The sequence below is a fragment of the Cavia porcellus genome, unplaced genomic scaffold (genome assembly GCF_034190915.1).
Source record: "Cavia porcellus strain 051 isolate PalLab524CR breed Dunkin Hartley unplaced genomic scaffold, mCavPor4.1 scaffold_29, whole genome shotgun sequence".
Classification (NCBI taxonomy): Eukaryota; Metazoa; Chordata; class Mammalia; order Rodentia; family Caviidae; genus Cavia; species Cavia porcellus.
This window is the reverse complement of record NW_026947512.1, coordinates 12,275,629-12,785,017: the sequence shown is the minus strand read 5'-3', so window position 1 is coordinate 12,785,017 and position 509,389 is coordinate 12,275,629. Positions and strand designations below refer to the sequence as shown.

The 509,389-nt window shown below is 37.9% G+C and overlaps 3 protein-coding genes, 3 long non-coding RNA genes and 1 pseudogene across 11 annotated transcripts; 4 read left to right on the top strand and 3 right to left on the bottom strand.

The window, feature by feature from the left end:
- Positions 1-3,979: 3,979 nt before the first annotated feature.
- LOC134473897 (uncharacterized) lies at positions 3,980-9,938 on the bottom strand. Its single transcript, XR_010044376.1, has 3 exons — positions 9,807-9,938; positions 9,442-9,560; positions 3,980-4,203 (listed from the first exon to the last, which is right to left on the bottom strand). It is a non-coding gene; the product is annotated as an uncharacterized LOC134473897 (long non-coding RNA).
- Faslg (Fas ligand) lies at positions 7,756-15,301 on the top strand. Of its 2 annotated transcripts, XM_003474718.3 has the most exons (4): positions 7,820-8,617; positions 9,175-9,220; positions 12,712-12,768; positions 13,915-15,301. In XM_003474718.3, the coding sequence occupies exons 1-4, from the start codon at positions 8,279-8,281 to the stop codon at positions 14,307-14,309; spliced, it is 837 nt and encodes a 278-aa protein (XP_003474766.1). In that variant the 5' UTR covers positions 7,820-8,278; the 3' UTR covers positions 14,310-15,301. The 2 variants fall into 2 exon arrangements, with proteins under 2 accessions (XP_063095802.1, XP_003474766.1); XM_063239732.1 differs by lacking the exon at positions 9,175-9,220 and having other exon boundaries at positions 7,756-8,617; positions 13,915-14,087.
- Positions 15,302-39,985: 24,684 nt separating this feature from the next.
- On the top strand, positions 39,986-303,000 carry LOC106028761 (uncharacterized). 4 transcript variants are annotated; one of them, XR_010044598.1, is made up of 12 exons: positions 39,986-40,046; positions 40,509-40,580; positions 94,217-94,286; positions 102,927-103,178; positions 104,462-104,537; positions 106,956-107,061; positions 110,851-111,075; positions 156,150-156,326; positions 158,219-158,314; positions 160,873-160,929; positions 200,684-200,801; positions 302,909-303,000. It is a non-coding gene; the product is annotated as an uncharacterized LOC106028761 (long non-coding RNA). The 4 variants fall into 4 exon arrangements; XR_010044599.1 differs by lacking the exon at positions 39,986-40,046 and adding an exon at positions 40,274-40,412 and having other exon boundaries at positions 106,965-107,061; XR_010044597.1 differs by lacking the exon at positions 39,986-40,046 and adding an exon at positions 40,274-40,412.
- Positions 303,001-317,471: 14,471 nt separating this feature from the next.
- Positions 317,472-328,277, bottom strand: Tnfsf18 (TNF superfamily member 18). The gene is made up of 3 exons (XM_003474646.4): positions 327,916-328,277; positions 322,346-322,379; positions 317,472-319,845 (listed from the first exon to the last, which is right to left on the bottom strand). Exons 1-3 carry the CDS (start codon positions 328,132-328,134, stop codon positions 319,499-319,501), a joined length of 600 nt encoding a protein of 199 aa, XP_003474694.1. The 5' UTR covers positions 328,135-328,277; the 3' UTR covers positions 317,472-319,498.
- A 33,770-nt stretch (positions 328,278-362,047) lies between these two features.
- Positions 362,048-362,588, top strand: LOC100734739 (DNA repair protein complementing XP-A cells-like; annotated as a pseudogene).
- Positions 362,589-447,734: 85,146 nt separating this feature from the next.
- Positions 447,735-449,343, top strand: LOC134473987 (uncharacterized). The gene is made up of 3 exons (XR_010044509.1): positions 447,735-447,961; positions 448,762-448,831; positions 448,915-449,343. It is a non-coding gene; the product is annotated as an uncharacterized LOC134473987 (long non-coding RNA).
- A 3,385-nt stretch (positions 449,344-452,728) lies between these two features.
- Positions 452,729-508,462, bottom strand: Tnfsf4 (TNF superfamily member 4). 2 transcript variants are annotated; one of them, XM_023567231.2, is made up of 4 exons: positions 507,947-508,462; positions 489,544-489,651; positions 457,487-457,529; positions 452,729-456,004 (listed from the first exon to the last, which is right to left on the bottom strand). In XM_023567231.2, exons 1-4 carry the CDS (start codon positions 507,950-507,952, stop codon positions 455,649-455,651), a joined length of 513 nt encoding a protein of 170 aa, XP_023422999.1. In that variant the 5' UTR covers positions 507,953-508,462; the 3' UTR covers positions 452,729-455,648. The 2 variants fall into 2 exon arrangements, with proteins under 2 accessions (XP_023422999.1, XP_023422998.1); XM_023567230.2 differs by lacking the exons at positions 489,544-489,651; positions 507,947-508,462 and adding an exon at positions 471,774-472,052.
- Between the last annotated feature and the right edge of the window lie 927 nt (positions 508,463-509,389).

Sequence of the window (509,389 nt, the reverse complement as noted above, 5' to 3'; positions counted from 1 at the left end):
CAATCAGCATCTGCTAAGCACTCAAAAGACTGGGCCACAAAAACATTTGAGTCAGTCTTTGGTGTATCTTGCTTCCCACAAACCTACCGTGACATTGTGTTTTTGCAATGAAGCATTTCAAACATCAAAAGGGGCCTCATGAAAAAGCCCACAAGACCCAGCATTTCCAGTCTTAATAGATGTTGAGGTGTAGCTCACACCTACTCTAACTCCTCACTGAAAGCACTGCTTATGGGCTTGCCTTGAGCATTCGTGTTTTTGTGATCACTCTCATACTGTGTCCTCTTGAGAATTTTGGTTCAAATGCTGACAGACTGTTGATATCAGACAAGTCAGTTAATTTACTCGAGTGTCTTCTCTCATCTCAACTCATCTGATCAGCAAATAGTTATTGGATACTTCTAATACCAGCAAAATTCTAAGTTTAGAACTCATGTTTAGGCATCTCTTTTTGAGACATTCTGATGGTTTAGTTACTCATAGGATTTAATAACCAGTGTATGGCTTCCCACACTGTCACCAGTCGTGCATAATATGTTGTGCTTTCATATGAGGACCGAGTATGAAAAAGGGCCAATCTACAGACCTCTGCCTGGACTTTATCATATCAGAGTTGCCATGGGGTTCTTGCTACAAAAGAACTTGATGATCCTCGTAGGAGAAATAGTGAATGTATTGACTGCTGTTAAAACCTTCAATTTAGGAGGGCGCACAGAGGTGCACTGTGGCTTTTTGATATGTGCTTCAGCTGGCAAGGTTATCTGGAGGTAGGAAACACCAAAGATTGGCCTGGGATTCATTTGGTTTATAGATGAGAACGAGTATCTTTGGAGTAAGCCTGTGTAGTTCTCTTAAATACCTGCTAATTTGTCTCAGGGTGAAAGGGCAAAAATTTGATAAACTGAGAAAGTGAATTATTTGTAACAAGGAATTACAAAGCTACTGTTGGGAAAATGTGTTAAGATTTTATTCAACAGCTGTTTATTGAATGCATAATTACTTGCCAAGCACTGTGCTAGGTGGAATATATGTTCTCTGTGCTTGTGGAGTTTATGGTAGATTGGAGAAGGTAGATATTATAAATATGTATGCGTATAAAAAGAAATTGTGATAAGCACCAATAGAGAAAGAGAAAAATAAAAAGATATCATGAATGAAAATATTAACAAGAATCATGTTTAGATGGAATGGTCAGTGAAGACCTGTTTGAAGAGATGCTATTTAGATGAGGACTGAACAACTCAGCAAGCTGGTTATATAAAACTGGGCAGAGTTGGGGCAAAAGGCATAACAGGGAGCATCTCAAGCAAAAGTCCTGAGATAAGAAAACCCTTGTGCATTGGATAAATTGAAAGACATTAGGAACGTAGTGTGATGAAAGAGGAAGGAGGTAAAATGAAACAAAGTACAGAATTAAAAAGAACCCAGATACTGCAGGGCTTTAGAAGTTGTAGTAAAGAGGATTTTACCCTAAGGTCAGGGGGAAGCCACTTACATACTATTTTGAATCAAATATTGACATGAGCAGATTGACATTTGCATCAGTGGCAACCTTGGCTCACCTTAGTAAGGGGTAGGGGGAGGGAAAATGCAGTGTTGTCATCCTTCTTCCATGACAAAGCCACCAGCAGGCCAATAACAGCTGCAGCTGCAGAGGCCAGTACTGAGCGAGGTTGCAGGGGAATCTTAATTCTCACCACAGTGTCCTGTTCTTGACCTGGAACCCTCCTGGATTCATTGGTCAGTCAAGGTACCTTTGTGAGTTTTTGTCTAGTGCTGATGAACAGGCACTGTACCACATACAATGAGTTAATACAAGCACTGTATCTCTTCTACTCTTTCTTCGTCCCCTAGTTTTCATATGAAACCTGGAAATTACAATGATAAATATAAGATGTAGGCTTATGATTGGCTCCCGCCAACAAGAGGCAACCGCATGAGATTTAGAGGATGGGGGAAGAGAAGCTGTTCATAGCAGTTTCTGGAAGGACTGCGGCAAACAGTGTAGTGTCTTCCTGCAACCGTTGATTATCCTCCTCAGTCATCCCTGGTAACTGGAATTACTATTATTTGCAGCTGAGCATTACAGCACAGCATTTCCTAAAAGTGGCTTCCATAGTCTTTTCTTGCCTGGACATTCATTCCCAAATGAGACCTTCCCTTACCTACGAATTGCTTCTGATTTCCTAGCCAGCCCCTGACTGATACAGATGTGTTACAGAAATGAAGGAAGTAGTGCGGAGATCACAGTCATATGGTTGCATGGGGTGTCAGGGTTGAAGTATAATTTTGATCCCCTTTCTCCTCTCATTTACAGCTTCTTGATTTGCCCCCTTCAGCCTGGTATGATGAGAAAAGTTAAACTTGGTAACTATCCTCTAACTTGTCCTTTCAAACTAGAAAAGATATAAAATTTGCCTTTCTGTTGGAAACACTTATCAAACCAAAGGAAAAAGCATGCTGTAACCAGCTGCGTACTAAAGTACGTCAAACAGCCTTCAATGTCTTGCAGATTTTCCTAAGCGAATCAGGTTTTGTGAGATAGGAGACCAGAAGGGCCATATATAAGAGAGTAATAGAGCACACCCTTTGGAGATGAGACATTTGGGTGTGGGTGAATCCTGGTTTCACTCATTACCAAGACACTTAGGTTCTTTGAATCTAATTACTCATCTGTGAAAATAATAAGCTCCTTTTTGTAGTCGTTATGCATATTATTAGTAATGAGGGTGTTGAGTGACTATAGCTAACAGTTGTAGAGTATTTAGCACGTGTCAGTCATTCTTCTGAATGTACCTCACATGAGTGCACTCACTCAGTCATTCCCCATAATAATGCTAAATGAGACAGTTAAAGAATGTAGTGATGCCGACAAAGTCGCATGCTCAGATAGTCAAATATCTGACTCTGTTCCTTGAGTCAGAGTTGGAAAATGTCAGGTGCCATAGGGTGAGTCTGCAAGTTTCTCTTGCTGACTTTGCACAGTTGTCGCAAATAAACAGCAGACTGCCTGGTACCGCAGGCACGTGCTGAGTCAGTAGCAAGATGGTGCTAGAACTGGGCTGAAATGGAGAACAGTTAGCAGCAGGTACAGGCAGGTGACTCTAAGGAGGAAGAAACACCCCGGAGAAGAGTTCGGTGAGGCAGAATCTCAGGAAGTTTCACTTAGTGAGGTGGATGTCAAAGAAAAATGGAACCTAGATTGTATACTATGATAGAGGCTCTTCAGATTAAGGAATGTTCCATAACCAATTACCTAAACTTACTAGGAAGAGTACACATTACTCCTGGGTTGAAAATAAAAATAGAACAGAGGGGAGGATTTTGCCAAAACCAACTCTCAAACCATAATTATGGGAACTGCGTGGTCCTGATACCAGAGTAGGTAAATGGATCAGTGATCCAGAAATGAGAAGTCATGTCTCAACTACAAGTAGAAACTTGATACACAGCACATAGACCACCTGTAATTCAGTGGAAGAAGAGATAAATTGTGTTGGGGAAAGTGGTTCATATGTGGAAAAAAATAAATAAATAAGGACTCGGCTCATTTTGCAAACAAAATAGAACTCTGGAAGGATTAAGCCAAATAGAAAATCTGCAATGATTGGGAGAAGATAGCTTCAATGTTAAAAACAGCTACCATACAGATTTATATTTAAAATTTAAGGTAAAAGGAACTCATACAAATTAGCACAAAAATATGATACCCAATTTAAATGTAGAGATCGCAGATGAACAAAAAATAGATACAAGGGGAAATATGAATGCCCAATAATTGCATGCTCAAGAGTTCAAACTCACAGGAAATCAGAAAGAAGAAAATTAGCAGACAATGAGATATACCTTTCTAGCCATAAGACTTGGCAAAAATCTGAAAGATGGATAATATGAAAGATGAGGACACAAAATAGGACAGTCTCATGCAATTGGTGGTGGTGTCAAGGGATTCAGTGATTCAAATCTTAGAAATGCTTAGTGAAATTAAATTTGCGGGTTCATGTTTATTCACAAACAGAGTGAACTGGAGACAGATAATCAGTGATCTGGTCTTCATTTACTTGATTGCTGCCCTTGGAATTCTTCATAAGTTTATGAAAGTTAACAGCAGTGCTTTCATTATGTGCCATTCTCTACAACTGAGCCATCTTCACCTCTGGAGCTGTGACCTCCTGTCTACAAGCCGGCTTCCCTGACAGGACCCTGTACAGATAGAAAGAAATACAGATTTTTAAGTTTCTCACACCGTTCTTCTACCCAGCCCCTGTGACTAACTAAGCTGTGGATACATGTTGAAGTTATTCTTCTAGAGCACGAGGACAATTTCTGAAGGTAATTACAATGCCACAGAGCCCTCAGTGAAAGACAATTTGAATTTCAGCTGATGAGAAAAGATACAAAGCAGTAACGACTTGCACCAACAAGGTCTCTGATCTGATCTTTGCCCTTAAATTTGCTTTGGAGAATCACCCACATCCCTGTAAACACTACAACCTCAACACCACTTTTCCTGAAAGAGATCAGTGGCTCTGGTATCTTTTTCCCACCCTTCCTCAAGGATCACTGGCTCCAGAATCAGAGATGCCCCTGCAGATAAGAGGGGCACAGAGAGGTTAAGAGAAGAACTCAGCTTGAGTTTTTAATATGCGGGGCCTAACAACCTCTTGGCTGTTTGATTTTCTTTATTTCAGTGCATCCCTTGAAACAAATATTTTTTCTTTAACAGACACAAAGCTAAGATACAACTTGAATGGTTATTTCTTCTAATTAACAAAGTTTGGCAATGGGTTCCTGTGGTGGTGTTCTTCAATGACTTTACCAACACATGGCGTTGATGGCATTAACAAATTCTATGTCAGTGTTTTAAAGGCCGCTCTCTTCATATTTCTGTTCAGATTTTTCTCTGTGGTTGAAAGATGGTCAGTGGATTAAGGGAGGTTTGAGCTTCTGATTGTTCTACCCTCGAATGAATTAATGAAGAGGAAGGCAGAGATGAGATAGTCAGGGACCACCACGGTGGGACAAAAGGCTGGGGCAACAAAATACGCTTTGGGGCACAGTAAACTATTCCTCTCTGTGGCATGGCATGTAGCTTCTCTACCTTGGTGATCTTTCCAACAAGTTTGTCATGAGCCTCTCACAAAATCATCATTGCAGAATATTTACACAAAATGATCAAGATTTTACTGAGGGGAAACATCAGAATAGTCTCTAGCTTCAATTGCTCTTAGTTTACTAAAGATCACTAATTTTGGAGATCACAAGGCTGGATAATACATTATTAATTCTGTGCTAACTTTGCTGTGGAAACCACCCCTGATGTGTGAGTTATAATAGTGATTGGCTAAGTTATTCTGCGGGGATCGGAAGGTCAGTTTTACTGAAAAAGGTGACTCTTCAGTTGGGCCCACAGATATCTGATGGGTGGCTGGAATAAGATAAAAAGGTTGGTATTGTGTGTGTCTCTCCCCTTTGCTGCCTTAACTTTGGCTCAGATTCTGCACAGCTCTGCACGTACACTTGCTTTGATTGCCTTTTGGAACTGATGTGTGTGGCTTTTCCTCCGTTGTCTCTCCTTTCTTTTTTTGCCTCCATCTTTGTGTTCCTTTGACACATGCAGCAACCAAGCACCTAAAGTTTAAAGTCCTGTAGCCTAATCATAAGGCCCAGAACCATGAGACTGAGATGTTCTGTGCAGCACAATGATGTCAGTGACACAAAAATTTAATAGCTCCCAGCATAAATTGACTCAACCTCCAGTGACCCAAATCTTGCATAAGAAGAAACATCTTTTGGAACCATGTTCCTGGTTAATGGAAATTACTGCACTGGAGTTCACCCCAAACAAACTGAGGGAAGGAAGGGACAGTGAAAAGATTTAAGATGTGCTGGGTACTCCTACCAAACACCCACAATGAATATTAACATTAATTGTCATAAGCAGGAATTAATAGTAATAAATAATAGCAACAGAGGATTTAGAGGTGGAGGGATGAGGGTGGGCAGGAAAAGGAAGGAGAACTAAAAAAAATCAAGGTGTGTTATTTACCTGTTCCTGTTTCTGTTCTCTTAAGAGCTTCAAGTACAGCAAATGCGTGCTAGTAAAAAACAACCAAAACCTGTTTATCTCCTTTTTAGAGAGCAGCTTTGTCCCTCTCTGACCAGTGCTGACTTCCTTCAGCTCTGATTGAAGAGGACCTGCGTAGGGTAAAGAAGTCTCAGGAAAGCTGCCCCTGAATATTCACCAGGGTTTGGCATGATTTTGTTTTTAACCTCTCCAGGTCAAAAGATCCTATCTTGTAACAGAAGGAGACAGGAAAATATAGCACAGTTCATCCTGAAGAAATATGGAGGTTTCTGTAGGAGTTTGAGATAGAAATGCAGGGAAGTATTAGCCTGAAATAGAGGCAACAGCAGAAAGAAGAATGGGAGAGGGGAGGGTAAGGAACGTGTCCCTGGTGAGCTTGAGTCTTGGATAACAAGCAAATATTGGGACAGAGGAAAAGGAAGGAGTTGAAGCTGTCACTAAAAAGAGTGACCTCAGGATAACCAGGTGGCATTGAGAGTGGGATGAATAGGCAGGATGTAGCTGGGAAATAGCATGTTTGAGGTTCGTTTGGTACAGACGAGACAGCCAGAACAGTAGTCACAGCAATTCCAATAAAGTTTGAAAAGTAGAGTTCTCCAGTAAATTCCAATGAACAGGAATTTATGGAAAGGTATTTATGGCTTGTGTGGGAGAATGATTGGGACTGAAGCTTAGGTATGTAGAAGTTATTGGCATAAAGATTAGATGAGGCCAGAAGAGCAGGTGAAGTTAACTCAGGCAGAGCAGTTAGTGTTAGTAAAAAACAAGAAGGATACACAATTAAATTTGAATTTGTAATTAACTTTTTTACTATATTACATGCAGGGTGCAACTTGTCCTGTAAATAATTTGTTATTTATCCAAAAATAAGCTTATCAGGGCCCATGAATTTTATCCAGCAGCCTTGGAGGGGCCTGCAGGATCAAGAAGGGCCATTTCCCAGGGCAGCTGGTAAGGGAAGCACGTGGCGGTGTGGGGAACCTGGGCAATGTGGAACACCTGGCTCTCATTCCAGGGCTTTCCACCATGGCTTCAAGGGTGTCCAATAATCTAATAGTTCAAAACATTAGACTAATATGCAATATGTATTGTCAGTGGGTCAATTTTTTAAACAAAAATTTATTAAGCTGCATTGAAAAGAAAATAAAGATTATTACTGTAAGCTATTTTTTATTTAGAGAAAACAGAAAAAAGGGTAGAAATAATACAGAATTTCAAAAAAAGAGTAAGAAATCACTAGTTGATAAATTATATATTATTATCTTAGAAGTAGTTTCTCAAGTCACAAAATCAAAGCATAGAAAGTGGACAATCAAACAATGATAGTACAAACCATTCTTTTGATGAACTAACAAAATATCTTATTATCTCTCTAGTATAAAAAATAATAATGAAAAACTGAAAGAGTAATAAGATCCAAAATGTCAATAGATATTGAGATAATGACAGGGAAAGAAAGTGCTCTACAGGATATAACTGTAAGTGTGTTTAAGTGTGCAAGACAGATAAGCATACTACTAAGTCAATCTTTTAAGCAATGCAAGAAAAACAATGTGCAGTACAGAGAATGTTCTGTGGGATCCACAAAGGACAGGGAGCCCTGGTTTGTATCCTCTGACCGAATCTCTGGAGTGGGTGGGAAAAGGTTTTATCCTATACATCAAATTACAGTGTCCTGCAATGTGAGGGCAAATACTCAAGGCATGAGAAAGGTCAGCTGCAGGCAGATAACTTCCTATGCAAAGGGTGGGAGGTGGCAGTGGCTTCTCTGGTCCACCTCTGGTCTCCCCTTTCAAAGCCCGAATGTGCCACTGTCCTCGTGGACATGCACACACAGCTCTGGCCAGGACTGAGTTGCTCTGCAGATTAGAGGAAGGTGAGCGGAGCCTGCCAGTCTTTTCAGACAGCACAGCCACAGCTATTGGTGCTCAGCGGCTTTCATCAGAAATCTGTGGGTAGAAACTTCCAGGGGTTTGCTCTGAGCTTCTGAGGTTTCTTCTCTGCTTCAGGCATGAAGTGAGTGGGTGTCTCTCTGAGACACAGAAAAAGAAGACAAGAGAGAGAGAGAGGTGTTTCCCTTGGCTATGGAAACTCTATAAAGACAGAAGCAACTTTTCAGCAGGCAGCACCAGCCTCGACAGGACTGAGAAGTGAAACTCTTTGCCGTGCCGGCCCGGGGCACTGAATACCATGCAGCAGCACCCGAATTGTCCGTATCCCCAGATCTACTGGGTAGATAACAGCTCGAGCTCTGCCTGGGCTCCTCCAGAGTCGGTTTTCCCCTCTCTGCCCTCCAGGCCTGGTCAAAGGAGACCACCACCACCACCACCACCACCACTGCCACCACCACTTCCACCACTGCCCCCACTGCCCCCACTGCCACTGTCAACTTTAAAGAAGAAGAGGGACCGCAACACAGACTTATGCCTCTTCGTGATATCTTCCGTGGTGCTCGTGGCCCTGGTTGGCCTGGGGCTGGAAATGTACCAACTCTTCCACCTACAGAAGGAGCTGGCAGAGCTCCGTGAGGTAAGTCTGTCTGCCATTTGGGTTGTTGGGTCCCAGAGTCACTGGGCTTAGGACTGTGGTGCTGCAATGGAGGGCGAGAAGGCCATTGTGAGTCACAGGCACCACTGCTTTGCTTTCAAAGTAGTTTTTTAAAGGCATTTTTTCCTGTGTTAAAAACATAGAGTCCTATGGGTAAAGCGAATATTTTCTGACTTGTGAAAAATCAGAGGCAAATAATTCTTCCTCTCAGTTGTCAGGTCACTCTGTTGAGATACTGCCCAATACCTAGTGACTGAAGGAATAATAAGACTTTTGAGCCTCATTTGGAAGAGAACTTGTTCAACTGGTCAAGTAAATTTCCTTGAAAAGACTTGAGAATCCTGGCACTATTCCAGATCTCCAAGCTGAGGGACAGTGAGGCACAAGACAGTGAGGCACAGTTGCTTGGACAAAGTGTAAGTTAGGCAAGGATTTGAGACACTTGAATTCTCTCCAGGGCTTGCTTGATACAGCGATTCTGCCTTGTTTGATGAAGTATCTAAATTTATTATATATATTTTTTCTTTCTCTTTTGCTAGTCTACCAGCCAAAGTCAAATGAAATTATCTGTGGAGAAGCAAATAGGTGAGTCCTATATTCATGTACACTGAGTTCCTGAAGTTGGTGGAATGTCTTGAGTTCCATCCCATTGTTGGGCTTATGAACACTGTGAGAGGAGTCCTGGCTAGTTCTGGATATCTGGTCAATACGGTTCCTTGAGCTACTTAAAAGTAGTAAGTGAATTTCATTGCTCAAAATCAATGCGGCTGAGCACTGCACATAATTTAAACTAGTTTTCACCTGACCTTGAAAAGTGATACTCATGCAACCTTGGATCTTTGCCCCCGACTCCGGGCAGTGGGCTCCAGGCTTGGCCCCTCTTGAGACATCCTGGTTTCAGCATGCACAGCCATGGTTGTGACTCCTAGGAGAGAAGACACAGATGTGTCCATGCAATTTCCTTTCCTCTTTTAAATTCTCTAAAAGTAACTACTTAGCAATTAAGCTTTATTTAAAAATATTTTATGATATCTAAATAAGCTTTTAAAAAGTGAGCAATGTATGCCCACATTAGTATGTTTCTTTTGAAATCACTGGGAGGCTTGGAGGAAGATTTTAGCCATGATTAGAAGGATTGTTTAGCATTACCCATGGAGAACTCAGGAGTTACCTTTGATGACAAAGGAAGGATCCTTTGTTTGATATCCAGGACAGGAAGACGTTGAATATCAACCTCATGAAATTATAGGGTATAGTTGTGGGAGCTGTAGACAGAAGAATTTTAGGATATGCTGTGTTTGTCTTAAACTCAGAATTTTTAGATTTGGTTTGTGTCGGAAATAGCTTATGGCATATGTGGTCTAGCCCTCTCATTTTTTAAGAAGAGAAACAAAACTTCAAACAAATTAAATGATAAGCTCAAGATGACTGGTGTGGAACAGGCTAGAAGAAAAGGGGTCTCCTGGTGACTGGTCACCTACAGGGCTTTCTGGCACATGGTACCTTCGAAAGTGACCAACCTCCTGTCTCTCTATAATGGCCATGGAATAAGAAAGCAGGACTCCTCTGGAAAGACAGTGGTAAATCTTATCCTTAGAAACTTGGCAGGAAACAAGGCAACAGGCAGCACTGGCCATCCATATTCAGTCAGCTCTTGTAGGAACCATCATTGAAATGTTCTGGTCCCCAATTCTGTATCCAAATTCCTAAGGCTTAGCAAGCCCAGGAGGACACAGCAGGGTGGAAATATTTGTTAGAGAAGAAAGCATCTGGAGGATTTCTAAAGTAAAATCACCTTGAAAACAGTGGAATGAAGCTGGTGAAATGGGAAATGAAGCTGGTGAAAACAGTGGAATGAAGCTGGTGAAATCTTTCACCCACTCTGTGGAGTCATTTCAGTGATGAAAAGTCAAATGAACAGATGAGTCAGGTCTACCTACCCCAGGAAACAATTATCTTCTTAATATCAACCCAGTGCGATCAGAAATTGGTGAATTATCACATGGAAATCAAATTAGTAGCTTTTCTGATAAGAGATGTAAATTTTTAAAAGGAGGGCCACCTATTTCACCAATCAAGTTAGCAAAGATTGAAAACAAGGTTGGCCAAAGGTGTGAGAGAAAATGACCTCCTTAAATGGTGTTAGCCAGTATGCATGTAAATTGCTGTAACTTCTAATGAAGAGCTTGGAAAGACATATCAAAAATCTGGAAGCTATTTGTTTACCTTGTAACCCATCACCAAAAGGTTAAGAAAACTAATTTGAGATATGCCCAAGGATTTATAGATGTTCATCATTCCCTCACAAGGCTAGTGATAATCAGCAAATTCCGTAGAAGCCTAGGTGCTTCCAAATAGAATTATTAAATATATTATGGGATATTCAGAGAAAAGCAAAATGTCCAGCAAGTAAAAACTGCATAGGAGGAGATCTAATACTATGAGGAGATGCTCCCTCAATCATAAGATAAAAGACACATTTGCAAAAGGATAGGTCTAGTGTAGCTCTGACTCTGTGACTATACATAAGTTTATATTATTACAAAGAACTGAAAGATTGTATGTACACACAACACATTAATGGTGATTTTCTCTGGGAGATACTGTTATGGATTATTTACACTTTATTATTTACTCCTCTTTTCGTTTTTCAGTTTTTCACACCTTGCTAACTAAATGTCTTATTCATCCACAAATAGTCTTTGAGTGTCTTCTGTATGTCAGGCTGGGTGTTAGGTAATAACCAAGAGTAAGAGTAACAAGGAGGTCTGTCCTTATGGAACTTTAGCCTAGTGGAGAAGATAAAGTCAAGCAAACAAGTAATATGATTACAAACTGAGACACTAAAGGTGATCCAAAGGGAAATGGTAAGGAAAGTCCCCCCCTAGGTTGTCTATGGCACCCATGGAGGCTTGACCAGAAGTCTGCCGAATGAAGAGTTGTATGTGTTGTGAAGTGCAGATAAAGAAGAGATCATTTCACACTGGGAATGGCATATGCAAAGGCCCTGAAGCAGGAAAAAGTCATCTCTTTTAGTATTTACCAAGCAGATACTGCAATTGAGTATCTTTTACGAGAATAATATTATACCAGGCTCTGTGTATACAGCTTGGGGTTCTGTGTTCTACTTTCTGTTAATGGATGGCTGAATGCCACATCAGCTGTTCAGATGCTTTGTGCTGCAGGAATGTAGAGGAGACTCAGGCTTTCCTTTCTGGTTTACTCACATTTCCTTCAAAGTGGGTTGTCTTGAGTGGCTGTAAAGGTCATGATTGCTCAGGTAATATTCTCAAGGATCTGGGTTATTCTTTATACTCAGTATGTAAATCACAAGCCTGAGATGAATACTGTTTTGTGAATCTTTTTTGTTTGTCTTCTTTTGTTGACTTAATCATCTAAGTGGTAGCTTTTTGTTTTTGTTTTTAAACTTTGGGTGAAATATTTGAAGTCAGAGAAGTAGTACCTAATTTGAGAATAAGGTCAGTTTCACTTGGCAAGCATTTCCTGATGCTTGGTCTGTGTTGAACTCTCAAGAGTTCAAAATACAGTAAAGAAATTACCATTTACTTGGGGGGAGGTGGTGAGAGGTGTTTAAAGCTGCTACAGGAAAGGGGGCAGCACAGCGAGAGAGGTGAAGACAGCACCCTGGATTTGGTTCAGGAGTCTCCAGTGCTGTCCCATCTCTGACACTGGCGATAGTAATTAAGCTTCTGAGCTCATTGTGCCACCTAGGAAGTGGGACAGTAACCCCTCGCTCAGAAGATCACAGCAAGCTCTAAAGATAACACTGGACGAGATGGCTCTTTTATACATCATGGTTTATATTAACTGCGTTTTATATAACTGCATCATTTATATGTACATCTCCCTTAATTTGGCTTAACTTTTAACTCCTCTGCTCCTGAAATATAGACTGCCATGGCCAACAGTTTCATTTTGGATAATAAATGTATACTAGAATATTGCCATTTATGCTTTTAAAATCTTTTATTGAAATTGCAGAATTTAGAGTCCCATCAGAATACCAGTTGGCATCTCCTTTTTTAATCTATATTTTTTCTCTGCTTTTCTGCCAGGCCACCCCAGTCAACCCTCTGAAAAAAAGGAGCCAAGGAGAGCGGCCCATTTGACAGGTCTGTATCTGGAAGGCACAGGTGGAGACTTGGGAAGCCTCTGGAAAAAGCAAAACTGTGCCTAGTTTCTGTCCCTGCGCTTTGAAGAGAGTATTTTTTTTTTGGTTGGGGGCATTTGGAACCCAAAAGCACTCCTGTCTTTGTGTGCAGGTAGCTCTCGTGCCCCTAAAATGAAGCTATCAAGCTGTACCCCATAAGGAGCTACCTCATTCCAGTCGTCCCTTTGAGGATTTGATACACAGGTCCCAGAAGACACCTGAGAACTTGGAGGATGTTATTTTAGTCAATGCATCCCTGGTTTTCTGGCAGAGCTTTAGTCAAATGTAGGCACAGGAATAAGAGCAGACACTTGGTCCTGGCAGGGTGTGTTTTCCTCACGTGATCGTACAGTGAGGTGAAATGGTTTGACAGTCATACACGGTGGGAGTTCCCTTGTATCCACAGTTATCTGAAAACCAGCACAAAAAGTGATGTGCTCCTGGAATCACTAAGGCAGAGAGTGCAGAAGGATTCAGCTGGATCAGCCAACACTTACTAAGTACCATCTGTGTGCCAAGATCAGGAGAGCCAAGATTTGGAGACACTCCTCAGCTCCAAGGAGCTTGAAATCTAACCAGACAGGACAGGAATATAGTGATAATCTCAGTACAGGAGACAGTTTGTTGATTAAAGTCATATACAATGCTGTGGGGATTTTAGCCCAAACAGAGGGCTAAGAAATCCTTACTGTAAGTAAAAAGATAGACAAGATGATCCCTAAGATCTGTGTAAACTTTAGAATTTCCTAGATTTGGCTTCTCACTTCATAGATCTTGAAATTTAGGAGTTTTTGGTGCTTGTTCTGAAAAATCATGAAATCTTTTTCCCAGAGAACTAAAATTATCTTGATATTTTCCAATACAGTTAATTGGGAGTATATGTAATTTGTACCAGTTGTATATATGATTAAGGTGGAGGCAGGCAATGTGTCCAAGACTTTGAAGAATTCAGAGATGGATCAAGTTCTGCCTTTTTATCCATTTCTTCATGGGCTGTCATGCTATATAAAACATTCATTAAATGAAGGTCCATGGTTTTGCCGTGCAGGCTTAGCTTGTTGGATACATAAGCATTCCTGGCTGAGAGCACCCCTCTGATTTATTTCAGGCAAGCTCTACTCACGGTCCATCCCGCTGGAATGGGAAGACACCTATGGAATTGCCCTGATCTCCGGAGTGAAGTATAAGAAGGGTAGCCTCGTGATCAATGACACTGGGCTCTACTTCGTGTATTCCAAAGTATACTTCCGGGGTCAGTCTTGTGACAACCAGCCCTTGAGCCACAAGGTCTACATGAGGAACTCTAGGTATCACCAAGATCTGGTGCTGATGGAGGGGAAGATGATGAGCTACTGCACTACTGGTCAGATGTGGGCCCGTAGCAGTTACTTGGGCGCCGTGTTCAATCTCACCAGTGCCGACCGTTTGTATGTCAATGTATCAGAGCTGTCCCTGGTCAACTTTGAGGAATCAAAGACATTTTTTGGCTTATATAAGCTCTAGGAAGGGTAATTGAGGATTTCCCCATTATGGCTGCTTGTGAGAGGCACTGTTTTGAATGAAGGTCTCAAGCCTGCTGGTGGTTAAGTGAGAAGACATGAACCACAAAGACCTTGCATGAACAAGGTTCAGAAAGTCTGCAGTCCCTCACTTCACCTAAAGTCTATGTGTCAGACAAGAGGAGAAACAGGACTGAAACACATCAAGCTCTGAGCTGCCTCTTGAGGACGTGGAGGCATTGAAAAGCAGCTGTCAGGTATTGTAGACTCATGTGGCCAAGAATGTTTTGGCACATGGGAAAGGACACGTTTTAACTCACCTCCCAGGGAGGGTATATTTTCTACCTCAAGGGAGATCATCGTTCATGTGACTGTGACAGGTGTATGTGGGGGATACTAAAGGGGGATCAGCCTTACATAAAGTAAAGAGACTGAAGGAAATCCATCCCCCATTGCTACCATTTTGAGTTTTAGACACACGTCATGAGCCACCAGGTGATGCTGACAGAGAAACAGGTGGATCCTTAGGGATCTGATTCATTTCCTGCACATCATGAATATTTCCAGCATAATTATAAGGGTGGTGTGTGTGTGTGTGTGTGTGTGTGTGTGTGTGTGTGTGTGTAGAAAAGAAGCAGAAAGAGACAGAGAGAGAGACATTTTAAAGTGTCACATAAGTAAAGAGAATGTGGGAATTGTGAAGTACATGTGTGCTTGGAAATTCTGTGTTGCATTTGGCAGCAGATTTTGAATGCATCTTGACAACTCACTCTAATAGTCCTCAAAAATATTAGATTGTCACTTGCTGATGTTCAGCTACTGATTGTTTTCCTTTAATATGATCAATATTTATATAAATTTTGTGGATTTTTATTGAACGCAAGACCTGTAATAAAATCCATATTTTAGAAGACAGAATTTTGGTCTTTGCCGGAATTAAAAAAAAATAAAAATAAACAGAATACACAAAAGGATTGTGACTATAAATTTTAGAAATCGCTGATTTGTGCTTTTTTGCTTGTGTTATTTCTTTTATCTATGATTTCTTCATTCCTAGTGACTCCAGACCACTTTAAGAAGAATTTAAGTGAGAACTATGTAGCAAATTCTTCCATCTTTGCCAGACTTTCCTTGTATCTTTCTCTACTCTGTTTCTGCTATTATCTTCCATTATTCAGAGTTTCCATTACGAATAGTATTACCAGTATTAAACTCACAATGTGTACTTCCCAGTACACATTTAAAAGGTATATAGTGATATGCAATGAAGGTAAGTTCTCTTCCAATTTATCCGATGACCCCATTTCTGCTTTCATAGAGAATCATTTCTTATGTAGAAATGCTCTTACAATGCTTATATAATATGACTTTCTTTTCCATCAGGGTTTCTCAGTCTTGGCTCTGTTGGCCTTCTCTAGATAAATGTTTATAACAAGCAGTATTCTGTGCAATGGATTACACTCACCTGCCCTCAACTCATGAGATGCCAGTAGAATCTTGTACACAGTACTACCTCCCCATGTGACAATAAAAAAAACACAAACCCTCCAGTCATTGTCAAATGTCCTGGGGAGTGAAGGGAGAACAAATGACTCCTACTTAAACCTGTGGGGAATAATGCTAATTTTGTCATAAAGGCACATTATTGTGGGTGTATGATGCCCACTTTTATTCTTTAGAAAATTTCTATTGATGAATTATTAATTTTAATTTTATAAGTTTTATTACATTAAACAATGAATACTTCACAGGAAAAAATAAACTATGAATTTTTAGTATTTATTGGGTGTTTAGAAGAAAGCATCAAAATTTTCAATATTGACTGTTTTTTGGTGTACAAAGTCTAAAAAGTAACACAACCAATAAATTTTTGTATAAGCCACAATGAAAATACCAGTTGAACTCTACAACAAAAATAATGTTTGAGAGCTAGGGATTTAGCTCAGCAGCACAGCGCCTGCCTGGCAAACCCAAGGTCTTGAGTCGAATTCCTGGTACCAAAATAATAATAATAATAATAATCTTTGTTTCAACTGTCATACCCAAGGCAGTCATCATACATGACAACTGCATGTTCCATGTACCATCTCGCCTATACTGGCAGCACGTATGTTTTCCTGAATTTCCTTGTGAGGTCCAGTTGACATCTTTGTTGCTTTCCTGTTGTCATAGGAAGTCTTTGTTGTACTGCGCCTGCCTGTTCACCTGTGAACTCACCAGTGCCTCACAGATTTTTTCTATAGTTCCCAGCTAGAAACATTTTAGTTTTTCTGTGCTGTACTGAGTTCTAATCCCAATCTTCTAAGAAAATTTCTCACTGATATTTTGTTTGTATTTTTCTTTGTAAACTATCAAACTATTTATGCCACACATGTTTAAGGTAGAACAAAACACAACCACTGGCCAACACTTTGTGTTTCAAATGGCATCACAGTTGCTGCAGAACCTACCTGAACACATACTCCACCTTTGGTCTTGTTGTAGAAAGTCATCTCAGTTTTCTGCTTGGCCAAGGCTTCCCTGTCAATATTACCATTGTGGTGCAATGTTGATATCAGTCCTATCAGTTTTTCTTTGCCATTGTCATATCTTTCTGAAATGCAAACACTGTACTATACAATTCTCTGTTTTGAAATTGCAACCTTTCACTTGCAAGTTCTGCTTTGCTCCTGTGTACATGTCCTGCACTGGTCAACATATGCTTTGTTAGCAAACGTAACATCAAATGGAAACTGATAAACCAGTTGTTGAATGTCACATTTTGATTAGCTGGTGAGATGGGAGCTACAGGTCTGTTTGCATCATGATACAAATATAGTATCTACTATACAAATAAGGATCTGATTCCAGCATAAATGATCAAACAGAAAACATAATAACTCTCCGTATCTGCAAGGGCCTGAATATTCATGTGATATTTTGATTCAATGCTTTTTCAATAAGTCTTTACATACCTCTGTTCACCATAAGAAATCTGTGCTAAGCGCAGCAGACTTGGAAATGCTTTCAATCAGCTAGTTAGGTATGATAATAAATGCATTTTTGCATGTGGCTACTAAGGCATGCATTTTACTTGTATTTCAGTCTTTGTGTATTTCACAGCATCTTGTGCCATATTGTCTGTTACAATTTCCAACATTCATTGGCAGTGCTGACATTCTGTCCAATAAGTTTCACCCCTGCCAAAACCTTCACTGTATTTTCAGGCATAGTTGTAACACTGAACCTAATTTTAACATTGCTTTTTTCCATGTGGTTGCATGGCCATTTTGCAACATGTTGACTAGTCTAATATGTACTTATATTACTGATTTCTTGGTCCTATGAAACTAGAAGGTCTACATTCCCTATGTATTAGTCCACTCGTTCCATTTCCTTGTCCCAGGAACTTTGGCTCAAATAGTCAATGTCAGAGTTGATGTTGACATTGTCGTCATCCTCATCATCGTCATCCAGCCATACCACTCTCCTGTTATGAGAGCAGTTTTAGCATAATAGACCATTTTCATTATCCATGCACACATAATCTGACGATTCACTTTTGACCTCTAAAATTTGGAAATCTGGTTTTTCATGTGCCACTGTACTGAGTTGGACTAATTCTACCAGAAAAATCAAAATGAACACGCATTTCATTATAATAAAACACATAAACATAGCGGAATGTATAGGTGTATTGCACCACTCATGATACTCAGATAAACATACTCAAAATCTGTTGGAACATAAATGTGAGTAAAATACTATTTTGATGATTTTGCACACGTACACGCACCTTGCCATTTGCCATATCAAATGGGCAAATACAAGGATCTCTTCCTGTATCCCGCATGAGCAGCTACTGAGGTGCATAGCCGGGTAGTACCATGCTAAAATACAAATTTACAGTAGAAAAGTATAGAATGGTTCATTGTAACCCAGAATCAAGCCCTCTGGGTATTACAAAACACTACTGGATGGGCATGGTGGTGCATACTTGTAACCCTAGCACTTTAGGAGGCTGAGACAGAGCATGAATTCAAACCTACTCTGGGCAAATCAGCAACTTACTAAGAACCTGTGTCAAGATAAAAAATAAAACAAAATAGACAGGGGCTGGGGTATAGCTCAAGGTGAAGACCGTGAGTTCAGTCCAGTACTACAAAAAGCAAACAGTGACAGTGGCAATACCACAGCTTTACATTAATGATCATAGATATAAAATCATTGTTCAACACTGCACACTTTGTCTTTTTTTCCTAGTTAGCAATTGTTCACTTTTTGTGTCATTTATATTGCATTTTTTTCTGTGGCAAACCAGGCACATCCTTTCCTTCCACCATGTGACTTTCCTTCCATAATTCTATCTGCATTTGTACAATACCCTTTGATCTAGTTACAATGGAGGCAGAGAAGAATCCATTCATCCACTCGACTCACATTTCCTCCTGCCTATTTTGCCACTTTTATGGTTTTCTTCTCTGAATCCTCAAACTTTCCCCATGATGAAATCATTTCAACAGTATGTACACATGTTCAAGTTCTTTTTCATGAATCAACAACCAAAACAAAACAAAACACCCCAAACTTTTCTTTCCCCTTCAGTTCTGGCTTTATTTCTCCTCTCTGATACAGATCAACATTTAGCTGGTGTTTCCAGCTGCATGGCCTCCATTTTCTTTACCAGGATGCTCTGCTCTGCCCCAGGGTCTTCAAATGGTCTTCATATGTCACCCTCAGATCACCCCAAGTACAGCCCTCTTTTCTTAGTATTTTATTTCTATTTCTTTCTTCCTTAGTAGTGTTTATAACTTGTGTTTATAATACTTTTTGACCACTTACAAATAGTAATTGTTTTCACTGGAATCAAAGCTCTAAAAACAAGAGCTTTACTCCTCAGTCCTTATTACTTACTATTTATTACTTATTAGTTAATTACTTAAGTAATTAATTACTTATTATTAAGTAATTAATAATGCTCAGTCATTACTTAACACAGTGCATGGCCCATATGAGACATGCAATAAATATTTGCTGGCCAAGTGTCCTCTCAGCTCTTGGTATGCAGATATTTTATAGAACAAGGGAATCTGTGAATACAGCTTCCTGAATGAGTGTTCAATCTAGTTTTCAGTAATTATCTCAGTAATTTAACTGAGTAATTTAACTCAAAGCACAAAGAATTTCAAAACTCTAAAGCTTTTGAGGTATTCATTGAAATGAGACCTGCTGTTGTTCCTTCATGAAATGCTAAACCCAAAGTAGAACCCGCATGTAAGAACATTGCCTCTAGTTTGGTACTTTGAGGTTTTCTTTGTATCTTTCTTTTCAAACATCTAGAAACACACAAAACCCCTGCCTTTTCTTAGCCCACCAGAGTGGTAACTTTGTCTTCTCTGAAGTAGGTTTTGACTTACCACAACTTAACAGGAAAAGAACTCTACTGTTGCACATCACTGTGAGAGTGAGTAATTTAAGATAATTGCTCTTCAGAAGAGACAAATTGGAGGGAGAAGCCTGGCCTCTCAAAGTCCTGCTCTATTTAGTGGATCAATCTCTAGACACTCCCTAATCCTTCTCTCAGATCACCTGCTAATTTATGAATTTTTAAAGGGGTTTGGATAAAATCTGGTGTTTGTAGAAACAAATTTTTTACTTACTTTCTTCCTTTCCTAAGCTTTGGATCATACAGAAGCAAATTGAAGAAATTCTAGAAAAGGGGGCTCAGAATTCCATTTCTGAGCCCTGTTCAGAAATAATACAGCTATTGGTAGTCCCTGAGCTTTGGGATTCACACAGAAACCAAACACTCTTGGCATTGTAGAAGACTAAGAAGACGTTCACCTAGAAGGAGGAAGATATCAACCCAGTGAGGACTGGCTCACTTGTCCCCAAGTGTCCCTGTCATCTGGAGATAGGGCTCCCCCATCACTGGATGGTGCATCTTCAGAAAAAAGACAAGGTAGATGGTCTTCTTCCTCAGCTTGGAGGCTCCTGCAGCCTTGAAGGGTCACACCTTCTATTTCTCAACAGAATAATGTGATCCTCAACCTCACATTCTGTGGAGTCTAGTTTTCTCTTCAAGTTTTCTGGGAATTTCAAGAGAGAACCTCAATGAGCCCACATGATGGTAGGTTTCTTGACTCTTGCTTGGAGCCAATGAGTAGGTGCTTTCTCGGTAAATGCCTATCATCCCTCCATGGAGTTTCTTTATAATCTGTAAAGCATCACTATCATAAGTTGCTTGTGTAGGTAAAGTTTACTTAAGGTTCAGAGTAATAAAGAAAAAGTACCTTACAATACACTTAGTATAAGTTGCATACATAATTGAGTATTGGAAATCACAACTATTCCCTAAATTTTCCAGGTCTCTCCTTAATTTGCTACCCAAAGCTCTATTATTTGAAGCATGAACACTTTAATTAACTAATTAAATGATTCATCCACTGAACAAGTGTTTTTGAATACCTTCCACATAGTAAAAAGCTATCTAGTTACTGTGGGTACAATGATAAAGTCCCTCATGAAGTTATATTTTAACTGATAGGTGGTAAGTAGACAACAAAGAAATAAATACATTTAATGTCCTGTGGCATGAAGTACTATGGACAAAAATTAAGCAATGTAGGAAGCAGAGTGATGGGGAAAAGTGATTGATAAGAAGGACTTGGAGGGCAGCCACAGCACACAGAGGAAGTGACCAGTGCAAAACCTCTTGCGTTTGTTTTCATAAAATATGAAATAATACCCATAGAAGCAGCTAACTTGTCAGAGTCCCTCTGTTTGTTCAATATATTGAATAACTGTGCTCATTATATTCATAGTCTAGCATGGCTACCATTTCAATGTCTATTTTTTATTCCTGATCCACAAGTAAAATAGGTGATATTTAAACATTTGACTGGGGCAGCATGACATTTAAGCTCAGTATTCTCCTGGCTTATAACTAAACCCTCTGTGGAACCCCGGGCCACCTCAGAGAAGAAAAGAGAAGAGGGAATCCCCCTCCTCCAGCAGGCTCGCCACAGAGGGGATGGAACTGCTTGGTTCTCTTGCTGCAGTCCCAGGTTTTGTGGGTGAACCACTTCAAAGACAATATGAGATTAAGTTAGAAGATAGCCCAACGGTATCAGCATCTTAAGATGTCCACACAGGTCAGGCACTGTGTACAGGACAAGAGCCATTGCAAATGAGACTGGAGAGTTGGGTCAGCGTCTGTTGGCACCTGGGATGTTTCTCTGGGCAGAGTTCTTAGGCTCATTTGTTTTAGAGGTGACTCTCCCCGCTAGCACTGCATGTGCACCACTTCTAGTCTGTGGAAGGGAACTTGGCAGATATTTTCTGGAAGAGAGATTTCCAGCTGCTTCCTGAGGGTCAATGGACCATTCCAGAAGACAAAAAAGGCTTGTCTCTGGCCTTAAATAAATGAATTAAGAGTCTGAGCTTCGTAAGTATGAAGTCTATCGAATGAAGACACTGGGGATTTCAGTAAATGAAATCTGTTTGCTCTCCTCACCCGAGCTTCATTGAGAAAAGACAACCAACCGCCCTGACCAGATGGTGAAGTGACGAAGGTGTTAAACAGAATTCTGAAGTGTGAGCTGCAAGGGAAGAGGCTCAACCTCAGCATCCTCTTCACACCATTTGGGTGGGTTGTGTTCTGGCTTCTAAGAAATTCTAGGGGCCTCAGCAGGGGTCTGTCTGGGAGGGAGGTGAAGGGAAGAAAGGATGCAGGAGGCTGAGAGGGCTCCTGCTTCTTTCAGGCTCTGTGCTGGGGTCCTGAGGTGACGGGCCCACCAGTGGGCGCTTCCTACTTTTTTGAAAGAACCCGGATGAGCAGTCAGTGGGGGATGGATGGTAACAGGCAGCTAGATTTGGAAAGGCAGGTTAGCTCGACGGGCTTTTGCTGCCAAGTTCACTTTCACAGCCCCCTAACTGGGTGAAAATGTGAACTTTTTCTTTAAAGATAATGGGATATTTATTACAAGGCTTTTTCTTGTCCCAAGTCAAATTATGAAGTATATGAAGAGCATTAATAGGTGCAATTTACTGACTCCCTTTTCATAAGCATAATGCAAAGCCCTCACATCTAAACTTACTAATTTTCATAACAACTCCCAAGTCAACTATTGCTAATGCCATTTGGTAAATGAAAAAGTACATGGAGGTTCAGAGACGTTAAGTAACTTTTCCAAGGTCACAGAGCAGCAGAAGTAGGTTTCAAGACCAAGCTTATCTGGTCTGATGAATATTACCCAAATATTACCTGATTGTGCTGTCCTATTATAATGCCATTATTCATTTATTAAACAAATATTTATGAGATAATTATTAGAATCTAAGTATTGTTTTCCAGATGAACAAAACAGGTCATGTTCATTGTTTCTTTTAAATTTATATCTAAAGTGGGATGATTGGAAAATTAAATTAGCAAATAAGTGCATATATTAGGAAATTACTAGATAATAATAAATGCTACATGGACAGTTAGAATATAAGATAAAAAAGAGAAGAGAACCTGCATTAGAATGAGACATCTCTCAGGAGGTGCCATTTACAATGACAGTGCAGGGTTGGAGGCATAGAATTCTATTTTTGGGAGGTGGGGGGGTACTGAAGTTCAAACTGACAACCTCAGGCAGGCATGTGCCCCTGAGCTGTATCCCCAGCCCTGAGGTATACAATACTTACCTAGTGTGTGTGAGGTCTGGGTTCCAACTCCAGCTCTGAAAAATAGAACTAAATAAATAGACAGTGCCGTCATTAGACGAAAGGGCACTCCCAGTGGAGGAAGCAGCTTTCCATACGGAGTCACAAGCCTGTTTTCATATTTTCGGTGAAACAATGTACCCTTGGCAGGGGTGTGGGGGACTCTGAAGCACATGGCAATGCACTTAGCATTCCTAAAGCCTAGATAGCAGAAGACCCCCTCTTCCTGTGACAACCAAACCTAGTTCTCCTTAATTTCCAGACTCCCCACTGGTGGCGGCTTCCTCTTCCCCTCTGGTTGAAAACCAGTTGTTCTAAAACAGAAGGGAGTTGGTACATTGTAGGGATGGAATGAAGAGTTGTGTAGCTGGGATGGGGAATCTCAAAGACAGTACTAGGGAAGTACGCAAGGCCCGAATCAGGGAAGCTTCATAAGCTGGGGTGAGGAATTCAGATTTTATGGTTAATGCTAGGAAACTACTGAAAAGCACCATAGAAGGAGAGTGGAAAGGGAATGGAAACTTTTTGCGTACATCTTGGTATTAGGGTTTTCGGGTCTGCTGATTGGGTGTTGGGAAAGAGATGAATCAGGGATTACACCCACTACCTTTTTCAGTTTCCTTCGCAGCACCTACTGTAATTCTTTCCTAAGCTTCTTTTTCCTATTTGTCCTGTTTCTCCTGATAGATTCCTGCCTAATGTCTACTCTTATTTTGGAGCTCAAATTAAACGTTCTCGGCGAATGATTGCACAGGGCAAGTGCCCACCATGTTTCCCTCAGTCCACAGGAGCCCCTCATTCTGTTTTGTGGCAGTGGGCACAGAATATCATTGCAGGGGTGATTAATAATGAAAAAAGCCTCTAATATTTTTCGGTGATGTTATACAGAAAACCTATTAAATTTGTCTGCTGTGGCTGGGGGGTTGTAGGTATGCTCACAAACGGAGGGGTACTTCCTTCTGTCTCCAGTGGCTTGTGATTCAGGTTAAATTGCTTCATCATGTGAACAAGGATCACTTCCATTTTCAAACCTGACACAGAAAATTCCCAAATCCACTAAGGCTTACAATCTAAAGGTTTCATTTATAAGGTCTGAAAGGATATTTGGGGCAGTGTTGTTACACTGTTTAAATTGCGACTTCAATAATCTCACGGATCACAGATTCTTCTCCTCTCCTTTATGATAGGCAGCGGTAAAGCATTACTAAAGATCAGCGTTGGCTTTAACATTCTCCACTCATTTGGGACTAAAACATCTTACATTTGAAAAATCTTTTGATAATTGACAATTCATGAGACTATTTATTTATACAGCCCTTTATTCAATCATTCATTGAATATTTAGTGTGCTACTCTGTAAAGCAATGATCCTGTACTTGAGATTTCAATGAAGGAAACGAGAGAAATTTCCTCCCCTTATTATATTTTAGCAGAGATTTTAGTCTCCTTCCCTCCTTATTTTCCTCCCTCCCTCTTTCCTTTCTTTTCCTTCCTTCCTTCCCTCCTTCCTTCATTCCTTCCTTCTCACTTTTTTTTGCTTTCACTCCACTGCTCTCATGCTAGTCTCACCAGAATTTCCCTGGCACTCTTAATTTTATTATCCTCTTTTCTCTGCTCTGGGATATTCACAGTACAGTATGTGAGTTTTTTATACTATTTAATAAATGTGTCTGGGACACACAAAATGTTTGGGATCTTAGGGGAGAACCATCCCCTCAAACTGAAATCTGTTTCCATACTACTGGACTTCCATTGAGTCCACACTCTCTAACGGGTGAGGCCATGTCAGTTTACCTCCCAGGCACGCAGGTCAGACTGGAATCCCCCATCAGCAGCTCACGGCAACAAAACAACTCCTTGCTACCAAGTAGAGACTGTTTTAGGGAGATGGTGAAAACCAGAGACTGTGGGAAGAGAATGTACCTTATACACCAAGGACAGAGTTCTCTTTATTTCATGTGGAGTCAGAGTGTAGATCTAGAGGGTGGGATTTTCAGAGGATTGCATATAGCATACAACAAATACTAGTGGTAAGAGGATTGACATTTCTCCCAGTAAGAGGCCAGGCAACAATTTATAATTTCAGATGACAGATTTTGGAAAAGGCAGCTATTTGGAAGGATGGATTAGTTATATCAGTAAATTTTATTTCTTTGTAAATATTTTAGAACTTTTATTTTCATTTAGTTCTTTTCCTCATTTTAAAAAAATTTTACCCTGATAGATTCAGTTATAAAAACAGGTTACAAGGATCATGTTATTTAGACACTCCCTTATTTATCAGTTAATTTTCATATTTTTCTTTAGGAACTTCTGCACATCTCTCATCTAAATTTAAAATAAATTATCTAGTGCCCATGCCTCTGGTCTGTGTTAAATATACAGAAATATACTGTTCAAAAGTTATTCATTATTGTGGACAAACAATTCTAAATATATTAGAATTGAGTATTTAGCATAATTGATAGATTTCTTTTTTAAAAAGTAAATGCTTTTTTTTTAAAGACTAAATTTAACAAATAACCCTACAAGGTACCAGCAAATGATAAAGTTGGAGTTTGTTTGTTTGTTTGTTTGTTTGTTTTTGTACCAGGGATCAAACTCATGACCTCATATTTTCCAGACTGCTGCTTATGCTGCTGAGCTAAACCCTCGGCCCCCAAAGAATTTCTTAATAGCTGGCTACTAAAGACTCAGAGTAAACGACACTATCTCTGGTTTTCTTAAACATATCTTCTATTCCATGGTTCTATTTGATCTCTTCCTAAAATCATTCCACTATTTTTTTTCTGGTTTTATCCTAGACTAAATAGTTGTTAACCTGAAAAATATGTATATCTTAAAAGTTACGTATAACTGTATTCTCTGATCACCTGCTGTGTACTAGGTTTGGGGTAAGGAACAGAGATACAGTATCAAACAGTCCTGTTCAAGGAGCTCACAGGCCATTGGTGAGGTGGTGACATCAGGTTCAGGCCAATCCCAGGGAGCAAAAGCTGTGGAAGCAGTGCTCTGCCGCAGCTTTCTTGGAAAGCAGGTCAGTCCTGATAGTGAGATCCAACCAAAGCAACTGGAAAGTTGCTTGGGAAAGAAAGGATAAAGACTGGAAAGGGAAAAAAAGCATGACCCACCATGGCCGTTGTTCATGGTTTGCACAGCTGGAGCATAGAATGTGGGAGTGGGGCACTCACAGTGGGTCTTGCAAACCATGATGGGATATTAGTTATAAATGCACTAATATCTGCCCTCCCCATTTCCGTTACCCCAGGACCCATCCGCTGGACACAGGGAGCAAGGATTTGCCATGTTTATGGTGCTGGGAAAGGGCTACCAGAGAAACACTCAAGAAGAGTCGGATTCTGCCTGACCAAGCACTTCAAAAAAGAATTTCTCTCCAGATGGACCCAGCTGGAGAGAAACAGTTGGTCCTAATAACACTTAATGAATATTTGGTCACTTAATGAAGAAAAAATATTCTTGTGAGTTATAAGAACTCATTTTTTGAAGTTTCAGTAGTATTCACCTCAAAGGCTTCAGGCAAACAAGTTAAAGACAAAGGTGATGGATTTGGGAGGGTACAGCATTAGTTGGAGCTCAGGTGGAACCTTTGAGATGATTGCTATTGAAACTTCAGACGGTGGGTTCTTATAACTCAAAATAATTTTGGTTAAGACATAAGCGTGTTGTTTGTATCCTAACATTTCTCTCCAGTGTCAGCCCAGGGAAGGGATGGTACATGCCTGACTTAGAAAGAATCAGGAAATAGAGAAACCTGACAGGAGCAATTCAGGACTTATCCGGGGCTGATGCCCAAATTCCAGGACAGCAAAGTTGGGTGGGTTGTAGAGACATTCACCAAAAGACACAAAGCAGAGGAGGCTGATGGTCTCTGGGGAAGAAGTTAGTTCAGCCAGGAAGCTAATGTGTAGTTTTTGTTCAACAAAGAGCAGAGTGGTTGAAATTTGCACAATTGGTAGTGTAAAGGGAACAAGAAAAGGAATGATGAAAATCCTGGTGAAGGAATTACTATTTTTTTACTTGGATATACCTTTTGATTTTTATTAAGTAGTTTTAAAAAATATATTTATCAGTGCCTACTAATCTTACAAAATATTGAGTATCAATGCATATCTTATTTTTGTCATATCCATCTCTCCGTTAGCTTTCTTTACACTCCTCTCCCTCCTTCCTTATTCCCTTCCTCCTGTCTAATAATAGCAGCCTCTTTGTTTAAATTATCCCCCAACAGCTAGACCTCTGCAATCTGCAAATATTTTTATTCTGCAAACATAGATGTTCCTATTTTATGTTATGTTAATGTTTCCTTTTTCCCTCCACACCCTCATTCTCAGTGTTCACTCTTTTGTATCTCCTCCCCTACGTCTTAGCTTGACAACCGAAGGCTTTTTCTCTGCCTCCTTCTCTCCCTGTCTCTCCCTCCCTTGGAATCACTGCTTCAAATCTAGATGGGCACAGACACAGAGCTGAATTTAAACCAAAGTTCACCCAGGTGCTCTTCCTCCCAGCCAGCCCTTCAGAGCAACTTCCTGTTTTCAAGAGGAACAAACCAAATTAAATTGCTTTATGAAGACAGACAAGAGAAAGGCAATGTCATTTCCTATTCTAAGATTATGACTTAATACTCAGCAATTTGGGTCAAACGTTTAACCAAAATGAGGAAGTCTTTGTAGACAGCTAATTACAAAGGGAGAATGTGTATTTAATTTTAGAAATACTGAGTTTCAGTAACCAATGAGGGCAGCCAGTTTGGGAATGAGTGTAATTGCTTTGGCTTTGCACATGCTGAGCCCCAGGTCCACGGGACATTCCTGTGAAGGTGTCCCATTAGAAGGATTGTCGCACAGGTGAGACCTCAGGGCCAGTTACAGATTTGTGAGTTACACTATATGTTTGAAGCTTAGGGAAGTGGTGGGGAAGCAGGTGGAACAGCAGAAGCTGAGGCTGGGGATTGAGCCTTCCATTACACTCATTTTGGTAGATGGAAGAGGAAGTAAAACTGTAATGAGAAAGATTATCACTTGGGGCAGAGGAATTGTGACAATAGAGCCTCCTGCACGTCACGGCCAATTTAATTCTGAGAAGGAAGGTGTGGTTATGAGTGTCTGTGGCTACAACGAGATCAGAGCATGACTGATGAGTAAAAGCCACCCTTTGTGGTGACCACGACCACTGGGGACATCTGAGAAGATCTGCAGCAGGCAGGACCTGAATGTTTGCAGTTAGGAAGCGATTTGTGGTGAGGAAATAAGAGAGGTGAGAAAAGACGGTGTTTCAAAACTATAGGCAGGAAATGAAGGAAGAAAAACCTCTCGAGCCTGATTATCTATGCTGGAGAAAGAAATGTTAGGCTTCCTTACTGCTTCAGATTAGGAGGTGCTGCATCTTATGATGTCTGTACAATATGTAATGATCCCTTTTCTCATTTTAATAAATGCCTACTTAGCTTTGTATTTGTAATTTTGTACTCTTTTTCTAAAGGATGCCACCAAATTAAGATTACTTAAACCCAAACCTGTATATTCCCCCAATAAAGCTATGTACACAGAACAGATTTATCAATAAGAGAATTTCTTCTCTGGTCCAAGAAGAGTTTTGGTAGAGATAAGTTCTGAGCCTTCCAGTGAACCTGCTGGCATATTGGTGATGACAAAGCAAACAGTGAAGTGACTTTGAATGTTGAATGGCAGACTCATTTTGACTCCTCCTAGCTAAAAGCCTTTCTTGCTTTCCCAAGGAAACAAGAGTTCAAAATGAGTTCCTGTTACTTTGGAAGATCCCTTAGTGGGTGAGATTGGGTAATTGGGTCCTTTGTCAAGGTTCTGTGTTTCAAAAAACAGGACTTCAAAGGCACCTGTGAGGGATGGTAGAGAGGGTGACAGCAAGGAAGTGAGCAGCTTTGGGGAGATTAAGGAAGGGGCAGTTAGGGTGGTTTTGTCCAGGTGAGCGGCCTGGGCTGAGCAGTGCCAGGGTATTTTTGGAACTGGCCGAAGGCACAGGCTCAGCCACCAGGATGAGGGAGGGGTGCAAGCTGAACCTGGGAGGCCGCACAGAGAGCAGTGTGGGAAGACAGGGCCCTGTCAGGTGGGTGTGGCGGCCTCAGACCCCTCAGAGCGCCTCCCTCACAGGAAGCTTGTCTGATCACTGACTCACAGCGCGGCCTGCGCTTCCTGTGCTTTAGTTTCCCTTTGGTAAGATGAGAAACACCTCAAAGCATTGTGGGGACAAAAAGTAAGCAAAATAGGCCCAAGACACTGGAGATGTACACATTCTATTGTGGTTTCTATGATAATAATCCCAGAACAAAGTGAAACAAACAAACAAAAAATGACAGTGAGCCAGCTTTCCATTCTGTAGTGAAATGCGTTCCACAGTTGAGATCTTTCTGTTTCAGGGATTACGTGAGAAAGGTGCATAAAACAATGTCCTGAAGAAAATGCTACATAGAAAACTCTGGGGCTTAGGGTCTCTAATTTGCCATTGACACCCAGAAACTGAATTAGGAACTCATTGTTTCCACTAAGGAAAGAAACAGTGATTAATATTAGCTTTTTCATTCAAAATAACATTGTTAAGTACTCACCACATGCCAGCTTTATAGCACGTGCTAAGAATAAAAGCAGAAAAGGAAGATTAGCCTCAACTAAGCGTGACTAAAGAGAAGGGAGTACAGCTAGGGGTGATTGTGTGAGGACAGGATTCTCTCTGTCCCAGCACTATTTGCCAGCTTCTTGGGAGGCCAAGGAGCCATGGATGCAGGGGACAGGAGCCAGCATAGGAGGTTGGCATGTGAGTGGATTGTGGGGGTACAGCTACAGGGGGTTCTCAGGAGCAAAATGGAGGGCTGGGGCACAGGAGAGAAAAATTCCTCCAGATGGACAGTAAACCTCAAGATGCACTATTGGAATGGTGATTCCGTGGAAACTGATAGCATGCTAGATTCATCTTCATAGATTGTGAGGACTTTTCTCCAGTGGAGCACCATGGACATTTCTGTTAAATCACTCCCTTGTCTCAAAAATTCCACAGTTTTGATTGATTGTGACTATGAATAAATATAATTTACCCCTACTTCTGGACTCAAGCCCTGAGTGATCTTTACACACCTGGACTGCTCTTCCTTTCCCCCACTAGACCGTACTGCATCCCAATTATCTCTGTTAGTGTAGCCTATTATTGGAACATTCACGGGACAAACTAGTGTTGATTGAAGCAGGATTTATAGAGTGTATGGTATATTTGTTCATTTCCTCATTTAACCTTCAATTTTTATTAGTATTCCTATTGCACAGAAGAATAAACTGAAACTTAGGAGAGGTCAAGCAGATAGGTACAGGCAATACATGTAAGGCACAGTGACAAGCCTAGAAATCACCAAGTGTGACTTTAGAATCTATCCTCTTTCATATATTCAGTTAATTTTAAGTGCTGTCTTTTGACTGTTATGACTGCACAAATTGCCTGGAAATGATTATCCTGAATTTCAGATTGGCCTGTGTGCTACCAATTTTTAAGAGATCAAGAACACTGATCAAGAATCTTTTACCACATTGCCTGTTGTTATCCAAGATATTAAATGAAGTACTTTGTTCCTTAGCAAAAGCAAATCATAAAGTTATTTTCTCTTTTCTATTCATCAAAATTTCCTTCTCACAATTAAGTGACTCCAATGCAATGATTTGATGGAGGGTTTCAAGGGAGTGTACCGTAGAAATTTCTGTTCATAAGAATCACCAGGGGATCTCACTGAAGAGCAGTTTCAGAGGAGGAGGCTGAGAATGGACCTTGAGATTTTTCTTTGCAGTTAATTACCCAAGTTGATGTTCTTAGCTGAGGCTCACACTTTGGGTAGCCAGAGTCTAAGAAATGGTGGTTGGCTTTTCCTTCTGTTTCCAATAAAAAAACAAAGTTCCTGAAAGTGGTCATCTGGGGGCAGATCCTAGCAAGGAATGAGAAAGAATACATGCAACTTCACTAGATTTTCATTTCTAGGAGATCAGGGGTCTTTCTACCTCCAGTGTATTTCTCATTCCTGGACAGAGTTGCAGCTCAGAAATTATTGAAGACAAGAGAATTTAAAACAGTCACTTAGAAGGATTAGACAATAGTCCATGGCCTCATCCTTCCATTTCTTACCAGTTATGCCATCAGAGGGAGACCCATATATGCAGGTGAAATCTTCTTGTATAGTTATTTATATGAGATAAGTGAGAACTAAGGTTCATATTGTTGTAACCTCCCCCCAAAACAAGCCCCATGATGAAAAATGGGGCAAGACCCCCGAGATGAAAAATGGGGCAAGACATCTTTTTTAAAAGAAGCGCTTTTATTTTAGCTGGCCCAGTGATGCAGTGCAGATGGAATTTGCAAAGCTGTGCAACCGAGTTAGAATTTTGACTGATTTTTATAGTTCATTTATGATAAGCTCATTGATCATTAAGTACATAGTGATGAGAAACAGAAACAAAGTGGGCCTTTGTTCCTCTTTGCTTGAGGAAAGAGGCATTTCACAGTGGGTGGTTAGCCAATTCATAGCCCTTGGTCTGCCAATTACAGGAACATTTGTCTCTTATAAAGGGAACAATGGTTGACACAACATCATTTGTCTCTTACAAGGGGGAACAAAGGTTGACATAGCACACAGGTTACTTGGGGGGGGGCGACGTATACAACGTGGTCAGTTAATCTATAACTATGTGGTTGGTGCTTGGTTACTAGGATAACGAGCTCAGTACAGAATGACAATACTGCTAATAACTATCCTTTTAACTATTTTTGCTAATTATATTTTAATCAATTATTTTAATTTTTCAGCATCTTAGTATAACATTCCCCACTGATTTTTGTCAATGAACCAAATCATTTGCTCATGGAATTTTCAAGCAGTGGTATTTGTTCATAAATTTGTGAAAAACCATGAGTTTAATTGTTTGAACCCGATCTTTGACATAATTTACTAATTTGTTTATAATGCAAGGTACAATTGTTAAGCAAGTAAGTAAGATTAACAGAGGTCTGGAGGCTGCTGGGATTAACGTTGTCAACCAGGGAGATAGAGAAAACCATCGTTCAAACCAATTTTGCTCAGCTTGTCTGGCTTGTTCTCATTCCTGTAGCTGCCTTTTAAGACTGGCCGTACTTTGTCTGATAACCCCAGAATGATTGGCATACAAGCAACAATTTTTTCCTAATGCCAGACAGAGGACTCTTTTCTTTAGGAACAGGAGATTTAGACCCCACCAGTCTTGTAAAACCATCTCAGCCAGTGAACTTAAAGAATCATCTAATTTGGAGACAGAGTCACTAAGGGCTGCTAAATCTTGGTCAATGAGTGTACTTAAGGGTCTATAATTTTGGTGTCTAACTATTAGGCTGGACACTCTTAAACCTATTGACCTTGTTATCTCAATTTTTAGTAATACAGGTAAGAGTACAGGATTTTCTTTGCTTGGACTGGACTCTTTAAGTCAAAGATAGGGAACAATTGACTCTTACCATTATCTCTAGAGTACCAATACACTTGGGGAAAGATATGGACTAATATGCAAAGCTCAGGGCACTGGGTAAACAGGTGATGCATGGAACAAAGAGTTATACCAGAAGTACAGGCAAACCAGGCTCCATTGGGGGCAACAAGGTGCTGATTAGCAGGATAAGAAAAAGTATAAATCAAAGCTGAAGAGGTAAGATTACAGAGTGCAGCATAAAGGGAAGTGTGCAAGAAGTAGGAGGCAGAGTAAACACAGGTTCCTGGAGCACCCTGTAAATTGTCCAGTGTGAGCAGGGGCCTAGCATCACACCAACAAGAGGTGCCATCTGCACAGGAATTTAAAAGTTGATTTGCCATAAGTAATGTCCAGAGGCAAGAAGGGGTCTAGAGATGGTGCAGAAATCACAGAGGGCAAAAAGGTCTCAGGAGCAGGAAGTCTAGTAGAGGAGAACGGAAGATGGGGTCTCAGAGTGAGGAAAAGGTAATGGCCCTTTTATTTTCCTGCAAAGGAGATATAGATTCACAACCCCTGTCTAGAAAAATATTTTGTCTCTACGGACTGTGAACACTTGTGATCAGAGACTGGCTGTTGCTTTTGGGAGCAAAGATACCAGCCAGCAGACTGTAATTTTTTTTGACTACACAGATCCTGCAAGTTTCTATTAGCAACCAATCATGCATCATGGCATGTGGACCAAACAACATTCTCTTCTGTCTAATTTTTGCTGGGATGTTATTTAATAGGGCACATAAATTATCTTAATTATCCCATAGACAGTAGCATTGGCTATCAATAGTTCACCAGTGAAATAGTAATTTTCCAAGTTCCAAACAGTGGACTATGAGGTATCTGTTGTACTCCAAGAAAATAGCTTTGTTATATGTGTATTATAGCAAACTGCAACGTGGCTTACTAAATGTGTTTTTTTATCCTTTTTCCCTAACTGATATGTTAAGTGACCTAATTGATATGTTGAGCAATACTCTCCTCTGTAAAGAATTGCAAGAATCTCACCTAATTGATATGTTAACCATTGTTGCCCTCTACAAACTACAGAAGTTGTGCTAAAACAAGCTAACAAGGGTTGTTAATCACTGTTAGGCGCCTCTATTCTCCGCTAAAGAGCTAAAGAAAACTAGGATGGCCCACTAATTTACACTTGTTTGAAGTAACTTGCTTGTGTGCAGAGAGATTTGTGTATGAGTTTAACCCTTTACCTGACCTTGATTCCCTTCCCAGAAAGAAAAAAAAAAAAAAACCCATAACCGCTGTTTTCTGTTCTGTATGGCGCCTTATTGCCTCCTTCTCCCCTTACCTATCTATCTAGGCTAGGCCATAAAGAATTTGGGATTCTGGTGACCTCTTCCCGACCCGGTGATGATCTGTCATAAAATGTGCCTTAGCTTCAGAGAAATTACAGGAAAATGTTGTGGCTTAACCCTAATACACCAAAAGGTTTAAGTTCCAAATCCTTAAGAAGGCTTAAGTTTCAGCTTCTTGTAACTTTCGACCCCTTCCCACCTGTTAGTGTTAACGAGCTGTTCTAAGATAATTAGCTTTCTACTTTCTTCTCCAAATGCTATTGCAGATAATTCTTATTTGCAGGATGGGAGTAACTCAAAAGGTGCCAAAGGCTCCTGAGGTTGTCAGAACTAAATGGACAGCTATACAGTTTCCAATTCGGGTCAACAAGTTTGATGGCTCTGCAGGTTTCTTTGTCCCCCCCCCCCTTTTCCTCCAGCCTCTTTTTAAAGTCCTCCCTTCAGTCTCTAGCACGCAGTCTCCAAATTGGCTCCCGGAGACACGTCGCCAGGCCTGAAAATAAAGCCTTTGCTTCCCAAATTTCAGTCTCTTGCTCCTTGGATTTTATACCAGGGCCCAAGTTATAACAGTACCTCCTTAAGAACAAGATTATCAGATACATTTGGCAATTTTAAGCTTTAAAGAAACCTTGGAGGGAACAACAGTCCACTTATGTGTAGGCTGATCGCTCTCAGAGGCTGGAACTGGCTTGAAGTGGCAATGATGAATCCAGACAGGCTTTTCAGGCTGTGATGAAACAACTTGTGATGTCCTTTTGGAGCAGAGAAAGAAAAGATCGTCCAAACAGCATGGCCTTCACAGAGGTGATAACCTTTACTGAGCATGAAAATCCTCAGGTAGCAACTGAGCCCTTTTTTAGGTCTGATTTTAATTTTGGACTGCACGAAGATGATCTATGGTCACAACACTGCAAAGTACCAGTATGCACTTCGTGCTCATTTTCATGGTCTTTGGGAAAGAGGGGTTAAGAGTAATAGACCATGGGTCCCACCCCGAATGGAGTTTAGGGGTGCTATGGCACCTGGAAAACTACCAGGTTCAGCTGTGTGTGTAACTACTGCAAATACCCAAAGCCGGTGTTGTAAAAACAGTTTCCAGGTCTGAGAGAGACAGACAGACAGACAGACAGACAGACAGCCTCCTCCTGTGCATCTCAAAATGAATATTCTTTAAACTGAATTTCTGATTCTCCTGCCCATCCCTTTCTTTTTCCTGTTCTAAATCCCAGTAAACGGAACCACCTCCATCACTAAGCCAGACAGCTGGGGGTCATTCTGATTCCGACCTCCGCTTGCCTCTCACTCACTATCAAATCTACTTCCGCACTTCTCATCTCTGCGCTTGTGTTCACATGACCTTCCATTGGCCATAGAATTCAGGCTCACACAGAAGGGAACAAAACAGCAACAGCAAATACTGTGGACACTTCCCGTTTTGAGTCCATTAGCACAATTAAATAACACTTTTGTACTCCCAGACATGATATCTACGCCATTTACATACAATGCTATGCACATTTAATAACTATTATGGGCCCTGACTATTCCGTTTGCTTTGCAGCTCTCTGCCCTGACCCCTGACCTCCATGAACACAATTCTTAACTCTGTTACTAAGGTATTCTGCAGTCACAGGCCTGATTGTGCCATTCAGCCCTTTGCTTAAAACTCCACGCCTTAAAACTTGTGCAGCTTATCTGATGGTGGGATCACCTCACTTAGGCTCTCAGCTTCTCAAGGGTGACAGTCTCCTCCTGCCTGCAGCTTGGCTTTTCACCTGATCCCCTCTCCTATACCCTGTATTTTGGCTGGGGTTTAATTCATGTTGAATGAAAAACTTTTTGAAAATAACAGATCAAGTCAAGGAACACGCTGGTTGGTACCTTTTGAGAAAGACATGTTTCTGGCCAAGGACGTGGGAATCAGGTTCTGTCATGGGTGTTCATTCTCTCTGACAGGTGCATGTTTAATTTGCTTGCTTATAACTTATTAGACCACATCCTTGTTCTCTGTTACTTTACCTTTATTTATTTTATTGATCTTAAAACTAATTAGTGCTCTACAGGTGGGGGAGTAGATGTGTTTCCTCTCTGGTAAAACCTCCCTCCCCAGTGGGAGGTGAGTGGAGGTGTTGAGGGTGCTCCCTGTCCTACCTGTTTCTGAGCTGGAGGACACCGGCGGTCCACAGATTGGAAACACTGAACAGCAGAGTTTTCTTTTGATCTCTCCCATCGTGTGGTATTTGTGTGGTATTTCTCCGCCTCACGTTTGCTGAGCGTTGATTTCCACTGCAGATACTGTGTAAGATGCCTGAGTGTGTAAATGTTTCCCACTGCTTGCCAACTTTTACTTTTTGTTTAATCAGGCAACCCCTCGGGGCGGAATCTCATGCATTGTTCCCAGTAGCTCATAGCCAGACAACTTAAAGATGTTTACAAAGTCTCTGAGGAACTAAGTAATCGGGTTTCTCCGGGGACACCACAGCTGCAGGCCTAGTGGGTATTTTCCACTTTAGCTTTGCAGGCTGAGCTGTGTCCTTTTCATGAGGTTGAGAAGGTGGTGTGTAGGGGAGAACAGAGGGGACAATGGCTTTTTATCTTTTCTGCCAGCTCATTGTTTTCTTTTTAAGATACATAGAATGCCTCAGAGGGCATTCTGGCCTTGGAGCCCGTACCTGCCTGCCTCCCATCCCCACCCACTCTGGTTCTGGCTGGATCCTGGGGTGGGCTGGGCTGGATAGAATAACTTCCTTTTGGTCCTTGTTCTTAAATGACCCTCCAGAAGCTTCTATCTCAACAGCAAGGCCTGTATTTTATTAACAAACGAGCTCCATTCTGTAGTCCAGAGTGTTTGAGTAATTTCCTCTAGGGGTTGAAAAATAAAATGATATGACCAGAGAAGTCCAACCCATTTCACTGAGAACTGCCCTCTTTTTTACCCCTTCATTCAACATTGATACCAAAATGACAAAGTTGCAAACTATAAATGAAAAATTCGATTCAATCTGAAGGAAGATAACAGATTTTAAACAAGAAACAAAAAGTAAAGTACATGAGCTCCTCTAGTCTATGTTTATTCCACCAGCCAGCCACCACCAACTTTTATGACATAAGTTAAATTTCACATCCTCTTTTTGAGGCTCTTAATAACTTTTCATTACTCTAGAGATAAAATGCAAACTATTGATGGTAACCTCTGTACTCCAGCCAAAGTACAGTTCAGTTCCTGGAACCACCACACTCTGACCTCAGCGCCTTTGCTGTCTCTTCTTGGAATACTTTTTTTTTTTTTTTTAACTCTTTGGCTCTCTGACCACTTTCTCTGAAAGGTTTTCCACAACCATTCTAATATAAACCATCTACTATAGCCTCTTCCATTACTGTATGTGTTTATCAACAGTGTTTGACTATCAATTTACCCATTACAATGATCCTTATTTTTTTCTATTCTTCTCTTCCTCCTCCTCCTCCTGTTCCCCTCCCGCTCCCCTCTCCCCTTCCTGCTGTTACTCTTCTTTCTCCTCCTCTTCTTCTTCTTCTCCTTTTCCATCTTCGTCTCCTTTTCCTCCTCCTTCTTCTTCTCCTTCTCCTCCTTCTTCTCTTTCTCCTCCTTCTTCTTCATCTTCCCTGTCTCTCTGTCTTTCTCTGTCTTGTTTTTATGCAGGCTGACATTCTAGAAGAAATAATTCTTTACAGATTATTTTAAAGCTATGGTGTGATTTACATACAATAAAGAGACTTTTGAATGTCTAGTAACCACCATTCATAATAAGCTGTTGGAAGTTTTCTGTCATCTGTGAAAGTTTTCTAGTTAATTCTTTATCTGTGGTAACTGCTTCTTGACTAATAATATTCAACTTTAACCTATTCTTGTCTTCTTTCTTGCAACATAATACCTACAAGAGTCATTTACAATGTTTGTTGTATCAGAAATTCGTTTCTTTTTCTTCCATTGTATGAATGTACCAAACACTTTGGTTGAGTATTATGGGTAATGCTATCATTATAAAAATTTTGTATGAGTATTTTTAGGGATACATATTCATTTCTCTAAGTCCAATATATAAAGTAGATTTGCTCAATCGCACGGTAGATGTGTATTTAACCTTAAAGATGACAAAAACACTGTCTTTCTAAACTTTACTAAATTGTACGTGATTTCAATTTCAAGGCCTGATTCATGGTAGTTATTCTTTATTTCTCTGTTGAACGTTAAATTGCTTTTTTCAGTGTTCTGGCTTCTGAGAGGTAAATCATGATAGAATTTAGCAAAAATCAATTTTAAAGTTATCCCTCAGTCTCAGCATTTTGTTGTTTTATTTTGCCTTTTCTTTCTTCTTTCCTTCTTATAACCACTGTTCTGAAGGTGAAAACCCTTCCTGTGCTTTGGTTCTGTAATTCGAACCCGTGTGGGGGCAGTTACAGTGATTCTCCCAGGAGGTCAGACTGCTGTGTGGAGTGCTGTCTGCTCATCACTCATTGGGAACCAGATAAAACATGCCTTGAGCCTCCTGGGAGGCCAAGGGCAGAGCGGAAGTGGCACCATCAGCTCTCCTTATTCTTTATTAGGAACTATGAAAACTCACTACTTCCTCCTGATACCAGTAAATCAGGCCCAAATCAAGGATTTGTGGGTGGAGACCGTGGGCCCTTCCTTGAGGAGTCTCATTCGTGATTTGCCGTGATCCCCATGGGTTCACAGTTCCTCTTCGTGCTCTTTATTTCTTTCATTTTCCTGGGAAATCTTCAGGGTGTTCAGGATACCTCTGGGGATCCCATTTAGGTGAGTGAACCTGGAAATAGGATGGGAAATAGGAAGGAGGCGGGCAGAGGGAGGAAGAGGTAATTAGTGAGTGGGCAATCGCATTGATTTAAGGGCAGACGCAGGCTTCACGAGTAACTCCTTAAAAGGCAAAGTACCTCTGTGCTTCACGAAGATTTGCATAACTGCTAATTAATAATTGGGAGAAGTGAATCATCAGAACGTCATGGGGGCTGATTATTTCTATTAAGCTTGGCGGAATCTTGTGGTGGGCATGGCTTTTCTAGGCCCCCCGCAACATAGCAGCCTGTAATACCTGGTTAGCAGCTCCTTCATTTCTAGCAATTGGTTACTGTTGAAGTGCTTGCAAACACAGATGACTCAGAAAGCTGTTACATGTGGGGAGTAAACACCCTTTGATTTTCCTTTCCCAGGATGGGAGAAAATTTGGGTATTATCAGGGAAGAAGGACTTATCAGATAGTGTAAAGCCATTCAAAACAATTTTTCATAATTCTTATTCTATTTCAAAGTATATTTTATCATGAACCTATAATTTTCAAGAAACTATAATAAATAATGCAGTCAAAACTGTAGGGGAGAGAGACAAGTTTATATCCAGTAGTCTGATACAGTCAGTATACATTCAGTTCTGGTCTTCCTGCTAGCGTTAACAAAAAACATAACTAAACTAAACTAAAAACTAAAAATGTACAAAAGCAGAAATACTTTCAGCTGTTTGGTAAAAGAGACCACAAAATCCAATGGCATATTTTCTTAGAAAAACTGACTTACTGGATTTCCTTGTAAAAGATAAGATGAAAGAAATGAACACTGTCTTAAGAAATATCATCTGGATAGATATCTCTTACATTTATGATGGTTTGGAATTTAAAAGCACGATGTTAAGATCTCCCTGAAGGAATTCAGATGAAGCACTGAGTTAATAGTTAATCTTCTTTCTGAAGATTATGTAATTTGACACAGTGTTAGAGGTTTGTGAACTTATTACTAAAGTTCTTAACATTCTTATACAATGGATTTTGAAATAATATTTTGCATGAATGAGCAAAGTATATAGAATAATATAGAAAGCATACTAAATACATTTTTTGAAAACATATATATACACATTAAATAGCAATGGTATCTATCAACTGGTCTACAAACTACCATAGTTCAAAATAGCAATGAATAAAAAACAGTATTTCAGAGTGGAACATATTTGTACAACTTTAGTGTTATAAGAAAAATACTTATAGTTCCTAACCACTGATATTGATAATATCATTGGGGTTTATCTTCTATACTCATAAAAGAAGTAAATATACACTGTTAGAACTAGTGAAAATGGAGATGTATTTTTCCCCATTTAAGTTCACTGATCCTCTGTGTTCTAACGATAGGCCCCTTGGAATCTATGGACACTACTTAACAAAGCAATGACTTAGAGAAATGGACATGGTAAGACAACTCCTCTTCATTTCTTTGTCAGAAGTGTGGTAAGAGCCAAACATATTACAGATATTGCTCAATTTACAATGGGTTATGTCCTGATAAACCTACCACAAGTTGAAAGTATTGAGAATCAAAAATACATTCAGTTGATTTAACATAGCTGACATCGTAGCTTAGCAACACAGTACACTGGGAAGTGTTGGTTGCATGACTTCACCACTGTGAGACTGACCAGGAAATGTAGCTGCTGCTGCCCAGCGGTGAGTGAGCCCTGCCCACACTTTGCTAGCCTGGAAAAGCAAGCTTCAACAGTGAAGGAACGGTTTCTACTTACTGCATATTGATTTTGCACTGTGATTAAGTGTAAAAATTGTAAGTTGAACCATTATAAGTTGGTGGCTGTCTGTATTAATTGCAAAACTTAAGCAAGAACTTTTCTTATCAGTGAATGGTTTTCTTTTGTTTTAGCTCTGCAATCTATTGCATTATGGAGAGTGCAACACTTTTAACAATGGGAAAAAGAAGGCATAGATGTGAAAGGTAAGATTCTTGTATCATCTGTATCAGACTAATGGAAAAACATGAGGTTTTTTTCGTTTGTGGAGACAAGTTCTCCCTGTGTAGTCCCGGCTGAGCCTTAAACTCACTGTGTAGCTCAGGCTGGCCTCAAACTTGTGGCAATCCTTCTGCCTCAGTCTCCTGAGAGCTGCGATTACAGGCATGCGCCACCATGCCTGGCTGAAAATTCTTGAATGTAAGAAAAGAGAAGCATCAACAAATGACCACCTGGCGCTCAAAAAAGCTGAGACAAGTGAGGGATCTTCTCCTGTTACCATTTTCCTTTTCCATGATTCACTGTGGAAAATGCAGACAGAGGGTGAAAAAACTGGAAAGGGGGGAGATAAAAAACAGTGGAGGGTGGGGAGAAAAGTAACTGAGCTGGATGGGAAGGGAAGACAAAGGAAGGGATCCTTATTTATGCAGAGAATTCACTGTCATTCCATCATTCCCGCAGATCATTTGGGGATGTTTTGTGCATACATGAGGAGTGGTGGCATTTCTAGAAAGGGATTCCTTGAAGTCTGGTTAGGTGTTCATTTCAAAAGTAGTTTTGCCTCTGTCCCAACCTCCTGAATCAGAAACTCTGTGAGAGCCAAGCTTTCCTGTTTTCCTTATCTTATGGGAGCCACTATTGATGATGTGAGGGAAAACACTGGTTATCTTCTGCTAACTCCCTGAATTTGGCAAGAAAGAGAATAATCCCTTTCATCACCGAACCCAACATTTCTTGGGAAATCAAGAATTTTGATGTCTGGCCCAACATCGGGCTAAGTGTTTTCTTTTTTAAAAGTCATTTGTTAGCTAGGAAAAATGATAAGTTTCTCTCTCCACTTGTAAAAGAAGCAAGAGGCAGAAGCAAGTGCTTCTGCTGATCTTGAATATGTGAGCCTGTTGGGGAAGATTTTTACCCAAAAGCCTCTGGTAGGCCTGAGAAGCATAAATCTGTATATGGACAGATACTTATTTGCTAGGGCAAAAAAGCTATAAAATTAGCCTACAAATAACATTGGTTTTGAAAAATATGGTCTCTATTTTATTGTCCTCCTTTTTTTCCAGGAAGATTTGTCTTCTTAAAACTCCTCTAAAACCCGTTTTTCCTTGACAAGAGGATATCCCTATCAAGGAGTGCTGGCTAGGCAGTCTGAAACAGCCTCATGCACTGTAGAAATTATCTACAGTACGTTTCTAGGCTATTTTTAGCCCATGATATTTCTGTCAACACCCAGGAAACCCAAAACAACACTCAGATGATCTCTCTGCTGCATCACAAGATCAGAAACATAGCTTCCTTAATTATAGAAATATAACAAAATTAGATGGGAATGATACCATTTGGATATGCAAAATCCTGAGAAGTAAAATATTAACCTTCTAGTATCAAATAGAATATATTTCTAACTGATAACACTAATCTTCAAAATGTTTGCTGTCTTTTGAAGCCAAAATATTATAATTATTATTATTGGTACTGGATCAAACTCACAGCTTATACCACTGAGCTAAATCCCTGGCCCTTAAGCCAAAATATTTGATAGCCATAGATTTTCTCTTTGGTCTCTCACCTACAAATGGAGATGGATTTTTTCCACTCACATCCTTTTCACAGTGCCAGACTCAATACGGTGGTTCTATCACCTGCAAAGCATGTTCACTGACATAAGTTCAAAACAGGCTTTAGAGCCTTGAACTCAGGTACTGACCACTTCCTTGGTTTTCTTGGGACCACTGGGGTATAAAGGAAAGAGTTCAAATTCCTGGAGAAATCATCTGTTTTAGAATAATGAAAGATGATTTCATTCTATGTGTCATCTAAATGATCTATTTTAATGTTTTTGCAGGACAGACTGTGTGCATTAATTAATTTATATTACTCTGCTAAACTTGTTATTTGTAAGCTTCCTGATGCAGCTACACTTTAAACAATAGTGTCTTGACACAGGGCTTATAGAATTACTTGTTCTAAACAGGCTGGAAGACTCTTTGAAACATCGACCAGCATCTCTCCTCCTGTATTTACCACCCAATGGTACTGCAAAATTGGAAATCTGTTCATATTTTAATAACTCCTTAGAAGTTGCTAAGATCACTCCTAGTTTTAGTTTTTCTTTTTATTGTCAAATTTCTTTGAGAAAGTATTTCATTTATGAATAAAAGGAGCAACTTTTAACCAGGCAGGATTGGTGAGAATGTGTGTCTTAACTGATAACTCACTATAGTAGCGTCTGCTTTTTTGTGATCTCTGTATCACTGCTCTGATCTTCTGGATTTTCTTGGTCTAGAATCAGACTATTACCAAGAACAACTGGATGTTTGTTTAGTGCATTATCATATTTATCAATTTTTACCTTTTGGAGGGAGAGGAGGCAGTAGGGGGAAGGTAGAAAGAGCAGTTGTGTATTGATCACTGAAATGAGGTACAAGGGTCTGTGGCTAGAACAGGAGAAGAAGGGCACCTTCCCCTCTCCACACTAGTGGGACTTTATTGGAAGTTTGTTCACTAGATTCAGATGCTCTTTATACAGATGTCCCAGAGAAAGTGTGGCATATCCAGTAGAGATGGGTCACAACACATAAGGGTAATTGTAACTCTTAGGTAGATGCTGTGTTTAAGGAATGAGGTGTGTAGCCTGTACAGGATAGAGTAATAAAGGTACATTATGAACATCTTCACATCACTAAAGAACTTTGACATAAGAGGATTTAGCCTCATACCTATGTAATCCCAGATGCAAAACTAGGACCTATGGGTAGAAGTTGCAGAGTCAGATTTATTTTAAATATAAGGAAGACTGTTTTCCAAACCAGCTGGAATTCTTTGTGTACAGAATATTTTGTTTTAAAAGGTGATAAATTTCCCATCATTGAGACTATTCAACAATAAACAGGGCAGCAGTGCAGAATTAGGTTAGAGATGGGACTCCAGCAAGAAAGATTCCTAAATTCCTTTTACAACCTCAAGATCCTGCTTGAGGAAATTCAGACTTTTAATCTGATTTATGAAAATTTGCTCAAACTGATTACAGAAAAGAAGGGGAAAAGGTTGGTGTAGTCTGTATTCCCTGGTCTTCAGTACACTAGGGTTATGGTCTTAGAGAAGGTCACCCTCCTACTTGTTATCACTTAAGTTTGAATTAGGTGACTTCAAAGGCTGCACTTGGCACTAACACGTGTGGTCATCACAGCTCGTGTAGCAGTTTAATGGTTCAGAAGCAGCAGCCTTCCTAATGGAAGTGGCCTTCTCTCCCTCCAGGGACACAGCTGAGTCACTGATCCAAAACATAAACTTCTTGCCACTCCTGCATAGGAGGGCTGTGTTGGGACCATCTGGAAAGTCACCCGGCCAATACAGCCCATCCAGTGTTTGTCACAAAAGCTCTAGTTCAGCTCAAGAGTTGAACTCCTTAATGTACTGTGATAACCAGTTTTCATCGAGACCACCCAGTCTATTTGTAATTAAATGTCTAATTGGTAGACTTCTGAACTTCATTCCCAGGGTCATATCTAAGAACTCCCCTCCCCAGATAAAACCACCACAGGGCATTATTTCTCTCCCTTGCGGCCTAAGCTTTGGTGGTGCCATTTAAAGTGCTTTCATCTTCCTCCACTTGAGTCTCAGCAGGGTTTCCTCCCCCCACACCCTTCTCTCCCTCTCTGTGACTCTGCAGCACATGATAGAAAAATGCAAAGGAGATTCATCTTGTTTTGCTGCCTATCTGGGGAAACCTTTTCTAAAGTATAAACAGAAAACCAAATATGGTGATTAAAAAACACAGTTGAAATTATTTTGAAAAGTCGATAAGTACCCCAGGCAGCAAATCCCACATCAAAAGGCCAGCTGTTGGGGTATACCCTTCAAGTTCCATTAACTGCAGAGGCCAGGTATAGGGAGGGGCCTGGGAGCAGAGGCGGGCTTGAAGAAAGACACAAAAGGTCAGGGTGATAATTAAAAAAAAAAATAGTTTGAGGGAGTGAGAAAATATTCAATATTTCTATCAGAGTTTAGTTTCAAAGAAGCGCAAACAAAGCAATTTCTTATTGTCATCTTACTTTGTGAGGAGTTCTTTTGGTAAGTCTTTCTCATAGATTTCACCAGAATATATTCTCATGAAAAATTTCTTCTTCTGGGTTTTTTTTTTTTTTCCAAATCCTGCAGTCTCACATTAGAAAAGAATGATTTTGCAGCTTTGGCTAAGGGAAAGAGGATAGTGAACCATTTAAGCATGGTGGGGATTAGGGACCACGGGGATCCTTTCATGACAGAATCTGAGTGGAGACCAAGTAGTTGCCAAGTGGCTTCACCTGCACGCTTTGGATGATGTGGTGGCTTGTGTCAGCTTCTCACCTTCTTGGCAGGTGTGCTATAAGCAGTGTGTACAAGGCCACATTGTCACAATGTTTGCTTTGACTACGTTTTTCCTGGCAATATCAAAGATGAGTCAAACTTTCTGTGATGTCACCAGAGCTTCAGGAATGGAGCTTCTAGATGTCGGAAATAAATACTGAGGGCACTGATCAATTCATGGACTGAGAATCATTCTAGTGTCTCACATCTGAAATTAGATATTTTCTTCCATGAGCTCAAATCATTAGTCTAGTGACACCTTAGTCCTGAAGATCATGATTAGGTGAAGATTTTTAAGGGAGATTCCATAGAAAACATAAGTCAGAGGGAAAGACATTTTCTTCTTTTTGGAGTGTTTGAATATGAAACTCATAGTGTGTGATCAAGAGTTCTGGAACAGACAGCTCTGGATCAGATCTTACCATTTCAATTGGTGTGGCTTTGGGCAATTTTCTAAGTCTTGATTTTCTTATCCATAAAAGAGAGAAAATACTAATGCTTATGTGTAGTAGTTAGGATGCCTTTGGTTCTGAGTAACAGAAAACAACTCAAGCTAGCTTAGAGGGACCTTGTCTGCGAGGTACTGAAGCACTTGCAATATTCTTTTATTTTATTTTTTATTTTAAAGAGAGAAGACCAATAAAGACAATGATGTAGAACTTTAAAACAATAGAAAATTAGCAATGGTTAATATATTGTGTATTGTTATCTTCAAAGTAGTTGTTCAGATTATAGGATATATGCATGCATAATTGATCAAACAATGTAAGCATAAACTTGTTTTCAATGAATTAAAAAGAAGTCAGTAATATAACTATTTTAGCTATCTTTTGTGTGTGCATATATATATATTTTTTTGATTTGTTTGTTTATTTTTCTTCCTTCTTTTCTCCTTTCATCCATCCCAGTTATCTTTTCCTTTTGAACACTTTCTTTCCCTTTCACAATATCTATTGTTGATTTGGGATCTTACTTTTTCAGTTTCTTATACTGGAGAGACAATCTGATGTTTATACATGTGAGTTTGATTTATTTCACTTATGAATATGGTTCCTAGTTGCATCGATTTACCTCTAAAAGCCTTGAGTTTATCCTTCTTTATAGCTGAGTAGTGCTCCATTATATAAAAATATCACATCTTTTTTGTCCACTCCTTAATTGATGGGCATTTGGATTGTTTCCAGAATTTAGCTATTACAAATTGTGTTGCTATAAACATGGGTGCATATATATTGCTGTGGAATTATTTTTAATTTTTCTGGGAAAATACCCACAAGAGGGATCTGGGTGAAATGGGACCTCTAGTCCTAGTTTTTTGAGCAATCTCCACACTGATTCTCACAGTGGTTTTACTAGTCTACATTCCCACCCACAGTGAAGCAGGGTTCATTTTTCCCCACATCACTACCAGCATTTGTTATTGGTTGCTTTCTGGATGATAGCCAATTTTTCTAGGGTGAGATGGAATCTCAGTGTTGTTTTAATTTTCATTTCTCAAATGACCAGTGATGCTGAATACTTTTTCATATATATATATATATATATATTTGCTAATTAATATTTCTTCATCAGAGAAGTGTATATTCATTTCGGATTCCTATTTTTGGATTTGATCTTTGAATTTAGGAGAGGACTGATTTTTTTCAGTTCTTTATATGTTCTGGATAGAAGTCCTTTGCCTGAGTGACAGTTGGTTGAAGGTTTTCTCACTCTGTGGGTTTTCTTTTCACTCTATTGGTCATTTCTTTTGATGTGCAAAAACTTTTTAGTGAGGTGAGATTCCAGTTGTTGATTCTTTGAAGTATTTCCTGTGCAGTTTGGTTTTTGTTTGAGCTCTCTGTCTACCCTGATGTCTTCAAGATTTTCCTCTACTTTGTCTTCCAGTAGGTTTAGTGTTTCTTTTTTAATATTTATATTTTGGTTGCATTTTGACTTTAATTTAGTGACTGGTGATGGACACAGGTCTAATTTTAGTTTTGGCATATGGAAAGCAAGCTTTTTCAGCACCATTTATTAAAGAGGCTGTCTTTGTTTCAGTAAACATGTTTAGCCCCTTCGTGAATGATTAGGTGACTAAATATGTTTGTAGTTGTGCCTGCATCTTCTAATCTGTTCCATTAATCTTCAGGTCTGTTTTTTTTGCCAGTACCATGCTGATTTTATTTTAGTAGCTTTGTAGTATAATTTCAAGTCAGAGATTGTGATGCCGCCTGCTTTGCCTTTGTTGCCTAGGATTGCCTTTGCTATTCTAGGTCTCTCCTATTTCCAAATCAATTTTAGGACTGTTTTCTCAAAATCTGTGAAGTATGCTAATGGTATTTTGCTTGGGGTTGCATGAAATCTGTATTACAGTTTTGGTAAGCTTCCTATCCATGAGCGAGGCATATCTTTCCATTTTCTGATGTCCTCTTTAACCACTTTGAGTGTTGTAATTTTCAGTATATAGATGTTTTATTTCCTTGGTTAGATTGATTCCTAAATATTTCATTTTTTTTGAAATGCTATTGTGTAGGGTGTGGTTCCCCTAATTTCTGTCTCAGTGAGTTTGTTGTTTGTATACTGAAATGCTATTGATTTTTGTGACAACTTTGTATCCAGTTATGCAACTGAATTTGTTTATTAATTCAAGAAGGCTTTTGGTGGTGTTTTTGTGGTCTTCTATGTAGAGTATAATGTAATCTGTGAATAACGAGAGTTTAACTTCTTCCTTTCCTATCCTTGTTTTCCTTATTTCTCTCTCTCATCTAATTATGCTGGCTAATGTTTCCAGAACTATATTGAATAAGAGTGGTGTGAGTGGACATGTTTGTCCTGTTCCTGATTTTAGTATGAAAACTTTCAGCTTTGTCCATTTAGTATGATGCTGACTAATGATTTATCATAGGTGGCTTTATCAGATCTCAATCTTTACTTCACTAAAGGCCATCTATTACAATTTCTTTAGGGTTTTTTTTTTTTATCATGAATGAGTGTTGGACTTTAAAAGCTTTTTCTGCATCTATTGAGATGATCATGTGATATTTGTCTTTGGCTCTGTTGATGTGCTTTATTACACTTATTGATTTGTGTATGTTGAACCGTCTTTGCATTCCTGGGCTGTATCCCGCTTGGTTGTGGTGCATAATCTTCTTGATAATTTGCTGCATTCTGTTTGCCAGTGTTTTACTGATGATTTTCGCAACTATGTTCATTAGGGAGATTGGCCTGTACTTCTCTTTTTTGATTGGATCTTTCTCTGGTTCTGGAATCAGAGTAATACTTGCTTCCAGAAATGAGTTTGGGAAATTGCTTGCCTTCTGATTTCATTAAACAGTTTGAGGAGTATTGGTGTGAAATTTTCTCTAAATTTCTTGTAGAATTCTGTCATGAATTCATCAGTACCTGGGCTTTTCTTTGTTGTTAAGTTTTTAATTACATTTTCAATTTCATTGACTAATATTGGGTTATTCAAATTTTTATATCTTACTGATTCAGATTTGGTAATTCAAACATTTTTAGGAATCTGTACATTTCTTTTGTGTTTTTTTTATCCTATATGAGTAAATATATATATATATTTTTTGTCTTTTTCCTTTTTATCGGTACCGGGGATCGAACTCACGACTGCCTGCTTGCAAGGCAGGCGCTTATGCTGAGCTAAATCCCCAGCCACCAAGTAAAGATTTTTTAAGTAGGTTTGATGATCTTCTGAATTCCACAAGATCTGTACAGATTTCACACTTTTCAATCCTTATTGCATGAATTTGAGTTTTTTTCTTTCCTTTTAAAAATAAGATTCAATAGGGGTTTATCAATTTTATTTAGTCTTTCAAAAGAAGCAATTCTTTGATTCATTAATTCTTTGTATTTTTTTCTTGGTCTCAATTATGTTAATTTCTGCTCTGATCTTTACAGTTTTCTCCCTTGTATGGGCTTTGGGCTTACATTGCTCTTTTGTTTTCTTATCCTAGGAGCTAGACATGCAGCATTAGCTTGTTTATTTGCACTCATTTTGTTTTCCTGACATGAGGATTCACCACTGCAACTTTTCTTTTAGGACCACTTCATTGCATCCTATGGTTTCCAGAAAGTTGCCATTTCTTTTGATTATAGATATTGTTTGATTTCTTCTTTAACTTCATCTGTAATCTATTGGTTCTTCAGGAGGGGGTTATTTAATTTCCATGTGTTTATGGCGTTTTTGCAATTTCTTTTGCCATTAATTTCCAATTTTATTGCACTATGGTCAGATAATATGCATGGGATAATTTGAATTCCTTTGCATTTACTTAAGCATCTTCTAAAGCTTGGTATGTGGTCTATTTTAGAGAAAGTCCTATGTGCAGCTGAGAAGAGTGTATACTCTGATGTTGTTAGGTGAAACACCCTATAAATGACTATTAAGTCCGTTTGCTCACAGATTTGGCTCAGTTCTGTTATTTCTTGCTGATTTTTTTGTCTAGATGATGTATCTCTTTGTGACAGTAGTTCCCTGTTACAATTGTGTTGCTGTTTATTTGATTTTTCATATCTACTAATATTTGTCTTATATAGTTGCATGCTCCCACATTTGGTGCATATGCATTTCTGATTGTTATCTCTTCCTCTTAAAATTTTCCCCTAGCAAGTATTTAGTGACCTTCTTTATCTGTTTTGATCATTCTTGGTTTGAGTTCACATTATCTGCAAATGAATAGCTATCCTTGCTTTTTTCTGAGTTCCCATTGCATGGGGTATTGTTTTCCATTCATTGACTTTTAGTCTATGAATTTTTTTTGAGTTAAATGTATTTCTTGCATACAGCATATTATTGGATCTTGTTTTTTGATCCATTCTGCCATTATGTTTCTTTTGAATGATGAATTGAGATCATTTACATTGATGATAATAAATGATATGTATTGCCTTGTCTTTGTCATGTTAGTCTCCTGGTGTTGGTTGCCTACTTTCTCCCTCTGTTTAATTGTTTGCTCTTGTTGATGGACTTTTTCTGTTGTTCTTCTTTGAATTGTGGTCATTTTTGTCTGTCTCGAATATCTTTTGGAACCCTTTGTAGGGTTGGTCTAGTGGTCATGAATTTCTTTTTCATGGAAGTATCTTAATTCTCCAACTTATTTTGAAAGATAGTTTTGCAGGTCGCATCAGTCTGGGTTGGAAGTTATCTTCTTTCTGAAATACTTGAAATACTTCACTCCATTACTTCTTGACTTGAAAGTTTGTGTTGAGAAGTGTGCGGTGGTTCTGATGGGTTTTCCTTTATAAATGATCTATTTATTTTTTCTCTAACAACTCTTAATATTCTGTAATTGTGCTGGATTTTGGGGATCTTAAGTATAATATATCTGGGTATAGGGTTATGTATATGGCTAATTGGCATTCTATATGTCCATTTATTTATATGTCAGATTCTTTGCCCATGCTTGGGAAATTTTTTGCTATTACTTCTGCAAATAGTTTTTTTATGTCATTTGTGTTGATTCTCACTTTTTCATTGACACAAGTTATTCTTATCTTACTTTTCTTTGTATTGTATTGAAGCTGTGACTTTTTTCTTGATCTTTTGTTATTTCCGGGAGATCTTTCCTTTCATAATCACTAGCCATGATCTTGTCTTCAATGTCTAAAAGTCTGTTTTCAGTTTCATTTGAGTGGTTTTGCCAGCTTTCAATGGAATTTGCAATTTTATGAATGTCTCTTTAAATCCATTTCATGCATTTTATTTCTTTTCTACATGGATCAATTGTTTCCATTCCCTTCTTACCATCATTTTGTTTAATCCAACTCTACATTTGCTAAATAATTCCTTTAAAAATGTGGACATTTCTTTATTTATTTCTGTTTTTATTTTTGTTTTGATCTTTTGACACAGGATCGCACTATGCAGTTCAGGCTGGCCTACAACTCATTTTGTGGTTCAGGCTATACAAAGAACTCACAGCAGTCCTCTTGCCTTAGCCTTCCAAGTGCTGTGCTTACTAGAATGTGCCACCATGCCCAGCTCAACATTTTCTTTTTTACCTGACAGATTGTTTATGATCTGATTTCCTCTGTAGCCTCATGGCTTTATTTCTTTACTTTGGTTGTTATCATTTCAAAAATATCAGATGTGTATCTTCTAATATCTTCTATATCAACATCTCCTGGACCTGTTCTATGTGGGTCAGAAGTCTGAGATTGTATTTTCATTTTTTGTCTTTTTAATTTATATTTCAATAATATTTTATTTTGTTTTCTCTGCTGATCCTTGTGGATTTTTGTAGTAGGTAGCTATATCAGTAGTACCAAGGCCTCTCAGGGAAAAGTCTGTTCTTCAGGGATGCCTTCTGTGGATAGGAGATTCTTGGTTTGTGTCTGTTACAAGATCCTGCCTTCTCAATTGATTAAGACAGGGATGTTGGTGTCTGTTTGGCTGTCTCTGGTCCTTTGGTGTAGGACTGTGGTGAGGGTATTATCCCAGAGCTTCCCAATATTGTTACAGAAGAGAGAACAACTGCTTACAACAGATACGACACATTAGCTAAAGCAGTATAATTAGCAATAGAATCAAGCACAATTTGAAAGTTGATAAACTGTAGTAACTATTGATTTTGTACTTTAGATCACAAGAGCAGAGTTTATAGTTGTATAACAGAACCAATCATAAGTTAGGAATTTGAATGCGTCATGTTTCCTTTGATAGAGTGATTTTATCCTGTGTTGGGGAAGTTTAGGGAGGAAAGTTATAGAACAAATATTACTGGAAGGGAAGAAGGAAAAAGGCTAGAAGACAAAGGAAGATTGCACAAGGTTTGGGGAACTAGAGAAAGTGCTAGAAAAGAAAGAATGGAGGAGTATTTGAGGCATTATCTGAACTTGGTCTCTGGGTTTGGGGGATAGGATTGGTTTTCTGGGGTTGGAGTTCTTCCCAGCTGTTTAGAAAAGAGAAAAAAGAGCAAAAAAAAAAAAAAAATTAAAAAGAAAGAAAGAAACAAAAGGAAGATGAAGAAGAAAAAGAAGAGAAAAACAATTGAGAGAAAAGGATTGGTTACTGGGTCCTGGGTTCTTCCTAAACTGGTTGTGGGTTCCATGGAGGCCTCAGTCAGCTGTTTGCTTGTATTTATTGTAATAATTTTTATTATTACTTTCAACTTTTCACGCCGCTTGTCTTGCTTGTCTATCCTGTGTGCCTTAATTGAGGCCCTACTATGTCACTGGCATTTATTCTTGTCTCTGGGTTTTCTCAAGCAATTCATCCTAGTTATGACAGTGGCAAGGAGAGGAGCCACCGTCCTCCAGTGCGACTCACTTGGATTCCCATAGGGGCTCAAAGATGATGGGAGAGGTCACTTTCCTCCAGTCCCTTCACCTGAGTTCTTGCAGTGGCAGAGGGACGATAGGAGAGTACTTGTAAATACCTTTCTTTTGATTTTGGCTATGCTGTCAACCTGCTTACCTCTAGAAAACAGCAGCCATGATTCTAGATCTCACATCTTCATATCACACCATTTAACAGAGGGGTATCTCTGTTCTGGTAGTTTCCAGAATGGAAATAACTTCTTTCTAAGAAGCCCTCTCATCAAAAATCTGTTTATCTCTCAAACTCTGCATTCACTCATAAACACAACTCTGGACCATGCTTGGGCCAAAGAAATAGGGTGTTAGAGTCAAGGTTCACACCTAGATCTGACGGTGGGGTCAAGTCTGCATCAACCACCTTGCAAAGGGCAGAGGAGAGGCAATTCCTCACAGGCAGGTAATTATATTCTCCTGTTCCAGGTATCGTGGCATGCCCAGCACTATGGGAGGCCGAGGCAGGTACATCACAAGTTAAAGCCCAGCCTGGGCAACTGAGTGGCTTAACAAATCCAGTCTCAAAATGAAATGAAATAAAATAAAATAGGGTTGGTGATATAGTTCCATGCTAAGGTCCTGGCTTGATTCTATGCCCCAGTATTTCCCAGAAAGAAAAAAAAAAAGAAAAGAACTCCCAAACAATGAAGAAAAGGCTACTATCAGGCCACCAACAATAGTGCTAGACAGGCATTGTAGAGGGATTTGCAGAGTGCCTGACTCTTAGAAGGTCTAGATTAATATAAACTAGTAATATTTATATGTCATCATGGGATCATTGTTTCTGCCTAAACACATTTCCTCACCTTTTCTTCATCTTTTGCCTGCCTCTCCTCATGCTCAAGCGTGGAAAGCTGGAGTTTAGTGTTGGACCTGTGATCGCATAGCTGAGAGATCACTCACATCCTTTCTACCAGGGAAACTAGGATAAAGTATGAGTTGCAGCACCTTTTCATGAATAACATGATCTTTTGGCTCTCCAGGAAGCTTCAAGTACAGTCAAGCATACTTCAAGGACTCTCTATACCTGATTTTTGAACAATTTTATTTAATGACAAAAGGCTTTTAAATCAGGCAGATCTAGATTTGAATCCAAAATTGACTAGGGCTATCATTGTGATGAACTTGAACTCTGAGCCCCAGCCTCCTTTATGGTACAAGGAAGAGGGTGGTAAATTATCAAGGCTGACTTAAAAATGAGTATGGTAGAGACAGACTGACATACAAGTTGAAATTTATACAGTGGCAAAACAAATAAAACAGTAACTTGTATTTATTAGTGTATGTTGATTTCATCTGCTTTCATTTTAACTGTCTTGTTATTGACCTGATGACTGCATATTTTTCCACCTCAAGGGTGCTGAGACATTTGCAAGTTAAATTGGGAGGATTAATGTGGATGCATCATAATGTACAATCTCAGGGCTGTGTCCTGCTCCCCCTCGTAGGCTGGTCCTCACCACATGTAGGGTTATAATGAAGAATAAGTCAACATGAAAACCATGTGAGTCACATCTATTCTTGCTTTTCTTTATTCCTCTCCCTCTCATCCACCCAACCTCTTGCTACCCCAATCCAATCCAACACAATTTTGGCTCACTGATACTGCCTAGTGGCAATCCTAGGTATTACTTAGGCTTCTGGGTTGTGGCATTGTCTTCAAAGGAGAGTTTGATTCCTGTCCCTAGAACATATCCAAAGCATCAAGAGTAAGGCTTGGTGCTGAGAGAGCTCAAAGAAACCCTTACTTGTTGGAGACCACTACAAAGTGGCACTGAGCGGGATTTAAATTTTACTAATTAGCTATGTTTATCTGTGAGTCTGTCCTAGGCTAGGCTCCTTGCCTGGCGAGGGGAGTGATTCATAGTAAGTGAACCACTATGAATCACTGGTCCTGGCTGAGGCCTGTAGTGACCTGTGAGGCCAGAGATACCTCAAAGGGCAAGATAAGGCCACAGCTCCAGACACTTGGCTCCACCCCCAATTAACAAGGTAGAGACGGCAGCTGCAAAAATTACTCCTACAGTCTCACTTCTACAATATGTTCATGATAAGACAGTGCTACTGAATTGATTTGATTCATTACTTGGGGACGTCCTTGAAGTGACCTCTAATATCCTGCTCTTGCCTGCACTTTCTTCAGTTTCTCCACCCTTTGTTCTTGGTCCTATTATAAGTGGACTGATCTAGAGAATCTTTTGTCTTAACTCTTGAAGTCTCAAGCTTAATTAAAGGGTTTTGACACTCCTAGAGTCCTAAAAATCATACAACTTGTCTCTTTTTATTTAACCTCCACCATACACTCGTTTGGGAGATCGGGGATCTAGGTCAGAACCCGACATCTACTGACAGTGAATGCTTAGAGTCTCCCAACATTTGGCTGTTCAATAAACAAAACTAGATTCCAATGGCTGAATTCTTGGTAATCATTTAATAATTCCCTTCATAAATTAAGGTGATTTGATTGAGAACAGTGTAGAAAACTGAAGGGAGCAGAGGGTAGAAACACAGGTTCACTGAGTCAGTGGCTGAGACTGACACATAGGACAGTTCTCTGGCTCCTAGTGTAGGCTCCGAAATTAATGAGTTCCATTGGCGACTGTGTGTGCCAAGAAACATCTCGGGGCTCTGTGCTAATGTGGAACTTTGATCCTGTATTAAACCTCCATTTTTGGCATTCCTGTCCCTTCAGAAACAGGGACAAATCCTTTATGAAGTCCAAGTTCTTTAATAACAGAAGATTGGGTCACAGGATGGTTCTAGTCTTCCCACAGTGAACATTTCTTTATGTTCTCTAGCTGGTAGTTACAATGGAGGAAGGTGTGTCCTGAGGGTCAATCCACAGGCCTGCGATTAACATGAGTTGTTTTGCCCAGTCTCCTGGTGGAGACCTGAGACCTAATGGTCACTTGTGTTGCTCCTGAAAGCTTCAGGATAGTTTGTGTTGACAACAGTGAGATTCCTGATCTGCACATGATGTTAGTGAGATTTCTGGAGGGCAAGGCTATTGGGCCTTGATATGTAGCAAGAGGACTGCAAAAGTAAGCCACGATCAGCAAGGTCTGAAAGCTTTCATTGACATTTCATGTTGAGTTTCCTGTTCAAGGTTGTCCCACGTGTTTGTCACTGGAGAAAGGGCATTGAAGCAAAGCCTTTACAGAGGGAGGACAGTGGGAGCTTGGACTCATCTTTTCAGACCCTATCCTGTGAGACAGCGATCTGTCCTAGCAATAATGCTGTTGCAATATTGTCACTTTGGGTCATGTGATTCTTCTTGGTAATCCCACCATGTTTACCTCTAGTGGTGATGGGTAATGCATTTTTCTGTTATACAAAACAGCTGAGATTTGATGTATGTGGCACTAGTAATTAGCTTTGTGACCTTGAGTAAATTAAACATTTAGGCTCTATAATTAAGAAATCAGTATTATATACTGTAACAGTTATTCTAAGAATTAATTGAGATGTGTGAGTTCATTTAATAAAATTGGCTTAGCAAGAAGAGATTCTAAAACCCGGTGGTGTTCCTCAAGAAGATTGTTCAGAAAAAACCCTACCTACAATGTGGCAAAGCCATATTTATACTGTAAGTGGAAAAAGAACATGCTTTTTGTTCATACATTATTGATAAATTTTTATTGTACATAATTACAATCATCTTGGGGAACTGGTACATATATACCTGGCATCTTAATTATTTTTACTTTCCCTTTCCAACTTCCCTCTCCCTTCATGCTAGATATTTTAACTGTCTGGAAAAGTTGTTTAAAAATCCTCTTTTTAAAAAAAATCCTTATGTCATCTTGTGCATATGTGTGTGATCACTTCATAATTTTAAGGAAATTTGTACCAGTACCAGCCTTGTCTTGAATTTAGACCTGCATGTGTTTGCTGGTAAGTGTGCAAGTGGATGTGTGTGTATGTCCCTAAGTCAAGTATCAAACACATCAAACACTTCCTCTTCCTCATGCTTTAGTAGATATTTGTACAATAACAAGTTAAAGTAGAAAAAGATGGAGTAATCAAGTGTCTTACTTTTGATTGTTATGTTGCCTAAATTCTAGGTTGTTGTGTCTCATTTGTATTTATGATAAGGAATAGAAAGAGTTGTTAAGTGAGGCTTGTGACTGGACTTTAAAACCCCAAGTTAAGAGTAATACTCTTTTAAAAGCCTTGATCAATTTAATTGAAGCTATTGTGAGATTTCAGTAGGAGCCATTAGCATTTGGAACTGCTTCTGAATTTGATTTGACTTCCAAAGTTCTGGCTCCTCCAATTTGTAATTCCTGTAAACCTGACAAAGCAGCCACTTTCTCAGGCCTTCTGCTTTCTGATCTGTCCATGGAACCACTTCAACTCAGTAAACTGATCTGTTCATTGAACCACTGAAACTCGGAAATCATCATAGTATTTGAACTCTGCGATTCTCTTGAAATTTCTCTGAGGTTCAAAGCTCACGTAGACAGTCTCAAAATTATTCCTTCATGTCTTCAGAACCCTAATATCAAAACTCCTTAAATATATAATAACACTTTATTATATATGCTTACACAACTGTAAGTAGGTTAGGTGCTTAACTATTTACTGTGTCTTATATTGGATCATTAATGGAATCACAATTTATCAAGTCTTAGATTCATATAAATACTTCTTCTAAAAGATAAATTAGTATACTATCCAAATTTTAGTTATTTGGATAAAAGAAGGAAATCTTTAAACAACTATTGAAAAAATTGTGCAGAAATAACAAATCATATGGATGAGTATTTTGCTATTTGGAATATATTTACATAGATTCTAAGCTTCTCTAACTAATGAAGATTTATATCTACTAAGTGTTACTGCATTTATTTTACCCGAAGAGAGTTTATGATGGCTTCATCATCATTATCGGTAATGATAAAACTGTGGATCCCTCTTGACATGTCCTCCCACATTAGAATCTCTATATAGCACAAACTCACAATATAATTGCATTTCAGAGCTGAAATGAACTTTAGAGCACATATGTTCAAATCAGCTCTTTTTCTTAAAAATATCCAAATCCCCAAAATAGTTTCTAACACTTAAAAATTCCAATGATATATCATTTCTTCTCTGTTTCTCTTATCTTTAACTTACATACATTAAAATTCACTCTATGTAGAATATATCATTCTGTGAGTTTTGACAAATGCATTCTCATATAATTATCTCATATAATAATCCCATAATCAGATACAGAATTGGCCCATCACTCCCCTCTCCCTATTCCTTATACTGTTCCTTCAGAGTCAGCTCTTCCTCTCCTCATCTGCCCTTAGATTAAATGATAAACTCTTTGTTACTAAAGTTTTACCTTTTTCAGAAAATCATAGAGAAGCAGACATTATATGACTTTTTATTTCCATTTTTTGTATCAATCATTTGTTCCTTTTTGTCATTTGAAATGCCTCTGTAAAGATGTAGCTTTTTTAATCCATTCATCCACTGAAGAGCATGTGGCATTTCCCTAGTTTTTAGTAATTGTAAATACAGTTATTAGAAGCATTTTCAAACAAGTTTTAGTATGAACAAAATTTTATTTATTTTAATTGTGAGACCGCTATATAATATAATACATTTGTGTTTAACTTAATAAGAAATAGCCAAATAGTTTTCCAAAGTGGCTATACCATGTTTCTTTTATAACAACAATATATAAGAATTTTTGTGCTTCATATTGCCAGATTTTAAAAATTTTAGTATTATAATAGGTGATAGTGATTAACTCATTGTCCCAGTAGTTATGACATGAAGCATCTTTTCATGTTCTTATTTGCTATTCATGGATCTTCTATTATGAAGTGTCTGTTAAAATCTTTTACCCATTTTCAAATTGGGTTACATATTTGTATTATTATCATTGAAATTGGAGAATTCCATCTTGTCAGATACATGATTATCAAGTATCGAGTGTTTTATTTCAATCAATAAGTTGTCTTTTGATTTGATTGTATCTTTTGAAGATCAAAAATTCTTAATTCTGAAGATTTAATTTTGATGATTCAGTTTATAGTATTTTTACTTTTTGGTGATGCTTTTGGTTCCATATTTAAGAACTTTTTACCTAACTCAGATTCACAAAGATTTTTCTTCTGTGTTTCTTCCTAGAAGTTTTACCTGTGATTCATTTTGAGTTAAGCTTAAAATTTTTAAAAATGTATGAGGTGTGAGATTTTCCTCATTTTTCTGGGTAGGGATGTGCAGTTTTCCTAGTACTATATGATTACATAGTATTTTGTCCCTTGCGAATTGAGTTTGCATTCGTTTGTCAGCATCAATTTATTTCCTTTATTATCTTTCAATGATTTCTGTTCTTTTATCAGCACCAATGTCTTTATTACTGTAGATTTATGGCAGGATGTCTCACCCTTAGCACTTTTTAAATCACTTTCCTTGTGACTGAAGTACAATAGCTGACACCCATTAATTGAAGGAGCACAGATTTATTTTGCTAAGATTTCAGTCCATACTTGGCTGGCTCCAAGGCAAGACAGCATGGCGGAAGTGCACAGAGCTGGTCTTCTCTCTTGGCATGGCAGATAAGAAACAGAAAGTACAGGTAGGTCCAGAGAAAGAGAGAAACCCTTCCAGCCCAAGCCCCTGGGCTTCTTCCAATCAGGCCCCACTTCCTAATAGCAAATTAGAGATAAATCCCATAATCCAATCACTTTCTAAAAGCCCTTAAGCATGCATGGGGCTGTTGAGGGGCATCTAGATATAAATTATAGCAGCACTGTTTTTATTTGGCGTGACATAACTCTTTGCTGCATGCAACAGCAAAGGAATATTAGCAGCATGTCCAGCCTCTACTTACTGATGCCAGTAATATTCCCTGAATCCTAGTGATCTAAAATTTCCCTTTATGTTACTAAATTTGACTCGATGGTAGTGGTTATAGATAAAATTACCTCTAGTTTAAGACCACTGATGTGTAGAAAGTTTTGAAAATCAGACTTCATTGCTTTTAAAAGTGACTTGGACTATTCTATATAGTTTTCTATCTCATATGCATTTTAGGACCATCTTATTGAAGTCTACAAAACATTCTCTTGGAATTCAGATAGGGATTCTATAGAATCTGTACATCAACTTAGGGAAAACTAACCTCTGGTAAACATTGACTATTGAAAACCATGAACACAGTGTATATTTATATTTTCTTGAGTTTTTTTATGATTTTAAATTAGTATATTATTTTCAGAATACATGTCAGCTGTATGTAAGTAGTACCTACATTTTAAGATTCTAACTGTCCATTGCCACTATTAAGAAATAGAAAAATCCAGACGTGGTGGCCCACTCCTGTAATGCCAGCACTTGTGAGGCTGAGGCAGGAGAATCATTTGCAAGTTTGAGACCAGTCTAGGTGAGCACAAGGCCAGCCTGAACTGCATAGCAAGCTCCTGTCTCAAAAAGACAAAAATTTTTTTTTACTATATTGACTTTATATACTGAAAACTTGCTTAACCCTTTTATTAGTCCCAGAAGTTTTTTTGGTAAATTCCTTGGGATTTTCTTCATATACATACATACTTGAATAAAAATAGTTTCCTTCTAATGGTTTCTTTTCTTGTCTTACTGTGTTAGCTAGTATTTCAAATACAATGGTCAAATAAGAGCGCAGAGTGGCTAGCCTTGTCTTGATCCCAAATATTCATTATTTCTCCATAGGTTAATATTAGCTGTACATTTTTATAAAGTAAGCCCCTGCCTTATGAACTTTGAAGTGCAAACTTTCGCACTCACTTTGTTTATGAACAAATCTAACTTATAAACAAATCTGGAATAAAATTCTTTCTTAAATTTGGGACTTACTTCACCTGGCCTTTGTCACCAATTGCCTCCAATAATAAATTGGTAAAATGTTAGTCTCTGGATTAAAGTTTGAACAAATGATCCAAAAATTCAAAAGAAAAAGGAAAAGAGAAAAAATTGCTGAGCTCAAGAAAAAAAAGCAACTATTTATGGATATGACAAACAAACCAATACACAGCCTCACAGATTGGACAATAAGGCAAACTTATAAAATCAGAGTGCACTCAAATATACTTTTGACCAAATTGTGAATAGAAATAACTTTTTTTTTTTCAATTTTAGAAGTTTGCAATTTTAAATAGATTAGTCAGAATTATTTTTAGGTCAATTACCAGAGATCTCTTATAAGAAGAATTGGAAAGGAAAAAATGTATGTATATTTTATGTATAATTAGTATATAACTTTTTGTATTCTATTTTGTCTTAAAAATGCTGGTAATTGGGGGCTGGGAATTTAGCTCAGTGGCATAAGCACCTGCCTTGTCAAGCAGGTAGTCATGAGTTTGATCCCTGGTTCCAATAAAACAAAGCAAAACAAAAAACAAAAACAAAAACAAAAAAAAATGCTGGTAACTTTTGTGTCCCTTTCTTTTATGTACCTTATAGCTCAGTTATCTCTATATACTCAGCCACCTTCTTAGACCTTTGATTCCTCTTTTTGGCTACCATGTCCTGGGCATCCTGGGTTAACTCCTTTAATTGGCCCCAGGTTGGGTCTAGTCCCATCCTTGTCTATCAGTTAAGGCATGGCTTCCGAAGCATCACTGTCATAGTACTGAGCATCAGCTTTTTAAGAGGTGAAATCAACTTCTGAGTCTGGGTCCATGATACAGCAGTCCAGCTTGTTCTAGAGCCCAGTAGGCTATTTAGCATTCTCTGGCACAAGCATACTCTCTACCCCAAGTGAGTAGCAGGCTGGGTCGTTTCCATTGTCTAGTAGGGAGACCTTTCCAAAGGATCTTTCCTAGCTTTTTTTTTTTCTTTTTACCGGATTGAATTGTCTTTCTGCTCCTGTAGTTTCACCCCTACTTGGATTTAAAAAGTTAATAGTATATACAGCCAAGTGAAGTCTATTATTAGGTAAAAGTTTTTAGGGAAGGATTCTTCCTTTTGTTTTTGTAGTTGGATTTTGAGCATACAGTGAGCATGCTTGATGAGTCTTAGACCTTGAGGATTATGAGGAATTTCTATGGTAAGGGACATATATGAAAACTTTTATAAAATATTTGGAAAGCAATCTGTTTTAAGTGTAGAAGAATAGAACCTGTATTTTGTATTTAAGTGCCTGAGGCTCCCATGCACATTTCATACCTCTGGCTGTGACTCCTGCCTCACTGCCAGATATGGGCTTCATCTCTGATCACCCCCATACCCCTGTTCCCAGGGGATTCAACAGCAGTTGGCTCTGCAGCCATAGTCATGTTTTTCTAAAGTGGAAAGCTGCTGCAGCTCCCAGGGCTCCAAGTTGTGTGCTGTGGCATGGATGAGCTAACTGTTTAGAGGAACCCTAGCAGAGTTTGCACTGCAGCATGCAGGAGGCAGGGCCACAAGGCTTTCATCCCTTTTCCCCCTCAATTGAAACAAATAATAGTGTTCTTTCCCTTTCCTCTAGACTGTGGATGAACAACCTGATGCCAAGGAAGCCCTCTGTACATAGAGGGTCAATATCTGCACCTATCTTAATCATATCTGCAATATCTGAATCATCTCAGGGAGTATAGTCCTTTTTTGGGGGAGGGACTCTTAAAACCCACTTATTTGCATTTTCAAAGGCCAATTGTTGAACAATTAACTTGGTAGCCTCTATATTGCTTATAATCTTCCCACTATTCTGCAATAAAAATGCTGCAAAATCTTGAAAAGTTTTATCAGGACCCTGATAAATGGAAGTTAAATCAAGGAATGTCTCCCCCTTTGAAGGAGTTTTCCTCCAAATCCTTCTAGCAGCTATTTTAATTTGTTTATACACTTGCAATTTAAAAGTAAGTTAATCATTTATGGCAGCGAAGGCACCTTCCTTGATTAATGTTTTTTGTAATGGCTGTGTTGTGAGTGGCATTGCAAAAGATCTGATCAGCACACAATTTTAAAAAGTTTATTTTTACAAAAAATAACCCCTTGTTCTTAAACACAATTTAGCTGTTCCTTTTCAATCATTTAGGGTCATAACTCATTGTTCTGTGAGCCATAGTAAAGCCAAAGGAAAAGGGGCTGTGGAGCCATAGGTAATGACAGCTCATTTTAATTCTTTTAGAGTCTTAAAAAGTACATCTTTATGAAGATTTATAATTTGTCCCAGATTACTGGGGACTTGAAGTTCAGTAACAGGATAGATATGTTGAAAACCCTCCATGAAGTCCTCAGCATGTCTGGCTTCCTTTAACACCAATTGTGAGAGAGAGAGAGAGGGAGGGAGAGAGAGAGAGAGAGAGAGAAAGAGAGAGAGAGAGAGAGAGAGAGAGAGAGAGAGAGAGAGAAAGAGAGAGAGACAGAGAGAGAGAGAGAGAGAGACAGAGAGAGAGAGAGAGAGAGAGAGAAAATGGCTTTACTCCCTAAGAGGCAAAAGTTCCAACCTGTGACACAGCAAAATTTTTTTGAGCTGAAAAGACAGGAATTGCTGCTTGTGTCTCAGTTACGAGATTTTGTGAAAAGAAATTCATGGCACAATGCACCTCTAACCAGGTAGGGTCCTTTATCCCCCCACGGCTCCTTCCTTACTAGTTGAGCAAAGCTTAAAATCCATCAGGGTTGCTGTTACTCTTTTTCTCACTCATGATTTGATTTTAAAATAGTGCTCTGAGCCAAATCTTTTGTGGTCATCTCAACAAGCTTGCAATCATTTAAGACATTCTCTAGTCCAAATCCACAAAAAGAAAGTAAAAATTCAGGAATTGAGAATAGCACTTAAAAGCAGATTCTAACTAAGCCTCATCACACACACAAAAAAAGAAATATGAGAAGACAAGGCAACAAAATGCCTCTCAAAACTCCAATTCTATCAAAGCTGGTCCAGGGTGGCTGGAAGAGAGGAAATCAAGACCCAGGCAGCTGAATTTTTTAAAAGGATAACAAAACAGATCAGTAACGTGCTTGGTAAATTCAAACAAGATATAAATAAACAGGTAATGATCATAAAAATGATCAGTAAGTCTTCAGAAAGCACTAAGATAAAGCTACACAAACTAAATAAAGCAGTACAAAACATGAATGTCCAGCATAGAAAAAGATTAAATGATCCATTAAATTATCTTGAGGAGAAATTTAGAAGACTAAAATTCTACTGAAAGTATGGACAACAGAGGTGACCAATATGAAGGCAAGATTCTCAGAATTAGAAGACAGGGCTGTTATCAGTGACCAGTTAATGATAGAACTCTTAAAAACAAAAGTAAATAAAGACTGGATCCAACAGCTCTTAGATGATGCAAAGAAAAATAAGATTAATTGCAATTAGTGAAAAATCAGAAGACAGCACAAATGTTATAAAACATGTTTACTGAAATAATAGCTGAAAAATGTTCAAATAAGGTAAAAGATTTAACATACAGATAAATGAAGCATATATAAACTAAATACCATGATCAGGAAAGAACCACTCCACAATATAACATAATCAAAATATCAGATATCCAATACAAAAATAGAATCTTAAAACCTATCAGAGAAAAGCAACAAATGACTTGTAAAGGAAAATCCAGCAGACTTCTCAAAACAAACCTTGAAAAACTGGAGAGCTTGGACTGAAGTCTTTCAAGCTCTAAAAGTATATAATATCCAACCCAGACTAGTATATCCTACAACTATCTTTCAAAATTGATGGGAAAATAGGATATTTCTATGATAGAGAACCAAAAGAAATTTATAATCATCAGATCTACACTTCAAAAGATCCTTAGGGGTATCTTAGGATGAGACAATAAAATAACCACACAAAAAGCCCAATAGAATTAATGTACCAGGAAGGGTAAGACATTAAATAAAATTTCCTCCAAAAATGGAGAGTAAAAAAATTGAATCAGTGAATCTAAGAGCTGGTTCTTTGAAAGAATACACAAAATAGGCAAACTCTTTGTCAATTTTATTGAGAAAAAAAAAAGAAAGAAAAGACCCAAGTCAATGCAATTAGAAGTGGAAAAGATGAAATCACAACAGATATTCCTGAAAATCCAGAAGATTTTTGGCAACTACTTCACAAATCTGTTTGAAAATAAGCTGGAGAACTTTGAAGAAATTGATAATTCCTTAGTATGCATAAATAGCAACAGAGACCAGGAAGATTAATCTAACAGCAGGCAATCCAAATAAAGCAATAATAAAAACCACCAATTAAGAAAAGCCCGGGTCCTGATGGATTCACTGCCAGATTCTACTAGAATTTTCTGGAGACTTTAAGACCAATACTCTTAAAAATCTTTAATGACATCGAAAGGAAAGATGTACTTTCAGAGTCATTCCTGGATGCTAACATTACTGTGATCCAAACAGACAAGATTCCAATCAAAATTACATTGTTTTGATATACTTAATGCTACAGTATACGAAGTTGTACTCAAGGATTTCAAGGAAAGAGTCAATATGGTAACTACTTTTGGATCGGGATTATCTGGTGGTGAAACACTATTCTGCTTAAATGGTTATGTTTTGATCTGCGCTGTTTCGCTGTTATGCCCTCTTTTATCTCAATCTCCACTCCATTATTTACTTTTTTATTTTTATCCGTTTAATTAAAGGGAAAAAATAGCAGGATATATTATAGTAACCCAATTTGACTTTCTATTATCTCGATTTGAAGCCCTGTATTACTCTCACCATCTTGTTTTTGACTGATGTCCCCCTATTCTGTTTTGCTGGATAGTATCAGGTTCGAAAATTTAGGCATCAGCTGTGAAGATAATGAGATTCATTATAACGCCCATTCTCGTTGACTTTTATCTACTTTTGAAGACCTACAATGTCTCCAATGTTTTGGTTTTGTCAGTTTTGTTCTTTACTGTTTTGTTCAATTGTATTATAACTAATGATATAGGCAATTCTATTAGAGATAGCGGGAGGCATTATGGTAACCATTGTTGATCACCTTGTATTATGTTTTTATATTATCTATTATGTCCACCCTTTTGACTTGACCGATTCTGTTCTGTTATGTCACATTTGGTTTTACTCTCTTCCAAAAAAGCAATAAGAACCGTGGGAGCAATGAAACCCAAAATGTGTAATAGTCATTGTACAAAAGAGAGGAAAAGAAAGTGCTCTAAACTATATAACTGCATGTATATTTAAGTGTATAAGATAGAAAATGATATCACAGAGTTTTATTGGATCATTGAACAGAACTGTTTGCAGTATCATTGTTGGAATGTCCACTCTACAAGCTTTAATTTTGTGACTTGAACAATTATTTCTAAGATGGCAATATGTAATCCATTAACTAGTGATTTCCTACTGTTCATTTTTTTTCTGTAAATCTGTATAACTTGTACCCTTTCACTGTTTTTTTTCTTTTCTCCTTAAATAAAATTAAAAAAAAGAAAAAAAATTAGATCTATATAGCAATCTCTTTAATGAAGAGAGATGCAAAAATCCTCAACAAGATCCTCAGAAGAAGATGTGGTTTTCCTGCACAGAAATTTGACTTTGGACTTCCACTGACCACCAACTTGCAGGTTCATGAGAGGTTGCCCTATTACAGATGTGGAAGAAAAGCTAGAAAAAAATCAGTGGAAATTCCCTACCCTCCCAATTTTCTCAGCTTACTATGGGAACCTTTCCGCAGTCCTCCGACCAGAAACACAATATTATTTTTGCTGATTTTGCTGCTTATATCTGCTGCTATGTTTTACAGTGAATCCACCCATGGCTCAAACTAGGAAGAAAAAGAAGGGAAAAAAAAAAAAACCCTAGGGAAACATCTATTTTCTTTAGTTTTTTTCCCTAACCTGCTTACATTCTTAACTGTTGAGAGTTCTTGAGGAGTTGTTTTTGTGATTTATTTTTTCACTGTCTGCTATTCTAAATAGTGGAAGGTTGGTTTGTAGTGGACTCAGTCCACCTTGGTCAGCAACAGCAATCTTGAGTATCTGTTCCCGTTTATAGTAATTCTTTAATGACTTTCAATGTTCGTCAGCCAAAAAAATGCTTTTTAAAAAACTTATTAGTTGAGTGAAACTATAAACTAATAAACAAAAGGGAAACTATTTTAAAATGAAAAATAAAGAAAGAAGAAATTAAAAAAATGAATGGGTGGGTGAATTTGAATTATTGTGGTTTCTGCAGCCTGAAATGACAGTTTTAGGCCAAGTGCTACTTTGGTCAGTAGATGGCAGTAGAAGCCAGTGCCTACTCCATTCCTTTAACAATTTATTCTTTTTTTTTTTTTTTTTTTTTAATTTTATTTAAAAGGAAAAAGAAAAACACAAAACAAAACAAAGTGGTGTAAGGGTACAAGTAATACAGAACTACAAAAAAAAAAAAAACCAGAAATCACCAGTTAATAGATTACATATTATCATCTTAGAAATAGTTGCTCAAATCACAGTATCAAAGAATACAAAGTGGACATTCAAACAGTGAGACTGCAAACAGTTGTGTTCAATGATCCAACCAAAAACATTAATATGGTCAGCTATTTAACACCCCTAAACACACTTGCTGTTGTATCCTTTAGAGCTCTTTTTTTTCCCTCTCTTTTTTACAACAAAATTTACACATTTTGGGTTTTATTATTCCTTAGTTCTTATTACTTTTTTAGGGGGGAGAGAATAAAGTCAAATATGGCAAAACAAAGCTGTCAGTCAAAACCAAGGATAGATATAGCACATGATGTAAAACATAGTACAAGGTTATCAACAATGGTTATCAACGATGTCTCGTTTCCTTAAAAAGAAAAGAATTAAAAAGAATTGTCTATCTCATTAGATATTATAAAGTTGAACAAAACAGTTGAACAAAACAGTTTAAAACTTAGGCATTGTAAACATTACAGGACTTCCAAAGGAGACAATAGTCAAACCGGAATGGGCATCTAAGTGAATCTTATTGCCTTCAAAGTAGTTGCCTATACCCTCAAACTTGATACTATCATACAGAATGGAACAGAGTCTAATCAGTCAAAACAAGATCGTGGGAGTATTACAGGACTTCAAAACAAGTTAATAGGAGATCAAAATTTACTATTATATATCCTGCTAATTTTTAAAATTTTTTCCCTTAATTAAAACAAACATAAGAAATAACTAAATAATTTTTTTAAAGAATAAGGGAGAGATTGAGATAAAACAGGACATAACAATATAACAATACAGGTCAAAGCATGACTGTTTCAGCAACCTAGTGCTTCACCACCAAATAACCCGACTTAATAGTAGTTACCATAGTGTCTGTCTTTTTCCTTGAAATATTTGAATAAAACTTCATATACTATAGCTTCAAATATTTCCATATCAAGAAGCCCAGAATAAAGCCTTTCCAATTAATAAGTGAAAACTTTATAAGGCTTCAAGGCCACACAATGGGGAATCATGATTACCACATATTTTTATATATTTGAATCATTACTTACATTAGGGAAACTATTCGGTATTCACACATGCGAGATTGATTTATTTCATTTATGAGTATGGTCTCAAGCTGTGCCCATTTATTGATAAATATCTCAGTGTGATCCTTCTTTATAGCCGAATAATACTCCATTGTATAGAAATACCACAACTTTTTTATCCATTCCGCAGTTGATGGACACTTGGGTTGTTTCCAAGATCTGGTGATTACAAATTGTGCTGCTATAAACATAGGTGCACATATATCCCTGTGGTATGATGCTTTCAGTTCTTCTGGGAATATGCCTAGAAGTGGAATAGCTGGAATAAATGGGATTTCCAATCCCAACTTTTTGAGAAATCTCCAGACTGACCTCCACAAAGGCTGTACCAGTCTACACTCCCACCAACAGTGCAGGAGACTTCCTTTTTCCCCACAGCCTCTCCAGCATTTGTTCTTGGTGGTTTTCTTGATCCTGGCCATTCTTTCAGGAGTGAGATGGTATCTCAGTGTGGTTTTAATTTGCATTTCTCTAATGACCAATGATGATGAACATTTTTTCATGTATTTATTTGCCATTTGCATTTCTTCATCTGAGAAGTGCGTATTCATCTCAGATGCCCATTTTTGGATTGAATCTTTGAATTTTGGGGGTCTGAGTTTTTTTTAATTCTTTATATGTTTTAGACAAAGAGTCCCTTGTCTGAGAGAGAGTTCACTAAAATCTTTTCCCAGTTTGTGGGTTTTCTTTTCACTGTGCTGGAGATTTCTTCAATCTTTTATCTACTATGGAAAGCGATTTTATTAGGAACTGAGTGAGGCAGAAATGGGAAGAGGGACAGAGCTCAGCTTAAATAAGAGATTTCTGACTTTCAACAGCTCACAAATTGATAAGGTTAGAAAGATAAACCGTAATAGAAATCTGATTGTGTAATTCTATAGTATATAAAATAATGCTACAGTTGGTAGGGATTAACTTTGACTATGAGAATTAAAGAAGGCATTTTAAAAGTAGCAGAGGTTGAACTAGGCCATGAAAGATGGGTAAAGTTAGACATAGACAGAGGAAGTATTCCAAATAGAGGGCACAACTCTGGAATACATTTGGAGAGCAGTAAATACCCTTACAGATCGTCTGCAGTATAGAGTATACAAAGGAAGGAGTAGAAAGTTATGTTGAAAAATTACATTTGTGTCAAATTATGGGAATTTTTAAGTGCTATTGTTACAGGTAGCTGAGTTAGTTAGAAATACTATAGGCAGTGAGACAGGGCTAGGTCCTTGAAGGAGCCAGTGCAGAAGCCCAGATGCCTTGTAACTGTGCAGGAAACAGACACCTCCTGCTGTGAGCCAAGCTTCAAGACCAAAGATCAAACAAATGTATCTGTATCATAAGAACTGACATTCTAAGTAGTTTCCTGTCACCCTGAGGAAGCCAGCAGTCACCATTCCAACCCGCTAGGGAAGAGTCACTGCTCTCTAAGAACCCCTGCTTGCTACATGACTGGCTTCCCCATTTGTCCCCAGTTTAATCAGTTTTATCTGAACAATTAGTCTTATTGGTTAACCACAGTTCTGTCTCACCTCAAGCCCTCCTTGCAAGTTCCCAGTATACCTCACCTTGAACCTGTCTCACCCCATGATTTTACTCTGTAAAAGTCCCTAGAAAAGACAGAGTCCTTGGCAGGACCCCTTCTGTCTCTCTCTCTCAGACAGAAGCTTTCATTCTTTCAATAAATATATTCTACTCTTAACCTCCATTGTTCCTAAAATCCATCCTTTGATTTTAGAGAACACGAACTCTTGCCGGACACAGTAGTCAGGAGTTTCATTCCCCTGTATCACTATTAAGGACCACAGTCTTGTGTCTGGGAATGAATGCCATGTGATGAGGTAGATTTAGCTGTGGCACACTGTCCTCTGCTGGTGGGACAGCCTGTCTCAAGGCCGTGGGAAGCTACTGCTGGATCAGGAGCTAAAGACTCAAATGCTTTTAGGTTCCCAGAGGAGAACTAAATGCTTGTGGTGAGCTGGATGGGCATCCTGGTGGACATGATCCCTCTGGAGTGTCCAGAAGAACTGAGCTTGTTTCCATGTGGGGGAACGCAGGCCCAGCATTGCACATTTCAGTTTTCAAGAGAATCAGAAATATAAACTCATGAAGGTTCCTCTGTTATATTCTGGTGCTGATTTACAGTTTAGAAAGCAGCAAGTGGGCATGTCAGTGAGCTGGAGCGGACCCTTGGGCTGTCGCTTCATGGCCTCTGTTCCACAGGGTCATCTGTGTGTTCTTCCTTGGTCTCACCCATGGCTGAGGCTCAGGTCTAAGTGTTTTTTGGGGAACTCCTCCTTTCCCAGTTGCACTTCTCTCTCCTGTACTACAAAGTTCTCCTAGAGCAGTGGTGGCGAACCTATAGCACATGTGCCTCAGCAGGCTGTTTGTATTATTGAAATCTCTGAAAGGTTTCATCTGAAAATCTCTGAAAGCCATCACTGCTCTAGAATGTCTCTGGGAGTGACATGCCCAGCCCTTCCAACCCAGCAAGTTCTGCCCTCTGACCTCTTCTACAGCAAGGAGCCACCAGTTGGGCAGTCAAGAAAAGGTTCCCAGAATGCAGGCACCAATATTGTTCTGATATTGTTCTGACATCTGCCAGGCACTAGTGTGTGTTTTCCATGATCCTGAATGTTAAATTGTTACTTTGTTCTTAAAAACAAATTTTTTTCTTAAGTTTGTTTAAAAGCTTCTTTAAACTTTTGGTTATGCTTAATGTGTGATTTACTCCATTTACATGTCTATATATAGACTTTAATAATTACTTGTTTTTAAATGGTGGGAACTGAAAGAGAATTTAGACTTTGCATTGCTCTCACTGATAGAGTTTTACAGCTGTGCGGATCCAAGATTGGTGCACTCTGTTCTATCAAGCCTAGACAAGGAGTGTTGAAAATGTGGTACAAGAGGCCCAGAATACAGGCTCCAGAAGGATAGGAAGCTTCTTTCCTTCCCTTTCTTTCTTTTCCAGCAATTGGTGCTCCTGGTAGCATAGTGAGTGTCCAAAAACACAGTAGTGAAGACGTTGTTTCTCTCTGAGGTCCGCGACAGCTCTTTTCCTAATCAGCTGAGTGCTTTCGAGAGGCTCTATTTAGCCTCTTTGTGCCTTAATTTCCTCATCTCTGAAGTGAGGATGTTTATATGTATTATCTCAGGGAGGGCTGGGGAGTGGGGAAGATGTTGATCAAAGGCTATAAAGCTTCAATTAGGCCTCTGGAATAAGTTTTAGTGATCAATTGCACTGTAAGTGACCACAGTTAACAACGTGTTTCATATTTCAAAATTGCTAAGAGAATGGGTTTTAATGTTTTTACCACAAAAGAGGCAAGTTGGTGAGATGATATATTAATTAGATTGATCAAATCCATGTTATATACATAAATCAACACATCATATATGCACAATAATATATGTGTATGTATATTTGATATCATAGAATTATTTTGAAGATTCAGTAAAGCATATGACCCAATGTAAACAGAGAGCAGATGGATATTTTGTCTTGTTTCTTTGATATGAATATTGACAATGCGTTCATTTCTCAAGCTCAACATAGATAAAACAATGAGGGTAGCAACTTCTTCCAGGAGTTTGTTTTACTCCGCTCTGCAGGGCTGACTGTAATTTTCCTCTGTCTCAGTGTGAGCTCTCAGAGAAGAAAAGTGTTCTTCCCCATGAACTGTTTTCCTCTCTAACAAATGCTAGGGCTCCGGAGAGGCAGAAGGAAGAGGGTAAGGGCTCTCACCCTGGAAGCCCTTGCCCTAGCTGCCAGTCCTCTTCTTAGAGTACTGAGTGCTATGCAGGCTTTATGGACTGACATTTGTGAGTGTCCACTGCCCAGCTTCCCTCATGTGTTGTCCTGAGAGTGTGTGGAAGCTGAAAGTCAACTGCTTGATTGTGAGTTATCACCAGGGGGCAGCAAAGTATTTTGAAGTCACAAGGATTCACAACCACCAGAAGGGGGGTAGATTATTCAAGACACTGAAAGCAACTTATTAAGGTTGGCAAAGCAAGCTCCCATGTCAGTTCAATAATAGCATCTCCATTTAAAAACTGGCAAAACAAAACAAAACGAAAAAAAGACCCATCAGCCAGATGAAAGGAGATTCTGGCGAGGGGGTGGCCCCGGGGCTCATCACAGCAAATCGCCTGGAAGTGTCAGGAGTGGGGAAAACGAATGAGCCCCACCTAGTTGGTTGCTTCCAAGTTCACCTTTGGATATGAAATGCAGCTCTATGCATGGCCTTACTGCTTACTGGGAGAAATCCTGAATGTATTCTGTTCACAGTTTACCCCTGGTTTGCCACGTTTGTGTATCTGGGATCAGCTTTTGTCTCTAAAAGATCACTGTTGTTTCCCAGGTACTTCACAGCCCTCTAGCTGAAGCTTAGAGTACTAAGCATCGCCATCTGACAGAGCCAATCTGTCACGATGTGGAGCAAGACAAAAGATATGCATTCCAAAATCATAACTGAGCACAAGCAAAATCAAGGGCTTTGTCTGAAAAGTGACATCAAAATAGCCAAACATGTCCTCAATCTTACTATGAGGGATTGTTACCACTTTAACTTGTAAGAATGTAGCCTCCTTTTGTCCCTCACACACTCTAGGTAAGAATTACTAAGATTTCAGATGTAGGATCCTGAAGGTTTCTAATCCAGAGCAAAGCCCTACTCCCCTAACTCCTTCCCTATACTGTCTCAGAGTTTACCAAAAAGAGCAACAGGTGTTTAGATGTAGGATCAAAGCTAGGGGAATAAAATGCCAAGAATGGGGACAGGATAATGAAGTCAGGACCTCACTGCTTTTCAGAGGGGGCTGGGGCTGGGGCTGGGGGTAAGGGCTGGGGCATGGGGCGGGGGGGCTGTGTCAGTGTTCTCGGTAGCCAGAGCTGACAGTAGATGCTCCTTGCTCCAGGTCTCTGCTTGGTAAGAAGCCTGTGAGCCCTCCCGAAGGCTAGCAGTCTGGAACAGGGACGAGTTTGCCCAGCCCACTACCTACCTGTTCTCCTTTCTGAGCAGCTGACTTATTCTGATGTGGTTTTGTGGTTTTACAGTAAGCAGAACTCTTTGTGTGGACATGGCGTACTTTCAGTTTCTGAAAGTGAGTCATACTGACTTTCCTCTTAGGAATAAGAGTGACCCTCGCTCAAAGGACATTATGATTAGAAAGAAGAAACACCAGTGGCCAACAGTACCAGGACATTTACCAACGTAGGCAGTCACCAGCCTCTGGGAGTAGTTATGTGTTATTTACTTAAACAGTGTAAACCCGGATGAAGCATTTGGTTTTGAGTCTGAATGTTTGTCCATGTTTGAAGTATTTCTTTGTCCTCACTTGTTGTGTGGAGTAATGATGGCCAGACAGCTCAGAATCTACAACTAGACTCAAGTAAAGTTTCATTTGATCAGATGGAATATGGTAGGGAAATTTCCAAGAGGATTATTCGCTGTTATTATGTCTTTTATTCTCACTTCTATTAAAGAACTTGAATCCCTAAGAAATCTTGGCAGGCTTATTGAGAATCAAAATGAAGCCTGTAAAGAAATCAGCCAATACACAAGAGAGGGAGCTTCTTATAGTTTAACTCTTCTTTGTGGTCCCATTTTATTAATTATTCACAAAAACTTGGAGAGACAACAGAGACTCGTGTCACCACTTACTGTGCCCTTGATAACACCACTAATTAATTGTAGAATTTTTTTCATACTGAACCAAGATGTAAGCCCAAGGTAGCACCTATCACTCTGCTTGATGCAATCACTAGTCTAGATCACAGTAGTCATGTGAGATGAATGATATATCTATTCCAAAATCTGTTTAACGTTGCTCTTGGATATGCAGCTCGTGAGAAGACTATATTGAGGAGACCTGTTCTTTCCTCTTTGAGAAAGAGCAAATAGAATTATGCTCAAATTTTCTATCATCAGTTGCTACCTATTGCCTTTCAAAGTCACTTAGGCAGGAAGAAAATGAGAAACAGTGCCTGGTAATAGAAAAAGATAAGTTGCATAGTTACTGGGATATTCAATAAATTTTGAATTTTCTAAGGATATATAGATTGCTGTCATTTCATGAGGCTGAATTTTCCAGGCAAATCCCCTTTCAACTACTTTTAGGTAATGGGCTTGCCATTTGATGATTGCTCTAAAGTAGGTGATAGCATCTATTAGGGCAGAATGGATTCAGTAGCCAGGCTTCATAACCTGCTTACGTATATGTGATTTAGCATGTGGTAGCTATTTGTACTTCTTTCTATAAAGTACTAAAATTATATCAATAAAAATTAAATATTAGTCCAGCTGAGTCTTGGTTGCAATGAATAGCCACACGTTGTAGATTATATAAGCAGAAAAGGAATTTACTAGAAGGTTCTAGAATACTTTTGAGAAATAACCCCACGGTTAAAAAAAAAATAGAGCTCCATCCCCACACTTATGTAGAGCTGTCCAAGTGCTGCATATTTATCTGAATGCTCTTCTAAATGGTGTTCTTAATTTTCTTGACATGAACCCATTAACTACAGAATGAAATCTATGAACTGTTCTCAGAACAGTATTTTAACATAGAACAAAGTATATCAGATTACAAAGGAACCAATTACATTGAAGAAGAATATTCAAAATATCTCAGATGTATGCTATAGTAATAGATATGTTTTATTTAAGCATTAACTGGTAATTTCAGCAGTGCATCTTAGACATTTACTAGTGCAGTAGCTTATAGTATCTGTAGTGATGGCAAAAATATAAAAACATCTGTAAATTCAATTGGCAGCAATGTCACATTTCTTGTTACTACTATTGAAATTTATTACTTCTGTTCATAAATGAAGGAAATACTCAGTTTTAGGTAACAATTAGTTAAAATGGTGGTGCATATTTTTTCAATTCAATTTCATAGATTCTTCTTTGTAGTCTATAGGGTAAAGAAGCCATGTCTTGGATTGTGAATTTCTTGAGATTGAGATTTGTACCTTAATTCAGTTTTGAGTTTATGTTATCTTCATTCATGTAAATTCTTTATGGAGTATTAAGTGACATATTTCTTTTTCTGAGATACTATGGAAATGTCTAAAAAATAGGGCAACAGGTTCCAATCACTGTACCATCCAAAATGGATGATTTTTAATTGCCTTTCATGGGAAAACTCATTTTCCCATCTGCAGTCATTACACTGCACTCCGTTATTCAGTCACATTAGCCAAAATTTGGTGAAATAATTATCCTGGGATCTGGTTGCCCTCCTGGCCTGCAGAGACAGTTAGTTTCTTCTAGGAAGATGCAGGTTTTGTAGCAGTGATTCTCCACCTACCCCTCTTTGAGGAAAGGAAGCATTTATAATTGCTTTGGAGACAGTTATAATTATTTTCTCATTTCTCTAATTTTTCTTGCTTTCTTGGAGAATTTCTTTGTATTCTGTCTTTTTGCCTTCAGCTACTGAGCCTTCCTATTATTTCTTGGTTCATAGTCTCGTTAAATTTGAGTTGAGAAAATTGTATTTAAAAAGCATTTAATAAAATTATTTCATGTTACTGAAGGATGTTTTGATGACTAAAGTGCTGATTATCCCTTTAGCAACTCAATACCTGGTGCTTAGGTGGATCCTTTATGTTTAAAACTGTGATGTCTTTACTCCAGGGCTCTACTTCATAATTTAGTGGTTTCTCCTTATAGTCTGGGAAAAACTGAGAACTGAAAGTGACTTATCAATTGGGGCATTTTTCCTCTCCTCCTTGCCATCTTTATCTCATTAAAATATGTAAAGAAATACAATATCTAGTATCAAAATGTATCACGTGGCAAACTTAAAATATATGACACTAAAAACAGCAGTAATCATACAAAAAAGCTTTCACATTGACCCGATCTTTGAAGGGTTACTGCTTAATATTTCTCCTTTCACTGATCAAAACATCCTTCTGAGACAATAACTAAGTTGTTTACCAGAAAGTTGTCAGAAAATTCACTCCGTCCTGTTCTACTCTATTTACTCTGCAAATGTTTCTTTTTTGATGGTCTAGGTTGCAGGAACTGATGACAGAGAACTCTGTGGAGAATTTGGTCACATATCTATCTAGAATTATTACAACCTGAGACATATCAAGTATTACCATCCCTCTAAATAAGGAAGGTGAAGTACAGAAACCAAAACGACTTGCTTAAAGTCATCAGTTGAGTGTCAACAGAACTAGAATTTTGAGTTTTTGAGCTTATTTCTATTCCATTGTCCTTTTAAAAGGCCAATCACAAGTTTAATCCTGCAGTATTTCTCAAACTAGCTATTCACTATGAATTCTTCTATTTTTCCCTGAAGAATATCTATCAGTTCTAACGACAAAATGAGCATACACTTGGTCTTTTCAGTTACATGAATTACTTGAGACAGATTCTTGTTTCCCTCAAGTGAAAATATAATTCACTTCAGCCCATTTGTGTCTGTATTCAAGAAATTTAGCTTTGACAAGTGTTTACTGACAAGGGGATATTGGTAGCACTTTATATTTGAATTTATTCAGAGGTCTAGGATGCATATTTTTGATCTTTCCTAAGGGCTTTGGGGCTAGACAATGTGGTACATTTTTTTCTGAGGAGAGAACTACACAGGATTCTCAGGCATAATTATCTGAGGCACTTTTATTACACAAACTACTTCTGAGACATAGACTCATGAGAAGAAATGTTGAGTTTTGTTTCTCCATATTATGTGAAAATGTGTTTTGATTCATTCCAATGACATATGAGCACAAGATGAACTGAATTCTTGTTCTTTAGAAACAATTGCTTCACTATAAAATAAATAGATCTTTTGGATATGAGAAAGGGAACGAGAGATGGAAAGAGAGGGTAGGGAAAATGAAGGAGACATAAAAAATTAAGATGTGGTTATGCATGTACCAACGCCCCATAATGAATGTAATCTTTATGCAAATATGTACTAATAAAAATAAAGATTTTTAAAAGGAGATAATTTCCTTTCCCCTTTTTCCATTATCCTTTCCTTTTTCCTTAATAAAAAAATAAAAATAAAAAAGAGAAAGAGAGATCAAGATCTTATATGAGTAAAATGTAGCTTTTTCCTAGAGATAGACTTGATGTAAATTACAGTATAATACATCTTCCAGTAATGATATAGTAATAAAATTCAGTGGCACATGAAGTAGGAGAGGCTGAGCACTGTGAATGGAATCTGAACAAAATTTTGGAGAATATATAAAATTTCGGTGTGGATAATTTATTTACATTTATAGAGTAAAAATTCTGTGTCCTCCAGTAAGTAAATTACAGATGTCGCATAGACTAATCTGTTTTTATGATTACCTTAGACTTGAGAAAAGGAATATTGGGACAGAAAACTAGAAAATTATGGAGGAACTTGGCTCCAGATGTACAATGTGGCCTTTCAGAAACTGACCAGAGATCCAGGCGCCAAGAATCCTAGCAGAGTGCTTCCTCCTCTTAAGTTGTTCTGAGGGTTCTGGTGGGAGGTCTCTAAAGCAAAGGCTTGCTCTTCACCAAATATCACTTTTCTAGTTCTTGGGGCCTGCAACTCAAAACTGAAGTTGTAGCTAAACCGCAGCTCTGACTTCTCAGACCCCCAAGTCTCTAGTCATACTTGTTAATTACCCCTACTCCCACACAGAGTCTGCCCTTTTTTGCTGGGTGATGCCAGTAAACTCACCTCTGACTAGGATCAGGCTGTACCAGAGGCTCGAAGCCCTTTGGGATTTTCAGAATGTTTAATCGAGTGTTAAAATATTAAAGAGGGACGCCCCCCACAGAAATTGTGATGCATGTATTTGTATGTGTATGGTGGCTTTTTTCTAAAGTTCACTTGTTGTGCAGTAAATACATGTTGTATAAGTACACAAATAAAAAGACATAGGTTTACTGATTTTTGGAGACATTTTACTTCTAGAAAAAGTCAAATATCAACCAAGATTTAATTCATATTCTCAATCTTCTTTTGCTACATCTGTTTTGTATATACCATTATGAAAAATCAGAATGATGACCTGAAAAAAATCTTTTGTATTTCTGAATGCCAGATCCAGTCAAACAATACAAATTAAAACAAAAAGGAAGCAACCATAAGCTAACCATACAATTACCTTGAAAATTCTTCTCTCTCTGCATTTGGGTTAATTGGTTTCTTACTGTAAAACTTCATGTATTCTCATATATTTTATTTATTTTACTAAGAATAAGTAAGCACAGTTAGGAGCTTAGAAGCACAGTTAGGTGTTCAAAAAGAAAATGTATTCAATAAATATGAATAGAAACCATATTTTTATTTCATTTTAATTCATTGAATAACTTTCACCTGCTTATAGGTGGGTACCTTATACACAGTAGTACAAAATGAACACAAAGAAAACAATCACAAACATATCTCTGCCTTAGTCATAGGTTCTATATACATTTAATCAGTGAGTTTAGGCAGAATTAGGATCTGTCACGCGGGAAACTTTTAAGAACTGCATTCATCTTTCTGCCTCCTACTGATTTTATTTAGTGCATCTGGAGTGCTCTCTGGACATATTTCATTTAGAAATATTTTAAAGGAATTTTGATGCTTTTCTCTTTGAGAACTACCTATTTAAATTGTTCTTTTTAGTTCTTGCATTCTTTATTTTTATCTTATTCAAATTAGTTGCTTAATATTCATTGAACAACTTTTAGTTCTGTGTATGTTACTGTTTTAGATAAACTAACATCAAACCAAAGGAATCTAGAAGGCAACTGTTTATTCTGCCAGTGGGCTAGTGGGACCAAGTCCAGATCACTAACAAAGAGCCAGCTCTGAGTCCAGTTTAAATACAGTTTACAAACAGGAAGTACAAAGCATTACATGACAATGTTACATGGGTTGAATTATGTCACATATTGTCAGGAAAACTAAATCTAAATATATTTGCTTAAAAGGAATTGTGTATCATAACATAGAAGCATCCTGGGGAAGGGGGTTCAAGTGGAGTTAGCAGAGTTAAAAAGTATCTTCAACTGGATTACTTCTCTCCAACCAAAGTTCTTAAAGCCAGTTAGAAGCAACACATTTTCTTCATTAAGGGAAACACAGGCTAAGAATAGTCAAATGGACCCAGCATATTACCGGAAGAAAAGCAACTGGACCCAGATAGTTCAGGCTGACTGAATTCAGCAGGGTGTTTATAGGCAGCAGGAGCATAGGCAGAGGCTAAGCTTGCTATAACATGTCTGTAAGTTTGTTATTTTATAATTGTGCCTTTACTAGTCATATAATTGTGCCCTTACATAACTTCACTTCACACCTATTTGTTCTAAAATGATTACAAAGGATTCAGCAATGCCTAAGGACACCTAGACATCTAGTGTGTTCTGGTCCTTTGGCTGCAGTACAGTGTAGAGTTCACCAGGGGAACAGAGGCCCTGAAACAGGAGGAAAAAGTTAAAAAATCTTGGGTACTTAGAAACCAAGAAGGAAGAGAAGAGACTGGCTTTTTTGTGGGGATGCAAGGACTGTGTCTAGTGTTAATGAGAGACTAAGAAGGGCCACTTATTTTCTGGCAATTTCAGTACTCAGGAACAAAGCAGAGAATTATGATTTTTAGGATGGGCTTCCTGATATTTTGCCCATTAGGCCTTAGTTGTACAGAAGAATTGATCCCCTTGGTTCCTCCTGGAATGGATTAGAACTGTTGGAAAGCATGACAGTTCCAAATCAAGCAGACTCAGGTTTTAGTGTCACTGGAATGTTGAGTTGTAATCTCTTTCTTTCTACCACTTTATACAAACAACTGAAAGCACCACCATGAATTGGTACGTAAATGGTTCTCATTAGTGAAAAACTGTCTAAAGGAGTGAATCACTCAAAAAGAGGATGCTTGAACCCAAATATAGGAAGTAGATTCTTCTCATTAGTGAAATTCTGTCCAAGGCATTGAGTCAATACAAAACAGAACTCTTGAACCCAAATATTTCATTCTGGTACCAATGCTCTTTTCTATTTCTAATCTAAACTTCTAACTTGAATGTAACCAGAAACCATGGATTTAAATCTGATGTCATCTCAGTTTTTTCTTTCCTGCCTTGGAGGAAACTCCCCAATGCCCCACACCCTGCTAAATTTACTCTTCACTTGATGGGTAGCGTTCCAGGAGGTCTATTGCTTCCTCTTTTTTCTCCCTTATCTTTACAAACACTGACATAATGACCTCCCTCTCCTTTTATGAAACCGCATGGAGTCATAACAAGCAGTGACAATACTCCAGGACAGGCAGTACTGCTATTTTCTTTCTCTGTTTCTTAGGGTAGAGTGATGAGGAATTTAATTCTGATTTCTAGTCACTTTCTTATTTTTCTTGGGATATTGGTATTACAAAGACAATCAGTTCCTGAGCTCTAGTAAGAGATCTGATAAGGATGAAAGGAAATGAGGATTTTTTAAAAGAAGAAGTTCTCTCTTTTAGCTTCTTCAGAATAAAAACCATCCCTTTTATTCTGTGATTGTGAAACAATGTGATTTTGTTCTTAAATTCTGAAGCACTGAATTCAAATTTCCACTGACCTGGAATTAACTAAAAGTTATTGCCTTTATCTCCATCTATGAGAAAGGATACATTGGTCATGAACAACATTTTCAATTGACAAATAACTTTACGATGGACTTCAAGGGTAAAATATGGCCTTGAGGGACAAAGGAACATTAACCTTTACTAAAGCTTATTGAATGTCCATTGAGTACATATGTTTATACTTTCATTTCTCATATGGTGAGCTATTGAGCTTAGTAGACATATCTTATTATAGTATTTTTTCATTTTCTTTTTTAAATTAAAATTGAGCAAAACTAATACTTATTATTGTCTATTTCCTCTCATGCATTTAGAATTCCTTTTGTTATTAACATCTTGCATTGGCACTGTATTTTGTTAAATGACCCAATACTTATGTTACTAGCTAACAGATTAGTTTACTAATTAGTTTATGGAAGGCTTTGACTTTTGTGTCATGGAGTTCTGTGTCTTTTGAAAAATGCATAATGTCTTGAATCTACCATCACATTGTCATAAAAACGGATGCACAATCCTGAAAATCCCATCATCCACCTGAATTCCTGTCAATGACTGGTTATTCTACTAAACTTTTCTATAGTTTTGCCTTCCTAACTATGCTGTATTCCTGGAATCATAATATGCAGCCATTTTAGAGAGTTTCTTCCATTTAGCAATATACTGGCTTCTTTCACTAAACAAAATACATATTCAGTTTCCTCCTTGTCTTTTCATATCTTGATAGCTCATTTCTTCCTGTTGCTAAGTAATAGTCTACTTTATGAGCATACTGTATTTTGTCTATCCATTCACCTATTACAGGACATAATGCTTCCATTTTCTGGCAGTTGTGAATAATAATTTATGCATGTGAAATTTTCATGCATAATTTTTTACATGGACACACATCTTCAACTTACTGGGTAAATGCTGAAGAGTACAATTTCCAGATTTTGTAATAAGACTATGTTTTGCCTTGTGGGAAATTTTCTAGCTGTCTTCCAAAGTAGCTGTACCATTTTTCATTCACTTTCATGAGCTATGAATGTAGGGGACCTCTGTATCACATCTTGTCAGCATTTAATGTTGTCTGTACTACAGGTTTTTGCCGCTTAATTAATATGTAATGGCATCTTGTTTTAACTTGCAATTTTCTAATGATATATGATATTAATCTATTCACGTATCTATTTGTCATTTATAAATCTTTGATAAATGATCTGTTCAATTTTTTGACCATTTCAAAATTAGGTTATTTGCTTTCTTATTGTTGAGTGTTGTTTATTTTTGCACATTTTAGTTATAGTTTCTTTATCAGACATTTGTTTTGCAAATATTTTCTTGTCTTTTCATTCTCTTAAAGGATCATCTTTTTTTCTGAACCACTGTAATTTTGGTAGATGTGCTGCTGAAGTAAGTACGGGGGGTTCATCTTTTAAAAATGAGATGTGTTCTACAAATAAGCAGTTTTCTTGGTTTGGGGAAGTACCCCTTTATGTTGCTATGGAATAGGAAAACTTAGAAGTTAAGTTCTTTAGATTTATGAGAACTCAAAGTGAATTATTTGAAGAACTAGGTGGAAGATTATCGGAATTACCAAACTTTGTGGAGCAGAATGGACATAAAGCAAATGTTTGAGGCCTTTAAGAAGGGTTCTACCTTTGTGTCCTTGCATAGAACTGGTGCTTGTGGTCTTCCAATCTGAAATTTTACCCTGTACTTTTCCCTTTTAATATCCTCTTCTCATGATGTATTGATCTGCTACTGTTTGCATTGCTATCTGAATTTCCTGTGTTTGATGCCTAACGCACAACAATGAATCATGAGCTTGGGCTTCCTTGCCAAATTTGTTTAACATCAGCTCTTAACTCCATAGGTGGTAAATTTTGCAACTTTACAGAAGTTGTTAATTTTTTGGGCCTATTTCTTTGTGTACTAAGCTCACAGGCTGTTGAGAAGATTTATTAATATGTACAAAGGTTTAATACATCGCCTGGCACTGGTGCCCAGGAAATGTCTATTCTCACCCCCTTTTCTTTTCCTCTGTGTTCTCCTCACATTTATAAATAACAGCCTTTTTTTTTTTTGTTTGATTACCAGCTTTCCTTGTTCAAGGGTGAATGTTCTTCCTCGTAGCATTTGGAACAACACCCCTTTCTTCCTCCCCTGGCTTACTCTCTCTGGGAAATGTGCTGTGGTCAGTCCCATACAGTCTCTTTTGGTCTCATAATGAAGCTTCTGCACAGACACAATTGAGGTTATTTCTTGGACTTATAGCTTCCTTTCTTCATTAGCCATAGCTATTTCTAACTTTTCTATCATTTCAAAGTGCCCTGAAAGCAGTGATTTGTGATAAGTATTTAGTGATGAATTACTATGTGTCTAGTACAGAAGTGTGACTGAGGAGTTCAAAAGGAATAAGAGCTAGAAATCTTTCTTTCAAATTGATGGTCTACTTAGGGAGACAAGATACATACTTAACACAGACTTCAACACCAGATTGGGCATGTCTAAAGGTTAGGTGTGGTCACAATGTAAGCTGGTGGTTTCACAGGATTTGCTGGAATATCACCCAGGTCCCCACGCTCCACTCTGGCTGTCACCCAAAGTGGTGTGTGTTAGCAAAAGGAGTTCAAGGAAATGAGATGAGAGGTTGATGGTGAGAGAAAATGAAGAGACAGAATGATTCAGTGCATGACTGCAGTTGAGCTGAGGAGGAGGCAAGTGGCTTCTGGAGAATTATCAAAAGGAGCTGTTCTGGGGGTGGGGGAGAAACTGTCCATGAGACATTGGCTCCTAGGATAAGAGAGTTGCCCTTTCCCCTTCTACTGGCATTCTTGTGTCATTTTTCTGCCAGTTTTATGGCCTTGGACGTATATCTAATGAGAACTATGATTTGCAAGATTGTGAACTGCATAGAGGCAATTCAGTATTTAAAAAACACCTTGTCCAAAGAGGATGTAAGAAAGCTTGCAAAGATGAAAAGAATTGGGAAAATGAGACAATGGCAAAATGACAGTGTGCACATGAGGTGAAGCTGGGAAACAAGACCTGTGCTAGAGTTTACTAAATTGGTTGCAGATGCACCTGTCTAGGCAATGATGAGGAAAGTAGCACAACTATTCACAACATTTTTTTTTTTTTTTTGTCTTTTTCATTTTTATCGGTACCAGGGATCGAACTCACGACCGCCTGCTTGCAAGGCAGGTGCTTATGCCGCTGAGCTAAATCCCCAGCCCCTATTCACAACATTTTTGTAGCTGATCAAGTAATAACCTGTGATGTAGGAGAAAAGAAACCATTCCTGGCACTAAAACCATAGAAAGATTTCTTCTCGGTGTTTTCGTAGAACAAAGATACAGATTTAAAAAATCTAACTTGGACTTCTACAAGAACTTCACTGTAAGAAGGGAGAAGGAGAATGTTTGCTAATCAGAAACCATCACACTCCATTTCCTTGTATCAATATTACAGGTTGCTTTTTCTTACCCAAGGCTCCTCCAAGATTTCTCCATGGCTCATAAAACCAGGGAGAGAAATCTTGTGATGCTAGGGCACTATCTTGGCACTGAGCCCCAATAAAATATTCTTTCTTGCCCCTCACCCTCTGCTGTGGGCTAAATTGTTTCTTCCCAAAATGCCTATGTTGAAAGTTGAAGCCGTGTTACCTCAGAATAAGATTGTTTTTGCAGATAATGTTATTAAAGAGGTGGTAAAGTTAAACCAAGTCTATTAGGGTGAGCTCTAAACTAGCATAGCAGGTGTTATAAAATAAGTAGAGATTAAGACACAAAGAGACACCAAGCAGAAGTATGTACAGCGAGACAACCATGTCACCACGCAGTGCCAAGATGGCCATCTGCAAGCCAACAACAGAGGGCTCAAAAGAAAACAACCCTGATCATTTCTTGTCTCGAACTTCCAGCTTTCAGAACTGTGAGAAAATAAATTTCTGTTGTTTAAGCCGCTTACTCTGTGGCATTTGTCGTGGTAGTCCTAGCAAACAAATATACCTTAAATTGCTCTTGTATGCCATTTTATGTCAATATTCTTTTAACAAATTAAAAGGTTTCAGTTTTCTAGTTTTTATAATTTTCAAAAATCTGATCCTAATCTGCCTTGCCCTACTTCTAAACTATTTAAACTCCTCTAGAAAAATTGCTTCATACATTTCCTGCTGGGTATGTTTTGTAGTTTGTATGTGCCTGTCTTTGTTGTAGCCATAATATTGCAATTTACATCCTTTGAGATCATACCATCCATCAAGATTTATCTAAGGTACACACTGCTATACAAAGCCTTTGGTTTTTCTTCTTCTTCTTTTTTTTTTTTTTGGTGGTACCAGGGATTGAACTCATGACCTCACACTTGCCAGGCAGGTGCTTATGTCACTGAGCTAAATCCCTGGCCCAACTTTTGATTTTTCTTAATTAGCACATCTTTATCTTTTGAATCCTTGTAACATTCTGATATTTATTCACCTCTTAGTCCTTCCATTTGAAAGATTCTGGTTTGCTTGGTTATATTTCTATATCTAGATATAAAGATCTCAGCACAATATCTTCTGAAGAGAAAGTGCTTCATTTGTTTATTTATTTACCTGTGTGCTGCTGTTAGCCCAATCTTACATCATATTAACTTATAGAGGATTTAACTGAGAACAAAAAGGTCTCTGTTTTGTGGATTTTAAATTCCACTGAGGGTACAGATTCATGGGGCATTTATAGGTTGTTGCTTACACATCGATGAAGAATAACTTTGTTACCTGTTTCAGAAAGTGCCCTCAGAGGAGATTCTCTAAAGGTGCCCTTGAGGCCGAGACATGTAAAATTAAAAGGAAGCGGCCCCAGCATGGGTTGTCAGCCCTTGAACAGGGTGAGTTTAGTGTGCACACAGAGTGCGGTAAGCAGGAGATAGCTCCAAGGCGAGGCTGGAGAGAAAAGTGGGCTTAGCTACTACAGGACCTTGGAGAGGGGCTTGTGCCTCACTGAAACTTCCAAAAATTTATGCAGGGAAATACTGCGGCATGATTGTAAAATTGCTATGCTGTGATGTGGAGAAGGAATTGTAAGAGTGAAAACATGGAAACATATTCTGAAATAGAACCTGCAGATAGAGAGGATGTGAAGAAAGAAAGATGTTAAGAACTATCCTCAAGTTTCTGTCTCCATTAGAAATCTTCTGTTTTTTAACCATAAAAGAAGACTTTATTTAAAAATTAGGACTTTATCATTGAAAACAATCTTATGCCAGGAATGGTGGCCCACGTCTGTAACCCTGGCTGAGACAAGAGCCAGTTTGAACCCAGTCTGGGCAACTTAATGACTTACTGAAAACCTGTCTAAAAAGGAGGAAAAAAAGAAAGAAAAGAAAATGTACTATGACACCTACACCTCACAAAACACATACACATGAAACCTCCCAAATTTTCTTAAATTTATTTCTCAGGAATAAATGGGTAATGTCTTAAATAGTTGAGCTTCCTCAGAGTGCTGGACTGTATTCTTGGTAAAGGAGGTCAGGGAACTTTAGAATAAGAATGATCAGTAGTTCCATAAGATTCTCAGCTTTGCCTTATTCCTTACTAAACTTCCATTGAATTCTGCTGCACATGACTGACTTTAAGCTTTGAGGAAAAGGAGGAGGGTTAATATACAGCTTGGAAAAGAGCACTAAAAAGAGATCAGTCCAAGAGTTGAGAACGTGGTGCCACAGAGAATCAGGCTGCACAGTGGGTTGGTGGAGGGGAAACAGGCATCTTTTCAGTTCTCTCCTGTGGGTAAGAAATTCCCTTGCTTTGGAAATTGTGGTTTTGGTACTTGTATCTTTTTATCTGAATAGTTAAAAAAAGTTTACTCCAGGAGACTGGAGCAATTAGAGGTAACCAGGCAGCAGAATCTAATTGTGTATATCCGTGTGTAAATATATTTCAGCCATTTCGATAGTCTCAGGTATCTCCAGTGTGTCTCAACTGTAGATAACTCTTTGTGTAACACAAATGTGATCACATTTCCTGGCCAGTCCTTACTAGGTTTTTACACATGGAATAAAATTCTTGGGAGAAACTTTTTGACCGTGAGTCATGTTCTTTCATCATTTAAAAAATGCATTACTGTTTTAGCATTGCTAAGGTATAGCAATGCTGGCTTGGGGTAGGGAATTGCCAGAATTTCATCTTCGGATGCCCCATAAATAAGACCTGGCAACTTTTGGACGGCCTTTAAATTTAGATTTTTAAATTATTACAACTTCAGCATTGAATTACTTTGTATTTGAAAGGTCACTAGAAACCAAGAGTTTAGAAGAAGTAGTGTTGAAACTGAAAAAACGTTCAATTTCTATTGAAACCAAGATCCTTTCTTGCATTTTTTTTTCCTTTTGAGAAGGTTATGGGGTACAAAGAGGTTATGGGGAACAAGGTAGTTATTGTTTTTGTGAAACTCTTTGGTTTTGACTCTGACCTTTATTTTGTAGTAGAAGGTAGAATGTTCTATATTAAATGGAAGAAATTTGTGAAAGGAGTATAGAAATTGTAATTGAGAAGCTGAGATATAGTCTAAAAGAGACCCCATATTGGCTATGGAGAATCACTTAGCAACAGTGTATAAACTCCTTGTGGGGTTATAGGATGACAGCTGAACTTCAAAGATCAGTATTCCAGGGATGTTTCATAAGCTTAAGTAATCTGATTTGTGCTGTGTGCCTTGATCAATTCTATCCTTTCTCCTCCTAGCTACATCCATCATTTGTCTTGTATACCATTCTACCAGTTTGGGGAAATGTTGGCATCTTCAATTGCCTGCAGATAAATCAGAAAGACTTCCTCAAGTCCATTTATAGCCACATATTCCCAAATATGCCTATTTCCATAAGAGTCCCTACATTGTAAGAAGTTGTAAGGAATAAACAAAGATGCATGAAAGGCTTTAAGGTCAAGTTCATACTTTATTATTCCCTTGGCTTATGATGTGCATAAATAATAAAAGTAGGCCTCTTGGTTCTATAGTTGACCATGGGAAATTTCTGAAGAACCTAGGTGTTTTTTGTAATAAAATACCCACTTGCTCTTTGGGCCTTAAACTACTTTGACGCTTTTGTGTAATATCAATCTATTATTATTGCTTGTACACATTAGAGTTTATTATCCTAGGCGCTTTACTTGCATGCTGATATAATGTAATTACTTCAGCTCACGTTTTGGTTTTCATAGAGATTCTTGCTTTGCAATTAGATTTGCTTTTCCCTGGGGTTCTACCCAGAAAGCACAGTTGCATTAGGACAGCAAAATAATGAAAGCAAAGTTATGAAAGCAATGATCCTGGCAATTTGTCAGAGGGGAAAACAAAAGGACCAAATGGAAAATCTGCTTTCGCCTTTTCTTGAGGCCCAGTTTGTTTTGAATCTGCAGTAAGGTTTCATAGGGTGCTGCCCCAATACCAGCTGGGTACTTCTTGGTTCTTTCCAACAATTATGGTTTACCAAGAACTGTCCTTATTCTGTTCTGTAATCTATAAAGTATCCCAACACCATGGTTGCACAAGAAAGTTGCCTGTTCATGGCTTGTCTGCCTTACTTGAAGTTGGAGATAGTGTTTCACTGAACTGTTCATCCCCAGGGCCAGTCCAGTATGAAGAAAGATCATTTAACTATAGTGCCAAGGAGTTTAATTTGATGCTTGCCTTATAAAGTCTGCCATATTAGGTCAAGCTAGACATGCTGTTTGCATTAAGAGCCTCTTGGTTAACTGGAGTGAATTTTTCCTGAACAGAGATTAAACAGAAAGAGCCAAACTTGCAGGAAGTGGGAAGAGAGATGCCCTTGAGGGATGAGTAGGAAGTCAGTATGGTGTCCCACTAATGCTTCATAGCCCTGTCTCATTCTTGAGTTTTTTAAAAATTAAAGACCAAAACACTGTGAAGTAAAACACTAAACCTCCTTTGGGAATTAGCTCTAAGCTGGGGAAGAAAATCTATAATGGCAGGAGTGGACAACTAGCTGCAATAATGATGAGCTATTGAGGGATGTCTGTTAGCTTGGTAAAAACAAGCTCTCCCAGGGAAGCAGGATGCACTGGGATCCTAGGCAAAGGTGATCTCCAGAGGTCTTGGAGCACTGTCAATGAAGTTCAGGGACAAAGCACTCTAGTTGCTGCTTTGTATGGGGTAGGGACCCTGAAATACAGCTAGATAATTGCAATTACCATAGATAAACAGTTGATTTGATGAGGAGACGAAAGAGCATTGAGCTTTCTTAACAAGCTCGTGGTTTCTCTCTTTTAGTGAGAGAAAATAATTTGATAGTTCCCATGGGAAAATCATGCTTTTGGACAGAGAAGCCATTTTCCCATGATGGAGGTGTGTTTGAGCCCATTGGTCTCTGGGTAAAGGCCTTTTCCTAATAGATCAGATTGGGGTTTGCGTAGGGGCAACCCGTAGGTGAGAAGCACCTTGCTAGGGTTTGTGTGTGAGTGGGCTGAGCGAACAAAGGAGGTTGTGAGCAGCCCAATGGGCTTCAGAGCCTCGGTTTCAGTCCCATGGGGCTGGTTGGCTGGCTGCCCACCTGCTGCTCTGTCTCTAGCAAAGTTCAACAGTCAACTTTTGAAAGTGTTCTCACATGTAGAGATTCTGTTATGGAGGAAGTCTGATGAGACGCCCACAGTCACCCAAGTACCTTAATTATGTACTGAAAGAGTACCTTATCACTCCTCCCCCACCTATGTCTTAATACTCAGATCAGAAATGCTGCCCTGTGCTCTAGACCCTGAATTTTGTGGAATCCTTCACACAAAGTATCCATCTTCATGGGTCCTACTGTGGCCAGCTGAGCTCCCTGGCTTGAACTGCTGCAGGCTAGGGATTGACTAAAGATAAAAAAAATTTCTTCTAAAAATAAAAGTAGTAAAAGTGAAGTGATGAGTTTTCCATGTGAGATTTCTTCCATTCTGAACCTCTTCTTCCTCTCTTGTATCCATTACTCCCACACTGTAGTTCCCTTCAGTTAACCAAATGAATTGCTCAGTGTCTTATATTAAATATGAGATATTTGTTTTTTAATTACTTGCTTGAGCTGCTATTCATTGTCTTTTGAAGAACTCCCCTTTAAATTCCCCAGGAATGTCAAGGTTTATTGGAGCGGGAAGGACTCAGCCCTTTTCCAGTGCTAGGTACGCAGCACACTGGGGTTTTGTTAGTTTACCGCCACTTGAATTTGCTGCTGAAGACCAGTCCTGCACTCTTCCCTAGAAGCGCTTGTCTGCTGCTTCAGTGGTTCCCTTGCCAGTCACGTCCTCTTGGTTTTCTGCAGTGCTTCTTTGTTTTCATTTGATCCTTGTGGCCCTAGTAGAAAGCTCTTTTGATTTCCACATGTAGACACATCCTGGGGTATACACTGACCAACACTGAGATCTGGTGGTGTTCCATTAACTCGCGTACCTGAAAGACTGAAGCTGGTCTTCCCTGTTCACTACTGCTACTCACATGGCAACGTAGCCTTTAACAGCCTCCCTTACTTAGCATGTATTTATATGGCTCTTCTCTGACCATACTGCCTTATTATGGCAGATAAAGCATAACTGTTCAGGAAACCAGTTTGTGTTCCTCCAACATGCACAAGAAGAATTCATTTTCCAGCCCTTGTTCTACCTAGATTATGCGATGAAAACAATTACATGATGAGAACATGGGCTCACATGTCCACTCCCTGGTCTTGCCATAATACATTTCTTGTGAGATTCTTCATGCACTGTTGCTTTATGTGACTAAAAGTAAAAGATTCTGAAAGGGTAGCATCACCAGTTAGGGACAACCTGATCCCTGAGCTGCTGTCTAGAGGAGAACTACCCAGGAGAGGGCATCTCTTGATGTGTATGCATGAGAAATAAATATTTACTTTTTTAATTTTGAGAAATAAATATTTATTTTGTGAATTGTCTGAAATATGCTATTGCTACAGATCCTATCCATTTTTAACTAATAAACTTCTTGCTCAAGTCAGTTTACTGTCCCTGAATGATGTTACTCAAGTTCTTTTAGCATTAAGAAGAAAAGTCTTTTGCATGTACTCAATCAAAAAAGTATTTGCTTCAGATGGACTTGTTTACCAGCTGTTGGTCACTGAAGAGACTGGAACTTCTAGGATCATGCCTTTATCAGTTAGCATTGCTAAGCTATGTTTTGGTAACTCGTAATCCCCAAATCTAAGTGGATTAACACCAATAAAGGTTTATATCTTTCTCAAGTTATGTGTCTGTCATGGGTTAGGTGAGGCTCTGTTCCATGTCATTGTCATGGTCCCTAGAATGATGGTGTAGCCACAACACTAGCTGAGGCATTGATGGCTTTGTGAGTGAAGTAAATAGAACCAGTAACCACATGGTGTTACTTAAAAGCTTCTACTTGTAAATGACAAATACCAATTCTGCTAGCATGTAGAGGACTAAAAGCAAGTCACATGGTAAAAGCTGATGTCATGGAGAATGATATATAATCACAGACAGGGGAACTGGGATATTAGGAAGAATAGTAATGCCATTTGCCACAACATTCAAAAGATACCCATCTCAATTTCTGTTTTGAAAGGCATCATAGTGATTTTTTCTGACTAGTTCTTGGGGACGGAGCAGAGCTTTATAGCCTTTTCATGCTGGGACTTCACAGAGTGCATGGTGCCCAGGAGACAGTTTGGGGAGATTTGATCCACTGCTGTTATTCTGTCTATGGGTTCTGATGAGTGAAACAGATTGCATCTACCCTGAGCCTTAAGGGAATTCTGAGGGCCTGTGCCATGTGCAGAAGTGTGTTATTTAATAGTCAGTTTTACTTAGTTCATAGAAATGTCCACTTCATGACGCCTCAAGCCTTTCCCATCCATCACCCTCAGCTCATCATGCTTCAGTCCTGATGATGAATGGGATGAAGATGTTTGCGTGCTATTTGTCAGTAGAAAGCATGACAATTTCTGAAACTAGCACTAGAAAATTTATGTTGATTCAAGTGAGAAAATGCTTTTCTCCCTTACTTAGATTCCTTCCATGACCCATAACTGCATCCCATCTGTCCTCCTATCTTTTCTGGGAAGTACCTGAGGGACACTTTTTGTGTTTCTTCCTAGCTTTTACATGCTTCTCTCAAAAAGAGGAGGCACAATTAATAAGATTAACTGATCGCTAACAGTCTGTTATCTTCTGGTTGAAATCCAATTTCTAGACATCAGGGTTTGCTTTAAAAGCAGGGGAAAAGGCTGGGGGTGAAGTTCAGTGATAGAGCACTTGTCTAACATCAAAGGGAGCCTGTGTGTGATTCCCAGAACTAGCAACTAAAATCAGAGATAAGCCTCACACTTTTTTCCTACGCAGACCATTAATTATATGGATAAGTATGGAGTGCAGGGTCTCTCTTCTTACTTTTGTATAAGAAGTGCAACTGGATTATGGCTGGATCTTGCTTGGTGGAGGTAGGTCTGGGGAGGACTCCTGTCCTGTTCTTGTTGGCCTCTCTGTCCTCTTCTTCCTCTAGCTCTTCTTTTTCTCCTCCTCCTCTTCTTTTCTTCTTCTTCTTCTTCTTCTTCTTCTTCTTCTTCTTCTTCTTCTTCTTCTTCTTCTTCTTCTTCTTCTTCTTCTTCTTCTTCCTCTTCTTCTTCTTCTTGTCTCTGTCCTATTCTTGATGGACCTGTGGAGCATCTTACTGAGTAGGAATATTAATTATTTTCTTGGTATGTCCAATGCCCCAATGCTGTGCACCAAGGGAAACCTATTTAGGCCTCAGAGTCAAGCTGAGTGGTTTAGTAGTGAGCTTAGTATGACAGGTGTTATTAACCCTTTGTTAGTGTATATTTGGTCTCCATTTGGCTCCTTGTGGATTTCTTTCATGTTTACAACTAGAGAAAGAGAGCTAGAGACAATGATTAAGTTTGTTCTAGAGTCTAGCATATGGATATTCCTTAAAACTTATGGTAACGGACAATATCTCTGTTTTGTGTGGTGTCAGGGGTTGAACCTAAGGCTCTACACAAGGTAGGCAAATTACCTCTGAGCTATACCTCCACCCTACAAAGAGGACATTTGAAAAATATGGCACTTTACTAAAAATAAACAGAGGAAAAATTGGCTAAGATTACAACAGCTAGACAACTAATGTTCTTCACATTAAAACCATCCTCTAAATGATGAAAATGGTAAGAAACTTAAATTAAAATAAGTGAAGTATATGTAGTAGTAATTCACCAAATAAGAAAAATGATCCCTTTTTGCTGTCTGCATGGTTTCCCTAGCTGATGCCATCAGATCTTGTAGCTTTAAGTGCTGTCTGTAGGCTGATGATTCCCCATTTTTTACTTCCAGTTCTGAACTTTTCCTTCGTGCATTAAATTCAGATATATATATCCACTTGTTTGCAGCTCTTTGGCAATGATAAACAACCTCTTTAAAGCTTTCCATTCTTAAAAAAGAACCGATAGTTTGTCAGTACCCTAAACCTCCTCCTCTCACTTTGGGAAAGGGCACTGTCATTGAATTAAAACACAAATAAGTATATTTGTAATTTCTAGCTTTTGTGCACCCTTACCTATAACCTACTAGAATGTTCTTTTGGTCCTCACTTCTTTCTTGAATGTGTCTTTTTTTCTCTTTAATTTCTTCCTGATCCAAATTACTTAATGGATTTCTCTGCTTTCTCCCCTATTCCCTCCAATCCAATCTATTCCTGCCATAGCAATGTTCAGAAAACATAGTGCAATGATTTTATACCCTGCATTATGCTTCATAGAGAGTGACAATCCCCAACTAAAGTCTGTTCTACCACTAGATGATACTTGACAATGTCTAGAAACACATTTGATTGTCATAGTGGAGTGGTGGGGAGAAGTAGGCCATGTTCCTGATATCTAATAGATAGAGTCTAATGATACTAGCAAACACCTTACAGTGCACTGGGAAGCCCTCCACAAGGAAGAATTGTCTGATCCAAAATGTTAATAGTGTTTAGATTGAGAAACTCTGGTGTAAAATTCAAGCTCTTTGTCTTAGGCTATAAATTACTTTGAGATCTGCCCTTGTTCACTCTCCATGTAATCTCCTGTCACCTTTTTCTTCTACCACTTCTATTTCCCCACAAAGACCCTTTTATTCCTTATAACATGTTAGGTTGGTGCCTATCTGTAGCATTTGTCCTTACTGTCACATGCCCCTGTTTTATTTCCTTTATAGTACTTTGTACCGTCTATAATTTTCTTTTTTTAAAATTATTTGTTTAATTTGCTAAGGATGACATAACAATACCACACAATTGAGAAAAATTATTTTCTCACACTTCTAGAGCTAGGAGTCTGATGTTAATAGATGGCCAAGGTTAGTTTCTTTGACACTTCTCTCAACATACAGTTGTTTTTTTCTACCTTTGTCTTCATCTTGTCTGTAGTTAAGCCCAAATTTCTTCTTATAAGTACATTAGTGTAATATTGAATCAGGATCTATTCTATTAATAATACTGGGTCAGGATCTGTTCTAATGACTTTGTCTTAACTTAGTTGGCTCTCACAATGTAGAGACCTTCTCTCCAAATACAGCTACATTATGATGTACTCAGAGTTAGAATCTCAGCCTGTAAATTTGTTGTACACAAGGGTGAAGGAATACAATTTAGTTCATAACATATGTGTATTGTTTATGTTCTCTAAACCAAAATATAAGTCTTGTGGTGGAAAAAACCATATATATTGTTATAGCTTGTATCTAGATCTCCTCTCAAAGCTTCATGTGTTCATAGGTTGGGCTTTTCGGAAGTGAGTGAATCTAAAAAGTACTAATATAGATTATGGGTGTGTGATGACTGGATCAGTCCATTGATTGGATTATCATAGCTCTGACTATAGCTGATGGATTTACTGCAGACAGAAGACCCACTCCTGATGTGAGTGGCACCAACAATAGTTTGAATGGAATAAAGAGGGACAGGAGGCTTACTGCTTCCTGCGCCCTGCCTGAGGTACCATGAACTGTTTCTCCTCAGGCAAACCCTTCTGCCCTGCTGCCCTGTCTGGAATCCAGTTGACTGTGGACTGAGAGTTCTACAAACTCAGGTAAAATAAACCTTCCTCCTTTAACTAATGAGTGTCAGATATTTGTCATAGCAATGACAAATCAACAAAGACATCTATATTATTTAAAAATGTATCCAAAGCACCTATATTGATACCACGTATTTAACTAATAAGAAATATTTGTTTTATAAATGGATAGTGAGAATATCTTTTAAGAGTTGGTGGCTGGTAAACATAAGATAAGAGGGAGAAAAATTTCGGGTGATTCCTAGGTTTCTTAGATGATAAATGGATGGTGATAGTTACTCTCAGTAAGATAATAAACACAAGAGGATAAGAGTTTCAGGCAAAAACTTTAAATATACTGAGTAAGAAGAATCTTGGTATTTTTAGGTAGAAAATTTAAGACTGCCTTTAGATCTGTGGCCTGTGATGCAGTACAGAGATTTTGGTTAAACATGTACACTTGGGGATCATCAATTTATAGCAAGTAGTAAAACTGTATAACAGATGATATTATTCAAAAAGAATATACACAGCAGAAGGCCTAAAGCAAAAGCAAGATAATAACTGAGTGAATACAGTAAAGTTCAAGAAGCAGTAAATGGTAAGAAAAGAGGAAGTGAGGCAAATCGTAGAATCAAAATGGAGACATATTGAAAGGACTAGCTATATATATATGAAAGTATAGAGAAAAGTTCTTCTTAATGATTGTTCTAAGGAACAAACCTCCCATGAAATAATTTACAGAGAAAAATTTTGTAGTCAATCAAGTGTGAGAAATGCTTAGTCTATACACTTTTCTTACAGAATTACAAATAAAATCATTAGTATACCAATGCCTCTGAGAAGTCTTGCTGTAAAGAAATATAAACATATTAATTTCCAAATTAGTTTCCAAAGCTTATTTGTGCATGAGTAATTCCCTGCTCTTTCTGCATAACTGCTATTACCAACAGTATACAGAGCTAATGTCCCAGTGAACATTCTTTGGGAAACACTGGCATAGCACAGTCAGGCAAATGAAAAGATTCCTTTGCATTTGACAATTAGGGGTTTAGTGATCTTATCTGAGTTTTTATTGTTGTAGAGACTGAAAGTTGAAGAGGTTGGAACAGGGATTAATGCAGTACATTAGAAGGAATACTTTCTCTAAACTTGACCTTGGAGAGGAGGTAGGGTAGTGGCTTGAGTTGATGATTCCATAAGGAAAATAATGATTTTATGTGGGAAAGACAAGCTAAACTTATATGTAATAGATTGAGGAACAACACCAAAAGGAGCTGAATATGTTTGCCTCTCTGTTTCTCAGGGGTCTGCATCTGTAGATACACACAACCACAAATCAAAAATATTTAAGAAAAAAAATTGTGTCTGTACCGAACATTTAGAGTTTCTTTGTCATTATCCCTTAAATTTACAAGGTATTAAAACAACCATTTACACAACATTTAAGTTTACATTTATGCATAATCTAGAAATTATATATCTTTTGTGGTAGGATGCACATAGTTTGTATGTAAATACTATGCCTTTTATTTTTATGCTTTTTTATTTTAAAAATCAAAATTAAAAAAGAATAGAAATGATGCAGAATTTCAAAAAATAGTAGGAAATTAACCCTAGCTAAAATTGCATATTGTTATCTTAGAAGTAGTTGCTCAAGTTACAAGATCTAGGCACAAAAATGATCAAACAATGACAGCACAAACTGTTTTTTTTTTTTTGATGGACTAACAGAGATTAGTAGTATAATTATCTATCTTGCATACATATATACATATATACACATTTGTATATGTATACCTGTATACATATAGTCTTTTCCTTTTTTACTTTTCTCCTTTCCCCATCCCAGTTGTTCTTTCCTTTTGAGCACTTTATTTCCCTTTCATTATTACAATATCTATTGTACATTTTGGATCTTATTACTCTTTCAATTTTTAATTTTTATTATTTTTATACTAAGGAGACAAAGTTATATTTACAAATGTGGGTTTGACTTATTTCGCTTATGAGAATGGCCTCAAATTGCCTCCATTTACCTATAAAAACTTTAAGATTATCCTTTTTTATAGCTAAGAAATATTTCAATGTATTAAAAATACCACTTTTTTATCCATTCTGTGGTTGATGGGCATTTAAATTGTCTCCAAGATTTGGCTATTATAAATTGTGTTGCTATAAACATGGGTCACATATATCACTGTGGCATGACAGGTTCTATTTTAATTTCAATTTTTCTGAGAAGATACCCAGAAGGAGCTTAGCTGGATTGAAATGAGAGCTCCAATCCTAGTTTTTTGAGGCAATCTGCACAGAGTTCCACAGTGGTTGCACCAGTCTACACTCCCACCAACAGTGGAGAAGAGTTTTTCCCCACTTCCCTGACAATGTTTGTTATCAGTCAATTTTTTGACGGCAGCCATTCTTCTTTCTGGAATGAGACAGAATCTCAATGTTGTTTTAATTTGCATTTTTTGGATGATCAATGATGTTGAACATGTCTTCATGTATTTATTTGCCATTTGTATTTCTTCACCTGAGAAGTGTGTGTTCATCTTAGACGCCCATTTTTAGATTGTATATTTGAATTTGGGGGGCCTGATGTTTTTCAGTTCTTTATATGTTCTATGTAGAAGTCCTTTGTCTGAAAGGTTGCTGGCTAAAATTCTTTCCCATTCTGTGGGTTTTCTTTTCACTTTGTTGGTGATTTCTTTTGAAGTACAAAAACTTTTTAATAAGAAGAGATCCCAGTTGTTGATCCTTTGACTGTTTGCATTTTGTTCATGAATTCTTTGCCTACCCCTATGTCTCCAAGATTTCTACCTACCTTGTTTTCCAGTAGACTTAGGGTTTCTATTTTAATGTTTAGATATTTGACCCATTTTGATTTTAGCTTAGTGCATGGTGATAGATATGGGTCAAGTTTCAGTCTTTGGCATGTGGAAAGCCAATTATTCCAACACCATTTATTAAAGAGGCTATCCTTCTTCCAGTGAACATGTTTAGCCCCTTTGTCAAAGATAAGGTGACTGAGTGTCTTTGTAGTTGTGTCTGCATCTTCTAATCTGTTCCACTGATCCTCAGGTCTGGTTTTTTTTTTTTTTTTTTCTTTTCTACATGCTATGTCTTTCATGTAAGAGTTTTGGGAATCTGTAGGTTTTTGGTATCTGAAGGGTTTCCTGGAACCAGTTCTCTGTGAATACCAAGGGATGATTGTGATCAATAATGAGTGAACAAGTTGCACAAAGGAGATGAGAAACTCTGATTGGGAAAGTTCTCCCCTTTTCTAGAGACTGAGCTAAAGGAAAGGAGACAATGAATTTATAGATGTAGGATAATAGAAAGAAAGCTAATGGCTGGCTTGTTTTCTTAGATAAGGACATATACCTAGAGTTTGATTTTGTGCTAAAGAGCAGGTGTCCTCTGTAATCTCCTTTCCCTCCCAAAAGTAGCTCATGTATGATTTTGTTCATAGAAAAATTTTTCCACGTTACTGATTATGGGCAGGATATCTTCTTTTGGGGGGACTTCTACCTAGATGTCATTGCCTTGCACATTTAACTACATGGTTTACTTTAGGCCTCTGCCTCTGGGGCAGAGACCTCATGCATTTCTGTGTCCCATTACCTTTCACAGAGTAAGGTGCTGTCAACATAGTGGGATTACTAGCAAGTCAGAGGCAGCATCGCAATCTACTCACTATTAAAAAAATTCAATGAACTGAATTTTTGTAGTTTTCAGTGGTCTAATACGAGGATATTCTTATGCAAACCAGTGCAGTACACTTTCAATGGTAAATTTGTTGTTGTTGTTGTTGTCTTTTTTCATTTTTATCGGTACCAGGGATTGAACTCACGACTGCCTGCTTGCAAAGCAGGAGCTTATGCCACTGAGCTAAATCCCCAGCCCCTCAATGGTAAATTTTATATTAAGATTTTTCCTAGCTAGCATTATGGGGCATTTTTTAGACCTAACTTATTGAGAGACTGAGGGAAGAGGATTATTTGAGCCCTTCAGTTGGAAACCTCCCTAGGCAAAATAGCAAGTGTAAAAATACTTCTGATTCAGGTTTATTTGCATTATTTTTATACTATTTGTGTAAATTCAGTTGAGTTTCAATCCCAGATTTCTCTACCTCAAAGTGTGTCTTTTTGTATTTCTTTTAGTAGAACATTTTTCAGAATGTAACACATATAATTAAAGCCCAATAAGTGGGATTTGTAAGCACAAAGAATAGTGATTGTTATCCTGATTATCATGGAAGATTATAGCCCTAAACAAAGACAGCTATATGATCAAGATTGCAAAGTTTATATTTTTAAATTATGTAGCTGTTGTCCTGGTTACTGCTGTTTCCATGTTTTTTCTTTATAATTATTTCCCCTATGAACTATTTAGTTCTTTTCGGTACCTTACCTTTTACATTTTTACCACCAAATCTTTACTTATATTTATTTAACATACATGCTTAAACTTTGACTTTTCCCTTCCAAATATTTTTCATTTTTTATTTTAAAGAGAATAAACCCCAACAAAACAGAATAAAGCCAATCAAAACAAAACAGTGAATGTGGTACAGAATTTTGAAACTAGATAATAGGAAATCAACAGTGACCACCAGAATATATCTTGTTATCTTCACAATAGCTGTCCATTCCATCAGGCAGAGGAAAATCAAATAAAATAAAACAGAATAAAACCAATCAAAGTAGAACATTGAATAAAACAAAATTACAAATCAAAACAAAACTAAATAGTGAGAACAATATTGAATTTCAAAAGCAAGTCAGAAGGAAATCCCCCATATCTACTGTATTGCATACATCTGACTTCTCTCTTCTTGGGCCCCACATGGTTTGTGTGGCTCACTGGAAGGGTGAACTTGCTTCTTGATGTACTCCTCCCAGACTCAGCTTGGCTTCTGCTGACTCATGGGTAGGATGATGTGGTTTGTCTCTTCTTGGCCTCCCATGGTTTGTACAGCTTATGGAAAGGGTGAACTGACTTCTTGAAGTATCCTTCCCAGGCCCAGCATGAACTTGATGATTCATGGGGAGGAGGAACTCTATTTTTCATTTTTTTTAAATTTTAAGCACTCCAAAATATCATTGCATTATTAATTTTCCTCTATTCATCAATTGCCAACAAGAAGACTGAGAGCCATCAATTTATTTTTTAGATGCTCAACAAAGATTTGTTGGGCACTCACTGTGTTCTAATTACTGCTCTTGGTGCAAAACATACAAACATAGCCAATTAAACATCTCTGTCATTATGAATCTTTCATCATAAAGAAATAGACAAGTAAATGTTAGATAATCAGCTGGCTAACCTTCATTTCTTAGGTGAACCACCAGAAAATAGAACACTAATTTGCAAGGAGTATGTGGATTAGGTAGAAAGCAAAGAAGCAAAAACTACAGATGTACTATATCTGGAATGTTAGACTAAAAAGTAGAAGTTCATTAGGTCATGTAATAGTACAGATTTTTAGGAGTCATGATAGAAATACCAGAGGGTGTTTAACTGATGATATGTAAATGTTAGTGGTGGTTTTTAGGTTTAAAAACATTTTGGTTAATTTCACTATATTATCTGAAAGCTTATTTTAAGCACTACTTAAGAGTCTTTACTGATAAAGAGTCTTTACTGAGTATTTGTTTTGTTGGAGTATATTCAGCAGTGGAAGACAGCCATGAGCATACTTTATTATTTGAGTCTTAGGTTCAGATTTTTAAACAGGCAGCTGTACAAAAGAAAGTAGCTCAGTCCTTACTAGATTCTGGAGCCTCACTCTTGCAGGAAAACAAGTCTATTAAGAAACAACTTAATGTTTAAGAAACATCTTAAACATCCATTTTGGAGATGTTGAGTTACTGGTATTTATGCAATTTATAGTAGAAAATGCCCAGTGAGCACTTTAACACAAAGACCAAGTGTTAAAGAGAGGAATCTTGGTTAGAGACGAAATATTTGGTATCATCTTCCATATCGGGAATGGAGGAAATCACCCAGAAAAGGTATGCTGCTTTTTTGTTTTTTGTTTTTAATGTTTAGAGCAGAAGCCCAAGAAAGGAAGAAAGTGACATGTGAAAAGGAACAAACTGGGGGAAGCTGAAGGATGTGCTGACTGACGGATCCGAATAAGATAGTGTGGCCATAGAAAGAACAGCTAAGTGAGGGAGATGGAAGATCAAGTGTTGGTGTTCACAGGGAAATATGCCTGGATTTAGTCACTTACATCTGAAACTATACTGGCTAACACAGTTAAGTGCCTGCTGAGGTGACTGAAAGTAAGAAGTCCTGTGGAAAGGATCATCAGGGGAGGGACAGAGAAGAGGAAGCAGAAAGTGATAAGGAAGGAGGTAGGAGGACTCTTTGCAGGGCTTAGGTGCCAGGAGTGAGCACACCGGAAACGTGAATCACAATGAGCTGCAGGGTTGAGAAAACAACTGGCCTCAGCTTTCCCCTGGAGAGATGGATGCAGGCCAGGCACATAGGTTCTGCTGACTTGCTCATAGTCTATGTAGTGCTGTTATTAATTTACTTTTTCCCCTGTAATATTGAGTATTGAACCTAGGTCCTTGTGCGTGCTAGACAGACACTTTAACACTGAGTGGCATCCTCAGTTGACAGGTTGCATTTTTAAGAGATTATTAATTGTTGAGTGGTCAGCACCTGGGATCTCTGATGTTGTCTATATGTTGGTTTGGGGATCACAGTTGCTGATATTCAACCTTGTTTTAGGGTTGATAGGCAGAGGTTCTTGCTATGAGAGACTTAGAATCTAGCATTGCTTTTAATTTTTGTTCTTATTTTTTCTTTGGTAGTACATAATGCTTTCGTATCTTGTGTGGAGCTGATGCATGTACACAATACATCTTACTTCCTTTTTAAAAATCCCTTTCCCTCCGTTTTCCCCTCCATCTCTTGATCCTCTTCTCATTTGAGAAAGATCTATTTCCTTGCTTCCTATTATCTACCTTTTATTTTGCTTTTTGTCTATTGTTACGGCCTAGCTCTAACCAATGCACTTCCGTTCTGTTCTGTATGTGCCGTTTTTCGATAGGATTAAATTTCCATTTCCAATAAAGACTTAAGTTTCAGCTTCTTGTAAATCCCCCAAACCTCTATTCTGCATGTTTCTGCAAGGTGTTCTGTTCTGGGAAAATGTTTAACCACAGAGAGCAATGGAATGTACCAAGAATCCCAGATGTCATCTGAATTATGTCAACAGCTTTACAGTTTTTAGCTTTAAAAACCTCGCCCTTAATCTGTTGCACACGCAAATCTTCCATATTGGCTACTGGAGGCTGCATCACCAGGCCTGGAAATAAAGCCTTTGCTCCAAATTTCTTAATTTCTTGCTTCTTTGGATTTATTCCAGGGTCCGAGCTATCACAATTGGGGGCTCATCCAGGATGGAAGCAAGACCCCCGACTCAATTCTGAACACCTAAACATAAGTACTCTGGAGGGTTTGTTTGGAATGCAGTCAGTTCGTACTTTTAGGAGAGGACGCCCTCAATTTGGGGAGCGAGGACTTCCCAAGGACAAAGTCAATTGGTTTTTGGGATGAATTTCATCTGGACGAATTTCATCCGTTTGTGACCCTGCCCCAGGTGGGGAATCACTTCATTGATGAATTTGTTAATTCCTCCAGATCCCAAAAATTTGACTAATTTTTGAGCAAAGGCCATTTTTGCTGCAGCTTGTCTTGTCTTGTATATCTATCTGTATGTCTGTTTGGTCTAACTGTTCTCCTTTTGGTTACCCAAATCTAACAGAACATTTTCTCCTAGGAACCCCTTCTATGAGCCCAAAACGGATGAAAGGACTTTAACCATTATTTTCATCTCATTGTTGTTCTGTCTCCTCCTACTAATCTTATTTTTGTTTCTTAGACTCTCCCACAGGAAAAAAGAACTGACATCTTTGCCAGCCATGGACAAATTGAATCTAATTCCAGCAGACCCCTTAGCCTTGTGCTTGATCATTTCAAGGAATTCAAGTGGCAAGCTGAGGGATATGGGGAAAGAGTTCATAAAGCCAGATTAGCAACTTTTGTCACACAGAAATGGTTGTTAGGGACCCAGGGGGTCTGGCCTCCCTCTGGGTCTTTTAACATGGAGGCAGCACAAGCTGTTTTTGGACCCCCTGCTCACCCTGACCAAATTGTCTATATTCAGATCTGGATAGACGTAATTTATGATGCCCCTTCCTGGATTAAGCCCTCTCGTGATGGAGTTATTGTGGCCCTCAAACTGAAAGTAAAACCCGAAAATCCGCCTTCTGAACCTACCGTGCCTCTGGTCCTGCCCTCCGAAGAAGACCCCCTTGACCTGCTGGAGGCACTCCCGCTGCCTCCCCCATACCCCACCTCTGATCCCCAACCTGATTCCACTGCTCCATCCCCACCACATCCCATTCACACCCGCCGACACCCATGGCCCAAGGTGCCTTCAGAGCAAAGCTCTGAGGTGGATCTGCTTTGTCCATTACGGTCCCTTGGGCGGACAGGAGCTCAATGTTTGTGTACACCCCTTTCTCATTTTTAAACCTCTATAATTGGAAAGCCCAAAACCCTCCATTTTCTAAGGATCCTGAAACTCTGATTAACCTTTTACAATCTGTATTCTCCACTCACCGCCCCACTTGGGACGATTGCCAACAGATCCTGCACATCCTCTTCATGGCTGAAAAGAGACTGTGCATTTGCCCTCTTGGGCAAAAAGAAGTCTGAGACCCAGATAGATCTACATCCACCAATTGGCAGAGAATTGAATGCCTGTTCCCTTCCTCCCAACCTGACTGGAACCCCAATACAGATGGAGGTGGGAGGGCTCTTGATGATTATCACCTGAGGCTTCTAGACACACTTTGTGCTGCCACCAAGAAGCCCACCAATTTGTCCCAAGTGACTGAGGTAAGAAAATTGGCTGATGAATTTCCTGCTACGTTCTTAGAGTGCCTCTTAGAGGCATATAGATTGCATACACCAATTAATTCAATGGACCTGAAAATGCACAAGCAATTAATATTGCTTTCGTGTCCCAGTCAGCCCCCAATGTTAGGAGAAAATAACAGAAGCTTGAGAGGTTTAAGGGAATGCCCCTCAGCCAGTTAATAGAGATAGCACAAAAGGTCTTTGAGAACAGAGAGAAGCTACCAACAAGAAGATAACTGAGGTGTTAGAATTGCCCTGTAAGAAAGAAACTAAAAAGCCAGCCAATACCAAAAAGAAGGAAGCCCAGGGACAACGACCTCCACTAGATAAGGAACAATGTGCATATTGCAAGGAAATGGGACATTGGTGAAAAAATTGTCCAAAGTTAAAGGCTAAATTAGAAAGAGAAGCAAAAACCTTGTTGTCTCAACAATGAGGAGGTCAGGGCTCACTGCCACCCCCCAAGCCCCGGATAACCTTTCAAGTGGGGGGGGGGGCATCCGGTGGACTTCCTGGTAAATACAGGAGCCACCTATTCTGTACTGACTCAACCCTTTGAAAATTGACTAAAGACTCAGTTAATGTAATAGGAGCCACAGGGGGACAAAGATCATACCCAAAGGTGACCGACCGCTAGTTTGGCTTGACCAGGCCGTAAGTTAGTCCAGCATTATTTCTTATGGGTACCAGAGTGTCCAGACCCCCTCCTAGGATGAGACCTCCTTTATAAGTTGCAAGTACAAATTGTCTTCTTAACAGATGAGCCAAAATTAAGATTGGGAACAGATTCAACCCAAACTCCTGAAAAGAGTATCAGAGTTTTGGCCTTGGTTCTGGAGGGAGAAAATTACCGACTGCTGGAAAATTTGACTGATCCTCCTAAGCTACCACTTGCAGACCCAGAATTAAAATTATTAGAAAAATGGAAACAAGAAATCCCCAAGGTCTGGGCTGAAACTAACCCTCCAGGTCTAGCGGTCAACCAAGTGCCCCTCATAGTAGAGCTTCTACCTCAGGTGTGCCCTATTTGTTTGTGTCAATATCCAATAAGTCTCTAAGCTTGAAAGGGACTTAAAATTCATATACAGAGACTAAGAGAAACTGGTTATCCTCATCTCTTGTGTCTCCCCTTGGAGCATGCCCCTGCTTCCAGTCCAGAAACCAGGGACAGCTGACTAGCATGCTGTGCAAGATCTCAGGGAGGTCAACAGATGAGTATTGACTCTACATCTAACAGTGCCTAACCCTTACACTCTACTCAGCCTCCTCAACCCAGAGTGCACCTGGTACTCCGTATTGAACCTCAAGGATGCCTTCTTCACTCTACCACTTGCCCTGGTGAGTCAACCCATTTTTGCTTTTGAATGGACCAACCCAGATTCCAGGGTCATAGAACGACTGACTTGGACTCAGTTACCACAGGGTTTTAAAAATTCACCCACCCTTTTTGATGAGGCTTTGGCTAGAGATCTCTTGGGTTTTCATGAAGAACACCCCAAGGTAATGCTTCTACAATATGTGGATGACCTGCTGGTAGCCTCATCCACCTTAGAGTCCTGTCAAGAGGTGACAGGGGAGCTACTAAAAACTTTGGGATGATTAGGTTATAAGGTTTCAGCCAAGAAAGCCCAATTGTATAGCCAAACCATGACTTATTTGGGCTATGAGTTATGGGGGGGGGGGAAGAACTCTATCCAAAGAAAGAATTCAAGCCATATTGCAGATTCTAACCCCAGAAACTAAAAAACAAGTACAGGAGTTTCTGGGGGTGGTTGGATACTGTAGGCTATAGATTATAAATTTTACTGAAATAGCTTGCCCGCTGTATGACTCCCTTAAGGGAGAAACTCAAAATTCACTGAACTGGACTGATGAATGTGAACAGGCCTTCCAGTAGCTCAAGTGGGCTTTGACAGAGGCCCCAGCCCTGGGACTCCCTGACGTTACCAAGCCATTCATCTTGTTCATAGATGAACTCAGGGGCATTGCCAAAGGAGTCCTAATCCAGGACATTGGCCCTTGGAAGAGGCCTATAGCCTACCTCTCCAAAAGACTTGATCCGGTGGCAGGAGGATGGCCTCCCTGCCTGAGACTGCTAGCTGCTGTGGCAATGCTACTTAAAGAGGCTAAGAAACTCACTTTTGGATGAAAGATTTCTGTGGTGATCTCCCACAGTTTAGAGACCCTTATCAAAACCCCTCCTGAAAAGTGGCTCTCGAATGCTAGAATTCTACACTATCAGGCTCTGCTCCTAGACCCAGAGTCAGTGGTTTTCAAGACCTCTTCAGCCTTAAACCCGGCCACCCTTATGCCTGATGATGACCCTGAAGTTCAGAGTGTATCTCTCCATGAGTGTGCTGATCTCCTTGAAATGCAGCAGAATCCACTGGCTGATCTTACTGACCAGCCTTTGGGGAATGCGGATAACTACTTCACTGATGGGAATAGTTTCATCCAGGACAGCAAACAAGTAGCCAGAGCGGCAGTGACCACTGAAAAAGAGATACCCTGGGTTAAGTGGTTAGAGCCTGGCACCTCAGCCCGAAAGGCTGAGCTCATTGCTTTGACCAAGGCATTAAAGTTAGCCACCGGGAAGAGGGTAAATATCTATACTGACAGTAGATATGCTTTTTCTATTGTACATGTGCATGGAGCCATCTATCAAGAGCGAGGTCTCTTAACTTCAGCCAGGACTAAGATAAAAAATGCTCCACAGATTCTAGACTTGCTGGCAGTTGTCTGGCTACCTCAGTGGGTTGCTATTATTCATTGCAAGGCTCATCAGACGGGAGATGACCTTATCATCCTAGGAAACAATTTAGCAGACCAGACCACTTGAAAAATAGCAGCCACATCAGAGGGGCCAACCAAGGAGATAACTGCTCTGATGTTGATTCCTCCCACCTTATCAAAACCAGTTTACACAAAGAAAGACCTGCAGTTAGCACCTCAACTTGGAGCAAAGTTCCTTACCCCAGGAGGTTGGTATCAATTGCCAGACAAGTGAGTGCTGCTGCCAGAGGCACTAGGATGTGAGCTGGTACAGCAGGCTCACCAAACCATCCATTTAGGGGGAACTAAACTTGATGAATTGTTCAGAACTCAGTTTTTCATTCTAAGATTCTCCAAGCTGACCGCTTCTTTGAGCTCCAGATGCCCGCAGTGTTTGTTAGTCAACCCAACCAAAAGCTCTCCACTGGAGACCACCTAGCATCGAGGAACTGTGCCAGGAGAACACTGGGAAGTAGACTTTACAGACATGGTAAAGCCTAGTTTACAGGGACACTGCTATCTCTTGGTATTAATGGACACCTTTACTGGCTGGGTAGAGGCTTTCCCTACCAAGTCCAAGTCAGCCTTAGTGGTAGCCAGAAAGCTATTGCATGAGATCATACTTTGATTTGGCCTTCCACTATCAATAGGGTCCAATAATGGCCCGGCTTTCATAGCCCAAATCACTCAAAAGTTAGCCCAGGCATTAACAATTAGTTGGAAACTCCACTGTGCCTATCAGCCACAAAGCTCAGGGCAAGTAGAACATATGAACTGAACTCTCAAGGGTACTTTAGCTAAGTATCTTTAGAAACTGGCAATAATTGGGTGAGCCTTCTTCCTTTTGCTCTGCTGCGAGCTAGATGTACTCCTTATGTTTCTGGAATTTCCCCATTTGAAGCTATGTTTGGGAGACCCCCTCCACTGGTTCCAAGGCTCTCTGAGGACAAATTAATTGAAATAACTAACCAAGATCTCATTAAGTCCCTGCAGGTGTTCCAGGCTGTGCTGACCTCCATCCACCAGCTGTTCAGACAAAAACACCTGGACCCGCCTTTGGAGACACCATTAAAGACACCCATTGAGCCAGGTGGGTTTTAGTGTGACACCATCATTGAGACTCCCTTGAACCCCGCTGGGAAGGACCTTTCACTGTGGTGCTCAGTACCCCCACTGCAGTCAAGGTTGCCAGAAAGACTCCGTGGATTCACCATACTCACATGAAGCCACTAGAAACTGCGGACGACAGGGACCTCACCCAATGGAAAGTGCACTGAACTGGTAACCCGCTAAAGTTAAGTTTATTAAGGACTCTTGATTATGCTAATCATGCTTTTTTGTGGTTTATAGTTTGTTGCTTAATTATGGTTGTACTCCCTGGAAATGGGGATTGGGTTATTTCAGATGAAAAGAGAAAAAAAAGGAGTTGGGAAGGACTAAGAATGACTTAAACCAAATTACTCTTGACCTATGTACACTCTTTAATAGTAAACTAGTTGAGAGAAATGGCTACTCAACCAATTCAATTACTGTGATGACCTCCAACAAGCCCGCATTCTCCGGGACCATTTTAGAAATGGCGTTGAGGACATATGTATGTCCTAAAAGCCAACCAGACCCTAGTTATAATGCTTATTGTGCCTCAGATCTGAATGAACAATACTGTTATGCATGGTCATGTGTTACTGGAGGCCTCAGTGAATATTACTGCTCTGAAAAATATTTTATTATCAGTTGGATAGGAAATGAAAACTGTCAGACTGCTCATACCTGTAATCCTGTTCTGTAATCCTGTTCTGTTAACTTTCCTAAATCCATTAGAGCCAAAGTGGCAAGGAGATGGACTCATTTATACCATTAAGGTTTATAAGGCTGGATATGATCCAGGAAACAACATTAACAACCTATATAAGCCCCTAGAAAAGCCTCTATGGTTAAGCTTCAAAGGCCAGATCAGACCCCTCTGCCTCCACTTAAAGCTTCAACCGAGGCTATGGTATTTACAACTGTCACCGGTCTCACCTTGACACCCTCCCCAAAATGTCTTCTATATCTTTTATGATTGATGTATTTCAACCTTTGGAAATAGTGGCCAAACTACTCAACACCTCCCTCGAGAGTAGTCTGTCAACCCCATGCTGGCTGTGTTTGTCCTATGACCCCCTCCTTTTTGAGGGATTCATTAAGGTCACTAATGAGTCATCACCTAGTGTGGCTAGGTGCAACATGGCACTCCCTCAGATCTTATGGAAAAACACCAGATTAGCAGGAGTAAGTGGTACTTGCATATATCATTCCAGCCACACAGCCCCTGAATACTGTGATCCCACAAGTTCTCATGGCATCACTGGGCCTGGTAATCATACCCTCATAGTAGCCCCAACAAGCCATTGGTGGGCCTGTACTTCAGGATGGTACCCCTGCGTCACCTCAAAAAAGTTCATTATTGACCAAGATGAAGTTTGTGTATTGACCCAAATTTTACCTAGAATTTATTGGCATCCAGAGGAAGAAGGAAATAGGATCCTCATTTCTCCCAACCAACGGGTAAGCAAAAGAAGCCCAGTCCTTCCTATTGTAGCTGGAATTAGTATATTTTCGGCTCTTGGGCTGGGGGTCATCTCCCTGGGAGTCAGTATGTATCAGTACAACTTGCTATCATAGCAGGTGAATGAGAGGATGAAACAAATTCATGATGCTATCGAAGCTTTAGAAAGCTCGATTGACTTGCTAGCTGAAGTGGCCCTTCAAAAACGCTGAAAGTTAGACCTCCTATTAGCTGAAGAAGGAGGATTATGCTTAGCTTTGGGGGAACAATGCTGCCTATATGCTAACAAGTCTGGAATCGTAAGACAAAACTTAGCCAAACTCCAGAGGGGCATTGAAGAAAGGGAAAAGCTAAGATGGGGAACTTCAGGATGGATGGAACTAATGTTCTCCTTCTCGCCATGAGTAACTAGTTTAGTAGTGACCCTAGCTGACCCCCTTGTCATGATCCTACTACTAGTCACCCTAGGCCCCTGTATAATCAATAAGCTGACTGCTTATATTAGACAGCAAATGCAGAGCATAAAACTGATGATGATCTGTCAACAAGCTTCTGAGCTTATTCCCCAAGATCCGTAACATTAGGCCAAAGGTTTGGCCTCTGTCACAACATTAGAGGGGAATGTTATGGCCTAGCTCTAACCAATGTGCCTCCATCCTGTTCTGTATGCACCGTTTTCGATAGGATTAAATTTCCATTTCCAGTAAAGACCTTAAGTTTCAGCTTCTTGTAAATCCCCCCTAACCCCCTTGCCGCATGTTTCTGCAAGGTGTTCTATTCCAGGAAAATGTTTAACCACAGAGAACAATGGAATGTACCAAGAATCCAAGATGTTATCTGAAATAAGTCAGCAGCTTTGCAGTTTTTAGCTTTAAAAACCCCACCCTTAGTCTGTTGTACACGCAGTTTTCCATATTGGCTACTGGAGGCTGCGTCGCCAGGCCTGGAAATAAAGCCTTTGCTCCAAATTTCTTGCTTCTTTGGATTTATTCCGGGATATGAGCGATCACATTTATAGTTTGAGCTTCTCATATAAAAGAAACTGTGATTTATTTTGCTTAACTTTATGGCTTAAACATGCATTCATTTCTCTACAAATGATTACTCTTCCTTCTTAATGGAAGAGTAATGCTTCACTGTGTGTAAATACCACATTTACTTCATCCATTCATTTGCTCATGGATACACAGGCTGCTTCCAACATTTAGCTATTACAAATTTTGTTGCTATAAACACGGGTGTACATGTATCACTGTAGTACGATAGTTTTACCTCTTTTAGGAATATTTCTAGAAGGACAATAGGTAAGATAAATGGAATTTCTAAGTTTAGTTTTTTGAGGAATCTCCTTATTTCCATAGTGATTGTACTAGGTAATAATTCCACAAAAATTGTAAACTGCAATTTCTGGGAATTCATGTTAGCTGTTAGTCCTGGACCCCTAAAAGTGTGTTACCCCATGGAGCCTTCTGAAAATTCAGATGTGTCCAGGGCTGGGGAGAGTAGGACTCCATCCAGCTCACTTCTGTGTGTCCCATGCAGTGAATGGAATCAAGAGTTGAAAATGGAGAATGGGAGCTATTTGGGGCATTGCTTGGAATAAAGGATTAAACAGAGAGTGAAAGAATACTAGGGACAAGGTCAGTACCAGAAAGGGGCTACTGTGGGGCCAGAAGTTACTTCCAAATTGCTACACCAAGAAGATACAATTGTAGCAGGTCAAATGTATTGCAGATATAAGAAAAATGATCCAATATGGAGTGAACACAAAAGGAGGTCTAGTTATCAGGCTTAAAGTAAAGAGGTCTGTTTGCATGGTATATGAACTTGCCATAGCTATATAATGTAAAAAAGAAAAGAAAGAGACAAAGAGATACAGAGATAGATAGATAGATAGATAGATAGATAGATAGCAACAAAACTACCAGCCTAAGCATGGATGAGTTAAGTCAAGGGTTTGTTGAATCTCTGATAGCCCTGTGATTCTGCTATCTTTATTATTCCTTTATTCAGACCAATCATCTTTCCCTAAGTCCTGGGATCTCTTTAGGTTACTAAAGAAGTTGTTGCATTTGGGTAAGGTCAGCCCTAAATATATTTGTTTTCTACCTAATAATTTGCGTTGAAGTAACTACAGACATGTGGGAGTAGAAAAGCACCTGGAAATCATTAATGAATGATTTAACTATTCAGGGATGGGACATGACTATTTTGTTTTTATGTATTTTTTGTTTGTTACCAGGCAATCAATGTTGAGTTAACCGCATTACAGGCAATGAATTGGAATGTTGTGTGTCAGCTGTTTTTTATGCCTTCATTGTGTTTCCATAGAAAAGGGTATAAAAGCTGCTTGGGAAGTAAAGAAGGCAGAGAAAAAGACAAAGAAACATGATGGCAGTGGTGGAGAGAAAGGTAAAGAGAGAAGGTCACAGGGATGGAGAGAGAGAAAGAGATTTTTCTGCTTGAGAAAGGCAGAAGATGGCAGCTGATCTGCAGGGGATGACATCCAAGGTCGTCTGACTCTGAAGCCACAGGTCATCCCTCTCCTTCAGAATGGTGAGCTTCATGAACACTCTCCTTTATCTGACTTGAATATTGTATACCCAGCAGATACATTCCATAAACATGTCTTGGCAAGAACCATCCTATTCAAAGCTCTAGTAGGCTTTCCAAGGAGGGCATTGATCACATGATGACTATGTACTTTTGTTTGAGAAGCTCAGATGAGTGAATTTTTGTGCATTATTGAAAGATTTCCTCTTTTGAAATATGAGAGTTGTAGGCTGGGGATTTAGCTCAGTGGCTTAAGCGCCTGCCTGAAATATGAGAGTTGACTTAGACTATGCAAACTACTTTCTTCTCATTTTTTTATTACCACATGTTGAACTTATATCACAAGTTGGCTGTTTCATTGACTGGTTCAGGAGCAATTTCTAATAGGAAGGGGAAATAAAGCCAGAAGTAAAGTTAAATGTTTCTTGATGCCACGAGGGTCTTCAATGGCCACTTTGTAATAGTATTTCTTTACAGGGTGCACACCCGCAATACACACAGTACTTTATGATAACTCACTGCATGTGAAGAGATTATGGATTTGTTTTTGCTTTCTCTTCTCTTTACTTCCTTCACCCTTTTCTAAAGAGCTGAATTTGGATAATCAACTGATGCAAGTTGGCCCTAATTTGGCATTTCTGAAGCACACCAGCAAACGCTAGCTTTCAACATATGGCAAACAGCCCCATTCTCTGTCCCTTTTTATAGGCTTCAGGGAGGCCATAGGATCTTCTCTAAAGTATCTTCTGATTTCAACATTCCTAGATCTGTGATTCTGTTATGGTTTTAAAAGGGAATTTATTTTGGAATGATACAAAGTGGTATAGAGAAGTCATAAAAGATGTGAATTTGGCTGAACAGCCTTTAAAAGAAGAAATAATTCAGTGAAAAGAACATACTTTAGCTTTCTGGGAGTTTAAAACTCCAGTTGGCTTCTTAATCTGTTAATCTTAAATTTTGTTATTTTCTAACCATTCATTACTACTTCTGGTAAATTAATATTCAGTAATATTCTTGACTGCTAAAAATATCCATCATCATAATGGAAGGAATTAATTAACTCCAGTAAATTCAGTACAGTCCTACATTATCTGAATTTTATGATGAATGAATAATGTTTTAATTTAAAAATTGGCACAGCTTAATTCATGACTGGCGCACTGGACTAGGAGTTAAACATATGTGAAATTTGAATATACAAGATAGATCTGAAGCTATCGTGGAGAAGGTTCTTACTTTTAGTTTTCAAAACAAAACAACAATGAAAAAAGAATAAAAATAATGATACAGAATTTCAAAAGAAAATAATAGGAAATTAACACTTGTTAAAACATTGCATATTGTTATCTTCAAAGTAGTTGTTCAGATTACAAGATTTTGGCATGAAAAAAAGATTGAACAATCAAAAATGAAAGCACGAACTGTTCTTTTTGATGAACTAACAAATTGGCGGTATAGTTAATGTCTTGTGTGTACATGTATATACATATGTATACACTATATATATGAAGATTTTTAAAACAATTGCTTTTCATCTTTATTTCAACTTAGTAACCATTATGCTCTTAAACTTAAAAAAAATCAGTTCTCTTTTGTTCTATCTTCTTTTTCTTCCCTTATACTTAAAAATATTTAGTAATGACCTGAGTGATAATTAAGTATTTAAGTGTTTCTGGACACTAAGTTCTCAGGTCACCTGTGTGGAAATGAAGTTCCCAGTCACAGTGCATTTGGAATGAAATTAAATTTGTGCCTCCAGTGTCAGAGGAAGTCCCTGAAGAGTCCTGCTCCTGGTTAAAACCCATGTGTGGTTTCCCGGCAGTTACAATGGCTTTTGCTGGCAGGTCTCACTGGGAAACCTGCCTTCCCCACACCAGACCGAGGGCATGGCCAGCACAATGCAGGTTCTGAGGTTGCAGCTGAAAACTGAGCCTTTCTTGGCCTGGTACGCCTTTCACACGTTTAGAATCCTCAGCTGAATCATTTTACTTTTCTGAGCTTCATTTTGTATGTTCTTAATCAGAGACAGAAACTAAAACAGATGTGTGGTCACTTGGGTAGGGTCCCGTAGGTGGAAATTAGGTATCTTCCTGAAGTGCTTTGGATTAAGTCAAATGGCAAGGTTTCCTTTTATGTACTACTACCCGTGGGTATAATCACTTCTTAACATCTGATTATTTTCTTTGTTGTCATTTTCTGGTTAATTCTGGAAGGGAAAAGTTTTCTGTCTTCCTGGTAACATTTTTCTTTTATTTTGATTTTTTTTTTTTTTTTTTTTTTTTTTTTTTTTTTTTTGGTCACACGTTTTACTGTAAGAGCTGATATTTATCCTGTTTGGTAGGCCCATTAACACAGTGATGAGATATTGTAAGGTTAGATCTACATGGAAGGTAAATAAACTCCAGCCTTCACACCGATTAATGCAGGTTTCCGCAAAGACAAAGAAAACAAGCAAACAAAAAACTCCATCAGGTTTCTCAGCTTCATTCTTAATGATGTTATTAAATTGGAATAATAACAGAAGGAGTTTCAGATAAGAGCAATGCAGGTTAAAACTTCACTGAAAAACCTGACAAGTTATTTTTCCCGAGATGATAAATTACCTTTAAAGTGTACTAGGAATGACCGTGTTCATCAACCCACATTACCCTTGAGGATCTCAGATGCCAGGTTATAGAATTTTTGGCGCAGAAGGGAACCATCTGATAGGATTTTGGTGTGGCTAAAAGATAAGAAATACGAAATAAAAGAGACCTTTATTTTAAGAATGTGGGGAGAGACCCCATGACCCTCCGGGGTCTGGCATTCTCTCCGCCAGACACGTGGTGTGGGTGCATACTTGTAGCTTAGGTTTGGGGTGGTGCCTGAGGGGCATTAGTGATGCACAGGTAGCCCACTGCTATTCATTTTGCGCCACAGGTAAATTGCCTAGAGGCGGGAAGATGACCTCACGATAGAGCCCCTTGGTTCTGCCTCCAAGGTTTTACCGGCTACAGTGTCCCATCTGGGGCAAACACCTTTCACCAGGCAAAAGCCCAAGGTCAGAAGCTCAGATGGTGTTCATATTTTGGGGCAGAAGCTCAGCTTGAAATCAATGTGTCCAGAAAACATTACTGATGTCAGGCCAGGTCCAGCTACTTTCCTTAAGGCCAAACATTTTCAAGATGCTTTTTACTAAGTTACTTGCTACAATTTTTCTTCTGTGAGTTTATTTTCACATACTATTGCACTCGGGTTGGCTTTAAGTGGTTCTTACTAATTCTGTGATTTTAACCTTGGATTTTCTTGCCACATAAAGACAAAGTCTGAGTGGATCACTATACATCATAAAACTCTATGGACTATTTCCACCACCATGGAAGATATTCAGGGACAAGTGAGCTTGTTCCATTCCTGGTGAGGGTTTCTTTATGCCAGTTAGCTCATGCCAGAGGCTGTTCTGTGACAGATATGAGAATGATCTGGATTCCTGACCTTTGTATTTGCTCAACCGTCAAAGCAGCAGGTATTACCTAGAAATAGGTGGTGTGTGTGTGTGTGTGTGTGTGTGTGTGTGTGTGTGTAAGACAATATGATTCCTGAAGCATTTTTCAGGCAGTTTCTCAGAAGTTGTCTAGAGAATTTGACCCCTGCCCACTGGGATTCCATTTGTCAACACATTCTTCACTGATTTTTCTCTTTGTTTTCCCATTTCCTCACCTGTCTTTCTGAAAACACCTCTCAGGTAAATGACTTGTGCTCGGTGCTTGCTTCAGTGTCTGCTTTTGGGTAACCCAAATTAAGAGAAAATAATTTAAAAGATCATTGAGTGAAAAAAATGTGAAAACGTAAAACAATTCATCTGATAAATAAGCTAAAGATGAAATAAATTCAACATGTAGAAGTTACTCAAATCATTCACACACACATCTCATATTGATCTGAGCAAGTAGAAATGACTTGAGGAAAAGCAAAGAACTTGATTAAACGTAGTTTTAAGAAAGAAAAATTTATTTATATTATAAATAAAGTGAAAATAGTAAATTAGCAGTAGCTATGAACCTTAGTCAACAATAAGATTGAAGGAAATAAATAAGATGTGTTGAAAACTGGGGCAGTGCACTACAATCAGAATATGCAAACACAAAGTTTAGCATATACAGTGACATAATGTTTGTGCTTTGAAAGCTGTAAATTGAAATTCACTCAGTGTATTATTGCCAAAGAAGTGGGAGTATTACGGAGGAATGATACTCCATTAAAATTGTTGTAGGTTTTTTTTTAATCCTTGCTTCCCTAAAATTTTTGGCATTTGTGAGTAAATTAGTTTATCTGGGTGTGTGATTTCTGACCTAGTTCATCAGATTGGTATGAACTCAGATTTGATAATGGGTGTGAAAAGACTTTGCAAAAACAGTTCTGTGCAAATACAAGACTATTGTTCAAAGAAGTGGAACATGATAGTTAGTATTTACTATTCTGAACTTCATTTGGGTCTCAAGGATGCAAAGTGCCCATAAGGGTGGTATTGTACTTGTCCAAAGTTATCTGAGTGTTATTTCCTTTTCAAAAGGTAGACATGCCATAGTCCAGACCCTCCCTTACACTTCTCTGTAGTTAAAGGTCTTAGTTACATAATCTGTTGTTAGAGTCCCTTTTGTACAGTAAACCCAAAACACAAGCATTGTTCTATGTTGAACCAATAACTCATACAACTGAAAATGTGAAACAGATCTGAATTATTCCAAGAATCTTAAGGAAGTGCAGGGTAGGTAGAAAGCATTTCTCCTAAATTCTTCTAAGAGACCCTTCATTGTAGATTCACATGATGTGCTCAGAATCAAGAAATGTATTTTGAGCTATGTTACACAATTCTGAAAGAATTCCTTCCCTCAAGTATTGCAATCCCAGATAATGTGTACAGTCAACCTTTTCTAGTTTTCCTCACAATCCAAAAAGTTATAATTGTAATCCCATTGAGACATTGGAATCCCAGGAAGTTAATTCCAATCTACCACCTCCATTGCAACCCATGGTGAGAGTAAAGACACCAAAGCATCTTCCAGGTTAAGGGCAGCCAAGGGGTCCTGAGTCCAATCCTCATGAGGATGTGCCAACAAAGGCCCTGATCCTAGGCCTCTCCCAGAATTTATTATCTTGTGAAGAAGCAGGTGGGTCAGGGATGAGTGACAGTGAGGATGGCGGAATTATGTGAGTAACTTGAGCTGGCTGGCCAGGTAGGGAGAAAAGCATTCTGCAAAATGCAGAGACAAGGATATGCAGAAGGATCAATTTGCATAATTCAATTAAGGTAGCAGCTGAATTGTTTTAGGAGGCTGTTGCTTTGGTTTCTGATAATGTAAACTTTTGTGCCCTGGGGAGTCATAGGCTCTTTACCTTGAGGCTTATGACCAGTTGACATTCCCAGAGCTTATGACTCTGCCATCCTGCTGTGCTCATATCGTTTACAGAGAGCACTAAGGAAACAGGAGACTGTCTGATGGCTTTAGAGATTACACACCAGTACCTCCCTTAATTGGCAATGCTTAGAGAGCTAATTGAAGGAGAAGGGAATCCATAGCCAGCACTGTACATATCAGTATAAGGAAATCAGTCTCAATATAATCAAAGTTGCAGCAATTGTTCCGTATTCAAGGGGAGTCACTCCAGTTGTCTCCCATACTCAAGGAGTTCATAGTCTAGTTTGGGGAGCAGGGAACAAAAAAGCATGTATGAAACTTATAGAATCATACAAATACAAGTTAGTACTGATTAAGACACCTATTGAGAACATTCTATTTATACAATCATGGTATTTTTCAGAAAAGTTATTTCAACTTTTGAATGCTATAGTGTAGTATTTCAATCCATTCTGGGGACCAGAACTAGTCCTTTGAAATTGTTTTATAAATCATCTAGTAATGTTGGAATGTGAATGTCACGAATAATTTCCCTTCTTCATTTTTCATTGTCCTTCGCACTTACAGGGAAAACCCCCTCTGACTGTCTCTAGAATTTGCAAACAAAAAAGCTGTGAAATAACCTAGTGATTGTTCTAAGATTAGTGATTTCACCTCTGTTTCCAGACCACAGATGTCCAGGTCAGTTCTATGTATAGGTCAGTGTGTGGTTTCCTATACCGCAGCCATGCTGGGGAGGGAAACCAGGACCATCTTCTCACGAAAAAAGGTGTTCATTGGTAAGAAAAAAATACAAGGTGGAGCTGGTGGGCTGAGGAAGCACAAGAAAACCCGAAGGTCACCTTATTCATCTGTAAATTCTTCCATTGGTCACTGCCCCTCCCAAAGCCATAGCTCTTGTTTTGAGTGAGCTGTCACTGTTCTAGATGAACAGACTCCAGGGCAGAGGAAGGACAGTGCGGTGTGGCACGGGAAGAGAGGAGGTAATGGTCAGCCTGTGTGGGCTGGGTGCTTGTTTCTTAGTATGCCGTGCTAGAGTCAGAGATTGCTGCCAAGAGACCCTTACTGGCTGGGAAAGATCTTCTTGAGATATCATCACAATACGTAAGGGGAATTTTAGAAATGTATGTGGGAGATGAAGACATAGTACTGCTATATGGAGATTTCCTGATTGTCAGTCCCTGACTAGTAGGTCTTAGGGAATGGCACTGGGCATCGTCATGTGCAAATATGGTATTTCATAGTCAATTTACAAGGGCCAAATTTTAGAAAAAGAAGTTGGTAATTATTCCATACTTTTTTATGTTCTTAAGTTATATTGTATTAGGTACTCTTTCTTATGTGGAGGTGATAAAAGCTAATGGTTAAATTTGAAAAATTGAACCATAGTGTGATTTTAAAATGTGTTCTGCCACCTATTAGCTATGTGGCCTTAGAAAGAGTGCCTCAGTTTCCTTATCTATATAAAGTAGATGATAAAAGTATCTCAAAGAATATTTCAAGTATTGAATTAAAAAACAAAATTTTGGCACTCATGTCCTTTGCTTGCCTTGTGAACTGGGGTGATTAAATTTTCTAAGAATGGTTTTCTCCACCTGTAAGTTGGGAGTAATAGTAACATTTACTTCATAATTTGTTCTAAAGAAGAAATGATATGCAATGCATAGCTCTTGGCACATTGTCAAACAGGATAAATGCTGCTTCTCACACACACAAACACACACACACACACACACAAATTTATTCTTGCACTTTATATCATTGACTCTTTCCTTGCTAAAAAGAAAAGTTGAAACTGGCCCAATTTTCCTCGGAAAGAACAGTCTCCATGCCTGTTACTTATGTGCTTGGGAAGATACACCCTTCTCAACTCTCTCTGTCCTCCATATTAGAGCAGGAAACCTGTTGTGAAATCCAGGAGGGCAAGGAAAAGAGGACCAAAGCTGGCTTAGCACATGGTCTCTCCTTTCACAGGAAACTGCCAGCCACAACTGGAACTTGCTGGACTCATTGCAAAATGAAAACACAGAGTACCTGGTCCAAGATGGCGATGGTAGAGCATTAAAGCTACTGCCGTTCCAAATCAGCAGCCTCTGTGACTGCACTAGCCACATGATCAGAAAGCTGGTCTGGCTCTCAGGCCTTGGCTGATGGAGGAGGGTGACTAGTCCGAGTTGTTTCTGCTGTTGGTGGGAAGCCACCTTGCCTGTTCTTTTCACCCCAGAGAGTGCAGGAGCCGAGTGTGTTTACTGCTGGTCTGAGAGGAGCACTCTGCTCTTGAAAGCCTGAAGACGGGGAAGATGAGGTGCTTGAGACAGTTCCACTCAGATTGGAGAGGACTATTCTGAACCAATCAATTTGATCAGTTTTATGGAAACTTTCATAATTGTAGAAAGGAAAGTCACTCATTGGAAAAAATACAGTAATTGCCGTTGGAATACCAGAATGTACATGAGGAAGGGTGTGTATTTTATAAGGATGTGCAGTGTTTGCCTGCATGGTCTAAGTGTCAGTTAATTTCTTATGCTTAGCAGAGTGCAGCAAGCGCTTGTTACTTGTGAATGGCGTGGTGGGGTGGTCAGAGGGAGAAGAAGGAAAGCACAGAGCCAGATGCTGGGCCAGGCAGGGGTCGAGGAATGCAGGGGAAGAGGGGAGAAATGGAGGAGAGAGAATTAAGTGCGGCCATTTTTCCTACTATAATTTTCCTACACTATTATTTAATAATAACTTGGAGGAGGTTTTTATACACTACAAAATCTACTTTTTAAGATGCATAATTCAGTGAGTTTTAATATGTTCACAGAATTGAAGCTCTATCACTACTAAACCCAGAATCTTTCTACCAGCCCTGATGGAACCCTCCTGGGTCTTGGCGGCTCCTTGTCCCGCCATTTGCTTTCTATCCTTACGGTTTTGCCTTTTCTGGACAGTTCCTTTTGTGACTGGCTTCTTTTACTCAGCATTATTTTTATAAGTTGTGTCCATGTTGCAGCATGGGTCCATAGGCCACTCCTTCTAGTTGAATAACTTTCCTTCATACGAGATATGATCTAAATATATGATGGATGTGGAAATCTAACAAAAAATTATAATAAAAGATACATTGCCACTAATCCTGCCCAAGCTGTTCTTCCTCAGTTTGAACACACTAGTGCCATACTTCTTGCAATTTTCTGAAGCAGTTTTGGAAGCAGCTTCTCTGTGAGTGTCTTTGCACGACGTGACTAAAAATACAGTGAATGCCATGGCCTAGTGCCATTTGACAGACGGGCAGGCTTGGAAACACTTTATGGTGCAACCTCACTTACCTTATTTACCAGATCTGGCACAGTGTGACTTCTGACTCCTCCTCAACCTCAAAATGGCCATGAAAGGTAAACATTTTGAATCAAATCAGGACATTGAGGCTGCCATGACAGCCCAACTCTTTAGAGGACCTTTACAACTGCTTCAGAAAGAGGTAACAACAATGGGACAGATGTGTTATTAAAGTGAGGATTTTTTGTGTGGAGATTGATGGGCATGAGTCATTTTCTGTAATAATTTTACAGAACATTTAAACATTCACTGGATTTATTGATCATACATACATAGATACATGAAAGTATGGTTTTCATTCATCTGGACAATTGGGTATTTTCCATTGTTTTGACTACAATAAATAATGATGCTATGAAATTCTTACACAAATTTTGGGGTGGTATAGCTTTCATTTCTCTTGAGTATATACCTAGCATGGAATTTGTGGGTCATATCATACTTCTATGTTTAATATTATGAGGAACTTTTCAAACAATTTCCAGCGTGGCCGTACTATGTTATAATCCCTCCAGCAATGCACAAGAGTTTCAATTTCTCTAATCCTTGCCATCGGTTGTTTTTTTTTGTCTTTTGCTTTTAGTCATCCCAGTGGGAATGAAATGGTATGTCATTGTGGTTTTGATCTGTAATGACTAATGTTATTAAGCAACATTTCAAGTGATCATTGGCCATTTGTATGTTCTTTGGAGAAATAGCCACGTCATTTTTATTGGATTATTGGTCTTTTGCTAAATTGCAAGAATTCTTTGCATACTCTGGATACATATTCCTTATCAAATAATGGCTCGCAAATACTTTCTCTCATTTTATGACATCTTTTCTCTTTTTGATATTTTTAAAACATATATGATTTAAATATTAATGAAGCTTGATTAAACTTTTTTCCTTTCATTTACGAGTTAAAGTCATATCTAGACATTGCTAAATTCAAGTTCATAGAGGCTTACTTCTCCTTTGTTTTGGTTGATAGTTTTAATTTAGGGGTATCTTCTATTTAAATTAATTTTGTGAGGTAAAAGTCCAGCATAGTTTTTTCGGATATAAATTATCAGTTGTTCCAGCACCATTTTTGGAAAAAAAATCTATTCTTGAATTTTCATGGCACTCTTATAAAAACTCAGCTGTCTATAAATGTAGTGACTTCTGAACTTCTAATTGCATTGACTTATGTATGTATCCTTATGCCGGGACCACATTCTTTTGATTCTTATAGCTTTGTAGTAAGATTTGAAATAGCAAAACCATAGCACTCTTATTTGGTTCTTGTTGAATATTATTTTGGCCATTCTACTTCCCTTTTATAGAGATAAATGAATTTTTAACCAATTCATCAATTTATGCAAAAAATAAAAAGAAGTTTTTCTTAGTCATACATTAAATCTGTAAATTAATTTGGAGAGTATGCCATCTTAACAATATCAAGTCTTTGGATTGAGGAGCTTAAAATGTCTTTTCATTTCTGTATCGTAATGTGTTTCAAGAACAGTTTGTCATTTCAAAATACAAACAGGTACCTCTTTTGTTAAATATATTCCTAATATTTTGTCATTTTTTGTAACTTTTTTTTGCTTTATTGTAAGTGGAATTTTTTAGAATTTCTTTTTCAGGTTAATTATTGCTAAGTATAAAAATGCAGTTTATTTTTATGTATTATATTGTGAAAAATTGTTGAAACTGCTTATAAATGCTGTCCTTTCAGAGATTATCTAGAATTTTCTATATTAAAGATTATGTCACTTGCAAACAGAGATAACTTTACTCCTTATCTAGTATGCTATGGGATAGAAGTAGTGAAAACAAATGAGTTTGTTCTTTTCCTGTGTCTCTGTGGTGAAACAGTCTACCTTTCACCCTTGTGATATTATCTATGGGTTTTTCATAGATTTTATCCAGTTCAGGATTTTTTCTTTTATTCAGTTTGTTGAACATTTTAAATGTTTCCTCTGATTAGGTGAGAGACTTCAGCTTTTTGTCTTTCATTCTATTAACATGGTATATTACATTGAATTATATTTGCATGTTTACAAACTTTTTTGGGGTACTGGGACTCAAACCCAGGACCTTGTGCTTGCCAGGCAGGTGCTGTGCCACTGAACTAAATTCTTAACCCACAGAATTGTTTTTGTATATTGAGTCAGTCTCTCATTTCCGAAATAAATATCAGTTCATCATTTCTATGTTTCTAGATTTAGTTTGCTAGTATTAGATTGAGTATCTTTCATTCTGTTACTGATGTTTGTAGTTTTCCTGTGATATCTCTGGCCTTTAGTTCAGGGTAACATTGGTTTTATTTCTATCTTTTGGAAGAGTTTACAAATGATTTATACAGGTTGAGCATCCCTAATCCAAAATTATGAAACCCAAAATATTATAAAATCTAAAAACAAAAAGATTTGAAACCAGAAATGCTACTGATTCCCAGTATTTCGGATAAGAGATATGAAACCAGAATTAATCCTTTTTTAACTTCTCAATATTTTACCAGTGAAGCCATATGGTGTGGGATTTTATTTTTATTTTTCTCAGAGAAGCATATTACTGATTAACCCCTTTAATTCTATATAGTCCATTGAGATTTCCCATTTCACTTTGAGTCCATTTCTATAGTTTATGTCTTTCTAAAAATTTATTTAGATTTAAGTTGCCTAATGTGTGAGCAGTTTTTCCAAGGACAGTTGACTCTCCATATTCATGGATTTTACATCCATGACTTTACCTAACTCTGGATCAAAAATATTTGGAAAGTTTGGTCCAGTGGCATGTACCTATGGTCCCAGGTATTTGGGAACTGAAGCAGGAAGATCACTTGAGTTCATGAGTTTGAGACCAACCTGGACCATTTGGGGAGAGCCCACTCACAAAAAGGAAGGAAGAAAAGAAGGTAGAGAGAAGAAAGTTATTTGTAAGAAACATGTGTCTTTTCTTGTCACTATTCCTTAAACAATACAGTATAGCAGCTATTTATGTAGCACTTATGGTATGTAAGTATTATAAGTAATCCAGAGATGAGCTCAAATGTGCAAGAGGATGTGCATAGGTCATATGCGAATACCATGAGAGATTTGCTCGTTGTTAGACTTCGATATCCACAAGGCCAGGCAGGACTTGGAACTGAATCCTCACTGGTGCTGAAGGACAATTATATTCCTTACTCTCCTTCATGGCAGTGTAGTTGTTATTGAAGTTCTGTCTTTCATTCATTATTTTAGAAACTTCTTTCTTCCTGACAACGCTGGTTAAATGTTATTAATTTTATGGATTTCGTTATAGAACCAAGTTTTGATTTTATTAAGCTTTCCTAATGTTTTTTTGTTCTACAATTTATTTTCACCCTAATCATCAGAACCCTCTTTCTTCCACAAGCTCTGCATTTAAACTCATTCTCCTTTTCTTGGTTTAAGCCTTGGCTATCGATGCTGTTTTTTTGTTGTTTAGACAGGGTCTTTTTTTACTTATCAAACTTTAATCAATAGACTAATCTTACCGGATAAACAATAAAGACAGTTAGTCAATGTTACTTTTTTAAAAAATCCAGTAGCACAAATCTAATAGACTAAATACATTCATCTCCTCCAGGCATTTGCCTTAAAAACAAACCAGAACAGAACATACACCACAAGGAAATACGATACTCACACGTATTTGTCAAATAACTGCAGAACTCTTTAGGAAAGCAAAAGAAAAGTTCTTACTTGGAAAGCAGTAGAACCACCCAGACCAATAGGTAAGTCAGCACTTTAGAGAGCTCCTGACCACCTCTGACTTCAGAAAGGCTGCTTGGCCCTATTACAAAGGAAACAGATGCCATTCTCACTGGTGATGGCTTTATTAAAAAGCCTTAAGACAAAGGGACCATCGTTTTCCAAGACAATGGGCATGAACGGGGCAAAGAGCAGGAGAAAGATCTCTCAGCGATGCTGGGAAGGTGAGTCTCCCCTTGCATGGTCTGGCTCTGCCACACTGAATCTACCCTCTTAATCTCCTCAGCCCCTGACAGAGAAAGAGGTGGCCAGGTATAAGAGCACAAGTGGCTCCTCTAAACACAGGGTTAAAGATGTGAAGAAAATGAGTGTTTTCTGGGTGAAATGTGGCAACTTTCTGAGACGTGGCAAAGTTAATCTCTTTGGCTCTCACAAGGTAAAGCAGCAACCAAGACACCTACCAAAGGTCTCACTTGGGCCCCTATGCTGTGCACAAGATTATAGGAAAGTGTATCCTTAGCTCACTTAAACATATTTTTTAAAAGCAGACACTACTTGCTAAAAGATCCATTGTAGATTTAAATTCTTCATACAAAACAGTTTCAGCAACTCAAAAGTCTAAATTCTCTGAGGAGACTGCCTGAAAGGGTGCTGAGAGGACCAGGCTCAGCAGGGATTATGGTGTCACCTTGTTCTGCCAGGTAGCTTCATGGAGGGAAAGAAGGGAGGATTTCTACGTGAAGGCCTGCAGGAGGATCACAAGGACCAACTGTAAGAGGGAGAGAAGCCCAAGGGGAGGCTCTGGAGGGATAGGTTCCAGGGCAGGCTCAGCGTGGGCAGGCCACCTCCATTCCTCCCTTCCTGTAGCCCTGCCTGTCAGGAAGCCCTACGTGGGAGGCAGCTCTTCCTTTATCTACCTGCATGCCCTTTGTCACAGGGAGGGGAAGTTCTGGTCCCCTCTCCTCTGACAAGAACTGTGCAGAAATAATTCCGAGGGAAAAAAGTAAACACTATAATGCTACTTAAAGGGAAGAGTGTTTCAATTTATTTCTGCAGATTTGGTCAGTAAGCCCCAGATAATAAGAAATATAGAGAGAGACTGACTACCCATAGGTTGTAATGACAGAATAGTGAACACTGCTCTGACTCAGACCTGGACTTAAACACTTCTCCTGTGGGCTTCTGGTGCTGTGTGCTTCTGCTCTCCTGAAAGCTTCCAGCAAGGGCTTCTAGGTGGCCAGGGTCAGGAGCCAGAGCTCAAGACTGGCAGAGCAGATTCAGCGAACTCTTTAAAGCAGTACTCAAACAGCTCCATACAAAGATCTGTCATTTACATTATTATTTATATTTAATATCTTGAAGTAAGGAAAAAGCACCGATTTATTGAAAATTTAAAAAGGCTCACGCAGGCATTGGTCCTCTCAAAATGACACCAGCCTAAGTGACATGCAGCCTGGCCCTTGGGCAGCCGAGGGAGGATGGACAAAGGACACACACTCAGTAAGAGGAAAGGACAGCTCAGGCAGCTGGGAGCCGCACAGGTGGCAGGTGAGGCAGGCAGACCAAAGTGGCCTCAGAGCCAATCTGGGGGACAGAAATGCCTGCTTTGAGAGACGTAGAATGGATGTTGGCACTGCCAGACAAGTCTGTAGGACAAGGACATTGGAAAACAAAAAGGGTAGCCTTCGATTACTGCCTGGTCACTTCCTCCGTGGACCTGTCAATCACAGGAGGCTCGGACAAGTAGCCAAGATGCACTCTTTCCCCAGGAACTGCAAACCACTGAGACAAAACAGTGCCATGACCACTCCTTTCTCAAGGGATAAAAACAGGCAGTTCCTGGGTGGGATTCTATACTTCACATACATAATCATACCCTGCAGAAAACCAGAGTAGATTTTCTTGCCCAGATGTATAGCTTGGCACTGACTTCACCACAAAAAACCAGGAGGCTGCCTCTATAGGTCGGATTCCTGAACTATAGCGAGAAGGGAAGGGCATAGAATATCATCATTAACTGGCTCACAAGGCATAGTCATCTCAGGTGAACACATGCTAATATGTTTCACAGAAAAGCAGAGAGGATTAACAGTTTAGAATCCAGAGTGTGAAAGCTTCTTTCCAAAGTGCATTACGAGAGCCTGCAACCAGCAAGAGGACAACTATTAGGACAGTAAGCAGAGAAACAGCAAACAGCACAAAGGTTGTCACCCACCAAAAGCCTGACTCTTATTTTACCGTCAATCAGGGGACCAGGGACAACAGAAGTTCCCAATATACAAAGAACACAAGGGTTAAACCAGAAGATGTGATTTATCATCTTAAAAGCAATTTATCTCACATCTGTTGCTCATACGCCATCAGCCAACACATTAGATCGGATGTCTTCTTACTGACAAAGGTGGCACCTGGGATAAAGGACACTGGATCTTAAAGCATGAGCATAAGGATCAAATGGAGAAGCAAAATTGAAATAAACATTGTGCTGCTTAAAGGTTTCTTGAAACCTTCCAAAGAAAAGAGGTCTCTAGATCTAGGCCGTGTGGTGGTATACCTTACCTTCCACCTGGCTCCTCCTTGGAGCTGGGGTTTTGGAGCAGCCTGGCTGCAGTGCACTGATATCAGGCTGGCCCTTGAAGTCATGCTTGGTGAGGACTGCTGATGGCCACCGAACTAGTAACAGGACTCCCAGAAGCTGGGATCCCACATGTGGATAGGAGTGACTCAGATTTTCTGCTGCTCCACAAACCCTGTGCAAGGTGAGAGGCCCTGGCCAAGGCCCACAGCCCTTCTTCTCCCCATGTATTCCCAAGCAGCAGCAGCAGTGCAGAAGGGGAGCTAGGAAAGGAGGTGTGGCTGAGGAACCGAAAGAGGACTGACATCTTAGGGCTTTAAAGTGCAAAAATTAAAAAGGGAGAGAATTAAATTTGAATCGATGGACAAGAAAATATAGCCTGCCAAAAACTCCCATTTTGCATAAAATTTTACATCAAGAAAGAAAAAGAAAAACAAACAAAACCAAAACCAAACCCCCACCCTTGAAAACAAACCTTGATTTGGCACAGTGCAGTCCAAATGTTTGCAGCCAAAGATTTAGGAAAATATTTCAGTTGAAATCATTTTTTAAAAACACAAAACAAACTAACAAAAGCCCCCAAACTTTTGATGATTCCCTTCTCAACATTAATTAGCAGATCCATTCTCAAAACACACTGTAGAGAATTCCACACAACATGTTCAAGTTCAGATGTACTGATTTCCAAGGCACTGGCTTTAAAAATGGTATGAGCTGACTGCAAGAAAGGGAACTGGTGGTTTTAGGTTAAAACTAAGCTAAGGGTGAAACTGTAGCCACGCTGGCTTCAGGCAGCACATCACCGAAGACTACTGAATGGAGAGTGCCTTTGTGAACAAAGTTCCGGAACTCTGGAATCTGGGGTGCTACAGACCTCTGGAATGTCCTAAGCATTGGGTCAGCCCCTTGGGCAAAGAGAGAAAGTGCTTTCAAATATGCTGCAGCACAGAGCAGCTGATTGCATCCACACACTGAGCTGGACCCCAGTACACCCAGGGCTAAGAGGCCTCTGCGGGGCCCAATCAAATTGGCACCCCACAGTAGCTTCATCTCCTCCCTTAGGTTCTTTGACCCCCATTTTTAATGCAACCCACGAGCAGTTGCTCAGTGGGCTCTTCAGCGCCGAGCACAGATGGTCTTGTTCTAGCTGAAAGGCGAGTCCCACTGTCCCTCCTGACTCGCTGTGCATGCGACCAGCTGCCGGCAGCACTCCTGGATGCCCTGTGCAGAGGCATCCGGGCTCTCAGGTCTCCATTCATCCAGAGCTTTGCTGTGCAGCTGCCGCCCGCGCAGAGGCTCGGTCCAGTCCTCTTGGGCCTTGGCAGCCCATTGCTCAGCATCTTCGGGAGTGTTTATTGCTAAAACAGTTTATGGTGGAGCCCACCACCAAGAGCTGGCCCCACTGGTCACTTTTGCTTCCCTTCTCATGAACCCTTCAGGTTCTCACGATGCTGGACCAGCCTGACTGCAGGCTGTGTCGCGCTTGCCTGGGCTTCAGCCACTGTGCAGTCGAGTGACCATACAGGCACCTCGGTGACAGGCGTCCTGGCCCCGGTGTCCATGCCAGACTTCTCTATACTGTTGGACCCTGCTATCACCATGATGATTGTGTACAACACCTAAGACAGGGTCTTGCTTTAATTCACTATAGAGTCCTTTTGGGCATCCTCCTGACTCGGCCTCCCAAACGCTGGGGTTACAGGTGTGTGCTACCACATTGGCTTTTGTCTGTATTCGTAAATGTAGTTCAGACATTGATAGCTGTAAATTTTCCTGAGTCTGTCTTTAGCTGCATTACACATTTTTTTCAAACATTTTTATTCTTTTTCAATGTACTCTTAATTATCTTTCAGATTTTGGGGGCTTTTATTATTTAGGAAAGCATTAATTTCTACATTATCAAATTTCTTTCTGCCACTTATTTCTAACTTCAGGTGGGTGTTGGGATATTGTGATATAAAATGTGTTTGATCTTTGTTCTGTTTTCTGACACAAAGCTCCTAAGATCCCTAAGATTTTCTCTCTCTGCTGAGTTGCTTCTCTCCCTCCTGGCTTCTCCTGAGTCACATCAGTATTTATCAACATGTAATCTCTCTCATGTAACCTACCATTCCTGTCCTCTTGGAACTGGATCATTTAATATTAGCTGCTGGATTCCATTGTCAGATTATATAACCAGTGAATACTGGAGTATGAATGTCAAAGAGATGAGTGCTTTGTCTGTACCTTATCTTCCTGAGTTCTGTGAGCCATTCTAGCATTGATCAATGCCAAGGAGAGGGTTGTGGGAACCCCTAACCACCTCTATTAGTGCAAAGTATGGGAGGCCCAGACTGGTGACCAGTGCTGTGTGTGGGTTCTTGCTTTGTCTTTGAGACAGGAACTCACTATGGAGTTCAGACTGATCTTGAACTCACTATGTGGAACATGACAGCCTCAAACTTGCAGTGATTCTCCTGCCTCAGCCTCCCCAGTACTGGAATTACAGGCGTGCAGCACTGCATCTAGCTGGAGAGTGGGGCTTCTTGCAGGACTGAAGCCTTCACATAGTGAAGCAGGCTGCAGCTTGACCTGCTAGCTGCAGGCAGATTTTGTTAGAGCTTAATTAAACTGATGTTCACAGATAGCCAGAGAATAGTTAGGCTTGAAAAAAAATTGTATAAATTGCCAGAAGTTCTGCATATCTATCTATCTATCTATCTATCTATCTATATCTCAAAGTTTTTTGCATTACTCAAAAATATTTTGTATAATTTCAGTGTTTTAAATTGATTAAGACTTGCTTTATAGCCTATCTTATGGTCCACCCTAGAGAATAGATTGAGAAAAATATGTTCTGCTGTTGTGGGGTTGAGCAGAAGAAGACAGAAATCTTGGTCTGTTGATGTCTAAAAGGTCTAATTGGTTTATAATGTTATTCAAATATTTTAAATTGCTTTTTAGCAGCTGTCATCATTACTGAAGGGATATTTTAATCTTCAGCTACTTCTACTTGGTTTTCTGTTATTCCTTTTAGCTTAATTTTTGCAAGTTGTATTTTGCTATTGTACTATATATCCTGTTAGGTGCACCTATGTTTATAATCATTTTACCTTCTTGAGAAAGACTGATACTCTTCTTTTTATAAAAGTTCCATTTTTTTATATCTAGTAACCATCTCTTGTTTAGTGTATTTTATCTGATTTATTATCACTCCAGCTCTCTCTTAGTTTCTGTTTAGATGGTATCTATTTTTTCCATTCCTTCACTTTAAATTACTTGCATTTGCATTTGTAATGTATTTCTTTGGGATGTGTCATGTACATGTACCAATGCTGTACAAGGAATGTAAATAAATACGTACAAACAAGAAAAGGGGCCAAGGATGAGGGAGAGGGAAAAGGGATAAAAGAAGTATTAAAATGTGTTATGTACATGTCCCAACATCCTACAAGGAGTGTAAATATTATGTTATACACACACTTATTAATAAACTAAAATAATAATGAAACATACAGAGAGAGAAGAGGAAGGGGATGAAAACAGAATCACGCTGTGTTATGCAGATGTACCAGCCTCTCCTGAGGAATGTGGTCATCATGTACTACAATCATATACTAACAAAAATAAAAATTCTTCAGAGAAAAAAATAAAATGCATCTTTTCTTCACTTTATAGTTGGATCATTTTTTTGAAAATTCATCTTTTTCATTAGTGTTTAGTCCATTTACACTTAATGCAACTATTTGGAAGTAGGACATTTTCCATTTTAATTTGGGGGAAGCATTAATTTTCTACTATATATTTTATTTCCCTATTGTTTCCTTGACTATATATTTTCAAGTTATTTTCTTACAAGGTATAATTGTTAAATTTGTCAGCTTGTTTGACTTGGGAGTCACCTCAGGGGTTAGTAAAACACGTTTCTGGGTGTATCCTGGTGGGTCATGGAAGTTTGTCTTAGGGTGTGTATCTGGTTCCCCATCCCTTCCTGTCTGGTGTTCTGTGTTCTGCTTCCTGGCCCCCAGGAAATGAGCAGTGTTGCCCTATCTTGCCATAGCTCCGATGCCCCTGCGTTGGAGCCTGCAGCCCATGGACTAAATCTCTGAACCTGTGAGCCACAGTAAATCTCTCTCCCTTCATGTTGTGGGTGTTGGGTATTTTTTCTGTGATGGCCAAGCTGATCACTATAGAGAGTTCCTTGAGGCTAACAACGTTTAAAACAATCTAGCTAAAATTTGGTTCACTATGAGCTCTAGTCCTTCTGCTCATTTTTGTGTTATTACTGTCATACGAATTACATCACTGCATATCATAAGCATACCAACAACAACAAATTGGTTTATGCAGTTATTGTGTAATTTTTGTGTTATTACTGTCATACGAATTACATCATTGCATATCATAAGCATACCAACAAATTGGTTTATGCAGTTATTGTGTAAATCAGATGGAAGAGTTACAAACAAATGTACACAAGGGCTCTCATAACATTCCAACAAAATGATGAGGTGTCATGTGGTTTCCATAGCAACCAGGAGACCTCGTGATCTCCTGACACATGTATAGAAAAAGTTATACCACAAAGACCCAGGGTCAGTATCCTTAACTGCCTAGCTTTCCTGCTGTCTGGAGGATGTTCCAAATAAACTCACTTGTTTATGGATTCTTGGTCTCCTGGGAGTGAATTAGCACTTGCTGAAATAACATTCTCTCCAGCCACAGCACTCTCTCAATATCTCCATGTGTGTTCTAAACTGCAAGTTCTCTGAACCTCATACTTTTGGTTTTATGCATTATGTACACATAACTGACTAAATAAATAATCAGCATTGGTCTTTAACGCGCTCTTCTGCCTTCTGCTTTCCGCAGAGGTCAGGCAGTGGGGTTGAAAGTTCTAGTTTTCTGAATACGTGATTGGTTCCCTTGGAAACCATCCCCCATTTTGAGAGTACCCAGCAGTCTTCAGTCATTTAGTCACCTAATCAACCTTAAAAAAGATATTTTTCACACCAAAGAGTCCAGTGGTTTTAAGGGTGTTGTACCAGGAAAGGGAAACAGAAACTAAATATGTATTTATTGTAAATCTCAATGTTACTTACAATTTTTTGCATTTACCTATGTACTTGTGCTCTTATTTCTTTGTGTTGCTATCAAGTTACTATTTAATCCAGTGTGAAATACAGTATCCCTTTTACTATTTCTTTTAGGGCGAGTCTGCTAGCAGTTAATCCTCTCAGGTTTATTTATAAAATGTCTTAATTTTTTATTTTTTAAGGAGAGTTTGCTGGATATAGAGTTCTTGTGTCACAGCCTATTCTATTAAACATTTTGAGTATGTCATCATTCCACTTTCTGGCCTCTGTAATTTCTGATCATAAGTCAGCTGTTCATCTTATTGAAGGTCTCTTGTATGTGATAAATCTTTCTTGTTACTTTTGAGATGTTTTAAATCTTTCAGCAGTTGAGTTTAATCTAGTTGGAGTTTCTCAAATTTGATGTATATAGGTTAATGTCATTGCCATACTGGCCATGTTTTTTGGAACACAGCTTCCACTTTCTCCATCGGGAACATTCATTATATGTGAATCCATTGTATGCATATGTTTAAGCTTGATGGTGTCCAAAGGGACTCTGCTCAGTTTTCTTTATGCCTCTTTTCTTTCTGTTCCCCTGAATGACCGACATCAATCCTAGTTAATCCTTATAATGTTTCATATTCTTTCTTTTGTCAGTTCAGATTTGCTACTGAGTCCCTCCAGTAAATTTTTCATTTAATTACTAAGTATTTTGTAACTCTTGTTTTTGTGTTATTGTTCTACATTTCTACCCCTAAATTTCTTTGTCAGTATTTTCCAAAATCATTATCATACTATATTCACATATTGTTTCCACTAGTTCTTTGAGCATGTTTACAATAACTGATTGGCAGATTCTATCTACTAACTCAAACATTTGGAATCTTTAGGTACATTTATTTTGACTGGTTGTGGGGCACATCTTGTTGTTGTTGTTGTTGTTGGTGGTGGTGGTGGTGGTGATGGTGTGTGTGTGTGTGTGTGTGTGTGTGTGTGTGTGTTGATTTTAGTGAATATCAAACATTTAAAATAATATAACATACCAATTCTAGAAATGCGCCTCCCCTCTCCTCTAGTTTTATTGTTGTTGCTACTGCTATTATTTATTGTTTCCCAGATTAATTTGTAAAATCTGCATTATTTATGATGTGAACTCTTATTTAGTTTAAATTTAGCTTATTTAGCTTAAATAATCTTTATTACAATGGAAAAATATTGGACCAAAATTGACTTCAATGTCTTTTATCAATAAGTATTTCACACTTTGATAATAAGCTTTGAGTGTGTGATGAGACAGGCTTTCACTAGAGATTCAAAACTCTCTGCTTTAGCCACTTCTTCCTTCTTTTACAGAGCTTTTAGTTCAACTTGAATTAAAGAAATATATTTCTTATATCTTTCTGGGGATGCATATAATCTCTGAATGGTAATTGTGCTTCTAGACCCTCAGTAAGATGTTGGAACTTTTCAGGGCCTACTTTAGTTAACTTATTCCTCAGATTTTGTCATTACATTTTCTAACTAGCTTCTTATTTGTCTTATCTATGACTCAGGTCACTGCAGTGTTAATGAAAAATGCTTTGGAGTTAGGGTTTTCCTCACTATGTGAGCTCAGTCGAGTCACGTCAAAAACTTTATAAATCAGATATACCCAGGAATCTTCTGAACAGTTCAAATAGTGATGACTCTCTGGAAATGGGCTTTTGGGGACGCTCCAAAATCATTCTGCTTCTTCCAGTAGTGGCTCGGCCGCTGGTTTCACAGCTCTTCTGGTTCCAAGGCTGCAGGATTTCAAGGTGATATGGAAATAAGAAAAGGGGAATGAAAATTGGGCAAGTTCAAACACCACAACACCTGTTGATCTTACTGATATTTAGCTGTTTTTCTTGAAAAAAAGTGATGCTTTCAAAGTGTTGAAACCTTTTGGTTAATTTCCTGAATTCTGCAAAAGTTGATTTGAGCAATTTTCACCATTATTTTTATGAAGAAGCCTATATTTGGAGGCCCTGACACTACCATTATGAAGATGTTCCTTTCTCCTAATCTTTCTAAGCTTTTTTTCTGCTGATTATGCAAGAATTTTTTTTTTTTTGGTGGGGGCTAAGTGTTTGTTTTTCTTATTTAGTTTCACTTCTATTTTTTAGTGCATGTTTGTAATAAAGAATGTTTACATTCACTATAGGGAACTGGTACATGTACATAATCCCTTAGAAGAATATTTAGAAATTGCATGGAATACACAGAAGTAAAAAAAAAAAGTTATATGTAGGCTTGTCTCACTTTAAGCATCTTTCCTTCTAGATTTTATTCTATGTATTTCTATAACATTTACTGATACTTTTTGACTGTAATAGTTATACTATACGAAGAATAGAAAAGAAATTTGGGGAGAAAAGAACACTGTGTTGGTGAGTAATAAGAAAGTAGAGTTAAGGGAGAAATTACCCCAAGTTGGAAAATACAGAGTATTGTAAGAATAAAAATTAAGACTACTCATAACTCCACCCTCCAGAAAAAATTGGACATGTACTGAGATGTTTTATATATTCACACATATATATATATATATACCCTATACGGTGTCATATATGTATGCATACAAACATATGTGATTATGTAAGACACAGTTCTCTTAGAGCAGTTATGCTCTTCCCACTTTTTCAATATTGTATTGCTATTACCTAAAATATGCTTTAAATTCTTTGTTTGTATTTGTAATTAGTTTATTGGGGTAAACCGCTACATGCTTCCTTTTGTAATGGTAAGTATTAAAAACTTGTAACACATATCTGCATTTTACACAAAGGTGATTGCTAAGTTGTAAAACAGAAGCATCCAAACATATTTCTTCTACTTTTGCTATTTTATGTAAAAGGCATGTATTGTTTGTAAAACTGCACCTCAGATGCAGAAAAGTGCACAGTTCACAGGACTGGAGAATTTCCATCAAACTGAGTCCATTAGCAAGACGTCACTCAGGTCAAGGTACTGCTACTGCTGCTGCTACCTCGGAGGCAGTATGATGCTGTAGTGGGCACAGTGGGAGAAACGAGGCACGCACAGATCTGTGTTCCACACGCACGCGTGTAAGTTGTTAGTTTATGATTCTCAGGGAGGTCCAGACATTCATGGATATGGGATGTTTGACAAAGGATTTCCAGACGGAATGTTTTTGCAGGGTAGGATTAAGAACAGCCAGAGAATAGCTAGCTGAAGTGCCAGGGAAAAGAAGGACAATGATGAGAGAAAATGACGGCAAGGTTTGGGGCATCACTAATTTTTGGCTTGGCTTTACTGCTGTCACCTTAAAGTTCTTTATTAATGGCTAAATTAGTCAATACATATCCTCTGAGCACATACCATATATCTAAAACTCAGTTACCTTCTGTGCAGACAAAACGATCAGGAGAATAGAGACAGTTCAATATGACATTCTCACTTCTCCTACTTGCTATCCAGCTGACCTGGAATAAGATACTTACGTTTCGTAGAACTCAAATTGCTCATCCAAAATGAAAACAAGTAGCATTTACTTCCCAGGATTGTTGTCAGTGTAGAATGACTTAAAGCGCACAGTACTGTGAATATTACGTGGTAAGTGTCTGATATAGATTAATTCCAGTGTCCTCTCACCTGCTACCACCCCTTTATCAAGAAATTTACAGCCAAAGATACGGAGAAATAACAGGGAATAGAGTAGCACTGTGTGAGGTTAACAGTGAAGTGTGTCAGAGCAGAGAAACAGTGGAAAATATAGATCGTTCCTCATGTGTTGTCCTTCCATTTCTCCTCATAAATCGTTTTTGTGTCAGACCATGGAGTGTGTCCATACCATTAATAGATGTTAAGATGTGTGAGGCTACATATAATTTTATACAATGAGTAATGTACAACTTTGGTTCCCTTAAGGCGCAAACATTCAGTTCCCTTACAAATGGAATAAAAGTAGAAATTATGTTGTCTGGGATTGTATTGAATTGCTATAGCAAAATACCCGAAGCTGGGTATTTGTAAAAGAAAGAGCTCTATGTAGATCACAGTTTTGGAGGGGGCAGTTCAAGATGAGGTGCCTCTACCTGTTTGGCCTCTGATGAGGGCTCCATGACTGCATTATAACGCATGGAAGGAGTGGGAAAGAAACTAGCTGCACAAGAAGAGAGAAGTGCATGGAATGACCTGCCCTGCAACGACTTGCTTTCTTGAGAATTAACTGGGGTCTTTCTTGTGGAAACTGTGCAATGATCACCCACCGGGAGACTCCACCTTCTGAATGTTCCCCCATCTCCCATCACTGCGAACTCAGGGGCTGAGCTCCCAGTAAGTGAGCCTTGGGGGACACACTCAAACCACAGCATGGATGCTTCGGTAGGCCGCTCTCTAGTTGTATCTCCCTTTGATTTCCAAGAGGACATTTTACAGTCAGTTTCTTACTTGTAGCTTCCTTCTGAGTGAACATTGTAATAGCAGTGTTCCATTAACTTTCAATACTATTTACTGAATAAGTATTAGATAGGAGTAATAGTCTTTTCTCCCTTTTATCTGTCTCTTTTATTCGTCCCTTTCATTTTTCCAATGCATTGGGACTAACAAATATATACTTGTATGTGAAATCAACATATAATTAGTCACCAAGGAATATGGCTATTTATAATAATACAAAATGTTGCATGAAATCTGGGTGTGTTGTTGTACACCTATAAATCTTAGCACTGCAGAGGCTGAGGCAGGAAGATTGCCATGAGTTTGAGGCCAGTCAGGCTATACAGAGAGACTCCTCAAGAACAAACAAACAAACAAACAAAACAGGTATGATATGCGTATAACTTTCCAGAGAGAAACTAAATGGATGGGAGAAATAAGAAGAGGAACAAACTGAGTATTCTAAGTTATACTGGCTTTGTCCCCTAATCTGCTAAATTTACAATGTGTGGCCTGGGCATAGCTGGTGCATGCTTGTAATCCCAGTACTCAGGAGGCTGAGGATTGCCCCAAGTTCGAGCCTAGCCCCTGGATGACATAATTAGTTCTAGGCCACCCTGATCTGTGTGGTGAGGCCTGTCTCAAAAAAAAAAAAAAAAAAAGGTATACATATTCTTTTATTTTAGTCAATACAGTTTGTAGGTGAAAGAAAGAAGCTTAGAATGAGGAGATCTTGTTACATGTCAATATCAGTCTGCAAAAATTGTAAAAGGACCTGAATGGAGCCTGCAGTAAGATCTAGGGACATGAGTAATGGACATTTAAGAATTTTGTTTTCTAAGTAAGGATTTAGGAGTCAGGCTTTACATAATTCAAGTGGGGAACAAGGGCAAGAGTAATCTAAGGGAAAGAGCAAGGATGTGGATTTCTAAAAGAGGAAGATGTTTAGACAAAGGGCAAGAGGAAAGAAAAGATAAAAAGAAAATATGGGTAATCTCAAGAAAGTACAAAGGTTAAACTGGGTGCATGAGAGTAAGTGTATGGGGTAAAGAGGAGATGGAGAGTGTGCAGGATAGAGGCAGAAGACATGCAAAGGAGCAGAGGCTTCCTGCAACTCAGAGAGCACTGAGATGTGACGGGATGGCTTCCAAAGTAAAGGATAATCTATTAATGGACGTAAGTGGGTGGAGTCAGGAGGAAAAGGGCGGGCGGCCCACGGTAACCAGGAAGAGAAAAGAACTTGTCTTTGACTCCCAGAGTGTGTGAAGGGAAGCTATGGGCACGGATTTGTTGATCGTGGCAGTTTTACAAAGTGAGGAACAGTGCGGTCCAGGGAAGAAGACCGAGGGCTCCTGGCACTGATTCCTGGAATATTCTTCCAAGATCTCTGTCTAATCCAAGGATCTCCCTCCCTTCCCACCTTGTTCTGTGGTAGAACAGTGTTTCGACACTTGTGGGAGCGAGCGCCCTGTAGGAATAAGATACACAACCTATAGATTTATGATTTAATCTCTAGGGACAATTAAACCACACATGAAAGTAGCAATACAACAACTTATACCTCCTTCCTGAAGTTTATTCATGGGCTTTTTGTCTTTATCTCATCTATTAACCTAAAAAGTGATTTGTCACCCGTCTTATTTACTGGAGGAAGACTCTATGTTCTTATTCAACAACAAACATTTTGCAATGTCTTTTAATTTACTGCATGTCAGGTATGCACCCAGGCTCTGGAACAATGTGAGACTAAATTCACCTTTTTCCTTAACTATGTCTCTTTGCTTCAGCCAGTCTGGGGAAAGACGGGGGCTGTGGTGATGCTGATGGAGGTGAAGACAGAAGGATTATCCTAGGCATAGCCTTGTTAACTCCGGATTATAATAAAACTTGAGGCCAAACACCTCTGACCTGGATGAATTCTTAATAGCAGCTACAACTCTACTGACCCTATGGGCCCATATCTGCATGAGGTCCCCATTCTAAGAATGCAAGCGAGCAGGGCTGTGCAGTGACTTGGAACAGTAGCAGAAGGGAAGTGTGGATGTGGTGCAGACCACAGCGACGTGGGAATAAACAGTCCCAATTTCTCATCTATTTCAGCCCACAAATGCCCCTCTTCCACTTGCACTCAGGCAAGGCAAGCTTGTTTGAATGGACTACCTGCTCTCAGGCTCCTCTATGCTTATTAAATAGTAGGGGTCTGTGTGTGTGTGTGTGTGTGTGTGTGTGTGTGTGTGTGTTGTGAGTCTCTGTTTATAATGCACAGCTCCCCTTTCATCCCTTTTGGCCTCTAATGCTTACATTATTAACTAAATGGACCACGGCTGCTTCTGTCGCTCACTTCAAATGATAGAAATGATTATGGAAAGAAGCTTAGCTTAGAACTCGACTCACAAGGATGCTCAGGGATGGTGTCTGTGTCTAACACACAGTCCTAAAAGGCCACATTTGGCATCATTCTTCGTAACTTCCGTGTTCTCAGCTGGCCCCCGGCTCTCAAGCCTCAGCTGCGGAGGGACCCAACTGTAAGAGATTTGTTTTCGGTGACATTTTCCATTGTTGCTGGCTCACCATTTCAGTAGAGGAGGCACACTGAAGTCTGTGGGGGCAGTAGGCCACGCACTCTCTGACAGGATTACTCATCTCTCTCATGGAGAATGTCAGCTAGTGTCACTTCCTCCATTTTTTGGTGTGTCGTAGCTGCGCAAGGGCCTGTTTCCTCTCCTGCTTCAAACAGCGGGGTTGACAGACTCAGGAGGGGGAGGAGGTGCCCCGTCTCCTCGTCCTTTCTGTTCAGTATTTCTGAGTTGCTGTGAAACTTTCAGGCTGCCCTGTCCTTTGAGGAGTCTGACAGACTTATCATGCCCTCCAGATTGGCAGTGGGAAACCTCTTGCTTATTTTAAATGCTTGAGAATCTTGCTGGGTTATAGGGTTCCAGAAAGTGAACTTGTCAACAGAAATATCTGTTGGTTTCAGTTTCTGTCCATTAACCTACAAAGGGGGTTAAATTTTCAGCTTTGTTTGCTTGAGTTGCAAGGCCTTCCTCTCTTTCCCCCATGTTTTAATTCATGCAGGGGAGTTTCCACTTGCACTTTGATTTGAGCTGACGTTTAAATGTTTTTGTTAGGTTGAGAGGACCTCAGAGAAACTCTCCATTTTGTCCTCACGAGCAGTGACGTATGGTCACACCACAGACCCACTTTTCCTACTGCGGGTGAGATCAGGGGGCCAAAGGCTTCACTGGCCAACTTCAACTGTGGGACACTGGGTTAAAGAGGGTAGCACAGTGTGCTCGGGTCGTCAGTCAACAGATGTGCGTTACGACCATCCCACATGCAGGCACTGGGTGGGGACTTCTGAGGAAAGGCCCTCACTCTCTAATAACACCAACATTCTTTTCATCGTGTGACATCTACTAGGCCTGGGTGCTGAGGACACACTTTGGAAAGGCTGCCCAGACTGAAGGAGAGCTAATCTGTTATTAAATAGGAAACCCTGGAAAGAGTCTACAGTGCTTTCCATAATTAACTGACAGACACACATGTCTAGAATTCATGATGCATTTACATTACATTCAGGACGGGCCTGCTGAGGAGGCCACACTCAGTGTAAACAGATGGAATTCACAACCCTGGCCCCGCCACACCATGCCTGCTTCCTCCTTGGGACCCAATTTGGTCTCACCGATGTCTGAGAACAAATCAGACAGGTGGGGCGGGGCAGTGAAGAGGCCCTCACCTGTCACCATTCACGCTGTCACCATTCAGCATTTACTGGCAATGCTGTCCTGTGAGCATCCTGATGACCGTTTGGCCTCAGGGTACTACCGTGGTGTCTTGGTTTCTGAACTTAGTCCGTTCCATGAATCTGGGCACAAACCAAATTGGACAGAAACCAAATCAAATGTGATCGTTAGGTTCGGTGTTGACCTTCTAGGGAAATTTGATTGGGTTCTCGTCCAATTTGATTTGGACTAGAAATGTGGAAAGAACTAAGTCTCTAAACTGAGGTACCACTATATTTGCAAGGATCCCAGGAGAGAGAAATATTCTTTTAAAATTGGCAATATACTCGGCGTATGGGCAACACGCCTAAATGGTAGTTACTACTGTGAAAACAGTGTCACTTTCAGAAGAACAGCCACGTTTCACAGACCGCTCTTTCAGGACCAAAATCTCCTACAAATCTTTCTGCCTCCTGCTCAACACGAAGTAGCTCATTGAGACCTGACTGTATCACTAGTGGTATTTAGCAAGAGCATTTATCTGTGTTATATCATGTAATGCTTCTGCCCATTGATCTGTCATCTTCTCGAGTACAGCTTGCTTTAATTGCATTATTTAAAATTGCACGTCTCACGTCCAATCCTCCTTATATTCTTCCCCAGTGGGACTTACCTTCTGAAACACTGCTTATATATGTACTATCTTCACATGATTTTACCTTTTTTGTTTATATTCCCCTTTTAGAAAATAGGTTCCACAAAAGCAAGCACTTAGTTTTATGTTGCTGGTGCATTTTTAATACAGCACCTGGCACAGAATAGTTGCTATTAAGTATCTGCTCAACAAACAGCTGAATGTCACTTATTCCACAAAAATATATGGGACCATAAAAATGCTTACTTTATAATTCAAGAAAATGAATCTGATGTTATAAAATTGTTTTAGATAATAGCTGGAAGGCCTTGGAGCCCAGGTTTGATTTAATTTTATTGTAGAATGCAACTCTTGATGAATTATCTTTACCACCCTTGTTACCAAATTCTCCACGGGGTTTCAAGGGATGTTTCCTATGTATTCACAGAAAGGATTCTATTCTCGTCAGTGGCGCGGCTGGTGTCCTGTGAGCTGGCAGAGCAGGGTGGTCCATTCCATGTGGAGGAGAAGGTCTCCATCTTATTTCTATCATGCTTTTTTTAAAAGGTCCCCAGAATGGTGTTGTTTGCATCGCTGTGTTCCCTAGAATGTCACTTATGTCTTCAAGGTTACTTAGATCAAAAAGCAGTGGACCAGGTGCCCCACCAGCACCCTTATTTATCTTTAACAACTCAACCTTATACTTCACCACTTGTGCGTGAATCCCTAAACAATATCCAGTAGCGCTTTTGGAAACCCAGGCGATCAGCATGGAGCCTGCTGTAGAAAGAGAGTGTAAGGGCTGGGGACTTAGCTCAGTGGCATAAGTGCCTGCCTGGCAAGCACAAGGTCATGAGTTCAATCCCCAGTACCGCAAAAAAAAAAAAAAAAAAAAAAGTGTAATATTGTTCCCACAAACGATGGCTCCCAGGGGATGATACGACAAGCCATTATGGGGTCATAGAATGGCCTTAGTTTTCCTGAGAGCTAATCAGAGCAGTGGGCAGGATCATGAGCTAGAAACATAGGAGTCAGTGCAGTTGGGACACCCGGCAGAGCTCCTTGGTGGACCCAGTGTTCTGAAAGCAGGGACAGGAAGCATTCACTCTAGAGGATCCTTCTCTCCCCGCTGGGTCTGTGCCCACAGTTACACTGCTGTTCCCCTGGGTCCAGGAACCATCCGTGTTACCCTCTTCAGAGGACAAATCTTCACAAGGGCCAAACGGGAAATGTAGAGAAAACAAGGGACAATAGAGCAGAGGATGAGGGGCCAGTGTGCTCTGGGACCCAGGTATTTGTCCTTTCCTTGCTAGTATTTTGTGTGAAGTTGGTAGCTGGTGAAGTTGCTGGTTTGCTTGGGACTCATTAGTACTCCTTTGGCTGGCTCAGGTTAAACCTGCAACCCTGAAGTTCTACAGAAAGGCTACTGCCCCTGAGGAATCGGCAGCTGGCTGATTAGATCTCGGCTCTTTCTTGATACTCATGAGAACCAAAAAGTGCTTTCAAAGCTGAAGTAAAGATATCTGCTCCACTTGGGTCCTTCTGGCTGATGTGATCATGCGCCTTAATAGCAGGCAGAAGCAAGCTCTTGTGTTACATGTGGTTACATGGTCAGTGTTACATGGTTTCACTCCCTCCACATGGACCAAAGTAAAGGATGCTGTTAAAAAATGAGAGCAGGGTGAAGGGGTGGCCCTTTTCTTTATCTCCAGAGTTCTGGTTTTATCTTCTAGCAGAAAAGCTCACCAGACTTTTCCCTCAGGGGCCCAGAACTTTATGTCTCCACCCTGCAGATCATCTCTGGGGTCCTTGCTGTGGAGTATAATAGAATTGGGAGCAATCATTTTTCAGGGTAGCAGAGTATTATTGCATCAGTATTTCTATTTTGTCTTTTAGAGGCTGAATATTAACTCATTTTTTTCTCTAGAAATCTTTTTGTAAAATATCCTAGTTTTCCCCAAGATGGATTCCTTAGGATAATCTACCCCCCAAAAAAGGTGAGAGAAAAATGTATAAGTTTTTCAAAATATTGTCTCCTGGACTTGTGATATGATCACTTGAACATAGTTTGTGAAGAATCAGGAACTCTCGGATAAGCCAAATGTTGAGCATCTGGAAAATGTTTTGGACTATGGAATACTGGTTTCTAAAACTGACAATTGTTGGGCACAAGGTTAACATATTAGTTGTGTGAAGCAGGATCATTGCTTAACTATTTATAAAATAATGATGGTAAAACACTTAAGAGCTTCATAAATGTTGCCATAATGTTATTAATATTGATACTGTTAGTATGGCCTTCAGAATACCATTACCTTAATCTGAAATATTTAAATAGCTTAGGGTGTTCTGGGTTTGCTGACTCAAGGGGCTTCCATTACAAATTACACAGGATTCAGTGGAAATGTCTTTGGACTAGCAGATTTTAGAAGCAGGGAGAATTCCATGCACTAAGGAATTTTCATAGTAATTAAAGACAGCATTAACGAACAGGTGGCTTGCCTGGCTAAAGATCTCACCCTGGTGCTGAGACTTCCCAAACCTTATCAATTTTTGTCTGTTTTAACTCTTTGACATTAGTTTCAAGATCAACATTTGGTGACTATTTTTGTCAAGTGGGCTTGAAAAAGGTGAAGTAACTTTTGTAAAAATGAGACATCTCTTTTTCAATTTTTAACTCAGTAGTACAGGACTTGCCATCGAGTTCCCTTCCAGGAGAATATTCCCACGTTGGATTTGTTCTTAGGTCTGAGCAGGTAAGTGCCGGCCACCTTTCATATAAACATACACAGTAATGGTTTGTGCTCCCTAGCGGGCCGCATCGCTCACCGCTGCTTTTCCTCTTGCTGAGCTCTGACTGAGCACCGAGCTGCCGCGCACTGTTGCTCTGTGCGGGGGGCACACAGCACTCAGCAGCGACAATGTGTGGCAGACACGCCAGCTGCTTCTGCGATTTGTCCGCATCCATGAATGTTTGCAATGCGTCCTCTGTTCCCATGTATGAAAGGTAGCAACTCAGATGTCTGTCGTAGCTGGGGACTGCACTAATAAAATAATTAGTTTGATATCTATCATTTAAAGCAGTTTAAAGAGATCAAAAGTGTTAAAATTGTGAGAGAGATTACTGTTGATTTATGGGAATTGGAGTGATTTTTATCCCTGCCAAACCCCATTAAATCTCCACCTTTTCACCAGTGGCATGTTGTTTTTATTACTATCAGAACAATAGACTAAAGAGAGAAAACAAAACAACAATAAAGCATATTCTAGAAGTGTTTTTCACATCTTAAGACATTAACCACACTCTCATTATCACTTCAGGTTTGTGTCTTAGTATGTGTGTTTCCCACTTCACCACTTCATTGTACTTCCATACATATGAACATTTCTATACGGTGGTAAACATGCTGATCCCGAGGCAGGGTGGCAGTTGTTGAAGATTATTTCATCTGACTTGATTTATGCAACGTTTGAGTGACAGTTGAGAGAATTTTACATCTTGCATTATATACTTTTCATGTATGTCATCAGTCATATACATATAAGATAACCAGGAGCAAGGTAAAATAAAAATCATTCTGAAATACGATGCAAGTCGCTTCTGTTCTCATTTGTGTGTAAGGACAGAGTTTCTGAAGTCTGCTGCAAAAATCTGTTATTCAACATAGCGGCGTTAGGGGGCAAATTGAAACTGTTATTCTCTGAATTGCCACACGGTGGCGCAGGGACACCTCACAGAAGTGGTGCTCATCCTTCTGAAAGGAAGGCTGATGTCTCAAAATTGAGTCGTTCAAGGACTGCAGGAGACACCTGAGGAAAGAGAGGACCAGTTCCACGTGTGTATGGTTTCCAGCTAGAACAGAAACTTTCCTATTTTTCTGTAAAAAAATATGGGGTTATAATTTTACCAAAAGCCACGCAGGAGGCTCTTTTCTGGGCTTTTGCTTGAAAGAGATGTCAGAATATTGACCCGTGTGTTTGTAGCCTATTTCCTTTTGCTTTCTTTAAAGCAGTGAATTAAAGAGGCCATTAGTTTTGCTGTGTGGCTCTGTGATCTTTATTCCTTTAGCTTTAGTTGCCTCTGGGCCACTGGTTTCTCCTCTAGTCGTTCCCCTATTGTCCTGTCCTTCTCTGTGAACTTACACTGCGTGATCCTGAATCATCTGCTCATCAGTGCATCACTGTTTGGAGCCCGCACTAACTTCCACAGGTCATGGATGAGCTTTATAGCACCAGATCCGAGGTGCTCAGCCCCTATCTCATGCTCCACCTGAAAACTCTCGTTTCCTTTGCCAACTCTAATCTGTTCTCACATTCCTCCTACTGCCTTAGTTATTCCTTTCTGATCTTTAATGGGATCATTCCCTTCCGTATGTCCCCTTCCCTGCTGGTGTACTCCAGGGTTCTAACCTGCCTTCATCCCTCTGTGCGCATTTTACTTGGGAAACCAAAACTAAAGGGTGTAATGAGACCAACGTTCAGGATAAAGTTTGGCATTGATTAATACCATATGATTGCATGAATCATGACATGATCAGTCATGAGAAACCTAGTTCCCCCAAGCACCCATATTTAAGCAATCAGCAGAATCTTGTTATTTTCTAGATATATTTTGCAGTCATAATTTGTAGACTTACCTACCTTTGATAGCAGCATCCTTCTGTAAGCCCTCATCCTTTCTAGCCTGGAGCATTGTAATATGTAATCTCCTTTTTCCTGGCCTAATTCCCTTTAAACACAGTCTCTGGAAAGTAGAGAAAACACTTTCTCCAACAGCCAAACCCAATTATCGAACTTCCTCACTTTAACATTTTCACTGGTTCCTCATCACTTATAGATTAGAAGGAAATTGTTAATCTAGTTCACAAAATGCTACCTGCCTGGCTTCTCCCTCAGGTTCTTTCTCTTTCCTGATTTTCACTGGTTCTTATTTCCCAACGTTGGTGTCTGATGACACTCAGCTGCTTCCAGCCCGCCACCCTTCCCACTTTTCATAGCTTTGGCTTTATTTATTTTGTTGCCTTTGTCTCATATTCCTTTCCCAGCTTTTATCTTTTCTTGGAAGCTCTAGCTCATCTTTTAACCATCTCATCATGTGGTATCACCCCTTAGAAGCTGTCCTTCAACTCTTCATTAAAATAAATGCTCTCTGGCACACCACTTGCTTACCTACAATTTAGAACTTCCCATATTTTAATCAGATGCTATGTTTATGTACCTGTCTCCTGTCAAGAGTTCCTTGATGGGAGGTATGATATCTATATATATATATATATATATTTTGTCTTTTTTCTTTTTATCAGTACGGGGGATTGAACTCACAACTGCCTGCTTGCAAGGCAGGCGCTTATGCCGCTGAGCTAAAACCCCAGCCCGATATCTATTTATTTTTCATGTCCACAGTTCCTACCACAGGGTTTAGTGCCCAATGGGCATACAATAAATTTCTGTTGAAAAAATTTAACATTGTTGAAGCTCAGAATCCTTGAGGGTACTCTGTAAAGTCTCCTCCAGTTCTGAGAAAAGTGCACTATGGTTTTAGGTGAGGTTAGCTTCCTGGAAGAGAACAGGGTTGGTGGCAGTCTAACAGGTGCCAGATAACAGGCCTGAGAACACAATGGAAGCTGAGCACAAAAGAAGGCCCTGGGGGAAAAATAAACAGAGACTGATTGCATATGGTAATAGCAGAGAAGTCATACCATTGTGAGATAAAATAGAAATGTGCATTATAATTCCTAAAAGAAGAAGATTAGCAAGAAACAAATGGCTATGGGGAAGCAAGTGCTTTTGATTTGAAACCTTTGAATTTGAGATAGTAAACTTTACAATATTCATTTTTAGTAAGTATACTTAAGAGGCTCTGTGTGCATTTCAGTTGGTGGATGAATGAGTGAAATTTCAGTGAAATAGACAAACAAAATCATGGTACGGTTTGTAAGGTAGATTAAGGTACAGTAATAAAAATTTAGGAACCATCAGCTCAGAGTTAGGAAAACTGCATGTGTATGAACTTGTATACAAGAAGAGACGCAGGAGGGAAAGGAAAAGAACCGAGGTGTGAGTCTTCAGAGCTTCAGTTTTTGAGGTAAGCAGAAGAACTGTAATCGATGCTTAAGGTCAACTAGATATGTATGGTTGCTCTCAGCCTAAGTAGACATAATTCAGTTACTTGCTTTTAAAATAATTCACAGCTAGTTAAACCAATCAGAAAGCAAATTTCCAACCACGAAAAATATTTTAATATATATGGTCCATAAATAGCGGAACTCTCTGAAAATGACCATCCTGCCGCAACTTCCTGAGTGCTGGGATTACAGCGTTCATCTCCACACCTGGTCACAATCAACATTTTAGCTGATATTTATGTGGATCAACATAGGGCCCTTAGCTCTCTTCCTTTATAATTATGCTTCCCTTCTTCAAAATCCCCAGCCTTCAGTAATTCAGGGCCAGTCTGAGCTAGATAATGAAACCTGTCCAAAAAAAAAAAAAAAAAAAAAAAAAAAAAAAAAAAAGCAAAGAAAAAGAGAAAAAATAAAAAGAAATTTCCAACTGCTTTCATTGTCGCTCAGTCTCATTTTAAGGTCTTTTTCCCTCTCTGTCTCTGTCTCTGTCTCTGTCTCTGTCTCTCTCTCTCTGTCTCTGTCTCTCTCTCTCGTTCAGCTTTCATAATACTTTAATTTCTTAAACCTTTGAAAGCAATGAACAGTGGTTCACAAATGAATGGAATACTTGAAGTAAATAAACTGTCAGAAATATACTTTTTTCCACTAATATGTTCCATATTAAGTTAAAAATAGGTAACCTGTTTAATTTTACAAGTTAAGGGAACTCTAGTTTTTAAAACTAGTAAGCACATACTTAGAAGTTTATACAATTTCTACAAATCATAAATGAATCTGTCAACTATCATGATCAGCAATTACAAATAAATTAGATAATCCCAGCAAGCTACTCCCTGTAACCCTTGAGAAGAAGTTTAAAATGTGCCCTAGACAGTGATTGGCAGATAGAATAGGGCAGATAAATGGCTGAACGTTTGGGAAATATTTGGAAACAAAGGGGGATTTGCTAAATAAATCATTTTACCCCCTTAACAAACATAGAATGAAGTAAGTCACAGCTGTCATTAGTCATGGCCTGTTTGAGCATGTATTCTTTGACACTGCCAAAACCCAGGAGACAACTAAGAGAAGCATAGGTATCTGTTATTAACACGTTTGAACTGGTGAAGAGTTTAGGTTCAGTTTAAGTTTATAGGAAGCCTCACACTTCTGTTCCTTTTCACCCAACTAGTTTCCTTTCCCTAGGGCATGCTATGTATTTAGCACATTGCTAAAGATGACTTAAAAGTCCCAAGAAACAGGGAGTCACCATTTTATAGTTGAAGGGACAAATCTGGTTTGAATTCAGCCATTACAGTAGAAGGAAACTTGTATTTCACAAGCGTGTTGAGGTTGTAAAGAGACTGAAAGCCCCTGAGCTAATGTCACAAGGGCAGTTCACTGGATGTTGGACTGTGTATAGCAAAGGACCACAAGGTTACAGGAAGTGTCTTGAAGGACATCTCCCCAGGTCTACCCCATCTTTCACAGGAGTGGAGGTAGAGACCTGCATTTTACCTTCAATCAACTTTCTTATCTGTGAAATGACGTTATTCTTGTTGTGTGTGACGGTAGACTTAATTCTAGTACATTGTCCAGAAATCCAGCATTGAAAATCCCAGAGTTTTCTGTGGTCAGAGCCATGGTCTGAGATGGTCTTAGTTAAGTTTACTACAGACAATGAAAGTACCCTGTCTAAAACTCCATAGAAATACTTGTTTCATCATTAAAGTTCTTTTTGCCTAATCTCCAACCAGTGAGATCTCTTTCTTGTATATTTTCTAGATCTACCCAGCTTTGACTTCTCTGTCATTACATTCTAGATATGGAGGAAGAAGATCTGAGAAGAAAGAAGCTAGGGAATGTCTTTTTAAGATACAGTATATTTGTGGTTCAGTTTGCAAACTGCAGGGTAGCATCCTCAGCTACAGGGGCTGGGGTGGGGAAAGTCAACTACAGAGGTGAGGGACTTTAATCTCTTGGTTACATAAAATACTCTAGTTCCTGGCATATTAGATGTGTTAGGCTTTTGAACTTAATCCAGAAAAGATGAGTGGGGCACTCAGAGGGGACGATGCAAACACGTAACAATCACTGAGTATCAAGGGAGACGTCATGGTAGCACAGGAGCTGAGGGAGAGGTGGTGGCCACCAGCCCACGTAGAAATTTCCTTTGTCAGTGATACCTTCGTCAAGTTACTTGATGGCTCTGTGTCTCTGCTTTCTCATTTGTGACATGCCCATAGTAATACTTATAAGAATTACTTACAGGGACAAACTGCTTTTGGGATCCACTAAATAATAAATGTTACTGTCATCCAGAGATGCCACATGGTGGGTCCACCAGAATCTTGCACAGTGGTGTTTTTAAGAAGTGGTCAACAGTGTCCAGAAGAAAAAAAAATTATTAGTGTATTCATAGTTTATGCAAGTAGATGTGTTTGTCATATCTATACTCACAAATCAACTGAGTTTGGAAAATAAGCACATATGAAGTTATATTGGAAGATACGTTCACTTAAGATGGAGAGGGTTTTGTTCTGATTGATTGACTTTTGACATGGAGAAAACCTACCCAAGATAGGAAGTACATCACAGTGTTTTAAGTCAGATTGTCTTTAGCATATTTTTCCTACTTGTTGAAAAATTAGTTTTGCTACTTTTGCCTCCTGAGATACTAAGTAGATACTGTTTACTTTACTTTAATATGCCATTTTTATATTATTCAGTCTTAATAACTTTTAGCTACTATTTTGCACCACACACTGTTCTACACTTTACAGACATTTGTGTTTTCCTAATATTAAATCAAACTTGAGGAATGAGGGTTTTGTATTGGTCAGAACAGTTTCAACTAAGCTACAATAACAAAGAATCCTTTAAATTTCTGCGGTTGAATAAAACAAATATTTCTCACCCAGTCAAATGGAGTCTAATGCTAGAAGCCAGGATTGTTTAGCTATGAAGCCCTCATCCTGATTCATGCCCAGGCCTTAATTTATAGAGCTTAGCTGATGACAGAGAGAGCCCATTGCCATTAAAAGAAAAGTTAATTATTACTCACAGCTCTCCTAGAAATGACAGGCATGACTCATTTGGAAGGCAATAAAGAAGCACCAGAGTGGTCAGGAGCAGAATTAAGACTGAAGGAAAAACACAGATCCAAAGTCAGTGTCCCCAGGGAGAGACACAGGAGTGCAGAAGAGACAGCTTAGCACTGGCTGATTTGGATAATGATGGGAGTTCCAGACTACAGGAGTGGGCCCTGGTTGTTTGGTTCCTGGCCTTGGTTGACTTAGGGAAGGGAGATGTTGACTTGTTCATTGAGACTTAGATGGAACAAGTGGCTGGGGATTCAAATCTAAGATTGGTTGCTTTGTGTGGTGGTTCACATGCACCTGTGGCAGCTGAGTTGCAGGGAGGTGAAACACCTTTGGCTGCTAGGTTAGCCCTGTGATTAAAGGATGTCCCACAGACAAACACGCATCTCAACACGTGGCGTGAACCACAGTAGCAGGGAGAGCTGAGCTCATCATAGGAATTTTTTAAGGTCCGGTCTCCTCCGGGGTGTGCAGCCCAGTTCTCAGAGTCCCAACCTCACGGCAAAGAAGGCTGAGAAATGCAGTCTTTCTAATTGTGCAGGAAAAAGGAAGGAACATAGGGTTTGGTCTGTTATAACCTAAGCCCCCCTAACTATCCTAAGGTCTGTTCTAAGGTATAAGCCCACCTGCTGCTTCCCCTCCCCTTCTCCCTTCAAATCTAACTAGGTTAAGTTTTAACTTCCTAAAGGCCATAAAACAAAGGCCTGAGGTAATAGCTCCTGACAACCCGGGTCTTCCCTACCCAAAAAGACCCGGTAGCCCGACACAAGTTGTGTTAATTGCATTAGATTGTATTAGATTGTACATTCTTCACAAAAATAGCTTCCTTTGTATCATAGTAATACCTGTAACTTGGCCTTACTGTAAATGTGTGTTTTCCTTTCCTTCTGGACAAAGGATTGATATGTTAATCAGTGCTCTCCTCTGTAAAGAATTGTAAAATCTTACCTAATTGATATGTTAACCATTGTTGCCCTCTACAAATAGAACAGTTGTGGTGCTAAAGTAAGGTAACTAAGGTTGTTAATTGCTGTTAGACTTCTCTATTCTTTGTTAAGAAAAACAAGATTTCTTCTTATCTAAGCTTGCTAGTATGCAGGGAGACTTGCAATTGCCGTTTCTGCTTTGTAGTGCGTCACACCCCCATCCCCCTCCTTACATTATGTGACCAGCAGCTGTTTGTGAATTTACAAGATAAAAAGTCCTGACTTTTAGCTGTGAGGTGCGCAGTCTCCAAATTGGCTCCCGGAGACTCGTCACCAGGCCTGGATTTTACCTAATAAAGCCTTTGCTTCCCAAATTTTAATTTCTTGCTTTCTTGGATTTTATACCGGGGTCTGAATTATCACAGTGTATCACCTGTGCCACATTATAATTACCTCCAGATAATAAAAAAGAAAACTAGTTCCAATCAATTTGCACTTATCCAAAGTATTTGTCTTGCAAAAGGCAGAGCCAGAACCTGAATATAGGTATTCTAAGATCATCATCATTCCCTGTGTTACACCATCTTTGAGTTTGATTTAATAATCCTGACTATGATCAATAAGGTAGGCTGACAGGTCATATTATGCAGCTGAGAATTGAGAAGGAACTCTGGTTCCTCATTAGTGTGAAGGTCACTGATAGAAGGCTAGGAATTTCGGAACCAGCTGGACTCAGGCTAGGTGTGGACTGACAGTCAGAGTCTTCAGTACAAAGAATGCCTGACTCTTTAGCTGTGTGATTGTACATTAAAGATCAACAGAAAGGGAGACTGAACCAGTTCAGTAGACAATAGTTGACAAAGGCTCTTGAGTTGTTCTCTGAAGAGAGAGAAAGGTGTGAAGGCAATCTCATCAGTAGCAGATACTTTTGGTGAAACAGATGGAGGAGGGTCTGGTCCACCATCCTGATGGGTCTGGTTCACTATGTTACACTCTTTCCACCAGCTGGCCTTCATTATACAGTTGGTAAATTATTTCTGAGATTGCTGACAGTGAAGCCAGGGAAGGTATATCCAGCTCAGTGGTGCAGTAAGGCCCCAGTTATCACCACAGTGAGTTCCTGGAAATTATGACAGAAAGCAGTCCGGCCATCAAGAGGGAGATCATATTTACTAAATAAGCAGTGTTACATATTGAGTGATTGAGTGAAAGTTGTCCTATGAAGAATTAAAAATAGATCAAGCATATGATTGGTTGATGCTTGAAAAAAAGGATATATAAACGTAAAATTTTAATATTATTTAAAAATAGTATTCCCTAATTCTGCATGTTATGTAAATGATACAGATGTAGAGGTTACCTTGGATCTGAAGGGCACTTCAATAAAGAGTAGGATACAAATTGTAGCTTTACTGTTTTATAAACTTGACCTAAAACACAATCTGCTAGTTACAGTGATTAGTGCAAATCTAGAGTGTAAAGTTTGTTAAGATTATTCAGACTGTTCAAATCTCTTTGAGAACTTGTCTGGGGACATCCAAAGTGTGTGTATCCACTCTTTAAGAAGTTTCCAATATTAAAGTTGCATTTTCAGAATCATTCCAAGAGTTTATTGTGTAGAGGACAGAAAGAGGTCCATCTACAATGGAAACAAATGTGCCTTTTACAACAGGGGAGCATCTATAATAGGGACTATATTCCACAGAGAAATGGCAAGAACTGTCTCTGAATTCAAATCCACTTCAAAAAAAAATTAATGAATTTTTTTCTCCTGTATTGCTCAGCAGCAACACATGGGAGACAGATCTTGTTTCTATTAGTGAGCCCTATTTCCTATATGTTAGAAAAACTCAAACATTTCCCCATTGAACTCCACTTGCTAATGAGCCAACAAGTTCACTTGTAGATATAAAATCAAGAGAAACAAAAATTTAAGTCCTTCCAAAACCATTTGTGAATGTCCATATTAGCATTACTCATGGTGCCATAAATGACCAAAACATTCAGTAATTAATGAATGCATAAGCAAAATATGCTCATCAATACACTGGAATATTATTTGGCCTTCAAAACTCAGGCATTGATACCTGACCCAATATGAAAGGCCCCTGAAAACATGAAACCAGACCCAAAGGACTGAATATTGATTGTATGATTCCACTTACATGGAAAATCTATAGAAAGAAATTGGATAAGTATTTGTTAAGAGGCTGAAAACGGAGTGAGGTAACAGTAGAGATCATGGTGAAGGGATGTGGGTATTTTTCTGAGGTGATGAAAATGTTCTAAATTTTATTGGGTTTGATGGTTGCACAACGTGGGCAGTAACTGAATTGTGCACTGTGGGTAACTAGGTCGATGGTGTGTGTTTGTATCTCCATAGAGCTGATAGGACAATGCCAGGAGTAGTTCCTCCTGCCAGGAAGGATACCTACCCCCAAGCAGTGGAACAAAAATGCTTCCTATGTTGTAAGTCTTGATTTACAGGAACAAAATTCTGACCTTTATAACAACGTCCCTGACCCTCTGCTCAGCTCTTGTGGGGTTTACTGTGAGGAGGCAAAAACTTACATTAGAGAACACTGAGAGAGCAGACTCTCTTTGTTACTCGCCTGAGGACTTTTGGGGGCTTTCATTAGGTCAGATACAATTTTTTTGGTCAAACTGATATATTCCTTTCACAAATACTTTAAGCGCATGCTATATTCCAGAGATTACGCTTACAAAGGAGCACTGCATTTTAATGTCCAGTTTTGTCCCAGTTTCATGGTCCAGTCTTGTAAGGATTAAGGAATTCTGGTTCTATCACTTTCAGAGGCATTGTAGGGATTTTCAAAGAGCTTTGTAACAAGGCTCAGGAGATCCTGTCTGGTTTGGGTACGATTATTCATTAGCCCATTGTTGTGTGGGCCATTGACTTTTGAAACATAGTTTGTTTTTCTGTGAAAAGAAGAGGATAGATTCTCTTACATATCTTTCAACTCTGAATCCTAGTTATCTTGTGTAGAAGGTTGAAATGGGTCATTTGAAACAGTGTTTTCTTCTATATGCTACGTTTAGGAAAATAAGTGCATCTTGAAGAAGAAACTCATTTTATAATTTCTCATCTAAATAATGATATACATTCTTCATAATGATTTTTTGAAATCCGAGAGATTTGTACTGAGCAATTATTACCTCATCCCGCATTTGTGTTTGTGTGAATAAACCACAGGTGTAGCTGAAAAGTGCTGTTAATTTCTCCCTGCTTCCAGAAAGTGTTAGGATTGCATTCTTTGGCCTGCTGTGTTACCTTTATTTATAATTTTTGGAAGAAGAAAATTTGTAATGAAATTTGAACAATTACCCATAATGTTATTGGTTTCCGCGTACCTCAAGACTCATTTATCTCCTGCCATCTGTTGGCATTTGATCAACATCCAGAAATGAGTCACAACTTCACTCTCTCTGTACCCTTTATCTTTACAGCTGAGTGAGAGAGAAGATGGGTCAAATGCAAACCCACTGATGGCCAGGAAAGGAAGGGAGCTCTTCAGAGCCTAAGGCAAGAGTGTGTGTTGTGGTGATGAGCTTGGAAAACGAAAGTGTGATGTTTTTCTGAAATAATTATTTTGATTCTCTGATGTTATAATAGGTACTCCTAAGACAGGAGGGAAGATCAGAAATGAAAGGCTCTTTGTATACAACATATTCCCTGAGATAAGGAGGCTTCCACATTGCCCCTGTGTTCTTGTGAACGTCGACTTCTGGTGCTGCTGGATATAAGACACCATGTATGTGTCTTTGCATGCAGCTGCTGTGAAAGGAAATTGGGTATTTTTCCTCTTGCAAGCATGGCAGGAGTTTTAATCTAGAGTAGCTCACAAGACTGCTCTGCTATGAGCGAAACAAGGTAACCGTTCAGTGTCTTAGTCACTTCTGGTCGCTGGGACACAATGCCGAGCACCTGCAACTTAAAGGAGGAGGAGTTAGGTGGGCTCACGTTTTATAGTCCATAGGCAGGAGACAGAAAGGCACAGTGGAAGGATCTGGTGGAGCAAAGCTCACATCATGGTAGTGAGGAAGCAGAGAGAAGGTCGGAGCCAGGGAGGAGATGCACTGATACAGACCGAGATACCCTCCCGGGTCAGGCTCCAGGGACCCTTCCTCCAGCCAGGCTCTGCCTCCTAACAGCGAATCCTCTGTAGCATTGCTGTAATCCAAATGCCTTCTGGAAGCCCTACCCCTGAGCATAGGAGGCTCTGGGGGGGACATCTAGATCCAAACCGTAAAAGGTAGAGGCACATCCCTCAGGAACTTGAATAGTGACACAAAAGGAGCTTTACATTTTGAATCATAAATACTTAAATTTGAGAGAAGAGCCAGAAGTCTCTTACTTGTCAGTACCTGTTTTATAGGCAAAGAGTCCCCGGAGGTAAGTTGGTTCATTTCCCCAGGGTCCTACAGTCAGAAATAAAGGCGCAATCAGCAGCCAAATTTTATGTTGGTTACAGGAGGATTCTTTGCATCGATGAGAAATGCTACCTTACATACAAGCTTTTAATTTTCAAATAATTCTTATGCGAAAAAAACTAAGGTATTTTTTTAACCTTGCTTTTCGTCTTACAATGTGGAGGAACACAGTACATTGTAATTGATTGTTACTCAGTATTTATTTACTGTTTTATTCTGTATAAAGAGGAAAGAAATTCACTCTCCTCACTTGAGCTGGGTAGAAATTAAAGCAGAGATTTTTCTGACAATGAACACTCTGCCCTCCATAGGATCAGCTAAAAACCAGAGTTTCTGTATCTTATCTCACTGGATTATTGTTACAAGATAAAGGTGGCCACAAATTCTTTACCATATGTCCATTCAAGAGCTGGTGTTTATTTCTGCTGTCCTTAAATCTGGGTTGGGATGTGACTGCTTTAACTTCTAGAGAAAAGTGGAAGTGGTGGTGACAGCTCTTAACCCAGCCTATGGTGACTCAAGCTTCTTCCTCAGTCTCTTGGGGCGCTGAGCTTCGTGTAAGAAGAGCAACGGCAATCTGGAGATACTTTGTGGAGAAAGCAGCTTCCAGCAGTCACAGAAAAAGTATCTGGCATGGTGGGGAACACATCTTGGACCTTCCAACCAGCTGAAAACTGCCATGTGTGTGCCATGCAGAGCCAGATAATTCAGCCCCGCCCCACCCGGACTACTAAACCACGTAACTGTGGCACAAGACAAAATCTTTTTGTTTTAAGCCCCTGTTCTGGAATAGTTTACTCTCAAGAGTTGTTATAATACCCGAATGAGCTTTTAACCACAAAAGCATTTAGAACAGGACCTGATTAGTAAGTGCCAGCACTTCCTCTCTCCTTTGTTTCTCTTCCTCCTCTTCTTTCATTTATTTTTATTCTTTTCTGTTACTTCTAAAATAAGCCAATGAGTAAGTGAATCCTGCAACTCTAAGTCTCCCATATTCAATTTACCTCTTTGTTCTGTGACAGTATGCAACACAGCCCGGAAGGGCATCATGTTAAACTCAAGGCAGCCACAAGCCGCTATGACCATGAAATCTTAGCTTGGCCCATTATCCATGTATTTTCTGCTCTTTATTCATTAATTCAACAAAACTTATTGAGTGCCAATTGTAAGCCAGAAACTCTTAGATGCTGGGAAAACAAAGGCAAGTAAGGGCCAACCTTGTCTTTGGGGAGCTTATTAATAATTGAACAACTTAATTAATAATTGAACAACTAAAAAATCCTTCAGAGATAAATGCCACAAAGACAATAAGTATGATGTTGGAGGGTGAGAAACAGAAGGGGTTTTAGATGCAGAAGTCAGGGTAGGTCTATTTGAGAAGTGATAGTGAATGAAGCTGGGGCCTGGAAGATACAAAGGAACTTGCCATAGAGACATTAACCATTTGGGCAAAGAACAGCAAAAGTAAAGTCCTCAAGGAAGGGAGGACGTGGAAAGGAAAGAAAGCCAGTTTCCAGGAGCTCACTGTGACATGAGGTGGCAGATCTGGGGAAAGGCCAGAGATTTCCAGTCTTGCTCTCTCTATCTTGGTAGAAGTTTGGGTTTTACTTTATGTGAGGCAAGAGACACTGGAGGGAGTGACATGAGCTGATTTAACTTTCAGAACGATCACTGCAAGTTGGTAGACCTAAAGTGTCCACAAAGGGGAAAATGCAGACACAAGAGCTGCATCCTCCGGGCATCACTGCAGAAGTCCAGGCAGAAGGCGATGGTGACTTCCTCTGAATGGAGCGAGTGGACTGGAAGAAAAGCAGAGACAGGAGACTGACAGGAGCAGAAGGTCAGAGTGATGGACAGGTGGGCTCTGGGGGTGGATCACACTCCCTGGGGTCATCTGAGTTCTAACATTTGTCATGGTGTCTTCATCATCTTCCTGAAATTCAGTGTGTCTGTTTCTCTAACTGCAAAATTGACTGATATCTACCTAGAGAACATTATGAAGTCTAAATAAGTTAATATTTGTAAAACCCTATAAATACCCATGGCACATAGTAGGTACTCAGCAAAAGTTCTCTGTTAGATTTTGAAGATGGTACCTATAGGATTTGCTGATGAATTGATTTTACAGGATGAGGAACATGAAAAAGATAAGGACTTCGTCTTTCTTAAAACTGAGTCAAATCAGAAGTTATTTTCTTTCTTCATGAGACATCTTAGAAATTTTGTTTTACCTTTCCTATCACATCATTTTATCTTTCCCCCAGTCTTACATCATAGTTGATTGTGTGTATCCTTGTGTTTCTCTATGTTATGAATTTTGTAAACTTTTTGAGGATTGAGACTGGGTCTGATCCCCTGGGGTTGGACAGAGATCCTCAACTGGAGAGCAGTAAAAGGGCCAGTGAATATTGTGTGTGAGTCATGAGATTCTCCCCAGTTACAGCCTCCATCTCCTGCCTCCCACTAATCCAGAAGGTTCTAAAGTGATCACTCAGATGAGCCACTGTCAATGACGAAAATATGTTTTAATCCCCAGATTCCCCTGTGGGGAATACCCAGGACACAGAAAGCAAAGGACACAGAAATAGCATCTGCAAAACTAAGTCAGGGAAGCACTGATCCAAGCATTCTGCATAATTGTGTGTGCAGGACTTGGTGACTTTCACCATGAGCTGCTCATATTTTAGCAATGAATTGATATTCTATTATCTTTTTACCTTTTTAATAATTTAAATGGAGTTTGACTTTTATGTCTGATGATAGGTAGTTCTGTAGACCTTTTTTCTGTTTTCAGCCTTCCTGTTAAACAATTATTCTGAAAATCAGAGTGGTAAAGGTTAATGGAGATTTTCCATATAAATGAATCAACTTTAATGAGATCATTTATAGAGTGAACACTTTTGGCATAGAGACAGACATCCCCTATTTTTATTTTCATTGAGAAAAATAATTCTATTGTTGAGTATATTGAATCCTGGATGGTCTAATGGGAAAATGTGTCCTTTTTGAAAAAGATGGATTAGGAAGGTACAAGAGATGACTAGTTTCTGGAAAGTCCTAGGGAATGCTGAACCCATGGAAATTTCCAGTCCTCTGGGCACTTACAAATTTTGAAGCTGTCATAAGCAATGCTATTTCTGATTTTGCTTTTATGTGTATTTTACTGAGATGTTTGATCAAAATGAGAGGACTGAATCATAGGTTATAACGTATCTTGTGGTTCTTATACTTCCAGATACGTCTCCAAAGTGGTTAAACTAATTAATTTTTTTAGGCATACCAATTGAATTCTTAAACTAATTCAATGAATGTGCAATAGTGCATTGTATTTTTAAAAAATTTTCTTTTTGTAATATTGGGATTGAGCTCAGAGCCTTCACACTGGGCTATATCTCCAGTCCTTTTTAACTTTTTATTTTGACACACAGTCTTGCTAAATTATTTAAGTTGGGCTTTAACTTGTGATCCTCCTGCCTCAGCCTCCCAAAGTGCTGGGATCACAGGAGTGTGCCACCATGCCCAGCCTTACACTTATTATAAATTATATTTCTATAGTTATCACAGAGTCTGAAATTTTCCCACAAGTTTTATCATTGAGTTTACTAATCTATAAACTACTTACATTGTTTTAATTCTTGTTAAGATTAGTTATTTTTATAAAATGTTATTTAATAAAGTCTGGATATAAAAGCAGAATATACTGCCAAGCTGCTTCTTGTTTTGTGGTAACAGGGGAAGAAAAAAATCCAGCAATGATTTTCACTGCTTCCAACCCCAAACTGGCCCAGTTCCTGCTCTGTCATTTTTCACCATGGCTGCTCCATAAAGGTAAGAGTCACATTCAGTTGCTATGTGCTTGGTACACAGTTGGTGCTTAATAAATAGCACAGGAAAAAAGGAAGTGAGGGACCTTGTGCTGGTTGAATTTTCCTAATAATTAATATTATATTTTAACTTATTTAGAACTTAGCAACAGAAAATGTACTATAGTTCTAATTTTCATGCTCCCTTGGTCAAATCTGGTAAACTCATTGAGCCCATTATGAAGGACTTGGATGGATGCTCTTTAAGATTCCACCAAGTCTTAAAATGATGCTGTGATTGAGAAATATGTTCCATGTAAGATTTCAATCCTTAGTAAGACAGACATAAAAGGAAACCATTTCTCCAATTCTGATTCCTTTATCTCCCAGTACAAATGTGGATGCCCTTACAGATTTTCCCTAACACTGCACACACGTGTGCTCTCATACACTCACTTGCACGTTAATTCCCACACTGCTCAAAGTGCCTCCCCTTGTAAAGTACCCAGTGTTTCTCTCTCTACTTTTCTGTGCCCTTCTCACCTTTCAAGGTTTAACTAATATTTGAAGCTGTTGAATCATGAAGTTAGTGCCTGTGTGATTATTTGGGCTTCATATATTCCTTCCTACCAACGCTTTCAAATTCCAGTGAGCTCCTCAGGACTCCTAATTTGAGGACTATGTGTTCCAGCCCTCTGCCTGGCTGGGGACTGTGTTCCTGACCGCCTCTGATACACGTCTCAATCCCTGGACAGGTCTCTGGCTGTCCCCAGGGCAATCCCCCTGACCTGGAGCTGACGTGGCTTGGAACTTCCACGCAGAGTTGATCTGCCCTACTTCTGGATTTTACTGTAACTTGCTTGGTAGCTGGTGGTGCTGAAATTGCAGAAAGGCCCTGTGGCTTTGCTTCTGATAGTGTTCAAGTTGTTCCCACAACTGTGATGAACTTCCTGCTCTTGTGGAAGGCTTCTTGAAGTCAGTAGTTCAGGTGTTTTCTGCCCTGGGGCTTCATTGCTTATTTCTTATCCATTTTTACTTTCCTCTTTCCATTTCTCGGCCTCTCTTCACCTGTGCTTTCATTCCAGTCATCCAGATCGCCCTTCCTGTCTTCGTTTTTCTCTTTACTGTCTTATTTCCCCTTTAGCCTCCAATTACAGGCTTTGTCTGTTCCATAATTTAAGTAATTGCTTCTTAAGTATTCAAGCCATTCAGTGGATTTTTTTTTCAAACCAACTTTACTTCAAATCTGAATATGGACTCAGGAGTCAGAACACCTAGATCCGAATCCCTGTTCTGTCTCCCAGTGACTTTTACCCTTTACTTAACCCCACTACATCTGAGTTTACTCATGCATTAAAGAGTGACATCACTCTAGCTGGCTGTCTTCTGTCTCCTCCTTTCCTTCTCCTCCTTCAGTGAGTTACTTTGACTGATTTGAGTTTCAGCTTTATTTTCTCTTAAAAAGTCTAATTTCGCAGATATTGGGGGTAATTGAGGAAGTCTCTCCATTTCTATTTTATTTCCATGTGTGTATATTCATTTATGTGTTTGGGTTACATCACGAGGCAGACAGTGAGGTAGCCCTGGGGCTACAGTGATAAAAAGGTATGAGATAGTCTCCCAAGTTCCACAGAGCTTACAGCCTAGTGGGAAATTCAGACAAGTAACTGACATTTTGCTCTTGTGTGTCAGGACCTGAACTTCTTATAGTCAGTCCCAAGTGCATTCCCATAACTGTCAAGGAGTTTCAGCCTAAGGACTGTTTATATGTAGGACACAATGACAGTTCAGAGGGAGAATGGATCATTTCTGGAAGGGATAAGGAAGAGAAGAGAGGTTTTAGGGAAACCTCACTGAAGAGATGGTCCAGAAGGGATTGGTGGTTTCATTCAGTAATGGAGAAGACTGTTCTATAATAAGCCACATACATGACACAAGTGACAGTTTACTACTGTATGGTTTGCCTGGCTGCAAATTTAGTCCTGCTGGTGTATAATCTGCAAGGAGAGAAACAGTAGGCCATGTACGGAGTATCATACAAGGCTTTGAATGCCATGCTGAGAGTTTGATTGTCTTAACATTTCAGGAGAACCAATGATATATATTTGGATTTATAAAGAAGCAAACAAGAGGGATGAGACAGGCAGAAAGCCTGGCAACTAGGATGCTGTTACCCTTTGTCACTGGCCAGCATGGATTCCTATCTGCACATAAGGTGAAAATCATACATAGGCCAGTGTCAAGGCTGGAATAAAATGACAGCTTATTATAGGGAAGAGACACAACTAGGTACTATACAGACACATCCGCCCCTGGGAAAAGACAGCAAAGCTGGCAACTCCACAGAGAGAGCAGCCTTGCACAAAGTGGGGATTTTACTTTTATAGACTTTCAGCAGAATGTCATTACTGTCATTAATTAGTTAATGACTCGTGATTTTTTAAGAGCAGAGCTCTCTGGACAGGATAGAGCTTAGTTAGTTGCATTAATCTCATTTGGTTTGCTGTACATCCTGCTTTCTTATCTCGGGGAGCACAGCAGCTTGCCCCTTTGACTAACCTTTTGCTTTCTTTGCCCTTTTAGTGACCCCAAAGTGCAGTTTCCTGCTTGTTTCCTATCAGGAGGTTACGGTAAAGTATGGTTAGTCCCTTACTTCAGTTATAAACCTAGACTTTAGTATCAGCCTGTCTGCGTTCAAATTTTTCTGTAGTTTGTCTGCTGTTTGTCCTTGACAAGTGACTTATTCTACTTTAAAGTCCTATTCCTTTCCTTCCTTGTCTTTCACAAATGAAACCCAAGTATAAAGAAGTGACACATACAAAGTGATAGAGCTGGGGGAGAGAGCTGAGGACTGGAGCATGATAGTCTGACTCTAGAGCTTACATTCTAGTAATACTTAAGAAAGAATGAAATATTAAAGGTCGTGTGGATCAGTCACTCTCACACTTGAGCATCATCAGTGTCTTCTCTGGACTTGTTAAGGCACAGATTGCTGCACCCTACCTCAGGCTGTTTGACTCAGTAGATACGACAGGGACCTGAGAATTTGTGACTGAAGTAGATGCAGATGCTGAAAATATAAGAGTTGAGAAGACAGTGTTATCACGGAGTGTTGGAGTAGTCAAGAAAGGAGAGTGAGGTAGGTAGTCAAAACATGCAAAAGTTTGTGAAAGATGTCCAGAGATAGGAGACAAGCACCCGAGACAGAGGTAAGGAAATGTAGTTTCCGAAGCCTTTCTAAGATGCTACTGGCCACCTGGATAGTAAAGGTAACTAAGGAACACATTCCTCACAGACTGACTGAAAGAAGTGAGGCGTCCACTCCAGATGAGAGCGGCAACATAAGCATGATGTGGTTGTGAGGATGTGATGGGAGATTAGGGACTCATGGACAGGAGGGTTTGTATTGTGAAATGTGGAAGACAGAATTGGAAATGCCTGTTGAGGATAGAGTCTAGAGCATGAGTATTCGAGGTTTTGGCTCGGCTCGAATGTGGAGTTGTCTTGAGCTGCACATAGTTAAAGTAGGTAAGTAGCAAAACTGTCTTATTCTCATTATCCCATTAAAAAGAAGAGGGCAGCATAAACTGATCAGGTGTGGTAAGCACAGGAAGTAGAGCTGGCACTGTGCTCTCTACTGCACGCCGTTCCATGATGGCTAAAGCACAATGCAACTGAGTCATGAAAAATATCACTAAAATAACCACATCAGAGTGCTAACATGTTATGATCTTGTGGGGCCACACCTAATCCATGGACCATCTGCTGGACACACTTGTTCTAGAGGGTCCTAAATAAGTGGCTAAAGAGTTTTAGGGCTTATTGCAAAGATAGTTGAAAGTTTGTTGGAATTGGTTTATTCAGTGCAAACAGTGTGGTATGAATTATGAATTGGAGAGAAGAAATGAATCAGAGAGAGGCCCCAGCTCTCTTACCCTCACTGCTTGAGCAGAAGACAGTGCCCCGGGACTTTCCTTAGATGCACACTCTTGATAATTTCTTCCTTGCTTGTATTTCTAACCTTCAAATTTTGTGTTCCTTTCCACCCATTTTTCTATAACTATTTTTATTATCTAATTCCTGTATTAGTTTCAGTTTTGATCAATTTATAAGCCCATTTTTCCCCACCTCATAGACATTTTACTTCATTGATGGAGTACTTTAATATATTAACTTTCAATATCATCTACATTGGATATTTTTATTTTGGAGTTGGATATTTTTATTTTAATGGGGTCTTTGTGAAATGTTTTTTGTCTTCTCAGGTCTAATTCTTATCTTGTAGCTATTTTTGTTTTATTTATTTTTGCTGGTTCAGATTTTTATTTCTTTTCAAAATTTATGATTTGTCTTATTTTAAATTGTTACTTTTTTGTCAGACTTTAGCATTTTTATCCCCCTCACTTGTATCCTCATTCTTTTTTTTTTCCCCTTGCTCTAACAAACCCCATTATGTGGAACACCTTTGACTTCCTGGAAATTGTTCCTTACTGATATCTCATATTGTTCATTCCTTTAATAACTAACAAGTCTGTAAAAATATAAATTGTCTGATATTCATGCTATGGAGAAAAATAAAGGAAGGATACAGAGATGGTGAGTAGAGGAAAGGCCTGCCTGTTAGGTAACATTTAAATAGAGATGTGAATGCAGTGACAGATTCCTCTAGAGGTACTTGGTGTAAAAACATACAAAATATACTGAATTTGCCAATGCCTCAAAGCAAGAGCAAGACTATTGAACTTCAAGGAGATGGTTTCTGGAAAGAGAAGTAGACTATAGAAGTTCATGCTAGACATTGTAATGACTGTAAGGATTTTGAATTTTATTTGCATAAAGTTAGGAAGCCATGGACAGGTTCTAAATCAAAGAAGAAATGGTATGATTTATATTTGCATAACATCACTTTGATTGCTATTTTAAAAGTGAACTGAAGTAAGATAGGAGAATAAGGAAGCTATTGAAATAGTCTATGAAAACTATCAGGGCACAACTGGGCTAGAAAAGCGTTGTAGAAGTTATAAGAAGTGGTGAGATTTATGCTGCGTGCAAAAACCTGAAGTGAAATAACTAGATGAATCATTGAATAAGGAACATGAGAAAGAGCTTAAAGATGCTTGCAATGTTTTGGCCTTAAGAAGCAAAAAGTTTCCATATTCTGAGATGGGAAATATTTCTGCAAGAAGAGCAGATGTGGCATGCATGTGAGGGTACCGGGCATCCAGGTTTTATCATGACACCTCACAGATATACAGATTCAGACATTACTAACTAAGCAGTTGGATACATGAGTCGAATTTGGCGGTCAAGTTCCATTGATGATATACATTTATATTCATGAATCATTCGCACAGAGGTGGTGCGGATATCACCCATGGCAGTGCTATTTGAACTTTTTTGAATATACAATGCATTAAAAAATTCATATCACTTTGCAACACAGTGAGCACACACAGAGTCTGGTTCAAATCTTTCAACAAACAAAGCTGACAGCATGCATATTGTACTCTGTTGTTTTAAACTTTGTTTTATTTCAATAAAACAAATACTGGGCATATCCTGCTAAATTGACTTTTACAACTCACTAATGGCTTGGAGTCCACATTTTTAAAAGCCCTGGCCTAGGAAACAAATATAACAAGAAGAAAAGGGAATTGAGGACTCAGTGCTGGTGTCCAGCTATCGTTTAGAGTGTAGACAGTGAGGAAGAACCAGCAAGGTGAAGGTATCGCCGTATGTGACTACTAATCATTATATGTCAGGATAAAATGATTGAGAAACACCTAACATTAATAACACATGGCTCCGAATGTATCTGTGATAGTTGATTAGCAAACTGAGAAAGGAAAACCCACCCCAATTTTGGGTGGCAGCAAAACTTGCAGCCTAGATGAAATAAAAAGGGGAAAAAGAGAGAAGCACATTGTTTGGAGAAGCGCCTGTCTTCCTGAGCAGGCGCTGCTTCTGAGACCATCACCTTGCCATCAGTCTCAGGGGTCAAGGTTTTTTGGCCTCTCAATGAAGACTTGCTCTGGTGACTCTCCAGGGAGTTTCCACACCTGTGATCTTGAACTGGTACTGTACCCTTGATCCTTCTTGTGTGGCTTCTCTTCTTGAAGTGACCAGCTATTAGATCCTCTGGTTCCCTAGCATGCATATGATCATTGTGGACTCTCCTTGGGTCCTGTAGGACTTCCTAATAAATCCCCTTACAAACTACACATGTATTTTCTATTGATCTTGTCACTCTAGAAAACTCTAATATAACAGCAAAATTAGAGGAGAGCCAGTTCTGTCTGACAACTCCAAGTCTGTGTTCCCGATCCCAAGGTTCTGCCTCTGGTCTTCTCTTGTCTCATTTCTCCTGGCTGTTCTTTCTCTTGACTGCTTCATTCTAAGGAAAGACATGGGCATATCCTTTTTACCATCCAGAGCTGTTTTGTTTGACTGACCTATTTTGTTTGATATTATAAAATAATGCAGAGACATACAGTTCCTTAAGTGTTGCTTAATTTTCCTTAGCATAGCAAATGTCTTACTGACCCTAGTCTCATTTGGTTTCAGGTCATCTTTTCTTTCAGGAGAGTCCCCCAGTGCTTTTTCCCAGGGTCCTACCAGAGGACACTGCCAAAATTTTTATTAAACAGAAAAATGTAGCTTGAGCTCTGAGCCATCTTTGTCTTCCAGAATAAACTATTTTTACACAGTAAAATCTTATTGAAAGACTTCTAAACAAAAGATTCTCTCTCTCTAAATAATTTGGCAGCTTTCTTAAGGAAATTAGCCTGAATATGACCCATATGTACAGCTTTCAAATACAGTACTTTCTCTGGCTGCTACATAGATCTATTTTTGTGAACTATAAAATGCTTTTGTAGTCACTGCACCCAAAATGAAACTAAAAAAAGAAAGAGTCTAGCAGTCACAACAGTTTGACAGATTGCCACAATTAGTACTTCTATGGTTCAGTACTTGACAGTTTTAATTTTTAAATTACTAATTATACAATTTAATCTAGCATCAAAATGCATAAAGTGTGCTTAATAGCCATTTATAACTGTTAAAACCATAAGTTTAATAACCATTAAAAATATACTTTTAAAATGTGAGCTCAGTTAAAACTTGAAAACCAGTGTAATGCTTAATAAGTATATTTAAAACACAGAATCTGGCATCATGTAAATATTAAATTAAAAAAACACAAGTCTGTTGTTAGAGATATAATTCCCATTACTACACTTTTTGAAAAAGTGATTTTGTTATCATAGAGCTTGTGCTATACAAATCTGTAACTACATATTAGATTATACTAGAATCATGGCTTAGTTTTTCAGTTTGTATGTCTAAGTTTAATTTCATGTAATTTGAATCTAAATTTGTGTCATCATTGAAAAACAGTGACGTGATTGTGAAAAATGCTTTCACTTAAAGAGAGCCATGTAATCTGCTGTCTCTTTTGTTGAAAAAAAAAAAAAGGTTTATTGGAACATGACCACACTTGTTTGTTTTAGTATTGCTCATGGCTGTTCATGGCCGAGTTGAGTAGTCATGCTTGAAGCCTATTAAGACTAAATTATTAAGACCTACCTATTTATAGTCATGGCTTCCTGACTTCATTTTTGGGGGCCAAAAGATGTTGTTATAAAGTTTTCTATCTTACCACTATGATTTTTTCCACCCAAGTATAAATAGGAAAAATTGTGATCTTAAAATTTAATGAAAAAATGTATTATATATAGTTATCATAAAGTCTTGATTTTGATGTCCTGAAAAGATAATCCTTTTGAAAGGATAAATTAAAAATAGCATGCTTTGTTTCATTTATATAAAGTGACATTGTCAGTAAGTTATTTTGTCAATCCATTAAGACCCAAATGTATGAATTCTAATTTTTTTGTAAACTACTGGAAAATCGATAGTAATTTCTGTCCATCACTGAATGAGATATATTTGCACATATTTTGGTAGTTAATATGATATATTAGTATTTTTAAAGCATAAGAGGGGACACCAAAAATATGTAATGATTTGAGAAAGAATAGATACATTTGTTCTATTCCAATGCAAAATTTCTGAGATTAAAGCCAATTCTCAAAATAATATCAATAAACAATGACTCACTATTTTAGCAAGGTATTTATCTCTTTGCTGTAGTTGTGGTGCTGAAGATTTTATCCACAGTCTTGTACGTCTGAAGCACATGATTTACCACTACAAATGCCCAATCCTGTATTTAGAAATTCTTAACTCAGATATTAGCTTTTTCACATGCTATGATGTTCATGAAAATATATATTAGAAAAATGTGCTATTTATTTAGCACATACTGTGAGTTAGTGTTCTGGGAAATTTGAAGGAAATGTTTAGACTCCTGCAACTTATTTTTCTTTCCCTTCCCAACTTATCCAGAGATTCCTTGTGTCCTGTCTGGGGAACTCCTATCTTTTGTAGGTTAAACTTCTACCTGTGTGGCTCTGCCCTCTCTCTCCTGGTTCTGCTGAATTCTTGCTCCTTCATCAAACTCCACCATCTGCCTGTGGCTGCATCTTTGAATTTCAGCGGACCCCAGAATTTTCTTTCCATTTTGTTCCTCACCATTGCACTCTTTCTCTTCACGTCCCTCAGGCTTCCCACATGTCCCTTTCCCTTCAAGAGATTCCAGCATCCAGACCAATAACTTCATCATCTGGACTGCTCTGTTTAAGTTTCTAGATCTTGAACTATACAAAACTCTTTCTCTTATGCTTTTTCTGCTGGGCTGTTGCGTGTAGGTAAAGAATCACATTCTTCAAACTCAGCTTCAGGTTTCTTGGTAATCCTCGTCTGTAGACTCTCTCATTCTTGTATTGCTCCAAGCAATTATTTTATATTTTTATTTAAACTTCTTAGCTCTCACTTTTACTCTCCTAGCTAGATAACCTTGCTTGTAGGAAGTTTATAGTTTGGTATTTCCTTTTATTAACCTCAAAATTTCATATATATATTCATTTTCAATTCCATCCTTGCTGCTCTTGAGTGGAAGGGAGGAAAATCCAAGAATTTTCCTAAGGATAATTTTTCTGCCTATGCTCAAACTTCCCTTTCTTGTGTCTTTTCCAGGATTGGAACATTTTCTTCATCAGTTCTCTCTTTTGTTTTGTTTGTTTTTTTGATACAGGGATCCAACCCATGACCTTGTGCTCGTCAGGTTTCATCAGTTATTTCTGTCCTATTTTTTTTTTATTTCTTACTTTTCCTTATTGGCTCAATCTTTGAAGCTTACAAATAGGTTCACATTTCTCTAATATTTAAGCAACACATGATGAATGCACATTCTTAGAGAATGACAAAACCATACCATTCTAGTAAGCCAGATCTTATGATCAAAAACTAAAAGGTCTTATTCATTATACTAAGCACCTAAAATTTGAGACTTTGTTACAATAGGTTGTACTACCCTCACAAATTTTAGTTATACTACTGTAGATATAAAATTTCATATTACAAATAATTTTCTCTCAAAAATTAAAAAGTTGGGCTGGGGATTTAGCTCAGCGGCGTAAGTGCCTGCCTTGTAAGTGTGTGGTTGTAAGTTCGATCCCTGGTACCGGTAAAAAAAAAAAATTAAAAAGTATTACTCTATTGTCTTATAACTCTGGCTTTGCTATTGAGAAATGCAATGCTATTTTAATATATAGCTACTGTTTGTAATGTTTCTGAATCTTCTAGAACATTCTTTATGTACCCTGTTTGAGATTTATGACACAGCTTCTTAACTTGGATTAATTCCTCTGCAACATTTACTTAAAACTTTGCAACTTCAAATGGAAAATATGCATCATTATGTCCCAAGAAATTCTCTTGAATTATTTATTTGGATAACATTCTCCCTCCCTCTCCCCTCCCCTTCTTCTGAAGACAAAATATGGTAGACAAATATATATTAAAATGTAATTCATCTCTTGAATTTTGTAAAGTGTTTGTTATTTGAAATAAATATTAGTGTTTTCTAGTTAATTATAAATATATGTAGAAGAAATGCTAAAGCCAAACTCATTATGAATATAGGAGGCCAGGGGACTTATACAAGGAGATAAAGTTTCTATATTTCCTTTCAACTGGCATAACTAGTACTCATTAGACTGGATACATTATGAATGTGTGATATAATATGTATGTGACAGAAGTCACTACAAAACTACACAATGATACAAGATTAAAAGATAATCAAACTGCAAATGTGAAATATTCTCAAGCAACCCACATAAAAGAAAAGAAAAAAGACAAATTAAAACCAAAGAATACCATAAAACAAAAAATTGTTTATTTCCAATATAATTTATTCTTATAGGAGTCAGTTTCCCATGGCAGGGACAAAATACCTGTCACCTGAAATTTGAAGTCAGGGAGGAGTGTGGCATGGTGGCGCACACATGTTACCTCAGAACATGGGAGACTGAGACAAGAGGATCATGAGTTCAAGACCAATTTAGGATGCATAGCAAGCTTAAGTTTGGCCTATGCTCCATATGCTGTTTCAAAAATACAAAGAGAAAGAGAAATTTACTTTGACTCACGATTTTGGAAGATTAAGTCTAAGTTCATTGAATGAAATGCAGAAATTGTATAGAGAAGGGGCACGGAAGAGGAAAATGCTCAACCCATTGAGGGTAGGAAACAGAAAGAAGGGAAAAGACCAGGAAAATATACCCTTACACATCATGCCCCCAGTGACTCATTTTCCCTAACCAGACTCCACCTCCAAACAGTACATTCAGCTATAATAAACTCAATAGGTCAATCCTTTGATGATTATATGCTCCCATTCATTCTAAAAAGCCCCACCTCTGAACACTTGAGACTCATGGGGAGCATTTTAGACCTAAACCATAACATTTTTCTTTATGTGAGATACATTTAGCCCAAGAATTACCAAAGCACAAAAATCTAAGTCCAAAGTCTGCTCTGAAACTTAGGAGAAACATAGCTACGAGCCCTTGTTAAAAAAAAATTCCAATATATACAATAAAGGAATGTAAATATCACATGGTGAGTAGGCTACTGAGCACACATTCTTCTGTTCACTGAACAGTTAGAATTTTGGCATCAACTGGTAACTCTGACTGATAGCAACCAGTGGTGACCAGTGGTGACCAGCAACACTTGGCAGAGCCCTGCAGAGACCTTTAGAAAGTCCCACAGACATAGCAGAAGCTACTGGAAGATAGCTACCAAGAGGAATTTGAGCCCCAGATGCCTATAGTAGTAGCTAATAGAGGTGATTAAAAGCAATCAATTGCTTTAACAGTAAGAATTGTAACACCAAGGTCTGGACATTCAGAGCATGGAGCTGCTAACCAGAGTTCTACTTTTCCAGATTCATGATTTCCAGCAAAACAAACAAACAAACAGAAAAATAACAAAAAATTCTGAATTGATTGGTGTTACCTTGATTAGATCTCTATTTGAGAATTACAATTATTTTTTGTTCCCCATTAATCTACAAGTTCTTCGAATGAAGAGTTTTGATTGCTGTAAAACCAGTAACATTCATATAGTAGATACTGAATATATATTTACTAAATTAAGTAATTAAAAGTGTATAAAAAGAAGTTTTAAGAAGAAAGAACTAGGGGAACTCCAGCCAGTGGCACACACTGGGCCGTGGTTGACCTGGACCCCTCCTGTGACTCCTGCTGTCCCAGAAGATGACCTCACAGGACCCAGGAGCTCCAGCCAGCAGTCACATGGGGCTGGGCTAGACCTAGGCCCCTCTATGACTCCCGCCATCCCAGCAGATGAACTTGTGGGACCTGAGAACTCCAGCCAGTGGCACACACAAGACTGAACTAGACCTAGGCCCCTCCCATGATTCCTGCTGTCCCAGCAGACCACCTCATAGAACCCAGGAACTGTAGCCAATGGTGCATGCAGGGCCAGGCTAGACCCAGGCCCTCCCACAACCCCCAACATCTGGGCAGACCATCTCACAGGACCCAGAAACTCCTGCCAATGGCGCAGGTGGGCCAGGCCAGAACTGGGCCCCGTCCATGTCCCCGCAGTCCTGGCCACCCACCTCAGGACTAGGAACTCCAGCCTATGACATGCACCCCAGCAGTCCCACTGCTGCCATGGGGGACCTCCCCCACCTCTTGGACCTAGCATTGCTGTTGGTCTTTGGCTCCCACACCTACCCCCAGAACTTGGACTGCAGTGGATTAGCCAGGCAGTATTGAGGGGAGACTCAGTAAGAAGAATTCAGCAGGCTCCGTCAGTGAGTTGAGTTTGCCCCTAAAATAAGAATAGAATTTGCCACCTCCAGTAGGTAAACAGGAGCAATAGTGAAGCTCCCTCCAGAAGTAGACCATAGGATAGCTTGACAAGTGGGTGGGTGAGTCCTTCATCCACACAGAGAATATCAGGTAGGTTGAGGAGGGTGCCAATAAGGCCTCCCCCAACCTGGAGAAAGTTAAAGGGGCCTGTGGGATACCCAGAGACACAGTAGGGTCCCGGAGATCTGAAGACATAATAACAGCAGGAACTAGGGGTTGATTTCCATCAGTAATCCTAGGCTTGTCAGTTTAGGAAGAGCATAGAACTCAACCAACAGGCCCTGCAGGGGGAATTCAGGTGACTGGCCCACCTCTTCATTGTGAGACTCAGCAATTGGACAAACATCAACCTTACAGTAGGACCCCAAGATACACACTGCCAACCATTGACACTAGTGGGATTGAAGGATCAAATATTAACTTGAAAGGGGAAAATGGCAAAATGAAAAAGCAAAATGCAATGTCAAACATCTAGTCTACGAGGAGAAAGTACAGGAGACATTAGAGGACTTTAAAAGCAACACACTAGAAATCTCTGAAAAGATAGCAAGTGAAATTAAAAAAATGCAACTCCATGAAAATCAAATTAGAAGTAATCTTTCATGTAAAAACCTTAGTAAGGAGCTGCTCAGCACAGCCAGAGAAGAAATAGATAAAAAATGTACAGGAGCATGGGCAATGGATTGAAACCTTGAATGAACAATATAGAAAACAAACAGAGTTCATGAAACAAACTCAAAGAGACATTCAAGAAACAAAAAAATTCTATTGAAAGATGGCAAAACTATTTAAATGACACTGAGGATAGAATTTTGGACCTTCAGGTCAGGATCACAATTAGAAATCATGAAAGGACAGAAGTTTTAAAAATAACAAAGTATCATGAAATGACAATTCAGCAGCTTCAAGATGCTGCCAAGAGAAACAATATAAGACTAATAGGCATCAGTGAAAATACAAGTCAATGCAAATGACATAACTAAAATATTTACAGAATAGCAGAAAATTTTCCAAACATGGGGAAAAATCTGATATTCAGATAATTGAGGCATATAGAACACCAAACAATCACAACCAACATAAATCTACACTCACACATATAATAATTATGATCCCAGACATGCAGCCTAAAAGCAGAATACTAAAAGCTGTTAAGAGAAAAGACACAACTCACCTATCAAGGAAAGCCCATTAGAATCATGGCAGACTTTTCAGCACAAGCCCTCAAATCAAGACAAGCTTGGATTGAGGTATTTCAAACCCTGAAAGAAAACAACTTCCAACCCAGACTGATGTACCAGCAAAACTTTCAATCAAATTTAAAGGAGAAGCAAGATACTTCCACGACAAAGGACAACTGAAGAAATTCATGTCCACCAAATCAATCCTAGAAAGAGTACAATCCCTAGGACAACAACAGAAAGGAACTAACAGGTAGGACAAGCAGTTAAACAAGGGAGAAAACCAGAAAGCAAACAACTGGAACATAACATGGCAAAGTCAAGTGAGTTTATATCAGTTACACGCATAAATGTAAATAGCCTCAATTCACCTATCACCTAAGAAATAGATTGACAGAATGGATGAAGAAACATGGTCCCACAATATGCTGTATACAAGAAACACATCAGACTCAAAAATAAGCTCATAGATTAAAGGTCAAAGGGTGGAAAACAGTATTCCATGCAAGAGGAACTCAGAAAAAATCAAGGGTAGCTATTCTGTTTGCAGACAAAGTTAACTTCAAACCTAAAAGGATTAAAAGGACAAAGAAGGCCACTACATACTTGTAAGTGGAAAACTACAAGAGGAAGAACTAGCAATTATAAATATATATGCACCAAATACAGGAGCATGCAACTATATAAGACAAATACTAATGGACAAGAAAATACACAAGAACACAATCATAACAGGGGATCTTAACATGCCATTGTCACAAAAAGATAGATCAACTAGAGAAAAAGTCAGCAAAGAAATAATATAACTGAGTCATACCTGTGAGCAATTGGACTTAGAAGATGTTTACAGAGTGTTCCACCCAACCACATCAGAATACACATTCTTCTCAGCTGTGCATGGGACAGTCTCCAAAATAGACCATATATTATCCCATAAAACATTCTTAAGTAAATGCAGGTATTATCCCATGCATAATATCTGATCATAGCACAATGAAATTGGAAATTAATGGCAAGAGAAATTGCAAGACTTGCATAAATACATAGAACTTAAATAACAACCGTCTAAACAACCAGTGGGCTACAGATGAAATTAAAGAAATAAAGCAATACCTACAATTCAATGAAAATGCAGAAACAACATACTGTAACCTGTATGATGCAATGAAAATGATCTTAAGAGGGAAATATGTAGCAATAAGTTGTCATATCAAGAAAACAATGAGCACAAATAAACAACCTAATGTTTCTTCTGAAGCTTCTAGAAAAAGAAGAGAAAGTTAAACCCAAAGCTCATAGAAGAGAGGAAATTGTAAAGATTAGAGCAGAAATGAATGCAATTGGAACTTAAAAAACAATACAATGAGTTAATGGATCAAAAAGCTGGTTTTTTGAGAGAATAAATAAAATTAACAAAACTTTAGCTAACCTTATCAAGAAAAAGAAAGAAAATCCCAAATTCACACAATAAAGAACTGAATTACTACAGATCCCATGGAAATTCAAAAGATCATCAAAATCTCTACTCAGAGTGGAAAACAGAGAGGAAATGGACAAATTTCTAGAAACATATGAACTACCAAAGCTCGACCAAAGAACCAACTCTTTGATTCATTAATTCTTTGTATTGTTTGCTTAGTCTCTGTTGCATTAATCTCCACTCTGATCTTTATAATTTCCTCCCTTCTTTTGGCTATGGGCTTGACTCACTCTTCTTTTTTTAGATATTTTAGGTGTAACATCAGGTTGTTTATTTCTGTTCATTTTGTTTTTCTCATGTGGGAATTCACTGCAATCAGTTTCCTTCTAGGGACTGCTTTTATTGCATCCCACAGGTTCTGTTAAATTGTATCATTTGCTTGTTGATAATATTTAATTTCTTCTTTAATTTCCTCTATGACCCATTGGCTGTTCAGGAGTATATTATTTAATTTCCATGTATTTGGGGGGATTTTGCAGTTTTTTTTGTCATTAATTTCCAATTTCATGGCACTATGGTCAGATAATGTTGGAGACCACTATGAAGCAGCTCTGAGCAGGATTTAAATTTTACTAATTGGCTTTCTATGTTTATCTGTGAATCTGTCCTAGGCCTAGGCCCTTTGCCTGGTGATGGGAGTTGATTCATAGTAAGTGAATCTCTATGAATCACTGGTCCTGGCTGAGGCCTGTAGTGATCTGTGGGGCCAGAGATACCTCAAAGGGCAAGATAAGGCCACAGCTGCGGACACCCTGACTCTAACCCCAATTAACAAGGTAGAGACTGCAGCTGCAAAAATTACTCCTACAGTATCTCTTCTACCATGCCTTTATGATAAGACAGTGCTACTGAACTGACTTGATTCATTACTTGGAGATGTCCTTGAAGTGACTCCCAAGGTCCTGCTCACTGCTTGCACTTTCCTCAGACTCTCCACCCTTTGTCCTTGGTCCTAATGTAAGCGGGCGGAAGCAGAGAAGCTTTTGTCTTTACCCTCGAAGTCTGGAGTTTAATGAAGGGTTTTGACCCTCCTGGAGCCCTAAAAAATTACACAATTTGTCTCTTTTTATTTAATTTCTGCTGAACACTCTTTTGGGAGATTTGGGATCTAGGTCAGAACCCAGTAGGATAATATGCATGGAATCATTTCAATTCCTTTGCATTTACTTAAGCATGTTCTATTGGCTAGTAGATAGTCTATTTTAGAGAATGTCCTATGTGAAGCTGAGAAGAATGCCTGATGTTGTTGAGTGGAACATTCTATATATCTACTAAGTCCACTTGTTCACATATTTGACTCAGTTCTATTTCTTTGCTAAGTTTCTTTCTAGTTGATTTGTCTCTTTGTGTTAATGAGGTATTAAGGTCTCTCATTATATTTGTGTTTTTGCTTATTTGATTTTTTTTGCGAAAGGTTTGCGGTTTTATTAAGAAAACAAAAATTTAACCAATACAAAAAGGCGGGGGGGGGGGCCCTAGGTGTCCTGCTGCTGGATTAAGGGGTTGGGGATGGCCTCCATGCCGTCCTGCGGGCAGATCAGCACCACCGACGTGCCCCAGCACACCACCAGCCCCAGCTGCCGCGTGTCCTCCATCAGTGCAGGTGGCACCATGGCGGACAAAGAGAAAAAGAAGAAGGAAAGCATCTTGGGCTTATTTGATTTTTCATTTCTATTAATATTTGTTTTGGGGCTGGGGATTTAGCTCAGCGGCATAAGCACCTGCCTTGCAAGCAGGCAGTTGTGAGTTCGATCCCTGGTACTGAAAAAGACAAAAAAAAAAAAAAAAAAAGTGCTTGCCTAGTATACTTAATCCACAGTCCTGAAGAAAAAGAAAGGGTTAATCAGAAACAAATATTTGTTTTATATAGCTGGGTGCTCACATATTTGGAGCATGTATATTTAAGATCGGTATCTTTTCCTTTTGAAGTTTTCTCCTAACCAGTATGTAATGACATTATTTAACTTTTTCAATCATTCTTGGTTTGAAAATAACACTGTCTGAAAACAGAATAGCTACTCCTGCATTTTGGAGGGGGCCTGTTGAATGAAGTATTGTTTTCCATCCTTTGAATTTCAGTCTATGAATTTTCTTTTGGGTTAGATGGGTTTCTTGTATACAGCGTATGGTTAGATGGTGTTTCTTGATCTATTCTGCCAATCTGCTTTTTTAATTGGTGAATTGAGGCCATTTACATTATTGGTTATAACTGATATATATTGACTCATTTTTATCCTGTTATCTTTCTGCTATTGGTTCTTTACCTTTCCCCTCCCTCTAGTTGTATTCCCTACTTTTTTCTGTTGGTGTTCTTGTAGTCATATTTGTTTTTATGTCTATCTAGAATATCTTTCAATATTCTTTGCAGGGTTCATTTGATAGATATGAAGTTCTTCAGCTGTTTTTTTGTCATGGAAGTATCTTTTTTTTTCCATCAATTTTGAAGGCCAGTTTTGCAGGATACATCACTCTGGGTTGGAAGCCATTTTCCTTTAGGATTTGAAATACTTCACTCCATGTTCTTGTTGACTTCATTGTTTGTGTTGAGAAGTCTTCTATGATTCTGATGGTCTTTCCTTTATAGGTGATTTGTTTCTTTTCTCTAACAGATTTTAATATTTTGTTCTTATGTTGAATTTCTAGGATGTTGATTATTATATATCTGGGTATAGATTTATTTTGGTTATGGCTAATTGGAGTTTGATATACTTCACTTATCTGTATGTCAGTTTCCTTTCCCATGTTTGGCCAATTTTCAACTATTGCTTCTGTAAATAGTCTTTATATCGTTTGTGTTGTCACCTTTTCATTGACACACATCAATCTTATATTGCTTTTCTTTGTATCATTTTGCAACTGTTGAATTGTTATTTCTTGATTCCTTGTGATTTTTAAAAGATCTTTCCTGTTCACTAGCTGAAATCTTATCTTCATGGGAGTAAAGCCTGTTTTCACATTTATTGAGGTGGTTTTGCCTGTTTTGATGGAATTTTTGATTTCCTGAATAACTCTTCAAATCTGTTTCATGCATTCTGTTTCTTTATTATGTTGTTCATTCAATGTTTCCATCTTTTAGCAAGTGATCCTCTATCTGTTTAACTGTATGTTCTTCAGATGTGTCCAACATTTCTTTTATTATATTTATCACTTATTGTTTTACTTGGGAGATTATTTCTGATCTGAGTTCCTTTATAGCTCCATGGAGTTGTTTCTTCACTTTAATCTCTATCATTTCAGAAGTTTCAGGTGTATGGTTTACACTTTCTTCTATGTCCATGTCTCCAAGACTTGTTTGGGCTGTACTGGAGGTTTTGGATTGCATTTTGCCTGTTCATTTTGTCATTTTCCTGTATTCCCCCGAGGTAGCCAAATGCAAAGTCTCAGTTGTTTCCTGGGATGAGGATGTCTGTCCACACTGCAGGCAGTTTCCCCAGTTGAGTGGGAGTCATTAGGCAGGCCTTACCAAGTTCCCAGTAGCACTCAAAGTCTCCTCACGTCGGGGAAGTATTCTGGGCTGGCCTTCAGCACACCCCAAGTGACACTGAAATTCCTTGGATGCTTGATGTTTCTGGGCAGGACCCTACCAGGTTCTAGGTGGCATACCAAGGTTGAAAAGCTAGATGGACTATGCTGTGCAGGCCTTCAGCTCAAGCCCCATGCTCCCAGCTACTTGGGGTCACTGGATGTGGCCCCACCAGGTTCTGAATGAGGTGTCAAGGCTGCATAGCTATACAGAGTCTGCTATGCAGGCCTTCAGCTGGCACCACTCAGTGCCAGAGGTCACAGTTAGTTATTCTTATGAAACACTTAAGTGAAATATTGATTCACATCATACACAAAAGAACTTGAAATGAATCATAGATCAAAACCAAACAGTTAAAATTATAAAGTTCTAAAGGAAACATGTAGAAAAAAATCTACATGACCTTGGATTTGGCAATAACTATTATATATGATGTTAAAACATAATCCATAAAAGTTAATAAATTATACTTTAAAAATTAAAGATTTTACTTTGTGAAAAAGTACTAGTAAGCAAATGAGACAACCCACAGAGCAGAAGAAAACAGTTGTAATTAAATATCTTATAAATAACTTGTATCTAGACTACATGCAGAACTCTTAAAACTCAACAATATGAGAACAACCTAATTAAATGGGAAAGAGATCTGAATTATGCTTCACCAAAGAAGATGTGTAAACCAATTGAATATCAGAAAAATGTTCCGTATCATTGGCTATTAGAGAAGTGCCAATTAAAAAATAACAATGTGTAACTACATAACTATAAACTGTCTTTCAAAAAAGTTGGACCACCAAATGATGGCAAAGATGCAGAGTAATATCAATTCTCACTCATTGCTGGCAGGAAAACAAAATTATAAAGCCTATTTGGGAAAGTTAAAAAGGCTTTTATGTTAAACTTACCACCCTTTGAATTGGCAATTCTAATCTCATTTGCCCAAGTAAATTGAAGAGAATGTGTTCACACAAAAATGTTTCTACTTTGTATTTTATAGTCATCAAAATTAGAATTATGATTTTTATCAAATTAATGGGTCAACTGTGGTGTTAATAAAATGGAATAGTATTCAGTGATAAAAAATGAACTACACTACAACCTGGGTAACTCTTACATGAATTTTTCTAAGTGAAAGGTATCAGATTCCAAAGGCTTCATTTTACATAATTTTATTTATATGACATTCTGCAAAGATCAAAGGAAGTAGATTTCTTGCAGAGGTATATGAAAATGAAAGGATTGACCACAACTGGTCTGCACAAGAAAATTTGGAAAGTGATGATAATGATCTTTATGGTTTTGGGATAGTCAATACATCACTTTGTGCTTTTGCTAAAACCTGTATCATAGAGAATAACTATAACTGTATGCAAATAAGAAAATCAATCAAGAAATTGAAGAGACACGACAACAAAATACACTGTAGTATCCTAGATTGATTCCTGGACTAGCAGAACACATTAAGTGGAATACAGGTAGAGTTCAAATAGTCTAGGATTTAGTTGATAGTAATATACTGCAATTAATTATTTAGTTTTAGCAAAATATCATGGTAGTGTAAGATGATGGCATTAAGAGAAAGTGAAACTGGGGGACAAATGTATAGGAACCTCTCCAACTTTTATGCATATTTAAAATTATTTCTAGAAAAAAGTTTAAATTAATATCTATAAGCCTTTATTATCTAATTTATATATGTATATTGAATTTCTATATCTTGATTTAAATGAATAAACATAAATGAGGGAGAAGTGATAAATCTTCCTTATGAAAGATTTTTTTTAAGTAAATGTAAAAGCAATGATGAAAACACAAAATCATCATCAGAATACCAGAGTAATAATTTTTGTTGGTAAGGTCCATTATGAGTATTTAAGCTAGCATCCCAATCTTTAAGAAAAAAATAGAATATTCACACAGGTTTAAAGTAACCCCCCAAGTATGAATTGATGTGGCAAATTTAACATATTTTTTAGTTATTTTTATTGTTATTGAGAAAAATACCCAAAGTCAAAAAGGAAATATTTATTTGGCTCACAGTTTGTAGAGGTTTCAGTCCATGATCAGCTGGCTCCAAGGCAGGGTAGCTTGACAGAGAACATCACAAAGGAGAAACTGTTTATGCTGGGCAAAAGATAGCAAAAGTAGCAAACAGGGACAGGGAAAAGCTTCTTCCTGCCCCTTGTATTTTATACTGCCTACCAGGATTAGGGTGGTGCCAATCCAACTGGCAGACTGATCCAGCAATCACCCACCCTTCATCCCAGCACTGCACAGTCTAGATTCAGTCACCTCTGAAAAAGTCCTATGATTCCATGAGGCTTTGGGGGGACATCTTGACACAAATCATAACAACACATGCTTCCAAATTCATTGATATATTTTCTTCTAGGAGGTAGAGGTCAATTCCCAATCACTGAGTAGATTATACTCAATGATTTGCTTCTAATAGAATATGGGCAGGTGAAAATATTAATTTTACAAAAGGAAAACATGGTAGGTATAACCTGAAGCACACAGGCAAAGTTAACATCACCAATGTTAAACCATGTTGCTATCATGTCTTGATAGCTAGAAAGTGATGAAAGGAATACTTTTCCCTCATTTATTCTCACCCCCGCTTGCACAATCTCAGCATGATCATAAGAAAACACTCAACAAACTCAGATGAACAAAATAGTAAGTATATTTTTCTAAGTGAAAGAATCCAGACTTTGAAAGTTACAGATTGCATATAATGTTTCCATGTACATATGATGAAAAGCCAAAATTCCGCAAAATATCTGAGTAATGTTTTTCCAAACTATCAAAAGTTATGCAAAAGAAAGTCTGAGAAACTGTTTCACATTGGAGGAATTGAGAATTAAGTGGATTGGATGTAGGAATAGGAAAAAGTTAATAGATTACATATTATCATCCTAGAAATAGTTGTTCAAGTTACAAAATTAAAGCATACAAAGTGGACATTCAAACAGTGAGACTGCAAACAGTTGTGTTCAATGATCCAACAAAAACTTAGTAATATGGTCATCTATCTTACACACCTAAACACACTTGCAGTTGTTTGCAGCTCCTTTAGAGCACTTTATTTTCATCTTTTTTTTACAATAACATTTACACATTTTGGGTTTTATTACTCCCACAGTTCTTATTACTTTTTTTTGGAAGAGAATAAAACCAAATGTGACAAAACAAAGCAGTCAGTCAAAACAAAGGGTACATGATGTAAAAACAGAATATAAGGTAATCAACAATGGTTACCATAATGCCTCTTGCTTCCTTAAAAAATTGCCTGTATCATCAGATATGATAAAATTGAACAAGCAGTACAGAACAAAAACCAATAAAACCTAAACATTGGAGACATTACTAAACCTCAAAAGAAGATAATAGTCAAACTAGAATGGGCATCATAGTGAATCTTACTGACTTCAAAGTAGTCTCCTGTACCCTCAAAATTGATACTATCAAACAGAACAGAATAGAGTAAAATCAGTCAAAACAAGATGGTGAGAGCAATCATACAGGGCTTCAAATCAAGTTAATAGGAAATTTTAAAAGTTACTATAATATATCTTGCTAACTTTTTAATTTTTTTCCCTTAATTAAAAAAATAATAAAATAAAATTTAAAAAGGGGGAGATTAAGATAAAAGAGGACATAACAACATAACAATATAGATCAGAACAGAACAATTTAAGCAACTCAACCAGACAGAAAATCAGCAAAGAAATAATAGAAGTTAATCACACCTGTGAACAAATGGACTTCATAGACATATACAGAGTGTTCTACCCAACAACATCAGAAAACACATTCTTCTCAGCAGTACATGGGTCATTCTTTAAAACAGACAATATATTAGCTCACAGAACATATTTAAATAAATGCAAAAGAGTTGAAATTATCCCTTGCATGTTATCAGATCATAGCACTATGAAATTAGAAATTAATGATAAAAGATATTGCAAAAATCCCACAAACACATGGAAACTGAATAACACACTCTTGAGTAATCAGTGGGTCACAGGGGAAATTAAAGAAGAAATTAAACAATACCTACAAGCAGATGAAAATACAATTACAACCTCCCAGAATCTGAGGGATGCAATGAAAGCTGTCCTCAGAGGAAAATTTATTTCACTGAGTTCCCACATCAGGAAAACAGAACAAATACAAATAAATAACCTGATGTTAAACCTCAAATATCTAGAAAAAGAAGAGCAAATCAAGACCAAAGCCAAAAGAAGAGAGGAAATTATAAAAATGAGAGCAGAAATCAATGCAATAGAGACTAAAAAACAATGCAAAGAATCAATGAATTGAAAAGTTGGTTCTTTGAAAGAATAAATAAAATTGATAAGCCCCTGGCCAACCTTATTTAAAAAGGGAAGAAAAAGCTCAAATTCATGCAATAAGGAATGAAAAAGACAAAATCGCTACAGACTCTGTAGAAATACAGAAGATCATCAGCACCTATTTTGAAAACCTCTACTCTCAAAGGCTTGATAACACAGAAGAAATAGACAGATTTCTAGAAACATATGAAGTACCAAAGCTAGGTCAAGAAGATGTAAAACTACTGAATAACCCAATTTCTATTAATGAAATTCAAAATGTAATTAAGTCCTTACCTACAAAGAAGAGTACAGGCCCAGATGGATTCATTGCAGAATTCTACAAGAAATACAAAGAAGACTTAATGCTGACACTTCTCAAACTCTTCAATGAAATTGAAAGGGAAGCAATCCTTCCTAAGTCATTCCTGGAAGCAAATGTTACCAAAACCTGAGAAGGTACCAAAACCTGAGAAAGAACCAACTAAAAAGGAGAACTACAGACCAATCTCTCTAATGAACACAGATGCAAAAATCCTCAATAAAATATTGCAAATAGGATGCAGCAAATCATCAAGAAGATTATACACCATGACCAAGTGGGATTCATCCCAGGCATGCGGGGATGGTTCACCATAACAATAAAGCCAAAAGTCAGAATCACATGATCATTTCTATAGATGCAGAAAAAGATTTTGGTAAGGTCCAACATTCGTTTATAAAAAGAACTTTACAGAAAATTGGAATAGATGGTCTTTACCTCAATATAATAAAGGCCATTTATGACAAACCAACAGCCAGCATCATACTAAATGGCCAAAAATTGAAGGCCTTTACTTTAAAATCAGGCATAAGACAAGGATGTCCCTTATCACCGCTCCTATTTAATATAGTACTGGACATACTAGCCAGAGCAATTAGGCAAGAGAGAGAAATAAAAAGAATATAGGAAAAGAAGAAGTTAAATTATCATTGTTTGCAGATGACATGATGCTCTACATAGAAGACCCCCAAAACTCCATTGAAAGACTCTTATTTATAATAAATAAATTCAGTAATATAGCTGGATACAAAATCAATACTCAAAAATCAATAGCATTCCTATACACTAACAACAAAACCACTGGCAGAGAAATAAAAGAACCCACACCCTTTACACTAGCAACCAAAAAAATGAAATATTTATGAATTACTCTTACAAAAGAAGTGAAAGACCTATACAGGGAAAATTACAATACACTGAAAAAAGAAATTGAAGACAATCTCAGAAAATGGAAAGACATCCCTTGCTCATGGACAGGAAGAATAAATATTGTGAAAATAGCCATTGTTCCGAAACTGTTTCAATGCAATCCCAATCAAAATACCACCAACATACCTCATAGATCTTGAGAAATCACTCCTAAAATTCATCTGGAGCAGAAGAGACCTAGAATAGCAAAGACAGTTCTAGCAGCAAAGGCAACGCAGGAGGCATGACAATCCCTGACTTGAAGTTATACTACAAAACAACTGTAGTAAAATCAACATGGTACTGGAATTAAAACAGAGCCGAAGATCAATGGAATAGATCAGAAGATACAACCACAACTACCAACACACTCAATCACCTTATTTTTGATAAAGGGGCCAAACATGTTCATGGAATAATGACAGTCTGTTTAATAAATGGTGTTGAAAAAACTGGCTCTCCATATGCCGAAAACTAAAACTAGACCCATGCCTATCACCTAAATTTTTTTTTTTTTATTTAAGAGGAAAAAGAGAAAAACACAAAACAAACCAAAGCGGCGTAAGGGTACACGCAATACAGAACTACAAAACAAAACAAAACAAAACAAAACAAAACACCATAACAGTAAGAAATTACCTGCTAGTAGATTACACACTATTTTCTTGAAAATAGTTCCTCAAATCACAGTATCAAAGAACACAAGGTGGACATTCAAACAGGGAGACTGCAAACAGCTGTGTTCAATGTTCCAAAAACATTGATAAAGTCAGCTATTTAACACCCACAAACACACTTGCTGTTATATCCGTTAGAGCTCTTTTTCTTTTTTTTTTTTTTCCCCTCTCTTTTTTACAACAAAATTTACACATCTTGGATTTTATTACTCCTTAGTGCTTATTACTTTCTTTGGGGGGGGGGAAGAATACAGTCAAATATGGCAAAACAAAGCTGTCAGTCAATACCAAGGATAGACATAGCACATGGTGTAGAACAGAGTACAAGTTTATCAACAATGGTTATCAACGTTGTCCCTTGTTTCCTTAAAAAGAATTGTCTATCTTATTAGATATTATAAAGTTGGACAAAACAGTAGAGAACAAGACCAATAAAACTTAGGCATTGTAAACATTACAGGACTTCCAAAGAAGACGATAGTCAAACCAGAATGGGTATCTTAGTGAATCTTATTGTCTTCAAAGTAGTTGCCTATGTCTTCAAACTTGATACTATCATATAGAATGGAACAGAGTCTAATCAGTCAAAACAAGATCGTGGGAGTACTACAGGACTTCAAAACAAGTTAATAGGAAATCGAAAAGAGTTACTATTTATATATCCTAATTTTTTTGAATTTTTTCTTTAATTAAGACAAACATAAGAAATGACTAAATAATTTTTTTTTGAAACAATAAGGGGGAGATTGAGATAAAACAGGACATAACAATATAACAATAGAGGTCACAGCATGACTGTTTCAATAACCTAGTACTTCACCACCTTATAACCTGACTTAATAGTAGTTACCATAGTGTCTTTTTCCTTGAAATATTTGGGTAAAACTTCATATACTCTAGCTTCAAATATTTTCATATCAAGAAGCCCAGAATAAAGCCTTTCTAATTAATGAGTGAAAACTTTATAAGGCTTCAAGGCCACCTAATGGGGAATCATGATTACCACATATTTTTATATATTTGAATCATTACTTACATTAGGGAAACTATTCGGTATTCACACATGCGAGATTGATTTATTTCACTTATGAGTATGGTCTCAAGCTGTGCCCATTTATTGATAAATATCTCAATGTGATCCTTCTTTATAGCTGAATAATACTCCATTGTATAGAAATACCACAACTTTTTTATCCATTCCTCAGTTGATGGGCACTTGGGTTGTTTCCAAGATCTGGCGATTACAAATTGTGCTGCTATAAACATAGGTGCACATATATCACTGTGGTATGATGCTTTCAGTTCTTCTGGGAATATGCCTAGAAGTGGAATAGCTGGAATAAATGGGATTTCCAGTCCCAACTTTTTGAGAAATCTCCAGACAGATCTCCACAAAGGCTGTACCAGTCTACACTCCCACCAGCAGTGCAGGAGAGTTCCTTTTTCCCCACAGCCTCTCCAGCATTTGTTGTCGGTTTTCTTGATCCTGGCCATTCTTTCAGGAGTGAGATGGTATCTCAGTGTGGTTTTAATTTGCATTTCTCTAATGACCAATGATGATGAGCATTTTTTCATGTATTTATTTGCCATTTGCATTTCTTCATCTGAGAATTGCATATTCATCTCAGATGCCCATTTTTGGATTGGATCTTTGAATTTCGGAGGTCTGAGTTTCTTTAATTCTTTGTATGTTTTAGACAAGAGGCCCTTGTCTGAGAGAGAGTTCACTAAAATCTTTTCCCAGTTTGTGGGTTTTCTTTTCACTATGCTGGAGATTTCTTTTGACATGCAGAAACTTTTTAATAAGAAGTGGTCCCAGTTATTGATTCTGGGAAGTATTTCCCGTGCGGTTTGAGTCCTGTTCATGAATTCTTTACCTACTCCTATGTCTCCAAGGTTTCTACCTATTTTGTCTTCCAATAGATTTAGTGTTTCTGTTTTAATATTCAGATCTTTGACCCATTTAGATTTTAATTTAGTACATGGTGATAGACATGGGTCTAGCTTTAGTTTTCGGCAAATGGAGAGCCAGTTTTTCCAGCACCATTTATTAAAGAGACTGTCGTTCTTCCAGTGAACCTGCTTGGCTCCTTTATCAAAAATAAGGTGGTTGAGTGTGTCCTATCACCTAAATTAAATTAAATTCTAAATTACTACTACTAAAGTACTAAGTTAAAATCTAAATGGATCAAAGATCTGAATATTAAAACAGAAACACTAAATCTATTGGAAGACAAATTGGGTAATAACCTTGAAGACATAGGGGTAGGTAGAGAATTCATGAACAGGACTCAAACTGCATGGGAAATACTTCCCAGAATCAATAACTGGGATCACCTATTATTTAAAAGTTTCTGCATTTCAAAAGAAATCTCCAGCATAGTGAAAAGAAAACCCACAAACTGGGAAAAAATCTTAGTGAACTGTCCCTCAGATAAAGGACTTCTGGGTAAAACATTTAAAGAAAAAAAAAATCAGACACCCAAAATTCAAAGATCCAATCCAAAAATGGGCATCTGAGATGAATACATACTTCTCAGATGAAGAAGTACAAATGGCAAATAAATACATGAAAAAATGTTCATCATCATTATTCATTAGAGAAATGCAAATTAAAACCACACTGAGATTCCATCTCACTCCTGAAAGAATGGCCAGGATCAAGAAAACCACCAATAACAAATGCTGGAGAGGCTGTAGGGAAAAAGGAACTCTCCTGCACTGTTGGTGGGAGTATAGACTGGTGCAACCATTGTGGAGGTCAGTCTGGAGAATTCTCTAAAATCTGGGATTGGAAGTCCCATTTGTTCCAGCTATTCCTCTTCTAGGCATATTCCCAAAAGAACTGAAAACATCATACCACAGTGATATATGTGCACTCATGTTTATAGCAGCACAATTTGTAATAGCCAGATCTTGGAAACACCTAAGTGTCTATCAACTGGGAAATGGATTTAAAAAAATGTGGTACTTTTATACAACTCAGCTATAAAGAATGACCACATTGAGATATTTATAAATAAATGGACACAGCTTGATACCATATCATAGGTGAAATAAATCAAACTCACATGTATAAATGCTGAATAGTTTCCCTAGTGTAAGAAATGGTAAGAATACATAAAAGTATGTGGTAATCATGATTCCCCATTATATGGCTATGAAGCCTTATAAAGTTGTCACTCATTCATTGGAAAGGTTTTATTCTGGGCTGTTTGAAATTATTGTCTGTGATAGTATGAACAGCTATTTTGAAGAAAACAAGGCATCATAATATCTAGTGTTGATTTAATATTATCTTGTTTCGAAGTCCCATCAAACTGTTGTTCTTCTGTCTCCATTGCTTTTATCATGTTTTATGTCATTGGATTTTATTATATGTGATAGTATAAACAAAAATTTTTATAGGCAACGAGATAATATAGAAACCATTGTTCGTTTTCTTTTATTTGGTTCTAAATATCCTGTAATACTTTCATCCTCTTGAATGCTTTCACACTGTCTTGATATGTTTGATGCTATAGTATATGAAGTTATACTTAAATAATTCAAGGAAAGAGACACTATGATAACTACTATCACCCCATGTTTAGACACCTGACTTACTCTGCCTTACCTAATGATTTTTCCACTACATTTCTCAATGTTGTTGAGGAAGAGGATTATTTTAGCTTTGAGAGTTTTACTGCTTATTTTTATGTTAAGAATTCATGGTTAGAGAAAAACTCTGACATTGAAAGACAACAGAGTGTAAAGGTAGTTTATTATTAAGATTTTTAAATGGTGAGGAAGGAAAATGCAATTGATTAAAAGACTAAAACAAAATAACCTTTGAAGTAATTCTTCAGTGACTTAACCTTTCCAATGTTTTATAAGGTGAAAGGATTCTAATTTCTCCAAGCTCCTTCTAATATGTTGATTCTTGGACTCTGTCTGTTAAAATTATTTACTTTCCAGAGAAAGTTCAGGCCATGGGTTCTCCAGAAAATCCTTAAATATTCTGACTCCTGAATCTCTTCACTGTGACTAATCAAAGCAGGAATTTTAAATCATTTTCTTATCCATGATCTTTGGTCATAAAAATTTCAGTTATTTTCTGATTATTCTCCATGTATAATATACTGCTCCACAAGAGTGTGAACTTTTTTGTACTCCCTTATAAGGTCTAACAAAAGGTTAAGTTCACAAGCAGTCCTCACAAAGCTAGGCTTGGTGTAAACTCATACTTCAGAGAGAGAGAAAAAAAAGCCTGCTCAACATCAGGACGGGGATTCCCCTTGATATCACCCTTTCTCTTTCTTCTCTTTACCATCCTGACCTCATCCCAACCCCCAAACTCCACCCTCACCTAGATTCCTTTGCATTATTATGGCCTGAGTTTGAAGCCCTTTATTTGCTAAAGGTATCGCATGATGAGTAATACTTGGAGAGACAAATGAATTCAGACAGAGATAGTATCAAGTTCCTCCACCATCTGTGTGCTGCTCAACTTTGGTGAATATCATAGGAGAATGTTAGAATTTCTCTGTCCCTACCCAAGAATGGACGTTCAGGATAGGCTGAGAGGAAAAAAATATACTTTTGTGGATGCATATTTAAGGCTGTTTTAAAATAAGCAGAGATGTCAGGTTCATTGTTTCATTTGAATACTGTATTATTTCATTGGCTCTGAATGCAGCAGAAAGAGATTTGTCTTTCCTTACAGCATTGTCTTCCTTGGTCTCACTGACAATGTTTTGAAGCTTTGACCTTCAATCCTTCAATTATTGCTATAATTTGGGGGTTTGCTGTCTTCCATGGTATGTGTTAATTAAAAGCTTTCTCTCTAGGGAGGTACTATTGGGAAGTGATGGAACTTTTGATAGAGGAGACTTAGACAGCAGGGGTGTGCCCTTGAGGATTTAGGAATTCTAATCTTTTCCAAACAAGCATTTCTACTTGCTGGTTTCTGATGTAAGTAGTTTTCTCTGCCAGAGACTCCCACTGTGATGTGCTGTTCCCATCAGTGGCCCTAAGTGTGGGGTCCCTTTGTCTTTGACTGCAGCTTTCAGAATTATAGGCCAAAATAATCTTTTCTGTTTAGAATTGCCTCTGGTATTTTTTAAAAATAATATGAAACAAACTAATATGTGTATGCCTCCTTTTAGATCTCATTTCTTGTAAAAATAAAGGCAAAGCACACTCAATTCAATGGAATAGATATTGCCTTCACAGAAAGCACAATCTAAATAGAATAATTATACCATAATAATATTATTTTCATATATATCCTCTGTAATTATTAATGTACATTATTTGTATAAATTACTAGGTCTCACTGTAGGTTTCTATACATGCATGTATCATGCTTTGATCATATCCACCCTCTCTTGTAATTTTCCTTGCCCTCTCCTCCCCCCATTGGATAGACAGTTGTTTTTTTTGCAAGCTGATTTCATTTCTTTTAGGTGTATACCCAAGAATGATATTGCTGAATCACAAATACTCCTAGTTTTTTATTCTTTGAAGAGCCTCTATACTGATTTCCACCATAGCTGTACTAATTCATATTTTCACCAACAATGTATAAAGGTTTTTTTTTTCACATCTTTAACAGTATTTGTCATTTTATATTTATATTTTTATACAATAACCATTCTGTCTGAGATAAGATGAGAATTCAATTGAAACTATAGATTCCTTTCAGTAATATATCTACTTTAATAATGTTCCAATTTGTGAGCACAAAACCTTTTTCCATCTTTTAGTGTTTTCTTCAATTTCTTTCTCCAATGATTTATAATTTTCATTGTAGAAGTATTTCATCTCTTTGGTAATGTTTATTGCTAGAATTTTGCTGTGTGAGTAAGGCTGCTGTGAACAGAATATATCCAATTTTATATCTTAAATTGTATCGTGTTTTGTTGGTAGTAACACCAGTGATATTAAGAGATGTCATTACTCTTTTTTGTGTTTGTATATAACTTTTGTACTTTGTAGGATTTTTAACTACGGTTGAGGTATGATTGATATGCAAACGCTGTACATATTTAATATATATAATATGGTGAACTTGGAAATAAATATACACCTATGAAACCATCACATCAATCAATGCCATGATCACATCTATTTCTTCCAGCAATTTCCTCTCACCCACCCTCTTAATCTATTGTTACCTTGTGATGAGAACATATAAGATCTACATTCCTAGTAAATTTTAAGTATGCAATGGTGAATCAATGTATCCATATAATATTTGCTAGGACTTACTCTCTTGCTTATCTGACATTTCCTACCCTTTGACAAACATCTCCCTGTGTATTTCCATTTCACACTGGTAACAGCTATTCTACTCTCGGCATCTGTGTGTTTGGTTGTTTTAGATTTACATAAATAAGATGAAACAGTATTTGCCATCCACTTTAAAAATATTTGTCCTTCTGTTTCTGATGTATTTTATTTAGCATAATGTTCATAATGTTCTTCAGGTTCATTTATTTGCCCCAAATGGCAAGATTTCCTTCTTATTTTAAAGGTCGAATAACATTCCTCTGTTTGCATGTCACATTTTGTTTACGCATTCATCTGCACATTGGGTTTCATGTCTCAGTTACAATGAATAAAACTGGTAGTGAACTTGGGAATTCAGGTATCTTTTTAAGGTCCTGATCACAATTATCTTGGATATATATTCAGAAGTGGATTTGCTGGATCATACGATAATTTTATTTTTAACTTCCAAAGGTACTTCTATCTTCCATAGCGACTACACTAATTTATATCCCTACTAGCAATGTACAGAGTTGTCTTTTCCATATTTGCATCAGCATTAGTGACCTTTTAAAAAAGGCTTTCTAACTGTAGTGAGGTGATATCATGGTTTCAACTTCCATTTTCTTTGTGATTAGTGATATTTAGTGTCTTTTCCTATGACTTTTGGCCATTTGTATATCTTATTTGGAGAAACATCTATTCAGTTTCTTTGCCCACTTTTTAATCAGATTTCTTTTCTCTCTCTCTCTTTTTGCCATTGAGTTTTAGGAGAGTCTTTTGTGTTTTGGGTATTACCTCTTTATCTATTATATGGTTTGATAATATTTCCCTTTTTTAAAATTTTTCTTGATGTTTCAGTGCCTATAAGTAAGTGATGAGTAGAACATAACATGGAACCTAGGCACAGTATTGCTCTAGGCATCTTCATAATTGAAAATTATTTCATAAATAAAGTAAAACTACCACTTTATTATTCCAAGAAATATTTATTAATTAGTATAGGCAGGTGGCTACCTTGAGCTCGGGAATGGAAAGCATGACCCTTAGAGGCCAGTGTAATAAAGGCCTTGGTGCCAGTCTGTGGGATTATAAGGAGGTGGATGGCATTTTAGTAGGCGAGGCCTAGTGGAAGGAAGTTAGATTTAAAACATGGCTTCTGCCACTGAGAAGCTTCTAGTCCAGTTTGGAAGACTGTACCTTGTAATTGGTTCTGTGGTACCACAGGATAGATTGAGTTTAAATTGATGGTGAAAGGTAATGATCAATAAAACCTAACTGGATGAGCAACACTTTGAGTTCTGAAGAACGTGTACGCATAGCTAGCTTTATATCAGGTGTGTAAATGGGTTATATGTGAGGCATGTGGAAACCGAGTAATGTGTGAACATATAGCATCCAATGATAACAAGTACTACACTATTTCATATGTCTCAACTTAGCTGCACGCAGTGGGAATAGTTAGAAATAAACCTAGAAGAGTAGGCAGAAACTGAAAAATAAGGGGTCTTGGCTGATCAGTGAAGGGTTTTATTTTTATATTGAAATCAGTGGGTATCTGTATTAGTTAGCTTTTTTGTTTCTTAGACACAATGCTGGGTGCCCACAATTCCTAGGACCTACAACTCTTAGAAGAGATTTAATTTGGTTCACTGTTCAGGGAATTCAGCCCATGACTGTCTGTCTCTAAGGCAGAAGCTTCATGGTGGAGGGGTAGGGTGGAGCAAACCTGTTCACCTCAGAGTAGCCAGGAAGCAGAGGGAGAAGGGAGGAACTGGGGAGGTAAATATATCATCCAAAGACCTGGCACACCTTTTCCAACAGGACCTACCTCCTAACAGCAGTTTAGCTACATCTCATCAATAGAATATAGCGCTTCCATGACCTAATCACCTTCTAAAAGACCCAACTCTGAACACATGAAACTTTGGAGGTGGAGTGTTCTCTTCATAGAATCTAGGATAGAAATTTAACTAAGGAGATGGCCTAAGCATATTTGAGCTTTAGAAAGATCCTTTAGGATTTCGTGAATAGAGGCAAACCAAATTAGAGGCAAGAGTTGAGGGAGGGTGGCAATCACCCAGGTAGAAGGTAATGAGACTATGGAGAACTGGATGGTCTAAAGGGATTTAAGGGAGTAAAACTGAAGAATTAAAAGTCAAGGTGGCTGTATGACTCTGAGTGAGAGGGAGGGTTCTGGCGGAGTGCTTAGTGTTTGGTTCAGAACAAACAGAAAATCAGGGTTTTTTTTTTTATTAGAATAGAAAATGGAGAATAAAAAAGAAAAGCTTTAGGATAAAGAAGCTGAGTTTAGGATTAGCCATGTTGAGTATTAAGATGCTTGTGACTATTGCTCTAAAATCATAAATGGGGAATTCTAAGATTTAAGAAATAAGAAGAGGGGTCTTTGAAAAACAGAAAATTAGGATAATAGCATGGCATCACAGAAGTGAAGGACAGATTTTTATGTATGTGACAGGGAGCAGCATAATCATATATCCTGAGGACAAAGAAGCAAAGAACAGCAAGCATACATGGAACTTGTTGGGGTCTAAAGAGAAGTTTTACAGAGACAGAGAAACCAGATTTCTGTGAATTAAGAAGTGATTAATTGAAAATGAAAGGAAGAAGAGCTGGCAAGTATTAATTTTTAAAGAAACATCTATTCCCAGAACAAATCAATGGCACTATTTGGCACTGAAGTTGATGTTGATAAATGTGTACGGTCATTGTGTCTGGAGAGCTTCTGAAAACTGAAGTCTGCCTTTTTTTTCTCTGATCATCTGATATAGGGAAAGTGTAAAGGACTTTTGAGCCTAATGAGGCCTCACCACAGGCAGGAATTTAACTTGGGAAGGGAGTGCTTCAGGTAGAAGAACATAAGACAGGGAAACTGGACATTTTTAAAAATAATTGGTTTGCACAAAAGAACAGTGGAGAATGGCTAGATACAGGGACCCGGTAACAGAAAATATTGTTAGACTTTTACTAAACTAGATCTAAAATGCTTCAAAGATTTGAGATTAAATATCAGTACATGTCTGAGTAAAGCAAAACCAACAGGCTGTAGCTTTGGAACTATGGGTGTCATTCTTATGAAGGAATTCTTGAAAAAGCCCCAAGCCTTATCTAAAACTACCCACAGACATGCAAGTAATAATAGAAGTATTCAGTCTTCTACACATTTACTAAAATATAAACTTCTGGATGCCAGGAAACCTGGGACATCTGGGTTTGTTTTTCCAAAAACAGTTATTGTCATTTTTCTTTGTAGAAAAACATACAAGCTTATTAAGAGTAAAAAATTGTTTACTGAAATGTGTAGAAAGCAGAAATTTCCTGTAACTAGCTACCCCATAACCGTTATTAGCTAGTAAATCTATGCAATTAATTACAAAATACTATAATGTATTACTATATCTGCTTTAGGCTTGTGTCTTTGATATCAGGACATAGGGATGATTTTCAACCTTAGCTTTTTCTCATTAGTATAAGAACAAGTAACAACTTACATTTCATAAGGTACAGATTAGTGGAGTTATTTTTAAGAATTTGGATTGATATTTTTGATCTTCTACCTTTTTGGATAGTGTAGTAATAAACATATGATGATGCAGAGGCAATTCTCTTGAATACAAGTTTTGGAGTCAAATTGTTTCTGTTTCTAAAAATGCATGTAGTTTGCCAAACCACCTTGGGAGAGCTGTGAAAGCAGCTGTAAACAGGACTTGCAGCGGGAATCAGGGATTTTAATTTGGATTATATGAACTGTGGATACAATAGAGTCTCTGTGAACTTCAGTAGGGGGAAAATTTATCTTCACTTGCTCTAACCTTTAACTGAAATTTTGGTTTCTCTTGAATTATCTATAAAATGACACCACCACAGAATCAATAGTAGGGACCACAGATATTTTCTTTCTTTTTTTTTTTTTTTTATTTAAGAGGAAAAAGAGAAAAACACAAAACAAACCAAAGCGGCGTAAGGGTACACGCAATACAGAACTACAAACCAAAACAAAACCAAAACAAAACAAAACAAAAAAACATAACAGTAAGAAATTACCTGCTAGTAGATTACACACTATTTTCTTGAAAATAATTCCTCAAATCACAGTATCAAAGAACACAAGGTGGACATTCAAACAGGGAGACTGCAAACAGCTGTGTTCAATGTTCCAAAAACATTGATAAAGTCAGCTATTTAACACCTCCAAACACACTTGCTGTTATATCTGTTAGAGCTCTTTTTCTTTTCTTTTTTTTTCCCTCTCTTTTTTACAACAAAATTTACACATCTTGGATTTTATTACTCCTTAGTGCTTATTACTTTCTTTGGTGGGGGGGAAGAATACAGTCAAATATGGCAAAACAAAGCTGTCAGTCAATACCAAGGATAGACATAGCACATGGTGTAGAACAGAGTACAAGTTTATCAACAATGGTTATCAACGTTGTCCCTTGTTTCCTTAAAAAGAATTGTCTATCTTATTAGATATTATAAAGTTGGACAAAACAGTAGAGAACAAGACCAATAAAACTTAGGCATTGTAAACATTACAGGACTTCCAAAGAAGACGATAGTCAAACCAGAATGGGTATCTTAGTGAATCTTATTGTCTTCAAAGTAGTTGCCTATGTCTTCAAACTTGATACTATCATATAGAATGGAACACAGTCTAATCAGTCAAAACAAGATTGTGGGAGTACTACAGGACTTCAAAACAAGTTAATAGGAAATCGAAAAGAGTTACTATTTATATATCCTAATTTTTTTGAATTTTTTCTTTAATTAAGACAAACATAAGAAATGACTAAATAATTTTTTTTGAAACAATAAGGGGGAGATTGAGATAAAACAGGACATAACAATATAACAATAGAGGTCACAGCATGACTGTTTCAATAACCTAGTACTTCACCACCTTATAACCTGACTTAATAGTAGTTACCATAGTGTCTTTTTCCTTGAAATATTTGGGTAAAACTTCATATACTCTAGCTTCAAATATTTTCATATCAAGAAGCCCAGAATAAAGCCTTTCTAATTAATGAGTGAAAACTTTATAAGGCTTCAAGGCCACCTAATGGGGAATCATGATTACCACATATTTTTATATATTTGAATCATTATTTACATTAGGGAAACTATTCGGTATTCACACATGCGAGATTGATTTATTTCACTAATGAGTATGGTCTCAAGCTGCGCCCATTTATTGATAAATATCTCAATGTGATCCTTCTTTATAGCTGAATAATACTCCATTGTATAGAAATACCACAACTTTTTTATCCATTCCTCAGTTGATGGGCACTTGGGTTGTTTCCAAGATCTGGCGATTACAAATTGTGCTGCTATAAACATAGGTGCACATATATCACTGTGGTATGATGCTTTCAGTTCTTCTGGGAATATGCCTAGAAGTGGAATAGCTGGAATAAATGGGATTTCCAGTCCCAACTTTTTGAGAAATCTCCAGACAGATCTCCACAAAGGCTGTACCAGTCTACACTCCCACCAGCAGTGCAGGAGAGTTCCTTTTTCCCCACAGCCTCTCCAGCATTTGTTGTCGGTTTTCTTGATCCTGGCCATTCTTTCAGGAGTGAGATGGTATCTCAGTGTGGTTTTAATTTGCATTTCTCTAATGACCAATGATGATGAGCATTTTTTCATGTATTTATTTGCCATTTGCATTTCTTCATCTGAGAATTGCATATTCATCTCAGATGCCCATTTTTGGATTGGATCTTTGAATTTCGGAGGTCTGAGTTTCTTTAATTCTTTATATGTTTTAGACAAGAGGCCCTTGTCTGAGAGAGAGTTCACTAAAATCTTTTCCCAGTTTGTGGGTTTTCTTTTCACTATGCTGGAGATTTCTTTTGACATGCAGAAACTTTTTAATAAGAAGTGGTCCCAGTTATTGATTCTGGGAAGTATTTCCCGTGCGGTTTGAGTCCTGTTCATGAATTCTTTACCTACTCCTATGTCTCCAAGGTTTCTACCTATTTTGTCTTCCAATAGATTTAGTGTTTCTGTTTTAATATTCAGATCTTTGACCCATTTAGATTTTAATTTAGTACATGGTTATAGACATGGGTCTAGCTTTAGTTTTCGGCAAATGGAGAGCCAGTTTTTCCAGCACCATTTATTAAAGAGACTGTCGTTCTTCCAGTGAACCTGCTTGGCTCCTTTATCAAAAATAAGGTGGTTGAGTGTGTTCGTAGTTGTGGTTGTATCTTCTAATCTATTCCACTGATCTTCAGCTCTGTTTTGATTCCAATACCATGTTGATTTTACTACTGTTGCTTTGTAGTATAACTTCAAGTCAGGGATTGTGATGCCTCCTGCTTTGTCTTTGCTGCTTAGAATTGCCTTTGCGATTCTAGGTCTCTTCTGGTTCCAGATGAAATTTAGGAGTGATTTCTCTAGATCTATAAGGTATGTTGATGGTATTTCTATTGGGATTGCATTGAATCTGTATAACAGTTTTGGGAGACTGGCCATTTTCACAATGTTTGTTCTTCCTATCCATGAGCAAGGGATGTCTTTCATTTTCTGAGATAATCTTCAATTTCCTTTTTCAGTGTATTATAATTTTCACTGTATAAGTCTTCCACTTCTTTTGTAAGAGTAATTCCTAAATATTTCATTTTTTTGCTTGCTAATGTGAATAGTCCAGTTTCTCTTATTTCCCTCTCTGTAATATTGTTGTTCGTGTATAGGAATGCTATTGATTTCTGAGTATTGATTTTGTATCCAGCCACATTACTGAATTTATTTATTGTATCTAAGAGTATTTCAATGGAGTTTAGGGGGTCTTCTATGTAGAGTATCATGTCATCTGCAAACAATGATAATTTAACTTCTTCTTTTCCTATCTTTACCCCTTTTATTTCTCTTTCTTGCCTAATTGCTCTGGCTAGTACTTCCAGTACTATATTAAATAGGAGCGGTGATAAAGGACATCCTTGTCTTGTACCCGATTTTAAAGTAAAGGCTTTCAATTTTTGGCCATTTAGTATGATGCTGGCTGTTGGTTTGTCATAAATGGCCTTTATTATATTGAGGTAAAGACCATTTATTCCAATTTTCTGTAAAGTTCTTATCATGAATAAGTGTTGGACCTTATCGAAGGCTTTTTCTGCATCTATAGAGATGATCATGTGATTCTTATTTTTGGCTTTATTGATATGGTGGATTACATTTATTGATTTGCGTATGTTGAACCATCCTTGCATTCCTGGGATGAATCCCACTTGGTCATGGTGTATAATCTTCTTGATGATTTGCTGGATCCTATTTGCCAATATTTTATTGAGGATTTTTGCATCTGTGTTCATTAGGGAGATCGGTCTACAGTTCTCTTTTATAGTTGGGTCTTTCTCAGGTTTTGGTACTAGAGTAATATTTGCTTCCAGGAATGACTTAGGAAGGATTGCTTCCCTTTCAATTTCATTGAATAGTTTGAGGAGTGTCGGCATTAGGTCTTCTTTATATTTCTTGTAGAATTCTGCAGTGAATCCATCTGGGCCTGGGCTCTTCTTGGTGGGCAAGGACCCAATTACATTCTCAATTTCATTAGCAGAGATTGGGTTATTCAACAGTTTTATATCCTCTTGATCTAGCTTTGGTACTTCATGTGCTTCTAAGAATCTGTCTATTTCTTCTGTGTTATCAAACTTTTGAGAGTAGAGGTTTTCGAAATAGGTGTTGATGATCCTCTGTATTTCTATTGGGTCTGTAGTGATTTCTCCTTTTTCATTTCTTATTGCATGAATTTGAGCTTTTTCTTTCCTTTTTTTAATAAGGTTGGTTAGGGGCTTATCGATTTTATTTATTCTTTCAAAGAACCAACTCTTTGTTTCGTTGATTCTTTGGATTGTTTTCTTAGTCTCTATTGCATTGATTTCTGCTCTGATTTTTATAATTTCCTCTCTTCTTTTGGCTTTGGGCTTTACTTGCTCTTCTTTTTCTAGCTGTTTGAGGTGTAGCATCAAGTTATTTATTTGTATTCGTTCTGTTTTCCTGATGTGGGAACTCAGTGCAATAAATTTTCCTCTCAGAACGGCTTTCATTGCATCCCACAGATTCCGGTAAGTTGTATCTGCATTTTCATTTTCTTTTAGGTATTGTTTAATTTCTTCTTTAATTTCTTCTGTGACCCACTGATTACTCAAGAGTGTGTTATTTAGTTTCCATGTGTTTGCGGAATTTTTGCAGTATCCTTTGTCATTAATTTCTAATTTCAGAGCGCTATGATCCGATAATATGCAAGGGATGATTTCAACTCTTTTGCATTTGCTTAAATATGTTCTGTGAGCTAATATATGGTCTATTTTAGAAAATGATCCATGTACTGCTGAGAAGAATGTGTATTCTGATGTTGTTGGGTGGAACATTCTGTATACGTCTATCAAACCCATTTGTTCACAGGTGTGATTCAGTTCTGTTATTTCTTTGCTCATTTTCTGTCTCGTTGATCTGTCCCTTGGTGTCAGTGGTGTATTAAGGTCTCCTGTTACAATTGTGTTACTGATAATTTGAGTTTTCATTTCTGTTAATAATTGTTTTATATAACTGGGTGCTCTGGAGTTTGGTGCGTATATATTTAAGATAGTTATCTCTTCCTCTTGGAGTTTTCCCCTTACGAGTATGTAGTGACCTTCTTTGTCCTTTATGGTCATTGTTGGTTTAAAGTTCACGTTGTCTGCAAACAGAATGGCTACTCCTGCCTTTTTTTGGATTCCTGCTGCATGAAGAATTGTTTTCCATCCTTTGACTTTCAGTCTGTGAGTATCTTTCTGGGTTAGATGGGTTTCCTGTAAACAGCATATGGTTGGATTTTGTTTCTTGATCCATTCTGCTAGTCTGTTTCTTTTGATTGGTGCATTGAGACCGTTTACATTAATGGTTATTACTGTTAAATGCTGGTTAATTGTAGGAATGTTATCTCTCTGCTGTTGCATCTTTATCTTTCGGTTCTGTTTAATTATTTGCTTTGCTTTGTGGTTTTTTCCTTTGTGTATCTAAACTGTCTTTCAATATTTTTTGCAGGGTTGGTTTGGTGTTCATGAAGTTCTTCAGCTGTTCTTTGTCATGGAAGTATCATATTGCACCATCTATTTTGAATGATAGTTTTGCAGGATATATCAGTCTTGGTTGGAAATCATTTTGCTTTAGGATCTGGAATACTTCACTCCATGCTCTTCTTGACTTTATCGTTTGTGCTGAGAAGTCTGCTGTGATTCTGATAGGTTTTCCTTTATAAGTGATTTGTCTTTTCTCTCTGACAGCTTTTAATAATCTATTCTTGTGTTGGATTTCTGGGATGGTGATTATTATATGTCTGGGTGTAGTTTTATTTTGGTTATGACTGTTTGGAGTTCTATATGCTTCACTGATCCTGATGTCAGTTTCTGATCTCATGCTTGGGAAATTTTCAGCTATTACTTCTCTAAATATCCTCCTGACATCCTTCATGTTGTCTCCCTCTCTTTCATTAATCCCTATCATTCTTATGTTATTCTTCTTTGCATCGTCTTGCAGTTGTTGAATTGTTGTTTCCTGGTTCCTTGTTATTTTCAAAAGATCTTTCCTTTCCTGTTCACTAGCTGCAAACCTGTCTTCAAGGTCTGAAATTCTATCTTCACTTTCATTAAGGCGGTTTTTACAACTTTCAGTGGAGTTTTTTATTTCCTGTATATCTCTGTGCATCTGCATTATGTATTCTGTTTGTTTCTTATATTGCTCGTCTAGGGATTCTATCTTTTTGTTTAGTTCCTCCAATTTTTTATCTGTGTTTTCTTTAGATATATTTAGAGTCTCTTTCATTTCTTTTATCATTTCTTCTTTTATCTGGGAGATTATTTCGAGTTTGAATTTCTTTAAAGCTTCCTGGAGTTGCTTGTCAATTTCAGTGGCTATTGTGTCCAATATATGAGGTGGATGGGATATATTTTCTTCTATATACATCGCTCCTAGGGTTTCTTGAGATGGGCTGGAGGTTTGAGGTTGTAATTTGGTCTTTCGTTTTGTCATTTTCCTATATTTCTGTGTTTCAAGTGTTATTTGAAAGCTTCCTCAGGATCTGTTGAAAATCCCCTTCTATGTTTGGAGCTACTGAGACTCTGGCGCCGCGCTACTCCAAGCCATTAGGCCTACAGAACCAGTGGCCCTCCTCTGCCTGCTCAGAACTCCGCAGTTCCAGACAAGCTGGGCCTCAGGGACACTGTGCGCCCACCTGCCCCTTGGAAGCTCCACAGTTCTTCAATCGCAGCCGGGTTAGGGTACTCACCACAGGCCGCAGTGCTTCAGGAACCTGTGGACCCTCCCTGGTTGCAGAGATATCCAGAGTCCTCCAGACACGCAGAGAGGCCAGTGAGGGCACCCCAGATCTGCCCAGCTCCTCCTCTGCAGACCTATGGCCAGGCGCGGCAGCTAAACAGGCTGGGCTAGGCTGGTAGTGTGGGCCAGCCCACCTATGGGCAGCTCAGCAGGTCTCCAAATGAAGCCGGGAATGGGGAGGCTGATGTGGAAGCCTCAAACCCACCTCTCTCCTTCACTGCACCTGGAAGCCTGAGGGAACTCCAGCAGTCTGGGCGCAGAAATCCAGAGTCCTCCAGACACGCAGAGAGGCCAGTGAGGGCACCCCAGATCTGCCCAGCTCCTCCTCTGCAGACCTATGACCAGGCTCGGCAGCTAAACAGGCTGGGCTAGGCTGGTAGTGTGGGCCAGCCCACCTATCGGGAGCTCAGCAGGTCTCCAAATGAAGCCGGGAATGGGGAGGCTGATGTGGAAGCCTCAAACCCACCTCTCTCCTTCACTGCACCTGGAAGCCTGAGGGAACTCCAGCAGTCTGGGCGCAGAAATCCAGAGTCCTCCAGACACGCAGAGAGGCCAGTGAGGGCACCCCAGATCTGCCCAGCTCCTCCTCTGCCCACAGATATTTTCATTGTTGCTGCCGAGCACTTGAGATAGCATTTATATGGGAAAATTGTGTTAGCTTTCTGTCTCTACTTTAAAATTATGGTTGAATAATGTCAGGATATCTTGTTATTGAATGTGTTCATGAAGAAGATGTATTGCTATGTCATAAATTAAAAATATCTTGATATATTTCAATATAATTTGTCATCTTGTGTAGCTTCTATTATATTTTAAAAAGCATTGTTAAGGGAAATGGCCAATATACTTCATCAGATTACTGAAATTAGCACAAAAAATTCTAATTCTCATAAATTATGGGTGTAAGAAATGACAATATTAGTAGTAGTTTGTAGAAAACACATAGTGGTATGACACACTAGTTATGTTTTTACCTAAGCATATTGCTTAAATAACTCATTTAATTCTTGTAACAAACTAATTAGAGAAGTGATCTGATTATTTTCATTTTGTAGGGAAAGAAACTGAAGCACAGAGAGTCTCATTTGTCCAGCCTTACACCACTACGCCAGCTATGTAGGCTGACAGTGAATTTAGCAGTATACTTCAGGATTCGGGTACTTGCCTACTCAGGTAAGTTAGATTTCCAAGAAATGAATCTTTGTATTTGACATGTTGAAGTCATCCACTTTACTTTGTTGTTCTGGTCCCCTACTGAGAATTATGATTTCATTTATATACTTCTACCTCCTAAGTGTATTTGTGCAAAATTTAGGGGGTGGGATGTAAAGGAATTCATCTAGCAATCATAGATTCTGTAATTCTGAAACCTATTTAATGTCCCAACCCAATAAATGACTCTCATTTATTCATTCATTAAATTAAATTCAGTATTTTAAGTGACTAGTGTATCTAGCAATTTCCCAAGTACTGGGGATGTTCCAGTGAATAAGAATGATTCAGTTCCTGCCTTTTCTAGACCTAGACTTTGGATCACTTCATAAGGAAGTAAGTACCATAAAGATCATAAAACAGGTGAGGGGAGGTAGGGTTGTGGGAGGGGAGGTATAGGTGGCAAAAATGGGGTGCTTCTGGGAAACTTGTATTAGCTTTCTGCCATTGTGACAAAATATCAGAAAATCACAATTTAAAGGTTTATTTTGCCTCACAGTTTCAGAGGTTTCAGTGTATGGTAACTTGGGTCCATTCTTTCTGGCCATAGAGAGGCAGAGCATCGTGCTTGAGAGCGTGCAGTGGAGCAGAGCATCTCACCTCAATGCTGTCAGGAAGCAGAGAGAGAGAGAGAGAGAGAGAGCCAGAGAGCCTTGTGCTGCTGGGCTTCCTCTTCTCTGCTCTGGTTCTATCCAGACCTCCACCCTACTGCATGGTGCGCTCACAGCCAGCCACGTCCCTCCTTATTTTGCTGCCCCGTATGCAGGTTTTCTCACACCTCACAGATATTCCTCGAAGTACATTTTACTAATTTCCTAGACATTTTCTGATGCTAATCAGTGTCACAGGCATCTTCTTCACCACCCTAGGAGAACAGCATTCTTTGAGCAATGTTCATGCTTCTGTTCCCTCCCCTGGAGATGAAAGGAGAGTATATGAAGGAAACAGATTCTGTCAGTTACTGAGTACTGTGTGGACGACACACTCTCATGCAGAATAGGCTAGCTCAACTCCAGAAAAGAGAGTCTGTCCACAGTTTCAGGTTTCGGTTCTGTTATGTTGTATCATCACTGACCGATTTTATAACAACAGAGAGTGGATCGGCTTTGAGTGTGTACTTTTATTTTAAATCTGAGAAAATCAGAATTAAGTTACAGAAGAGAGATGCCAGTGCAGTACACGGGAGGTAAACAGAAACAAGTGATCACGGGATGGGCCTGAATTCACAAATCTGTTTGCTTATTTTCAACTTCGTAGGAAGTCTGTCAGTGCCAAGCAGGTTCTCGGAGGAACGCATCTTCCTGAGTGGTCTCACCATTCTTGGGAGTGCCCTGAATGAGCTAGCGGTGGACACCTAGACTTTCTGTGGTTCTTAAAAGCCTCAAGACAGTTTTCAAAGGGGAGGAAGTTCTAACCTGAGTCTCACATTAATTTGTACTAGGTTAGCATCAGAGTGTTTTGTGCTTTTCTGACACAAATTGAATTTCCTTCTACCCACACAAAAAGTCAAGTCCTCCTTCTACCCACACAGAAATGGTTAATTCCTGCTTCAGCCCACACAGTAATGGTCATCTTTCCGGTCTTTATGAAGTGGTTGTGCACAATCCAAGTCAACTTTACAATTGGTAGTATAACCTTGTTGAAACAGAGCATGCCTGGTCATTTCTTCCTGCTCCAGAATGACACATAGGACACTGAATGTATGGGAAAAACCTGACACTGAAATCCTTCTCTTTCTGTCCCTCTCCCAGCCACCTCATAAAACCACTTGATTACTGCTCAGAAGTTTTGAAGTTTAGGAATGTTACAATGGAGAGAAACACTTGTTCTCAATTTCAAATGAGACCTAATGTACAAATGACACTACTTACAGAAGAATCCTAACTTCAAAGTTGTTGGTGAACTATATAATTTTAATAAAATAGAAATGAGCTTTAAGGGAGGAGAATGAAAAGAGGGCAGAAAGACTTAAATGCGTGAATAGACTCATCTAAGTAGAGAGACAAGGAGTAAAGAATTCTCATTCATTCATTTTTTGATGGAAATTCTCCAAAATGTACAGCAGCATTGATCTCTTTAGGAAGTTTTATATATATATATATATATATATATATATATATATATGAATGAAAGATCAAGTCCAAGATCATTGGATCAGTGATCCTGAGATTTCTGCTCACATTTGACACATAATAAATGCTTTTTTACTTATAAATACCAAGGAAAAGAGTTTGGGCTAGGCATTGAGACTATTAAAAACTCATCCAGAGTTTCAAATATTTAGCAACAAGACTATGTTTATTCTACTGGGAATATACCGAGATATGAGCAATATGTTGATTTTTTCACAATAATTCATTCAGATAATAAACTTACACACATTATGTCATTGATGAAAAAGATACTCAGTCTTTCTGACTTTTAAATCAATGAACATATAGCTAAGTAAAGTCAAGATACTAGAAAATCTTTGAATAACAGGTCAGGTGTATTTCTTTGAGAATACAGTATGTAATACCTCACTTCATGAACACTTCTACTGGTGAACAGTTTGGTTCACAAACAGAAACACTTGGAAAAATTTTGTTTTTGTTCACAGACTTGCATCACAGGCAAGGAACAGGAACACGGCCATCTTTCCCACATGAACACAAATGTGGCTGTCTTTTTAAGAATTGTGGAATGACGGGGCTGGGGATTTAGCTCAGCGGCATAAGCACCTGCCTTGCAAGCAGGCAGTCGTGACTTCGATCCCTGGTACCGATAAAAAGGAAAAAGACAAAAAAAAAAAAAAAAAAAAGAATTGTGGAATGAGTTAAGTTTGTGAAGCAAAGTGCCACTGCATTCATTTTGAGCACAGTACCTGATCAGATTCTCCCAGACTCCAATATTTTCCCTAAATGGCTAAGCCAGCCCAGCCTCCATTATGCTACATAACAAGGCCTCTAACATCAATAGACCAGCATCTTAATCTTCTTTTTCTTACATTTGTGCTGGCAAAAAGTATTCACCATGCTAAATTCTCTTCCATTTTTCTCACTGTATGTCAGGAAATTAAAATATAGTGAGATAAAAGGCATGAATGCCATTTTTTGACCTGAAAAACTATATCCCTGAGAGAATCACCAAATATAACTTTGTGAGGTTGAGCTGAGATCCCATGCCTATAAAATCTTCCCTGGCATACAGCTATTTCTGACAATTAAAATAGATGTGTCATTCAATGCACAGCCCATAAGCCACCGTTAAAATAACCAAAGTGCCAACACCTGTTGAAGAAGTCCATGAAAATTTCAGAGTTCGGCTGTTTACTGATGAAACTCCAAATAAAACCAGAGAGAAAAACTATACAAATTCACCAGTACTTCCTATAAAAGAAAAGAGAATGTTCAAATATATAAGAAAAAACCATTTTAAAAAGAAGGGTTGATTAGAAATGAAACACAAAATAGTAATCTGGTGAGTCTGTATTAAAATACAGTGGTTTACAGTCACAATCTATGATAGCCTAGGCAGCAAATAGCTTGAAAAGAAAACGACGCTGGATGAATTTCAGCTGGTTTTTGGAAAGCAAGGAAAATGGTGGAAAGCTAATTGAATTTCCTATTATACTTTTAAGGAAATAGAGGACTGACTTGTTTGAATGACTTACTCAAGTTACACAGGAACTTTATACAATATCCCAATTCAAACTCCAGCCCAAGTCATTTTACTGAATTTGTTACCGGATTTCTGCTTATTTTTTCTTACAGTGGTTTGACATCTTAAGCCCAGGTTACATTCTCAAAATCTGCCTTAGATTTATACTAACACAATTTCAGTGAAATATAGAAATTTTACTACTATAAAGCTCCGTTCCTTTCCCCCTCCACTCTTTTTTTTTTATCTAAAGAGAAAAAAGAAACTACATAAAAAAACAAAGCAGTAAAAGGGTACAAGTAATACAGAATTTCAAGAAAAAAATATACAGTAAGAAATCACTAGTTAATAGGTTACATATTGCCTTCTTAGAAACAGTTGTCCAAATTATAAAATTAAAGCATATAAAGTGGACATTCATACAGTGATATTGGAGACAGTTCCATTCAATGATCCAACAAAAGCTCAGTAATATGGTTTTCCATCCTACACACTCCAAACATACCTGTGGTTATATCCCTTAGCCCACCTTCCTTTCCTCTCTTTTTTACAATAACAATTACACTTTCTGGGTTTTATTACTTCCACAGTTCTTATTAGTTTTTTTTGAGGAGAATAAAACCAAATGTGACTAAGCAAAACAGTCAGTTAGAACAGAAGGATGGGCATAGTACATGATGCAAAAATAGAATACCAGGTGATCAAAAGTGGTTACCGTTGTTCCCCCTCCACTCTTGTACTGTTATCATTATACATAGTATACCAACATGCATTAAAAGTTCAACAGTGAATTCTTATTACCTTACATAATTTAATATTTAAATATTAATGAAGCTGAGTGAATTAAGAAGAGCAAGTATGTATTTATAGACCTTGTTATATTAGTCATCTTATTTTCCTTTTCTGGATTTCTTGCTTTATTTCTGGGATTCAAATGTAATTTCTTTGCTTTGTTTCTTCTCACACCTTTTTGTGTTGCTTTTGTCAAATATGTTATATTTCTAGATGCTATTGGGCCCCAATTACAACCATATAACCTTGTTTTATACAGTTCACTTTTATATCAGTTAAGATTAGAAAGTAGAATAAATGTGTCATTGTATTATCTTTTGAAATTTATCTAGTTGTCTTTGCCAGACTTTCTATTCCTTTCATGTTAGTCAGGATTCATTAGAGCGAGAACCCAATAGAAAGAGATCTGTCATAAGGGTTTGGCCCACCTGACTGAGGTGCTCATAACCTGCTGCAAGGTAGAGACCCGGAAAGGCTGCAGGTATTTTTCCAGTGTAGGCTTGATGGCCTGAGAATCATAGGAACCACCGGTGTAGGTCTGATGTTACTCCAGCATTGGGGGTGTTATTCGAGTTCAAGGCTATGCGCCCCAAACCCAGAAGTACTGATGTCAAAGGCAAGAGGAGATGAATGTACCATTTCAAGACGAGTGAATTTGCTGCTCTTCTACCATTCAGACCCTTGGCCGACTGGGTGATGCTCTCCAGCATTCATGACAGTGATATTTTCTCAGGCTGCTAATTCAAACTAATCTCTTATGGAGGCACCTTCACAGATGGACAGAAAACTTAAAAACTATTTGAGAATGTCTTACTCCAGCAAGTTAGTACTTAAAACGAACAATCCCAGGTGTGGATTTGTCTTATTACTTGGAATCATTTGATTTTTATCCTGCAGACTTCCTAGCTAGCAACAAAGCTCTCCTTTTTTTAGTAGGTTTTGTTTTGGTTTTTATTGAGAATGTCTTATTTTGTGTTCCTCGTGGAAGATAGTTTTCCTCAATATAAGTGTTAATTTAGAGGGTCTTTTTTAGCTTTGGCTTTTCGAATATATCATTCTCTTGCCTTTCTGGCCATTGCTTCTTCCATTCATAAAGCGACAATAGGTGATATCTATTGTTGAGATTCTCTTCTCCACAATGAGTTATTTTTTTCTCACTGCTTTCAAGATTGTCTTTACATCTTACTATGATGTGTCAGGATAGAATATGTGTTTATCCTACTTGGAATTAATAGAGCATCTGGGAGCTGTGTAACAATGTTTTTCATCAATTTGAGAAGTCTTTCTATTAGTTTTGAGTCATTATTTCTGTATTTTTTGTCCCTTTCTCTCTTATTCTTTTTAATCATTTTGTGTATGTTAATGTGCTTCATTTTTCATTCTTTTTCTCTGTTATATATTCTTTTCCTGTTATATAACCTCTCCTTAACCGTCTGTAAACTCACTGAGTTTGTTATTTAGTTGGCTCAGATTTATGCTGATCCCCTCTAGAGAATTTTTCATTTTGTCAGTCTTTTTTTACTTCACAATTTTAATTTAAATGTCTTTCATAATCTCTTTTATCGCTATTTGATGAAATATTGCATCATATCTTCTTTTAATTCCTTAGAGTCAGAGGCATCACAATCCCAGAGCTGAAATTATATTACAAAGCTACTGTGATTAAAATCAGCATGATATAAGCAAAAAGACTTGAGAATCAGTGGAGTAGAACAGAAGATGCAGAGGCAATCCCAAGCACACTCAGCTATCTTATGTTTGACAAAGGAGCCAAACATGTTCACTGTAAGAAAGACAGTCTCTTTGATAAATAGTTTTGGAAAAACTGGCTTTCTGCATGCTCAAGACTAAAACTAGACTCATGTCTATCACCATGCACTAAAATCAAAATAGAACAAACATTTAAATATTAAAATAGAAACACTAAATTTACTAGAAGAGAAAATAGATAGAAATCTTGAAGACATAAGTGTAGGCAGAGACTTAGTGAGTAAAACCCAGATTGTAAGTGAAATATTACAAAGATGCAACAAACGGGATCTCACTCTATTAAAAAGATTTTGGATAATAAAAGAAATCACCAAGAGAATAAAAAGACAATCCACAGAGTGGGAAAAAGATTATGGCAAATTGTCCACAGACAAACAACTTATATCTAGAACATAACAAAGAATTGAAAAAAGCAGATCTGCCAAATTCAAGCACCCAATCCAAAACTGGGCACCTGAGATGAATACTTACTTCTCAGATGAAGAAATACAGATGGTAAATAAGTACATGCATTGTTGGTAATTCAAGAGATGCAAATTAAAGCAACACTGAGTCCATCTCACCCCAGAAAGAATGTCTATCATCAAAAAATCAACCAATAACAAATGCTGAAGGGGCTGTGGGGGAAAAAGAAACCTTCACTGTTGGTGGGAATGCAGACTGGTACAACCACTGTGGAAATCAGTGTGGAAATCCCTTAGAAAACTAGGACTAGAGGCCCCATTTGACCCAGCTATTTCTCTTCTGGTTATCATCCCAGAAGAATTAAGAACATCTTACCACAGTGACATATGTGCACCCATGCTGATAGCAGCACAATTTTAAATACTTGAATCTTGGAAACAACCCAAATGCCCATCAACCAAGGAATGGATAAAAAGATGTGGGTTTTTAATATAATGGATTGCTACTCAGTCATAACAAAAATAAGCTTGAGACTTTCATGGCTGATTGGGTGCGACTTGAGATCATATTTGTAAATGAAAAAAGTCAGATCCATATGTGTAAACATCATATTGTCTCACTGGTGTGAGAAACGGGATAAGTAAATAAGATCCAAAATGTATAACAGATACCGCGAATTGGTGAGAAACTGTTCAAAAGAAAAAGACAAAACCATAACGGGGGAAAGGGGAAAGAAGAAAGAGAAAAAGAAAAATAATTATATTTATACACAAGATAGTTAAGATAGTCATACAGCTAGTTTCTCTTAGTTCATTGAAAAGAAAGTTTTGTGCTAATATTGTTTGGACAAGATATCATACTTATATCATGTACTCTGAATACTATGAAGATAACAATACACAATGCATTAATTATTGTAGCTTTCCTACTAACCTGGTTTGAAACTCTGTTTTATTATTATCTTTATTTTTATCTGTAAATTAAAAAAATTTTAAGTTAGTAATCAAAATAAAAAATTGTGTTCAATAAAAAATAGTAACTCCTTAGAAATGGTTTCCTTTGGTCTTTGAAATTATTTAATGACTGCTTGGAAGACATTTTCTACTGAGCTGATCATCTGGACCCCTGCCAGGAAGTTTCTATTGCTTATTTCTTTCCTGCGTATGGCTCACAGTTTCCTGTTTTATAATTTGAGGTTCAAAAATGGATATTTTAGGTGATATAATAACTCAGTATACTGATTTCCTATCCCCTGAGCCTAGGGAGTTGATTGTAGTTTTCATAGTCATTTTAATAGACTCTTTGAAGTCTATTCTCCTCGCTGAACTAGGAGTATTCTAGACTACATTTCCATGATTTTCTGTGTTAAACTGTTGCTTGCTTTATGTAGTGTCTATGAAAATGATATGTAGTATCTAGTCTATTGTTCTCCACCTCAGTCTCCATTGTTTTTGACTGTGACTCTAGAGTAACATTCTTCACATTCTTTCAGATACTCTCAGTCCTCTCAGGCAGGGACATGGAGCTCTTTCCTGATGACCTGCTGCCCCTTTGGTACAGAACCACGTTGCCAATGAACCAGAGGTTGGAGTATCCTTCATACTCCCTGAGGAACAAGAATATTCCTGTTCCATGAGCTGGTAATTGGGGGCATGGGAGGTTTTTATCCCCTGCTCTTAGCAGCTTCTCTCTCTTAGCATAGAGCTTCTGCCCTAGAAGTTGTTTCAAGACTCACAGAACCTCTCTATTTTTTTTCCTTGCTTACAGTACAGCTTCCACCATGAGTGGGTACTGAGTGAGCCTAGATCTGGAGGTCTAGAATAGAGCTTCTACAACATGAGGAAGATGGGGCTGAGAAGCACCGTCGACCCCTCTCAGAGAGTCATAGCTCTAGAAAGGGAACTATGAGAGGAGGGAGCTATTATTGTCCACCTTGCCATGGTCTGGGAATGGGCAGCAGTAACAGAGTGGCGGGGTGGACAGCGAAAGATCAGGGTCTGTCTCAAATGCTACAGACTCTTGCAGTTCTTAAGATCTAATAGATTTTTTAAATGAATATTACTCCATTTGCTGGATGCCCATATGACAATATGCAGGGATTTCGAGTGTGAATTTTTCTCTAAATATATATGTATATATATATATATATATATATATACATATATATTTAGAGAATATATAATATATACATATATGTATTTAGAGAATACATAAATATATATGTATATATATATACATATATATTTAATTATTGTTGGAGAGGATCTTTTACACTTTACCATTCTGGATATTAGTCATTGTCATTATTTTTACTTAAATGAATGTGTTTTTAACTTTTGTTATTAATAATATTCATTATACTTTTTGATTATTACTATTCATGGTTAAATAACTTTTCTGTGCCTAATTTGGTAATGAATTTGATTATCTGTGCAAAATAATCTGAATCACCCAGAGGGGGAAAAACCTGATCAAATATGTGTTGCTTTCAAATGAGGGACTAGCAAGAAAAAAATTGTTAAATTTCTTAATGGATTTCTATGAACTCAAACATTTGAATTAATGCTTTCTTATTTGTGTCTTGACAAATAACACAGCTTCTTGGATATCTCATTCATCTAAGAGGCAATGATAATCCTGAGTTGATCAAAATGTGATTATGAAGCAGACTAATCAAGTAGTTGATACAGGGTTATTGGGAGACACTGGAGTCCAAGCAGAGTAATTTAGGTTTAAATTCTGGGCTCTATCTCTCACTGTGAGAATTTTGTGAAAGTTTCTTGTCTTTTCTAGATCTTGTTTTTTGATGTGTCAAATGAGAGTAGTAACTCCTATCTCAACCAGTCATTGGCAGTAACCGAAATAAATAATTTATGCAAGTACCTAGTATATTTGTTTCTACACAGAAAAGATTGTAAAATATTGCTATATTTTTATTGTTATTAAATTTTTTAAGATTAATATTAATACATCATTTAGTGAATTATACAAAGCTCTAGTTGTATAAATTAGGATACATTTAGCTACAAGTAACACTGAAAATCAGAAAATCATCTCATATATTATTTTTTTTAATGAGAAGTTCATAAGTAAAGCAGTTTCAAGGATGGTTAAGCTACTGGCACAAATAAGCCATCAGAGACCCAGGTTTGTTCAGTCTTTCAGTTTTCTGTTCTCAGAGTTTTCCTGTTGTCCTACATTCATCCTCCTCAAACTTAAAATGATAGCACCATACCAGGCTTTGCATGCAAATTGCAATATCCATGGGCTAAAAAGAAAGTGTCTCTATCTTTAGTTCCTTTTTAAGAAAAACAAAATCAAAAATAAAAAACCGGTTCTCTGAGATGTACCTAGGAGGCTTCATCTCAGTTCTCACAAAGCAGAACTATATCATACATCTATTCCAATCTACCATTAACAGGGGAGTTGGGATTATCACTGCGGAGTTCATGGCCATCCCTCTCATAAGAAGAGGCTCTCACTCCTTGGTATCTACTGTTTTAGTACCTGAACACAACTGAGTTTCTACCAGCAAGGGGGGAAGAGGGACTTAGCTAAGGTAGCTCTCAGGAATAAGATGCTTTGTTTTCAAGGAAATTACAATTTATTGATAACATTCTGAATGGAATTTCCAATGATTACTAGCACATTGCCCCATCAATGTATTAAAAGCCATGGATTTAAGAGAAAAACACAATATATCAAATAAAGAAGAAAAATAAATAAGGAGTAGGGAGGTGTTTAAATACTTCCCCAAATTACATATTTCATTTCAAAAGTATTTTATTGTATATACCAATTTGTTTCATTTGTTGAAATTTTTGTGTTATTTTCTGTTAGTTTTTTTTTGTAAAATTTATTTGTACTCTGAGTAACTACTTTGAAGATAGATTCATGGCATATTGACCACTGTTACTAATTTGCTATGAAATCTTGTGTTATGTTTTCATAAAATAAAAAATGAAGACATTAGCCAAGTTTACAGATTCTCATGAAACTCATCTCCTTTCCTTTTGACCAAGTCATTCTGTTTAGCCAGCACTGTTGATATGATCTAATCAAACAAAGGCTAAAAACAGTAAAGAGAATGTTTTTTAAAAAATCCCTCATTATGAGAAATTGTCACGCAGTACTCAGAAGAGCTGTGTTTGTCTTGTCTGTGAAGACAGTAATCTGTGTTGATTTGAAGCACTACTAATTGATATTTTTTTTGACTATTTTGAAGATGAATTCCAGCCTCTGTCTAGAGGTCCAGACCATCCCTGTTTCTACCCATAGAGAATTGTATTCTCTCAGGTGTACATTAAAAATTTTCTTAGAAAACAATAATACAGATTTTGCTCTAGTTTGAACAAATCCCTAAGGATTCTTTGCTAAAAGTGTGTCAAACCAGAATTATTAGAATTCCACAAACTCAAAGGACAGTCCTCAAGCAATGGCTGAAGAACTTGGGTGTATAAATTCCTCAGCTACTCCTCTGACACAGAGCAAAAGTCTTCTGAGGCGCAGTTTCAACACCATTTCCCGGAGTTTGCCCATAGGAATCATCTTCTGTCACTCTCTTAATAGCACATCCTTCCTTACCTCCCTGCCTTTCTGTGCCTCATTTCTTTACCCCCCCCCCCACCACTGGCCCTCCCCTTCAACCACTGGTACAAGAATCCTTATCTCAGAGTCTGCTTTCAGAATGGGACCACTCATGCTGGTATCAGGTCCTAGAAAATCAGTGGGGGAAGGGAATGAAAACACCGATCAGGGATTTGGCAAGGAGAAAGAAGAGGACGTCATACAGGGTTGAAATGGAAAGTTTCCTGGCTGACAAGTGAGCTGTCTTACCCATGTCACTGCCTGCTCTGTTTTTTTTTTTTTTAACTTTTCAGCCCTCAGCAACATAATCTCAGAAGTCTCATTAACAGGTCCCCAGGGGAAATCTTGTGTGACAAGGCTGATGGGTCGATATTTCCTTCCCAAGGCTGATAACTTCTCTGGCTTCTTGACAATAGACTGAGGAGAAAGAAGCTACCCGTGCTAACATGCACTGTGATTCTGGGAACACGGGTATTCCCGAAGCACAGAGACACCAGTAACTGTCATTTTCAGAATTACTATAGTAGCATTGATGATGAAGGCAGCGCAAAATTGTTGCCAGGTTACCTAGAGGACAGTGAGGTTTCTGGAACCATGGAGGTAGGCCTGGGACAGGAATTCCCTTTTCCCTGCATGCTGCGTTTGAGTGAGCTTTGCTAACATAAGCATGGGACTCTTGCAGCTTAGTCTTACCCTTGCACCAAACGGAGCGAAGCTAGTCTTTGGCTGTGTGCCCTCTGCCTCTTGGTTCATGCACCCTTCTGATAACAAAATCCCTTTCTCTCTGTGTGTCTTGCAAATTGGTTGTTGTACACAAAGCCGACAGGAGGAAAGGATTTCTTTGGCAGACTCCCAGAAAATATATTTTAAAAGTCTTGGAGTTGGCAGAAGGGCAATAACCATTCCAGCTTTAGCGATGGTTAAGACTATGCTTTCTGATGAGATTATCACTAATACAAGCTCCTTGGCCAAACACCAATGAAAAGTCTCTATGCAGAAAATGCCAAGACTACAGAAAGAATATGAGAAATACTTTGAGGTTTGGAATATGACTTGAAATGTAAGTGATAACGAAATAGAAGGCAAATGATTTTGTAACAGTATTTTGATTGAAAATAATTGCTGAAATCAGGGTGAGCAGTACAATATTTGTGAATATCAGCAAGCTAATTTAAGAAAACAATCTAGAAGTTACTTAAAATATTTTTTCATTTCAGCATTAAGCAACATTCTAAACTGTACACTGCTGTTCAAAATATTTGAAAAAAGAAAACAAAATCAAACATTGATTTGTTTTCTCTTTTTGTGTGTGTGTGTACCAGAGATCAAACTCATGACCTTGCAGTTGCCACTGAGCTAAGTCCCTGGCCCTATTTGTTCTTTATGGAGGTTTTACTTTGCTTTGTAAAGAATGGTTTGTTACAATCCTTTAAATTACAGAAAAGAACCAGATACATGTAGAATGTGAACAAAATAATTCTGCAATGTATTTTTGAAATTTAAAATTACTCTGTGATACTTAAAAACTAATAGTATGTAAGCAAGGATCTAGACAGTTTAAATAATGTTTACCAGTTTATTCTGGATAACTTATCCAGATAAACATTTTTAATTCCTGAAAATACTGCCAATGAATTAAAATGATTCTATAAAATTTGAAGAGCAAATAAAAATGCTAAAACATTGCAAAGGTATGCAATCAAATGATCTTTAGACCAAATATCTTATCAAAAAACACTTTAAATGAACCATAAGAAATGAAAACTAAATTTACAATGCATAAATATTATTAATACATTTTTAAAAACACAATTACCGAACTATTATTTTCAACCAGTTTTGAATTTTAGGCAATATTCTTTTGAGCCATTTAAATGAACAGAGCAATTTCAGTAATAAAATTTATACAAGGTAGTCATTCATTTTTCCCAGTTGTTAATATAATATCAGTTAATTTTACATGAATGATTTCCAAAATGACTTACTGAGACCTAGAAATAAAAGCCTTCTGGGTGTTGACTCTTAGACAGAAGAAAGTCTTTACTTTCTAGTTGGGTCTAGTATGCATAAAGTTGCTCCTGTGTTTTAAGGTAGCACATACAGAATCAAAGTGTGATTAGCTGGCTGTGGAGAAGGGCCTGAGACATGGATGACTGTGTGGTGGAGAGCTGCTTTTCAAGCTCTTCAAGGAGATTTCCTGCAGAAAGTCTTATAAAGACTGAATGCATAATATAAAAAAAGTAACCCTGAACACTTCAGTAGAAAATATTCTGTTCCTGTTGTATGTGGGTTATTCACTGAAGAAGAGTAACAAAGTCATAATCAAGCACTTGAATGAAAAAAGTAAAGCCTACATAAGTAGCTCAAGAGCAAATCTGGTTGTGTTGTAAGCACTGACATTTGATATGTATTCCAGACTCCTTTGATCAAGACCCAAAAGGATATCAGCAGAGATGGGGTAAGGTGGCAAGGAAGGAGACTGAGACCGTTGTATAAGGCTTTTTTTTGGGTAGATCTTTGTGTTATTAGTGTCTCCAGGCTCAATAATAACAAAACTAGGAAAGGACACCTGATCAAATTCTTTGCAAATTCTGAGTCACAAAAGCCGTGTGACCTAGAACTGTATGTTTCATATTACTAAGTTAGAGCCCATAGGAGGGTGTAAATGACTGGTTCTGGCTAAAAAGATCATTTAATGTCCTTTCATCCATCAGAGCTAACTGAAAAGACAACTGATTTTTTTTTTATAAGCAAAGGTAACAAGCTGGGCTATGTGTATTTCCTGAAGGTTTACTTTGACATTTGAAAGTGAAACCTAGCATTCAAAGCCTAGATGTATCCGGTGAAAAACAATCTGTGAGCTGTGAAATTGCAAAACAATTTTATGAATCATTCAGTGAAGTCATTTCTTGATTGGTGTCCTTCTCTGAAAGTGCTATGATATTGGTAGTGTTATCTATTCTCTATTCTTGTGAATCCTATTAATCCGGTGCCCATAACATAACATTTTTGATGATAAAAATGTAATAATCATAGCTCTTACATTGAATAAGCTTTTCTACTTAACTTACGAAGCCAATGCATGTTTTGCGTGCATCAAACAAACATAAGTGAATAAATATTCTCTCCAGCTGACTTCCCTGCAGTACACAATTTTATTAGATTCCTGTGTATCCTTCCTCACCTTTCATTTGTCTGTAAAATATATGTGAACTAATTTGCAGAACACACGAGCACTGTGTTATTAGTGTCTCCAGGCACTCCTTTGTATAATGTAATTATTTTCCTCCTCCCCTTGGGTGGTGTCTATTTCTCCACGTGTAGAATCTGGAGTTAACAGCAGTGAATTCTTTAAGATCACTAGTACAGGACAAAATGACAGAGGTGATATTAGGACTGCAAGCATTTAAAAACAAAACTTGCTGTCCGGCCTTCTTCTAACCATGATTTGAGTTCTTTAATATTCATAATTATGAATACTGTCTTCTTAAATTATGTAACAAGAGAGAGTAAAGCATTCAAAGGAATTTTTGGCAATCTTTAATTAAAAGGCTAGGCCTTTTGTCAGGTGTAGTGGGCTGTAACATTTATATGCGAACACCTCTGAAATCTCAAGCAATGTGTGTGTAAGTGCACACTTTAACTTTTGTTGTTTTACTTTGCATTTTTATATTTATTCCAGTTTACCTGTGTGTGGTACATAGTGTTTACATTTCTTGTAGGAAGGTGGTATCTGTACATGGCACGTCCTAATTCTCTTTTCATCCCTTTTCCTGTCCTTCTCACCCCGACTCCCACATCCCTTGATCTCCTTCCCTCGTTGTTTTGTACATTTTGCAGCCATGATGTTTACATTCCTTGTATGGATTTGCTACCTGAATATAATACATCCCAACTCCTTTGTTCACCCTTTATCCCTTCACTCTGTCTCAATCAGTACGTGCCTTATTTTTTAAAGCACAAGCACTGTGATATGGACCATGTGAGAATACGCAACTCCTTTTTATTTTTAGCTGAAAAGACATAGATATAGAAACCATCAACTCTCATCCTTTTGTACTCTACTCTTCATTCATCTAATGCTCTAGTCTCACAAACTTCTGATGTTTTGGTGTTTGCACTATCTTCCTATCCTGTAGTAACTATGTAGGAAAGTGTCAGATGAATCTATTTTAGAAATTTAAATATGACTTTTGGAAGTATCTATACAACTTCCACCACCTCAGGCAGGCTGCTCCTAATAACTTCTCAGCCAAACACTACTTATGTTAGTCAGCTTTTCATTACTGTGACAAATTCCTGAGGTAAATAAATCTATTTTTCAAAAGGTTTGTTTTGGCTCACAGCTTTAGAAGTCCAGTCCATGGTCAATTGGCTTCATTCATTTTGGGTCAGTGCTGAGTCAACACTTCATGAAAAGGGAGTGTGTGGAGGAACAGAAAAGTGCTCAACTCCAGGACAGAACAAGGCAGACAGAGAAAGGAGAAGCTTCTCCCATTCTGGTCACAGGCACAGCCCTCATGAGCAGATGACCTCCCCCTAAGTCCCATTCTTAGCTTCCATCACATACTAATTACACCAAGCTGGTGACTGAGCTTTAAAACATGGGCATGGAGGAGACATTTGAGATCCAAACTATAGCATTGCTGTTCCTTACTCAGGATTAAATTGTATTTAATTGGATAAAATTATTTTGTAGTTTTATTAACAGAGGTAACAGAAGGTAAACTATTTCCCGTATTCACACTTTTTTCACTGACATTTTCCCAAAGGTCACTCTTCAAAACTGAGACAGAACCTAATGACTATAATTAACCCTCAGTATCTCACCCACTCTTTATTGTGATGCTCTATCAAATGTTTTCAGTTATGGGTGGGATACAAACTGTCCCCCAAAGGCCATGTGTTAAAGGCTTGGTCACAAGTGCAGTGATGTTCCAAGGTGAGGCTGTTGGAAGGTGACTTGATGGTAAGGACTCTAACTTTATCTATTTATTGATTCATTGACGGATTTCATAACTGGGTTCTATTGGGAGATGACAGACCCTTAGGGCATGGGGCTTAGTTGAGGTCGGTGGGTCTAGAGTGTATCTTTGGGAACATATCCTGTCTCTTCTGCCACTTGCTCTGATTGCCATGATATTCTTGTGGCAATTTAGCCAGCCAACCACCACCTTTGCAACCATTAGCCATAATAAACCTTTCCTTCTTTAAGTTGATAATTTGTGTTTTGTCACAGTGGTGGAAGAACAGTGCACCTGAGCAGTTACATCATCTTTCTTTTATGATCGCCCCTTCTTATCCACTTCAGCAACACTGTTGTTTCCAGGCTTATATGTTGGCATTGGTCAGTATTTAGAAAAGTGTGACCTTTAAAGTCTTTAACTCAGAAAATTCCCCTTTGACCACTGCTTATTCTTCTGTATTTTTCTCTCTTCACCCCCACAGCCTCACTGTTGAAATCATTTTGAATTCTCTCTTTTGACCTAGTTTGTAAGTTTTATTTTTCCCTTTCTCTGCTATCTTTGCTTTACTTTACTTCCATAAACATCACCTGTATGTCCCACAGTTTTTTTTAACTCATTACTCTTCCAAGTAAAAACATTCAGTTTATGACAAACTTTTCTGATTTAGGTCTCATGTAATCTCCTAGAGAGAAGCACATGGTGCCAGTGATTAGTTGAATTATAAATGTACTGCCTCAATCTCAGTCGAATTACTTTTTTTCTTTTCCATTGAATCTATTCCTGCCTCCCTCAAGGAATATACCAGATTTCTCTCTTCTCAAAATTTAGCAGTTAAACCCCATTCCTATTTCCTGGAGAAACACTATCAGGTACAAATGCTCTCATATCATATCTTCAGACATTTTTTATCCTACAGAAGGAAACCACTTCTTCTGAATTGCTAGGTTAGTTCTAACTATGTTCTGGTCCTGTTTCTTCTTGAAGGGTTTTATCTGTTAATTGGCTTCAACCTTTGATTCTCCCATTTGTTTTCTTTTCTTTATCCTGATTGGTTCCAAACACACATGTCTGCTACCCCTTTCTAAAAAAAACTCTATACTATCCAATTCTCTTATTTCCCTTCATTGTCAATTTATTTTCTTCCTCACCTAATTTATTGAGATAGTCTTGTCACTTCTGCTTCTTTACCTTTTATATGTTACAGCCATTGAGTACGACATCTGCTTTTCTGGTTCTGATCTCAAAGGTCTCTTTGATCTCGAAGGTCATCACTGAAGAAAAACCATTTCCCAAAGCCAGTGGCTTTTTTGCTAATCTTACTATATGAAGTTAGCTGCGACATTTAACAGTATTAACTTCTTTTTCTTTCTTGAAGCACTCTCTTCCTCCAAGATGTATTCAGCTCTATCATTCTCTTCCTCTCTCTTTACACAATCTTTAAAACTCTTCTTCTTTTATCTTTGTATTAATTATTGTTTACAAGATTCTAACTTTTCCTTTCTTGCTTTCCTCCCTTCTCTGAGGGTTTGTGCTATTTTTCTCTTTAATTCTTATCCGGATGGCTGAAAATCTATCTTTTACTCTAATCCTAGAATTCACTTGAGCTGTAAACCCACATTTTTAACTGCCTTTTACCCTGTCCCTGAAGCTATAACACAATTCGGATTTAGAATTTTTTTCTTGTTTTACCCCACAAGTCAATTCCCAACAAAACCTACAAAGTACAGTTCCTTTTCTTCTATTCAGTGTCTCTATCACTTATACCCACATTTCCATCGTCATGCAAGTTGAAAACCCTTGACTCACCCTGTGCAGTCCTCCATCACTCTAGTAAGTCAGTTGGTCAAATCCTCTCAATTCTGCAAAAGCGTTTTTCCACTTGTTCTGGCTTTATTTCCCCTTTATCTGGCTGTCTTCTCATCAAGGCGTCGCCCATCTAACCAAGCTTTTTCACAACTTTGTGGGAGGCTTTGTAGATACCACTTCTCACTAGATCTCCCTCAATCCCAACCTAAAGTTATACTTTTCCACAATATGACCCAAACAATTGGCTTATTACTGTATTCTGGAAGAAACTGTCAAGCAAATAGGAAAGCTTTCCCCTCCATTAATAGTTAAATTACTAAGTACATTGATACTTATTTTTATTTGAATCAACAAATTTCTGAATGGTTTTTAGGCCTCTGGAATAATTGGATGGTTGAGTAAGAAAAATGTGATGTCTAAAAATTGTAAAAGAAAGGTCATTTTTAGGAGAAAATGAAACTTGGACATCTTCAGTTCTAATTGTGATCATTCATCAGTCCTCTTCCATCAGAATCTTCCTAGTCACTTAAAAAAAGGAAGAAAAAGAAAACAAAAACAAAAACAAAAAATACCCATACCAACCATGAATTTTTCTGAGTTATTCCTTTGGAAAGCATTTAGATATCCCAGACTTCTTTAATCCTTTGTGTGTGTGTGTGTGTGTGTGTGTGTGTGTGTGTGTTGTAGACATTTTTGAAATTATGTCCTTGGTCATGGAAACTTTAAAGAATGAAGTATCAATCTGAATTTTAAAAATGAAACAATCAATTTTTCTGCTCATTAAAAATTTTAAGTGTTGGTCAGATGACAACATAAGCCAAAAGATTTATCAGTCCTAATAATTTGATACTAATTATGTGAGATTCATCCTCTATCAGTGTCAGTGACTGAGAATTGTCAGGTATGATTTTATTTTTTGATTATATACAATCTCAATAGATAAAGCCAAGCACTAATATTTTAACTGTGGTGAGATTTAAAAGTAGATTTCATATGTCAAATGAAATGCTATGTGTTTAACAGTGTTAGTTATGGAATCAGAAAAGAAATTTAATGTTTTTTATCTGGAATTCCTCACCTAATCACATAGCAGTGAGCTCACAATAAAATTAGGCAATGAATGTAGTGAAAAGTCTTCATTTTGAATGAGGAAATTGAACATCTACATCAGAAACTGACTATGACAACTTGCATATATGTGTTAGCGCGTGCGTATATTGTATGTATATCTCAAGTTAGGAAATGTGAAAATGCTTTTAAATGATTCTAAAGACAAAAACCAGTGTTTTCACAATACTTTGAACTGACTATGTATAATTATAAAGAAGATAACTAATGTCTTCTCTACACTATATGTTTGATATTCATCAGCTTCAAAAGAAAATAGTTTTTGGGCATTCCACAAACCGCTAGCAGTATGTCAAACTCAATGTTATGTCATCCATTTAGTTTCTCTTCTATTAAAATTAAATGTCACAATGTAACGCTGACCTTACAGAGTGCTTGAAAATACTGTCGCTGTGGTATCTTAAACAAACCTCTAGTGTTTCATTTGGGTTTCAGAATATAGGTTAGCTAGTGTTATGATGCAGTGACTAACAGTGCTATTAATATGTTTCCCAGTGACATTGTTAGTCATTGAATCTGTGAATGTGTATTGAAGAGATAGAACTACTGCAGAATGTTTTTGAAGTGTGGTCATACCAGTATGTAGCACAAAGCTTTTTTTTTTTAATGGTTTAATGTTTTAGATAAGCCTCCAAATTATTCAACAGACTGAATGTTGCTGAAAAGTAAAAATTAAGGATGGGTCAAATAATATAACCATTTTATGAGAGAGAAACGCATTCTTTCATGTGGCCCTTATTAAATGAACACATTGTTCCTGTGTAGAAAGTGCTATAAGTTCACTTTGGAAGTTTTCACTTTGAAAACAAACAAAAGCCATAAGGATCATTATCTTTCTTTCCTAAATCTTTAAGTTTGAGTACTTTCATCTGCAGTAGGGAAATTTTATTTATTAGAGCTGAAATAGGACGACTAGTCTCAACAAATGAGTCTTGGTAGAGAAAAGTATGGAGGGAAATTCACCTAACTGTTTGGAATTCAGTGGTTACTCTTTTAAAATGATTTTTGTGCAGCCCAATAACACGCCGAGTCTACATCATATGACATATGAGGAGCTACCAAGAGGTTTGATGCCCGAGGAAAGACTTGTTTGAATGTGTTTGAGTCTTGAAGCAGAGAAGTGAAGCAATTCAAGAGTAGTTAATGAGCATGTGCCTATTTAGAAGAATGAGCTCATTTGAATTTTATATTTGTCAAGAATAAAGGGACATGGGCTAATTAAAAGATTTGACCAGCTAAGTATAGCAGCCACAAAGTTCAGGAAATAGAGATTTGGGGGGGGCAGAGGACATGAATCAGATTTTGGAACTTGACTTTCATTCTTGAGAGAGAAAAATGTACTCACGCTTTTAATGAATATTTTTATGCCAATGAAGTTTTCTTAATGGCCATAATCACTTTCCTTTAGATAATTAGAAAATGTCTCTATTGTGGTTAGGCAGATTTCCAGAATTTTCCTATGTGTTTTCTTGCTCTTGATTTCACTTGGTAGGAAATGAATGCTACAGATTACAAAGTACATTTAGTGGGGGAAAATGGTGTTGGCATGATGCCGAAAGAGGGCAGGGAAGTGTGGAAAAACTATAGAGGGACCGCTACTCTTGGTTCATAGCCTTATGGGGCGTGTTATTCATTGGGTTTATAACTACTAGTGATATAAAAATGGATTTTCACTGAAAGAAAAATGTGTAAGTCTGTAATTCACTGAGTATTAACAGAAGTGTTAATTTAAGCCAGGAGTAGTTCCTCATAAAAATATCATTGGTTTTTTAATCTCTGTAGTGGTGTTAGAAGAGCCAATACTTAAGTCCAAGCAATGCTTTGGCACAGAACATGTAAATTATGGTTTGTGTTGCATGTTCTTCCAAAGCCTCATGTGGTCATGGGGGAGGCAGACTTTCAGGAGGTGGATGAATCTAGAATTTGTGATTGGTTTACTGTCTAGCACTGGGATTGGGGGTATGAGCATTACACTCACTCTAGGGTTGGTAGCCTGCATACAATGTAAGGGAGTAAAAGCGCCTCGCTCCTCCCCTTTTGACTCTTGCTGCTTTTTGCTACCTTCTATCTACCCCTCTACCCCCTCCACCCTGTCTTGGAGCCAGCTGATCATGGACTGAAACCTCTACAAACTATGAGCTAAATAAACTTTTCCTTTCTTAATTTGGGGTAGTGGATATTTTGTCTCAGCGATGAGAAAAGTAACTAAGAAAATGTCCAAACTCCACATGCTCTAAGAGAAAGAGCAAATGTGGGTAGATGTGAACATGTACCCTCTGGCCCTTTATGTTTAAAGAAAACAACTAAGTATGGTACCTTGCCTGAGGAGTCCAGTGAGACATTAAGATGTAAATTGCACCGTGTTTGCTAAAGCAGTAAGTACTGTTACTGTGTTTATAAACCAAAACTTCAGCTATAGCACATTCCTTGCATTCAATCTCCTCACCAATCTCCATCTTTATTATATACTTACATTGAAAAATACTTCAAATGTGCAGAAGACAGAATCAGTTCCTCACTTTTCATATTTTTGATGGGTTTGTAAGCTCTCAACACCAAAGACAAAAGAGTATCACAAAACTGCTTATGATAAGGGATAGGCTTCAGTATCATCCCTGCCACTTCTCTGCAAAGGGTGCTCAGCTAGCCAGGAAAACTATAGCTTTCAGAGGTGAATACCAAGATATTTGCCTGTTCCATTTGACATTTGGAGGTGGTTAGGACATCCAGAGACTGAGGGAGTCCTCCTTTTGCCCCCAGTTACCATCAGCCTGGACTATCAACTATGTTTGGAGAAGTAAACTGCTACTGAGAATTTTCACCCAATACACATCTGGCTGATTTTATTACTTTACATGCAGGCTAATGTCTAGTCATCTGCCTAATGAAAACCACATGTTCCCAATTCATGTCTAGGCATATATCTCCTTAGTTGTATCATTTAGTTAATTTTGTCAAAAAATAGGGGCCATTATCTTTTATACTGTGGAGGTTCAGTGTGGATCTAAGTTGCTCATCTAAAACAAAAGTGAACTAACTAAAGACTAACTCTACCTACTTGTCTTTTGTGGCATATCCTTTATTCTTTCTCAAACCTGTCCTCAAATCTTAATCTCTTATTTGTCTTCCTGTAGTCTTTCACTACTTCTGTTGTTACTTATTGCTTTCCTTTCAGCCTCTTCCAAATCCAATTTATCTTCCAAGCTGATCATACCTCTTATTTAGTTTACCATGGAATTATATTTGTCTATTTTGGGTTAATTTAAGTCTTGAGTTTTAAAACATTCAGTTTTTAGCATTTCTCTTTAGATTTTTGATTTTGTTCAGAAAGACATACTCATGAAAAAACTTGTTTTTATTTTCTTCTTCCTCTTGAATTTATATTGTTATACATGGTAAAATAGTAATCTACATTTAATATCTTTTTTAATTTCTCATAATTACCAACATCACAATTGTAGGAAATAAAAGTTTATTTGGTCTTACAGTCTGTAGAGGTTTCAGTCTATAGTTGTTGGTTCTAAGACAGGGCAGCATGGCAGAGGAGTAAAAGCTCATCTCATTATGAAGCAAAAGGAAACAAAAGGATCAAGGGAGGAAAGAGGGAGATATTCCCTTTTAGGGTACCACCTAAAAGGTGATTCACCACCTCAGACCAGCCTTTACCTCCCAACATCATGTTCTCTTCTCAAAGCAAAGTCTTACTTTTGCAAAGTTGAGCCTTTGATGTGTGGGGCTATGTTAGTTACTTTTCTGTCATTGCTGAGACAAAATACCTGACACTCAAAATGAAGGATGGAAAGGTTTATTTAGCTTACAGATTTTGGAGATTTCAGTTCATACTCAGCTGACTCCAAGGAGGTGGTGAGACTGAGGGGCAGGTGGTGAGACTGAGGGGCAGCTGTTCATATTCGTGGTGCCTGTAGCAGCTACCAAAAGTAACCAGAGCAAAGGAGACAAAAGAGCAAAAAAGGAAAATCACATCACTTTTGCTCCCTTATGTTGTATGCCAGTCACTCACCCCTGGGTGAATGCAACACTCACACTGCCAATCCCAGTGCTAGACAATGAACCAATCACAAATGCTAGATTCAACCACCTACAAAAGGCCCACTCTCCATGACTACATGAGGCTTTGGGGGGATATCTAGGCACAAACCATAACAGGGGCCATAATGGTTCCTAGCATGTCCTTAAGCCATTTTTCCTATTGTCCTATTTTAAAGTACTTGGCTTCCTTTTTAAAGCTAATCTTTTCTGTAACCAAGCTCGCCTCTGCTCCATCTTTGCAGGCCCTAATTTTACTGGAGCTTCCTTTCTAGCCAAGATCAAAGCATTATGTACCTGGACTGTTTTGGTTTTGATTCTCAATGTACAGCTGGCTGAAAGGCTCCAACAATACCCAAGTGATGGCCTGAATGTTTGAATGTCTTGAAATTTCTTTTGCCAGCTTAACCAGTCCACTGCCCTACATATCAGCCTCCTGAAAACTTTCTGGAAATGAGTAAAATATACACAAATTTTCTACCAAATCATATTGCATATGGCTAAAGACCATCTTTATTCCCAACTGAAACTACCTGAGCCTGGTCTTCACTGCCTACATTTCTATCAGCATTCTAGCCTTATAAGCTCTGACCAGCACTTTCCATCAAGCTTGGCTTACATCACTTTAGGGATGCTCCTCCACTTGAGATTTCCCAATGTTTCCAAACTCCTTCCACAAGCCAATTCCAAAGAACTGTGAGACACATAATCAGGAAGAGTCACAGCAGCAATCCCATTTCTCTGGCACCATTTGTCTTGGTTACTTACATATTGCTGAGCAGTGCTTACAACTATAAAAAAGAAAGGTTAATTTTGACTCATCTTTTGTAGACGTTTCAGTCCATAGTTATTTGGCTCTAAGGCAAGGCAGCATGGCAGAGGGGCATGGCAGAGATAATACAGTTCATGGCGTGATGGTGGGAATTAGAGAAAAACATCAAAGGAAGGAGACATACCCTTCCAGGCCACATCCACATTGATCCACCTCCTCAGACCACACTTCACTTCTCAACATCACATTTAGCAATCAAATCATCAGTAGACTAATTCACTGAGATTGTCACACTCCCGTGATCCAATCACCTCTGAAGTTCCATCTATGAATGTGTGAGGTTCTGGGGGACATATAGACGGACACCATAACCTTCTCTCTTACAAAAAAGAAACAAACATATATTAGAATAAAACTTTCTCTTCAATATATTTCTGCTTTTAACTAATCACACAAGCTAATAATTCCAGAATAATCTTAAATATGGTGCTGATACAGGCTATCTTTCTTGATTTCTAATTGTAGTTAGTGCCTTACCATGATGCTGGGTCTAGATTTGACCTGTTTACATTTTTCTTATCCATTAAATTAGTCTATTTTGAATGTGAGGTTGAATGAAATGTTGTTCTCTTTGACTATGAACATAAATGGATTATATTCTTATATTTTTGTTTAAACTATTGTGCTTTTCTGGAAGCATCCCATTTTACATGATAAATTTTTTTCTAATACAGTGCTAAATTTTATTTATTATTATCAAAATCTGAATTTGTATAATATTACTCATCCAGGTATTGTTGTATCAAAATTAATTAGAAGGTTTTTCCTTTCTTTGTAAAATTTGGTAGCAGTGTTAGTGTGGCTTTCCAAATGAATTGGAAAGTTTTCCTTCCATTTTAAAGTTCTTGAACAGCATTACAATTTCTCTGTCTAATCTCATGATTTGAAATTGTTATGCTTACATTTTGAAAAAAAAGTGAAAGTTTCATGTGGCTCATATTTTGAAATATATTCTTAAAAGCCAGGCATAGTGGCATAACTCTGTAATCCCAGCACTGGGAGGCTGAGGTAGGAGGATCATTGTGAGTTTGAGACCAGCCTTGGTTACAAAGTGAGTTCAAAGCCAGCCTGAACTGCATAGTGAGGCCCTGCCTCAAAAAGAAAGAAAGAATAAAAGAAATGTATTCTTAAGTAAATGTCAATGTTATTACACAATCATCTCTTTATATCCCCTAAGATGCACTTGTATTGTTACTGAAAATCAGTTCTTCCCTGTAACTCCCTTCTTTTGGACATCTCAGAGCCATACTGTTCTCCATGCTGTTGGAGACAAGACTGCAATAGTCTGACAGCCTGTCTCCACCCTTGGGAAAGACTAAGCCTCTCCAAAGGGGGTGTTCTTTTTATAATTCTAGTAAATAAGGTTTTCCTCACTTACATTTTCCTCTCGCCATCATAGCCACTCTTCTCAGGTCTTTGTGATGAAGCAGAAATTAATTCCATCTCATTGTGAAGGAATTATCAAAGCAAATGAAATACTGTTACCTATTTGTTAGAAAACATAATTTTATTTAAATACTGACTCATGCTCCTTCCTGTCTGGGATTCCCAAAATTTTTCCAAGAATTTTTTGTATAGACACTACATCGATCAAGTAAAAGCATGTCCCTTATAGGCTACCTGCTGAGACAAAGACATAGCATTAGTTAAAGAAATCAAGTAGACATTGATGAATCTTTTGCAACTCAGTGCTACTTTTGAGAAAACCAATATATGAATTTCCTAATATTTATGTAAACCTGTTGGAAATTTCCTAGGGAAGACCTGCGAATTCTAAATGATGTTATTTGTGAGGCAATTTGGAAAATGGGCATGTTAAGTGACTTGCTCTCAGGAATTCATAATGTGAAAAATTATATGGGAGGAGAAATTACAGAAGAAATCTAACTTGGGGTGGGAACAGAAAGAAGAATATTTTTCTCCTAACACTTCCTCAGATGAATTTCTTCTACTAAAGAACGGAAAGAATAACTATTGTCTAAAAGTGAAGAGCTGGGTTACAGGAGATTAAACTTACTTAGATTTTGGAGTACAATTCTTTTTTTGTAGGATCCAGATTTGAACCCAGGGTACCATGTTTGTTAGACCAGTGCTTTAGTACTAGGATGCACCCCGTTCTTTTTTTAAATTTTATTTTGATACAGAGTTTCATTAATTTTCCCATGCTGGTCTCAAACTTGTGATCCTTCTGCCTCAACCTCCCAGGTAGCTAGGGGAGAGTCAGGCAGAGTCACAGCAGCAACCCTATTTCTCTGGCACCAACTCTTTCATTTTAGAGAAGCTATGTCTCTTCTTTGTGCAGTTTCTGGAAAATTAGCTTATTCTCCTTTTCCCATGGGAGTAACTAATTATAGGAAAGATTCTCTGTTTTGTTATAATGAGTTATCAGCAAGAAATGGTTTATTGCTGCCACCTGAAACAAAGTGTTCAGAAACCATGGGCCTCCTACCTCTGCATGTGGCTATTGGACATTTCATTTATTCCCCAGGGGAGGAGCATTTATTTCTGTAACTCCATCAAGGAAGTATTACATGTATCAATTGAGTGCTATTGTTTTAAAGAAATTGGTTTGGCAGCCATGTACTTAACATAAAAAACACTTCTAAGAGGAGGTTTTTAGGTATAAGGACCTTTTTAAAGTTCTGTATTTGCCAGGGATATAGGTCAGTGGCACAGAGCTAAAGGTTGGATACAAAGCCTATAGCATGAGTTTGTGGGAACATTTCAAATGCAAACCATAATACCCACAAATTTCCTATTTCTCCTTTTTCCAACTCTCCTCTGCAATGTTTCTGCTTTGACATATTCATTTACTCTACTTGGAATTCTCATCTCCTTTCTTGTACTCCCTTAACATATACTCTTAGTTTCTGGCCTAAATGCCTCCCTTCAGAAGAAGAATTTACTGCATGGACCCATCTTTATTAAACTTAATTTATATTTCAAACCAACATCTGAACAACATTTATGTCACCACACATTCCCTTAGATCAGTAGCCCCCCTAGTTTGAGCATGAGTAGGTATCACACAGGTTCTCAAGAGGTACCTTGCTTCTGAAGAGCTCATTGGGACCTGAGGTGATTTATCAGTCTGGAAGTTGAGTTTTTACCCAGAACTGCATCCTCTGTCGATGGACAGTTTCTTGCTAAAAATGTTCAGAGTTATAAATGCCTTAGATCAGAAAACATGATAAATCACAGTACACTCCCATATCAGGAATGTTTCAAGCTGAATTTCACATGAATTTTCTATTTCACTTACTAATGACAAGTAAAGCAAGAAATACTTAGATTGATCAGATTATTCAACAGTTTTTGAATAAATATTGATAAGCACAAACCGTAGAGAGTGCCTTGAAGGCCAGAATGTCAGTGCTTGGTATAGCAAGACAAGAAGGAAATCCCCAAGGTCTTGGAAGAAAGTACACATAACTATTTAGACTTATAATTCTAGGATTTGGAGGCCATAATGAGATTTAAGTTTTATCACATTTAAGGCATGAATGTTGTATAGAAGAAAAGAAAAGTAAGCAGAATAATTAGCACCCAGGCCAGAAAGACTTTTGAGTTAGCATCTGGAACTAATCCTGGAAAGAAGCAGGAACTATAGATGTTGCTGCAGAATTTTCTTCTCTTTGCTTCTGGGTGTTTGTTTCTGGAAGCCAAAACTTTGTAAGAGGAATTGCTGATAAAGTCAGTAAGTGACAAGGGGAGAGGTCCAGAATGAAGCTTAAATTTAAAGTCCTTCAATCTATCCAGAAGGTGAGTCAAATGAGAAAAGAATTCTTGCCATTATTTGTAGCTATACCATAAACACTACAACCTTAGGAAATACTAAGCTGATAATTTCCTCTTCATCATTGTACACCCTCCATGTAATATCTGGCAAAGGATTCAAAACATCACTACAGTGAGACAGCATGATACCTGTCTTCTAAGTATAAGTCATCTGTAATAGAGCTTTTAAATATCCACTCTTAGTCTTGGAATAACTCCAAAATAAAGGGAATGTGAATCACACTGCGCTATCAAGAGCTGAGCCACTTGTTTATTGATGTGCTCACTGCTGGATTATGTTTTAAGAGATAAAGTAGATTGGAACATGTACAGAGGAAAGTAAATGGACTGATTGTGGTCTCGGAAACAAGCCATAAAGGAAACAACTGAAGATGATGAGAAAGCTTGCCCTCAAAAGAGGAAAAGGAAGCAATGTTGGGTCTCTGTGTTCGAAGGATTGTCATATAGAGAAAGGAACAGACTCACATTGGTCTGGAGGTATAAAGTGGAAGTTAAAAGGGGTACTTAATAACACCACTGGGAAGAACTCTGGTAATTCAAGACTTGTCAGATGTGAAGTGGGCCATCTTTTAAAGCAATGGGCTAGATGTGATCAAGGTAAAGCCATTAGGGATGTTACAGGGAGTGGAATTCCTGCAGTGGGTGGAAGTTTGGACCAGGTTACTTATTCAGTTATTCTGTCTCTCAAATAATGGCATCTTTTCCCTTGAACCACTTACCTCTGGCACAGATGATTTAAATAAAAATTGCATTTGGAAATTCCCTTTGTTTTCTTCCTTCCTATTCAAGATATACCTGCCAAGAAAATTCACCTGCTTCTTGAGCTGCATTTATTTATTAGAAAATTTGGTTGTGGCTTGAAAAACAGCTTCCTTTGATGACGTATTTGGAGAGTTTGGCCTCAATATATATTACTATACAGTTCCAGGTTCAAAATGTTTCACTGTGGGCAAAAGAAAGAAGATGATGATTTGACTCGATGAGAAAAGGATATTTAACTCTTCTTATCCTGGAGGAAGGGCAAGAACATTCATATAAACTTTTAGTAGCTTTTAAACTTTCAGTATTCTTTTTCCTCTTCTTCTTCTTCTTCTTCTTCTTCTTCTTCTTCTTCTTCTTCTTCTTCTTCTTCTTCTTGTACTGAGAATTGAAGGCACCACCTTTCACTTACCAGGCAAGCACTTGAGCCACCACCTCCAGCCAAACCTCAAATATCTATGTTAAGAATATTTCTGGGTTTAATGCTTCCTTTAAATTCATATTTTGTAACATGATAGTATGCATTAATTTGTTTATCTTTCTAGATCTCATATATCAGTCACTCACTGTAGAAAGAATTTTAGATATGACTCTTCTTTAAAATGTCCCATACTACATATATACTCATTAGTTTATTTATTCAGAAAAATATTTCTTGTCACGTTATATCTATGAATATTGGAGTGAAAAGATGGAAATATTTCTGGCTCTTATGGAACTTAAATTGTAAGTGAGGAAAGACAAACCTGTAAAAAGTACTAAACTCATCAAATAGTGAACGAATAGCCAGATAAATCTGTTTATAAGTGCTGTGTAAAAGTAAATATGGTAACAAGCATGCAGGAATTGACTAAAATAGAATAGTCACTAATATAGAATAGCTCACGTTTTCTGGAAATGATATTACTTCTCTTGAGATACGACTGACCAAAGATGGACCAGGCATGTAAAAATAGGGGAGAGTCTTTTTGGTCAGTGATAACATCCAGTTCAGTGGCCCTAATGTAAGAAAACTTGTGGAGGAGCAATGACACCAGGATAGCCAGAGACCACTGAATATGAGTGTGCAAGGAAGTGGTGATTGAGGAAGTAATAATATGCAAGGGCCAGGCCATGAAGGCTCCGTACACTGTGGAAGGACATTTGGATTGATTGTATTTCCAGTGCACTTTGGAATCATTGGAGATTATTAACAAAAGAAATGGTGGAAGGAAATTTCCTCTTTTGAAAGAATCTTTTGGCTTTTCTGTAGCAAGTAGATTGGAAGCAGGGAAATGAAAGCCAGGAGATGGGCAGGTAGAATATTGCTGGGCCTGGACACCAGAAACAAAAACAAATCAGAATACTCTAAAGAACACTTTTGGCCGTTTGTTAAGACATAGCATAGCAATAAACTCGTAGAATAGATACCTGGTTCTATGGACTTTGTTATTTTTATTTCACCTTAGTTAATGAAATTACAGGTACTATATACACAAACAAATTTTTGAAGAACATGACAGTGCTGCTGTCTATAAAAGAAGCAAGACTCAAATAGGACATGTATGTCCCTAAAAGTCATCACTCAACTGGAAAACAAGGACACAGAGGAAACAGAAGAGGTTTGTGAGAAACACAAGGAGATGAGATGAAAACTTAAGAGTTATGTTCTCTTTAGCTCATGATCCTGATGATGCCTATGTTACTGCAGTTGTCTGCTCTATAAATGGCTTCTATGTTCTTCCTCACTGTTAGTTCCAGATCATCCAGTCTCTTTGTAAAGTCCCTGTGCTATCTGATTGACTCTGAAGTGTGAACTTCCATCTCGTTGAAACCCATCACGGTGGTTCTCAAGCTTTAGAGTATCTGAAGAACTTGTTAAAACAGATTGCTATACACCACCCCAAAGTTTCTGGCTCATTTGATTGGGCCCAAGAATCTGCATTTCTACATATCCTTTGGTAATGGTACCCAATCCTGAGAACCATGCTTAGAGAATTACTGACCTATAGAAATAATGACAGGCAAGGAATGGGAAAGGTAGGGTAGTGGTTAAATCACACCCCTGCTTGCCATATTTGGTAGTTATAAAAGGTCCAATTAACTTTACTTCAAAGGCAACTTAGAGGGGTAAAATTCAAAAAGAGGAATGAAAAATTATAGCTAAGTTTCACCCTTTGATTGAAGATGGGGTAGGGGTAGGAGCTCGGGACTTGTACACTATTTGCATAAAATTAAATCCTATGTGACCAGTTTCCAGATGTTAAAAGCATCTTTCTCTTATCACTGGTCCAATGTTTCTCAAAATTTAGTGTATGAGAACCAGCTGAGGAGTTTTTAAAAATACTACATCTTATGTCCCATAATCGAGGATGGTTGATTTATTAAAAAGGATGTGGCCTGAGAATCAGGATGTTTATGTGGTTCCCAGATCATCTAGAGCCAGTAGCACAACCTCTGCTTCATTTTGGTTGCAGTCCCTAGTTTTGTTGACCTTTTCTTTACACTTTTCAATTCCAGATGTGGAACAGAGTGAGCTAAGTAGAAAGAACAAAGATAGACTTCTTAGGCATCTTATTAATATTCCTTAGGGGTCTACAAACAGGAAAAAGTAAGGTAAAGAATTCAGCTGAAACTGGACAGCTGGACCAGAAGTGGCTCCTAGATAGTAGTTCCAGAAAATAGGATATTTTTAGATTTTGAGGAGTTTATATATTCTGAAGATTGGAATTTTAAAAAATATTTTAATTAGAGTTTGGTCCTGATATAAGTTGATTTCAAAAAAAAGCAACAACAACAAAAAGAAAAAATAGAAGAGGCACTCAGAAGATGATTTTGAGTTTGGTTCTTTACTAAAACCATTGGTTCTTACCTTATTGAATTCAAGACAACAGGCTGATATATTTGATTCTTATTTCTGCACTTTATCATCACTGTTTTCCAGCTATTTCCTTGGAACATTTCTGTCTTGTTGCCAGTCCTTACATATTTCAAGCTAGGTGTAAGATGGACAGTGAAAATGGAAAGGATGGTAATAACTTGCAGACTTTCATGAATTTAGTCTATGGGTGTATGACAGAAATACACCAGATAATGAGAAAATGAGTCATAGCCATGCTGAAACATGCTGGCCAGATAACCATCTGAATGATTTCCTGTTTGCTTCGGAAGGACATAGATGAGAAATTTAATTTTCTCTTATTTGACAAATTGTGCTGCAAATGAGTCCATTGGTGCTGTGTCCTCAGGTCCTTTTGTCAAAACTCTTAGTCTCTTTTTTCAAATGGAGAAGGAAATATGGGCCACAGTGTTTCTGAATGAGTCTGTATCATGATGGGTGAATTTGGTACAAGAAACTTTGCCCTGGAAGGGAGACAATTGGCTAGGTTTCCCAAGCAAAATAGCTGAAAGGAAGAAGATTGCTTTGAGTAGTTTCTCAGGTACTATAGCCTTTAGGGGCCAATAATCTGATAGTAAAAAAGCACAGTTGCAAGTGAATGCCAAACTCAAAGGTCCAAGAAAGTTTATGTGGACCACAATCATCATCCCTGAATGAAATATTGAACTAAAGTCTACACCAAGCATGAGTGTCATGCATGGAATCTATGCAGAAAGCAAAGATGTAGGTAGGAAGAAAAGAGAATAGCAATACACTAAGATCAACAGAAGAATAATTTTAAGGTCCCTAGAGAACATGAGCATTCTGAGACCCATTTTTCACTGGGTCTTTTTTATTGCTGAAGTGCAGGTGTTTTCTATATATTCTGAATATAGTTCCCTGTTGTAGTCATGGGTTACAAAAACGATTATATAGAGGACACAGAATTTATATTATTTTATGATGGTCATCCAGAGTTAAATACAAGAAAGTGCAGGAAATCTGTCCACAACATTAAGACCTAGAAAATCCAGCAGAAGGTCTGCATCCTACAATAATGTCCTCTGTGAGAGTAGTTGGAGACCTAGAGCCCATGACCATGCCTCTCATGAGTCTAGCTGGAGGCCTAGAGGCAAGTCTGTTTTATGGATCTGCACTGAGAAGGCCCAAAGGTCACTGGTGGAAGCTAGAAAGTCTTTGTGAGCAGGTGAAGGAGCTGTGCCAGCAAGTTGAAAGTTCTATATCAGAGCCAAGAAGTGATGCTCAAAATAAAGATCAGAGCTCCCCCTGAAAAGTACCACAGCCATCCTCAGCAAAAAATGAGATCCCAGGCTCCTCTGATGATAACAGTAGAATACTTGTCAGGAAGCCAGAGTGATAAGCTTCTTCTGGAGATTAAATAGTGCACATCTTCCCCTCCAGAACCAGGAAGTGACGCTCAGTGTGAGGACCAGCGCTCCTCCAAAGTGAATCACAGCCACTCTCGGTGACAAGGTCCTGAGCTCCTCTGATGAGAATGACTGAATTCATACTGGGGAAGCCAACATGACAAGCTCCTCCATGAGAACAACAGTTCAAAATGGGAACACGTAGGAGGACCCACAACACCCCCCTCTTCTTTTACATATCTCTTTTTATGCTGACAATTTTCCTCAGGTGGGCCATCTACACTCAACACCATGCTGATTTAATTCAGCTGCTGTTAAGTTAATCACCAGTTTTTAATCCATAACAGTCCCTCTTCAGATACATTATTTTCAAACATTTACTTCCATCCTGTGGATTGCTTTTCAACTTCTTGAGATAATATTTCCAGCACAAGGCTTTTAATCTTGATATAGTCAATTTTTAATTTTTTCTATCCTTTATGATTTTGCTGTCATATGTAAGAAACTATTTCCTAACTCAAGATGATGATTTACTATTAATTTTTCTTCTAAGAATTTTACTGTTTTAACTCTTATATATAACACTATAATCATTCACTTTAAGTTTATTTTCAGTCTATGGTGTGAGTTAAGGATTCAACTTCATCCTTTTGTATATGGATATTCAATTATCGCAGCACCATTTGTTGAAGCAATATTCTTTCCTCAACTCAGTCTTCATGGCACATTCATGAGAAATAAGTCAACCATGACAGTACAGGCTATATCAGTCAGGGTTTACTAGAGAAACAGACATACACAAGATATACAGATGTATAAGAAATTACAAGATTGGCTTTCAATGATCACCCACAAAATCAAATGAGAGAGTACACAGAAAGTGTCTGCATGCTAGAGGTTGAAGAGTCCAGCCCAAGAGCTGGAGCTAATGCAGTGCCCCTTGCAAGTCCATATCAGGAGTCCAATAGGTCTGTGATGGAACACTGAAGAATCTATGACGGAAGACTAAAGAGTCTAGAACAAAGGTTGAGGAGTCACAGGCAAAAGCCTAACCATCTATGCCAGAAGCCAGGAAGTGTCATCTAACCTGAAGGTGAAGACTGGAGCTGTGGGGCTGGGGATTTAGCTCAGCGGCACAAGCACCTGCCTTGCAAGCAGGCGGTCGTGAGTTCGATCCTTGGTACCGATAAAAATGAAAAAGACAAAAAAAAAAAAAAAAAAAAGACTGGAGCTCCTCCAAAAAACCTGCAGTCCAGTCGGTTTTCCTCATTTGTCCTTATTGGTATGCAGGCTACTCCCCTGGGGTGGTGTAGCACTGTCACCATCTGTATGCCCTCTGTTTGCAGTCTGAGGATATTACAAACTAGGGACCCTGGCCCCATGCTGAATCTCTTAGATAACTTCTGATCTTCTCAAATGGACACAACGAACAATATCCTAGAATGGTAGTGGCTTGTCCTCTACACCCCAGGATATAGAGCTGCTGAGTCACTTAGTTAAGCTTCTAGATTTCTCAAGTTGACACAATGTATAAACTATAATGTAGGCTTATCTCTAGGTCTTTTGCATTCACATATAAATTTTGTGATCAGCATATACATTTCTGCAAAAAAAAGGCAACAGATTTTGACAGAGATTACACTAAATCAATAAACTGATTTGGGGAATACTATGTTCAAATATTTGTATGTCCTTCAAAACTCGTAGGTTAAAACCTAATACTCAGTATGATAATATTAAAATCTGATATTTTTAGAAAGTAATTATCATGAGAGCCAAGGCATCGGGGATAAGATTAGGGCATTATGAAAGGGTGGGTGGCTAATGGGTAAATTCTTTTTCTCACACTGTCCCTTTCTGTCTCTCTCTTTTTTTAAAGACAAGTCTCATTATGTAGTTCTGGCTAGCCTTGAGCTCACTCCGTACCCCAGACTCTCTGTGATTCTTCTACCCTGTGAGGGATTACAGATGTGTGTCACCATGGTCAGCCTCTCTGTCTCTGTCTGTCTGTATCTCTCTGTCTCTTTCTCTCATTGCTATCACTATCTCTCTCTCCCTTCTACCTTTTACCATGTGAGGACAGGGTATTCCTCCCCTCTGGAAAGTGTTGAAAGAGGACCCTCACTTGATACTTGCACCTTGATCCAGGCTTTCCTAGCCTCTAAAGATATGAGAAGTAAATTTATGTTCGTAATCTATCTTAGCTATTCTGTTATAGCTACACAAAATAAAGCCAACAATGGAAATATTAACATAATAATACTAAATTTTCTGGGATAGCATTTCACTTATTTAGGTTTTTAAAAATTTCTTCCAATGATGTTTTGCAGTTTTGCATGAGTGCCATATTTCGTGAGATTTATTACTTTATTTTCTTTGATGTTAGTATAAATTAAGTCATTTTCCATTTCAAATTTGTTTGTTGTTATTGTATAGATATACTATTGATTTTTATATACCCATCTTGAATCCTGCAATTTTTCTGAACTTCTTGTCTATGAATAGTGTGTGTGGTTTTTTTTTTTTTTTATTTAATGGGTTTCTTAGGATTTTCTATATGTGAGATCACGTCACCTACAGAAATAGATTTATTAGTTTTAGGTTTTTTCCAACATTTTACGCCTTTTACTTTTTTTGCCTGTTTTTCTTATCCAGAACTTATAGACATTGTCAAATGAAAATGGTAGAGCACAAGTTTTTGGTTTGTTTCTAATACTGAGAAAATGCTTTTAGTCGGATTTTCATTCATTATTATTTTCTATTTGTCTGGTTTGTTTGTTTGTTTGTTTCTGAATGTTCTGAAAAAGAAACTGATTAACTAAATTCAGATTATTATTTTATTGCTCCTATTTTAAGTACAGTTGGCATGGTCTTCTTTTTTGTTTGTTTTGTTAGGTAATGTCAAAATCTCAGTAAATTATAATTTTATATGTGTCTATTTCCTCTTTTATTCTTCTCAGGCTTTGGCTTGCATATTTTAAAGGAGCATATTTCTGCATTTTGATGTTATTTTAAGCACTTTAAATTTGTATATTTTTGTTGGTAGTTCACAAATCCTTGATTTTATTAAAGTAGAAGGGAGATTGTTAGAAAACAGGGGAAGGCTTGAGTGTGGGAGAAAAAAAGGGGAAATGGATGAGGATGGAAATGATCAAGGTATACTATAAGCACTTATGAATATGCTGAAATTAAACCCACTAGACTGTACAACTCACATGCACTGATAAAACCAAAAGAAAGAAAAAAATAAATACTACATTCTTCTATGCCCAGTCTGTGGTTTACCCCATTCATTGACTTCTTCATTTTATATATTATTATGCCAATTCTAAGATATCCTTTTCTGTTTTCCTTTCAAAAACAATTTGTCTCTATTTTGTTGTTTATCTTGTACTAGTAACTTTTTCTAGTGTTTCAAGCAATTTTTTGCAAATTATATCTTTTAATTCTGATATCTAGATGATATTTATGTCTTCTCTTATTTTGATTATCAATAATATGTTTACCTTTTACTTTAATTTTTTCCAATGTTTTATTTAAAGAAAGAAAGAAAGAAAATTAAAGGAAAAACAAAAGAGGAAAAAAGTAAAATAATACAGAATTCAAAAAAATTAACATAAAATTGCTAGTTGATATATTACATATTGTCATCTTAACAATAGTTGTTAAAGTTACAAAATCAAAGCATAAAAAGTGGCTAGGCACTCAAATAATGATGGTGCAAACCCTCCTGTTCAATGATCTAACAAAATTTAGTATTATGGTCATCTGTCTTACACACTATACATACCATTACATCCTATAGAGCACTTTCCTTCCCTTTCACTTTTATAATATCTATTATACTTTTTGGATCCCATTCTTCTGTAAATTATTATTATTTTTTACACTAGAGAGACTGTGATATTTACTAATGTGAGTCTTGTTTATTTCACTAATGAGGATATTTTCAAGTTGCCTCCATTTACCTATAAAGGCCTCAAGATCATCCTTTTTATAGCTGAATAGTATTCCATTGTATAAAAAATCACATTTTTTTCATTTGGTTGTTTCCAAGATTTAGCTATCACAAACTGTGCTGCTATGAACATGGGTGAATATATATCACTATGACATGACCTTTTCAGTTTTTTTGGAAAAATACCTAGAAGGGGAATGGCTGGATTGAATGGAACTTCCAATCCTAGTTTTTTGAGGTATCTCCATACTGATTTCCACAGTGGTTGTACCTGTCTGCACTCCCACCAACAGTGGAGAAGTGTGCTTTTCCACCCACATCCTTGCCAACATTTGTTATCAGTTGTTTTCTTGACAGCCATTCTTTCCGGGGTGAGATGAAATCTCAATGCTGTTTTAATTTGCATTTCTTGAGTGACCAATGGATGGTGAACATTTCTTCATATATTTATTTGCCATTTGTATATCTTCATCTGAAAACTGTGTGTTTATCTCCGATGTTCATTTTTGGAGAGAGTCTTTGAATTTGGAGGGGTTTGATGTTTTTCAATTCTTTATATGTTCTGGATATAAATCCTTTGTTTAAGGACTTATTGGCTAAAGTTATTTCCCATTCTGTGGGATTTCTTTTCACTTTGTTGGTGATTTCTTCTGAAGTGTAAAAACATTTTAGTAATATGAGATCCCAGTTGTTGATTCTTTGAAGTACTTCCTGTGCAGTTTGTGTTTAATTCATGAATTCTCTCCCTACTCCTATGTCTCCAAAATTTTTACCTACCTTGTCTTGTAGTAGATTTAGTGTTTCTGTTTTAATATATAGGTCCTTGATCTATTTTGACATTAGTTTAATGATAGGCATGGGTCTATTTTCAGCCTTTTGCATATAGGAAAGCCAGTTTTTCCAACACCATTTATCTGTCTTTTAGGCTATCTTTTTTCCAGTGAACATGTTTATCTGTTTGTCAAATATAAGGTGGCTGATGTCTTTGTAGTAGTATTTGCATCTTCTAATCTGTTCTATTGATCCTCAGGTCTATTTCTTTGCCATTACCATGCTGATTTTATTACTGTGGCTTTGTAGTACAGTTTCAAGTCAGGAATTGAGATGCCTCCTGCCTTGCCTTTGTTGCCCAGAATTGCCTTTGCTATTCTAGGTTTCTTCTGTTTCCAGATGAATTTTAGGAATATTTTCTCTAGATCTTTAAGGTGTGTTAGTGGTATTTTGATTATAATTATATTGAAGCTATATAACAGTTTGGAGAGTTATGGCCATTTTCACAATGTGGGTTCTTCCTAACCAAGAGCAAGGAATATCCTTTCATTTTCTAATATCCTCTTCAATCTCCTTTTTTAGAGTAGTATAATTTTCAGCATATAGGTCTTTTACATTCTTGGTTAGGTTGATTCCTAAGTATTTCATTTTTTTAGATGCTATTGTGAAAGGCGGTATTTCCATAATTTCTCTCTCAGTGAGTTTTTTATTTGTGTACAGGAATGCTATTGATTTATGAGTGCTGACTTGTATCCAGCTACACTGCTGAATTGATTTATTACCTCTAGTAGTCTTTTAATGGAGTTTTTGGTATCTTCTATGTAGAGTATCATGTCATCTGCAAATAATGATAATTTAACTTCTTCTTTCCTTCTTTTTATTCCTTTTATTTCTCCCTCTTGTCTGATTGCTCTGACTAATATTTCCAGAACTATATTGAATAGGAGTGATGATAGTGGACGTCCTTGTGTCTTTCTGATTTTAGAGTGAAGGCTTTCAGTTTTTGTCTATTTATCATAAGGTTGGCTGTTGGTTTGTCATAGATGGCCTTTATGAGATTGAGGTACACACTGTCTATTCTGAGTTTCTGTAGGGTTTTTATCGTGAAAAGGTTATGGAATTTATTGAGAGCTTTTTATGTGTCTATTGAGATGATCATGTGATTTTTATTTTTTGCTTTGTTGATGTGGTACATTACATTTATTGATTTGCATATATTGAACCATCTCTGCATTCCTGGAAAAAATCCCACTTGCTCGTAGTGTATAATCATCTTGATGATTTGCTGCATTCTGTTTGCCAATATTTTATTAAAAATCTTTGCATCAGTGGTCATTAGTGAGATTGGTCTATAGTTCTCCTTTTTGATTGGGTCTTTCTCTAGTTTTGGTATCAGAGTGATACTTGCCTCCAAGATTGAGTTAGGGAGGACTGCATCTCTTTCAATTTCATTGAAGAGTTTAAGGAGTATTGGCACTATATTGTCTCTAAATTTCTTATAGAATTCAGCTGTGAATCCATCAGGACCTGGGCTTTTGTTTGGTAAGTTTTTAATCACATTTTTTATTTCAATAGCTGATATTGGGTTATTCAAAATTGTTATAGCTTCTTGATTGAGCTTTGATAGTTCATACATTCCTAGAAATCTGTCCATTTCCTCTGTATTTCCCACCCTATGTGAGTAGAGATTTTCAAAGTAGGTGTTTATGATCTTTTGAATTTCCATGGGATTTGTAGTAATTTCCTTCTTTTCAGTCCTTATTGCATGGATTTGAGTTTTTTCTTTCTTTTGCTTGAAAATGTTGTCCAGGGGTTTATCAATTTTGTTTATTCTCTCAAAAAGCCAGCTCTTTGATTCATTAATTCTTTGTATGTCTTACTTTCAATTGCATTAATTTCTGCTCTAATCTTTACAATTTCCTCTCTTCTATGATCTCTGAGTTTGACTTGCTCTTCCTTTTCTAACCACAGATTTTTTAAAAAATTTTTTGTCTTTTTCTTTTTTATCGGTACTCACGACCACACACTTGCAAGGCAGGTACTTATGCCACTGAGCTAAATCCCCAGCCCCTGCTCTTCTTTTTCTAGATACTTGAGATGTAGCATTAGGTTATTTATTTGTGTTCATTCCATTTTCTTGATGTGACTATTTATTGCTATATATTTCCCTCTTAGGATTGCTTTCATTGCACCCCATAGTTTATGGTATATTGTATCTGCATTTTCATTGTATTGTAGGTATTGTTTTTTTTCTTCTTTAATTTCATCTGTAACCCACTGGTTATTCAGAAGGTTGTTATTTAATTTCCATGTTTTTATGTAGATTTTGTAGGGTTTTTTGCCATTGATTTCCAATTTTAGTGTGCTATGATCAGATATTATGCATGGGATAATTTCACTCCCTTTTCATTTAGTTAAGAATGCTTCATGGGTTAATATATGGTATATTTTGGAGAATGTCCCATGTGCAGCTGAGAAAAATGTATCTTTTGATGTGGTTGGGTGGAATACTCTGTAAACATCCACTAAGTACAATTGCTCACAGGTATGATTTGGTTCTGTTATTTCTTTGCTGACTCTTTGTCTAGTTGATCTATCTCTTTGTGATAGTGAGGTTTTAAGGTCTTCTATTACAATTGTGTATTTGATTTTTCATGTCCATTAGTATTTGTCTTATATGGTTGGGTGCTCCTGCATTTAGTGCATATACATTTATAATTGTTAGTTCTTCCTCTTGGAGTTTTCCACTTGCAAGTATGTAGTGGCCTTCTTTATCTCTTTTAATCCTTTTATGTTTGAAGTTTACTTTGTCTGCAAACAGAATGCTACCCCTGCTTTTTTTCTGGGTTCCTCTTTCATGGAATACTGTTTTCTCTCCTTTGACTTTTAATCTATGAATTTCCTTTTGGGTCAGATGTGTTTCTTGTATACAGCATATTGTGGGATCCTGTTTCTTGATCCATTCTGTCAATCTGTTTCTTTTGATAGGTGAATTGAGCCCATTCACAGTTATGAATATCACTGATATATACTGGCTTGACTTTGCCATGTTGTGTTACTGTTGTTGGTTTCCTGCTTTTCTCCCTTGTCTAAATTCTTTTCCAGCCTGGTGGTCTTTCTGTTGTTGTTCTGGAGATTGTGGTCATTTTTTATCACTAGCATGTCTTTCAGTACTCTTTCTAAGGTTGGTTTGGTGGACATGAATTCCTGTAGATGTTCTTTGTCATGGAAGTATCTTGTTTCTCCATTAAATTTCAAAGACAGTTTTGCTGGCTACATCAGTCTGGGTTGAAAAGTGTTTTCTTTTAGGCCTTGAAATACTTTACTCTAAGCTTGTCTTAACCTGAAGGTTTGTGCTGAAATGTCTGCCATGATTCTAATAGTCTTTCCTTGATAGGTGAGTTGTGTCTTTTCTCTAACAGTTTTTAGTATTCTGTTTTTATGCTGTATGTCTTGGATCTTAATTATTATGTCTGGGTGTATATTTATGTTGGTTGCGACTATTTGGTGTTCTGTATGCCTCACTTATTTGTATATCAAATTTTTCCACATATTTGGGAAGTTTTCTGCTATTACTTCTGTGAATATTTGAGTTATGTCATCTGCATTGACTTGCATCTTCACTGATGCCTATTAGTCTTATATTGTTTCTCTTGGCATCATCTTGAAGCTGCTGGATTTTAATTTCATGCTGCTTTGTTGTTTTTATATGTTCTACACTTTCATGATTGCTATCTGCAATTCTGTCCTCAATGTATGAAATTCTACCCTCAGTTTCATTTAAATGGTTTTGCCAGCTTTCAGTAGAATTTTTTGTTTGTTGGATATCTCTTTGAATTTGTTACATGGATTCTGCTTGTTTTCTACATTGTTCATTCAAAGGTTCAGTCAATTTCCCATGCTCCTGTATTTTTTAATCTATTTCTTCTTTAGCTACGTTGAGCAACTCTTTTACTAAGGTTGTTATTTCTCTCTTTACGTAAAACATTATTTCTAATTTGATTTCCTCTATAGCCTCATGGATTTGTTTCTTTAATTCATTTGCTGTCTTTTCAAAGATTTCTGGTGTATGACTTTTAAAGTCCTCTATTTCAATGTTGCCTGTACTTGCTCCTGATGGACTAGATATTTTAGATTTCATTTTGCCTTTTCATTTAGTCATTTTCACCTTTTGGGTAAATATTTTGTCTTTCAATCCCAACAGTCTCAACTGTCTGTAGTGTGAATTTTAGGGTCCTACTGTGTGGTTGATGTTTATCCAATTGCTGGGTACCACAATGAAGAGGAGAGCCAGTCACCTGAATTCCTCCTACAGGGCCTGTTGGGTGAGTCCTATATTGTTTCTGGGCTAACTATCCTAGAAATATTGATGTAGGTCAACTCTTAGTTCCTGTTGTTGCTATGTCTTCAGGTTGTTGCAGATCACCAGATCTCCCTGTCTATAGCGTTTGTGTCAGCTGAAGCCCTGCTGTATCACTGGGGGTCTCATAAGCTCTTTTAATTTTCTCCAAGTTGGCAGAGGCCATATTGGCACACTCCTCAACCTGTCTGATGTTCTCTATGTGGAGGAGGGGATTACCCACTCTCTTGCCAGGTTCGTCAAGGTCCTACATTTGGGGGGAGCTTCACTTCCACTCCTATTTACCCACTGAAGACCTCTATTTTAGGGGCAAACTCACCACACTGACTAGAGCCTGCTGAGGTCTTTTGTTTGGGTGAGGGGTTCCTGAGTCTCCCATCCAGCCAGCACAGTAATCTGCCATAGTGCAAGGATCTGCCAGAAGAATTTGGATCCAAAGGTCTACCGCAGTACTGGATCTGGGAGGTGGGTGGATTCCCCAAGGGGCAGGCACACGGTGGCAGTTAAAGTCAGCTGAATTGTGCTGGGGGTGTCCCAGGTGTTCCAGGCCCAGGGATGTGCCCATGGCAGCAGCCTGAGACAACCCAGGCATGCCAGGGGAAGGGATGGCCTGCAGCCCCAGTGGACCCCCATTTACCTTTTAGAACCACTAATTTTTATTTTATATGACATATGTAAAGGAACCATGGAAAATCCATATATATATAACCAGAGAGGGCTCTCTCTCTTTTTATCTCTGTGGTTCAGTGATTTTTAAGTGGTTGTCAATTTGATATTGGTTAATTGAACTATGTCAATGCTGTTTTTCAGCTTTAGCAAACTTAGTATCTTACTTCTGTTTCTGAAGCTTTTGATTATTAGGAATGTCTCCATTTCCTTAAGATGCGACTATTCAAGAAATTGTATTATAGAGTAATTCTGGACTGCCTGCCACTTGAAGAAGCTAAGAGTTTGTGGAAACAAATAAGGTCTATTCAAAGGATGACCATGAAGAATATGGAGGGGTCTAATACTCTTAAAACTCCATTTTCTGGGGCTGGGGATTTAGTTCAGTGGCATAAGCACCTGCCTTGCAAGCAGGCAGTTGTGAGTTCGATCCCCGGTACCAATAAAAAGGAAAAAGACAAAATAAAACAAAAACAAACAAACAAAAAAAAAAAACCCTCCGTTTTTCAAAGCTCAGGCATTCAAAGGGATCTTCTAGAGAAGGAAACAAGGCTGGGATGTCTGCTGAGTGGTGACTTCCTTTTCCAGAGCATAGGCTTCTTTTCTCCTCTTCCACAGACCATTACAGTGGCTCCTCCTGGTTTTTCTTCCTGTAGCTCTTTTCAGACAGACATTACTTTTCTTCAAATTAAATGTCAATTAACAAGATTTCTGTTAGCTCATACAAAAAACTAACGATTAAAGAGGAATGCAACAAAGGTCACCAAATATTCTGGATTCTAAAAAATTAAAGACTTAGCAGTTAGCATCATAATCATAGAGGTGGAGCTTCTCTTTTAGAATGCATAACAAAGGGGCAGGGATGTAAAACACTTAGAGCAGGAGTAATTGCCAAGGACAACTGCAAAGGAGTTACAACCAGAGGTTTTTGTCTCATATTTCTAGTCTTCCATCCTTTGCAGCTTCATAATTCAGCAAATCTTTTGAGGAAAGAGATCTTTCATGTGCAAAAATCAGGGTTCTCATCCCTAACTGAGTCTTTGTTTTCTGCTTACAAAAACTGTGAAAGATTTAAATCTGCCTCTGATAAGCTTTAGAACTGGCTCTGCAATTTTTAGCCTCAGGATTCAACAAATCCTGTGGGGAAAACCTACCTACTGTGTCTACAAAGTTCATTAAAATTTATGATTCCCATTCTAGCCCTGCGAGATATTAAAAGTTTTTCTGATTTATTTTCATGAGAGCCAAGGATCCATGACAAAGCAAAATCTGATTCTTAATCCAGCATTTAGAATTACTAATTATCAGGGGAAAATGGCTGGAAAACACCAAGTCTCCTGGAAAAAATAATCCTCCTCCTCCTCCTCCTCCTCCTCCTCCTCCTCCTCCTCCTCCTCCTCCTTCTTCTTCTTCTTCTTCTTCTTCTTCCTCTCCTCTTCCTCCTCCTCCCCCTCCTCCTCCTCTTTCTCCTCTAACTCCTCCTCCTCCTTCTGGAATTCCTATAATATTTTTCTTGTCCTCTTTGCTTCTGTAGCTTCCTGATGTTTTTTAAATGGTGTTTTATAATGTATCCAAAATTGTCTTCATTGTTACACTGAAAATTTTTTCTACTTTGACCTACTACATCCTTCTCAGAACTAAAAGGTCTCAGCTCACTTTTGAGCCTGTTTCAATATCTTTCATAAGCAATGACCTATGGTCTAAGAGAACTTGAATTTTAAATGCAAATAAATATTTAAATATTCTTAAAATAAAATAAATTAATTTAAAATTAAATTAAAATTGAAATAAAGATATCCTTGTGTCTTCATCTGAAATGTGAAAATGTGGCTCTTCTACACATATGTGTTTTAGGTGAGTTATTGCTCTTCTGAAGAGATATAGCCATGACTGATGCCTCGGTCCTTGCATGATTTAACTATGACTCATTTTTGTGGCGTTTTTTGTGTCATTAAATTCATATCCTTCTGGCTATCTGAAAAAAAAAAAGATCATTTTATTTTCTCAACAGAAAATAAAGCCAGAGGACATGAATTTTGTTGGTGCAAGTCTTGAATACCATTTTCATTGTATTTTCTTTATAAAGAACTTTTAATTCAATAACAAGATTTTCATGCTGTCTTGCTTACTTTTCTCTCATTGTTGGGAAAAAGTACCTGACACCCAAAATTAGGGAAAGAAAGGTTTATTTAGCTCACAGTTGTGCCTTCCTCAAGATTACTCTCTTTAAATTGATTTCTCCCTCGTTTAGCAATCTATAATAGAAGGAATAGCTCAGTATTCTCTACTGCTGTGTTATTCCAACTTCACCTTTAAGTTCAAGTATTTTCCTCACTGTTCTCCCCCAATTCCTGTAATTTAATTTAATTCACAATTAAAAATCAAATGTTAAATATTAATAACATTTTAATCTATAGTTTTGAACTTATTAAATATTTCCAAACTCATTAATTCATTGGCATTGTATATATTAATTCTATAAGCATTTGAGTTACAGATATCAAATTAGGCACTTTTGATTCTAAGACTGATAAAATTTAGATCTTGCCTGTCAAGAATTCAAACTTTGGTGGAGAGAAATACAGTGTGGCATAACAAAAAAATTTTGGTCTCTGTCCTGATACCTGGCCCAGAGCTTCTTGGAATTTCCTGAAATTTAGGAATGCATCTTATAACATAAAGTTTCCAAATACCTGAAGTTATGTTAAGGCGGTGATTATTTGGAATGGTGACTACTTTTCAGAGAAACCAGCCATGTGAAAGAGGATTAAAATTTTTAGTTCCACCACTCCTCTACCCTTGGAGTTTGGGATACAGTTTTGGTTTAATTGTCAATGGTGGTTTAATCAATCATGCCTTTGTCATGGAAACTCCATAAGAAGACTATAAAACCAACATAGTTTGGACTGCTCTAGGTTGGTCAACACTCTGAGGTGCTAAAGGGTGACATTCTAAAAAAGCATGGAAACATCTTATGCCCTTCTCCCATTCTTTGCCCTCCATATCTCTTTCACTGGGCTATTCCTGAGCTGTATCTTTTACAATAAACTGGTCATAGTTACTAAAAACTTTTCCTAAGTTGTGTGACTTACCCTGGCAAATTACTGAACATGTGGAAGAGGTCATGGTGTTACAGAGAGGTTAACTCCCAACCTGTTTAATGTCTGATGAGTTTCTGTTTTCTAATACAAAAAAAAAAAAAAAAAGTATCCAAGAGCAAAGGAGACAGGAGATGTAAGAGTAGGAAAGGTTTATTAAGAGGAAGGAGGGGCTTTGAAAGTGGGTTACTCCTGAGGCTTTTTGTCGAGGGAATTTTTCTACAGTGAAATCACATGACAGGTTACCTTGGATCACATTATAATCAACCTGTAGGATTACAAGTACAGCCAATTAGCCAATATTTATCTAATGGAAAACAAAGTATGCATCAGGTCGCATAGCATGGAGAAGAACAAATGCATTTCTGGAAAGGGTAGGAGTGAGGGTCAGAATATTCTAGACAATATCATCTCTATATGTTTGTTATATTCCTCAGGCTTACTAAACTAGATAGCGCCAGTTACAGTGCAACTTTGAGCTTTTGTCTCTGGGAAGGCTTGCAGGCCTAGCTATCATTTCTTCAATTTTGAGCCTGGTTTCTACAAACTCAGCCCTCAAAACCACAGGACTGGTTTGTCTCATCTCTTTCTGATTCTCTCTTGGGCGCAGTCACTTTCTAACTGCCTATCAGTGTCTACCTAACAATAACGATAACCCCCAATTATAGCTTGTTGCCACAAAGTACAGGAGGCCCATACTTGTGAGTGGTCCAGCAACAGAGGCAAGGCTAAATCCTTAATCTGCGAATGTATTAATCCTGGATTATTAGCATAAGAATTAAACTGAGTCATTTCCCACTAGTGGCAAAAAAGAAATTTTTAGGCATCCAGAGAGTTGGAAAATTGTTGGTATGAAAACACACACACTTGTTACCAGAAGTGTTAGGAGTAAGTTTTCCCTTTGAACAGGAAATCATGCAATTTTAAAATAACATAATAGGATCAATGGCAGCACAAAGTATTATGGAGCACGTGAGAGGCAAGAGTATTAAAGAAAAGAATTTGGAAATACAATATGGAAAAGAAGAGAATAGAGAGGTCAGACAGAAATGACCAGAATATTTTTGGAGGCAGAACTTACTGAAAACTCTGTATTATCTTTGAATGTCTGACGAAAGCCGAGTGATCGGAGAGTGTGAGTGTGAGCATGCACACGAGAGACCCTTTATATTGTCACCAGCTACCCAAAGCTGTCCTGCACCCATTCAGTGGCCAAGTTTTGTTTTTGACCCAGCCTTTCCCAACATAATAAAAAATTCTATGATGCAGATCACTATCTGGATCAATCATTTCTAGTATATGATCTGCAATTATCATGTTTTTACAAGAAAGGAGGGAAGAGGAATAAAGAAAAGGAAAAATGAAGTGAGAATGGAAGGGAGAAAAAAGGAAGGAAGGAAGGAAAGGAGAAATGGAGAAGCCAGGATTCCCCCTTGCTAAAGTACTTTAGCTTACACAGTTGTCACTGGGTTTTCTTAGGCAGGTAGTGAGGTCTTAGCAAGCTGAGGGAAATGAAGGGTCTAAACTAACATGCTTTGTCAGTTAGAGTTAAATGAAGAAAAAAGCCTCAGTGCATAATGTATGTGTAATCATTTCTTAGGTGTCAGACCTGAAAGGGGTCCCACAAGAGCACAGTGATGTTTTAAGGTTATACTGTGTACTATGCATATGCATTAGGACACAGAGCACACAGCATACCTGTTGCTGTAGCCCACGACCCATCGTCATACCAAGGGAAACATTCTTTACAGACCTCCCGCCTTAGACCGAGGCCAGATTTAGGTAATAATTTATTCCCTCTCAAGTTTCTTTTATGAGTTTCTTATATGATTACACCATACTTCTGAAAAGAATAAGAACGACATTTTGTAATTGCAAAGTAATCACTAAGAAAAATTTTGGTAAATGTATAAGTGATTTGGATAAAGCAATGATAATCACAAAAGATATCTGAACTCCCTCTTGGTGCAGATGCCTACACAGCACTGCCCATCTTCTTGTTCTCTATATCTACTTTACAACAAACTGCCTATACTTATGTATGACTCTCTCTCTCTCTCTCTCTCTCTCTTTCTCTTTTTTTCAGGCTTTCCTCATAAAGACTTGAACTCAGGTCCTTTTCACAAAGTTACATCCATAGTCCTTTTAAAAAAATATTTTTATTTTGAGACTGAATCTCATTAAGTTGCTAAAACTGGGCTCAAACTTGTGATCCTCCTGCTTCAGCCTCCCAGAATGCTGGAGTTACGGGTGTGCACCATCACGTCTACCATGGAAGTCTGAATTCTTTGGTGGAAGATATGAAGGACCTGAGAACAAGGGTATATCCTACCAAGTGTGGCTTCTCAGTACAAAGTTTAAATTTCTTTTTTGCCACTAGAGGGAAATATCAACACTGGGTTTTTTTGTTTTGTTTTGTTTTGTTTTTGTTTTTGTTTTTGTTTTTTCTGTTTTGTTTTTCCCTGTAACCTGAGGAACTCTTCCTAAAGAAAATCTCTGACCCCTCTCTGCTAGAGTCTATTGCTCCCAGAAAACAGTCAGCATGAATCACATTTCCCCACTTCCTCCAGCTAGGCTCTTGAGAAAATGAAGCCACATCTTAATTACATGTGGAATATCATAAAACAGTAGTCATAAGTAATAATTCTCTTTATTCCCTAGGAGCCAAAGCATAACTGATCCTCCCAAGGGTGTGCACCCCACATCACAGGCTGACAAAGAAGTACTTTTCCCCTGTGTACTTTATTCCTTTTTTAAAAAAACTAGAAACAGGGAAAGTGGGGAAATTTTGCATCTGGACTATTTTTGCTAAAAGTTGGCAGATTTTAAAATTCATTAAATTTTGGTCGTATGCTAGGGTTGTTCAGAGAAAAAGAATCATTAGAAGGAGTGAAAACATAAGATTGATGGAGGCTGAGAAGTCCCAAGATCCACGAGAAACAAGAGGGAGACACAGGTGAGCCAACTGGAGTTTTGAATCCTAAGGACAGAAAAGACCAATGAGTCTGTTCCAAGCTTTCAGGGAAGAGGGGCTCCCCTCTAACTGCAAGAGGCTTCCACCCCAAGTCTTTTTGGGCATTCAGCTGCTTAGTTAAGGCCCGCTTACATCAGGGAGCTGAACTTCATCTAGTCTTCCAATTCAAATGTCAGTCTCATTCAAAGCACCCTCAGGAATACACCCAAAAATGCCAGGAGCCCATCAAGATAACATGTAAAATTAACCATCAGAGGGTATCCTATTTCTTAAGAATTACACTGCACTCTGTCTGGAACAGTATTTGCAAGAAGAATAAAAAAAGATATGACTTTCCTCAGGCAAAAGGGATCCCTACTTTTTGCGTTTGAGTTCTAGTGTCTGGACTCTTGCCCTGTCTCTGGCATCCCAAGGGACTAAGAGCCGTCCTCCTTTCTTTATAAGGGGTTGTGCCAGTGAGAGATGGCAGTCCCAGGCAGTAGAGTCAGATGACAGATGGGTCAGAATGAGATAAATCTGGAGTAACTAACTTTACAAAATACCATATCCCCAATATGTGCTTTAGATGTGGCTGTATTGCAGAAAAACTGCAAAAGACGTCACCCTACATTGTCAAGTTTGTTCTGCACTGAGAAAATTAATGAGCATTTACTATTTGCAATACTCTAAGTTTATGCTTATGAGGACCTTACTTCTTGGTCGTGATATTTTAAGACTCTAGTCCACGAGATGGAAGTTCCCAATTTCGAAGATGTCATTGTTTCTTATTATTTCTGAGTTCACAGAGCTCTAAATCTTCACATAGAAGCATTATCTTTACAAACTTAGAGACTGAATCTGGAAAACTTCAAAAGAATGCTGCCTAAAAACGGAGCCCTGAAGAACTCCGTGGTACATTTTTAACAATTTTTTAATTTTGTGAAAGCACCTTGACATATTACAGCATAACTGAAAGCCACACATTGCTTTAGTCTCAGTCCAAGAATACCTCTTACTTTTCAGTGTAGTGAAATGACAGCAAAACATTAGTCACTAGGAATAATACCTGTAACAAAGAGCTACTAATCAGATCGTTAATCACAAGCAGGTGCTCCAGATGAAGAGACATTCCAAGAGTAGGCTTTTCTCTACTGATTAGAGAAATCTCTAATTATTTTTGCACATTTGCAGGGAAATATCTCTCTCTCTCTCTCTCTCTCTCTCTCTCTCTCTCTCTCTCTCTCTGTCTCTTTCTCTCTCTCTCTCTCTCTCTCTCTCTCTCTCTCTGCTTTCTCTATATGATACATAGGTGAAAACTGGAATTTTAAATAGGTTGTTTGCTAGGAACCCATGGGAAAGTCTACATTTACTGGAGGTATTTACAAGGAATTGTTGTATCTTGATCTGAGGATACATCTGGCAAATCCACAACAGAATAAATTTCTAATTTGGGTTGTAAATTAGGGACTGTTCTTGAAAAGAGCCCAGGTACAAAGGTGTCAGGTTGGGTACAATTTCCTGCCTTCCTAAGCTTCAGCGGATGGAAATATCTTCTGGAAGGAAGAGAGAACCAAAAGCATTGTTAGGCAATTTGAGTTTTGCAGACTCCTAGAACACACTTCCACAAACTTAGGTGGCATGGCCTGTTATACAGCTTGTCTGCACAGGACGGCTTGTTGCTCCTAGGCTTCAGGCACATGTAACATTTGCTATACCAGAAACTGTGGGCAACCAAGCACAGTGGTAAGTATTTTTGTATATACACTTACCCAAACATAGAAAAAGGATAGTAAAAATACAATACAAAGGTAAAAAGTAGGAGACCTACACAGGGCACCTTACCATGATTGGAGTTCTCAGGAGCAGGTGAGACGGGGAGAAAGGAGAGGGGCTGGGAAGGCCTAGGATTGCATGTCACTGTGGATTTTATAGACAATGGGCTGTCAGGCCGCACAATATTTCTAAAATATTGTTTTATTCAGTAACAAATTAATCTTAGCTCACCATCACTTTTTAACAGTGTGAACTTTGTAATTTCTAAAAGCTTTTCCACTGTTTTATAATAACACGTAGCTTAAAATACAACCACATTGTGTAGCTGTCTACAAATATTTTCTTCCCTCATATCCTTATTCTACAAGTATTTCATATTTTTAATTATTTTGTTTTTGCTTTTTAAACTTTTGGTTAAAAAAAATAGAGACACACACAAAGCCCCCAAAGGTCAGGCTCATCAATATCACTGTGTGCTGCTTCCCCATGTGGCCCGCTGGAAAGTCTTCAGGGACCCACAGGGTGCTGCCATCCTTCGGTTTAGATAATCAGGGTTTCCTCTGGGATTCTCAGGACCTGCTTGAGGCTCTTTTATGGTTAACATTTTTTTAATAAATAGGAGGCATAACTATGGTATAATGATTCAGAATATAGTATATAATAAATCAATACTGTATATAATACATACCATGGTATACTCATAAACTAGAGACAGTCATTATCATCATTATCAAATATTATACACTATACTATATATAATTATATGTCCTATACTTTTGTACTACTGGAAGCACAATAGTTTTGTTTATACCAAAAATCACCACAAATATGTGATTAATAGATGACACTAGATACTATGAGAGCTACACTGTCCCTCGGCACTGGGAATTTTTGAGCTCCATTGTAATCTTAAGGACCCACAGCTCAATATGTGTGTCTTTGACTTAGGTGCCATTACATAGCACTGACTCCATGTGAACCTACCAAGTCCTTCCTTATTTGGGAGCCAGGTAGATTTACTCAGGTGACAAGTGCCCTGGATTAGGGTCCTTAGAAGTGGAGTGAGAGGTTTTTAAAGTAATTTACCAAAGGAATGCTTTCAAAGAGCAAAAGGGGAGGAGGACAAAATAAGGATATGGTCTCGGGTGGGACTGGCTTCAGCTGGTATACTGGTGTGAGCTACACCACAAGATTAGCCTCACTTTGAGACAAGAGAAGCAACAACACTGTGTAACCCTGTCAGTAGGTTGTGGGTAATGGGCCATCTAAGGGGTGGTAGCTTCTCTACAAGTAAAGTTCTCTTCAGAAAGAGCAGCTGTGGACCCTTAACTGAGACACTCAAGTTTGTTGTGAGATGGTTGGGTCAGGCGAAAGGGATCTGGTGGTATACCCAACAGCACCCAGGCAGCTAGAATTTATTTATTTTTCTCTCCTCAAGAGATTGAAGAGAATAGCAAAGCAGAACACAATAGTTCTTTTGCTTTTACTTGAGGACTAATTTTTTTTGAAAGAAACCATTTTGAATAGATGGTTGTAAGCCAGAGGTAGCCTATATCTGTGGTTAGATGCTGGCAATTTTAGATGCTGGCAACTTGTGACAATGTCTTTAGAAGACTCTCCCAGCTTTAATGTGTATTCCCACAAAGCCACAGCAAAAGTTAGTTATATGCAAAAATTGTTTTCCTTGATCACCCTCCACCAAAACAAAATTCTCTTTGAAACTATAAAATCTGATATTTTCACTTATGATCATTGTAGTTGTCACCTTTATTATTACTGGGCATAATATTTGATGCTCACAGCTTAAAGAGGAGAGCTTTGGCTCATGTTTTAAAGGGGGACTTTTGACTGGTGGCTCCAAAGTAGAAACTTCATGGTAGAGGATATGGTGGAGAAAAGTTGCTTGACTCACTACCCTGGGAAGAAGATCAGGTGAACAGTACCAGTGAGGAAAGGATAAGGCGCCAGACATAGACTCCAAGAATCCCAGACAACCAGACATAGACTCTCCACAACCCACTTAGACTCACCCAGAGAAGATCTGACATGCAGGCAAGTCGACACTCCATGCTAAGGGACACAATTATTTTGTACGTCCACGATCAACATAGATTTTCATAAAAACACTTGGTTCAAAAGGTCATCAGGGAACCAAGGCTGTCAAACTAGTCTGCAGTGGAATTCTAACTAGTAACAGATGCTTGGAGAATGGTCTGTGGCATAGTGCACTACCTCACAAAAACAGAGACCACCTCTCCACAATAGCCTGATACTGTCATGAAAGAATACAGAGAGTGATGCTAAATCTTTCAAGATAAGATGAAGACTTGGTTTTTCTGTGAAATTAATCCAAATTAAGAGTATAAACTCAGTGATCTTATCATGGCGGCCCTGCCCTCATAATCTTATCTAACCCTGATCACCCTTCTATGGATTTCAGTTCCTGACATCATCATGTTGAGGGTTAAGCTACAACATATGAATTTTTCAGGAACATAATAAGCAATTATGCTATGCCTGCAAGTTATGTGCAGAAAGGCCCCTTGTGAATGAAAATTTAGGCGAGCACAGTATTCCTCCTTACTTTGAAGACACAGCTAAAAACCTAGAGAACAAGTGTTTGTGAAAAAGTCATTAGGAACATCTTCCAGTGTACCCGGTAGGAGAATATTAAAATAATACCTATCTGCTTTTATGGTGTTGATCACTATTTTTCTATTATTAATTAAAATTTTCGGGAGACACAGGAAGCTCCACAGAGACACAGCTTCAGGAAATTATATGTTGAGGACAATATTGAAAAATTTAATTCGCACTTATTGAAAGTACTAAGTTGGGTTTCAAATGCAACTCTGGTGAGTACAATTGGAACTTGGTATTTATGTATCTTTGCAGTGAAAATTAAGTGTAGGGGAACCTTGTATTATGAGAATCTGAAATTCAAATCTGTCTATATTCTTTAGAAATCATTTTATGCTGGAAAGTTAAATTTTTCACTCATTGTGAATGTAGCAATCCATTCCATGAAGCAGGCATGCCTCTTTACCTGAACCATGAGCTACGTATACTTTCCTGCATGAACAATAGAGCTTACACCTAATCAGCTGCAAAGCATATAAGGTAGGTGTTTTAATCATTCATTACATGCTACAGAAAACTTTTTTTTTATTTGCTTAGGAAAAAGCAGACTCTTCAGTTATTCAAAAGGAAATTCTAAAAATAACTTACGGAAAAAGTTGAGTCAAACCAAATATTTTAAATATTTTCCTGCAAAAGCATTCATTAAAAGGTAAGCAGGAACCCAAGTATACAGTTTAATTTATTATTTCCTGACCAAGTTATGTATATGGTGCAATTAGAGTATATACGGTGGATATTTTAAGTTTTGAAATGGGTTACATTGCCATTAATCCCTCTGAAAATATTCTTCAATGTACTTGTCCTAACATTCTTGCTACTTTCTGAAGTGGCTCCAGAAGTCCTGCTTTGTGAGTATCTTTTGAAGATGTGATTAAAAAAGATACAGTGAATACTACTGCCAGGTTCAGTCCAAAGGAAAGGCAGCCACAGTGCGTTCTCAGCCACTGTGTTGAGTGGATCTGGCGCCCTGTAACTTTTGGCTCTTCCCCACTGAAAGATAAACAGTTTGAATTGATTCAGGATATTGAGGCAGCCACAAATGCATATATAAACTAACTCACAAAGGAAGCTTTCCAGAAACTACTTCAGAAAGTTCCAAAATGACGGGCTGTCTTCAAAACAAGGGAGAGTATTTTGAAGAAGAGAGTATATATCTTTTACTGTGATCATATTTTTTGAATTCAGACATGCACCATGTTTATTGATCACATTCCATTATTGGGGAAATTCATTTGTCTCGGAAAAATACAACCTATTTTCATCCATTGCAACTAGTTTGTCCCCCCACGCACCAGTGAAAATCATGTCTGAAATCAGTGCTCTCAAGTTAGGAATTAGATAACTCAAATTTCCAACTGCAGACTTTCTGAAAATGAGCTAAAAAGGACCAAGTTGTTACTGTCAATTAATACTGAGCTGAGAAACTATATCCTGAATATTTAAAAAATGATGAAAATTCTTTCTTTTTGGAAAAACCTATGTATATGACTAACCTATCATTATAATGAATAAAATGAAACCATTCCTAATTAAAGCATATGAGATCAAATTTTATTTATTGTATGATACAAAGTACAATACAGATATGAAATGCTCCATTTTCTGGTCCCTAGCCTAACAACTCAATTACAAAATTAAAATACAATAATTTAATATTTTGGACACATGCATAAATTTTTGAAAAGAATTTTAACTATCACAGAACACACGTTGTGGATCAGCAAAACTACACATATTAGGCAAAGGATTTGGCTTATTCTAACATGTTTTATTTATTTGTATTGACAGTCTGGGCATCTGAGTTGCAGTAACTGGTACAGTTCATGTAATTATTGTGGTAACACCAAGATTTTTTGCCTACTTATGTTCATGAACTTCCTAGATTCTTTCTGAAAGTAAAATGGAGCATAGATGAGTGAGGAAAAGGGTGAATGGAAAGACAAAGAAATATCAGGAATGAATCTCACCCCACACTTAGATACGTAGAATGTAGCAATTGCTTATTTTTTATATCTCTAATTAGTGTTTTGGAGCTCATGATTCCACTCTACAAAGGTAAATTTAAGCTCAGTCCATTTACATTTTATTTCTCTAACTTGGAGCTCTGATTTAGTTCTGAAGACCTTGTATACATTAGGGGAACATTAGAAATGTTCCCCTAAATTAGAAGATTAATCTCTTCTATTGCATTTTGATTATTGGTTGATTGAATAGTTGATTTACCACTTTATCCCACAAAGGCTGGAGACAGGTGAAAATCAGTTAGATACTATGCCCACCAAGATTAAGAATAATTCTCCTGGGTCATCCATTTGCCTTGATTTGAAAAACTTGAAAAGAGTTCACAACTCACAAAGACTAAAGCTGTTAAACTGCTCTGAATAGAAACTTTCAGTTTTGAATATCTAGAGTGTTTCAAAGAATAAGAACACTCAACTCTTTTTGAAGGTAAGCGTTGTTCTTGCTACTCATTTACTCTCAGGCTCTACACTCCGATTTCTGTTTCTAGCCTCTCTTCACCCGCAGCTCTCTGCCAGTTCATGCTTGGGACCATATAGTCATTTCTGTTCCTCCTTTGGAGAGCTCACTCTCCCAGATGAGTTCATTTGGTGACATCAGTACAGGAGATAAATGTTTCTCTAGAAAGCAACTTGACTTCCTTTTTTGACCTCTTGCAGAAAATGCTAGTAAGGGAAAATGAAAAGTAGCAGAAGAGGTTTCAATTCACAAACATGTATGATACCACAGTCACTCCCCTGCCTACCATCTTTGTAAACTTGTAAGAAAAGGGGGGCTAGAAGAAAGGATGTAGGCTTTGGTACCAAATAGTTTTACTTTAATTCCAGATGTAACAGTTTATAAGCTGTGTATCTTTAGCCAAATAATACAAGGTATCTGAGCCTTGGTTTTCTCATCTGTTAAAACCAGAAATAATAGTGGCTTTGGGCTTTCTGCTTCCTTTTCTCTGACATTTCCTTCCACCCACCAAGCCTTTCCTGTCACCCTCCTTCACACTTGACCCGAAGCCTTGACATCCGTGAAGATCAAGTTTCAGTCTCTATTTCCTCAGTCGCTCCAATCCACTATACTTTCTGACCCTCTTAACTCTTTATAGTAATTAGGTATTCTCTATATTATTTAATTAGCACGTATCACTTACTACGAGTGTAAGCAAGCAGTGAGTGATTTTGCTAATAACTAAGTAGTACAGAGATTTTCATAGTGCCTTCCAACTCTGGTATTCTACCAAAAACAGTTTTTTTTTTTTTTAAACAAGGAAATGCTATTTGATTCTACTATTCTGATATGAATAAAATGAAAGAAGGTACAGATAAGGACATAGTCTGTGAAATCACTTCACTTTGTGCTTCTGTCTCCTAAGTGTATGATAACAGAGAAGAGATAAAATACTATCTTCAGAAAGACAGAAAAGAAAGTCAGAGAATGACAGACCTCCCTAGGAGTTTCTAAACTTAGATAGCTCTGGTGTTGGGTGGGTGCAGTGAGCACTGCTGCTCCCCCAGGGAAATGAGCCTGTTGACCTCTCAGCCCTCTCCTCACCTCCCACTAGACCAGCAGAGTTATGAGCCTTTCTCCAATCCAAGCCCAACGTTGTCATTGCTGACAAAGGAGGCATCATTAGATGGATGTATCACCAGCAGTTTGGACCATTTCACTGAACAAGTCCCACGTCGGCACATAAGTCTTTTCATCTCTTTTTTTCCCTCACATGAATAATCTCCACATCACTCCTCACCCTGAAGCTAGTTTTGTTTTCTTGCTTCCGGCACATTGAGCGGATCCTTGGAGATTCTCAAACTTTGGCTGAGTGCTCTTAATTAGAGTATAAAAGTTTTTTCTTCTTAGCTTCCTGTGGGGCCCCACTCCACCTCTGTCTGGAAACCGTGTTACACTACTGGCGTGGAATACGGGCTGTCCTCTGAATCAGCCTTTGCCAAATGCTTATTCACAGGCGCCAAATAATCATATTCCAAGCACGTATCTATTGTTCATCCTGTTTATTATCAATGAGCTCCTCATTTACTTTACTTTCATACTTGCCATCATCAATGTCTCCAGCTCATTTATATTTTTATCATGTAGTTTTCATATACTGTTTCTCACCTTTTTCCCTCAGAAATCCACTGAGTATTTAGATGCTGCTACTCTTTTTTTTTTTTTATCAATTGGTACAAATTCTAGATCTTCCCAAATAGTCTTTGTTTCTCTCTGTTCAAGTTTTCTATACAGATTTTTATTTCTGGGTCTCATTTTGAGGTCTGAATGATCCTTAGAATCTGGTTCCAGATTTCAAGACATCTTCCACCCTGTTACAGAGCCAAACCACCAAAATAAAAAGTAGAGGGCTGTAAATGAAGAATACCCTAATGGTTAGTACAGATAAGAATAAGATACCATTTTAAAGCAACTTGGGGTTGAGAAGACAAGAAATTTTTCATGCAATGAAAACAAAACATGACTTTCACAATAATTTGCCCTTCCTTTGCCCACCACCACTTTTTTAAAAAATTTTTTGAGGCTGAGTCTCACTATGTATTCCAAGCTGGCCTTAAACTCACTATGTAGCCCAGGCTAGGCTCAGATTCATGGTGATCCTCCTGCCTCAGCCTCTCAGGTGCTTGGATTACAGATGTACACCACCATGCCAGACCCATTCATATTTTAAAGCAATAAACTTGGCAGTGTCTTAAGGGATTTGTGGTCTGGAATTGGAGAGAATTGATAAGTCTGGAGGAAGATGCTCTCAGCCGGAAAAGTGAATCTTCTTTCTTCTGACTTGTAGGCTGAATCATTGCTGCCTAATGTGGCTCATGAGGTCCATGTGGGAATGCAGAAGGCACTAGTAGGGAGTCATATACTTCTCGCTCATGATGAGTCTGGTGTAAAATAGGAGCAATGACAGAAGTGATAAAGCTTTACAAATGACTCACTCATGAGAGTAAATATAGTGTCACTCTACTTTATTGCAACCTCCTAGAATCACGGTGATAACAAAAGACTTGGAGAGTGAACCACAAGCCCTCCATGGCACAGTTGAGTTTAGTTTCCATTTTCTGATGTTTGAGTGCCATTTTTCTACCTTAAGAGAGGTTCCCAACAGTGCTTGTTGAGAACAAGCAGGACCCTGTGGGCGAGTGAGGAGATTTCTTAAAGTAGCACTGACTCATGAGGGGAGGAGGGTATGGGAAGGATTCTAGCAAACGCAAGTTCCCACACTGGACCAGGAGCCGGGAAAAGGCTAAGTCAAGGAAGGCCAGAAAGATTCCGTGAAGGGCATGTCAATGACCAAGGCCAGGATATCTGGAGACTCGGTAAACAAAGGCATCATTGGGTTGATTGAATTTTTTTCCCAACAAAAGATAGTCATTCCTCTCTGAAGACCTGCTACATAAACAGAGTTCCTACAGATTCATTTCTCTGCCTAACTTTTCTGGTTGTAACCCTGTATGTTCATATCATCTTGGCTGAAATGTAGTTGTTTGGTGTATAAAAACCTCTAGAAAGAAGAGTCTTTTGGCAATTGTTTTTGAGCCTCCTTTCTAGGGTCATTTTCCTGGGAGCTTTTTGCTTCCACATTACAATAAATACTGCTCTTGATTTTTGCTCTACAGTAAATACTTTTCCTTGGTCCCCTTCTGACTCTCTACCTTGTAATTCCTTGTGGGTTGAGAGAAGAACCCACAAGCTAGATGGCAAAAATTCTCATCCCCACTTCCCCTTGACTCTTGAGTGGGGAAAGGTCTGGAAATCTTATTAAAAGGTTTGCATGCTATTCTGTTTCTGATGTACACTGTGCCTCTGCAAACCCACCCAATCTCACTGGACCTCTGATCTGTCAACTATAAAAGCAAGTGATTTGAGTAGATAAATGACTTCTGTGCTTTTTACAAGTAGTATTTCTTAATATAAGTATTTCTTAACACAAGTAGTAATTTCTTAGTAAAATCTGACATAATCCCATGGCATATGAAAGAGGCAAATACAAAGCTGTACTAGGAGTGGGCAGAAAATTTTTGAAAAGGTTTTGGCCCAGACAGGACACTGTAGCCAGGAAAGCCACAACCGGAAGCAGGAAGCCCCTATGTCCCCTGCCCCTAGGAAGTTAGCTGTGACACCATCTTCCCGCCCCTGAAAATTTACATATGGCGCCAAACCTAGGACCAATGGGTGAAAACATAAAGATGCTAGGAGAGATTGTGTCCATTCATCTAAATTCCAAGAAATATATATTCATTTTAAGACAAAAGAGGAATCTTATTTAATGATGCAATGCTGAGCTACTTGTCCAGTCTGCAAAGTGCTACAGAAGGCACTCATTTCAATGAGGAAACATAGAAAAATAGAGTGTGATCTGCAAGCAACTAATGAGGATCGGCTCTCATAATTTTTTTAAAATGAGTACTGGACATTGAACTCAGGACCTTGTGCTTGCCAGGCAGGCACTGTGTCACCAAAGTATATCCTCAGTCCTCTGGTCTCATCTTAAAAATAAAGAATTAATTATTAAGATTGATCTCAATTGCCAAGGGTCAATATGCCTACTTTATAGAACCTCCATGAAATTCCTAAATGACAAGATCCATGATGGAAAGTCCTTCAGGATACTGGAGAGGTCATAAAGGTCTGCAAACCACTTCCATCTCCATCCCTTGCTTTACACATTTTTTTATTTGACTATTTTGGAGTTGTAGGATTTACAATAAACAAGTTAACATAAGTAAATGAGTTTTGTGAGCTACTGTAGCAAATTACCAAACCAGAGCAATAGGTAGTGGAAATTCCTGGTTTGTAGTTTATCAGAAGCACAGGTCAGAAGTGCAGGTGACAGGGATGACCTAGAACTTTCAGTTAGCATCTGATGTGAGGAAAGACTTCAGGGATTGTACTCTTAACCTGTGGAATCTGCACTAGTTCTGCATAATTGGTATCAATTACATTAAATTGTAAGATAGCTAGGTGGTATCCACAGAGAATTGTAGAATTACTTAGTATACATGAAAATCCCTCACATATCTTGGGTCAGAAGTGAAATACATGTGAATAGAAAAATATAATTTCTATTTTAACAGCTCACCCATAGCAAGTTGAAGCTGGTTGTTGGGTAAGAGTCCAGCTGGGGCTGCAGGCTAGGCATCTTTGATCATTTCCAACTAGATTGATCTGTGGGTTACATAACAGTGTCTAAAAGTGCGAATCTCAAGAGATAAAAAGTAGAAGCAGCCAGTTTCTTAAGATCTAGGTATAAGAACAGTCATGGCATCTCATCTGAATTTTAGTGTGTTAGCAGCACAGAAGCCAGATTCAAAGAAAAGACATAGACCTTACCTTTCAATGAAAGAAATATCAAAGGATCTGAGGATTATACTTAAAAATGATCACAACATGAGCTACTACAGAGATGGTGGAGTAAGGGACGATTTTTAGAGTAAGGAAAATAATTATCTAGAAGTAGAAATGAGAGACACAAGGACACATAAGTCACCTGCAGTCTCAATGATATGAAAACCACAAGCCATAGGATGTTACTACTTGAGAAGGCTGCATGGCAAGCAGTGTTCTCAGGGCAAGCCAGATTCCTCACAGAGCAAGAGAAACACAGAAAGTAACAAGAACATAGTTTTTAAAAAATAAAAGAAACTTTGCTGCCCATGACCAAAAAATGCAGAATTAAGACTTGATTTAAGAATTGGTAAAAGGCGAAAAAAGCCTAGATATTAAGTGGGGCTTAGTTAGTACTAATGTATATGAGATGTAGAGAGAGCTGGGAATCAGTTACTTATAAACAGAAAGAAAAAACACACTGAAATGAGACTTCATGTGTTCAAGGCAAGTTGCAGTGGAAAGATATATGGTATATGACAGTTACACTTAATATACATTATGCATTAGATTGCATTCAGACCATATAAAGGATCCTCAAGTGCCAGTCCCCACCTAAAAAATCTCAAAAGGAAAAGTGGTGAAAGTTAGAAGAGGTAACGTGAATTTAGAAGCTAATAAAATTTACGATACTCGGAAATCAGGAAAATACAGTTACAATCTTAGCAAGATATTATCTTCTATCAGAATAGCAAAATATATAGAAAAGAGAAGAGAAGGAGACAGAGAAAGAGAAAAGGAAGGGGAGGAAAGAGAAGGGGAGGGGAGGGATGGAGAGGGAAAAGAGAAAGGGGAGAGGAGAGGGGAGGAGGGGAATAAAGGGAAAAAATAGCAACAATTTAAAACTGACAACACGAAGTGTGGCAAGACTGTGAAATGAATAATTTTCATATATTGCTGGTGGAAGTATAAATTGAAAGAAATAATTTGGCAATAAGTTGATGACTCTGCAGTTTCAATTCTAGTTGCTTATGCTAGAGAAACTCTTGCACGTCTCCAGGGCCATATTGCTCTTAGCCTGTTGTTTGTGGCTATCCTAGAATACCTGAGACTGGGCAACATACAGTGAATGGAAATTATTGGACTGCTTCTTCTGGAGACTGAGAAGCCCAAGATTGAGAGCCATCATTTTGTTATGGCAGAAAGCAGGAGATGGAAGTGTAGGATGGCACACATGAGATGAACTCAGCTCTCAGCTCCCTTCTGCTCTATACTAGGAGCACCAGTCCACTCATGAAGGTGGAGCCTCCTTAGACTGTTGCACTGAGGAGTAAGTCTTAATTACACACTTTCTAGGAACACATTCAAACCACACATGTAAATATACAAGGTTGTTCTTGATAACACTTTCTGACAGTGAAAAATTATAAACCATTCAAAGGACCCTGAATGGGAAGATAGTAAAAAATTATAAACCATCTACAGGACCATGAATAAGCAAATAGATAAATCAAATGCAAACTATCCACATAATCTAATATTGTACAACAAATTAAATGAATGAGAGTCACATATATTAAGATGGATAAATCTCAGAAACCTAAGTTATACAGGCCGTGCAAGGCTGACTGAGGGAGAGGCAAAAACCAGCCCTCTCCCATGAGTCTGTACCATTGTGGACTGCGGGGGAGGAGAGCAAGAAGTCAACAAGAAGCTGAGGCCTCCTGTGAGTCAGCGCCATGTGCAGGCTGACTGGGGGGAGCCAGATGCCAGCCCCTTCCGGCACATGGACAGTGAGACAAGAAGAGTCAATGTTCCCCCCACCCCAACCCCGTAAGAGACCGGCTGATCTGGAGAAACACAGCTAATGAAGTAAAATACAATGTAATGCTTGGAGTGTTTAGTGTTTCACTGACTTTGCAGACCTAAAGCTGGTAGTCTAATCATCTATTCAGAGGAAAACAACACATAGTGCGACATCTATGGGATCTCCTTCTGAAGGTGGTGTCCATTGTTAATTCCGTGTTATCTTGCTTTGAATCCTGTATCATTCTCAATGTTTTGTTTGGTTGAGTTTTATCCTGTTTTATTGGCTTGGGCAGCTATTTCAAAGATTGAAAGACAGGCTTCCAGGAGAACATGGCGGACAGATAACAGCAGCTACAGAGGCTCTCTGAAAGACTCGGCTCATAATTCAGGAATGGTGCAGATTAAGGAGTCATAAGCAGGTGGAGATTTGCTCTGCTGACTGAGGAACGAACTGGGCTGAGAGAAACCAACTTGGAATGCAGTCCTGGTGCTAAAACAGGAACAGAAAAGCCTCAGTGTGGAGGCTGGACCCCGCGCCATTGGAAGCCGCGATTTGGGTTTCCCACTGCGCGGCGACTGCCTCTACAGCGGCTCGGCAAGGAGAGAGACGCACGGAAGCTCTGAGAATGGGAGTCTGCGAACGGAGTCGAAAACAGGACGGGCAGGGAGGCGTGCACTGACTTGTGGTGAGGTGAGTGAGCGAAACTGACACTCTACCACAGTTTGACTCCAGTGGAGGACTTTCTGGGCCCGGGCAGTCCTGCGGGAGCAGGGTGTGGTGGCGACTCCAGCCACACATCCCCCTCTCGGGTGGGATTGGTGAAAAGTGCCTGGCCTGCGTGACGCTGCTGGCAGACCTGGTAGGCTGGCCCAACCCAGATCCCAGAGCCTGACGGTGGCCCGGAGGGGCGACTCCCACATAGGCTGCCTGGTCCCTAACTCCCTGGTGCGCTGCGGTGGGCGGGAACACCTAACCAGCGCAATTTGATCAGGCTGTGGCTGACAGGGAGAGAAGCTGGGTCTCTTATATAAGCTTGCATATATAAGGAACAGAGAATATGGGAAGAGGCAGCAACAAGAAAGGCTCCTCGGCCCCCAATTCTGAGAAACAGGCAATAGCGGACACCGCACCAATAGACATAAAGTGCCATATAGAGAGCCTCATAGACCAATTCAGGAATGAAGTTATCAACGACCTGAAGCTAGAAGTATGCAGAATAGTTAGAGAAATGCTAAGCACCACCCCAGAAAAAACAGATGGTGGAATGGAAGAACAGAAAAAGAGGGGAGAATTGTTTGATGGAGAAAACAGAGAAAGCATAGAATACGTGAAGCAGGTTCAAAGGGACTACCAAATCTATTGAAGACTGGCATAACAGCTTAAAAGAAACTAAGGACAGACTATCTGAACTGGAGGGCAGACTTGTAATATGGGAGAATGAAATGAAAAACTTCTTAAAAATAACAAAGAAACAAACAGCAATAATACAAAGACAAGAAGATGATAAGAGGATCCATAACTTAAGGATTAAGAACATAAAAGAAGAAGTAGGGACACAAACAAATGAACTACAAAAGGTACTCACAGAAATAATCCAGGAGAATTTTCCTAATTTAGCAAAAGGTAAAGATACTCAGATGTATGAGGCATACAGGACCCCAGCCACCTACAACCCAAACAGAGCAACACCCAGGCATATAATAATAAAAATTCCAGAAATTCAATACAAGAACAGAATATTAAAAGCTGTCAGAGACAAGAAACAGACCACTTACAAGGGAACACCCATCAGAATTACAGCAGATTTCTCTGCACAAACCATCAAATCACGAAGAGCGTGGGGGGAAATAATTCAAGCTTTGAAAGATAATAATCTCCAGCCAAGATTGAGATATCCTGCACAACTGTCCCTGGAAATTGATGGAAAAACAAGATGCTTCCAGGATAAAGAGGAACTGGGGGAATTTGCAACCGCCAATTCAACTCTACAGAGAGTATTGCAGGATATTCTAAAAAAAGAAAAATACAAAGAATCCAGAAATAGTGGCGGGGAGGCCACAACGAATGGAGCAGAGAACAAAATGAAGAAGACAAACTGACAGCTACTGACAGAAAAGGAGCGCAACAGAAATGAGGCAGAGAAGATTGGATGATAGGAACAGCTATTTTGGAGAAAATGACATCTTAATAGGTAATGCTGATTTAGTATCATCTTGTTTTGAAGTCTCATCTAGCTTTTGTTCTTCTGTCTCCAATGGTCTAAATAGGTTGTATCTTATTGGATTTTATTATCTACAATAGTATAAGCAAAAACCTTTTAAAGACAAGGAGATTATACAGAAACCATTGTTCATTTTCTGTTAGTCGATTCTAAATACTCTGTAATGCTGCCATTCTCTTAAATGGTTTTACATTGTTTTGACATACTTAATGCTACAGTATACGAAGTTGTACTCAAGGATTTCAAGGAAAGAGACAATATGGTAACTACTTTTGGGTCGGGATTATCTGGTGGTGAAACACTATTCTGCTTAAATGGTTATGTTTTGATCTGCGCTGTTTTGCTGTTATGCCCTCTTTTACCTCAATCTCCACTCCATTATTTACTTTTTTATTTTTATCCGTTTAATTAAAGGAAAAAAAATAGCAGGATATATTATAGTAACCCACTTTGACTTTCCATTATCTCGATTTGAAGCCCTGTATTACTCTCACCATCTTGTTTTTGACTGATGTTCCCCTATTCTGTTTTGCTGGATAGTATCAGGTTCGAAAGCTTAGGCATCAGCTGTGAAGATAATGAGATTCATTATAATGCCCATTCTCGTTGACTTTTATCTACTTTTGAAGACCTACAATGTCTCCAATGTTTTGGTTTTGTCGGTTTTGTTCTTTACTGTTTTGTTCAATTGTATTAAAACTAATGATATAGGCAATTCTATTAGAGATAGTGGGAGGCATTATGGTAACCATTGTTGATCACCTTGTATTATGTTTTTACATTATCTATTATGTCCACCCTTTTGACTTGACTGATTCTGTTCTGTTACGTCACATTTGGTTTTACTCTCTTCCAAAAAAGTAATAAGAACTGTGGGAGCAATGAAACCCAAAATGTGTAACAGTCATGGTACAAAAGAGAGGAAAAGAAAGTGCTCTAAACTATATAACTGCATGTATATTTAAGTGTATAAGATAGAAAATGATATCACAGAGTTTTATTGGATCATTGAACAGAACTGTTTGCAGTATCATTGCTGGAATGTCCACTCTACAAGCTTTAATTTTATGACTTGAACAATTATTTCTAAGATGGCAATATGTAATCCATTAACTAGTGATTTCCTACTGCGCATTTTTTTCTTCTGTAAATCTGTATAACTTGTACCCTTTCTCTGTTTTTTTTTTTCTTTTCTCCTTAAATAAAAAAAAAAAACAAAGATTGCAAGATATATTGTGGTAGCCATTTTGGATTTACTATTATCTTCTTTTGAAGTCCTTTATTGCATTCATTGTTTTGTTTTTATTGGTTCTTTTCTGTTTTGTTTGATTTTACTATCTGAAGGTATGGGCGGCTATTTTGAAGAAAACAAGAGGCATTATGGTTTCCATTGCTGATTTCTTGTTACCTTGTTTTGAAATCCGGTGTTACACTGTCTTGTTTCTTTGACTTTATTCTGTTTTATTTTGCTTGATTTTTTTCTCTCTAATATAAAATTAAAAAAAAAACAAATTATATAGGGTGCATTCATAGTAATACTGTTAATATTAATTTAAAATCATATAAAACATCACTGTATATATATTTTGATAAATTCTGGCTCTCCTACTTATCATGTGACCATGAAAAAGTAGTGGAATTTGTTTTAGCTTCAGTTTCCCACCACTAAAATGAGAATGACAATACCTGCCTTGTGGGGTGCTTATGTCTGGGCAAACACACATAGAGTGCTTACATTAGTACAGAAGCACTGATGTGTTTGTTACTATTATTGCTATTATTACCATGATTATGTATAAAAAATTGCACAGACATAATAAAACCTTGTCAACCTATTTCATGGCTGTACCACTGGCAAGGGCTGCAATGATTTCACCTCTGTCTTATAATTCTCTCTCTCTCTCTCTCTCTCTCTCTCTCTCTCTCTCTCTCTCTCTCATCCCCTTGTCTGAGGATGAAACCAGGGGCACTTTACCACTAAACTAAACCCCAAATCTTTTTTATTGTGAGACAGTGTCTCACTGCATTGCCCAAGCTGGGCAATTCTCATGCCTCAGCCTCTCCAGTGATAAATTACTGACATGTGTGCACAGCCACACTCAGTTTATATTATTTTAAAAATTAAGTCTACTGTGATCAACTTCAACAGAGCATACATGGGATGTCATAGATACAGATACTCGTAGAAGTCCGTGGTAACACTTGCTCTCCAGTGTTGCAAAAGATAGAACTCCAGGACTTGCCCTGTTTTCCTGAGAAGTACCTTGAGAAAAGGATGTTGCCCTCATTACTTTCTGGGAGTTAGAGGAGTGATTATATCACCTTTGACTTGTCTGAACAGGTCACCTGAGACTGTTTTGAAGGACAGTCTTCCAACACAGGAGAAGTACAAAAGTATAAAATTTATCTAAACCAATATAATGTAAGACTTATCATGTTAGTCATAGGGACCACAATAACAAAGATCTTCCTGTTATTAAAAGAGCATCCTCTAAACATCTTTTCTCATCTTCTACAGCAGACATTGAACTCCTGGTTATCCTGGTAGCATCATTTTGATGAGGACATTATGAAATTCTGTCTCAAGCTAGAAACATCTCTTAGGCAGTCTGATATTGCTGCTAGAATGAGAAAGCCTTTGGTTAAAGAGTCCTGAAGTTCTAACTAGACAAGACTGAAACATTTGCTTTTAGAAAGCCCATAAGAGAAAAGATGTGTTCTCGTGATTCAGTGGGTCAGATCTGAGAACATCCTAAGATCTGCCCTTACCCCCTCAGTTTCTGATCTACTAACTCAGACCTCCTCCAGACTACATGGGACCTGTCCTATTTATTAGAGGAGACATTTAGAGGGAAGAAACAGAGGCTTGCTCCTCAAGTGGGCCAGTCTTATGACTATCAGTCAACCCTTTCCAAAGAGCTCACAGACATCTTCTTGTTGTCATCATCCTAGATTAGACTGACCCAAGGCACGGGAACATGGAAAGTCATACCACAACTTAAACAAATTCCTACACAGTTTCCCCTCCCACACAAGCTTCACTCTCCTCCAGATGGTGTGAATCACTTCCGCTGCTTCTCAATAGAGAGTGAAAGAGGCTGTCCCCATGCAGCTGTTGCCGAAAGACATACATGAATGTTGCATCATCAAGATGAAAGCAAATCATTAGGTTCACTCCAAGGTAAGGCGTGACTGGATTCCCATTGTTGGTTTTCTCCCTTCTCGCACGTCGTCCTACCTCTCCCAGTTTTTATCATCCTCCAAAGACTATAAAGCTAACTTTTCATGAGTGCATCAACATGTTTGACATCACTTAAATAATAAGCCTGTGTAATAAGCCTACGTGGCAGGTATTATTATTATTTACATTTTAGAGATGAGAATTTATTGGAAAAACTTATTGAGTAACACAATACGTGACAGAGGACTGTATTTGAAGTTGTTTGTCGGTCCATTAGCTCCAGAACTTGCACTTTTAATCCATGTACGATACTGTCTGGACCCCTCTGTCGTGAAGGTTTCCCGAATAATGGAGATCAGTAAAGCAGCAGCACAGAGAAATCTGTAAGCACATAATTAGGCACACTGCTTTTAATATATATATGGAAAATTCACAGAAAAAATGTTATTATCAGAAGTTTGTCTTGCTAGGAAGATGTGAACAGAAAAGATATACATAAAATAAAGCTAGGGCTTATACTGCTTCCTGGGGGTTTCTAAAATTTTTTGTAAGTGTTGTTTCTGAGAAGTCCCGATAGTGTTTCACCACTTGGCTTGCACTAACCAGCTGTGATAATTGTCAGGATGGGACTTCTAAGCCATGACCTGAGGGTACTTGAAAATCATTGAACTTCCATTCCTTCTATTTAAGAAACTGGCCTGAATTTATGTGAGGAACATTTATGAAACCATTCTAAGCCTTTTGTGTCACTTTATATTGCCATAGGCCATACACAGAACAGTGCTTATTTCTAAATGTTCCTATAAGAAAGCAAAACAGAATGAAATAAATATGATAATTAAAGTACAAGGAGAAAGATCAGAGGGTCTACACATGTATGTTAACTATGTTCATACTTGCTATTGAGTTTCATGAAGCAAATTTAAAGCTCTAGGATACTGTAGACACACTCTAGTTCTTAGTGTACAGCTATTGGTAGCCTAGGCCAAAGGGCCACTCAAAGCAGGCATGGCAACTTCAGAGGGAGTGCTCCTCTTGATTTTTGACACTTTCCCTGGAGGAATATTTGAATATTCTTTTTAAACACAGGTCTATGTCAAGTCTAGGCATTTCAATTTGTCTGGCAACAGAACTGCACTAGACACCTTGTAAGATCTTTGCATTTCTGAGATTCAGTCCATGATTTTCTGCCAGGGGAAACCACAGTGTGAACACCAAATCATTTTTTAGACATTAGAATAAGCAGACATAAGAGCATACTTGCTGATATGAACAGTTAGCTGAACGGAATTTGAGGAATGGCATAGACATTAAATATGAAGAATTCCCTAGGAAAATTGTCTTGGCTCCTACAGAGAAATAAATTCCTTAAATACATTTTGGAAAGCCTAAGAGGGTGTGTGCCTAGTCCCCAAAAGGAAATCAGATTAAGTAAAATTGAAATCTGGCTTCTCTAAGTGACATGGAAAGTGGTAAAAGCTTTAATGAATTGCTGGGTGAGGAGTTAATTTCCTGTCTTCCTGGGGGTGAGGATATCTTTTTTTCTCTTGGGATACAACTTGATTAAAATCTCAAAGCACAATGTAGTGTACCATGGGGCCAAACAGATCTCCTGCTGTCACTGTTGTTTCCCTCCAAGTCCTCCAGCAACTCCACCAGAAGGCTTCTCACCCTGCTCCCCAGCTCCCTTCCCGCTACATCCGTCCAAGCGCTTCCTCCTCAGTCCATTTCCCTTTGAATTTTTGGAAGATGACTTCACAAAACAGCAAAGAACATTTCTTTACTAAGGAAATACTCTCTAAACAAATGATTCTCCGTGGAAATATCCTTTTATTTTTTTCTTCTTTTTTGGTATTTTGTTTTTGATACAGGGTCTCATTCTATAATTTAGGCTAGCTTTAAAACCACTATGTATTTTTGGCTGGCCTCGTATGCCCAGCAATCCTTCTGGCTCAGCCTCCCAAGTGCTGGGATTACAGATGTGTGCCACCACACCCGGCTGTTAATTCAATTAGAATATTCAACAAAATGTCAATAAAGCCATTTTTTCCAGTACCAGAATTTTTTCTTTCTTCTTTTACATTAAAAATACAAATCATGAACAAAGTACAGAGAGCCAGTGTTTGCAATCATTTGCAATCCTTTGACTGCAGCAGTTGTGACAGGTTTGCCTTGCTGAGTAACCAGAGTGCTTGTGAGCACCAATGTAGCCAAATGCTGACTTCAAGTTTATATAATTCTCCTTCAGTTTAGGGAATCTGTGGTTAAAAGAATAAATTGAGGAGCATTATGTAACTTCCTTCTAGGTGGGTGAATCCCAGCACTTACTGGAATAGAGCCAGAAAGAACCAGTTGCAAGCACCTTCTGTCATCTTTCTCACTGGGTAGACAGGAGCCTCTTGGACTTTGGGCACACTGTTCTCTACTCCTTGGACCTTCTAAGTTACTAAAGCTAAATTTTGAGAAATAGTCTCAGGCAGCAGAGTCTCTCTGCACGTTGATTTCACATTCACATAACTGGCTACAAGGATTGGACACTTGCAGATAGTTAAGTTGGTCAGTTTTACCTTATGTACATCTTGCCACGATAAAAACACCAAAAATGTAATGATTGTGAGCACACAGAGATTAACTGAAGTATAACCAGTATGAACTAAGGTCATGCATCTCTGGGAAGTTAGAGTATCCTGCTTCCAGAAGGAAATCACTCTTCATGTCACCAAAATAAATTCTAACTTTTGTTTTCCTTTGCTGTCTTACTTTAGGTCTTATTTCTCAAAACTTTTCTTTAAATGTTAGCCTTAAGAAAATTTAAGAAACCATGTTTTCTTAACCGAGTCTTCCTTTCATGAAGATTAAATACCTCTGTGAGTATGTGGAAGTATGTGGATTATTATTATTAATACTGTTACCATTACTGACATAGAGAAATGTGAAATCTAAGCATCCATTGAGCTGGTCACTTAGAAAGTGCTTATTAAAGTAACTTAAATGGGAAGGGATATCAGTGAAACAAAGATATGAGACTTTTCTGTAGCGATGAGCTGTGAGACTCTCAAAGCTAGGAATCTACCATTCCTTGCAGTTATGTTTTTCTCTTCTCTCTACTGCATTTAAAGTAGTTTTAATCAAAATCCATGTTCTAAGTTTTTTTTTTTAATCTGAATTTGGGCAGGGGATTTAGCTCAATGAGATAGGTACCTGCCTTGCATGGGCACGGTTCTGAGTTTGAAACCTGGTATACACACACACACACACACACACACACACACACACACACACAAATCTGAATTTATTGTCTATTTTAAAATTTTCTTTATTTTGGGAGAAAATAAAGAAAGGTTGGATAGAAAGATGATATCAGATTTACATCAACTATTAGACAAAAGCACATTAACTAGGGCACTTAAAATCTTACAAAAACATAGAGGTAAAAGTTGGTTTAGTGGTGGTCAGACAAGAACACTGAAATGACCCTTGAACATTATGTGAACTCTGGAATGAACAACTTGGTTCAAATCTTGTAGCCAATATGCTAGTTCTGTGACCACAGACAAGTTATGTAAACTCTTAAAGCCATAGCTTCCTCATCTGTAAAAATAAACAGTGGCAGAGAAATTTTACTATACTGTGAGTTTACTAAACTTGTAAACACTGCCACTGCAGCCTGAACAGAGAGTGTACTCAGACATTGCTAGCTGCACATACCCTTTCCTCAATTTCCTAAGACATGTTTAAAAGATCTAGAGAGTTCCCTGAAATTTTTAGATAACTGTCTGCATAGATATAGATTCAGAATAGAGAGGAAGGGAAGTCATGCTAAAAAAGTAAGAAACTTCAGAGAATATTTTCAGGATCGCTTTGTAGATTCCTAGTAACAGGAGAGTAAGAGACTAAATTCAAGTCTCCTAGGCAGAGGTGAAGGACTGGCTGGGACCACGGGTACCTCTTTTTGTTGAAAGGACTTTCACAGCCAACACTTCCCTGCAGGCTTGGAAAGTCTGGGAGTAGAAGTGACTGCCAAACTCCCTGAATAGAAGAAAGAGTTTCAGTGAGGAAAGCCCCTCTTTCAAGGTTGGACAAATGCCATCTTTCCACTGTCTCTCTGATCCCCGTTTTCTGAGTTACAATTCTTACCTCCTCCTTCCTTCTGTTCCTTGAACTCCCAGGTTTTCTTGCCTGTGGTATGTCTTTTCTCCATGGTACTTGGTACCTTTGAAGACATTCTATACTTTGCATACCTGTGTATTTATTATTTAAGGTTGTTCTCTCTTTGCTTAAGTTGAGGTATATGACAAAGGGAAAATGTGCCTATTTGGTGGTAGATCTTGAATGCCGAGCACAGCTCCTGGCCTGAAGTTGGCACTCCTTAAATGTCTATTGAGACAAAGAGGAAATGAGTCAATGAGCTGGAAACAATGGCCAGGTCGGCAGTAGTATGATTTAACACTGTGGTTTACCTGTTCTAAATACTTAGACTACTCGGGCTTCCAAGGCCCAACACAAGGTAGTAGCTCAGAAACAGAGGAAGGAAAAAAAAATAAACTAATAGAAAAAGGAGAGAGGTAGAAGTAACAGTCAATAAGGCATTAGTAGTCTTGCAGCTCAGCCTTCTCCCTCCCCAATTCCTGGACCAAGAGGTATAAAAAGAACATTGATTATTTTGTGGTTACTGCGGCACTCAAAGACCTATGGTGAGGCTCTGTGAGAAGCAAGCCCTGGGGCGAAACGGAGTACTTTCCTTTCTCTGGGTGAAGATCAGTGACAGTGTGGTACAAAGCTTGATTCCTCACTGAACAGAGATGTGTGATTGTCAACAGGGCCATCTCAGCATCTGTCTGGTCTCAGCATATTGAATTCTTTGACTTTCCCCCATGCTCCTGTCAGTGGATGGATTTCAAGTGCAGTTTCAAGTGTGGTAAATGCTAAGATATCCTAGGAGAGTTCAGTTTTTATTTCCAGCAAGAGGGGCCTACCAGCCTGATCTATGGAAAATACATAGGCAGGATAGAGCCCTTTATAAAGTGTGTGGCTTGAATGCAACCAACTAGCCAGCTAGCCATTAGACATTCAATAAATAACTGCTTGTGGCAGCCAGAATAGAGTTGTAGATAAAATAATTTATAAACAAACATGTACACTGCATGTACATCATACCGATATCGAGGCTAAGTACTAGGGATATGAGGATGGAAAACACCAGGCACTGGAGGAACTCTCGGTGTTGGGGAAAGCAGGGACAAAGAAGGAACAGTGACCATACTGAGGGAGAAGCATGCTGCAAAGCACACGGACAGAGGAATATAGGCACCTGCGACATGGCAGCCGGTGTGTCTGCTGCAAATCTAAACTGAGGAACTTGGAATGCTTTCATGGATGAAACTATAACTTTTTTCTTTTCTATTTTTTTACTTTTCATTCGTGCATGTTTGCAGTATACAATGCTTACATTCCTCGCAGAAAGTCGGTACCTGGACACAGCACATCTTTCTTCACACCCTTCTTGTGTCACCCCTCCTCTTTTCCTCATTGTCTGGGTCCCCTTCCCATTTGATGAAGATCGCCCTTCCTACTTCCTATTATCTTTTATTTTGCTCTTTATTTACATTATGGGTTTCTCAAATAAAAGAAGCCATGCAATATTTAAGCTTGTGACTCTGTTTATTAACATTCCATTTAAACTCAACTTGGAACACATCAAGGGCAGGAACTGTATTCTAATTATTTTTCTGCCTTTTGTGGCTGACAATATACACGGAGCACAGGCTTATTAAATGTATATATTAAATAACACGTTAAGTTAATATGCAAGAAAGTACACAGTATTAAAGGAACTTGAATTAACCTCAAATTCCAAGACCATAAAGTCACTTTTGTCAAAGCCACTAAATATAATACAATGTAAAAGTTAACTAAAAATAAATAGTTAACGAAAATAAGGATTCTAAAGCTTCTTTTCTCTTCTCTTTGAATGCAGACCAAAGATCAATAGTGAGAAGTCTTTAACCCAAGGTTAAAGAGCTGCACATGAAAGCTCTAAACTTGTCAGAACAAGTTCAAGTGAGAGAAACGTATAAACACGGCCTGGTCATCTGTTGCCGGAAAACAGTACAAAATTCAAAGCTAATCCACTGGGGCAAAGCCAGTGTGCACATGCAAACAGAGACAGTTGTAGCCAAGAAAATCATGTAACTCCTAGTTCAGTTTCTTCCTGCAAAGCAATCTCAAAACTTAGACTGCATTGACAGCCAAGATATACAACTATTTTCTAGAATATATTATTTCTTCTCCCACCAGCATAGCTAGACTTTAAACAGGGAATATGGAAGGTGTGATGCAAATCAGTGACTATTGTTTAAAAAGGTAAGAAATCTTACTAGTATAGCCATTATTAGTAAAGTCACTCTTGAGCCCTTGCTATCTGTCAAGTCCTGGGCTAACTGCTTACCAGAGCCTGCCAAATGGGGCTGAGAGAATAGTAAACACCAGAAAGTTATTAGTCTAGGAGTGTCACAGATAAAAGCAAAATTATACCTAGGAGGAGACCTCAGAAGAGAAAGTCATGTGGCCTTCAGCTGTAGAAGACAGGAGTAATCTGGTGGAAGGTGGGGGAAGAGGCCAGGGAAGGATGCCTTGTTCAGGTGTGATGGACTGATTGCTCTGAAGAATGCAAGAATTAAAAAGACTAAGACAAGGAAGAGAAAGTGTTCTCAGCAAAATTGGAGCATGTAAAGAATCTGTGATGGGGAGAGGGATGGGAGTATAGGGGAAAGAAAGAAAGAAAGAAAGAAAGAAAGAAAGAAAGAAAGAAAGAAAGAAAGAAAGAAAGAAAGAAAGAAAGAAAGAAAGAAAGAAAGAAAGAAAGAAAGAAAGAAAGAAAGAAAGAAAGAAAGAAAGAAAGAAAGAAAGAAAGAAGGAAGGAGAAAAAGAAAGGCAGACAAAGTAGACTATAGAACTTGCCAGGGAGCATCCTGTGACCCAAGGTTAGAGAAATAAGTCCAGGCCAGAATGTTTGGGGTTTCCTAAGCTATGCTGGGAATTTTGAAGTTTATTTAGCCTGAGGGAGCAACAAAGCCTTGAGATGTTTTAAACTTGAGCGGAAAATCGGTATAACCATTGTTGCAACCAGAAAAATTTCCTGGGAAAGGACCAGCTATGACAATAGCTGCATGTATTTCCAGAAATTAGGAATGTTAACTATGTGCCTGAGTGGAAGCTAAGCTTTCTAACATGTGCCAGTCTGGCTTGCTTTGACTTACTAGCCGTCTGCCTCTGTGCACAGCCTGCATGAAGAAAATTTCCTTCCTTGCTGCAGTGTTTTAAATGTAGATGCCTATGATTGTGCTGATTTCTAGAACAGATCACTCTATAATTGCAGGCCAAGCTCTAAGGGGTTTTTAAAGTAGATTCCCTTGTGGCTGAGCACCCAGGACAGACAGCACTTTGCTGATGCTTCTGTCTTGCAGTCTTTCTCAAACTGTCGTTTGCATTAAAATCCATGGGAGAATTTGTTAAAATACAGGCCACCGGTCCCACTCCTGGAGTGTCTGATTCAGTAGGTCTAGTGGGATGCTCAATAATCTGCCTTTTACAAGTTCACAGGTGACAGAGATGGTGCTTGTCTGGAGCCCAGCTTTGAGAACCACTGCCTCTATTGCACTGATTCTCTAGCTGCATTCTGGTTAAAATCATTCGGAAAACTTTTAACAGTATCAGAGTCAGCCACTAATGAAAAAAATCAGAATATTCCAGGTGGCCCCAATGGGTACATCTGAGACTAAGAAATACCGATGTTAACACTTACATTGCATTGTTCTGTCTCTTTTTCCTCCCTTTTTTTCTAGCTGCCCCCACCCAGCCCACTCCCACCTTCTAATACTCAAATAGCAGAATTGATGTCTTAAATTTCACATTCCCCCAAATACATCATCATTTGCAGTATTATTTTACAACTCATGTCCTAGGAAGGGGTGAGAGGTATTGGCTTCAATAATGTGAGTGCTGATGAAACTTCTATTACGTAATTTCCTAAGGTACAAAGTGTGATCAGCAGGGCAGGCTTTTCCACTCCCTGCCCCAATGTTTTACAAAATAAGCAACTTTTTCCTTGCACTGCCAACAGTTACCATAGCCAGTTTCTACCCACGTTGAGTTTTGTTTCTCCTTCAGAGAAAAGAAGGCTTCCTTTCCTATATGGCCTTGACATACCCAAAACAGGAGCTGGAAGAAGAGTCGGTCTGTCCCCACACCCTCCTTCCCCATTCATGAGCTCTCATTCATACTGTTGTTGCTGTAGCATACTCTTAAACCATGAAGAAAAATTATGTGTGGCTCAAGGTGTGTTGCCTGGCAAAGAAAAATATAGCTTTAGGAGCTGGCTAGCTTCAAGGAAGAATGAGCTTGGTTTATGTTATGTCATTCACTACTGACAAATTAACAGAAAGGAAAGGACTCCTCATGAAGACAAGCTGAAACACAGCCTAAGTGGAATGCTATGCTTGAGTGTACAGCCTTATTTAGTCATTGCTGTCTATGTCCTCTTTATCCCAGCTTGCCTAAAAAATAGTTGAAATATGACCAAACTTAAAATCTTTTTATACCTCTTTCATTGTGCAGGAAACTGCAGGTTGGAAAAATCTGGAGTTTGCAATGGCAATCCCCATGACTTCTACTAGACCATACTGTCTTAACCCAGATATGGTGCTTCTTATCATCAGACATCAGCAAAGAATTCATCTCCTTATGGAACATGTGTTTCAGTGCCTTTATTCTTAAGAGAATCTTTAAGTTCATTCTAAATCTTTTTCATTGAATTTGTCTCCTGACTACCATACCACTATAGTCGAAATTCAACAAAATAATGCATGAACACTAAAAAAATGATCAGCACATCTAAAATACCACATATGTACACTCCATCTGCAGGGAGATATCATGCTTCACAGATTATTACGGAAAGAATTTTGGCCGGATGCCCTTTAAAATCTTTCCCACTCTATGATCCAATATGCTTGGAACTTCATCTTCTGGTTGTAAGAAAAAATGAAAAATTTGTCCCCATTCCTAATTCTACTAAAATCTTTTTTACAGATGTGTGACTTTTGTAGAATGAAGTACACAGTGTTAAGTTTACAGCTCTCAAGATCTACTCTGATCAAGAATAGAATTATGCTAGTCTTCAAGAGATGCTTCCTCAGGCCACTCTGTAGTCAGTATGTCTGCAAAGGTGACATTTTCTACTTTATAATCATAGATTAGTTTTGTCTGATTTTCAATACTATATTAATAGAATCATGCTACTTACACTCTTTTGTGTTTGTAGCTTGAATGCAGTGTTCTTTCTGATGTTACGTGAACCAGTAGTTATTCTACTAAAATTTTTCAAATGTACCAGTTTGTCTTTTCTACTATATATGGATGGGCATTTGTATTAATTCCAAATTTTGACCATTATAAATAAAGTTTATATGTACACTATTGTATACTTTTTTGTACCTGAACACTTGTTTCTGTTGGTTGCATAGCCAAAAGTAGAGTATGAGGGCAAAACTGTCTTTAGCTTTGCAGTCGTGTAATCAAATAGGTTTCCAAAGTAGTTTCACCCATTTATATGCCAACCAGCATTGTAAATCTCTATATCTTCACCAATGCTTAATTTGATGTGGTTTTGAGATCTACTCTGATCAAGATAAATGAGCTCTTCCTTGTCTCTGACCAGAGAAAACAGTTAAACCGAAAGCCCAAAGAAAGGCTTACTTCATTCTGGTGGGGTGTATTGGTATCTCATTGTGATATTCATTTGCATTTTCAGCTAATGATATTAAAACTTTCAAATGCTTCCCCTTTATTTCCTGAACATCATCAGTCAGACTTTCATATCTATCGTTAGTGAAACCACTTATCCAGTAACAAATCTGCTTCAGATCGATAAATCAATTCTCAATTTTCATTGTTTGGGCACAAATTTCTTGTTTTCCCCCTCTCTCACTACCCTTTCTTTCTTAGACCTTTTTTTAACCAATGTTTCCTAGGCAACGGTCAGTGTTTCCCCACCCCTGTATCTCCCAAAAAACATGTGTGAGTTGGTCGGGAAGTAGAGTCATACTCCACACTCTTGGCTGGGATCAAGCCTTGAGATAAGAGGCTAGGACTATCCAGGGCATAAAAGATTACACATCAGAGCTGAAGCACAGACCCCAAAACATTAGATGCTACCTCAATTGTGTTTTGCAGATTAGTCTTACTGTATATCCTTCTCCCTGAATATTGCAGAGGTGATTTCAGGCCTCCTACCTAGTCCAGTTCACCGTACTCACGTATTTCCCAACATTCTTACTTTGTAAACATCCTCCTCTTGTGCAAAGGAGGACAAGGAGATTTTGTGAGTGCTACACCCGCCCTGAAGTGGGGGAGGGGGCCCGTGCACAATGTAAGGAAGGAGAAGAGGCCTGTTTTGTTCTGGCTGCTGCCTTAAAGTGTTGCCCCAGTGCCTTGGAGCCAGCTAATTATGGATTGAAACCTCCACAGTTAGCTAAATAAATCTTTTCTTCCCTAATTTTGGGTATCAAGTATTTTGTCCTAGCAAGGAGAGATAAGTAAAAGTAATCAAGACATGTTTTAATGTAGTTATGCCACATTACTATGTATTTGGTGAAATATGAATCTAGATGTTGCTGCAAAGTTATCGTTTGGGTAAGGTTAATGTTTAAATCAGTAGAGTTTGAGTGAAGCAGATTACCCCTATAATATATGGGAAGGTCTTATCCAATTAGTTGATGGCCTTGAGATAAAACATCAGAGATCCCTCAACAAAAAAAAAAAAAAAAGATTTCTGCCTCCAGAGTGCTTTTAAATGTAAGCTGCAACATTATCTCATCTCTCCAACCTTCTGGCTGACCCTAGAGAAATGGAACATGAAGTTCTCACACTTGAATGAGCCAGTTCCTTAAAATTTCCCTCTCGCTCTTTCTCTTTCTCTCTCTCTCCTTCCCTTCCTTCTCCCCACACCCCACACATATATGCACACACATACAATACCACACCAACACTATATGCAATTCACATTATACACACACTATATACCACACGCCTTTTGTTGATTCTATTTTGTTGGAAAACCGTGAATAACTAATAGAAATACAAAGCAATCCTAGTATTGGTCTTTTGGGGCCAGTAATTTAAGTATTCAATATGAGTTAATAACTGAATGAACACACAAAATATACTTCAGATAAAAGGAAAAGGAATAGGTTATATAGCCTATTGGGTATTATTTCCTGAAACATCACCATGTTTGAGGAAGTTTTATGTGGATTATTTTCATTTCAGAGAAATAACTTCTCAGATTGCCTTATAATTAGATCCATGCTGTCACCATTCCAACTGTAATGCTATACCATGATCCAGGTACTTTCCATACATTCATTTCCATGTTTATAGCAAACCTATGAGAGAACATTGCTATACCAGTCTCATAATAAAGAAATTCCCTAATAAACACTTTGTCCAAGGAAGTGCCTGCCAGGCCTGAAAGTTTAGAAAATACTGGTACGATAAACTTCTAGGTAATTACTTAATCCATATGCATTCATTAAAAACATAGGTATTACATTGGTCTATGAAAGTCTGAGACAATTTGAAAGAGATGTGTGTTTTGGAGGATTTTCTAAAAATCACAAAAGGTATCTGGTCAACTCTGAATTCTCCAGAAAAACTAATGCATCTGCAGATCCCTCTCCCTAAACAGCCTAGAGAAGTTGCAGATACTTTTTAAAATTCTTACATAGCAAAAGTGTCCAGCATCTTTCATCTAAATGCCTACTTGACATCTCCACTTGATTGTATAACACATCCAATCTCAGTTTTAATTTATCCCTGATATTTTTCCTTCCCTTTCACACCACTCCTAATTCATCAGCCTGTCCTCCAAAGATGCCTCAACTGAACCACAACTCGCTGTTTCTTGAAGTAACAGTTTAACGCAATCACCATCATCATTCACAAGGAAGGCCAAAAAAGTAAAAGCCTCCAACTCTCTGCTTCCATTCATATACCTCATTCCCACAAGCCAGAGTGATTTTTTTAAAGTCTAAGTTAGATCATATTACCAACTATTCTTTTACTTCCTTCTCTAGAGCATCTTTCCTATCTAGCCTATCCTTTAGTATCCTATCCCACCGCAAGGCCAACTCCATGCAAAGACCTTCTGTAATCACACCAGCTAGAGTAGCTGCTACTGTCAAAACACAGGCTTGCTTGCCCCTCTCTGTCCCTCATTACTACTTTTCCTCTTTTTTTCCTCCCTTGTGCTTAAAGTATGTGAAATTATTGTATCCATTTCTATTTTTCCCAGTATTGCTTACTCCAAGATAATTTGCAAATTACAGTCCTAAATACCTCATTATTATTTTTTTGCATCATTCAAACATATCTATAGCCTTTGGAAACACAACACATCATTCTATCACAGAATTCTGTTTTTGGTAGTGTTATTTTCATTTATAAAGTACAGCAGATCTCTATTGCTGAATACTAAATGAATGCTGGCAGTGAGCTGCATTTTACTTTAAAATGGGAAATGCTTAATAATCTGCTTGCTTACACATCCTTGTGCATATGATTCCATTCAAACAGAAGCGGTTTTGCTGGTTTTGTTGGCAATTCCAAAATGGAGCTGGGAGAGTGAGTCACTCCTTGGTATATTTTAAATGAATGAATGAATGAATGAATGAATGTCCTAGAATGTTTTTACTAAGCACTAATTGTTTCCCTTGTAGTGGGAAATCAATTGTGGTTTGTTTCTAATTCTAGCCCCCTTAGGGTAAACGGGCCCTCAAATTTTATTGAATGGTTCTGATGCTTTTGAAGTTTCTTCAATCCCAGCATGTGGCCACAGTCTTCTTAATCGAGATAGTAAACAAATACCAAAGCAAATTTTTGAAAAACTTGTGTGGGAAGGATGTGTGTCTTTTCCTGTTTGCAACATTTCCCAAAAGAACTCTATCTGTCTGCTTGGCTGTCTGTTCACTTATGTCAGAAGCAGCTGCCCTTCTTAGGTGCAGTTTGTTGGTGAGCAATTTATTTTCCATTTGTGGAACTTTAGACTAATCAAAAGTCAGAGTCCTTTGCTTCCACACCAAAAAGGGAAACCAAATGCAATTTGCATTCATCAGACTATGAGATTTTGTTCTATTAGAATTTTCAAAGCCATAAATAAGTAAACTATGAGCCAGGAAGATAACACATATCATGAGATTATTAATTCAGTCAAAGTTTAGTCTGGCAATGTTTAGTCTCTACGTGGTCACAGAGCAATGTTATAGGGACCAAATTAACTGATTTGCCTGGAAATTGTGTCATTTTGTGAATGAAGGAATCTATTTTTAAATCCTATATTTCCTTTTTCTTCTATAACTAAGGTACTCAGCCTAATTTGAATTCTATCATTAATTCTTACATAATGTTTCTTGAGCTTGTTCATCTGTATTCTTTCCTTTTTTCTTTTTTTGGAGGGTAAGGGATTTGAAATGTATTCTCAGTTAACTAACCAGAGTTTGAAGAAAATTATTCTATTAACAAGACTATATAAGAAAATATTGAAGAGCGTCTTGAAGTCAGAATATTTTTCATCCCTTTCTGTGCTCTTTTCTGTCAGCAGAAATGTCTTTATCTTTCAATCTATTATATTATTTTGTCATATATTCATATTAATTATATGATTCATGTATTTCTGTGCTCTTTTCAGTCAGCAGAAATGTCTCTATCTCTCTATTATATTATGTTGTCATATATTCATATTAATTATATGATTCATGTATAGGACAATACTGACCTCCAATGCTGCTATGATCTTTTTAGTACTAGGCATATTGGTGAATATTAGCCAGGAAAAAATAGAAACTCAAACATTGGGAGAAAAGAGGTAAAACCAATTGTTTTCACATGATAAGATTATCAATCTAGAAAGATCAACAGAAGCATGGATAAATTCTTACAATCATTAATAGTTTAGTGTGATTGTTGAGTTCAAGTAAAATGTATTTTATATATAATTACATATTTATATATGAACTCTCTCCAGTCCTTTCTATAAAATGGTATGGTATGTACACATAACCTACATATATTGTGGAGGTTTAGCTGTGCTATGATATTTTTGCTTTCCATAATTAGCAGGGTAAACTTGTTCTCTGTAGTCTTTGTTTGAGATGTTTGAATAATTTTTCTCAGTTTCTTTAAAGATCCAGGTAGAATTTTTATTAGGTTTCCATTATATTTATAAATAAATACGGAGTGAATTAATATCTTTATAACTTTAAGGCTTCAAACTCAAGGTAATAAAATGCCTCTCCAATTGTCCAGATCATCTTCTAAAAATCTTACATATGCTTGATAACTTTTTTGTTGTGATAAGAAAGGAAAGAGAGAGAAGACAGGAGAGAGATAGTTGTTACAAAGTTACATTTTCTGGTTACTACTGATGAAGAAGCATGTTCCTTATTTTTGCAAAATAATCTTGAGCTCAACAATCACACTAAACTATAAGTGGTTGTAAGAATTTATCCATGCTTCTGTCGATTTTTCTAGGTTGATAATCTTATCATGTGAAAACAGTTGGTTTTACTTCTTTTCTCCCAATGTTTGAATTTCTATTTTTTTCCTGGCTAACATTCACCAGTATGCCTAGTACTAAACAGACCATAGCAGCATTGGAGGTCAGTATTGTCCTGTTCCCTGTCTCTAACAGAATACATCTAAGGTTTCCTCATTAACCACCTTGTTTGTTCTCAATATTGGTATATAATTAACCAAGTTAAGGAATTTACTGTCTGTGTATAATTTTCTAGGTTTTTAAAGTTATTACTGTGTTGAATCATCTTTATCTGCTTTAGGTAACAAAAGGTACATTAGGCTCCCAAAGTTGAATAACACTATGTTTTCTGGGTTGTTTTGTTTTGCTGTTATCTGGAACAAGACATATATGACATAAACTACATGGGCTCCTTTTCAGTACAAAAGAGGACTTTAGGGGAGACACAGATTGTATAACATTCCAGCTAGCAAAGACTTTTCTTCTAACTCACCATTGATGCTCTTCGGTGTCCTCTGTCTTGGGAGGAGGGTACCTTGTCTTCTCAGCCATTGTATTGCATAAATCAAAAGGAGTCTTAATAAAAGAAGAATCTGTTACTATTGATGTTCAAATCCCTTGAGTTTTCTTTTTCTTTTTTTTTTTTTAGAGAAAACATCTCAAATTTTTATTTTTTTATTTAAAGAAAGACAAAACAAAATAGAAAATGGGCAGAAATAGTACATACTTTCAAAGAAAAGAAATAGACAGTAATAAATCACTAGCTGATGTATACATATTGTCCCCCTATAAATAGTTGTTCAAGGTATACAAGTAGAGCATATAAATGAGATTTCAACCAGGGATAAATGAGATTTCAACAGTTCCATTCAACCATCCAACAAAAACTAAGTATTATGGCTATCAATCCTATACACTTAGACATGTACGCATTTATCCATATCTTCATTTATGTTGAGACCTAACACGATTTATTAGATTAAAATCCTTCTAAACAAAGATTAATAAAATTGCTGGATTTCACATCATAATACTTCAGAATCAGGATTGGGTACTGCAATGCTACTTTCCTTCAAAGTTTTTGTTCATTTCATCATGTGTCATCAATCAGTTCTCATAAACTGTTTATAGGTTTTACATAAGCATGAGTCTTAACATGTATTTCTATCCTTTCTACAACATAACAAAGCAGGGGAGGGAGAACCATAACAAAGCAGGACAGAACTAAACATATTCCTATAGACATATAAAACTAAAAAGACATATAAATCTGCTGTATAAGGAGTTCTGCCCTGGTCACTGTGCTGTTTCTTGTTATCATCACCAGAATTGGCTATATCATCAGATAAAGTATAATTGAGCATATCAGTACATAATAGAATTAACAGAAATACAACTTTGTAGATAGTGTAGAGCTACAAAAACAGGTAGTAATCAAATCAGAATGGATATCATACTGAGTCATTGTCATTTTCAGTATAGTTGTCTATACTCCTCAACTTGTTAAGCAATGGAAAAGAAGCTAAAGCCATTGTTTGCTGAGGTCATTTTTTCTGTCTTCTTTGCGGCCCATAAGATTAAGTACCTGGAGTACCAAAGGTAAGAATTGAATGTGAGCATGCAAATAAAAGCAGTGTGGTGTAAGTTCTGATTTCCAGACCCACAACAGGGATATGATGGCAAAGACCTTAATGTTTCCCCCAGGGTGATTCAACTTCACATAAGCTCACTCCTCGCTCCTGGCCTGGATCTCTCTGTTCTTGGATTATTTTCTTTAGAAAACTTGTGAGTTCTTTCTCTGACTATGAGGCCTTTTTAAAAACAGCCTCTTGTTAGTTTTAAAACCTTAGAGTAGATTTTTGAAGATATTGGAAGCTTCTCCCCTTAAAGGTCATTATCAAGGAAGATAGCAGCACTTTTGCCTGTCTCTAGTTAAGGTTTGGCACTTAACTTCAGGGTGTATCTTTCCTCAGTTTGTAAAATAACCTCCTGTGTTGAAGATATAATAAGTTTACATATTCATTGTCTAAAGACATTTATCAGACAGCCTATGACCTCCGTCAGAGTCTTCCAATACTTTTCCACAAATTTATCTCAGCACTTAAAATTTTTCCCATCTTTTATTGCAGCAGAGTTGAAGTCATATTTAGTTCTGATCTCTCTCCTTTGTAATAACCTTGAATTTAAAAAATGTCCAGATTAATTTTGGCACAAGCTTTGCTTTAGCAGAAGCAAAGATGGTGGAATGAAAATGTTTGTATGGAAACTGCAGAAGTTTTTCAGATAGGCATTTTGAATTTCCCAGGAGAAATAATACAGTCTCATGAAAAGCAAGGGAAGTTAAAGTGGCCCTGGTAATGGAGTTTCTAGTTTTTTAGCCAGACTTTTCTCTGCTGAATAGCCTAATCAACTAAAGAACCTTTTCACGCTTATTACACAGAACCCCTAAACTCTCTTAACAGTAGTAAATGCCAGCTCTTCTTCTGTGCCAATCCAAGTTGGTCTGGGAAAGAATTGGTTAGAATGTTGAGATAGTAAATATAGCTAGATGACCAAATGACAGCCCCAACTTCTCTCTGATAACATGTGGCTCTGGAAAAATATTTCTGATTTAATATCTCCTTTCCACTACTTTACTAGTAATAAGAAAAAGATTCTATAAAAAAAGGTTTATATATACAAGAGTATGTACACAAAAAAGAAAAATGGAAGAATTTCCAATTTTCTATCAGCCTAGAGTGTCCTCACCCATGCATAGATGTATACCACATGATCATCAGGGGAAATCGTTACTTATCCTTCAAAAGAAACTCAAATATTTTCCCTTCTATAAGGCTTCCTTAGAAAGCTTACATCTGACTCTAAACTGTCTTGTACCTACTCTATGACTGTATTTCATACCACATAGCAATTGCTTATGGAATTATATGTCTGTCTCCATGAAGTTAGAACCTATATTATTTAGTTCTGTGATCTAAATAACTATGATATTGCTTTGTTTCAGAAGATGCTCAATAAATGTTTGGCGAGCAATAGATTGATTTTATATCCTAGAGATTTTATAACCTAAAGAGCAAAAAGTCTTGGTGCATGCTTTTAGAGTTGCATAGTTGAACTGATGTTACAAAGTTACTGCCTATTAGAATTGCTTATCCAGGAGAAGGTACATAACACAATTTAACATATGTGGAATTCCCACACTACACTTTAAGATTCTATTTGACACCATAGAAAATTGCTTCTATTCAGCATTTGTGGAAGGCTGAGACCAATAAGTTCTGCAGAGGTAGTCCTCAAGTCATGGAAATGGAAACAAAACAAGATACTGCCAACTTTTGACAACTTTTATCCATAAAAGTAACATGTTTTGAGTTACTTTGCTGTTGGTGAGATAGATTTGATCTAATGCAAAAAAGTTACGGAGTAATTGTATGGAAGAAGTCAAAAGGCGGAGACATTTTATTTGGGGATTGTGTTCTATTCTCTGTTAATTCCCATGGGTGACACTAAGCACTTGTTGGCTCAGGTACATTTTAGCCTGGCATGATAACAAGGCCCAAATCAAGATGTGAGACACCTTGAAACTTTTTTCTTCCCTATTTGCTTCTTGATACCAGCTAACTCATGTATCATAAATTATCATTATCAATAAATCTTTGCTAAGTGAATATCTGCATATCCCAGGCATGAATGACTCAAAGAGCTATCCTACATGAGTGTGGTCCTATCAAAACTGAGAAGTCTATAAGGAAGTCCAAGGAATGAAAATGCTTCTCTCCTCTTTAATTCTAGAGATGTTGGTCTTCCAGTTTCTTTCTTTTAATATCCAAGAATGAATTTTCCAGAATCTCCAAATTCCCCTTTGTGATATGCATGTTATAGAAAGAATCCCAGAAATACTTAGAATTTCAGCAGTTCCAAAAATAAAGCTAAACATATAGGTCCTAGCTCCAAAAGTTCTTGGCAAGATGTATTAAAGTCTGGTGCTTACTGACATCTGAACACTACACATGAAGAAATGAAGTAAAAAAACCTTTCTCATGAGCACTTGTGAATTAGGGCTCATTCTCCCCAGTAGCAATATGAAGCTAAATGTGTGTTAAATAGTATGAGGTGGATTTGGGAGTACCTGTATTTAGCCTGGGGCTGCCATGCAATCTGATACTTTCTCTGCTTAAATTTACCTCCACTCTCTTCCTCTGTATGCTTCCCCTATTGATAATGTCATTTATATCAAAACAGAAGTGTGAAAGGGAGGTGAGACTGAAGAAAGAGTTTCTAATTTAGGTCATTCCCAGCACTTCTAAGTCAATAAATCTAGGGTAGGTTTCTCAGTCACAAAAGAGTCTGATCATGCCAACTGCCCATACCTGCCTCAGCTGGCAGGACCTGCAGATGGAAGGAGGCATCCATCCCAAAGATGACTCATGGTGTTCCCTGAGCATGAGATACAAAGGATGGCTTAGAGGAGCTCGATGCTATGGAATATAACATTCTCACATTCTTATATAGTGAGCAGCAGTAAGAAGGTGTTCATAAAAAGACTTCAAACAATATTGAGTCTGGAAGTGTCCCAGTCCATTGCTGCTACTGGTTCATGGGTTACAATATTGATGTTTTTCTGTTCTCTGCTTTCCAAATGATGCCTTTCTTTTCCTCTGAAGTCCATTCAGACACCTACACACAGAAAGCTAAGGAATGTCTTCTCATGTCACAGGAATTAGAAACAGACTTGGAATCTGAACCCAGCCCTGCTGATTCGTCCCTCTAGCTATGCTGCTAATTGTGGTCTTAGTTCTTTAGTTCTTCTGACAAGTACATCTGTATCAAAAAATTTGAGTATAGATTTTTTCCTGTTTATTCCCTTCCTTTCTTTTTCAATTTTCTTTTTTCGTAGGTAAAACAGATTTATAGGTTGTCTGCAAAGTTGTGTTAATTCTCATAAAAAAAGCCTAGCCAATGTAAAGGTTCAGTAGAGAAGTCTAATAAATGTACTCATAGCCTTATTATTGCACCTTAAAAATCCAATTTCTGAGAAGTATTTTAGAGCCAGAATTTTAAGTGAAATAGATCAGACACACAAGCTTAAACATTACATTGTTTCTCTTATATGAGAAATCTAAATTATAAACAGAGGGCAAATTAAAAATAAATGATAAGAAGTAGCATGATAGATTTTTCTCAAAGGGGAAAGGGACTAAGAAAGAGAGAGGAATGAGGGAAAGGGATGGAGAGTTAAAAAATGAATTAAGATGTGATATATATATATATATATATATATATATATATATACCAACTGTACACAAGTAACTATTATGTATTGCAACTATGTACCAGTTTAAAAAGTATAGGCGTGCATATGTACTTATATGGATACATGTGTACACATATACCCAATTTTCTAACTATAAATAAAGAGCACCATTTTCAGTTTTAAAAAAGCAAAAACCACTATAATAAAAATTTTTACAATAGTCATTTCTATTTATCTTAACATCATTCTGTAGAAGAGGTATAATTATTCTCTCATATTAATGATTCACTGTTGTAAATATTGTACTTAACACACTACAAAATACTTTCATGCACATCTCATTTGAGAATCAGCCTTTTGAGGATGAAAGTTAAAACAAGATTAATGCTTTCCATTTTATAGGAGATTAAGAAGGGAGTAAGTAGTAATGATGGGAGAAGCAAGTCTTACAACTACTATGCATTTCCCCAGAACAGCCTTCTCTAGGGGAAATTTGACTTTACTAAGAAATATCAGATTTGCTTGTATATATTTTAAGAAGAGTCATAGCTGATGAGTACAATCATAGAATTTAACTCATCATTTTCTTATCACTAAAAAAACAGCCAATGACGAGCAAAAGTGAAATGTGTAGGTTAAATTACTGGGAATGTTATTATTCTCTTTCATTCTGTCCTTTCAGTCTGAGGTCCTTGTCTTCCTTTCAGATACTCTTTAGCCTTCTGATTTCTATATACTCCTGAATTTATCTAAAATAAAAAAGCACTTCAATGATCAAATTATTATATTCCATGGATAGTATATATGAACAACTAGAAAGGACAACTCCTATGTATTCCTCCTTAGAAGTGGCTCTCTTTTCATTTTTGAATAATTATTCCAGAAACACAAATGTGTGTACTTACATTAGGGAGAAGATTGAAGAAATGGAGGCATAATTTTAAGGACAATCCAGACATCGAGAAAAATTAAAAGCCCTACATATATTTCTATCCTTGAAAATCTGATTGTTTTATTCAGCATTTATGAATATAAAACTTGTTGAATGCCTACTCTGTGTCTATTCTGTGATTTAAAGATCCAGTTGTAATTCCACAAGCTATTGAGCTAAACAGATGTATAAAGAGAAGTGTTTGCAATGCAGAAGATACATGTATAATAGTGCAAGTAAATACCATCATAGTGAACAAAGGAAGAAGTGAGATGAGGGGCAGCGCCAGCCTCTTGTAGAAGATATTTTATCTGAAATTTTAAGGAAGAATAAAACTCAACCAACCAGGCACTGCAGGCACAGAAAATAGCACTAGCAAAGATGCAAGGGGCTGAAGCAAACTGATACATTCACTACAAGTAGTCCCACAGAGAGAAAGTGATGGAAGGACGGAGAGCTCTCGAGGCCGTGATGAGACTTCTATGCCATGGGTAGTGTACATGTGTGGTTTTGTAAGACCGACACCTCTTCCCTCTTTAAATGATAACGTAACTCTAATGTTCTTTGGTAAACCTCATTTCCCTTCTCCTGGTTATCTCCTATAGGTTATTTTTCATAGCAGCTTCATGATAATTCAAGCTGCCCAGTCGGAGGTTGTGTCCCTCTAGCTACAAGTGATTCGTTCAAGGCACATTACCCAGATTAAGCCTAGCAGACATTTCCTAAGACTTGACTATGGAAATTAAGTCTGGATTTTTATTCCTTTGGAAGCTTAAAATTTGCAAATCTTGTAGTTGTAAGTGGTACCTTCTCTGGATGTCTAAAAGTTTGCCATGTGAGATGAACCTGGAAGAAAATATTTTCCAGGAATAAAGTAAGAAACAGCAATATAAAAGGAAAAATGCAACCTTGGTGATATCATTTGACTTAGTATCGACTTTGTTAGCTGGATGATAACAAAATCTTTGACAACTTTGATGCAATAAGTAACGTTATATTTTAGAAAGTGTATGCTGGCCACAGTGTAAAGAATAGGAAGTAGTAGGGGAGGGATTGTTAGTCAGCCCACTTGGAAAACTAGAGTAATCTAGTAAAATAATCTAGGTAAGATAATGTAGATAAAATAATTTAGAAAAGAGACCATAAAGGCCTGAGCTAAGGGGCTGGGGATTTAGCTCAGTGCCATAAGCGCCTGCCTTACAAGCAGGCAGGCAGTCATGAGTTCGATCCCCGGTAACGATAAAAAAAAAAAAAAAAAAAAAAAAAAGACAAAAAAAAAGAAGAAAGGCCTGAGCTAAGACAATGATAGTGATCCTGAACGAACAGTTTTAAGTGGCAAGGAATATGAGGAGAAAGAAGGACTCAAAAACAATTTTTGTCTCTCTTGCATGTATCTTTAGATTAAATGATCTGGTCTTGCCTTGGTTTGGTTTGGTTTGGTTGGTTTGGTTTGGTTTGGTTTGGCTTGGCTTGGCTTGGCTTGGCTTGGCTTGCCTTGGCTTAGTTTGCCACCAAAAGGAGGAATACAAAAATGAGATAAATATTCAGGTGAAAGGAGCTGAATTCATCCAGAGGGCTTAACAAGATTAAGATTTCTGTGGCACAACCATACAGAGATATTCACTTCTGATGCTTAGGACTAAGATGTGGATGATCCATATGTAGAAACCATCATTATAAGGATGACCCTAGAAGCTTTAGACTTGGAAGAGATTATCTGGGAAGAAAGAAGAGAAAAGAAGAAAGCTGAACTTTGGAGATTGACCCTGTTTCAGAGACAAGTTTGTGATGGGGTCAAAAGGGTGATGTTGGAGAGCTATGAGAAGAATCAAGAGGGAGCAGTGTCCCAGAAGGCAAGTTCTTGAGAAGGCGGGAGGAAGCATTCAGTGACTCAAGCACCACAGAAAGGTCAAGCACAGTGAAGACTACGAAATGTCCTTTATTTGACTATTTATAAGACTTGAGTGCCTGGACCTTAAACACACTTAAGAGAGTATGAGAGCCCGTAAGACAAATATTTTAACTAATGTAAGAGGAAGCATCTATCCAACTATACTCTTTTAGTATTTTTAGAAACAATATTGATTATGTGTAGAATTTTCTGCGTGTTCTCCCATCCAGAGACCAAAGCAAGCAAAATTTTACAGAAAATGTTTAGTTTCTTTTTTTAATTGTGGGCTTTATTTTGTAATCCAGGAAATGAAGACACAGACAATTTCAGAAACCCAGGACACATATGCTGCAGGACTGTCTAGTTACCATGTTTGTGTCTACTTAGACTACACTTACTTTCTCAGTTATTCACAATAAGTGCTGGAATCTTGGTCAAATATCAAGAGTCCGTAAGCCCGAGAGATTGTTTAAATGATGACTTTCTAGTTTGGTTCACACTAAGTTCACTTGGGCTAAGATTAAGGTTGGAGTTCATTAGTGTGTGACTTGACAGCGCCCTAGAGATTTTGTGTGTGGGAATCACACACCCACTAAATCAGATTTTATACTTAAACTGATACTGCTATGATGGCATTTTTCTTATATTCTAACTTTGGCTCTACACTGAGTGGAAAGGGAAAGCAAGGGAAGTGGAGAGAGGAGAGGAAAAGAGAGGAGAGGAAAGGAGAGGAGAGGAAAAGAGAGGAGAGGGGAGGGGAGGGGAGGGAAGGGAAGGGAAGGGATGAAAAGAATAGAAATGAAGAGAAAGGAAGAGAAATTACACACATGTAATTTTAGCACTCTAGGAAGCTGAGGCAGGGAGATCACAAGTTTGATCCTGGGCAACTCAGCAACTCAGCAAGCAACTGTCTCAAAATAAAATATTAAAAAATAAGATCAGGATGTATCTCAATGTAAACATTCTGAGTTCATTCCCCAGTATGAAAAAAGAAAATCATAGAAGTGGAAAAGGTAAAAAGAAAAGGAAAACAAATGAAAATGGGGCCCTCACCAGCAGAGCACACTCCTGGGATCACACATTAAAAGGTACCTAACGCAAGCAGCTACGGCAGTAAGTTTGGTTGTAATTTGGAAGCTGCACACCTTACACTCTCTGGTCTCTGGTAGCGCAGGAACTGCAGAAAAGAAAATAGAAAGTGCTTTGAAACCACATAGGGCAGTGATGGCGAGTCTTACAGAGATCAAGGGCAAACCTCACTTATGGAAAAGTGCCAGCACTTTTCCTGGATGCTCAGCTGCTGGGGCAATGCTGGAGTGACCTGGCTCCCACACTGCAGCACGCAGGCCAGAGGTTCACTGTCACTGACCTGGCATGAGCTCCTAAACTTCCCATCCAAAGTGTTGATGTTACCAGAGGAAGGAGAAGACAAGAGATGATAAGGCCTTCGCCATTCATCATGTGCTTAGTGATCTCGCCAATACACAAGGCATGTATTTCTTAAACTGCTTTAAGCTAAGTGCTACACAAAATTCTATGGATTCAAGAAGGTCTAGATTCCATCCTCTAGAAGCCCAAGACATATTCTTATATTTCATTTATTTGAGCACTTTTGGAGTCTAAAGCCTATCCATTTTACTTACGTTCTGTATGCTTACCCAGTCTTTGTCCCCATTTACACATTTATGGAATAAAGATGATATTACTATCTTTTAGAGACACTAGGAAGATTAAATCATTAGGAGGTATAAAGCCAAGGTCCACTGCCAGCACATACTAATCGCTCAGTTAGGTGCTATCTTTTTATTATTATAGAGGACATCTTCTTGGAAATTTTGCCAGAGATTAAGATTTTATCTGCCCAGCTGAATGAAACTGCCTGCGGGTGCCATGAAAGAATGCCTCACAGCATGTCATAGATTGTGGAGTAGCCCTCAGCCTGGCTGTGCCCTGGCAAAGACCACTCTGAGTATCTTAACTGCACTCCCCATGGTTGGTTAGGAAATGAGAAATAATTTGTAGAACGCTATCCAGTGATGTTTTCATTTCTTATTAAAAAGTGAATATTTTCTCACATGGCCACATCCTCAACTTTGATACATTTCTCAAGAAAAATCATAGCAATAGCTCTTCTCCAGATGGGAGCTCCTGCTTGGGTGGCTAGTTGCATGATTTTGGTAGTGGAAGCAGGAGAGTCTCATAAACAAAAACAAAATATCAAAGAGGCTAAAGCTCTCATTTCCTGTCTCAAATGCATCCAGGAAATTCCATTAAGTCACATGTTTGTTGTAGACTTTTATGAATGAAGACCATGCTCCACTCACTAGTGAAGCTTACCGTGTCTGCATGAATGAAGCACACTGACTCGTGTTTGCTGCAGAATATTATAGATTCCAGAGCCGATGAAGACAAAGGGCTGAGCAGAAAGCGCTCAAAATATGCTTTGATATCGGACTATGGATTTGGAAAATCATTCTTGTTGTTCCTCAGATTCCCTTAGTAGGCTTTACTTTCCTTTGCAATCTCATAACATGGGAATTTCAACAGGACATAAGCAATCTGCAACATGTACTTATATCCAGGAAGTGAATCTCCGAGGGTTGCACCCATCATTACCTTCTTCCTAGTCTTTGTGTCTTCCTTCAATCCTAAAACTAATCCTACTTATTTCGTGGTACAGGCCATTACAAAATCAATCAAGGTACATCTCTAAGGCCTAGTTAGAGGCCCTGCATATATACTTCTGTTGTGAGTATCAGAAAAGTCTATGAATAGTACCTTTCTCTACAGTTTGGAAAATACAATGAATATATCCAAAGCAATTAAATAACCAAGCAGCATCTAACTGATAATGCAAACCTCCATGATACGTGTTATGAAATAAAGGAATTCAAAGTGGTATTCAGCTATGTGATGGAGAAAACCTATGGGAGGCAGAGAGAGGTGGGTGGTTCGTTTTCCTTCTTACAGGATCACAGGGAAAGCCTGGCACAAAAAGGTCCCAACTTCCTATGCCCTCCTCTCTCTCACTCCACCATTCACCACCAAGAGGGTCACCCACACCAGTCTGCAGGAGCACGTGACTAACCAGCCTCTGGGTCTCAAATGCCCTTGTGAAAATGGTCTTGATTACACTGGTCTTGGGACCCAGCAAGAGGCTGCTTTTGAGAGATACTTTCGTTAACTGTGTTGCTGCTTCAAATAGCATAACCAGCATTTTTGTCATTGTGGCTACACTATTGTCTTTTAACACTTCTCCAGTGAAACAGGCAAAGAAAATTATCTTTCTCAATAGCTTGTCTTCTCAGGAAAAAAAAGATGCAGGGCTTTTCTCCCTTACCACCAGAGTGCAAGTTTGGTTTTCAATATTTGTATTTTATTACTACATGTTTGCACTACATAATGTTCATATTCCTCACAGGGAATTGGTATATATATGACACATCTCCTTCCTCCTGAAGGGGCATAACCTTATTTTTTTATTTTATTTTGCTTTATATTTTGGATCTTAATTCTTTTTGTAACCAAATTATGGACTAACTAAAATGAGTTTATCGTGCCTAAACTTATTCCAGTGTTTAGAAAGACAAATTACTCAGAAATTTAGGGCAGTGAAATAATGGTACTTAGATCAATGGACAATTCGGCCAAGAAAGGGACGTAGCAGTAGACCACATAATCACAATTTTCATCCCTTTTCAGTCCTCTCCCTCCCTGCTCCTCCATCGCTTGGTCCCCTTCCCATTTACAAAAGATCTATCTTCCTATTTATTTTGATCTGTATTTATATTTTGGGCTTCTCATGTTGTGTAATGTCTAGGCTTGCATGTCTCATTTATTTCACTTAATATTATGATCTCAGGGTGCACTCATTTTCCAATGAATGACTCAAGTCTATCCTCCTTTTGGCAAAGTATTACTCCATTTTGTGTAGACATCATATTTTCTTTTTCCATGCATCTGTTGATGGGCATATAGACCACTTCCAAGGGTTAGCTATTATGAATTATGCTGCTATAAACATGGTTATATGTATTACTGTCATATAATGTCTTCAACTCTAATAGCTGGGCCAAATGGAGCATATAGTTTTTAGTTTTGTTAGGAACATGTTATTTCTATTAGTTTACATCCTAACTAACAATTTTAAAACTGCTGTCACACCCAGACACAATCCAGGAATAGAGTTTGTTTGATTGCTTGCTTCTTTGTTTGTTTATGACACACTAGCAATCAAACTCAGAGCCCCAAGAATGCAGGGCAAATGTTTTATCACTAAACTACCCCTCCAGCCCTTCAGAAGTCAGGTTGCTGTGTATGTTTCTCTGACTGGACTATGAGGCCTATTAGTACAGGATGTGTTCCACATGTGTACATTTATCTTTATACTCCAGAACTTAACAGTAGCTAATGCATTCTGGGTGTTTAATTAAATAGAAAAAGAATTTGAATGTGGTTCATTAATAAAGCTCCTTTCTAGGATGTGTGAGACTCTGGGATCAATCCCTGACACTGCAAAACAAAGAATGAAAAAGAAAAAGACATCAGAAGAGTTTCCAGCCAGTATTCTAAAACTTCCTTGTAAGACAGAGCAGATGAAGGAGGGAGCCACGGAGGGAAGATGGAAAGCTGTCTCCAACCAACCCAGTGCCATTAAATTCTAAGCATAGGTTAATTTTTTAATCTAAAGTGATTGGATGTTTCTAGTAAATCATTAGATATTTTTTCAAGTAATGGCTACATTTGATGGTCACAGAAGGTAATTTTGCTGGAAAGGAGAGTTGAGGTTAAAATACAGAGCTAGAATAGTTCCTAGGAAACTAGATGATGATCAAGCCCCACAATGAAAGATTCTATGCTCGTGGTGTGCTTGGGGAAAGGTCCAGAAAGAGAGAAAATGGGATAAGGAAGAAGATGAAGGGGTACAGAAAAACTAAATTAGTTCTTAGGTCACAGCAGAGTTAATCAGGTTGCAGGATTTTGGCACATTCAAGGAAGAGACTGTTTTCATCCTAAGAAAAGCATTGCCTTTTTCTGAATATAGTGTTTGTCCGTTTTTTCAAAGAGTTGAACACATTTGACTAAAGTGCCCTCCTCCCTTGCCAAAACAAAACAAAACACACTTACTGTGGAAAAGAGAACAATGAACATTGTCAAATCAGACTGGAAACAATAGGAGAAAAGAATAAGACACTACATGGTTTAAGTAAACGTGTCAGTAACTAAGTTGTTCTAAAACTTATTTACTGTCGCATATTGTCTTTAAGGAAAATTCTCCAAGATTCCTGAAAAGAAGCCAGAGTAAAATTGACAAGCTGCTGGTTTTTTCTAGAGGTCTACTGTGTAAACTTTAACAAACCAAGGTACTCGAATAACTTCTTTCTGAAGGGCTATGACCTTATTCTTATTTTATCTTATTTTTAATTTTTGGGTCTTGGTATTTTTTATAACCAACTCAGGCAGCAACTAAAATGAATTTATCTTTTTTAAACTTATTCCAGTATTTAGGACACATTCTCCAGCAACTTAGAGTACTTCATTAACTGACTGCACTTAGAGCAATTGGCAATTGTGCCAAGAAAGTAACATAGTGGAATGATAGAGTCATTGGGAGAGGACATTCCCAAAGCTTCAGACACAGATGTCTCTTTTAGGTTTTGTTCCATAGCAGACTTCTGAGCCTCTGGGTTTTAATATCTCCCTTTCCCACCCCCTTCCCCAGCACACACACCCACAATGCACTTACACACCTTTATCTCTGTTTCTGTCTTATAGTCTATCCTGTCTACCAGTCTTTGCTCACCTCTCTTCTTTGTAAAAACTTACAAAGGGAAATACTTACTTCAATTTATATTCAGGGTCTTCTATTTATTCCTTCCAACTACTTTCTGTCTCTTTAACCAAACAGCAAAGTCTTTCGGGATCAGAACCATGCTTATGTAGCCTTTGTTTGTGACAATTGCATGATTCTTGTGTTGAGTTGAGCTTGCCCTAAACATTTACGAAGTAGTGTTTGATGGATTGTTATAGATGGAGCCCCTCTTTCTGCATTTGCCTCACATTTCAATCGTAAGGGAGATCTTTTTAAAAATCACGTTTTCTGGAGTCCTTATGAGAAAAGAATGAATTTATTGTTTGATTTCCCTAATATAGCCAAAGCAAAACATGAAGGGAAATTTCCTCTAGTCATATGATTTTATCCCTGATGGGAAAGTAGCCCTTGTACTGCAGACAGACTGTGTTAGACAGACCTAAAAAGCCAAGAAAATATCCAAAGACATGAGAAATACAAGAAAACAGATGTTTCTCTGAAACAATCCAGTGTGCTTCCATGGGAGAAGTCTTGTCATACACATCACGTGGAAATTTTTTCCCTGACAATTAGACACTGTCGTCAGTGGCAGATTTCCAGGTGATTTATTCACCTCTTTTGTGTCATTTGGGTTGCCTTCCAATGACATGCTGCTTTACGCTAATACCAACTTCCCCTTCCTATTCTCTTTGTGCCTGTTCCTCTTCTTTTCCTTCCCCCTCCTGCTCCTCTTTTGTTCTCCTTCTTCACTTTTTCCTGCTTTTCTTCCTCTTTCTCTTCATCTTCTCTTTCTTCTCTTTCTCTTCCTTCTCTTTTCTCCTCCCTCCTCACACTTCTCCATCTTCTTTTTGGTTACAAAGTCAATATTCTTAATAAAAAATCAATTAAAGAGTATTTATGGTTTGCATACATTTTCTTTTCTCCTGTCATTTAACAAATACGTACTGAAACTATAAACAGTGACACTTTTCTGTGTATTTAGGATACGCTTTAAGATCAGGGTCCTTGTAGCTCAATCACTCTCATTTGATGTCACAAAAATTTGCAAATTATATGTATTCAATAGATTCTTTTTCAAACATTATATAATTTCAATCTTTTATTGTTAGAACACTTAAAACATATTCTTTGAGCAATTTTCAAGTATTCAATAAATGGCAACTATGATTATCATGTTGTACAATAGATCCTTGGAACTCATCTCTGAACTGCATTTTGTATCCTTTGACCAGCATCTGTCTGTCTTCCCACACCATTAACCCCAAGTAGCCTTCATTCTACTTACTACTTCTATGAGGCCAATATTTTAGGTTCCACATATCTGTGAAATTATACAGCATTTATTTTTATTTAGCTAATTTTACTTCATATAATGTCATCTAGGTTCATCCAACATGGTCACAAATGACAAAATTTCCTTCTTTGTTGAAACTAAATAATATTCTACTGTGAATATATGTCACATTTTCTTTTTCCATCCATGTGCCAAAGGACGCTTCAATTGGCTCTGTATTTTGGCTACTGTAAACAATGCTGCAATCAGCATGGACTGCAGGTATCTCATCAACATACTGCTTTCATTTCCTTTGAGCACATGCCCGTTAGTAGGAGTGCCACAGCATATAGGAATGATATGTTTAAGTTTTTGAGAAAGCCTCATATTGCTTTCTCTTAAGCTGCATTAACTTTCCCAGCAACAATGTCCAAAGGTCATCTGTTTCACACACCCTTACTAGCAATTGTTATCATTTATCTTTTTAGTAATCTCTACCCTAGCATGTGTGAAGTTACATAAGATATGTAATATGCAAACATTTTCTTCAACTCCATACATTCTTTATTCTGTTGATTGTTTTCCTTTGAGTCATACATTTAACAGCATGTCAGTTTTATGCTGATTTAATTTTTACAGCTTTGTCGAGTAACTGGAAATTAGATAGTGTGATTTCCACTTTGTGTTTCCATGAGATTGCATTTTCTATTTCTGTGAACAATGTCATTGGAATTCTAATGAGGATCGTATTGAATCTGTAGATTGCTTTGGGTAATAAGGACATTTTAACTACATTGATTCTTCTAACCCATGAACATGTCGTAGGTTTCTATTTAATCATGATTTCTCCCATTCTTGTATTGTGCTTTATAGCTTTCAGTGTGCAGATCTTTCATTTTCTTGGTTAAATCGATTCCAAGGCAATTTTAACTATTATAATCAATATAATTTTTTTTGTCTTTTTCTTTTTTATTGGTATATGATCAAACTCATGACCACATACTTGCAAGGAGGTATTTATGTAGCTGAGCTAAATCCCCAGCCCCTCAATGTAATTTTTGATTGATTTTTCATAAATTCATTATCCAAATATAGAAAAACTACCTATTTTTAATGATTTTGTATGTAGCAATTGTACAGAATTTAGCTAAGAGCTTTTTAGGCAGCCTTTAAGTTTTTCTATATATAGATTGTGTTATTTGAAAATGGAGACAGTTTAAATTCTCCCTTTTCTATTTGAATGTCTTTTGCAGCTTCTTTTTGCCAAATTGTTCTAAGTCTTCCAATACCATGTTAAATACAAATAAGAATGGGTATCATTTTCTTATTACTGATCCTAGAAGAAAAGTTTTCAACTTTTTGCCATTGAGAATGATGTTAGTTGTGAGTTCAATATATGTGGCCTTTACATGTTTTAAGCTACCCTCTCTTCTATCAAATTTTGGAAAAGATTTTTTTTAACTTCTAAAAAGATGTTGAATTTAGTCAAGTGCTTTTTTGGCATCTGTTGAATTAATAATATAGTTGAGCTTAGTTTGGTTAATGTGGGATATCATTTTTACTAATTCACACAATTAAACATCATTGTGTCCCCGGTATAAAACATAACTAAGTGCAGAAAATGGTACTTTTAATTTATTGTTAAATTAAATTTCATAGTACTTTGTTGAGAATTGTTACATCTATGTTCATTAGAATATTATCCTAAGAGTGTTAATTTTGATATCCGGAATGTTGGCCTCTTGAAATTAGTTTGGAGTATGTCATTTACTCCTGCACAGCCTTTTGAAGAGGTTGACATTGAATGATATTTAGATGTTCAAATGTTTGGCAGAATTTACCAGGAAAGTACTCAGATCTGAACTCTTCTTTGATAGGAATATTTTGTCGCTGAATCAATGTCTTTTGATTGATCCATTCACATTTTCAACACATGGTCAGTCTTGGTAGGTTCAATATTTCTGGGAATTAATTTATTCTGTTTTCCAACTTGACTTACAGATTTTCATAGTAATCTCTTACCATTCTTTATATTTCAGAGATGTTAGCTCAGGTTTTCTCTTTTGTTTCTGAGTCTTTTCTCTTTTTTTCATAGTCTAGCTAATTGCTGTTGATTTGTCTTTTGAAAACTACAAATCTTAATTTTGTTGATATTTTCTATTATTTTTTCTAGTTTATATCGTATTTATTTCTACTATGGCTTTTATTAGTCTTTTCCTAACTTTGGATTTCCTTTCTTCTTTCTCTAGTCCCTCAAGATGTAACTTTAAGTTGTTTATTTAGATATTTCTTTTCAATGTGGATATTTTTATCATAAATTTGTTTCAAAAGACTGCTTTTTCTGCATCCTTTACATTTTATGTTGCATTTTCATTTTTATTTTCTCCATATATTTTTAACTTCTTTTTTAGCTACTTTGATGTTTTATTGTTCAAGTTAATATTTACTTATTTGTGATTTTTCTAGTTTTCCATACATTATTGGCTCCTAGTTTCATAACACTGCAGTAGGAACATACTTGCTATGATTTCAGTCTTCTTAAAGTTGTTAAGATTTATTTTGTGGTCTAACATTATCTGAAGAATATTTCACATTCCCTTGAGAAAAAGTATACTCAACTATTCTGGATGAAATATTGGTTTATATCTTTTAGTCACACCTGTTTAAAGGTATAGTTCAAGTTCAATGCTTCCTCATTAAATTTTTTGTAACCAAGAATCGAGCTCTTATTGATTTTTTTGCCTCAATTAAACTTCTAAACTTCTCAAATTGACACAATGTATCAACAATAACATAGAGAGTGTCTAAAAGTAGCTTGAATACCCAGGAAATAAAAGGGTTTCTTGATTTTATAGTTCCTCTAACTTAATCTTCTTTGTTTCCATGATAAAATAAATGATAAGGAATTTAGATGACTTTTTAGCCTCAAAAATAAAGTAAAAGAGGATTCCATAATATGAATAAAGACATGGTTTAAAATGGAATTATTTTAAAGGCAAATTAATATTAGGTAGACAGTACTGTTACTGTCATCTGAACTGAGATTTAAAATCTTAAAATGATTTAAAAGCCTTCATGAGGATGTCAGTAATGTAATCCTCACTCAAATGTTCTTAAATCTTTGATTAGTCATGATAATATAAATTTTTCCAGTATCTGAACGTCTGAGAATTCTGTTACGGATATTTCTAAAGAGATTGGTTACCACAAAAAACAGACCAAATCTAGTGAGAACAACAATAATAGCAAGTGGCATTCTAACACATCTTTTTATAGATTAAAAATGTATTTACTTTGCCATTTCTAGTGTACATACCCAACACAACTTAGAGGAGAGGCTTAATTAGGTTCAGGTGATTCAGTCCACAGTCAGCTAACTCCAAAGCCGAAGCATCTTGATGGAAGAGCACACTGGGGAAAAGTATCAGTGCTCATCCCATGGCAGTCAGAAAGCAGAAAAAAGAGAGAAAACAGGCAGGGGACTCATTCTCCCTGGCACACCCCCAGTGACACACCTCTTCAAGCCAGTTCCCTCCTTTTAATAACATAATAAACTAAGAACTCATCAATGAATTAATCCACTGATGAGTATAACACCTTCCTGATCCAATCACCTCCCAAAAGCCTCACCTCTGAACTTATGAATCTTTAGGGAAGCATTTTGGTTCGAAACTGCAACACATACCACCACAGGTGACACATGAAAAACAAAAAGGAATCAGTAGAGGTGACAGAGTGGATCGTTACTCATTCGTTTACTCCACTCAGTAATTACTACTAAAAAAATTACAGGTGCCAATTTCTAGGAAGATACAGAAGTTTGCAAAACATCTACAAAGTCCTTAACTTAATGAAAGCCACTGAGAGATAAAGGGATAATAAAAACAAAATAAAATGATATTGTCATATGATCCTCTGAGCTAAAAGAGCAGAGAACCCTACTTTGGATATTGGAGAAAACCTCCTTAAGAAACTTGTATTTCAGCCAAAGAAAGAAATGAATGAATATCAGACTTAGCTGTGTGAAAAGGGGCTAAGACAAGTATCCTTGGGAGCGGAAACGACACTTCTAGAGGATTAGAATTGATTGGAGGCAAATAGAAGCTATCACACCTGTAATTCTCGCTCCCAGAAGGCTGAGGCAGGAGAACTGCAAGCATGAGCCTAGCTTAGGCAGCTTAGCAATTTGGTGAGAAACTAAAGTGAGACAGAAAAATAAAAATAAAAATGTTTGGGGACATGCACAGCTCAATGCAGTGGGCATGAGTTTTAATCCCCAATGCTGATAAAATAAATAAAAAGATAGTAGTTAACAAGATACCAAAATAATTTTGGCAGAGGAGTGTAAAAAGTACAACACTGTTGGAAAGTAGATCCTAAGGGAAGGCATTGGGTTGATGAAAGCGTCACTCTTATAAGTGGATTAGAGCACACTAACAAGGACCCATGGAAGTAGATGTGTCCTGTCTTTCTTTTCTGTCTTCCCACCATTTGGGGGTGTAGAAGGAAGGCCTTCATCAGATGTCAGAACCTTCACCTCCGGTCTCCAGTCCCCACATTGTGACAAATGAACTTCTGCCCTTTCTGTAATCTGGTCTCCCAGATTCCCTGATGGCAGCACAAACAGATGACAACATAGAAAATAAACGCTTGCAAGTGAATATGCTCTTCCTTCTGATGGAAAGAAGGGCTCTTATGCAATAATTAGATGCGGAAAGTCATCAGAATTTGAAATTATATGAATCAGCCTTTTCTCTTTCATCATTATAGCAAACAAAAGAGAAATGTATGGGGACAACCTCTTCTATGAGGACACCAACAAGTTTTCATCAAATGACAAGATTACTCATAAACACTGGTAAGGAAGGTAAGCCACTTAGTTTTTCTTCCCATACCACCAACTGAGTAACAGAAAAAAATGCCTGCAGAAGGCCTATCTTAAATCTGTTAAGAGATTATAAAGAATTGGATACCTTGAAAAATTCCATCCAAAAGTATTTCAGAACTTCTATTTATAGGTACAAATGCCTCCAGCCTTGAAATAAGAAGGTAGAAGAAAATATCCCTAAGCCTTACACAGGCCATATTCAAAGCATATTAGAAAGGAAAATGATATATAGCAACATATCGAGAGGTCCCATTGAGCATCCTCAACACACACATTATGTCAATATCAAGAGTATGAAATTTAACCAATATGAAATCCTGCCTCTAGAATAAATATCATGATTGCACATGAATAAAATAAAGATGGCCTGAGGAAAAAAAAAAAGAAAAGACTACTAATAACATTTTGTGACATCTGAGACATACTGAAGAAGAGCATTATTTTCATCAGGGAATAAATTCTCTTCCTAAATCTTTTAGAGACAAGCCACACTGTGAAGTGCTTATTCCAATTTGAATGTAAATGAATATAAGCTGAAGCAAGACAGCCATAATCACATTTATAAACCAATTTAAAAGCAAAGAAATGACAAAAGCTTGCACAACGTTAAAAAAAGTTGTGTAGTAAAGTATTTTGAAAATTAAGGGATAAGGAAATTTTAGGAATAGTCAGACTTATTAATATTGCAGAAATGCCTTTGACATTTTCCCTGATGTGTATTTTGATCACCACATCATGCTATAATATAAGTACCATTACATTCATTTGATAGATGACAGGGCTGAAATTGAGAGGCGTTGAGTACCTTGACCAAGGAACAAGATTCATAAGCAATCAAGCCAGATCACTGAGTCCTCAATCTCCATCCTTCCATCTGTTGCTTTTTATAACAACTGGGATGCTCTTCCTGGGCAGGGAAAACTTAGTCATTGATGTTTCCACTCCTCACAAATAGAAGGACTCTTGTATGAGAAAAGAGTTCGACTTATTCTGAAGTAAGGGGTCACTGTTAAGAGAACTGGATACCACCAATGGCTGGATGACTCTCTTTGAAGGAATACAAAAAATGTAAAAAGATAAAATTAATCAACTAAAAGGGTAGACTAAACTCTTTTTCAGAAACTCTTGGATCTTTTCAAATGTCCTACAGAAAATTGTTGAACCAGAATTTGCACAGGAAGTTTTCCTTTGCCTGCTTTTTCCTATAAACTTCTCCATTGTGGCTATGAAAGCAGAAGTGAAAAAATGAGAAGGAAGATGCATTAACAGTGAGTCTGGAAAAGGAACCACTAATAATGTCACCCACCTAAAACTGGAGGATTGGGCCAGCAAAATCTTTTACGGAACATACTATTATTTTCACTGCATATAAATAAAAACAGGAAATGAAGGATGAGAAGCCAATGTTTTTCTTAATCAATGTTTGAATCCAGTAATGCAATATTCCTCCACACTCTTAGAGCTTATTCTGATCTTTTGAAATACTATGTAAAATATTTTCTCTACCAGTTCCCCATGATGGAAGATATAAAGACACAGAAAAATCACTGAACTAGCACTGAGAAATTTTACCTTTAATTCCAGTTTTGCTAAGTATTACTTGACTTACTTGGGCAAGCTGGTTTTAGGTTTTGCCTTGGATGAGGCTCTGGTGGCTTCCTGTACCTCGCATAGAACTGATGAGCGTGCACTTCACAATGCTGAGTAAATGCATGAGCTTTACCATAAGATAGATGCACTTTTAAGCAAGTATCTGCTACTTGAAGATGACTCACCTTGATTACGTTATGAACTTTGTCTAAGTTCTGTTTTTGGTATGTTAGCTAAAGTCAGAAGCATGAAAATTCACGTAAATTACTAATGAAAAGAATCACTCATCCTAATCTCTATGTTTTGGAGAACACAGATTGCAAAACTTCCAGAAGAGTGAAATGTAATAAAGTACAATTTGATTGATCAATGAGAAACTGTTCAAATGAAATTCCTTATCCTGTAACCAGATGGATAATTAAAGAAGGACATATAAGACAAATGTCATCAAATAACATTTTTATTGGCTCAGGTCCAAAAGAACATTATGCAAGAAAGAAGACATAACTGGACAATTTTAAGGTAGTTGCTTAAATCTCCAAAGTGAAGCCCAAAAAACTATACTGCAAAGTGAATTAAAATTTGTAAGAGTAAAAATCTGAAATAAGGAAAGGGGCTACTGACTTTTGGGTTTGTTTTTGGCTTAATTTTATTTTGGCTTAATTTTTTAAAAAAATACTAACGAGGAAAGAGTAAGAATCTGATTTCTTGGGGGATAATATGGTCATGGAAACTTTGCTGACACAGAAAAATCTGAGATCTTTAGAACTCATGTTGCTTTATTCTAATTTCATTCATCTTCGTGGGACACCTGCTGTGTGTCAAATGTGCAATGACAAGGCACATTTGACAAGTAATGACAAGGCACCATCTCTTCTGTCAAGAGATTAGTAATCCAGTAAGAAGACAGGTATACAAATAGAATATATGATGTTCTACTAAAATAACTAGCAATAGACATCAGTGTAAATCTACAGGGAACATAACTTTAAAAATCCCAACTATGTTTACAGAAAAGTATTTAGACTGAGACCTCAGAACCAATGAAATGCTATATGCCTGAAAAGGGTAACAAAGATAAAAGATAAGAGTACACTAGGTTTCCTGTGATTTTTGTATAGCTCTTTTCATCTTGCTGAAATCTTTCTGTTTGCTGAACAAGTTTACTAAGATTTCATAATGTCTCACAAATATTGGAGAGACTATAGGACCAGATAAGTTCTGGAACACTAAAATTGATAATTATTTATATTTTCAATTGTAAGGGGGAGGACTAAAAAAAGTTTGGACAGCATAAACTGTGAATTTTAACTGTTAAGAAAAACTACCAGATTTACACTTGATTAGCTGTATGAGCTCAGTGAAGTTATTAAGCATCCCTGTTCTTTACTTTCCTCATCTATAAAATGGAATATAATTCAAGAAGTTATTATGATAATTACACAGAAGATGCTGAGAATACCTAGCCCACACAAAATACATTAACTCTTTTACAATTCAATAACTACAGACTGAAATATTTGACCTCAGGCACACACCGATTCTAAAATAGATGTTTAAAAGTTGCCTAATCTGGAAAAGGAAGTGGTGATATTTCAGGATCAGAATTGGTTAACTAAAAGTCATTTCACACCCCTACACAGTTCCTGTTTGGGCAGTGCTTTGCCGGCACATGAAAGGAATCTTGTAGATGTAAGACAAATGGATTTTATTAAATAGTTTGGGAATCCCTTTGTACAATAATGGATAAATTCATGCACAGAAGGCTTTGGTGATGCACACAGATGGGGATCTAAGCCCAAGGGAAACAAAATAAAAGCATATTGCTTTTCTCAAAGCCCTTATAGTAGATTAGGAGAAATACATGTTTATATAAGAATACTGAGTATAATACAAAAGTATGTTCAAGACCACAGTGATACAAGGGACAGGGTCATTTCTGCTTAATTGACTGTGGAAGGCAAGACAATCCTAGGGAAAGCTGTGTGAATGAGCTTGGAGGTCTGATTTCCTGACCTTATTAAATAATTTTTGTAAAACAACTTCTTATGTTATTAAAATTGCCAATCTGCAAAATTACCTGGTCATTTTAATGAAAACAATGCTATCCACTTGTCACTAAAACAACAGTCTCTGAAACATTGCAGCAGTCTTTTAATGGTAACTGAAAATGTCCTTCTGATCATTGTGTCTTCTCAGCTGAGATCTATGTTTCCTGACTCTTGCGCCTCTGGTGAAGTCACCCCTCTTCTCCACACTTTGACAACTGCAGAGCATTCCTCACCTTGGCGGTTCCTGTAGCTTCTCAGATGAATTTGCTTTGCCTCTCCCACCCATGTTTCACTGTGAGATTGATCCAATTAAATCATAAATGTCTAAAGCAAATAATAAGTTTCTAAGTAGTGAAGCTCAGATTCCTCGGGCTAGCACTCCAAGTGCTTGGGATTCGATGTCTTTGTTATCCAATGTTCAGTTCCCATCCCACATCTCTGCACATCACCTTCACCATGCTTTAGGAAGATATTGCCTTCTCTTTCGTACCCCCAGAAATCAAATATCTCCTCTTTCTCCTAACTAGCTGTAATTTGTTATTTTTTGCTTACAGTCTTTTGATTATCATGGCATTCACTTTTTCGTTATTGAATTGGATTATATAGCAAAAAATGTCTGGACTGGGGATCTGTGTAACCCTAACTTCTATTGCTTCTTTCTACATTGACCCTACTGCATCTTAGTTTCTCTTTTTGTAAATGACAAATTCAGGATAATTATCTTTGTGTCAAATATCTTTTTGTTTTATATTCTGTAATTTGAATCAGCTATTCTCTCCTTTTTGTTGATGCCTTAGAAATCTTCATGTCACCTTTGTACCTAACTGAAATTTGTACCTATAAAATCATTCAATATCTATTCATGGAGTAAAAAAATGAGTGAATTAATAATTATGTATTTTTGCATTTACATAAAATAAATTGAGTTGCCATGTTTCTGTAATTTAAATAAACAACTCATTTAACTGTACTTCTAGAGACAATCTAATAAAAGGCAGCCAGTAAGAATAAACCACAGAGATTAAAGTTCTTCAATATTCATTTTTCTAAGCATACAGTGTGCAACCCTACACTATAGGAAAAGTGTAACTACATATATGCTTTCTAGAAGTACTAATTGAAGCTAATAAGACAACAGAACATCTCAGGTAAATAGGGAAAAATTACCTGACACAGCTAATTGTAAAGTGATAATAACACAAAAATAATTGGTGGTCCAGGAATTTAGCTTAGTGGCACAAGCACCTGCTTGGCAAGTACAAGGTTATGAGTTTGATTCCCAGTACCAAAAAAAAAAAAATCAATCAATCAACAAGTAAATACATTAGCATATATTCTGCTCTTCCTATTGCTAGACACTGAGCTGAGTATGCTTTTAATTCTTGTTCTATAGAATAGGAAAAATTATTCATCTATAGATGAATAAATGAGAACACCTAACTCCAGAGAAAATAAGTTATTCAATCTCACACAAAAAGTATAAATAAAGCTGGGTGTGGTGGCACATGCCTGTAAACCCAGCACTCAGGAGACTGAGTCAGGAGGATCAGGGGGCCAGTAAGGGCTACATAGTGAGACCTTGTCTCAAAAAAACAAAAAGTACAAATGGCAGAGTCAAGACTTAAATCTGGACCTATCTAAAATCTAAAGCCACCAGCCTAGCCACAGTACTCAGTTGTCTCCCCAGTGCTGGTACAGTCTAGAAAGCAGCAAATGACTTTAAGTCTGAAAACATCTTTTAGAATATGGAAAATATATGTTAGTAGAACTGCTGATGAGAGAAAAGAGGATCCTGTATGAAGTCAATGGGAAAGAGCATTGAGTATTGAGTGCAAAGAGCTTATAATATCTGGAACGGGAACTGAATTTGCATCAGAGACTAAAGCAGCTCTAGGCAGATTGTTCTCAACCCTTACAGACCTCAGCTCTCTTTTTCCCACCTATCAACAGCTCCATGATTAGAAGCTAACTTATACTCTACTGATAAATGGCACTTTTTCTTCCTATGCTACAGATCAAATTCCTAAGAAAGGGAACTGTCTTTGCGCAGCTCACTTTATTACAGGAAGCTGTGAATCATACCACGTGTCTTCAGCACAGTTCTGGGAAGAGAGATATTGAGACGGATGAGAAGTGCCCACTGTCTCATTTTGCCCATGTGATGGAGACAGTGGTGGGGCTTGGCCAGCTAGCCCTCTTCCTCACTGATTAAGGCTGCCATTTTTTGATCTCTAGTTTTCAAGACTGATGTTTTTTGAACTAGGTCTTATTTTTGGAAAAAAAGAACATATAAGCAGCACTCCCCTGTCACTTCTCAGGTTTTAGTCAGAGAAGGTTTCCTCATGGTGCTGACCACCCTGTGCTGCAGTATCAGCCCTATTAAATAGAGTGTTGCTTCGGTGTTTCTGTAAACTCATGCATGGTTTATTTCTCAGGTTCTATGAGCTCCAAAAGTCCTATAAGTATATTTAGACTATTTTAATCCTGAATAGTGTGAACAAAATGGTCATTTACAAATCCAGAGCAATGAATGCTTGGAGCTTTTAATACCAATGATCTCCAGAGGCCAGTGGCCGAAGAAATCCAGCAGCAGAGACCAGCACACAGGAGGACTTATTACAGTGGCTGGCACAAGCCAGCATTGGATGGTGACAGCTGGCAGCAGCAGTGACAAGCCGCTGACTGTGTGAACTGTTGGCATCCAGCATTACCTAGTGTCATCTGGTGACATCAGAACTTGCACAGCTGCACGTCACCGATTCACAATTTCCAACTGGATCAAGCAAAAGAGTGCTAAGCTGACTGACACCACCTTAACCACACACACACACACACACACACACACACACACAAGGTACCCAGTTTGCTTGCCAGGAAAATGCCTGGCTTTATTTTTCTTCATCTGTTCTGCTTTCCAACTTTCCACAACGTTTTTTTTTTAACCTTCACAAGTTTCTTCAAGGCTGCTATAACTTTTTGTCTCACATCCCATTTATTTCTTATCTGGAAATTACACTTCCCTTTTTTTCCTCAATACTTGAGTTTAGATTCTTCCCTCATTATGCCAGTGAAAATGAACTGATGATATAACCTACAGTTATCTACCAGCAAAGTCCATTTTGAGCAACTTTTAGTCCTCATTGTTTTTCCTCTTGGAACATCTAGTATTTTTTGACAGCTTCCTCATTCTTACTCTCTTGTTGCTTATTTTTGGGCTCATTGTCTTCCAGCTGATCTCATTTGTTTCTTGTGGTTCTTTTACATGCGTTGCTTTCTCTCCTACTCAATGCTGGTGTTCCCCAAGCTCATTCATTTTCTTCATTTTCACTTGACACACCCTCTACAATGATTTCATCTGTATTACTGACTTTCCCCCAAAGGAAAAAGTGTTGTTCACTTTCAAATATTTATCCGGTCTCATGCAGCTCCTCCTGAGCTTCATCTCTGTAATCAGTAATCCAGTAACCAATGAGATAAGCCAAGAGGTACAGATAAAGATAGAAATGGAGATGCTTTTAAAGTATCTGACACATTTAGAAGGAGATTTACTATGGAAATTGGCTCACAAAATTATGGACGCTGACCAGTCCAGTGATAGAGAACCAGTGTAACTTGGGCTAATTCCAGAAATCTGAGAACCAGGGTTGGGGAGGGGACAATGATATAAGTTCTGGAATAAACAGCTTCATAATCATATGTTCTAATATTCCAGGGCAGGAAGCTATGTGTTCCAACTCATGAAGAGAGAAAGTAAATTAATTCACTCTCTCTCTGTTATAGATTAAAAACTTATGGTCAACTTAACGCCAGCAGAATTAAATCACTATGGTGCTGAGCACAGATGTTCCACCTGAGGAAAGTTGCCAGCATAGAGATGTGGAGAAGGAGAAGAGAGGCATTGAAGCATTGAGGCATTGTGGGTTTTCCTATGTGTTGCTGTTTGAGACATTGGTTCTCCTGCACAAGCTCTGGTCCTTACATCGAGCATTGCTTCCTGGCTCCGGAGGGGAAGACATGTGCTGCTTGGTCTCTAGGATGAACTCATCACGCTGGCTTCCTGGCATGTACTCGACTGTGCTTGTCATTGGAGGAGCTCAGGGCCTCCATGTCGCTGAGGATGGCTGTGGTGCTTTTCAAGACAGCGTGACTTCCGGGCTCCAGCATAGAACTCTCAACCTACCAGCACAGCTCCTTCACCCCGCTGGCATAGACTTTCTAGCTTCCACTGCTGATCTTTGGGCCTTCCCAGCACGGATCCATAAAATAGACTTGTGTGAGACCTTCTCGTGTGCTCTACATCTCCAGTTGTACTTGTGGGAGGCATTGTCATGGGCTCTGGATTTTCATCTGAACTCATGCAGAACATTGCTGTGGGATTCAGGCCCTTGGCTAAATATTCTGTGTCTTTGGTGTTGTGGACAGATTTTTGCAGTTCCCTGTGTTAACTCTGGGTAACCATCATAAAATAATATAAATTCCATGTCCTGGTTCTCTTCATAACCCCTGACTACAACACCTTCCTTTTTATTTCTCTAATCAGAGCCTCAAGTGATTGGATGATGCTCACTAACATTGGTGAGGACAGATTTTTACTCCTTCTACTCATTTAAATGCCAATCGCTTCTAGGGATGCCCACACAGAAACATCCGAATGTTAACTGCTATCTTGGCATCCTTAGCCCACTGAAGCTAACACATAAAATTAACCATCCCAGGTCTATCCTTTTTCAGTTTGGCACCATCAGTATCTCCTTAAGCCATATTTAATCTCCTAGTAAAGACCATAGCAAGGTCACAATTCTGCCTAACATGATGCAATACACTATGTGCAGCCAAAAATACACTGATGCCTTCCTCAAAAGAGAGAGTGAAGTCCTGAGTGAGATTTACTCTTCTTACAAAACTAAATACTAAATGTAAAATTTACAATATATGAATACTATCACATCTAAGTTAGCATTTTGTGATACTTAATTAGGGAACAGCATAAAAACAGTAATAAAGATATTTGCTTAATATATGAGTATAAATAGCAATAAAGTTATTCATAACAAAATAAAAATGAAATATTTGTGATAATTACAGTCTTCAGTTTTGAAACTAGTCAAATGGTCACAGCTGCTCTTTTCAACTACCTTCTTCTGTTACCATTCTGTACTCACTTTGCCTTTAACAAGCATCTCAGTTGTTCATGGTTGCCCCATGAGATGAACCAAACCTCACTGTTGAACAGTCTGGGTCATATTTAGTTTTCCATCATGGAACTGTTGTAATTATCTACTGAACTCTGAGTTGTGTAATACTGAAAGACACCCTAAGGGATATTCTGTCCTCCAGCTATAGCCTTCCTTGTCTTCATTGTGGGGTAATGGTCCAATTTCCACTTAAAAATCTGTATCAATAGCCAATACTATAATTCCCATTTGACCTGGCAGTGAGAGGCATGAAAAGCCCAAGTGACCAAGTGGCACTCTCAAATTCTGATTAAATGAGATGATGACTGTATTCTTTGATGGAAATATTCTTTATTCTGGAGCTAGGAACTCTGAGTTTTTTCATCTTGCTTGTGGATCCACATCTCTTTCTACCCCTTGATTCTTCCCCATGAATCTTAGTTTGGAACATGCACACACTTCTGGAGAAACTATCTCCAGGCTTGTGAGATATTTATATCTAGTTAACATTGTCATTGAGTTTTCAAAAAGCCATTTCACTGTCCCCACCTACTTCAGGATGATGGAAGGCATGGTAAAACCAGTGAATTCCCACAGAGTAAAGCTGGGAATGCTGGGAATAACCCTCATGGATAAGGAAGGTTAGTAAGAAACTATTAAGAACTTGTTAGAAACTTCAAAATTATTTATCATTGTCATTAAATTCTGGAGATTCTGCAATAAAATTTTTTCAACTATTCACTGTCTCAATTACCAATATTGTCATTGGAGTCTCCATCCTTTCCTAAACTAATTTACTCCCATTATAGTAATTAAAGAAACAGTCCTCTCTGTACCTGTATGGAAACAAGTTTAAGTTTTCCTAAACTCTAAAGCTCTTGGAAATAGGCAGTACATCTTTGTATATTTGTATCATCACAGAATTGTTCCCAGAGGTTTTTTAATGAATAAAAAGGTACATTTGCTATATTATGATATTAATAATCCAGATTGTCTACCAAAATACTCTGGATTACATTTCATGCTTTCAAATAATCTTCTTTGGATTCACATATAGCACTCTTTCAGGCAGAAGGAAAAGAACTAACCAATAACCTCCTACCTCCGTTGGTACTCCTCTTATGACTTTGGTCCCCGAGGAACAACAAGTACTGAGGCTGACGAAAGTCAGCTGCTGAATCTATAAAACTGACCACCGCATTGCAGACATGGTAATGTCACCATGCTGAAGTAACACCACCTGGTAACTTCCTCAACATCTGTGCTCAGAAAATGCATGATTTTGCTTCCCAATATGCTTATTTGGAGAGATTACTAACAAAGCCCCACTTTTTTTTTTAACTCTTGAATACTATAGAGAGATATGTAAGAAGACGTGTGTGTACCTTCAAGTTCACAAGAGATCAGGTTTTCTGAATGTGCCTGTTGTAAAGGGTGAAGCCTTTAGAAACTGTGTTTTGGGAAAATACACACATGACTTTTCCTCATATATATATACACTTTAGAGTTTTAAAAATACCCTGTAGGAATAGACATAAGCAGGTTATTATGTAACACTGCTTTCAAATGTTTCATGTGTTAACTGATTGTTCTAACCAGGCAGCAGGGTTCCATCATTTTATTCCTTCCTTTCAATATTTGTTGAACTTTTTGATATTCAAGTTACTGTTTTATGTGCTGGTGATGCTTTAGTGCATAAATTAAATGCTTTTATTTAGAGGGGTTTTTTTTCCTACACAGGACAGAGATTAACTGAAAGATAGACATTAAATAAACATTTCTTAACTTAGAAAAGGACAAATTCAAAAAAATTCTTTAAAAATCCAAGTCTTTAATAAGCATTAAAGCAATGGTATAAACACCTTATTTATTGTTTACCATCTATCAGGGACTTTATATGTATTACTTAGCATTTTAAACATACTGAAGTGTATTCTTCATTGCAACAAAGATTTATTCCAACATAGGTATCAGGTACCGTATCAACAACAATAAAACAAAGAAGAGGTTGAGTCTCAGAAAGAGAAATTTACTTGTTCAGGATAAAAGAAACTAGTAAATGGCAAAGCCGGGATGTGAAATAAGCTTGCCTAACCTGAGAAAGCAGTTATGAAGTTATTGAAACAACCTTGTTGGTGCAAACAATAGTTATAGCAAGAAAGAAGTCATATTACTTTAAAGGAAAAGAATGTGTGATTCCCTAACAGATTAGATAGATTAAAAGCATAAGCCAAGAATGTCTCCATGATTTAGAGGACTGAGGCCCAAGCAATACAGTGGAAATGAGGAGGGCTTCCTTTAGCCAGCAATGAGAAATCACTTTGGACATGATGAGCTGGAAGTGTCTATGATTCCTCCGAGTGAAACTGATGAGTAGACATTTAGGTTTGTAAGTCAGAAGTACAGAAGAGCAATTCAGAATAGAGATAAATGCTTTAGAGTTAACTACATATAGGTAGATAATGATAATGTGATTTTGAGTGTGGTGAGACTCATGTGCCCAAATGCAAGTGGCAAATTTACTGTTCAAGCGGCAAATTTGTTAGTAGGTTATGGAAATAGAAGGACCCAACCTTTTGGGGAAGATAGAGGGCTAAAGGGTTTTGTGATGAGAGATAGGTTATTGAAGGCTTATGGGCAGTACCAACTGTGTGGGGTTTTTTTTGTTTTGTTTATTTGTTTGGTCAGTCTTTTGTTATTGTTTTGTTTGCTTTAGTTTTTGGGGTTTTTTGTTTTTATTTTGGAGGGTTGCTTATTTTGGTTTGCTTATTTGTTTTGGAGAGTTGACTCTTTTTTTATATACTTGGAGAAAGTTTCCAATGAGATTCAAAGTTGTACCCATAATGTAGTTCTTAAGTTATAGTTTCCCTTAAAAGTAATCTACTGGTCAGAATTCTTTTTAAAATAAAAATTTGTCCCTAGGCTCACTCCTAGAAATATTTGGTCAGAAGATTATAGATGGATCCTCAGAACAGTCTTTTTTTAAGATTCTGAGTGAATTTGATGTAGTCCAGGGACCTCCCTTTGATAAATTCTGCCACTGATCATTAGATAAATTTTTTGCATTAGGGTTTGCAAACTGCCTCATTGTAAACATTACACAGGATTGAATCCTTGAAACAGGATTGTGCCCTGCTTCAGTGATCCCAGGCAGGATGCCCACAGGTCACTTCCATTTACTACAATTGTGTTTCTAAGTGTCTTTCCTTTAATTACATTGGAAGTGATGCTGGGCATAGTTTTTGAAGAGGCAGAGGAAACCACTTGAGAACAGGAGGGGATGGAATGGGACACAGTGAGGAAAGGGAGGTTGAAGGCCTTGCCTACTGGACTCTATAATCTAGAGTACAAGGTAATGCTATGTTAACACTAATACTTCAATAAATTATGGTTCAAGTGTTTGTTCAACTCAACAGACAATGATGACGCTCTCCAAGCCCCATCCAGTCCTGGACTCTAGCCACGCAGTTCCTCTCAGGGACTAGCCTGTCAGTCAAGAGGTGTAATCCTTTTGTAGGTAAGGAAGGGAGGAAAGGAAGATGGAGGGGCTCTATCTTCCATTCTAAGCAACTAAAACTCTCCCATTCACATCTGAATAAACGAGCCCAACTCAGACTCTGAGTGTCGAAACAGCTTTGTGAAAGCATGTTATTCCTGTGCTGCCCTGGACTACAACAAACCTGAGTACAAATGATCACCTGAAAATCAGAGGTTGTCACTTTGTTCATCCGAATGGAAAGATAAGGAAGTTGTTTTTAGTCAAATGGACCATGTCCATTGAATTTTCCTTTTCTTGCAGCCAAACATTTCTTAGGTTCTTTGCGACAGGGTACATAAATCTCTAGTTATTTTCCAAATAATGCAATAGAGCTTCCCAATACTAGTGTATGTCTTGGAGCAATAGCAAAGCTAAACCCTTTTGAACTCCTTAAAGTTGCTAAGTGATTTTAGAACACAGTAGATTCGAGTAAAATGAGTGGAATAAAATTAATAGAATGTTGCTATTTAGAATTTCAGTGTGAACCTCAGATGATCCACCTGAAGCTCAGCACTTGAAAATGTTGCTTTTTCTTAGTAATACAGTATGCTTGAAAAAGGAAATGAAACCATTTTATCTCCTTGGTCTTTCTCTAAATTTCTATTACTATCAAGAAATTTAAAGTAATATTTTTATGTTTACTTGTAATAAAATTCTTAAAACCCAACTTGACTGAACAATAATGTCTCTCTCTCTTTCTCTCTCTCTCTCTCTCTTTCTCTCCCCCCCCTTGCTTCTTGCCCACTCTCTCTTCCTAGTGCATTCTTTTTCCTTGATATTCTCCCTCTCCTTTTTAATTTGGCTGATTTTGTTGATCTTGTGATGATGGTTTGGAGCTTTTTAGCATAAATCTGCATGTATGCCTTTTAGATATATGAATAAAACTAGATGTTAAAAGTAGTATTCTTCCTGACTAACTTTCACCTGGCACAGTATGACTAGTACCCAGATATCAAAGTGAAATGAAGACAATTCCTTCCTCTGCAATATTGCAGAATTTATAAAAGAAATGAAAATCATCTTCTTCCTCTTCCCAACTTTTTGACACTTGAGCCAGATGAAGGATATAAAATGAGGCCAGACTAGGAACACTAGAGACTGATGACAACATTCACAGAGAATGGTGGCGGGCTGTGAGCCGTTACCCACTCCTTTTGCAGGAAGAATGGGGAGCAGTGGACCTCTCTAAACTCAAGGCTGATAAGGATATCTCAAGGGAACCACACAGAGAGCTTTGATATTAGGATATACAAAGAATTGGTACATGACTCCCACCTTAAAAAGCTAAAACTGACAGTAGGCTGGAGTCTGATTTCACTTGATAAATCTGTCAGAAGAGAAAGGCCGACAACATGTTACTGAAGCAGGAGGCTCTAGATACACTGAAGTGAGCTTTTGTTCCCTTAGTTTGAATAAAGTATGCATACATTTCTCCAGTGAAGAGGTAGGGTCTTATGACAGAGTCACTGTCAGTGGAGTTACAGGTTAACCCTAGAAAAGGCATGTGTTCCTTTAGGTCAAGGAATGTGCATGTTTCAGGCATCATTTATAGTTTCTACTCCCAGGGAATTCTCAAACTGCTGACCAGTCAGCCCTCCCTCTTTTAGAAATTAATTTCTAAATGAATTTGCTTCATTGGGATAGAACAAAAAGCCACGAATTTCATTTCCATGATGCATTTAGATGCTCGTCTAAGGAGTCTCCTCCATCAAGCACCCAAAACTACATCACTGATAAGTTAACTGCTCCCTTCAGATGTTTAATTCATGTTACTATTCTTGGTCATTATTGATGAGGCAAAGCAGAATGATGAGGAAAAAATAATCTGCGTCAGGAATGGCTTTGATAATAAGAATGGGCAAGGTAGAGTAAGTGAGCAGAAATGACGGTAGCTGTGGCCAAAAGCTAATTGTACTCATCTCTTATTTGTGCCCGACATTTGACAAGAAGTGTTTTTTTTTTGTTATCAATAAGTTCTCTTATGTATTTGTCTTCTCTCGATCAGTAAGTCTAGTTTGAAAACCCAAGTATGAATCAGTTACAATACAATTACTAATGCATTTTTATTATAGTTTAAACATAATATGGGAACTGTAAACAAAAGGCCGAAATTATAACACCAAGAAAATTTTTTAACTTCTACCAGTAGCCATCCCGCTGCCTTCAGTGCAAAAATCTCTGCTTGCACTGAGAAGCAGTTCTGTGCTGGGCATGGGCTGTGTGTATAATTTCACTGTCTCTCTTAGCCTGTCTTGGTCATCACAGGAATTAAGCAGGAACACAGAGAAGTTGAATTAGGAGAGTTTTATAAACAGTGGTGTGCTAGTAAGCCAGCTATTCAAAATAAAAGCTTGATTTGTACTCTTTGTTGTATACTGTTTACACCAATTCCCATAGTATAAATACTCCCACCACAGGCAAATTCAGTGATGACTGGATGAATAACCAGCGTGCTAAATCCCTGAAAATTTAACAGTTGGCTTATATGAGTTAGTTCTGGCCCACTCCAGCATTCTACTTCTTATAATTCAATAAAAATCAATCAAGGATTCTATAAATATATGTGACACAATTTTAATTTCCTGAGAGAATATGCAAATACAAAAGATCATTTGGGGCAGGCTTTGTACACAAGTCTTTGAATCTGCAGGTTTGCAGCTGTTCAGCAGATTTTAATACAAGAAAAAATAGCTTAGTTGCCCCATGTGATTTTTATTGTACACAATTCAAATATTTTTAAGTTAGCTTTATAATTATATTAATTAACATAATATGGGCTTTCACCATTATCCATAAATATTTTAAATTGATTACAATTTACATTGATTCCAGACTCTTCAACAAGAACATACATATACCCAATTCAACTGAGTCAAAAATTTTGAATTGAATGTTATTTACTATTTCTAGGGGTTAGCACATCTCATCGAGATGGGCTCTTTAATGTGAGGAAGGGGATTTGGTTGGAGCAAGTCCTGAGCAGCACCCTGGAACTCCCTGCTCCAGGCAGAGCAGGGAAAATCAGACTGTTAGTAAAGGAAAGATCTGTTATAACTTCACTTCATCCGCCTTGGGCTAACAGGGGACCCATGTCCTGAAAACTGAATTTGCTAAATTTTATAGATGTATGATAGCATAAATACCAATTATAAAGCTAAGGTTAGTGTGAATATATAACAACAAAAAGCCCATTTACTCAGTGAGGCCAGATGCCTGTCCACTCCATCTGCATCTACATTCTCACTGCTAAAATTTTGCAAAAACACCTCCCACCTTCCTGAAGTTGCCCATGTGATATGTGAACACACTTTGGAAACTGAGGAAAGCCTGCCAAAAATATGAAATTAAATAACAATATACAAATAGTAATGCTGATTACTGGGCTTAAATTTAACAATTATTAGCAGTGACTGAATTCACCATTGGCAGTGTTCAGAGACATAGACGGTGAATCCGTGGGTAAAAGGTTAGAATGATTCCTTTGATCAAAGGTTTAATAAAATATTTGCATCCTAAGTATGATGAAACCAGAAGAAATTCCCAGAAAAATCACATTACACTACATGTCCTCTTCATACCTGTCCCCGTAGTTCTCAAAGTGTTTCTCTAAACGCACAATACCTAAAGTTATTGTTGGCACATCTGTGGTCACCTCGCCAGTCTGACAACATTAAGAGGGTCTCAGAAGATGAAAGGTGGAAGTATGGAAGAATAAAGTAAAGCAACTTAAGAGCATGAGAATAAGGCCGACCGACTGCCTTCCCTTTTTCTGCAAACCAAGTTAGATGTCTATGGAAATAAGACTTGGTTTTTCTACTTAGGGTTTCAAGGTTCAGATAAAGAATCTTTGAGGATTTTCTGTCCTCTTCCGACATCATTCATTTTATCTTGGATTACTAAAGTATCCTTACAGACCCAACCTCAGAAAACCAAAAGCCTTTGACCCTTTCTTTGAGTCTCTTTCTAGAGAGCACAAGGGAAAATCGCACATGCAGGTGGGCTCTGTTTGTGGTGATGTGTATACCCAGACAAACTATAAGTACTGACAATCTGCCCCCTCCAGTTCTTCAAAAGAACGTCCACATATGCTAAAGAGAATGAAGATACCAAATCAAATCCTTAAGAGATGAATTGTTGCTTTGGTATTAAAGCGATCCCCCAGTACGTGTCATTTTTGAGAACCTGGTCTTCGCTGTTGAAAATCAAGTCAATTGTGTCTCCAGTGTGAAAGTCATGAATACATCCGAAAGTTTGGATCTGAGAGTTGTTTGTTAGAACTTGTATGGGATCTTCATTTTTACGTAGCCATACTTCAAAAGGAGCTGCTCCCTTGTAGGTTCTATCAAAAGCCACTTGTCCGTAAGCTAAGTACAAGCCATCCTGAAGTATCTTCAGCTTCCAGTCAGATACCTTGTTCATGCAAGGAAGTTCAGGAGACGCCATTTGCCATTTTGAGGGCAGAGGTCCTATAAGAAATATACAGAGGAGAAAAATACAAACCATATTTATTATTTTATCCTCTTCCTCACCGTAGTAAATTCTTTATGGCTTACCTGGTTTATACTATTTTTCTTAGCCACAAATCTGTTATTTTTAGTCCTATTCTTGTTTTAGACAGATTGCAAGCCCTATGTATATCTCTTGCTATAAAAGTGCTAAGAAAATGAGTTAAATGGCTCTGTATCCCTTGTTAACTAATATTTATTGAAAGAAAGGAGAAAGGGAGAAAGAAATTATATACCAGGATGCCAACTAGAGTTGACAATCTCTGATTTTCCTGATTTGCTGTGTATCAAGGTAGCACTTTCCCTAATCCATCCATATAGAATTGTGCCCCCCCAAAGTCCCCTTAACCCTACTTTAGTTTTCTCTAAGAAGGGGTCACCATTTAGTATATTATAAATTGTTCACTAATTTATTGTCTAGATGGACTTGAATATAACTTCTTTGAGAGCATCTGTAGTTTGCTCATTGCTGTATTTTAAGCACTAAAAATGTTCTTGCACCTATAATGTGCTCAATAAAGTTCTTTGTTGCTTTGTTGGGATGGGCGGGGCAGGGTGGGGCTCACTATATTGCTAGTCTGTATTTGAACTAGCCTGCCATGGCCCACGCAGCTCTTGAAGTTTCTGGGGTGAAGGACCGTGAGAGGATGAGAAAATAAAGAAGACACAAACCTGGGGTCAGGTGAGGCCGTACTATCCAAATGGGATGAAAGGAACTCACCCTCACTATAAGGAGTTTGTACATTTAGCAACACAGTGTCACATGGTATTCCTTTGCCTAACAACCCATTGCTTGGATTGTCTAAGTGCTTGGTGGTTTTCTGGGCTGAAGCAACTTCTTCACGTGGCTTGCTCCAAGTGCTCTTTATTCTTGGGATAGCCATGCCCCAGCCACGCATGTGTGATCAATTTTCAGCTTCAGTGGCTCCCAACACTAGCTCACTAATTCAAGTGTTCCTTCTACTCCAATCTCAATGAATATTTCTAAATTGACTAATAGCTTCCACATTTCTGAAGTATATACTTTGTGCCTAAATTAAGGATTTTCTTATCATTTTGTAAACATGTGTTATGCAGAACCCACATCAGGTATCGTTATTCAAACTTCCCAAAAATAGATACTGGTAAATTCATAAGTTTATAAATAGATACCACTTGACTATGTAAATATTAGTATCTATAGTTTAATACTGTTGCAAAGGGTCAAGGAAGTGTTCAGATCTCACCATTCATTTTCATAGGAACATAAGATATATAATTATTCACCAAATGTTAGTTGGTTTTGGAGAGCTGTATGATTTCAGGACAGACAGATGTACTTTGACCTGGCTTGTTCCCTAATTCTTCATAATTTTGGTAGTAAGAGGCAAAGCCCTCGAAGCAGTAGCACTGCAACTCAAATTCTCATTCATATTTACATGACTAATATAAAACTTGGAAAGTAGTTTCTCAGGAGGCTGAAGGGAAGATCAGTAGAGCAAGAAACATGCCCTTCTATAAATCATGCCCTCCAGTAAATTTCTTCTTCCTTGACATATAATGGGCAATTCACCAGGAAAAACTATTAATGTTCCTCCTATTTAATTCAATGATGAAGTCACTTAAAGTTAACTCATCAATTGAGGTTCTCAATTTTTACTACATAAAAGAGGAATTGCAAGCATACCATGAGTTCCATTCTTTTCATGGAAAAAAAAAGTGAAACACAATGGTGGAGACCAATTTTTAAAAAGTCTTCATCCCACAAATGGAAATCCAGCAGTTTGAATCACATAGAAACACAATGGCTACAGAGTTAGTAGTTAAATCCAATGTTTTGCTTTCAGGTGAATATATATACTTGTCCTGAAGCCAGTGAAGAACAAAAACGCACTTAATTGAAGTATTGCTTGCATTGTAAGAAATATTCTAAAACTCAGTATACCTGTAAACTGCAGTGTAGTTTTAAATATCGAGTGATATAAAGGGTGACTCAGGAGGTAAGAGAAGAGGAAGAGGAGAAATAAGCAGAGGAAATGGCCATTCCTATTTCATTTCTCTTCCTATACGTTTACTAATAACAGCATTGTTTTCCTTGTGCCCCCTACATATTCCACTGAACACTGGAAATATGTGAGCTGCATTTTGAAGAACCATTCTAGAAATTTGAAGCTTGTTCTTATTAAAACACAGAAGTTGATTCCCGTATCTCCAATTTGCAAGCTTTTCAGTGTAATGCTTTCCTGCCCAGAGATGTGGTCTGAAATGAACTTTCTCAGGGCATGGGCTCATCACTCTGGTTCACCTCCAAAAGCCTCCACTCCTAGCATGCTACTCAGCAAATGATAAATAATTATAAATAGTAGCCGAAATGAGCAAAGGAGTGAATATAGGTATCTCTTTCTTGAGAGTATTGACATCTCCCTTCTTGTATCAAAAACTAAGAAAAGTAAAAAGGATATGTTAAAGGTATAATACTCACCAAACTTGGCCACGCAGAACTCTTTAGCAGACATCTGTGGAAGAAAAAGAGGAATTTGGTCAGCATAGTGACAGCATAGCCACTCTCTTGATTGATTTACTTACAGCCTTGTATTCCTGAATCAAACTACTTTGCCATGGCCATAAAAAAATCACTCTCTCCACCATGTATTCCTCTGTTGCCCTTTGCAGACAACCAGCTACTTTTCATTACCTAGATGTCTTTTGATTCTTCTTACAAAGCTAGTTTCTCATTTCACCCATCTTTCTTCTAGCCATGGGACAAATGGAAAACTGGATCTTGGTTCTCTACCTCTTGGCTATGAAACTTTCTGTCAACAGAAGTCACCACACCCTAATGAACCACAAGAAGAAAATAATGGAGCTTCTATTTGTGTTTGTCTTTATGTAAAGTAATAAGCAATCAACCTCTATAAATCTTTATAACTCAGGTTGATAAAGTCATCCTTACCTAATGTGCAAGTAATTACATCATAAACAGTAACTGAGATCTGATCGTTTCAAACTGCTGCAACATATTACAATTTACTTGGTAAGTGATACCACCAATTGTGATTAATTTTACAAATATAACCATTTTCAATCTTAAAAGCGCCAAAAGACGTTTTAATAAAATAAGATCTAATCACAAAATAAGTTTGTATTCAAATTCATTGGTTTCATTGTAGCAAAAAGATATTTTTTATAAACTTCAAGATTTGGATATTTTAAAAATTTCTCTGGCTACTGTGCTAAGAGTAAAGTAAACAAAGCAGTGAGACAAAAAACACCGTTGCTGTAACCATCTAGGCAAGAGAATGCAGTGCCTCTGACCAAGGTGCTAGCGCCGGAGATGGTGATGAGCGTTTGGATGACAAGGCCCCTTGTGGTTCCTGACATGACTGCGGGGTGAGGGATGAGAAGGAAGATGGCCCCAAGATGTCAGCTAGAGTGATTAGAAGGAGAAATTGCCACTCACTACATTGTCAAGATTTTAGAGGGATATACACTGAGAAGGGAATGGGGAGTTTGGTTTTAGATGCTTATTAAATATCCAAGTAAGGGTATCAGATAGGCAGGTATATATGGGAAGCTGGAATTTAAGGTCTATGTTAAGAACTTAGCCAGTTTCAGGTTGTTGCTTTAGGTCATGGCATTATATGAGACCATTAATTCAGGGACTACAATCAGAAATGAAAACCTGATATTTAGATGACAGTGAATGAGAAAGAATTTCAAAAAGAAACTGAGAAGGAAAGGCCAGTGGGTTTAAGAGGAACTAGGAAAGTAGTATTTGGAAACCAAAGGTAAAATGTATTTGGGAAAGAAAAATGATCAGCTAATAAAGCAATAAAGAAAAGAACGGTGAATTGGCAGATTTAGAAATATGGTAGCCATTAGAGTTCCTCACAGAAATAGTTTCTATTGTGTATTATGAAATATTCCAGTGGAGGAAAATGAGGGAATTGAGAGCTATAGGCTGCTTCCAGAGCAACACTAAAAGTCTTACACGGAAGGGAATCATAAATTTAATGTTAAGACCTTTCAGAAAGATCTTCCATGTTTTTCTAGAAACATGTAAAAACTGCATTTAACCAGTGTTAGAGGTTTTCCATAGCTGGAATTTTGACATTAAAGTATACTGAAAAGAAAAGCAAGTAAGCAGAGAGTTTATACAAGGTGCTATAATTATAGACCAGAATTTCGTTGTGTAAGGAAAGAAAGGATTAGAACGTGAGGGACATGTTAATTTAATTTTAAAAACTCACATCACATCAATAGATGATGGATTGAAAACTGAGTTATTAAATTTTACAAACATAAGATAAAAATCTCCTGTGAAATAATTTTTCAGGTACGGTAAAAAAAAAAAAAGTAAGTTAACAGCATATAGACTACACATTGCTATATCACAAAATTTTAAATTGAGAAAATAAAAGAAGCACATTTTTCAAATTATTAAAAAATTATTTCAATTATTTTAGCTTCTTTATATTGTGCATTAATGTGTCTTAAAAGATAGAATATCTTACTAAAAGCAAAATCACTTTACCCTGAAAATAAGCGCAATAAACATTATGTAGTTTGTCCTTATGAACGTTCATTTTATATACCATATCTATTTAGTGTACAGTACCAATACTTGTATATAACACAATCATTACCATATATACATTAAAAATTATATTGAAAACATTTTATTGATAAGGAAGTACAATCTAAAAAGCCTGGAAGCCACTATTTTAAGAATAATAATCCCTGGATTCCCTGCCACTGGATTTTTCTCTTGCAAGTATTTCATTCTTGTTGTAGAGTTCTTAGAAGAGATGTTTAAGTCCATTCAACCCTTGATAGATGTATATAATTAGAACTCTTTTCTACCTTGGGTTGAGAATAAAACCCAGGGCATTGCAGATGTTAGACAAGCATTCCACTGCCTACCTACATCCCCGGCCCTACACATACACCCTTATCCTTCTCTATCAGAGGGGGTTAATAAGAGGACAAAGCTCTCATGGAAGCTTATGGTTTTTAATGAGGTTATTCTTGCTGCAAAGAGTCTTCCCAGATAGCCTGTCTGAGCCTGCTAATAAGTATTAGCTGTTTTGACAATGATGCTAATCATAATGAAGAATTAAACCTATATCCCAACACTATACCAGCATTGTAGTCAGGGAGGAGAAATTTAATGTGTGGTTGTTGCCTCTTGCAGATGTTAGACCAAAGATAGCAAAAATTTGCAATCTTTTTTAAAAATATGATTATATACATGAAACAATTAGGTAACAATTTAAATATAACCAAGTGCCAAAATATATGCCATGGATCATGTGCCAGCTACTAGCAGATACAAGGATACACAGAGAAAGTCATAGACAAATTAATTGCCAGAACAAGAAATTCCAGATGTTGTATTACAGGTTGCTTTGATGTCAGTCCTGTAATTATTGCCATAAGTGAAAATCTGAAATGTCATCAATATGACTGACAGGCATGATCATTGACTGAGAAGGAGTATAAATTGGCAATGAAAATTCATACTGTTAAAAGGTTATGCTAAATTTATATTCGTTGTAATCTCATTAATGGTAAATGGTGCAAATATGAACCACAACCACCTTCTGAAAGTCTACCAAGTGTCTAGTGTGTTGGGTACCGTACTGTACTGTACTGTTGTCCTTATGATAACTCTAAGAGTTAGCATGCCCATTTTGAAGATGAAGGAATAGTGTGGAGAAGGCTGAGTAATTAGCCCAAGTTATGCAGCTGATAAGAGCCAAGGCCTCTGTCCAAACTTTCTATATATAATTCCGGTGATAGTTGGAAGGAATAATTACTTATACAAAAGCACAGTGGACTTTTGGTTTAGTTTAGCTTAGTTTAGTTTTTAGTTTACAAAGAACAATTATTGTTGAAACTTCACTTTGGTTTCAGTCTTTTAACCACACTTTGGCATCGTAGTTGGGCTCAAAATGGCCAAACTTTAATAATTCTTTCTTTTAACCAACCCTGGTCTGTTCATCATTAGAAATAAAATTTACTCTTCTTTTAAGTGCAAGTATAACTTCCCCTCTGAAAGCATCTTTCATTTCACTGAGCAGTGGAGTTCCCTAAATATTTAGTTTCTTAGCGACTACTACTATAGTCATTTTCATTTAGGGTCTGACTGAACTCCTTGAGCCTGAAGTCTGTCCTTTTAGTTAAATATCTTATGGAGGGGAGGAAGAGAAGGGAAAAACTACCTTTTATAGATAAATTTTTGTTGTTGTAGAGGGACCATTCTGTCAATCTAACTCCTTTTAATTTGGTATCTAGAGCATCTAGAAGGTGGGGCTTTGTCAGTAAAAACTAGAGAACAAAAATGAAATGAAACTTCCAGGTTCTATATATCTTGAGAATGCGGAAGGGGCTAAATTATAATGAATCACTGCTCGCCAACCACTAGAATCTTTTTTCCAAAGTTGACTGTTTGTAACCAATAGGGAGAGGGAAGTTGCAGGCCAGTTCAAAGTAGAAAACATGAGCTAATATCATTGTATTGTCAACCAGGTCATTGGCTTTCCCATAGGAATTAATCTCCCAAGCATCCAGTCAGGAAAATATCCAAAATATCTTTCATATTTCCCTAAACTTGACACAAAATCTGGGCTGTCTTGAGAGGCAGAATCTTTTATTAAAAAGCTACATAATTTGTAGGAAATAGAATCCAGAATGACAGCTTCAAAGGTCGAGTAATGCAGTTCACTTCTGGCAAGAGATATCCATTGAGAAAGGCGATTCCCTCCTCACCGTCATATGAAGGAGCTAACGATATCTGTATCCAGTGTTCTTCAGAGCCATCTGGCTAATGAAACTTGAGATGTCTGTTTAGAAGGAAAAGGCACTTCCTAATTTGTTATTGCTGTTTTCACCCTTTCTCTCCAAAAGTCTAACCGCTCAGAAATTCTAACGTTCTTTTCTTTCTGCTCAAACTTCTCCAGAAAGTTCGCACTTCTTGACATATCCCTTGATGGAACAGATTAGAAATGCACATTCCTACCGTTGTGGAATACTATGTAAAAATTTAGCCAATGCTATACTTAGCCTAACTAAACTAGTACGCACAGTATATGGCTTCCTCCACCTTTTCTCAGTTGCTTTTCAATATCTTAAGTGATAGAACCACATATTTGAAATCTTCCTTGGTCAGTCACCTTAGAAAAATGTTTCTGCAGTCACATCCCAACCCTTCCTTACAAGGGCATATACCATGCTGCTCTCCCCAAGGCTGGGTTTTCAACTGGACCCAGAAATAGGTTAACTCCTGAACTATATAATGTGTTTCTTATTTTCTCTTTGGTTAGTGCAATGTAGCCAACAAAGGAAAAACTAGTAGAAAACTATTTTCTCTCTGTTACCAGTGTATCCCCTTTTGTAGGTCTATAATTTGGACTGCAGTTCAATGGGAAATTCCTGACAAGCATCAGGGGCTTCCCAAATAGCCATGTGATTCCTTCTTCCTCCATGAAGCCTTCCTAGATCACTCTAGCCCAAAGTCATTGTGCCCACATCTGAATTGTTAAATATTATGTCCTATATCACTCTGAGGTAAATTGTCAATCACTGTATTTTAGAGCTAGCAAGAACATTTTAGTCAGCAAGTCCATTCCCCTTGCACCATGTTTCAGATGAAAAAGCTGAAAACCAGTGGGATTAAATAACTTTCTCGGTCTTGAACAGCTGGTTAGTAGGAGACCTAGAACTAAAATCCAATTTCATTACTCCTAGTTCAGTGCCACTTCCCTGTTCAAAGATATACCACCCACTTGACCACTGACTCATTCAATCAAGTGATTCTCTCCTTCAGCTCAGTTCTGCAGCAAGTATTTAACATTTTCTAGTATCTTTTTGGCTCAGAACACTTAAATAGCTTCCCAAGTCATGTTATGACAAGAATAAAGCTACTACATTATTTGTACTCACAAATCTCTTCCTTCTATCTCAAACAACACTGAATGACAACAGTAATAATTAGACTAACAAGAAAAAAATCATAATGAATAACAGCCTTAGGTTCTGTCCCCTCCTTACCTTGAGTGAGATTAAAGTAACGATCAGTGTACAGAAGAAGCAAAACAAAAAAGCTACTGCTGAGCACAACCAAGGCTTCCAGCATGATCTCTGTGTATCTGGAGGACTTGAGTGGCTTAGAGACGCAGCCTCCATGTGGCTCAAACTCATTTTCTCTGAAAGAGCAGGAGCTGTGGACAGCAGATATTCACAAGTGATGAATGAACAATGCAGTGTCATGTTTTGTAGTGCATAGTATGATAATTAGCAGTGGGTGTTAGGGGTGGAGTTTTTCCTTCAGACACTGTTGGAAAACGATACTTCTAGGCTAAGTGCTGACTGGCACATGGCACTGGATCAAATTGCAAATAGAGTGGAAAGTGTAAAGCCAACACAAACACAGCGGAGGAAAAAAAACAATACAAGGGAAGTTCAGCGGGAAGGAAAAAAACCTTTCCTCAAAAAAGAGGAAGATCAATGCCCATCAATGCTCATCTATGAAAGCACTCTGAATTATTTTCCTAAGAAGAAGTGAAGTTTGAAATTAAGCCATGTGAGACTCCAGATGTCACACATCTGTCAGAATATTGGGGAACTGGAGAAGCCAACACCCATAGTTTCAAAAATAGTGTCAATGAAGTCATCTTGTTGTATACCTTATCTGCATACAATTTTTATTTGTCAAGTGTACTTCAGTGAGGTTGGAGCCAGGCATGGAGGGACATTCCTGTAACCCCAGCACTCAGGAAGCTGAGGCAGGAGGATAGCTACACAGTGAGTTCAAAGCCAGCATGACCTACCTAGTGAGACTCTGTCTCAAAAACCAAACCAAACAAAACAAAATAAAAACAAACAAAAAAAAAGTTGAAAAAATCAGATCGAATCTATGGTTAAAATATTTCAGCCAGGTGTGATGGCCCATGTCTGTAATCCCAGCACTGGGTAAACTGAGGCAGGAGGATCACTGTGAGTTGGAGGCAAGCCTGGATTATTTAAGGAGACTCTGTAACCAAAAAAATCACAAAAAAGTAACAAAAACCTTTCATCAATTTCTAACATATAAAATTTACTTATTCTGAGAGTCTCTAGAAGAAAACAATGTATTACTAGGTTTTAATAAAATTGTATAAATACAAAAAGTTTAATTTTGTCATATTTTACCTTTTAAAATCTGAAGCACTGATTCCGTCATCAAACAGAAATAAAGTTATCATAAAAGGCCCTGTTCTGCCCTGTTCCCCCAACCTGAACTTACACTCTGTTGCATAAAATCATGGGCTTTGGTTCCTGGCATCCAATGTGCTGATTTACTATAAAATTGAGGAAGTCCTCTGGTTCTCTGTACCTCAGTTTTTCTATGTGTTAAACTCAAATACCTTTTTTTAGTATTATGTGCTAAAAAAGAGCCTGGCTTTTTAAATCACAATGGATCTGAAAGCACTACATAGTGCTACGGAGTCCTTACCTGCTTTGCAGCTGCAGGCATGTTACTTGACTTCTCTGATTCTCAGTTTCCTTTATTGTAAAGTGGAAAAAATTTGCACTTTTTGCAGGGGTGGAATAAATGTGAGAGGATGTTTTAAAAGAGATGTTCCCATAAGTGTTAAAGTTTTCTCCACTCTCTTTAGAAATGTAAAAGTTAATTCAATTATGTAATCCTAGAAAAAGATAAACATTCATCCATTTCCTGCAGAAAATATGTCAATTAAAATTCACTTAAATGAAAAGAGGTAAAACAAAAGTTGTGGGAAAATATTTTTAATTGATGAGAGAAACAAAAATTCTGAAAATTAGAACAAAAAATATTGAACATCCTCATTCTTAAAAGAGGAAGCTAAGAATAAAAGAGACTGAGTGGACATTTAATGATGGAGTGGAAAATCTAGCCTGTTTTAGTATGAATCTATTCGGAATAATATTTCTCACTTGACTATACCATTTTAAAGTTGCTGTGGTTTCTCTTGATCACTAAACTATCTCTGAAGTGATAACCACAGAAGAAGAATTTCCCCGTGCAGCAAATGCCTCTACAGCTCTCTACCAAATGCTATAAGGCAAGGATGAATAGCAAATGGGCTCTAGAATAATGCTCTGAGCCTCTAAGTCTTGTGGTTGTATCATGCCTAGAATACCATATGCAAATGTAGAATGTTAAACTGCCCGTTGAGAAGTTGAGGCATTTCCTTTTTGCTCTTCTGATTTGGTATTTTCTATCTCTCCTAGTTTTAGACAGAGCTGCTTCTGTTTACTAACTTCTGTAAACATTTGTTCACAGGGAAAACTGTCCCAAATGGAACCAATTTTTTCCTTCTGCCCTTAACCAGGGTTGGCTCTGATATAACCTACCTAATTATTTTAAGATCTTCTGAGAGGATCTAAAGAAACATGACGTATTTATCTCAAGAGGACTACATTTCAGAGCCAGATTTCATTAAACAGGATCCAAAAATGGAGAAACCCCTAGTTGAGACAAAGGACAGTAGAGAAGCTTTTTCTTAAATTCTAGGATAGTGAAACATAATTGATACCATTTTTAGTGTAAGCTCTGAAAGCTGCGTGTAACATTCCAGGATTAGACAACATGTAAATAAGAACCAAACTCAAACTTTTGTATTTATGACATGTTCTGGATATGATGTTTGGGAATTATATTTTGAAAAATTATGTCCAACTTGAAAATGTTTTTGGAACATTTACTATCTGACCACTATTTTGCTGAGAGCCTGGGGATATTAAAAATTACAGCTGCCAAGAAATTGGTCATCCTAGTCAATCGAAACCTTACACTTAGGGAGACAGGTGTCCAAATGAATGCCATAAATATGACAATGCTTCAGAAAACAGAAAAGTCAAGATAAGTTTAAATCATTGGAAGGGCAGATTAGAAATGGATTGTTCGAGAGAGAAAAAAAAGAATGTATTATTTCTTGAGTGATAAAATTTAAGGAATAAATATTCAGAGGTATAAACATCTGTAAATATTAGAAATGAAAATAAGAATGTAGACAATAGCAAAATATCCTCTATTTTTTGTAGCACAAGGATGAAACCCAATACCCTATAAATGCCAGACAAGCACTCTACCACAGAACTATATTGCTAGATACAATAATTTTCATTCAAGAGTGAAAAATGAGGAATTTCAGAAAAACTAGTAGAAGTTCTATACTATTAATATTTTTAAAAGGACTCAAGATATGCTTGATTAAGCAAATCTAACTCTAAGCTGGCCTGCTTTGAATTCAGAGTGAGTTTTATAGGAACTTGACTGGTTCACTGTGAAAACACATTACATTTGATGATCAAGAACCCTGTATTGATATTTCCCTCTATAAAAATAAAACTATTGATCTGACAGATGAATTATTGTCCATGGAGGTAGAAGACTCCTCTTCTTTTAAACTTTCAAATTCTTTGTGCTCCAATATGTCAGGTAGATCCCCTCTGGAGTAAACAGAATGAGAAAAGTTTTACAATCCAGGAAAGGATGTGAGTGAAGTATCAGTGTTCTCCCAAAGCCTGTGTTACTCTGTGTTTATTCCTTGCCCCATTTCCTTATGCAACTGTTTATCATGATTTTATTCTTAAGCAAATGTACAGTGTCCCAAGTCCAGTCAATATATCCAAAATCGATATTCAGTGAGGAGTGAGACATATGCCACTTTGCCTTCTCTGGATACCTAAGTATTCACTGTCATGACAAACAAGGATCATTTGGTTTGAAGACGTAAAAAGGTAGACAGAGTAAAATAAATAAAAGAGAAAGACAGAAAAAAATAGACACAATAACAAAATACAGTTTTAATCGTGAAATTTTATGAAGGTGACAACAGTATCTATTAAAGTTACTAAATGTCTATTCTGTGAAAAATTCCAGATAGCTCACTCTATATAAGTAAATATATGTGTACATGTATATATAGAAATAGGGAAATACAGGAACATATATAGAAATGTAGAATATATATAAATATTTATACACATAAATATATAGAGAAATACAGAATTATGCATATTTCTATATATGCATACATGCATCAGGGTGTGCGTATTATATGTATAATAAATTTAAAAACATATAAAGGAACTTCTCCTATCAATCTCCAGATTATACTCTCTAAAGAAATGGTAGTAGCTGTAATCCAGCTGGTCTAGGAACTATTTGTAATTCACACTATGTATGGATTTCACAACATGGAGACCTATATCTGTGCCTCATCTTAGCTTGTTTCTTGTGTTTGTTTTTGCATGTCAAGTGTTTTATGAACTTCTGGCAAATTCTTTACTGTTTGTTAGTGTTCTACTGGATCAAGTACAGCCTTTAAATAGCAACTGTACTTTCAACTTCCATGGAAGTCTTTGTCCCCTAGCCACCTGCCTTACTGCTAATGTTTTAGAAAGGCTGTGGAACACTGTAGGTACCTGTCTGTCTAGCTTGAGTCTTCTGTGTTAGCACAGAGTTTTGGAAGTTTGTGGGTATCTGTTTTCTCTAGACTAATCAGTATTGTGTCAGTATCCTGGCCATGGGAGGAGCATCTTAAATACCTTTTGATGAGAAATGTGACTTCCTGCTTGGAATCCTAACTGAAAATAGATTTTCCATTGAGCAATGGGCATGCCATTACCTGTTGGAAACCATCCAACATCACCTTAGAAGCTGTGATGAATAGACATTGCTGTTAAATCTTGCCCAGTATCACACAGATTGCCAGAGAATTATGCATTTTACCTATCAACCAAGTTGAAATAGAAAGGCCTTAAGAGTCCTAAGACGAACTTTTCTCCCCAAATTCACTGAATTTATTTGTGCAGTTCTTGAAAAGTGGATGTGAGGGAAGTAGTTTCCCTTGACTTTTCTATTTCATTTCCCCATTTGGCAAAATCCAAGAATTTTCCACTCCAACCTACTATACTACATCCCCACTGGAAAACAATCAGCACTTTCACTGATTTCCACACCCAGCTCTGATATGTGTTCATACAGAAACCTAAGAGGCGCTTTCCCATCTGGATTTTCATCTTTAGCACTGACCCTACACCATTCTATGTAAGCATGTTGGTTCGGGGTTATATTTGTTTGTTTTATCACAGAAAATCAAAATGAGTAAGAAATATTTGGATTTTTCTACACAAAATGATTCCTAAACCCAACAGAAGCTATTTTATTCCCTTTATTCATTTAAGAAACGTTATTAAGGAAACTACCTTATCTAAGTACAATGCTAGGTGCTTAAATAGTGATGGACAAAGGTCAGTCTCTATCTTCAAATTTGTTGTTTTGTCTCCGTACAGGTAGCTCTAAACAGAGAAAAATATATGAAGCCAACACAGGAGAAAATGTAGTTACTGAGTAAATATTAAACTCTTGATCTCACTATAGTGAATAGAATATTTTATAAAACAAATAATGTCTAGGCTGAGATATAATTCTAGAAAGAGGTTAGCCAAATGAAAACATCACAAAATTCCATTTTCCTAAGACAGTATTGTTTGTATTAATGTATTTCATAGTATGATATATAGTATAAACATATATAGTATAAACATATGATATATAGTATAATGTATATTTTATATGTATATGTATTTTTATAGTACTATAATGTTTCAAGTATTATACTTGGAAACGGAGAAATGAATCAGAATAAGTTAAGGTCTTGGATCCTGAGAAATCATTGTCTAGTCATTGCTGATTTTTTCTATATTTCCTTCTAAAACTGCACAGAAAATATGTATGCAATAACAAGTCTTCTTTGGATAAGCTTATGTAACTTCCTCAGAGTTACCAGGCAACTCAATTCAGGAGAACTGCCAACTATCCAGACTTATTCAGGCCAAACTGTCTGTCTTTCCAGTTTGGTGACTGTAGCATGTTCCTCTATAAAGAGGAAATGTCAGGCTGGTATGCCAGTGGAAAAACACTGAGTCACAGGCAACGTTGTGGAATGCTGCTTGGCTGGAATGGTGCCAGCTGAGAACATGCAGTTTCCATTTACTAAATAAAGAACGATCACCTCTGAAAGGTTGCATTTGAAAGTTACGTATCTATAAAGCCTAAATTATTTCCAGTCTTCCTTCACTCACCAAGCCTGAGGGAAATCTCTTTGGCTCAGTGTGGGGCTATCCCTCCTTCACACACGTACACAACTTCCTGTGTATATCTCTTCCTGATCAGTTCCTTGTCCTGTGAATTCCTAAAGCATGTCAAGTACTGGCGTCTCTGGTTGCATCAAGCTGGGATTTCAAATGGCAGCCACAAAATAAAGGAAGATACAAAATGATAAACTAACGCCAGGGACACAAATATGCCTTCAAGGTACCTGTCTTCAGAGATCACATTTTAAGTTTAAATTTATGGTATATTCACTTAGTATTCACAATGGCATTGTGAAATAGATCTTATTAGTCTGATTTTACATATGAAAAATTGAGGATAAGAGATGTTTAAAAACTTACCTAAAGTCACATAACTAGTAAAATTCAAGTGCAGATAGATTTAACTCCAAAATCTATTACTTCCTCTTATGTCTTTTATGTGTTGACATATAAATGAGTCTTTGAATTGTCTTCTGCAGAGGAAGGATTTTAAATTGAGAAATAGGGTCTGTTTTTAATAAATTGCATTTTTAAATAGATATACCTTCTCTTTTTCTTTTAGAATCCAGAATGACTTAGGTTTCCAGATAGACCCATATTTTATTTTATTTGTGTGTGTGATTTCATCTACCTTTTTTATTTCATGGAAAAAAGATAAAACAAAATTTCATAATAAAATAATAGGAGAATAACAATAGTTCATACATTGCATATTATTATTCAGAGTAAAAGTATTCAGAGTAAAAGTACTCAGAGTAAAAGATATGAGCATTAAAATTTCTCTCATTGATATTGACACAAGCTTTCCTCTCAATGAACTAAGAGACACTGGAGGTACAACTGACTTGCATTTGTTTCCCTTTCCCCATCCTAGTTCCTTTTTTCTTTTGAACAATTTCTTCTCATTTCACAATATGTTATGCATTTTACACCTTATTTACTTTTTCACTTTCTCACTGGGAGACAATACAATGTTTACAATGTGAGTCTGATTAATTTCCGTAAGAGTATGTTCTCAAGTTGCATCCATTTAGCTATAAAAGTCGCAAGTCTATCCTTCTTTATGGCTAAGTAGCACTTCATTGTATAAAAATAGCACATCTTTTTCATCCATTCCTCAGTTAATGGGCATTTGGGTTGTTTCCAAGATTTAGCTGTTACAAACTGTGTTGCTAAAACATGGCTGCACATATAGCACTGTGGCACAATGCTTTTGATTCTTCTAGGAAGATACCCAAAGGAGACTAGCTGGATTAAATAGGACCTCTAATTCTGGCTTTTTGAAGAATCTCTGTACTGATTTCCAAAGTGGATGCACCGGGTTACACTCCCACCAAGAGTAGAAAAGTGTTCATTTTTCCACACAGATTCTCCAGAATTTGTTATTGATTGATTTCTTGATGATAGCCATTCTTTCTGAAGTGAGATGGAATCTCAGTGTTGTTTTAATTTGCATTTCTTGAATGACCAATATTGTTGAGCATTTTTTCTTTCTTTTTTTTGCTACTCTTATTTTCTCATCTGAGAAGTGATAATCTCAGCTGCCCATTTTGGATCAGGTCTTTGAATTCGGGGGTCTGAGTTTTTTTTCAATTCTTTGTATGTTCTAGATATAAGTCTTTTGTCTGAGGGACAGTTGACTGAAGGTTTTCCCACTCTGTGGTTGTCTTTTCACTCTGTTGGTGATTTCTTTTGCTGAGCAAAAGCTTTTTTATAAGACGAGATTCCAGTTGTTGACTCTTTGAAGTATTTCCCATGCAGTATGGGTTTTGTTCATGAACTGTCTGTCTGTACCTGTGTTTTCAAGATTTCTACTTTCTCTTCCAGTAGATTAGTCTTTCTGTTTTAATATTTAGATCTTTGATCTATTCTGATTTTAGTGACTGGTGATAGACATAGGTCTAGTTTCAGTCTTCATCATGTAGAGAGCCAGTTTTTCCAGCACCATTATTGAAGAGATTATTTTTCTTGCAGTGAATACATTTGGCCCATTTGTCAGAGCAAGGTGGCTGAATGTGTTTGAAGTTGTGTCTGCCAACTTCTAATTTGTTCCAATAATCCCTCACTAGATCCATATTTTAAATCAATTTTTAAATTAGAATGACATTCTAATGAAATACTAATAGGAATAGCAAAAGAATCTTTAACAACTAAAATTTTCCTACAGTGCTAAATTTTTCTTGAAAGAAAAAAATGCCCCCTGGGGATGTGGTTATACTCCAATACTGTTTCTATGACATCCATTTACTTTAAATATTATCTCTCAAAGTAATGTAAGGATGAGAGTAGTATTAATAAGAGTTATGAATATGCAGTTAAAATAAGTATTAATTCAAAAAGAAATCCAAACCCAAGTAGAATTAGGCTAAATGGATAAGTAAGTGGTGATAGTTTCATTGTAGAAGAAAATAAACTTCAAAGAGAATGGAAATAAGACAATAACAACAGTAGAGATGACCAGTGATTTCAACAACAATTACAATCACTATGAATACACTAAAAGCACAAGGTCTGTTGTGAATATTCCTCTGATAAAGACAACAGCTGCAATCACAGCAACACCAAATAACAATCGTTAAGCTGCTTCTCTCACATAAGCAAGAGTTAATTAGCCCAAATTAAAGCCTTGACCATGCTGATTTGGAGTCAACCAGTATACAAGAAAACTTGTACAAGAAAACTTCAAAGCACAAAATAAGTATTTACTATGAATGGATAAGATACCTAACATACCAGTAAAAGTAAGACCAAAATGGCTAAATGCCATAGACTTCTGAAATGAGTAAGCTTCACCTTTTCCCCAGACAGCTTTCTGAGGTAACCAACTACTGTCTCATGTTACCCCCTCCATGATGTGGCTTAAGCTCATGTACTACTCATGTCATCCAGCCTTGCTCTAGAGAGATGGGAATGGGTGGGACTTGAAGAGTAACCGTGCTCCCTCTCAAACACCGCACCACACCAGGCAACTCCACAATAAGCCGTTTTCTCGTGTTTCTCTGTTGCTTTCTTTGCTGCTGTGACACCATTCTCTATTAACTGTACTGGGGGGGGGGGGGCGGAGAGGTATGGAGGCTCAAACTCGGGGGTCTCTAACTCTGAGCTTCAACTCCAGGCCTTTTTTTAAATTTTCATTTTAAGACAAGGTCTTGTTAACTTGCCCCGCCTGGCCTTGAATTCACAATCCTGACTCTTGTTTTCTGAGAACCCAAGACTACAGTTGTGTGTCTGGCTGCTCCTTTTATCCATTTATGAAAATGGAGGTTGCTAGAACGTTTGGTAGAATGTCCCCTTTGTAAAACATGAAACAGGATATTTTCAGCCTTACAATTTTTTTTCCTTTTGGAGGAATGTAAAATTTTATTTTAATGGAATAAAACGATAAATTAATAAAGAAAATATAAGAACACTTCTACAAAGTGTAAAACATTTCATAACAAAATAATTATAGAATAACAGTGGTTAATACATGGTGTATCATAATTTTAAAAGAGAATGGTGAAAATGTTGCCCAGAGAATGTCATAGACAATAAAAAAGATTCTTGCAAAGCAGAAATAAACTTTCTTTTCAATGATTAAAAGAAAAACTAGTATAAATAAATTAAATTAGAATATATTGTAAAATATTTTTGAAACAATAGGATAGATAATTTGGAAAATTATTTGAACTTCTTCCTTTATCTTCTATTTCACACACTGCATCTATCTGTCTGTCTGTCTGTCTAAAATATATTTTGAGTTTCTCAAAGAAGAGAAGTCATGAAATATTTGAGCTTGTGTGTCTGACTTATTTCACTTAATGTCATTGTCTCAAATCAGACCCATTTATCTACAAACGCCTCGTTTATCTTCCTTTATTGAGCGCAGAGTTCCACTGTATATAAATATTATATTTTCTTTACCCATTTATCTGTTAATTGACAAATGTGCTATTTCCAAGATCTACATATTATAAATTGTGCTTCTATAAACAGAGGGATGCATGTGTCCCTGAAATATGATGATTTTAACTTCCTTGGGGAGATACCTAGAAAAGGAAGGTGGATAAAATGGAATGTTTATTTTGTATTTTTTTTGAGAAGTCTCCAGACTGATTTCCATAATGATCCCACTATTTTGCATTCCCACCAGGAATGTCGACGAATCCCTCACATCTTCACCAGCATTGGTTAGTATTTGATTTTTTTCTAATGGCCATCTTTCTGGGCTAAGATGATTTATCAGTGTATCTTGAATTTGGATTCCTTTAATGACCAGTGATGTTGGACATGTGTTTATTGGCTGTTTGTACTTATTCTTCTTCTATAAACTGTCTATTCATTTAAGTTACCCATTTCTTATTGAGTTTCTTATCTAAGGGCATCTTTTTTATTTAGTTCTTTAGATATTTTAGATGTTAGTTCTTGGTAAGCTGAATAGCAGTCAAAAATTTTTCTCATTCTGTAAATTGTGTCTTCTTTTAATTGGTAGTTTCAATTGCTGGGCAGAAACTTCTTAACTTGATGCAATCCCATTGCTGATTCTTGGTATTATTTTTTTGCCATTGAGGTTCTGTTCAGAAAGTCCTTGTCCATGCTTATGTCTTTAAAAGTTTTATCAATTTTACTTTTCAGCAAATTATTTCTATTTTAACATTTAGAACTTTATTCACTTTGTTTTTAGTTTAGTACATGGTTACACATATGGGTCTACACTCAATCTTCTAGAATCTAGACTTTCCAATGTTCCCAACACTGCTTACATTAAATTTTTTTTATTTTAAAAAAAGATTAAAATAAAAGAGGACATAACAAAACTGGTCAGAACAGAACAATTTAAGCAACATAGTGTTTCACCACAAGACAACCAGATATAACAGTAGCTACCATAGTGTCACTTTCCTTGAAATATTTGGGTATACCTTCATACACTATAGTATCAAACATAAAAGACAGTGTAAAACCATTAAAGAGGATGAAAGTATTACAGGGTATTCAGAACCAACCAACAGAAAACGAACAGTGATTACTATATTATCTCCTTGTCTATAAAAAATTTTGTTTATACTATGACTTATAATAAAATTCAATAAGATACAGCATGATAAAAACAGTGGAAACAGAAGAACAAAAGCTTGGTGGGTCTTCAAAACAAGATGATATTAAATCAGCACTAGCTATTATAATGTCTTGTTTGCTTCAAAATAGCTGTTAATACCATCACAGACAATAAAATCAAACAACTCAGAATAAAACCATTTCAACTAATGAATGGAAACATTATAAGGCTTCAAAACAATATAACGGGAAATCAGGATTACCACATACTTTTATGTACACTTACCATTTCTTACACTAGGTAAACTATTTGGTATTTATACATGTGAGTTTGATTTATTTCACTTATGAGTATGGTCTCATGCTGCATCCATTTATTTATAAATATCTCAATGTGATCATTGAGTAGTACTTCATTGAGTAGTACTTCATTGTATAAAAATACCACAACTTTTTATCCATTCATCAATTGATAGACCTTTAGGTTGTTTCCAAGGTCCGGCTATTACAAATTGTGCAGCTATAAACATAGGTGCACATATATCACTGTGGTATGATGTTTTCAGTTTTTCTGGGAATATATCTAGAAGTGGAATAGCTAGAACAAATGGGACTTCCAATCCTAGCTTTTTGAGAATTCTCCAGACTGATCTCCACAATGGTTGCACCAGTCTACACTCCCACCAACAGTGCAGGAGAGTTCCTTTTTCCCCACAGCCTCTCCAACATTTGTTGTTGGTGGTTTTCTTGATCCTGGCCATTCTTTCAGGAGTGAGATGGAGTCTCAGTATGGTTTTAATCTGCATTTGTCTAATGAGTAATGATGATGAACATTTTTTCTTGATGAACATTTTTCATTTTCCATTTGTATTTATTAATCTGAGAATTATATATTCATCTCAGATGCCCATTTTTGGATTGGATCTTTGAATTTGGGGTATCTGATTTTTAAAAATTCTTTTTTATATTTTAGACAGAAGTCCTTTGTCTGAGGGACAGTTCACTAAGAATTTTTCCCAGTTTGTGGGTTTTCTTTTCACTATGCTGGAGATTTCATTTGACGTGCAGAAACTTTTTAATAAAATGTGATCCCAGTTATTGATTCTGGAAAGTATTTCCCATGCTGTTTGATTCCTGTTCATGAATTCTCTACCAACCCCTATGTCTCCAAGGTTTTTATCCAATTTCTCTTCCAATAGATTTAATATTTCTGTTTTAATATTCAGATCTTTGATCCATTTAGATTTTAATTTAGTACATGGTGATAGGCATGGGTCTAGTTTTAGTTTTTGGCATATGGAGAGCCAGTTTTTCCAACAGCATTTATTAATGAGACTTGTTCTTCCAGTGAACATGTTTGGCCCCTTTATCTAAGATAAGGTGGTTGAGTGTGTTTGTAGTTGTGGTTGTATCTTCTAAGCTATTCCATTGATCTTCGGCTCTTTTTTATTCCAGTACCATGTTGATTTTACTACAGTTGCTTTGTAGTATAACTTTAAGTCAGAGATTGTGATGCCTCCTGCCTTGCTTTTGCTGCTGAGAATTGTCTTTGCTATTCTAGGTCTCTTCTGTTCCACATGAATTTTAGGAGGGATTTCTCTAGATGTATGAAGTATATTGATGGTATTTTTATTGGGATTGCATTGAATCTGTATAACAGTTTTGGGAGAATGGCCATTTTTCACAATATTTATTCTTCCTACCCATGAGCAAGGGATGTTTTTCCATTTCCTGGCTTCAATTTCTTTTTTCAGTGTATTATACTTTTCCCTATATAGATCTTTCACTTTCTTCATGAGAATAATTTGTAAATATTTCATTTTTTTTTATTGCTAGTTTGAAGGGTGTGGCTTCTATTATTTCTCTCTCTGTGATTTTGTTGTTAGTGTATAGGAATAGGATTTTTGAGTATTGATTTGTATCCAGCTACATTGCTGAATTTATTTATTATATCTAGAAGTCTTTCAATGGAGTTTTGGGGGTCTTCTATGTAGAGTATCATGTCATCTGCAAATAATGATAATTTAACTTCCTCTTTTCCTATCTTTACCCCTTTTATTTCTCTCTCTTGTCTAATTACTCTGGTTAGTATATCCAGTACTATATTAAAAAGGAGTGGTGATAAGGAATGTCCTTGTCTTGTGCCTGATTTTAAGGTAAAGGCCTTCAGTTTTTGGGCATTTAGTATGATACTGGCTGTTGGTTTGTCATAGATGGCCTTTATCATATTGAGGTAAACAGCATCTATTCCAGCTTTCTGTAAGATTCTTATCATGAATGAATGTTGGGCCTTATCAAAAGCTTTTTCTGCATCTATAGAAATGATCATGTGATTCTTACTTTGGCTTTATTGATATGGTGGATTACATTTATTGATTTACGTATACTGAACCATCCCTGGATGCCTGTGATGAATACCACTTGGTCAGGGTGTATAATCTTCTTGATTATTTGCTGCATCCTATTTTGCCAATATTTTATTGAGGATTTTTGCATCTGTGTTCATTAGGGAGATTGGTCTGTAGTTTTCTTTTTTAGTTGGGTCTTTCTCAGGTTTTGGTACTAGAGTAATATTTGCTTCCAGGAATGACTTAGGAAGGATTGCCTCCTTTTCAATTTCATTGAAGAGTTTGAGGTGTGTCAGCATTAACTCTTCTTTGTATTTCTTGTAGAATTCTGCAGTGAATCTTTCTGGGCCTGGGGTCTTCTTTGTAGGTAAGGACTTAATTCCATTTTCAATTTCATTAATAGAAATTAAGTTATTCAGCAGTTTTACATCTTCTTGACTTAGCTTTGGTACTTCATATGTTTCTAGGAATCTGTCTATTTCTTCTGTGTTATCAAACCTATAAGAGTAGAGGTTTTCAGAATAGGTGTTGATGATCTTCTGTATTTCTACAGGATCTGTAGTGATTTCACCTTTTTCTTTCCTTATTGCATGAATTTGAACTTTTTCTTCCCTTTTTAAAATAAGGATGGCTAGGGGCTTATCAATTTTATTTATTCGTTCAAAGAACCAACTCTTTGATTCATTGATTCTTTGGATTGTTTTCTAAGTCTCTATTGCATTAATTTCTGTTCTAATTTTTATAATTTCCTCCCTTCTTTTGACTTGCGCTTGACTTGCTCTTCTTTTTCTAGATGTTTGAGGTATAGCATTAGGTTATTTATTTGTATTCATTCTGTTTTCCTGATGTGGGAACTCAGTGCAATAAATTTTCCTCTAAGGACAGCTTTCATAACATCCCACAGATTCCCGTAAGTTGTATTTGTATTTTCATTTGCTTGTAAGTATTGTTTAATTTCTTCTTTAATTTCTGCTGTGACTCACTGATTGCTCAAGATTGTGTTATTCAATGTTTGTGGGATTTTTGCAGTTTCTTGTATCATTAATTTCTAGTTTCATGGCACTATGATCCAATAACATGCATGGGATAATTTCAATTCCTTTGCATTTATTTAAAGAGGTTCTGTGGGCTAGTATATGGTCTGTTTTAGAGAATGACTCGTGCTGCTGAGAAGAATGTGTATTTTGATGTTGGATGGAACACTCTGTATATGTCTATCAAGTCCATTTGTTCACAGGTGTGATTCAGTTCTGTTATTTCTTTGCTGATTTTCTGTCTGGTTGATCTGTCCCTTGGTGTCAATGGTATGTTAAGGTCTCCTGTTATTATTTTTTCTTGCTAATTTGGTTTTTGGTTTTTATTAATACTTGCTTTATATAACTCGGTGCTCTGGAATTTGATGTATATATATTTAAGATTGTTAACTCTCCCTCTTGAAGTTTCCTCTAACCAGTATGTAATGACCTTCTTTATCTCTTCTGATCATTCTTGGTTTGAAGTTCACATTGTCTGCAAATAGAATAGCTACCCCTGCTTTTGTTTTGTTTTTGTTTTTTTGTTTTTTGTGTTTTTTGGATTCCTGTTGCATGAAGTATTGTTTTCCATCCTTTGACTTTCACTCTGTGAGTATCCTTTTGGGTTAGATGGTTTTCCTGTAGACAGCATATAGTTGGATGCTGTTTCTTGATCCATTCTGTCAGTCTGCTTCTTTTAATTGGTGCATTGAGACATTTACATTAATGGTTATAACTGTTATATATTGTTGACATGATATCTTTCTGATGTTGCATCTTTATTTTTCCATTCTGTTTAATTCTCTGCTTTGCTTAGTGGTTTTTCCTAAGTGTATCTAAACTGCTTGGTGATCATGAAGTTCTTCAGCTGTTCTTTGTCAAGGAAGTATCTTATTTCTCGATCCATTTTGAAGGACAGTTTTGCAGGGTACATCAGTATAGGCTGGAAATCATTTTCCTGTAGGATCTGAAATACTTCACTCCATGATCTTCTTGACTTTATTGTTTGTGCTAAGAAGTCTGCTGTGATTCTGATAAGTTTTCCTTTATAAGTGACCTGTCTTTTATCTCTGATAGCTTTTAATATTCTATTCTTGTGTTGGATTTCTGGAATGGTGCTTATTATATGTCTGGGTGTAATTTTATTTTGGTTATGGATATTTGGAGTTCTGTATGCTTCACTGATCCTGATGTCAATTTCCATTCTCATGTTTGGAAAATTTTCAGCTATTACTTATCTTGATAGCCTTTGTGTTGTCCCCTTCTTTTTCATTTATCCCTATCAATCTTATGTTGTTTTTCTTTGCATCATCTTGCAGCTGTTGAATTGTTATTTCCTGATTCCTTGTTATCTTTAAAAGATCTTTCCTTTTCTGTTCACTAGCTGCAAACTTGTCTCCAAGGTCTGAAATTCTATCTTCACTTTCATTGAGGCAGTTTTCACAACTTTCAATGGAATTTTTTATTTCTTTTATATCTCTTTGAATCTGCTTCTTGTATTCTGTTTGTTTCTTATATTGTTCATCCAGGGATTCTATCTTTTTTGTTTTGTTCCTCTAATTTTTTAACTGTGTCTTCTTTAGATATGTTCAGCATCTCTTTCATTTATCATTTCTTCTTTTACCTGGGAGATTATTTCTAGTTTGAATTCCTTTAAAGCTTCCCAGAGTTGCTTCTTTATTTCAGTTGCTATTATTTCAGATATTTCAGGTGTATGGCATATATTTTCTTCTATGTATATAGCTCCTAAGGTTTCTTGGGATGGGATGGAGATTTGAGATTGTATTTTGGTCTATCATTTTGTCATTTTCCTATATTTCCGTGTTTCAAGTGTTATTCCAAGGCTTCCCCTGGGCCTGTTGGAAATCCTCTTCTATGCCCTCGGCTCCTGGGACTCTGGCCACCCAGTTCCCTGGATTGAGAGAGGGTCACTGGGGCTGGGGCAGGCAGGTCCAAGACCTGCAGAGCCAGTGGAGTGTGGCAAGAAGCTGTGAAGTTCCTTCACAAGTGGGAGCAATGATGTTAAACTCCCAGGGTTTGGGATGTTGCAGGAACACCCACCTCTGGCTGCCCAGTCTCCAGAACCCAGGGTGCAGGCAGGCCCAAAATCCTTAGAGCTGGCTGAGCATGGCAGGAATCTGGGAAGTTGGTGCAGGCAGGCCCAAAACCCGCCAAGCTGGTTGAGTGTGGCAAGAAGCTGTGAAGTTCCTTGGTTGGTGGGAGCAAGAATCTTAAACTACCGGGGCTCAGGATGGTGCAGGAAGCTCACCTCTTATTGCCCAGTCTCCAGAATCGAGGGCGCAGGCAGACCCAAGATCCCAGGAGCAGGCCGAGCCCCCAACATTGTTTATTAAAGAGTCTATTTTTCCTCCAGTGTATGTCTTTTGCTCCTTTGTCAAAAATCAGATAGCTGAATGTGCCCAGAGTTGTTTCTGCTTCCTCTGCTCTGTTACAATGATTCACGTGTCTTTTTTTGTGTGTGTGTGCCAGTACCATTCTATTTAAATCACAGTAGCTTTGTAGTATAACTTCAAATCTGAACCTTCAAACTTTACCAAGGATTGTTTTTGCTGGATTTTTTCTGGTTTCATAAGAATTTTAGAATTGTTTTCTCTAGATTTGTGAGATATGCTATTGGTATTTTGACTAGGATTGCATTAAAGCTATATAACAATTTTGAAAATACATATACCCATTTTTGTTGTATTAGTTCTGCCTATCCAGGAACACAAGGCATCTTTCCATTTTCTGTTGTCCTCCTTTTTCAGATGAAAATATTTTCATTGTAGAGGTCTTTTGCCTCCTCTGTTAGATTAACTCCTAAGTATTTAATTCTTTTTGTTCCTATTGTGAATAGTATTCTTTTCCTAATTTCTTTCTCAGTGTGTTTGTTATAAGCATATAAGAATGCTATTCATTTCTGTATGTTTATTTTGTATCCTGCTACTTTGATGAATTTGGCTGTTAATTGTAAGTTTTTGATGAAAATTTTTAGGTCATATACATGGAGGATCATATAATCTACAAGTACTGATACTTTGATTTCATCGTTCCCTAGTGATAGCCCTTTTATTTCTTTCTCTTGCCTAATTGCTCTGGCTAAAGTTTCAAGGATTACATTAAGAGGAGTTAGATGGAAGGTTTTCAGTTTTTGCCCATTTGATATGATAATATGGCAGTAGGTTGGTTATAAATAGCTTTGCTTATGTTTAAGTAATGTCCTTTCATATCGACTTTCTTCAGAGTTTTTGTCATGAAAGGATATTGATTCTTATCAAAAGGTTTTTTGCATCTATTGATATGATCTTGTGGTTTTTGTTCTTCTTTCTGCTTATGTGAGGAATCACATTTATTGATGTGCATATGTTCAACCATTCTTGCATCCCTGTAAAAAAACCAACTCAGTCATGGGATATGATGTTTTTGATTTGTGGCATTCTGTTTGCCAGTATGTTGAGGGTTTTTTAATCTATATTCATTAGAGAGATTGACCTGTAGTTCTTTGCTTTTCAATCTAGTGTTGGGATTAAGTTTTAATGCTAGTTTCCAAGAATGAATTTGAGAGTACACCTTCACTCTGAATTTCATTAAAAATCTAAGGGGTAATGATAATGTACCTTTCTGGAAGTTCTTGTGGACTTTGACAGTAAACCTATCAGACCCTGGGATTTTTCTTTTTTTCTTTTTTTTTTAATCAGTACCAGGGATCGAACTCATGACCTTGCACTTGCAAAGCAGGTGCTTATGCCACTGAGCTAAAGCCCCAGCCCTGGGATTTTTCTTAGATGGTAGATTTTTTTACTATTGCTTCAATTTCCTTGTGTATTATTGGATTATTCATGATTTTTAATTCTTCTTGATTCAGATTTTATAATTCATATGTACCTAGAAATCTATTCATTTCTTCTGAGTTCTCCAATTTTTTTGGTATATAGGTTGGTGAAATGTTTGCTAATAATTTCCTGAATTTCAGGGGTTTCCATTGTGATTTTAATATTTTTGATTCTAATTGCTTTGACTTGAGTCTTTCCTTTTTTTCTGATAAGATTGGTTAAGGTTTTGTCTATACTTTCAAAGAACTGACTTTGTAATTCATTAATTTCTTACATTTTTGAAGTATCCATTTCATTGATTTTTACTCTGATCTTTGTATTACACTTCGCTATAAAAACTCTGGGGTTGAATTATTCTTGTTTTTCTACCACATTGACATGAATTATTATTTATTTGGGCTCATTCTGTTTTTCTGATGTGGGCATTCATAGCTATAAACTTCCTTTTCAGGATTGCTTTCATTTTGTCCCATAACTTCTGGTATGTTGTACTGGTACTACAATTTAATTGAAAAATCTGTCTTATTTGTCCCCTTTTTATTCTGTGACCCACTAATTATTCAAGAGTATATTATTTGATTTCCATACATTTTCTTTTGCTATTGATTATTTGATTTCCATACATTTCTTTTGCTATAGATTTTGTTTCATAGTTCTGTGATATGATAATATACATGATAAAATTTTGATTCCTCTGCACTTAAGCATAATTTACTAGCTAGTAAGTGGACTATTTTGGAGACAGCATTGTGTACTGCCAAAAAGAATGTGTATTCTCTTGTTGGATGGAACACCCAGTAGATATCTATTAAATCCATTTGCTCAAAGGTTTGGTTTCATTCTGATATTTCTTTAATTTTTTGTTTAATTCATCTGCCTTTTTTTGACAATGGAGTATTTAAATCCCCCACTGTAATTGTATTGATGTTTATCTGATTTTTATGTTTATTATTGTTTGTTTTATGAAGTTTGTGTACTGTAGTTTAGTACATGTATGTTTATAATTATTATTTTCCCATTGAATTGCCCCATTAACCAACGTGCAATGTCCTTCTTTATCTCTTTTGATCAGCTTTGGCTTCACTTTGAGCATAAGATAGCAATTCCTGCTTGTTTTTGAGATCCCACTGCATGTAATATTGTTTTCCATTCTTTGATTTTTATGCCATGAATTTGTTTTTGGGTTAAACATATTTCTTGCATGCAGTATACCATTGGTTTTAGTGTCCTGATCCATTCTGCTAATCTGTGTCTTGTAATTAGCAAATTGAGTTGGTTCACATTCATACTTATAGTTGACAGGTATTTATGTAGGCCTGTCATTGTATTATTTACTTGTTGCTGTTTTGCTTTCTTTCTCATCTACTTAATTTCTAACCCAACCTGGTACAATCATTCTTTTGAACATTTTGGCATTGTTAGTTTTATTGTCTCTTTTTAGAATGTCCTTGAGGGCTGGGGATTTGGCTGAGCTGCATAAGTACCTGCCTGGCAAGTGCAAGGTCATGAGTTTAATACTCTGTTCAAAAAAAAAAAAAGGCTAGAATGTCCTTGAGAATATTTTGGAGTGTTGCACTGGTGGTCATGAAATCTTGAGGGGTTTTCTAGCATGTACATATCTTATTTTTCCACCAATTTTGAAAAATAATTTTGCATCCTATATCAATCTAGGTTGAAAGTTACTGTGTTTTTGCTTGTTGGTTTTGTTTTGTTTCGTTTTGTTGGTACCAGGGATTTAATTCATGACCTATTGCTTTCCAGGCAGGCACTTGTGCCACTGAGTACATCCTCTGCCCAAAGCTGTTTTCTTCTGGGTTGGAAATACTTCATTCCAAGATCTCCTTGCCTTTACAGTTTGTGTTGAGAAGTTTGTTGTAATACCAACGGAGTTTCCTTTATATATGATTCATTGTTTTTCTCTAATAGCTTTCAAGATTCTGCCCTTGTATTGGACTTCTGGTAGATTATTAGTTATGTGACATGGCATGTGTTTGTTTTTATCATACCTATTCAAGATTTTATATGCCTTGTTTATCTGTACATTAAATTCTTTATCCACACTTGGAAACTTTTCTGTTATTATTTTGGTAAATATATTATATGTGCTTTGTGCTGTCTTCTGAATATTCGTTAATCCTATTCAGTCTTGTATTAGTCTTCTTTGAGTCATTTGGCAGCCATTGGCTTCATTTTTCATATTTTATTGTTTTCAAAGTATCTTTCATTAATTGATCAATAACTACAACATTGTGTTCTAGATATGGCACTTTGTGCTCACATTGGTCACTTTTGCTACGCTGGCTTACAATAATATTTTTATTTTTTTCTTTTACTTTTACTAAGACATGACATTTATTTATGACTTTATAAAGTCATAGACATAGATCATATATCATAGACATAGATTAAAAATCAAAATACAGGGCAAGGCTTTGGCTCAGCAGTGTAAATCCCTGCCTGACAAGTACAAGGTCATGAGTTCAATCCCAGGTAACAAACTAAATAACTAAATAGATAAAAATCAGAATAACAATCCAAAAAAATGAAACATGTGAGACAATTGGACTAAGTCAACAGAAAAAAAGCAAAATAAATATTGTGATCAAGCATAGACAGTGTATTGATCATATTTTGAATCCCCTGATTTTCTGACTGAAATTTTTTTATGAACTCCCATTCTTTTCTATGCTGAGTCCTCATGTTTTATCTTTTATTAACATCACTAGACTTCTGTGTCTTCTTTGAGCTCACTGATCATTGGTTTCTTTTGGGTCTCTATCTGTTTAGTTATATCTTTAACTTTTGAGAAGCACATTTTGAACTTTTTGTTTCCTCCATCAATACTCTTTCTAAAATCTTTGCTGTGTGACTTGTGATTTCCTCCCCCTCAATATCTCCTGGATCAGCTTTGAGAGAGCTTGGAGTTTTGGAGGCCTTTTATCACCTTGTTTTCTCGTGTTTCTATTTTTTTTGTTTGTTTGTTTACTTTCTGTGTGTTTGCAGCTACTTTGCCCTAATGCCTGGTTCTTCAGGAATGAGCCTCCATATTGTTCATGCCCCCCAAACAATCCTGATATCAGCACACAGAGAAAACCAAGTGACAGCACCACTATGTCACCTTGGATGTAGTAGTAAAGTCAGTGATAAAATTATGTCAAATATGAACTGGATCCTAACAAATACTAAGAACCACTCATATTCCACAAATAACCAGAGAAAAGAAATTTTAGTATAGACACTTAGGCAATCTTGACAATGACCTATAGTAAGTCAGACCACTAGTGTTTACTGGATATAGGAAGTGGTGCAAAAAACTCAAGCAGACCACTAAACTAAAACCCATATCCTTCAGATCCACCCCTCTGAAGGTTACCCCTTCCAAACCTGGCCTTTCACCATAGAATACAGGCCCTGTGATAATCCTAGCCTGAATTTGACCTTCTCAGGGATCTCGAGATTTTTGTTCCATTCTCGACATCTCCAATCCTGTCCCCCAAGGATGTCTCACTCAGTCTGTGCAGCAAGGTAGCACATCAGTCCTGGACCAAACTATCCTCCTGGAAATTAGTCTCCTCCTTGATGAGGCCTACCTTTTGGTTTACCTCTGCCACCCTGTGCTGTGAGGCTCGTGAGGTGCTGATATTCGTAGTGAGGCTCCCATGGGAGCCCTCTCTTCCCCTGCAAAGGCCCACAAGGTGCTAGTGTTAACAGCAGGAGTGGGAGAGAATTATTTCCTTATCCACAGGGCACATGAGTGCTGGTATCATGGGCGATGCACAGAGTGGGGCCTCTCTCCTCCCCCAGGAGGAACCTGAGTCTCCACAAAACTTACAAATTTGAACTTAGAAAACAACATCCATGTACGAATCCCTGGATGTACCAGTCACCAAGATGTAAGGCACTGAAAAGGATAAGGATGGATGTAATTTTTGATATACAAATTTATAATCATATTTTTCTTTTTTAATTTAATCATATTTTATACTGTTTCATAACCTGATTTTTTCACTCAGTAAAGCATTACTGATTCCATGTTCAAATAATCCACAAATTGATATACAATATCCATATTAAATGGGTATAGAAATACATTGTAACTGGAATTTTTATGTGCTTTTAAAAATATTAAGGAGCATAAAGAGTAACAACAAGTGATTTTACATGGACATTGGTGTTAAGTGGTACTTTTTTAAAATCCAAAAAACAAGTGGACCTTGACCACTAGAAAACTTAATAAGAATTGTTATCTCTATTCTCAAATTTGTATTATCTGTGTTCAAACAGTCACAACAAGAATTTGAGTGAGATGAAGGTTTGGATTTGATGCCTAAACTCTCCCTCATGTTCTGACCCACCAAGAGTCTCTTCAGCTGGGAGATAAGACTGCCTAAAAGGTCATCATGAGGAGGTGCAGTGCTGTTTTGCTGCCAACACTAATGAGTTCTCCTTGTTACTATTTGAGGAGAGCTCTTTTGTGGTTTCCTGCCCAGGGGAATCTCCATTCCAAACTTAGTAAAGGTCCTGCCTTGTGTCAAGAGTCTGCTTCCTAGAAGTCCCAAAGTCAGAGATTCCAGTGTTTGACAAAACCATCTGTCAGTCTTCCTTTCTTAACTACATGCAGGCTCACTACTACCAGTCTGATTTTACTGATTTTAAAGTTCAGTCAAGGTGCTACCTCCTGATTGTTTCATCTTCTGTACCTCTTCCTGTGCTCTGTAACACACTATATTTATTCATATTATATTACCTGTCACACCACAGTACCATCATTTGCTTATTTGTCTACTGGGGTGTAGACATCTAAAAGAAAGCATTTTACTTTAATCTCTTCACACTCAAAACCAACCTAAGACTTGGCTCATAGAAGATATTCTATAAACATTGGGTGAATGGATAGATAGATATATTAGGCCATTTAGAGTAGGAACCAGACATCATTCAGCACCAAGGCTTATCTTCAAGTACTGGGTTCATGCCAATTTTCCTCCATTAATCAGATATGACTAGGGCCAAAGTCTATGTTGAATTTTTTGCTTCATGTTGAACATCATTTTGTTTGTCCCCTAACCTTCAGGATACTGATAACAACACTTTATGCTGTATAGTTACGGGCTGGTAGACTTATGTCTGGGACTGTAATACTCCACTTTCTTCTTTCCCAGTAAGATTCTGACTACTAAGATAATATCATGGGAAGAAAGCACAGCAGTTTCTGTGCTTAACCTATTGCCTAAGTCTGTAATATAAACAGCATGACTCACTCTCTTGACAGTACTAGAAATCCAATGGTACGCTAACTGTGTTGTAGTTAGCAGGCTCTTATTGGAACATCTTGTAGGCCATGAGTGATGACCCTGTGTATTTGTTTCCTGATGTATATCAAGACATGCTTTATTATAAACCTTGCCACAAAACCACATCCTTGTCAAGGAAGTAAATACAGTAAGAGTATTCTTACTAACAGGGACAACAGCGATCAACCCATCTGAGATGGAGTGAGCAGGCCTCTAAGATAACTCTCGAATTTGTTGTCAGCTTGTAACTGTAGTATTGCTCAGTCCTTCCTTTCATCTACTAGAGCATTGTATTTATCCTACAGTTGTACCTATGTCTCCATATTGAACTGAAATCTCCTCAAGCACTAGAATTCTGTTCATCCCCATATACAGAGTGCCTGGCATAGACTGGGTGCCCAATAAATGTATATAAGAGTGGTGAATGAAAGTAAAAGTATATATATATATATATATATATATATATATATATGATATATCGATGTCATTGTTCATTTTTAGCTGCTAAAGCACAATAGTAATGCCATAAACTAGGTAAATTATAAACCATTGATGTTTATTCCCACAGCCTCACCAGCATTTGTTATTGTTGGTTTTCTTGATCCTGGCCATTCTTTCAGGAGTGAGGTGGAATCTCAGTGTGGCTTTAATTTGCATTTCTCTAATGAGTAATGATGATGAACATTTTTTCATGTATTTATTTGCCATTTGTATTTCTTCATCTGAGAAGTGTGTATTCATCTCAGATGCCCATTTTTGGATTGGATCTTTGAATTTTGGGGGTCTGATTTTTTTTAATTCTTTATATGTTTTAGACAGAAATCCTTTGTTTGAGAGAGAGTCCACTAAGATTTTTTCCCAGTTTATGGGTTTTCTTTTCACTATGCTGGAGATTTCTTTTGACGTGCAGAATCTTTTTAATAAGACATGATTCCAGTTATTGATTCTGGGAAGTATTTCCCATGTTGTTTGATTCCTGTTCATGAATTCTCTACCTACCACATGTCTCCAAGGTTTTTACCCAATTTTTCTTCCAATAGATTTAGTGTTTCTGTTTTAATATTCAGATCTTTGATCTATTTAGATTTTAATTTAGTACATGGTGATAGACATGGGTCTGGTGTTGGTTGTCAGCATATGCAGAGCCAGTTTTTCCAACAGCATTTATTAAAGAGACTGTCATTTTTCCAGTGAACATGTTTGGCCCCTTTATCTAAGATAAGGTGGTAAAGTGTGTTTGTAGTTGTGGTTGTATCTTCTAAGCTATTCCACTGATCTTCGGCTCTGTTTTTATTCCAGTACCATGTTGATTTTACAATAGTTGCTTTGTAGTATAACTTCAACTCAGGGATTGTGATGCCTCCTGCCTTGCCTTGGCTGCTTAGAATTGTCTTTGCTATTCTAGGTCTTTTCTGGTTCCAGATGAATTTTGGGAGGGATTTCTCTAGATCTATGAGGTATGTTGATGGTATTTTTATTAAGATTACATTGAATCTGTATAACAGTTTTGGGAGAATGGCCATTTTCACAATATTTATTCTTCCTATCCATGAGCAAAGGAGGTCTTTCCATTTTATGAGATCCTCTTTGATTTCTTTTTGTGGGGTATTATGATTTTCGCTGTATAAGTCTTTTGCTTCTTTCATGAGATTAACTCCTAAGTATTTCATTTTTTTGGATGCTAGTGGGGAAAAACAAACTCTCCTACACTGTCGGTGGGAGTGTAGACTGTGCAACCATTGTGGAGGTCAGTCTGGAGAATTCTCAAAAAGCTAGGATTGGAAGTCCCATTTGTTCCAGCTATTCCACTTCTAGCCATATTCCCAGAAAACATCATACCACAGTAATATATGTGCGCCCATGTTTATAGCAGCATAATTTGTAATAGCCAGATCTTGGAAACAACCTAAGTGTCCACCAACTGAGGAATGGACAAAAAAGTTGTGGTATTTTTATACTGTGAAGTATTACTCAGCTATAAAGAATGATCACATTGAGATATTTATAAATAAATGGATGCAGCATGAGACCATACTCATAAACAAAATAAATCAAACTCATATGTATAAATATCATATAGTCTCCCTAGTGTAAGAAATGGTAAGAATGCATAAAAGTATGTGGTAATCATGACTCCCCATATTACTGCTTTGAAGCCCTATGTTTTCATTCATTAGTTGAAATGGTTTTATTCTGGGTTGTTTGATTTTATTGTCTGTGATGGTATTAATAGCTATTTTGAAGCAAACAAAACATTATAATAGCTAGTGCTGATTTAATACCATCTTGTTTTGAAGACCTACCAAGATTTTGTTCTTCTGTCTCCATCGGTTTTATCATGTTGTATCTTACTGGATTTTATTATATGTGGTAGCATAAACAAAAAATTTTATGGACAAAGAGATAATATGTAATCATTGTTCATTTTCTGTTAATTGGTTCTGAATATCTTGAATGGTTTTACACTGTCTTGTTATGTTTGATACTGTAGTGTATGAAGGTGTACTCAAATATTTCAAAGAAAGAGACAGTGTGGTAGCTACTGTTATGTTGGATTGTCGTGGTGAAACACTGTGTTGCTTAAATTGTTCTGATCTGTTTTGTTATGTCCTCTTTTATCTTAATCTTTAAAAAAAACATTGATGTTTATTTGTCTCATGGTTTTAAAGGCTAGAAAAACCAAGGCTGAGAGATGAGAGTCCCATCTGAGGAGGATCTTCTCTCCGCATCATAACAGAAAGGAAGAGCAAGTAAGCATGTGCCTGACAGAGAAAAGAAGAGGTGAGACTTCCATAGTAACTAAACCACTCCCACCAAAATGACATTAATCCACCCTGAGAGTAGAGCCCTCATGAACTAATTCCTCTCAAAAATGCCATCTCTCAAAACTGTTATAGTGGTAATTAAATTTCAACATGAATCTTGGAGGGGGCGTTCAATTGATACTAGGATTATTCTGTGGGTTATTCATCATATACAGGAAATTACTCAGCCCATGAAAGTGATCCTCAATATGATTATAGCAAGCTTCTCAGAAATAGAATTATCAGTAGGCCACATAGTAGTGGATAATATATGTAAAGAATTGAGAAGAAGATTAATGGTTGATAGAGAATTCTATGTAAGGCAAACTTTCCTGCAAAAAATTAGGAAAGCATTAAGACATTTCCAGATTTAGAAAACTAGCTGAGGAATTCATAACTAGTAATCGTGCCCTACATTAAATTATAAAGAGAATCATTCAAAGTGAGGTGTAAAGGTACTCATCAATAACTTAAAGTCACATAAGAATATAAAGTCCTTACATAAAGCTAAATATGTAAAAAAAAATATACAAGTTGGTGTGGTGGCACATGCCTATAATTCTAGCACTCAGGAGGCCATCCTGGGCTACATAGTGAGTTCAAGCTCAGTCTCTAAACTACATGATGAGACTTTGTCTCAAAAAGAATATATATATATATATATATATATATATATATATACACACACACACATGTATACACACACTTATTGTAATTTTAATTTGTAGCTCTACACTTAGTTAATGTAACTCTAAAATTGAAAGGATAAAATGTGGAGGATGACTCTCCTTGAAAAAAGAGCAGTTATCTCCATTTTGGCTATACCTGGCCCTATGTACTGATATGTATAGAGCTGGTTAAGTCCTTCCCTTTTCCCTTCAGCTGACTTTAAGCAATGTATATGGAGTTAGCTAAGGTGCTGATCTTTGAAGCTAAATGACAGTCTCTGTTTCCCTGCTCCATGACTCCCATCAAAACATAGGCTAGGCAGGCAGGATGTAGAGCCACCATTCCAGGACTGTCAACTGGATTAGAGCTCCAAGATAAGACGCTGTGACTTCCCAGGGCAGAAAAATTTGCACATCAGAGCTAAAACATTACCCCTAAACATTAAATGCTACCTCAGTTGTGTCATGCAGATTGGTCTTTCTGCCTATACTTCTCTCTCCATATTGCAGAGGTGATTTCAGCCTTCCTACATAGCCCCCTTCACAGTACTCACATTCCCCACCATTCTCACAGTCACTCATCCTCAAGCCACTCTCTTCATCACAAATTAATAAAGTCTGAGTTAGACCCTGATTAGGAGACTTTTTCTAATGAACCTTCATACTGGCCTGACTTAGGACCCCTTAACCCTCTATAACTATAACTATGTCTTAGTCTCTTCATTCTCACTGTGAGTCTCACTGGAATGGTAGATTGGAATTAACGCACTAGAATTCCAGTAACTTTTCCATGAGATTACACGTACAGACTTCCTGGACTGAGATAAGGACAGGAAAAGGGAACTCAACAATAAAAGGGGGGAAAAGCTATAAATCTACTATAATAGATAATAGTAAAGATAAATTTGTGACAATGATAACATGGAGACAGATGGAACAGAAAGAGCTAGAGTTCTGTATGTAATCGAGATTAAAATTTTATTAGTTTAAAATAGATAATTATAAATTTAGGACATTTCCTGTAATCCCAATGATAACCCCAGAGAAAATACCTATAGAATGTACACAAAGGTAATCAAGAAGAAAACAAAAATGTATCACCGAAAAAATAATCAACTAGATACCGAAGAAGAGAGTAAGGAGGGATTTAAAAAGTTTTCAGACATAAAGAAAGCAAACAAGACGATATCAAGAATAAATCCTTTCCTATCACTGCTTTAAATACAAATGCCCTAGATTTCCCAATCAAAGGATATAGATGGATAGAATAGATACTATCATACAACTAAAGCTGCATACAATAGATCCATTTAAATCTAAGAATACATATAATATTGACAGTGAAAGAATGGAAAAATATGCACAATGCAATGACTAAAAGAAGCATGGGTGACTATACTACGGTCAGATTAAAAATGTGCTCTAAGTTAAAAGCTCTCCAAGAAATGGAAGATATTATATAAGGATGAGAGACCCAGTTCACCAAGAATATATCACTTTATAAGCATAAATGCCACAAACTTCACAGCTTCTACACATATGAGACAAATATTGAGAGCACTGATGTCAGAAATAGTTCAATAATAAAAGACTTCATTCAATACCATATTTCAAATAATGAATAAAATAACCAGAGAGAAAACTAATAAGGAAATATAAGATTTGAACAACATTAAGGACTGAGTCGACCTGATACACTCAAAATGTTCTACCCAAAGTACACATTTTTCTCAAGTTCACATAAGATATTCTCAAAGATGGATTATGTATTAGACAATTCACGTCGTAATAAGTTTTAAAAGTTTGGTAAAACATAAGATTCACAAATATGTTGGATACAACACAATGCATTGAGGGGTAGTGGTGGTGGTGATGGCCCTGCGGGCTGAACAAGGATTTTCACATTGAGCTAGATTTCCAGTCCTCTTACATTTTTTTTTTTGAAAAAAGTTTTTGCCAAGTCACTGAGTTGCAAGGCTGGACTTGAACTTATGGGCCTTCTACATGAGCTCCCAGAATGCTAGAGAGTATAGTCATGTGCGACCACACCTAGCTACAACACACTCTTAAACAACCAACGGGTTGAAGAAGAAATCAAAAGGAAAATAACCAAAAGAATCTTTAGCAATAGCAATACTGGAGATACTACTTTATCTGACTTCAAACTATTTTACAAAGCTACAATAATTAAACAGTAGAATACTGACACAAACACAGACATATACAGATGAATAGAACATAATATAAATATCAATCAACTGATATCCACAAATTTATAGACAACTGACCTTTAACAAAAATATCAAAGAGCCTTGAACTGGGAAAGGATTGTGTAATTATACATAGTAAAATAAAATTTGTGTCCCCACTTCACACCATACACAAAAATTAACTCAAAGTAGATTTAAGAATTAAATAGAAGGCCTAGAGCTATAAACTATATAATCAATCTCAGAAAAATGCAAATTACAACTACAATGAGATTTCACTTCTCACCTATTTTAAGAACTATTTATCAAAAAGGCAAAAGATAGCAATGGTGGGCAAGGATGGAGAGAAAACAAAGTCTCATACACTGTTATTGGCAATTTAAATTAGTGCAGCTATTAGAGAAAACAATATGGAAATTCCTCAAAAAATTACAAATAGGATTATCATATTATCCAGTAATTTCACTATTGGGTATATAGCTAAAGCAAATAAAAATCAGTATCTTGAAGAGATATCTACATTCTTTTGTTTATTGAACATTATTCACAATAGAATGGAATATTATTTGGCTTTGGATAGAATCTTGTCATTTGTGCCAACACAGATGAACTTGAAAAACACTATGTTAAGCCAAGGCATAGAAAAACTAATATTGCATGAGCTCACTTACATGTAAAATCCGAAACATCATATTCATGGAAGCAGAGAATAGAATTATGGTTGTCAGGAGCTGATGGTAGAGGAGAAGAGAGATGTTGGTACAAAGTTTCGAGTATGTAAGATGTGAGCTGTAGAGATCTAATGTTCCACTTAGTGACTAGGGTAAAAATACTGTGGTTATATACTTGAAGAAGTGACAAATTCCATCTGGAGAGTAGATGATGAGGTGCTTACTGAAGGATTCCCCTATCTTCTGTGCCTGATGTAACATATTACTTTGTGATCCTGCAGATGGGGAGGCAGTCATATGAGGTTTCTGTCTTAGCAGTAAATTCACTGGAGTTACTAAACTAAGCAAACTTAACTGAAAGATAGACATGAATGTGGGTGCTGACTCTGAAAGTAACAGCTCTATCTAATCTCAAAGGGCACAGAAGGAACAGGACACACAGGGTCAAGACCTGTCAGAAACAAAATAAAGCTGTGAAGGAACAAGATCCTGCTTTTACCTCCTCACTTCTATGGCAGACAAGATGGATGCATGAGAGCCTCTCTTTAGCAATCATGTGATCCAGACAAGACACAACACAGAGACTGTGGACTAGATAATTGTACTTGCCTCTCTTCTCATGGGAAAATTTTGGGATAGACTTCTCTATATCCCAATTTGGTTAAGCGCTGTCTGAAGGTTTTCATTACAACTGTTGAGGGCTTGCTTCCTTCAAAGAGTTTTCATCTTCCACCTTTTCACATGGATGGTAAGATCCTGATACCAATCACAGAACTTCTCCTTAAAGTTGAGTTGTCAGGATACCTTATTGCTTTGAGGCAGGGGAGCACAGTTTTGTCATAACACTCTCCCATTAGCAACCTGAGTAACAGACTCTCGGCCACTGGGCTGCAAAAAAAAAAAAAAAAGATTACTTGAATCTCCTATAAGTCTATGCTGGAGTTCTGTCTTGTCTTATATAGCTCTATTCACTCACTTTGCTTTCTTTGTTGATCAAACATAAAGTAGCACATTAAGAGGATTTTGTTTGTTTTGTTTTTGTTTTTGTTTTCTGGTACTTTTATGTTAAAGATTACACAATCCAGACTTTCAATTTTCTCTTCAAATAAATAGAACATCTCAGTGGGGGTCCCACACTTATGAGTGCAGCAACTATCAAAAAGAAAATACTATAAATGTTAGTGAGGGTGTAGAGAACATTGAACCCTTGCATGTTGGTATGAGAATGAGAAATCCCTATTTAATGAGTATTCTTTCAGTCCATTTGTTTTGCTGTAATAAAATGCTATGCTGTGGGTAACTTAGAAACAATCAAAGTTTACTTCTCTCTGAGATGGAGGCCAGAAAGTCCAAGACCAAGGCACTGGCAGGTTTGGTGTGTGACAAGGACTGCTCTCTCTGATTCCAATATGGCACCTTGTTGCTGTATTTTCCAGCATGGGTGCTGTGTCTTCATATGGCATAAGTAACAGAAGAACAAAAGAGCTGAAATCATTCTTGAAACCTTTTGTAAGGGCACTAATTTCATTCATGAAGTCAGAGTTCCCATAACCCAATCACTGGCTAAGGGCCCTATCTCTCAGTACTGTTGCATTTGGGATTAAGTTTCAACAAGAAGTTTAGAGGAATCACAAACATTCAAGCCATAGCAAGTACAGAGTTTTAGCTTTGCAAGATGAAAAGAGTTCTGGAGGTAAATGGTGGTGAATGTTACAGTAAGAGTGTACTTAGTGATGCAATATAGTTAAAAATAGCTAATACAGCTGAGCGTTGTGGCACACATCTGTAATTCCAGCACTCAGGAAGCTGGGCAAAAGAATCATCACAAGTTCATGGCCAGCTTGGTAAACTGAAAACTGGCTAGGGCTAGGATAGGAGACCATGTCTCAAATCAAAAAATGAAAGAAGTTAACACAGCGTGTATTTTTCTTTCAATTTCTTAAAATTTTTTAAAATTTTTAAAATGTCTCAATTTCACCCTTCCTGTATCTTCAGCCTTATCAGCGTCTGTCCTTTACACTTCTCTTGTGATTCATTAATCTTAGATTGTAAGTTTCCCACTGAACTTTTCCCCCCTCTTTGCATATGATGCCTTAGATCTATCCAAACTATGTGTTGTTTTCTATACCAATTTAACTTCTTTCTCTGCCAAATTAATTTTTGTATTCCAGAACTTGGTCATTGGTTACATCATCTGCCCAGTTACTCAACCTGACACCCTGAAATGTAGTTTATTGTATATCTCTTTGAATCTGCTTTATGTATTCTGTTTGTTTTTTATATTGTTCATCCAGGAATTCTTTTTGTTTTGTTCCTCTAATTTTTTAACTATGTCTTCTTTGGATATGTTCAGCATCTCTTTCATTTCTTTTATCATTTCTTCTTTTACCTGGGAGATTATTTCTAGTTTGAATTCCTTTAAAGCTTCCCAGAGTTGCTTCTTTACTTTAATAGCTATTATTTCAGGTATTTCAGTTGTCTGGCATATATTTTCTTCTATGTACATAGCTCCAAAGGTTCTTGGGATGGGATGGAGATTTGAGATTGTATTTTGGTCTTTTGTGTTGTCATTTTCCTGTATTTCCATGTTTCAAGTGATGTTCCAAAGCTTCCCCTGGGCCTGTTGGAAATTCTCTTTTATGCCCTTAGCTCCTGGGACTCTGGCTGCCCAGTTCCCTGGATTGAGAGAGGGTCACTGGGGCTGGGGCAGGCAGGAAGCTATGAAGTTCCTTGGCTGGTGGGAGCAAGGATCTTAAACTCCTGGGGCTCGGGATGGTGCGGGGACACTCACCTCTGGCCACCCAGTTTCCAGAATTGAGGCGCAGGCAGGCCCAAGATCCCCAGAGCCAGCAGAGCACAGCAGGAAGCCAGGAACTTGGTGCAGGCAGGCCCAAGGCCCTGAGTGTGGCAGGAAGCTGTGAAGTTCTGAAATGTAGTTTAATTATCTTCTCTCCCTCTACCTTCAGATCCTATCAGTTGCTGAATCTTCTACATTCATCCTACAAAAGCTGACCTCCCTCTTCTTCCCCAATCACACTACATTAGTTGTAGCCTCTATTTTCTCTTTTCTGGCATATTGCAGCAACTTCTTCATTGGATTATTTAACACAACCTTTTCTTACCCCACCAACAACATCCACCTGAAAAACTGATCATATCACTTCCTCCTTAAAATTTCTGTTGGCTTGCTAGTACCTAAAAAACTAATCTGAGCTCCTTTATGAAGAGTTTCCTACAGCTGACTGTTTTTGTAGCACATTCTCTACCACTGATCTATAGAGCTCTTTAACATCTACAGATAGTTTCCCCAGGTGCCTTATCATCTTTAGCAAGTTTATCTTGCCCTGTGAGCTCCACAGCAGCTATTAGCCCTAGGTCTTCCGACTGTGGCCAGAAAAGGCTCAAAGGCAGGACAAGAATAAGCTTTGGATGTCCTCTATACTCAATTTACAATTCGTGGTTCCCAACATTTCCCCCTTTCTGTTTATTTGATTGCAGAAGTAGAATCAGAGTGAGCTGTGGCTGCAGTCTCTAAATGTCAGTGGGTTTATGTTTTTCTGTGGTGAACTAAGAATAAAACCAGAAGACATAAACAAATCACTGTGAGTAAAGCAACATAAAATCATTAATGAACCTTGAGGATAATTAAAAGGATTCAACTGGCTGAGTGCATCATAAAATTTACCCCAATCTTGTATTTGTTTATCAAAAGTTTGAGTTTTCAAGACACAGACATTACTTCCTTTTGTCAAGCATCTAGATCCAGAGTTATATTTTGATGCATGGGTCCCTGAATATGTTTTTAATATGTTCCCTAGAATGAACAGGCCAATTATAGGGCAGGGGAGTTATACAGAATCTCCTGACATCACAATGATACTTGAGGCTTTGCTGTGTATTCAGGCTTTCAATTTGACCTCCCATCCAAAGATCCTTGTTCTCTAGCATGCTTATTTGTGATTGAAGCTTGGCATCTATTGCTTGCTGCATCTTCCGAACCTCACCTGCTGTTTTTGTCCAATTTTTTACAAAGTGAGCATTCTGGATGGTATAACGGAGAGCAACAGAAAAGACAGCTACTCTGGTAATCAGCATCACTAAAGAGACTATTCCAGACACCATGTGAAGACACTCCTGAAAAAGGACTTTCAGCACTGCTTCAGAAAGTGGGGACTCGTTATGGAATTTGATTAAACAATATGTGAAGAATGCAGGAAAGAATTTATGGATTCCTACCTTATGAATCACTTTGATTTGGCAACTTGTGATAACTGCAGAGATCCTGATGAGAAATATAAGCTTATTACCAAAACAGAAGCAAAGCAAGAATACTTTCTAAAAGACTGTGATTTAGAAAAAAGAGAACCAGCTCTTAAATTTATTGTGAAGAAAATCCTCATCAGTCCCAGTGGGGAGATATGAAACTCTACTTAAAACTACACACTGTGTCGAAGATTGCAAAGATGTCTCTTGAAGTGTGGGCAGTCAGGAAGCACTAGAAGAAGCAAAGGAAGTGAGACAAGAAAACTGAGAAAAAATGAAGCAGAAGAAGTTTGATAAAAAAGTAAAAGAATTGCGACAAGTGGTAAGAATCAGTGTGTGGAAAAGAGAAACAATGGCTCATCAACACGAGTATGGACGAGAAGAAAACTTAGAAGATGACTTGTACCGCAAGGCATGCACTGTGTGCGGTCATTAGCTGACATACGAAGAAATATGATGTTTAGTTCAGTCAATTTTGAAACAGATTTTTATATTTAAATAAAAGAAATTTAGATTGAAAAACAAGAGAGAGACTATTCCAGCCAGAAAAACACTAACCATTCTTTCAGTTCTATACAAGATGATTAACTAAGGCCTACAAAAGATGTGGCATCAGAGTGTGAGGCTGAGGCTCTGATTCACTGTATCCACATTCCTGGCATATGTACAAGACCATTAGACTTTTATCAATAACTTCTTCTGCTTGAATACAATGACTTAAGGTACATTTTGTACATGTAAAGGAATTTTCATTCTGGACTATAGTTCCATAAAGGAAAACATAAGGATTGTAAAAGCATATTGAAATTTTTTGGCTATCACCCTATTTAGCCACCATAGTAACAGTGTCCTCAGTAGGGTGCATATTATGACCCATCCATATTTCCCTCACACCATAGTGCAGGGAAAATTTCCAAATGGTAGGTTGTATAGGTCCTAGCTTGCCATTCCTCAAAGCCTAAGGGATTGGTGTGCTAAATCCTGTACCCTCCCATGTAAGTTCTCCTTCAGGAAGGGTCTGTATGGCTGATGTGTTAACTGACTTCCAAAATGTCACATGCCAATAAGACACATTGTTAGTTCTTCTAGAAGATGATCTTCTAGGTGCCCGATCAATAAATTATATTGGTTCATTGACATTTTTCATTCTTCCTTCCCTTGCAAAGGCCCCAAGGGAAGAGCAACTTTTGCATAATTATTCCAATAAGTATGGTTTTCATTGAAAAGGACGTTAGGGTCAAAGGGATTAATCTCTTCACCCATTATATAGATAAAGCTAAGGATCAAAAGGATTAGTTGATTGGGATTATGTATCAGTCAATTTTGGGCACCAACAGGAAAGAAATAATTAGACCATATTGTCCTATATTCAACACACAGTGTAGAGAGGGGCGCAAGTGAAATGAGAGGTACAATTTATGATGCCTTATCCTGCATCTGTAGCAATGATGAAGGACCAGGTACCAAATTAACCTATGATAACCTTTTTGATTAATGACACATTTCAGAAAAGTTGGACCAAGTAACAGGTCTGAGCAGGGTCAGATTAGGCACATATGCCCAGTGCTCTCAACCTATCACAGGGGTTATACATGCAGTGCAGTCTATGATAGCCATCATAGCAATGAAGATATTTTCATGTATATGTGGAAGGTCCTGTCATGTCACCAGTGGCCTATATTCTTGTTCATCTTCTTCAGTTGTCTCGTAGTTTTGGGGCTCACATCTGGAGCAATCAGAGCACAAGTGGAGTTGGGGCCTCCTCCAGTGTCACATGAGCAAGCACTCTCATGGGTGGGTTGATCAGTGGTCTTGCTGTCAGCAGGTACTACCAAGGCCTTCTTCTTTTTCACTTTCTATGGTTGCATATTCTTGGGCAACGGCTACACTGTAGATCCACCACCTGTTAACCCACAAGTGTGCCCTCGTCCTCGTTTTTAGCAGCAAGAGGCCTTCCCAGGCGCTGGTCTGAAGATACACCATAAAACTTGGGCTTCCCAGTCCCAGCTAAAGGGGAAGAGTAATGTTACCAGTGGAATATAGAGGAGTGTAATGAGGATTCAGGAGCTGGACTCAAAAAATTTAAAACACAAATTGTTAAATCTAGTCATGCCTGTGTTGACATCTGGATTGCCTGGATTCCCCTGTTCACTTAATTAATTGTTGATTTAAGGTTAAATGAGATCTTTTAATAATCTCTTGTCCCTAAGGATTGAAGCAATTCTGGTTACATGCTTAATTCCCCAAAAGTGAAAAGATAGTTGAGTGGATCTGTCAACATAAGCAGGTCCATTATCTGTTTTTATGGCCCTAGGCAATAAAATGTTGCTGCATACGAGGATCTGTTTTTTTCCTTGTATCCTGAGAGTGTTGTAGTGGGACCACTACAGGGAGTAGTGGGAGTTTAACCATTATGATTTTATTTGGCACAATGAAATACAAAGTATAGCCAGATGACTGTTATTTTTTACCTACTGTGGTTTTGATAGTTTAATCTCTATAACTGAATCTCTGTAGAATGTTAACAGTTATAATTTATAAAGAAAACTTAAAATCAAAATTATACATAATAAGTAAGAATGATAATCATGATGACTTTATTTTATAACACTTAAATGTCCATTTAAGTATAAAACAGTCACCCACATAACACATATATTGTTTGTTTTATGAAGGCTATTATTTGACTTGTAATCTCACGTTGATTTAACATGCATTTTTTATCATAAGTAGCTGGAGCATAAGATAAAGGCAGATATCTTAGTCTAAAAGAAAAAGGTTATCTTTATAAATAATCCTGGTTTTATAATTTAGAAGACTTGTTTACCCAGAAGGTATAAAAACATGTAATGTACCATGAGATTAACAATAATGAACTGTCAGGGCCACATGAAAATATTAGTCTTTTGATTCAATTTTGCACCAAGAGCATGTTTTAATGATACCTTACTATTTTATTCACAAAAAGCTTAATCTTTTGACAATGACCCATGTAATCATGGCATTGCATTTATAAAACAAATTTTGACATCAATTTGACCAGCTGACCACTTGGTGGAGGCATGTGTTTAATTTGGATCAAATTTATCTACAAGCCAACTTATAGATAAGTGTTTCAAAATTCTAACAGGCAAAAAGAAAAATTGTGTAGCTCAAACAAAACAGCTATAAATATGGTATAAATGTATATCATACAATGGAATGCATTTAGACATATTTAGCCAAGTGGAATTATAACTTTTTTATAGTTTTTAAGCTTGCAACTATAAATAGACTAGTTGAAACTTTTATAGGTTGAGATCTTTTATAATAAGAATCAAAAGGAATGAAATCTTTTACATCTGTGAGAGCGAAGGCAGTTCTTAAAATGGGCCCTAGGCTGACAGTTTATCTGACTAAAATATCTAGCTATACAGGCTGCTACTTTGATAGCCATAGTTGTTGGATGGTTTGGTTGGGGGGGGCAGGTTCAATGTATTTGTCCACATTTATTTTCTCTGAAGAGTTTGACCTCTACACACCTACTTCCTTCACTAACCTCCAACTCGGTCATCTCCATACCTTCTATCACCTACTCAGAACTTCTTATTCTTTTAACGGCATTTGTGGGATGCCTTCCTAAAAGGAAAAAAACTGTGTTGTAACTCAACACAGTTTGAGTTAACATTGACTCTAGAAGTTGCAGTGTAAAGAGTCCCTGCAATGGGCTGAGGACACAGCTCAGAGGCACAGCACCTGCCTGGCAAGCACAAGGTCCAGAGTTTGATTACCAGTACCAAAAAAGACAGAGAGAGAGAGAGACAGAGAGAGACAGAGACAGAGCGAGCCAGAGCCAGAGAGAGACCCTGTACACACGGCGGGAGGGGAAGCAGCAAAGAGGAAGCCACTTTTCTGGTTACACAGCTCAGTTGCTGTCCTGCTGCATCTGCCTTATTCCCTCTGGCCAGGTCTTTCACCAGCTTTGCCATTGCCACCCCCAAAGACAACCACATCACCACCTTGGGTGCTCTAAAAAATTAGACACACCTTGGGTGTGTCTAAAAAATTTGGAGGTGCAGGTTGCAGAGTACCTTTAAAAGCCTCACCTGGCTCTGGGTCTCCTCCAGGAGCCAGTGGCACAGTGGGCAGTTTTTCCTTCTATTTTATTTTACCTTATTTTTCCTCTTATCCTTTTTTAAAACAGAAACTTTGGGTGTACTAATACTTAATGGATGTAAAGCAGATTTTTACCAAGCTCTAAACTGAGACAGTCTCAGAACAAACAAATTTTTTCGCTGCTATGAGCTCTCTTTAAAATCTTTTTTTTTTTCCACCTTGTCCTAATTTTGAATCCACCAGGCAGGCAATAACACTGTGGGTTCAGGCCACTATGAGTGCCAGTTATTAGCAACCATTTCCATGGCTCCAGTTATCAGGGACCCCAGTCTCCTTCAAGGTATTACAGTGCATGGCAGGAAAGAAAGAAAGAAAGAAGGAAAGAAAGAAAGAAAGAAAGAAAGAAAGAAAGAAAGAAAGAAAGAAAGAAAGAAAGAAAGAAAGAAAGAAAGAAAGAAAGAAAGAAAGAAAGAAAGAAAGAAAGAAAGAAAGAAAGAAAGAAAGAAAGAAAGAGAAAGAGAAAGGGAGGAAGGAAGGAAGGAAGGAAGGAAGGAAGGAAGGAAGGAAGGAAGAAAGGAAGGACAAGAGACAAAAGTGGTGGGTGCAGCAGGGAGTTTCCATGTTCCAATCTGGCACATAAAGGGCACAACATGAACAAGCTTTGGGCATTCCCTAGACTCAGTTTATAATTTGTGGTCCCTAACACACAATTGGCGAAGAGTAGAGTCAGTGAGTTGGTGTTCAATCTGTTTCTGGAGACTATGTTCCCGTTTCTCCACACCTACCTGTGCATATTTTATCATAAACTGTTTTTAATTTAGTCAAAAAATACTTACATGGCCCTCACTGCATGCCAAGCATTGTTCTAAGTGCTTTGCAGGTATTAAATTACTGAGCACTTATGACAGTCTTACAAGATAGATGCCATTACTATGCACATGTGACAGATTAAAAAGTGAGTCACAGAGAACTTGACTTCTCGGTTAACAGATGCAAAAACTGAGACACAGAGGAAGTAAGCAGTCTTCCCCAAGTCAGACCACTAACCAGCTGCAAAGCAGGATTCAAACCTGAATAGCCTACATTTGGTCTGGTTTTAACCTCTAGACTGAGCTATCCCTTTTTGTATTTCATTTGTTCATTAAAAAAACTAAATATACTAGTGAACTAAACTATAATTGATACTTAATCACCAAGAGATTCATTGTTTCATTGCTAGAGCCAACCTTGATTTACCCAATAGCCATTTTGAAAATGTTTTTATATACAGTAATTATAATGTAAGTCAGGTAAGAGTATAAAAGAAACTATATTAGTTCCTGGCTTTTGTATAAGAGAAATTCATAGCACACTGAGGTTTTTAAGTGACCATGCAAGAATTACAAGTGAGTAAGTTTCTTTATGCTAATTCAATTAATTGGTAATCGCTTTCTTGAGTCAACATGTTGGGAAGAATTCTTAAATCATTCTATATTAAAAATAATTACAAATAAAGTTCAATTTTCTAATCATGAAAGAAGCTGCAACAACTTTCTGGTTTCCAAAAGGCTTTCTTCCTCCTCTGTTTCTTTGGAGGTTAATAATAGTTGGATTCAGATAACTTAATTCTTAAATAACAAAAGAATGCATATGTTCATATGAGCCAAAAAATTAGAAGACCTCCTCTAAAAGAAAATTGTTGGAAATCTTTATGTACTCAATACTGTGATTTGGTTATGTCCTCTAAAGGTTCATGTGTTAAGGAATTGGTCCCTGTAGTGTTTCCCTTGAGAACTGCTGGAACTTTTAAGAGGTAGAGCTTAGGGATGTCTTCCAGTAAATGAGGGTGTGTCCTTGAAGGGAACAGTGGAACATCACAGTTCCCACAAACACTTTCTTTAAGTAAACTAGTTCCTCCCCCTCTCTCTCTCCCTTTTTTCTCTCCCTCTCTCTCTCCCTCTCCCCCCCCCATAACTTTTACCTCTTATTTTCCCTTTGTCTCCACCCCCCCATTTCTTGTGTCTAGGCCACAAGGTTAGTAGATTTGACACAGGCTTCCACTATGACACACCACCTCCCCCAAACCCAAAATCAATAGACCAACTGATTGTGGCCTAAAACCTTCAAACCTGTAAACCAAAATAAATTTCTCTGTTTCAGTTGATTATCTCAAGGATTTTGTTACAGAAACAGAATGTGAACATAATAGGTATTATCTAATGGTGAGTGAAAAATGTAAAATAGAATTAGGCTTTATTCAGCTTTTTGACATGACAATAAATTAAGCAAAATACATTTGCAGTATAATCTAGAAATTATCTTAAATTTTGCCACTGCCCACTGGGTTTCTCAGCACATCTTGAAAGTGAGGGGACTACATGCTTTTGGTGCTAGACATTAAGTTACTTCAATGCTGTATAATAGCTACCACCCTTGGTAGATCCCCAACCAGCTGGGCTCTATTTCCTGCAGATTAATAAATTTCAACTGTTTTTCTGTGATCAAAGGTCAAATGGAAAAAAAATGAAAAAGAAAAGACAATTTCCAGACACTCACAAGGCTGAGAAGACAAATTTCACATCAACTAAAGGAAGTGAAAGCTTTTTTAAAAAAGATCCCATTTGAAATATTTTTCCAGATTTGTTTGTCCTTTCTCAGGGGGCTGATGGGATACTCAATTTCCAGAATTGTGACTACATTTGTTAAAAAGTCAGCTGATTCAAGATGCCAGTTAGTCCAAGTGGAGGCTACATCATGAACCACAAAATGAAGCACTTAGGAAACCTTAGTGTCAGCACAAGCAATTCTATAGCTCACCACACACATTATGCTTCATTTCCTGTATTTATTAACCAAAAATATATTATTTAAGTGTCTCTATGGGTTAATAAACAAGAAGTTTGCTCAGGATACCTCTGCAGTCAGTAGCCAGCAAAACAACGTGTTAGGATAAAAGCCCCCTTTTCTAAACTATGTAGTGTTTCCCACATAATGAGATGCAATTCCCAGGGGTAAAATGCTTCCCTATTTATCTGTTCAAATGAGTCAGCCTCAGACTTTCTAACATTTTTATTAATAAAATGGCCAGTTTTTTTCATAAATGAAAATGATCTGTTATCAAAAAAAGCACGGATGAACTTTTTTGGATAGTATATATGAGACAGATGTATACTGTCAATCATAATGTAAATACACTAATTTACACTAAGACATACTAACTTAAAACTAAGCAGTATCACAAGGAACTTATAATCATACTTCTGGGAAGTTGGTGGAGTGGTAAGCATCAGAGAAAGAGCCACTCAGAGATTTGACACGCAGGCACTGAAATACAGGAATGTGAGGAAGAGACAAGAAGGGAAGTGGGTCCTTGGGACTCAGGCAGGATCAGAAGTGAGAATTGAAGCTTACTTCACAAACAGCAAAAAGAAACTTCAACTAAGAAGAAGAAGGAGGCAGGTGATGTTTTCTGACTGAGCCCAGACTCACTATGTGGAACAGGCAGCTAGAACCTGTAGATGTACAGTGGCTACTCGTGACTTCAGAGGCCACCACAGAGAAATTCACCAGTGGATTGGAGCAGTGGTTGCAGCAGACTGCAGTGGCTGGTGAGTTAAGCAGGTGCATATTGCAGATGTCCTGTGAAAGAGGGCCACTGACTGGGAGCCATCTTGGAGGCAGACTGACTGAGCTGGGAACTCACATCAACTACTGACTCCATCTAGTGTCTCCCAAACAAGGTTGACCACACAGGAGGCCCAGGGACTGCTGCAGGCTATATGGGTCTGGTTCCAGCTGTACAATTAGAAATCAGCCAGAACTTTTGCAGAAATAAAGGTGCAGGCTTGCTGAGATTGTCCACTATCCAGCCAGTAAGACACAGCTTGCTTGTTGCAAATTACCAACATGAATCTGGACTCTGTCTGCTCACATTGTCTACCAATGACAGCAGGCCTTGAAGTGGATTTAGTTTATTTTCTTTTTATTCTCTTTTTGTTTTCTTCTTTTTGTTTTCTTTTGTTTTTCTTGTTTGTTCTTGTTTTTATAGGTGCGAGCAGAGTTTCTAGTTTTTCGTTGTTGTTGTGTTCTGTTCTCATTTCTTCCTTGTCACTTTCCCTACTGTCTTCTGCACAAGTTTCCAAAGTTTGTGTCCTTTGTCCTCCAGCTTTGCTTCTAATCTCTTCCTCTTTGACTGTTTTTCCCCCAAAACCTTTTAAATTTTCTCCACTGAGGATTGCCATATTGAGGGTTTACTCATCATATTTTCTGCTTTGTTTTAGATTTTGTTTTATAATCACAAATCTAGTTCATATAGTTAAAAGTGGAAAGTTAATAGTTACTTCATCTACATGAAGTTGTCTACATCATGTTGGATGCTATTACTACTGCTGATTTTATACTTTAGCCAAAGTGACACAACTGTTCTAACTAGTTGTTCTTCCTACTATATCAAGACTGAGATTGCCTAAGCATCGTTAAAAATACTATAGAGGAAAAGAAAGTACTACAAAGGATATAACTGCATGTATGTTGAAGTGTAAGATAAATGACCACATTACTAAGTTTTTGTTGGATCATTGAGCAGAACTGTTTGCAGTCTCATTGTTTGAATGTCCATTTTGTATGCTTTAATTTTGTAACTTGAATAGCTATTTCTAAGATAACAGTATGTAATTTATCAACTAGTGACTTCTTAGTGTTTTTTTTACAATTCTGTATTGTTGCTATCCTTTTTTCTGTTTTGCATTTTTTCTCTTTAAATAAAATTTTAGAAAAAAGAAATACTATCGAGAGTTCCAAAGAACTAGGCTAGGCTGAGTAGCAACCTCTTATCCCCCAATAAAATAAAGAAGAATCTTGGAATACACTCAAATCCAATAGCCAGCTACACCTGAAAGATACCTCCAAGAAGTTGTCATTCCCTAAGGGTCCTAAATCTAGCAACAATGCTACTTAACTTAGGGAATTTAGAGGCATCAACCTAGAAATTAAACAAATGATAAAACAGAAAATAAGAAAACACTTAAACAAGATGTAGCTCACAAACATCTGGCTTACTAAAGAAAACACATGGGACACTGAGGTCAAATAATCCAAAAGCCTGAAGCAGTAACAGCAGAAGTAACAAAGTAAATAAATGAGGCTCTAGAAAACTCAAATCATAAAAAATTTCTCAAATAACTACAGAGATGGTGATCATAATGAAAGACATGAAATTGGAAATCAAAGGCAAAGAAACCACAAGAACTTCATAAACACATAGAAATTAAGTAAAACACTTTTGGACAACCAATAGGTCACAGATGAAATTAAAGAAGAAAGTAGAAAGTTCCTACAATTAAACAATAATGCCAATGCACCACACCAGAATTTATGGAAAGCTGTCCTAAGAGGGAAAATTATAGCAATGAATACCCTGATCAGGAAAACAGCTCAAATAATAAAGTTTGATGTTGAACCTCAAACTTCTAGAAAATAATAAAATAAATCAAGCCCAAAGCTCATCCAAGGAAGGAAATTATAAGACCAGAGTAGGAATTAATGCAATGAAAACTAAGAAAGCCATACAAAGAATCAATGAATCAAAGAGTTGATTCTTTGAAAGATTAAACAAAATTCACAAACTTTAGCCTTATCAACAAAAGGAAAGACTCAGATCCATGCAATTAGGAATGAAAAGGGTGAAATCACAACATATCCTGCAGAAATCCAAAATATCATCTATACCTATCTCAAGAACTTGTACTCTAATAAAATGGAAAATGCAGAAATAATGTACTCATTGGACTCTCTGAAGTGGTAATTGATTTTAGAGTGAAAACTTAGTTTTTGTCCATTTAGTATGATGTTGGTTGTTAGTTATAATGGATGACTTTTATCAGATTGAGGTAAAGGTCATCTATTCCAGATTCCTAGATACATATGAATTAGACTTCTAGATACACATGAATTACAAAGCTGAATCAAGGAAAGATAAAACTTCTAAATAAATCAATATCCCTCAATTAAATTGAAGATGCAATTAAAAACCAACCAACAATGAAAAGCCCAGTTTACTGATGAATTCATGCTACATTCTACAAGAAATTTAGAGAAGATCTAATATCACTATTTCTCAAACTCTCTGATGAAATTGAAAGGGAGTCAATTCTCCCAAATTTATTCTGGAAGCAAGCATTATCTTGAATAAAATCGAAGAAGGATAAAACCAGGAGAGAGCCACACACCAATCTTTCTAATGAATATAGATGTAAAAATAATAAGATACTGGTAAAGAGAATGCAGCAACTCATCAAAAGTACGTATCATGATCAAGCACAATTCATCCCAGCAATACAGGGATTGTTCAACTTATGCAAATCAATAAACATAATATACCATATTAACAAAGGCAAGGACAAATGCTATCTGATTATCTCAGTAAATGCAGAAAAATTGTTTGACAAAGTCTAAAACCAATTAAATAAAAAACCTACAGAAAATTGGAATAGTAACCTTTATCTCAATCTGATAAAAAGCCATCCATAACAACCAATAGCCAACATCATATGAAATGGAAGAAAACTCAAAGCTTTCACTCTAAAATCAGGAACAAGACAAGGATGTCCATTGTCATCACCCTTATTCAACATAGTTCTGGCAACATTAGGCAGAGAAATTAGATAACAGAAAGAAATAAAAACAATTAGGATAGGAAACAAAAAATTAAACAATCATTATTTGCAGATGATTTGATACTCTACATAGAAAACCCCAAAACTCCACCAAAAGACTTTCATATTTACCCAAAACTCTACCAAAAGACTTTCATATTTAACAATCAAAATTAATCACAGCATGGGCTGGGGATTTAGCTCAGCGGCATAAGTGCCTGCCTTGCAAGCAGGTGGTCGTGAGTTCGATCCCTGGTACCGATAAAAAGAAAAAAGACAAAAAAAAAAATTAATCACAGCAGAATACAAGTCAATACTCAAAAATCAATAACCTTCCTATACACAAATAACAAACGCCCGAGAAAGAAATTAGGCAAACACCTTTCACAATAGCATCCAACAAAATGAAATACCTAGGAATCAATCTAATAAAGGAAGTAAAAGATCTCTACTTTGAAAAGCACAGTATTCTGAAAAAGGAGTTGGAAAGGGGCATATCAGAAAATGGAAAGATATGCCTTGCTCTTGGGTAGGAAGAAACAATATAATGAAAATGATCATACTTCCAAAATTGTTACACAGACAATGCAATTCTGATCAAAATTCCAATACCCTATCACAGAGTTAGAGGAAGCAATCCTAAAATTCATGAGGAACCAGAAGAGATCTAGAAAAGAAAAAGAAATTCTTGGCAACAAAGGCAAGGTAAAGGCATCCAAATCCCTGACTTGAAATAATATACAAAGGTACTGTGATAAAAAAAAAAAAAACACACGGTACTGACCATAAAACAGATCCAAGAATACATGAAACAGATTAGAAGATACAGAAATAACTCTGGACTTACTAGGCCACCTTATCTTTGACAAAAGTGCCAAGCACCTTCACTGGAAAAAAGATAGCCTCTTTAATAAATAGTGCTACAAAAACTGGCTCTCCACATGCTGAAGATTAAAACTAGACCCATGTCTTTTACCATATACTAAACTAAAATAAAAATGGATCAAAGATCTAAATATTAAAACAGAAACACTAAATCTGCTGGAAGAGACAATAGGTAGAACTTGTGAAGCATAGTTATAAGCAAAGACTTTATGAGCAAAACCCAAATCACATGGGAACTATCACAAACAAATGACAACTAGCACAAGCCATGCCAGGCCTGAGAGGAGTAACAAGAAGCCAATTCACCTTTCCTGTGAGCTGGTACGAGGCACATAGGGCTGGAAGGAGAAACAAGCCAATTTTCCCCTCCTGTGACCAACTGGCATGCTGGTTGGGAGACAAGACTACCCCACAATCCTGTATGCAACCAGTTGATTCAGAGGACAGGCTGAAGTGATATAACAACTGAGAAACAAAAAAAAACCTTTTTGCTTGTATTGTTTGATTGACTTTGCAGGTTTAACACAAAAATATTTTTTAAAATGGGAGATTAGGCAATCATTTCAAGGCACCAAAGCATGTTTTGGAAGCAGTGCTCCTGTGAGTTATGTTTTCCCAATTTGAATATAAATTTTCTTATTTATTCATCAAATTTATTTGTACATTTTAGTTATAAATAATAAGCATACTCCTATAGGGAATTTGTTCCTGTACATGATATAACTTGATTATTTTTCCCCATTCTCCTACCCTTCCTTCAACCCCTCCTTCCCTTTATTTATGAAAGCTTTGTTTTGATTTTTTCCTTTTTTTCTCATTTTTTCTTTTGTCTTCCTTCTTTTCCCCCTCTCCCCTCTCCACTTACTATTCCATTTAAACATTTTCTTCCTATTTTTGCAATATCTGTCCATGTATTACGATCCTTTTCCACACTTTCAGTTACTATTCTTTTACTCCGTGGACTAGATTAGGATGTTGTACTTAGAATATCTTTATCATTTCCTCCATTCCCTTTACCTGGTCCACTTCTTCCCGTAAGATTTCAGTATTGGATTTCATCTCTGCTTGTCATCCCCTCCATCATCTCTGTGGTGTATGTGGGGTGGCACTGAAGGTACTCCCTTGGACTGTGCAGTCACCCCAAGGCAGTATAGAGAGAAGCACTGCCTACTTAAAACAAAGATTAATCTTAGTGACCTTAATGCATTAGGATACTGGCATGATACCTAATATTTGAGGCAATTCTTTAACAAAGAAAATGTTTTATTATCTCTTGGCTATAAAGCATACTCAGCATTTATTTGTATATCACTTCAAATTAGTAAAATATTAGGAAGAAGCAAGTTAGAACAGAGAGCCAAATTGCTCCTTATAGGAAATCTAATAGGAATTTAGAGTTGGAGATGAGCCACTCTGCAAAGGGAGCATTTAAGAAGAGTAAGAGACCACAAGATGGAACCAAGTGTTCACAAAGACTTTCAGACAATAATGTCAAATACTTTGTTTGATTTGTGCCTGTACTGAACTCTGTGGATGCCTCCTTTCAAATTTCCTTCAAAAGCTTTAGGAAACTCTGCTATAAATGTATTTCATAGATAAACCTGGTATGGGAGAGATGTAAAGGAAATGGAAATAAACAAAATAAGTAAATGCCAAAAATGACATGAGCAGATAGAAACGACAGCCATGACCAGAATTAGGTGTAGAGGAGGGAAGCTTGCTGCAGTGCTTACCGATCAAACAGGAAAGTAGACTTATGCACTTCCCCTCACCACTAAACGACTTATTCATCATGGAAGTATATCTGGTTCCCTATAGTATCCCATTCAATAATAAAGTCCATTCAGCAATAAACAGTAAATGTCAAAAGCTGGAGAACTTGGAGAATTTGAATTATATTAGTGCTTGTGCATATGCCACTGTTGTCTGTTTCTAAGCAAGAATAAGGAATGATTAAGTCTACAGGCACGTGGGCCCCAGAGTCATACTGCTGATATTCAAAAGCTGGCTCTGCTACTTACTGTTTGTGTGGCCTGCGGCATGTTCTTTAATGTCCATGTGACTTAATTTTGTCATTAATATGGCGATAATGGCACAAATCTCTCTCATAGGGTTATTTTGAGAACTATAGCACACATGTCAGATCCTTTGAACAATGCCTATTAAAGTCATGGTTAAATGTTACCCCAGGTGATTGTCATATTCTTAATATTTTATATAGTGTTGCATACATAGTAGCTGCTCTATAGATACTGTTCAATGAATAGTAGATCATCCTTTCTACTTAATATGTTATCCCAGTTCTTCTCTCCATCTAAGAAAAGATTGGGTCATAGATTATCATCATTGGTTCATGAAAATCCCTTTTCTTCTATCTTTTTAAGATCTCTGTTCCACCTTTCTCTCTCATTTATCCCCATAAGGACTCAGTATAATAGTCCAACATACATCCTTCTGTGTGTATCTTTCAAATATATACATTTAAACTTTCTATATTAATACTTCTATAACATATACTATAACTATACCAAACATATGCATGTTTCAAAATACAGTATTTGAATATCTATGTACTTCATATTTGCTTATGTAAATCTGCATCTGAATTACTCTCTTGAATATTCAGTTAACTCAACACTATTGAAAAAACTGTTCCTTTCCATTGAATTATCTTGTCATATTTGTTGCAAATCAATTGCCAGCCTGGGGTTTGGCTCAGCACGTATAAGTGCCCACCTACAAGACAAAGTCATACATTTGATCCCCAGTACCAAAAAGAAAAGAAAATCCACTGTCCATTCATATGAGTTAATATCTGTGCTGTTATCCAGGTGTGATGGCACATGCCACATCCTAGCACTTGGAAAGCTGAAATCGGAAATTTCAAGTTCAAAGACACTTGGGTAACATAGCAAATTTCAAGGTCACCAGTGCAAGAAACATATCCCCTACTTCCCCATAAAAGAGCCTAGAAAGGGCTGGAGATTTAGCTCAGTGATGTGAGCACCTGCCTGGCAAGTGCAAGGTTGTGAATTTGATCCCTGGTACTAACAACAACAACAAAAAAGCCCAGAAAAAGTTCCAGAGAATGCTAAGTCCCAATCATTTGTGTCCTGATTCCATGAGATTACCCTTGGGAAAAAAACCAGAGTTGTGGTATCAGGAAAGATGGGAGGAAGAAATTTTAAACTCAAAGCATTTACCCAAAAGAAGCTGGATAATCCAAAAATACACTTTTTAGTTTGGAAGACCCTGTGACGTGAAAAATGAGAAGCTCCTTCCAAAGAGCAATGGACAAAGGGTAGATTATTAGGAAAATCAGATATAGAACATAAATAAGCAGGTTCTTTTGTGCAGTAAAGTGCAATGTGTGATTTTCATCTTCTCTTTTTTCCGGTCATATGGAAATATGCTTCTTTCACTTCTAATTCAGTATGAGTTCATAGTCTTTCCAGCTATTCTTTCATGCTCTCCTTTCCCCTTTTCCCCCTGGTACACTTTGGTTTTTTGGTCTTTTTGGGGGGGGGGGTTGCTTGTTTGTTTTTATCGGTACCAGGGATCGAACTCACGACTGGCTGCTTGCAAGGCAGGTGCTTATGCCACTGAGCTAAATCCCCAACCCTGCCCCTGGTACACTTTGTATAATTGCTAAGTCTATTACTCCACCTGGAAAAAACAAATTCCTGTGTTAGTTTTCACTCCTGGGACAAAAGTACATGGTATATAGTGTCATGACCAAGACTCTTGAGGACTTCAATACTTGTGTTTTCTCTGTTTTGAATACTCAACATCTCATTCCCTTTCTGCCTGGATCATTCTTACCTATGTTTAAGAGGTCAACCTGAAAACCTGTCTTCTGTTCCATTCTGTATCAGAGACCACTCTTTTGGGCTCTCAACGCACCCTACCCATCTCTTTCAGTCCATCCCACAATATAGTATGTGTACAACAATTTCTTTATTTTTACACTGGACTGTGAGCTCCTCAATACCTGTTTTGCATTTCATTTGCCTTTTCTCAGCACTTGATCTAATACTTGGTAAGAAGAAAGTATTCATTCTGTAAGTGGTAGTTACAACGTTTTATTCTGTGTCTCAGATTTTACTACTCTATGTGTATCTTTTATGTTCAAAAACACATTGAGCACTTATAATAGATCTAATAGAAAATTAAGCCTAATCCTTAAAGTTGAGGAGTTCATAGTTCTGTGGGACACATAAATGCATCTCATTGAAGAACACTACTTTGAGTACTTTAAGAGAAAAACGTTGTGGAAACAGAATAGACGAACCCCTTATTTTCATGAAGTACTAAGGTAGACTTCATAGAGAAGGGTACATTTTGTTTGTCTCTCAAAAAAGGAGCCAAATTCTGTAAGAAATATAAGAGTGAGTAAGTAAGGAAGCAATCACTGAACAGTCTATGAAAAGCACAAAAGATAACTCAAGTGTACACATGTAACACTTAGTACTCCATCAGTAGTTGAAAGGATGGATGCAGGTTGGTTAAATACTTTGACTAGCTGGAATTTAAGAAATGACACAGTTGTAACCCCATGTCCTAGAACTGAGCCAACTTAAAGATTGGAGAGACAGAATCAGTAACTTTGTAGTTCTACTCATACTTATTCTATATTTTTAGTTTGCTGATAACTTTCATTTAACAGTTTCACCAGAGAGCAGGAAAGAATTTTCAGTGTCACCTCTTCCAAGTGTCCTGACAGTGCTGAGGTAGTGTATATGTTGGATCATCTCAGACTGGCCATAATCTGACCAGTTTCTTTCAAGTAAAATGCCAAGTCAAAACACCTACTATTTGGTACCAAGTGCCTTCTTCAGTCTTAACCAGTAGCATTAAAATAAATGAAGATAATATCAGCAGCATATCTAGATTTCCTGACATCTGTTCTGATTTGAAGAAATGGCTCATAAAGAGGAAAATAGTGATTTCAGCATGCGAAACTCATGAATATTTATGTGTTTTACACGCCAGCAATATTTTGCTTCTCTGTCTCCCTTACCAGCCATGTGTGTGTGAGTGTGTGGGGGTGCTTATGTATAGACTGTACTGCTAGTTCTCTTTCTCATTTGTACATTTCTTCCTCTTAAATGTCTTGATATGATTTTCATTCACATAGATTCATTAATTACTTATTCAATAAATACTCATTGAATGTATCTAATGAGTTTCTTCACTACAAAAGTAAAACATGAACTACAGCAACATATAATATAAATATAAAAATATATTTAAATAGATAAGCATATCTACACTAAAGGCAACATCTATAACAATATGAGAAGAATATCATAAATGCAAATTACAAACATAGAATTTTATTTATTATATCAAATTAATGATAAGAACGTAAGTCTTTTAAAAATCAAAGAGACATTTCTGAGGTGTGCAGGGACCAAGAATATGTACCCAGAGACCTGCAGTCATTTGGGAGCCCACAATGAAGCCAACAGGAACTGGGAAGCTGCACTCAATGACCAGCCCACACCCAGGAACCATCAGTGAGGACTTCAGGGACTGGGAATCTGCCCCAGCAACCCTCCCACAACTGAGAACCATCTCTAAAGCATGCAGAGAGTGGGAATCCACAGCAAAAAGCCCACAGCCCTCGGCAACCCTCAGTGAGGCCTGTTGCTGGATGGGCTGCCAGTACAGGAAGCAATTAGCACTTGGCATCTGACTAAATTAGAGGAATACAGGAAAATGCCAAAACGAAAAAACAAAATGCAGTCTCAAACTACCAGCCCACCCAGGTCTAGTGCAGGAAACAGACATGGATACATTTAGAAATTACACACCTGAAATTTCTGACATGATAGCAGTGGAAGTAAAGAAACAACTCCAGGGAGCAGTAAAAGAAATCAGATGAGAAATAATCTCACAGGTAAAAACAGCAATGATAAACATAACAAAAGAATGAGTGAGTATATCCAAAGGAGATTTAGATAAACATAGAGGAGCACAGAAAAATGGTGGAAATCCAGAATGTACAATACAGGAAACAATTAGAACACATGAAACACATTCAAGGTGGTTTTCAGGAAATCAAACATTCTACTCAAAGCTGACAAATCACAAAAATAAAATTGAATACAGGCTCTCAGTCCTTGAAGACAGGATTTCAACTAATGATCATGAAAGGAAAAATCTATTAAAAACAACAAGGAATCAGGAAATAACAATTCAACAACTTCAAGGTGATACAAACAGAAACAATATAAGACTTAGAGGTGCCAATGAAGAAGGACACAACAAAAATGACATAAAAAGACTATTTGCAGAAGTAATAGCAAAAAAATTCCCAAACATGAGAAAGGAGCCATACATACAAATAAGCAAGATATATAGAACCCAAATTAGCCATAATCAAAATAAAGCTACACCCAGACATATAATAATCAAGATCTCAGAAATTTGGCATAAAACAGAATATTAAAAACTGTTAAAGAATAAACACAGATCACCTATAAAGGAAAGCTCAACAGAATCAGAGCAGATTTCTCAGCACAAGCCATCAAGTCAAAAAGAGCATGGAGTATAGTATTTCAAGCCCTGAAAGAAAACTACTTCCAACCTAGATTGATGTACCCTGAAAAACTATCTTTTAAAATCAGTGGAAAAACAAGATACTCCCGTGACAAAAAACAACTGAAAAATTTCATGACAACCCAAACAACCCTACAAAGAGTACTGAAAGATATTCTACAAAGACATAAAAATGACCCCAATTCCAAGAACAACAACAGAAGAAAACCAACAAGCAGGACAAGCAATTAGACAGAAGGGAAAAGTAGGAACCAGTAGCAGAAACATTACATGACAAAATATGCTAATATATACCAGTTATAACCACTAATATAAGTGGTCTCAATTCGCCAATCAAAAGAAACAGACTGGCAGAGTGGATCATGAAACATAATCCAACAATATACTGGGTACAAGAAAAACATTAAACTCAAAAGGAAATTAATAGACTAAAAATCAAAGGATGAAAAACAGTACTCAATGTGACAGAAACCCAGAAAATAAGTAGTGACAACTATTCTTTTGCAGACAGTGTAAACCTCAAGCCAAGAATGACCAAAAGAGGTAAAGAAGGTCACTGCATACTTCATACTTGTTAGAGGAAAACTTCAAGAGGAAGAGATTATAATCAAAAATATATATGCACTAAAAGAGGAGCACCAAACTAAGTAAGACAAATATTAATAGACATGAAAAATCAAATAAGCAAAAATACAATTATAACAGGGAAACTTAACATCCCATTGACACAAAAAGACAGATCAACTAGCCAAAAAATCCACAAAGAAATAACAGAAGTGAATCAAACTTGTGGATAAATGGACTTTGTATACCTGTACAGAGTGTTCTACCCAATAGCATCAGAATACACTTTCTTCTCAGCTGCATGTGGGACATTTTCTAAAATACACCATATAATAACCCATAGAACATGCTTAAGTAAAATGCAAAAGAATTGACATTATCTCATACATATTATCTGACTATAGTGCAATAAAATTGGAAAATAATGACAAAAGAAACCACAAAAAGTCCGTAGACACATGGAAACTAAATAGCACCTTACTAATCAGTCTCAGAGGAAATTAAAGAAGAAATCAAATAATATACAGAGTCTAATTAAAATGCAAATACAACTTACCAGAACTTGTGGGATGCAATGAAAGCAATCCTCTGAGGGAAATTTATAGTGGTTAATTGTCACATCAGGAAAATAGAGCAAGTACAAATAACTTGCATCTCAAACTTCTAAAAAAATAAGAACAAATCAAACCCATAGCCCAGAGAAGAAAGGAAATTATAAAGATCAAGGCAGAAATTAATGTAATTGAGACTAAGAAAGGAATACAAAGAATGAATCAAAAAGTTGGTTCTTCGACAGAATAAATAAAATTAATATATCCCAAGCCAACCTTATCAAAAAAAGGAAAGAAAAAAACTAAAATTCGTACAATAAGCAATGAAAAGGGTGAAATCACTACAGAGATTGGGGAAATACAGATCAACAATACTTACTTTGAAAACTTTACTTTCATAGGACCAAAAAACTCAGAAGAAATGGACAGATTCCTAGAAACATATGAATTACCAAAGCTAGATCAAGAAGATATAAAACTGCTGCATAACCCTAAAATATCAGTTAATGAAACTGAAGATGTAATTAAAAACTTGCCAATAAAAAAGCCCAGATCCTGGGAGAAGTGGGTTTGAGGCCTCTACATCCACCTCCCCATTCTGGCTGCACTTGGAGAGCTGTGGACCTTCCAACGGGCAGGTGGGCGCACAGTGTCCCTGAGGCCGAGCTTATCTGGAACTGCAGAGTTCTGAACAGGCAGAGGAGGTCCATTGGTTCTGCAGGCCCAGTGGCTTGGGGTAACGGGGTGCCAGAGTCTCAGGAGCTGCAAACATAGAAGGGGATTTCCAACAGACCCTGAGGAAGCTTTCAAATAACACTTGAAACACAGAAATATAGGAAAATGACAAAACAAAAGACCAAATTACAACCTCAAACCTCCAGACCATCTCAAGAAACCCTAGGAGTGATGTATATAGAAGAAAATATAAGCCATTCATCTCAAATATCGGACACAATAGCTACTGAAATTAACAAGTAACTCCAGGAAGCTTTAAAGAAATTCAAACTCGAAATAATCTCCCAGGTAAAAGAAGAAATAATAAAAGAAATGAAAGAGATTCTGAATATATCTAAAGAAAACACAGATAAAAAATTGGAGGAACTAAACAAAAAGATAGAATCCCTAGATGAGCAATATAAGAAACAAACAGAATACATAATGCAGATGCACAGAGATATACAGGAAATAAAAAACTCCACTGAAAGTTGTAAAAACCGCCTTAATGAAAGTGAAGATAGAATTTCAGACCTTGAAGACAGGATTGCAGCTAGTGAATAGGAAAGGAAAGATCTTTTAAAAATAACAAGGAATCAGGAAACAATTCAAGAACTGCAAGGCGATGCAAAGAAAAATAACATAAGAATGATAGGGATTAATGAAAAAGAAGGAGACAACATAAAGGATGTCAAGAGGATATTTAGAGAAGTAATAGCTGAAAATTTCCCAAGCATGAGATCAGAAACCGACATCAGCATCAGTGAAGCATATAGAATTCCAAATAGTCATAACCAAAATAAAACTACAACCAGACATATAATAATCACCATCCCAGAAATCCAACACAAGGATAGATTATTAAAAGCTGTCAGAGAGAAAAGACAGATCACTTACAAAGGAAAACATATCAGAATCACAGCAGACTTCTCAGCACAAACAATAAAGTCAAGAAGAGCATGGAGTGAAGTGTTCCAGATCCTAAAGCAAAATGATTTCCAACCTAGACTGATGTATCCTGCAAAACTATCATTAAAAATTGATGGTGAAATACGATACTTCCATGACAAAGAACTGGAAGAACTGGATGAAGCTGAAGAACTTCATGAACACCAAACCAACCCTGCAAAAAATATTGAAAGACAGGTTAGATACACAGAGGAAAAAACCACTAAGCAAAGCAGATAATTAAATAGAACAGAAAGATAAAGATGCAACAGCAGAGAGATAACATGTCAACAATAAACTAGCATTTAACAGTAATAACCATTAATGTAAATGGTCTCAATGCACCCATCAAAAGAAACAGACTAGCAGAATGGATCAAGAAACAAAATCTAACCATATGCTGTTTACAGGAAACCCATCTAATCCAGAAGGATACTCACAGACTGAAAGTCAAACAATGGAAAACAATACTTCATGCAGCAGGAATCCAAAAAAAGGCAGGAGTAGCCATTCTGTTTGCAGACAACATGAACTTTAAACCAACAATGACCATAAAGGACAAAGAAGGTCACTACATACTCATAAAGGGAAAACTCCAAGAGGAAGAGATAACTATCTTAAATATATATGCACCAAACTCCAGAGCACCCAGTTATATAAAACAACTATTAACAGAAATGAAAACTCAAATTATCAGTAACATAATTGTAACAGGAGACCTTAATATGCCATTGACACCAAGAAACAGATCAACCAGACAGAAAATGAGCAAAGAAATAACAGAACTAAATCACACCTGCGAACAAATGGATGTGATAGACATATACAGAATGTTCCACCCAACAACATCAGAATACACATTCTTCTCAGCAGAGAAGAATGGATCATTCTCTAAAATAGACCATATATTAGCTCACAGAACATATTTAAACAAATGCAAAAGAGTTGAAATCACCCCTTGCATGTTATCGGATCATAGTGCTCTGAAATTAGAAATTAATGATAAAAGATACTGCAAAAATCCCACAAACACGTGGAAACTGAATAACACACTCTTGAGTAATCAGTGGGTCACAGAAGAAATTAAAGAAGAAGTTAAACAATACCTAAAAGAAAATGAAAATGCAGATACAACTTACCGGAATTTGTGGGATGCAATGAAAGCAGTCCTCAGAGGAAAATTTATTTCACTGAGTTCCCACATCAGGAAAACAGAACGAATACAAATAAATAACTTGATGCTACACCTCAAACAGCTAGAAAAAGAAGAGCAAGTCAAGCCCAAAGCCAAAGAAGAGAGGAAATTATAAAAATCAGAGCAGAAATCAATGCAATAGAGACTAAGAAAACAATCCAAAGAATCAATAAATCAAAGAGTTGGTTTTTTGAAAGAATAAATAAAATCGATAAACTCCTAGCCAACCTTATTTTAAAAAGGGAAGAAAAAGCTCAAATTCATGCAATAAGAAATGAAAAAGGTGAAATCACTACAGACCCAATAGAAATACAGAAGATCATCCAACACCTATTTCGAAAACCTCTACTCTCAAAAGTTTGATAACACAGAAGAAATAGACAGATTCTTAGAAACATATGAAGTGCCAAAGCTACATCAAGAGGATGTAAAACTGTTGAATAACCCAATCTCTGTTAATGAAATTGAAAATGTAATTAAGTCCTTACCTACAAAGAAGAGCCCAGGCACACATGAATTCACTGCAGAATTCTACAAGAAATACAAAGAAGACCTAATGCCGACACTCCTCAAACTATTCAATGAAATTGAAAGGGAAGCAATCCTTCCTAAGTCATTCCTGGAAGCAAATATTACTCTAGTACCAAAACCTGAGAAAGACCCAACTAAAAAAGAGAACTGTAGACCGATCTCCCAATGAACACAGATGCAAAAATCCTCAATAAAATATTGGCAAATAGGATGCAGTAAATCATCAAGAAGATTATACATCATGACCAAGTGGGATTCATCCCAGGAATGCAAGGATGGTTCAACATACGTAAATCAATAAATGTAATCCGCCATATCAATAAAGCCAAAAGTAAGAATCACATGATCATTTCTATAGATGCAGAAAAAGCCTTCGATAAGGTCCAACATTTATTCATGATAAGAACTTTACAGAAAATTGGAATAGATGGTCTTTACTTCAATGTAATAAAGGCCATTTATGACAAACCACAGCCAGCATCATACTCAATGGCCAAAAATTGAAAGCCTTTACTTTAAAATCAGGCATAAGACAAGGATGTCCTTTATCACCACTCCTATTTGATATAGTACTGGAAGTACTAGCCAGAGCAATTAGGCAAGAGAGAGAAATAAAAGGGGTAAAGATAGGAAAAGAAGAAGTTAAATTATCATTGTTTGCAGATGACATGATACTCTACATAGAAGACCCCCTAAACTCCATTGAAAGACTCTTAGATACAATAAATAAATTCAGTAATGTGGCTGGATACAAAAACAATACTCAGAAATCAATAGCATTCCTATACATGAACAACAAAATCACAGAGAGGGAAATAAGAGAAACTACACTCTTCACATTAGCAAGCAAAAAAATGAAATATTTAGGAATTACTCTTATGAAAGAAGTGGAAGACTTATACAGTGAAAATTATAATACACTGAAAAAAGAAATTGAAGATGATCTCAGAAAATGGAAAGACATCCCTTGCTCATGGATAGGAAGAACAAACATTGTGAAAATGGCCATTCTCCCAAAACTGTTATACAGATTCAATGCAATCCCAATAAAAATACCATCAACATACCTTATAAATCTAGAGAAATCACTCCTAAATTTCATCTGGAACCAGAAGAGACCTAGAATAGCAAAGGCAATTCTAAGCAGCAAAGACAAAGCAGGAGGCATCAACAATCCCTGACTTCAAGTTATACTACAAAGCAACAGTAGTAAAATCAACATGGTATTGGAATCAAAACAGCGCCGAAGATCAATGGAATAGATTAGAAGATACAACCACAACTACAAACACACTCAACCATCTTATCTTTGATAAACCAAGCAGGTTCACTGGAAGAACGACAGTCCCTTTAATAAATGGTGCTGGAAAAACTGGCTCTCCATTTGCCGAAAACTAAAGCTAAACCCATGTCTATCACCATGTACTAAATTAAAATCTAAATGGGTCAAAGATCTGAATATTAAAACAGAAACACTAAATTATTGGAAGACAAATTGGGTAGAAACCTTGAAGACATAGGAGTAGGTAGAGAATTCATGAACAGGACTCAAACCGCACGGGAAATACTTCCCAGAATCAATAACTGGGACCACTTCTTATTAAAAAGTTTCTGCATGTCAAAAGAAATCTCCAGCATAGTGAAAAGAAAACCCACAAACTGGGAAAAGATTTTAGTGAACTCTCTCTCAGACAAGGGACTCTTGTCTAAAACATATAAAGAATTAAAAAAACTCAGACCCCCCATATTCAAAGATCCAATCCAAAAATGAGCATCTGAGATGAATACGCACTTCTCAGATGAAGAAATGCAAATGGCAAATAAATACATGAAAAAATACTCATCATCATTGGTCATTAGAGAAATACAAATTAAAACCACACTGAGATACCATCTCACTCCTGAAAGAATGGCCAGGATCAAGAAAACCAACAACAACAAATGCTAGAGAGGCTGTGGGGAAAAGGAACTCTCCTATACTGTTGGTGCGAGTGTAGACTGGTGCAGCCTTTGTGGAGGTCAGTCTGGAGATTTCTCAAAAAGCTGGGATTGGAAGTCCCATTTATTCTAGCTATTCCACTTCTAGGCATATTCCCAGAAGAACTGAAAGCATCATACCACAGTGATATATGTGCACCTATGTTTATAGCAGCACAATTTGTAATCGCCAGATCTTGGAAACAACCCAAGTGTCCATCAACTGAGGAATGGATAAAAAAGTTGTGGTATTTCTATACAATGGAGTATTATTCAGTTATAAAGAAGGATCACATTGAGATATTTATCAATAAATGGGAGCAGCTTGAGACCATACTCATAAGTGAAATAAATCAATCTCGCATGTGTGAATACCGAATAGTTTCCCTAATGTAAGTAATGATTCAAATATATAAAAATATGTGGTAATTATGATTCCCCATTATGTGGCCTTGAAGCCTTATAAAGTTTTCACTTATTAATTGGAAAGGCTTTATTCTGGGCTTCTTGATATGGAAATATTTGAAGATATATTATATGAAGTTTTATTCAAATACTTCAAGGAAAAAGACAGACACTATGGTAACTACTACTAAGTCGGGTTATTTGGTGGTGAAGCACTAGATTGCTGAAACAGTCATGCTTTGACCTGTATTGTTATATTGTTATGTCCTGTTTTATCTCAATCTCTCCCTTATTCTTTAAAAAAATTATTTAGTTATTTCTTATGTTTTTTTAATTAAGGGGAAAAATTAAGAAAATTAACAGGATATATAATAGTAACTTTTTTTGATTTCCTATTAACTTGCTTTGAAGTCTTGTAATACTCCCACTATCTTGTTTTGACTGATTAGACTCTGTTCCATTCTGTATGATAGTATCAAGTTTGAGGGTATAGGCAACTACTTTGAAGGCAATAAGATTCATTAAGATGCCCATTCTGGTTTGACTATTGTCTCCTTTGGAAGTCCTGTAATCTTTACAATGCTTAAGTTTTATTGGTCTTGTTCGCTACTGTTTTGTTCAACTTTATAATATCTAATGAGATAGACAATTCTTTTTAAGGAAACGAGGCATTGTTGATAACCATTGTTGATAACCTTGTACTCTGTTTTACATCATGTGCTATGTCTATCCTTGGTTTTGACTGACAGCTTTGTTTTGTCATATTTGACTTTATTCTCCCCCCCCCCAAAAGTAATAAGAACTAAGGAGTAATAAAACCCAAAATGTGTAAATTTTGTTGTAAAAAAGAGAGGGGAAAAAAAGAGCTCTAAAGGATACAACAGCAAGTGTGTTTAGGGGTGTTAAATAGCTGACCATATTAATGTTTTTGGTTGGATCATTGAACACAACTGTTTGCAGTCTCACTGCTTGAAAGTCCACTTTGCTGCTTTGATACTGTGATTTGAGCAACTATCTCTAAGATGATAATGTGTAATCTATTCACTGGTGATTTCTTACTGTTTTGTTTTGTTTTGTTTTGTTTTGTTTTTGTAGTTCTGTATTACTTGTACCCTTATATTGCTTTGTTTTGTTTTGTTTTTTCTTTTTCCTTTTAAATAAAATTTTTTTAAAAGCCCAGATCCTGATGAATTCATAGCTGAATTCTACAAGACTTTTAGAGATGATTTAATACCAATATCAAAACCAGAGAAACACTCAACCAAAAAAGAAAAACAGAACCAGTCTCTCAAATGAATATAAGTGCAAAAATCCTCAAAAAAAATACTAGCAAACAGAATGCAGCAAATCATCAAGAAGATTGTACATCACAGCCAAGTGAGGTTCATCCCAGGAATGCAAAGACTGTTCAACATACGCAAATCAATAAGTGTAATACACTATATTAACAGAGTCAAAGACAAAAATCACATGATCATCTTAACAGATGCAGAAAAAGCTTTTAATAAAGTCTGACAATCATTCATGGTGAAAAAAAAAAAACCTCAATTTCATAAACGTCATCTATGACAACCCAGCAGCCAACATCACATTAAATGATCAAAAACTGAAATCTTTCACTCTAAAATCAGGAACAAAATAAAGTGGTCCACTACACCTATTCAGTGTAGTTCTGGAATATTAGCCAGAACAATTAGACAAAAGAAAGAAATAAAAGGAATAAGGATAGGAAAGGAAGAAGTTAAATTATCATTATTTGCAGATGACATGATATTCTACGTAGAAGATCCCAGAAATTCCACCAACAGGCTTCTAGACCTGCTAAGCAAATTCAGCAGTGTACCTGGATACAAAGTCAATGCTCAAAAGTCAATATCATTCCTTTACTCAAACAAAGTTTCTGAGAGAGAAATTAGGGACTGCACTCTTATGATAACATCAAAAAAATGAAATACTTAGAGGAGTCAGTCTAACAAAGGAAGCAAAAGATTTACACATTGAAAATTATAGTACTCTGAAAAAAGAAATTGAAGAGGAATTTAGAAAATGGAAAGATATCCCTTGCTCATGGACAGAAAGAACCTACATTGTAAAAATGCCTATACTCTCAAAACTATTATACAGATTTAATGCAATTCCAATTAAAATGCCATCAACATATCTCCTAGATCTAGAGAAAACACCCCCAAAATTCATATGGAACCATAAGAGACCTAGAGTAGCAAAGAAATCCTGGGCAACAAAGCCAAGACAGGAGGCTTGAAATTATACTACAAAGCTGCTATAATAAAATCAGCACAGTACTGGTGAAAAAGTAGACCTGAAGATCAATAGAACAGAAGATACATGCACAACCACAAATGTACACAGCTACCTTATCTTTGGTAGAGGGGTCAAAGGTGTTCACTGGAGGAAAGACAGCCTCTTTAATAAGTGGTGTGGGAAGAATTAGCTTTCTACATGCCAAAGTCTGTCACAATTCACTAAACTAAAGTCAAAATGAATCAAAGATCTAAATATTAAGACAGAAACACTAAACCTACTGGAAGACAAAAATGGGTAGAAGTCTCATGGACACTGGAATAAGCCGAGGGTTCATGAACAAAAACAAAACAGTATCTGAAGTACTTCAAAGAATCAACAACTGGGATCTTGTCTTATTAAAATGTTTTTGCACATCAAAAGAAATCACCAACAGAGTCAAAAAACCTACAGACAAAAGACTTTTATCTAGAACACATAAAGAAGTGAAAAAATCAGGCCCACGAAATTTAAAGACCCAATCCAAAAATGGGCATCTGAGAGGAATACATAATTCTCAGATGAAGAAACACAAATGGCAAATAAAAATAAGAAAATGTTCAACATCATTGATCATTCAAGAAATGCAAATTAAAACTACACTGAGATGTCATCTCACTACAGAAAGAATGGCTGTGACCAGGAAATCAACCAATACAAATACTGGAGAGGCTGTGGGGAAAAAGGAACCCTTCTCCAGTGTTGGTGGGAGTGCACATTGGTATAACCATTTGCAAATCAGTATGGAGATTCCTCAAAAATTAGGATTAAATGTTCCATTTGACCCAGCTATTTCCCTTCTGGATTTTTTTTCTCAGAAAACTGAAAGCATCACATCAGCTATGTATGTGCACCATATTTTTAGCAGCATAATTTGTAATAGCTAAATCTTGGAAACAAACCAGATGTCCATCAACCAGAAATGGGTATAAAAGATGTGGTATTTTTATATAAAAAATACTACTCAGCCATAAAGAAGGACAAACTCGAGGCTTTTATAGGTAAATGGGTGCAACTAGAAACCATACTCATAAGTGAAATAAACCAGACTTGCATCTGTAAACATTAAGTTGTCTCACTAGTGTAAAAACTGAAAGAGTAAATAAGATCCAAAAGTTACAAGAACTATAGGAAAAAGGAAAGAAACTGCTCAAAGGAAAATTTTATTGTTTGATCAGTTTTGCATGCCTGTATCTGGTAGCTTGAATAATTACTTTGAGGATAACAATAAGCAACCATTGTTAAAGTTTGGTAATCTTGTTTTGAAATTCTATATTGCCGTTGTTTTCTGTTTGTTTGTTTATTATTTTGCTTTTGTTGTTTTTAGTTGTTTGCTTCTTGATTTTTCTGGATTTTTTCCTCATTAAAATAAAAAAAATTATAAACGTCAGAGAGAAAGATACTTCAAAGGGTTGTCTGAAGGCAAGGATAAGGTCACTGAAGTGAAGGGGGAGAATTTTGGCCTAAACTGAGAACAGACTAACAGGATGAGCAGTTATATTTGGCAGGAAGAGAAAACATCTGATTAGGAAAGAGACTACAAAGTGCTTCTGGGAAGCCATTAATTATCTAGCTTTCTAATTAGATGGCTATTACATAAAAATCCTTTTAAATCATATCTCAGGCTGTTTGTTTTATTACATTTTCTATATGTGTTAATTTCACAATAATATGGCTTCAAAAAAAAGATCTATACATGGAAAAATCTCCATCCATTAAAAATTGAATGATCTTTAGGACTCTGTTATAATGCTCAGAAGTCAGAGATGAGTAAGACATAGTCACAGCTTTTTGGAAGATCCCATACTACACAACAGAAGAAAAGCACGGTGACTAAAGTGCCCAGACATGTGGACTGGGACAAGATCACAAACCCAACAGGCTATGGCTTTTCACCTCTTTTCAATATACATATAACAGAAACCATAAAAGTGATCTAAGCAACTTTACATGATGAATTTTTCATTTTATAAAGATAACTCATCATAGCATAAATATGGCTTGGGAAAATGAAATGAACCCTATGTACAACACTTGATAAAGTCTTACACTGCTTTAACATTTTCATATGTATATCTTCCTTTCCCCAATGAATTTCAGTCTTCTAAATAGTTGTGTTACAGTCCTATTTTCCAGAGTAGTGTGTATAATCATTATCATATAGAATAAACACAATAAATTCAGTTTAGTTGCTTTAATCCTTTTTTGGTACGGTAGGAGGAATGAAGTATAAATACTAGTTGAATGAGTTGAATGAATGAATAAATAAATGAACTGATGAATTATCTTAATGTCTTTAGCCTCCTAAAATCTGTTGTGTCTAGTTTTATCAAAGTCATACATCATCTTCTAAACTTTGGTTTCCTTCTGTTTGCATTTGCCAAACCCTATCTTCTCCAAACCCTTCTATTATGTATTAAAAATTTAAACAACTGTTGTAATTAATTAGGCTCCCAATCTCTACATGTCACTATCAAATAAACCTGCAAGTTTAAAAGTGGTCAGATCTCTAGAATTTTCTCGGAGGTGTCTGTGTTTGCTTCTTTCAAGAACCTGGATTTCAGAAAACACTGATGGGAAAAAAGAAATCAAAGAACCAGAAATCATGTTTTGGATGTCAGCAGTTCCTGAATGTGGTACTTGCATCATAGCTGAAGGGAAATAGGAGGATGCCAGTTATTTTTAGAATGTGTTTTCTGAGTTGTGACAAGAATTCTTCCCTTTTCTCTTTTTATGTATTTTTTTTTTCTTTTCAGACCTTGATTTTGAGTGGAAAATGCCCGAGGGCACTAAGGAAGAAGTTAAGAAAACCTCAGTGGTGAGAAAATGAGGAAGAAGCTCCAACTTCAATGGTGAGAAAATTCCAGTTTTTATAGGAATCTGGCAAAATCCTGTCTAGATACATGTTTGTCTTTTTTAGGTTGAAATATTAAAAAATAGGGGGCAGTGCAGAGAACTTTATCCTTTTCTGATAAGTTTGAATAAATCCAACATAAAGGAAAACTTCAAGAAGGACTTTAAAAACTGAAAGGTCACTTGGAAATAAAGGGTCAATATAAAGAGCTACACAGAGTTCCTTTGCCCTCAACTAATAAGAAAAAGTCAGCTTTCATCTCCCTAGGATATTGTGTTTATGGCTCAAACTTTACTGGGACTTTATTGAGAAAGAAGAGAAACATAGCCTATCAAAGGAAACAAAGGCCTTCTAGGCAGGTGTACTCTAATATTCTCAGGTCCAGTTGTTAAAAAATTGGAGACACATATTGAAAGGGTTTTGCCCTAAATGGGACACTGCAGCAGTGGGAGGCTGGGAGGCGGAAGGTCACCTTCCCCACTCCTAGGCAATTTATCTGCGGTGTGAAATGAATTCCAATGGGCTACCTATGCATCAGTAATGCCCCTTAGGCACCACCCCAAACCTAAGCTATATGTATGCCCCCACACCACATGTCCAGCGGAGAGAAAGCCAGACCTCAGTGGTTGGGAGTTCTCTGGTGCTCTCACCTATTAACATATATCTATCGGTTTTCCTGTCTGTCTTTAGGAGAACTTGAATCTAAACCATAGATGTCCAACATTTTGGCTTGCCCGAGGCATATTAAGGCCACATTAAGCAAAGTAAGTAACAAAGCTTCCTTTCTATTTTTATATTTTCATTATAACATTTCTAATATTTAGCAATGTTGTATATGTAATTATAACAATACAATGAACAAAAAATTATTTAGTCTACATGATAGTTGCTAAAAAACTGTTTTAACTCATTAAATTATTTTACAAACTAACACCATAAGCCCAAGTTTAATAAATAAAGAAAAAAACTTACATGTCTGCTGAATAACAACAAATGCTTGTCTTCACAGGCACATTCACATGCAGGCAGATTTAAAAGCTATTATTGGTAGTCACTGCATTTTCTTCGCCAAGTCACACAAGCACATAACACTGATACACAGGGGCTTTAGTTACATTGATTGTGTGTGGTGGGCTCAGGAAGCAGAGTTTGCTCTACACTGCACACTCTCCTATACCAGGTTCCATCACTGTCTATCCACTGCACACTGAAAACCATACAAATCATGAAAAGTATTTCTAAAACTCATGAAATGATGTTAAAAGTTCATGATCTGAGGGTAACCCTTTATTAGCTTTGTAGGTTCTCATGCAACCCATCAGCCATGGACTGGACTTGCCTCAGAGAACAATAAAAATACTCTCCTAATAGAGCAATTAATAGTGGCAATTTTGTAGAGTTGCTATGAGGATTGTGTATAATACTAGATTAATACTAAACATACCAAAAGCTGCATACATTATCATTATTATTACTAGAGCTTTGTTTCTCTGACTTATGGTATGATATTGCACTTTGCTCCTAGCTTGTCAAAATATATGAGGTTGCTTGCCCATAGATTAGATTCCTCTACATTAATTTAAACTCTACTACTTGGTGTGCTTCATAAGCCTCTTGGTAAGAAGAGAGTATCAGCAATTCCAAATAACTGAATAAATGAATGGATGAACACAGAGGAGAATTTTAAAATGGTAGAACAGCTTGGCCTATCAAGATACATCTAAAAGAATACATTTATCCTCCCCCAGCACACACACACACACACACACACACACACACATTAATTTTAGTCAGCAATAACTACTAATACAAATAATGTCCCACAAAATATGCTTTATGAATTTTTCTCTGAAATTATATAGCAGAAACATCCTTTTTCCATCAGGATAATTATGCAAGAATATTCATAAAATATGTTTTTTGGAGTTGTTTTGCTTCAGATACCTTATAATCTAATGTTTCCACTAAGTAATCAAAACACACCAATTCTGCTCAGTTCTTCCCAACTAACCCACAGATCTGACAACACAACCTATGTAGAGATTTCATGAATATCCACCTATACAAGCCTTTCATCTTTTAAACCTCAAAAACCCAACATCCCTCAGACCAATCTCTTACATGTAGATAATAGTTACAAACTGCTACTATACAAACTCATCAAAAAGTTTGGTTTTTATCTAGATACCCTCCAAAAGCCTCATGTGCTCATAGGTAGGTTTTTTGTTTTTTTGTTTTTTTTTTTTGTTTTGTTTTTTGGGGTTTTTTTGGAGATTCCTGGACCTCGGGTATGTGATCCCGGGATTAAGGGTGTGTATAACTGAATTGCTTTTCCATAGTTCTGGATGTGGATAACCACCATGGCTGTAGATGACACCAACAAATAGGCTTATTTATAGTTTGAATGGAACATAAGGTGAAAATAAGGAAAGCGGCGTGCCGTTTGCTCCCTCCTGCCTGCCCTGCTATGAACTGTTTCTTTTCTGCTATGCCCCTCTTCCACACTACCCTGCCTTGGAGCTGGCCAACTATGGACTGAAACTTTTACAATCTGTGAGCTAAAATAAACCTGTTTCCTTTAACTTTGGGTGTTGGATATTTTGTCTCAGTAGTGAGAAAAGTAATTAAGACTTATTCTGGTGCCAGAAATGGATTTGTTACTGTTTGTTACCCTGAAAATCTCCAGAAATTTTTAGAACTGACTTGCAAAAAGAGTTTGAAAAGGTTTGGAGAAACTGTCTAAGAAAGCAGCCTTAGAATTCTCTGAGTTGAACTTGATGGGAGATTCTAGTCAGAGCTCAGAAGATTTGCATGCTGGAAGAAATACAGCCAAAAAGACCAGGTTCAGTTCAGTTGAGAAGCAGGACTACATTGCCATTTGGACTCCAAGACATGTGTGTTATCCTCTGACACAAAATTTGTTTGCACTTCTCTCATGCCCAGAGACTTTACCTGACATTGAGGTTATGGCTGTGGACTAATTAATCTTGCAGAAATAATTTTAAGGAAGCCTAATGTTGAGGCCGTGGTGTAGTTACTGTTGGGAAATTTTGGCCAGATCTATGTTGAGAATCAAGAGCAAAGGATCTAGCAGAATGATTTTAAAAGTTTATAATTTGGCCAGAAAGAAAGCTCCAATAACACCGCAGTCTGCAAAGATGAAACAGAGAACTTGTTTGCTAAAAATATTAGCAATAAAAAAACCACGGAGGACAATAGAAAAGACAATCTGGGGGCACAACAATCAGAGCACTCCACTTTTTCGCAGCCTCACAATTGCAAATGTGTAAGACTTTCATTTGAGAAGAGAGTCTCAGAGCACCAGGTTCCAGAATAATGGTAGCCTAGGTAATTTATTCCTTGGGATTAGTTCATAGCACTCAGCAATTCAGGCACTACTAGCAACTAAAAGAGAAGGAAACCTGGCCATACTCCAGCTAGTGGCAGACCTTGGCATCATCCACGTGGTGTCAGTTTTAGGTGCATCCATGTATGATGGTCCAGATAGTCTTCTACCTGCTTTATATAGAATATCTCATGTAAGCCTCTTTATCCTTATTTGAGAAATGGAACACCGAGAGGTTAGAGAATGTTCCAAAAGCATGCAGTTAGCATTTGGTGGAGCCAGAGCTTGACCCAAGCATCCAGTTCTCCAGAACCCACACTCTTGCCCCCAGGCCTCTCTTCATCTCTTGGATCCCCACTGGGTACAAAAAGAAAAAGCTGCAGTCGCGTCCTAATTACTAGCCCTATAACCTGGAGTTGATGTACTTAATATCTCTGTCTTCATTAGTAATTTAGGGATGTTGTAATGACTAGACGAAAAAAGTAGCCAAAAGAGCCTAATGTCATGATGGTATAACATTAGGGAGTCAGTGTAACATCCTCCTTTTCTTCTTTCTTTCCTCCTTTCTTTGCTTGACTAGTTGTTGCTTTAGCTGCTTTCTTTTGGCTACTTAACCATGTATTCGCAGTAATAATAACAAGTTTCCCTTCATCACTAGCTAATGTGGGCCTTTTCTTTAGTTAATAATGGAAATTAAAAGTAAAACACAAATTTTCAGGAAAGAGCTTTAATTAAAAACAAGAGAAGAGGGGCCGGGGATATGGCTCAGTGATGTAGTGCCTGCCCACCTAGCACAAGATCCTAAGTTCAATAAAAAACAAATAAATAAAAATACAAAAAATAAAAGTAAGAAAAGATATGAAAAAGACTAGTTTGAGTAGCTGGAGAAGGTATATTCTGATGAAGTGGATTAGGCTGGCCCATTTACAAAGGAACAGACATCAAGTTTTGTTGATTTTGTTTGGTTTTGTTTTTGCTTTTTCAGTAGTACAGATTTAACCCAAGGTCTTCTCACTGAGATACATTCCCAGCCTTTTTATGTATGTTTTATTTTGAGTCTCCTAAATTGCTAAGTTGCTCACTCTGGGCTCAAACTTGTGATTGTCGTACCTCATCCTCCCAGAGTTCTAGGCTTCCAAGAATGCACTGCCATGCCCAATTCAGAGTCTCATTTTACAGGGTGTTGTGCCACGATAGGGAATCTACTCAGTCATTACCTCAGTCCCAGTTTCCTAGCTCTGGAGCAACCTTCATGACTTTCTGCCCAGTTTGGTTCCCATAAGAGGAATTCCCAGGACTTAGAGCACTCTCAGTCATGTGAGGCCCTGCTGGAATCCAAAATGACTATAGGTTCAGGACAATGGAGATTTGTGGACATACGTGTTCTCAGTCCTGATGGATAATGAGACAGGCTAGACACAGTTAGGACCAATAAACCTTGTTTTCCAACTTTTACATAAATCAATGACTAATATATCTATATACAGCACACTGAGGAATTTGATCCAGAGTTTTACAAAATGAAGATCATGCATGTAGTTACCCATTAGGCATCTGTAGGCCCATATGAAGTCATAATTTTTAGAAAATACACATACACACACACACATACATGCCAACACACAACCTTAGAAGAAGATACAAACATGCTTTCAAAGAATAATAGGTTGAGGGCTCAGGGGTTTGTTTGTCTTTTGTTCCTGTATTTATATCTTGACTATGTCACTCCAGGCACGTTTGCTTACCTCTCCTGTTTGAGAGCGCCCATTTCAACTCAGTGAGTTGCTCATTTTGTTTCTGTAAGCTACTGCTTGTTTTTCTTTAAGAGCAGGGAGAGTGTGACTTACACGTTATGTAAATGAAAGTATGAGGGCTGGGAGCCATCGTAACTCAGCCTTTCTCTTGAAAATGACTTTGCACAGGTAGCTTCTTGCCACAGTCAGCAGTTCTCTGGAGGAAGTCTCTGCTTGAGGAAGTTTGCTCTCCAATTCCTGCACATGCACTTTGAAGGTTGGCATTTACCTAGTCCGCACTTATTTTCTCTCACTACAGACCTCCAAATTTCATGGAGGGTCAGAAATATTCTGTGAGGAGTAAAGGTATCAGTACAAATCTGGAGTATTAATTTCCTTTATAAGAACAAGCTACTTCATTTTTGGCTTAAAGGAGCCAAAAAACAAGACTCTTCAAGAGACTGAAAAAAAAATCTGCTGTATTTCTTAAAATTAGATAAACAGACCAAGCAGAAACATAGATGATTTTCCTCCTACAGCTGTGTCTCCATTCATCTGATAGACTCAAGAAAGCAAAAGTCTGAACTGCTTGCTCCTCCCACTCTGTGCGGGTGCCAATTTCTATCCTAACCGAAAAACAAAATCCCCTATGACTGCTCCACCTACCAGAGATTCTTCCTGTGCTGTGTGTATCAGAGCTACTCCCTCTAGGTCCCAGTTGCATCACGGAGACGGGGAAGCCCCAGAGGAATCTTCCTCAGCCAGTTTCTCTGCCAAGAGGAGTTGCTACTTTTAAAAGTGAAACCAGCCCCCTGCTTCCTTTACGTAGCATGTTCCTGAGGAGCTGCAGCTACTTGCTGGATTAGCCAAGCAAGGAAGGAAGTTTTGGGCTCAGCACTAATACATAGCCTTTTCCTTTTGGGAATCAGAAAATCCAATATCACCTTCAAACTGTTGTTAATAGGCTTTTCATTCCCTTTGCTGTCTTCATTTTGTATTGGTCATTTGAGGTCCCAACTTCTTAGACCAGAGAAAAGACACCAAATCTGGTACCTGCGTCTGAGGAAGCAGGGACCTGAATAGATTGGGCCCAGAATAAAGTTTCCAAGGGACCCTGACACCAGTGTACCCAGAACCCGACATGTTTCGGTTGGGGAACAATGTCCAAGACACTGAAAGATTACAACCGTGCTAAGTATCTAAAGTGAGCCTGTGTGACTATAAGCAGAGTTAGAACTATTGGAGGCCAGCTCTTGGCCTCCCTTTCTACCTCTTCCCAGAACTCAGAGTGCCCTAAAAAACTATTGCTCCTTGATGCCCAGGATTCCCACTCCTTCCTCCTTGCCCTGCCTCCCTCACAGTGTTCCTATAAATAATCCTGATTTCTTCTGTTCCTCTGATGCTGCAACCCTCTTGTTTCTAAGAGGAAGGATCTCCCTGTTTAGGGCTGTAATGCCCCTGGTGGTTTACATACTGTGAATCAGATGGAATTTAACATCCTCCATGGGACCTTATCTTGGTTTCCAGTGTTTTCCAGTTCCTCCTTCGTGTTCTACATATTCCTTCTTCTGTGTAAGGAGGTCTTCAACATAAATGGCCTCCTTGAGAGAAAGAGAAAAATTTGGCACCGGGCTGCATTTTCAGACAATACCCCCAACAGCCAGTCTCTTCCATTCACTGAGCCTCCAACTAGAGCATCTCACTCGTCCTCTGTGCAGCCGCACATAGCTGCTCTTCACTTCTCTCCACCTAAGCTCAGATGGAGGCCCATGCTAACACCCATATTTTGTATAAAATAATATGATCCCTGTCTACCCTGAGAGCCACGAATGTTTACTTCTTGTTGATTGGGACAGCGCTGTGTACCACCTGATGTACTTTTTAACAATATACCAGTCCACCCTCTGCTACCTGACTTACTGACTGCAACACAAACCAGCTGCGTGAGACAAAGCAAGTCTTAATTGCCAAGTTATAAAATGAGAGAATTTAAATGAAGACATTTCACAAATCAAGCATGAGACACCAGAAGTAAATCTATCCTTTCCTGCTTCAATGTTCCCTAGTCCTCTCATTGTTCATTATTTTGTATGCTTTGTCTCTCCAATGAAATACTCAAAAGTGGTTGCTAGTTTTCACTGTATTCTCTATGATAAGGCATAGCTTAGATCTGAGCACTAAGTAAATACCTTCAAGATATATCCCTTACCAAAAAAAAAAAGATATATTCCTTACCAAGGTTGTCTACCAAGGTAGGGTTCCCTGTAGACTGATGGTCTTTGAATATTTACTTGAATAACTTTAAAAAGAAGGAATGCTTAAAGAGAAAATAATTGGCCATGGGAATATCAACGCTGCTATCTCCTGAGAGCTTCAAGATTAGATATGTAGACAGAAGGACTTAATGAAGTCAATGGACAGAAAAGATAAATCATAAACACATAAAAAAAAACTATTGTGACTCCCCACACCCAAAAAAAGAATAGTATTAGAGAGGAAATGATACTAGGAAATGCAAGAATAGCAAAAATATCAAAAGACCCCTCAGAGATATTTCAGTTTTAAAAACTAAAAGATAAGGAAAAGTAGATCTATCCTTTTTGAGTAGTTCCATCCTCATATCTTTGTTAACAACCTTTTAATTCCTCTAGCCTCCTAGATCTGTAGTGGTTTGAAGACATTGCAAGTAGACTATTCCTCAGTGTTTTAAATTACTAATGCCCAACAGCTTAAAGTACATTCATTTTATTATTCTTTTTCATTTTTCCATGCATTTGTGACAGACTGTGAACAAATTTTAACATTCTGACAAAAATCTTCAAATGTCTCATAACAACTGTGATTCGTTAGTTACTATTAGTATTTCAACTCACAGAGTCTTTTCCAACACTTGGCTCAGCCAGCAAAATAAGGACGGCCCACAGTGCTTTGATCACTTATGAACCGATATCTAAACTTTTCTTCACAAATTTAAATAGTTGCAGACAGTATAATTTCAAGCATATTTTTTTCCTTGAAGTGGTACAAGGAATGAAAGTAAAACATCAACTACTGTTGTAGGGGAAAGAAACACTTTCTACATTCTGGATATGTTGCTAGTTTTTTACTCCAAAATGGGTTCTTTGTTCTTCTTCAAACCATGGAATCAATATCAAGGGCAAGCACAGACTGAGCAGCAAAGGAGTTTTACTCTTGATTGAGAATATAAATGGGCCATGTCTTAGTTACTTTTCTCTCGCTGTTGAGACAAAATATCTGATGCCCAAAGTGAAGCAAGGAAAGGTTTAGCTTACAGTTTTTGGAAGCTTCAGTCCATACTCAGTTGGCTCCAAGGCAGGGTGGCATAGCTGAGGGACAGCTGTTCATGGCAGCCATAAGTGACAAAAACTAAAGGGGAAAAGCACACCTCCTTCCCTCCCTTACACTGTATACCAGCTCCACCCCTGGGCAGGTACAGTACTCATACTGTCAATCCTAGTGCTAGACAACAAACCAATCATAAACGCTAGATTTAGTCGCTTCCATGATTGAATGAGGCTTTGGGGGACTCTTAGGGCATAACAGGGCATAAATCAACTTCTCAACCCATTGAGAGTTGGAAGGTAACAGACTTAGGATAAAAGAAGTGAAGGAGAGGTACAGGCTCATGAAGGGGAGGAGCATTTGTGACCTTCCTTGGAATCGGTAGATTTTTCTCAGGAGTTTTGACACCATTTCTCTTGGCTCCACTTCTGGTTCTTTCCTTTCAGTGTTGGTAAGTGTCATGGTGCTGGGGAAGAAGGGGATCATTTAGCATGCAGATAAATTATAATGAAGTTAGAGGTGGGCAGCCAACTCAGGTCCTACCAGTTTCAGCGAGTCCACCTAAAAAGGGTCCTCTGGCCTACATGCATATTGTCCTCAAAAAAGCATGACTAGGATGAGATAGAAATTCAGCTAGATCAAGTAGGCAGTCTAGGCGCAGGGAAACAAAGGTTTGATAACCAAATTTATGAATTAAACTGACAATAGATGGATTGTTATACAAAAAGCCACCTTAATTATGTGTATATGCACAGAAGTCCCAGAAAATATATGAGAGTTAAAGGGCCAGATGTTTGAAGTTTTTAAACATCTTGATCTATGACAACACTAGGGGTTGGGGATTCTGGTGAGTGGGGAGATAGCAGTAAATTATGGAATGATGTTTACAGTGAATAAAGCTTAACTTGTTATGCAAATAAGGTATCTCTTAAGCATTAAAACTCATGCCAGGCCTGTCAGAAGAATAAGTGATAAAGTCTATTTGACAGGGTGATATGTGTCTGCTCCTGGGAGTTATCTTCCCTCGAGTAGTGTGTGACCAGTTTTCTCTCTCATACTCTCTGTGTTCTTGTCCTGAGAACAATGAAAGAATGAAACTTGACTGGGGAACGGAATCAGGTGTGGTTTATTAGAAAGAACAAGAGAAAAGCTCCCTCTTATCAGGGTCCCAGAAGAATGATTCCAAAGAAGTGCCTGAATTTGGAAGCTTCTATGCAGCGTTTGGCATGTGAAAGGGCCAGGCAGACACATAAAAATAGAGACACACAGTTGCCGGTCGCTTTCCAGGGTTCTCGTCCATCTGCATGATTTTGTTAGTCCTTCGTCCCTTGTGTTCCACTTAGACCTTTGTCCTCCAATTGGACATTTGTCCCTTGTGGTAGTTTCCCCTAAAGGTTACCTCAGTTCACCCAGGTTTTAATTTGTTCAGGGCATTGCTGTAATCTGCATTCCTTATCTCCTGATCTCAGTAGCCAATGAAGTCCCTGGGCATAGGCATAGAACAGTTGGGTTACTTTTTAGAGAATCTCTCTTTAGGTAGATAGAAGAACTTCAGAGGATGCTCTCTCCTGTACTTTGGGGGAGAAAGCAAAGCACAAAATAGGAGGGCAAAAGAAGCCAGAGAGAACTTGGTTCAAAGCATTCAGTGTGCCAATGAACTATATTACCATCTACTTTCTAACAAAGCTGATTTAAGACTGACTGACTCTCTCTCTCTGTCTCTCTCTCTCTGTCTCTCTGTGTGTGTGTGTGTGTGTGTGTCTGTCTCTCTCTCTCTCTCTCTCTCTCTCTCTCTCTCTCATAAAGGTTGGAAAGGGCAACACAGCATGTTCTTAGGGAGGGTTTTATGGAAATTTGGACCCGGAAATTTGAATTTGGTAGACTCCCTAAAACTCCCTAGGAATGTATGCTCCTTACTCCTTGATATACCTGCAGGGTAAGAGATGCCCTAGTTTGAAGACCTCAGCTATTAATGTCCTGTGACACTGATCCAGAAGCCCAGCTCTTCTCCTCTACCTTAGCTCCCTTTCCTTTTTAGCTTTGACTTTACTTAGTGGAAATTTTCCCAGCCAGTCTGTGATGCTGTCATGGGCATTTTGGCTCCTTTTGCTGAATTTGGATAGACTTTTCAACAGTACTCAACTCAGAAGTGGTGAGGGCTGAAGCAGGTTTTTTGAATGAAAAGGAAGGACTCATCACAGGACGCACCCCACTGCACTTTTTCCCAAGTCACTTCCCAGGTACTGACTTGTGCTGACAGTGAAAGGGAAATTTCTTAGGTGTGAGTTTCTACGCCCCAGCTCAGAGCAGTACAAGCTTGCTCAGTCTTGAAGCCTGAAAGCAGATAATTAGTGTGTTCTAATTTAATTCCTGAGATTCTTTCCTGCATTCTAAACATACTTAACCTGCATTTGCACCTAAGGGATAGTTTGCAGAAGGAAAATTAATATGTAAGAACCTGTACTTTTTTCCATTCAATGCTCCAAACATTACTTTTTTCAAATTCAGATTACCAAAGATTTTTATTAAGTTCACAGTTCGGTGGTTTCTGACTGCGTCACAAGTAAGAAAACGGGCTTCTGAACTCTAATGATCCTGCCATAAAGAACATTATCCAGCATTTTCTGCAGTGTAGTCTTTTGGTAATTTGAAATTTCTTAGTTGTCAGTTTGTATGCCCCAGCTCAAAGCAGTACAAGCTTGCTCAATCTTGAAGCCTGAAAGCAGATAATTAGTGTGTTCTAACTTAATTCCTGAGATTCTTTCCTGCATTCTAAACATACTTAACCTGCATTTGTACCTAAGGGACAGTTTTCAGATTAAACCTGTTACTCAATTTAAAAAAAAAAAAAATGATTTGCATTTCTTTTTTTCTGAAAATGGAATTTAAAAGTGATCTTTGCTAAAAACTAGTAACTCCTCACTTGAGCCTACAGGTATTGCAGGCAGCTGAGTTAGTTGGAAATATTATAGGCAGGGAGATGGGGCTAGGTACTCAGATGATCCAGTGCAGTTACCTTACAACTGTGGGGGAGACAAACACCTCCTGCTGTGGGCCAAGTCTCAAAACAAAGGATCAAACAAATGAATCCACATCCTAAAGACTGATATTTTAATTAGTTCCCTATTACCCTGGAGCCACTATCCCATCCCTAGGGGAAAGGTCACAACTGTAACAATACCCACTTCCTACGTGACTTGCTTTCCCATTTGTCCCTAATGTAATCAATTTTACCTGAACTATTGATTTTATTGGCTATCTATAGTTATGTCCCACCTATGCCCATCTGCGTTGTGAGTCCCAGTTCTGTCTCCCCTCCCCCTTAAACCCATGGTTTTACTCTATAAAAGTCCCTAGAAAAGAGAGTCGTTGGCAAACCTGTTAGGGTCCCCTTTTGTCTCTCTCACAGACAGAAGCTTTCTTTTTCTCAATAAATATACTCTGATCTTAACCTCCATTGTTCCTAAAATTCATTCTTCAATTTTAGAGAACACGAACTCATGGACATAGTAGGTTGAGAGTTTCATTCCCCTATATCACAAGAACCTAATAGGTAACTAAAAGCAGAACACAGTTTGATTTTTATTTTGTGTCCTTTACTGACTTAAAACTTTGGGGAAATTCCTCTTACTTCCGCATATAGATATACTGATCCTTTAGGGAATGTCTGTCTAAAAAGTGGCAAAACAAAATTGACTGGTGCTAAATTTGCATAACCTATCCCATCTCTTCAAGAATGAGAAGAGATTTATACCATTCTGATTTTTTAAAAAATGAGGGAGAGATTTATACAAACATGCAACTATGCCCAGAAATCTCTCCTCTTGGCCTTACACCAGCGATAGTGAGCCTGGCTGTTTGTAACAATGACAGCTCCAGGGTTCTTCAGCACTGCCTAAGGTCATCCTGAATTGCAAAAGAGACTCCCCAAGACTGGGATTGCTGTAAACAGAAACAATTATCTCATGGAGACTGAATCACTGCCTCAACAACAGGACTTCATTAGGAGCCCCTCTTGTGAAAGCAGAACTGAATTAATGATTAACCAGACCTTAGCCTACCCTAAAAATCCATAAAAGCAGGTCTTCATTCTGGTGTGACTTGGCCAATTTGATCCTCTTCAGCAAACCTGTGACTCCTTCAGTTCCTCAAACTTAAGTTTCTTCCCTATTTTCTCTTATTTTTATCAAGGGCCTGGTTTGACCTTTGTCAGAGTTGTGCCTACTTTAACTTTCTGCTCCTGAAGCTTAAGTCCCTTATCATTTTCCTGTACTTTACAAGTAAATATTCCACCTGTAAAATTCATGGTGATTGCTTCAGTTTTAATTTCCTTTATAACTAAAGCAAGTGCTCCTGCTAGCCAGTGATGTAATGGGGAAGAGAAAAGTAGTGATGACCCTCCAGAAACCAAAAGTCAAGAGAAAGTGGGAACTCATGCAACATTTGACTTGTTAACAGCTAAGATTTTCCAGAATTGATAAAAGACAGTCTAGTCTTAGATTCAGGAATCCCCAAACAAGATAAATAAAAGGAAATCCTTGTCTAGACACATTGTAATGTCACACACATCTCTTAAGGAAATCATTTTCCAGATCAACAATGTAATGAAATCCAATTAGTATACTTAAATGTTGACAGGATTCTATTCTGGTCTCTTTTGTGTTTCTCTGCATACAAGTGGTCACCCTCTCTTATTGCTGAGTGATTCTCTCCATATTTGGCTAAACATCAAACCCCAAATCAGGAGTGTGAGTTTCACCTCTTACAACTTCTAACACAGAGATGGACTGATATCTATATATCTAGGCCCAAAAATGTTTGGCAAGAGAATTTATTGATTAGTGTGGGAAACCCAGGCTGTGATCAGGTTTAGAATGATGAGGTATATTCATGGAAAACCTGTTATAACTTGGGCCCCGGTATAAAATCCAAGGAGGCAAGAGACCGAAAATTTAGTGGCAAAGGCTTTATTTCCAGGCCTGGCGACCAGTCTCCGGGAGCCAATGTAGAGACTGTTCCCCAGAAGCTGAAGGGAGGACTTTAAAAAGGGGCTGGAGGAAAAGGTGGAGGGAGAGAAACAAAGAAACCTGTAGTGCCATCAAACTTGTTGACCCGAGTCTGGAAACTGTATTGTTGTCCACTTAGCTCTGACAATCTAGGGAGTTCCTGGTGTTTTTTAAATTACTCCCATCTTGCAGACTGACATTATCTCAGAGTGGCACGTCTGCAGCAATATTTGGAGAAGAAAGTGGAGAGTTAATTATCTCAGGACAGCTTGTCTTTGCTAGTGAGTGCGAAGGGGTCACGAGTTATGAGACGTTGGAACTTAAGTTTTATAAAGACCTGATATCTAACTCATTTGATACATACAGAACAAAAGGAAAGCACCGATTGGGGTTTGGGCCATAGTATTACCCGGTAATTTCTTTAAGCTAAGCAGTTCTTAAAATTGGGGCAGGCTCATTTTATGACAGATCATCACCGGGTCGAGGGGAGGTCACCAGAAACCCAAATTCTTTATGGCCTAGATAGATAGGTGAGGGGAGAGGGAGGCAATAAGGCACCATACAGAACAGAAAACGGCGGTAATGTGTCAAGGTCAGGGTAAAGGGTTAAACTCACACGCAAATCTCTCTGCACACAAGCAGGTTACTTTAAACAAGTGTAAATTAATTGCCATTCTAGTTTTTCTTAGCTCTTTAGCGGAGAATAGAGGCGCCTAGCAGTGATTAACAACCCTTGTTAGCTTGTTTTAGCACAGCTTCTATAGTTTGTAGAGGGCAACAATGGTTAACATATTAATTAGGTGAGATTCTTACAATTCTTTACAGGGGAGAGTGTTGCTCAACATATCAATTAGGTCACTTAACATATCAGTTAGGGAAAAAGGATAAAACAAACACATTTAGTAAGCCCCTATACAGGTTTGCTATAATACACATATAACGAAGCTATTTTCTTAGAGTACAACAAAACCAAACTATTTTAAATAATGAGAAGTAGTCAATGTTTGTAATTATTAGTGGCCTGATGTAGTATCTTTCGAATTTACTTTGAAGTCAACAAAGAAGTCATTGAAGGATCTTACAGACCTTAATAAGTATAGTGTACCTGAGACTATTTGGAGGGAAATGGACTGGTGCCAGTGAACGTCAGTGTTTTCTTTGGGCATGTTTGTGTTTCATACAAGACTAAGGCAACAGTGTCTTGGTTTTCAGCCTTAGTCTTCAGCCAGAGAGACACCCAGGATGCCTCAGCCCTTGTAATTAGAAGGGCAGAAACTAAAGAAACACACTTATTCCTGGCCCAGGGTAAAGAGAGAGAATCTCTGAGTTCTGTTCTCAAGAAGACCTGCTCACCACACTCTCTGTCCTTTACTTTCCATGAAAGAATGCAGGGGAGGAATTCAAATAGTAAAGAGTTGCTTTCCTTTCCTTCCCCAGAATGAGGAAGGTAAGTATTGTTAATTCCGTATTTGAAAGCTGCTGAAGAAATCTCTATTTAAGTCACTTCTATTGGAAACTGCTTTGAATCTCTTTCCTAATCTGGCCTCTTACAAAATAAAACTATGGCGTTCAGTATTGTATAGTTACTGGGAGTGAGTTTACTCCACGCTTCCTTCTCAGATCTATTAATTGTTATTTCTGTAAGGGTTCGGGTCCAGTCTTTGTGTGAACAAAAGTCTGATGTATCCGTGCTGCTGATTGTGTCCTGCTGCTGGCACAGTGAAAAGCTGTACATAATCCTGTTCTTCCCTGCAATAGAGAACTGACATCCCAAGCTCTGCTTGCTGCTTTTCTCCTTAATAAAAAACTTTAATGTATGTCATGTATGAATTCACCTAAGAAATTTGGCTTCAACACAAGACTTTCAAATGCATCCTTCCTAAACCTAGTAATTAGCTACATGCCAGCAAGTGTGGATCAGTCTTAGAGCTCTGTGAAAACCATAAAGGCAGCTACATAAACTCCCCAGTCACCAGGCTTCTGACTCTTTTCAAGAAACTTCCACTCCTACAGGGATAATAAAGTAAGCATACAATAAAATTGCAATAGACCACTTTTATTACTTGTATTACTCAGGTGAAAGTTTGAAAACAACCTAATACTTTAGATGAATGATCCTCTCCCCCTAACCTCTTAAGCCTGGTCTTTAGGGTCCTCTTGGTTGTCAAATCTCTTTTAAGCAATCTCTAATAACTGACTGAAGGGCATTCACTCAAATTTCTCAAACTTTTGCAATTTTTGTCTAATGTCTGGGGCTGACTGAATTACAAAGGCAATATTAATGGCCCTTGCAATTTTTTCAGAAAACCCCGAGGGAGACTTATTAGCCAATTGTCTCTGCTATCTTGGGCAAACTGGTGGGTTTTCTGGGGTGCCCTAATGCCTATCGAGAACAACTGGTGATACTGGGGAACCTCCTTACCTCTGGGTGTTCAATCGGGGTGGGACAAAAGGAAAACATGATTCTGACATTCCGGATCAGAGAGCCGGCTTCATCTGGATGGCACACTGCTTTTTGTCCCAGAGTGCCACGTGGCAGGCCATTGTTTTACTGAAATTACATTCTTAACAAAAAAGGGCTTTTTTATAGGTAACAAAATTAACTGTGCTGCATAATCTCCCAGATGTCCACAGCACATGCAAGAACTTGTACTTTATCTCTATAATCACCAATCACAGTAACACAATACTTATATATTTTTTTAAATTTAGATGGGCTTTTTCCAGTACAAGACGAATTTTTTTTTTTTTTTTTTTTTTTTTTTTTTACAATCTATAGCATTTCTGGAAATTCCCCTCCCCCAAACTCACAGTATTGTAAATTATCCTATTGGGCTCTTTGCTCTTGATAGCCATGCCACAGAAAAAAAGCATTTTCTCTTTTACATTTTTACTTTAAGACAAAACCATCTCTTTTTTTATTTATTACCAGTCAATTACTTTTTCTCTTATTTTTTAGACAACATTAAAACCTTTAACAAAATCCTTGAAGCGACCTTTTTAGTAGTCTAAAACATATTTAATCATTTTATGTCTTTTTGCCACATTAAAATGCTACATTTTAAAAACCTATAACTTTTTTAACTGGCTCAATTATAGTATGATCTGGTTTTACTTGGTAAAGTTGATATGATTTTTTAAAAACCATAAATATACATATATACGTGCACATATATTTACATTTTAACCAGATAGGAAAATACTTTTTAAAAAAGGCATGCCGAGGTTGCAAGTAATCAGTTGAGGACTAAAACATTAAACAAGGCACCATAAGACAAGACCAACATTAAAGACAAACACAAAGGTTGTTTTGTACACAGTTTGGTGAGCTAAAGGAAATAATTTTCATAATGAACCTTGAGTCCAATGAGCCACATGGATCCTGCAACTGAAATGGGCAACAAGTCCCTAAGTTAGTAACAAACTCAACAAGTTCAAATGGGCCAAAAAAACCCCCAAAGTTAGTAACAGATTCAAACAGGCAGACAATTTCAAAGTACAAAAACACTGAACATAAATACACACGGGCAAAAGGCCCCAAAATTATGGATGGGCCAAAGCCCCAAACAGGCTGAAATCACACACATGGGCCAAAGCCCCAAACGGGCTTAAATCACACACATGGGCCAAAGCCCCACATTACAAATGGACGATAGCCCCCAGATTCTGGTGCAGAAGGAGCCTAGCTTGTCTGCAATCATTGCGCACATCCTATTACAAACAGGCAAAAACCCCCACGTGGGCCGAAGCCCAAACAAAGTTACATACGAATTGGCCCCAAAAGCCCTAAAATACAAAAGGGGGGAAAAAGGCCCCCCAGAAGTTGTCTCATTTTATCTGCAGTTACAAATGTGTGCACTCAGATTACAAACAGGCAAAAAATGCCAAATACTTACACATGTTTAGCCGATCGATGGGTGAAAAAATAATTTGGGGGGTCCCCCATTAATCCTGAGCGAGTCCCCAAATCTTGTAATCCACAAATGAGCCCGCAAACTCGAGTTCAAAAATGAGGCAAAAACATATTTTAAAAAGCAGTGCTGATTTATTTTATCCTGGGCCCAGTGACACAGTGCAGTTGGAGATTGCAAAAGCTATATGTGTTGCTCCTCTATATTTGCCACCTTTAAGTACATATCACAGTTTACAAAGTAGGGGGTTATGGGCGTGGATCAGGAAATCTGTTAATGAGGAAGACCTTTGTTTTCCTCAGCAGAGAACAGAGGAGTCTAGCAGTAATTAACAACCTTTTGTTACCTTATTTTAGCACCACATCTGTTATTTGTAGAGGGCAGCAATGGTTAACATATCAATTAGGTCACCCAGAGAGAGAAGGGAGAAGAAAAATGTATACAGAACAGTTAGGGTCACATTACAGGTATTTTGGTATAATACAAATATAACGAAGCTCTTTTTTCTAGTGTACAACAGTATTACTCAGTATAGTCCAGGTGAAAGTTTGAAAACAATCTAGTACTTTAGATGAATGATCCTCTCCCCCTAAAAAAAAAGACCTCTTTTGATGATTTAATAGTTGAAAGAGCAATGTTTCTTAAAAAACCAAAAGTCAAAAGAAAGTGGGAACTCAGGACAGGCAACATTTGAGGTGATTATGAGTGAGATTTTCCAAAACTCATAAAAAAGACATTAACTCTCAGATTCTGGAATCCTCAAAGGCTCACTTATAGGCCAGGACACTAAAGAGAGGAATGTGAGAGGGCTGGGTCCAGTAGCCCCTTTAAGGGAATACTCCAACCACCAAAACCTTCCTTGTACGTACCACTTGCCAAAGGTTCCATCTCCAGTTACACCAAGCTGGAGACCAAACACTCCAAAACACAGGTCTTTGGGGAGCATTCCAGATCCAAACTGTGGTAGGTGGGAATCTTAATAGAGGGATGATCAAAATGCAGACTCTATTGAAAAGATGTCAGATGGCCAGAAATGGCAGATGTCCTCAGGGCAGTGCCTAGGTATTCAGTGTGCTCCTTAGATTGGTTTCTCTTCCTTGTCCATTGTTCCATGGGGTGTTTTTTGCTTTTTCTTCCAAAATTCTGATAAGCAAAGTTTTAGTAGCTTTTCTTAATAACAGGACTCTGTACTTCAGAATTCACAAAAACCTCAAGTTGCTTCTCTACATGCCACATATGTTTTCACTTTTTCTGATACTAAGGTCAAATATGACTCATAACATCCATAAAATTTTATTACGGACTTCCAACTCCCCGTGACTTCTTTTCTTAATACTACATCAGCTCATGACGTTTCCCTGCATCTGAACTGGTAGTAAATTTCACTGTATTGTTATTTAACTGTTATATTATTTGTAAACTCAGCTGGAATAGGATGAACAGAACTTGACCAAGGACTATTTTTCACATTTATTTATTCATTCTCCTTGCTTAATACTTGAGAAGTATTTAGCATAATGCTGGCTAATAAGCTATCCAAAGTCTTGAGATCATGTTCTGTCACATCCTGACCACTCACTCACCCCTTTATAGGATTTAATCAGGGACTGCCCACAGAATACCCCAGCCCAGTGGGTACTTGCCACCCTACAAGTCAGTATCTCTGCCCACTCCAATGTCAATACCAGAAGCACTATTGGCTATCAAACTTTTTCACAACTCTCCGATGACAGACTCCATAATTTCACAGCATAATGAGTGTATATCATAAGTGCACAATCCGTGATGTGATGTAGATCATAGCTCAGTAGCTTTGTAAGAGTTCCTGAGCTTGTGTAAACACTCACTTGAATCTAAATTGACATCCAATGGTCTCCCTTGTGGAAATCAGTCCCTTCTCCCATGTATAAGTTTCTTCTAATGTTAAATATTTTAACCAGAGGCAATAGTCCTGCTTACTGACTTTGGTGCCTCTTTGTTCACATATGAATCTTCCTTAAGTGTTTGCTTATCTTTATACTGAGGGATCAGATTTGGAACTTATCCATTCTGATAACCCTCCCCGGCCTTGGGTTTGGGTGGTAAAGCAGCAGGACATGCTCCTTGAAAGGGTTTTGGCCCAGACAGGATTCTGTAGCCAGGAAAGCCACAACCTGAAGCAGGAAGCCCCATCTCCCCTGCCCCTAGGAAGTTACCTGTGACACCATCTTCCCGCCCCTGGAAATTTACATATGGCGCCAAACCTAGGACCAATGGGCTACCTGTGTATCCCTAATGCCCGCCTTAGGTTCCACCCCAAACCGAGGCTATTTACAGGCCCCCACGCCACGTGTCCGCTGGAGAGATGGCGGACGCCAGCGGTGGGGGTGCCGGTAATCTCTCTCCGTGTTCTCAGAATAAAGGCCACTTTTTATTTTATATTTCTCATCTTTTGTTAATATTTTTCATCTTTTGGAAATAACTCTAGCACTCCTGAACCTTAGTCTCATCTCTCTACTTCCAGTACCTGCTCACATTGCCCACTGATTAGCACAGTAGCAAATTACTCCAAACACAGAGATGTAACGCATCTTCCTGATGAAGGCTCCACGGTTACTTCTGAATCCCACAGTCACTTCATGGCTTCAGTTCTTTCCCCCTACTTGTGACTAGGTTCATCATTTTGGAAAGTTATTTATTCTAGTTGGTTTTAGTATGCTTTTTATCCTTGGAATATTTTTCCTAGATCTGTCCTAGTATGCTTTGTATCCTTTAGATATTCCTGAAATTTTGACAGTTACTTATACAATACCTATCCTAGTGTTCATCATAAATCAGTAGCCTCTTAATCTTCAGGCTCCAATAACACTTTATGATTGTAAAACTCTTTGTATTATCTCATTGCATTCTCATAATAACTTTGTCATGGACTTTCACAAATGAAGAATTCAGAGAAGCAGAGTGAGTAAATGACTATGAGTAGGATACACAGTGTGGATTGGCTGGGCAAAGCAATAATTCCTACCCCAGCAGAGACACCATATGTGAAAACATATGTGGGTTGGTTTGAGAGTTTACCACTAGTGAAAAAACTGTGACCACTGCATGTTAAACAGTGTATATGTGTGCATGTGGCTACAGTAGGTAAAAATGTATTTTTTAAATGATGACTGGTCTTCTAGAATGAGAAACTTAAAACTGGGAAGACATTAGGGAGAATGCTGAAATTGTTTTGAATGTTTTTCATGAAATTCTTTATTTTTATGCACTGCAGTTTAAATATTGTGTGAAATATAAACTGGCGTCCTTATGAGCTGTACCACTCTTATTAAAAACATAAATGCCAATTAAAAAGTAATAACAAGTTCACCACATATGGTGGCACACACCTGTCATCCCAGCTACTCAGGAGGCTGAGGCAAGAGGATCAAAATTTGGAGCCCAGCTTGAATGACTGAGTGCCTTAGTGCGATCTTATCTCAAATATTTTATTAAGAATTAATGGTAATCTCACATAGGCCTTCTACTTTAAGTGACAGTTTTTGTTAGTTTTCTGAGACATAAAATCAAATCAGAAGACATATCATTTACTCTTGGGTAAAAAAATATTTCAAACCAGATTTTAACCTCTCTCTAGATGCCAAACCAAGATAACTTTAAATAAACAATCACTTTTTCATAAAGGGGAACAGGGTCATGCAAATGAGTAAGTGCAAAAGCTGGGGACTGGAGACAGGGATGCCAAAGCTGCACAGAAAGTCGTCACTATCAGAGCAGCATCCAGGTATGGCACAATTCCTCCGGCCAATTACTCAACCTCAGAAAGACCGGATTGACTCCTTGGAATTCATTTGATTTAAATTAGAGATCGTGTTTTTTCTAAAGAGGTACTGAAATGCAATTGAGTTTTCCCTTAATCAATGTTATGGAATGGATGAGGAGGAAAGAGTAAGGAGGAGAAGGAAGACTGTGGAGTGTGTACTGGCAAAGGTAAATCATAGACACAAGTGGAAGTCTGCCATCTTCCCTTCCTTCTGCGGAATAGGAGGCTGCGTCACAAGATAGGGGAGAAACAAAAACTCTTTCTCTGGAGCCATGCTCTACCTTTTTACAGGTAAAATAGTCCAGGTAGAGGCAGGTAATTAGATAAGCCTGTCATTCTCACTTTGATGTGAACTTATTTGTCCATTCATTCATTCATTTTCTGGTCACCACACAAGTCTTAACTGGCTCTAAGTTACCAGAAATCCTGCGAAACATCAAGGATAAAGCCTTTGGCGTGACACATCTCTTGCCCTTGTTGAATCTAAGATCCAACGAAGGAAACAGATGGGAGACTTGGTAATTACAATCTGTATCGGATAACAGACGAAGTATGAGATGTGTTATGGATATATGTAGTAAAAATATAACTATGCAGACTTAGAATATAAAGGAAGCTCTCCTGGAATAAGTGATAATCAAAATTAGAAAAGAATGGGCATGTAATAAAAGAAGGAAATATTTCGGGCATAGAAAAGAGCAACAAGTTGGGAAAATGAAAATAATTTATTCTACTTGAGATGTAGGTCTCTCAAAGATACCAAAAACATAAATAGGTAAGACTGAAGCAATTGGAAGATACTAACTTTTCAGTTGTATATCACATGCTCTTTATATACACATAAAGTCAGGAAGGGGACAGGAGTGTGAAGCCTCAATGGTCTCATATTTTCCCCAGTGCCATGACTTAACCTAAAACCACAAGTAAAACTAGTACATAATCAGTGTTTACTGGATTCCAGGCAACTTCTGAATACTTCTTGCATATGAAATAACAATCCCATCAATGATTTGGAGAGGAGAATATTACTATCCTCCTCTCTATTTTATAGATGAACAAACTAAGGCATAAGATCATTTAGTATCTCATTCATAGTTACATAACCAGCGAATGTGAATCAGCATTTAACAAATAAAGGTTTTCTTTCACTAAAATTTATCCTCAGCCACTCTGTGATGCTACTGCCTATAAAATCGTGGTAGTGGTAGCGGTGCTCTGCTCATGCTGGCCTTTTTCCTTAAACGTGGATGCTTGTACAACTGAATATTAGATTTAAGAGAAATATTGGAGATTATTCTCAAATACTTGGCCACTCCAAATATTTAGAAATTCTTGAAAGCAAGAATTAGGACAAGAAATTGTAGATCTAATGCTAAGGTATTTGGCAGTGTGAGGTATTTGGCATATTTTATTCTAGAACCCAAAGGTCTTAAGTATATGGCTCATTGTACTACAATAGACTGGGTAGGTCTCAATAGACACCTAACTTCTCACTTGCAAATGAAGCAAATGCAATTCACTGTAAATTTTTTTTTGCTTTTTTCATTTTTATTTTAAAAACAAAACAAAAAAAAGATAGGCATTATACAGAATTGCAGAAAATAGTAAGAAATTAACACTAGTTAATATATTGCACACTTTCTTACAAGTAGTTGTTCAGATTATAAGACTTAGGCATTTAAAAAATGATCAAATAATGAAAGCACAAACTTCTTTTTGATGAATTTACAAAAAATTATAGTTATCTATTTTGTATTTATACATACACACACACACACACACACACACACACATGTGTACCCATATTTTTATTTATTTCCTTGATCATTGCTACATTAGTGACCTAGAGACCTGTGTATTTGGAAAAGCTCCATAAAATCGCCTTATGAAGAGATGTGGACCATCAGGTTCCCGGGAGCAGTTGTGAATAAGATTTTATTCCACCCTCTTAACTGTCCCTGATATAGCAAAAGTGAGTTGCTATCATCATAACCATCATGCTATATAATTTGGAGGAACAGAAATGCCCTGAGATAATAATTGATGGGAAAGTTCTTTGTTGTTTGAATGCAAAGTTTTATTTCAATGGTTTCATCAAATAATGTACTTAGATTTCTGAAGAGCAATGTTTATAATTCTGCCATACTATTTGACTCAGTACAATGATGTCAGGAAATATAAAGACAAAAGTCATCCATTTAAGAAGAATGTAACAGGCCATAGCCTTACGGTAATTCTTGTGTTTGACCAGCTATATTTTTAATACAAATATAAACATGATTTCTCCCAATTGGTACACTCCCAATTGGTGCAGATGGGAACTAGACCAACAGTTTCATGAATTTTAATTATGACTATATATATACACCAGGTACAGAAATTAAAGGATAAGATTTATGGTCTGCTTCTCTGATGCTTTCTATTGTAAGGGTTCTACTTAAGATCACTCTCATATTCCCACCAAGTATATAAGCTAAGAAATCCTAGCTGCTGCAAAAGAAAAATCCTAAGATTTCAGACTTAAAATATTGGAAATTTCTTGCTTACATAGTTTAAACAAGTATTTCTGATTGGTGACCAGGGGTGGAGAAGAGAGTCCATTTCATGCACTTGGTTAATGACACAGACTGACAAACTAAGTCATCACTGCCCTAGAGGTCAGTGTCCAGGCAGTGAAGGGGAGAGAAGCATACAAGTGGGGTAGGCCCTGAGTCAGGCTTCATTAGCTAGCAGTCAGCTGCACAGCCCCGCCAAACTGTCAGGGAAGCTTTGCCATTCATATACATAGGCAAAGGAAGAAATAAGGTTATGGCCATTAGTGTCTGCTATGACTTGTACATGTTATCTTTCTCATCTGTAAAGTGCTCAGTTCTACCTTCTTTATTAAATTTGTGCATCTCAAGAAATTTCTTTTTCATTTGTCAGCATGATTGAGATAAAACTGACAAATAAAAATTCCTTACCTACAAGATACCCAGGATGATGTTTGGATATACATTGTGAAATGATTAACAAAATAATAAAGCTAATCAACCTGCCCATCACCCCACAGAGTAATATTTTGTATGTGTGTGATGAGAACCCTTAAGATCGACTCTCTTGAATTTCAAGTATGTAATGTTATTATTAATGATAATCACCATGCTACACATTAGATGTACAGAGTTGATTCAATGTATAACTGAAGTTTTGTATGTTTTGACTAACATCACTCATTTCCACACCACCACACTAGCAGCCGTTCTGTGGTGGGTTAACTAATAGTCAGCTTGTAACACCCAGCTGAACTGAGTCAGTGTGGTTCTGGGTGCGGAAGGCCCACTTGAGGACTGTTGTCAACAGCATAAAAGGAGAACTAGAGGGGAAGATGGTGCTGGTTGATCCTCTTGAAGAAGCTGATCACAGTGGCTTTGTTGACGTGAAGCCAGCTATTATCACTGGAGGAGCTTGGGTCCTCTCTGTCACTGAGGAGCACTGTGGTTTTCTTCAGGGGAGCTCTGGTCTTTATTTTGAGCATCATTTCTTGGCTCTAGTGCTGATCCCTCAGCCTGCTGGCACAGATCATTCTGCTGCCATCCTTCTAGCTTCCACTGCCGACCTTTGGGCCTTCCCAGTGCAAATTCTTGATACAGACTTGCGGTAGACGTAGTTGTGCACTCTAGGCCTCCAGTTGGACTCATGAGAGCACTGCCATGGGCTCTAGATCTTCAGCTGTACTCATGCAGGATGCTGCCATGGGATCCAAGCCCTCTGCTGAATTCTTTGGCCTCTAGTGTGTGGACAGATACCCCAAATATTTTTGCATTTGACTCTCTAGGTGGATATAAAAATAATCCTATAAATTATGTGTCTTGAATTAAATCTTTTCCCTTGCAAACCCTGACAACAATTACCTTCTACTATTTCTATGAATCTGACTTTTTCAGATTCTATACAAAAGGGAAATTATATATAGTAGTACTTGACTTTCTATGTATGACTTCTTTTACTTAACATAATTTCCTACAGGTTCAACCACACTGGCAGTAAGATGTGTATTTCTCCTTTTAGGGCAAAATAATACTCCATTTTATATAGATACAAAATTTCTTTTTCCACTTGTGGGCAATGAGCTTGCTTCCATATTTTGGCTATTCTGAAAAATGCCTCAACAACAGATATCTGTTTGAAATAATGACTTTTTGTTCGGATATAAAATCAGCTCACTGTCTCCTTGGGTTCTGTATGTTCTACCAGTTGCAGACCAAAAATATTCACAAAATTGCACTTACATACTTTTTTCTTTTCATTGTTCCTTAACACATAAAATACCTCTTTGCATAGCACTACATATTATTATAAAGTAGTCCAGAGATGACAAAGTATATGGAAGGATATATGTGGTTATAAGCAAATACTGTGCCACTTTATATGAGGTATTTGATCATCTATAAATCTGGACACCTTTTACATCTTTTCTTGCCTAACAGCTATAGCTAAACTTTCAGGACCAAGTAGAATAGAAATAGTGATAGTGAGAATCCTTGAGTATCCCTAGGCTTAAAAGAAAGCTATCAGATTTTCACCACTAGCTGTGATACTGGTTGTGGGCTTGTGATATATAGTCTTTATTATACTAAGGTACATTTCTTGTGCATCTAATTTATTGAGAGCTTTTATCATAAAAGGACGTTAAATCTCATCAAATACTTTTTGCATCTACTATGTTCATATGCCTTTTGTCCATCATTCTGTTCCTGTGGCATATTACATTACTGATTTATGTGCACAAACCATCCTTGCATCTCTGGGGTAAATGCCACTTGTTCATGGTAAAGGAATTATTGTTTTCATGTACTGTGGTTTTTCGTTTTGATGTTTTGTTTTGCCTTGCTTTGTGTGTGATTTTTGTTTTGTTTTTCTTTTTTTTAATATTTCTTTGTTTCACTTAGTTTTGGTTTACTTTTTAAAGTAGGATCTCATTATGTAATCCAGAATGGCTTCAAACTCATGGCCTCAGCCTCCTGCATGCTGTAATTACAGGCATGTACCATCACATCCATCTTGATTCTCTTAATGTATGGTTAAATTTGGTTTGCTAAGTTTTTGGTGAAGATTTTTGCATGTGCTCATTAGAAATGTTGGCCTATAGTTGTTTCCTCCTCCTCCTCCTTCTCCTCCTTTTCCTCCTCCTTCCCCTCCTCCTCCTTCTCCTCCTCCTCCTTCTCCTCCTCCTCCTTCTTCTCCTCCTCCTTCTCCTCCTCCTTCTCTTCCTCCTCCTCCTTCTGTTCCTCCTCCTTCTTCCTCTTCTTCCTCTCCTCTTCCTCCTCTTCTATCTTTCTCTTTCTCCTTCTTCCTGTATCTTTTTCTAGCTTTGGTATCAGGATGACCCTGGCCTCATAAAATGTTTTAGGAAGTATCCTTTCTTCTCCAATATTTTGGAAGAGTTGGAAAAATATTGGGAATTACTTTTTCATTATATGTTTGATGGAATTCACCAGTGAAATTACTTGGACCTACTTTTTTGTTTGACAGGAAATTTTAAGTTTCTGATTCATTTTCTTCACTGAAGATTGGTGAGTTCACATTTTCTATTTTTTATTCAAATCTTGGAGGTCATATATTTCTAGGAATTTAATCATTTCTTCCATATTATCTAACTTCAAGGAAAATTGTTCACAGTGGTCTTTTATCTTTCTCTGCACTTTTGTAGTATCATTTCTAAGGTCTCTTTCATTTATGATTTTGAGTCTTATTTTTTTCAAGTTATTTGAATTTTGTTTCTCAAAGAATTCTTTTCAAACAACTCTCCTCAAAAACCCTTATTGATCTTTTCTTACTCTTTTTAGCCTCTATTTCATCTATCCTGTTCTGCTCTTTATTTCCTTATTTTGAGCTTGGTTCATTCTTCATTTTCTAATTCACTGAAGTATAACACTGTTTATTTGAGATAATTCCTTCTCAATCTAAGTCTTAATCCTATAAATTTATCTCTTATATTTGTTTTTGCTACATCATATAAATTTTCATATCTTGTATTTCCATTTTATTTGTCTCCATATTTTATAATCACCCTTCTGTTTTCTTCTTTGACCCATTGATTGTTCATTAATGTGTTGTTTAATTTCCACATATTTATGAATTTTTCATTTTTCTTCCTGTTAAAAGATTCAATTGCATGTCATTGTGGATGGAAAATATGCTTTCTATGGTTTCCATCTTAAATCTTCAAAGACTTGTAATATAACCTATGTTCTATCTTAAATAATGTTCTATGTATACTGGAGGAAAATAAATATTCTGCTTCTGTTGGGTGATATATTTCAATCCATTTAGCCTCAAGTGTAATTTAATTCCAGTGTTTCCTTAATTGATTTTTCTGTCTGGATGATCTGTTGCTGAAAATGAGCAATTGAAGTCCTCTATTGTCATTGTGTGGTTGTCTATCTCTCTTTTGGTACATTAATATTTGTTTATATGTTTAGGCATTCCAATTTTGGGTATCTATATATTTACTGTTATTGTATCTTCTTTTATCATTATATATTGACCTCATTTGTTTCTTTTTTACAGTTTTTGATCCAATATCTGTTTAGTCTGATATAAATATATTTATTTTGTGTCTCAGTTTGCATTTGCACATAGTGTATTTTTCTATCCCTTTATTTTTCACCTGTGTGTGCTTAAAGCTGAAGTCAGTCTTTTGTAGGTAGCATGTAAGGTCATTTTAGAAATCTAATCAGCCATTTTCTGTCTCTTCATTGGAGAATATAATCTATGTACACTCAGTAGTTACAGACAGGTATGGATTTACAATGGGCATTTTATTCATTGTTTTCTGGCTATTTTATGGACCTTTGTTTTTTCTTCTCTTGATTTCTCCTTTATGATTTGATAGTGTTCTGCATTTTCATTCTTTAATTTTTCTCTTTAGCACTTGTGCTTTTATCTTAGTTGGTAGTTGCCATAAGCTTACACGTAACATCTTATAGTTAAAACACTCTATTTTAAACTAATAACAACTTCAATCATATTTTAAAAATCTCTACACTTTTATTCCACCCCACACACATTTTGTTTGATGTTATATTCATGTTTCTTAATATTATTATCCAGTAACAAATAACTGTAATTATAGTTATGCTTAATACTTTTATCTTTCAAATTTATACTAGATGCAGAATATAAGTAACATATACACAAATATTATAGTATTAGAATACCCTGAATTTAATTATATATTTACTTTTACCGGTGCTTTTTATACTTTTATATATTTTCGTGTTTTGTGTCTTGATAAACATTTTCATGTTTTGTGTCTTTTTTGTTTCAGCTCACAGAACTTAGTTCAGAGAACTCCCTATAGCATTTATTGTAACTCCTGTCCAGCGGTGATAAATTTTATTGGCTTTTGTTTATATAGGAAAGTTATTATCTTGCCTTATTTCAGAAGAACACGTTTGGTGTCAACTATCCTTGATTGTTTATTTGTTGGTATGTTGAAGAAGGTCTTTCCTAGGCTGCACAGTTTCCTGAGTTGCAAAATTTCTCTTAACGACTCTGCTTATAGCTTTTTGCAGTTTTCCATGTATGTGAGGAACCTCTTTTATTTTACTACTATCATGACTTTCTTTATCTCTGATTTTAGTTTCATTATGATACGTCTTAATGAAGTCTTTGCATTGAACTTGACTTATAATCTTTAAAGTTCATGTAATTGGATCTTCATATCATTCTTCAGATTTGGGAAGACTTCTGCCATTATTTCTTTAAATAAGTTTATGGTCATTCTCTGTGTGCATTCTCTTTCTAAAATTTTTACAGTGTGAAAGTTAGCTCTCTGGGTGATGTCGCATAAATTGTATTGCCTTTCTTCATTCCTTTTTATTGGTTTTCTCTCATTTGATTATATATTTTTTTAAATTTTGTTGTTCAATACACAGATTTTTTCCAGCATTACAATAGCCTGAATTTTATTGTGCATTTACTTTTATCAGTGATTTTTACACAACCAAGGTTACTATGGATGCTCCCAATTGCATTTCTTCATTTTTTGTGTCTTTTTTTTTTAATCTTAAAGAGGGTAAAATTAAACATAACAAAACAAATCATAAGAAAATAATTTAAGAAACACAGATTTCAAAGCAAGACCATCGGAGATCTTCACTATCATATTGTCTCTTGTTTTCTTCTAATTAGTTGTCCCTATCTTCACACACAGTGAATTCATACCAAATGAATTAGTATTAAAGTGATCAGAACAGGATGATGAAGGCATTTTAGGTCTTCAAGACCAAACAATGTCAACAATGCCTTCAAGTCAACAATGGCTGCCATAATGTTGCTCGTCCTCTTCAAAATGCTGTCCATATCTTTACATATGTTGAAGTTAAACAAAAGAAAACAAACTAATATTACTCTGAACAGAGAATAATAGTATTGCTAGATTTTATATCATGACACTACTGAATTAGCACTGGATATCTTAGTGTCTCTTTTTCTTCAAAGTATTCATTACATCATGCGTTATATAATCAGTTCTTACAAACTGTTTAGAAGTTCTGTGCATGCATGAGTCTCTACATGTATATCTATCCTTTTTGTATAAGAGGGAAAAACATATCAAAACAAGACAACAACAAATTCCTAGAAAAACATGAAATGAAAAAGACATATAAAACAACAATAGTAGGTGATCTACAGTAGTTACTATGATGTCTCTTGTTATTTTCAATAGAATTGTCTATCATCAGGCATAGTATAATTGAACAGAGCAAAACATAACAATATTAATAAAAACAAAACATTGGAGACATTATAGGACTTTAAAAGCAGTTAATAATCAAACCAGAAATGGGTATCTTATTGCATCTTGTCATCTTCAGAGAAGTTGCCTCTACTCTCAGACTTGATACTATAAAGCATACCAGATTTGAATAAAATCAGTCAAGACAAAACATTGATCTAATAAACCATATACAAATAAGATCAGTCATAGTAAGACAGTGTAAGTAATACAGGGCTTCAGTTTAAGTTAATAGGAAACTAAGGATAGTTGCTATAGTATATCTTGCTATTTTTGGGATAGCTGTCTGTGCCCTCAAATCTAGTGTAAGTACACAGACTGCAACAGAATAAAATCAAACTAAACAGAGTGATAAGAATAATGTGGATTTTAAATCCTGATACACTATTAACAATGTCCTCTGCCTTCCTTTTTTAAACAATTGCTCACCTTTCACAGGGTGTTTTGTACATTTTGGGTCCCACTAACTCCTTTAGTTTTTAGATTAAGGGGGTAACCTGCTATCTGCCTAAGTGGTTCTGAACCTTTTTACCCCTGAGCTTGATCTTGAGCTGTATTCCTTTACCTACTGAAGCCTCAAGGTTTTCCTTCCTTACAGCTGAGTAGTTCACCACTGCACAAAAGTGTCATGAGTTTCCAACTTATCTGCAGCTGCTGGATGAGCTGTCCCTATTTCTCTCTGGTTCCCTGTCACACAGAGTATTGTTTTCTCATCTTTGACTTTTGATTTATTAACCCTCTTTCAGGTTGATTATATTTCCTATTCAGAGCATCTCGATGGACCCTATCTCCTGATCTCCTGCTTGTGTTTCTCTTTATTAGTGTATTAGAGATTATAGCCAATCTTCTCTGCCTCATCTCTGCTTTGCCATTTTTCCGCCATTTGTTGTCTACTTTTCTCCTTCATTCCACTGTCTGCCCCATTTATTGAGGCTTCTCTTCCACTGTTCCTGGAAGCCTGGTGATTTTTTTTTTTCTCTCTCTAGAATGTCCTTAGTATTTTTTTTTTTGTATGGTTGGATTGGTGGTTACAAACTGCCCCAGTTCCTGTTTGTCATGGAAACATCTTATTTCTGCATTAATTTTGAGAGACAGTTTTTCAGGGTACATCAATCTGGGTTGGAGGTTATTTTCTTTCAGGACTTGGAATACTTCACTCCAAGCTCTTCTTGGTTTGATGGTTTGTGTTGAGAAGTCTGTTGTGATTCTGGTGTGTTTTCCTTTACAGGTGATCTGTTTCTTTTCTCTGACAGCTTTTAATATTCTGTTCTTGTGATGAATTTCTGGGATCCTGATTCTTATATGTCTGGGTATAGATCTGTTTTGGTTGTAGCTGGCTGGAGTTCTGTATGTCTCATATATCTGAATATCATTTCCTTTTCCTATGCTTGGGAAGATTTCCTTAATTATTTCTGTGAATAGCCTTTGTATTTCATTTGTGTTTACCCCTGCTTCTTTGCTCACATTTCTTATTCTTAAGTTATAGATCCTCTTGGCATCTTTTAGCCTTTGCATTGTTACTTCCTGGTTCCTTGTTATTTTTAAGAGATCTTTCCTTTCACAATCACACATAGCAAATCTATCTTCAAGTTTTGAAAGTCTAACTTTAGTTTCTGTCAAGTAGTTTTGCCAGCTTTCAATGGAGTTTTTAATTTCCTGATAATCTCTTTGAATCTGTTTCATGTATTCTAGATTTTGTTTATGTTCTTCATCAAGGGTTTCTCTCCTTTTTCTGGGTTCCTCCATTCTTTCATCTGTGTCTTCTTGAGAGATGCTTAGCATTTCTTTTATTAATCTTCTTATATCTTGCTTCACTTGGCCATGTCCAATATGGCATGTTTGCTGTCCTCAATCTCTTCTGTATTTACCTTTCCTGGAGTTCTTTTCCCTGGGTCAGCAGCTGGAGGCTTTTTCTTGTTTCTTTCTCTTGTCGTGTTTTTGGTTTCTTTTAGATAAGTGTATGGCAGAGGTCTCAGATCCTTTCCCATATTGTTTACAGTTTTTATGATGCATGCTGACTAGGGGATTGCTGCCCTCTCCAGTTTGCTGTTGATCTTTGAGGTGCATATAGAGGTGATGTGGGCTGGCCCCTCTCCTCATGCCAGTCAACCAGTGAGTGCCTTCACCACATTAATCTGTGCCATGGGGACATCACAGGTTCAGGACAGTTTTATCCCTAGCTGTGGGGTCCCAACCAGGGGCATGATGCAGCCCAAGCAGATCCCACCAGTCTGCTTTGGGCCAAGAGCGGCTGACTGACACCACTGTGGTTCTGGGTTCAGGCCTGTCCTGCCCAACTCCAATATGTAGTCTAGCCAATCGCCTCCACACTGCAGGCCCAAATTCCAAGCACTCACTGTGGCTAAGTGTAGCTCTCCATGCCAGTTCTACTCTTGGTTGTGCCTCATCCTCCCACCAACAGCCTTGGACTCACCAACCCCCAATTTCAGTGCCACCACAACTTCAGCGAGACTGCAAGTCATCTGACTCCAAGGCACCCAGCACAGCATGGGACCAGCTCCAGTTACAGTGCATCTAGCTCCAGCCTTCTGTCCACATTTTTTCTTTCTTTCTTTTTCTTTCTTTCTTTCTTTCTTTCTTTCTTTCTTTCTTTCTTTCTTTTTCTTTTTCTTTCTCCTATTTTCTTCCTGGGTCATGAGAATCCCTCTCCTTTTGTCTGGTCTTCTCCATGGTGTTAAATTCTGAGTTGTTTCTCTCAGAGAGGCTCTTTACCCTGCTACCTATCAATCCGTCATCTTCCCAGCCCCTGTATTTCTTCATTTTATTCATTGTATTTTTCACTGGCAGAATTTCTGTTTGATTCTTTTTTGTTGTTGTTGTTGTTATCTCTATCCTTCTCTTAAACTTGTAATTTTGTTTGCATATTGTCATCCTGATTTTGTTACTGATGTTCTCTTGTAACTCTCTGGGCTTCCGTAAAACAATTATTTTCAATTCTTAGGCAATTTCTGTATCTCTGTTTCTTTGCCATTGGCCACTAAAAAATCTATTACGTAACTTTAGTGCTGATATATTTTCTGAGTTGCAGTTGCTGTTATTGTTTTTGCTTTACCCTGGTGCCTTCTGTGCAGCTGATAGAGAAGTCACCCATTCCAGACTTTATAAGCTGAAAGGGTATGGAAAGACCTTAACTTCTGAGTGAGCATGAAGGCATTGGTTGGGTAGAAATGTGCTGATTCTGGCTCTGGTGAGGGGATAGTGATAGAGTCTTATGCAGCTCTTGGCTATAGTTGACATCAGCAAAGGGTAAAAAAGTCCTCAGTGGCCAAAGTTATGGCATCTGCAGTGACAGCAAAAGCTACTCTGATTCTCTTGATTTCTTTTTTTTTTTTTATTTAAGGAGAAAAAGAAAAAAATAGAGAAAGGGTACAAGTAATACAAATTTTTAAAAATATACAGTAAGAAATCACTAATTAATAGGTTACATATTCTCATCTTAGAAATAGTTGTTCAAGTTACAAATTTGAAGCATATAAAGTGGACTTTCAAACAGTGAGGTTGCAAACAGTTTTGTTCAATGATCCAAAAAAACTCAGTAATATGGTTATCCTTCTTATACACTCAAACATATATGCAGTTATATCCTTTAGAGCACTTTCTTTTCTTTTCTTTTATACAATGACAATTACACATTTTGGGTTTTATTACTTCCACAGTTCTTATTACTTTTTTTGAAGTGAGTAAAACCAAATGCAACATATCAGAACAGAGTCAGTCAAATCAAAAGGATGGACATAATAGATAATGTAAAAACAAAATACAAGGTGATCAACTATGATTACCATACTGCCTCTTGCTATCTTAAGAAGAATTGCCTATATCATCAGTTATAATAAAATTGAACAAAACAGTAGAGAATACAACCAAAACATTGGAGACTTTACAGGACTTTAAAAGAAGATAATAATCAACCAGGATGGGCGTCATAATGAATCTTATTGTCTTCACAGTTGCTGCCTATACTTTCGAACTTGGTACTATCTACCAAAGCAGAACAGAGGAAAATCAGTCAAAGCAAGATGGTGAGGGCAATACAGGGTTTCAAATCAAGTTAATAGGAAATAAAAGTAGGTTACTATAATATATCCTGCTATTTTTTTATTTTTCCCTTAATTAAGATAAAAATAAAGAAGTAAATAATTTTTAAAAAAGAAAGAAAAAAGGGGGGGGGATTGAGATAAAAGAGGGCATAACAACAGAACAGTGCAGGTCAAAACATAACCATTTAAGCAAAATAGTGTTTCACCTCAAGATATCCTTACATAAAAGTAGTTACCATAGTGACTCTTTCCTTGAAATCTTTGAATATAACTTTGTATACTGTAGCACCAAACATATCAAGACACTGTAAAACCATTCAAGAGAATGACATTATTACAGGGTATTTAAAACCAGCTAACAGAAAATGAACCATGGTTTCTGTACAATCTCCTTGTCTATAAAAGTTTTTGCTTATATTATCACATATAATAAAATCCAATAAGATACAACCTGTTAAGACTGATGGCGACAGAAGAATACAGGTTTGATGGGACTTCAAAACAAGATGATACTAAATCAGCACTAGCTATTATGGTGTCTTGTTTTCTCCAAAATAGTTGTTCCTACCATCCGATCTTCTCTGCCTCATTCTGTTGAGCTCTTTTTCTGTCATTTGTTGTCAGTTTGTCTTCTTCATTTCACTTTCTTCTCCATTCATTGTGGCCTCTCTGCCATTATTTATGGAATCTTGGTATTTTACTTTTTTAGAATATCCTGCAGTATTCTCTGTAGAGTTGAATTGGTGGTTGCAAATTCCCCTAGTGGAAGCACCTTGTTTTTCCAAAATTTCCAGGGACAGTTGTGCAGGATATATCAATCTTGGCTGAAGGTTACTATCTTTCAAAGCTTGAATTATTTCCCCCCATGCTCTTCATGATTTGATGGTTTGTGCCGAGAAGTCTGCTGTAATTCTGATGGGTGTTCCCTTGTAAGTGATCTGTTTCTTGTCTCTGATGGCTTTTAATACTCTGTTCTTATATTGGGTTTCTGGAATTTTGATTATTATATGCCTGGGTGTAGCTCTGTTTGGGTTGTAGGTGGCTGGGGTCCTGTATGCCTCATACATCTGAGTATCTTTACCTTTTGCTAAATTAGAGAAATTCTCTCAGATTATTTCTGTGAATAGCTTTTGTAGTCCATTTGTTTGTGTCCCTACTTCTTCTTTTATGTTCTTAATTCTTAAGTTATAGATCCTCTTATCATCTTTTGGCCTTTGTATTATTGCTGCTTGTTTCTTTGTTATTTTTAAGAAGTTTTTCATTTCATGCTCCCATATTACAAATCTGCCCTCCAGTTCAGATAATCTATCCTTAATTTCTTTCAAGCTGTTATGCTAGCTTTCAATAGAGTTTTTAGTTTCCTGGTAATCTCTTTGACCCTGCTTCACGTATTCTATGTTTTCTCTATTTTCTCCATCAAACAATTCTCCCCTTTTTTTCTGTTCTTCCATTCCACCATCTGTTTTTTATTGGGTGGTGCTTAGCATTTCTCTAACTATTCTACTTATATCTTGCTTTAGGTCATTAATAATTTCATTCCTAAACTCGTCTATGAGGCTCTGGAGATATCACTTTATGTCTATTGGTGCCATGTCTGCTATTGCATATGTCTCAGGATTGGGGGCCGAGGACCCTTTCTTGTTGCTCCCTCTTCCCATATTTTTTGTTCCTGCTATACAAGCATATATAGGAGGCCCAGTTTCTTTCTTTGTCTGTTACAGTTTGTTTGAATTGTGCCGGCGAGATGTTCCCACCCACTGCAGTGTACTATGGAGACACAGACCTGGGCAGCCTCTGCTGGGCCCACCCCTCCAGGTCACCCTACCAAAGGCTTCACTGCTAGGGTGCACCTCCAGATGCTGGGACCTGGTTTGGGCTAGCCTACTGGTTCTTAGTCAGTGGCATCACCCAGGCCAGGCATTCCCCAACAATCCCGCTTTAGAGGGGAATATACGCCTAAGGACACTGCAGCTTCTTGTTCCGGCTAATCTGCCCGGTCCCAGTATGTCCTTTGCTGAGGCCTCCTACTCTGTGGAAGGGTCTTTGATCCGCTCATTCGCCGCAGGTCAATACAGGGCTCCCAGCCGGTCCTGCTCTCAACTCCATTCACCGCTTCCCACTCTCAGAGCTTTCATGCCTCTCTCCTTGCCTTGCTGATTGGGTCGCAGCAGTGGCTGCAGGAAATTCAAATTGTGGCTGCCAGTGGTGCAGGCTCCAACTTCTGCGCTGAGACCTTATCTGTTCCTTTTATATCATCAGGATTGCGTTTCTAGTTGGCTTCTCTTAGTTTAGTCTATTCCTGGGTCGGCAGGGTGTATCTCCCCTTGCTTAGGACTTCTCGCCCGGCACCATTCCTGGATTTTAAGTGTGGTTTCTCAGAGAGCCTCCGAAGCTGCTGTGTTCTCCTATCTATCTGCCATGTTCTCCCAGAAGTCGATTCTCCTGATTTCACTTTCTCCCTCAGGGAAAGTCATGGCTGAGGTAATTCCCCTTGTGCTGAGTTCAGCCTGTGAACACACTCACAGTTGCTGGGGTTTCACTGTCTGATGAATGGCACTCACAAAGCAGTCATGTTTCTGGGCTCTACAACACAGTAATAAATTAATAAACCATGTCTGAGGTGGTAGTGGCACCAGGGACCAGGGTTCAGTCCCTCCTCTGCCACAGTAGTAAAATATGTGAGCTTGGACATTTATAGAGTGACCACAAAACCATAGTCCAGTATGCAGGTACATGCAGGCTATCATTACTCTAGGAACCAGAGATCTTGCTGAAGTTATAGCCTCAAGTCAGAGAGGTGGCAGAGCCAAGACCTGAAACACAAGCATGCATAGAGATACAGTAGGCCCAAGCTCTGCAGAGCAGGTTACCTTACTGTGATAGTGGCTCTGGTTTTTGAGATATAGACATGCATGATGTACTATGGACCTGGAGCCAAAGCAGGAGGAAGGAAGCAAAGCATTGCAATTATGGCTACAGCTATAGGGGTGGTACAGCACTGTTTCCCTATCCAGGGTGTTACAGCAGTGATGTCTGTTGAGTACCTTAGTGACAAAATCTGTTGGCATCCTTTGCAGAGCAAGCCAGTGGGGACCCATGGTGATACTCCTTGGTTATTCTTAAGTCTTTTTCGCTGCTCATAGCCTTGTCCAGAGGTCTTTGGTATGCATTTTTCTGTGTATTTACTCTTCATTTCTCCTCCATTATGTTCCTACAGTTCTTAGTAGGACACTTGAGCCTTCACAAGGTCATTTTTTTTTGTGAATAGTTATTATCTTATGTGAGGATCAATTCAGTATCTTATTTTGTCATATTGCAAATGTGACTCCTCTATAGTTACCAATAATAAAATAAAAAGCTACAGGTCTGACACTTCATGCAGATCATAAAGTCTGTACTGTTGCCAATAGTGTCAGATAGGCAATTTAGCTCATCTGTCTTATAAACCAATAACTTGTCAACATTCTGTACTTCTTTGATATGCTCTTATCATCTCTGATATCTGTGAGGCTGAAGATTATAGTTTATGTAAATAAAATTATTAAACACCCTGAAAATATCATGAATTATAAATTATGTTTTATGTTCCATTCAATCCTCAAAACAATCATATGATGTTTTGTTATTCTTATTTGCATGATGGCAGAAGATTGGAGCTGACTGATTTTAGTCCAGAAAGAAAGTATGGTTTATCCTATTATATGGCTAATATGACATTAGTGTCAATTGAAAATATAACTTGTGTACCATTCAAGAGAACTCTTTCTGGAAGAGAAATAAAACTTAGCTAGGAAGCCCTGAGGGGAAAAATATTTATCCTAAGCGAAGTCTAGACTTTCAGACAGTTGGCTCTATACCCGTATTTCATAAGAAGGTCTAGTCTGAGTGGACTTTTTCCTATAAAATTAATTAAGACAAAAAGCTCTATTAAATTACAGTAAGTCATTCTCTTCACAAGACTCTTGCTAGTTCTTAAGAACCTAAGTGGTAGCATCTAATTAAAAGCTTCCTTCTTGGGGTCTGAACTAGCATCAGACAAGCTTGGTAGCATCAAGCTGAGCTTGGTAGCAATAGGAAAGGAGAGAATACCAGTGAGGAGAAAGCAAACTAAAATAAGCACTGTTGTAGTCAGGGGTTGTGAGGAGAACAATTAGAATCAGGACATAGAATTTATAATATTATTTATGATGGTCACCCAGAGTTAACACAAGAAGGTGAAGGAAATCTGTCCACAACGCTAAAGACAGAATGTTCAACCAAGAGCCTGGATCCAGCAGCAATGTCCTGCATGAGTCCAGATGCAAACTTAGAGCCCATGACAATGCCTCCCATGACTCCAAATAGAGGTCTAGAGCCCACGAGAACTCACACTCATCTGTTTTATGGGTCTGCACTGGGAAGGCCCAAAGGTCAGTGGTGAGAGCTGGAAAGTCTATGCCAGTAGGGTGAAGGAACTGTGCTAGTAGGTTGAGAATTCTATGATGGAGCTGAAAAGTCTCGCTCAAAACAAAGACCAGGTCTGTCCTGAAAAGTACCACAGCCATCCTCAGCAACAGAGGCCCCAAGCTCCTGCAATAATAACAGTCAAGTACATGCCAGAAAGCCAGCATGATGAGTTTGCCCAGGAGATTAAATGGCACCAGCCTTCCCCTCCAGAGCTAGGAAGCAATGCTTGGTGTAAGGACCAGAGCTCACTCAGAATGAATCACAGCCACTCAGAATGAATCATCTACAAGGTCCAGAGCTCCTCTGATGAAAACAGTCCCTCACACTGGGGAAGCTAGTCATGACGGCAAGCAGCAACACTTAGAGAAACCCACAATGCCTAGCTTTTCCTTTTCCACATCTCTATTTATACTGGCAACTTTCCGCAGGTGAAACATTACACTCAGCACCATGCTGATTTAATTTAGCTGGCGTTAAGTTGACCACAGTTTTTAATCCATTGTTCTATCTTTATATATGATAAGTTTCTTCAAGATAAATCATTTATTTATTCACAAATTGTCCATTTTTATATATTAGCTCTGTGCTGTGTAGCAAAACTAAGGAAACACTTGTAACAAATAATCACAATGCAAAATAGACAGTTATGTCATAAAAGAATTACATATTATTTAAAGAGATTTCAAAGAAAACAGAACCCTTCTTCCTATTAGAATTAAAGAAGGCATCCTAAAAGATTTTGGTTGAGCCAAATCTTAAATGATGATTAGACATTTTATTCTATATTTTATACACCACAGTTTCAGAATAGCAATGGTGATGTAACCACTGTTACAATCTTACAATTAGTAAGATTTAAAACACATTTTAAAATGTCTCTCTGTTCTCCTTTACTCAGTTTTTATACTGTAACTATATGGTCAAAGGGTCAGTTCTTCTGAAGCTTGTTTTAGTAAAAATTAGTTTCCTGGTTGGGTTTCATAGGTGAATGTTTATCTAGTTATTTTAGTTGTTGGGGCTCACCTTCTAATAATACTTGATACTAATACTTGAAGATCAGTTTTGATGAGTGTAAAATTTTGGGTTATATTTTCTTCCCTTGTGTATTTTAAAATGCATTTCAATTTCTTCTGTTTAATACATTTGTAGCAGGCTGAATAATGGCCCCCACAGACACCCATGCATTGAATCTCTGCTTACCTTATATGGGAAAAAAAGAGATTTTGCACATGTGGTAAGATCCAAGGGTCCTAACTGTAGCCACTTCCTTACTGCTGCAGAGAAGAAAGAAGGCAGTGTGATGACTAAAGCAAAGAGAGATACGTGACATGGTGCAGAGCTCTAACACGTGACAACAGCCTTGAGAGCCTCGAAAAGGCCTGAGAGCTTCCAGAAAGATCCAGCCCTGCTAGCATCTTGCTTTGAGCCCCAAAATGCTCATTTTTAGACATCTGGCTTACAAAACTATAAAACAATAAATAACCTGCATTTTAAGTCATTTTGTTATGGTAATTTGTTATGGTAGAAGAAACTAATAAAATGTATTAGTTTCAAAGAGTTTGATGATAATATGTTTATCTATTTTTCCCTTTATTTAAAGTTCAAATAACTTTACTGTAATATCATTTTATTGGTCATTCTGGAATTGGCATGGCAAAATGGAACTGTAAATGTTAAATTTCTTTCTTTTAGAGACAAGTGACTTCTCCAAACTTCTTGATAACCATCACCCCCTCCTCTCCTCAGCCAAAGGAAGGGAAAGAATATGCAGATGCTGGCCCCAGAAGTCAGGGCCATTTCCATTCTACAACAAAAGGAGAGCTAAAGGTGGCTAGGCATGATGCCGCGACCTTGGAGATATGTATTGTCTCTTTGTATTCTCCCTGTCCTCTGTTCCTTATTATTATTGATCCTTGCACACTTGTGCACATGTAAATGGACGCCCTCCATGTTCTCAGAGCTAGCTTTTGTTAGGGCCGACGCCGCAGGGAAAGAGACCCCAAGGACTCAACTCTTGGTGAGGGAAAAAAGTTTATTTCCATGCGCATGGGGTCCTTCAGGCAAACGAGTGCGGAGGGCCCCGAGGGGAATCTGTGCAGGGTTTTTAAGGGCACAAGCGGTAAGCAAGCAGGTTTACAGAAGCAAATCGCATTGGTTAATTTTGAACGGCACAGGACTTGGCAGATGCTGATTTGAGGGGTCTGGGGCTGAGTAACCATGGAGACTGAGGGTCCTGGTCTGATCTCAGAGTGCCAGGTACAACTCAGTCTCGTTTGAACAGCACATTCCTTTACTTATCTTTATCTTTACAGAGGACAGAACGTCTTGTGGTTAATGACTAGCAGATGTATTCCTTCCTGTCCTGCTTTGATATCTCAAGGAGGAATTAGGGAGTGAAACATTCCTTACAGCTCTGTTCTATAGCTCGGGGGGGTTACATTACAAACGGGGAGTCGATTCTCTCAGCTTTGAATAAAGCTTTCTTTCTATCACCAAAATAAATGATCTCCTTTGGTTTGTCCAGCAGTGAGCAAATAAATCTAAGAACATGAACCGATATGTCTTGAGCAAATAAATCTAAGAACATGAACCGATATGGCTGGTAACAGATTAGGACCATTACTCTGTGATATGAACTGTGCCTTTTTAACATACGGTTTTGAAACACTGTATTTCAGAAAAGTTTTTTAATTACAGTGCTTAGCATTTCCTCTATTTTCTCTTTTATTCTTAAAGGACTCCTGTCATCATATATATTAATTCTTTGCTTATTTTCAGTACCATCCATCTCTTTCTCTTAAACACTAAATTCCATGTGGACAAGCTGGAACCTATATCTGTCTCTATCTACTTTAAGGACACTAGTGACTTACAACAAGGATTAAAGCACTTTGCCAAAAACTCACACACAGCCCCAGAATATGACCTAGAGAGTCTGAAAAAAGAAAGATCTGGGGGAGATAGGCAAGCTAGATCAGTTCAGTTACTGCCCCAGAGCCATATGACACACCAATAGATTAGCAGCAACGACATTCATCGTCTTTTCATGACAGCTTCCAAATTTTATGTAGATTCATCCCTGTGACTGCATAGAGGAAAGATCCTAGAAACTGTACCGCTAGGTTAGCTAACTGGTGCTGGTACAATCTCTCTACATTTTACCTCTTGTTAACGTGGTGGCCATACTTGAAGTTCAAGCAGAGACACGAGTAAAAGGATACTCCCTTTCACTGGCGCTGATGTTTTTAAGCAACCAAAACCTTGTTAGCTCAGTTCTAAATAAGGAACAATTTCCTTTGTCCATCTTTAGATGATGTTTATTCCTCTTTTACTGAGTCAAACCAACCCCCCACCTCCTGGCTGGGTTTGAACTTCTGATCATCCTTCTTCAGCCTCCCAGAGTGCCATGATTACACATGTGTGCCTCCTCATCAGGCTGTCTTCCCTCCTTGATGTCTCATAATTTAAAATATCAAATATAAAGTTCAATGAAATTAGTTCATCTTATATTAGATGGCAGACAGATGGGAAAAGAAGGAAAACACTGATTAATACATAAACATAGTCACATCAAAATAAGGAAGAAGCAAGTCCTTGCCAATATGTCAGAGTTGGTTTTTTCTAATTTTCAGACCTTAGCTTTCTTAAGTCATCTCCCCAGAGTTTTCAGTACAAGAGTTCCTTGTATAATAGCTACCTCATTAAATTCCTCTTATTGCATTATTTTTTCTTTCAATTATATATTCATTGTTTCTTATATTGTCGTGCCTTTTTCAAATAATACTTTTTTATGAAGGCAGCATTTAATCTGTACACCAGCAGACTGTTGAATCTTCACGCTAGTGGACTATTGCCAAATAATTCCTCACAGGCAACAGTGCTGAGTTTAGGAAGAGTTTAGTTTATTTAGAATTTAGAAGTGAGGGGTACAAAGCACGTGACTAAATGCTACATAATTGTTTCCGTGCATTGAGTCATATATTGACAGGTAGGCTAGTCTTGAAACAAAGGAAATTGTTTATCATAATATAGAAACACTCCAGGAACAAGGGGAGGGGCCCCTTTCAGAGAGAGCATAGTTAAAGATTTTACCATATAAAGGGGACCCTTGAATTAGCCCACCTGCCCTAAAGTACAGACAAGTACCCTGACCCAGAGTAGCAGCTGGGCTGTAGACACCATCAAGGTCAATTGAGTTCAGCAGAAATTGCAGAAAAGAAACTTGGCCAGAGACTTCTAATTGGTCATGAAATATCTGTAAGTTTGCTATCTTATGAATGGGTTCCTACATTATAATTGTGCCCTAATATTTCCCCATTTTTATTATAGAGGAGTAAAATAATATTTTTGAATAAATGAATAAAGTCCTTCCCAACTTTACCACCCACATGGACTAGTCACCAGACACCAACAGTTTTTTATTTCTGATCCATTTCATCTATTCATACCTTTCTTTCTACTCATGCCAGACTGTTGTCCTGGCTTCTGACTCACCCCACCTCAATTCATACGATACAGTACAGTGAGTATTCAGATACTCAGAATTTTGTTACCAGAAATAATTTTATGTTTGTTTTTATAACACAACAGGAATGTAATAAGTGTCTGTGAATGAGAAGATAAAGTGGCGTTAATTATATCAGGAATGTATTAAGCAATTTACTGGCTCTGACTTTGGGCTCCATATTTTATGAATTCAATAAGCTATCAACAAAAATTCATAGATACATTATTTTGAACTTTCTTTTTTTTTTTTTTTATTTAAGAGGAAAAAGAGAAAAACACAAAACAAAACAAAGCAGTGTAAGGTTACATATAATACAGAACTACAAAAAAAAGCATAACAGTAAGAAATCACCTGTTAATAGATTACATATTATCATCTTGGAAATAGTTGCTCAAATCACAGTATCAAAGAATACAAAGTAGACATTCAAACAGAGAGACTACAAACAGCTGTGTTCAATGATCCAAAAACATTAATATAGTCAGCTATTCAACATCCCTATACACACTTGCTGTTATATCCGTTAGAGCTCTTTTTTCCCCTTCCTCTCTTTTTACAACAAAATTTACACATTTTAGATTTTATTACTCCTTAGTTCTTATTACTTTTTTGGGGGGGGAGAATAAAGTCAAATATGGCAGAACAAAGCTGTCAGTGAAAACCAAGGATAGACTTAGCACATGATGTAGAACAGAGTATACGGTTATTAACAATAGTTATCAACGTTGTCTCTTGTTTCCTTAAAAAGATTTGTCTATCTCATTAGATATTATAAAGTTGGACAAAACAGTAGAGAACAAGACCAATAAAACTTAGACATTGTAAACATTACAGGACTTCCAAAGGAGACAATAGTCAAACCAGAATGGGCATCTTAGTGAATCTTACTGCCTTCAAAGTAGTTGCCTATACCCTCGGACCTGATACTATCCCACAGAATGGAACAGAGTCTAATCAGTCAAAACAAGATCGTGGGAGCATTACAGGACTTCAAAACAAGTTAATAGGAAATCGAAAAGAGTTACTATTATATATCCTAATTTTTTAAATTTTTCCCTTAATTAAAATAAACATAAGAAATAACTAAATAATTTTTTTAAAGAATAATAGTTACCATAGTGTCTGTCTTTTTCCTTGAGATATTTGGATAAAACTTCATATACTATAGCTTCAAATATTTCCATATCAAGAAGCCCGGAATAAAGCCTTTCTAATTAATAAGTGAAAATTTTATAAGGCTTCAAGGCCACATAATGGGGAATCATGATTGCCACATATTTTCATATATTTGAATCATTACTTACATTAGGGAAACTATTCGGTATTCATACATGCGAGATTGATTTATTTCACTTATGAGTATGGTCTCAAGCTGCGCCCATTTATTGATAAATATCTCAATGTGATCCTTCTTTATAGCTGAATAATATTCCATTGTATAGAAATACCACAACTTTTTTATCCATTCCTCAGTTGATGGACACTTGGGTTGTTTCCAAGATCTGGCGATTACAAATTGTGCTGCTATAAACATAGGTGCACATAAATCACTGTGGTATGATGCTTTCAGTTCTTCTGGGAATATGCCTAGAAGTGGAATAGCTGGAATAAATGGGATTTCCAATCCCAACTTTTTGAGAAACCTCCAGACAGACCTCCACAAAGGCTGTACCAGTCTACACTCCCACCAACAGTGCAGGAGAGTTCCTTTTTCCCCACATCCTCTCCAGCATTTGTTGTTGTTGGTTTTCTTGATCCTGGCCATTCTTTCAGGAGTGAGATGGAATCTCAGTGTGGTTTTAATTTGCATTTCTCTGATGACCAATGATGATGAGCATGTTTTCATATATTTATTTGCCATTTGCATTTCTTCATCTGAGAATTGCGTATTCATCTCAGATGCCCATTTTTGGATTGGATCTTTGAATTTTGGAGGTCTGAGTTTTTTTAATTCTTTATATGTTTTAGACAAGAGTCCCTTGTCTGAGAGAGAGTTCACTAAAATCTTTTCCCAGTTTGTGGGTTTTCTTTTCACTATGCTGGAGATTTCTTTTGACATGCAGAAACTTTTTAATAAGATGTGGTCCCAGTTATTGATTCTGGGAAGTGTTTCCCGTGCGGTTTGAGTCCTGTTCATGAATTCTCTACCTACTCCTATGTCTCCAAGGTTTCTACCCACTTTGTCTTCCAATAGATTTAGTGTTTCTGTTTTAATATTCAGATCTTTGACCCATTTAGATTTTAATTTAGTACATGGTGATAGACATGGGTCTAGCTTTAGTTTTCGGCAAATGGAGAGCCAGTTTTTCCAGCACCATTTATTAAAGAGACTATCGTTCTTCCAGTGAACCTGCTTGGCTCCTTTATCAAAGATAAGGTGGTTGAGTGTGTTTGTAGTTGTGGTTGTATCTTCTAATCTATTCCATTGATCTTCGCCTCTATTTTGATTCCAATACCATGTTGATTTTACTACTGTTGCTTTGTAGTATAATTTCAAGTCAGGGATTGTGATGCCTCCTGCTTTGCCTTTGCTGCTTAGAATTGCCTTTGCGATTCTAGGTCTCTTCTGGTTCCAGATGAAATTTAGGAGTGATTTCTCTAGATCTATAAGGTATGTTGATGGTATTTCTATTGGGATTGCATTGAATCTGTATAAGAGTTTTGGGAGAATGGCCATCTTCACAATGTTTGTTCTTCCTATCCATGAGCAAGGGATGTCTTTCCATTTTCTGAGATCATCTTCAATTTCTTTTTTCAGTGTATTATAGTTTTCACTGTATAAGTCTTTCACTTCTTTCGTAAGAGTAATTCCTAAATATTTCATTTTTTTGCTTGCTAATGTGAATAGTCCAGTTTCTCTTATTTCCCTCTCTGTAATTTTGTTGTTCGTGTATAGGAATGCTATTGATTTCTGAGTATTGATTTTGTATCCAGCCACATTACTGAATTTATTTATTGTATCTAAGAGTATTTCAATGGAGTTTAGGGGGTCTTCTATGTAGAGTATCATGTCATCTGCAAACAATGATAACTTAACTTCTTCTTTTCCTATCTTTACCCCTTTTATTTCTCTTTCTTGCCTAATTGCTCTGGCTAGTACTTCCAGTACTATATTAAATAGGAGTGGTGATAAAGGACATCCTTGTCTTGTGCCTGATTTTAAAGTAAAGGCTTTCAATTTTTGGCCATTTAGAATGATGCTGGCTGTTGGTTTGTCATAAATGGCCTTTATTATATTGAGGTAAAGACCATCTATTCCAATTTTCTGTAGAGTTTTTATCATGAATAAATGTTGGACCTTATCGAAGGCTTTTTCTGCATCTATAGAAATGATCATGTGATTCTTATTTTTGGCTTTATTGATATGGTGGATTACATTTATTGATTTGCGTATGTTGAACCATCCTTGCATTCCTGGGATGAATCCCACTTGGTCATGGTGTATAATCTTCTTGATGATTTGCTGGATCCTATTTGCCAATATTTTATTGAGGATTTTTGCATCTGTGTTCATTAGGGAGATCGGTCTATAGTTCTCTTTTTTAGTTGGGTCTTTCTCAGGTTTTGGTACTAGAGTAATATTTGCTTCCAGGAACGACTTAGGAAGGATTGCTTCCCTTTCAATTTCATTGAACAGTTTGAAGAGTGTCGGCATTAGGTCTTCTTTGTATTTCTTGTAGAATTCTGCAGTGAATCCATCTGGGCCTGGGCTCTTCTTGGTGGGTAAGGACTTAATTACATTTTCAATTTCAGTAACAGAGATTGGGTTATTCAACAGTTTTACATCCTCTTGATCTAGCTTTGGCAATTCATATGCTTCTAAGAATCTGTCTATTTCTTCTGTGTTATCAAACTTTTGAGAGTAGAGGTTTTCGAAGTAGGTGTTGATGATCTTCTGTATTTCTATTGGGTCTGTAGTGATTTCTCCTTTTTCATTTCTTATTGCATGAATTTGAGCTTTTTCTTCCCTTTTTTAAATAAGGTTGGCTAGGGGCTTATCGATTTTATTTATTCTTTCAAAGAACCAACTCTTTGATTTGTTGATTCTTTGGATTGTTTTCTTAGTCTCTATTGCATTGATTTCTGCTCTGATTTTTATAATTTCCTCTCTTCTTTTGGCTTTGGGCTTGACTTGCTCTTCTTTTTCTAGCTGTTTGAGGTGTAGCATCAAGTTATTTATTTGTATTCGTTCTGTTTTCCTGATGTGGGAACTCAGTGCAATAAATTTTCCTCTCAGGACGGCTTTCATTGCATCCCACAGGTTCCGGTAAGTTGTATCTGTATTTTCATTTTCTTTTAGGTATTGTTTGATTTCTTCTTTAATTTCCTCTGTGACCCACTGATTACTCAAGAGTGTGTTATTCAGTTTCCATGTGTTTGTGGGATTTTTGCAGTATCTTTTATCATTAATTTCTAATTTCAGAGCGCTATGATCCGATAACATGCAAGGGATGATTTCAGCTCTTTTGCACTTGTTTAAATATGTTCTGTGAGCTAATATATGGTCTATTTTAGAAAATGATCCATGTACTGCTGAGAAGAATGTGTATTCTGATGTTGTTGGGTGGAACATCCTGTATATGTCTATCAAACCCATTTGTTCACAGGTATGATTCAGTTCTGTTATTTCTTTGCTCATTTTCTGTCTGGTTGATCTGTCCCTTGGTGTCAATGGCGTATTAAGGTCTCCTGTTACAATTGTGTTACTGATAATTTGAGTTTTCATTTCTGTTAATAATTGTTTTATATAACTTGGTGCTCTGGAGTTTGGTGCGTATATATTTAAGATAGTTATCTCTTCCTCTTGGAGTTTTCCCCTTACAAGTATGTAGTGACCTTCTTTGTCCTTTATGGTCATTGTTGGTTTAAAGTTCACGTTGTCTGCAAACAGAATGGCTACTCCTGCCTTTTTCTGGATTCCTGCTGCATGAAGAATTGTTTTCCATCGTTTGACTTTCAGTCTGTGAGTATCCTTCTGGGTTAGATGGGTTTCCTGTAAACAGCATATGGTTGGATTTTGTTTCTTGATCCATTCTGCTAGTCTGTTTCTTTTGATTGGTGCATTGAGACCATTTACATTAATGGTTATTACTGTTAAATGCTGGTTAATTGTAGGAATGTTATCTCTCTGCTGTTGCATCTTTATCTTTCTGTTCTGTTTAATTATTTGCTTTGCTTAGTGGTTTTTTCCTTTGTGTATCTAAACTGTCTTTCAATATTTTTTGCAGGGTCAGTTTGGTGTTCATGAAGTTCTTCAGCTGTTCTTTGTCATGGAAGTATCGTATTGCACCATCTATTTTGAATGATAGTTTTGCAGGATATATCAGTCTTGGTTGGAAATCATTTTGCTTTAGGATCTGGAATATTTCACTCCATGCTCTTCTTGACTTTATCGTTTGTGCTGAGAAGTCTGCTGTGATTCTGATAGGTTTTCCTTTATAAGTGATCTGTCTTTTCTCTCTGACAGCTTTTAGTAATCTATTCTTGTGTTGGATTTCTGGGATGGTGATTATTATATGTCTGGGTGTAGTTTTATTTTGGTTATGAGTGTTTGGAGTTCTATATGCTTCACTGATCTTGATGTCAGTTTCTGATCTCATGCTTGGGAAATTTTCAGCTATTACTTCTCTAAATATCCGCTTGACATCCTTTATGTTGTCTCCCTCTCTTTCATTAATCCCTATCATTCTTATGTTATTCTTCTATTTTGAACTTTCAAACATCTGTCTTCTCATAAAGTACGAAGTATTTTTAGATAGAAAGTTAGACATTAGCAGACTGGGAAACAGGTAATTGAGAACTATATGAAAAGCAAAGAGGTGATTTTTTTTTTTCTTTTTTCTTTCTTTTCTTAATACAAGAGAGTGTCACCTCCTCTGAACATGTTGACAAATACATTGTCCAGACCATGGGTGAGGGATTGGAAAAATCTTAAGATCTCAAAATGAGCTAAATGATAACATTCCACATAGGGAAGAAATAGAAATGTTTTCTCTCTCTGAAGAGGGTCAAAGCAGCATCATTTTCCAAGTGTAAGAAATGACCCAGAGGCAGGCAGTGACATGCCTTAAAGGCTCACTTAATCAAATGAATGTAGCTGAGCCTTAATTAAGTGCAACTGCTATATTTCTGCTTTCTCACCTTCATGTTTAAAAGTGCATTCTCTCTAAAAAAAAAATCTATCATTTTGCACAAACTCTGCCTAAACCTATACAACTGTCTACATAAGTTGCCTAAATTTTTTCCTCAAAGACAAAGAGAAATGAGAAGTATCAGTGGGTTCTCACGGTATTAGGATCTAGCTTCCCAGTGTCCTATTTAGCTGCTAATAAACTCAGATTTAACTATCAACGAACTAAGAAGTATTTATTATCTATAAGAAATGTATTTTCATCAATATTCAAGAATTTAAAACATTACAAACACAATTTAAGGGTATAAAAAACCTTTAATGAAAAATACAAAAATAACTTGGTACATTTTATCAATGCCATTTATTAATAGAATAATATTTTGCAGTGCATCTGGGTAAAGCTTGTATGTTAAGTGCAGGATGGACAATAGATGTAACGGCTCTGAGAGAGGAAAAGGGGGATCAAGAGCAATGAGTAATTGTCACTTCCCTCACAGAAGTAAAGTAACACACAGTGCCTGGCACAATGCCTGCCATGTACGTAGGAGTAGAATAAATTTTTGTTGATTGCCTGGCTCTTAATTGACTTACAATAGTCAATGAAATGACATTTTCAAGAGCTGAAAAGTTCTAGTTGCTCTAAGGAATAGTGCTACTGGGTTCTAGGCTTCTGAAGACTCCTTCTAAAAATCTTTCTAGGTTCTTCCTGTCTTAAACAACAAAAAAATTTGGACAAATCAGTGTAAAAAGTAGCAAGGTTTTATGTTTATTAAAGACACAAAAAGAGACATGTTCTGCAGAATGCACACAGGCCAGTTAAAAAGAAAAGAAGTTCATTTTGCAAGTTGAGAGTGGGCCACTGTGAAAGAGAGAGCACAGTGGTCAAGAGCTCAACAGTGACCATCTTGTGTATCTCCCACTCCTCAGGTCGACATCAGGTCTAGGTCATTTGATCAAAAACCTACTGGGTTCTTGCTCAAAGAACTGATGATAACACTTTCTGATTAGTCCAAATACAGGACTTTAGGAGCTGTTCTGCATATGCATCTAAAATTCTGTGATTGGCAGGTCACGTCCACTTCCCCAACCAGTTTACCATGCCTGCTAGGATTATTTCCAAAAGATGAAAAATATTTCCAAAAGATGAGAAGTATAAAATAAAAAGCGGCCTTTATTCTGAGAACACAGAGAGAGATGACTGGCACCCCCACTGCTGGCTTCCGGTGATCTCTCTGGTGGACACGTGGCGTGGGGGCATGTAAATAGCCTCGGTTTGGGGTGGAACCTAAGGCGGGCATTAGGAATGCACAGGTAGCCCATTGGTCCTAGGTTTGGCACCATAGGTAAATTTCCAGGGGCGGGAAGATGGCGTCACAGGTAACTTCCTAGGGTCAGGGGAGATAGGGGCTTCCTGCTTCCAGTTGAGTCTTTCCTGGCTACAGTGTCCTGTCTGGGCCAAAACCCTTTCAATGCCCTAATCTCCTGCCTCAATAGATCATAGAATGCTCTGTCTTAAAACTAATTATAATGGTAAATACAGATTGTGATACCCTAAAAATTACTAAAGTGGTATTTTTCTTGTTTAAAAACAGTTCAACATACATACAAGTACAGCACTACACAGAAAGAGCCTTTAGAGATTATTTCTTAATAATATATTGATTATTTTTTATTTTTGTTATGTTTATTATTCTAGCCTCAAACCTCAAAAACCTAAGAAGCTTACAGCTATATAAATCAGTAGAAAAAGTGAAAATCTTCTATCCCTTTCAGTAATAATGAGAATCTACATGAAAGTAAAAGTATTTTCTCCCCTCAGAACTTTGCAGAACTCCAAGAAAACCCATATGATAAAAGTCTGTGTTTAGGCTTTTAACATCCTTCTGTTCCTTGTTATAGACAAGAAAATGAATAACGTCAACCAGTTCCCAAATACCATTCAAAGCATGTGTGCAGCTCTGCGCTGGGGGACAGAAACTCTAGATTTTGCAAGGACTTTGACATATTACGGAACATTCTGAGTACTTATCCTGTTCCTGAGGCAATATTTTGTCTGTTCCTAATTGAATGCTATGTCAGTTGACCCCCATACCATACCTCAGAGAAACTAAATGCCCTTAAATTCATACTTTCAAGCTCAAAATAAACTATGTAACCAGCTTTTGGAGGAATACAAGGGGAGAAAAAGCATCAATAGCTTTCGTGTGACAACTCTCCGAAGTGACATTTACATTTGCATTTCAACAACCTCCTTTCAGGCTTGGTCCCATGGAATGGGTAAGTGGTTACTAAGAATACCATTGAGAAGGCTCTAATCACCCACATTCTGTTACAGAGGTAACTGTAAGAGGGAGATTTCAAAGACTTGCCCAAAATTTAATTTGAGGAACAAGATGTATTTTAGTATTAAGTAATACATGCATAGAGAGGTTGAAATAAAGGATTATGTTTAATGATCATAACATCCTATTTGATATTTTAATTGCTACTGAAAACCAGACAGTACAATCTTTAGTAAACATTAACTCTGAATGTAATAAAAATAATAAGCACAGTGTATATCATTTCCCAAAATAATATAAACTTGATTCTTACACTTTATTTTTCCTTAGTCTCTTCTCAATGATTTTTAAAATTTCCAGATTATCCAGCCAATCACTGGCATACTCAGAGTTGACAGTTAAACTCCAAACACCATGACGCTCTGTCTCATTTTGTTTCTTCCTTTCATTTATTCATTAAACTAACGTATATCACCCTCTTCATTAGAACAGCACTCACTGAGGCCAGCAGACCTGGAGGAAGCTTAGCACTATAGCCAGGAAAACCATGGTCCACAAACTTGAGGGCAGAGACAGGGTGAGGAAGGAAAGTAGCAGGTACTGGGGCCTCTGGATTCAGGAATGATTATGATGCCTTTAACCAACAAAGTGAACCAGGAGGAGGAGCTTGGCAGGAAAACAGAATGTTTAACTGTGAGCATGCGGAGTAGACTTTCCCTTTTTGTACATATTATGCCCGGTAGAGGCAGAGAAGCAACAAATAGGAGTGTGGTCCTCGGTATCAGCTATTGTCGACCTTGAATTTGAGCCTCACTACAGTGTTGAGTAGCTGCAAGACTTGGGGAAAGTGTACATCCTAGTGTCCTAATTTAACATATATAAAATAGGACTATAATAGTTACTACTTCAGATCCTTGGCAAAATAAAATTAAATAGCTACTATGCCTAACATGTGTGGTATACAATGAATACTCAATACGTGGTATTTTACTAATAAAACCATCAGTAATGGCTGAAGATGATTTTATGTTGTTGGTATTGAAAGGGTTTTGGCCCAGATAGGACACTGTAACCAGTGAAGCCTTAGAGGCAGAACCAAGGAGCTCCTATCTCCCTCACCCCTAGGAATTTACCTGTGACTCCATCTTCCCTGCCCCCTAGGAATTTACCTATGGTGCCAAACAAAGACCAATGGGCTACCCATGCATCCTTGATGCCCCTTTAGGTTCCACCCCAAACCAAGGCTACTTATGTGCCTCACTCCAGGTGTTCCACAGAGAGATCGACAACCCCGGGGTGGAGATGCTGTGCCCCAGGGGATTGGGGGTGTCTCTCCTCACATTCTCAAAATAAAGGTCAATTATATTTCATACCTCTTATCTTTTCAGCCGCCGCCAGTCCCCCACAGTTCTATCATATGGTTCCCTGACTGGGAACGGCAGAAGAGAGACTCCTGGGGCTGATTCCCAGTTTGAGTCCCCTGCCATTCAGGACCAGAACCATACTGCATCCTGCATTAATTCCTCACCTCTACACTCAGAAGCTGTAAGCTTGTCACTGCCAGTTTGCAAACAACACTGACCCAATTTACCACAGGTGAGCAACTCCTAGAGATTGCCGCTGGGCCATGCCCCAGGTGGGTTTTCTCCCCCTTTCCATAGGTTCACGTAAAGCTCTCATGTCCTCACCCCAAGGCAGGGTCTTTCTGGGCAACCTGTGTCCACACTGGACCAGCCCACACTGAGAGACCCTCATGTCCTTCAGAGCTTTTTAAGTTCTCACAGGCAGAGCTGTTACTAGACCCACGTGGAAGTCCACTCATAATATTGGTGACAGCCAATTATTAAGAGTTTTGGAGCCATATAATATACTGATCGGTCTGCAGTAAAAAAGTAATGACTTTGAACTTGGCAGACCACAGTCCATTGCCTCATCTGGCTGTAACCCCGTGGGCTAGAACCCACACCAGATTTTATCTGAGGGACCACTTCCTGTTCCCCCCCCCAAAAAACCATACCTATCTATGGCTTATCACACTGCCGACAAGTTTACAAAATTTTCTATCTTTAAGCCTTTGTTTTGAGAATGTGTCCTTTCCCACCAGCATCCCTGTCCCTTTGTCTCCTCACCACTCCCCCCCCCACCCACTGTGCGCCGACCCATTCCCCGCCGGGGTGGGGGGTGAGCCCGAACAGTGTTGAGAGATACGTGCAGGACTATTTTAAGCTGCTTTGGGCTTTGTTCAGTTTTGGGCTCCCGTGCTGCCTCCTGGCTCTGTGCAATGTCTTGGCTCTCATGCAGCCAGGTCCACGCAGGTTCGGCTTTAATGTTGCACCCGAATCTGCACATCCCATGAGCAGCTCCTCCATGTGGCGGTTCAGCTCCCGCACCCAGTGGGCTAAAGGCCGCGTGCCTCCGGGAGCAGCCCCAGCTTCATGCTGCATCGGGCCACCTCCCAGCTCTGCCCCGTGTGCCATCGTTGCCTCCACCTTGCGCATTTCCGAGGGCAATCCCAGCCTCATCCTGCGCACACTATGTCCCAGTGCTCCCCCGTCTTTACTCTACGTGCGCCGCCCCTACTCTGGCGCCCTCCCTGCCCTAAACACCCCTCCCACTCTGCATGTTCCACCTCCTCTCTGAGTGCCAGAGAGATCCCAGCCCCCACCCCCAAGCACAGGTGCGGCTGTCTGCAAGCGCGCTCTGTCTACTGGTTCAAACAGGCACCGCAGACAACTTATATTGCTGATCTGATGCTATTCGTGTTTTTAGATATAAAGTTCAGATTGTTTCTGCTGCCTTTTTTTTTTTTGTGTGTTCCAAGCCATGACAAATGCCCCCACCCTGGGCACGCCCCGCCCAGCCTCAGAGTTCCATCTGCCTTGGGCACTGTGCGTTTCCCAGGCAAGTGCATTTCCCAGGCAGGCTTCTGCCAAACACAAGTGCCGCTTTAAACACAGGCACAGGTAGGCAGCAGCGTGGCAGCTCAACCCAGAGATCAATTCCTTTTTGCTATAAACCACCAATAATGTTCTATGTTAAGCTCACTGCCTATATTATACTGTATTGTCATAAGTGGTGTTCTGTGTTGGGCTTATTGCCTCTATTGTACTGTGTTGTCACCGACCTCCTGTTTAACAACTAGGGTTATAAATTCCTTTTTGCTGGGAACCACTAGCTCTGTTCCAAGACAAGAGTTTTGTTGAAAGTTTTAATGTTGTCTGAGAAATGAAAACAAAGGTAATTGACTGGTAACTTGAGGTTGTATAGTAAGTTGTAATGTGAAAGAAGATAGGAAGTTGTAGAAAAGCTTGAGAAGAAAGAAGATAGGAAAGAAAGCTCAACTTGAGGGTATATAGTTAGTTGTAAAAAGCTCGAAAAGAATGTGAAATGTGAAAGAGGATGTGAATTTTAGCTCAACTTGAGGGTATATAGTAAGTTGTAGAAAGCTCAAGAGAATATAAATTTTATTTGTCTTGGTTAATGTGAAAGAAGACTTGAGGGTATATAGTAAGTTATAGAAAGCTCGAGCAGATGTGAATTTTATTTGTCTTGGTTCATAGTACTGCAAATAACAGATTTAAAAGAAGTAAATGTGTTCAGAATTTGACAGTATTAGATCAGTTTTGGTAGATTTATTCCTAAGATTGGTAAACCTTTGCTGCAAAATGTTTCCATTAAAATGAGATTATACTCCAAAAGAGGGAGGGCAGACTAAAGCCTTTTTATTAAGAGACACTTATATATATGACATAAATAACATGTCAGTTCCTACAGTTCTCTGGACCTTGTCCTCCTTATGGGAAGTCATTACTAAAGTTATTAATATCCTGTTAAATGTGTTTGACTCCTGCATACTTACTTAATTCTACAGATACTTTCTACTATAGTCCATATCCCAAACAAAAAGTCAAAACTTGACCTTCAAACCTCATAGAGATTTTAATATGGCTTTTTATGTTTTCAATGATAGAGATAACACTTGTGACACTTGGAGTTCTGAGACAGGTAAACCTACACAAGGTGGAGCTGCCTGCCCCCGCCCCCATGGACCACGCTCAAATGCAGCAGCAGACATTGGGCAAGAGAGTGCCCCATCCTGGTGTTCTTTGAGACCTTACTCCAGGGCTACTGGACTGTCCTAGCCACCAGAGAGTGGGTAAGCCATCCTAACTTCTAGCCCTCACAGGAAATGCCAGCACTGCCAGATTCGTCGCCAACAGATAAACTTGCTGCCAAAGACTGAGGGGGCTCAGGGCCAACAGCCTCCTTTATGGGTCCAAGTCCCACTAAAACTCTCAGGTAAGACATTCTCTATATTTGTGGACATAGAGGCCATATATACAGAGTTCTTCCTGAGTTTTCAGGCTGCTCTATTAAGTCCTCAATCTCTATGACGGGGTATTGGTGGTCAACCTATGCCATTTACAAATGGGGCCTATTTTGTGCAGGTCCCAGTCCTAAATCTTAAAATGCCTTTTATACAGGCTGACTTAGACACACTGAGGCCTCAACAGCTTACACCTGTTATCTCTAGTAAACCTCTCCTCAATGGTGTAAGACCATCTCCTTCCTTTCTTATTCACCAATTTCTCAGGCAACCCTGGTCAAGGCTGACAGATACATTTTGTCCTCTCAATTTGTTTATTATACCAAAAAAGCCTGTCCCACAACCAGGGAAACTGCTGATATACTTGCTAAAGCTCTGCTACAGCAAATCATTCCAAGTACTACAGCCAGGTTACAGCGACCCATACCTGATATTCTTGGCAACCTCAATAGTAATTAAAGTTGCTAGACTGCCATTCTGGTTTCACATCACTCAGGCCCTAGATCTAACCATCCTGTTGCCTACTCATCTCTGCCTTATGAAGGCCCCCACAACCACGACTCTCAGGCTGTCATGTTTTTTTATCCAATTTGGTTTCTAATTTCTTATTTTTTTTACAGCAGTACTCTTAACAGTATTTCCTACAGACTCCAATGTCATGCACACCAGAGACATGCCTTACTTACCTACCCTTTTAACTTTTATGCTTTCAGATGGGGGAGTAAGCACCTCTCATAACTTCACTTCTCCTAACCTCACATTTATTTTTCAGAATTCCACCTCATCGTGACAATGACCCTACCTCAACATCATCCTGACATAATGACATGTCTAAATCAAAGGTATCTTTCCTTTACCTCACCTGGGTCCTTAAATATGATAGTGCCATACCTCCTCATAACATCTTGTCTCTTTGTTTTTCCAGTCTAACATATGTGCATTCACCAGTGAAGTCATCCTGGCTAAAACACCTGGCACCAGCTTCTACCTGGGCATCAACCATCATCCCGTTGACTCCCCTAGACCCCAGTACAGTGCCCTCTGCCAGCAGGAAGTAGTTAAAGAGAGAAATCTTCACCCCTTTTCATAATAATAATCATAAGACGAGATATGAAAGGGTTTGGACCCAGACAGGAGTCTGTAGCCAGTGAAGCCTTAGAGGCGGAACCAAGGAGCTCCTATCTCCCCCACCCCTAAGAATTTACCTGTGACTCCATCTTCCCCACCCCCTAGGAATTTACCTATGGTGCCAAACAAAGACCAATGGGCTACCCGTGCATCCCTGATTCCCCCTTAGGTTGCATCCCTGCTACTTATGTGCCTCACTCCAGGTGTTCCACAGAGAGATCACCGACCCCAGGGTGGAGATGCCATGCCCCAGAGGACTGGGGGTGTCTCTCCCCACATTCTCAAAATAAAAGTCATTTATATTTCATACTTCTTATCTTTTCAGCCGCCGCCGGTCCCCCACAGTTCTATCAGGTATATGATCAGTGATTGAAAGTATTACAGTCAATGACACTGACAAATGTATAAAGCCAAGATCATAATTCACTTGCTTTAAGGCAAGGCAGTAAATGAGTAGAGTGAATTTGTATAAGCATATTTGCACACTTTGCAAATGATGGGGACTCTGGGAGAATTGAGAATATGGAGGCCAGAGGTGGGTGGGGCTTTACACACTGAGAGGCTGAAAGATGAGGATTGTAAATCCAGCCTTGGCACTTAGTGAGGCCCTGTACAGAAATAAAAAATTTTAAAAAGGTGGGAATCTAGCTCAGTGTGAAGGTCTTGGATTTAATCTCTATACTGGAAGAAAAAAATGGCAACAACAGGAACACAATAACCATGAAGAAGAAATAGACTTCTCCTTTTGAAATGAGTCCTGTTTTTTTTTTTCCACAAAAGCCAGAAATTCTTGGCTTAAATGCTGGCAACTACATTCAATTTAACCAGTAAAACACATAGATGACTATGACTTCTGGCATAGAGAAAGAAAAGGAGTGAGAATAGAGCCCTGAAGGATACCGTCACTAAAGGGGAGGCAGAGAAAGAGGAAAGACAGTGAAATCCAAGAACAGGAAGGGAAAGAGAAGGCCCGAAAGGTGATGTCAGAGAAGCCAAAAACAAGAAGCACTCCAGGGAGGACAGAGTCACCCCAGCATCAGAGGTCTCACAAGGGATAGACTATGCCACACAAGCCCATTAGCAGTAGTGAGCACCTCTTGAGACAGCAGATTTAATTGTTAGTAAGCAGAGATATCATTGCAGCATTAGAAATAAAGTGAGAGGTTCTGAGAGACTAGAACAATGCATGGGAGAACTTTATGTATATCTATCTCTTGAATTGCAAAGAAGAGGCTCTGAGAACTAGTGGTATCTTTGGAAAAGCAAGATGGACATTGCCAGTCCAATTATACCCTGAACACAGATCTGATGGTCAAAATTAGAGGCAAATAACAAGTAGTGAAACCCATACAAACTGTGAGCCAAAATAAATCTTTCCTCCTTAAACCTTAGGTGTCAGGTTTTTGCCTCAGTGAAGAGAAAAGTAACTAAGGTAGAATTTGGTACCAGAGAAGTGGGGTTGTTATTGTGACTCTGCCTGACCATGTGGTTCAGGGTCCTTTGAAATGGGCTTGTGGAAAGAGTTTGGAAAGGTTTGGAGATGTGGGCTTGAGAATCAGCCCTGGAATGCCTTAAGCTATACTTAATGTGAGATTCTTGTCAGAGCCCCAAAGACCAGAATGCTAGTATAAATGTGGCTGGTAAAGAAACCAGGAGGTTTCTGCTAGGCAGAATGACTACATTGGTGGTTGTACTCAAGACGATGTATGTTATTCCTTGGTAGCAAGTTTGTCTGCATTTTGCTTGTGTCCAGAGACTTTGCCTGAGACTTAAATCTAATGCTGTCAACTAATTCATCTTGCAGAAGAAATTTTAAAGCAGTCTAATGTTGAGGTAGTATCATGGCTATGGTTGGGGGCATTTAGTCACATCTATGTTGAGAATCAAAAGTAAAGATCCCAGCAGGCTGATTTAAAATGTTAGGAGTTTGGCCAGAAAGAAATCTATGGATTGTAAAGATAAAAAAGATGAGAACTTGGTTGCTAAGAAGGAAAAGGACGGGGGCTGGAGATTTAGCTCAGCGGCATAAGCGCCTGCCTTGCAAGCAGGCAGTCGTGAGTTCGATCCCTGGTACCGATAAAAAGGAAAAAGACAAAAAAAAAAAAAAAAAAAAAAAAAAAAAAGAAAAAGAAAAGAAAAGGAAGATGGCAAAAATGGCCTGAGGACATCAAAAGAAACAGAAGGACTACAGCCTTTGCAAAAGCCTCAAGGTTTCAAAGATGAAAGAATTTGCTTTGAGAAGAAAGCAACATGTTTCAGAGCACCATATTCCAGAATGGCAGTGACCTAGAGAATCTGTTCCTCAGGATTGCATTCAGAGTGCTCAGCAATCCAAGCACTCAACCCCTAGAGCCAAGACAGAAGGAAGCTGGCTACTGCTTCAGCTGGTGGCAGACCTTGGCATCATCCAGATGGTGCTGGTTGTAGATGCATGCAGAATGCAAGAGTTGTGGAGTCAAGATAGCTTCCTTCAAGAGTTCAGAAGAAGAGGCAATGTGAAGATCTGAGAGGGCAGTTTGTGAAGCTCTGAGTATGAAGCTGAAGGCACAGTGGAGGTTCCAGAACTTTGAAGACACCATGAACATGAATTGTCTGAGGAAAGGTACAATGAATAAGTAAAGCCAGCCCAAGAGAGAAGCCATGGGAGCTACTACCCTCTGCAATGTGGGAGAGGTAGAGCCACGCAAGCCATTTGGAGTTTACATCTTGCCACAAATTGCCCCAGATACTGCACAAGGAAATACAGGACTTAATGTTTACCCTGCTGAAGTGTGGACTTGCTTTGGTCCCATTCCTTTCTATTCCCCTATTTGGAATGGGAATGTTTATCTTGTGCATTAAATGTTGAAAGTGTTTATCTTTCTTTTCATTTGTACAGGGGGCTTCTAGCTAAGAGTTTGGCTTAAATCTTAGAGACTTTAGACAGATTTTCAGCAGTGCTGAAACTATTAAGATTTTGGCAACTCTTGGAAATGCATAAAATCATGTGCATGAGTCTTTGGGGGACCAGGTGCAGAATGTTATGATTTGTGTCTAGATGTCCCCCCAAACTTCATAAGGTCATAGATGGCACTTTTTGGAGGTAGCTGGATCTAGAGTGTGTGATGTTGAGATTAAGGATGTGATGCTGGGATGAAGGGTATTTGATTACTAAATTAGCCCACTGATTGAGTTGGCATAGTTCTGGGTAGGTTAAGAGTGCCCCACTCTGGGTGTGAGTGCTACCCAAGGGTGGGTAGCCTGGATAGAATATAAGGGATAGAAAGAAGGCTGCTGTCATTACTGCTTGTTGCTTGCTGTTGCTTGCTGCTTTGCTGTTTCCTGCTACTTGTCATGAACTATTTCTTCTCTGTTATCTTTCTTTTCCATGCACCCAGCCTTAGAGCCAGCCAATTATGGGCTGAAAACTGTGAGCTAAATAAATGTTTCTTCTTTTAACTTCAGGTGTTGAGTATTTTATCTCAGCAATGAGAATGTAACTAAAACCAGTTGGAAAGCAGAAAACTTGTACCATCCTCATCAGCAAATTAGTTAATCAGAGTATAGAGAAACAAAGAACAAACTCTAACATTCTACCCAATGCTGAATTTTGAGATCTTTTATTTCTTTCCATGTAAATATCAATATTATTATTATTAGTGGTATTATTAATGTCAATATTTATATTTCCTGAGAACCACAAAAGCACTAAATACAGAAATATGGCTTAAAATAGGAAACATATCCATTATCCTTAAACATTATGATTTGGGTCAAGACTGTAATCCTTTAAGTATTCTTTAAATAGAAAGTTACTAAATAACAATTGTTAACTCTTAAAGAATTGCCAAGAAGGCTGAAGGAAGATTTTTAGCTTGCATGAAAATAATTTTTTAAAAATTGATATAGTAAAAGGGAAAGTTATCCCTGTAGACATATAATAACAACCAGTGCATAAACATTTACTATGTGCATTTTGAGCTACCATGATGAGAAAAAGACTCTAAATATTAGGATATTTAATATTCTTGTCATTTAGCAAGCCTGGAAAACAAGGTGCAGAAATACAAATTTATTAGTCCAATTTCACTTGGGAAGTTAATAACTAAGTGAAGCTTAGAATTTATATCTTCTGACTTCTCACTTTTTCTTCCCATAAACCTCTCCATATAAGAAGTGTAGGCTAATTAACCCATTAAAGCATATGACTTCAGGGCCTGAAACACAGAACACATGTATTTTGATAGGTGGATGGTGGATGAATGAAGTTTGTGCATAGTCACAATGGCCAGCACGGTAAAAGGAAGCCAGCATGAGAAGAGCAGGCCAGGAGCTCCCAAATGAGTAGGCATCCAGGAGGAGACACCATAGCATCAAACATATAAAATAGCCCACAGAATAAAAAGGCTTATGCTTGGCATGTACACTACATGTTCACAAGAAATACAGACAAATGCCAAACAAAAAAAGAGGCAAATAAATCTGGGCATGGTGGTTTATCCCATAATCCTAGCATTCTGGGAGGCTGAGACAGGAGAGTCATAGATTCAAGCCCAGCCTGGGCAACTTAGCAACTTAGGGAAACTCCCATCTCAAAACTTTAAAAGCTTTTAAAAGACTGACAATATAGCTCAGTGTGAAGGCTTTGGATTCAATCATCACTACCAAAAATAAAGAAAATATAGTTTTTACAAAAATATTACCTATGATCATAAACATTTACTTTTTCAGATAGCATTAATTAATAGCAACTTTGCAAAACATAATAATAAAAAAGTAAACTATAAACACAAACACAGACACATACATCTTCTGAGTAATCAAGACACTGCAGAATTCATGAAAATCATTTAACCCAATGTATGGTTCACAGTAGGGCCATTCTAAGGTGTTTTTGCTATAATCATAATTCTATGAATATCTTGACAGCCATTCAGAGTTTGATGACTCCTTAGATATACGTTATTTTATGTATTAAATTTAGTTAGCTTCTTTCAACAACAGGTTGAAACAGAGATGAGGGAATATAGTGGGAGATAGATGCTTAAGAGGAAAGAGAAAGCTATCAAAAAAATAAATCCAAATGGCACTGAGACCACTTAGTGTAGGGACAAACAGTGCTCTGTCTTCCCGGTGGTCCTAGACATAACTATTGTACTGCAATAGAGGACAATCCCTGTGACAGCACAGAATCATCCAGAAAGGTTTTATAATATGTTGTATCCTCTAATTAAGATAGGAAATATTTGCTATAATTTAAAAATATATATTTTGAACATTTATATTTGTAAGTTTTGACAAAAAGAATTTATAAATTGTCTAGAAATCTGACATAAGAATATCAAAATTTTCCCCAATTCTATATATATATGATACATTATCAAATTAAGGGGACAAAAAAATTAAGGGGATATATTTAAGGTAAGTAAAAGCAATTATACTTCCGTTAAGCCTCGATATTGGCTGACTGTCCTGATTTCAATGATCAATATAAGAACACATGTGACATTATGGCGTTTCTAGGCAGAGATCATTTTTTTCATAAGGTACAATAGCTTCTTAGTGCTCTTTGACATAAAATTACCTTTGATTACAGCATTTATTCATTTTTTGATACCATCAATGTGGTATATATGTACAAGGCACAGTGCTAAATGTAAATCTCACCATAGACAAGAAGATGAAAATGTGCCACTTTGACTAAACTGAAAAAGAATACCTCCACAGACTGTCAAAATCTATATTGACTTTTACCCTGAGAGCCTAGTTATTACTGAACCATGTGATAAAGCTAACCCTCACAAATTATCTCACATGCTTTCTGTAGAAAAATCTTCCTTGATTTTCTTTATGCCATACATTACATTTTTCACAGTATCACATACCCAGGATGATTCTTTGAAGAGAAATTTGAGTGTGTTTAGAAGCTGGGCAAATGGTAAAGAAAAATACCTCTATACACAATATTTCATAAACAATGATCTCGCATTCTGATTTTCACAAGATGATTTTCCTTTTGAACTCCCACCAAATGAGAGAAGTATTTAGGCAATATGCAAACAGTAACCAATCTAACCTGGAATAAGTCCCTCTGGTTCCCTGGGGTTGGTAGATACCACCTTGTGCAGACTCATAACCCTATGCCTTGCTCCTCTTCTCTTTGACAATACCTCACACATCAACTTTCCAGAAAATAGTAGTCAAGTGTCTTTCCAGTGACATAAGGTTATTTTGACAATTGCCTGACCAATAGAAACAATGTGAATGAAAGAGACCCTTAGTTTTTCATCCTCACTAAGATGCTAATAGGCTCAAGGCAGTCAGCAATCATGGGGGATGAGTTAGGTGTTTTAGAAGATAACAGGATAAATAAGATTAACTGGTAGGTAAAATACTGTTTTAAATATCCCTGAGTGGATGTGTGGGACAGGATATGCTTTTGCTCACATCCTGTGCAGATGAGCTGGCAGAACTCCTCCATTCACCAGGAAGACTGTGTCCTGTCCACCCCAGTTTGCAGTTCATGCTGGTGCCTGGTTAGAAGTCTTGCAATCAAATTCTAACCGGGGCACAGAATCCACCAGGATTTTGCTGGATGAGATACAGTTCCCCACCATTCATCCGGAAGTCTTCACAGGAGGTATTCTGAGCGTTCATGCTCAAGTAGACTTTGTCTTTGTAAGCCAAAGAAACCACTGTGGTGAAGTCAACCTGCAGGTCCTTTCTCAGGGGGATGGAAATGGGTTTCCGATTCATTCGGTAATGAAGGTTAATGCTGACCTCCTCGTGGAAGTAGCCCTTCATGGAGATGAGATAAAACCCATCACAGTTAATGATGATTGAATTGTTTTCCACCTTCATGATCTGAGCATCATTCGCGAAGAGGGACAATTTCTCTTCCTTACATCCTAAAGAGAATATGGTGAAAATTTGAAAACCATGGTCCCTGAGCACAGAACTAGACAACAAACTTTCTTTACCCAGAGAACCACATGAAGAGAAAGTAATAGAGAGAGGGATTTTGAAACAAGTGAAAGAAAAAAAAAACCTGTAACTACCTATGAGTTGGAATCTGCTTTACCTGCAGAATCAAAGAAGGGATAAAACTAACAACTATGATCAGGAGAATCTCATGTAGGGCTAAGACTTGGAGCTGAGAGATTACAACTGTCATATCAGAACCATGGCAGGAAAGGCAGTACAGGGTTTTCCTAAGTTTTCAGAACTGGGAGGCACTAGCAACTTCAATGCTTACTTTCTTGCTCAGGCAGTGGGCCACAGCAAAGATGGTAACAGTGCTACCTGGCTTGGTCCCACATATGACTTATTAGTTTGTCTCAAAGCTCTGTCTCCTCAACCAAGAAATGCATATTTTCTACATTCTCTGGGCATCAGACTTACTCATAGTGTTTACAAGTGGTAGCTCCCTCAGCTTAATGGTGTGGATTCAAAGTGGGCTTAATCAGGTGCAGATGGAAGAGATCAGGGACACAGACTTGCTTCTCCCTTTGGGTTCCTATTGCTAATTTTCCTGGAAGGTGACTTTGGAAGATTTGCTGTCACAGGCAAAAGAAAGGAGGAGAAAGAAGAGGAAGAATAATAGCAGCAGCAGCTTTGGTAACTTTGTGCAGAGCCATTTCAAGTACAAGCTAAAAAGCCTAAATTTATTTTATTTCCATATTAGCCCCAATACCATATCGAATGGCCAGGCAACTGCCTCTGGACACCTATTTTAGGTTATGGGAAAGACTTTTACCCTGAGAGCCTAGTAATGGTAATGGGAAAGAATAGTTCCCCACAATTCAGTAATTCTGGCTTTGTACTGAGCCCAGAAGGCATATTTTGAACTAAAAATAAGCACCACTTATGGAGGGCAAAAGGCACGCCCCTTTAAGATCAGAGAACTAAACTGACTAAGTAAATATCTGTGTAGAACACATTGGTGGTTGGATGTAATCACAGACACAAAGGATACTTTCACATTAGTCAAAGTATCTTTTTTTTCTTCATATCTAATTTTAATTAAGGTACAATCTCTTAACTTTAATTAAGGTACAATCTTTTCCTGCAGTACCATTAGCAAGTTATGTGTTTTCACAAAAAGACAAACTAGTAGAAAGTAAAGCCTTCATATCCTTAGCTGGAAAAAAACAAGTTTCCTGCACAAAGGGTTCCCAGGGAAACTGAGATACATAAAGACACGTGTGTATTTTTGGGACTTTGGGATTTTCTAAAGTGTACCTTTTTGTTTCTAATGAAAACAGTATTCAGGCTCTGACAATTCAAAATGTAGGAAGAGGACAGATCTTGTATTCTGGAGGAAATTAAAAGACTAAAGAAAAGAGAGTCTTTAAAAAATATAAATCAACCAAACTTTTGACAATACTTACCAGTGAGTAGTATGCGAATGCTCTGAATTGGAGGATGCTGCACCTAAGAGAAGAAAAGAATATTCTGGTGAAATTACTGCATGAAATTGGAAGGTCATACCAATGAAGCAGAAATACAGTGATCTGTAAAGCAGAAGACTTGGCCTTTTCTACGAGGACTAAACCCAGAATTACTCCCTGACTCTTTGCTTTTCCGTAGCATCTTTAACATAAATGAAGATTGTTCTGCTGTTTCATGTAAGCATCTGAGATCTGTCATAATTTCTGCCAAGCTCTTCTTTGGTTTTGACTTGCTTGCTCCGGGACTCCCACTTAGATAACAGTGTTCAATAGTCTGTGGATTGAGAAACCTATTCATAGAGATTCTCTCATGGAACAGTCTTTGATCAGTTTCCATCATAGCCACAAACTCCCAGCACACAATCAGAGCAAGTTCTGCAAAGTTCCTGCATGCTTGTTCTGCCACTGTCTCACAAGAGGAAGTATTTCCTATTTTCAGAGGAAACAGGCAATAAAATCTGAACTTTAGAGCTCAGTATCTTTTTCTTTTTCACACATCGGGTCTTTCCCTTCTCTTCAACAGCTTGAAAAACCTATCTTGCACCAATTCAGTACTCAATAGCAAAATAAGAAAATAATAAACGAGGAAATCTTGGTAGGTAAGTTATCCATGGTCATTTGGTTACAAAGACAATAAAGTTCGATATGGAGCAAAAAGATCCATTAAATGAAATAACAAAGGATGGAATATAAAATCTATTGCCATGTTTGTTTAAATAGACATTTTTGTGGGCATTGACTGTATCTGAAAGAATGCACACACACACACACACACACACACACACACACACACACAAAATAAAACCAGGTTGCAGACATTTCCTCTGGAGAAAAGACCTGGATTCCTGAGATTGACAGCAGAAACGGGATGCTTAGTTTCCTGATCTACTTTTTTTAAGTACCATGCAGTTGTATTCCCTACTAAGAAAGGAAATAGAAAGGAAAAATGCCTCTTATGCCTGCCAAGAACAACAGCTCTACCCACAAGTTTGTTTTTGGCAGGATGTCCTGATCAAAGGTGTAGGGAGGAATTTGTTTTCATGCCTAGGGCAGTGGAATTCCTGCTTCCCACTCTGCTGGCAGTGTTGAGGCCTCACAGACACTGGGGACTCCCCACACAGATGAGGAATCCCCTACTTGCCTTATAATCACAGGCCTCACCACGCGAAAACCAGAAATCAGTGTAGGGAGCCAGAGACAGCTTTTCCTACTCCTGTGGGTGGCTAGGCCTCAGTTCAGTGTCCTGAGTAGGTGAAGAAAGTGTTAGCCAGGGTCCAAGTGAGAATCTGTGGCTCCCTCCCCACCGTGTAGCATTTCCAGAGATTACATTATTGTGTTTTGTGCTTAAAGCAGTGCTCTGAAGATTTCTCAAGAGTGTAGTACTACACCACCACCACCACCACAATAATCCTGGGGTGAACAATTGCTCCCGCTGTTCTCAGGCTAGGGGTACCAGCATGAATTGCCACCTGTTAGAACCACAAGTGATCTGAAAAGGAGCACAGGACCCCGTGTGCAGTTGTTGTTTTCTGATATGAGGCAGGTACTTGGGCAAGTTTCATAAGCATTCTAAATGCCAGTTTATCAACTTTAAAAACCACTAGAAGATCACGGTTATCGCTCCCAGCACTAACTCCCCATGGCTTAGATTTTAAACTTTGCAACCCCAAGTGTAAATTAATAAGAGAGAAAAATATACATGAAGCTTCCATATTCACAAAGTTACTAATTTCTCAACTCTGAAAGACTTTGTGATTTCATTATTGGAGTTAACTTTACAAAATTTTCTGAAAGATTCCTGCAAATCAAAGATATTCACAAGTTTCTAAAGTGCCCTGCTGCTGTAGGAGTGGTAGTGACCAAGAGGACATGCTTTGGCTCTAACATACTGAGGGGCAGCGAGGAAGGCACACGTGATTCCCTCATCTGGGCTCATCTCCAGACCTAGACCATGCCAGAGGACAAAAGAAGCTGTATTCTAGCTGAACACTGTATTTTACAAATGACAAACTTAAGGCCCACAGAAGTGAAAAGATTGACTCTTGACCTCCAATGTGAGTTTGTATTGCACAAGTGGGTGTTTTACTATGTAAATATAGAGTGAGGAGAAATCATTATAAAGACTAAGTTAATCTCCTATTCTCTGTGACCTTGTAGCTACCTCAGTACCAATCATGAAGAGAAGTTGCCACATGGCAGATTAATAATGACTTTATCACAAGAGGATGTAGGGAAAATTTAAGGCCCAAACTTGCACTCCCTTACCTCACCCCACACCCCCAATTTCAGTCCCACCATTAGTGGTCTAAAACAAAACGAATCACAACCAAGTACCCACTTAGCAAATGTGAACTATTTGACCAGCAGACTGAATGATGCCTATATAACGTTTATTTAGAAGCAGATGATGATACAGCACGTGGGTTTGTCAGCCCACTGGTGCTTAAATGTTAATGCACATGAGACTCATCTGAGAAATTTTTCAAAACCAACCAGTCTGGAATGCCAACTTATTCACAAAGATCCTGGTGCAAATGTCTGGGTGAACCCAGGAGTAGGCATTTCTACAAAGTTCACTAAAGTGTTCAATTCCAAAGATCTAAAGTACAGAGAGAATATTTTTAACCATGCCCTGTGAGGAAGGAGGGAAACCTGCCTGTCCTCAGGCTGCTGTTCATTAAATATTTGCTTTATTATAACTATTATTCTCCAGCTGAAGAATATTGTGACTGTCATATAACTTGGTGGTTTGAGTAGAAACAGGATCAACAATTACTAAGGACTGCTATGTGGCAAGTGTTACACTCAACTCTGGGAACACAAAAGGATAAAACATATCTTTGTTGTAGACAAACTTGTACTCTGGGCAGAAAGTCCCTATAACAAAGGGGAAAAAAAATTTTACTAAATACCAGTAAGCAATACAAACTTAAATTTCAGAATATGAAAAAAATCATTGCAGGCTTTGGTTGTAAAAGGAGAAAGAACCCAGATGTAGGGTTCCTGAAAAGACAGAAGAGAGAAAAGACTCCATTAAATCAGAGAGATTCAACAGTTAGCTGGAGGAAAGGTCTGCAAAGTAAACCATTTATGTGCATTCAAGAAAAAGAATATAAACTCACTGAGAAATTACAACATGGCATGCATTTCAGTAATCTCATTCATTTGCTTTCAAAATAACCCCTGTGTTTCATGGATAGGAAAATGAGAATCAGTGCTGCTAAGAACTTGCTGAGGAATACATTCTACTGAACTCGGTTGAAATCCAGGCTCATGATAACAACCCGTTTCCTATATAACCTCAAGAATTTAAAAAAAAAAAAAAAAAAAAAGGATATTTACTTGGGAGTCCAACATTAATGTTAACTATTTGCCTCAAGAATACTGAATGAGATTGCTTTTCAAACCTTTATATAGTTGTCAAAATACTCAGATATATTTCAAAATACCCAGAAGTTCTCCAAAAAGAACTCCTCAACTAGCCCTGCGGGGCTGTCTGTGTAGTGCAGGTTGCCAAGTCATTAGCTGAATTCTGACTAGATGTAACTGACAAGGAGCACCAACCCAGGCCCAAGCACAAAATACATTTCAAGCAGGTGCAAAGGAAATACAAAATTAAATCCTTTCCTGGCTTCTCACTGCTTTGAGAGCTGGGCTGTTTAAGAACATAGGTGAAATAGTCTGGTGTCTGGTATTTATTTAGTAGCCTGTACCATGTTCCCAAGAAGGAGGTACTCGTTTCAAGAGCTCATCTTCAAAGAATATGAGCCTCTGATTCTGACTCACTAGAAAGTGGCATGGAGCTGTCAACCTTACACTCATTTGGCATTTGTCTAGTACAGGGGTGTCGGTGACACGAGCCAGGGCTATTGATCAAATACGAAACCAGCACATGGGCTCTACTCTCACCACGTGGGCCTTGTGGTTCCTCACTTGACAGCAGGCCACAGTGTCAAGGTCCTGGGGAAGATTAGGGGTGAGGTGTGATTCAGTAGAGGATAATGGAGAAACAGATCTGTGACGGCAACTTGCTGGCTCGCCAAGCCACCTCCGCTGGGATAGAACTACGTAACTCGCCACCTTGGACTCATGTCTACCACAGGAGACCCAAGAGGTCATAAAACCACAATGTCACAAACTCAGAGTTTGTCTCAAAGAGCCTCAAAAGAGGAAAATGGACATTTCTACACTCACCCCGCATAGCAGACAGAGAGGGCAGACTTTCATCCTAGAGAAAGGACAGTGAACATTTTAGACACTGAGTGCCCAAACTGGAACCCAAGACCCACTTATTTATCACAAAGTACAAATGCTGCAATGAAACCTGAGTGTTTGGCTGCTGGAGTGATGCTAGGCTTGGGTTTCATGGGCCAAAAGAGAAGGCCCTGTGTGCCTTAGCTTCACCACCGCTGTGCTAGAGGATTTGGTGTGTAGTCCCTAGAAACAACCCCTTTACAAATGGATGAGTCCTTGCTTATGGTCAAGGAAATTCAGAACCCCACCAAGGGAAAGAAGCAGGAAAAATGGGCAATGAGTTCTTTGGTCAAGGAATCTTCCATATACAAAACACTTACCTCGAATTACATGTCTTAGAGACAAAGATGTGTGGCTTTGAAAATCTTGTTGAACAATGAATTTGCTGAGTTTTAATGAACTGAGAGAAAAGCACTCTTAGTGTCCCCCAGGACGTTCTCTATTGCTGGGTCCATGCTGACCACTGCCGCCACCCCTTTTCTCCGTACCTTCTCTCTTAACTTCCACCTCCACCCCCACAGCCTGGGTAGTATTTCTAATAACCCCCACCCTAACTCCTGAAATTCCTCTTATCAAAGCTACCTTAAAGGCTGTTTGAGTCTCCCCTCCGAAAGATATCACCCCTCTCTGTCTTAGAGAATGTAAACTGCAGTTTCATTGTCCTTGATTCTTCGCAGTTGATAGTTTCTAAAAGTAATCTCAGATATGCGGGAAAACAACAAGGACCCATTCTGACATGCATACACCCTGAAAAGCTGCAAAAGTATGTGACTGATTAATGCACTCATTGGGTACATTCTCAAGTGGAAAATTTTTTCTTTCTTTTTTGCTTGCTTTCTTTCTTTTTTTTTCTTTCTTTCTTTCTTTCTTTCTTTCTTTCTTTCTTTCTTTCTTTCTTTCTTTCTTTCTTTCTTTCTCCCCTGTAGATTGAACCCAAGGCTTTAGCAATGAGCTATATCCCCGGACCTTTTCATTTATTCTATTTTTCAGACTGAGTCTGACTAAGTCACTAAATTGCCTACACTAGACTCAAACTTGTGATCAATCCTCCTGCCTCAGCCTATCAAAGCACAAAGAAGATTTTTCCTAAAACTGGGTTTCCTGTTCCACATTAACTAGGAAATTTCTCAAAGTACATTGGCAAATAAATATACCAAAACATTCCTGAGACTTCCCTCACTCACCTCAGTGACCAAGACATAACTTATTTGCACCTGTTTAGACCCTAAGGAACTGGAAGGATGGGCTTATAATGTACATACTTGCATTGCTATAGCTCCAACCATTTCTGAAACATAACAGCACTCAGAAAATAAATAATCACTGGACTAAGGTGGAATATAATAACCCCTTAGATCAAGCCCCACCTGTGCAAGCAGCTTTATGCTCTCTAGTCAACACCAATAAATTACTGAAGATTCTTGAAATTGTCTTATTCAGCTTTGAATACAAAGGAGGTAGCAGAATTATGACAGCTAATATTTTTCCATTTGAAATCACGTATTCCATCTCACACGCTATATAAAACAGAAAAATTGTTGCTTTAGAAAGGCAAATGAGTAGCACAAAGTAGGCATTAGACTGGCCTGCAGGAGACCTGGATTCCATGCTGCATCTAGAACAATCCTTTTCCTTGTTCACTTTCTAATATCCTTATGCCCATGCTCCAGCTTTGTTAAAAATGGTTAAAATAAGATATCTAAGGATATTCCCATTTCAGGAATTAGGCAAACAGTGCTCAAAAGAGAAATCTCAAGTGTTTGGGCAATAAGAAGCCTTTCTGAACAGAGCAGATCTTTTCAACACGAATGACCCCTCTGCTGTAACAAAACCAGCAGGGCTCTCTCCCGGGGTGGCTCTCTCGGAACAGTTACTAAGACTCAAGTTTACGCCTAGTGCAGTGTGTGCCATGAAGCCGTGTTTGTGTGAGGCTAACTAGCCCCTCACTGGCAGGATAAAGGGCGCCAGGTCTGCCTCGCTCTCGGCACCGTGTCCTCAGTGCCTGCAGGTAACTGATGCCTCGAAGACTTTGCTGAAGCACCACATGAACATGTGATCTGCAGTGGGTTGAACAGAGTCTCCTCAAAAATTCATGTCTACTTAGAAGTCAGAGAGTGCCCTGGAGTGAAAACAAGAGAGTTACAAACATAATTATTTAATATGAAGTAAATAGGGCTAGGATGAGCCCTAAACCCACTACAATGGGTGCCTTTAAAAGATGTCACACAGAGATACGCACAAGGAAGAAAACCCCAAGTAAAGAGGAAGACAGAGTTTAGGGTGCTGCAGTTAGAAGTTGAAGAACATGGATTGCTGGGAGCCACAAGAAGCTAGAAAGAAGGAGATGGAGTATGGCCCTTCTGACACCTTAATTTTGAAGAATCTCTAATCTTTAGTACAATAAGAGAATATGCTTCTGTTGTTTAGGCTACTCAGTTTGTAATAATTTGTAACGAAAGTCCTAGAGAACAACTCCATGGTTCGGCAGACATTTGTAGAGAGTGTGTAAAAATGACACTATCACATTAAAGCAGTCTGATGGAATTAGAAAGGCCTAGGAGATTATATAGTATATTACTATTTAAAAACTGGAAATGAATATAAGGCCTCTTTCTTCTCTATAAATATATCACACACACAATGTTTTATTTTATAAAAACATTTTATAAGATATTATTTGATAGTTAAGCTTGTATTAATCATGTTATCTACACTATAGTAAGTAGATTTAAATCCTTTCTATGACAGAGCTTAAATCCTTTAATTTTTCTTCCAAAGCAACTGATATTAGAAAAGAAATAATTTTGATACAGCAAGCCGACATTCTTAAAGTTCAGAGTTATGGCATCAGGACCAAGTGGAACAGAAAGAGACAAGACTGGAATTCAGATCTGTCCTGAATTTCTAACCCAGATCTTTCTATGAAACCCTAGTCAAGTCTCCATGCCTCAGACTTCCCCATCATGAAACGATACACAAATGTCAATCCTACCTTCCTCAAGCATGTAGCTAAAAAGTGAGAACTGAAGCAGGAAAAGGCTCTGAAAAAATGAGGAACCACCCATGCAAACAGTCCCTGGAATGATACTCTTCAACCTCCCAGTTACAGCTGCCCATTCCCACAGAAACAGCTTTGAGTTCCCAGGGTGCACTGCTCTACATACAGAGCCAGGTTTACACCTTGAGGGGCTTCAGAAGCTAAAATCATTGAATCCCAACACAGAGATAATTCAAAATTCATTTCATATTATTAAACAGTGAAAGACAAATTTTGCCATGTATTTTATAACCCAACAAGGTATTTTATAATTTTTTTTTTGGTGACTAATGCTTTCTTAGAATTTCTGTAATAGTAATTGTTGGTTCCATCAGTGAGATTTGAGCATCCCACTGGCTTTCCAAGCTCATGCTCTGGCTGTCTGCTCAGCTCCATCTTGGGCAGAGGTCTCTTAAACTCCTAGGAGTCTTCAGTTTCCCACCTTTACAATACTTGGGGTATGAAGGCTTTCTAGCCACAAGCTCTTATTAAATAAACATGGACTAAATTAAAGTTTGAATCTGTCTCTCTTCCTGTCAGCTAGCATGTGTTTTTAACTAGTATTTGTATATTATCAAAACTAAGTTAATTTTCACATTTTAACCCACATACAGTATATTTAATAATGAAAGACCTACTGAAAATTATTGTGCTGCTCACATATTCCGCATTCCTGTCCTATGAACCAGACCACGTGTCTCTTGTGGATATAATTTTCTACCCCATTAGCAGCCAAGTCATTGGAGAATTGGGTGAAATGTGTCCAAGTAAAGAGAAATGAAACCAGACTACTGTGTCTCCCAACTTTATAATTTGAGATCCCTGAATCACTTTGAACCAGACACTGACCCTAGTAAGACTTCATAACCTCATAAATTCTCCCCTTCCTTTGTCTTTGTTCCCTAGTACTGCCATAAACCCATAATTAGAAATCTATGTTCAAAAATAATCAAACTATTTCATGGTAGTTTTTATTCCCCAAAATTACACAATGAAAAATTAAATTGATGAGGTTATTCTTAACTGTGATACACTTTCTTCGATTCAGGTATGGGCTGTGTGTGTTTTTAATGCATCTATACTATAAAGTAAATACTTTAATGACAGTGTGCTTATGAAAGTAGGTTTATGAGTAACAATAATAATAATGTTGACATTTGTAATTTGATACTCACAAGAACCAAATTCCAGTTTGGGAAATCTTTAAATTGATGCTCAGGGAATTTACTCATGATCATGAAGCTAAAAGCTTTGAATGAACCAGAAGTCCTGTGTTTCTGGTCCAAGGTACTGTTTGTTACACCTGATGAATCCTCAAAATCTGAAATGTTTTGTGTTTTTGCATATGAAAGTGTTTCAATCTCTTTATTTGAAAAGATGTAGTTGTCAGGGGTAATTATAAATGAAATATGCAATGAGTAGGATGATGGAGAATTTAGGGCCAACCAAACTCTACCATGTATTTCATCTGTGGCTTCAGAGAAGTAATCTCTCTATTTCACAGCTCATTGTTTTCTTTGTGTTGGTTAAATACTAATGGGAACATTGTGTGTGGCTCATCTAATTCATAAGACTCCAAGGGACTAATGTTCATTTTCTGTGAATGGAAAATTCCTGAAATGAGGACTTCAGAATCTCCAAGAGTGGAAGTCACAAAGCAATTGTTATTAAAAGAAACAGAATTGGAGCCTGGCTCTGTGGCTCATGTCTATAATCTCAGCACTCCAGGAGGATGAAGCAGGAGGATCACGAGTTTGAGCCAGCCTAGGCAGCTCAGTGGCTTAGCAAGACCCCATCCCAAAGTAAAGGAATGAGAATGTAAATGAGTACAAAGTTTCTAGTTCAATCCCCAGAAAAGAAAGAGGGAAGAGAAGAAAGAAGAGAGAGAGAGAGAGAGAGAGAGAGAGAGAGAGAGAGAGAGAGAGAGAGAGAGAGATACAAAGTGGCCAGTCTTGCACCAAGGCTGGGTCTTCTTAGTACTAGTAAAGTACTTTACTAGTACTAGTAAGTACTTAATACTTAGTACTCTAGTAGCTAGAGGCTGAGGTCATAGATGATGACTAGGAAGGAAGATTAGATCCCTTCAACCAAGTGCCTTTCTGCTCACTTGCCAATTTTTATATGTATGACATTCTCCAGCATAATCTCCATCCAAATTATTCTGTCCTTTTCTGTGTATTCGGATCAGAACATATATGTACCTAATTTTTTCATTTAGAAAGTATCATGATGTAAATAGTGAAGCATATTAGTCTCCTCAAGAAGATGTTTATAGCTTAGCCCTTCAGAAAAGGAGGTAGATAATGGATCAAGATATGAGGATGGTTAGTTTTACTGTGGTGCCCCCTAGTGCCAAGTGCAATTAGACTGAATTTCTATATTTGCTAATACAGTATGGAAACCACAGGAGCAAAATTTGGAGAAGTAACAGTTCTGATAAATGTTCCTGTATTTTCTTTGTCACAGAATGGAATGAAGCATATCCCCCCCTTAGCATGATTCCCAACATCCTCTGCTCTCCACCTCGCCTAGATCTTCAACCTCCTCTTCTGCTGCTTTTCCCCATGTACGTGGGACTCCAGCCATTCTGAACCACTTGCTATACCTGCACAGAAAGCCTTCTCCTTCCTCCCTACCCATCCTCATTTCCACAGGCCCTATAAAGAATTTCCACTGTTCTTTCCAACATGAGCTGAGGATTACCTCTGCCCTGGGTTTGCCTAACCCCACAGAAAATTTAGGCAGTTCCAGCTCCTTTTCTACTCTTCCCATTGTCCTTGAGCATGTTTCTATTTGTTGCCCTTTTGCCTCATCTTGCATTTGACTATTGGTTTAAAGAGTTTACAAACCTCCAGTGCAATCTGTGTGTCTTCAGCCTCAGACAATACCCCTCTACAAGTAGACACTCAGTGGAAAGAATGCCAGTAATGATGCTTTGATTGGCAGTAGTAGGAAAAGCCCTAACACAGGAGTTAGGAATTTCTGATAAATTAAATAGGTAGCTGATCATGAGCAATTTACCCATCTTCTCTGGGTTTCTTTTTCTTTATTGTAAACAGACTATGTCTGACACCTCAAAAATCCAATGATCATACCTTTTCATTAGTACCTTCCTTAAGCACCTCAGAATACTTCGTAATGAATCAGATCAACACTCCAAGTATTCCTTTTTAATTCTCAAACAGGTGCTTATAGAAAGTAAACTCCATTTGCCTTCAAAATTATTTTATTTGCAAATCTTTCATTGAAAAAGACTTTCTAAGAAAAAGTTGGGAGTGTAGAGAAATGAGGAAGAAATCGAGTTATATCATATACAGGTAAAAATTCTCTATGAAGAATGTGATCATTATGTATATCTAAAATGTACCAATAAAATCTGATTTTTAAAAAAGTTGGGTTACACTCAGACATTTAAATTGAGCTAACCTGAGACAAATTTTTGAAACGAATTCCTTTCTCGTCTTCATTGATACATCAAAAAGTTGAAGCTCTAGCTTTAAACTTCATCAAGAAACTGCTTTCTCTAATTCTGACTCTCATTTACACTGAATTGGCTGACTTACAAGTAACACTTCTTACAAGTGTTCTTACTTACAAGTATGCTTCTGTTTTCCCAGCAGAAATGCGTGCTAAGAATGTAAATCTTTGACAGTAGAATTAGTTAAGGAATTATTATTAAAGTCCTTATACCTAAAAAGGACCCTGATAAAGGAGGGAGAGAAGAAGGAGAGAGAGAGAGAGAGAGAGAGAGAGAGAGAGAGAGAGAGAGAGAGAGAGAGAACAGAGGACAGAGATAGATAGAGACATGGGAATAGAAGGAAGGAGAGAAGGGGAAGGGAAACGGAAAGCAGAACAGGGAAGAGGAAGGGAGGAGAGGGCAGCGTAGGGGAAGAAGCAGTCTTCAACTACCCTAGGATGTGCAAATATAATTTACAAAAGCTTCTCACTTTATAGGCCAGTTTTTGGTGTTTTGTTTTGTTTGTCGGTTGGTTGGTTTTTCTGCATGGTTGCCCAGCTAAATTTCCTCCAGTAAGACCAACAGCCTAACATTTCCAACAGCAGCCCCAGTAGAGTATCCAGTGTCAAATGGTTTTAGTAAGAAAAAAATTCAATTTTATACACATGTTTTGGATATTCTTCTAGGGCATCCATTTCTTTTCCTTTGAAAAACAATGTATTTTGCTAGCTCAGAACAGGTTGTTAGATAAGTACAAGGAATGTAAACTGAGTATAGAAAAGTATTTATGGGCAAATTTGGTTTCCTCTAGACCCTTTGTAAGAGCCAAAAAATCTGTAAGTATAGACACAAAAATTCATTAACTCACATTTTCTATTTCTCAAACATTCATACTTCTTCGATGACTATGTAAACAACATATTCATAGAATTTTGAGCTGGAAGAGACCTTATGAATAGTCTAGCCTGACTGCCTCATGTGGCAGATAAAAAAAAATAGAAAATCAAGGCCCCAAAAGGAAAGTGAATTACAGGCAAGGCTAGTAAGACATTTTTTACTGGCAACTCAAAAACAAGAACACCATGTATGTACACAAAATTTAACCCAGCAATGAGGAAAGAGAAGTTACTAATGAACTTGATTGGAGAGAGAAATTGCTAAACACAGAGCTTAGAAACTGTATCTGTATTTTTACAGTCATTCATATGGGCAATTCATTTCTAAGGTTAAAATTAAATTTAAGAAATAAGAGGAAAAGCATCGTTATTTTCAAAGTACCTTTCTCCTGTGACAGAAAAGATTGAGTTGAACTGGATGAACAGTGAGCACTTCAGCTCCTCCTGTCTCCATGCATATCACTGATGTAAATGAATCACAGAAGTCAAGGTTTGATTGGACCACTGCTACCACCTCCCCATCCCTCAATCAAAATTCCAAATCTAGTATTTCAACCCCCGTCCCTATCTCTACACACACACACACACACACACACACACTGTCACACACATTGCTGCCACCAAAACTATTTCATGATGTTCCAGGTAAAACATACACTGTCTAAATTCTCCTTCCTATAATAAAGTTCATGAGAATAAGTGTAGGATCCCATTTTTCTGCCTGGGTCTAGTAACAATATCAGAAATTACACTAGTTAAAACGATCTAGCTGCAGATAAGAAAAAAATTAAAGTTACTGTCAAGTGAAGAAATTCAAATATCTGAGCCTCCCCACCGCAAATTTTTTGTACCCAGAGTAAGCAGGCATCTGTTTCATGAGCAAGCAGCTCAAACATACTGTATATGGTCTTGCTTCTACTTCTGCAGCGTAACTACCGAAAGCTAATTCTCTCCCAGAGATCAGCTGACCATGAATTACTAGTGTGCTGGAAATCAGTTGTCAGCTTTGCTTCCCAGCTCTGTTGCAGAGGTGTTGGGTGACTTGCAGAAAGAAGCCTGCTTCTTCTCCATCTCCAAGGTACTGATGGTCCAAGGTGGTCCCAGTCACCAGCTGGTTCTCCACTTTTTGCTCTCTCCTCTCCAGAGAGCCCGTGCACACCTGGCTAGCCTTGACTGGAGCATGTGTCCTGTCTTTATCATCCCATGGGTAAAGAAACACCCAGCACCAGGGTCATTTGAAATGTACTCTCCGGGCTCACAAACCTGGTGAGTTCACTCAGCTGTTCTATTTTTGGGTGCTTTGTTTGCTTTCTTCTCAGAGAAGCCTAATTCCGTTCTGCATCTTGGGCATGCTGCCAAGGAGACATTACTCTTCCCCTACACTCTCTCCCGGTAGCACCCACTTTAATTGCACCCAAAGGATTCTGCACAGAGAAGAAAATGCACGTGTCACTGAGGACAGGACAGGTATGTTGCTGTCCTAACTAGTCTGCCTAACTAGTCCTAACTAGCTGCACCACACCAGCTACATGTCTGGAATTTGGGAACACATGCACTTGCTGTGGTTCAGTGATCATAACCACACACACTCCCACCAGCCTATGTACAGAAAAACCCCACTTCCTGTAGATAAAGACAAGCCCAGACATTTACTAGGACTCCTCATCTTATCCTGGTTTAACTTCTATGTCATGGCCATCCAAAATCAAAGTCTCTATTTTCTACTACTCACCAGAGAAAAATATTTCTAACCCAAAGCAGTCAGCCAGGGGAACATAAATTATTAGAGCAGCCCCAATAAAGGAACCTGGAAAGACTATAGATTCATTTCATTTCGGTGGCACTGCCACAGTAAACAGCATTCTTAAAGACCTCCTGACATTTGTATAGCTGGATCAGTAAATAAGAAAGAAAGAAAAAAGAATGTAAAAAGCAGGAAACATAGGATGAAAATAAAGAGATGCAAAATGGAAAGGTTGTTTTAAGTGTAGAAAACACTAGAGATACACTCACTCATTATACCACATAATGGGATTATACAAAAAGATACCTTTAAATTGTGATTCATAGAGACAGACTGTGAGAAATAGCTTCTGATTAAGTTACCGGGTTGAATGTGTGGGCATATAGGCACACACACATTACTGCCCTTAAAATGCAAGGTTAGCTGTGTAACATTTAGCAGTTTTCAAAGCACACCTCTGGAAGCATCTATGGAGTTTATGAGTGTGATAGCAAAGTGTTCTCTTATTTCCTTTTTAGATCAAACTTGTATAGCAGTGTTTCAAAACTTCCAAGTGACAGCTAATTAAGAACAGCAGGATTCTTTCATTGCAAAGCAAGAAGAAAAAAATCTACAAGCAGTTGCCTCTGCCCTGCCTTTCCTGTGCCTTGGAACCACCACTGCAGCAAAAAAAAAAGAAAAGGACGGAGAGACAGAAGGGTGTCTGACCACACTAACAATCACTTGAGGCGGTGAGGGAGACTCAGCAGTTTTGACACTGGATCATATCCAAATGACTGCAGCTGTTACGGTTGCCATCCACATGAGCAGGAGGAAAAAAGTACTGAGATGCATCTTACCTGGGGGGCAGAGAAGTGCAGGCAGATGTAGGTGAGGCACAGGAGCAGTCCCAACCCCTGAATCGCAGAGGCCGCCAGCAACAACTTGTTCCACTGGAATCTTGGCCTGGGTGCGCTTCCTACATTCTCGTCCAGGGGTTGAACCCCTTCCATTTTCATAATCTAGGCGCAGGAAAGATGCAGCTGTGGCAAAGAGGAACTTGGGGAAAGCCTGATGTCTTCCCCACAGAGGAGGTGATGGGGCCAAAGCAAAGCCTCTCAATCAGAAGACAAAGGTCCCAGAACCTGAGACAAAAGGCGATTGAAAGAGCAGAGAGGACTCTCTCAGTTTTAACTCTGCAACTTCTGCAGGCAGGCGGGGGAACTTCTTTGTGACTAATCTGAATTTCCCCTTTACTTTCTTTCTTTTTTTTTTCCCCTCTGGGCTAACAGGGAGTTGTTTTTGTGGCATTCCAGTTCTGATTTGAGTGACTGTGAAGTGACAGTCATACAAGTGTGCTATTTTCTTAATTTCTCATTACACCAGTAACCAACTTGTGGGTCCCTTGATAAAGATAAAGATCATCATCCGTTGATGTAGGAGCTCACATATCCCTTCCTCGAAGTATTTCACATCACACAAGAGATTTAAGGGAAATGCTGTCCCAGAGTCTCTACCATGTTATGTAACTAAGTTCTGAGCCCATTTTACATATTTAGAAATAGATCTCCCACAGATTGTTCTTAAAATGAAAAACACAAAAGAAGAGAATAGGATGATGGATTATGTGGAAACAGACAGAGTGATCCTCTAGCTCTATTGCCCATTACATTACAATAAAGTAATATTTATGGAGCATCCTCTATGTATCAGATGCTGTGTCAAACAAAATTACCATCTTTTTATTATATCCTCTTAGGAAAACTCAGTAACACTTATATCCTTTCTGTGAGGAAGATAATTCTTGTTTTCCTTCTTCTGGCCACTTTATAGTTTTCCACATGCAAAATTTTCACATAGATTTGAATTACCCTTGAAGATTGTTCTTTTCTTTCAGATATCAACCAGACTCAAAATTTGGAAAGTAAAAATATTCTATCAAGAAACTATTTCCCTGTCATCACAGAAATAAATAATGAAGCAAAATAAATGATAAAATTATAATGCCAAGTTCAAATTGGCAATTCATTTCCAGGACTGGATCTAATACTGGAAATGAATTACCAATGAATTATCAATTTGAACTTAACATTTATAATTATTGCCCATGAAAGGCAATCATTCTACCACTGAGCTTCATCCCTTTACATTTTGATCTTGAGATTAGGATCTCATTAGGTTGCCCAGGCTGGGTTCAAACTTGCAATCCCCCTGTCTCAGTCTCCTGAGCAGCTGGAATTACAGGTTTGATTTACTGCATCCAGCCAAATTGCCAAATATTTACTGAGCACATTAGTGTTGTATTGCACAGCATAGAAATGTTTAAACGTTCTGTTTAAAACAGAGTAATCCCCACAGAGCTCTTCACAGATATTTATGGAAAGAAGGGAAAGAGGAATATTTTAGATATCAATAATATGAGATGTTTGATATGACTTTGTTTCAGGAAAAATGGTACAAAACATAGTTCAAAAAGGAACAGTTTGTAGTAAATGGAAATTAACTTGTTGCAGTATTAGTCAAATTAAATTAGATTAATAACTTGGTTACAATTGTATATTGCATTTAGACTACATGGTAGTCTTCAGAAGGTAAAGTTTTTATCAAAAGATATGGTAACTAAATTAACTTTATTAGAGACATAAAGCCAAAACTAGAGATCTAGTTTCACCTAAGCAGCTCTGTAATATTTATTCCTCTGAGCACAATATGTACAAAACACTTAAAATGAAGTCAAAAGCTGAAAGAAAAGCCAGTGTATGAAGCCAAATTTTAATGTAATGCTTAACAGTCATAAATAAGCAACAGAATCAGTAACTATTTACTCAGCTATTTTCAAAAATGACTAAAAGAAGCAAAAGCCAAAAAAAGTCTAAAAACAGAAAATAGAGACAAGCAGAAAAGGAGATGTTAAAACTATTCACGCTGAAAGTCTTAGAAAATATTTTATAATGACTACTAACAAGATAAGAAAGATAAACATCTGAAGGACACAAACTTACACTCTGCAGAGCATTCCTACTTTCTGTCAACATCATGACTTCTGCAAAGAAAAATTGACAAATACTGTTTTTCTTTGTAGACAATAAGAACTGGACAGAAGAATGAATTTCAGTTCTGTGTTGTCCTGAGAAAACCAACATTCAGGCCTCCACATCTGTGGCACACCTTTTGGGCTAAGTAGGGGATGCTGGGGACTGACTGTCGGGCCTTTTCACTGAGCTACATTCCTGGTCCTTTCCATTTATTTTTGATTTCGAAATATGATCTCTTTATATAGCTAAACGGCTCAGGTTGGTCTTGAACTTGTGAATTTCCTGCCTCAACCTCCCGGAGTGCTGTGATTACAGGCACGCACCACCATGCCCTGCTCAACGGCATGCTTCTTATTTCCTTCGCTCAGCCTTTTGCCTAGTGTAACTTCTGTTGAAGTACAACAGATACCAAATTGTTTCTTTTCTATTGACCACATTATCTCAGCTTTTTCACTTTTTTGTGTGGAGAGAATATACGCAGACCACACACACGGGAAGTTCCAAGTGAGACCTTTTGAGAGACTGTATGAGCAGCTCAGACTTCATCACTGGGCTGTTCTAGCAGTGGAACAACACCAGTGACAGCATCAGTATATCGCTGATGGCACTTCAGTCTCAGGCACCACCATCAGAGATAGTACTGACGGCATGTAAGTGCATTTCATAAAAACACATATGAGGTGTGATAAAAGGGACATGGCGTGTGTTTAAATTTCTAAGACTTCACTGCAGTAAAAGTCGTTTAACCTCATCTCTTTACTTGGAGCACAATGCTCCACTGTTCTTACCACTCTCTGAAGCAGTTCTGGAGGCCCACTTATGTAAGTGTCTTAGTTGCTCTGTCGTCATAACTGTCTTGATATTCTTAGCTGATTCAAAACATTTGCCTTTCTCGGTCACTTTCACTTTGGGGAAGAGCCAGAAGTTACACGGTGCCAGGTCCAGTGAACCAGGTGAGTGAGGGCACCCCATAATGCTTTGACCAGCCTGCCTTTCTGGTGGATGGCACTCAGCAGATGCATTCACTGTGTTTTTGATTATACCTCACAAAGCCACAACAGGAGGTTTCCAGGACTGCTCAGAAAGTGGCAAGAATGACAGGATACGTGTGTTTGGATTAAGGAAGATGTTTCAAGGCGAATAAATGGTACTGTCTTTTACTATCATAACTTTTTCCACAATTTTTTAAATATTCACCATAGTTTTCAATCACCTCTCATGAACTAGAACAAACTAACTTTGGAATAAAATCTTTGGAAGAAAAATTAGTTAATTACCTTTCCGTACAACATCAGCCTCCTAACTAATGGTCATTTCATGTATGAAATGAGGAGAGGAAAACTTAAGTAATGAGTGGAATACCTCATGCTCAGAAAGCAGTGAAAATGTATGGGGCTTTTTCTGAGAGTTGGGGGGATTTTATTGTTGTTTTGGTTTTTCAGTGTTTGGGCTTTTTATTTGTTTATTGGCAAAATGTGCACCACACCTGCACTTGTTCATTCAACCCTGAGGCAGCTACCTGCATCCTGGTGCTGGGGAAAAGGACACACACAAAGCACATTCACAGTTTCCATGACAAGAAGGCAAGATGTCCACAGCCTGGAAAATCCTGAGGTTGAGGTGTCATTGCAAGAGGAAAGGGTCACAGGGTCGAGTATTAGCATCGTCTAAAACTGATGCAGGAACAGCTTCCTTGAGATGAGTCAGGTTAATCTTGCAGATTAGAGGATTTCTGTTGCCCTGGGGAGAGGAAGAGCAGTGGGGCAAGGATGGGCAGTTCGGCCCATCTTACTTGTGCATTCAGGGCACTGCAGCAGGAGGGAAGGATGGTGAGAGAGCAGGGCTGCCCCAAAAAGCTGTCCCTCAAAACTTGGGACTGCATCCTAAAGGAGTAGGGGAAATGCAGAAAAGTTTGAAGCAGGACATGACAAGGTTACAGTTTTGAAAACATCATCCCAGTGGAATGCCATGAAAATGACAAGATGGGATTGAGGTGACCCAGCTGAGACATTTTGACTGGGGCTCTGTGTCAGCCAAGGGAACCTGCCCCTGCATTCAGCTTGCCAGCCCTTTATTCTGGCAAGGGAGGCTTCCTCCAACCAGCAGCCAGAGATTTACCTTTTCACAAAGCTATGTTGTGTTTCCTCTTGAGAAAGGCGCTGCATCCATGCAGATAAGCCTGTTTTTCTAATTCATAAACCCAGAGAGGGCATCTTATTCTAGTTTACACAACAGCAGCAATATGAGCTAGATCTGCCCGTGGGCTTGCAATTCTTTAAGTGAGGGATAATAAATGGTAAACTAAAGTAGGGATCTTCGTGAGCAGAGATGATATTTGCTGCAGCTTTTCATTCATCACACATTCTGAGGTTGTTTCTGAGCATAAATGGGGAGTCATATCAAAGCTCTCTCTGGGACAGGTGATAGAAACAAACACATTTTTAAATGTCAAAAACTTGATTTTCCCTCTGCCTTGTTAACTTTCTGTTGATGTTTATGTCACTGTCCTGGTTAATGTTTTTACCACTTGGGAACCTCAGAACTCCAGAATCAGGTTTAACTTTTTTTTTTTTGCCTCAATAAGCCAGATTTTATGGGATTATCCTTGCCCACATGTCCCTTCTCTTTGCCAATTTTCCTGTTTCTGACCCAAATCCCTATTACTCCTCATTGATCTAAATTACGAGTTCTGTCATTCTCTCAGGTTTTATTCTCACCCATCTCCAATGCAGCCTGCTCTGGTAGACTTCTTACACTCTGTAAGATCATGATCCTGTCCAGAGTTCCATCAGATAGAGGAAGGAGTTGGAACTCTTTAGCTCAACATTTTAGCAACTCCACAATAGAGCCCTAGGTTTCCTTTCCAAACTTATCTCCTTCAGTTTCTGACACTCACTCTGACTCAGAAATTCGTACCCTTTATCTCTGACCATCAAAACCCTACTTGCTACATACTTCCTCACGGAGGCTTCCTTGTGAGAAGCAACTAAACAAAGGCTCTGAAAGAACACTGGTCAGGGAACTCTGGTTTTGAGTAGAGAGGTCATGGTATCATGGCTTCCAAAGCCTACCTGGCCATCACAGTCACTAGGTGAGCTTTTGAAAACTTCACACCATTCATCTTCCTAGTTCCTTCACTCTAGAAATTCTGATTTAACAGGTTTGGAGCGGGCTCTTGTGAAGCTGTATCTGTAGATTTCACAAGAGCCAGATTTGTGGATCTCTCTTGATGACCAATGAAGGAAGGTCTCATTCATCATGTTATTTCTTTGATGGGAATTTCTATAATAGGCACCCTCCCAGGGCAGATAGATTAAATGTTTCTGTTTTCACTGCTGTGTCAAAAGTGGGTTTTTTTGGCTTTTTTTAAATTTTATTTTGTCTTTTTTTATTTTAAAAGAAAAACAAAAAAAGGATAGAAATGATACAGAATTTCAAAAAAAAAGTAGAGAATTAATACTAATTAACATATTGCATATTGTCACCTTAAAAAGTAGTTGCTCAGGTTATAAAATCCAGGTACAAGAGTGATCAATCAAACAATGACAGCATGAACTGTTCTTTTTGATGACCTAACAGAGATTAGTAGTATAGTTATCTATCTAGCATACATATTCGTACATACATTTATGTGTTTACCAACATACATATAACCCTTTCCTTTCTTCCTTTTTTTCTTTCCCCTATTCTAGTTGCTCTGTCCTTTAGCGTACTTTCTTTCCCTTTCATTATTATTTTTTCTCTTATACTACTTAAAACTACCGCAATCTACCCTTCCTGACTCACACACAGTGTTACATGGTTCTGAGAAAGAAATCCTGCATTATATTCTCTAGAAACAATTAATTTGCCCAATTAAGTTTCATTTCTTCCAGAAGACCTGAAGTGCACTATTTACAGGGCCAGAAAAGAATAAGAGTCTAAACAGTACTGAAAATGACACTATTAAATACAAAAGTCTCTTGGTTGCTAGACTTTGATCTTAGATTTGAAAGATTAGTAAACCCGAAATGTGTACTTTTCATTGAAACCGGATATACACCTTTAGTTCAAATGCAAATGTGAACTCAAGTAATGATATTTCATTTGGGTTTCAGAATCATTAGTTCCTCTCTTGGCAACTTTTTTTCTTCCAGTGCTGATTTTTTTTCCCTTTCATTCTTCACATTGTTTTGTACTTACTTTTAAATATAGCTTAACTGGTCACTGGCAGTTATTTCAAGACCTGATGATAAATTCTAAAACTTAGTGGCACAAAACAGCCACTGAAATTTTTCTGTGTATGGAACTATGCCATGAAGTGCTACCCACTATGATGGAAATAAAGTATTTTGACAGGTTTGCAACACTCACAAAATTACATTTTTAAATTGTGTATTTAAAATATGCATGCAATGCTAAGAATATATAAAAATACTTTTTTAAACAAAGACAAATTTAGATAATGTTCTTTTTTTAAAAATCAACTTTTTTGTGACATATAATAATGAACAATAAGCATCATCTATTTTAATGTGTGCCATAGATGAGTACAGACAGTTATGTGCATTCATGGGATGGGGCCACCCATACCATCAAGCTACAGAACCTTCAATGTATCTTGAAAGTAATTTATTTTAAATAATAATAATGGAAAATTAAATTCAGATGAGTAATTAGACTCTAGTCTTCCCCTCTATTCAAAATATATTTAACTGGATATAGTAAGAATTAGTATATGTTGGTAGTTCTCAGTGGAAGGTAGATTTGATGTCAAGGATCATTTCTCATTAACTAGAGATATTTTTGGATGCCTGAACTGCATGTTTAACTAGTATGTAGTAAATAGAGGCTAAGAATCTGCTATATATCACAGATAACCCAATACTGAGAGAGGGACAGAGACAGAAAGAGAAAGAGAACAAATTGTTATTAATCCCAAATGTCAGTAGTCTCAAGGCCAAGAAACCCTGGTGGTGATGTATCCATAATCACAATAGACAGGGCGCGAAGCAGTACAATATTCACTCTCTGAGACTTAGTTTATGCTTTTTGGTCCTGTGTGAAACATCTCTTCAGCGCCTAACAACTGCTCTACAAGAAGAACTTTACTTGCCTCTCCATTTCTCAGCTGAGAGACACCGAGCCTTAGAAAGGTGAATTAACTTGGCTAACATCACAGTTAGTACACACCGGAGCTAAGACCTGAATCCAGGTTCTTTCACTATGGAACATGTTCTTAAACTATGTGTAATAGTACTGATTTTTTTTTTTTTAATCGGTGCCGGGGATTGAACTCACGACCGCCTGCTTGCAAGGCAGGTACTTATGCCGCTGAGCTAAATCCCCAGCCCCAGTACTGATCTTTTTAAATGAAAGTATAAAGTCTCTGTTTGGTATAGACACCCTGTAAGCAATCAATACATACAAGCAGGTATTAGCGAGCCAATTGCATACCACTGCTAATCCAATAAGAGAAAATAACTTCTCCAACCAATTCCATTCTTTTCCCAAAACAAGTTTAGCAAATGAAAATATATCTTATATGTGCTAAGTGCCAAGGTAGAAAATCTTCTTTTATTCAATCCTCACAGGAACATTGCATGGTTATTACAAACCACATCCTTGACACAAGGAACCAGAATCTCAGAGTAACTTAACCACAAAAGTGCTGGGATTTTAACCAAGATCACCTGAGTTTGTCTGGTTAGCTTTACCAAACTACTCAATAGCTTGTGCTCTGGACTGTTTGCATGCTGCCCACTACATTCATGTGTTGAAGACTTAACCTCCAACGTGATGGTATTTGGAGATGGGAATCTTTGGGCAGCAATTAGGTCATGAGGGCAGAGGCCTTAGTCAAAGGATTTAGCTCCTTTATAAGAGGAGACATCAGAGAGTTTGCATACTCGTCACCACCACCACCGAATGAGGACCCAGCAAGAAAGAGGCTATCTGAAGCCAGGAAAAAGTCTCCACCAGAACTCAATCATGCTGACATCCTAACCTCAGACGTCCATTCTCTAGAACTGAGAAAATACTTTCTGGTAATCACACAGTCAGTGATGTCGCGTGTGGCAGTCCGAATTAACTGTGACATCTGGAAATTATTCAAAATGTATCAAAAGAACTCAAGCTTTCTCCTGTTTCTGACTTCAGTTTACCCACAATATGAAAACAGGAGTTTGTAATGTCATCTTCAGAGTCCTTGTAAGGAAATTCTTTCTTCAATGCCCTTCCTATTTTGAAGTTAGAGTAAAATAATCTACATAGTATACCAACCAATATGGCTAGACAGACAGACAGGCCCTAAGCACATATGGTGTCACTGCTGTTTTAACCTGTAACAGCTCTTCAGTGTTAATTCCCTGCATTGACCACTTCTTAAAAGTTTTCTCCAGGGCCAATAATCACTGGATGCAACACTGAACCTTGGCCAACCTTAGCTTATTCATTAGAAAGTGGGACCATAAAATGTATGTCCTGTGGTGTCCCAAGGTCCTCATGAGTCAGCCTCTGCCCTGTAACTACCATGTACATGATATATGCACAGTAAATGCAGTAAGCACCATCTCTAACCTGGCAGCATCAGCTCATCCAGAAGCTCGGTAGAAATGCAGGGTCCCAGGAGATTTATGTCTCTACGAAACTTGAAAAATACTGAGCTAAAACATTAAGGAGGGTTGATGAAGACTCAGAAGACCAAGGGCAGAGCCCTGACAAGCCACTAGAAACCAGCTTCTAGAACATCTTACAACTTAAACCATGCATGAGTTTTGACTAAATCGCATCTCTCATCCTAGGCTTCAGCAGAGACAGGGTTCTCCTTACTCGGGAATGGACCTTTATGTCTGTACCAAACTCATCTTAATATGCCCTTTTCTCCAGCCCAAGGGATTTCCCCTTCATCTAGCTAGTAAGTAAGCGTTTCACTTGTGCACCAAACATTGTCTGCTTCCCCTTGGGCCTGAGCTTTTCAGACTCAAAAGTAGAGAGAATCTTTTTCTTTGCTTTGTGCTGGCACTTTGTTTCCTTCCTCCAAAATAATGCACATCTAACTAAATGAGGGCTGGGGATAAAAGAATGTAGCCAGAGAAAAATGGTTTATTAATGCCAAAATATTTCCCTGGCACACAAAGTATATTTCATGCTCAGAGACTAAGGCAGGATGGAGAGTAACACAACAATAATCTCTCCTTCTCTCTCTCCATTCCTCCTCTCTCCCTTTCCCCCTCCTTTCTGCTTCTTGAAGGTAATATTCTCTATCTGTTCACTCAGCATCAATATACATGATTTGTTCATTCATATCCTCCTCCCTAACCTATGCTTAGACGTCTAAGGAATATAGAAGGCATATTTTCTCTGCAAAATCACACAGACACACATACATAAATACACACACACACACACACACACACACACACTTATGCAAATTGGCCTCAGACAGGTAAGAAACTGCTCCTATCTTTCCTCTTACTTTTTGCTATGATCATTCATACTCTCTACAGTTGCTATTTTTATCCTTCCTGTGTTGGCTCAAAATTCTTAATTCATCTTGGTTAAATCTGGAAGGAACTTCAACCTCCTGCCTCAACAGTCATCAAATTCCCAGAGGATTCCCTGCTAGGAATTTCCCAGGATCCAGGTCCAAACTCCCTTGCAGCAGCATTATGCACACATGTACAATTTTCTCCTTGCTGGGAGAGGCTCCAAGCCTCTTTCATCTTCATATTCTTCATGTGGCCTTGCCTACCCCCAGCATCAATCCCTGGCTAACAAAGTTAGATTGCATTGTAGGGCTCTAGTTTTTTCCAGTTTCTTCAATGCAGAGTTTTCATCCTTTTTTCCTTCTAGTCTTCTAGCTCCCTGCATCCCTGTCCTTCTTTAATCCCACCTTGACACTTGCAAAAATCAGAATAATACACCTATGCAAACCAAAGCTTTGCTACGCCTCATTAGACATGTTATGAATTTATTTACTTAACCCCCCAGTCCTCATTCAGTTTTCTATTATAGAAGGTTGAATCTGACATGGTGGCACAGGCCTTTAATCCCAGAATTCTGGGAGGCTGAGGCAGGAAGATCCCAAGTTCAAGCTCAGCCTGGATAATTTAGTCACTTTGCAAGACACTCTCTCAAAATAAAAAACTGAAAATGGCTGAGGATATGTCAGTATAAAGACCCTGAGTTTAATTCTCAGCACCACAAAAAGGAAGATTATATATAGATACAGATATAGATATATAGATATATAGATACAAGAAAGAGACAAAGAACATGGTACATATTAGCATTCAATCTTCATTAGGTGTCATTATTAGCATCATTATTATAGCTTGAATTGACAATTGTGTTTACATTATGGAAACTGACAAAACTACCAATTGGGAACTTTATTCCAGAGAGCTGCTTTAATACCATAAACACATAACTAGGTTAGTGCTACACACTAAAGGGATGGTATTTTGGCTCTATTGTTCTAAATAAAACATGATTAAAATTGATTTCACTTTTTTTCTTTTTCCATTTTATAATCACTCAAAATTCTAAATTACACCGTACTATTTGTACTGGGTGGTGCTGGGTTAGGTAGTCCCTAACACACGCAGTGGCACAATCTCATCACATCTCTCAGTGTTGTTCTCTGATATTTCTGAGCATCCCAGGATTTGCTCAGCAAATCAGTCCAAGCTGATGACTGTCACCTCTATCAACCACTGCCCTTCCTGAGATCTCAGGAAACTTGCACGACCTCATCACCTTGATACTCCAGAATGACATAATTTCCCTGTTTCTGTTGGCTGTGGGTTAGGTTCCCTCCACAGCTACTAGAAATGACTACTGTCAGCAGCCAAGAGCTCAACATCCTATTTCAGAAGTCACTGCCCACTTCCTCACAGTATCCAGGTGGTGGTGGAAAGGTCAACTTGGTGCCCACTAGGGAAAAAATTTTCCATGTCTCCTTATTCAGCTTCTCCTTTTCTCTTACATATTCCTTACAGTGACTAAGACCCAGTCTTCTATCTCTGGCCCAGACATGAGGGAAAAACAATTCCCCCAACATACAAACAAATAAACAGAAAACCTCCTTGATCCTTCCTAGCTGCCTCCAACACTTACATTACATCCAAGCTCCTCCATGATGGGCAAAATGTGAAGCTTGGTTACTGCAAGATTAGAAAGAAAAACAGTTATTTTCCATTTCCAAGAACGTTTTCATCTTTTACCTACTACTTAGAAAAAGGAGGAAAGTTTGTCTTTTTTACTGCTTGCATGTAAGAAACAAATGACACAAGAAATTTACACTCTTAGAAACTATACCAAACACAACAGACAACAAACTAAACTGGGCAAGTGCAGAGTTATTGTTCAGTGTTCACTCTCTAATCGCCTGCCATCTTCCCACTGCTGCCAACAGAGAAGAACCTGACACACTCCTGCCCTAGGAGGAAGGGGCGGGCCCGTTGCCAAGCAAAGTGCTCTATCACCGCGAAAGGGGAGTCATCGCAGAAATTTTGCTGACGTGAGTAAAATCTACAAGAGCCTCATATGAAGTATTTGCTTTTTGACCAATTTCACAACATGTGAGTTTCCCCAAGGAAATGAGTGATGACTTACCTTTAAAGACCATCTGTTCAAACTTCCTCAAACAAAAGGGTTTGATTCAAAATGACACTTTGCCAGCAATTTTTACATGTAGTTCTTTTAGGGTGAATAAATAAAAAATAATAATAATTAATTTTTTAAAAATAACTAGAATCTCTTCTGCTATGTTTTACACCCAGATAAAAGTTCTTTGTCTGCACAAGACACCAAATTTCAAACTATTTCCCTTAGCAAATCTTGAAGAACAGGTACAATAAAGGACTTATTCTTTTAGACATAAAATAGCTACTATGCAGACTTTGAATTTTGTTAATTTTATTCGCTTATGTGTTTATTCTTAGAGACTATTTATTTAGTTCCTTCTAAATGATATAATATCTGCTCTCTTAGGTTTGTTACTGTTAGAAGAAACAGACAATAAACTTGTGTACAGACAGGTTAAATTTTAGTACTATGGAAAAAATAAATTGTGCCCCTCCCTTCATCCCCAAGCCATATGTTGAAGCCCTAATCCATAATATGATGCTGTTTCAAAGTGAAGCCTGTGGTAGGTAATCAGATCATGAGGGTGGGCCCCTCAAGTGGGATTAGTGCCTTGTAAGAAAGATGATCTCCCAGCCAGTGGAAGTTAGAGCAAGATGCTATCTGCAAAATCTGCTAAGATCTTCATTTAGTTCTTCCAAATCTCCAATCTATGAGAAATAAACATTTGTTGTGAAGCTATCCTGTCTGTATTAGCTGTTACAATACCCTGAGCTAAAATATTTAGATGGTGGTTGCATGCTACATACATATGCACATGTGTACACACATACACACCCACCAAAAACTCGCAGGGAGAAGATGTAGAGAGTGACAAGGAGAACATCACTTTGGTGAATGTGTCATCAAAGGCCTCACTGAAGAGGTGAGCACAGCATTCACACGGGTCAGCAATGTAAAGAGCTAACGGAGGTACATGCTAGGCAGCAGTACAAGTCTAAGAACCCGAAGAGGCTTGGCACGCTTGAAGGAAGGAAGGAGACCAGCATAGTAAAACAGGGGTGAAGGACAAGTGAGTGTAAAGGCATGGCATTGATAGACAATCAAGGGTGAGACTGCATGGGGCTCCTGGCTCATGGATTGTGCGGAAAGCCACTGGAGGTTCTCAAGTAGAGAGCAGTTTCAAAAAGAGAAGTGATATCAGATTTGTACTGTGGAAAGCTGGCTGACTCTGTCCTGTGTGTGACAAACAGACCACAGTGGGACAGCAGTTAGAGTGGGGAGACAAGTTAGAAATATGTCACCATAGTCCAGGGATGAGCTGAAGTGCCTTGACCTCCTGGGTGTGGCAACAGAGATGGAGACAATGCTGAGATTAAGGATATACTTCGGAGGTTAAGCAACAAGGTTTAGTGGACTAGGTATGGTAAATGAAGGAATCAAAGATACCTTCCCAGTCATTGGGCTGAGCAGCTGTCAGGTGATGTCAATTAACTGACATTAAGGAAAAATTAAGGACAGAAAGGGACAGGCAGTTTGTAAATCAAGGGCTCTGTTTTGCACAGCTTCTGGTTTATGCATCATGTAATTCTGAGTCATTTTCCCCCACTTTATAGATGAGCAAACTAAAGCACATAAAGGTTACATAACTTGGCCAAGGTCACTTGGTTAACTCCTCCTACATATGTTTTCCTTGCTTTAGCAAGCATTCAGGTCAGCAGTATTAAGGTCAAAAATTCTGAATCCTGATCCTGGGACTATTTCATATTTAATCATGTATGACCCTTTGACAAGGTACTGGATTTCTCTAAGCCTTGATTTCTCTTCTCTTGAAGCTAGAGTTTTTCTTGTTCAGGGTTTGCATGTGGTTGAATGGCACGAGATATGTAATATATGTGATAAGTATGTAATAAATGATCAATAAATGTTAGTGATTATTATAGTTGATCATCTCTAAAGTGAGAAATGCAATAGCATTACAATTCTCGATTCACTCCAATTAAAGAATTCATCTAGAAGGTGTATTTTTCCTCCGGCTGGACTTAGCTTGTGGCCTTGGTTTTATTTCTCACCGTTACAGTGGCGAACCAGAATGAGACCCTAAATGTCTATGAGAGGTTGTCTCTCAGGGTGGGTGGATGAGAAATATTTATTGAAACCTTTATTTAAACCCAAAGTAAAGGAAATATAAGAGGCAAGAGACTATATATGAAAACCCATCAAAAAGGTTTGAAATGACAAAAGTGGAAAAGTCCCAACTTTAATCAGGGAAAGTTGGCTGCTTCAGTGAAAAAGATAACCACACATGATACAATCGGGCAGAAGAAATCTTGATAGTGGGAAGCCAAAGGTACACAGTATTCAACAGCATTTCCCCTAGCCTGACCTCAGAGGAAGAACTGGTTTGAAATTAGCAAGATTGAGAAGTATTTAGCTTCTCTGACTGGAAAATTCCTTCCCCGAGCCCACACTGATGTAGAAGCCTCCTCCGTTATGCCAAAATACACGCAACATGAGGGTACTTTTGGTAATGTCATCCCTTCACTGCCTTGGTTTTTTTCTTCGGCAAGAATGGGCCACAATGACAATTCAGTGCCAGTTGAGGTGGTAGAGAGGGTGAACCTTACCAAATACTGTCTTTTAAGTGACTTGCAAAGGTAAAATGGGACTCAAATCACTCAAACTAGCATGAAAAGTCTTGAGAGGAAGCAGGGTAAAGCAAGACCATGGGGAGACAGGTAGAAATGGTGAATGAAAGTGTCGTGCTTCCCTTCAGAAAATATAGGGCCCACCCACCCCAAATTCAGCCCCATCCTCAGCAGGCTTGCTTCTGGTTCCTCTTGCCTACCCATGTGGGTAGGGTCTCTGTTTTCTGAAGTCTATGAAGATAATGGAAAGTTAAGAACCAGAATTCTGGAGACAAGTTGCCTGATGTTTGCATCCTGACTTGCAAAGTTTTTGAACCATAATATTAACTTAACTTTTAAAGTCTTGGTTTCCTCATTAATGCATGCAGAGGAGGGTATAATGGCTCCCTCTTTTCCCCTTGGGCACACAGAGAAAAGCTATGTGAAGACAGAGAGAAGGTATCTTCATGACTGGAAAACCAACAGTGCTGGCACCTTGCTCTCAGAATTCCCTTCCCAGGATAAGGAGACAATAAATTTCTGTAGTTTAAGCAGAGAAAGGAAAGGAAAAGGAGAAGAAGGGAAAAATGGAGAAAGAAATGAAAAGGGGAAGGATAAAGGAAAGAGAATAATGACTATATCTAGTACCCTAACCTAACTGAGTTGCTGTCAGATGATAATGAGATGTAAATGAGATGATAATGAGATGATAATGTAAAACTCCTGGCACACAGTTTCTAATAAGCCTTTACACTTGTTATAATATTGTCTGGAGTTCTACTCTGGCTGCACCAGGGGTTTTTTTTTCCCCCTTGGCTGAAACAAACCTTTTTAAAAAAAGAAACTCAGAATTTTGTTAGGTTCTAATCCATCTCTGCTGCTGTCACTCTAGAAAAGAATATTTGTTGGGTATTGAGCACCCACAGTTTTTAAATGTGCTAAAAGAAAATAGGGAAAGAAGTCACTGTATACAACCAAAGAATGAGAGCCAAAACGAGATTAAAGTGGCGTACAAAAATTTGCTGGAAATGATGAACAGTGAAGACAATTAAGAAAGATCAAGCCTAGTTCTATTCAAATTCTTGTGAAGGTTAAGACGACTTCTGATATGTCATAAAAGTTGTGACTTCCCCTTGTGCATTGTTCTGTTCCTCTTTCTTCCTTTTCCTAGATGTATCCAAAAATCTAGATAATCAGAAAAACTGTATTGACTGGAAATAAATAGGAAAGGGGACGAGAAAAATCCTGTGTCTTGTCTGAACTAGAGCTCTAGGCAGAGAAGAGAAACCCCAGGGGAGAAATAGGTGGTGGCCAAAGCAGAGAGGAGGCCAGTTAATCTTAGGGACGCCCCAGATGAGAAAGAAGACAGGATAGAGGGGGTTCCCTGGGGGGATGCCTGTCAACTCAGCAACAGCTCTGCAAGGATTTGCCCCAGCCCGAAGCCCCCAGGTGATTTCCTCCTCAGAACAGCCTTGGATCAAACAAAACTGCTCGACTTGAAGGCAGAGAGTCCTGGGCATTATCAGGGTCATTTGTTGTCCAAACCAGAACTTCTTGAGCAAAAGAGAAGGTGTTCGCAGTGATACTGGGTCACTAGCTGTATACTAGACCTGCACAGAATCCTGATCAGTGTCTACTGTTGTATCCTACACAGGAGCACAAAACAAGAGGATTAAATAGAGGCTGAGGAATAAAGGAAAAAATGATGGAAAGAGATTGGGAAGGAAATAAATCATTTTTAAAGCACTCTATCGAACTCATGCACCAGGGTTTGTGTCAAGCACTTTATTTTTATAATTTCATTAAATCCCTGCAAATCAGAGAGAACATCATCCTTTTCATACCGTGCTACCACCCTGGTCTCAGCACTCATCTGCTTGTGGGTAGGCTGTCATGATAAATGCAACTCTTACTCAGTTCTTTGAAAGCTCTTGAACACTTTGAATATAGTAGCTCATTAAATCATGCAAAATATGCAAGGCAACAGGGAAACTGAGGTTCAGAGAGGTTACATGATTTCCATAAGATCACACACGCTAGTAAAGAGCAGGGCCAAAATTCAGATTTGTGTTTTTCTGGCTGCAGAGTCAGCCAGACTCTCCATTTATCAGGCTCCTTGCCTTAACAATTAACTAATCACACTATGATCCTGTCCTACCATCATCTTCCTTTTTTCTCCTCTCCCCACAAGTCAGACCTTTTCACAGTTTGGTGTTATTTCTGTTTTATTAATACAGTTCTGCTTACTAACTATTCTGGATTTTTTTTTTTTTTTTTTTTTTTGCATATAAACTATAAGCAGCTTTTTGAACTGCGTCCCTTACTCTCTTTGTTATCCATGGCAACCAGGAAGTGACGGTCCTGTGTTAAGAAGTTGGATAAATACTACTGGTCATGTTGAATGTTTGTAAGGCTCTTGTCTGCCCACTCTCACATCAAAAGAGGAATTCACCAGAAGAAACAGAAGTCACTTTTTCTCATGCACACCCATTTCTTTCTCTAAATCTCTTCTGACTCATAAATATCACCTGACTCGCAATTTTCACAGATTATGGTGGAATGAAAACTTCATAGAAAATAGGAAATCATAAATAATACCTAAATTCCCATGAAGAACTCCTGCACAAGCAAAGAAAACAATCAGCAGGAAGAAGAGGTAACTGACAGGACAAGAGAACATTTTTGCAAACTGTACACCTGGTAAGGAAGGAGTTAACATCCAAAATTTATAAGTCGTTCCAACAACTCATATCAAATGAACAATTGGATTTTAAAACAAGCAAAAGACCTGAACAGACATTTCTTTCAAAAAAGAAATACAAATGGCTAGCAGCTATATCTTGAAAAGATAGAAACTCAGAATCAAAGTTTCATAAAATCTCTATTACTTCATGAAGTCATTTTTAAGTGCAATTGTTTTTGTGTATATTGGGAACCTTTGATGCTTGAAGAATATGGTGACCGTGACAGTGTGGTGCCACCACCTCAATTCACATTTAAATTGACAGCAACTTTACCCACCATGGGTACAAATTCCAACACAAGGAAAAAGTGATGTCAGCCTTAGAAATAAAAGAGTTTTGACCTTACAGATATTCACAGGCCACACTCACAAATTACTGCAATAAATATAATCTTTTTCTTTAAATAGGCCAGATTAGTAACTCTGCTCAGTTTTGCAGGCCATATGTTCCCTGTTGGATACTTCAGCTCTGCCACTGTGCCACAAAAGTGGCCGTGGGAGATGTTAATACACATAACTAATCGTCACTGACAAGACCAAGCAGCATGAAGAAGTTGATCTCAGGCGTACTTTGGAAGCTCCTAGTGTCTTAATTCATGCATGCTGCCATCACAAGACCCTAAGATAATATAGGCTAGAATAGAAAGTAGCTTCTTACTGCGATGGAAGTGAAGAAGTTCAAGATCAACGTGCCAGGAGGTTTGGTGTCTGCGGAGGGCTGCTGGACAGTGCTAGTTGCTATGTCTTCCAGAGGGCTGAAAGCCTCCTGCATGGCAGAAGGAGGAAAGAACAGAAAAGGAAGCATGATAAGTCCCCAGGAGCATTTTTATAAGGGCACTAGTCAGCATCTAAGGGCAGAGCACTAACTAATGACCTAATCTCCTTCCAGAGCCCACGCTTCTTAACACCGTGGTACTAGGGATTAAGTTTCAAAAGGAACTTTAGGGGGATCACAGACAGTCAAACCATAGTGTTCTGGATTCAGGAGTATTAGAGTCTCCTTTTAGAGGTGATTTCTAGGTCTTTTCTGGACAAAGAATTGAATGAAACAAACTTAAAATGTGGCAAAGTTTCACATTAATTAAAGGTAGGGAGAAAAATAGAGAGGTAGAAAGGAAAACAGAAAGGTAGAGGGCAAATGGGCCTTGCAAAAAGGGCAAATAGGAGCCTAGTAAATGGGAGAAAAAAAAGCAATAAAAATATGCCCAACAGCATAGAGTGGGCTACGGTTAAGAGGCATGCTACCCAGCCCTTAATGGTTATGATCCCTTTTTATGTTTCCTATACTGGCTTCACATCCAGGTCATTCTATCAGAAACTTGCTTGAGCTCTTGGGACAAGACCAGCGGCAGGGTTCTGAGAACTCTCCTGTGCATATGTTCTAGGATCTTGTCACCTCCTTTCCCAGATAGTTTAAGCTACCCTATCTTCATGCCTCCTTAGCACTTGGTAGAGACCAAATGAAATAATGAATTAAAAGTGTAAAGCAGACTACCTGACATAAATGAATTGTAGTAATTGCTCAACAAATAATAGCTATTATTACAGATTTTATTGGCTCCCCTCCACAGGCAAACACACACACACACAGCACACAAAGACTGATAAACCTTGTTAAGCCAATACTGACTACTTTTTTCTACTCTTTTTAAATTACATTAATTTATTAATACATGTGTGTAGTACATAATGTTCACACTCCTTGTTAGGAGTTGGTTCATGTCTGTAACACACCTTCGTGGCTTTTCATCCCTTGTCCTTTCGCGCTCTCCCACATCTCTTGATCCCCTTTCTCTTTTTGTACACATTTGCAGTGCGTAGTGATTGCATTCCTTTGTGTGAACTTAGTACACATACATAACACATCCCCACCCCTTTTTCACTCCCTCCTCCTCCCTCCATCTCCTAATCCCCCTCACCACAAAGAGGGACATAGCTCCCTACTTTCTGTTACTGTCTTTTACTCCTACATTATATATGTATATGAATAGTTAACTCAATTGATTTCTGAAGAGATCAGATGAATCAATAAACAGTAAGGAGTCATTAAAAAAAAGTTCAGAGGATGAGTGTTAAATGAAAGGTTTGGGGAGCATAAAAACGCAGTTCACAGAAAGCCATAGCTTACTGACCAAACCCAGGTTCAGCTTGCTGAAGCTCCAAACCTGCATTTCAGATCTGTCATAAACTAACTTGTATCTCTAAGACTTGTGCAGGCCACAGTTCCCACACATTCCAAGAGGAAGACATTGGATGACACAGTATATTACTGTTCTATTGCTATAATAATGTTTAACAAGTAATCACCAAATCTCAGTCATACATGGCAATGGGTGTTTCAGTAGCTCACAGGTTTGTCAGCTTGACATGGCTGTGTGGTTCTATTTTATGTGTCTCTCTTTTGCTTTCTGAGACTTCCAGAAGAATCTGCACATTAATCTTTCACGGCAATGAGATTTGCAAGAAGAAAAAGCAGGAATATACAAGGCCTTTGTCTTAGTCTGTTCCTGCTGCTATAGAAGGGGATATATAAACAGCAGAAGTTTATTTCTCACGATTCTCAAAACTGGTTTGTTCAAGATCAAGGCACTGGTACATTCAGAGTCTAACGGAAGCCCAGTCTCAGATGGTACCTTGGACCCTGCACCCTTCACAGAGGTGAGCACTCTCTCCTCACTCACATGGCAGAGGAGATGGAATGGGCTATTCTATCCCCTTAGTTCCTTTTATATACCCCATGTGACTTAATCAAGCCCCTATCTCTTAATACTATCACACTGACAAGCTTCAGCATACGAATGTGAGGGACACTCACTCAGATTGGAGTGGCCCCATAGTTCCCCAAGCTTAGAAGATGCATATCATTGCCTTGTTCTTTTGGCCAGTCAAAGTTAAAGCTCAGGGAGTACAGTGCATCTTTTCAGAGAGCAGAACTTCATAGCCACAAGGCAAAGGATGAGGCACAGAGAAGAACCAGGGCCATTAATGCTATATATAAATTGTCCCCCAATTACAATCGTTCAATTTAAAGTGTTTCAACTTCATGGTGCTGTGAATGCTGTATCCATTCAGTAGAAACAGTATTTCAAGCTTTGAATTCTCTCCTGGGCTAGCAGTAAGTTATGATACACTCCAGAGATGCTGTGTCAGTGAGCCAAAGCTCCAATCAGCTGTGAGGTCTATTCACAACACTGAAGTAAACACCCAACACTGTACACTACTGTGTTGCAAAGCTGTGATGTTCAATACAGTAGGTACATAACACACATTTCTGACTTACAATGTTGTCTATGTATTGTGGGTGTATTGTTCTATAATCCCATCCCAAACCAAGAAGCACTTATATGAAAAATTCTAAGTTCACTTCCATTTTTAATAAAAATTAAATTAAACTTTAAAGGGTAACCTGTATGATTTTCTAAGAAATTAAGAACCTCAATTATTTGCATGACTTTTTTTTTCAAGTTCATTTGGGACAATAAAAGAAACCTAGAGGGACAAGGAAAGGCAAGGAGGAAAATATTGGAATAAAAAGAAAGGATGGCATAGGACCGTTAAAACAAGAAATAGAAAAGAAGGAAAGGATTGCAAATAGAGTTGAGGGTATTGTAAAAACAGAAAAGAAAGAAGGAGGGACCAAGGGAAGAAGCAGAGGGAGGGAGATGTGAAACAGAGGAAACAGTACAGAGAAGGACGTGAAAAGGTCATTGCAGGGAAAAGAAGACGAGAGGGAAGAAATTAACAAGGACACTTGTTCTTAGAGAATATCTGAACCACAAAGTTATCAAAAAACCCCTTGGACAAAAATTTATCTCATTCCTAGGAACTAGGTTTTTTTCAAAGATACCTGTTATGATTCCACCTAGCATAAAAGGTAGACGGGAACTACATTTTAATATATGCTTTACTTTCAATCTTTCAATAAAGTTAAAGTAGACAAAATGTCTGATTTTAAATCTTGTAAAACTTCTGTTATAGAACAAATCAATTTTCTTAGATTACCTATGTCTAAAAATTGAAAGTGAAATTTCAAATCATTCATTTTTAAATTACTGAACTTATTTTCTACCACAGTTTCGAGGTGCATTCATAGCTTCACCTCTTCTTCTCACGTTTACTGTTTGGTGGTGTCACTTTAAGACTCCGTCTTCGACTTGGTACAAACTTTGACGTGGATTTTAAAGTATTTCCAGCATTTTTGTTATTTGCTTTTCATTTTTGCCTGTGTTTTCCTTATTTCTATGTCTTCTTTTAAAATTATTTTCTGCCATATAATTTTAGGCTTAAAAACAAAGAAAAATCTTGACAAGGTCACTCAATGTAGCAAGAAAAAAAGTCTTCACATGTTTTATTAAAGTCCTATTATGACAAAAGTTGAGATGTTTATGACTAAAGAATTAGAAAGCACCTTAATCTCCAGAAAACAGCCAAGAATCTGAAACCAGAATGATTAACACTTTCCATCTGTGAGCCTCTAAACTCTGAAACTGGTCTGAACTGATCTATAGTTGGAAACAAATGAAGTGTACTTTAGAGCACAAACCAAGAGTCACTTCTCTGGGTTCCAATCCAACTCTGCCGCTGGTTATCTGGACAAGTGGCCTGACCTTAGGACTTACCCAGAACAGATGGAGATGGGACAACCAAAGATCTCTGAGTTTTCTTCTACCCACCACATTCTATAAAATATTCCTCATCAATTTTTATCGTCTTTTCTCACTCCTGCCACACAACCCCTTAAAAACATTAAGCGTTTTTTCTTTCATCTTTTGTTATCAGATACCAACTTAATGCCTTCTGTGGTACAAGTCCTAATGTATTCATTAGGTGAACACTGTTAAAGAATCTTTTATCATCAGGGAAAGAAAAAAGCAGACATCCTGAATGTATTTGATGTGGTAGGCTCTGCCAAAGTGTTTTTAGGTGGTGTGTTATCTAATCTTTACTGCAACCCTTTGAGGGAAATGTAATTATCTTTTTAACAGATTAAATAACCTCTGAGAAATTTATTAAGTTGTCCAAAGTCATTGCTTCATTAATTTATTCACCGATTCAGTAAACATTTATCGAGTATCTTTTCTTAGACTGATATATATATATATATAATTCTAAAAGAGAGAGAAACAACAAAAAAGCACCTTCAGCTAAAACAAAATCAACCACACAAATAGTTCAACAAGCAATTTTAAGAAACATGAAGAAACTTCTACCTAGTAGAAAGCTAGGGATTGAACAGAGTCTGCATAGTAAAATGGGAAGATTTAGGCAAATATTTGGAGAGACAAAACAGTCAAACAACCTAAAGCAGAAGCATAACCAGCAAGTGGTGAAGCTAGTATTTAAAATCTGTGACATGTACACTGGTGTCTTCCTATCATAGCCAAAATCAAGGTGCATTTCATTTGTTTCTGTGAAACAGGGTATGAGGATGAACTTTGCAAATTATCTCCAGCAAAAACCAAATTTGGACTCCAAATTTCTAAAGACAGTTGTCTAGAAAGAGAAGCCTCTGTTTAGAAGTAAACAAATAAAAATAAATAAAAGCCATCTAGAATACCTACAGAGAAAGCTTGCAGAAGTGCCTTCTCTTAAAAGGAATTTCAAAGAAGAGATTCCTATACAGTGTAAGAATATGTTCCAACCCTTGTGGCACTGAGATTCATTATTTACTGGCAAAATCCATCTTTCCCAGAAAACTATTTTAAAAGATCACAAAAAAGAAGTGTGAGATATTAGTTGTCCCTTTGACAAGAATAGGGCTACTGGAGGGACCTACTACTCAGCTTTGATTTTTTTTTAACTTTTAGAATTTAGAATCAGAGAATTGTGTCGTTAAGAAAGAACACTTTCAGTGAGACTGTCCCCATTCACCCATCCTGTCACCTCCTCCGCAGAGAGCCTCACAACACTGTTCAGTGATTTCAGCATCAATCTGATGGAATCTAATGCACTTATTAAAGGCTTCAGCAACAGTAAATCTGCAAACATGATGGCCAGCCTGTAAGTAAAATGGCAAACACAGCTTATCTTCTTCCCTATAAGCCAACTTAATGCATATTATGCCACACCCGGCACCACCTGGGCCTGGTCATGGAACTTTTTACATTTTTCTTTCTGCAATACTCCACTTGGCCTTCCTTTTTCTATAAAGTTACCTGTCCTTCCCAAGAATGGATGATTCATCTCATCCACACCCTCTTTCCAAGACTTTCTTCACATCCTCCTCTGGTCAAGAGCAACTTACTCTCCCCAGGAATTTGTATTTCTTCTCTTTCCCCTGATAAAAGAGGCTATTGGGATTTTACACAGTTACTCAGGTTCCAATCCCGAAAGAAGATCCTGGATGGGGGGACGGGGAGAAAGACCAGGATGGATCACTTCAGATCTCTTTTAATATAGTAGAATCTGTGAACTTAAGGCACAGAAGTACAGAGCAATCTTTCAGTTCCTGATAGTGCTTTAAAGGAAACAAGATTTACATAAAATACAGAATTGCTTGTTGGGACTTTTAGGCACAGTCAGTACATTTATTTTTCTGTGGAAGCACCATTTCTTTCCTATGCGATTTAAATTCAGATTACAAATGAATTACAAGCCAACTAGAGTTAGCCGTCTGATCAAGCATCCGCCCACACCCCACCCCCATTTGTTTTAGTCACCTTTGAGTGTTCCTATCAAATTATTTCCTCACCATCTTTCTAGAGGACCAAATCTATCTGTGGATAACTCTAAGAACATCCTTCATATGGTGCCTTCAAGTCGTTTTTGGTCCAGTTCCTTTACATTTTGAATTTGAGTGCTTTAGGAACTGAGTGCTCTCTGAGGGTCTTTCTGTACACCCATAAGTATTTCCATAGTAAAGAGATGGTGTAGAGGTTATGATAAAAGAAAAGAGCCAAAAATAGATATTAAGAAATATCTGAAAGGAAAAAACCATTTGATTTGATGACCATGAACAGACTATATATATATACATATGTGTGTGTGTATGTATGTATATAATCTAATTTTGCAACTAGAGAAGCATAAAACAGTAACAGATTATGGGGTTCAGTATGTACTCTGGTTCTAGTCCCAGTTTTTCCATTATATAAGCATACAGAGTAGAACAAAGTTATTAATGTCTAAGGATGTTAGTTTTCCTCCCCGAAAGTGTAAGAAGGCATTTTTGAGCAGAAGGGTACTAGATGATTTCTGAGAGCCCATGGAGTCACAGGAAAAATTTATGGGCCATGACATCAATCAGATTCAATCTTTGTGTGTATTATACACAAATATCAATTCTTGGTAGTCAAAATGCAACTTTCCTCTTGTCCCTTCTTTTAATGATTTTTTCCCAGTGCTTAATATGCCAAATTTGCTCAGGAACTATCCCTGCCTTTATCCCAGAACAAAAGAGAAACTTAGTAACTAAAGGATCTGTTAATAAAATTACCAGCATTAACTTTGAACTTCCAGCAGGAAACAATTAGGCCTTAGCTTGAGGGCAGTAAGAGAAACTCCATAGATTTGTGTTGAATTCTATTATATTTTTGGGAGGTCAAGACTTAGATAAATTCAGAAACATAGTAAACATAGCTCTACCCTCCCTTCAACTAAAATCGTTTATCCACCTCCAGTGTCACATACATATATCATCTGACAAATGTCAGATGTCAAAAGTTTTCACATTTTCCATCACATTTTCATCTTCACCAAAGGGTAGATAGAACAGATCTTGTTATCCCAATCTAACAGAACTGATGTCTGAAACCTACAAAAGATTACTTGATCAACTTGTGACAGAATGGAAAGAAAAGTTCATGTCTCTTCTCTTCCACTGCAATTTTTTTCTACTTGGTCAAGCTGTCTTCAATATCTATTTGTCCTCATTAGGAGAGGGCCCTAAAGAGGCTTCAAGAGAATGGGCTCATAAGTTGGAAATTCACCTTTCAAAAGTCAGTTCTCTATAATCTTGCCCCTACACTCTGCTCCTCCATTCTTTTTTCCTTTAGAATCAGGTACACAGAAGTGGGTTTATCAATGTCCTCATTCTGTGGGACATCATTAATATCAGCCATTCTGTGGCACACCATTATTATCACAGTCCCTCATTTGTTGTATCACCCTTTATTATTTTTCCATCTTTAACCCTCTCCACATTCTCTCCTCTCCTTCCATAGGTAATCTCTTTCTAATCCATCTTTTATACACTTACATATGAAAAGAGATAGATGATAGAGATGTAGAGATGATAGTGATAGAGACAGAGATAGAGATATTTTTCAGCTTATAATGTGCTTTGTGTTTTGTTCTCATTTAAGTAAAAGGGGCTGTTTACTCACACCATCCCATGAGCCAGCATCAACCATGCAGCCAGGAGGAGAACCAAGCAGCCAACTCACGCCCTCCTATGAGCCAGAAGCAGCCAGGTAGGCTGGGAAGAGAACCAAGAAGCCAATTTGTGCCTTCCCATGAGCGAGAGGCAGTCATAGGCTTGGAGAAGAACCAAGAAGCCAACCCACACCATCCCATGAGCCAGCCAGTGCACAGGCTGGGAGACAAGAAGAGCCCCCTCCTCTGTAAGGAACCAGCTGATTCAGAGAAACACAGCCTGAGCCACAGCAGCTGCAGTAATAAAACAGCCGAATGCTTGTACTATTTGATTAACTTTGCAGGCCTAAAGCCCGTAGTCTAAGCACCTGTTTAGAGGATAACCATAAGCAATATTCCAAATACTGAGGATTTCCTTCTGTCTTGTTTTTGAAATATAATATTTTTCCCACTGTATGTTTTGTTCCACTTTATTGTTTTGTTTTATTCCCTTTAAAATAAAAAGGGATTGTTGGTAATGGTTATTCTATTTCTTAAGATATTCTTTAATAGTATATTTTTGAGATTTATCTGTGTTGTTAAGTATAAATCTAAATTATATTTTTGATTAATCTGAGAACTCATCACATCATATTTTATCCATTGTTGTGGCAATTAATGGTCATGTATTTTGCTTCTAATTCTTTGCTACCCCAAATATGACTTGGCTGAATACCCTCTATAAATATCTCCTTGAGAACTGCCCTAGGATTTAGTCTTACGAATAAAGGTCCTAATCATTGTCTTCTTTACTTAGGTAGACTGTGCCACATAATAACTGAACAAGTTTATATTGTTCCCAACAGTGAATCAAGATCTCATTTCCCCATATCTTTACCAGCACATATCATCTGACTTTCTAATATTTTCTAAAGTATAAGGATAAGGAAGTATAGTTATTTAATTTGCATTCTCTTGATTACTAGAAAGACTACTGATTTCTGTAGTTGGCGTTCTACCAATCGGCTAACCCCATCTTTTGCTTATGTTTTGCTACTGAATTTCCTATCTTTTCCTAATAGATTTGTGGGAATTTCTTTTATAGTTCAGACATCAATCTCTTCTAGGTACCTGGCACCCATAATTGAAGGAGAAGTTTAATTTGGCTGATGGCTTTGGGTGTTTCAGTTCATGGTTGGCAGCCACAGAAATATTATAGCTAAAAGACTTGGCAATTCATGGTAGTCAGGAAGCAGAGCACAGGGAAAGAACACCAGAAAGTGATACGCCTTTCAAAGGCACAGCCCTAATGACTCACTCCAAATGGGTCCCACTTCTTAATAGCACATTCAGTAGTGAATATCAGTGGATGTCCACTGAAAAGTATGGTGTCCTCATCCCTATAAATAGCACAAGATAGTTTGTACACATGACATCTACACTAGAGAAATGAGACAGGCAACACTTAATTAGTCACATATGCTCACAGCCAGGGAAGTGAGAATACCGCATACCCTGGGGAACTTTGCAGGACCACACAAGGAGCAAAACGAACCAGGAAGGACTGCAGAAAGCAGGCTCTGTAGAGTCGAGAAGATACGGGTGGTTTGGTTCCTGTGGGGGGATGTGATGTGCTCATCAGCTGATAATTTTATGAGCTCATGGGAAGGTGAAACTCATAATGTTGAGGACTACATAGTGTGCAGCTGGTCTGGCCAATAGAGGAACTAGCCAGGTCCAGTGGTGAGCCTTTCACTTTGGGTGGAAATCATATTTGACAAGGAGAAAAAAAATTCACAGAGCTGCACTTGAAATATCAGGCTTTACAAAATGTGATGTTCACAGTTTCACACTAAGTTTTTTTTTCAATGAATTATGCTAACTTGACTTTGAATACAGTCATGCATTGCTTAGCAAGAGACACTTCCTAAGAAGTGTGGTTGAGCCCTTTTGTCATTGTGAAGTCCTCAGAGTCTACTTATATAAACTATCATGGCTTCAATGTCAGTAAGCTATATAACAGGATGAGACCACTGTCATAGGTGGTCTGTTTTGACCAAAACATCACTTTGTAGTGCATGACTGCTTACAAAAATAAAAATAATGTACCCTTCAAAGTCTGAAATGAAATTAGTCTCGTGATTAACTGGCATATTAGGCTACAGTGTTTTCTATGGTGAAGAAACAATAGTGGTCAAAATATTCCTCTCATTTTGGAACGCTCAGCTGGCTATGCTGACAGAAGGATTCTTATTAACCACTGGTACTTCTGCTTTGTAATTCACCCTCCCATCACCAAGAATAAGCCAGTAATGGGGCTAGTAATGATTAGAGTCTCTTCTTTAGGCAGTACAGAAGAGACATAGATGATAGCAGGATATTGCTTGGCAACAAATTCTGTGTGGGAGGGTGAAGAGCAGAATTCCTTTAGCTGGCAATTGTGTCCTTAATTTTGCTCTGATTGAAAGAATTACAGTAAAATTGAAATTATGAAGAAACAATTCTAGGTAGGTAGAACAATGGCTATGAGTCTGCTACCGTAGGTGGCAAAGGGATTTTGCAAATGTAATTAAATTAAGGACTCTGAGCTACTGATCACGTGAATCCTTTGAAGCAGAGAACATTTTCCAGAGGGAGACATAACTGTGGGAGGGGATGGCCAGAGAGTACATGTTGCTGATTTTGAAGATGGAGGAAGGGAAAGAGCCAATGGACATGGCAGAAAGGCAACAAGAAAGGCAGAAAACCAAGTCCCTCAAGGTGTCCAGAAGGAGCAAATCCCTGCTGTCACATTGACTTCAGCCCACTGAGCCTCATGTCAAAGTTCCCATCTACAGAATGGGAAAATAAGAAATGTGATCTGATTTAAGATATTGGCTTTGTGGTAATCTGTTCTATCAGCCATAGAAAAAACTAAAACACTTCCTTAATTTTGACAATTCTGGAAATATATCGATATCTAGCCACCCCAAATAAAAACATGGAAAATCAAATCACAACTTCTTCTGACACAAACCTTTCCATTTCCTTAGGACTTCCCCATTTATATCACTACCCTCCTGTCATCCACCCTCTCCCACCACTTCCTCATACTTCACCCACCAATTCACAATCATGCCATCTATACCTCTTCTCTCCTTTGACGTTGTATCCCAGGACTCACCAAAACCACACATTTTCCCCGGATCCTTGTCTTCTTCCCACTGGCTGGTGGTAAGTACTTTTTTGCATTCCCTCTTTTATGCCCCACAAAACTTTCAATCGTGTCCCTGTCTCACATAGTTGACTCAGCATAGTGAATCTTAATAAATCATTGGGAATTTTCCAGAATTGGGAGTAGCCACTTACAACTTCCAAATGTCAGTGAATTGACATAATTTTTGCAGGGTGGAGAGCTATGTGTCATAATTTGCTTTTACCCTGTTAAAAAAAAATCCACTAATCTTGAAAATGTTAATTCATAAATGAATAAAAGCTAAAGATTTAATGGTAAAGACAGAAAAATCTATGAAAGTAGTGCATTTGACAAAATGCAGTTCTGTGTCTTTTGTGGAGCTATACCACTAGAATCAAACAAAAAATGAAATGGGTTATTTATCATGTCTTAGGACTGAGACCCATCTCAGTGACACTGTCAGGAAAGAGGAAAAGTGTTGGCCAGACAGCGCCACAGTTCATGAATACAGCTGATTCTACTGAGGCAAGAGCTTTGAGTCAGAAATCACTGTGAGCGAATAAGCTCTGGAAGACTAAAACTGCTGGAGCACACCTGACCTGTAAGGGTCAAGTTACCCCGGTGACATTTAGATACGTGTACATAGCATGTTGGGAATGTCTTTTCATAGAGATATCTGATCAGTGTGTGTGTATGTGTCTGTATGTGTATGTGTATATGTATGTGTATGTTTATGCACATGCCTCTTTCTATAGTGGATTCCTCTGAATTTTTCCCAAGAAATCCAATGCCTGAAATGTTATCCTCTCTCCTTCTGCACCAAACCTGGTTTCCAAAAGAGATGCCAATTTACATTGGCAATAAATTCAAACGTGTCCTCATTCGGTATCTTTTTATCAGGGACTCTGATCAATTAGGACCATGTAGTTAGGCTCTGTCTGGAGGCAGAGATTTCCCTGTCACTGAGTACCTTGGCCACAACTCCCAAATAACCGTTAATATGAAAATGAAAATGAAAATGAAAAAGTGAAGACATAGGATGGCGAGTTAGATTGTGGTGTGAGGTAATCCAGTGGCATCATCATAATATCTTATTATGCTCTGGTGTGCTCTGGGTGAAGGAGGAGGAAAGGAATGGGGCTGTGATTCCTTACAGTGAGGCTTTTACTTACAATTAACAGGAAAAACTGCAAATTCTATGGGGAACTGGCCCTATCAAGAGTCTCCACTGAGAACATTAGGCAGAAAACACAGGAACCTGAAACTCAGCCTTGGGATAATAGTGATTGCTTAATTTATTTATTTATTCATTTTGTGTTTTACCTAGAGCTAACTCAAGGTTTTAGATACTCTGCCTTAATTTTTTGTTCATCTGTTTGATTTTAAAATCATCAAAACAAGCATTGGATGGTAGAAGTAAAAATCTTATGAACATGTTTTCAGTGACTAAGAGGGGATTAGACCACACTTGACTCTGTTTAGCTCATTCATTAAATTAGATGACCATTTATTTTGCCTCTACTATAGCCCAAGCCCTGTGACACATTCATGAACACATAACACGGTCTCTGCCATCTTCATTTACAAGCTAACAGACCAAAGAGATTATTAAGAATTTAAAATAATGTGAGCAAGTTTTATGTAAGGGAAGTCCAAGACACATAGCATCATATTTTACTTATATAGAGAAGTGTAGAAAGTTTCCTGGAAAAAGAAATCTTTATGGTGATGAATAGGAATTGAAGGAAAGGTGTGTTCTAGATAAAGGGAAATACACAAGTTTAAAAGGCACATGGCAAAAGGCATGTAACCTTTTCAAAAAGCAGAAATAAATCTATCACAGTACAATGGAAGAGGCCTAAAATTTACAGAATTTAGAGATTATGTAAATAGCAATGGAAAACTCATAGAAAGTTTTTAATTAAGAAATGTTGGATGATAGTTTACATTTTAGAATCATCACTTGGACAACATCAACAAAAGATGCGAGAGTACCAAACAGAAAGGAAGTGAGGCCAGATGGGCAGCTGGGGAAACAGGTGATCTTTTAGGAAGCAGAGTTGACAAAATTTGATTAATTAGATGGTGCTAAGGATTGTGAGGCAAACAAGGTTGAGGTCTGAGCTTCTGGCTTGGGTGGCTGTGTGCATGACAGTGACACTCCTCAAGATGGGGAACACTAAAAAGCATAAGCATGTGTGCAGAGACAGGGAGACGTTCAGTTTGGAACATATTAAATCAAGATACACCTTAAATCTACAAGAGAACTTGTGAATGCTGAAAAGTTGATTTAGGTATCAAAAAAACAGTTCTTTGTTAGGCTCTGAAGACATCCCTCATTTTAGGCAGAGTCAAAGGATGTATCCAAAGATAAAATCATCCAAAGAGCTGTATTCGCCTTTATTTGGAGTGCATGTCAGGTTCCATGTCACTTTTGTAGTACATCCAGGATGTCACAAGGTAGGAGGAGGACATGAGAAAATAGCAAAGATCAGCTGGATTCGACAGCCAGTGGGAGGCCTTGGTGGAACTCTTCTAACTGCTGGGACACAGCGTGAGTCCACCCACCTCATTCCTCCCAAACAAAAGCTATTTATCTAAGCACCAAAACTTCCTGCCCACAGCAGTAACACCACCACACTGTGCCAAATCCTTCCCAAGCATTAGAAAATGGACATACTAACAATATCTGCTTCACAGATTTCAAGAGCCATGAAGATAATGTGTGATTAGCACTGATCATATGGTTTTGGCACTTACTAAGCACTCAACAAATACAGGGTGATAGTAGCTATAAAAACAAAAGTCAAACAGATAATCATAGTCACAATATGATCCTGAAACTCTTAAATCATCAAATATTCATGTAAGTTTTCAAAAAATTAGTATTAAGCATTCTTCTTTGTACTCAGAACACTTATAATCACTCATGTGTGACAATGGCCTGTTCATTAAGCAGTTGCTAAGTGATTCAGTAGTTAACTATTCCATACATACAGCGTCAAGAAGCTAAAATGAGGTTTTATCTGAATCTGACCAATTGGCACTTTTTATTTCTTTGTGCTGTGGAAATTTTTAAAGAATATATGTAAGTTTGATCATTTTAGCAAATTAATAAAACTTAGATGAATTGAATATTTTGCTGATCACTTGAAACAAATTTATAGCACTAGAGAGAACATGCCCACTTAAAAATTACAGGTTATATTGATAATTAATATGAAATAGAGATTAAAAAGCAGAAATTTGCGTCTTCACAAAAATTCCAGATACAGACTCTTACTTACTTCAGTCTCTATAGTTTCTTACAGATCTCAATAAACACATTTGGAAGGACAGAGGGAGAGGAGAGTGAGATCTGAGGCTTTTACTATCAGGTGTCTGTAAAGAGACTCATTAGGGATCCCAGTAGGAAAAAAATTGTTTCATAACATAATTAGAAGACTAAAATCATGCATGTGTGGGCCTAGCAAAGGTTCTCCATCCAGATCACCTGTGCAGCTGCTTAATATGCAAATTCAGAGGCTCCACCTAAGACCCACTGAATCAGAAGCTCTGGAAAGAAGCCTCAGCAATGGGTCCACAAGTTCCACAAATAATTCTGATATGCTCAGATTTGGAAACTGTTGATAGGAGCATGGAACTGGGGTGGTGGCACACATGTAATCTCAGCACTAAAAAGGATGAGGCAAGAGGATCACCACAAGGTTGAGGCCAGTTTGGGCTACATGATGATTTCAAGGTCAGCCTGGTCTATGTAATGAGACACTGTCAAAAAAAAAATCATAGACCCATGGATTTTACAGAACCACTGGGTATTTAAAAATGCAAAATTAGGCCCTTGTGCACCTGCCACCACTGGGACACTTGCTTCTCTCAGATAACTAGTGCAGGCAAGGAGAAATAGCCAGACAAGCCCCATGCACTTGCAGACTGCCACTGGAGATGATTGCTTCCACAGGCAGCCAGCATAAGCTGAGAGGAATACTCAGACACACTCCTGCATGCTTGCTACCATTTGGATGCTTGCTTCCTACAAGTAGCCAGCATGAGCCAGGAGAAACAACCAGACATGCTCCTACACATGTACCACCATCAAGGAGTCCTGGTGTAGCCATGCAGGCCAAGAGGAGTAAAAGCCCCACCACCGCGCACCCATGGCCCTCAAGGAAGCCTCAGCATAGTTGCACAGGTCTGGAGATACTCTCTCTACATCCCACTGTCTCCCCGGGAAGCTGGGATCAAAGAAACTATGCATATGATCCCTTGCCCTACAAGGCAGAGAGGCAGCCAACATGAGAAGTGTCTGGAACCCAGGAAAATGTCAAGACAAAAGAGAAAAAGGCAATCTCAAACCTCCAGTCCACACACAACAAATCTGGGAGATATAGACATCAAAGACAGTGCAAGTCAAACACCTGAAATTTCTGAAAAGATAGCAACTGAAATAAAGAAACAACTTTGTGAAAATGTAAAAGAAATCAGATCAGAAATAATACTTCAGGTAAAAGAAGAATTTACAAACATAATGGAAGAATTGCTGAGCATATCTGAAAAAGACATAGATTTTAAAAAGAGGAGCATAGGAAAATGATGGAAACCTTGAATGAACAATATAGAAGGGAATTACAATGCATGAAACAGATTCAAAGAGATATCCAGGAAATTAGACAGTCAATCCAAATCTGGCAAAACTACTTGAAAGAAATTGAAGATAGACTTTCAGACAGGATTGCAGCTAGTGATCATGGAAAGAACGATCTCTTAAAAATAGCAAGGAACCATAGGAAATAACAATTCAAAGGCTGTAAGATGATGCAAAGAAAAACAACTTAAGACTGATAGGTGTCAGTGAAAAAGCAGGGGACATCAAAACAAATGACATAGAAAGACTATTTACAGAAGCAGTAGCAGAAAACTTCCAAAAATGTGGGGAAAGAATCTGACATACAGATAAGTAAGGCATATAGAACTCCAACTAGCCATAACCCAAATGAATCTACACCCAGACATATAATAATCAAGATTCCAGAAATGCAACACAAGAACTGAATATTAAAAGTTGTTAGAGAAAAGAAACAGATTACCTATAAAGGAAAACCCATCAGAATCACAACAGACTTCTCATGACAATGAACAACTAAAGACCACCAAACCAACCCTACAAAGAATATTGAAGGATATTCTAGAGAGAGATTTCAAAAAAAGACAATAGTCCAGGAACAGGAGCAGAGGGGTCCCACTGAGTGGGGCAGACAACTGAGTGGAGGGGAAAAATAGGCAGCCAATGGCAGGAAAATAGTATGGAAAAGATGAGCCAGTGCATGTTGGCCATAACCGTTAATATATATGGTCTCAATTCACCAATAAAAAGAAGCACAGGGGCAGTGGATCACGAAACAAGATCCATCAGTATTCTGTATACAAAAAACACATTTAACTCAAAAGGAAAACCTTAGACTGAAAGTCAAATGAGAGAAAACCATGTTCCATGTGAAAGGAAATCAGAAAAAATCAGAGGTAGCTTACCCATTAACCACAGAATGGATAAGAAAGATACGGTATTTTTAGACAATGGTAAGCTACTCAGCTATAAAGAAGGATAATCTCAAGGCTTTTGTAGGTAAATGGATGCAACTGGAGATCATGTTCATAAGTGAAATGGTTTGAACTCACATAGGTAAACATCATATTATCTCCCTAGCATCAAAATTGAAGGAGTTAGTGGGACCCAAAATGTACAATAGATATTGTGAAAGAGAAAGGGAAGAATCATCTAAAAAAGGAAGGTGGTAGCCACTGTTAATTTCCTATTATCTTGTTTTGAACTCGTATCATTTTCATTGTTTGGTTTGGTTTGGTTTTATTCTGTCTTGTTTTGTTTGATTTTATTGTATCTGATGGTATGGGCAGCTATTTTGAAGATAACAAGATATATTATGACAGCCATTGTTGATTTCCTATTAGCTTGTTTTGAAGTGCTGCAACACTTTCACTGTTCTGTTCTTATTGGCTCTAATCTGTCTTATTTTGTTTGGTTGTATTCTCTTTAAAAGAAAAAAATTTTAATTCAAAACTAAGTATATAAAATTGGTCAAAATCCCAAGCAGCTTTGTTCCCAGAACTCTGTATTTACCTGGCACATCTCATACCATTTAAGTGCAAGTTACATACAGGCATCTGATTTTCCACTTGTTAACTGAACAAGCAAGAGATCTTGAGTGGAATTTTGTTATAGAAAAAAGTGGAAGGAAGTGTAATTAATCTCTGAACTCCTTGAGAGTTTTTCTAGAGGCTTTTCTTATTCTTTGACTTCCATTTTCTAAGATATTGCCTGGCACATACATAGTGCTCAATATCTATTTGTTGAATGAAAAAGGGGGTCTTCTACATATGGAAATGGCTCCTCCACCCAGGTGAGTGGGGAGTTCATGAAAAGGTCTAGTGTGGAGTCTGGTTTGCAGCTCTGTGACACTGCTCTGTGGTCTTTTACTCCAAGGTTCTATACATTGGGAGTGACAACAATCCAACAGAATTGTTCTGAGGATTAAAGGAGAAAATATATGTAAAGGACATAGCAGAGTGCCTAGGACCTTCCATTCTTGTTATTACAATAGTAGTACATTAGAGAACTCAGTACCCAGACTGAGGCCCCCATGTCCTTCAGTTTACATAAGAATTTAGGCATACCCCGCTGACAACTACCTTCCCTGAAAAGAAACATAGGAGCCCCTTTTTCCTCTAGTATTCTCTCTTGAGACAGAGAAATATGTAATTAATCCCCAGAACCACAAAAACAAAAGATAAAAGCTTACAGTTCAATTTTAATAATTATGTTGGAGTAATATTGAACTGAGATTCTAACAGCTGAATTTTGAGTCTCTTTTTACAATTTTCTTGCCAATCTCATCAGAAATGTGAACTTCTGATTGTTGATATTATTGAAATACTTAATTAGTCATTAAAATTAAGTGTAAACAAGTACTTAAGGCCTTCTAGTAGTAAATTCATCTGTCTCTTTCATTGGGATATTTGTCCTCGCAATATAAGATACTAAATGATTGAATACTGCCCCCTGCCCTGAGTTGAGGTTAGGACTGTTTGTTCTGCAAAGGAAATTTCTCAGTGTCTGTACCTCTGTCTGCTGCAGGATGGCTTAGACTCTGACCAGAATAGCATGAAGGCTTGATCACTGTAAGCAATCCACACTGATCACTGCACCACATTGATACAAAGCACCAACTCAGGAAACAGGAAGAAAGCTGACAAGTAGTGAGACCAGGAGAAATTTTACCAGTTTAACAAGAAACTGAAGCAGATCGAGACTGGTGGCTCAATGGTAGGGCATAAACAAGGTTCTATGTTTGATTACAGCAAACACACACACACACACTTCAGCAAGCATGTTATAGAATCCCTGAAGATAGTAAACCTCCAAAGACATTTTTTATAAAAGCTCTACTTACAAAGTATTTTAGAAGTTGTAGGTAAAAACATTGTAAACTTCCAGCCAAATGACTTCTAGAACTTCCTCGAACTCTTTCATTCCGTCTTGTCATGGACAGTTATACAAGATTCCCATCCCTGTACTTACAGGCATTCAGTGATATATCCAGGGTTTTTTTTCCTCTTGAACCCACTTTATCTTGTCTTGCCAGATTTGGGGACCTTGTTTTATCTTCGATGTCCCCTTATATTTTGTCAGTGCCTTTTTTCTCCTGTTTACTTGGACTCAGTACTGCAAATATTCCCTTTCAGTAAGATCAGCTTTCAGAATTTTTCCCTTTAAATCCTATGCTTATGTAACAGTCATATCCATTTCAACCATAAAAGCTCAGCACTAGAATCTTCACTCGCTAGAAAGAAAGAAGATCAAGAATGTGATTTCTGAAAAAGAAGTGAGTGAATTCACATAGAAAGAATGGAACTAGGGCTGGGGATTCGGCTCAGTGGCACAAGCACCTGCCTGGCAAGCATGAGGTGTTGAGTTTGATCCCCAGTACGAAAGAAAGAAAGAAAGAAAGAAAGAAAGAAAGAAAGAAAGAAAGAAAGAAAGAAAGAAAGAAAGAGACTAGAAAACCTTGTGACAAAGGGCAGAGCTAGCAGATGCAGAAAGAATAGGGATCCACAGCAGACCAGTGACTCCACACTTTGCCAAGCTTGCAAAGGGCTCTCATTGAATATTTACTGAGGAGTATGAACATTCAAAAATTCCTCCTTGATAACACAAGTTTAGGCAAACACCATAACTTTGCAGTTGTTTCCCCATCTGATCCTTGCCCAATAAGGAAGAGAGAAATGAGCTGTTGGGCAAAAAGAATCAAAGCAAGACAGGTTACCTGCTTTCTGTCACACCCATGTAGAGAAGTTGTAGTCGTATAATACAATACTGGGGTAGCAAAAAAGGCTCCTCTGGCATTATAGAAATTTTCTGCTGAAACTGTTGAAGAACATAAACTAAAGTGAACTGAGTTTTTTCCTATGAAAAGCTTTGAAATTATAACAGTTAGGTCATGAGTAAACACTACCTTTAGGAGAAGGTGGGTGCAGTAGACCAAAAGTCCTTAGTAATCAACATACTATCTTCCTAGCTCTTCTAAAAGGCATCCCATAGGAACAGATCCTGAACTGGGGACATGGAGGCTTTAGTCCACTATCAAGTTTAGGTTTAGGTGGATGAGTTTCTATATAAGATCTTAAACTTCTTGATGTTCACTGAAGAACCAAATTTCAAGTAAAACACTGTAATTTATTAATCTAACACAAAGCATCATTAGGACAAAGTCCTAGGTAAGTGCAGAAAAGTTATTAAAACTTCTTTGCATTATTACAACTTCTTTACATGAGTACCTGGGCCTAGATGCAGATCTTTACCTTTCTCATCAAAAGACAAAATTACAACAAATTTACCTATAAATCTCGTTGATTTTTATGTGCAATTCATGAATCAGTGGTGGCAGCCTCCATTCTATGAAGTGGATTTTGTTAGAAGGAAACAGAGCAATAGAAAATCAGCTGATTAGTTAATGTTAGTTTA

Coding starts and splice junctions, on each gene's coding strand:
- Tnfsf4 (XM_023567230.2), bottom strand. CDS start 471,932: ATGAAAATGGAAGGGGTTCAACCCCTGGACGAGAATGTAGGAAGCGCA. Junction 457,530..471,773: donor TGCACTTCTCTGCCCCCCAG/GTAAGATGCATC, acceptor TTCTTCTCTTAG/GTGCAGCATCCTCCAATTCA. Junction 456,005..457,486: donor CATTCGCATACTACTCACTG/GTAAGTATTGTC, acceptor TATTCTCTTTAG/GATGTAAGGAAGAGAAATTG.
- Faslg (XM_003474718.3), top strand. CDS start 8,279: ATGCAGCAGCACCCGAATTGTCCGTATCCCCAGATCTACTGGGTAGAT. Junction 8,618..9,174: donor AGCTGGCAGAGCTCCGTGAG/GTAAGTCTGTCT, acceptor CTCTTTTGCTAG/TCTACCAGCCAAAGTCAAAT. Junction 9,221..12,711: donor ATCTGTGGAGAAGCAAATAG/GTGAGTCCTATA, acceptor CTTTTCTGCCAG/GCCACCCCAGTCAACCCTCT.
- Tnfsf18 (XM_003474646.4), bottom strand. CDS start 328,134: ATGACACTGCATTGTTCATTCATCACTTGTGAATATCTGCTGTCCACA. Junction 322,380..327,915: donor TTACTTTAATCTCACTCAAG/GTAAGGAGGGGA, acceptor TTTCTTCCACAG/ATGTCTGCTAAAGAGTTCTG. Junction 319,846..322,345: donor GTTCTGCGTGGCCAAGTTTG/GTGAGTATTATA, acceptor TATTTCTTATAG/GACCTCTGCCCTCAAAATGG.